We start from the raw sequence: 478,000 nt of genomic DNA, 5'->3' as shown, positions 1-478,000 counted from the left end.
GAATTATTATTGGGAAAAATGCTTTATTGGCCGAGCAGGCGCCTGAAAAGTCTAGAAATTGTATCCAAAAATCTTCAAAAGGCTCAAAATGGGTTTTTAAGTTAATAGGCATTGTTAATCTGCATGAAGCTGTTTTGCTGCATATTCAGTAGGCTTATGCAAAAAGACCATAATTGTTACTACTGAAACAGGGGTGTTTGTACTTCACACTCATTAACAGTGCTTTCCAAAACAAAATGGCAAGACAGATAATCTAGAAAAGAAATTAAACTTGGTTCAAAGACGTGCTTAAATTGTTGTCTGTCACTAGTTTTAGTGAGTTTTGTGCAAACTCTCGCATATTGGAGGAAAAGTCGAAATATGCGATTTTCCGCGTTTCGGCACTGATCTTTAAAACAACATTTCTCTTGAACGAAATGTCGCAGAGACATGAAATTTTCGGTGTTGAGCTACAAATTGTCTCTAATTTAATTAATAAGTGACAAATGTGGATTTTGAAAACTTTTAAATCCTTGTAACGGCTGTCGCTATGAACGCGTTCTTTTTACATTCTTCGCGTAAAATAAGAAATGCGCGTCATGAAATGTGTTCTATTTCAATCATGATGATAAACAAGGATTACGAAAAGTCACCCTGATGAATTATTATTGGGAAAAATGCTTTATTGGCCGAGCAGGCGCCTGAAAAGTCTAGAAATTGTATCCAAAATCTTCAAAAGGCTCAAAAATGGGTTTTAAGTTAATAGGCATTGTTAATCTGCATGAAGCTGTTTTGCTGCATATTCAGTAGGCCTATGCAAAAAGACCATAATTGTTACTACTGAAACAGGGGGGGTGTTTGTACTTCACACTCATTAACAGTGCTTTCCAAAACAAAATGGCAAGACAGATAATCTAGAAAAGAAATTAAACTTGGTTCAAAGACGTGCTTAAATTGTTGTCTGTCACTAGTTTTAGTGAGTTTTGTGCAAACTCTCGCATATTGGAGGAAAAGTCGAAATATGCGATTTTCCGCGTTTCGGCACTGATCTTTAAAACAACATTTCTCTTGAACGAAATGTCGCAGAGACATGACATTTTCGGTGTTGAGCTACAAATTGTCTCTAATTTAATTAATAAGTGACAAATGTGGATTTTGAAAACTTTTAAACCTTATAAGGGGCGCAACACTAAATCACTACGCATTTTATGTAAGAACGAAATTCGGCTGATATAGTCCATAGTGAGTATGAGATTGTAGCGACCATATCTACCGACATGTTCACTTTAAATCACTCAATATCAGCTCATATAAATTCGACAAGTGTCTTCAATGATAACATGCAGAAAAAACCGGACATTTTATCTCAAAAGCAATTCTCTGTGGCGAATGAAGACAACTTCCGATTTTGAAATGTGAGTGGTGAATTTAGTATATTTTAGGCCATATTTTTTGCACCGCGAAATAGCGAAAAAGTCAACGGTCATCGATATATGCCGACAAAAGTTTTGGAATCTACAGAAACAGAGCTTTAATTTGATACCAAATTTATTTTGTCAAGTATTGCAGGGACGCCAGGAATGGCGCTCGAAGTAGGCCAAAATCACACGTTATCCTATGGGACGCTTATTTAGTGTTGCGCCCCTTGTAACGGCCGTCGCTATGAACGCGTTCTTTTTACATTCTTCGCGTAAAATAAGAAATGCGCGTCATGAAATGTGTTCTATTTCAATCATGATGATAAACAAGGATTACGAAAAGTCACCCTGATGAATTATTATTGGGAAAAATGCTTTATTGGCCGAGCAGGCGCCTGAAAAGTCTAGAAATTGTATCCAAAAATCTGCAAAAAGGCTCAAAAATGGGTTTTTAAGTTAATAGGCATTGTTAATCTGCATGAAGCCGTTTTGCTGCATATTCAGTAGGCCTATGCAAAAAGACCATAATTGTTACTACTGAAACAGGGGGTGTTTGTACTTCACACTCATTAACAGTGCTTTCCAAAACAAAATGGCAAGACAGATAATCTAGAAAAGAAATTAAACTTGGTTCAAAGACGTGCTTAAATTGTTGTCTGTCACTAGTTTTAGTGAGTTTTGTGCAAACTCTCGCATATTGGAGGAAAAGTCGAAATATGCGATTTTCCGCGTTTCGGCACTGATCTTTAAAACAACATTTCTCTTGAACGAAATGTCGCAGAGACATGAAATTTTCGGTGTTGAGCTACAAATTGTCTCTAATTTAATTAATAAGTGACAAATGTGGATTTTGAAAACTTTTAAATCCTTGTAACGGTTGTCGCTATGAACGCGTTCTTTTACATTCTTCGCGTAAAATAAGAAATGCGCGTCATGAAATGTGTTCTATTTCAATCATGATGATAAACAAGGATTACGAAAAGTCACACTGATGAATTATTATTGGGAAAAATGCTTTATTGGCCGAGCAGGCGCCTGAAAAGTCTAGAAATTGTATCCAAAATCTTCAAAAAGGCTCAAAATGGGTTTTTAAGTTAATAGGCATTGTTAATCTGCATGAAGCCGTTTTGCTGCATATTCAGTAGGCCTATGCAAAAAGACCATAATTGTTACTACTGAAACAGGGGGGGTGTTTGTACTTCACACTCATTAACAGTGCTTTCCAAAACAAAATGGCAAGACAGATAATCTAGAAAAGAAATTAAACTTGGTTCAAAGACGTGCTTAAATTGTTGTCTGTCACTAGTTTTAGTGAGTTTTGTGCAAACTCTCGCATATTGGAGGAAAAGTCGAAATATGCGATTTTCCGCGTTTCGGCACTGATCTTTAAAACAACATTTCTCTTGAACGAAATGTCGCAGAGACATGAAATTTTCGGTGTTGAGCTACAAATTGTCTCTAATTTAATTAATAAGTGACAAATGTGGATTTTGAAAACTTTTAAATCCTTGTAACGGCCGTCGCTATGAACGCGTTCTTTTTACATTCTTCGCGTAAAATAAGAAATGCGCGTCATGAAATGTGTTCTATTTCAATCATGATGATAAACAAGGATTACGAAAAGTCACCCTGATGAATTATTATTGGGAAAAATGCTTTATTGGCCGAGCAGGCGCCTGAAAAGTCTAGAAATTGTATCCAAAAATCTTCAAAAAGGCTCAAAAATGGGTTTTAAGTTAATAGGCATTGTTAATCTGCATGAAGCCGTTTTGCTGCATATTCAGTAGGCCTATGCAAAAAGACCATAATTGTTACTACTGAAACAGGGGGGTGTTTGTACTTCACACTCATTAACAGTGCTTTCCAAAACAAAATGGCAAGACAGATAATCTAGAAAAGAAATTAAACTTGGTTCAAAGACGTGCTTAAATTGTTGTCTGTCACTAGTTTTAGTGAGTTTTGTGCAAACTCTCGCATATTGGAGGAAAAGTCGAAATATGCGATTTTCCGCGTTTCGGCACTGATCTTTAAAACAACATTTCTCTTGAACGAAATGTCGCAGAGACATGACATTTTCGGTGTTGAGCTACAAATTGTCTCTAATTTAATTAATAAGTGACAAATGTGGATTTTGAAAACTTTTAAATCCTTATAAGGGGCGCAACACTAAATCACTACGCATTTTATGTAAGAACGAAATTCGGCTGATATAGTCCATAGTGAGTATGAGATTGTAGCGACCATATCTACCGACATGTTCACTTTAAATCACTCAATATCAGCTCATATAAATTCGACAAGTGTCTTCAATGATAACATGCAGAAAAAACCGGACATTTTATCTCAAAAGCAATTCTCTGTGGCGAATGAAGACAACTTCCGATTTTGAAATGTGAGTGGTGAATTTAGTATATTTTTAGGCCATATTTTTTGCACCGCGAAATAGCGAAAAAAGTCAACGGTCATCGATATATGCCGACAAAAGTTTTGGAATCTACAGAAACAGAGCTTTAATTTGATACCAAATTTATTTTGTCAAGTATTGCAGGGACGCCAGGAATGGCGCTCGAAGTAGGCCAAAATCACACGTTATCCTATGGGACGCTTATTTAGTGTTGCGCCCCCTTGTAACGGCCGTCGCTATGAACGCGTTCTTTTACATTCTTCGCGTAAAATAAGAAATGCGCGTCATGAAATGTGTTCTATTTCAATCATGATGATAAACAAGGATTACGAAAAGTCACCCTGATGAATTATTATTGGGAAAAATGCTTTATTGGCCGAGCAGGCGCCTGAAAAGTCTAGAAATTGTATCCAAAAATCTTCAAAAAGGCTCAAAAATGGGTTTTTAAGTTAATAGGCATTGTTAATCTGCATGAAGCCGTTTTGCTGCATATTCAGTAGGCCTATGCAAAAAGACCATAATTGTTACTACTGAAACAGGGGGGGTGTTTGTACTTCACACTCATTAACAGTGCTTTCCAAAACAAAATGGCAAGACAGATAATCTAGAAAAGAAATTAAACTTGGTTCAAAGACGTGCTTAAATTGTTGTCTGTCACTAGTTTTAGTGAGTTTTGTGCAAACTCTCTCATATTGTTGGAAAAGTCGAAATATGCGATTTTCCGCGTTTCGGCACTGTTCTTTAAAACAACATTTCTCTTGAACGAAATGTCGCAGAGACATGAAATTTTCGGTGTTGAGCTACAAATTGTCTCTAATTTAATTAATAAGTGACAAATGTGGATTTTGAAAACTTTTAAATCCTTGTAACGGCTGTCGCTATGAACGCGTTCTTTTTACATTCTTCGCGTAAAATAAGAAATGCGCGTCATGAAATGTGTTCTATTTCAATCATGATGATAAACAAGGATTACGAAAAGTCACCCTGATGAATTATTATTGGGAAAAATGCTTTATTGGCCGAGCAGGCGCCTGAAAAGTCTAGAAATTGTATCCAAAATCTTCAAAAAGGCTCAAAATGGGTTTTTAAGTTAATAGGCATTGTTAATCTGCATGAAGCCGTTTTGCTGCATATTCAGTAGGCCTATGCAAAAAGACCATAATTGTTACTACTGAAACAGGGGGGTGTTTGTACTTCACACTCATTAACAGTGCTTTCCAAAACAAAATGGCAAGACAGATAATCTAGAAAAGAAATTAAACTTGGTTCAAAGACGTGCTTAAATTGTTGTCTGTCACTAGTTTTAGTGAGTTTTGTGCAAACTCGCATATTGGAGGAAAAGTCGAAATATGCGATTTTCCGCGTTTCGGCACTGATCTTTAAAACAACATTTCTCTTGAACGAAATGTCGCAGAGACATGAAATTTTCGGTGTTGAGCTACAAATTGTCTCTAATTTAATTAATAAGTGACAAATGTGGATTTTGAAAACTTTTAAATCCTTGTAACGGCCGTCGCTATGAACGCGTTCTTTTTACATTCTTCGCGTAAAATAAGAAATGCGCGTCATGAAATGTGTTCTATTTCAATCATGATGATAAACAAGGATTACGAAAAGTCACCCTGATGAATTATTATTGGGAAAAATGCTTTATTGGCCGAGCAGGCGCCTGAAAAGTCTAGAAATTGTATCCAAAAATCTTCAAAAAGGCTCAAAAATGGGTTTTTAAGTTAATAGGCATTGTTAATCTGCATGAAGCCGTTTTGCTGCATATTCAGTAGGCCTATGCAAAAAGACCATAATTGTTACTACTGAAACAGGGGGGTGTTTGTACTTCACACTCATTAACAGTGCTTTCCAAAACAAAATGGCAAGACAGATAATCTAGAAAAGAAATTAAACTTGGTTCAAAGACGTGCTTAAATTGTTGTCTGTCACTAGTTTTAGTGAGTTTTGTGCAAACTCTCGCATATTGGAGGAAAAGTCGAAATATGCGATTTTCCGCGTTTCGGCACTGATCTTTAAAACAACATTTCTCTTGAACGAAATGTCGCAGAGACATGACATTTTCGGTGTTGAGCTACAAATTGTCTCTAATTTAATTAATAAGTGACAAATGTGGATTTTGAAAACTTTTAAATCCTTATAAGGGGCGCAACACTAAATCACTACGCATTTTATGTAAGAACGAAATTCGGCTGATATAGTCCATAGTGAGTATGAGATTGTAGCGACCATATCTACCGACATGTTCACTTTAAATCACTCAATATCAGCTCATATAAATTCGACAAGTGTCTTCAATGATAACATGCAGAAAAAACCGGACATTTTATCTCAAAAGCAATTCTCTGTGGCGAATGAAGACAACTTCCGATTTTGAAATGTGAGTGGTGAATTTAGTATATTTTTAGGCCATATTTTTTGCACCGCGAAATAGCGAAAAAAGTCAACGGTCATCGATATATGCCGACAAAAGTTTTGGAATCTACAGAAACAGAGCTTTAATTTGATACCAAATTTATTTTGTCAAGTATTGCAGGGACGCCAGGAATGGCGCTCGAAGTAGGCCAAAATCACACGTTATCCTATGGGACGCTTATTTAGTGTTGCGCCCCTTGTAACGGCCGTCGCTATGAACGCGTTCTTTTTACATTCTTCGCGTAAAATAAGAAATGCGCGTCATGCAATGTGTTCTATTTCAATCATGATGATAAACAAGGATTACGAAAAGTCACCCTGATGAATTATTATTGGGAAAAATGCTTTATTGGCCGAGCAGGCGCCTGAAAAGTCTAGAAATTGTATCCAAAAATCTTAAAAAAGGCTCAAAAATGGGTTTTTAAGTTAATAGGCATTGTTAATCTGCATGAAGCCGTTTTGCTGCATATTCAGTAGGCCTATGCAAAAAGACCATAATTGTTACTACTGAAACAGGGGGGTGTTTGTACTTCACACTCATTAACAGTGCTTTCCAAAACAAAATGGCAAGACAGATAATCTAGAAAAGAAATTAAACTTGGTTCAAAGACGTGCTTAAATTGTTGTCTGTCACTAGTTTTAGTGAGTTTTGTGCAAACTCTCGCATATTGGAGGAAAAGTCGAAATATGCGATTTTCCGCGTTTCGGCACTGATCTTTAAAACAACATTTCTCTTGAACGAAATGTCGCAGAGACATGAAATTTTCGGTGTTGAGCTACAAATTGTCTCTAATTTAATTAATAAGTGACAAATGTGGATTTTGAAAACTTTTAAATCCTTGTAACGGCCGTCGCTATGAACGCGTTCTTTTTACATTCTTCGCGTAAAATAAGAAATGCGCGTCATGAAATGTGTTCTATTTCAATCATGATGATAAACAAGGATTACGAAAAGTCACCCTGATGAATTATTATTGGGAAAAATGCTTTATTGGCCGAGCAGGCGCCTGAAAAGTCTAGAAATTGTATCCAAAAATCTTCAAAAAGGCTCACAAATGGGTGTTAAAGTTAATAGGCATTGTTAATCTGCATGAAGCCTTTTTGCTGCATATTCAGTAGGCCTATGCAAAAAGACCATAATTGTTACTACTGAAACAGGGGGGGGGGGGTGTTTGTACTTCACACTCATTAACAGTGCTTTCCAAAACAAAATGGCAAGACAGATAATCTAGAAAAGAAATTAAACTTGGTTCAAAGACGTGCTTAAATTGTTGTCTGTCACTAGTTTTAGTGAGTTTTGTGCAAACTCGCATATTGGAGGAAAAGTCGAAATATGCGATTTTCCGCGTTTCGGCACTGATCTTTAAAACAACATTTCTCTTGAACGAGATGTCGCAGTGACATGCATTTTTCGGTGTTGAGCTACAAATTGTCTCTAATTTAATTAATAAGTGACAAATGTGGATTTTGAAAACTTTTAAATCCTTGTAACGGCCGTCGCTATGAACGCGTTCTTTTACATTCTTCGCGTAAAATAAGAAATGCGCGTCATGAAATGTGTTCTATTTCAATCATGATGATAAACAAGGATTACGAAAAGTCACCCTGATGAATTATTATTGGGAAAAATGCTTTATTGGCCGAGCAGGCGCCTGCAAAGTCTAGAAATTGTATCCAAAAATCTTCAAAAAGGCTCAAAAATGGGTTTTTAAGTTAATAGGCAGTGTTAATCTGCATGAAGCCGTTTTGCTGCATATTCAGTAGGCCTATGCAAAAAGACCATAATTGTTACTACTGAAACAGGGGGGGTGTTTGTACTTCACACTCATTAACAGTGCTTTCCAAAACAAAATGGCAAGACAGATAATCTAAAAAAGAAATTAAACTTGGTTCAAAGACGTGCTTAAATTGTTGTCTGTCACTAGTTTTAGTGAGTTTTGTGCAAACTCGCATATTGGAGGAAAAGTCGAAATATGCGATTTTCCGCGTTTCGGCACTGATCTTTAAAACAACATTTCTCTTGAACGAAATGTCGCAGAGACATGACATTTTCGGTGTTGAGCTACAAATTGTCTCTAATTTAATTAATAAGTGACAAATGTGGATTTTGAAAACTTTTAAATCCTTATAAGGGGCGCAACACTAAATCACTACGCATTTTATGTAAGAACGAAATTCGGCTGATATAGTCCATAGTGAGTATGAGATTGTAGCGACCATATCTACCGACATGTTCACTTTAAATCACTCAATATCAGCTCATATAAATTCGACAAGTGTCTTCAATGATAACATGCAGAAAAAACCGGACATTTTATCTCAAAAGCAATTCTCTGTGGCGAATGAAGACAACTTCCGATTTTGAAATGTGAGTGGTGAATTTAGTATATTTTAGGCCATATTTTTGCACCGCGAAATAGCGAAAAAGTCAACGGTCATCGATATATGCCGACAAAAGTTTTGGAATCTACAGAAACAGAGCTTTAATTTGATACCAAATTTATTTTGTCAAGTATTGCAGGGACGCCAGGAATGGCGCTCGAAGTAGGCCAAAATCACACGTTATCCTATGGGACGCTTATTTAGTGTTGCGCCCCTTGTAACGGCCGTCGCTATGAACGCGTTCTTTTTACATTCTTCGCGTAAAATAAGAAATGCGCGTCATGAAATGTGTTCTATTTCAATCATGATGATAAACAAGGATTACGAAAAGTCACCCTGATGAATTATTATTGGGAAAAATGCTTTATTGGCCGAGCAGGCGCCTGAAAAGTCTAGAAATTGTATCCAAAAATCTTCAAAAAGGCTCAAAAATGGGTTTTTTAAGTTAATAGGCATTGTTAATCTGCATGAAGCCGTTTTGCTGCATATTCAGTAGGCCTATGCAAAAAGACCATAATTGTTACTACTGAAACAGGGGGTGTTTGTACTTCACACTCATTAACAGTGCTTTCCAAAACAAAATGGCAAGACAGATAATCTAGAAAAGAAATTAAACTTGGTTCAAAGACGTGCTTAAATTGTTGTCTGTCACTAGTTTTAGTGAGTTTTGTGCAAACTCTCGCATATTGGAGGAAAAGTCGAAATATGCGATTTTCCGCGTTTCGGCACTGATCTTTAAAACAACATTTCTCTTGAACGAAATGTCGCAGAGACATGAAATTTTCGGTGTTGAGCTACAAATTGTCTCTAATTTAATTAATAAGTGACAAATGTGGATTTTGAAAACTTTTAAATCCTTGTAACGGCCGTCGCTATGAACGCGTTCTTTTTACATTCTTCGCGTAAAATAAGAAATGCGCGTCATGAAATGTGTTCTATTTCAATCATGATGATAAACAAGGATTACGAAAAGTCACCCTGATGAATTATTATTGGGAAAAATGCTTTATTGGCCGAGCAGGCGCCTGAAAAGTCTAGAAATTGTATCCAAAAATCTTCAAAAAGGCTCAAAAATGGGTTTTTAAGTTAATAGGCATTGTTAATCTGCATGAAGCCGTTTTGCTGCATATTCAGTAGGCCTATGCAAAAAGACCATAATTGTTACTACTACTGAACAGGGGGGGGGGTGTTTGTACTTCACACTCATTAACAGTGCTTTCCAAAACAAAATGGCAAGACAGATAATCTAGAAAAGAAATTAAACTTGGTTCAAAGACGTGCTTAAATTGTTGTCTGTCACTAGTTTTAGTGAGTTTTGTGCAAACTCTCGCATATTGGAGGAAAAGTCGAAATATGCGATTTTCCGCGTTTCGGCACTGATCTTTAAAACAACATTTCTCTTGAACGAAATGTCGCAGAGACATGAAATTTTCGGTGTTGAGCTACAAATTGTCTCTAATTTAATTAATAAGTGACAAATGTGGATTTTGAAAACTTTTAAATCCTTGTAACGGCCGTCGCTATGAACGCGTTCTTTTTACATTCTTCGCGTAAAATAAGAAATGCGCGTCATGAAATGTGTTCTATTTCAATCATGATGATAAACAAGGATTACGAAAAGTCACCCTGATGAATTATTATTGGGAAAAATGCTTTATTGGCCGAGCAGGCGCCTGAAAAGTCTAGAAATTGTATCCAAAAATCTTCAAAAAGGCTCAAAAATGGGTTTTAAGTTAATAGGCATTGTTAATCTGCATGAAGCCGTTTTGCTGCATATTCAGTAAAAATAAAAAAAAAGACCATAATTGTTACTACTGAAACAGGGGGGGGTGTTTGTACTTCACACTCATTAACAGTGCTTTCCAAAACAAAATGGCAAGACAGATAATCTAGAAAAGAAATTAAACTTGGTTCAAAGACGTGCTTAAATTGTTGTCTGTCACTAGTTTTAGTGAGTTTTGTGCAAACTCTCGCATATTGGAGGAAAAGTCGAAATATGCGATTTTCCGCGTTTCGGCACTGATCTTTAAAACAACATTTCTCTTGAACGAAATGTCGCAGAGACATGACATTTTCGGTGTTGAGCTACAAATTGTCTCTAATTTAATTAATAAGTGACAAATGTGGATTTTGAAAACTTTTAAATCCTTATAAGGGGGCGCAACACTAAATCACTACGCATTTTATGTAAGAACGAAATTCGGCTGATATAGTCCATAGTGAGTATGAGATTGTAGCGACCATATCTACCGACATGTTCACTTTAAATCACTCAATATCAGCTCATATAAATTCGACAAGTGTCTTCAATGATAACATGCAGAAAAAACCGGACATTTTATCTCAAAAGCAATTCTCTGTGGCGAATGAAGACAACTTCCGATTTTGAAATGTGAGTGGTGAATTTATATATTTTAGGCCATATTTTTGCACCGCGAAATAGCGAAAAAGTCAACGGTCATCGATATATGCCGACAAAAGTTTTGGAATCTACAGAAACAGAGCTTTAATTTGATACCAAATTTATTTTGTCAAGTATTGCAGGGACGCCAGGAATGGCGCTCGAAGTAGGCCAAAATCACACGTTATCCTATGGGACGCTTATTTAGTGTTGCGCCCCTTGTAACGGCCGTCGCTATGAACGCGTTCTTTTTACATTCTTCGCGTAAAATAAGAAATGCGCGTCATGAAATGTGTTCTATTTCAATCATGATGATAAACAAGGATTACGAAAAGTCACCCTGATGAATTATTATTGGGAAAAATGCTTTATTGGCCGAGCAGGCGCCTGAAAAGTCTAGAAATTGTATCCAAAAATCTTCAAAAAGGCTCAAAATGGGTTTTTAAGTTAATAGGCATTGTTAATCTGCATGAAGCCGTTTTGCTGCATATTCAGTAGGCCTATGCAAAAAGACCATAATTGTTACTACTGAAACAGGGGGTGTTTGTACTTCACACTCATTAACAGTGCTTTCCAAAACAAAATGGCAAGACAGATAATCTAGAAAAGAAATTAAACTTGGTTCAAAGACGTGCTTAAATTGTTGTCTGTCACTAGTTTTAGTGAGTTTTGTGCAAACTCTCGCATATTGGAGGAAAAGTCGAAATATGCGATTTTCCGCGTTTCGGCACTGATCTTTAAAACAACATTTCTCTTGAACGAAATGTCGCAGAGACATGAAATTTTCGGTGTTGAGCTACAAATTGTCTCTAATTTAATTAATAAGTGACAAATGTGGATTTTGAAAACTTTTAAATCCTTGTAACGGCTGTCGCTATGAACGCGTTCTTTTTACATTCTTCGCGTAAAATAAGAAATGCGCGTCATGAAATGTGTTCTATTTCAATCATGATGATAAACAAGGATTACGAAAAGTCACCCTGATGAATTATTATTGGGAAAAATGCTTTATTGGCCGAGCAGGCGCCTGAAAAGTCTAGAAATTGTATCCAAAAATCTTCAAAAGGCTCAAAATGGGTTTTTAAGTTAATAGGCATTGTTAATCTGCATGAAGCCGTTTTGCTGCATATTCAGTAGGCCTATGCAAAAAGACCATAATTGTTACTACTGAAACAGGGGGGGGTGTTTGTACTTCACACTCATTAACAGTGCTTTCCAAAACAAAATGGCAAGACAGATAATCTAGAAAAGAAATTAAACTTGGTTCAAAGACGTGCTTAAATTGTTGTCTGTCACTAGTTTTAGTGAGTTTTGTGCAAACTCTCGCATATTGGAGGAAAAGTCGAAATATGCGATTTTCCGCGTTTCGGCACTGATCTTTAAAACAACATTTCTCTTGAACGAAATGTCGCAGAGACATGACATTTTCGGTGTTGAGCTACAAATTGTCTCTAATTTAATTAATAAGTGACAAATGTGGATTTTGAAAACTTTTAAATCCTTATAAGGGGCGCAACACTAAATCACTACGCATTTTATGTAAGAACGAAATTCGGCTGATATAGTCCATAGTGAGTATGAGATTGTAGCGACCATATCTACCGACATGTTCACTTTAAATCACTCAATATCAGCTCATATAAATTCGACAAGTGTCTTCAATGATAACATGCAGAAAAACCGGACATTTTATCTCAAAAGCAATTCTCTGTGGCGAATGAAGACAACTTCCGATTTTGAAATGTGAGTGGTGAATTTAGTATATTTTAGGCCATATTTTTTGCACCGCGAAATAGCGAAAAAAGTCAACGGTCATCGATATATGCCGACAAAAGTTTTGGAATCTACAGAAACAGAGCTTTAATTTGATACCAAATTTATTTTGTCAAGTATTGCAGGGACGCCAGGAATGGCGCTCGAAGTAGGCCAAAATCACACGTTATCCTATGGGACGCTTATTTAGTGTTGCGCCCCCTCGTAACGGCCGTCGCTATGAACGCGTTCTTTTTACATTCTTCGCGTAAAATAAGAAATGCGCGTCATGAAATGTGTTCTATTTCAATCATGATGATAAACAAGGATTACGAAAAGTCACCCTGATGAATTATTATTGGGAAAAATGCTTTATTGGCCGAGCAGGCGCCTGAAAAGTCTAGAAATTGTATCCAAAAATCTTCAAAAAGGCTCAAAATGGGTTTTTAAGTTAATAGGCATTGTTAATCTGCATGAAGCCGTTTTGCTGCATATTCAGTAGGCCTATGCAAAAAAAGACCATAATTGTTACTACTGAAACAGGGGGGTGTTTGTACTTCACACTCATTAACAGTGCTTTCCAAAACAAAATGGCAAGACAGATAATCTAGAAAAGAAATTAAACTTGGTTCAAAGACGTGCTTAAATTGTTGTCTGTCACTAGTTTTAGTGAGTTTTGTGCAAACTCTCGCATATTGGAGGAAAAGTCGAAATATGCGATTTTCCGCGTTTCGGCACTGATCTTTAAAACAACATTTCTCTTGAACGAAATGTCGCAGAGACATGAAATTTTCGGTGTTGAGCTACAAATTGTCTCTAATTTAATTAATAAGTGACAAATGTGGATTTTGAAAACTTTTAAATCCTTGTAACGGCTGTCGCTATGAACGCGTTCTTTTTACATTCTTCGCGTAAAATAAGAAATGCGCGTCATGAAATGTGTTCTATTTCAATCATGATGATAAACAAGGATTACGAAAAGTCACCCTGATGAATTATTATTGGGAAAAATGCTTTATTGGCCGAGCAGGCGCCTGAAAAGTCTAGAAATTGTATCCAAAAATCTTCAAAAGGCTCAAAATGGGTTTTTAAGTTAATAGGCATTGTTAATCTGCATGAAGCCGTTTTGCTGCATATTCAGTAGGCCTATGCAAAAGACCATAATTGTTACTACTGAAACAGGGGGGTGTTTGTACTTCACACTCATTAACAGTGCTTTCCAAAACAAAATGGCAAGACAGATAATCTAGAAAAGAAATTAAACTTGGTTCAAAGACGTGCTTAAATTGTTGTCTGTCACTAGTTTTAGTGAGTTTTGTGCAAACTCGCATATTGGAGGAAAAGTCGAAATATGCGATTTTCCGCGTTTCGGCACTGATCTTTAAAACAACATTTCTCTTGAACGAAATGTCGCAGAGACATGACATTTTCGGTGTTGAGCTACAAATTGTCTCTAATTTAATTAATAAGTGACAAATGTGGATTTTGAAAACTTGTAAATCCTTATAAGGGGCGCAACACTAAATCACTACGCAATTAATGTAAGCACGACATACGGCTAATCTAGTCTATAGTGAGTATGAGATTGTAGCGACCATATCTACCGACATGTTCACTTTAAATCACTCAATATCAGCTCATATAAATTCGACAAGTGTCTTCAATGATAACATGCAGAAAAAACCGGACATTTTATCTCAAAAGCAATTCTCTGTGGCGAATGAAGACAACTTCCGATTTTGAAATGTGAGTGGTGAATTTAGTATATTTTTATGCCATATTTTTTGCACCGCGAAATAGCGAAAAAGTCAACGGTCATCGATATATGCCGACAAAAGTTTTGGAATCTACAGAAACAGAGCTTTAATTTGATACCAAATTTATTTTGTCAAGTATTGCAGGGACGCCAGGAATGGCGCTCGAAGTAGGCCAAAATCACACGTTATCCTATGGGACGCTTATTTAGTGTTGCGCCCCTTGTAACGGCCGTCGCTATGAACGCGTTCTTTTACATTCTTCGCGTAAAATAAGAAATGCGCGTCATGAAATGTGTTCTATTTCAATCATGATGATAAACAAGGATTACGAAAAGTCACCCTGATGAATTATTATTGGGAAAAATGCTTTATTGGCCGAGCAGGCGCCTGAAAAGTCTAGAAATTGTATCCAAAAATCTTCAAAAAAAAAAAAAATGGGTTTTTAAGTTAATAGGCATTGTTAATCTGCATGAAGCCGTTTTGCTGCATATTCAGTAGGCCTATGCAAAAAGACCATAATTGTTACTACTGAAACAGGGGGGTGTTTGTACTTCACACTCATTAACAGTGCTTTCCAAAACAAAATGGCAAGACAGATAATCTAGAAAAGAAATTAAACTTGGTTCAAAGACGTGCTTAAATTGTTGTCTGTCACTAGTTTTAGTGAGTTTTGTGCAAACTCTCGCATATTGGAGGAAAAGTCGAAATATGCGATTTTCCGCGTTTCGGCACTGATCTTTAAAACAACATTTCTCTTGAACGAAATGTCGCAGAGACATGAAATTTTCGGTGTTGAGCTACAAATTGTCTCTAATTTAATTAATAAGTGACAAATGTGGATTTTGAAAACGCTTAAATCCTTGTAACGGCTGTCGCTATGAACGCGTTCTTTTACATTCTTCGCGTAAAATAAGAAATGCGCGTCATGAAATGTGTTCTATTTCAATCATGATGATAAACAAGGATTACGAAAAGTCACCCTGATGAATTATTATTGGGAAAAATGCTTTATTGGCCGAGCAGGCGCCTGAAAAGTCTAGAAATTGTATCCAAAAATCTTCAAAAAGGCTCAAAATGGGTTTTTAAGTTAATAGGCATTGTTAATCTGCATGAAGCCGTTTTGCTGCATATTCAGTAGGCCTATGCAAAAAGACCATAATTGTTACTACTGAAACAGGGGGGGGTGTTTGTACTTCACACTCATTAACAGTGCTTTCCAAAACAAAATGGCAAGACAGATAATCTAGAAAAGAAATTAAACTTGGTTCAAAGACGTGCTTAAATTGTTGTCTGTCACTAGTTTTAGTGAGTTTTGTGCAAACTCGCATATTGGAGGAAAAGTCGAAATATGCGATTTTCCGCGTTTCGGCACTGATCTTTAAAACAACATTTCTCTTGAACGAAATGTCGCAGAGACATGACATTTTCGGTGTTGAGCTACAAATTGTCTCTAATTTAATTAATAAGTGACAAATGTGGATTTTGAAAACTTTTAAATCCTTATAAGGGGGCGCAACACTAAATCACTACGCATTTTATGTAAGAACGAAATTCGGCTAATATAGTCCATAGTGAGTATGAGATTGTAGCGACCATATCTACCGACATGTTCACTTTAAATCACTCAATATCAGCTCATATAAATTCGACAAGTGTCTTCAATGATAACATGCAGAAAAAACCGGACATTTTATCTCAAAAGCAATTCTCTGTGGCGAATGAAGACAACTTCCGATTTTGAAATGTGAGTGGTGAATTTAGTATATTTTAGGCCATATTTTTGCACCGCGAAATAGCGAAAAAGTCAACGGTCATCGATATATGCCGACAAAAGTTTTGGAATCTACAGAAACAGAGCTTTAATTTGATACCAAATTTATTTTGTCAAGTATTGCAGGGACGCCAGGAATGGCGCTCGAAGTAGGCCAAAATCACACGTTATCCTATGGGACGCTTATTTAGTGTTGCGCCCCTTGTAACGGCCGTCGCTATGAACGCGTTCTTTTTACATTCTTCGCGTAAAATAAGAAATGCGCGTCATGAAATGTGTTCTATTTCAATCATGATGATAAACAAGGATTACGAAAAGTCACCCTGATGAATTATTATTGGGAAAAATGCTTTATTGGCCGAGCAGGCGCCTGAAAAGTCTAGAAATTGTATCCAAAAATCTTCAAAAGGCTCAAAATGGGTTTTTAAGTTAATAGGCATTGTTAATCTGCATGAAGCCGTTTTGCTGCATATTCAGTAGGCCTATGCAAAAAAGACCATAATTGTTACTACTGAAACAGGGGGGGGGGGGGTGTTTGTACTTCACACTCATTAACAGTGCTTTCCAAAACAAAATGGCAAGACAGATAATCTAGAAAAGAAATTAAACTTGGTTCAAAGACGTGCTTAAATTGTTGTCTGTCACTAGTTTTAGTGAGTTTTGTGCAAACTCTCGCATATTGGAGGAAAAGTCGAAATATGCGATTTTCCGCGTTTCGGCACTGATCTTTAAAACAACATTTCTCTTGAACGAAATGTCGCAGAGACATGAAATTTTCGGTGTTGAGCTACAAATTGTCTCTAATTTAATTAATAAGTGACAAATGTGGATTTTGAAAACTTTTAAATCCTTGTAACGGCCGTCGCTATGAACGCGTTCTTTTTACATTCTTCGCGTAAAATAAGAAATGCGCGTCATGAAATGTGTTCTATTTCAATCATGATGATAAACAAGGATTACGAAAAGTCACCCTGATGAATTATTATTGGGAAAAATGCTTTATTGGCCGAGCAGGCGCCTGAAAAGTCTAGAAATTGTATCCAAAAATCTTCAAAAGGCTCAAAATGGGTTTTAAGTTAATAGGCATTGTTAATCTGCATGAAGCCGTTTTGCTGCATATTCAGTAGGCCTATGCAAAAGACCATAATTGTTACTACTGAAACAGGGGGGGGTGTTTGTACTTCACACTCATTAACAGTGCTTTCCAAAACAAAATGGCAAGACAGATAATCTAGAAAAGAAATTAAACTTGGTTCAAAGACGTGCTTAAATTGTTGTCTGTCACTAGTTTTAGTGAGTTTTGTGCAAACTCTCGCATATTGGAGGAAAAGTCGAAATATGCGATTTTCCGCGTTTCGGCACTGATCTTTAAAACAACATTTCTCTTGAACGAAATGTCGCAGAGACATGACATTTTCGGTGTTGAGCTACAAATTGTCTCTAATTTAATTAATAAGTGACAAATGTGGATTTTGAAAACTTTTAAATCCTTATAAGGGGCGCAACACTAAATCACTACGCATTTTATGTAAGAACGAAATTCGGCTGATATAGTCCATAGTGAGTATGAGATTGTAGCGACCATATCTACCGACATGTTCACTTTAAATCACTCAATATCAGCTCATATAAATTCGACAAGTGTCTTCAATGATAACATGCAGAAAAACCGGACATTTTATCTCAAAAGCAATTCTCTGTGGCGAATGAAGACAACTACCGATTTTGAAATGTGAGTGGTGAATTTAGTATATTTTTAGGCCATATTTTGTGCACCGCGAAATAGCGAAAAAAGTCAACGGTCATCGATATATGCCGACAAAAGTTTTGGAATCTACAGAAACAGAGCTTTAATTTGATACCAAATTTATTTTGTCAAGTATTGCAGGGACGCCAGGAATGGCGCTCGAAGTAGGCCAAAATCACACGTTATCCTATGGGACGCTTATTTAGTGTTGCGCCCCTTGTAACGGCGTCGCTATGAACGCGTTCTTTTTACATTCTTCGCGTAAAATAAGAAATGCGCGTCATGAAATGTGTTCTATTTCAATCATGATGATAAACAAGGATTACGAAAAGTCACCCTGATGAATTATTATTGGGAAAAATGCTTTATTGGCCGAGCAGGCGCCTGAAAAGTCTAGAAATTGTATCCAAAAATCTTCAAAAAAAAAAAAAATGGGTTTTTAAGTTAATAGGCATTGTTAATCTGCATGAAGCCGTTTTGCTGCATATTCAGTAGGCCTATGCAAAAAGACCATAATTGTTACTACTGAAACAGGGGGGTGTTTGTACTTCACACTCATTAACAGTGCTTTCCAAAACAAAATGGCAAGACAGATAATCTAGAAAAGAAATTAAACTTGGTTCAAAGACGTGCTTAAATTGTTGTCTGTCACTAGTTTTAGTGAGTTTTGTGCAAACTCTCGCATATTGGAGGAAAAGTCGAAATATGCGATTTTCCGCGTTTCGGCACTGATCTTTAAAACAACATTTCTCTTGAACGAAATGTCGCAGAGACATGAAATTTTCGGTGTTGAGCTACAAATTGTCTCTAATTTAATTAATAAGTGACAAATGTGGATTTTGAAAACTTTTAAATCCTTGTAACGGCCGTCGCTATGAACGCGTTCTTTTTACATTCTTCGCGTAAAATAAGAAATGCGCGTCATGAAATGTGTTCTATTTCAATCATGATGATAAACAAGGATTACGAAAAGTCACCCTGATGAATTATTATTGGGAAAAATGCTTTATTGGCCGAGCAGGCGCCTGAAAAGTCTAGAAATTGTATCCAAAAATCTTCAAAAAGGCTCAAAAATGGGTTTTTAAGTTAATAGGCATTGTTAATCTGCATGAAGCCGTTTTGCTGCATATTCAGTAGGCCTATGCAAAAAGACCATAATTGTTACTACTGAAACAGGGGGGTGTTTGTACTTCACACTCATTAACAGTGCTTTCCAAAACAAAATGGCAAGACAGATAATCTAGAAAAGAAATTAAACTTGGTTCAAAGACGTGCTTAAATTGTTGTCTGTCACTAGTTTTAGTGAGTTTTGTGCAAACTCTCGCATATTGGAGGAAAAGTCGAAATATGCGATTTTCCGCGTTTCGGCACTGATCTTTAAAACAACATTTCTCTTGAACGAAATGTCGCAGAGACATGACATTTTCGGTGTTGAGCTACAAATTGTCTCTAATTTAATTAATAAGTGACAAATGTGGATTTTGAAAACTTTTAAATCCTTATAAGGGGGCGCAACACTAAATCACTACGCATTTTATGTAAGAACGAAATTCGGCTAATATAGTCCATAGTGAGTATGAGATTGTAGCGACCATATCTACCGACATGTTCACTTTAAATCACTCAATATCAGCTCATATAAATTCGACAAGTGTCTTCAATGATAAACATGCAGAAAAACCGGACATTTTATCTCAAAAGCAATTCTCTGTGGCGAATGAAGACAACTTCCGATTTTGAAATGTGAGTGGTGAATTTAGTATATTTTTAGGCCATATTTTTTGCTTTGCGAAATAGCGAAAAAAGTCAACGGTCATCGATATATGCCGACAAAAGTTTTGGAATCTACAGAAACAGAGCTTTAATTTGATACCAAATTTATTTTGTCAAGTATTGCAGGGACGCCAGGAATGGCGCTCGAAGTAGGCCAAAATCACACGTTATCCTATGGGACGCTTATTTAGTGTTGCGCCCCTTGTAACGGCCGTCGTCGCTATGAACGCGTTCTTTTTACATTCTTCGCGTAAAATAAGAAATGCGCGTCATGAAATGTGTTCTATTTCAATCATGATGATAAACAAGGATTACGAAAAGTCACCCTGATGAATTATTATTGGGAAAAATGCTTTATTGGCCGAGCAGGCGCCTGAAAAGTCTAGAAATTGTATCCAAAAATCTTAAAAAAGGCTCAAAAATGGGTTTTTAAGTTAATAGGCATTGTTAATCTGCATGAAGCCGTTTTGCTGCATATTCAGTAGGCCTATGCAAAAGACCATAATTGTTACTACTGAAACAGGGGGGTGTTTGTACTTCACACTCATTAACAGTGCTTTCCAAAACAAAATGGCAAGACAGATAATCTAGAAAAGAAATTAAACTTGGTTCAAAGACGTGCTTAAATTGTTGTCTGTCACTAGTTTTAGTGAGTTTTGTGCAAACTCTCGCATATTGGAGGAAAAGTCGAAATATGCGATTTTCCGCGTTTCGGCACTGATCTTTAAAACAACATTTCTCTTGAACGAAATGTCGCAGAGACATGAAATTTTCGGTGTTGAGCTACAAATTGTCTCTAATTTAATTAATAAGTGACAAATGTGGATTTTGAAAACTTTTAAATCCTTGTAACGGCCGTCGCTATGAACGCGTTCTTTTTACATTCTTCGCGTAAAATAAGAAATGCGCGTCATGAAATGTGTTCTATTTCAATCATGATGATAAACAAGGATTACGAAAAGTCACCCTGATGAATTATTATTGGGAAAAATGCTTTATTGGCCGAGCAGGCGCCTGAAAAGTCTAGAAATTGTATCCAAAAATCTTCAAAAGGCTCAAAATGGGTTTTTAAGTTAATAGGCATTGTTAATCTGCATGAAGCCGTTTTGCTGCATATTCAGTAGGCCTATGCAAAAAGACCATAATTGTTACTACTGAAACAGGGGGGTGTTTGTACTTCACACTCATTAACAGTGCTTTCCAAAACAAAATGGCAAGACAGATAATCTAGAAAAGAAATTAAACTTGGTTCAAAGACGTGCTTAAATTGTTGTCTGTCACTAGTTTTAGTGAGTTTTGTGCAAACTCTCGCATATTGGAGGAAAAGTCGAAATATGCGATTTTCCGCGTTTCGGCACTGATCTTTAAAACAACATTTCTCTTGAACGAAATGTCGCAGAGACATGACATTTTCGGTGTTGAGCTACAAATTGTCTCTAATTTAATTAATAAGTGACAAATGTGGATTTTGAAAACTTTTAAATCCTTATAAGGGGCGCAACACTAAATCACTACGCATTTTATGTAAGAACGAAATTCGGCTAATATAGTCCATAGTGAGTATGAGATTGTAGCGACCATATCTACCGACATGTTCACTTTAAATCACTCAATATCAGCTCATATAAATTCGACAAGTGTCTTCAATGATAACATGCAGAAAAACCGGACATTTTATCTCAAAAGCAATTCTCTGTGGCGAATGAAGACAACTTCCGATTTTGAAATGTGAGTGGTGAATTTAGTATATTTTTAGGCCATATTTTTTGCACCGCGAAATAGCGAAAAAAAGTCAACGGTCATCGATATATGCCGACAAAAGTTTTGGAATCTACAGAAACAGAGCTTTAATTTGATACCAAATTTATTTTGTCAAGTATTGCAGGGACGCCAGGAATGGCGCTCGAAGTAGGCCAAAATCACACGTTATCCTATGGGACGCTTATTTAGTGTTGCGCCCCTTGTAACGGCCGTCGCTATGAACGCGTTCTTTTTACATTCTTCGCGTAAAATAAGAAATGCGCGTCATGAAATGTGTTCTATTTCAATCATGATGATAAACAAGGATTACGAAAAGTCACCCTGATGAATTATTATTGGGAAAAATGCTTTATTGGCCGAGCAGGCGCCTGAAAAGTCTAGAAATTGTATCCAAAAATCTTCAAAAAGGCTCAAAAATGGGTTTTTAAGTTAATAGGCATTGTTAATCTGCATGAAGCCGTTTTGCTGCATATTCAGTAGGCCTATGCAAAAAGACCATAATTGTTACTACTGAAACAGGGGGGGTGTTTGTACTTCACACTCATTAACAGTGCTTTCCAAAACAAAATGGCAAGACAGATAATCTAGAAAAGAAATTAAACTTGGTTCAAAGACGTGCTTAAATTGTTGTCTGTCACTAGTTTTAGTGAGTTTTGTGCAAACTCTCGCATATTGGAGGAAAAGTCGAAATATGCGATTTTCCGCGTTTCGGCACTGATCTTTAAAACAACATTTCTCTTGAACGAAATGTCGCAGAGACATGAAATTTTCGGTGTTGAGCTACAAATTGTCTCTAATTTAATTAATAAGTGACAAATGTGGATTTTGAAAACTTTTAAATCCTTGTAACGGCCGTCGCTATGAACGCGTTCTTTTTACATTCTTCGCGTAAAATAAGAAATGCGCGTCATGAAATGTGTTCTATTTCAATCATGATGATAAACAAGGATTACGAAAAGTCACCCTGATGAATTATTATTGGGAAAAATGCTTTATTGGCCGAGCAGGCGCCTGAAAAGTCTAGAAATTGTATCCAAAAATCTTCAAAAAGGCAAAAAAATGGGTTTTTAAGTTAATAGGCATTGTTAATCTGCATGAAGCCGTTTTGCTGCATATTCAGTAGGCCTATGCAAAAAGACCATAATTGTTACTACTGAAACAGGGGGGTGTTTGTACTTCACACTCATTAACAGTGCTTTCCAAAACAAAATGGCAAGACAGATAATCTAGAAAAGAAATTAAACTTGGTTCAAAGACGTGCTTAAATTGTTGTCTGTCACTAGTTTTAGTGAGTTTTGTGCAAACTCGCATATTGGAGGAAAAGTCGAAATATGCGATTTTCCGCGTTTCGGCACTGATCTTTAAAACAACATTTCTCTTGAACGAAATGTCGCAGAGACATGACATTTTCGGTGTTGAGCTACAAATTGTCTCTAATTTAATTAATAAGTGACAAATGTGGATTTTGAAAACTTTTAAATCCTTATAAGGGGCGCAACACTAAATCACTACGCATTTTATGTAAGAACGAAATTCGGCTAATATAGTCCATAGTGAGTATGAGATTGTAGCGACCATATCTACCGACATGTTCACTTTAAATCACTCAATATCAGCTCATATAAATTCGACAAGTGTCTTCAATGATAACATGCAGAAAAAACCGGACATTTTATCTCAAAAGCAATTCTCTGTGGCGAATGAAGACAACTTCCGATTTTGAAATGTGAGTGGTGAATTTAGTATATTTTTAGGCCATATTTTTTGAACAGCGAAATAGCGAAAAAAGTCAACGGTCATCGATATATGCCGACAAAAGTTTTGGAATCTACAGAAACAGAGCTTTAATTTGATACCAAATTTATTTTGTCAAGTATTGCAGGGACGCCAGGAATGGCGCTCGAAGTAGGCCAAAATCACACGTTATCCTATGGGACGCTTATTTAGTGTTGCGCCCCCTTGTAACGGCCGTCGCTATGAACGCGTTCTTTTACATTCTTCGCGTAAAATAAGAAATGCGCGTCATGAAATGTGTTCTATTTCAATCATGATGATAAACAAGGATTACGAAAAGTCACCCTGATGAATTATTATTGGGAAAAATGCTTTATTGGCCGAGCAGGCGCCTGAAAAGTCTAGAAATTGTATCCAAAATCTTCAAAAGGCTCAAAATGGGTTTTTAAGTTAATAGGCATTGTTAATCTGCATGAAGCCGTTTTGCTGCATATTCAGTAGGCCTATGCAAAAAGACCATAATTGTTACTACTGAAACAGGGGGGTGTTTGTACTTCACACTCATTAACAGTGCTTTCCAAAACAAAATGGCAAGACAGATAATCTAGAAAAGAAATTAAACTTGGTTCAAAGACGTGCTTAAATTGTTGTCTGTCACTAGTTTTAGTGAGTTTTGTGCAAACTCTCGCATATTGGAGGAAAAGTCGAAATATGCGATTTTCCGCGTTTCGGCACTGATCTTTAAAACAACATTTCTCTTGAACGAAATGTCGCAGAGACATGAAATTTTCGGTGTTGAGCTACAAATTGTCTCTAATTTAATTAATAAGTGACAAATGTGGATTTTGAAAACTTTTAAATCCTTGTAACGGCCGTCGCTATGAACGCGTTCTTTTTACATTCTTCGCGTAAAATAAGAAATGCGCGTCATGAAATGTGTTCTATTTCAATCATGATGATAAACAAGGATTACGAAAAGTCACCCTGATGAATTATTATTGGGAAAAATGCTTTATTGGCCGAGCAGGCGCCTGAAAAGTCTAGAAATTGTATCCAAAAATCTTCAAAAAGGCTCAAAATGGGTTTTTAAGTTAATAGGCATTGTTAATCTGCATGAAGCCGTTTTGCTGCATATTCAGTAGGCCTATGCAAAACGATCATAATTGTTACTACTGAAACAGGGGGGTGTTTGTACTTCACACTCATTAACAGTGCTTTCCAAAACAAAATGGCAAGACAGATAAACTAGAAAAGAAATTAAACTTGGTTCAAAGACGTGCTTAAATTGTTGTCTGTCACTAGTTTTAGTGAGTTTTGTGCAAACTCGCATATTGGAGGAAAAGTCGAAATATGCGATTTTCCGCGTTTCGGCACTGATCTTTAAAACAACATTTCTCTTGAACGAAATGTCGCAGAGACATGACATTTTCGGTGTTGAGCTACAAATTGTCTCTAATTTAATTAATAAGTGACAAATGTGGATTTTGAAAACTTTTAAATCCTTATAAGGGGCGCAACACTAAATCACTACGCATTTTATGTAAGAACGAAATTCGGCTGATATAGTCCATAGTGAGTATGAGATTGTAGCGACCATATCTACCGACATGTTCACTTTAAATCACTCAATATCAGCTCATATAAATTCGACAAGTGTCTTCAATGATAACATGCAGAAAAAACCGGACATTTTATCTCAAAAGCAATTCTCTGTGGCGAATGAAGACAACTTCCGATTTTGAAATGTGAGTGGTGAATTTAGTATATTTTTAGGCCATATTTTTGCACCGCGAAATAGCGAAAAAAGTCAACGGTCATCGATATATGCCGACAAAAGTTTTGGAATCTACAGAAACAGAGCTTTAATTTGATACCAAATTTATTTTGTCAAGTATTGCAGGGACGCCAGGAATGGCGCTCGAAGTAGGCCAAAATCACACGTTATCCTATGGGACGCTTATTTAGTGTTGCGCCCCTTGTAACGGCCGTCGCTATGAACGCGTTCTTTTTACATTCTTCGCGTAAAATAAGAAATGCGCGTCATGAAATGTGTTCTATTTCAATCATGATGATAAACAAGGATTACGAAAAGTCACCCTGATGAATTATTATTGGGAAAAATGCTTTATTGGCCGAGCAGGCGCCTGAAAAGTCTAGAAATTGTATCCAAAAATCTTCAAAAAGGCTCAAAAATGGGTTTTAAGTTAATAGGCATTGTTAATCTGCATGAAGCCGTTTTGCTGCATATTCAGTAGGCCTATGCAAAAAGACCAGAATTGTTACTACTGAAACAGGGGGGTGTTTGTACTTCACACTCATTAACAGTGCTTTCCAAAACAAAATGGCAAGACAGATAATCTAGAAAAGAAATTAAACTTGGTTCAAAGACGTGCTTAAATTGTTGTCTGTCACTAGTTTTAGTGAGTTTTGTGCAAACTCGCATATTGGAGGAAAAGTCGAAATATGCGATTTTCCGCGTTTCGGCACTGATCTTTAAAACAACATTTCTCTTGAACGAAATGTCGCAGAGACATGAAATTTTCGGTGTTGAGCTACAAATTGTCTCTAATTTAATTAATAAGTGACAAATGTGGATTTTGAAAACTTTTAAATCCTTGTAACGGCCGTCGCTATGAACGCGTTCTTTTTACATTCTTCGCGTAAAATAAGAAATGCGCGTCATGAAATGTGTTCTATTTCAATCATGATGATAAACAAGGATTACGAAAAGTCACCCTGATGAATTATTATTGGGAAAAATGCTTTATTGGCCGAGCAGGCGCCTGAAAAGTCTAGAAATTGTATCCAAAAATCTTCAAAAAGGCTCAAAAATGGGTTTTTAAGTTAATAGGCATTGTTAATCTGCATGAAGCCGTTTTGCTGCATATTCAGTAGGCCTATGCAAAAAAGACCATAATTGTTACTACTGAAACAGGGGGGTGTTTGTACTTCACACTCATTAACAGTGCTTTCCAAAACAAAATGGCAAGACAGATAATCTAGAAAAGAAATTAAACTTGGTTCAAAGACGTGCTTAAATTGTTGTCTGTCACTAGTTTTAGTGAGTTTTGTGCAAACTCTCGCATATTGGAGGAAAAGTCGAAATATGCGATTTTCCGCGTTTCGGCACTGATCTTTAAAACAACATTTCTCTTGAACGAAATGTCGCAGAGACATGACATTTTCGGTGTTGAGCTACAAATTGTCTCTAATTTAATTAATAAAAGTGACAAATGTGGATTTTGAAAACTTTTAAATCCTTATAAGGGGCGCAACACTAAATCACTACGCATTTTATGTAAGAACGAAATTCGGCTGATATAGTCCATAGTGAGTATGAGATTGTAGCGACCATATCTACCGACATGTTCACTTTAAATCACTCAATATCAGCTCATATAAATTCGACAAGTGTCTTCAATGATAACATGCAGAAAAAACCGGACATTTTATCTCAAAAGCAATTCTCTGTGGCGAATGAAGACAACTTCCGATTTTGAAATGTGAGTGGTGAATTTAGTATATTTTTAGGCCATATTTTTTGCACCGCGAAATAGCGAAAAAAGTCAACGGTCATCGATATATGCCGACAAAAGTTTTGGAATCTACAGAAACAGAGCTTTAATTTGATACCAAATTTATTTTGTCAAGTATTGCAGGGACGCCAGGAATGGCGCTCGAAGTAGGCCAAAATCACACGTTATCCTATGGGACGCTTATTTAGTGTTGCGTCTCCTTGTAACGGCCGTCGCTATGAACGCGTTCTTTTTACATTCTTCGCGTAAAATAAGAAATGCGCGTCATGAAATGTGTTCTATTTCAATCATGATGATAAACAAGGATTACGAAAAGTCACCCTGATGAATTATTATTGGGAAAAATGCTTTATTGGCCGAGCAGGCGCCTGAAAAGTCTAGAAATTGTATCCAAAAATCTTCAAAAGGCTCAAAATGGGTTTTTAAGTTAATAGGCATTGTTAATCTGCATGAAGCCGTTTTGCTGCATATTCAGTAGGCCTATGCAAAAAAGACCATAATTGTTACTACTGAAACAGGGGGGTGTTTGTACTTCACACTCATTAACAGTGCTTTCCAAAACAAAATGGCAAGACAGATAATCTAGAAAAGAAATTAAACTTGGTTCAAAGACGTGCTTAAATTGTTGTCTGTCACTAGTTTTAGTGAGTTTTGTGCAAACTCTCGCATATTGGAGGAAAAGTCGAAATATGCGATTTTCCGCGTTTCGGCACTGATCTTTAAAACAACATTTCTCTTGAACGAAATGTCGCAGAGACATGAAATTTTCGGTGTTGAGCTACAAATTGTCTCTAATTTAATTAATAAGTGACAAATGTGGATTTTGACAACTTTTAAATCCTTGTAACGGCCGTCGCTATGAACGCGTTCTTTTACATTCTTCGCGTAAAATAAGAAATGCGCGTCATGAAATGTGTTCTATTTCAATCATGATGATAAACAAGGATTACGAAAAGTCACCCTGATGAATTATTATTGGGAAAAATGCTTTATTGGCCGAGCAGGCGCCTGAAAAGTCTAGAAATTGTATCCAAAAATCTTCAAAAAGGCTCAAAATGGGTTTTAAGTTAATAGGCATTGTTAATCTGCATGAAGCCGTTTTGCTGCATATTCAGTAGGCCTATGCAAAAAGACCATAATTGTTACTACTGAAACAGGGGGGTGTTTGTACTTCACACTCATTAACAGTGCTTTCCAAAACAAAATGGCAAGACAGATAATCTAGAAAAGAAATTAAACTTGGTTCAAAGACGTGCTTAAATTGTTGTCTGTCACTAGTTTTAGTGAGTTTTGTGCAAACTCTCGCATATTGGAGGAAAAGTCGAAATATGCGATTTTCCGCGTTTCGGCACTGATCTTTAAAACAACATTTCTCTTGAACGAAATGTCGCAGAGACATGACATTTTCGGTGTTGAGCTACAAATTGTCTCTAATTTAATTAATAAGTGACAAATGTGGATTTTGAAAACTTTTAAATCCTTATAAGGGGCGCAACACTAAATCACTACGCATTTTATGTAAGAACGAAATTCGGCTAATATAGTCCATAGTGAGTATGAGATTGTAGCGACCATATCTACCGACATGTTCACTTTAAATCACTCAATATCAGCTCATATAAATTCGACAAGTGTCTTCAATGATAACATGCAGAAAAAAAAGGACATTTTATCTCAAAAGCAATTCTCTGTGGAGGATGAAGACAACTTCCGATTTTGAAATGTGAGTGGTGAATTTAGTATATTTTTAGGCCATATTTTTGCACCGCGAAATAGCGAAAAAGTCAACGGTCATCGATATATGCCGACAAAAGTTTTGGAATCTACAGAAACAGAGCTTTAATTTGATACCAAATTTATTTTGTCAAGTATTGCAGGGACGCCAGGAATGGCGCTCGAAGTAGGCCAAAATCACACGTTATCCTATGGGACGCTTATTTAGTGTTGCGCCCCTTGTAACGGCCGTCGCTATGAACGCGTTCTTTTTACATTCTTCGCGTAAAATAAGAAATGCGCGTCATGAAATGTGTTCTATTTCAATCATGATGATAAACAAGGATTACGAAAAGTCACCCTGATGAATTATTATTGGGAAAAATGCTTTATTGGCCGAGCAGGCGCCTGAAAAGTCTAGAAATTGTATCCAAAAATCTTCAAAAAGGCTCAAAATGGGTTTTTAAGTTAATAGGCATTGTTAATCTGCATGAAGCCGTTTTGCTGCATATTCAGTAGGCCTATGCAAAAGACCATAATTGTTACTACTGAAACAGGGGGGGGTGTTTGTACTTCACACTCATTAACAGTGCTTTCCAAAACAAAATGGCAAGACAGATAATCTAGAAAAGAAATTAAACTTGGTTCAAAGACGTGCTTAAATTGTTGTCTGTCACTAGTTTTAGTGAGTTTTGTGCAAACTCTCGCATATTGGAGGAAAAGTCGAAATATGCGATTTTCCGCGTTTCGGCACTGATCTTTAAAACAACATTTCTCTTGAACGAAATGTCGCAGAGACATGAAATTTTCGGTGTTGAGCTACAAATTGTCTCTAATTTAATTAATAAGTGACAAATGTGGATTTTGAAAACTTTTAAATCCTTGTAACGGCCGTCGCTATGAACGCGTTCTTTTTACATTCTTCGCGTAAAATAAGAAATGCGCGTCATGAAATGTGTTCTATTTCAATCATGATGATAAACAAGGATTACGAAAAGTCACCCTGATGAATTATTATTGGGAAAAATGCTTTATTGGCCGAGCAGGCGCCTGAAAAGTCTAGAAATTGTATCCAAAATCTTCAAAAGGCTCAAAAATGGGTTTTAAGTTAATAGGCATTGTTAATCTGCATGAAGCCGTTTTGCTGCATATTCAGTAGGCCTATGCAAAAAGACCATAATTGTTACTACGGAAAGAGGGGGGGGGGTGTTTGTACTTCACACTCATTAACAGTGCTTTCCAAAACAAAATGGCAAGACAGATAATCTAGAAAAGAAATTAAACTTGGTTCAAAGACGTGCTTAAATTGTTGTCTGTCACTAGTTTTAGTGAGTTTTGTGCAAACTCTCGCATATTGGAGGAAAAGTCGAAATATGCGATTTTCCGCGTTTCGGCACTGATCTTTAAAACAACATTTCTCTTGAACGAAATGTCGCAGAGACATGACATTTTCGGTGTTGAGCTACAAATTGTCTCTAATTTAATTAATAAGTGACAAATGTGGATTTTGAAAACTTTTAAATCCTTATAAGGGGCGCAACACTAAATCACTACGCATTTTATGTAAGAACGAAATTCGGCTAATATAGTCCATAGTGAGTATGAGATTGTAGCGACCATATCTACCGACATGTTCACTTTAAATCACTCAATATCAGCTCATATAAATTCGACAAGTGTCTTCAATGATAACATGCAGAAAAAACCGGACATTTTATCTCAAAAGCAATTCTCTGTGGCGAATGAAGACAACTTCCGATTTTGAAATGTGAGTGGTGAATTTAGTATATTTTTAGGCCATATTTTTTGCACCGCGAAATAGCGAAAAAAGTCAACGGTCATCGATATATGCCGACAAAAGTTTTGGAATCTACAGAAACAGAGCTTTAATTTGATACCAAATTTATTTTGTCAAGTATTGCAGGGACGCCAGGAATGGCGCTCGAAGTAGGCCAAAATCACACGTTATCCTATGGGACGCTTATTTAGTGTTGCGCCCCTTGTAACGGCCGTCGCTATGAACGCGTTCTTTTTACATTCTTCGCGTAAAATAAGAAATGCGCGTCATGAAATGTGTTCTATTTCAATCATGATGATAAACAAGGATTACGAAAAGTCACCCTGATGAATTATTATTGGGAAAAATGCTTTATTGGCCGAGCAGGCGCCTGAAAAGTCTAGAAATTGTATCCAAAAATCTTCAAAAAGGCTCAAAATGGGTTTTTAAGTTAATAGGCATTGTTAATCTGCATGAAGCCGTTTTGCTGCATATTCAGTAGGCCTATGCAAAAAGACCATAATTGTTACTACTGAAACAGGGGGGTGTTTGTACTTCACACTCATTAACAGTGCTTTCCAAAACAAAATGGCAAGACAGATAATCTAGAAAAGAAATTAAACTTGGTTCAAAGACGTGCTTAAATTGTTGTCTGTCACTAGTTTTAGTGAGTTTTGTGCAAACTCTCGCATATTGGAGGAAAAGTCGAAATATGCGATTTTCCGCGTTTCGGCACTGATCTTTAAAACAACATTTCTCTTGAACGAAATGTCGCAGAGACATGAAATTTTCGGTGTTGAGCTACAAATTGTCTCTAATTTAATTAATAAGTGACAAATGTGGATTTTGAAAACTTTTAAATCCTTGTAACGGCCGTCGCTATGAACGCGTTCTTTTACATTCTTCGCGTAAAATAAGAAATGCGCGTCATGAAATGTGTTCTATTTCAATCATGATGATAAACAAGGATTACGAAAAGTCACCCTGATGAATTATTATTGGGAAAAATGCTTTATTGGCCGAGCAGGCGCCTGAAAAGTCTAGAAATTGTATCCAAAAATCTTCAAAAGGCTCAAAATGGGTTTTTAAGTTAATAGGCATTGTTAATCTGCATGAAGCCGTTTTGCTGCATATTCAGTAGGCCTATGCAAAAAGACCATAATTGTTACTACTGAAACAGGGGGGTGTTTGTACTTCACACTCATTAACAGCAAGTGCTTTCCAAAACAAAATGGCAAGACAGATAATCTAGAAAAGAAATTAAACTTGGTTCAAAGACGTGCTTAAATTGTTGTCTGTCACTAGTTTTAGTGAGTTTTGTGCAAACTCTCGCATATTGGAGGAAAAGTCGAAATATGCGATTTTCCGCGTTTCGGCACTGATCTTTAAAACAACATTTCTCTTGAACGAAATGTCGCAGAGACATGACATTTTCGGTGTTGAGCTACAAATTGTCTCTAATTTAATTAATAAGTGACAAATGTGGATTTTGAAAACTTTTAAATCCTTATAAGGGGCGCAACACTAAATCACTACGCATTTTATGTAAGAACGAAATTCGGCTAATATAGTCCATAGTGAGTATGAGATTGTAGCGACCATATCTACCGACATGTTCACTTTAAATCACTCAATATCAGCTCATATAAATTCGACAAGTGTCTTCAATGATAACATGCAGAAAAAACCGGACATTTTATCTCAAAAGCAATTCTCTGTGGCGAATGAAGACAACTTCCGATTTTGAAATGTGAGTGGTGAATTTAGTATATTTTTAGGCCATATTTTTTGCACCGCGAAATAGCGAAAAAGTCAACGGTCATCGATATATGCCGACAAAAGTTTTGGAATCTACAGTAACAGAGCTTTAATTTGATACCAAATTTATTTTGTCAAGTATTGCAGGGACGCCAGGAATGGCGCTCGAAGTAGGCCAAAATCACACGTTATCCTATGGGACGCTTATTTAGTGTTGCGCCCCTTGTAACGGCCGTCGCTATGAACGCGTTCTTTTTACATTCTTCGCGTAAAATAAGAAATGCGCGTCATGAAATGTGTTCTATTTCAATCATGATGATAAACAAGGATTACGAAAAGTCACCCTGATGAATTATTATTGGGAAAAATGCTTTATTGGCCGAGCAGGCGCCTGAAAAGTCTAGAAATTGTATCCAAAAATCTTCAAAAAGGCTCAAAATGGGTTTTAAGTTAATAGGCATTGTTAATCTGCATGAAGCCGTTTTGCTGCATATTCAGTAGGCCTATGCAAAAAGACCATAATTGTTACTACTGAAACAGGGGGGTGTTTGTACTTCACACTCATTAACAGTGCTTTCCAAAACAAAATGGCAAGACAGATAATCTAGAAAAGAAATTAAACTTGGTTCAAAGACGTGCTTAAATTGTTGTCTGTCACTAGTTTTAGTGAGTTTTGTGCAAACTCTCGCATATTGGAGGAAAAGTCGAAATATGCGATTTTCCGCGTTTCGGCACTGATCTTTAAAACAACATTTCTCTTGAACGAAATGTCGCAGAGACATGAAATTTTCGGTGTTGAGCTACAAATTGTCTCTAATTTAATTAATAAGTGACAAATGTGGATTTTGAAAACTTTTAAATCCTTGTAACGGCCGTCGCTATGAACGCGTTCTTTTTACATTCTTCGCGTAAAATAAGAAATGCGCGTCATGAAATGTGTTCTATTTCAATCATGATGATAAACAAGGATTACGAAAAGTCACCCTGATGAATTGTTATTGGGAAAAATGCTTTATTGGCCGAGCAGGCGCCTGAAAAGTCTAGAAATTGTATCCAAAAATCTTCAAAAAGGCTCAAAATGGGTTTTTAAGTTAATAGGCATTGTTAATCTGCATGAAGCCGTTTTGCTGCATATTCAGTAGGCCTATGCAAAAAGACCATAATTGTTACTACTGAAACAGGGGGGTGTTTGTACTTCACACTCATTAACAGTGCTTTCCAAAACAAAATGGCAAGACAGATAATCTAGAAAAGAAATTAAACTTGGTTCAAAGACGTGCTTAAATTGTTGTCTGTCACTAGTTTTAGTGAGTTTTGTGCAAACTCTCGCATATTGGAGGAAAAGTCGAAATATGCGATTTTCCGCGTTTCGGCACTGATCTTTAAAACAACATTTCTCTTGAACGAAATGTCGCAGAGACATGACATTTTCGGTGTTGAGCTACAAATTGTCTCTAATTTAATTAATAAGTGACAAATGTGGATTTTGAAAACTTTTAAATCCTTATAAGGGGCGCAACACTAAATCACTACGCATTTTATGTAAGAACGAAATTCGGCTAATATAGTCCATAGTGAGTATGAGATTGTAGCGACCATATCTACCGACATGTTCACTTTAAATCACTCAATATCAGCTCATATAAATTCGACAAGTGTCTTCAATGATAACATGCAGAAAAAACCGGACATTTTATCTCAAAAGCAATTCTCTGTGGCGAATGAAGACAACTTCCGATTTTGAAATGTGAGTGGTGAATTTAGTATATTTTTAGGCCATATTTTTTGCACCGCGAAATAGCGAAAAAAGTCAACGGTCATCGATATATGCCGACAAAAGTTTTGGAATCTACAGAAACAGAGCTTTAATTTGATACCAAATTTATTTTGTCAAGTATTGCAGGGACGCCAGGAATGGCGCTCGAAGTCGGCCAAAATCACACGTTATCCTATGGGACGCTTATTTAGTGTTGCGCCCCATTGTAACGGCCGTCGCTATGAACGCGTTCTTTTACATTCTTCGCGTAAAATAAGAAATGCGCGTCATGAAATGTGTTCTATTTCAATCATGATGATAAACAAGGATTACGAAAAGTCACCCTGATGAATTATTATTGGGAAAAATGCTTTATTGGCCGAGCAGGCGCCTGAAAAGTCTAGAAATTGTATCCAAAAATCTTCAAAAAGGCTCAAAAATGGGTTTTAAGTTAATAGGCATTGTTAATCTGCATGAAGCCGTTTTGCTGCATATTCAGTAGGCCTATGCAAAAAGACCATAATTGTTACTACTGAAACAGGGGGGTGTTTGTACTTCACACTCATTAACAGTGCTTTCCAAAACAAAATGGCAAGACAGATAATCTAGAAAAGAAATTAAACTTGGTTCAAAGACGTGCTTAAATTGTTGTCTGTCACTAGTTTTAGTGAGTTTTGTGCAAACTCTCGCATATTGGAGGAAAAAGTCGAAATATGCGATTTTCCGCGTTTCGGCACTGATCTTTAAAACAACATTTCTCTTGAACGAAATGTCGCAGAGACATGAAATTTTCGGTGTTGAGCTACAAATTGTCTCTAATTTAATTAATAAGTGACAAATGTGGATTTTGAAAACTTTTAAATCCTTGTAACGGCCGTCGCTATGAACGCGTTCTTTTTACATTCTTCGCGTAAAATAAGAAATGCGCGTCATGAAATGTGTTCTATTTCAATCATGATGATAAACAAGGATTACGAAAAGTCACCCTGATGAATTATTATTGGGAAAAATGCTTTATTGGCCGAGCAGGCGCCTGAAAAGTCTAGAAATTGTATCCAAAAATCTTCAAAAAGGCTCAAAAATGGGTTTTTAAGTTAATAGGCATTGTTAATCTGCATGAAGCCGTTTTGCTGCATATTCAGTAGGCCTATGCAAAAAGACCATAATTGTTACTACTGAAACAGGGGGGGGTGTTTGTACTTCACACTCATTAACAGTGCTTTCCAAAACAAAATGGCAAGACAGATAATCTAGAAAAGAAATTAAACTTGGTTCAAAGACGTGCTTAAATTGTTGTCTGTCACTAGTTTTAGTGAGTTTTGTGCAAACTCTCGCATATTGGAGGAAAAGTCGAAATATGCGATTTTCCGCGTTTCGGCACTGATCTTTAAAACAACATTTCTCTTGAACGAAATGTCGCAGAGACATGACATTTTCGGTGTTGAGCTACAAATTGTCTCTAATTTAATTAATAAGTGACAAATGTGGATTTTGAAAATTTTAAATCCTTATAAGGGGCGCAACACTAAATCACTACGCATTTTATGTAAGAACGAAATTCGGCTAATATAGTCCATAGTGAGTATGAGATTGTAGCGACCATATCTACCGACATGTTCACTTTAAATCACTCAATATCAGCTCATATAAATTCGACAAGTGTCTTCAATGATAACATGCAGAAAAAACCGGACATTTTATCTCAAAAGCAATTCTCTGTGGCGAATGAAGACAACTTCCGATTTTGAAATGTGAGTGGTGAATTTAGTATATTTTTAGGCCATATTTTTGCACCGCGAAATAGCGAAAAAGTCAACGGTCATCGATATATGCCGACAAAAGTTTTGGAATCTACAGAAACAGAGCTTTAATTTGATACCAAATTTATTTTGTCAAGTATTGCAGGGACGCCAGGAATGGCGCTCGAAGTAGGCCAAAATCACACGTTATCCTATGGGACGCTTATTTAGTGTTGCGCCCGCTTGTACCGGCCGTCGCTATGAACGCGTTCTTTTTACATTCTTCGCGTAAAATAAGAAATGCGCGTCATGAAATGTGTTCTATTTCAATCATGATGATAAACAAGGATTACGAAAAGTCACCCTGATGAATTATTATTGGGAAAAATGCTTTATTGGCCGAGCAGGCGCCTGAAAAGTCTAGAAATTGTATCCAAAAATCTTCAAAAAGGCTCAAAAATGGGTTTTTAAGTTAATAGGCATTGTTAATCTGCATGAAGCCGTTTTGCTGCATATTCAGTAGGCCTATGCAAAAAGACCATAATTGTTACTACTGAAACAGGGGTGTGTTTGTACTTCACACTCATTAACAGTGCTTTCCAAAACAAAATGGCAAGACAGATAATCTAGAAAAGAAATTAAACTTGGTTCAAAGACGTGCTTAAATTGTTGTCTGTCACTAGTTTTAGTGAGTTTTGTGCAAACTCTCGCATATTGGAGGAAAAGTCGAAATATGCGATTTTCCGCGTTTCGGCACTGATCTTTAAAACAACATTTCTCTTGAACGAAATGTCGCAGAGACATGAAATTTTCGGTGTTGAGCTACAAATTGTCTCTAATTTAATTAATAAGTGACAAATGTGGATTTTGAAAACTTTTAAATCCTTGTAACGGCCGTCGCTATGAACGCGTTCTTTTTACATTCTTCGCGTAAAATAAGAAATGCGCGTCATGAAATGTGTTCTATTTCAATCATGATGATAAACAAGGATTACGAAAAGTCACCCTGATGAATTATTATTGGGAAAAATGCTTTATTGGCCGAGCAGGCGCCTGAAAAGTCTAGAAATTGTATCCAAAAATCTTCAAAAAGGCTCAAAATGGGTTTTTAAGTTAATAGGCATTGTTAATCTGCATGAAGCCGTTTTGCTGCATATTCAGTAGGCCTATGCAAAAAGACCATAATTGTTACTACTGAAACAGGGGGGTGTTTGTACTTCACACTCATTAACAGTGCTTTCCAAAACAAAATGGCAAGACAGATAATCTAGAAAAGAAATTAAACTTGGTTCAAAGACGTGCTTAAATTGTTGTCTGTCACTAGTTTTAGTGAGTTTTGTGCAAACTCTCGCATATTGGAGGAAAAGTCGAAATATGCGATTTTCCGCGTTTCGGCACTGATCTTTAAAACAACATTTCTCTTGAACGAAATGTCGCAGAGACATGACATTTTCGGTGTTGAGCTACAAATTGTCTCTAATTTAATTAATAAGTGACAAATGTGGATTTTGAAAACTTTTAAATCCTTATAAGGGGCGCAACACTAAATCACTACGCATTTTATGTAAGAACGAAATTCGGCTAATATAGTCCATAGTGAGTATGTGATTGTAGCGACCATATCTACCGACATGTTCACTTTAAATCACTCAATATCAGCTCATATAAATTCGACAAGTGTCTTCAATGATAACATGCAGAAAAAACCGGACATTTTATCTCAAAAGCAATTCTCTGTGGCGAATGAAGACAACTTCCGATTTTGAAATGTGAGTGGTGAATTTAGTATATTTTAGGCCATATTTTTGCACCGCGAAATAGCGAAAAAAAGTCAACGGTCATCGATATATGCCGACAAAAGTTTTGGAATCTACAGAAACAGAGCTTTAATTTGATACCAAATTTATTTTGTCAAGTATTGCAGGGACGCCAGGAATGGCGCTCGAAGTAGGCCAAAATCACACGTTATCCTATGGGACGCTTATTTAGTGTTGCGCCCCCTTCACCTGCCAGCACAACCCGATGACCGTGCGTAAGCAGTTGAAGGACTGGTGGATCAAGTCTAATTTACATCCTGCTTTTCATTCAGGTTAAAGGTCACCATACGACCAACATGCTGATGATGCAATCATGTAATTCAAGTAAAATATTAATGCTTCAAATGTTCACATAATTTGTTCACAAATATATATAAATTAAAATTTCTATATATTTTAACAACGATTCATTACCAGTTTAAAAAAAGAATATGTGTCTAACACAAGACATAAACATTACTTAACCAGCTGTAGTCAAGAATAAAAACATGTACTGTCCGTTAATATCACAATAATGTTTTCGGGGATTGCCCATTTTATTTTGTTTTTGGGATGAGGTCATGGTTTATATTGGACAGCAACACGACCAACCAAGCGAAAGGGGCAATGCGTGTGGATCTTGGCGGTCGGGGTGTGTGGGGGTGTGTGGGGGTGGGGGGGCTGATCTAATGCTTTTAGCTGATTTCAGCTATTTTTATCGCCAAAATCGACGCGTTTTCAGTTTTATTTTATAACTCCAGCCCATAGATAGTGTAAAAAATATATAGGCCAATCATAAATGACCCCCTATTTTTGGTACAAAAATTTCATGGCCCCATAGGCGTAGATCCGGGTGGGGGATAAATCCCCAATATTTTGCCAGGGGCCCGCACCATACAATCATCCCCCCAATGTCGGACCCTGTATTGGGTTTCTGAACAAATTAACATCATATTTGGCCATTTTAGGGAACGTTCATAAATACTGGGGGGCAAGGGGGCCTGGAAAATTTTGATTTCGGTATGTCAAAACTTTTGACCCCCCCCCCCCCCTGTCTGTAGGCCTATGTTAAACTGTATTTAGAACCCCCCCCTCTCTTTATGGACTGAAAACTTTTTGACCCCCCCCTTTTTGTATAGGCCTACATCCAAACTTTTTACCCCCCCCCCACACACACATAATGAAGGTATACTTAAAAATACTCTCTGTTTTTGTTTCCACTGTAGTAGGTAGGCCTAATGCTTTCACTAGTGGATTAAACTTATTTACAAATGCAGTTTCAACTTTGTTACAAATTAAAACAAAACAGATCTGTATGTAGGGCCAACAATACACTTATCATTTATCAGTGTCACTCTTACATGCCTTATGTCTATAAGATTGCCCATAAGTTCATGACATCATAGAATATAAATAAATTGCTTTCAAATCAGGTTTCAAAAGTCATATCAAAACGTTAGGGTACCCTAGCGTCATTGATCATTTTCTTATTTCATTCCATTAACAACCGTCCACTGACATCAACAAAATTCAGACATTTTCTCAAAACATTTGTATTACTAACCCCACAACTTCGACCCCGGGGGGGTCACTCCCACTGTGGCCTGTACACCATCCGCGATAATCAACTTTTGAAAAGCACCCTAAACAAGGATTTAACCCTTGGCTAAAACGACACCCTAAACAGGGATTTCATTCCTAACATCAAATTTCATACCCTAAATTTTATTTCCGCGTATTTAGAAATTGCAATTTTGCTACCCTTTTTTCCAATTTTTCATGTTTTTGACACCCTAAACGCGATACGCGCGTATCGTGCCTACCCACGTAAAGCGACCCTTTTTACGCGTTTTCATTATCGCGGATGGTGTACGGGCCACAATGGGAGTGACCCCCCCGGGACTTCGACATTATTAGTCGTATATCATGCTTCTTCATACCAAAACAATCACGAGAATGTCCTGTAATTTAAAATCGCATCGAAAACAATGTAGATGATATTGTTTACTCGCAAATAATTTTTATTCACCATCGCCTATGTATTACAAATGCTCCGATCTGTGCCTGAGATCCGCGTTTTCAGCTTTTCTACTGCTTTTCTATGTATTTTGACCATTTATCTCAAAACGTTACAACGTCGTGGCACCATTTGTATACCTGCTTCCTTTTATCCAATTGAAGCTTGGGATGTTTCCAAGCTTCTCATCTAATAAAGAATCTGATTTGCCAAGTATCTCACTCGCTTATAGCGAAAAAACTATAAAAGGAGTATATGAACTTCTGAAGCAAAACCCCATATCACCTCTGCATGAACCAGGTATATTGGTCTCTCCGCAATCTGTATACAGTGCGTGCAGTGACACGGTTGGTATGCTGAGATTTCACCAAAGGTTAAGGATGGTAATCTGAGAATGCATAGAGCCATACACAGAGATTGGGTTTGACCCTGTGATCCCTATAAGCAGTGTTGGAAAGAAGTAATAAGTCGCAGTGTGCAAAGGGTCTCTCACAGCTAAAACGTTTTGATATGTATTGCACGGATGTATCAGGAGCGTGGCCAGCTTTCTTGGTGGGGGGGAAATAAAATTTCAGGGCACAGACGCGACGAAACACAATTGCAGTTGCTTTACATACATATACCGGTTTTGTTTTTAGAGAGACTGTACAGTCTTCGAGCTTCAAAACAAGGCTTTACTGGATGCGAGTTTAAGTAGTTTATTCCATTTTTGCACCATATTTCAACAGTTTAGCTTCAAAATGGCACAATTTTTCTTGCGATTAGCATGCATTTTTACCATAAACTTATTATGTCGCCAAATGGTTTAGGCTATTTCAAGAAATGTTTTCCAACCCCACCCCATGTCAAAAAGAAATCTACACTATGCAGAGTCAGAAAGTGAAAATCGCCCACTAAGGGGTGGTGCAATAATTATGTGTAGGCCTACCCCAGGGTGGTGAATTCTCAAAATGGTCTGCCAAAAATCGCCCCCCCCCCGCTTTGGCCGTACCATAAAAAATCTTTGTCCCCCCCTTTTGATGTGCCAAAAAACCTTTGCCCCCCTTTTGGTGTGCCAAAAAATCTTTGCCCCATCCCCCCTCTACACATGCAAGATTTTTGGGAACCTGAATTTAAAACTTTAAATTGTCTTTATCATATAATGCGAGCACAGCGAGCAGGACATTTTGCATATTTGAACGTGTTTTTAACGTTTTCCTACACCTTTTAGGGCGTAATATAGAAACGGTGCCCAAAATATCTGTGCCAAAAACCGCTTGCCCTCCCCCCCCCCCCTGCCTTTACCTAGCAAAAATCGCTTCACCCCCCCTTTGACCTGCCAAAAAATGCTTACCCCCCCTCTTTTGGCCTGCCAAAAAATCTTTGTCCCCCTATAATTTACCAGACCCCCGGGGGTACACATAATTATTGCACCACCCCTAAACGGTCTCGGGTCAGGCCGGGGGGTCGGGTAGAAGACCAAACTTTTTAAGTCTCTCACTGTGGTCTCTCACAGCACAGGTCTCTCATAAAAGTTTCTTAAATAGCGCCATCTATTGCTCATGAGACCCATTAAAACTTGGGCAGTAAACTTGCGGAAGTGATATTACTTCCGCATTGAGTCTCGAGACAGTACAGTAAGAAAAGTACAGTGCTATAGTTTTGTCAGTGTGTGCATTTGTTGCTACATCACAGATTGGTGAGTATATTTAATAGTAGGCATATTGCATCTAAAATGTGTTGTTTTTATGTCCAGCCGATGTCATGAGCTGCAGATGAGGTGGCTATAGAGTTTTCCCCTTACAATCGTACTACTGTACTACTCATCATAATAGAGCTTGCTGCATGTGTTCACTGTGTTGTCTAGACTGCGGAACTCAGTCCTCAATGATAGTCAGTCATTTATCTTTTGGTCGTTATATGACTATCATTTGAGGGACTGAGTTGTTATAATATATCTTCCGAGGTGCAATTTCAGACAATAGCTGGGGATTAGTGGGGCAGAGGTTATCTATTGAATCCTTTCATGACCACTGAAGCATAGTCAAGTATGCCAAGGACACTCGGCACAAATTGAAAGACCATCACAAAAGAATGCATGCATGTCAGGTCATCGACACCAATTTGGTGTTTGTTATGACACAAATTTTGTGTCTGTTATGCACCTCGAAATATGTACCTTAAAGTCTGTATCTATGTGTTGTCATAGTTGTGCAGATTGACTGCAGAATAGCTCAGAATATGGGTATCCAGTGACTGGGGTTTTTGTGGTTGTGCATTATCGCGGCAAGTTTAGTTTAGTTAATTTTTATTTAGCTCTGCAATATAATACAAAAATACAGAATAATGATTAAACAAGTAAAAATTTAGCATCAAAATTTAACAAACAAAAATGTGAACAAACCAGCAAATGCCATCCCAGATAAGGAACGGCATACATGTCACAACGCCAAGTTGCTATATCCCATCGAATGCGAGACGTCTCACCCCAAAACACATTCGCCCCAAAAAGGTTCACCCAATACACAATACATACCACGACCAGTTCGCCCCAATTGACTCACTGTGTAACGTTGCGAAGTGTGCATGCGACCAATGCCAATCAATACGATCAATCATAACCGTTCCGTCACGGAGATCATTGTAGCATGATTGTAAGCTCAAATAGAATACGCAATTTCTCGCAGAAACGCGCTTTTTAGTGCTTTTTCGCTAATTTTCAACCACGGAAATCTACTGCTGTGCCGGAAACAGGCCACTTGAACCTCTCCACTTCCGTTACACGCCAATTCAATTACACTACACTCCCGTGCACTTTCGTCCCCATTTTATACCGCGGGTATTGGGGCTGTTGTTGACTGTTTCCTGGTCGATTGCTTGAAGCCCGGCGTGTATATTATAGTATTTAAAGCAAATGGTATGCTGATTGCTGACGGACTGAAGATTGGTACTCGTAACAAAACCATAATGCACGATGATACGCCCGTGTTGCAAAATAAACTTTTGATGTCACACTATATTAGCTTATATTTTCATTAACAATAATTAATTTAATACATGTGTAGGCCTATGTCTGAAATTTAGGCCTTGATTATGTATTTTTATATAATATTAAATCCTCGTGTACTTTATTTTACATAACAATATTATGCTTTCACAAACAAAGGATTTATCTCATTTTACAAATCATGTTAACTTCATATTTTGTATGATATAATAAGTAGTGTTAAACATGTAAATTACTTATCGCCAGTATGGCTATGTAATAATTTACATAATATGGCAAAACAAAACATTATATAAAAAAAATAAAACAAAAAAAAACTCTTGCGAGTTTTGTGTATTTTTATTTTACCGACTCAAACTCAGTTAAAATAAGTTTGTGATGTTCAAAACTTTCAAAACTTGCAGTCCTATAAACATACTAAATAATGAAACTATTAATACTGAAAATATTTGACAAATTTTTCAAAGACAAATGAGCACAACTAGCAAAACAAATGCCAGCAGCAGCTTTGAGATATTTTGTGGGTTCCGTGCTGTGCACTGATTTTTTGCCCCGCGTGTTAGCGGCGGTTGCTGCCACTTGCACGAAAACGCCGGGTGTGATATGTGTTCAATCAACGGTTCCGTGCACCAAGCATAAAAGTACTAGAACACGGCGTACCTTGCTTGACAAGTCCCGGGCCAGCGTCCGCGTGCTTTACACACTGATGTACGATCGATTGCTTGACAAGTCCCCGGATCAAGTAGTCTGCTCTCAATTTGATTAAGACCCGAGAATTACGGGCCGTGTTTTGTGTTTGCGACGAAGGCGTGGGAGGCAGTGCCGCGAAGAAGAAAAATCCAATTATTTTGTTTGCAAAACTGGTTAATCAAAGATATAAATCTAAATTAATAAAATATATCTTTAATTAAAATACTATTATTTTGATTATATAATTTCGTATTTTATATCAGATTCATTTATAAAGGACATACTTCTCTAATATAAATGTATTTTTACAATTTTGATAATTGTGATTGACAGTTATTATGATTCATTTTGTTTTTCTTAATTTTTGCAACTTGCCTGTCAATAGGCGTGTTTCTATTGGGACCATTTACCAGAAAGAGAAAGGGATTAATTCTTCCTGGGCTATCATGATATATAAATCCTCTTGCTCATAGGGATAGGTGTGATATATGTCCCTGTTTTTTACACATTTAGTTTTCTTGTTTGATCTCATTCTGCATAAGACGAACTCAGTTTCATCCCATTCAAACTTGCTCAAACTGTTAATCAATGTAATTTGTCAGTTGAGTATACCCGTAATAATTGTTCATCGAGTGGTTATACTTATTTTATTGAATTCATACTAAAATATGACGACACAGACAACAAAGGTACCATACTGCGCCAATTCACCAATTCAAAGATCTATTTATTTTTGGTAACAAAGGACCACTTCAGTATAGGCCTAACTTCCAAATCTGGGTGTTTGATATACCTAGATTTGGAAGGCGGGTGTGCACATTACTTATTATTTAAATTTGATTATTTAAATTTGATTTAAGGCCCCCTTCGGTTGTTACTGATAATAGTCATTATCAAATATACATTCTAATGTTAACGTTATTATACATTGATGGAAATGCTAGTATTCAACAAAGAATTTATCGGGGATTTTAAAAGCTCTTTAGACTATGCCATAGTCGAATTTTATTAAAAATATGTTATTATTATTCAAGATGAACCCATTTCGTTGAACTCAAAATTATACTGATGTTTATTAAAATTAAAGTATTCAATAGTAAAATGGTCATAAAGAGTTAAAAATATCAGAAGATTAGTGACAATAAAAGTAATTGAATGCAACGCTATCTTGCATAATTATAATGGCTCACTTTAATACTGAACAATTCTGATTTTGGAATCTACCAGTTTATTGATAGCGAACCCCGAAAATCCGACTATGGACTTTGAATTTTAAGCAAAACTTTACCCCGGGACTTTGCTCTCTAAAAACACACTGTCAAGCATACTTGTTTATTAGAGTCACGCGGTAGCCGTGACCAGCAAGTTTTAAAAAAAAAAGACTGATAAAGAAGACTAATAACAGATTCTCCCGCGAGACTATATTTACAGCTAACATTAAAACACTTGACTTCTATTGTTCGATGTTGATTATAAGTAACGCTAAGCTAATGCAGAACACGCTGAACTTCAAAGCTAGTGCCGGTGACTCGAGGTAGATCTGAGACGAATATACCTAAAGGTATTTTAGGTATATTCGTCTCAGGGTAGATATATAGACTATAGTAGACGGTACGCGTGTGAACAGGAAAAATAATGAGTTATATGAAGTTTAAAATGATATCATGCATAAACACGAACAACCTGTATCTTCCAAATATGGGTGTTTGATATAGAGAAGACCTATACTTGCACGCGTCAACAGGGACAATAACGTTTCAAATTATATCGAATCAAAGCCCCTATCAATAAACACGTTACACAAAATTGTTCCATTAATTGGATTTTTTTACCCATGGTAGGTCCAATATCTTAAAAAATAATGAATTTGGCGAGTTCAATGCAGAGAGTTCAATGTAAGCTTGGACATTTTTAAACATTAAATAGGCTATCGCCACTTTTTTTAACATTTTTTAAGTAAAAACAAAATTGAAGAAGAAAAAGTTTGTTCTCAGAGAATAACTAAATTGAGTATCTCTCATCTCGTGTGAAACATTGTATTAGGCCTATATTAAAGCCACGATTTCTCCGTGTTACGGAAAAACGGAAAAATTAACGGAATTCGGGGTTTGCCCACGGAAATTTGAAAATGCCACAAAATAGTAAAAAACTGAGTAAAATGTCTAACTGTTGTGTTGATTTGCAAAATAAAACAAAGAAAGGTGATTATTTGGCAGTAATCAAAACCATTAAACAATCCATTTTAGCATTAATTCTAGGCCTACTACAGTAAAGGGTAATACAAAATACACTTATAAAACATGTTTGTTTTCACTTTTCAGTGCTTTATATTGGAAAATGGAAAATCACGGAAATTGTCCAATTTGTAACACAGAATTTTGTAACACGGAGAAATCGTGGCTTTAGCCTATATTATGTTGTAAAAGAATTCAATGGGAAATAATTTCCATTTCAATTCTAGCGGAAAGAAAACACAAATTGGATTTATGCATAAAAGTAACATTTTCCAATTCCAGCGCCAATTATTTTATTCTGTTCAATACTGTTCATGAAGGTGTGCGTTATGTAACTTAGGGGTGGAGTCCGAGGGTGGAGGGTGTATATTATAAAAATAGTTGTTTTTAAAAGGTTTAGTATGCCTACAACGTCAGAAATCCCATTCTTGCATGAAAAGTATACATACCGGATACATTACCATGCATGAAGATATAATAATGTCTCATACATGCTGCATGCACTGGAAGACACCATTATCATGAGTAGGCCTAATGTTTGAGTATATGGGTGACCGATCATGACGATGTGTGTTATGTGGGGGTGTGTGTGTGTATGGGGGGGGTATAGGCCTACCGGGTGTGGTTGTATAGAGAACAACTAACCAAGCAAAGAAACCAAATTATTTGGGAAAGATTTTCCATTTCAATTATTGGAGAAAGAAAACTCAAATTCAGATTTATGTGCGCAAAAGTAACATTTTCCATTTCCGCGCTCAATGTTTATACTCTGAACGAAGGTGAACTTTATGTGGGGGTGCGTGTGAGCGGGGCGGGGTGTGGAAGGGTGGTATTGTTAAACGTTTAGTATGGCGTCAAAAATCCCACTCCCTACATTAAAAGTATACAGTACCATGCATGATGATATAATAATGTATGTAGGCCTACGTTCAGACGCATGCTGCATGCACTGCAAGACACCATTAAATCTTTTGGCTGCCTGCAGATCTGAACATAATGGGATTTTTCCCACAAAATGGTCTTGGCCCGGGTCTTGGGAGCAAAAAATTTGCCTTTTGCGTGAAAAAAAGAAGGACATGTGGGTAAAGGAGCGCGTTACTAATAATATTTTGGCAAAGGATAACCAAATTAAAATTTGACCGAAATCTTATTAAGGTTAGCCGAGAGTTTTTCATGCGCTTGATTTCAGAGGGCGTAAGTTCATAACAGAAACAGCCATGCAGAAAATGAACAAGCGTGCGGGACGTGAGGCCTACTTACAATAGAATATCGATCCACGGTCAAGACATGAAAAGGCTATGAAACTTGGCTTAGCTCGTGCCCGGAGCTCGGATGCCGGGGGGAGGGTGGCACAAGCCATTTTCGCAATTTTCACAAGGATTTTATAAATTTTAAATTGATTGGGGGCACTTCGTCAAGCTACGCCCTGGAAAATGTGTTGATTTTGAATTTATAGCCTTGATATCTTTGATGAAATCAATGCTGCTATTCCCCTGATTACAATGTAAGGGTAGGCAACAACAACAATATCAAAAAGCAATTATTTGTAAATCGAATTTGGGATGAAAATCAATAAGACAGACTTAGCAGGCCTACAAAGTGAAAAACAATCAATCACGATTCACTGCACTCAGCGAATCAATCAAATAAAACTAAAAAGAAAGGAGCAAGAAAGAATAAAGAAATAGTGAAAAGAGAAAGAAAGAGAGAGAAAGAAAATGAACGAAAAAGAAAGAAAGAAAGAAATGAAAGAAATGAAAAAAAAAGAAATGATAAAAGAAAGGGAGAAAGAAAAGAGGAAAGAAAGGAAGTAAAAATGAGAAAAGAGAAAAAAGAAAAGAAAATTCAGCCACACGGAGACTCGAACCCACAAAAATAGTTCATATTAGATTCCCAGACCAACGCTCTATCCACTCGGCCACAGATCAACTTACACAAATTGACTGTTCTCAAAGCGGATGATATAACTATAATTGGATGCAATTACATATGATTACAATCGCGTCCGCATTATGGCTCTTAGAATAAACACGCATGTCGGCGCTGAAATTTTGAACGAACTGATGGAGGAAAACCTCGTTTTTTGCAAAACTAGCTTCAATTTGGAGTGAAAATCAAATGGAATAGCAATTGGCAGAATGTTGAGAAATAATGTAGGTATTCAGATGTCTAAATTAACGTCTCGTAATCAAGATATCGATAATTTCACAAACCAGCTTTTCTCAAGCAAATTCTCCAAATTTTTCCCCAAAACGGGCTTTTAAAATTTAATCGGTACTGTATTTGGTTCTTCCCCATGGCAACATTATTTCTTTGATCGATTTGTAATACAATACTGAAAAAGAAGAAAACAATCGCTCGGTGTGGATTTATACGGAGCGCACATTTGAAAAAAAAACCTCATGGAGCGTGTTTTTGATCTTGTGAACATGGTGGGTAAAAATGCTTTAAACGAAGGATTTTAAAATTTATTCTAATAATTTGTATATAACACACACAAAAATGTTAAGCTACATCCAATGCACCAACATTTCACTCGCTGCGATATTTGATTACTGAGAAAACTCTGTTTTAGAGAACAACTTTATACGTCTTTTATACGTTTTTTATACGTCTCTTTGTGTAACCTTAATAGACCTACTGGGCTTTAACCAGTTTTGCAAACAAAATCCCAACTTTTTCTTCTTCGCGTGCCTCCCGATATAGGCCTAAAAAACAATTTCAAAAAACGGCCAATAATTCTCGGGGTAGTAAAAACATACTCGATAAAATAGGTAAGTATAAAAAACCCCATATATATGGATGGAAAAGTACATGATCAAAAATAAAATGTTTTCATAACATAAACATAGTCAGCTCAACTGAATCTCGGGGCTGAATCACATGGGTTTCTAAAAAAATTCATAGCATTACACGTTTATAGCACCAGCCAAATTGTTACAAATACTCAACGTTTATTTAAAAACAGCACTGCACAGCTGACTGCATAATGTCTACTGAAAATACAAATTGTATTAGTTATAAACAATGGATTGTAAAACATGACAAATTCATAAAATACATAAATACATTTTAATGGCACAAAATTCATAGAACACCGTCAAATTTGTTTACAAAGATATAGGCCTATAGTAAATAAACAAATTAAACAACACAATGTAAAGTGATTCAATAATTTTATAATAATTAAGATATGATTAATATTATACTAGTACTATTAATAATAATGATAGTTATTTTTATTGTTATCATAAGAAAATAATAATAATACTATAATTTTTACTATAATATTAATTATTATTATATGAATAGGTCGTATTGATTATTCCATAATACATGAATATAAATGCAAACATTGGAAGTTGTATTGATTGACCATATGACCGCATGCACTGCACTCACAGTTTACACAGTGAGTCAATTGGAAGCTTAACTTGTCGTGGTATGTACGTGTATTGGGGCGAACTGGTCGTGGTATGTACGTGTATTGGGGCGAACTGGTAGTGGTATGTACTGGTGTGGGGCGAAACGTCCTGACACCATCCCATCATGGACGTACTAAATAAGTTTATTTAGTACGTCCATGATCCCATACAGTACTACAAATTTTGAATGTTTCAGGACTAAATGTTCTCAAGTTGTAGGAAGTGTCATAGCCTAGGGTGTAGTGGAAACTGTTTTCATTATATTAGTATACCCCGGTATGTTGCAGAATATTAAATTGGCAATCTGTTTGACCTTTGACCTATCCATATATTCATACCTGTGTTTTCATATCACCTTTTGTGGTGAAAAATCAGGCGCGCAGCAAGGAGACAAAAAGTGGGGCGTCCAAAGTTATGAGTTTATATGCAAAGCTGCAAAAAAGTTCAAAATAGTGCAAAAAAGTGGGGCGTCCATGGGCACCCTGTGAAAATGATTATAAATGTGTAATTTGCAATCATTTGTGGAGCTTCGATTTTTTTCGTTTCGACAGCCATAAAGTATGCATTTGAATGCACACTAAACCGTAGCGACACGTACACAGCACTTCTTGGAACTCCCGGTTGGAGTCGTGAGTTGTAATTATTGGAACTGATAAAAGCCTGGCTACATGTGTGTTATGAATGTGAACACATTTTGTTGCAATCTTTTTCACATTATTATTGGGTACCGGTACACTGGACACCCTGTAGTAGTATCAGCCATGGGTGTCGGGTGTAGTGGGTGAATGCGGTGGGGGGGTACCCCAAAGGGCCCTATGAGATGTTGGAATTGATTCTTTTATTTGAATCTCCAGTGGATATTTGGTGCACAGAAACCCTCTAATATTCATTTTGCTTGTGGTTTGCTTGCACAACGCAGAGGTAGGTTGTATCCAGATCTGGGGGGGGTCACAGCACTGTTATACTGGAGTGACCCACAACCACAAGGAGGTGCACACCTGTTGTATGTTTGAGTTCCCGGTTTTGATAATGTTTGCGGCGTATCTCCCCTCAGAAGATGACAAATTTTGTAAAATGAAACCATTTGTAATTGTAAACTTATAGTATTATTGGTTATTATCAGCAATTAACACATCAGTGGGTGGCTGTGGGACTTACTGCCACATGTCGTATGCTTGGGCGATGTGTCTTCTTGGAAAATTAGCAAAATGAAGTTCTAATCTTATGCACCATTTGTAAATACTTTTCTCACCATCCCCCTTCCCATGAAATGTGGGAGTGGGACACTGATTGTAAGCTGGGATTACATAGGGATTGACCGGGTTGGTGGCCGGGAGTGGTGGGTTCAGTGTTTTATATAAATGTGTAATATTCCCGACTTAATAGATACAATGGGGTCAGGCAATGTAATTACTCTGAAAATGACAAGCCCCATCATATGGATCCCCAAATTCCTTGGGATGGTGTGGGGGGGGGAGTACTCGAATTGCATTATCAGTGACATGGTGGTCGGTGCGTGGTTGTGGGACATGCGACACTTCACACATTTATTTTGGGCAAATTTGAGCCACTTTGCCCCAGATGTTCTACCAATCCCCCGGGTTACAGTTTCGGGCACAACCCTGGCAAGGTTCTGGGATAAAGGGTTTAAGTCCTTGGGAAAACCGGTATATGCTTTCAAGTTTAGGTCCTTGAAAATTTATGATGTGTAGAACTAACATACATACACACCCCAAACACACCCCCCATACTCCTACCCACCACACACACCCCTACACACCATTGAGCATTCAGCTCATACAATTATGTTCAGGTATTGCTCCCAATTTAAAAAGGTTGATGCTCTGCAACTCAATGATGTGTAGAACTACCCCCCCCCCCGATACACCCTAATACCCCTACCTACCACACACACCATTACACATTACACACCATTGAGCATTCAGCTCATACAATCATGTTCAGGTATTGCTCCTAATTTAAAAAGGTTGATGCTCTGCAACTCAATTTGCAATTGTATTCATGTAGAACAGTTCAGATCAATTAATTATTTGTCCCCAAGAAAAAGCAATAACTCTTGCTCAGCAATAATTTGCAAATAATGCTGTAATACTGTCAAATGGATCCTTTGTGTATTGAGCAGTAGCCATATTACAGTGATGCAAATTTGATTATAGTGCATCTTTATTCTTATGCTGTATATCTGTTGCTATGGTAATAGGTTGAGATGTTCTCCCTTGCCTGTTATATTTTATGTTGAATCAGGGTTCTCATGTAAGCACTGGGATTTTGTTTCAGTGGCAACTAGATTGATTGATCTACTCCTGAAGACATGCAGTGTTAGTCAAAGATTGCAGTACTTGTAACCTGGACTTGTAAAACATCATTAATTGTTTAGAAATTCTGAACAAGGAACCATGCTGAATGCCAATAAATACTTAATTTGATACAGTGGTTCCGGAACCGGGGGCAATAATCTAAGGTAAAATTCATAATTTTAGGGAAAAAATTTAGGATAAAATTCATAATTTTAAGGTAATATTCATAATTTTTGGTATAATTCAAAATGTAATGCAGAATTCATGTAAAAATGTATGCATTTCAAAAAGACACCCCCTCCAGCACCCACCCCGTGCAGCGTTTCATGTTCCAGAGCAGGACAAAAATGTGGGGCCCCCAATATTAAAAATCTTCCGGAGCCTCTGTGATATATGTGGTAAAAGTATATGAATCGTGAGTCAAGTACCAAATATGGATATTGAGCTTTCTTATTGAAAAGAATTGACAGAAACATTTATTTATGCATCAAAATTGACTTTGTTGCCATTTTGTTAACTTAAAATTATATAGTATTTAGTGATTCTCCTTATTTTTCTTCAAAACGGGCATCAACTTATTCTTACCAGGTACCAGCAATGACCTGTTAACATTCTCTAGGACCATTCTGTCTGTCTGTGACACAATATCTTTGCCATTTTGTCTTTGATTTTGTCTTAGGTTCCCAGAAACTGAGTACGGTACTATTACAAATTGAAAATCAAGGCAAGTTATGCACATGTATGTATTGTGTATTTGAGGTGACAATAATCAGCAGGTAGTCAACCCCTTATACATTACACTAATTGCACCATTTTGCAACATTTTGTCACGTCTGTCCTCCCGGTGCTCCAAATAAGCCAAAATCTATAAAGTCTAGCAGTAAATAACATGCCCGTAACCAGGATTTTTTTCCGCTCGCTACTCTCGCAAATGGGGACTTTTTGGGGATTGGGGTGGCATCTTCCCCAAGCCCCCCTGGTTACGGGCCTGGTAAATAATAAGAAACCTCACAAAATAGGTCATGGTCAGCAGGTCAGTAGAGTTTAGGGAACAAACCAGAAGTTTGATTACGTCATATAAATGAGTCCTTTCGTTAGGGGAGAGGGGTTCAAAAAGTCTGATAATGTTTGTAAAAAAAGTATTGACAATAAGCAAAAAATTAATCCATTTATCTAAAGTTTGGCTAATTTTTTTTTATGGCAAATCACTAAATTTAAAAAGTAAGTGCACCATGTGCAAATTTAATATGAATCATTATGCAATCCTGCCCATCAACTTCCAAATAGATAAATAAGCTGGCATTAATGATGCTGATTTTATCATTCAAATTAAAATGCATTGAACATACAATCAATTGTGATGTGTACAATTATACCATCCATTTATGGCTCTATATAATGAGTTTTACTGTCAAAAGGAATTAAGCAGATTTGTCATATATTCTTATGTTACTTAATGAAATATTGACCTTGCCTTCTAGTTGGTGTATTTTTGCATCAGGAAATATTAATGTACATTGTTTTACAGATAAGAAATACTGCATGTGTATAACATCGGATGATTTAAAATTCCTAATCCCACGCATTGTTGGTTCACGTCATTTGGACAGGTTTTGTTTTTTATTGATAAATACCAAATGGTCATTGCAATTGTGTGTTCATCCCTGCTAGGATGATTTGTTGAAATTTAAACAAAAATGAAGCAAGGAATTGAATTGATTTATAAAGTCTGCACAAAACGTAACTCAGCTGTTATATATACGCCTATAGATTCAGAACTAATAATTGTTTTCACAATATTTCAACATAAAAAGAAGGATGATTTATTTACACGCATTTTGATACCCCATTTGTCCAATTTTGTTCAATATTGTCAATACAGCAGTGTTTTGAAAGAAAAATACCCCAATTTAAAAGTTGCAGTTATTTGTATTGATTCGAAGTAAGAGCGAAGATAATGGCGGGCTTTACGTGTTTACAGTGCTGGCATTATACCATTGATCGCTGTAAACTGCAACTTTTAAATTCGGGTATTTTTCTGTAAAAGCACTACTGTGTTGTTAATATTGAACGACATTTGACGAATGGGGTATCAAAATGCATGTAAGTAAATCAACCTTCTCTCTATGTTAAAATATTGTGAAAACAATTATTTCTGAATCTATAGGCGTATTTATAACAGCTGAGTTACTTTTTGTGCAGACTTTAGATGATTTTACCCTAGATGCAGCAAAAGTATGTCACTGGCAATACTCAATGGGCTTTCTTGAACAGGTACAGTTTGGGGTTTTTCCCTTAATAGGTAAATAACAAATTTACAATGTTGATTCAGATTCTCAATCGTATACGGTATTCAATAAAATATATATTGATTTTTATGGCAGTATTGTTAAGTTTCTGGTTATTTTCTTGCAATTCTGTTGAAATTTGACAGGTGGAAAAAATCTTTTCATTATACATTAGAAAATGTTGAATTCTAAATAATTAATTGGCAATCAATTATTTGCTTCTTTATTAATTGTTTTGTTTTTCATGTTGTCTCAGTTGGGGACTTTGATTGTCTAAATGTTCACTGTAATGAAACATGATTTGATGTAGCAAAATGAGGACTAAATGAAAAGTCAATATTTATCATGATAAAGAACTTTAATAAATATTTGATGTACATGAAAGATTTAAAAATGTGACATATATATATTTTAGCAAAATTCTAGCTGAAAACAGAATTTTTTATGTCATCCAAAATTTAGTACTTAGTCTGTCTTGTTACTCTGGTGGCAGATTGCGATATAAATGCTATAAAATCCACAGATCCTGGGAGAATTCCAGGATCTGGGCGCTACCAAAATTTTATTGACAACTTCCATTGGCTACCGCAAACAATAGATCCTATCCTCATTGGCCCTAGGCTGTAACTAAGCACAGTTAGCCTCACCAGTATTGGACTTAACTATTCCATTTATCGTATAGATTCAATAAACTATTCAAGAAGAAATATATTTGAATGGTAAATCAGCTTGTAACTAAATAATAATTCCATCTTGGGAAATATTATCCTCATTTTACTCATTTTCTTTGTGTTGAGTATCAGAATAACTTGTGATGAAGCTGCATGATAATAAACAATTACATGCTAATTATATACCAAAATATCCCAGTAGGTAACAGATTATCAATTTTGATTATCAATTTTGTAGATGTGATTAGCACTTGTTCAGTGCCTGTATGGGACCATGACAACCCCTCTCTGACATTACAAAAGCGCAAGCGCCTCGTTGGCCGCTTCGTGGCCATGCGCGCTTTGCGCGCACCCCCTCGAGGAACTAGAACTAGTTCTAGATGTGATAAGTTGATTCTACAAAATGGTTCACTTTTTGTGACTGTTTACACAGGTTGCACAGGTTACATCATACCATTAAGTCTGCTTTACCATATAGAACAGGCTTTCTCAACTGGCGGCGCGCGCGCCACTTTTGGCGCTTGGAGTCAGTCGAAGTGGCGCACAGTAATTTTAATAATTTTTTCACATAAATCTTAAACAAAAACACATTGAAAATACCCAATCTGGGCCTTAAAAAACCCTTAAAATCCAGGAGCTCCCGGAACCCCCGATAAAGCACCACTGCACCTTACCCGCTATGCATACGTGCTACCTCGCAAAGTCCTCCCTAATGACATGTTGGCACTTCAAGCTTACTAAAATTTTCCAATTGGCACTTCGAATAAACTAGTTGAGAAGGCCTGATATAGAATGTAAGTACGAAAAGTAAGGTTTGTGTTAGCAAACTCAAATATAGCGCAAATAGCGTGAGCTAACTCAAAAATGGCGCAAATAGTGTGAGCATACACAAAAGAACTACAGCTGTACTTGCATATTTTTAGCTAAAAGTTGTAAAATCTAACAAACAAGCATTTATGCTACTACATGTGTAAATGATAGCAAAAGTAGAGACTTGTACCTTTAATATACACATTGATTAATGTGGAGTAATGAAGCAAAATGAATTGATCTGTGCTAAAATTGATTCTGAGATGCAACCAAAGAAGTAACATTATATTTTGCAATGTATAACATTGCAGGACCCGTAAGCCCAATTTCTAGTTTCTAATGACCAATTTTGTTTGATGAGAACGTAAATCTTTGTTAGATGAATCTGGTAAATCCCTCCTTTTCTTTTCAGGAATGAACACTATTCAACAAACAACCAAACAAATTTGTAAAGCTTAAGGGTGTACTACACCCCTGGCCAATTTTGTGCCTATTTTTGTATTTTTCTCAAAAATTATAGCGCATTGGTAACAACTAAGATATGTATATTATAGTGGCAAAGACTACAACTACTGCACTGAAAATTCAGCAACTCAAGGCAAGTAGTTATTGATTTATTGATCAAATACTGGTTTTCCTCATTTTTGACTGTAACTCCACAACTGTTGTCTGTGCTGAAATAAAATTTCCAGTGCAGTGGTTGTAGTCCTTGCCCCTATATTATGCATATCGTACTTGTCACTAATGCGCTATGATTTTTGAGAAAAATGCAAAAATAGGCACAAAATTGGACAGGGGTGTAGTACCCCCTTAACAACAGCTATATATATATAGATGACTATTTATCCAACAAGTTCTGTGTTCTGTCAACAGCTCAATCCAATTCAATTCATCTTTACTTCACAATATAAAAATACAGTAAGATGAATAAGAAAACCTGAATATATCAAACTACTTTTTGATAAGGTTCTATGGTAGGGTGCATCTCTTGCCCCTCATGTTACACAAATTTCTTGTCCCTAGTCTCAAAATGTTCCATTGGTCAAAATATTACCCCATACCAAATTTAAAATTATTCCGAAGTCGTTTAGGGGGGCCTCCGTGACGTTGAAATTGTTGGTCAATTGCCATACCATATGCATAAGGCAGCTATTTTGTTTTGCATGATTAACATTAGAAATTACTGCTGCCTTATGTATTTTGCCCATGTAGTTAGGACTATTATGATTCAAGATGTTAAAAAAGCTCATGTCCCAAAATTTAACAAAAGGGAGCTATCTACAAGGACCAAGTTTATGTAAACATAAATGGCTGCCCTTTGCTGTCTTTACTGTGTAATTGTGAAATTACTTAAATATTCATAACTTTCCTGTTTCCATGCCAACTTTGAACCGTTATGCTGATAGTTACTACTACAGACTATAGTGATCACACACTTGCATCTAGACCTTGCTGAATTTGATGAGACAACACACACAGGACTGAGGTTCTTCAAATCTTGATTTGGGTATCTCCGACTGGTACTGGCATGATCATTTACCTTATTCAGCTTTATACATTGTCTTTGTTGTTGCCGTTTAAGCTAGTGCTTCTCCTGTGTTGGTACTTAGTCAAATGTCACTGGAGAATGCAACTGCAAAGTGTACCATTTTGTTTGGTTTTACATTGCAACTTTCTTTTATGTAATATGATTTAAGTGGCACTTTTTGAAATTATATGATTCACATACTAACCTTTGTATAGGCCTATGAATATTTCCATGAGGTACATGTAGTTCTTGGATTGGAACCTCAATTCAAGTTCAAGCAGATTTTGGGAACAAAAGTTTTGCCATTCATCTGGCCTAGCATCTACAATGCTCTGGAATCTTAAACTTAACTTCTGAGTTTGCTCACTAATGCAATTCACAACTTCAAGAAAATCATCTCTGCTGAGAGCTGCGGTCTGAAGATTTGAAGGACCTTAGCCTTCCATTCTTTTTTTAAACATATTTAACATGATGCTGTACTGTCTCATCAAATTGAGCAAGGTCTAGAAATTGTACAACTTGCAAGTGTGCGATCACTCTTCTGTAGTAGTATCAGCCTAATAGGTCAAAGTTGGCACGAAAACAGTAAAGATATGTATATCGAAGCAAATTCACAATTACACAGTAAATACAGCAAAGGGCAGCCATTTATGTTTACATAAACTTGACCTCTGTAGATAGCTCCCTTATGTTTTATTTTTTTGAGTTGGACTATTTTAACATCTTGATTCATTAATAGTCCTGACTACATGAACAAAATACATAAGGCAGCAGTAATTTCTAATGTTAACCATGCAAAACAAAATAGCTGCTTTATGCATATGGTATGGCCATTGACCAACAATTTCAACGCCACGGAGGCCCCCTAAACGACTTCGAATAATTTTAAATTTGGTATGGGGTAATATTTTGACCAATGGAACATTTTGAGACTAGGGACAAGAAATTTGGGTAACATGAGGGGCAAGAGATGCACCCTATTCTATGGTCTGTCACCTATTCAATCCAATTTGTTTCAACTTAAACTTCACAATGTAAAGACAGTAAGGCAAGAAAAAAAATTCATCAAAACTACCTTTTGAAAAGCTTCTGTGATGTGTCAACTGTTTCAATTCAATTTATCTATACTTCATAATGTAATTAAGAAAATAGGAGAAGGCAAAAAGAATGAATGCATCTGACTACATTTCCAAGATCTGTCAAATAGTCAATTCAATTTACTTATGTATATTGATATCAAGGCAATATGGTAAGTATTACTGGAAAAAATGAGCACTTAACAGTAACTTTTTTCACTCAAGCTCACTTTATGTTTAAACCACCATCGTCATCATACTAACTCTTTGCATTCTACTTTATTACCCATCACATATTACAGGTAATTCTAGGCTGCAATAACCATCTTGACTGAGGTGCTGTCAATATTATCACCCACCAGTCACAGAGCAGTCTTATCGTGACACGGAGGAGTGGATGTTGTTATCTCTTTGTGGAGTATTGACACAGAGGCACAGTTGAAGTGTGAATAGAGATAGACAGAATACTATATAAGGGAGCAGAGTTGCAGTAGACTTTAAGGGATACTCATATCAAGGAAAAGTTGCATTCCAGGTATGTGCCAACCTGTGTAATATTATCACTTTAACCATGTTAACAGCAATTGTGCATTTTCAGTAGCAGTAATAGTTTACATTTTTAAAATCATGATTTTACAAAAAGGAATTTTTTTCTAAATGTTTGCCCCGTGTAGAGACACACTTAGGTTCTGATGGGACCAGGCTCAAGCAAAATGCTCAAGCCAGGCTAAAAAAATCCTGTATACATAAGCATGCTTATATGAACTTATATTTCAGTTACCTGTTCATACATGCAGGGCTGTATCTTAAGGTGGTACTACACCCTGATAAATTTTGTGAATAATTTTTCATTTTTCTCAAAAAATAACTACACATTGGTAACAAAAATTATGTATATTATAGGGGCAAGGAATCCAATTCACTGAAATTTCAGTGATTCAAGACAAGTGGTTCATTGTATATGTTAAGAAATGAGGTACATTCTAGCGGTACCTCTTTTCTTATCATAAATAAAATACTGCTTGTTTTGAGTCACTGGATTCCTTGACCCTATATACATAACTTTTGTTACCAGTGTGTTATTATTTTTTGAGAAAAATGCAAAAATTGTCACAAATTTATTAAAGGGTGTAGTACCACCTTAACTTTATCTGACATACAAAAACCTAAGCGGACCAGCTACCAAGTTACATGCCACAAGGATACATGTTAACCAGGCACTCAACTTTAGAATTGATCATGTGCCTGTCAATAGGCCCCTTTTTTGAAGTTGAATATACCTGATGACCTTCTTTTTTTAAAAGTCATACCTGATGATCCCTTTTTTTAGGTGCGGCTAGCCTCAATGACCCATTTTTTAGGTGCGGCTACCCAATGACCCTTTTTTTCTAGAAATGTATCATCAATTTGCCACAAAATAATACGGAAACTTAAAATTGCTCCATTTTTTTTCACAAAATTTTCTACCCGATGACCCCTTTTAAAAATTTGTATACCTAATGACCCCCTTTTTTCTTTGTACCCAATGACTCCCCTTTTTTAAAACAACATTTTGTACCGATAGGGCCGATAGGCCCCTACTTTGTGATGCCGGTAGGCACATACCAATCACTTCTAAAGTTGAGTGTCCCCCGGACTAAGACATACAATACCGGTATCATCTGTTACCTCGGCATGATAATAACTTATGAAGTAGAGAGAAAGCTCATGCTCGCAGTCACAACAGTAAAAATGTGAAATTACTGCGCTGAGCACATCAGATTCCACATAAAACAGTGTCTTGGCTATTGAATTTCTACATAGAATATGAAGACTCCATCAAAAATACACATATTTGGTTACAAATAATATTTCAAGTGTTGCTGATAAACCTGTAGTCAGTTTTTATAGCATCTTTACACATCACTCGGATGTACTTGTAGTGTCATGCATGCATAAACAATGTCTGGATGTCATGAAACATAATACAATAATTACCTTATAGTAGATTACTGCTGAATGGCAAATGTAGTATTGGCCAGGAGGACTGGATATCAATATGTGCTGCATGGATTAACAGCAAATGAAGATAGATTAAAACAGTTTTACTTGTCACAGAAATTAGTGAAAAGGCTGAGCAAGAGAGTGCAGGATTGAGAGCTATGCAAGGGAGAGAGAGATACAGACACACAGAGAGTGAAGGAAATAACAAGAGAGATGAAAAATAAGAGGTGGAGAAAGTTGGGGGAGAAAGGGCTATTAAGAGTGAGCAAGAGAGAGAGAAGCATTCAAACAAGGGAGAGGGAGTCATAGAGAGAGAGGGAGGAGAGACTAGGAGTAGGTCTAATCAAACACAGGCTCTTGAGAGAGACAGAGCGCAAAAAAGTGTGAAAGCAAGAGAGTGTGTAGTGAGAGCAAGAGCCTGGAGCGAGAGAGAGAGAGCAAAAGGGAGAAGAAAACAAGTCGATAAGGTGAAAACATGAGAGGTGCAAGAGAGAGAGGTGGTTAGGGAGAGTGAGATGTGACAGTGCACGATAATGATCAAGACAGCTTGAGAAAGAAAATGATACAAATGTTTATGAAGATGAGAGAGAAACAGACCAATATGGTGTCATCAATGACGGCACCAAAATTTGTTTTCCTGGCTGGTGAGGGGGGTGAGGGGTGGAAATGGGGAATAATGGATGTTTGGCAAGCTGAAAGGGGGGAAAGCAATTTTTGGCACACTGAGAGGGGGCAAGTGATTTGGCACACATTCACTGGTTGCCTTTTAAATGAAACGCTCTAAAAACACTTAGGAAAACATTACGGAAACGCTTAAATATGCAAATTCTCCTGACATGTGCAAAGAGGGCATGTTAAATGGGGTAGGGCAAAGATTTTTCGGGAAGCTGAGAGGGGGGGGGGGAAGTGATTTTTGGCAGGCCGAGATGGGGACAAGCAATTTTTGGCATGCAATTTGGAAATTTTACCCCCTAGGGCTCATAATTATTGCACAGCCCCTTAAGCCAAAGGCTCACATAAAGTGAACATATTTGTTGTGAGAATTAGATACTAAGTATTAATTTCATTAATATAACTTCTTATATGTAAAAGGCCATTACTGTTATAGATAGATAGAAATCTTTCTTTATTGAGGGTAAAACAGCTTCAGTGACAAGCACTGCTTTCCAAGCAGGCCCTCATACAAAGTACATTATAATATATACAGACATAATTAAAATTTACACAAGATGTACACATTAAAAAAAAAAAAAAAAAAAAAGTTACTAGAAATACAACAAAAAGTTATGTGATAATAATGAAATTGAATGAAAATTACAATATACTCAAGGATAAACTTTTCAAAGAGGAGCTTGGTAAACTTTTGATTTGAATTGGCCTATTGAAATATTCTCCAACTCTGCTCTAACAACCGGAGATAAATTATTCCATGCATAGGCTGCTCTCACATGAAATGTACGTAGCCCTGAATTTGATTTAAATTTTGGCACAATCAATGTATTTGTACTATGATTTCTAGTTTGGTGGGTATGGATATCATGTACAAAGTTAAATTGAGAAGATAAGTATGATGGACTTAAGTTCCTTAAGCATTTAAAAATGAGCAATAATAATTGATTATGCCATCTATTATCAAGTTTAAGCCACTGAAGTGTTTCCATCAATTCATTTATTGGCGTTCTAATATCTGCAGAAAGTATTGATCTGGCCAAATTATTATGAAGAACCTGTAATTTGTTATGAAATTCAATTGAAAAATTTGACCAAACTGTGCTTCCATAGTCAAGGTGAGGAAGAACAAGGGCATTTGATAACATTACAGTGGTATGGAATGGAAGAAAGTGTTTTACACGCCTTTATAATACCAGTTCTTTTTGAAACATTCTTACACATATAATCAACATGAGCTGACCAGGACAAGTTACAGTCAAATTTTACACCTAGATACTTAAATTCATCAACTCTTTCAATAATGTTACTATTATAGATAAGTTGAATTTCACTGAACCTTTCAAGCTTATGTTTTGTGCCAAATATCATAAATTTAGTTTTGTCAACATTTAAAGGGGCATTTCGTGATCCACAGCCTCATCCCCCACTTTTCTCAAAAAAGTTGAGATTTTTATATCACTGGAAACCTCTGGCTACATAATGTTTATGTACAAAATATTTCTTGCAGATTAATTCGTTTTGCAAAGATATCGTGAAATTTGAATTTCGTTCTGGTGCACCAGAACGAAATTACAACGCATTGTCTATGGAGCAGTGTAATACACATAATCATGCATAACTCGCATAACGCATAAAATCGGAATCAACTGAAATTTTGGGAATAGGCTTTTTTCGTGGATATGTACTGAAAAATGTCATAAAAAGAGGATGCTAGGATCACGAAACACTCCTTTAAAGTGAGTTTGTTAGCTTTGAACCAATCAGCTACTTTACTTAGACATGACTCTAATTGCATTTGAAGATCAGAAACAGTCTTAGCTTTGCACATTAATGATGTGTCATCAGCATACATAACAGTTTTACAATTACAACCAACAACATCAGGCAGGCAATTGACAAAAATTATGAATAATAATGGGCCTAGTATAGAGCCTTGAGGAATTCCTATGTTGACAGATTGAAAATCAGAAAGTGTTGAGTTTACACTAACAGTCTGCGATCTGTTACTCAAATACGATTTCAACCATAAAAGTTCACTGTTCTCTATGCCATACTTCTGAAGTTTGTTAATTTTATTTTATTTATTTTTTTTATTTTATTAACGGCATCTTTATAGAGGGTAGCCCAGATCAGTGAACAAAGCACTGCTTTCCACTGGGGCCCTCTTTACATATTAAAATACACAGAGATACAAAGTTATAAAAAAATATACAAATATTGAAAAATAAAATTTCCTTAATCTTAAATTACCATGAAAAACTGTATAAATTGCACTTTTGTAAATTGCATGCATATCAATAAAATAAAGTCTGCACAAAAAGCAACGCAGCTGCCACAAATACGCCCATAGCTCCAGAACCAAATATTCGCTCCCACAATATCCCAACATAAAAAGGAAGGACGATCCACCCACGCGCACTCCGATGCCCAATCTATCCAACCCGGCTCAACATCAACAACACAGCAGCGCCTCGATAGAAAAATACCCGAACTCAAAAGCTGCAGCTATCCGTATGGAATCTAAGCAAGCGCGACTTAGACAACGGCAGGCCCCACGCACCACAGCACCGGCACAACATCCATTGAACGATGTTAACTGCAACCTTCAAACCCAGGCACCTCTCCCCAAAAGCACTACTACGCTGTCAATACTGAACGACATCCGACAAATGGGGCGCCAAAACGCGCGCAAATAAACCACCCCCCTCTCCACGCCGAAACATTCCGAAAGCAAATACTAGCTCCGAAGCCACCGGCGCATCTATAACAGCCGCGTCACTTCCCGTGCAGACTATACATGTACATTGGAACACAATTTAAAATTAAACGATCATAAAATATAGGTACAACAAAATCTATAAAATTGCATTTATATATAAATAGATTGCAAGAGTACATAAAATTATATTTATTACAAAAACTTAGCACAGCAAAATGTTACTAGTAGAAAATAAACCTTGGTGTGATTCACTCATGAAAGCCATCGGACATCCCACAATTGCACAAAGACACAGGAGGCGCCAAGACATGACCGACTCAAAACGAGAGTGCTACCATTGACTTCCACAGTGAGTCAAACCAAAGCCTATTAAATTAAACAAGAACACTAACCATCAGAATTACCATCAAAATCTTACTTAAAACCAAAATGTGACTTATTAATTACTATTTAAATAAATACAAAGAAACGGAATGTAATTGGCTCCACCAGTAAAGCTAGTACATGTACGCACAGATGAACCCCTACACAAATGCCATGTAAGTAAGGGGCTGTGCAATAATTATGAGCCCTGGGGGAGGGTAAAATTAGGAGGGGCAACAAATTTTTGGTGAGCCAAAAGGGGGGAGGGCAAGCAATTTTTGGCAAGCTGAGAGGGGGGGCAAGCAATTTTGGCACACATTCATGGGGCGCCTTTTTAATAAAACGCTCTAAAAAGGCTTAGGAAAACAGTACGGAATCGCTTAAATATGCAAATTTTCCTGCTCGCTGCGCTCGCAACAGGTATATAGACCATTTAAGGTTTGTAAATTGGGATCCCAAAAATTTGGCATGCGCAGGGGGGGGGGCAAAGAATTTTTGGCGGGCCGAGAGGGGGGGGGGAAGCGTTTTTGGCAGGCCGAGGGGGGGGCAAGCGATTTTGGCGAGCCGTTTGGAAATTTTACCCCGGGGCTCATAATTATTGCACAGCCCCTAAGAAACCCACACTAATCAAGCAAAAATCCCACCCCAGAACCATGCAACACTCACTAAATCATGCAAAAACTTTAAATAAGTAAAAGTAAAGTTCTACACAACTCAGCAAGCACCCCCACAGCTCCGGGGCAACACTCCACTCAATCACCGCGATGCTCCACAACCTATACACCATGATGCAAAAATTCCTCTGTGCGTACATGTAGTACATTAATGGTGAAGTACATGTTGGGCATAAAGCCAAAACATAATAATCAAATAATCCAATGAGAAATCAATAAATCAATACAATAGCAGATCCAGTCCCAGAAAAAAAAAACATTATACAAACCTAAGCTCAATTGAGGATGTGGGCTTTGAGCATTTTTTAAATATGTGAATGTTGGGTGAGTTTTTAACCTGGGCTGGAAGCTGGTTCCACAAATAAGCTCCCGAGTTCTGAAAGGTACGCTTGCCCCAATTGGTTCTACTACGACCAACACGGATGTTGATTGTGTCATGCAATCGTGTTCCATAACCATGGGACTTCATGCGATCATGGATGTTTTGTACCAAGTACTCGGGGGCTAACTTGTTGATACACCTGTACATCAAAATACATTTAAAATAATTTGCACGCTGATCCACCTTCATCCAATTTAGTTCACCATAGATTTCACTAACATGTTTATCCCTAACTTTACATCCCAATGTGAGTCTTGCAGCACGATTTTGAAGCACTTGGATTTTGTTAGTAAGCTTATCAGCAGCACCTACATATATCGGACAGCAGTAGTCAATGTGGGGGAGAATGATTGCATTATACAACATGGTCATTGTTTTCTGATCTATGTAATACCTCAGGCGTCTTAGAATGCCAGTCTTTTGTAGATCTTATTTGCAGTTTTTTAACATGGGTATTCCATTTCAAATGCGAGTCAAACCACATGCCTAAGTATTTGAAAACATGTACGTGTTCTAATTTTACATTGTTAAGTTTGATGTTAAGAACAGAGTTTTTCAACTTAAGCTGTGAGCCAAACAGCATTACCTTTGTTTTTGAGGCATTAACAGTCAATTTATTGACATGCATCCACTCAGCGACCAGTGCAAGTTCCTCATTAAGAACATCTTCAATGTCATCCCTGGAGTTAGAGTTGTACATGATGGCCGTGTCGTCTGCATATAGTACAACCTTGCTTTTGGAAAGAACACCAGGCATGTCATTAATAAATGCAATAAAAAGGAGTGGGCCTAAAATACTGCCCTGAGGCACACCAACTGTCACCTGCATAAGTTCTGAATGGACACCATCAATGCTAGAGCACTGCTGCCTATTACTCAAGTAATTTGAAAACCAGTCCCATTCTTTACCCATAATGCCAAGGTGATTTAGTTTTGACAGAAGCACCTCATAATTGACGGTGTCAAACGCCTTTTTCAGGTCAAGCATGACAGCACCTGTAAACTCACCATTGTCCATGTTATTAAGAAGGTAGTCGGTCACATCTGTGATACATGTAAGGGTTGAATGTTGGGGACGGAAACCCGATTGCATGTTTGAAAGAAGCCCTTTTGAAAGTAAGTGATTATAAACCTGCTTGTGAATAGCCCTCTCAAGAATTTTGGAGACAACCGGCAGCACAGATATTGGTCTATAATTCCCACACTCGGTCTTGAGACCATCTTTAAAAATGGGAGTAAGGGACGCACCATTAGATATTATCGGGGAGGCTAGGGAGTTTTTTGAAAAAAAAAGTTTTGCCTCACTGATGAGTAAAAAAAATTTTGCCTCGCTGATGAGTAAAAAAAAGTTTTCCCCTACCCAGCTCTGTATAAAGGTATACATTAAATTTGAAAAAATACAACCGCGCCAAAGGCTAAAAAAAAAATTGCCTCCAAAGGCAGCGAAAAAAAAAATTTAGCGCCTTCGGTGACAAAAAAAAAATTCTGCCTGACCTAAACTCCCTAGCCCCCGATAATATCTAATGGTGCGTCCCTAACAATGGCTTGTTTCCATTCTGAAGGAATAATACCTGTGGAGATGGTGAGGTTCATTATATGAGTGAGCGGTTTAGCAATATGGGCAGCACCCTCTTTCAACAATCTAGAGCTTAAACCATCAAGCCCAGTGGCTTTGTTAATACAAAGGGCAGATAATTGTTTCTGGACAAACTCTTCCTCAATATCAATAAATTGAAGGGGTTCCCCGCTGTAGGTGGGAAGTTCACATTCTTTACTAACTTCAAACCTTTGGGCCAACTTCTGACCAATTTGGACAAAAAAACCATTAAAGGTGTCAGCAATTTGCTTGGGGTCACATACCCGGTACTTGTTTACCATCAACATTGATTTCACTGATTTTACCATGCACCTTGGATGGTAATAGGGTTTTGATGGTTTTCCATAGTTGTTTGCTGTCATCCTTATTTTCCTTGATGGTCTCTGTATAATATGTTTTTTTAACCTGTTTGATCATATTTGTAGTCTGGTTTCTGATATTACGATACAATTCCCAGTCCTTGGCACTACCAGATTTTTGTGCCTTACCTTTGTAGTAATCCCGGTCTTTACACATTGACAAAATATCTTCATTGAACCATGAAGGCTGGTTCCCCTTCACACACCTCAACTAGGGGTGCATGCTTATCTGAAATCTGTTTAAATTTCTCTTTAAAACAACACCAAGCAATCTCAGGGTTATAAACCTGAAAAACAAAATTCCAATCAGTGTTATTAAGATCATCATGAAACAAACTGTTATCAAACTTACAGTGCGACCTGGTTTTTAAGATCTTAGGTTTCGCTTTTACAGGGCGAGATTTGTATGTCATATACACCAGATTGTGATCACTAAAGCCAACTGGTATATTACCAGATGTATACAGTTTGCTATCATTTGATATTAGAATTAAGTCAATACAAGTGGCACTTTTCTCAGTTATACGAATTTCATGGCTCACTGTATCAAACGCTTTCTTTAAATCAAGAAATATTACACCTGTAGCATATCCATCATCCATATTATTTAGAATGAAATCTTGAACATCAAGTAGTGTGGTGGAAGTGGAATGATTTGCACGAAAACCTGATTGAGCATTAGACAGTAGGCTTGCATTAGTTAAATACATATACAATTGATCATGTACAGCCCTTTCCATAATTTTAGATAGAATTGACAATACTGAAATGGGCCTAAAGTTCCCTACATCTGTTTTATCACCTGACTTAAATATTGGTGTCACCTTGGCTTTTTTCCATTCATCAGGAAAAGTAGATCCACTCAATGACAGGTTGCAGATATGAGCTAGACTATTTGAAATGAAGGGTCCAGCCAATTTCAACAACCTGACATTAAACTGATCCAATCCTGATGATTTGTTATTTTGCATATTACTAATATGATTACAAACACATTCAGGTGTAATTTCATTAAATTTAAACTTATTTACTTTACAATATTGTCCAGAACACACATTATTACATGGACATTTGATATTATCATACTCATTAAATTTTTTGCCAAGTTGATTACCAATAGATGTAAAGTACTCATTGAATTCATTGGCAATCGCTTTATCATTTGATACACATGTGCCCTTATTGGAAATTGAAGTTGGTACACTTGAAGACTTATTTGGTATAATTTTCTTGATTGTTTTCCATAAGTTCTTACTATCATGCATATTATTAATAATAGCATCATTACAATAACTTTTTTTCAGATAAAACCTCATATTGTTGACTTTATTTCTGAGTGACTTTGCCTGTTTCCAATCCTCTTGATTATTTGTTTTATGTGCCTTTGCAAAATAATAATCCCTATCTTTGCACAGTCTTAAAAAGTCTCCATTGATCCACTCTGGCAGATACCCTTTAATTTTTTTCTCTTTAAATGGTGCATGCTTATCACAAGCTTCTGTGAATAAGGTTTCAAATTTGTTTAGAGCATTGTTTACATTGTCAATAGAGCAAATGTTGTCCCAATCAATATTATTGACAGTGTTGATAAATTCCAATTCATTGAAATTCTTAAAGCATCTTGATTTTACAATTCTTGGAGGAAGTTGTCTTCTGTTGTCTTCTTGCCCTTGAAAATGACATGTTACTTCCAGCCATTAGATCGGTTTGTCATATGTGTCTGCAGTACAGTGACCTGGGACAGTGGACCTCTAGTGAGGCTCTAGATACTAATAAACTGAACCTTCTGGAGGTGAGTATGCAATATTTACCTCATACACGGTTTACATTCATAGATTTTGAGCGCATGGAGATGCTGCTGAATAGTTGTTGAACCAGGGTGAAGTTTATTAGATTTACAAGCAGGTGGGTAAATTTAGAGATAATTTGCACGCTCATATAAACATGACAATACAGAAGATAGGAAATCCATTTAAGGTGAACTATGAACAGGTAGATGTATGCCGTGGCTGACACAAGATGATGTTCTTTCAATATTTCATGGAACAGAGTCAGGAACCTGCAGGTGAACAATGCATCAAAGAGGAGGGCATGAAAAGAAACATGTTCATATTGGTTGGGCTTGGCAAATGATTGTGCAATTTACATGTAGAAAATTAATTTGATTTGATTAAAAGGCCAGAATGCTCATGAATCTCTTTGCAAGGGTTGGGCCAAACTCCTCTGTATACTCTGCCCCATAGCAGGTAGGGACATTGTCTAAAGCAAAATATGTCTACAAAATGTCAAAGGAACATTCGTAAAGCGTGTAAAAATAGCATGCTGCTAAAGGGGAAAAAAGACACTCCCAATAAATTAGCCCATTTGGATGAAGATACTGTGTTATGCAAACTAATTTTCTGTAATACAAACCTGTAGGTGGCCTGAAATTTTTTAGAGTCTGGATTTATTTTAACGCATGCCTCAAATCACAATATATTTAATGTCAAATCAGTGTAGAGTAGTTTAGATATGAAAAATTCTGGATTTCTCAAATAAAAAACCAAAAAAAATTGCTCCAAAAATGAAATGCACACAGCCTACAGGATACAAACTGTTGTTGCGTTATATTGCCCTTTTATTTTGCCTTTCATCTGATAGATCATCTCATTAACCAGTGTCAATGCCAGCATTTTGTACTCATTACTTAGCTATTATAATGTGATTATCCCTGGTTCCCTGGATCACTTATTAGATACAAATCTGGCATGATTGATCATAGACTTCACACTTGATTGCTATTGCGATTTATGACATTACCACAACATCTTCTTACCCAGGGTTATCCAGGTTTCTTGTTTTTAATTTATGTACAGCAGGAAGACCCCTATATTTGTATTGCCTTTGTCATCCACTAGACCCCTCATAATTTTCTGGGGGGAGGGGGGGGGAGGGGTGGTCACATATATTCCGAGGTAGATATCATGCTCATGAATGAACTTTTAAAACAGACCCTTAACAAATATTTTTCCAGGGTTTCCATAATACCCTAAACAGATATTTTGGATGCATTAACTACTCCCAAACAGTGGCAAAAGCGGCATTATATTCAAATGTTTTGTGTTCGAGATTGTGTAAAACACAGCCATTTTTCTGATTTTTGATGTATTTAACACCTATAATTACATCATTAAAATGGTGTAATTTTTTATGTTCATGTTCGGTGTTCTGCCAAACATACCCTTTTTTCTGATTTTTTATGTTTTTGGCACTAAGCAATGAATGTCGTGCCTGTACACCACTTGCCCTTTTTGCACATTTTTTTGCACATTTTTTTGCACAAGTATGATATCCACCACTCAAATCTGTATTTATATGCATGATGCAAAAGTGACAATAATTTATCCTGGCATGTGTAAAGAGGAAATGAAGTTGAAAAGATATTATTTTTCTTGTATGTGCTGTGGTTTCATAAATATTTTGAAATTTTATTGGGAATAAAAATCTGTAATCAAATTAGGTACGCATGTGTGCACATAATCATATTCACTTCTCCTTGCCAAAGAAGTAATAAAAAAAAGTGATTTAACGAGTAGTTGGGCTGACAAATACTGCAAATGCTGTTTTTGGCTGATTGAAGCAGAATCAGTTCAGGTCATTTCATGAATTTATTTATAATGTTTAACAAGCACGAATAATGGCAGCCATTTTAGTTAGTGTTTTATACAGCTGATTTTGTGTTGTCAATAATAATTTCAAAATGGTGTTTGGGAAGGGGTTCTTGGATTTTGCTTGAGTTCACATCCTGGTGTTCCTTTGTTTGTGCAAGGAATTTTGTGCTGAAAATGCCCCAAATTGAATCACAAATTATGAAAATGATTCCAGAAAAGATGACAAGAAGAACTATATTAATTTGTTTGAAATAACAAATTTTGCCAGCAAAAAGCTTGACTCCCATTTTTTTACTCAACTCTATAGTTATATTAAATGCTATTGCATCGGGTATTGCATTTTTCACTAGTGCAAGTTTATTTTGCATATTAACAATGAGAAAACTTCCTTCTATTAATATTAAATTTAAGTAAATATTTGGTCAAAAATAAGAAATTCCATTCTATTAGGTTTAAAATCAACCATTATTTGCACTGAGTAGATGTGATTTTACATTAATTTAAAGAATATGAATAGGCCTACATCGTATTGCGACTCAAAATGTTTGTTGAGCAATATTAAATCTTAATATTTCATACATTAATCTACAATATTAGGATGCAAATATACTGGATATTAACTTTATTGCAGATAAAATAAGAATGAATTGGATTGTAGCTAAGTGCACCCCTGCCCAATTTCTTTATTTCTTTAACTTGTTTTGGCTTATTTTCATGTCATGACTATAAGTGCAGGATTGGTTGGCTATTTTACAAATCAAAGAAGGTTCTTTATGACTTGTTAATTTAAGTTTTTTTAAATTAATTTTGTTCATCTTTTGGTATGTTGATGTAACTAGAGCGATAACCACACCATAGCTGAACCATGTGGCTTCGGCAGTATATTGTGGTAGGCCTATAATACCTACAATTGAAGCATTTTGAAAACTTGACCTTTGACCCCTTTATTGCCCCTTAATGACCTTAAATGAATTTTAAAATATTTGCAACATGTTTAGAATGTCATAAGAATCACTGCGTTTAAATTTCAGCTCAATCGGAGCATTTTGAAAAACTTGACCTTTGGCCCCTTTATGACCCCTTAATGACCTTAAATGAATTTTAAAATATTTTAAAATGTTTAGAATGTCATAAGGATCATTTCATTTAAATTTCAGCTCAATTGGAGAATTTTGAAAAACTTGACCTTTGACCTCCTTTATGACCCCTTAATGACCTTACATAAATTTTAAAATGTTTTAAACATGTTTAGAATCTCATAAGGATAATTGCATTTAAATTTAAGCTCAATCGAGCATTTTCGGTTAAAATGACCTTTTTGACCCCTGGATGACCTCTGGCGTTTGGAAATATTTTTATTATATTCTTTACATTTTTCTCTTTCATATGACACCACTTCGTGGCATTTAGAGATATGTCCATTTTAGACCAAATGGTTAGTCAGTAAGCTAGTAAGTAAGCTAGCTAGTAAGTAAGTAAGTAAGCTAGTAAGTAAGTAAGCAAGCTAGTAACATACACTAATATGTAGTAGATAAAGGGTGAGAAACAGACCATTACCATAGATAATCGGTGTCTTGTTGAGGTATGGTGAGCATGTTCGCCGAAGGCAGCTCAAGGGTCGAGACCCGAAGTTTAACTAACATGCTAACCATACCTCAACAAGACACTGATTATCTATGGTGATGGTCTGTTTTGAACCGCTTATCTTACATATCTGAAGTAGCAAAAATAAACGAATTTGTTGTAAAAGTGTATTCATTTTCCAAAAACAAAATGGAAAAAAACGGATGTATTATTCTGTTAAAGTTGTGGGTTTTTCCCAAAATAAAAACACCTCGAGATAGTGTAATATTCTTCCCATGTGTCCTGCGTGAGAGTCTATTTAATGACAAATGCAAGTGATTTAATCAAATCAATACAGAATTGATCTCATCAATTGACAATTGTATTTGAAGTGGTTTGGTAGGTTATTCACTTGCTTTAATCCACTGGAGTTTATTCACCCCGTGACCATTGTTATTCAAATAATTAATGAATAATGCAAATTATATAGAGTTGTCAACGTGGACTACAATCTGTTTCAACACCATGAAATTTATATCTTAGAAAAATGTGAGTATAAGCAGATATTTGAAAGACCTAGTAACGTTGTGTCCAATGGTGCTCCCCATTATGGGTAGGTCACAGTAAGGCCAGGGGGATGACACTCTATTCACGTGGTTTCTTTTCCAACGCTAAAAGATTACGAATTTTGATGGTTTGTAAATGAAAAGTGTACGCACTATCGATTGATTACGTAACCGTTATGAATAATTTATTAGTTTTTCAATGCAATTGCCTCGACCCATTAATACATATTATCTGTATTTATCAAAGTACTTGGAATAGCAATCTGGTGAGTTCACTGAACTACGCCCAAATACTGATGGAGTTTTAATGGCGCTAATCCTCTCCATACACAGATGAACAAATACAATAGGAGAAGGTCAACACATATGACCTCCTATATGACATGTTATATGAGATGTACAACAACCTGAATATCATAAAGATAGCTAAAGATCAGTGTTCGTTTGTGCATATGAACTGCATATTTACAATACTAAATATTACTCGTTATATATTATGTCAAATATTGGTGTTATGACAACACGGTATATACATTGTATATAAAACGACTAATAGATCCTACTATCATGGCGTCAGGTCATTGGTTCATCATATCCCGTATGTTTCTTAAAATTCATTCATATTTGAGACAAATTTCTGTGCCCATTTTATAGGCGTACAGGTGGATCCTGTTTTTTTTGTCATTTTCATTTCTTTTTGATGAAAGAATTAAGGTTTTCCACTGCACGGAGGCCACTATGTGATACTAATTTAATGCCATTTGTAAATGAATGCGGATTCCCGGTTGTTGTTTTTCCACAGTGTGACAACTGTCCACCCATCCAGACAACATCATCACATAATAAAACGTCTGTATTTTTACGATGAGTAAATATTAAACTGAACTTTGCCTTGGAACATTGTGTAAGACGGTGTAAGATTTTGTGGGCGCCCTCAACATTATTATCCTCTTTGTATCCGTAAATGACATGGCATAGACTGTGTGAATTCTATGAAGACTAGGGGCCTACTTATACATGGGGTCATATCCATGGACACAAGTAACGATAATTGACAACACGATCGCGACTGTATTTAGGGAGGCTAACCACTAATAATTAATAATGCGGGTAGGGCCTACTCCTGGGCGACTCGTGTGGGCAAGGGCGCTTAGGACGGTGACCAAATGAGTCTCAAATTTCACCGGGAAGGGCACTCAAGTATGATAATGTAGGCCTATACGCATGTGTGGCCAACTTTTTAACCACCCCCCTAAAGCGAGTTTTACCCTACCAGCAAATTTAGGATCAATAGGCCTAAGCTAACTTAATACACTAAAGGAAGTTTTGGATGAGAAAACGGACATTTTGATGAGAAACGGCCAAAATGGTGAGAATTTAAATTTTCTCATTCTTTTGGATGAGAAACTTCCTGGTGTGTGTGTCAATCATTATTATCTTATTAAAATCCGGGACTTTGGTTGAACTGTGCTAGACTCCAGCACATGATAATGACGCAAAGACAGTTGTGGTAACACCATGGTCGCAGACCTGCAAAAAAGCTCAAAAACAGATAGTAATGAAACCAGTTTTTATTTTCCTTGCTCTAGCGAGTTCACAGAGAAGGTGTTTCTAGTACAATGCAGCGTCGGACTCTAGCTGAGGCGTAGCCTGAGTCCAAACGGACTCCAAGAAGGGCTCTCCATACACAAATGAACAAACACAAAGGAAAGTAGTCTCCTCCGTGACCAGCTTGATTTCGATGGAGCGAAACCAAATTGGCTGCAGAGGAGACGGGTAATTTTGCCATGCAAATGAGGTGAGTGCCCTCTCAAGAATAACTACTCTCTGGTAAGGCTTTGCACCCCCAGCCTCTTGACTTGTAATGAGTACCGCAGGTTAGTTTGCGAAGCTCCCCTGGTCGGGTAGTATCCCGGGGGTTCTTGCCTAGCAACTAATTTGCATGGACCGTTGAGCGTTTTTGGGTCGGGCAAGGATAAAGGCAGATTCCCTTCTAAAAACCAATGGCAAGTTTATATATATGTACTGAGTTTAATACATTCAACAAAATGGTTACTTTTTATTTATGAATATTTACTTCGTTATGCTAATTAAACTTTAATTTGCATAAATCTAACTGAGCACCAGTGGTGTTATATGAATTACTATTATACGGACTGCATGAGCCCTCTATAATTTTCTCTTGCCATGTAACATTTGCATTTAAATCGAGCTGTAAATGCATTTTTTCCAAAATTCTATCTGAGACTAGTAACCAACTCAGATTCTACATGTATGTTGTGATTCTTTCCATAGTGTTTCTAGAATGTCCATGGTATTCCTTTTGTTTAGCTCGTTGCCCGAGACCGTTATCTTGAGCTATTGTGTTGATAACGGTCTCTGGGCCGCGAACTGCCTTCATTACTCTAGGTAATGGTCGAGGCAACGAACCTCAAACAAAAGGAATATAATGGATAATCTGTGAATAAAAAAGGGCTAGACGTATATAGGCTGATACCATTTCATGGTTCAGCAAAAATGGACAATATTTTGTTGATGTATAGTAGAACACATACATGCATATTCAACACTGATGTAGTCAAGTATGTGTTACATAGTCTTATACCTCATTGGACCTGTCAGATTCCAGGGAGGTACAGGTTAAGATGGATCGGTGTGATCTCCAATGGACCAATGGAGCATATCGCACTTGACAGTTTTCGTGGGTGGAGTGCTAATTTGCATATCAGGTGTGAAAACTAACCTGCATGCTGATTAAGATTAAGTAGCTGTTAAAATAAATTATATTTACAGCTATTTATTTTCGGAAAGAATACTGTACAAATTGTAAATAATGGCCATAATGTGCAATCTTTTTAAATTAAATTGGTCATTTTTTTAAAAACCTGATTTTTCGGCATATTTGTAATGTTTGCACATTTCTCAACTTACACCTAAATTGAATCAGCCAAATGTGTTGTGTTTGTAGGACGACAGTGCAATCTTGAATTAATGTCATATATGGCACTAAATCCCCATATAACTCCACATTAAATGGCAAAAATACCCAGTGGGGTTCCTTTCTTTTGGCTTAAATGGATGGGCACCCTTCCTGGCAGTTATTTCCAATATTATTTCATAATTTTTGGTAACGGATATCAAAATAGATTGGACAGGAATCATATATCATGGCTTTCAGGGCTTCGTTCCCTGTGTATTTCTTCAAAAGTAGTCTCTGTCATAAATAGTCATTGTGTACGATTAATATTAAATCTCTTGAATTTTATGTTTTAAATAAGTATCAATGAATTCGACATTTAAAACCTACATATTGAAGCCAATGTTAAGCCAATATTAAGCCAAATCTGAAAGGGTCACTTGGGCCCTTGAATTTGAAATCTATGGGCCCTCGGAATTTTGACAGGCAAGAATTCAAATTGTAAAATTTCAATGTTAAAGTGGTCTACGTTTGTGACACTTTGCAAGATGTACTTCAGGCACACAAATCAAGAACAGACAAATTAAAATTAATTAATTAAAAAATTAAATTCCATCTGTTGATGTTGAAGTGGTCATTGAGATTATCTTGCTGACTTTTACTGACCACATTTAAATGTAGTTTTCCAGTATAGGTAGATGACATTCCTATGTACCTTTCTCAAGAACCAGTGTATCAATTCTAGGCATATTTCTATTAACCCAATCCCAAATTTCTAATTAACTATCACAACATATCTTGAGATAGCATTGAATTAATTAAGTAACAAGTACATATTTGTTCGCAAGGTACTTTTTGGATATAGATTCTAATTATAGCCAGCTCAATACAATTTAAAAATTGTAATTGTTTGCCAAAAATAAAAGAATATTTGATACCGTATGTATATTTAATGCGTTGCTTTATGGCACACACATAGGGTGAAAGAAGTCCAATTCATGTGGGAATTATATGTAGGTTGTCCAACATCCCTTGGCAGTTTCATGTGTGGAATAGTGCTAATTTGCATATCAGGTGTGACAAATTTCATAATTTGCACTCACATATATACAAAAAGTTCAAATCATGTGGGGATTATGCGTAGGATGTTCAGCAAGTCCAGTACAATAACCCTAACACGAACCAATCCAATAAAATCCCACAGGACGAATTGACTGTAAATGCTAGCATCCCACGTGATCTGATTACACAATGATCTGAATAGACATACACATGATAACGTTGGCTAGGCAATATTCACTTGTAGCTTGGTCAGTGGTTCAAAACTGCAGCGGTGACGATAACTTTTCTCTCCATCTTCTTTCTTCCTTCCTTCTTTTCTTCCCTTGGGCAAAAAGCTTTTAAAGGGAGTTAGGGTTTTAAAGCAGTTTGAGACTCTGTTCCATGTGGCACGCTTACCAATATGTGTATATATATGTGTGAAAGGAAAGTGTGAAATGTCGCAACACATAGTGGCATAGAGTGATTTTTCCAAAACTTTCTGTTTCACATAGTGACATAAAGGTTTAGAGCTATATCCTATAACAGTTATACTTTTTCGCCAGCCCATCGGGCTGGTACCTGTTTCTGGGATGGGGTCAGTTTGCTCAAGAGATTAATTTTTATTGGTATTGGAATGACTTTTTGTTAAAACTTTTTGTGGTTGAATTTAAAAAAAAAAAATTTTAATTCGATGTGTAAGGAAAAGTAAGTATGTTTTGCTGTTTCAACGAATGAAAACGAGTGAGTATTACCAAAGTTATGTTTGAATTAATATGACTTTAAAAGTTTTAGGTATAGGCCTAAAATGTAACAATAATAGTTAATATACCGCATCATATGGTCAGCAGAAGAAAAGTATATGTCATTTCAGTGTCTTTGACCCGGGGTTCTTGACCACTGAACAGCGTGATATCATGTTGATAACAGATCTAAGAATCAAAATCTTCATCATATGGACCATATTGATGTCAAAGTAATTATCTATCCTATCCTGTGTCGTTTTATGGATAAAAATGACTCAAAATGCTATTGATGAAATAGTTGCTATCATGAACATCAGTTTTGCCTTTTCAACGGGAAAAATCCGATGCAAAATAAAGTTTTTAGGGCCTAGCTATAATATGGGCATAATTTATGCATGTAGGCCTATAGTATTGAACAATGTACCCCCCGGGATGTACCCATTTGACATGCACTTATAGATAAATAAATTGTCTTACTTTATTAATTTAATAACTTCTATGTTATAAATAAAATGACACATAACATAAGTGAAGCTACTTTCTATCTTTTTTATTTGATTCATAAACTTACAGTCAAAACACACAAGAGTGAAGATTGCAGTGAGTAATCAGTCCTTTATAAATGTTCTTGCCACCATCTATCATATAGTAAACTATACATTGCGAATTAATACCAATATATGGCGAATTTAAGGAGTATTTCGTGATCCTAGCATCCTCTTTTTATGACATTTTTCAGTAGATATCCACAAAAAAAGCTTATTCTAAAACATTTCAGTTGATTCCGATTTTGCCTTTACGAGTTATGCATGGTTATGTGTACACAATGTGTTGCAATTTTGTTCTGGTATACCAGAACGAAATTCAAATTCACGATTACTTTGCTAACTAATTAATCTGCAAGAAATATTTTGTACATAAACATTATGTAGCCAGAGGTTTCCAGTGATATAAAAATCTCAACTTTTTTGAGAAAAGTTAGGGGATGATGCTGTGGATCACGAAATGCCCTTTTAACTAAAACCTGCAGTCAGTGCAGTGTAGTATTTGTGACGTGGTATATCGAAAGCAGACACTTTTGGGCAGGATCGTAAATGGAGAAATAGCCAAAAATCTACCGGGGTGATTTTTTTCACGATTTGGGTTTATGATGTTATTAATGTTTAAAATATTGTCTGATCGATTCAGACCGGAATATAACTGGCATGTTGTATTTTTGAGACATTTTTCAAGGTAATTCCTACTCTCAACATTGTCAATAATATTTTTAAAGGCAGCTTATCTATTATTAATATTAAAGGCCCATTCAGTGATTTGCTCATCCGGACGATCGTAAAAATCATCACAATTTTGGTACCGTACTTTGTTATTACATAGATGTGCTAAGTCTGCGAATGGTTCAGCCAAAAGCCATAGGCCTATTTAAGACAAAATAAGACATTTTACACGAATCTGTATTTTTAGATACTGACAGTATCTAAAATTAGCTACAAGTATTTGAATGGCGGGGCTTGAACTTCGTCAGTACTGCTGTTTTCTTCATTTTTTGCCAAATTTGGCATTTCAAAAATACCAAATGACAATTTGAATGACTTAGGCCTATCCTTCTCTTTTAAGCAATTTATAAACAATTTTAATTTTTTACTCTTGCACTGGGATCACTGAATGGGTCTTTAAGAAATGTGGCGTATCATGTCAAAACAGACATCTTTTGGACAGCTTATAAATTTGGAGGCTTTCACATAAAGAGCTATTTTGCTCCACAACGCGTTTTCCCCAATAAAATCGGACATTCCTAAGTGAAGAAATTGAGTTAAGTAAGTTATGGTATTAAAAATTGGAAATTGAAATATCGTGGGTAAAAAGCTGAAAAGACAAATAAAACCAGAACAGAACAATTTAGAAAACAATAATGAATTAATAATAATGAACAATAATGAATTAAAGAGTTGACAGGAGATTAGGAGTTAATGTTTTCTGCAATTTCAGTGTACATCTTCTCACCGTTGATGGTTTGGTGGACTGTCATGTAACATGGATGTAGTAAGCCGTGATCCTAAAAATGCCTTTCACATTGACCAAAACTAATTACAAGACCTCTTCTACATTGAGGCTGGCTTTCCCTTTTAAAGGGAATTTTTATCAACTTTTAAAGATACAGTTTAATGGAATCGGGCACTGAGAGGTAACAGTGGAGGAGTATCGACTCCGTTATTACTATATATCCTTCAAACATGTTTTTCTCAGAAACATTTGTCCTTCACATACACCACTATGTGTTGCGACTGACGAGCTAGTTAAGTGCAAGGTTGCTAGTTAAGTTTGGTTGCAAGATGATCAAAAAAAAATGTTTTGACTTCACTCCCATATGAAAGTTTATATTTGGAACAACAGTTTTCATCTTTTAGTATGTTCTGTTTGAAAATGGATACTATTTTCAATGTATAATAGAACACATACATAATGCATATTGAACACTTATGTGGTGAAGTATTTATTACATAGTCTTATACCTCATTGGACCTGTCAGATTCCAGGGAGGTACAAGTTAAGATGCATTGGATAGAGTTGGTGTAATCTCCACTGGAGCATATCCCAATTGACAGTTTTCGTGGGTGGAGTGCTAATTTGCATATCAGGTATGAAAACTAACCTGCATGCTGATTAAGATTAAAAGTAGCTGTTAAAATAAATGATATTTGCAGCTTTTTATTTTAAAGAAGAATGACGTACAAAGTCTTTGTGAAAAATGGTCATCTGTATGTTTTTGTTGTTAATGCAGCTTGATTTTGATGCTTTAAATAAGTACTGTAATAAGTATCGAAATTTAGGTATTGAAAACAGTGTTTGAAATAAGTTAAATCTCTAAGAGCCATTCAGTCCTAACCACTGGACCAATACTAGGCATAGTTGTACTTGCCCAATTTCAAAATTGCTGATCAAATATTACAACCCAGAGAAGCTATCTTACCTCCTCCAGAATCCTTTGCAACATGGTTCATCACCGGGACATCACTTCACTTCATCAAATCACACAGAATCCTTTGCAACATGGTTCATCACCAGGACATCACTTCACTTCATCAAATGACACAGAATCCTTTGCAACATGGTTCATCACCGGGACATCACTTCACTTCATCAAATGACACAGAATCCTTTGCAACATGGTTCATCACCGGGACATCACTTCACTTCATCAAATCACACAGAATCCTTTGCAACATGGTTCATCACCGGGACATCACTTCACTTCATCAAATGACACAGAATCCTTTGCAACATGGTTCATCACGGGACATCACTTCACTTCATCAAATGACACAGAATCCTTTGCAACATGGTTCATCACCGGGACATCGCTTTACTTCATCAAATGACACAGAATCCTTTGCAACATGGTTCATCACCGGGACATCACTTCACTTCATCAAATGACACAGAATCCTTTGCAACATGGTTCATCACCGGGACATCACTTCACTTCATCAAATGACACAGAATCCTTTGCAACATGGTTCATCACCGGGACATCACTTCACTTCATCAAATGACACAGAATCCTTTGCAACATGGTTCATCACCGGGACATCACTTCACTTCATCAAATGACACAGAATCCTTTGCAACATGGTTCATCACCGGGACATCACTTCACTTCATCAAATGACACAGAATCCTTTGCAACATGGTTCATCACCGGGACATCAATTCACTTCATCAAATGACACAGAATCCTTTGCAACATGGTTCATCACCGGGACATCACTTCACTTCATCAAATGACACAGAATCCTTTGCAACATGGTTCATCACCGGGACATCACTTCACTTCATCAAATGACACAGAATCAACTTTGCAACATCAATTTCAAATCACAGAATCCTTTGCAACATGGACACGGGACTTCACTTCATCAAATGACACAGAATCCTTTGCAACATGGTTCATCACCGGGACATCACTTCACTTCATCAAATGACACAGAATCCTTTGCAACATGGTTCATCACCGGGACATCACTTCACTTCATCAAATGACACAGAATCCTTTGCAACATGGTTCATCACCGGGACATCACTTCACTTCATCAAATGACACAGAATCCTTTGCAACATGGTTCATCACCGGGACATCACTTCACTTCATCAAATGACACAGAATCCTTTGCAACATGGTTCATCACCGGGACATCAATTCACTTCATCAAATGACACAGAATCCTTTGCAACATGGTTCATCACGGGACATCACTTCACTTCATCAAATGACACAGAATCCTTTGCAACATGGTTCATCACCGGGACATCACTTCACTTCATCAAATGACACAGAATCCTTTGCAACATGGTTCATCACCGGGACATCACTTCACTTCATCAAATGACACTCCCAATGCACAGGTTCCCTTGGTTTCATGTGCTCTGTTGTTTCAGGTATATTTCATTACTATCGACCCATGTTGCACTAGATAGCAAATCAGTACAGAAAATTGAAATGGGAGAAATGCATTGTGGGAAGTGTAAGATATCATGATCTGATTGCAATATATCAAGTATCATTCATTTTCAAGGGATATTTATCATATATACCTGTAGATTCTAACTATGGCCACCTCATGACAATTCAAAAATTGTCATGGTTTTGCTCAAATTCATAAAACAATAATACTAGATATAAATGTATAATGTGTTGGTTTGTGGAGCACATGTAGGGTAAAATGAGTGCCATTCATTTGGGATTATGTGCAGGTTGTTCGACAAGTCCCTTGACAGTTTTCATGCATGGTCAATGATGGTAGTGAGTAGTGCTATAAATTTGTGAAAAATTCATCACTTGCGCTCTATGTTTAGAAAGAGTGCAATTCATGTGGGGATTATGCGTAGGTTGTCCAGTAAATTTCAACAGCTTGAGACATTTAACTTGGCATACATGTGAAAGGTAAGTGTGAAGTGTCAAAGAAATTGTAAGTGCAAGGTTGCAAGATTGTCAAGAAAAGACAGGTCTTTGACTTTACTCCCATGTGTTATCTAATAATCTTTCATTGAAACTGTAGTGAGTTGCAAGGTTGCAAGATTATCAAAAAACAAAGGTCTTTAGACTTCATTTGTGTCTGATATCTGATAAGCTAAGACCATTTGTGGAACTTCCACACTGTAGTGAGTTGCAAGATTGTAAGATTATCAAAACATTAAGAGTGCAATTCATGTTGGGATTATGCATAGAGCTTGAGACTCTTAACTCTGGTCCATAGGGCAGGCAGTAGTCCAGCGTTCGAAATTTTGGTTGTCCGGTTGCCCGGGACAACTAAAAAAGTCGCCGGACAACCAAAAATACTGATTCGGTTGTCCGCCGGACAACCATAAATCTAGCCAAAAGTCACATTTGTAGGCCTACGGACAACTAGAAAGTTAGACGGACAACCAGAAATTGTCATCTGGTTGTCCGTGGGACAACCTTTTATTTTTCCTAAATTCGAACACTGGCAGGCACCCTTGACAAGTGACTGTGTTTGCATACATGTAGAAGGGAAGTGTGAGGTGTCAATGAAACCAGAGTGAGGTGCAAGATTTCAAGAGGTCTGTGACTTTACTCCAACTCCCATAAGCTGAGACCTTTATTATAGAACTTTCAAAGGAAGTTAAACGAAGTGCAAAGTTGCAATATTATTTTTAAAAAAGAAGATATTTTTATTGATTAAAGTTTTAAATAAACACAGTCAGAATTTATATTGTATGATACAAACATGTTGCTACTGCTCTTATCTGGGCATGTGAGGAGGGGTTTTGTATATGGAAAATAAATCAGAAAATCCTCTGATGTTATTTTACTTCTAGTTTTCATTTTCATGTTATGTAATGTATGAACTAAATCTAAGTTAAGCTTAGCTATCTTCAGTAGATAGCATCAGCCTGACTATGGACACAAAATCTGTCTACACTTGAAATGTCTGCAGAAGATTTGTTTTACTTCCGGCTAGACAGGAAATGATGATGTAAAGATTTAGTTATGGATGAAATTTCTTGCAAATGATGCTACACATGTTAGTTTATGAGGTATCATGTATGAGTTAAGATGTTGTAAAAACCAAACATTCCAAAAGTTTTGACTTTTTTGCAGCAATTTTGCATAATTGCCCCCACCCCTCATGCCACCTGATTTTTTTCTGGTGCCACCACTGTACACTAATGTATGATCTAGTTCACAAACTTATTAAATGCACAAAAATTGTGAATATTTGTAAGTATTTGTAAATCAGCATTTCTTATGGCTGTAAACTGCTAATGCAGCTTTAAAAATAATGTTGTCAAACACTTGTTCAGCCTTGTCTGAGATTAATGCCCTGCGGAAAAATATAGCAGACAAATCACACGGGGAAGGAGAATTTAGTGATTGTATCGAGAGTGTTTTTATCTGAGATATCAGTAAAAATGACATTTTGTTGATGGACTGTAAAGTGCTATCGGTGTGTACCCAGAATCTTTTAGTGAATATTGTCCACTTAATGCAGGATGCATATCAAGAAAGCATCACATTTGATACAAGATATCATGATGATGATGCCATTTTAAAGGAGGCATAAGGTTGATATAGATGATCTGCATCATTAGGAGGATGATTAGGAACCTTGATTGCAATAGTAAGCATTGAGCAAGGAACACAAACAGAACAACATTTAGAAAGTTTTGGGACAGAAATCTTCAGATATTATTTTAAAATGCTTAAAATACTGTAGATGATGACAATATTCATGGTGAATTCTACAATTTTCATCAGTTGTGCCTTACCACAGGCTTGAGGTATAAAATTCATCTTGAATAGCAAAGTCTGCTCTTCTAGGAAAATGTAGTCATCTGAGTTGAAACAAAATGAGAAAAGTAAATCGTTGGTTTGTGAAAATAACATGGTTAAAGAAGTAAACTTTATATTTGTTTTCAGTATGTCGAAATGAATAAGAGCATGACGAGGTAGAATTACAAGATTGCTAGCATATTGTGTTATATGATCCTGAGTAAAGGCTGATATTTGTGTGTAAAATGATATTGTAGTGAGTTAGATGGATAGGGTACTGTATAGCCACAGTCCTGTATAAAATATGTAGGGATACTTGTATTAGTGATATGCAACTGATCTTAATGGATGTTGAAACCTACTTTAAAATGTTAATCCTTCAAATATGTTTAATTCTGCTCTCTCCCCTTGAGTAATGTTAATGAGGCCACACAGCACAATCTTTCAATCAACACTGAGATGTGTAACAATATTTTCCCACAGGATTTTAGCTACACTCAAGGAAAAAAATAGTTGGCACACTTTCATATATTTTCAAATGCGCACCGTATCACAACACTCCATCAGAGTTACTCAAGCCATGTATATGAAGCCACCCTCTATTCTATAAATCAATGTTGAGGGATCTCGCAGGTCTACTGCTGCTATGATTTTGCTCCACGTTGTATTGTGGGGAAGCAAATGACATTAACACATTGAAAGTGTGCTAACTTTATTTTCCTTGATTTTGGATAACAGGTAAAGTGTGAGAATTGTAAACCTGCTTATTGCATGCAGTATATATGGAATTGGTTCATGTAATTCAAATTTTATTCAATACTATACTGTGCATAAAAAGTATCCGTACACTCAAACCAAAAACAATATCTCAAAGACACTAAACCTAAATTAGTCAACAGATGGAAAAGTTTGTTCTGCATATTTTGATACCTCATGCAGCACGGTTTGACCTGATTTACCCAACTTAAACCAATTTGAATGAAAACAGAGCATTTCAAAAGTGACAAAAGTTTACATAGACTTTTCTCTCAAACTGACACTAATTATAAGCACAGCGAGTGAGTGTTGATCTTTCAATGAGCCGTTACAGAAGCCAATAGGAATCACAGTGAAGGAGGGAATATCACAAATTTGTCACTTTTGAAATGCTTTCCTTTTCCATTCATATTGGTATAATTTGGGGAATAAAGTTGCATTTTGCCGATTAAGGTATTAAAATATGCAGATTGCAGAATAAAATTTTATTTGGTAATCAGGTTTAGTGTCTATAAGATATTGCTTTTTGCTTTAGCCCTAATGCCCCATGCCTATTTTGGCAAGGGAAAAGGAATGAAGGAAGGAAGAAACAAAGAAGAACAAGAGAAAATGGCCATACTTGCCACTGCGGTCTACCTTGGCCGGCCAAGCTTTCTGTGACCATATAACTGTTTTCGCAATGACTCAATCGCATCATGTGGGATAACCGCGCTTGCAGATGTTTTTTGAATTGAGGTTTTTTGATGTTTGGTTCGGTTAGTGTTTAGTGTCCGTATACTTTTTGTGTGCAGTATATGCTCCTTGGAGCTTCACTTTAGTGCCCAGACAGACCAAGGGCACAGGTGCTGGTTGTCAGAGTGTAATTACTCTAAATTTGGACTAGTTACCAACACTCTATTAGTTTAAACATACTGGATTCAAGCATAAATGGTGCACTGTTGTAAGATTGTCGCACATGCACTATATGTATGATGATGTAACGCACTGGTCTTCCCTGTACTACGCTATCCAACAATGATGATTGCAACACTGTTATTTCAAATTTTACATACTGAAACTGCAATATAGCCAATAGAGGTTATCCACTTTACTCATGTGTGACTTCTAACAAAAGACGCTGATTCCCGTAGTATTCCTCATTCAAACTAATTCAATGCACGACCTCGGCGTTACCTGCATGACTTTGGCGGGCTATTTTGAAACAGTCATGGTTGCACATGCAGGTGCTTCTTTAGAATGTCCTAAACAAGGTATAGCAGTCGTTGATAGGATATGCAGCTTATAGAACATGGATACCCTCTATAAGCATGTAATTGGCAATAACCACTACCTGTGTCTTTAGTCAGATGAATGGAACCAGCTAAATACTACAAACAACCGGCAGTTGACCGCCGATTCCATACAGTTGCTATTGTTCTTAACAATGGTAACCGGACTGAACCGCCTGTTGAGTTTTGATTTTATCCCTAATGCAAAATTTCATGATCTGTTCCATTTTGCAAATCTATACCCCACTTCCATCATTATTTTATGATGCATAGCATACCAAATGTTAAAGTATTGTGACAGACCCTGTAAATGTTTTGGTTTTTAATGGTTTGGAAAACAGTAACAACTAGAGATAATTTGCGCTCACAGAGCGCAGACAATCGCAAGGCATGTAACCCTTTGATGGCCATTTGACCTGACCTTTGACCTTAATGTTTTCCGGGTCACAAGGTTTGTTGTCACCAAAATTAAGCGGTATAAGATTTGACCCCAGATAACCTTTGACGTGACCCCTGCAAAGCCGGTGTTCCAACATATTCCCCCTTGTCATTAACTTTGTTGTCACCGAGTTTGAGCCTCGTACCTTACAGATGTCCAAAAAATGCATTTTTAAAATTTGACCTTTGACCTGACCCCTGCAAAATGTTCCCCTGGTCATGAGATTTGTTGTCACTGAGTTTGAGCCCCATACCCCTTACAGATGTCCAGAAAAGGAAATGATAAGATTTGACCCCAGGTAACCTTTGACCTGATCCCTGCAAAGTGTTCCAAAAAATTCCCCTGGTCATTAAGTTTGTTGTCATAGAGTTTGAGTCCCGTACCCATTACAGATGTACAGAAAATGCATTTCCTAAATTTGACCTCTGCATGACCTTTGACCCGACCCCTGTAAAATGTTCCCCTGGTCATGAGATTTGTTGTCACTGAGTTTGAACCCCCATACCCCTTACAGATGTTGAGATAATGCAATTGTAAGATTTTACCCCCTTAATGACCTTTGACCCCAATTCTTTGTACAACTTTTAGACACTGGCTAAAAGCGATGCAGGTATGCAAGTGCGACATTGTGTTATGTAATTTGTGGAAGAAGTAGCATTTTAGTGAAAATCCCATTTTGGCCATAATGACCTTTGGATGACCTTTGACCCCGAGTTGGTCATGTAACATTTGTGCCCCCACCCAATGGTCCTTGTGACCAAATATGGTCACATTAGCTTAAAGCATATGGCTACGATGGCTCGTTAAAAGTTTGACAGAAGAAAGAAAGAAAGAAAGAAAGAAAGAAGAACTGACCAAAAACAGAACACTCGCAAATTGGAAATTTGCGATTGTAATAACTTTTCAATAATTAAAAAAAGAAAGGCTACATTAAAGACTATGGTGCAAATGTTTTCATAAAATATGCAGAACCTAAAAAAACCAATGTGCAATCAAAGCAAAGAAAAATGTGAAAAGATTGTTTGTAATGCATATTCAAGTATTAAAATGTCATTCATCATCGGTATGTTGAGATGGCACTACGACTTTGCCATGTCATATCACATGAAAATGTAAGGGAATGCAAACCTGTCATGATATCACCAGAAATCCTGCTAAATTATGCAAAATATCCTCTGAATATTTAAAAAGAGAAATATCATATACCTTACTAGTGTATGTCATACACCCACACACTTTGTGATGTTAACTCTGTACCTAGAGTTTAATTTCACAGTGCTTTTAGATTGGTCCCTGTTGTAACTCTCTCTCGCTGGATTTCTCTATACCCAACGGGGATGAGTGTGTGGTGGAATAGACAGAACATCATCAGGCTTGGGATTATCCAGGTAAAAAACTATGTGATCTAGAGATGTTATTGACCCATTTTTCAGGGTTTTTCTATGAATGCTGTATCCATCTTATTCTGTCAATCTGTTTTTTTATATTTTCCACCCAATGGGTTAGTCAAGTCAATATAAAGCTGGCTTTTTTGTATGAAAGGTGATCTTTCTTTCACCTCCCACCATTTCTATTGTTAATGTAGAAGTTTGAGTACACCATTATAATTTCAATTCCTGTAAGTAACCAGCTTGAAAGTGGTGCAGTCTAGTCTATTGTAAGGTAGTTGTGAAAACAACTTGAATGTTGAGAAGAAACTTGGTATGTATACAGTTAACTTGCTAAAGGTATCTAGTAAAATAGCATTGGCTGCTAGGATTGATGATAGACTCTGTTTATAGTAACAGTACTGTTTGGTGTAGATAGCACTCAGAGCTTTTAGAAGTCACTGGTTTTGTGTGAATAACCCAAGATCAGCAAAGTCCCATAAACGAAGTTTTGTTAGGGAGTGGTAAAAGTGCTGATTACATTACTTTTTAAAAACATTATAAATTGACAAGCTTTTTCTCCTTATAAATCTCAAACAAACATTGCATAACCATTGTTAAAATACTTAATGTCAATAAACATATTGGAATAATAAAAATGATATTGTTTTCATCAGTTTATTGCATATGATGAACATTTGAGGGCACTTAAATGTGAAAGCTCAGTTTTATAGTGCCATTCAAAACATTTCCTGGTTTGTCAACAATTACTTGGTCATCACAGAATATCAGTTATCCTCTATTGGATTACCTGTAGTATTCTGTATCAACCAAAACAGATGTTATCTTTAGTAGAAGGCACTGACTGTTATTCACAGCAGCTAGCACAGACTTTGTCATAAACAAGAATAAAGTAGAATCAATGACAGTTACTGATCAACATAGAGACTTCACTCACACATTAATATTTTGATATCCAATCAGGATAAACTTTCTGCAGCTGATATGATACAAAATGATATCATAATATAATGTTGGTCAAACTGTAGAGTAAATTTCATCCAATATTGGGCAAAATATTTTTATTTTCTATGTTTGATTGTGAACCAAGAGGTGGTTGAAATGTCACTTTTACCCAAGTGGACCTCCCTGTCTGTAGTTGATGTACTGCCGTAGATAGCACTAACCGACCTCCCTGTCTGTAGTTGAGGTACTGCCGTGGTTTGCTATCTACAGTAGATAGCACTAACCGACCTTGCTGTCTGTAGTTGATGTACTGTCATGCTTTGCTATCTACAGTAGATAGCACTAACCGACCTTGCTGTCTGCAGCTGATATACTGTCATGCTTTGCCTTTGCTATCTACAGTAGATAGCACTAATGGACTGCCCTGTCTGCAGCTGATGTACTGCCATGGTTTGCTATCTACAGTAGATAGCACTAACCGACCTTGCTATCTGCAGCTGATATACTGTCATGCTTTGCTATCTACAGTAGATAGCACTAATGGACCGCCCTGTCTGTAGTTGATGTACTGCCGTGGTTTGCTATCTACAGTAGATAGCACTAACCAACCTTGCTGTCTGTAGTTGATGTACTGACGTGGTTTGCTATCTACAGTAGATAGCACCAATGGACCTTGCTGTCTGCAGCTGATGTACTGCCATTTGCTATCTACAGTAGATAGCATGGACCTCCCTGTCTGTAGTTGATGTACTGCCGTGGTTTGCTATCTACAGTAGATAGCACTAACCGACCTTGCTGTCTGTAGTTGATGTACTGCCATGGTTTGCTATCTACAGTAGATAGCACTAACCAACCTTGCTGTCTGTAGTATCTACAGTAGATAGCACCAATGGACCTTGCTGTCTGCAGCTGATGTACTGCCATTTGCTATCTACAGTAGATAGCATGGACCTCCCTGTCTGTAGTTGATGTACTGCCGTGGTTTGCTATCTACAGTAGATAGCACTAACCGACTTTGCAGTCTGCAGCTGATATACTGTCATGCTTTGCTATCTACAGTAGATAGCACTAACCGACCTTGCTGTCTGCAGCTGATGTACTGCCATTGTTTGCTATCTACAGTAGATAGCACTAATGGACCTCCATGTCTGTAGCTGATGTACTGCCGTGGTTTGCTAGCTACAGTAGATAGCACTAACTGACCTTCTTGTTTGCAACTAATATACTGTCATGCTTTGCTATCACTAACCAACCTTGCTGTCTGCAGCTGATATTCTGTCATGGTTTGCTATCTACAGTAGATAGCACTAACCGACCTTGCTGTCTGCAGCTGATATACTGCCATGGTTTGCTATCTACAGTAGATAGCACTAACCAACCTTGCTGTTGCAGCTAATATACTGTCATGCTTTGCTATCTACAGTAGATAGCACTAATGGACCATGCTGTCTGCAACTGATATACTGTCATGGTTTGCTATCTACAGTAGATAGCACTAACCGACCTTGCTGTCTGCAACTAATGTACTGCCGTGGTTTGCTATCTAGAGTAGATAGCACTAACCGACCTTGCTGTCTACAGCTGATATTCTATCATGCTTTGCTATCTACAGTAGATAGCACTAATGGACCATGCTGTCTGCAGCTGATATACTGTCATGGTTTGCTATCTACAGTAGATAGTACTAACCGACCTTGCTGTCTGCAACTAATGTACTGCCGTGGTTTGCTATGTAGAGTAGATAGCACTAACCGACCTTGCTGTCTGCAGCTGATATTCTATCATGCTTTGCTATCTACAGTAGATAGCACTAATGGACCATGCTTTCTGCAGCTGATATACTGTCATGGTTTGCTATCTACAGTAGATAGCACTAACCGACCTTGCTGTCTGCAGCTGATGTGCTGCCATGGTTTGCTATCTAAAGTAGATAGCACTAACCGACCTTGCTGTCTGCAGCTGATATACTGTCATGCTTTGCTATCTACAGTAGATAGCACTAACCGACCTTGCTGTCTGCAGCTGATGTGCTGCCGTGGTTTGCTAGCTACAGTAGATAGCACTAACGGACCTTCTTGTTTGCAACTAATATACTGTCATGCTTTGCTATCACTAACCAACCTTGCTGTCTGCAGCTGATGTGCTGCCATGGTTTGCTATCTACAGTAGATAGCACTAACCGACCTTCTTGTTTGCAACTAATCAGTGATCTCAAAACCTCCTTGTTTGCAACTAATCGGTGAACTCAAAACCATGCCATAGCATGGTTTTGAGATCACCTTGGGCCTATAATCTTAACCATGCCCCTCATAGCAGTCAATATTTGTATACTAATGGACCATCCTATCTGCGGCTGATATTCTGTCATGCTTTGCTATCTACAGTAGATAGCACTACCCGACCTTGCTGTCTGCAGCTGATATACTGTCATGCTTTGCTATCTACAGTAGATAGCACTAACTGACCTTCTTGTTTGCAACTAATCGGTGATCTCAAAACCTCCTTGTTTGCAACTGATCGGTGAACACAAAACCATGCCATAGCTATCTGCAGCTGATATTCTGTCATGCTTTGCTATCTACAGTAGATAACACGAACTGACCTTTTGTTATGGTCTTTTTTGAGAAGAATCTTCTCAATGAAGGCAATCTTATCAAAATCTGATGAGTTTCTTGTCATTTTGATGAGAGTATCCGATTCATAAAATAAACATAATTTTTCAGACAAGTAGGAAGAGTGATCCGCTTGGGAATCAAACCCATGACAATAAGTTTACAAGACAGGTGCCTTAACCACTCGCCCATGTAAGCTTCATGATCAAGCTGGCTGAAATTTGAACCCATAAGCTCTCACCTAAATCTTCTCCCCACAAATAGCCTATAATAGCTAGGGTTGTAAATGCGAGAAATAAATTGCCATCCTCCCTGTAGAGGAGCATGGAAAAAAGTGGCATGATTGACGGGAAATTTATAAAATGAACATAATTTTTCACCAAGTTTGCTGATAAGTTTAAGTGGCCGTTTGTGAATTTCAGCCAGCCTAATCATGAAGCTCTCATGGCTGTGTGGTTAAGGCACAAGTCCTGGGTTTGATTCCCAGGTAGGATCACTTTTTGTTTTCTGTGTTATCTGATTCATTTTAATTCAAATATGTGACATGATCAATGAGTTTTACACACATTTCTAAAGAGGACATTTAGAGCTTTCAGAAACTGAAAACCCCATGTTGATACGACTTTTCTTTGTGAAGTTACGTCAATTTATCAATTGCTGAAAACAATATAAAACAAAAGAATTTTAACACTTTCTTTGCCAATATCTCAAAATCAATATTAGCGACATCCGACTCATTTCCCTTGATCGTGTCACATATTTGAATAGATTGCCTTGTCATTTTGAAAAGAGTGTATATAACACTAACTGACCTTGTCTGCAGCTGATATACTGCCAGAGTTTACTATCTACAGTAGATAGCACTAACCGACTTTGCTGTCTGCAGCTGATATACTGCCATGGTTTGCTATCTACAGTAGATAGCACTAACCAACCTTGCTGTCTGCAGCTGATATAGTGTCATGGTTTGCTATCTACAGTAGATAGCACTAACCAACATGCTGTCTGCAGCTGATATACTGCCATTGTTTGCTATCTACAGTAGATAGCACTAACCAACCTTGCTGTCTGCAGCTGATATACTGATGTGCTTTGCTATCTACAGTAGATAACACTAATCGACCTTGTTCTATGCGGCTTATATACTTCAATTGTTTACTATCTACAGTAGATAGTATACAAATATTAACTGTCTATGAGTGTGATGGTCGAAATATAATCACTCGGTGAAAGAAAGTGGTTTCAAATAGAAATAACTCTGTTAAAATACATGTTGGTCGACCCATCACTGAGGATGGAATTAATCGCTTTGGTACATGGATTCAGAAACAAGACTGGCATGAAATCCTTGAATGCGAGGGTTCTCAGAGCAAAGTTGATCAGTTTTATGCCATGCTTGATTCTGCTTCTGAAGAGTGTTTCCCAATTAAAAAGAAAAAGATTCACAATAATGATAAACCATGGATCACGCCATATGTTAAGAAGTTGATAAAGAAACGGCAAATGGCTTTTGAGGTTAACCCTGTTGAGTGGCGTAAATTACGTAACAAGGTTCAAAGAGAGATTACTAAAGCTAAGTTAACTTATCATGCTCAGAGAATTAGATCTCTTCAAAAACCGAGCCCGTAAGTGGCACCAGCAGATAAAAATTGTCACAAATAACAACAAATCTGAGCTCAGAGTGAGTGTCCCAGGAGTAGATGATGATGACTCTACAGGTAAGGCTAACACTATTAACAACATGTTCGCTAGTGTGTCAGCCCACATTGAGCCTCTTGTCCTGGCTAAGCTTCCTGCTTATTTACCTGCAAAAAATCCAGTCCCTCATCTCTACCCATGGGATGTTTACTCTGAACTGAAGAAAGTGAATCCATCTAAAGCTGGTGGCCCGATGGTTTTAAACCTCAATTGGTGCGTGAATTTGCTTATGAACTCAGTATTCCACTTACAGATATTTTAAATTCCTCCTATAAGGAGGGAATTGTGCCCACCCAATGGAAAAAAGCAATAATTGTGCCAGTTCCAAAGACCAGCCCTCCTAATGTTGAAAAACTTAGGCCTGTGTCTCTCACTTCAATTTTCTCCAAAATTGCTGAGGGGTTTATCTGTAAATGGATTTTGGAAGACATTGAGAATTTTATTGACATCAAACAGTTTGGCAATGTTTCTACCAGCCATTATTTAGTTAATCTCATGCATTTTCTCCACCAGGGTGCGGAAAAAAAATCACAACGTTGGCACAGTGGTTCTGACAGATTTCTCAAAAGCGTTCGATCTTATCAATCACACCTTGTTAATTGAGAAAATGATCGAAGTTGGTGTGAGAAGAACCATTGTGCCATGGATTTGTGATTTTTTGCACAACAGGCAGCAGTGTGTGAAATTCAATGATTCTTTATCTGAGTATGTTACGGTCAAAGGGGGTTCCTCAAGGCACAAAACTGGGTCCTATTGGATTCCAAATTGTTATTAATGATGCTGCCACAGATGCCAAATCACAATACTGGAAATACGTTGATGACATGACCTTTGGTGAGAACCGTCATCGTAATGTTAAAGGCTGTCTTCAAGATGATTTGAATGATTTTACTGAGTGGGCCAAAAACAATTGCCTTAAATTAAACCCATCCAAATGCCAGGCTCTACTTGTTAATTTTGGTAGATCAGAGCCACTACACACAGATTTGAGAATTGGTAATGAGCCTCTTCCTTATGTTGACAAAGCGAAAGTGCTCGGTCTCTGGTTACAAAATGACCTAAAATGGGACGCCCAGGTTAATGACATGCTAACCAGAGCCAATAGGCGTCTTTTTATGCTTCGCACTTTAAAAAAATTTGGCTTCTCTCAAGATGAGCTCACCATTGTTCTTAAAAGTTACCTTAGACCAGTTCTCGAATATGCTGCTGTGGTTTGGCACTCAAGTATTACATCAAAACAATCTGCTGATATTGAAAGAATCCAAAACGGGCATGTAGGACAATACTTGGTTGGAACTATACATCTTATGATGATGCAATTACTTCGTGCAATCTTGATTTTTTAACTAACAGAAGAGAATTACTCTGTCATTCATTTGCTGAAGGGCTATCAACCAATGCTCGTACTAGTCATCTCATTCCCCCCACTAGGTTTGAAGCCCATGGTAGAAATCTCCGCAATTCAAGTGCAATATCAAAAATTCCAGTCAGAACATCCAGGTTTGCTAATAGTCCAGTACCATATTTTATTAATTTATTGAATCAGTAGTTATCCTTTTGCACTTGCCATTTTTAGTGATTTTAAACAGTTTTGATGTATTACATGTATGCAGGTGTCATTATTTATATAATTTATATATGATCTCTTTAGTTGTATGTGTGAGTGGGAGCACGAGGGAGTACCAGGTGTTTTTGGAGTTTGTTTGAGTCCAGTGATATGTGTGGTGTGGCTGTGGTGTGAATTAGGGTTGTGGGGGTGTGTGTGTGAGTAGGGGTGTGCAGGTGTGAGTGGCTGTTTTTCTGTGGTGGTTGGGTGTTGTATGTGTTCAGAGATGAAGGGACCATGAGTGCTGGCATGCCACTGTTCGTGCATCTGCATGCGTGCACTCATGCACCCTTCACCTGTGTACCTTTTTTCCACCCACACCGACTCCGGAACCGACTCACACCTGCATGCTGATGTTTTAATATGTAGCAATATCCATTTATATACTGTGCAATATTTTTCATCTCTTATCTTGCATTATTTGAATTTAAATTTGTTGTTTATATATTTTGTATTTGTAATTTTGTAATATTTTGATGTCTTTTAATGATTTTAAAAATTGCTCAATTTGGCCTTAGGGCCACGATGCTTTTTCTAATAAAATGAAATGATTAAAAAAAAAAAAGATGGATTGTTCCATTCCACGTGCCGGAAAGTTAATATTTGTTTTATATCACTCATGCATAAATTCTATTACTAAAATACTATTTAAGGTAGGAAATACATTTTTTCATCAACACCATGTTTTGCCGTGATATACTTCCCATTTTGGGGTCCACCCCATAATTAAATCGGCGAGTCAAGAGTCAGCGTACGGCTTGGCGCAGGCGCAGTACGGCTGAGCACATGAGGGTAAAGTCGCTCACACGGAGAGGGTGATGGTAAAAATGATAAATGGTAATCAACCAATGAACTGTCTAGAATTTATGTATGAGTGATATAACACTAACTGACCTTGCCATATGCAGCTGATATACTGCCTCGTTTTGCTATATACAGTAGATATCACTTAACAACCTTGCTGTCAGCAGCTGATATACAGCTATACTTTCCTTTAATTATACAGTTGATATTCTTGCATGGTTTGCTATCTACAGTAGATAACACTAACTGACCTTGCTGTCTGCAGCTGATATACTGCCATGTTTTGCTATTATACAGTAGATAGCAATTACCACCTTGTTGTCTGTAGCTGATATTATGATTTGCTTCTGTCTACAGTATAGTATTACTTGACATTATTATTTATGTAGATATGGCAGACTTTATAGCACATAGCACAGACTTTGCTATATTTTTTGTAACATTCACATACTGACAGCAATCAATACAGACTTTGCTATCTTTGGTGGACAACAACAGTTTTAGCAAATGTGGTAATACTTTTATGCTTGGCCAGACAATTTTCACGTATATTAGATAGGACTGGCTGACTTGGAAATTTACAAAGGTCTATAAAGAATTTGCTATCTACATAAAATAACATTGACTTTGATAAAAAAAAATAGGTACTAGAAAACATTGAAGTTAGATTAGATATGAGCAGACAACATAAGATAGTGGCTGAGTTACTCTTCTGTGCCATTAGATAGTAGATTTCATGGTTAGTCATTGCAGAAAACCACACTTATTGTTTGGTTACTTATAACCATATTACTCTTCATAGTATTCTTGAAAATGTGTTTTTAACATGAAACATGAATATTTGAACTACAAATTTAGATCTGATGAGTGATAAATTGAAATTTAGGCTCACACTGTTCACTATATGAATTGGTTATAAATCATTCATTACGATAAAATTGACGGCGGTACCCTAGTAAACCCTTTAAGGTGATTTTAGCATGTGTGGTACTGCCATTTGATTAACCAACATCGTCTATATAGTGTTATGGTAGAGCTTAATTTTACATGGATAGTTAATGGAGCATTACATTACCAAGATAAATTCCAGCTGGAACCCAATTGCTTTTTTAGATTACTTATTATTACAGATGCACCTGTAAGACCTGGTCAAATGTTATCATAGCAAAGGTTGTGTTCAAAGGGAAATGTCAGGTGAGATCATCAGATCCAGTGTCAGAAAAGTGCATTTTAATGTGTTAGTAATATGCAATGAAGTACTAAATCACATTGAATTGTTTTTTCACTGTACTATATTGCGCTCTATAAACACGGATTGTGTAACCCTCCATAATGCTGCAAGGTCCCAAGGGCTGCGGGATTGATCTCAACATTTTCAAGGCCTCTTTCAAAATCGACCCAGCAGAGTGGGGGAAAAAGCCTTTTGAAAGAAGCCATTTGCTTGTGAAATGTATTTTACATAAGTTCTAGCAACCTAAATATTCCAGTGCAAATGTTTGCACAATATAATGTATCACATACTCTTTTAAGTTTCTTTTTTCCTTTGAGTTTTGAGTTCGTACAAGGAAGCTGTAGTCTCGAAGAGGTACTTTAATGTAGTGTTGCCAAAGGTTTCCAACAGGCACACTTGGGAGATATATTGACAATTATAGTAAATGACTGTGTTCCTTTTATGACATACATTGCGTATCCACTGTGTTAATGCGACTGATCTGCTGTTGTTGAACTATGCGTGAAACGCATTGTTATAATACAAAGTGGCGCGACAAGAGCATTATGAGCATGCTTAATTTGTAAAAGGAAGTAGACAAACATACAAAGGCAGCCTTAAATATTATTTGCATTCATTGGACAAAAAGAGTTTCACTAGTGTAAAAATGTTCCCTGTCTGATGTTAATAAATGCATAAATATTTTGCTTCAATGAAGTTTTAAGGTGCAAAGATTTCCTGTTTAGAGTCGAGTGAGTGTTAAATTGTGTCAGTGGCAACCTTGCTTGTTTGTATACTGTAAGTGATGGATACCCACAAGAGAGTTTTGCTGTGGTGATGTTTGTCAATGGCTCCCATCCTTGCTAGGTTGAGTTCTCATTGAGTAGCGCCGAGTACTCCACAAGTGTTCAGTTACTTCACACTTAACCTTTTGCTGTCACACATATTTCTCATTATTATTGTTATTTTTTTACATTTATTGGAGATCTAGGATTCTGTTATCATTCATAAGTCAATCAATATTCATGAGTTGTACTTAGCAAAATACACAATGAATAAATAACAAATTAGAAACTACTGCTTTAGGGTTTAAATTGATATTGGTGCATAATTTGATATTTTGTGTTGAATTAGTATTTAGAAGAAAGTATTTTTTATTTCATTTTACCATTGAAGGTATCATTTTTTGAAGACAAATTGGAAATGACAAAAATAAATTGCGTCAAGGTATATTGACACCAACGTCAGCTACTACATTATATTATATTTCTGCCGGATGCTAAGATGCATGTTTTTTGGTGAAAAAAACATTTTGAAGAAATAATATAGCATTGATTTGAAGATAACAAAATTTCCATAAAATTGATATTTTAAAGTAAATGAAATAAAGATTTTGACAGTATTCAAAGAGGGTAGATATCATAGGAATCAAATTTTAGGAATGGTTTTTTACTCATTTAGGACCAATTTTCACTCTTTTGGAATGATTTTCACTCATCTCAGTCCGAGGGTTTCATCAATCTTTTGGTTTGTTTCAGAGTTTCAGAAATAGGTTGAATGCCCCTGATTTGCATCTTGCTAACAGCTTGCAAGTGGCTCTACATTGTTTACATTTTTGCACTAATAAATGGCTACCTTCAAAAAGTATGAAAGTAAAAATGAAATTATTTGAAACTCTTACAGATCCGTATAAGTGCTTTCAGGCACATTGAGGGAATCATACGAGACTTCAACATGAATATTTTACAAGCGAGCTTGTTCACACTTCAGGAGCATCTTTTATGCATAGCTTAGTAGTGCACAGTTCAATTAGTAATAAGACGTTTCATCTCTCACAGGTTTTTGTGTGTCATTCATCAGGCAAAAAGGATGCAATTATTTTCTACCTACTATATCAAGATTTTATTAAAGTAAGTCCTATCAGAAAAGACATGTTCAACAATGCATCATTACCACAGAATAGAGTGCATAAGGTTATTGGAAAGAGGAGGGATGTATAAGAAAGCAGCAAGTCAAAATTTCATTGAGGACCAATTTTTTAGCCCCATATTTGATTGGGACACGTCATGGTTATTAATATTTTCGAAAGGCTCACAAGTGCAACATTTTGGATTCTCACCATGCAAAAATGTTATTTTGATGTATTTTGGGGTCATTGTCCTTATTTTGTTATTAGTGAGTGGATGGACACTGATATACTAGCTACGTATCATATCAAGATGTGGTTCTCTGTATACATGGATATGGAAGACCCTGTGGCATTTACACAATGACATTGACTTTAGCCATATCGGATTACTACTAGCAGAACTATTCTAGCCAATGTCAATTTGCTTGTGCCTAGGTGTGAACGTATCCAATACTTAAAAAATCCATTATTTTCATGGAAGCTCTCTTTCGCGAATACAAATACAAAAAATCTATCTGAAGTAACTGTTAAACAGCCAAAAGGAAGAAAGACACTACTGTCTGACATTTAGACACTTACAATCTTTAATACTTGTAAAAGAGACAAATTTCAGCCATTTTATCAGGCGAAATAAAGTTAGCTGTGAAATGCGTGAACTTAAATTCAATAATAGTTGCAGCTTAGGGGTAGATACAAATATGGGTGAGTGAGTGGGAGCTAGTGGAGAAGTTGAAGTAGGGAAGAGTACTTGTTACACAACACACATTGGATACATTTGTATGACCATGACTTGTTGACCAGTATCCAATTACTAATGGGGGGTGATGAAATATATGCCAGTTTACCTGGCTGGAGGAATGCTGGATTGAGTATCTTTGTGTGGAGTTAGTGCATGAATTATATGTCTTTATAATGGTGGTGGTATTGATTTATTGCGCAAAACTTAATATCTGGTTGCTATTGAATTTTATGTAGTGAAATCAAATTGGTTATGTCCTATATCAGGGGTTAATTGTGATGTCCCATGTCAAGGAGACACTTTTGGGCAGGATCGTAAATGGAGAAATAGCCACAAATCTGCCCGGGTGATTTTTTCACAATTTGGGTTTGTTGCGAATTTGTGATGTTATTAATGTTTAAAATATAGTCTGATAGTTTCAGATCGGAATATAATGGCATCTCGGTATTTTTTTAGACATTTTTCAAGGTAATTCCTACTCTCCACATTGTCAATAATATTTTTAAAGGCCGATATCTCAATTTCCAATTTTATAATACCATAACTGATGAACTTCGCTTAAAGGAAAACGTCCGATTTCATTGGGGAAAACGGCGTTGTGGAGTAAAATGTCTCTATATTTAAAATATGTAATAACCTGCCCAAAAGTGTCTCCTTTTGACATGGGATGTCACAATTGATGCCATAGATAGATAGATTGGCAGATAGATGATTGGATCAGTTGTGGATAGCATCAATATATCTTTCTAGAAGTCAGACAGATCAGCAGTGCAAGTGAGTGGTTTGTAAAGTGTGGTGTCATCAGTATAGAGCACCAAGGCATTGTCATCAGAGAAATTAGAAAGGCTAAGATCATCATCACAGGATGCTACTTTTGTACGCTATTTGAATACTTTCAAGATTTGGAGAGGACACTAAAGCAGCTGCAATCATTTTCATAACATGAAAGAAAAACCAATGTGGGGAAAATTTAATCTGAGCAGACAGCAGAAATGTGTTTTTAGTGAATATTTATTGCAAAGTGATGTTATGTGAGACACCAGAGAGATATTAGATATCTTATCTGTAACATTTTGTTAACATTCATATAATCAAATGCGGCAAAGCAAGGCATAACAATGCCAGAGGCAAAGTAGTTGATTTTCTGTCTGAGTACATGTATGTAGCACTCACTCAAAATACAGCAAGGGTTATTTCTAACAACATATTTCATGTAAATTTCCCCAAGTAGAGCTTGTGAAAAGTTAAACTCAAATATCTTGAGGATGACTTATGGACTAAAGGAAATGGAGCTAGCTCAGTCGTTGTTTTGATGTTTGTTCAAAATTAGCTGGGAGGCTACCTTTCATGCAACAAGGAAGTTCCATTTAATCTAAAGTAGAAAATCATTAGATTGCAATGTATTTTGTATGTGAAAAGATAAGGTGCTCAATGCTGATGGATTCACAAAAATAAAGAAATCATTTTAAAGGAGTCGGGGACTGCAACTTATAATAATAAAATTGTCTGTCTGAAATATATTTATCCCTGCTAAGAATTTTTAACTATTAAAAAAATGTAAAAAAAACAAAATGTGACCCAACATTTGCAAGTTTGCTGGTCCCTGGGAGCAACACAGCCATTTTTTTTGCCCATTCATACTACTCATTAATTTATCAAATAGGGGGTCAAAAGCCGTAGCCAGGGGGACAGGGGTGCGACATCTCCCAAAAAATGCCAATCTGAATAAAAAGGTCCATATTTTTCTCTAATAACATTGAAAATTAGCCCTTCTTTGAAGGATAAATTCACAAATGGTCTACTCTTTTCGGTAAAAACATTAAGATTTGTCTTTTTTAGGTCGATGGCATCGCAAGTTGTGTGTCCATGTGTGTGTCAGTCAGTCAGTCAGGCAGTGTGTCTGTCAATAATTATGAAAGGCATTTTGGTCTCACATGAACAGTTCAAATCCTATTGCAACCAAACTTGAGTCATAACCGCACTATGGAAACCCTCATCTATTGGTGGTGTTCAAGGCCATATACTGAGGTCAAAAGTCATTCAAAATCTGGTCTCACATGAACAGTTTACATCCAGTTGCAACCAAGCTTGGGCCAAAGCTGCATTATGGGAGCTTTCATGTAAGGCGGTGTTCAAGGTCACACACTGAGATCAAAGGTCATCTGAGGTCAACTTATAAATAGGCTGAAACACCAAATCTGTACTGTTACGAGTCGTACCGACTCAAGGCCAAAATCACCTTTTACCCGAACTCACATGAATGAACAACACAAATACACTGTTTGATTAAGCTAACAAACTCTAAGTCTTTAATTGAAAACAAAGTATGCTTGGTACATATAACAACAATATTGCAATACAATAAAATCACACAATTACAGTTTTATTCTATCAGTACTTAACCAGCGGTCTTCTTGTTGGTGATCCTAGAGTTCTTGCAATGTTAATGTTCTGGACGACTGATGTAATATATCCTTATTCACTTGTCCTGCGAAAATCAGCGAAGTCCATTGTACACTTGCGTTTATAAATATCCTTGCGTATGAAATCCTCACACGAAAATGATGCTGCTTGCTCCTATTACTTATCTTCTTGCGCTGCTTTCTCCGCAATATATCTCTTTGCGCTGCTTTCTCCAAAAATGGTGTTTCTTTCACCAATCACTCTTTTTCCAGGGAACAGGTTTCTTTAACACAGCCCCGCTGTTCTTTGACAGATGCGTGGCCTTCACAAACCCAGCAAACTCCAGCAATTCGACAGAAGAACTTTAATCCTTTGATGAGGAAGAGCACATTTGTGTGCTCGCTATCTCCTTTGTTGCTGTATTAAAATAGCTCAATTATTGGCTACATAAACTGGTTAAAATGTACTTCTTTTTTGAAGCACGAAGACCATCACACACATGTGGAGTTTCTCAATCTCCCATGGCATTCTGCCAAGTCCAAACAAAAGCCTCAAGCTTTTATATCAGTACTCATGCAAAAACCCATCATCTATTAATAAACCATTACTTCAATCACATTTTCACAACATTGCTGCAATCTTGGGATTTCCAAAGATTAATTATACACATTCACCTTTCACATTACATCACTTCCTGTGGGGTTTTTCTGATGGTGCAATAATGAACTGGGGATTTCCAAGTTCCAAACATAACTCTGACTTTGTTTACAATAATTTGGGGGGAATTCCAAAATGACTTTCCACACCATTATCTTGCAATTACAAGGGGCTTTCCCATCTCATGAAATACTTTCAGCTTGTAAACAAAGTTAAATAATTAAATTAAATCAAATTACTCAGGGCACATCACAGTACTCACATGCACAGTTCACCCCAGCAGTTCACATCCGATTGCAACAAAACTTGAAAAAAAGCTGCATTATATGAGCTTCCATGGTGGTGTTCAGGGTCATGAGGTCAAAGGCCATTTGAGGTCAACTTGTCAAATTGGCCGAAAATGAAAAAAAGGTTTCACAAAAATGCAAAAATAATGTTCCACATGAATATTTACTATGTGTAGTGTTGACTATCCATATCTTCGAACAACATATCTGGAACCTCTTGTCATTTTTTAATGAAAAATGGCATTCAGGTCCACTTTAGAGCCCACTGCACCATCCCAAAATAAATCCTGGCTAAAGGTCTGAGGGCGTCCCTTTAATTGCTTCTAGTCTTGACCAACATACAAAAGATGTGAGCATTTCAACCAGAATCTGTTTTGTTGAATATGTTAAAGACAGATCTGTTTTGTTTTGAAAACCTTTGTCAGTAATGGATGGCACGAGGATATTGCACGCCTTGAAAGGGTAGCATATTGGACATGTTTTATTCATTTTACTTGCATCAATTTAATGGTTAAAGGTACAAAAATGGTATGGCGCTGTGAAAAAGGGGGTCCTGACGTTCATTTTACCCCTGGGCCCGCGATTGCTCTCGGCGGCACTGTGAATGGTATGGCGCTGGCGAACACAATTTTAAGCCAGACATTGAAAATGTTTGTTTCTTTATCTACAGAATTTGACGCATTTTAATTTCTCATACCAGCGGTCAAACATTCAACTTTCATTTCATCCAAATGAAAATTAAGCAGAATGTTTGATAGGCTAAATTGTTAGTCCTTATGATTGTACTTAGTGAACAATATAGCTAAACAAATTCTCAGGAAGGCAATTCATATAATAATGCATACAATTATTGTAAGCAAGCATTTTTCAATATGGCTTCATTATAATGATAAATTCAATGCAGTGAAGTAATCATGATAACACTTATTGTAAACATATAATTTCTGTGGCAACATTATTTCCTTTAATTTAAGACAGTCACTTTTAGTGTAGGAATAAATATTTGTAAATTTAAAAAAATGGTGGCAAAATGACATCTGGGTGCCGTGGACTCGGTTTTTTGCAACAAAACAACATTTACTTATGGCAATATATAAATATTGTAAATAAAGTGTCTCATGAAATTTACAAAGTTAAAATGCATGAGGCAAAATGCAGTTGTTTTATTATAATTATCATAAAGGATTTGGTGCCTGGGAAATAGTACTGTCCTTGAGCTAGTGCAGAGAGACAACGGAAACCTAAGGAAAAGGAAATAGGAAGTGAGTTGATACTGGATGGTCATGTGGGTTATCAGTCGTGTTATATTTAACCCAAGAGGTGATAAATACTAAAATGCTTCACTATCTTGAGTAATCATCATCCATACATGAATTACCATGATCTTTCACCATAGGCCTTCAATTTACTGGGGATTACTTAAATTGTTAAAGCATGCATCCTATTATATTGACCCTTCCTCAAAACTGTACAAGTTCTGAGAATTTTCAAAGCAAATCCAAAACAGGTGTAAGATCCCAGTCTGTTCATCTTGTTTTATTAACTTTTTTCTATTAATAGTGACATAGCCTACATGTAACAAGTAGTGACTTGCAGGGCAACCTGAAAATCCTAAATACCCTGGACTGATCCAGACCAATAGTGGATTGGATTTTGACATTTTCAAAATGTATGGGTCGTGGGGATCGGGAAATATATCAATGGGTTGGGCCGGGTCGTGGCGAGTTCTCACTAAGTTGAAATGGACTGGGATCAGGATCACCAAAAAATAATCAATTTAATAGTATACTAGTAATATTAAATAATATAAAATTACATACGTTTTCATTCGCATTGTGAGAACTGAGTAAGCATAATACAATTGTCAAATAAATAAACACAACACCCATTACATTATTTTTTTATATAAAGTGCTAGAGTGAACATTAAGCCCATGAGGAGTGACACAGGTCAAGAACTTATATATGCACCTAGGCACTATAAAAGACAACCACATGGGCCAATCAGTGGTTCACACCAGCTTAGGAACAACAAGAGTAAAGGGGTACAGTAAAGCATCGAACACATGAAAAAAGATGCCTATGCACTCTGCTCTTGAAGAAGGATGGTGCGATGTTGTCAGATATGTCCCCAACTACTTCATCTGGTTGGCAATTCCAAACGTGAACTGCAGTGTGAATGAAGGTCCTGCCAGTAGATATGGTTCTAGAAACTGGTACTGTAAGAGCATGGCAAGGCATGGACAAGCTGGAGCCTGTTGCTCTTCTGTCTAGCAGTGCCTTCAGATCTGGAGGACGTAAACTGGTGTGCATTTTGTAGAGGACTGATGCTGCAGCCACATGATGTCTTTATGATGGAGAGATGTGATGCTCAGTAATTTACTTGTTTCCTCTTCGCTCATGCTTATGATTCAAAGGGCCTTCCTCTGGATAGAGTCTAGTAATCCTAGAGTGGTGGTGCTGGCACTCATCCAAGACAGTGAGGCGTATACCATCACACTGCGAACTTGAGCCTTGTAAATGGTTGCTCTGCCTCTGCCATCTTCTCAAACTAATTTTTTATTTGGCCTATAAGAATTGACCAAGCATCAATGGTTGATTGAAAGATGGAACTAATTTGGTTCTATTGCCTTATGTATTTTTTTTTGGGGGGGAGGGGGGTCATTAGCATCATTAAACATTAATTTCTTGCATTTCAACTAGTTCAAGTTGCAATTAGCTGTAAAAAGGATTCAACTCAGCAGCATTGCCTTTCATGTTTTAATGATGTATTTGTGTTTTAAAATGTTTTACTGGTGATGAGGTAACATCAACAAAATCTATATAGAATGATAAATATGTACGAATAATAATGCTTCTGATTAATAAGACCCAGGACAAGACAACATGAACTAAATGTCAATTGACTTATTGTAAATTCAAAGAAAATAAGCACTCATAATATACTCCGTATAATTATGTTCTTCAGCACTCTTGCCTATGCACTAGATGATAATCGGAAGCTAACACTGCTAAAAAACAGTTAGCCAACTGATTGGATGTTTCTGTCATAACAAAATACCTGATGCTACTGACCTGCTTAGAGTTCCTAATTGCGCATCACCTGTTTTCTGGTAATGAATATCCTGATCCTGAGTGGTATAGTGTTAAAGGCAATTTGTGACAGCAGCACCTGAATAACTGTTACAAAGTCATTAAACTCATTTATTATCTTCACTTTCCATTTGTTAATCCACCTGTGTCATAATTTTGTCTATAAAACTACTTCATCTCAAATTTGTACCTTTAAGATATGTCTTTATTCACTGCTACAGTTGTTTCCCTGATAATAAGGGTACATTCTCAGCTTGTCAAAGTGATTCAAACATACACAATCACCTCGTACAAGAAATCATTAATATTGTCTTCAAATGTTCACTAATGCAATAAAAATACCATCTGTTAAATGGGTGGACGAACCTTTATTTTTGCAAATATGACTTCAACAAATTGCAAAAACAAATGTGCGCATTTTGTCACTTTTTCGTTTGCTTTATTGTAGTCAAAATCAATCTACCTTTGCCAAAATAAAATGTTTGATTTTACATGCATGCAGCAACAACAACAACAAAAATACACCAAATACAATATCTGGGTCAGTTGGGGCCATAAATCAGCTTTCCCCCAATCACTTTATAGATATTATGCTAAATACTTCAAGAGTATTTTAATACTCTTGAAATTAAAGTCTAAAATTATAAAGCAGATTGCAGACATTTAAAAAAAAAAAAACTTTCTGAAAGGTATAGCTGCACCTTCAATTTATTTGTTCGTTATTTATTCAGGAAAATTCCATCAATACAAAAGTACTGGTCTCCCTGGAAGCCCTGATAACATTCATATACAAATAACACTATAAGAATATGAATAATTAATATACAAACATAGAAATATAGAACAAGTTCAAATTAACAAATTAATGAGGAAGGCTATAATAAGTTACTTGATGTCTTAAACACAAACAAAATTATAAGGCATTCTTGAACTCAGTCAAGCTTAGTGAATCCAGATTGGCATAGAGATTAAAAGGAAGTCTATTCCATGAAGTGGCAGCGCTATAATGAAATGTTCTCTGCCCAGAAGATAATTTCCACCTTGGAACAACCACGGAACCAAGATGGAAAAAAGAACATCCACAATTATCTCGGAAATCTTCATATGATCATGACGGGTACACCAAGAAAAATCAAAGATATACAAATGACTCGCGAAATGGACACTCAGGTTGGCATAAACGCCATTCGGAACGCAAAGTATACAGTCACGAACAATTTCGGTCTCATGACCACGGTAATCATGATCGCCGGCACAATGAAAGATATGACACATACGAGAGACATGGAAAATACGATGAAAGAAACTCTTCCAGGAAAGCGTGTTTCAATTGTGGATTAACAAATCATACAAGTAGTGAATGTCATTTCAAATATCCAGTTCAATGTAGAACCTGTGGTGAATTAGGACACAAAAGCAGGTGGCATAGAGATCAAAATGATCTTTACCATGTTTACAGTCAAAATTGACCAATTAGCCAAAAGTCACGTGAACAAGTTTGTGAAGGTAACTTGAAAGAAACTGAGTTTTCATGTAAAAATACAGAGAATAGCTTTTGTGATAAGTATGTTAAAGCTACCTTTGGTTTATCAAATCATAGAAACCGTTTTAGTTGTTTAAGTGTTTCAAATACCAGTTTTGCTGATGATGATGACAATAATGTTAATATACTTGATCATAAAATTAAAAGAAATTGTGAAAACAAACAAGTTGATTGTACAAGTAAGAATCCATGTACTATATCAGCCAAAAAAAGGAAAAGTAATGGTCTCGTGTTTGCTCATTTAAATACTCAAGTATGAGATACAAAATGGACGATGTAAAACTTATTGCTGCTGATGAAAATATTGATGTTTTTACAATAAGTGAAACTTGGTTAGATTCAACCGTAAGTGATAATGAAGTGAATATACCTGGTTATCAATTGTATCGAAGAGATAGATCTGCACATATAGATGAACATAATGAAGATGATCATGGTGGTGTAGCTTGTTATGTAAGAGATTCTTTAACAGCAATTCATAGAGAAGATCTTAATGATGATGCAATAGAAGCACTTTGGGTTGAAATTAAGCCCAAGTATAGAAAACCAATTCTTGTGTGTACATTTTACCGCCCACCTAGTTCCTATGTTGAGTATTTTAAAAGGTTTAAAGAAAAGGTACAAAGTATTAATGCTGATGACATTGTTATATTAGGTGATTTTAATCTTGATTGTTTATCTGAAAATACCTACAAAAAAGTTCATGAGTTTTGTACTAATAGCCAACTCTCACAACTTGTCGATGAACCGACCAGAGTTACAGAAACACGCAGTACTTTAATTGATCTAATTTGTGTTTCCAAACCAGAAGAGATTTCAAATTGTGAAGTGGTATATTATTGTGTAAGTGATCACTATTTAGTTAAGATGTGTAAGAAGTATAATAGGGTGAAACTGATGCCAAAAACGGTTACAAGTAGGTGTTATAAGCATTTTAATGAATTTGAATTTACTAATGATTTGTCACGTATTGATTGGAGAAATATAACTACCATTGATGATCCAGATGATGCTTGGAAGCTGTGGAAAAATATGTTTCTTGGTATTTGTGACAAGCACGCATACCTTTTAAGACTAGAAAAGTAAAAGGTTATCTTCCCCCATGGATAACCCCTGAATATAAAAAACTTTCTCATGAACGAGATTATTTAAAGAGAAAGGCTCAGTTATCTAATGATACAAACGACTGGAAACATGCAAAAGAAATCAGAAACAAAGTTAATGAACTGAACCGTAATCTGAAAAAGGAACATTTCCGAAAGGTTATAAATGATAATGCAAATAATACACGCAAACTTTGGAAAACACTGTGTGATCATGGTGGTCTTGGTAAAAAAAGTAAAAGTATTATTGTAAATGATAATGAGAGTGAGAGTATTGATCGTGCAAATCAGATCAATGATCATTTTTGTTCAATTGGACACAAAGTTATCGATGCAAATAATATGAATAGTACCAATCACGACTGTGACTTGATGAGTAACAACCTTGGATCAATTGGTAGTAATGTATTTAGATTCACAGAAATCACAGAAAGTTATGTGCTCAAGGAGTTGAAATCAATTTCCATATGTAAATCAACTGGTATGGATAATATCCCAGCAAATCTTCTCAAAGTTGCTGCTGCATATATTTCTAATTCACTAACGCACATATGTAATGTTTCTCTAAAGAAAGGTAAAGTACCAAACGAGTGGAAGGAGGCTAGAGTTACTCCCATACATAAGGGTGGCGACAAGGATGACTTAAATAACTTCCGGCCAATTTCGGTACTTCCCATCATTTCAAAGATCCTGGAAAGATCATGAACAATTGTACACTTATATACAGGAAAATAATATTCTTTCCAGTAATCAGTCCGGCTTCAGACCAAATCATTCAACACAAAGCACCCTTATTGATGTTACAGATCACATACTGACTGGCATGGAAGAGAGAAAAGCTACTGGAATAGTGTTTCTCGACCTGCGGAAAGCCTTTGATACCGTCAACCACGATCTCTTGTTGAAAAAGCTCTATGGTATTGGCATTCGTGATATGGAGCTTACTTGGTTTACATCCTATTTAAAAAGAGCGTGCACAGGCTACTGCAATTGGAGGAACACTATCTGATCAAAAATGTATTACTATTGGTGTCCCTCAAGGGACAATCTTGGGACCATTGTTATTTTCTATTTTTGTGAACGACTTGTCAAGTAATCTCACATGTAAGACTGTACTCTATGCTGATGATACAGCACTTATGTATTCAAGTAAATGTGCTGATGAAATGTGCACTAAACTAAATGACAATTTAAATAATGTTGAAAAATGGTTAGAAAGAAATAAGCTTTCTCTGAACGTTTCAAAAAACTAAATACATGATATGTGGTACACAAAAGGGCATAGAAAAATGTGAAAATATAAATTTATCTATAAGTGGTAAGGACATTGAACGTGTTGACAATTTTAAGTATCTTGGGACATGGATTGATCCGTTGCTAAAGTGGGATGATCATGTTCACAATACCTGTAAAAAGATCTCTCAGCGTATTGGTCTTGTGAGTAGATTAAGAAAGTCTGTTCCACCCAAAGTTACCAAATTACTTGCCAATACACTCGTAATGCCGTTCTTTGATTATTGCAATCTTGTATGGAATAATTGCTCTAAGGAACTTAGTAACAAATTACAAGTTCTCCAAAATAGACTTGTGAGGTTAGTACCGGGTGTCCCAAAAAAAGGTTACATGTAGATTTTTGAAAACAATCTAAGTTAATGTTAACAAAATATAAATGTCCTTTTCATGATATAATGTATGTCCCTCTACTAGTACCCCTGTGAATGTCAAGTTCACAACATGCGATTTAGCTCGCATTCCACACATTCCTGAGCAAGCTGTTTATCATGTGTACGTGACATAATGCAACACGCGCACACAGTGCATATGGCGGGTCATTTGAGTAGGTCCAGTCATAGCATGACAGGCTTAGTATATTATTTTGTTGAACAGATAATTAAACTTGTTCACTTTTACTTGAGAGTTTGGTCAGAAAATGGACAGTATTCTTACAGTATATATTACACGGCAGCGATTTCAACTAAATAAAACCCAAACAAAGCCTAAATGCAAATTGTTATTAATTTTATTATGTTGATGGCAGGAGATGCAGCGTGCAGAAATGCCTTCACCAAAAAGTGTTCCTCTCTGATGACCATCTTTATTTTTACTAACAAGAGTCAAGAAGCTCTGTAAGATATTTGCAATATTTAATTGTCAATGTGGTTCTTTAGTGCAAAAACCATGAAAAAAAAGAGAGAATTAAAAATAATTAGAAAAAATAGAGCACAAAAATTTGCTTGTGTTTAACTTTCGTTGTGAGATATTTTGATGATTAGACACTCTTGACACCCCTGTCATCTTGCGCTCATAAGTTAAGTTGCTTTAAAGATACGGAGTTGAAACTTAGCAGGCAATTACAGGAAGGATGAATAAATCATACGTGAAAAAATGACAGTGTTTTGTTGTACCATCGCAAAATGCGGTTCATTTTCTACATGTAACCTTTTTATGGGACACCTTGTACTTAACGAAGGCCCAAGGGCACGTGTTTTGGATATGTATGATGTTCTGAAATGGAAAACTTTGAAAAACCGTTCTCATATCAATCTTATTAATCTTGTTCATAAATGCTTGACAGGGAATGCCCCAGATTACCTTCGAACTAAATTTTCCTATGTTAACACCCACCACGCCCACGTAACAAAGTCAAGCTCAGGTCTATGTCTTTACCATAACAAGGTGTCGTCAGAAGCAGGAAAAAGAACTTTTCATTATCGAGGTGTTACAGCGTGGAATGAAATGCCACAACATTTAAGGTTAATAAATTACAACTCAAACTTGTTCAAACGGGCACTTCACAATAATTTCTGAACTTTTAATATTTCGTAAAATGTATATATGAAAAATATAAATAATGCGCCAAAGTTTTACTTTATGACTTCTAAAGATTGATGTATTTTGATGTATGCTTCTATATTTTGAGTGTTATTAATTATTCTACATATATTATGTTTTATGACCCAGTGAATATGTAAATAACTAGCCAATGTCTTTACTATGATTTTAATGGCTTTAGATATTATTTGATGTAGAAGTTGATGTATGTTTGGATGTTTAAGTTATTAATTATTTTATGTATACTAGTATTACATGTATATTTTAAGACACAGAGAAATGTAAATAACTAGCCAAAGATTTTTACTTTATGAATTTAATGACTTTTGATATTTGATGTATTTGATATATGGTTTTATTTGGATGTTTGTATTTTTAATCATTCTAATATGTATAATTCTACCAATTACTATGTACTTTATATTTTATGACATGACACAGGGCCCCTGTAATAGCAGATTTATCTGAAGGGTAACCCTGTATAAATATGGTTTTAATAAATAAATAATATGTTATTGTTATGAGATGTTCTTAGAATGAGTAGAGGAGGTGAAAGTGAATTGAGATGACAAATAACGTGGAGCAACCTTCTTTAGACATTTAAAAACTAAAATAAGTAACTGATTCTCCCACCTACTATCAAGTTCAACCCAGTCCTGGTCTTTCATCATTTTGTCCACTATTGTTATGTCTGCAGAAAGTAAAATAGGTTTGTCACCACTTGGTCCAAACCCATTTGGTCCATTGCCAGTTAGTCCATTGACACTTAGTCCATTGCCACTTGGTCCAATTACCACTTGGTCCAATTGCCTGTTGGTCCAAAACCCACTTAGTCCATTACCATTTAGTCCAATTACCACTTGGTCCAATGGCCACTTGGTCCAAAACCCGCTTAGTCCATTATCACTTGGTCCAATTGCCACTTGGTCCAATTATCACTTGGTCCAAAACCCATTTAGTCCATTACCACTTGGTCCAATTACCACTTGGTCCAATTACCACTTGGTCCAAAACTCATTTAGTCCATTACCACTTGGTCCAAACTCATTTAGTCCATTACCACTTGGTCCAATTACCACTTAGTCCATTACCATTTGGTCCAATTACCTGTTAGTCCAATCATCAGCACTGCGTTAGCGCAGCGGGCTCGAACTCACAACCTATGTATTATGAGTCGGGCGCCTTATCCACTCGGCCACACGTGCTAGTCATTTAATAGTATTTTCACAAAACGTAGTAATCCCAATCGTTAGTCGAGAGGGGTTAGTCTACTGAATATCAATATTTGTTTCTTAAATAGCCTATTATGCACGTACCGGTACTCAGAGTTTTTTATGAACTAGTAAAGATGTTGAAACAACTTCCAGTTGAGATGCTTTCTAGCCTATAAAAGAAACACTTTTAAAAAGAGGTTGATCATATAGGGAGGCTCAATTTTCGGTTGTTTTTGTCATTTCTGCATTTTGTCTTTACCCACGCCACGTAAATTATTGCTTTAACTTGGGTAGGCCCACTCTGCCTACAGAGATTCTAGAGGAAGTAGATAGGCCTATTAAAATACGCATACATCCAATATGTTCCACAGTGGTATGCATGAGGGATACTTTTTTAGGAGCACACCATTTGATTTCCACTGGGGAGGGGCATATGAGTTTTTGGAGAAAAAAAAACCTTTGCACACTAGTGAGACGAAAAAAGAACTGCGCCTCACTGATGAGTAAAACAAATTCTCCCACCCAACTCTGTATAGGCCAAGGTATAAATTAAAATTGAAAACAAAAAATCCGCCACCTGACCCAAACTCACATGCCACCCCCCAGAATCTATGGTGCGCCCCTTATCATGTTTATGCTGAAAACACAATTTATGGTGTCCTTTACTATTATTATGTAACACTATTAAACATGTTTGGACCATTACCTTCAAATCCCACAATGGCCCTACAGAAAAAGGATAAACTTGACCTGTACGACCTTGTGCAATTGTTTCTGGTGCTCAAGAGAACATACCTCTGAGAACATGCATTAGCATCATCACAAGTTTCATTGCTAATATTATACAGTAAAACCTCAATATAACGAAATCTGATACAAGAAAAACCCTGGATATATAGGCCCTTTACAATTAATTCTTAGTTTCCTGTTTCCCGCCCGCATCCAAAGTAGAGAATTGCAAAATCTTTAATTATTTTATTTTTATTTTGTTTTCTCTTTTAAAATAACTTAATGATTTCCATTTGCTACTTTCTGACTCTGATCATATCAACTATAATGATGAATAAACAAAGAACATAACTGTACCATTACTTATGTATAAAATCAAACATAGTTGTAAAATAATTAAATGCATGTTCCTAGTCAAAACGGCTTGATGTAGGTTACGCGACCACTTGTTTTAAAATAAAGAAAATAAAAGATAATTAATAATTAATAATTAAAAGTCACCTCATCCCTTGATTTAAACCATGAGACAAGAAACTAAGAATCAATTGAATACCTGAGTGGAAGAAGGGCCCAACTCCATCAAAGAGAGATATAAAGAAAAAACTTAATATTTGGAAAGGTTTTATAGGCAGAACGTTTTTATCTTCAGGGACCTTTAATACATGAACATACAATAGTACATATATTGAAATTATATATGATGTTTCCATGGCAACGGTACAGGTCTTAATACTGAGCTGGAGTTGGGCCCTTCTTCCACTATTAAAAAAATATACCACAAGTACCAGTTCTGTGTTATAAATAGCTACAGAAATGAGATAAATACCATTAATTGCACAAGTAGAACTCATGTAATAGGTTGGCAAGGAAATTTATTGCAGTGAAAAGCAGATTTCATGGATGAACAAAATTCCTCTTTAACACTATATTTGTGGGAGAAGGGCCCAACTCCATGGAGTTGGGCCTTTCTCCCATGAAAACCATGATTAAGTGTACGTGGAAGACTATTTGGAGAGTGGATTTTGGCTCATCCTTCACACACAAAGAAGATCAGTCTGCTGGCAATAAAATGCAATAAAAACTCATTTTTGTAAAAAATTGGAGTTGGGCCCTTCTTCCACTCAGGTATTCAATTGCGAAGGGCCTAAAGAACTAATTTCTCTGTACCTGACAACTTCGTTATAGCGAGTTTCCACTGTACTATCTGTAGCTCAATATCTTCAAGTGATGACGAGAGGAAAACATTTGGCATCTTCAATTGCCTGATATTTTAGCTTCTTAAAAATAAAAAGTTTTCACAAACTGTACATGTATACAATCTGTAATTTTTCAACGGGCTGTACAATAATTATGAGCCGGGGTAAGATTTCCAAATAGCGTGCCAAAATTGCATTCAGCCCTTCTCGACCTGCCAAAAAAGCATTTTTCATCATCAAACAAGAACAAAAACATGTCGAATTTGGTATCATTCTAAGGCAAATTTTGTAAACAAAACTACTCACCATCCTGCCAAAAAATCTCCCCTCAGCTATTCCAGATATTATCCACACCCCCCCCAAAGATGAAACTGGGATTTTCCTTCTCGGAGCTTCTCGGCCTGCCAAAAAATCTATGCCCCCCACACCCTTTGCACATGGCAGATTTTTGGGAACCCAATGAACTATTCCAGATATTATCCACACACCCCCAAAGATGACACTGGGCCGGATTTCCCATTCCTTGTTCTCGCAATATTAGGGACTGTTCACAAACACTTGTAAGGGGGGCCTGATGCAAACAAAAAGGGGGGCCCCTGAAAAATTTTTGACCCTCCTAAGGGGGGGGGCCTGAAAAAAATTACCACAAATTTTCCTGGAAAAATTAAGTTTATATGCTTTTCCCATAATTTTCACAGCCCACCCCACACCATCCAGATCAGTCTTGGAATTTTGCGAAAAAATATTCCATATTAAATGTCAAGTCTGTATTAGAATATACTGCACAAGCCATGAAAGATATCCAATGAGCCGACTAGGTCGAAATGGACCTCATGATGTCATAAATACATTGACAAGATTTGGGGTTCGGGATCAAATTATTCCACTTGGTAGAAATTGACCTATTAGGCCTGGCAAAGTCGATTTTGAGTTTCCCGTCGCCCGCCCGCACTTCATTTTTGGGCCCGCACTTGAATTCATTATTGCGATTTTGAAAAATAAAAATAAAATCTTATCATTTTTGCAAAAAAACCCGATGAAATGTGTGCATTTTTATTGGAAAAATCAAATTCAAAACATCGACTTCGCTACCGGCAGTAAACTCATTGCGGCCGGTTGATTGGCATCTGATAGTGATAGCCTAGATCCTGTAGGCCCGGTTCATAACGCTTTGTAAATATGTTGGCGTCGCTGTCCTTTGAACTATTTTTTTGGGGCGCAGCGGAATTGTGCAGTACCGCGTGCGCGTACTGCACACTTCGTTACAGTCCAAGATGCGGAACTGACATCCGACCTGCATTCCCGCATGCGGAATGCAGGTCGGGATGTGCAGTACCGCATGCGGGACTGTAACATTTTTGCATTTCTGCTAGGGGATGTGCAATATTTTTGGTGTTTTTTCCGCATGGGGATGTGCAATATTTTGGGTGTATTCCCGCGTGGGGAACTGCAATATTTTTGGTGCATTTCCGTTAGGGGATGTGCAATATTTTTGGTGCATTTCCGTTAGGGGAACTGCAACATTTTTGGTGTTTTTCCGCATGGGGATGTGCAATATTTTTGGTGTATTTCCGCCAGGGGATGTGCAATATTTTTGGTGTTTTTCCGCTGGGGATGTGCAATATTTTTGGTGTATTTCCGCGTGGGGAACTGCAACATTTTTGGTGCATTTCCGCTGGGGGATGTGCAATATTTTGGTGTATTTCGGCGTGGGGAACTGCAATATTTTTGTTGCATTTCCGGCAGGGGATGTGCAATATTTTGGTGTTTTTTCCGCATGGGGATGTGCAATATTTTGGCGTATTTCGCGTGGGGAACTGCAATATTTTGGTGCATTTCCGCTAGGATTTGCAATATTTTTGGTGTTTTTCCGCATGGGGATGTGCAATATTTAAATTATATTAAATTACTATCCTCCGTAAATTGATTGATAATCGATCCACTTGAGAAATTCTCCGTTGGAACTTTAATAGAAAGTGGTCACAATGTCAAGTTGAATATATAATAGTCATCATTAAAGAGGCGTGTGAAATTGATTTTAATAAAATTAATTTTATACAATAACTATTAGCTAGGTTTCTATACTATGCCGACCTTTCGGACACGACTTTCCAAGACTCTCTTTTAAATAAAAAATGCTACATTAATTACATGCGACGATCATTGATTGTCTAAAACTAATTACTAAAAAAGTAAAAACACCTAAGAGCCTGATGTATTTTTCACCACGAATGTAGGCCTACTAAATTTTTGTCATACCTATTTTGTTGCATGTCCATGCGGAACTGCAAAATATTTAGTGCAGTTCGAATGCGGTATTTTCAAGCATGCCAGCGTCGCGGAACTGTCAAATATTTGGTGTAGTTCCGCATGCATTTAATGTGAATGTCCGCGTGCGGTGATGTAATATATTTGGTGCAGGTCCGCATGCGGGATGTACGGTACATGTTTTTTCGCATGTCCGCATGATGAGGGAATGCAAGACGAGATGCACAGTTCGGATCGTAGGCCTACAGTATGTTGTACATGTTTTATTTATTGAAATTTTTAAAGAAGAAAGTCTTGTTCCAAATTTCTGCATATAGTTTCATTGTTGTAATTAAAAATAAAGTCTTCTCCAAAGGTCGGCAGAGTCAGGCCTAAAATATGTACACAATTTTATATTAAAATCATTTTCACACGCCTCTTATGATGATTAGTGACTATTATAAATCTACTTGATATTGTTCTATTATAAGAACCCAGCGGACATTCCTCAGGTGGATCAATCATCAATTCACACTGATCTCAAACGATGCATGCGCATCAATAGCAGCGGCAAGATCAGAAAACAACTTTTAATGTTTATCACAGCATGACCAAGTCAGTATTGGGCACACAGGTATGTCCCGGGGGGTGGGGGCACTTCAATATGAAATGGATATAGGTGTAGGGCTGACACTTTCGCACTAAGGGGCATCCGGTGAGAGCAAAATGTAAAAAATATGGGGTCATTGGGTGAGAGCATGATTTTTTGGCATTCGGTGAGAGCAAAATGTAAAAAATATGGGGTCATTGGGTGAGAACATGACCTTTTTATAAAATGGAATCTTTGGGTGAGAGCCAAAACAGCGCCTTAAAAACCTCGAAAATCGAATTTCTAGTTCTAAATGCCGGGTCTAAATGGCTTCAAATTTCATTGGTTTTTTTTTTCAAAATAAGTAACAAAATCAGTGATAAATGAAAGTTGCTGTTCAAATTGAACTTGTAAGGGTCTTTGGATGACAGATCAAATGGAAAAATAGGGGGTCTTCATATCAAAACGTTTTAGCTGTGATAGACCCTTTACAAACTGCGACTTATTACTTATTTCCAACACTGTTTATAGGGATCACAAGGTCAAACGAGATCTGTGCATATCGTTCTGTGCAGGCTCATGTTACCAGTCTTAACCTTTTGAAACCTCACTATACCAACCGCCTCACTGCACGTATTGTATACAGAGTGCGGAAAGACCAATGGTATCTGGTTCACGCAGAGGTGATTTGGGGCTGTTGCTGCAAAAGTTCAATACTAGTTTTTTAGTTTTTCCGCTGTTTGCGAGTGAGATACTTGACAAATCAGATTCTTTCTTAGATGATTGGCTTGGAAACATCCCAGGCTCCAATTGGATACCAGGAAGCAGGTATACAAATGGTGTCATGACGTTGAAATGCTTTGAGATAAATGGTCAAAATACGTATAAAATCAGTGAAAAAGCTGAAAAACGCGGATCGCAGGCAGAGAATGAAGCAATATTAATGCATAGGTGAAGGCGAATAAAAATTATTTGCGAGTGAACAATATCATCTACATTATTTTCGATACGATCATAAATTGCAGGACATTCTCATGTTTGTTTTGGTGTAAAGAAGCATGATATAGGACTAATAATTTCAAAGTTATGATTTTAGTAATACAAATGTTTTGAGAAAATGTCTGATTTTTGTTGATGTCAATGGATGGTTGTAATGGAATGAAATAAGAAAATGATCAATGGCGCTTAGGGTACCCTAACGTTTTGATATGCGGGTGACAGAGCATGTGTTCGTAAAAAAATATGGGGTCTTTGGGTGACAGCGCTGCTGAAAAGGGGGTCTTAACAGCCCTACATACGCGTCACCTCCAAATTGGGAGTGCCCCACTGCCCCCGGGGAGGTCTGTCTGGTCTACCTGAAGAATTTTTAAGATTAAAAAAAAACCTTTTAATTTTTTTGTGTGTGTGCATAAAATGTATACAATATACGAGCGGTCATATTATTATAATCAAGACAATATGGAGGCACGCGGAATATTTGGTACAATTACGCATTGGTTATATATACTAGTGAAAATTTATTTTCGCATGCCCGCATGCGGAACTACAAAATATTTGGTGCAGTCCGCATGCGGTAACAGCCGCTTTTAATACCTGGTAAATATATACATTTCATCATGCTAAATACAATTATTAGTTGATTATATAATAGTATATACATTTCATCATGCTAAATTAAATTATTATCCTCCGTAAATTGATAATCGATCCACTTGAGAAATTCCCGTTGGAACTTTAATAGAAAGTGGTCACTGGCGTCAAGTTGAATATATAATAGTCATCATTAAAGAGGCGTGTGAAATTGATTTTAATAAAATTAATTTCATACAATAACTATTAGCTAGATTTCTATACTATGCCGACCTTTCGGACAAGACTTTTCAAGACTCTCTTTTAAATACAAATAATGAAACGGAAAGTAAAACGATAGTGGGCCTAGGCCTAATATTGAATTAATATTCATATCTACATGCCAATATGCGGATACATGCGTCTGAAATTCCATGATCTTGATCCTATTTTTATCGATATACATCGATCACTTATCGGATTAAGTATTGGACACAATAGATGAAGTATTTGATTGACAAGGTTGGGCAGCTTCTAACATGAATAAAATGCACACAATGTCAAGTTTATTACAATGGTCACTAAATAGATTCATCACAATAGCCACTTATCATTAAGCGGCGATGCGATAATATTTTTAATATAATAAAATACTATAGACTTTAAAGTTTATAACACTTTCTTTTAATTACAGCAAATGAAGCAAAACTCACAATAGGCTAATAGTCAAAGTAAAAGCGATAGTAATATTAAAGAAATTTATATATGCATGTGATAATATTTTCTCACGCCGCCAGGGCCTACAAATAAAAAACAAAACAAATAAAACCAAAAACAAACAACAACAACTACAACAACAAAAACCTTTTCGCCGCCGCACATGCGGAACTGTAGGGCATACAACTCGTCTTGCATTCCCTCCCCGGATTCTCTCATGAGGACATGCGAAAAAACATGTTCACCCCACATGCAGGGCTGCACGAAATATAATTGGATTTCCGCACGCGGACATTCGAACAAAAACCGTTCATTATCGGAACTACACCAAAATGTTGCAGTACCCCATGCGGAAAGACACCAAAATATTGCAGTTCCCCATGCGGAAAATACACCAAAAATATTGCACATCCCTAACGGAAATGCACCAAAAATATTGCAGTTCCCCATGCGGGAAAAACACCAAAAATATTGCACATACCCTAACGGAAATGCACCAAAAATATTGCACATCCCCTAACGGAAATGCACCAAAAATATTGCAGTTCCCCATGCGGAAAAAATCCAAAAATATTGCACATAGGCCTACCCTAACGGAAATGCACCAAAATATTGCACATCCCCATGCGGATAAACACCAAAAATATTGCACATCCCCTAACGGAAATGCACCAAAATATTGCACATCCCCATGCGGATAAACACCAAAAATATTGCACATCCCCAAAAATATTGCAGTTCCCCATGCGGGACTGCACATCCCGACTCTGCATCACCGCATGCGGTACTGCACATCCCGACCTGCATCACCGCATGCGGGAATGCACGTCGGGATGTGCAGTCCCGCATGCGGAAGTGCGTGACGGAAGGTGCAGTTCCGCATGCGGGACTGTGAGCGGAAGTGTGCAGTACCGCACGCGGTACTGCACAGATAGCAGTCGCTTTCAATACCTGGTCCTTTTCCACGTGCGTATCATATACTGGACTGACAGATTAATGCTGTCATGAAGATCAATGATTCTACAGTGCTGTTCGCGAAATCGCACAATGAATAGTGATGTTTGTGCGAATTTTAAAAAAATATATTGATTCTGTTATTTTTGGATTTCTTTTCATAAATATCAATCATATATTTTAAAATAGTACTTGGTATCGTTTTACATTAATTTGATTGTACAAAAATGGCAAAATTTATATATTTCAACTCTGCTCTATTGTGACACTGTTGCACGAAATATGCGGTCGAACAAAAATATTTTTTTCAAGAATGGCTGCTCGGCTCTGGCGAACCGAACACATCAAATGCCAATTGTTCAATTAAATTAAGTACATTTTCGACCTAATATTCCATCTCCAGTCGCTACGATATATGGTTTCATTTCTGTGTCAGTTTTGGTCCAAAACATGGTCAGAAACAGGTGCAAAAACATGCGCAAACTCGGCCAATTTCTGGCAAATTTTTGTACTTCCGGGGTCCGCGCTAAAACACGTGGTGCCACAATAATACAAAAAAAAATTATCATTTCGATTTTGCCTTTAAAATTGCTTTTACACAACGTAACAATAATATTAATAAAGGAAACGTGGATTATTTATGATGAAATAAAGTTAAAACATTAAAAACTGGATATTTTCAGGTTGTGATAAATAAGTAAATAAACATTAACCTCATGTTGTCAGGCCGCCACGCCCACGCCTGTAATACACAAAACAAAGTGTGATTTCATCAACCGGGTCGCCGGCTGGGACTGGCCGGGATTTCCCCATCAAACCATCGTTACGGAAAGCATACACAAAGTGCAAGATTTCCTGACGTTGTATTTACAAATATTGCAGAATTTACTTCAATTCTTAGCAGGTTGGTCAACATTTTGGGGCTTTTATTATTAAAAAAATATTGATAAGAATTAAGAATGGAAATTTCTAATTTTCATCTTCAACTAATGATTAAATTTCGAAGTTTTGTCTGCGTCCACATACAACAAATGCATGGGATATGGACGCAGATCGATCTGCCTTCATGTTCAATTGGGAGCACAAATTGAGCTCCTCGGTTCTACCAGGAGTGTAATTTTAAGTGCTCAAAGTTGCGCCCCTGAACAATTCCAGGAGAGCAATTAATTGAGCTCCAATGATTTCTTTAAACGAAGGACTGAATTGGTATCAATTTTGACCTTGCAGCCTCTTTGCAAGTTTATATCTTTGGTTAAACATCCTTTGAGTGAGTGAGCGGTAAATAACAACAGCTAACAACATGTTTTACACTCGCATTTTGTCATATAATGAAAGTCACGAAAATAATGAATAATGAATAATGAAAAAGTTACCTCACTTGTTTTCAAAAATTATGTGACGGGAAACTCAAAATCGATTGTTCGGGGCCTTATAAGGAAAACACAGTAGTGGTCAATGATGTGGGGTGTGGGGTCAATTTATTAAACTAGCTGGAAAAGGACCTTATATGATGGGGTCTGGGGTCACCAGGTGTCAATTTATTCAACTAGGTGGAAATGGACCTTACCATGTGAAAAATACATCGACAGACATGGATTTGGGGGGTTCTGGTCAAATTATTCCACTAAGTAGAAATCTTTTGACCCGAAGTCGTTGACCTTCTTGGTGTTTGCCACATCAACAGGTCCATTTCCGCTAAGTTGAATAAATTAACCCCAGATCCCATAATATGGTTCATTTCCACCTAGATGAATAAATTGACCCCATGTGACCCCAGACCCCAATTAAGTCATTGACCATCATTGTGTTTCCACGTCAGTTGACTCCAACTTTTAATAAATTGCAATAATCCACGTCGGCACCAATTACAATACTGCGGGGCCCTGTGCCCCTGCCCATGCCGATATTTAGAAGCCTTTTGTATACTTCATGGCAAGCGTTTTACCCGGCTTGTACAATCGGATAAGTTTGGTGAGAAATGTGCTTCCCATAATGTAGGTCTGACACCCCAAATAATCTGGAGTCACATAAGAAACTGCCAAACAAAAATTTATTTATAATGCATAAGACAGAGTTGGTGTGCCTTTTTATTGTAGGCCTATCATTGACAATTTGTTACAAAAACTTACTGTCCAGGCAGGATTATGCATACAATCATGCATCTTGTGTTTATTTCTCTGTAAGTGAAGTTGTGATACTAATAGTAGATATTAGATGATATTAACAATGAGTATTATATTAAACCTGAATACAGAGGAGATGAAATTTAATATCAAGAATTGTAGACCATTTTTAATATTTTAATAGATCAATCGGAAATTGACAGGGATACTTGGTGGGGGCAGGCGGGGGTGGGCGGGGATAAACCTGGTAACAGTTTTGAGGGGGATCAACCAAGTGTTGGAAGTTTCAAGGGGGGTGTAGGAACTTTCAACCTCCTGAACAGATCGGGTGACAAAAATAATGCATAGAGTCATAAATTTTAGTAATTTTTTTTCTGCTATGCCCCAGGCTGATGGACCCTCGGCCTGCCAAAGTATTATAATTGTCAATTTCCTGTGACGGTAATTAAAATCATGTAAATGCAAAGGGGTGTGAGCCACCTGTCTAAGCACTCACATGTGGCGGTACGAATAAGCACCACACTTTGCCCCCCCCCCTATTTTGACAGATATCTTTTCACTCAAAATAGACTTCCCAATTTAAAAAATAAAAAAGTTGCCATACAAAAACAATTTGTCCTCAAAAACCTTAATTTTTTTATTTGTTTTTCTTTTATTTTGATTTCACTCAGACACCACACCACATCTAGGAACCAAAATGGTATGATTATAAGTTTCTGTACAACAGTGTCCAATTCCCTCACCAAGGTAGTGATAACAGTCCCTTATTGCCATCAATGGAAAGATATTTAAAATTAAAATTATAAAGTTTCATTTTAAAACTTTTATGGGAATGATCTCCTAGGCAAGTCCATGTATCGATACTCTGTCGCAAAACCTGGTATAAAATGTGCATTAAATCTCTGTTTTTCAGTTGAGAACCAAAATGTATACCAACTTGATGTAACGTAATTCTTTTATGTAAGTTACAGCTTTTGATTAAACTGAAAGAAAACATCATACTTTACATGTTTGTGTCTTCATAATATTTGCATGAATCTCATCTTAATGCTACATTACATTGCATTGACTAGTCAAGATATATGCCAGGGGTTGAACAAAAACCAAACCATCATTTTATAGTCACTTATGTTTTAATTTCATTTCAACAAGTGCGGTAAAAAGTGAACATTGAAATATAATGGTCAGTTCCCTTAATAATTAGACTATGCCATAGTCGAATTTTATTAAAAATATGTTATTATTAGTCATGATGAACTCATTTCGTTGAACTCAAAAGTATACTGATGTTTATTAAAATGAAAGTATTCAATAGTAAAATGGTCATAAAGAGTTAAAATATCAGATGATTAGTGACAATAAAGTAATTGAATGCAACACTATCTTGCATAATTATAATGGCTCACCTTAATACTGAACAATTCTGATTTTAGAACCAGATTATTGAAAGCGAACCCGAAAATCTTGGGAAGCTAACAAACAGAGGGAGTGCGGTGACTGAAAAGATCAGATACAGATGTGAAAATCTATCAGTTGCACACAAATCAATATAAATCAGAGTTTTATGCTTAAATTTAATAGTCAGAGTATGCAAAATGGGCAAGTGGACTATGGAGAAGTCTACTTAATAATAGACATCTAAAAAATGTTTTAAAGTTTAGCCTGCAGAAAACAAATGCATCACCTGTTAGCTCCCCAAAAATATACTTGATTGTTGTCATCTGACAACAACAAAACATTACTTTGCAAAAGGTACCAACCCTAAATTTACAATTCTGATTTCTTTCTTTATTCCTCAACCTCGAAATACTAGTGCACATTTATTTGTTACCATTTTGGATCAATTCTGGGTAAGCTTGCAACATAAAGGACCAGCACTTACAAAAAGGGAGAAAAATAAAAAAGTATAATAAGGTTATTGTCACAGAGCAGTGTTAGGGGTTAGAGTTCAAGGTAAGGGCTGGGTTAGGGTTAGGGCAAGAGTTAGGGTAAGGGTTAGAGTTTGGAATTAGTGTTATAGGAGGTAGGGTTAGATTTAGGGGTCAGGGATAATGGTTAGAATTAAGGTCAGTGAATTAAAAGAACTATGTGGGGTTTGGACTAACAGTCAATTGGACCAAGTGTCAATGGACTAACTGGCTATGGACCAAGTGGTAATGGACTAAGTGGCAATTGGACCTAGTGGTAATTGGACCAAGTGGTAATTGCACTAAGTGGTAATTGGACCAAGTGGCAATTGGACCAAGTGGTAATTGCACTAAGTGGTAATTGGACCAAGTGGCAATTGACTAAGTGTCAATGGACTAACTGGCTATGGACCAAGTGGTAATGGACTACATGGTAATTGGACCAAGTGGCAATTGGACCAAGTGGTAATGGACTAAGTGGTAATTGGACTAAGTGGCAATTGGACCAAGTGATAATTGGACCAAGTGGCAATTGGACCAAGTGGTAATGGACAAGCGGGTTTGGACCAATTGGCAATTGGACCAAGTGGTAATTGGACCAAGTGGTAGTGGACTAAGTGGGTTTTGGACCAAGTGGCAATTGTACCAAGTGGTAATTGGACCAAGTGGTAATGGACCAACTGGGTTTTGGACCAACAGGCAATTGGACTAACAGGGAATTGGACCAAGTAGAAATGGACTAAGTACTAATGGACTAACTGGCAATGGACCAAATGGGTTTGGACCAAGTGGCGACATCCCGGTAAAATATGGGCAAGTCTATTCTGTAGCTCATTTTTGTGACAAGCACTAAAATTTGACCAAACAGAGCTGCAGTAGTCAAAGTTAGGAAAGACAAGGTCTTGGACAAGTGCTGATCTAAAAGGAAGATATTTTTTCACTCTACAAATAACACCAATATATTTTGATACATTAGAAGAAAGATAACTAACATGCTATTGCTCATCCCAAGTAAGATGTGGATCAAATGTAACTCCTATACTTATACTTATCAACTCTTTCAATGCTCACACTTTTATAAATGAGGGATATGTTTTTATAATTAATTAAAGCTTGCCTTGTTCCAAACAACATCAACTTATTTTTCTTAATATTTAGAGTTAAATGATTAGACTGAAACCAATCAGCAATTTTCTTTAAATTTGCATTAAGATTATTTTCCAGAACAGTGGGGTCAGATGAGCTTACTTACTCTTACTTACTCCGTCGACTCTTGCTGTCGGGCATCAATGATGGCTCGCCATAACCGCCTGTCCTGCATGCTGGTCTCAATTTCTGCCACTGTGTATCCTGTGTCTTGTTGAAGCAGGTCCACAAAGGTCTTCTTGGGGCGTCCTTTGGTTCGCTTTTCCTTGGGTAGGCTTCCATGTTACCAGATCAGATGTAATCCTCCCTTTGGCTCTCTTACAGTGTCCCGCAAACCGTAGCCGTCTTGTGCTGATTTTTGAGGTCACAGGTGGAATGTCCCCATACAGTTCCTTATTGGTCATATGCATTTTCCAGCTCACATTTAGTGCTGATCTTAACATTCTTGTATAGCAGCCATCCATTGCTTTGCCAATTTTCTTGGTAATGGTCCAGGTTTCACAACCATACAGCAGGACGCTTTCTACAGTAGCTTGGAATAGGTGTGTTTTGAGGTGTCTAGGTAGAGATGATTTCCAAATATTATTGAGCTTGTTACAAGCTTTCCATGCCATTGCCTTTCTTACTCTGATGTCTTGCTCAGTACTCCTGACCCACGACCCCAAGTACTTGAAGTCTTTTACTTCTTCCAGGAAGCTGCCATCCTCGGTTTGGATTTCAACATCTGTTGAATGGTTGTACACCATGAATTGTGTTTTCTTCGCATTCATGTGTAATCCCACACTAAGTGCAGCGTTTTCTACATTTTTGAGCAGTTCCTGTGCTTGGTTGGCAGTATCAGATAGTAGCGCAATGTCGTCTGCGAAGTCAAGATCAGTTATGTCAGTGGACCAACTCGTCGGCTTTTTCTAGGTTTTATAGTGAAGCCTAATCTCTCCTCCCTGCCGTCTATTGCAGATCTGAGGCAATAGTCTAGGACGATGATGAACAGATATGGTGCCAGCGTATCACCTTGTAACACACCTGCTAAAATTTCAAATTCATCTGTGTCACCATCTGGGGTCGTCACTTTAGCCTCTGTACCCTGGTAGGTGTCTTCAATTGCATTCACAATGATATCTGGGATGCCATAAGCTTTCAAGATCTTGATCATTTTCCCTCTGTGGGCCTGTATCGAAAGCTTTTTGAAATCAATAAATGTTACCACTGCAGAGAGGTTCTTTTCTTCAATGCCCTCAATAATCCTTCTCAAGGCAAGAATCTGCTCAGTGGTCGATCTCTTTTCTCTAAAGCCACACTGATTCTGTCTGAGCTTATCATCAAGGTGTGGTCTGATCCTGTTCAAGAGCATCCTGTTGAATGTTTTAGCAACTATTGAGCTTAGGCTTACTAGATGAGCTTACTAAAAGAGTAGTATCATCTGCATACATTACACACTACTTACGGCCTCTGGTTATGAATTCACAAATATTATAAATAATAAGGGTCCCAATATTGAGCCCTGTGGAACACCAATATCAATATTTTTAAAATTTGATAGAGAAGAATTTATATTTACAGCTTCAGATCTACCATTAAGATATGATCGAAACCAGATAAGAGCTTTACCTTTGATTCCATATGAACTAAGTTTTTGAATAAGAAGGTCATGGTTAACAGTATCAAAGGCCTTCTTTAAATCTAAAAAGATTGAACCTGTAACTTTGCCATTATTCATGTTAATTATATATGATCTGTCACATCTGATAGAGTTGTATTAGTACTATGATTACGACTAAAGCCTGATTGACATGGATTTAAAATATTGTTATTCAATGATTATGGTTAGAGTAATATCTGACAACAAAAAGCTCACATTAATTTTGTATAAACATATCTTTTTTGCTGATCTTCCATTTTATTGTCATCTCTCAAGAAATGTGATATGAAGGAATCAAAATGAGTGTTGAACTTCCATGGCCAAACATATTCAATTTGCAGTTTTCTACATTGTAAATCATGATAAAATCATGCTTTGTAAATGCCACATCCAAAGTGAATAATTTATTTCTGAGAGGTGAACATAATATAGAATTGCTCTAACAATATATCACAAGCTTTCATTTGTTTCTGAGAGAGGAATTGTATAGTTCATTGCTTTAACAATAGATTACAAGGGATATTTTATGTTTGTTTTGACGGTATCTTATAAATGCAATTTGTCAAGACATTCATTTCCCTTGATTGCATCACAAAATGTGATGTAATAAATTGACAATGAAATTCACCCATTAATAATGCTTCTGCTTGCCTGCCAGCCTGCCTGCTGGCCTGTCTGCCCTCAAGGGTATCTTAAAAGGCAGGATTAGTAGCAATTGTCTTTTGCATACTCAAGCAGTATTTATTCATAAAATATATAAGAGTATGAATCCATATCCATACTATTCTTCGACTCCGGTAGTTGTCTAAATGTCAAGGATTTACACTGTGTTATTTGATATTTTTGGAGATTTGTAGTGAATTTTGATGTTTATATTTTGGTTTTGGTTACAAAACATTTGACAACAACTCCTTAATGCATAGGCCTATGTTGCATCATGATCAAATGCATTAAAACTTGATTTTTATGCTGGTCCACCTTAATTTGAGTAAACAAATATGATATGAAATAGTCTAATCAGTCCAGAACAACACCAAATATGGACAATAAGACCTTTGACCTTTGCTGTACAGCACCATGTATTGATCTAATGAGAAACAGTGAACATCAAGAGATCACATTTCTATCAGAATTGCAATGAACAATATAATTTGGATCCACATAAATGACCAGAGTTGGTTTTTCATTTGGATTTGGATAATTCTTTAGAATTTTGACTGTGTCCATTTGAAATTAAACCAACCAGAATGTTAGCTCACACAGTAAAGGATAGGGCTCATGTACTGGATAATTGTGGAGGCAATGAGATTAACCCAGTGTAGCCATTGAGGGCATTATAATGCAATACTCATGTTCCAATTCCACATTTGACTCTCTCTTTCTGACTAATAATGTACAGGCTATCAGTACTTGTACATTCTGGGATGTAGCCTACATTATGCAAATACACACAAGGAGGTTTTGCTTCCAGTTATGTTCAGTTTCATTTATATCTTTGTAATGGAAAGTTGCCTTGAGTGTCAGTGTATAATTGTGCCAAATGTTGTTGATATGTAAAAAAAGAGAAGTAATCATGATGTATTTGGAACAGAGAGTCAATATACTTTTGCCAAAAGGTTCCATACAGTTGTAATAGAAAGAATCAATCTAAAACAATGATAAAAAACATGATAAAAATGGGTTTAGGTGCATATTTTGATCAGAACTTTACACCATGTTTGTCATTGATTGGTCTCAATCTATAAAATATCAAGAACAAATATAAGCAAAATGCCTGCATAAAGCCCAATGGATACTCTGCTGTAATATGCTGCCATTCTTTTGTCTATAAAGTTTGTTTGGCTTATATAAGGTGAAAAATAAGATTCATAACATTTTGTATTGTATTGATATAGAATGGCGTGCATGCAGTTAGGCACAGTGCTTACACTAGTTGGGCATTGCGCACGCTTATGTGAATTTACGCGAGCGTGAGTTGGGACTTTATTGATGCGCGCAGTAACAAAAATTGAATAATTTTTACCCAATATAAGCCAAACAAACTTTAGCAGCATGAATTCACATAAATTCAATGTTATATCACAATTGCGAGGTAGGGATTGCTGTTGTTAACTTGAATTTCATATAAAACCTTTTCTGAACACCTAAGCATGCAGTGCTGCAATATATTGTGGCAGGATTTGTGGATAAATCTCCTTCTCAAATTCAATACTAGACTAATACTAGTACTCAGCAATGACCAGAAAGTCATCATGTGGTGAGATTTTCTGTTTGCAGAGGTTGTAAATTTCTGGCTAAAATTTCATCTCTGCTACAATTTGGAGTATACATCCGGCAATAGTCTTACACGCTGTCTGAAATTAATGAGCCCTACAAGATATATCTTACATCACTGCAAATCACAAGTTTAATTTATTCTTGACTTGAGTTCTGAAAACAATTGGGTGAAAGATTAACACAATTCATCATTGGGCAGAAAATTCCTAAATGTACATTTTCACTGTTACCATTTGGTAATAGTTACCAAAGGCAAATCATCCAATATTATGATATTATTATTTTGCAGGGGATACAAAAACTACCTGACTGTTCAAAGATGTAGTTCTTTTATTAAAGGAAGGTTATTTATTTCAAACTCTAATGGTGACCCGCAAGTCAAATTGCTAGAATTGTACATTAAACACACCTAAACAGACACAATGCAATTTGCAGGCAGCAGCTAAATCAGCGCCAATATTGCAACATTGAAACAAACAACTATACAAACATCCAATCCAACCCAACCACATCCCCCAGTAGGCAATGAGGATAAAGTGCCTTGCCCAAGGACACAACACGTTGGCACGAGGGGGGCTCGAACTCACAACCTATGCATTATGAGTCGGGCGCCTTATCCACTTTATTAATTAAGTATGCTTGATGTCCCCTGTAAATGAAAATAGCTTCAAATTTGACATTTTGTACTGTTCCCTGCTTTGCAAAATGGGTACCAGTGACAAATGTGTATAGGGGGGTTTTCTTTCTGCCCAGTGACAACATCTACCTTTGTTATGATTGCAGGTTAATAGTAAATTAACACATCGTAGAAGAGCAGGTCTTACATTGTGGACTATGGCAGTATCCCCTTTGCATCTTCATTGGCATCTCTTTAAACGCTTTCAAATACCTGTGTCAGTTTTGAGGAAACTTGAAAAAAACTTTTAAGGGTTAGTTGTCATCAATTATTTAAAGAACAACAGTATAAAACCTTCTCAGTTAGGAACAATGAAGTTGAAAGCTTTGTATTTTCCCCAAGAGGATGCTGTTATGTTTGTTTTTGTGTGTAGAGCATCCATGTTCTATCTGCTCCAGGATACCAATGAAGATGGTACAAATTGTGTCATCAGGATGAATCTACCAGCAAGTAATTCTATGGCTTTATCTGGGTTTGTTCTTGGTTTATTCTGTGAGTGGGTTGCACTACTATGAACTACCTGCCTTAGGATACCATGAAGGATAGGATATAAATGCGCAAGTGAGGTAATTCCTCAACCTACTTCGGATGTTGCATAATAGAAACCTGGATATGGTGTATCGCTGAGTAAAAAGTAACCATTCATTATTGTGCGGTACTACCTTGCTCCATTACTGATTCCGGTAGTCATGCTAGTGTTTGGTTTGTCTATCTGAAACTGTTACCCACCTCTCTGCTGATGCACAGTATAATTTAGTGATTTTCAGAAAAACTACAACTTGTATTACAAATTATCATAATTATATTCAAATATGTGTGATAATCATTCAAATGAGTACAAACACCTTAGTCATGTTAGTATTGATTCAGTAGTTCTTGACGCAGACCTTTGATTTACTTAAGAGAACGCCAATATTGGTTGCATAAAGAATGTAGCTGCATACAATGAAGTAGTGCTAGAAGAGGAAGGTTAGTGGTTAAACATTAATGTTCAATGTTGTCAATCCCAATCATTCATCTTGATATTTACTTGGGTGTAAGCAAGAGTGAAAATTAAAAATTCTGAGAACTCAATTGAGATATGCATTGAAAAACCTGCAAAGACATTGAATTTGTTAAAATATTCAAATATACAGGTATCATAAACAACAAGCGTTTTCGACTAAAACCAATTTCGTATCAGGACATGGGTCAGTTGTCCAGGAGTGGGGGATGGGTAAAGATAAAACATTTCCCAGGTGTACATTAGTTTGGCCCGAATAGTTCATTGGTGCCATATATATCAGGCAATTTGGATTAAGCTTTGTATCCAAGATTAATTAAGGACTACAATTACATCTCTCAAAGTCAAAGCAAATCACCCAGGATTTGAAATATGGTGTTTTAAAAATAATTATAAGTTGACAAGAATTAATAAAAACAAAATAACCAAGTCAATAAGTCATTCATTAACTTTGATTGTCTTCATTTATGAAGTATCGCTGTAATAAGGGTAATACAAGTCAAGTCAATATTATCAATTGGAAGATGAAATTAAATACCAACCTGTTGGATAATATCCGATATCCAGATTGGTACTTGAGGCCTATTCAATATAATAGTGTCAATATCTATGCTTCTTTTTATAGCATCTTGTATGGCAAGTAGGTAAAGAGCAGATGACTATTGCATCCAGAGGACATGCTTCAATGTAGTCATCTCTGGCTAATTGTGACCGTACATTTACCGAATGAGCCGTAAATGTCCTCAATTGTATTCTGAGTTACAGTGTAAAATGGGCATGAAGGTCGTATTCATAGGTACCTCAATTTGGTGCTACGTGTACCTCATTTAATGAGATACGTAGTACGTAAATTGAAATACCTATGAATATGACCTTCATGCCCATTTTACACTGTAACTCAGAATACAATTGAGGACATTTATACTGCTCATTCAGGTCTGTAATCGGTCACAATTAGCAATTGGTGTGGGAGTCCTATGTTGGGTAGTTAAATGTTTCAGGGTCTGGCCCATTAAATTAATATCAGTCAAGTTTGACTAGCCAAAATAGGATGTATTTGACAAGCCAAATGTGAATCAGCCATTTAACCATTTTTTCCCTTTTTGCTTATTTCTTCTACAGGATTTTAAGGATTTTGAATTGGAATTGTGATCAGCAGAATTCACACTCAATAAGCAACCACAAAAGCATAAAGTAAGTACTTGATAAAATGTAATAATTCAACAGATGCTGAAGTCCTATGATCTGCTCCCGGGATTTGCTCTTCCCCATCTGACACATTAGATTGGTAGAGCATCAGTCCAGTGATCCAAAGGTCCCAGATTCTGTATATTCTGTGATTTATTTCCATTGGCTGTCATTATTCATCTGGAGACATGTTAAAAACCATTTTCTTAAAAGTATTCTTGTGTGACTACCAGATAAATTTACTTTATGGAATACGCATCAGACAATAAAAAATTTAATCACCGAAGGGATCTCCAGGTGAACTGTAACATGGTACAATTTTAGAATGCAGGAGGAAATCCAAGTATTAAGCAAAGTAAAACAAATTTATTTGACTAATAATATTACTCTTTTATAATGCAAAAAAGAGGATTGTATTTCACTGACATGCAGATCTTGATATTTTCCACTAGATGAACAAAATGCAGAGGAAAGTTTCTCTAATTGTATCAGTTTGTTATCAGTTTTGACTACAATGAACTAAATTTTCCTTAATTAAATTCCACACATGCAACTTGTTGGTGACATTTAAGTACAAATGTCTTTTATGTGAGGACAAAGGTTCTTAATTAATGCAACATACACAGTCTTTCAAGGGGTAACAAAGTGAATAACATTGATTACATTTCACACATACAGACTTTTGACATTTAAGCAAAAGTTGTTTTTAAGTAAGTTGACAAGGATGAAAGATTGTAATTAATGCAACTTGCAGACAGTTCTTGAATAAAACATTAATTATGATAGGGAGTTAATTCATATGACAATAACCAGGCTGATAACAATTCAAAAGATGAATTGCAGTACTGATAACATTACTTTAGAGAGATCTTCAAAGGGAGAAGAGGAACATTTTACATAGATTGATTAATTACAAAGTATGAAAAGCGGTATCTGAATGCCAATCACCTGAGAGCAGGGCATGGATTTGAGAAGCAAATATTTTGAATTTCTGTGTGTTAAAGCTCAAGGCATTATTATCCCCCTGGCTTTAGCCATGAGGGGGATATTGCGATAATGTATTCCTTCTGTTTGTGTAAGTATGTATGTGTATGTTCCATTTTGGTTAGGTTTTGCCTTCCACCTATTTTCTCGGAGACTAGGGGGCACATGTTCCTCAAACTTGGTGGGTGGGTGCATCTTGACCCAAGACAGAACTGGTTTGTATTAGTTAGTGGGACAAGGTCATTGAGGTCATCCAGGGGTCTTCTGAGGGCAAATTGGTAAAAACTGTCGTATGGACATGAAACTTGGTGGGTACAGTCTACATTTAGAGCCAAATTTTTGGAAGGTCATTTTGGGGGTCACCAGGGGTCATCTGAGGTACAAGATCAGGGGGATCGTGTGGTTCGAGAACCACCTATATTTTAAGAAAGTGGATTTATCCATGATAAAATAAGAGATTAATTCTTTCCAGAAATGCTATAGGGTCAGTCCATGTCGAAACAGATTGAGTGTACACCCACCCTCTTGGATTTTGCTCTCCTTTGGCTCAGGGTACCTTTCATGGATCCCTAGGTGAGGTCACAAGAAAAAATTCAAATTCCATTTCGTTTTGAATGGCGGGCAATCAAAGTTTGGCGACCTCGACCACAATTGTGAATTTAAGGGGTCCAAATGACAAAGTGCTCCCTTTGAGGGGCACTCTCTTTCTAATAGAATCAGTTGTGATCCTCTTTTTGAATGTGGTCACTCACTGGCTGTGTCTGAAATACCTAATGCCAAAAAAGATAGATTTCGGAATTTCGTTGGGATTTCAGAGGGGGTCAAAATCAGCACTTCGTACTGTTCAATCAAATTATCTTGATTTTGGAGGTCCCATGATAATGTCATAGTGCACTTATAGGTCCTAATTATGTTCAGAATGGATTAACCATAAGCCAATGTCTATGAGCAATTAAAAAAAAAGAGAAATTTCTAGACCCCTACAGAATTTTAGGCCACCCCTAAAGTGGTTCAGCCACAAATGGCACTTAAAGTCGGCAAATTTTGACCCCTAATAACTTTAGGTGTACACCAGATATGAATTTCTAGTCTTTTGCATCTGAAAGAATGTAGTTTAATGTTACTAGGAACATAAGATTTGTTTTGTATTTTTTGTGTTTTAGTATTAAGTTGGCGCTTTCAAAAATAGTCATTTTTGCCTAACATACCATGCATACAGGATACGGTACAAAATGCCAATTTTAGTATGATGTTTTTTATATTTTTGATCACTTTATAGCCATTTGTATTATTTATCCTGATATTTCAAGTTGCTCTTGAGTCAAGTAATAAGAAAAAACTACTTTCTAATCCTCTGTATGGATTTTTAAGGGGGTTAAAAATGCACTTCCTGGCAACGATGCACATGCAAAGTACAGGTTATGGGGGTCAAATTTTCAGAATGCTCCCAATTATGTCAAGTAATATATCAAATTACTCGTATGGTCATGTGGATTCCAAAAATGTATAGTTTGTTATGTGCCAGACCTTTCAGGAGGCGCTAAAAAAAAAAAAATGTTCATAGGTCAATGACCTTTTTGAAATATCAAAACACAAAAAATACAAAACAAATCTTATGTTCCTAGTAACATTAGACTACATTCTTTCAGATGCAAAAGACTAGAAATTCATATCTGGTGTACACCTAAAGTTATTAGGTGTCAAAATTTGCCGATTTTAAGCGCCATCTGTGGCTGAACCACTTTAGGGGGGCCTAAAATTCTGTAGGGGGTCTAGAAATTTCTCTTTTTTTGAATTGCTCATAGACATTGGCACATGGTTAATCCATTCTGAACATAATTAGGACCTATAAGTGCAATGTGGCATTATCATGGGTCCTTCAAAATCAAAGATAATTTGATTGAACAGTATGAAGTGCTGATTTTGACCCCCTCTGAAAACCAAACGAAATGTCGAAATCTATCTTTTTTGGCATTAGGCATTTCAGACACAGCCAGTGAGTGACCACATCCAAAAAGAGGGTCACAACTGATTTAATTAAGAAGAAAATGCCTCTCAAAGAGAGCGCTTTGTCATTTGGACACCTTAAATTCCCAATTTTGGTCAAGGTCGCCAAACTTAGATGGCCCGCCATTCGGAAACGAAATTGAATATGAATTTTTTTCTTGTGACCTCACCTAGGGGTCCATGAAAGGTACCCCTGAGCCAAAGGAGAGCATAATCCAAGAGGGTGGGTGTACACTCAGTCTGTTTTGATATGGACTGACCCTATATGCATAGAGACAAATTAGCCATCAAATTATTCAAACAGTTGAATTTCTGCACTTGTCTGCTGCAAAAGGAAGAAAAGTGAACCTGATAAAATAGGAGCTGGTCCATACAGAAAATACATGTGTATAGGTTGATTGGGGCCTATGTCTCACTGTACTTCACTACTTAAGAGTGCCTTCGGTCCTTGGAATTATATGGCAACAAATTGTCAACTATATTTTGAGACCTTCGTGTAGACCACCACAACTGGCTACCACAGTTACCAACAATGTTTGTGCTTTTGCTCAGTTTGGACCAGTTTGTCATATATGATTGTTGTGTTCTGTATGAATAGAACAGCTGGGCCCACAGTGAGCTGGGCCAGAGGTATGGATGGTGGTAGCATCAACCAAGAAATGGATGTAGGTTATAAGCTAGAAACCTTTATTTGAGAACATTGCATCATGTAAAGATGTAGAGGTTGAAGAGGGCAGGTGAGCTGGTATGAAACGTAGGAGACTTTGAGCTCAAATCTGGGATTTGATCTCTTGATAGAAAAATGCCACTCATTGAAATCAGAATTAGCAATTCAAATACCTTGAAACTAAGGCCTTGCTACAAGTTTCCTTCAACCATTTTTGAATAAAATGGTTTTTTTTTATGTTTTATCCCCTTTATCTTTATAGAGACAATCTGGAAGAAAAATTTAGGGTTTTTAGGTAACATTTAATAGTCTGTATGCCAATCAAAGTTTTGTTCTTACGAAGAGAGAATACATAGCATGATCTTGGAAATATGTCAGTGGCAAAGAAATTGTTCTTTTGTAGATAATGCAATACTACATTGAGAGCTGTGATCAAAATATAGTATTATCAGATGAGGACTTGATCGGATTCTACATTACATCAAATTTGTGAGTAGCAGCCAGGTTGAAAAAAAAGGATAATCCATAATTACATAAACTAAACCCCTTCTAGATCAAATTTCATTCAGGCCTTTTAGTCCTTTGAAAAAATCTGGTTGGAGGAAAAAAACTTAGCCAGAAAAATAACTTTGCTTGGTCATAATCCTCATAATATGTCAAATTGTTCTGCTTATGGAACTTAAATGTCTTTTATCAAATTATGTGTAATACAAGCATGCAATGTCTGGCACGTACCTGGTTGATAACTCCATACTTACATAACATATCCAAGGGATTTTGATTACATTTAAGCTGAGCGCAAATCGTGATGGGCAGATTTTTATTTAATATTCCCAGCACAGACACATTAGCCATTTTCAATTCCTGAAGGACATTTTAATACATAGCAACATTCAATATGTAGAGCTATGAATGATGGTACATTTTGGGTCATGGCAATTTCCTGAAGCCAATGTTTGTTGAGAAAGGATAAGGCAAGTATATTGACAATGTGCTGTAGAATTGACAGCGCAGGATGCTGTAATTTCTGTCTCTATCTGACTCTGTGACTTAACAATGACCTGTCAAATCTACTCAGGAGCACATGTCTTAATAGACTCTCAATGGATAAGAAGCTTAGGGAAATTTCAAATATCTTGAGGAGTTGCCTCAGAATTTGCATTTATGAGATTCTCACTGAAAATGTAGGACAGTATAAAATCCATGGGAACAGAGCACCTGTTTATGTTTTCTTTTCATCATTTTGCCTCCACTGAAAGTCAATCACTCCATACTCCAATCTTGACTATACTTTCATTTATTCTGACAATACACATCTAAGGAGCATTCTTTAATCCACATCTTTATCTCTATGACTTGTCCCATGTGTGCTGGGGTCTTACACTGCATAGGAATAATTAGCATGCATGCATTAACCATCCCAAATCTCTTGAAATTCTCTCATTTGCACAAGCATGATAGAGAGTGAGGATTTTCATCTTGATGATGTGCCTGTGCATGCAAGTGATTAATGCATAAAAACCATAAGGTAAACTATAGAAAAGTCATATAAAACCAACTGCTGATATGATAAACTTCAGTATGTTGGCATTTTCTGTTAAAAGACCAATGTTTCTTTCGTGGGTTTTACTTATTAAACGAGCAAAGTATGATCATTTCACTGTATAATTATTACATAATTACTTAGGATTGGGATGTTGAAATTAGTCCCAAGTAAAAAAATATATGTAGCTCAATTTCCATAATACATGCACTTGATGTCTGACTTTCATAGCCAACATGTTCCAAATAAATCTGTTTGTTTTTCAAATAAAAATTGTCTATTATGATTAAGCTTAGACAGATCTGGTGGAGAAAATTAAAGAAGGTTTGGTGATAAATACCTAGCAGCCTACCATAGGGAACTAGACAAAGTCAGGTAGCTCGTTAGCCCATTTATGTCATGACCAATTGACACATTGATTGATGAAATTATATTGGATATCACTCATTTTTGTGATAGATGAAACACAGTTTGGATTCAAAACTTCCCTTGCATGAGCTACTTCATTATTATGGAATCATTTTTGGCCCCCACACATATGTGGGGATAATGTAATCATCCAAATGGTTTCTTTCTTTCTTTCTTTCTTTCATTCATTCATTCATTCATTCATTCATTCATTCATTCTTTCTTTCTTTCTTTCTTTCTTTCTTTCTTTCTTTCTTTCTTTCTTTCTTTCTTTCTTTCTTTCTTTCTTTCTTTCTTTCTTTCTTTCTTTCTTTCTTTCTTTCTTTCTTTCTTTCTTTCTTTCTTTCTTTCCTTCCTTCCTTCCTTCCTTCCTTCCTTCCTTCCTTCCTTCCTTCCTTCTTTCTTTGCATATTTTGTCTACATTTTCATTAATCTACTCTGCAGCTTAAACATAATAATCGATCAACTTCAAACTTGGTATTGTGATAGTATATGGTGGCTTGATGTGCATTACAAGTACAAAATGAATTGATAAATCAATTTTAAATACTATATATGCAAAGGTTAATGCTTTATACCAGCAATATTTTCTCGATATCAACTACATTTCAAACCTGTGCTGAAGCTTGCATCCATCACTATCAACATTTTATTTTATGTCCACTTGTTGAAGATAAAATTATATGTAACACTTAAAAAGATATTCATTAAAGGAGATGTACAGAAAACTCCATGAACTGGCAGACTGAGTTTGTTGAAGCAGTAATAAATTCCATTACACTTAGTTATAAATCACAGTGCCACTGCCTTCACAGCAAATTGATATTCTGACATGTTATATCCAATTGCTGTGGCAAAAAGGATTGAGCCAGTATGCTGATAGCTTCTATCAAGCAGTATCAAGACACTTTATTGAACATATGTGGTGTGATCAAGCAAAATCAGTCTGAAGTCGGACATATTCAATTTTCAGTTTCTTATAGGATTGTAAACTGCATTTGCAAAGCTACATTTTGCAGAAACCCAATTGAATTTAGACAACCAGTTCAAGAGATATGAGCAGTTAAAGAGTTTCCAAAACAGTAGGAAACAAAAGGAAATTGTTCCTTTGTTTGGCCATATCAAAATCAATATTTCCAAATTCCAACTGATTTTGCTTGATCACATCACATATAAATAAGCTATCAGATGACACTATATGTAACTTACAAAAAAGTAATCTGAATTAATTAATTGGCTACTATCTCACTAGCTAGAGGGCTAGACAGTACTTTGAATGGGTGAAAAATGAATTATGATAGGAGTAAATCCATATGAGCGTTACTGATAATAAATTACTATAGGCACTGCTTACATCATTTTGTAATGCAGAGGCAGGATTTAGAGAGATCTTATAACGGAGAACAGGATCATTTTACATATTGATTAATTGCATAATAAAGTGGTATTTGAATGCCAACCACCTGAACAGGACCTGTATCTGAGCTTTACTCTTTTTGTTCCATTCCCCATATTAAGAGACTCCCCATATTAAGAAACTTTACTAAATTAGTAGAGAAGATGTGTTTTTTATTCATTGTATTTTAATGAATTTATATGATGTATTTTATGAATGTAGATCTATACATGATCCAGAATTGATCCAGAAATACTATATGCATATTATAAAGGCAAAATTGCCATCATACAAACAGTTGAATATCTGTACTTGTCTGCTGTAAAAGGAAGAAGAAAATTGAGTAGCCTGAAATCAGATCCGTTGTAGAGCTTGTTATCTTCTGGTTTCCTAGATGCAGAGCTATTGTCTTACAGCAAACATTAAGAGAGAAGGAAGTACTCATTCATTCACTCTATTTGACCACCTGTTAGCTTCAATTTCATGAATCTGTAAAGGATGTATATGGGATGGTAATTGCTTGGGGTTAGCCATTAATTGTAAAGTGTATTTTGAGAACTTCATGTAGACCACCACAACTGGTTACCACTGTCACATTACTAACAATGTGCATGACAATACCTTATTTGTTCATGTACCTTTTGCTAAGTTTGAACCAGAGGTATGGATGGTGATGGTGCGGGTGATGGTGGTTGTTGTGGTGGTGGTGGTAGTGATGGTTTTGGTATTGGTGGTGGTGATGGTGCAGGTGATGGGGGTGGTGGCAGCATGGACTGGACTAAGATATGGATGTAGCTGTAAACTAGAAATCTTTATTAGCGAACATTACTTGGGTTTAAAAAAAAGATAATCCACAATTAGATAATCCCAGATCAAATTTCATTCAGGCCTTTCAATGTTTTAAGAAAGTCTGGTTAGAAAAAAAACTTACGATAAAAATTCTACTTGATCAACATCCTCATCATATGCCAGATTGTGATGGTTATGAAATTTAAATGTCTTTTATCAAATTTTGTGTAATACAAGCATGCAATGTCTGGCACGTACCTGGTTCAAAGCTGCATACTTATTATAAATATCCAAGGGATTTTGATTACATTTATGCTGAGGGCAATTCGTGATGGGCAGATTTTTATTTAATATTCCCAGCACAGACACATTAGCCATTTTCAATTCCTGAAGGACATTTTAATACATATCAACATTCAATATGTAGAGCTATGAATGATGGTACATTTTGGGTCATGGCAATTTCCTGAAGCCAATGTTTGTTGAGAAAGGATAAGGCAAGTATATTGACAATGTGGTGTAGAATTGACAGCGCTGGATGCTGTAATTTCTGTCTCTATCTGACTCTGTGACTTAACAATGACCTGTCGAATCTACTCAGGAGCACATGCCTTAATAGACTCTCAATGGATAAGAAGCTTACGGGAAATTTCAAATATCTTGAGGAGTTTGGATTTATGAGATTCTCACTGAAAATGTAGGACAGTGTAAAATCCATGGGAACAGTGCACCTGTTTATGTTTTCTTTTCATCATTTTGCCTGCACCGAAAGTCAATCACTCCATACTCCAATCTTGACTATACTTTCATTTATTCTGACAATGCACCAGTAAGGAGCATTCTTTAATCCACATCTTTATCTCTATGACTTGTCCCATGTGTGCTGGGGTCTTACACTGCATAGGAATAATTAGCATGCATGCATTATCCATCTCAAATCTCTTGAAATTTCGTCATTTGCACAAGCATGATAGAAAGTGAGGATTTTCATCTTGATGATGTGCTTGTGCATGCAAATGATTAATGCATAGAAATCATAGGATAAACTATAGAAAAGTCATAGATATGTTGTTTGCTTTGTCATTAAACTCAAGATTTTATTCTTGCACTTATCAATGTTGCCTGTATGTTGATGCCAGAAATTGATAGGTATGCGAAGATGATGTTCACACAGTCACATTTATGATATTTGTTGATGTGCTGGTTTACAAATAAAACAAGACACAAAGAGAGATTCCTCTCAGCATCACATTCACATAGCTTTTCAAATTCCAATTTTACTGCACTTTTTTCTTGAATGTAGGTTTTTGAACACATAGAGCTTTGAGTTTTTGGGAAAAGTCATTTTATAAGTTGGTGTGTTTTTCTTTTCCATGAATAACAAATTAAACTTATGTCTGATTAAGGTGCAGTTTTACCAAATTAAAAATTGTTGGAAGTAAAAATGGAATTTGATCCCATCTACATTTGAAACATATCTGAAATATTTGCAACTAAGAAATTGTTAAGCTATTTGAATTCACACCAAAGCAAATCAAGCTAAAGTTGTATTTATTTCATTGGATTTACAAAATACAAAATACAAAAATCATAATTTTGATTTAACTTTTGATCCAAACAATTTTTAGATGGTACTCCCATCTTTCATCAACAAATGAGTGACTGTATCAGGTCGTGATCTTTTTGACCTTTGACCTGATAACAGACGCATAGACTCCTGAAAGTTTGAACCGGTCCCTGTCATTGTTGAGAGATGATTGGTTGGTTTTGGTGTGAAGTGCTTCTTTGACACCACGTTGGAAGCATCTGCTGTATGTCCCTGTCGAGTATGTGAACTTTGTCTAAGTCAATGAAGTGTCCAGGAGATTCAATGTGAATGTGGTTTGAGACCTCTGATTCTGATTCTGTACTACTATGCCTCCATAAAACCGCGTTATCAAAGAGCGTTCAGTTTCACCAATATAAGCTTCTTTGCGCTGTCCGGTTACAATTTTGCCCTGGCACGGGATGTTCAAACTTTCAGGAGTCTACGAGGCTTTTATCAGGTCAAAGGTCAAAAAGATCACAACCTGATACAGTCACTCACTCGCTGATGAAAGATGGAGTACCATCTGAAAATTCTGAGGTAGGAATTAATTCCTTGTGTTTGGATCAGAAGTTATATCAAAATCACGATTTATACCAACACAGATGAACTTTCATGAACGTTTATAAAAATCATAGTTTTACCTTTACAGAACAATATTTCTTGTGAATGTGACTGTGTTGATGTCTATAATACCATCCATAAATGTCATTATTCTAGATTGAAAGTTCAAAATGTAAAAATATAAAATTACTCTGTAAATTGTACTTTATATTTATACTTGCCATTGAAGTTATGATCCTCCTGATTTGACAAAAAGCTGTCTATTTTCTTGCTTGTGAAAGGAAAAACATTGGTAGCAGAGATGATAAAGTATCTTCATAGTTTTATAGTTTCCAAATTGATCATGCTTTGAAACAGGGGAGATGTCTTATTGAATTTGTCATACACTGTTTTCAATTGGGAAATTAAAATTGGATAAAACTCACATGCTATTCAAAATATAACAAGATGATGGGACTAAATATACATTATATTCAATGATATTATCTTTTTTTTTATCATAAAAGCATAATGGTCAAATGGTTATTTCTTTTTACCAAGAGTATGAATGATATTAAGTGGTTTTTGTTAGTTAGAAGTATCATCAGGTATATGTACTTTGTGCTCGCAGAATAGAGATGTCAGGTGAATAGAGATTTATCTTCCAAATACACCATTATATGCTTTCAAAGTTCAATGCATTTTATAGAGTCACTAGAAGTCAAAATTTGAAGCAAAGAATAAATACAAGTACATTTGCAAGCCTAAAAAACACACATTTATACAGGGTGTCCCAAATGTTCCTTTAGCATTTTAAAATGCTACACCTCTTGAACAATATGAATGGATTTCTGCAAGAGGAAACTTTGCCTTTGAGATTACAATCTGATCATCTGGACCTATCAGCGGACATATCACATCCTATCCTGGATGTATCATCAGACTGCCTGAAATTCTGGTGGCAAAATTTGAAAAGCTCATGGGACTAAATATACATAAAATTCAATGATATTAACTTTTTTATCATAAAAGCATAATGGTCAAATGAGTATGAATGATTAGAACTATCATCAGGTCTATGTACTTTGTGCTCGCAGAATAGAGGTGTTAGGTGAATAGAGATATCTCTTCCAAATACACCATTATATGCTTTCAAAGGTTCAGTCCATTTTATAGAGTCACTAGAACTCAAAATTTGAAGCAAAGAATAAATACAAGTACATTTGCAAGCCTAAAAAACACACATTTATACAGGGTGTCCCAAATGTTCCTATACCATTTTAAAATACTACACCTCTTGAACAATATGAATGGATTTCTGCAAGAGGAAACTTTGCCTTTGAGATTACAATCTGATCATCTGGACCTATCAGCGGACATATCACATCCTATCCTGGATGTATCATCAGACTGCCTGAAATTCTGGTGGCAAAATTTGAAAAGCTCAGAAAGCTCAGCTTAACAGTTGAGTGATTTGGAAATGGTGTTAAACCTTCCAAAGAAAATAAAAAGTATAACAAGCTTGGTATCAGAATAATTTTATTAGTTTGCTCTTTTCAAGTATGTATTTGAATTTTCCTTCAAAATGGGAAAGATATTTTTGAGACATCCTATATAATAGCCAAGCTGCAAAGTGATTCATGTTAACAGAAACTCTATTTTTGTCTCCATAACGAACTGTGGTATTTTGGACCATTCAGTCATTCACCTGTACAGGTGTGTGAATTTGTTGTTTTGTCATCTTCTGTAGGTAGATGATGTGAAATGCAAGTTTACTGCAGTCAGTGGTGAAGTTATGGGAAAGAGATTTTTGAGACATCCTGTATAATAGCAAAGCTGCAAAGTGATTCATGTTAACAGAAACTCTATTTTTGTCTCCGTAATCGAACTGTGGTATTTTGGACCATTCAGTCATTCACCTGTACAGGTGTGCGAATTGGTTGTATTGTTATCTTCTGTAGATAGATGATGTGAAATGCAAGTTTACTGCAGTCAGTGGTGAAGTTATGACATTAATCTGTTCAATTTAGGATAATGTGTATGAAGATCTGAATCAAATGTTTCATTTTCATCAGTGGATAGTAAATGTGTGAAATGCAAGTTGATTAAGGGCTGGGGTATGAACGTTTGGACAGTATTTATTTTGGGACATTAGAGCACATCAGACATATCGAATTGCATTCTGAATACGAAGAATGTCATTCTGATATCAAATAGTTTTGATTTTTGAAATTCGCAATTTAATACACATTTTATGGCAAATCATTAAAAATTGATATTTTTGATATTTAACAGTACTTTATAAATCTGATGATTTATACTTAAAGTGTATGTAGGTGAAATGAAAAGCCGACGATCAATTGAAAATTTTGACCTTTCGTATTGAAGATATGGATTTTTTTTTCCCAAAACACCAAAAAATTAGGTCTTTTGGGAAAAAATCCATATCTTCAATATGAAAGGTCAAAATTTTCAATTGACCGTCGGCTTTTTTCTCCCTGCTACATACACTTTAAGAATATATCATTAGATTTATATAATTTACTTCGAGGACTGTTATATATCAAAAATTTGAAAAATATCAAATTTTTATAATTTGTCATAAATTTGTATTATATTGTGATTTTTAAAAAATGAACATTATTTGATATCAGAAAGACATACTTCAGTATTCAGAATGCAATTCGATAGGTCCGAGGTGCTCTCATGTCCCACAAAAAATACTGTCGAAACATAATAAACGCTCATTTTAGATCCCTTAAGATGAGTGCTGATGTTTATAAATATCTGAATGAAAATATTTGCTATCTTCAGTAGATAGTAGTAGAGCTGATAAATATAAAAGGCAATATTATAAAACCAACTACTGATACTTCAATATGTTGTGAAATAGAATGAAAGACCAATGTTTCTCAAACTTATTAAAACAGCAAGTAAGATAACAACTGTTATTTATAACATAATTACTTAATAGATCCTAATGATAAAGCTGATAAATACAGTGAGATGGATTAGGACATTGAAATTAGCCCCAATAAACACTGTAAAACCTTGTCTACAAGCATATAAAGTGCTTTTGATGAAACCTAAATTAATCCAGGTGCCATGAACATGTATTACTTGTTGAGAGATAAATTAGACAACATATGATGATAGGCCCACATCAAATGTATGAGCCCCGAAGTGCACATTATACACAATCAATGTACTCTGCATACTTTTCTAACTGCTTTTCTGATTGGCTGCTTTGATATAGGTGTGTATGAAACATGACAACAAAATTATAACATTTTGGGAGTTTGAGGAAATAAATAATTGATACAAACATAATACAAACAAGTACTTTTGTAAGACTAATCTATTGTATTGGCATATTTACAGTTGTTTTGTATTAATTTAGCTTTCATCAAAAACACTCTATATGCTTGTAGACAAGGTTTTACAGTGTAACTCTATTGCCAAAATAGCCTGACATGCACCTGCAGTCTGATTTTTATAGCCAACATGATCCAAATAAATCGGTTTGTTTTTTTATAAAAAAAACCTGTCTATTATGATTACTCTTAGACAGATCAGATGATAAAAAATTAAAAAGGTTATGTCTTTACTACCTTGTGCACCACTAGAGTGAACCATATGAAGTCAGCTAGCATGTTAGCCTATATACGTCAGGCCCAATTGACACATTGACACTCATTTTGTGATAGCTTGGATTTATAATTTACCTCGCATGAGTTGCATCATATTTATCAGTGTAAAGCAGATTTTTACCCATATATTATCTCATTCACTTGTAGTTTGTCAATGAAATGCAAAACTGTATTGACATATTATTACAACTAATTTCATGTCTTTCATATAAGTACAAAATGAATTACCAGCAATATTTCCATGTTAACCAAATTTCAAACCTGTGCTGAAGCTTGCATCCATCACTATCAACATTTTATTTTATGGGTACTATTTGAAGACAACAATTTGAAACACTTGAGTAGATATTCATTAAAGAAGATATACAGTAAACTACATAAACTGGCAGACTGAGTCAAAGCAGTAATACTTAATTCCTTTATGCTAGTTTTAGTTCATGGTGCCTTCATGGCAAATTGATATTCTGACACATTATTATTGAGCCAGCATGCTGGTAGCTTCTATCAAACAGTATGAAAACATTTACACTGTAATTGATAAATAAGCTATCAGAGGATATTATATGTAAGTGACAAAAAAGTAATCAGAATTAATTGGCTACTATATGGCTAGCTAGGATGTTACAGACCTGACACGTCTTATTTTGTGTGACATCTTTCTTACTTCCGATGTACATAATTATTTCATTGAGGTCTTTAATAATGTAGAAAAGGCTATAAAATTGTCATAAGCATTATCACAGCATGTGCAACTGCCATATCACTGAGTTTGGGTGTGAGGGTTACCCAATAACAATATCTCTTTCCAAAACAGGGTGTTTTTGAAGATGTCAGGATTATCCCCCATTCTGATATCAGATCAGGCAAGCTAGAGTGGTTTTTATGCCTCCACTGGAGGTATTGTGTATCTTGGTTGTCAGTCCCTCCATCCATCCATCCGTCTGTCTTTCAAAGGTTGCGAGGGCAATTTCTAGGAACTTCACAGACCTTTAATACTGTATTGACATCTCTAGCCATAAAAAATAGGGCAGAGGGGTGGCAATGTGCCCCGGGCGCTACCCTGGGGGGGGCACCATATTGATCATTCAGCATCGATTCTGCGCCCCTCCAAGCAATCAAGCAATGAAAGTCAAAATTTTCGCGCGCATTTCAGCACAGTAAGGTTTCTTTCACTTTACCTTGTTATTTCAGCTCAAAATGAACAGAAATCCTTTTTGAGTATAGAATAACAAATTAAAAATTGAAAGGAAATTGTACATTATGGCTTTAAAATGTATCAATTGAGTTGTTGTTTTGACATCTTTGGTTTTTTTGAAAATAAGTATTGAGAGAATAAAAAAGGAGGGATCCTACAAGGTTGAATTTGAAAATGTCTTCTTAAACTGAAAAGTAACAAATGGCTCCCAGATAGGGTGTTAAACAGATATTGGTGATACCAACTTCTCAACCCATCCCTTCCCTACTCATCACTGACATTTAAACACATAGCAGCTATCAAACATATGTTACATAGCACAGCAGCCTTAAGCTGCAAGTCTAAAGGCTCTAAATGCCATTGATTCTTACATTATCATCTTTCATATTCTATTTCCTGTGCATTGTGTAGTGATTGCAATTTCAACTTGGTCATTTTGTATTTGGCCCTAAGCATGATTGCATTCATTGTTGTATCTGCTAGGCAATTTCATTAAGTTTGCTGATTGTTTGTTATATATGTAAGATATGTTGACAATTTTATAGAAATCAGTTATTGGGAAACACAACAGAAGCATGCAGTCAATTAGATATATTGACAAAAGTGAACAAATTGCTTCATACAGAGATATAAATAGAGGTAGACAGTATAGTTGTAAGCATTGTTAATGATCTGAAAATGTTTGCTTGTAAAAAATCAAATTTATAACAGATATGAATAGATGTAGTTTCTTCTTGTAGACATTACGGATATCAATATTAACCTGCGTTTGTTTGTGTGTTTCCTTGAAAGTCTATTGCCAATTCAATCCAAGTTAAATTGAATACCTGAGTGGAAGAAGGGCCCAACTCTTAATTTTTTACAAAAATGAGTTAGACCCAGCATTTTATTGCCAGCAGACTGTTCTTCCTTGTGTGTGAAAGATAAGCCAAAATCCAATCTCTAAATAGTCTTCCACGTACACTTAATCATGGTTTTCATGGAAGAAAGGCCCAACTCCATGGAGTTGGGCTCTTCTTCCCCAAATATTAGCCTAAAAAGGAATTTTGTTCATCCATGAAATCTGCTTTTCACTACAATAAACTTTCTTGCTAACATATTACATGCTTCTACTTGTGCAATTAATGGATAATTTAATTTCTCTAGCTATTTATAATTCATCTGCTTACGAAACTGGCACTTGCAGTATATTAGTGGAAGGGCCCAACTCCAGCTTGTTTTAAGACCTATGCCGTTGCCATGGAAATATATATAATTTCGAATGTATGTAATGCTGCATGTACATACATGTATGAAAGGTGCCCTGAAGATGAAAACATGTCTATAAAACTTTTCCAAATATTAAGTTTTTTCTTAATATCTCAAAAACAGTTTTGATGGATTAAGGAAAATTTTCATTTAAACAAAACCAAATAATTTGATGGAGTTGGGCCCTTCTTCCACTCAGGTATTCAATTGCTTCAGCAGTTTGGGAATTACAAGCAAAAACATGTATCACATTGGCCCATAGAACAGTGTAGGTACAGGTGGTATAGCAGATGTCAACTCGGTCATCCTACCTTTAAAATTCAACATCCAATGCTGAATGTATCTGCCCCGCAACCCTGATGTTAGCATACACTTTTCCTCTTATTATAGGCAGACATTGGCATATAAAGCCAGACTATATACCTGAGGAAAATGCCATCTGATGATGAAATATTCATAAAAGTCTTCAAAAAGTGACTTGGTAGGACATAAATGATGAATAACATTCACTGCACAGTATAGACGAATCCAACGCGCCAAGTGATGGTCAGAATTTAGATGGCCATGACTGGGTCCCCGGCGCACTAAACTGGTGTTGTGACTGCCCAATTGGGTGAATTAAAGGTGCTTAAAAACCAATGTTATGTTGTATTGTGTTGTAAACTTTCATCATTCTATTGTCTATGTGTAACACGGGTGGTGAAATGCAGTTTAAAATCCCCGCCAAGGACGCATCATTTCATATTTTAGGTGGGATATAACTGACGGGAACCCAGCTATGGCTGCCACTGAGGTGTAGGAATGTGTGAAATTGGATTCGTCTATATGGCTATCTATTGTTCACTTCTACATTGAATGAACATGGTCAGTACACCGGGATAGAATATAGATACAAATATAGTGTGTCCCCAAAATGTCTTGACCACCACACAGTTAAATTTGAGCAAAATTGATGTAGATGATATCATTCACAGCTGAATATGACATGGTCATGTTAATTCATTTTGTTATGCCAATGACTTCACTTTGGGAGTTGGGTAGTCAAAATGTTGCTCTTCTCATAATAAGATTTTAACCTAATCATAATTGATGAGACAATAACTCCTATGGACCCATCTTAAGTTAGCATCATCATCCTTGTTGAAGCTATGATGTTACATGTAAGTCACATTATTACATGATCATTCATGTGTGCTTACGTTTAATATCCTAATCTGTTAACATTAGACAAAAATTGCATGCAGTGAATGTTAAGATATGTTGTTAATAATTGTGTGGGTTGAGAGCATTAGAAGAAAAAAGTTTGTATGCAACACACATTGGTAGACTTAGACCATTGGCGTGAATATTCATTCTTATATGTAATTGAGTTGAGACAAATTGCTATGATGTGTGGCGGCAAATCATAAAAGGGTTTTGACCAGTTTATAGGGATAAGGTATGTAATAGAATTCTGTTCCCTTTATACTGATATATACTAATAATAATGCTGGTCATAGCTGGTGGATTGGAAAAGAGACTGTATTTGGACTAAAAAGATATAGGAGATACAAAAAGTGGATACAGATGTATTTCGTAAAAGGAGTCTAGATGTCAGTATACTGTTGTAGACTGTTAGTGTGAATATTGTGATTGCAATGATCAGTCCTTTGTATTCTAATGAACCAGTGACTCTGAAAAGAGCTGTTCTCACATTATTCTTAACTTGAACTAGATGATTAGAGAAATTCGGTAAATATGAAGTCTTTTATCTGGAATTGATTTTATAGGCATGACTCCCTATACTTGCTGTATATGTATCTTAATAAACTGGGCTCAAAAAGAAAGTTATAATTTTTCACAAGGTCATATCTTAAAATTCTGTCCATAAAAATGAACCAAAATTCCACACAGGATTATTTCAATACTCTACTCTAAACACATGTCAGTAACCAAGCAGTTGTTCAACTGACACAACAGCACTTACACTGAACAGCTTCCTGGACCACATTCACAGACGAATGATTGGCACCCAGCAAAAGAAATCTGTGAGAATGCGTACAAGATCCTTACACAGGTGATTATTTCCAAAGAGTAAGTGGAATACAGTGGAACAGGGCTGCTTCTGCTTTTCACACACTTTCTTCAAAACACAGGTCTGTTCCACTTACTCACAGATTTCTTGTGTTGGATGCCAATTATTGGGCTGTGAATGTGGTCCAGGAAGCTCTTCCATGTCAGTGCATTTTGAAGACTATTGAAGTAATCCTGTGTGCAATTTGGTTAATTTTTATGGACAGGATTTTAAGATATGATCTTGTGAAAAGTTAAAGGTTTCTTTTTGAGCCCAGTTTAGTATCATGAATTTGGAACAAGAATAAAGCTATCAGTGAGTGCACTAGTGGGCAGCAAGGTACCGAGCACTAAAACCTTAATGCTAATAGCCAACCAGGTTGCAGTCTGCACAGGTGTCTCATGCTTGCAGTGAATTGCAGGAGCAATATTTGTTATTTCATGGACCACTTATATTATGAGAAAATTATAAGCTAAATTATTTGTTTGTTGCTAATGTTGATTTATAAACAACACTAAAATGACAATATCTCTTGAACCATAAGTCCACTTGAAATGCTGTTTCAGCGAAATAAAGCTCTAAATAATGTATAAATGTATAAGGACTTTCCAAACTGAATTTTGACTCTGCTTGACAAATGACATTTTGCTTGATGTGTGTTATTTTTTTTACCAGCATGTAATAGCATAATGTTTGCCATCTGCCTTTAATGTTGGGTTGTCAAAGTTGTAGGGATTGATACTAGTTTGGGAGTACATTAAGAAACAATTGAATGGGCCTGACAGAAAGAATGACATTTTTTTTTGCACTCGCTTCTTAATTTCCACAGATCATCAAATGGATATACATGTATGTTTATCTTGTTTATCAACACTAATGGATATTGCTGTTCCATAAAAAGTGTTTAAAACCTGAAACTTGTGTACAGTGTTGAGTACAAAAACAAAAATTGTTGTGTGTGCTATGTTGTGACAACAACAGCTATTGTTTGTGGAATATTGCACTTCACTTTAACGCTACCATATGCTCATGTGATGTCTAAGGAATGTGGGTCGAAGTGGAGGAGTCAATGCGAGATTCAATGCGAGACAATATCCTGAAAATTGCACAAAGTAAAAAGCTGTCTTTAAGTTTTGGTTTGGGGATTGAAAGGCAAACTTTGGGTTCCAGATTACAGGTAACTTCCCAACCAAAATAATTATGTTTATTCAGTCTGGCATTACAACACTTACTTTTAAAGTTGGTTTCACCTTACTGCCAGAAAATTGTATGACATCAATGCTGTGATATGTATAACATGTCTTTCTATCCAAGTAAACTGTACAACATATCACTTATTGACTAGTAGGTAACAGACTGATTTGTAGTAGCACTTGAACACTTGTACTTGAGCATTACACATTTAAAAGAGTTTATTTTGCACATTATATTATGCATGCATCAATGAAGTCCCAACTTCACATACAAATTCAACAAAGACATGCCTCGGTCACAAAACCCTTGAAACACTAGGCAACTGCCTGTACATTATTCTTTAATTATTCTATGATGGTTATAAGAATATAAGATCAAGTAATTCTTACCATGTCCTACGTGCAACTCACAATATCACCCAGTTGCACAAAATGAGACTCCCAGCACAAGTTGCAATATTATGAGTTACGCGTATGATGACGGTGGCTATTTTCGATTTATATGCATAAGGTATAACATAATATAATTATTTTCATAAACATTTCCATAAACATTTCAAATGGCGGCATCTTGAACATGCAGGGAAGGGAAATCCCCAGATGATTGTAGGGAGTGTTGTGCATGCCTTTAACAATAAATGCTTAAGGTTACACAATAATATATATATCAAGTCAATGATGACATTAATGATCTTTTTTCAAGGTCACAAAGCATGATGGGAATGTTCCATTAAACTCACATCTTCATCCTATCACAGACTATTCTTGATGTAACATGATACCTTACTATTCAAGTTAGCAACACATCCATCCCATCCATTAATTACTAACTTAGACAGTAAGTGATAGTATCATAGAGAACTTTGTGGTTTACCTTCCTGGATAGAAATCTATTTAGTATTCCATTCATGTAATAAAAAGCACTTGCCTGTAGTGTATTTACACTAACACCAACACTGCTTTCTGTTCTGCCACATAAAATGTCATATCTGCTTGTCAATTCCAAGCAGATACTGTATTTAGCCTTTGAAGAATCCACCTGTCTCGCAAGTAATGTGGCTGTATCTGTATTGTTATATACTCACAGATAGTGTTTTTTACTATAGGGAGCTGCTTGACAGTTGACATTTTCAGAGAAACAGCTTGAAAAGAGGAAGAAACTAAATATAATAATCAATCCCCATACATTGCCATGCTAGATGGATACATTAATGTATTCACAGAACTTAGGCCGTCAAAGGTGTTGGTGAATTTGGGTCAGGGAGTTGTCACATCAGCACTGTATTGGCTTCCAATTGAATACATGAATGGAAGAAGGGCCCAACTCCAATTTATTACAACAATGAGTTAGACCCAGCATTTTATTGCCAGCAGACTGATCTTCCTTGTGTGTGAAAGATGAGCCAAAATCCACTCTCTAAATAGTCTTTCACGTACACTTAATCATGGTTTTCATGGAAGAAAGGCCCAACTCCATGGAGTTGGGCTCTTCTTCTACAAATATAGGGTTAAAGAGGAATTTTGTTCATCCATGAAATCTGCTTTTCACTACAAAAAATTTTCTTGCTAACATATTACATGAGTTCTACTTGTGCAATTAATGGTGATTACGTAATTTCTGTAGCTATTTATAACACAGAACTGGCACTTGCAGTATATAAGTGGAAGAAGGGCCCAACTCCAACTCGTATTAAGACCTGTACCGCTGCCATGGAAACATCAAATATAATTTCGAATGTATGTACTATTGTATGTTCATGTATTAAAGGTCCCCTGAAGATGAAAACGTTCTGTCTATAAAACTTTTCCAAATATTAAGTTTTTTCTTAATATCTCAAAAACAGTTTTGATGGAGTTGGGCCCTTCTTCCACTCAGGTATTCAATTGTCACTGCTGATATATATATATGTCACTGCTTTTTAGCACCATTGGCATCATATTTTCTATATATGCTATCAGGGCCGTAGCAAGCGGGGCGGCCGGGGATGCCATGGCCGCCCCACTTTTTGAGAAATTTGTTATGTTTTTTTTTATTTCTTTATTTTAATTTGGGCATATATTTGTATTTTGGCCGCGCCACATTTGTGACGGCCGCCCCACATTTTTCAACCTTGCTACGGCCCTGTATGCTATATAATTTATTTGACAAATAGTAAAACTGTGCAAGATTTTATGCATTCAGAGCATTCTACTTTCAACTGATATCATGAATAGGCAAGCTGTAAAAAACCTTTTTAAAGTGGAATAATCGAATAAATAATGGAGGTAAAAAATACTGGTAAAAGAGCACCAACTGCAGAAGAAAAGTCCTATATAGGCTATGCAAATTTGATGTTTTAGACATTTCCGGCATTGAGATTGTTTGCAGAGGATGTTTTACCAGTAGGTTATTTTTACATTTAGGTCACACATCTTAGGCAAATCAGTACTCAAAGTCAATACTATTTGCCATTTGTTTTACAGTAACCTTCATCCAAAGTAAGTTGTTTTATCAAAAACATGTGATCTTGTTTATATCAGATTTAGGTTCAAGGGATCAATGCAACATAGACAATTTTGTCCATTTGAGGCATACTCTGGCAAAATCAGACAGAATTGATAGCCTACATGTTACTTGTTATGGAGGTTCTCCGCAATTAACCATCACTGCTAGGATCAGTTCCCCAAGTGTTTATATCAGTAACCAAGACAAGCAGTTAGTTCCTTTTCCAGGGTAATATAGCTCAATTAATTAACAAGAACAAACGTACTACGCTGCAGTTTAAACCTGCATCACCAAACATGAATGCAATAGAGTCTAATGTCTTACCAATTACTAAGACAACTGTGTGATTGTTTCATTGGGAAGCAGGCAAAGTAACTTGCAATATATTGGTGTTTAGTAGACTTTTAGTTCATCTGATTTGCTGAAATTTACTGCACATTTGTCTGGAAACAACCTATGTGTAATATCTTGTCTACTCAGATAATCCTACTGAGCTGGTGTTGTTGCTAAAAATGGGAAACTAGCCATAAGGTTGTCAAATATGAATCAAGATGTGCCTGGTGCAGTATTGGTGTTGATTACATAAAATGGGCCAGGAGCATTTGGATTTGTTGTTATCTGTGTTGTTGCATCGATATATGGATTGCTTCATTCAAACAGGATCTTCTTTATCCATTCCTGAGCCTACAAGCAAAACGCCGGGGCAAAACGTATCAAAACATGTTGATTATTGTAAGGAACTCAAAGACATGTTTTAGATTGTGTGTTTTGGGTGAATTGATATATTTGACATATAATAGTAGCTTGATGAAAGGTGTGATGGAACTTTTTGTCATCACCGATTTTTGTACACATACTATTCATATTTCCCCCATTCTTCATGCTCTATATTTTGATATAGCTGTAACAGCAACTGTGATTTTAGATTGAGAGTTACAACACACTCTTGTATAGTACCCAGTGATATTTTGTGCATGAATTTAGGGGAATTATTTCTATTGAATGTGTAATTTGTAACAGGAAGTATTTTGATGCGGTAGTATTATATTCGTCAAGTTTTAATCATTTAGAGACAAATGCAGCTTGTTTCATCTAAAGCTTTATCTAAATATAGCAGAATTTGAAACAGCAGCCTCAACATTTCATCATAAAAGTTCCAACTTATATTGTCCATTTTCATATTCTCTCTAAGTGTTAATCCCATGCATCAAACCAAAAAGAATGAAAAGTGTATACTCCAATGCAAAGTTGTACTCTAGCAGCACTCCAGCCTAGCACTCCAGATTCAAGGAGTAAGAATGAAAGATGGACCAAATGCCTGAATGTTCAACCAACAGAATATGTGCATATTGTTTAAAGTGAAATATGTTGTTTTTCCAACAAAGTAACAAAGAGTGGCTCTTAAAGAATTTCCATTTATGTATGAATAAGAATTTATCAGAATACTTGTAAAATTATTGATCTAAAGTTATGTGAGATCTTGTTTGACTATGGAATCTATAATTAAATCAACTCAACTATTAAGTGCCGTGAATGTTGGAGGAAATGTGTAATAAAATGCCTTTAATGTGATTTGTTAGGAGCGGAATAAGTATTTGATATCAAAATTTAAGCAGTAACATTAGTATAGTCTAGAGATGAAAAAAAGTCCTTGAAGCTTGATTATTTATGATATGATTACATTTGCTGTTCAAACCAAAATTCAATTAAGTAATATAGTCAGCAGCTAGAGGTTTCTAGAGGAATGTGACATTTTCTTCACAATTCAAGTTCTATGATGCTATACTATGAGACAGATTTAAAGATAACAAACTCGCAAATCTTGAAACATTTCGGTTAATTTGTATTAAATTTTAGCAAATGATTTTGGTAACCATGGGATCCCGGGCATGGGATTCACATAATTTCTTGCAGTAATGCAGTCATTGTATTTGCAATGTTTAACAATATAATTATTAGCAAGTAAATCTTCATTTCCGTTTGGCATATCCTCGTAATAAATTAACTACCACAGCAGATTTGTAAGAACAGCGTTTTCAAAATTGAATATGATAAGGCATTCAATTCATGTTGTCTAATTGCATCAGTTATGTATCTTCTTTCATACAAATTCTTTGGTGGTATTCATCTGCTTAAACTTTGTGAATGTACTAGGTTCGTGTCAGATGTGACCAAACAGCTTTACGTTTTCGTGGTGAACCCAGGGGGTACTCATGGGGATGTGCTGTAAACATGGGTATCATTTGTGGGTCTCTGGTAAAACAATGGTCCTCCTTTTGCTAACCCTTAGTTTAAAAAAATTTCAGGGTGAAAATAACCAAATATGACATTTTGTAAAATCTGGACCTCATGTATAAAAATGGGTCAAGTTTTCTTGTAAAGTTGGTATAAATATGGGCACTTTCAATTCTCAAAGTTACATCCCATACCCAACCCAAACTTGAGTACCCCTTGTGGGGAGCTGGTAGGATTTGTTTTATGGGCTGCTAGCCATCTAAGCTGGAAGAAAATGATCCTTTGTCAGTATTTGTTTGTGTGGAGAAGGTGTGAACGTATGGTGTATTATGTAGGAGTGTGTGTTAAAAATATGTGCAATGCATGTTCACAACATGGCACTATGCTGTGATGCATTCTTTTAAAACAGCATCATGCGATGAAATTGAAATAGACCAGGTGATTATATCGCATCACAAGGAAAGTGCTGCTGTAGGCCCTACAGCATGATAGTTATGTCTTTAGTGAAGCAGAGACTCTTTCGTGCCTAGGAGCTCCTGTGAAATGTGAGTAATCACGCGACCTTGATTTTCAAGGAGACAACCAGAAGCGTGCAGCAATACAATATTGCAACCAAGTTGTACAACATGATTCGCTATCAGAAATTCATCATGTTATAAGATTTTTCATCACATATGTTGCAAAAATCTGCCAAATTTCATTCTGAATCACGTACAATGTGGAATATAACTTGAGCAAAACTCTTAAATGATATAGCCACTTCTATATACATAGTAGAAGCGTACTAATTAGTTAATATTTCAAAGCATGGCTCGCATTTTCTGTAGTCTGAAATCAATCTTGGAAATTAATATAATAGTGACTCATGGCTTGAAATTTGTTTGAATTTGCAAAATCGAAGAACTGCAAATTTGTTTGATGGACTTTTTTCTCCTGTTGTAATTCTTTCTGACAATTAAATCAAAATGAGCTGATTCTGTAGGGCTATGTGGCCCCGGGGGGGTCACTCGTATACCAAATTGGTACGCATGCTCGTCCCCAAAAACGTCGAAAAAGGGTTGATTTTTGGCCTTGTGGCAAGGCCGACGCTTTTAGAAAAAAGGGTGCTTTTCAGGTAAAGTTTCGCCATTTAGGGTGTCTTTTTTCAATTTCAATAGATTTGTTTTAGAGTTTACGCCATTTAGGGGTCCATTTTAGTTTCTTACGCCGAATTACGCCATATTTTAGGGGTAAGATTTTCAGAGCCTTACGCCAATAAGGGGTGAAATTTCTCTACACTCATTACGCCCATTTAGGGTCCATTTTTGAGGTGCTGGGACGAGCATGCATACCACTTTGGTAAGCGAGTGACCCCCCCGGGTATGTGGCATATCCAGCATGTCCAAGTAGATGCATGTTGTCTTTCTCCTGTTAGCCTTGAACAGATAGAACCAAGATAATGTGCCCACAATCATATTCATTTGCACCCTGTTGATAGATGTAAGCATGATTTGGCTCAGTGTATTGAATATTGGTATATGCCTTAGAACTTGACACATTTATACCATGGTTGGTTGTTCCTGTCAGATATGCATGTTAAATATGTGTGTGTTTTGTGACACATCATGATCCACACTTTGACGTCACATCTTTTTTTCTCCTTTATTCTGTGATACATCTCATGTGATGCAACATGAAAATTGTCATATCCCTTTGTCATGATCTATTTGGTTACCAGAAGGAGAGTAGGAGAAAGGGAGTGAGGGAGGAAAGAATGGTCTGAAGTGAAGGAGTGAGGGACGGGAGAAAGGAGGATGGAAGGAAAGAAAGAAAAAAGGAAGAGAAAGCAAGAAAGCCCATCTAGGCATTCTGGTAGTCACACATTTCCCATTATGAATTTAGCAAAACTAAAATGCTAACATTGTCATGAAGCTTGAGCAATTTGCAGTTGCCTACAAATAAACTATATATGTACATGAAGGGGCAAAGGGTTAATATCTCAACCATCTGTGCAGAGGGAAGCTGCTAGACATGCACTGTACCAATCAATACCTTAACCCCTTTTCTCCTGCAAGAAGACATACTGGATATAATCTAATGAGTACATTAATGTCGTCTGAGGGGTTATGCAATTGATAATACCAGATGAAGTAGATTGGCAAGTTGAGCCACATCTGTTCATGGGTGAGACTGTAACCAGGTAACTCCTACTTCCATGTGATGAGTAATGCATGAATGCATGAATGCATTAATATTGGAGAGTATGTTGCTAAATCAAGTTGATAGATAAGTTACACCTGATATTTATAGATCTATGGGCCATGCTGGATATCTTGAGATACATTAATCCTTTTTATTTAGTAAGAGGTAATGAATTAATGAATGTAGCGCTGCCTAAGATTTTGTCTTGATCTTAGTAAGCAGGTACCAGAAGTACATCAAGGTGTTAAGGAGTTTTGAGATGAGAAATGCACATCTTTAGGGCTATAGTGGGATGGTGGGTGGAAGATGACATTAGTGTAGTAGACCGAGGAAAAATGATATGCCCATTGGGTTAGAAACAAACTATTTATGCACTACCATGCACACCCACACATTTTTGATAACACATTAGTGCATAAGTTTTCATAAATGAAAAAAAAAGACACATTGTTTCTCAAATTTCTATAATAATATAATGTAGAATAGATCATAATGTTCTGTGTGCTGGCCATAGGCTTCATCATAAATAGTCCCAGTTTTGAGATATTTTCTCAAAATATCAAGAGCTATCTCAAGAACCACTGAACCAATACTATGCTTGTTTGTACTCATTTAATGCATTTGTTCATGCTGATTCCAAATATGGTCACAGACCAATACACTGTATTTTGAGAGTGACCCCTACATCTTTGTACAAATATTCCAAAATGCAACCTCATATTATTAGGGAAAATGAATGAAGCAGCCACATGCTTGTTTATTGTTTTGGTGAACAGATTTACTTTTAGAATGAAGCATATTGATGATAATCATGCAGATCATTCAGGATACACTTGTTCTGAAGTAGTTTAAATAGATTGGGTCATGCCCTGTGATTGGTCAGTATTTTCTTTAGTTGAAGCTGTGTTCTGTACTTAATCACAATGTAATGCAATTTTTTTTCACTTCCAGTCTACTTTTAAAAAAACCTGCCACAGGATGTTTGTGTAGGGGTCTTTTTATCTTTTCAGTTTCCGTAAGTCTTTTGTTCAGATACGAAAACGCAAGGGATTCAGTAAGTTACTGTAATCTGACTTCATTGTTAACTCTCAAGTACAATCAGCTTATTTCAATAGAGGTGATTGCTTATGTCAATAAAACCGGAAGAGAAAAGATTATGTTAACACCAGTGTTTTTAATGGCCTAGCGCCCGCTCGTCTTTAACATTGGTAAATTGATCTACATTAATTTGACAAAATGCATGCCAATCCGAATGACAAAGTCCTCTTTTTTCTGTAAAAACGTTGCAAATGAAATAAGCCCTAAAATCACAAAAGGTCCGCTTATGAGCCTGTCGAACCCCAAAGCACTTGTGCATGGCCACAGTGTCGCCCTTCCATCAATGTCTATCTCCCTATTTTGTTCCTCCTGCCCCCCCCATGATCAGTCTACCCACTCCCTCCCCAGTCCCTACTCTCGAAGTTCTTCTCTTTCTAGTCTTTCAGTCTCTCCCTCTCCTCTCTTTCTTCCTCACCCTCCCACTCTCACTTGTATTTCCCTCCCTCCCTCCCCCTCCCCCCCTTCCCAAACTTATCACCATGATCCCTGCCTTCAAATAAGCTCTGCAAAAATATAAACATTTAAAATAAACCCGAGCCTTGCATATAGACCCAACCAATTATCAGATTAGCTTGCTATTGGTACCAATGAATAGAATACATTATCTTTGCTCCAATGCAATTCTATTGTATTGCATTTCAATATAAAACATGATTACCAAATCACCACTTGTATGCCTCATTGGGAGATATTTGACTATTTTAGACGCTCGTTTCATCGCCAATATGAAAGACTTTTGCTTATAACTTGGCAATATGGTTAGTATATATTTCAATGCAAGACCATTTTTACGAGGCACTTACGTCTAGGCGTAAGTGCATATACACCAAACACAAGTCAATTGAAGCCGTATAATTTCCCGCGCATTTAGCCCCGTACAATTTAGACTCGTCTTTTGTCTAGATTAGCACCCAACCGCACATCTCAAGGTTTTATGTAAAAAATCAATATAACTTACAAAACGAAAACTGAAATTCACGAGCTTCAAATTTTCAGTAACTAACAAAAGGCTAGAATAAAAGATTGGTCACACCTGGGAGACTACCACTTCAGAATAACAATGACTTACAAAAACGGATACGGTTACGGAAACAGAAACTGAAAAGATAAAACGACGGTAAGTGTTGGTAAATATATCATAAATTTACAAGGTGTTTATTGATTTGATGTAATGGACCATTCAAGATAGACAAAGTGATAAAATAACATGTTGTAAAATAGGAAATTTGTTTTCATCTCTGCAATTTCCTCTTCCTGATCTGACAAAATGTATATAAACTAAAGTATGTTATGTACAATATTGTGGTAGAATTGGTATTTTAAAATGTAATCCTCTTGATTCCCATACCCAAAAAGCCTTTTTAAAGGCTTTAGTGGATGTGTTCTGTGGATATCTTTGTTTTTGTTCTTTTAAATAAAGATTGAACAATAAAGTTTATTGGCCAATGCACATTAAACAGATTTACCCCCTGCGAAATAGCCTAGCCCAATTGTGTTTGGGTTTCTATGCTTTGGTGTAGCATTTTTAAAGTCCAATCAGCATCAAGGCCTATTGTCTGAAGCAGCCAATAGGATTTGTCGATGGCCCAGCCTTTGTAGGCCTAATTTCCAGGAAATAAGCACACACCATTCTGTCACGGAAGGAGTAAGACCCAGCTTAAGGGGCTCTTGGGGGCGCAGTCACAAAATAGCGCACACGAAGCGTTTGCGGGGGAAATTGGAGTACTTATTCAAGGGCATTATGCAGGAAAACCAGATGGCTTGACTGGGGCGGAAAATCGGCCAGGGCCAGGAATTTCATCCAAAATGGGTGGATATTATGTACTTGCCCCTATAGGTTTTGGCATTTAAATGGTTTCAAAATAATAATCAGCATTTCATAAAATGATGAATGCAATAAACTTGCACTTTGTATATAGGAAGGGCTCAGGAAATTCCCGGGAGGGCCCCGTACCTTATGGGGAGTAATATAGGGAAGGGTTTGTGAATTTCCCGGGAGTGGCCCCATAACTTACGGGTAAATAAAAATTGATGTAAACTTCTCTGAGTTGGATTACAAAATTGTATATGCATTCGGGAGGGCCCCGTAACTTACCGGGCCCCCAAATAGGGGTTACAAATAAAAAGGAGTTTACTCCGACAGATGATTTGCAAATTTCAAGTAGCATACTGTGCATTATGGGGGTAAAAAGAAATGAGTTAAGTCTACAAGGTTGTCATATGAAATGTTTTCTTGTCAAATTCTCAGTAGAACTGACATGAAAAGTAACTTCTGGTTCTGAGTAAGTGTGATAACTGCAGAATAGTGACATCAACCCCGTCCCTTATCACTGACATTTTAACACATAGCAGCTATCAAACATATGTTACATAGCATAGCAGCCTGAAGTCCCAAGTCCAACGGCTCTAAATACCATTGATTCTTACATCATCATCTTTCATATTCTGTTTCCTGTGCATTGTGTAGTGATTGCAATTTCAACTTGGTCATTTTGTATTCGGCCCTAAGCATGATTGCATTCATTGTTGTATCTGCTAGGATATTTCATTAATTTGGTGATTGTTTGTTATACATTTATTAAAGTTGTGTTGACAATTTTATAGAAATATTGGGAAGCCAAATTGAAGCATGGTGATTTTTACGTTCAATTAGATATATTGACAAAAGTGAACAAATTGCTTCAGATATAAATTGTAAAATTTGTAAGCATTGTTAAACATCTGGGAATGTTTGTTGGTATAAAATAAAATTTGTCACAAGTAAATTTGATTGTGCACACAGATTTGAATAGATTTGTGTTTGCTTTTGTGTGTAGACATTATGAATATCAATAACCTGCGATTGTTTGTGTGTTTCTAACCTCCATGAATGACTATCACCGAATCAATCTGATTCTTTATGTAACAATCATGAAAATGTAGCCCCACGTTGGGCGCCAATTTATGTAATTGGTACTAAGTATCATTAGCCCTGTTTATTTCATGTTTCCCCTAAGTAACGGTGCTGTACCGGTTACATAAATTGGCGCCCAACGTGGGGCTAAATTTTCCCTGATTGTTACATAATAGTTCTAAGTTAAATTACTTCAGCAGTTTGGGAATTACAAGCAAAAACATGTATCACAGTGGCCCATAGAACAGTAACGGTGGTATACCACCATGAGGGATGAACGGGTCATCCTAACTTTAAAATTCAATGTCCAATGCTGAATTCCTATGTATGTGCCATGCAATCCTGATGTAAGCATACACCTTTCCTCACATTAAGTTATATGCTGACATCGGAGTATCAAGCCAGACTACCTGCCAGAGGGGAAAAAAGCCACATGATGATGAAAAATTAATTTAAAAAGATCTTCAAAAATCTTGACAGGGCATTAATGATGAATAACATTCACTGCACATTACATTGTTGTCTATTGTTCACTTACACACCTGCACTGATTGAACATGGTCTGTACATAGGGGATAGAAATAGAAGTATAGTATGTTCCCAAAATATAGCAATGTCTTGGGCACCACACAGTCAAACTTCAAGATGAAGATGTCATCATTTACAGATGAAGATGACATCCATATTTGATATTTATTATGCTAATGACTTCACTTTGAGACTTTGGTTGTCAAAATGTTGCTTTTCTTATAATAATATTGTAATGTAATCCTAAATGATGAGAAAATAACCCCTGTGAACCCATATTAAGTCAGCTTCCCCATTCTTGTTGAAGCTATGATGTAAGTCACATCATTACAAGTGCAGTCATGTGTGCTTACGTCTGATCTTTAATATCCTTAGTTTGTTAGACAAAAACAAAAATAATATTGAGTGAATGTAAATGTATGTTGTTATTAACTCTGTGGGCTGAGTGTTTTAATAAAAGAGTTAGTATGCAACACACATCGGGAGACTTAGACCATTGGCATGAATGTTTGCAGAGTTTGTATATTGGTGTGGACAGTAATTGTGTTGAGACAAAATACTGTGTGAGCACAGATATTGGAACACAGTGTTCCAATATCTGTGGTGTGAGGTATGTGAAAGAAAGTTGTGCCCTGTATACTGATGATATAACTGGTGCTGGTTGAATTGATACTGCATCAAAATGATCAGAGTCAGTTGTAGACTACCCTATAAGAGGTGGCTCTTAAAAGAGCTGTTGATGAACTAACACTAACATGTTTACTGGTGTTATGATGGTTATCATTGACTTGTGAGTGAGTGCACTAGTGAGCAAGTAACCTGGTACTAAGAATAAATTCTTATAGCCAATCAGGTTTTATGCAGGTTGCACATCACAGGTATTTCATGCTTGTAGTGACTTGCAGGGGTCATATTTGTTATATCATTGACCACTAATATTATTAAGAAAACAATAGTTGTATATATGTAATGTAATTAAGAGTTCAAGCTAAATTAATTGTTTGTTGCTAATGATGGTTTTGATAAATAGCCAATAATAGTATTCAACTTCCTTTATAAGCAACACTATGATGACCATATCTCTTGAACCATAACTCAAATTGAGATGGCGTTTTCAGTGAAATGAACCTTTAAAAGGGCACATATAATTATAAAGTGATCTTCAAATTTGAAAATGACACTTTGCTTGATGCGCATTGCTTTTTACTCACATGTAAAAAAAGCGCAATGATTTATAGTGTGCTACGCAAAGGCACAATGCCTAGATGTTGATCCACAAGCCTCGGCACACTTTACAGGTTGTTGCTGACCACTACGGCCCCACAGATTGTTTACAACCTGCCTTTAATGTTGGGCTGTCAGAGTTACAGGGATTGATACTTGTTTGGGAGTACATTAAGAAACAATTGAATGGGCCTGACAGAAAGAAAAACAAATCTTTCCTGCACTTGCTTCTTAATTTCCACAGATTCATTATCAAATGGATATATGTTTATCTTCTTTATCAACTCTAATGGATATTGCTGTTTGAAACCTGAAACCTGTGTTAAGTACAAAAACAACAGTTGTTGTGTGTGATATATTGTCACAACAACAGCTATTGTGTGTGGAATATTGCACTTCACTTTAAAAGGAATGTAGAATGTAGATGTGTAAGGAATGTGGGTAATAGGAGAGGAGTCAATGTGAGATTCAGATGACAAATATCCTGAAATTTGTACAAAGTGAAAATCTGTCTTTGTTTGGGGATTGAAAGGCAAACTTTGGGTTTACACATTACAGGTGTCTTCCCACAAAATAGTTTCAAAACACTTATAAAAGTTGGTTTTACCTTACTACCAGAAAGTCATATGACATCAATGCTGTGATATGTATAACATGTCTTTCTATCCAAGTAAACTTTACAACATATCACTTAATTGACTAGTAGGTAACAGACTGATTTGTAGTAGCACTTGAACACTTGTACTTGAGCATTACACATTTAAAAGTGTAACATACAAATTCAACAAAGACATGGTCATGAAGCCCTTGAAACACTGCAGCTGCCTGTACATGAGTATTTATTATTTTAAGATGGTTATGAGAATACAAGATCAAGTAGTTCTTAACATGTTCTATGTGCAACTCACAATATCACCCAGTTGCTCAAAATCAGACTCCCAGCACAAATTGCAGTATAGTTGCGCATAGGATGATGGTGGCCATCTTCGATATATACGGGTAAGAGAAAACATAATTAATTCATGACATAGAAAAAGCCACATGATGATGAAAAATTAATTTTAAAAGATCTTCAAAAATCTTGACAGGGCATTAATGATGAATATCATTCACTGCATATTACATGGTTATCTATTGTTCACTTACACACCTGCACTGATTGAACATGGTCTGTACATAGGGGATAGAAATAGAAGTATAGTATGTCCCCAAAATATAGCAATGTCTTGGCTACCACACAGTCAAACTTCAAGCAAAAGCTCCCTGTACATGAGTATTTATTATTTTAAGATGGTTATGAGAATACAAGATCAAGTAGTTCTTAACATGTTCTATGTGCAACTCACAATATCACCCAGTTGCTCAAAATCAGACTCCCAGCACAAATTGCAGTATAGGTGCGCATAGGACGATGGTGGCCATCTTCGATATATACGGGTAAGAGAAAACATAATTAATTCATGACATGATAACATTCTCATGTCATGGCGGTATCTTGAACATGCAGGGAAGGGAAATCCCCATATGTGGGCTGTGTGTAGTGTTGATGCATACCGTTAACACTAAATGCTTAATGTTACACAGAAATAAATATCAAGTCAATGATGACATTAATGATCTTTTTTCAAGGTCACAATGCATGATGGGAATGTTCCATTAAACTCTGACATCTTCATCCTATCACAGACTATTCTTGATGTAACATGATACCTTACCATTCAAGTTAGCAACACATCCATCCATTAATTACTAACTTAGACATTAAGTGATAGTATCATAGAGAACTTTGTGGTTTACCTTCCTGGATAGAAATCTATTTAGTATTCCATTAATGTAATAAAAAGCACTTGCCTGTGGTGTATTTACACTAACACCAACACTTCTTTCTGCTCTGCCACATAAAATGTCATATCTGCTTTGTCAATTCCAAGCAGATACTGCATTATGGCCTTTCAAGAATCCACCTGTCTCGCAAGTAATGTGGCTGTATCTGTTTTCTTATATATTCACAGATAGTGTGTTTTTACTATAGGGAGCTGCTTGACAGTTAACATTTTTAGAGAAACACCTTGAAAGTAGGAAGAAACCAAATATAATAATCAATCCCCATACATTGCCATGCTAGATGGATACATTAATGTACCCACAGAACTTAGGCCTTCAAAGGTGCTGTTAGTGAATATGGGTCAGGGAGTTGTCACATCAGCACTGTATGCTCAATGCTGATATATATGTCACTCTTTTTTGGAATCTATTGACATCATGCTTGTGTATGTGATCGGATATCACATTTTCCATGTGCTATATAATATGACAAGTAGTAAAACTGCACAAGATTTTAAGCATTCAGAGCATTCTTATTTCAATTGATGTATATCATGAATATATTACAGGAAAGCTGTGAAAAACCTTGTTAAAGTGAATTTATATGGAATAATCAGAATAATTAATTTGAGTAAAAATATTGCAGAGTTGGCTATATAGTATTTAGTAGGGGATTGGTAAAAGAGCACCCACTGTTAGAAGAAATGTTGGAGTCCTATATAAGCTATGTAAATTTGAAGTTTTAGAAATTTCCGGCATTGAGAGTATGTTTGCAGAGGATGTTTTAACAGTAGGTTATTTTTATATTTAGGTCACACATCTTAGCCAAAGCAGTACTCAAAGTAAATACTATTTGCCATTTATTTAATAAAATCTTTCTCCCCAATTTAGTTGTTTTAGCAAATCTTGTTGGTAAACGATTTGGTGTTAAGGGATCAATGTAATATGGAACAGTTTGGCCATTTGTGACATACTCTGACAGAATCAAACAAAATTTATATTCTACATTTTACTGGTTGAAGAGGTTCTAACTGATATAAACTATTTTTAAAGTTTTTTAGGGTAGCCAGCTGCACAGGGGTTGGAACCTGCATTGCCAGCCACCAATGTCTAGGAATCTATAATAAATGCCTTACCAATGAGCTAAGACAACTGATTGTTTACTTTGAAAGCAGGCAAAAGCTAAGTAACCTGTAACATGTCGGTGTTTAGTTCATCTGATTTGTTGAAATTTACCACATATTTGCCTGAAAACAACATGTCTTGTGTTATATCTCGTCTACACAGATACTCCTGTTGTGCTTGAGAAGGTGCTAAAATGGGAAACTATCTGTAATGTCGTCAAATATGAATCAAGATGTGCCTGGAACAGTATTGGTGTTGATTACATAAACTGGGCCAGGAGCATTTGGATTTGTTGTTATCTGTGTGGTTGCATCGATATATGGATTGCTTCATTCAGACAGGATTTTCTTTATCCATTCCTGAACCTACAAGCAAAATGTATCAAAACATGTTGATTATTGTAACAAACTCAAAGAGATGTTTTGGATTGTGTGTTTTGTGTGAATTGATATGATTGATGAACGGTGTCGTGGAACTTTTTGACAGCGCATATTTTTGTACACCTACTTTTCATATTCTCTCAATTTCTGCTCGATTAAATATTAATTGTCTGTGTCAAACTGAAAAGTATGAACAAAAAAATTCCAGCAGCACTCCAGATCCCCGTCCAGATCAGAGGATAAGAATGATGGATAGAACGCCTGGATGTTCAACTAACAGAATATGTGCATATTGTTTAAAGTGAAACTATGTTGTTTTTCCAACAAAGTAACAAAGAGTGGCTCTTCAGGAAGTTCTAGGCCGATAATTTCATTTATAAAATGTTTGAATAAGAATTTATCAGAATTACACTCTTAAAATTATATAGGTGATATAATGTTATGTGAGATCTTGTGTATCTGTAGAATCTATAATTAAATCAACTATGCCAATAAGTGTAGTGGATGTTTGAACAAATTTGTAAGGAAATGCCATTAATATGATTTGTTAGGAGCGGAATAAGTATTTGATATCAAAATTTAAGCAGTAACATTAGCATAGGAGATGAAATATTAGATTGGAGGAAAGTCCTTGAAGCATGATTATTTATGATATGATTACACTTGCTGTTGAAACCAAAATTCAATTTAGTAATTAACTAATATAGTCAGCAGCAAGAGGTTTCTAAGGGAACACAACAAATTCTTCACAATTCAAGTTCTATGATGCTACACAGCATGCTACACTATGAGACAGATTTGAACATAAACAAACTCACAAATCTTGAAACATTTTGGTTAATTTGCATTAAATTTCAGGAAATGATTTTTATAACCATGGGATTCACATTAATTTCTTGCAGCAATGCAGTCAGTGAATTTGCAATGTTTAACAATATAATAATTGTTAACAATATTAGTTTATAATTTTTTTCCGTTTGGTAACATTTGAAACAGACTTGTCAATAGTGTTTTCATAATTGAATATAGTATGCATCCATGTTGCATGATCAGATGTGCATATCTCCTTTCACACACATTCTTTGGTGGTATGCATCTACTTAAATATTTAGGAAGGTTTGTCTCAGATATGACCAAACACTTTTACGTTATTAAGATAAGTGCTGAACCCAGGTGGGTACTCAGTACAATAGGGACATGCTGTAAATGAGTCTCATTTTTGAGTCTCTGGATTTTTCAGGAAAAAATTACCCAAAATTGACATTGTGTAAAAATTTTCAAATATTCAAAAAACACAAAATGGGTCAAATTATTTTGAAATTGATCAAATTCTCAGAGGTACGTCCCTACCCAAACCAAACTTGAGTACCCCCTCTGTGGTGCTGATAGAATTTGTTTTGTGGGCTGCCACCTTAGCTGGAAGGACCAGTTTAATGTCAGTATTTGTTTGTATGGACAGGGGTTCAAAACTGCACCCAAGAAAAAAGTTTTCTCTTCTTCTTTCTCTCTTCCTTCTTTCTTTCCTTCCCTTCCCCCCTCACAAAAAACAATAGGGGCATTAGGATTAATAACACCTTAATTTTCCTCCTATATGTGTATATTAATCCTAACTGAACCAAACATCCCATGTGATGCGATTGCATCATCATACAAACTGTCATATGGTAACGTAAAACTTGGCCGGCCAAGCTACACCCCCGTGGCAAGGTAGGCCTGTGCACGGGTGTGGCACCTGAGGGGTCAGGGATTCAAAACCACACCCTTCTCTTCTTCTTCTTTCTTCCTTCCTTCCTTCCTTCTTTCCTTCCCCTCACCAAAAAGCAACTGGGGCATTAGGGTTTATAATCACTCATGGCCCACATATACTTTGCAAATAATTGCAAAACCAAAGAACTGTAAAATTCTAGTCTATGATTATTTGATGCACTTTTTTCTCCTGCTGTAATTCTTTCTGACACTGAAACAAAATCCAAATGATTTGATTGTGTAGGGGTATGTGGCATATCCAAATAGATGTGTGGTGGCTTTTGAGACAAACCTTCTCCCCTTAGCCTTGAACAAATAGCACGAAGATGGTGTAATGTGCCCGCATGCATATTCATTTGCATGCTATTGATAGCTGTAAGGCTCAGTGGAATATGCCATATAACATTTATACCATGGTTGGTTATTCCTGTCAGATGTTCCAACTTTGAAATTATATCGCTTTTTAAAATCATAAAGTCACAAATATTTCTCTTTTATTCTGACGTCTCTCATGGTGTCACATGGAAATTATCACATCCCTTTGGATGAAAGGGAATGAAGAAGGGAATAAAAGGTCTGAATGGAAGTAGGGCGGGATGGGAGAAGAGAGCAGGGAAGGAAAGAAAGAAGGAAGGAAGTGAGGAGAAAGAAAGAAAAAAACCATCTAGGCATGTGTGTAGCCATACATTTCCCATTATGAAGTATATAAAAAATTTAGCAAAACTTAAATGCTAAAATTTTCTTGAAGCTCAAGCAATTTGCAGTTGCCTACAAATATTCTATTATACTTACATGAAGGGGCAAATGGTTAATGTCTCAACCATCTGTGCTGAGGGAAGCTGCTAGACATGCACTGTACCAATCAATACCTTAACCCCTTTTCTCCTGCAAGAAGACATACTGGATATAATCTAATGAGTGCATTAATGTCGTCTGAGGGGTTATGCAATTGATAATACCAGATGAAGTAGATTGGCAAGTTGAGCCACATCTATTCATGGGTGAGACTGTAACAAGGTAACCCCTACTTCCATGTGATGAGTTAAGGAATGCATTAATATTGGAGAGTATGTTGCTAAATCAAGTTGATGGGCAAGTTACACCTGATATTTATAGATCTATGGGCCATGCTGGATATCTTGAGATACATTAATCCTTTTTATTTAGTAAGAGGTAATGAATTAATGAATGTAGCGCTGCCTAAGATTTTGTCTTGATCTTATTAAGCAGGTACCAGAAGTACATCAAGGTGTTAGGAGTTTTGAGATGAGAAATGCACATCTTTAGGGCTATAGTGGGATGGTGGGTGGAAGATGACATTAGTGTAGTAGACCGAGGAAAAATGATATGCCCATTGGGTTAGAAACAAACTATTTGCGTACCACGTACACCCACACATTTTTGATAACACATTAGTGCATAAGTTTTCATAAATGAAAAAAAAGACACATTGTTTCTCAAATTTCTATAATAATATAATGTAGAATAGATCATAATGTTCTGTGTGCTGGCCATAGGCTTCATCATAAATAGTCCCAGTTTTGAGATATTTTCTCAAAATATCAAGAGCTATCTCAAGAACCACTGAACCAATACTAGGCTTGTTTGTACTCATTTAATGCATTTGTTCATGCTGATTCCAAATATGGTCACAGACCAATACACTGTATTTTGAGAGTGACCCCTACATCTTTGTACAAATATTCCAAAATGCAACCTCATATTATTAGGGAAAATGAATGAAGCAGCCACATGCTTTTTTATTGTTTTGGTGAACAGATTTACTTTTAGAATGAAGCATATTGATGATAATCATGCAGATCATTCAGGATACACTTGTGCTGAAGTAGTTAAAATAGATTGGGTCATGCCCTGTGATTGGTCAGTATTTTCTTTAGTTGAAGCTATGTTCTGTACTTAATCACAATGTAATGCATTTTTTTTTCACTTCCGGTCTACTTTAAAAAAAACCTGCCACAGGATGTTTGTGTAAGTGTTGGTAAATATATCATAAATTTACAACGTATTTATTGATTTGATGTAATGGACCATTCAAGATAGACAAAGTGATAAAAATAACATGTTGTAAAATAGGAAATTTGTTTTCATCTCTGCAGTTTCCTCTTCCTGATCTGACAAAATGTATATAAACTAAAGTATGTTATGTACAATATTGTGGTAGAATTGGTATTTTAAAATGTAATACTCTTGATTCCCATACCCAAACAGCCTTTGGCATTAGTGGATGTGTTCTGTGGATATCTTTGTTTTTGTTCTTTTAAATAACGATTGAACAAAAAGAAATGAGGTAAGTCTACAAGGTTGTCATTTGAAATGTTTTCTTGTCAAATTCTCAGTAGAACTGACATGACAAGTAACTTATGGCTCCTGAGTAAGTGTGATAACTGCAGAATAGTGACATCAACCCCATCCCTTTCCTACTCATCACTGACATTTAAACACATAGCAGCTATCAAACTTATGTTACATAGCATAGCAGCGTGAAGTCCCAAGTCCAACGGCTCTAAATACCATTGATTCTTACATCATCATCTTTCATATTCTGTTTCCTGTGCATTGTGTAGTGATTGCAATTTTAACTTGGTCATTTTGTATTTGGCCCTAAAGCATGAATGCATTCATTGTTGTATATGCTAGGATATTTCATTAATTTGGTGATTGTTTGTTATACATGTATTAAAGTTGTGTTGACAATATTATAGAAATCAGAATTGGGAAGCCAAATTGAAGCATGGTGATTTTTACATTCAATTAGATATATTGACAAAAGTGAACAAATTGCTTTAGATATAAATAGTAAATTTTAAAATTGGTAAGCATTGTTAAAGATCTGGGAATGTTTGTTGGTATAAAATAAAATTTGTGCACACAGATTTGATTAGATTTTTGTTTGCTTTTGTGTGTAGACATTATGAATATCAATAACCTGCGTCTGTTTGTGTGTTTCTAACCTCCATGAATGACTATCACCAAATCAATCTGATTCTTTATGTAACAATCATGAAAATGGAGCCCCACGTTGGGCCCCAATTTATGTAACTGGTACTAAGTATCATTAACCCTGTTTATTTCATGTTTCCCCTTAGTAACAGCGTTGTACCGGTTACATAAATTGGCGCCCAACGTGGGGCTAAATTTTTCCTGATTGTTACATAATTGTTCCAAGTTAAATTGCTTCAGCAGTTTGGGAATTACAAGCCAAAACATGTATCACAGTGGCCCATAGAACAGTACCGGTGGTATACCACCATGAGGGATGAACGGGTCATCCTAACTTTAAAATTCAATGTCCAATGCTGAATTCCTATGTATGTGCCATGCAATCCTGATGTAAGGATACAGCTTTCCTCACATTAAGTTATATGCTGACATCGGAGTATCAAGCCAGACTACCTGCCAGAGGGGAAAAAAGCCACATGATGATGAAAAATTAATTTAAAAAGATCTTCAAAAATCTTGACAGGGCATTAATGATGAATATCATTCACTGCACATTACATGGTTATCTATTGTTCACTTACACACCTGCACTGATTGAACATGGTCTGTACATAGGGGATAGAAATAGAAGTATAGTATGTTCCCAAAATATAGCAATGTCTTGGCTACCACACAGTCAAACTTCAAGATGAAGATGTCATCATTTTACAGATGAAGATGACACCCATATTTGATATTTATTATGCTAATGACTTCACTTTGAGACTTCGGTTGTCAAAATGTTGCTTTTCTTATAATAATATTGTAATGTAATCCTAAATGATAAGAAAATAACCCCTGTGAACCCATATTAAGTCAGCTTCCCCATTCTTGTTGAAGCTATGATGTAAGTCACATCATTACAAGTGCAGTCATGTGTGCTTTTGTCTAATCTTTAATATCCTTAGTTTGTTAACAGACAAAAACAAAAATAATATTGAGTGAATGTCAAGGTATGTTGTTATTAACTCTGTGGGCTGAGTGTTTTAATAAAAAAAGTTAGTATGCAGCACACATCGGGAGGCTTAGACCATTGACGTGAATGTTTGCAGAGTTTTTATATTGGTGTGGACAGTAATTGTGTTGAGACAAAGACTGTGAGCACAGATATTGGAACACAGTGTTCCAATATCTGTGGTGTAAGGTATGTGAAAGAAAGTTGTGCCCTGTATACTGATGTATATAACTGGTGCAGTTTGAATTGATACTGCATCAAAAGGATCAGAGTCAGTTGTAGACTACCCTATAAGAGGTGGCTCTTAAAAGAGCTGTTGATGAACTAACACTAACATGTTTACTGGTGTTATTGACATGTGATACGAGTGAGTGCACTAGTGAGCAAGTAACCTGGCACTAAGAATAAATGCTTATAGCCAATCAGGTTTTATGCAGGTTGCACATCACAAGTATTTCATGCATGTAGTGTCTTGCAGGGGCCATATTTGTTATTTCATTGACCACTAATAAGAAAACAATAGTTGTGCATATGTAATGTGATTAAGAGTTCATTGTTTGTTGCTAATGATGGTTTTGATCAATAGCCAATAAAAGTATTAAACTTCCTTTATAAGCAACACTATGATGACCATATCTCTTGAACCATTACTCCTATTGAGATGGCGTTTTCAGTGAAATGAACCTTTAAAATGGCACATATAATTATAAAGTGATCTTCAAAACTGAAAATGACACTTTGCTTGATGCGCATTGCTTTTTACTCGAATGTAAAAAAAGCGCAATGATTTATAGTGTGCTACGCAAAGGCACAATGCCTAGATGTTGATCTACAAGCCTCGGCACACTTTACAGGTTGTTGCTGACCACTACGGCCCCACATGTTGTTTACAACCTACCTTTAATGTTGGGCTGTCAGAGTTGCAGGGATTGATACTTGTTTGGGATTGCATTAAGAAACAATTGAATGGGCCTGACAGAAAGAAAAACAAATCTTTCCTGCACTTGCTTCTTAATTTCCACAGATTCATTATCAAATGGATATATGTTTATCTTCTTTATCAACTCTAATGGATATTGCTGTTTGAAACCTGAAACCTGTGTTAAGTACAAAAACAACAGTTGTTTTATGTGATATATTGTCACAACAACAGCTATTGTGTGTGGAATATTGCACTTCACTTTAAAAGGAATGTAGATGTGTAAGGAATGTGGGTAATAGGGGAGGAGTCAATGTGAGATGACAAATATCCGGAAATGTGTACAAAGTGAAAATCTGTCTTTGTTTGGGGATTGAAAGGCAAACTTTGGGTTTACACATTACAGGTGTCCTCCCTCAAAATAGTTTCAAAACACTTATAAAAGTTGGTTTTACCTTACTACCAGAAAGTCATATGACATCAGTGCTGTGATATGTATAACATGTCTTTCTATCCAAGTAAACTTTACAACATATCACTTAATTGACTAGTAGGTAACAGACTGATTTGTAGTAGCACTTGAACACTTGTACTTGAGCATTACACATTTAAAAGAGTTTATTTTGCACATTATATTATGCAAGCATCAATGAAGTCCCAACTTCACATAAAAATTCAACAAAGACGTGGTCATGAAGCCCTTGAAACACTGCAGCTGCCTGTACATGGATATTTATTATTTTATGATGGTTATTCAAAATCAGACTCCCAGCACAAATTGCAGTATTATGAGTTGCGCATAGGATGATGGTGGCCATCTTCGATATATACGGGTAAGAGAAAACATAATTAATTCATGACATAAATATTTCAAATGATAACATTCTCATGTCATGGCGGTATCTTGAACATGCAGGGAAGGGAAATCCCCATATGTGGGCTGTATGTAGTGTTGATGCATGCCGTTAACACTAAATGCTTAAGGTTACACAAAAATAAATATCAAGTCTATAATGACATTAATGATCTTTTTTCAAGGTCACAAAGCATGATGGGAATGTTCCATTAAACTCTGACATCTTCATCCTATCACAGACTACTCTTGATGTAACATGATACCTTACCATTCAAGTTAGCAACACATCCATCCATTAATTACTAACTTAGACATTAAGTGATAGTATCATAGAGAACTTTGTGGTTTACCTTCCTGGATAGAAATCTATTTAGTATTCCATTAATGTAATAAAAAGCACTTGCCTGTGGTGTATTTACACTAACACCAACACTGCTTTCTGCTCTGCCACATAAAATGTCATATCTGCTTTGTCAATTCCAAGCAGATACTGCATTATGGCCTTTTAAGAATCCACCTGTCTCGCAAGTAATGTGGCTGTATCTGTATTGTTATATATTCACAGATAGTGTGTTTTTACTATTATAGTAGGGAGCTGCTTGACAGTTAACATTTTTAGAGAAACGCCTTGAAAGTAGGAAGAAACCAAATATAATAATCAATCCCCATACATTGCCATGCTAGATGGATACATTAATGTACCCACAGAACTTAGGCCTTCAAAGGTGCTGTTAGTGAATGTGGGTCAGGGAGTTGTCACATCAGCACTGTATGCTCTTTCAGTTGTCAATGCTGATATATATGTCACTTTTTTTAGGAATGTGAAAGGTGTTTTACTATTGACATCATGCTTGTGTGTGTGATCTGATATCACATTTTCCATGTGCTATATAATATGACAAATAGTATTCTTATTTCAACTGATGGATATCATGAATATATTACAGGAAAGCTGTGAAAAACCTTTTTAAAGTGAATTTATATGGAATAATCAGAATAATTAATTTTAAGTAAAAATATTGCAGAGTTGGCTATATAGTACTTAGTAGGGGATTGGTAAAAGAGCACCCACTGTTAGAAGAAATGTTTGAGTCCTATATAGGCTATGTAAATTTGAAGTTTTAGAAATTTCCGGCATTGAGAGTATGTTTGCAGAGGATGTTTTAACAGTAGGTTATTTTTATATTTAGGTCACACATCTTAGCCAAAGCAGTACTCAAAGTAAATACTATTTGCCATTTATTTAACAAAATCTTTCTCCCCAATTTAATTGTTTTAGCAAATCTTGTTGGTAAACGATTTGGTGTTAAGGGATCAATGTAATATGGAACATTTTGGCCATTTGTGACATACTCTGACAAAATCAAACAGAATTTATATTCTACATGTTACTGGTTGGAGAGGTTCTAACTGTTTTTTAAGGTAGCCAAGTGCATCGGGGTTGGAACTTGAATTGCAGACACCAATGTCTAGGAATCTATAAATGCTTTACCAATGAGCTTAGACAACTGATTGTTTCCTTTGAAAGCAGGCAAAAGCTAAGTAACCTGTAACATGTCGGTGTTTAGTTCATCTGATTTGCTGAAATTTACCACATATTTGTCTGGAAACAACATGTCTTGTGTTATATCTTGTCTACACAGATAATCCTGTTGTGCTTGAGAAGTTGCTAAAATGGGAAACTATCTGTAATGTTGTCAAATATGAATCAAGATGTGCCTGGTGCAGTATTGGTGTTGATTACATAAAATGGGCCAGGAGCATTTGGATTTGTTGTTATCTGTGTTGTTGCATCGATATATGGATTGCTTCATTCAGACAGGATTTTCTTTATCCATTCCTGAACCTACAAGCAAAATTTATCAAAACATGTTGATTATTGTAACAAACTCAAAGAGATGTTTCAGAATGTGTGTTTTGTGTGAATTGATATGATTGATGAAAGGTGTTATGGAACTTTTTGACAGCGCATATTTTTGTACACCTACTTTTCATATTCTCTCAATTTCTACTCAATTAAATATTAATTGTATGTGTCAAACTGAAAAGTATGAACAAAAAAATTCCAGCAGCACTCCAGATCAGGGGATAAGAATGATGGATAGAACGCCTGGATGTTCAACTAACAGAATATGTGCATATTGTTTAAAGTGACATATGTTGTTTTTCCAACAAAGTAACAAAGAGTGGCTCTTCAGGAAGTTCTAGGCCGATAATTTCATTTATAAAATGTTTGAATAAGAATATATCAGAATTACACTCTTAAAATTAAATAGGTGATATAATGTTATGTGAGATCTTGTGTATCTATAGAATTTATAATTAAATCAACTATGCCAATAAGTGTAGTGGATGTTTGAACAAATTTGTAATGAAATGCCATTAATATGATTTGTTAGGAGCGGAATAAGTATTTGATATCAAAATTTAAGCAGTAACATTAGCATAGGAGATGAAATATTAGATTGGAGGAAAGTCCTTGAAGCATGATTATTTATGATATGATTACACTTGCTGTTGAAACCAAAATTCAATTTAGTAATTAACTAATATAGTCAGCAGCAAGAGGTTTCTACAGGAACACGACAAATTCTTCACAATTAAAGTTCTATGATGCTACACAGCATGCTACACTCTGAGACAGATTTGAACATAAACAAACTCACAAATCTTGAAACATTTTGGTTAATTTGCATTAAATTTCAGGAAATGGTTTTTATAACCATGGGATTCACATTAATTTCTTGCAGCAATGCAGTCAGTGAATTTGCAATGTTTAACAATATAATAATTGTTAACAATATTAGTTATATAAATTTTTTCCATTTGGTAACATTTGAAACAGGCTTGTCAGAATAGTGTTTTCATAATTGAAAATGGGTCAAATTATTTTTGAAATTAATCAAATTTTCAGAGGTACGTCCCTACCCAAACCAAACTTGAGTACCCCCTCTGTGGTACTGATAGAATTTGTTTTGTGGGCTGCCACCTGAGTTAATGTCAGTATTTTGTTTGTATGGACAGGGGTTCAAAACTGCACCCAAGAAAAAAAGTTTTCTCTTCTTTCTCTCTTCCTTCTTTCTTTCCTTCCCCCCTCACAAAAAACAACTGGGGCATTAGGATTAATAACACCTTAATTTTCCTCCTATATGTGTATATTAATCCTAACTGAACCAAACATCCCATGTGATGCGATTGCATCATCATACAAACTGTCATATGGTAACATAAAACTTGGCCGGCCAAGCTACACCCCAGTGGCAAGGTAGGCCTGTGCACGGGTGTGGCACCGGAGGGGTCAGGGATTCAAAACTGCACCCTCTTCTTCTTCTTTCTTTCTTTCTTTCTTTCTTTCTTTCTTTCTTTCTTTCTTTCTTTCTTTCTTTCTTTCTTTCTTTCTTTCTTTCTTTCTTTCTTTCTTTCTTTCTTTCTTTCTTTCTTTCTTTCTTCCTTCCTTCTTTCCTCCCCCGCACCAAAAAGCAACTGGGGCAGTAGGGTTTATAACCACTCATGGCCCACATATAATTTGCAAATAATTGATTATTTGTTGCACTTTTTTCTCCTGCTGTAATTCTTCTGAAACTGAAACAAAATCCAAATGATTTGATTGTGTAGGGGTATATGGCATATCCAAATAGATGTGCGGTGGCTTTTGAGACAAACTTTCTCCCCTTAGCCTTGAACAAATAGCACGAAGATGGTGTAATGTGCCCACATGCATATACATTTGCATGCTATTGATAGCTGTTAGGCTCAGTGGAATATGTCATATAACATTTATACCATGGTTGGTTATTCCTGTCAGATGTTCAAACTTTGAAATTATATCGCTTTTTAAAATCATAAAGTCACAAATATTTCTCTTTTATTCTGTGACGTCTCTCATGGTGTCACATGGAAATTATTGCATCCCTTTGGATGAAAGGGAATGAAGAAGGGAATAAAGGTCTGTATGGAAGTAGGGCGGGATGGGAGAAGAGAGCAGGGAAGGAAAGAAAGAAGGAAGGGAGGGAGGAGAAAGAAAGAAAAAACCCATCTAGGCATGTGTGTAGCCATACATTTCCCATTATGAAGTATATAATTTAGCTAAACTTAAAATGCTAAAATTTTCATGAAGCTCAAGCAATTTGCTGTTGCCTACAAATATGCTATTATACTTACACGAAGGGGCGAAGGGTTAATATCTCAACCATCTGTATAGGCTGTGCTTAGGGAAGCTGCTAGACATGCACTGTACCAATCAATACCTTAACCCCTTTTCTCCTGCAAGAAGACATACTGGATATAATCTAATGAGTACATTAATGTCGTCTGAGGGGTTATACAATTGATAAATACCAGATGAAGTAGATTGGCAAGTTGAGCCACATCTATTCATGGGTGAGACTGTAACCAGGTAACCCCTTCTTCCATGTGAAAGGAATGCATTAATATTGGAGAGTATGTTGCTAAATCAAGTTGATGGGTAAGTTACACCTGATATTTATAGATCTATGGGCCATGCTGGATATCTTGAGATACATTAATCCTTTTTATTTAGTAAGAGGTAATGAATTAATGAATGTAGCGCTGCCTAAGATTTTGTCTTGATCTCAGTAAGCAGGTACCAGAAGTACATCAAGGTGTTAGGAGTTTTGAGATGAGAAATGCGCATCTTTAGGGCTATAGTGGGAGGGTGGGTGGAAGATGACATTAGTGTAGTAGACTGAGGAAAAATGATATGCCCATTGGGTGAGAAACAAACTATTTGTGTACTACTTACACCCACACATATTTTGGTAACACATTAGCCCAAGTTTTTCACAAATGAAAATGAAAAAGAAAATTAAATTGTTTCATTGTTTCAGTATTTTCTGTCCCTAATGTGGAATGGATCTTAATTAACACTTCATACATTTGCTACTGTTTATGTTTTGTTTAATGTTATGATGTGTGTCTTTTACATTGTTAGAGAGGAAGGCAATTTGAAAGCATCATTTGGAGGAGGAATCTCTGTCTGATATTTGATACATTAGGAAGGAAATTGCATTTTTTACTGCATTCAAATTCCAGTAACACAAGGTAGTAAAATGATGGATTTGTCACATATCCGTAGGCTCCAATTACGTAGACAAGGCAACAGCAGAATGCTATATGACAACATATCACATTAGGGATAACAGGGATGTATGCGCATTATTGGATAAAATAGCTTACAACAAATAAAAAGTATGCACTTTTTAAAAATTACCCACAAAATAATTAATTTGATAAAATACTATAAGTTCGGTTACAGGAACATTTCACACCCCTTTGGTAAAAGATTAGGTATGATTTTCATTTTCAGCACAGGAAAACAATCGCAATGTATGCTTTGTCCCAGACTGGGTTGGTGGTTGTCAGTTATGGCATGGGCAGCTTGGGATCGACCATCGGCCACTTGTACATTTCCTTTTGTTTTTAACTTCAGGTTTGTCTATTAAGTATAGTATACCCATAAACCTTGTACTTGCATTCTGTAATTTCTTGGTCGTCCGAAGGAAAAGAACTTATGACATCACAAATCATGTGTCCATCAGTAAGAGTGTGTGTGTCTGTCAACATTATGTAAGGCTTTTGGTTAACAGTTCAAATCCTATTACAACCATATTATTTTTTAAGAATTTTGCTCCCTATACTTTGTACAGAGTTAAAGAGTCCAATATAATCAACACTTGGACTCAACACTTGGACTGTATTCATTGATATGTTTCCCAATTGGGTGCAATATTCAATATCAGATTCAATATTGCCATAGACTAACTCAATCACTCGTCTACACTGTGTATGCTATGAGTTTTAAAATGCCTTGTCCAATATTTTGAAACTCGTGGTGTTCAAGGTAATTTACAGAGGTCACAGGTCATTTCAGGTCAACTTGTAAAATAGCATTATGTAAGACTTTTGGTTAAAGTTTGGTTTCATGAACAACCATTATTATGTTCTCAGAATCTTCCATACTATACTTTGTACAGTGAAAGAATCCAATGTAATCAAAAGTGTGACTCAACACTTTGACTGTTGGATAGGCTCACTTTTTTACCTCCCAACATTTTGACCAGAAATCACACTTTTGACCCAAAATCACAGTTTTGACCTAAAAATCATGTTACCTACATATATAGTACATAATACATACATAAAGTAACAAATGGTTAATATCTCAACCATCTGTGCAGGCTGTGCTGAGGGAAGCTGCTAGACATGCACTATACCAATCAATACCTTAACCCCTTTTCTCCTGTAAGAAGACATACTGGATATAATCTAATGAGTACATTAATGTCGTCTGAGGGGTTATGCAATTGATAATACCAGATGAAGTAGATTGGCAAGTTGAGCCACATCTATTCATGGGTGAGACTATAACCAGGTAACCCCTACTTCCATGTGATGAGTTAAGGAATGCATGAATGCATCAAGATAATTTTGTTGGTCCTTAGCAGATATGTAGAACTTCATTGTTTATTTACCTATCCTTAACAACTCAATTTCACCTCAAAATGCCAGTGGCAAATTTCTTGCACTGACCCATGGATATAGGGGCCTATATTTGACATTCACAACAAGAAATACTTGTCTTTGGGATTGAGAATATAGGGCACTTAAGTAATTGCCTTCTGGAATCGTATGTATAATACAACTATTTTGGGATTTGGTAACAAGTCTTGTATGTATATTAGCCTAAAGAGTAATTAGCCCAGTTCTCAATATAGCTTAAAGTATAAGACCAAATCTTTTCATATCAGATGAATTTGATTACACTTAAAAAAATACATGAAGAAGTTTAAAACTAAGAAATGTAACCAAACATGGATGGAATTACTTTTGGGACAGCCTGGTAACATGTTCAATATACTTTTTTAGAGTTTATTATATACACTTTTATTAGTACTTTTAGCATTATAAATTTGTTGACTAAGTGTGGATTCTTTGGACTCATTTTGGGAACGACAGAGATCAATACCTAGATGCTTAGGGTTTTTCTTGTTGTTTTGTTTTTTGTTCAGGAAAGTGTTAATCTGTTTTTGTTTTTGTATTGTAACTTTTTCCTGACATATGCATGCACACATTGGCCAAAGGGTTCTTACATGTTGCTGTAAAAATTGCATCTTGCGCAGATGTGAGGGAATAGTGTTGTCTTGATCCTAGCACCAAGTTGCACTCCCTATGTCCGTGTCTGAATCGTAAAAATGTGAATAAAACATGGCTGTTTGTCATGTTTCCAAACCCCACATATTTTATTCATTGATGATTGTTTAGCTTTGTCATAAAAAATTATAGCCAACGGTTTTTAATGAAAAGTGACATAAATGACCCAGATTTTATTCCCAAGTAGTGTACATAGCAGTGTTTGGACTTAAGCTTCTGATGATGAGGTTGATATGTTTAAATAATGAAACAATAAAAGTAGGTTGAGAAAACAATTCATTTAATTTGAAATCACTTATCAGATTGTATATAATAAGTATTATGTTCAAGCAATGGTAAAATGAATTTCATATGTGTCCAAAAAAGAAATTTTCAGTGTCTTTTTTCTTCATTTTTGCAGCAGTATATTTCAGGAACTAAACATTCAAATCTGATCCAGTTTAAGGATAGTGTATTTAAACAGGGAGCAGGTAGTTACATAAAAAAAAAACATTCTTCAAGTAACTTTAAGTTAAAGTAAAATTTAAGTATTTTGTCATCAAACATTAGTTTCTCCTAGGACCTAGGAACTCAACAATGACTCTACAATAGGAGAGGGTTACAACACGCACTACCTCCATCCCCGTTCTACGCCAATCTGACACAATGCCAATTTCTACCAACTTTTACATCTTGCAGGAAATGCCATTTCATAAGGCTTACATCTTGACAATGCTTTTTGTGGTGTGGAATGTAAATCCTCAATAAAAGTGTGCAATTTGTACTAATATTGCAGCCCCGATTGTAGCACATTTATCAAATATTAAATGGGTTTCATCAGTTCTTCTTTGATTCTGTTGCATTTACAGGTATACCCACATTCGTAAATTTTCACAAACATTTCCATTGAAAAAGCGTAAATGTTGCAGATGTGAAGTTTAATTAGACCAAATGTTAGCATTGACATGAGCCCATCTGACAGGTGAGGCTGGTGAGATAGATAAATGTAGCACATACTGTCAGTACTGTTAATCACACAGATCTTACTGTTAATTTGGTTGCAATTGAATGTGACATGTGGTGTGGCTTTGCTGCAGTAACTGTGTCTGCCATGTCACTGCTCTCACACAAGTGTACTAAGTACTTTGCTTTTTAGAGGTAAATGAAACATTGGGAAATTAGATAACAGTTTATTTTCTCTCTTTGCATTATGATTCATTGTTGCATTTATTGCCAATTAATGTCCAAATCATGATGATTTAAACTTTCTGTAAACAGCTATTGCATTATTTTAGTAAATACAATAAATAGATCATTATAATTTGTTGCATTTATATAAATGTTTTTGTTTAATATACCTGTACGTGCAGCAAATTTATTCCTCCTACACTGCAAAAACTCCGGTGTTGAATATGCAACACCGAGCTGGTGTTGAAGCTTCTGGTGTTAATTTACGGTGTTAGATTGTTAGATTAACACCAATATGGTGTCAATACAAAATCTTAAATGTGCACTGCATGGACTTTTTTGTAGATCTAAGTGATCTATTATTTGGGTGGAAACCAACAGAAGCAACAGAAACAATTCATGTTCATTGATTAAGATGTTAACAATGATTAAAGATGATAATTTCAACACCTGTACCAGTGTCACTTCTACACCAAAGAGTGTGGACCTCTCAGAACACCGCCGCAGTGTTAAATATGTTCCATCAACACCCAGTGCTGTTAAATTTACATCACATTGGTGTTGAATATAGAAAATTTAGGCAAAAGGATCAAATCAACACCCAGTGGTGTTGAATATGAAATTAACACCGGAAAAAGGATCAAATTAACCCCGAAATTAACACCAGGATACAGTGTCAAAATAACACTTCGTAGTGTCAAAATAACACCTAGCAGTGTTTCATTTAACACCGAAAAGTGTGGACCTCTCAGAACACAACACCGGTGTTGAAATCAACACCCTCGGTGTTACTTTTAACACCGGCGTTTTTGCAGTGTACCATTGAGTTGTTTGATAATGGTGTTTTGTTGTTGTGAATAATTGATCTATAATAAAGCATATATAGAATATAGAGAAGCCACCTGTGATCATATTAAATTGTGGTTCCATCCTGAGATGTGATCATACACAAAATATTGCAACATTAACAGTGCACAGGAAATTGATGTCTAGTCCAACAGCAATATTTCCATAAAACAATCAAGAAATTCTATTAAATTTACATAAAAAATTATTATTGTATCTCAAAACTTATTTGTTGTGTCATGGTGTTACAGTAATGTGAACATTCTAGGAGAGCAACATCAAGATATATAACTTGATACATGGCATGCAAATTTACGTGCTAATAGGAAAAGAGCTTCAATTGTGTTAAAGCTAATAGGAAAAGAGCTATTCTAGTTTCTTCACAAGATCTATATATAGTCTCATCATTATTGAGGTAGAGGACTTTTTTTTGAGAAAAGTAGATACGGCAGCTATTTGATTATTCTACTACATGTTCAAAATATATACTGTAAAAAATTCAGCAAAATAGCAAAGGTCATTTGAAAGAAATTGGACTTTATTTTAGTAAAAAAGTACATTATAGTACCCTCAATGGGCACACTCTCACCAGTTATAGAAAAAGAACCTTGTTTCGTTTTTGCCCAAATTTTGCATAATTATGATGTAGAGTCAATCTCGGGAATGTAATGCAAATAATGTTTGCTGTTCTTCTATATTCATTTATAGAATGTTTGGCCAAGGTGCGTGGCATGCAACTCGGTCTTTTAGTGACATGCAACAGCTATGATTATTGAAACCGGGTATTGAAATCAGTCCCTGCCTGATTTCTCTGACTAGGAAAAACAATAAGATTGACTATTACGATTGTTACGACTGAACCTTGGAAGTCCATGATGTCGGGACTTGCATACTCTCTGTACAAAATCATGCTGAAATTTCTTGAAGGAAGACAGAAGAAAAGACAGAAGAAAGACAGAAGAAAAGACAGAAGAAAAGGGGTACTTCAGATCATTAAAATGTACTTCACATCTGTGGCAAGATTGAACACTATGTATCGTGACCAATTCAAATCTTATTCTTTACATATTGTGTATCCTTTTTTCTAATAAACAAAACCAACATTAATATAGATTGCACCAGATTTCAATTTAATTGTGTGAAATCTTGAATGAATTTTTTCATAGTTGAGCCATTGATATTAAATGAATGTTATTGAAGTAAACCAGTTGAAATGGGACCATTATAGCTCATGAGTATTTAAGTAGGGCATTATGTTCAGCATTCCAGGCATGATTTTGATTTCCCTGCAAAGTGCAGTCATTTCCTCCTAGTTTATTGAGACATGAATTGGTTGACTCTTTTGCATTTCTGTCTGAATGAAATAAGAGCTTTGATAATGTTTTGAAGTGACTTCAAATGTTTTAAATTTGGTTTTTCATACTCTAGCGACCAATAAATCCAGTTCTTATAAACAGTGTTGTGTTCATGTTAAATGTAGGTAGCAGGTCAAATTTTGAATGGATATTTGAAATTTTAATTTCCTTATGAGAGGTACGTGACATTAATGAGAATTACCCATCAATTTGTTTATATTAGCATATGATTAGAAGTGTTTTGACTAAATATGGAATTTTGACTTTTAATAATATGCCGTATTCCTGCCTCAAGTAAAGCATTCATAATATCTGAATACTCTGGACTACTTGACAAAATTCACATACCTGCACTTTTCACATAAAACAACATTTTACAAACACATTCTAACACATTGAGGAACAATGTAAAAAATAGCTCCTGCATTTGCACACACAAAAAAATACCCATTTTGGTGGCAATATGACTGATCTGTTAAAATATAGAGTGTAATGTAATGCTTGTATTTCAAGTGCAAGCAAAACAGTATACAATTAAATTGCAATATATGCAAGCTTTGGGAAATGTTTCAAAAAGATTGAAAAATAGTATTTGACAAAGATGTTTATGGATTTGAGGAAAGATGAATAAGTAAAGTCATTGATGTTGGCATGTGCAGTGCTCTTCAAAAAGCTAAAATACAAGCAGAAATCAAAGTAGTTCTGTATAATTGTAGAAGTGTATCATACTAGATCTATAAATAATAAAATGGAACAAGATATTTTTATTTTTTATACTTCATGATACTTTCAGGCATGATTCAATTTCATTGATATATACTGTGACATCTATCAAATGATAATATTATTGATATCATTCATTTCTGAAATAGATAAAGGCCAATTCAATCTTCTTGTACATCTCCTCCATTAAACATATTTTTCTCAGACGGTCTGTAATCTTCCAAGTCCAAATCACCTGTCGCTGTTGCAATTCTAAATTGCCCATAGATGGGACAGCAGCTGACGGGCATGAACACGTCCACAGGTAACAAATAACACCCTTTAAGATTGATTGCTGTTTACCAGCTCACCCAGTATACCGATGACATCCGCTTGATATCCCCTCAAAGAGTGTTAGACACAGGACTTGTGTAAGAGGTTGGTAACTTGGTAGCAACGGATTACAAGCAGGCATTACGGAGTAAGAATCAATTGGAGGGAGGATTTATTAACACTTTGGTCATACAAATTTGTGTTGTATTGGCAACTTTATACCTCACTTTGTGAAATTTGAGGGGAGTATATTTTTACCCTGAGGGTATATGTTGCCAAAATGAAATAAATATGAAAAGGTATATTCACTCTCTTATTGAATACTCACACTAATATATCTACAATATCAAAAAAGTTTTGAAGTTGCAAAAAAAAGAAAAAAGAGAGAAATGTATGCCCTAGATACATACTCAACACTAATAAAAAGTTGGTCGTGCCTTTCAAAGGGAAGTCAATGATATAAAAAGCTTATTATTCAGTAATATAGTTATTCTAACTGTTGTTGGTGTCTCAGATGGGTGCCAAATGGATATAGATACACAAAGCGTATAGACAGACAAATAGAGAGAGAGAGAGAGAGAGTGGGAAGAGATGAAAGAGAGAGATGAGAAAACAGAGAGATAGATGAGAGATTGAGACTACAAGAGGCAAGGATGTGTATTAATGACCTATCAAAAGCCACATGTAAAGCAGCTGCCCTTTCAAAATCTTGACAAGGTATTAAATCAATGATCTCAACAATTGTTGATTTTACGTGCAAAGTATTAGAGAAAAAATAAAGAATGAGAAAGTATGAGAAAGCAAGCATTAGCAAGCAGACTCATTCACTTGTAGTATACTTCAATACCCAAGGGTGTGTATAAATGTCCTATCAAGAGGATCCTCTTCAAAGGCAGCTGGCTTTTCAAAAACATCTTAACAGGGGACAACATTGTTTATTCTATGTACTTTTTTTACCTTCTGAAAATGTGCAGGGCAGTGTTTGATTGCAACGATTTGTTTTAAATAGGTAGTCGGGGATGTGTTTGCGCACATGCAGTGAGTTGTATGTTGATATGTGTGGGAGGGGGATGGGTGTATGTTTGTGGGGGTGCGCCTGAAAATGTTCACTTCCAGGGACAGTTGTGTGATTTTCATTACACAACCGGGGACATCTGTTAACCGGGGATGGCCCCGGTTGGATAGACTTTAATTTTAAATTTTAAATGCAATAAATAAGCGGGGACATATACACAGGTAGGGTCATGTCCCTGAATGGTAAGTTATTCCATCAAAAAATGTTTTTGGAATCGACCATTTTGTCCCCAGTTTGTCGATTGAAAACACACAATGTGTGTGAGTGTCCCCGCTTGACACACGAGTGTCCCCGCTTGACACACAATTCGGGAGGGGTGGGTGGGGGTGTGTATGTGGGGAGAGAGCTTTCAATGATCTTCAGTAGATGGCACTTGTTATTACCGTCAGCAAATACCATCTCACTTAAAGCAATATTGCAATATTTTAAATCACAGGCTTTACAATTACAGTATGTTTACAGCATTGTCTGCTGTGGATAGTATAGATCTGCTATGATCTCTATAGATAGAGCATCCATCACCTCTTCTACAAATAGTACTTGCTGTCTTTAGTAGACAATAATCATTGTTTTGATAATAACAATGATAATGATGATGATGATGATAATAATAATGTGGATGAATATGCACCAGTTTGCTATCAGTATCATGAAGAAGCATTTGTTACCTTTGCACCCTATTCTGAACCATTGACACGAGATTGTGTCAGTCGGCTCAAAAGAGAATCTAATGACCTAGACCTAGATAAACAGACATAAAAGGCTGCAATTTCCTTCAATATTCATTCATGTGTTTATTTGTTTTAAATGATCTTCCCGTAGAAACTCAACAATGGTCCCACAATAGGAGAGGGTTACGGCACCCACTACCTCATCCCCGGTGACAAGCTGACACACAAGGCCAATTTCTACAAACTTTTACATCTTTCAGGAAATGCCATTTCATAAGACTTGCATCTTGACAATCCTTTTTGTTGTGTGGAATGTAAATCCTCAATAAAATTGCAGTACATTTATCAAATTTTAAATGGGTTTCATCAGTTCTTCTCTGTTGCATTTACATTAGTAAATTTTCACAAACATTTCCATTGAAAAAGCGTTAATGTTGCAGATGTGAAGTTTAATTACACCAAATGTTAGCATTGACATGAGCCCATCTGACAGGTGAGGCTGGTGAGATAGATAAATGTAGCACATACTGTCAGTGCTGTTAATCACACAGATCTTACTGTTAATTTGGTTGCAATTGAATGCGACATGTGGTGTGGCTTTGCTGCAGTAACTGTGTCTGCCATGTCACTGCTCTCACACAAGTGTACTAAGTACTTTGCTTTTTAGAGGTAAATGAAACATTGGGAAATTAGATAAGTTTATTTTCTCTCTTTGCATTATGATTCATTGTTGCATAATTGCCAATTGATGTCCAAATCATGATGATTAAACTGTCTGTAAACAGCTATTGCATTATTTTAGTAAATACAATAAATAGATAATTATAACTTTTTTGCATTTATATAAATGTTTTTGTTTAATATACCTGTACATGCAGCAAATTTATTCCTCCTACCATTGAGTTGTCTGATGGTGTTTTGTTGTTGTAAATAATTGACCTAAAAATCATATATAGAAAGCCACCTGCGATCATATTAAATTGTGTTTCCATCCTGAGATGTGATCATACACAAAATATTGCAACATTAACAGTGCACAGGAAATTGATGTCTAGTCCAACAGCAATATTTCCATAAAACAATCAAGAAATGCCATTGAATTTACATATTAGTGTATCTCAAAACTTATTTGTTGTGTCATGGTGTTACAGTAATGTGAACATTCTAGGGTTGCAACATCAAGATATATAACTCGATACATGGCATGCAAATTTACGTGCTAATAGGAAAAGAGCTTCAATTGTGTTAAAGCTAATAGGAAAAGAGCTATTCTAGTTTCTTCACAAGATCTATATATAGTCTCATCATTATTGAGGTACAGGACTTTTTTTGAGAAAAGTAGATACGGCAGCTATTTGATTATTCTACTACATGTTCAAAATATATACAGCTCAACTTACCGTACTTTGCCTAACCAGACAGTCCATGCCAAAATTGTTACTACACCTTTACATTTCATCGAATCTCTTTTTGATGTCTGTCATTTTGAACATCATACTTGAAAGATGTATGCTATGTAGAAACTTTATTTTGCAATTTCATAATTTGCATATTATTAGCATATTTGCAAGAAAAAACATGAAAATCAATAAATACCTATATTTTTCACAATTTCAATATTTTATTAGAAATTAAGCATGTAGGCCGTTTGTTATGACTTGATGAATGACACTGTTAGACAGATTTTGATATTTTTGCTTATTTTTCCTTTTTTGCCCCAAAATATGTAAAAATCACAATTTTTTGGATGACCTATATTTTCTTTGAATATTTATCAAATTTCTTAATTTAGGTATAATACAGTGCAGAAAAAGATGTCAAATAAATCTGTTAAAACAGATTTCCAATAAATTGTTCCATTTTCCATTTTGGGTTAAATACTCAATTTTCATGCGCGGGATATTTGAAACATAAAATGAAAACATGTCCATTGCACTTTTTCCTCGAGATGTACTATAATATCAAGGTTACGGATATTATAATCCCTTCTTATCTTCACTGATCCATCAGATACCTATTGTTATGAATGATCAATGAAAAGGTTCAGAACTGGGCTACTAATGGTCTTGTCAAGTATCTATAGTTATTTTCATGACTGTGTCAACTCAAAAATCATGCAAGGTCGAATGTAGGAAAAGTATGATCAGTTGAGCTGTACTGTAAAAATTTATTGTATAACCAGTTTTCTTATAAACAAAACCAATATTAATATAGATTGCACCAGATTTCAATTTAATGGTGTGAAATCTTGAATGAATATTTTCATCGTTGAGCCAATGCTGTTAAATTAATGTTATTGAAGTAAACCAGTTGAAATGGGACCATTATAGCTCATGAGTATTTAAGTAGGGCATTATGTTCAGCATTCCAGGCATGATTTTGATTTCCCTGCAAAGTGCAGTCATTTCCTCCTAGTTTATTGAGACATGAATTGGTTGACTCTTTTGCATTTCTGTCTGAATGAAATAAGAGCTTTGATAATGTTTTGAAGTGACTTCAAATGTTTTAAATTTGGTTTTTCATACTCTAGCGACCAATAAATTGCATTTCTAAAGTTTCAATCCAGTTCTTCTAAACAGTGTTGTGTTCATGTTAAATGTAGGTAGCAGGTCAAATTTTGAATGGATATTTGAAATTTCAATTTCCTTATGAGAGGTACGTGACATTAATGAGAATTACCCATCAATTTGTTTATATTGGCATATAATTAGAAGTGTGTTGACTAAATATGAAATTGTGACTTAAATAATATGCCATATTCCTGCCTCAAGTAAAGCATTCGTAATATCTGAATACTCTGGACTACTTGACAAAATTCACATACTGCACTTTTCACACAAAACAACATTTTACAAACACATTCTAACACATTGGGGAATACTGTAAAAAATAGCTCCTGCATTTGCATAAAAAAAACCATTTTGGTGGCAATACAACTGATCTGTTAAAATATATAGTGTAATGCAACATTTGTATTTCAAGTGCAACTAAAACAGTATAAAATAAAATTACAATATTTGTAAGCTTTGGGAATTTTTGAGAAGATTGAAAAATAGCTTTTGACAAAGATGTTTATGGATTTGAAGAAAGATGAATAAGTAAAGTCATTGATGTTGGCATGTGCGCTGCTCTACAAAAAGCTAAAATATAAGCAGATATCAAAGTAGTTCTGTATAATTGTAGAAGTGTATCATATTAGATCTATAAATAATAAAATGGAAAAAGATATTTTTATTTTTTATACTTCATGATACTTTCAGGCATGATACAATTTCATTGATATAGGCTACACTGTGGCATCTATCAAATGATAATATTATTGATATCATTCATTTCTGAAATAGATAAAGCCCAATTCAATCTTGTACATTTCCTCCATTAAACGTATTTTTCTCAGACGGTCTGTAATCTTCCAAGTCCAAATCACCTGTCGCTGTTGCAATTCTAAATTGCCCATAGATCGGACAGCAGCTGACGGGCATGAACACGTCCACAGGTAACAAATAACATCCTTTAAGATTGATTGCTGTTTACCAGCTCAACCAGTATACCGATGTCATCTGCTTGATATCCCCTCAAAGAGTGTTAGACACAGGACTTGTGTAAGAGGTTGGTAACTTGGTAGCAATGGATTACAACCAGGCATTACGGAGTAAGAATCAATTAGAGGGAGGATCTCCTTACACTTTGGTCATACAAGTTTGTGTTGTATTGGCAACTTTATACCTCACTTTTTGAAATTTGAGGGGAGTATATTTTTACCCTGAGGGTATATGTTGCCAAAATGAAATAAATATGAAAAGGTATATTCACTCTCTTATTGAATACTCACACTAATATATCTACAATATCAAAAAAGTTTTGAAGTTGCAAAAAAAAAAAAAAAAAGAGAAATGTATGCCCTAGATACATACTCAACACTAATAAAAAGTTGGTCGTGCCTTTCAAAGGGAAGTCAATGATATAAAAAGCTTATTATTCAGTAATATAGTTATTCTAACTGTTGTTGGTGTCTCAGATGGGTGCCAAATGGATATAGATACACAAACGTATAGACAGACAAATAGAGAGAGGAAGAGAGAGAGAGAGAGTGGGAAGAGATGAAAGAGAGAGATGAGAAAACAGAGAGATAGATCAGAGATTGAGACTACAAGAGGCAAGGATGTGTATTAATGACCTATCAAAAGCCACATGTAAAGCAGCTGCCCTTTCAAAATCTTGACAAGGTATTAAATCAATGATCTCAACAATTGTTGATTTTACGTGCAAAGTATTAGAGAAAAAATAAAGAATGAGAAAGTATGAGAAAGCAAGCATTAGCAAGCAGACTCATTCACTTGTAGTATACTTCAATACCCAAGGGTGTGTATAAATGTCCTATCAAGAGGATCCTCTTCAAAGGCAGCTGGCTTTTCAAAAACATCTTAACAGGGGACAACATTGTTTATTCTATGTACTTTTTTACCTTCTGAAAATGTGCAGGGCAGTGTTTGATTGCAACGATTTGTTTTAAATAGGTAGTCGGGGATGTGTTTGCGCACATGCAGTGAGTTGTATGTTGATATGTGTGGGAGGGGGATGGGTGTATGTTTGTGGGGGTGCGCCTGAAAATGTTCACTTCCAGGGACAGTTGTGTGATTTTCATTACACAACCGGGGACATCTGTTAACCGGGGATGGCCCCGGTTGGATAGACTTTAATTTTAAATTTTAAATGCAATAAATAAGCGGGGACATATACACAGGTAGGGTCATGTCCCTGAATGGTAAGTTATTCCATCAAAAAATGTTTTTGGAATCGACCATTTTGTCCCCAGTTTGTCGATTGAAAACACACAATGTGTGTGAGTGTCCCCGCTTGACACACGAGTGTCCCCGCTTGACACACAATTCGGGAGGGGTGGGTGGGGGTGTGTATGTGGGGAGAGAGCTTTCAATGATCTTCAGTAGATGGCACTTGTTATTACCGTCAGCAAATACCATCTCACTTAATCTCTTTTTCAACAACTCTTCCTATACCTTTGTACAGGAGCCAACCGTTGTTAATCCGTGATGAACCCACACTTTTACTGTAAGCGTATCTGCGAACGCAGCGAGACTACGCGTTACGCGAGAGCGCGTAAAATTCGTCATGCCTGGAACCTTTGTGCGTATGCATGCTTAAAGTTGAATTCAGTATTTTTCAGGTAGCGGCTAAACATTGCCGTTTTATTCTGTAGTTTTATTACTGATATCAACATAGAAATCATCGAAGTTTTTGTAAGGCTGAGTGGCAATGATTAACTGACATTCCTCGTGAAATAAATGTGAATTATACGATCTTTAGCTTCTTTTCGTTGTTGAAAGGGATTCAATCATGTTTCACCATTGTTCAGCACCGTTTAACAAATCGGAATCGACGCGTCTGCATGGATTACTTCGCTCGGGCAGCTAAAGCTGCCCGAGCGAAGTAAACCACTCAGACGCGCCGGACGCCATCGTTGTTAATCGGTGATGAACAACAGTGAAACATGATTGAATCCCTAAATAGATGGCAAATGCTATCTGCTGTAGAAAACAATCTCTATCTTCTGTGGAAAATATTTTGCTTTGCTCTCTAGCCAAACTTTATCCTTCATGTTTTTTTGTAGATTATTGTTGCAACCCATGGTAGATATCACTCTCTATAACAGAATATCTTCCATGGATATCAATTGTTATCTACCACAGACATCAATTCCTACTGGTTATTTTCTGTTGTAAACACTCTGTGACTTGTTAATAGCATTTCCCATCCTTGGTATATGCCACTGTAGACAGCATTTACTCTCACCCGTAGATAGTCATCTTTGTTATCTTCTATAGATGGCATTTGCTATCTTCTGTAGACATCATTTGATGTCTATTGTAGATAACATTTGGTATCCACAGTAGACATCATTTGCTATCTTCTGTAGATAGCATTTGCTATCTTCTGTAGACAGCATTTGCTATCTTCAGTAGACATCATTTGCTATCTTCTGTATATAGCATTTGCTATCTTCAGTAGACATCATTTGTTATCTTCTGTAGATAGCATTTGCTATCTTCAGTAGACATCATTTGCTATCTTCTGTAGATAGCATTTGCTATCTTCAGTAGACAGCATTTGCTATCTTCAGTAGACAGCAGTTGCTATCTTCTGTAGACAGAAGTTACTATCAATTAGTGGGTTTGGTCCATGAGTAAGCCATATACTTGTATTACAGTATATACAGTCTACATGTTTTCTGTTGACAAGGGACAGTCTTCAGTGAACGGCTCTTTTCAGAGCCACCAAATCTTTCAATTTAGCAGGTAAGCGAGGTCTGCTTGTTTTCTGTTGACAAGGGGCAGTCTTCAGTGAACGGCTCTTTTCAGAGAGCCGTTCACCTTTAAAATTAGCAGATAGGCAAGGTCTGCTTGTTTTTCTGTAGACAAGTGGCAGTCTCCAGTAAATTGCTCTTTTCAGAGCCACCAAAACCTTTAAAATTAGCAGATATGCAAGATCTGCTTGTTCCCTGTTGACAAGGGGCAGCCTTCAGTGAACGGCTCTTTTCAGAGCCATCAGTAGGCAAGGGGCGGCCTATGTGTCCCATTCTTAGGGACTTTGTCCTGAAGAAGTCAGAGCTACTCCTGACGAAAGGTTCACAGTTCTAAACTTGTCAGACAGCGATTCCGCTAAAAACCTATTAATTGTTATGAATTTCTGTCGTAAAAGCCTATCCCACAATCAGAATTTACTATCTTCAGTAGACAGCATTTGCTATCTTCAGTAGACTGCATTTGCTATCTGCAGTAGACAGCGTTTGCTTTTTAGTAGTTTCAGTAGACAGTATTTGCTATCTTCTGTAGATAGCATTTGCAATCTTCAGTAGAAAGCATTTGCTGTGTTCTGCAGATATGCATTTGCTATCTTCAGTAGACAGCATTTGCTATCTTCAGTAGACAGCATTTGCTATCTTCAGTAGACAGCATTTGCTATCTTCAGTAGACAGCATTTGCTATCGTTAGATAATCTTTAGATTATATAGACAGCATTTGCCATCTTCTGTAAACAGCATTCGCTATCTTTAGATAGCATTTGCTATCTTCTGTAGACAGCATTTGCTGTGTTCTGTAGATATGCATTTTGTTATCTTCAGTAGACAGCATGTGCTATTTTCTGTAGACAGCATTTGTTATCTTTAGTTGACATGATTTATTTGCTAACTGCTTTAGATAGTAATTGGCTATGTTCTGTAGAACGCATTTGTTATCTGCTGGAGGCAAAATTTTTTATCTTCAGTAGACAGCATTTGATACATCCTGTTGACATGATTTGCTATCTTCAGTAGACAGCATTTGATACATCCTGTTGACATGATTTGCTATCTTCTGTAGACAACATTTGATACATCCTGATGACATCATTTGCTATCTTCTGTAGACAGCATTTGATATATTCTGTTGACATCATTTGTTATCTTCAGTAGACAGCATTTGATACATCCTGTTGACATGATTTGCTATCTTCAGTAGACAGCATTTGCTATCTTCAGTAGACAACATTTGCTATCTTCAGTAGACAGCATTTGCTATCTTCAGTAGACAGCATTTGTTATCTTCTGTAGACAGCATTTGATACGTTCTATAGACAGCATTGGCTGTAGACAGAATTTATTAATTTCTATAGATAGCATTTTACTATCTTCTGTAGAGAGCATTTGCTTTTTCCTGTAGACAGCATTTGTATATCACTTAATATCTTTTTAAGACACCGCCTATGTACGTGTTGAATACAATCTTATGTACATTGTATTCAACTTGCTATCTTTAGAAGACAGCACATGTTGTCTATAGATAAAGCTGTCATTCACATTATTGTATTAAATCATCAATAAATTGCACTTGAAATCTTTTGAATACATTGTGTGCTGAAAGCAATATTGCAATATTTTAAATCACAGGCTTTACAATTACAGTATGTTTACAGCATTGTCTGCTGTGGATAGTATAGATCTGCTATGATCTCTATAGATAGAGCATCCATCACCTCTCCTACAAATAGTACTTGCTGTCTTTAGTAGACAATAATCATTGTTTTGATAATAACAATGATAATGATGATGATGATGATGATAATAATAATGTGGATGAATATGCACCAGTTTGCTATCAGTATCATGAAGAAGCATTTGTTACCTTTGCACCCTCCTTCCTAGTTGAGTAATTTTGATTAATAATATTCACAATTTACTTAATTCTAGTTTAGCATGACAGCATACTCTTGCCTTGTACAAATTTATTAAAGGAAGGCTGGCTGGCTGCACGGCATGAAACATTTGGATGGTAATGAGCATACTCATAATAATATATTTTGAATTCGATATAATAATCCCAATTTCCATAATATTGCACTGCGTAGAATGGTACTGTTTATCCACCATGCATGTGATTCACTCACTTATTATGCTTGGCTACTGGGAATTATATTTTAATGCAATATTGAGCAGCTTAAATATCCAGTATTGGTTAACCTTGAGGATGCTCACAATTAAATGTCATTTACTTACTATATATCACAAAGACTTATTAAACATTGAAGTAAGCTACACAGAAGAGCGGATCAACTTTTAATGTGCATCATGTGGTACTCAGTGGCATAGCCATATACTCTCTAAATGTAAAAGTGAAAAACCACTCTAAAAGAGTGAAATCTCACTCCAAAAAAGAGCCGCCAGGGAGACCCATCTTTTAGAGTGAAGTTCACTCTTAAAAAAGAGTGAAAAAATTCACTCCGGAAAAGAGTGAATCAGAAAAGAGCATTTATTTATTTATCTATTCATTTAGGCCTATTTTATATACAAGAATATCATAGCAGTTCATAACAGCTACTATGTGCTTCAAATTGTTGTAAGGCTAGGCCCCAGGCTAGGGTAGGGCCCGATCTAGGAATTTTGAACTGGTCTAAAGCTTAAGCACATGCACAATGTGTCGAATTCAGTGTGGGATGAATGATGAAAAACTATGAATTTAGTGAAGCTAATAGTCAAACTGTTCAATGGTGAGTACACTTAGGTGTAGAACATAACACGTGGCATTTATACAGAAGCGTGAAGCGGCGTAACCTACATATGCGTAGGCCTACATGTATACCGGCAACTGGGCCGGTAACAAGACATGACTTAAGCTTACTGCCGCCGTTGTCTCCAGACCAATTGTATACTTGCTACGAGTTATGACCTACACATAAATGTAATCACTATTGAGTATGCTGTCTATTTCTTCTTCAAATCCGCTTTCTCTTCGCCATTCATTCACACACTGTTCGCCATTTTGTTACACAAGTTCAATTAATATCGGCCGATTTTCGGCGGTTCTGATTGGCTGACAGTTCACTCCAAGAAAGAGTGAGATTTTGAGCCACTCTGTGAGCGAGTGAGGCTCACTCGAAATCACGAGTGAAATGTGTGTGCTGTTTTCACTCTTTTAGAGCTAAAACCCACTCTATTAGAGCTAACTAAATTCACTCTGAAATTCAGAATGGGTTTTCACTCTTTTACATTTAGAGAGTACTACCACCAACTGTTCTTGTGCAAAGCTTGTTACATCAGTGGTCTCCCACCCCTCCAACCACTCAGTGCCATACTGTCAAAAATTGACTTGAATCAGATATAAAGTGTGAGCAGGTGAAAGGGAAGAACATATTGCAGATTTTGGCCAATTATTTGATGTGTAGTATGGATTTTCCCTTGGAATGTTGGTAGACACGGCCCAGGGGATACGGACGACTTGTGATGTACAGTTGTACACCCCCACTGGCTTCTCCACTGACGGTACTCTGCAGCTTGCATTAAGTCTAAACGGACATACTGTGATATTGCACTCTGTGGTAAATGCATAAAAACAAGTTTCTTCCAGCCACTTTAGTATGCCATGTAAGGAAACACTGCATACATTCATCATGACATGCATTTACGTACTTTTCAAATATAGCAAACCTGTTAATGTAATTGCGTCAAATGTGTCCCTGTATAAACTCCTGAAGCGTCATTATACAAGTCCACATTAATCTGTACTGAACCACAGCGAATGCGATTTATGATCCATGTAAATTGAATCTTTAACTGTAAGCTGTCCTTAATCCAGAGATTTACAATAGGTTAGGGTCCTCAGCATGGCTTGCAATTCTGATGAAGTTGGTCATCATGTTAGGGGAATCAAATAGTATAGATCTGTTCAGAGCATGTGGTGTGGTCTTATGGGAATGGCTTGAAAAGGATGACACTCTGGTCAAAAGTTGTATTATCTGTCTGTCTGGACAATATATTTCTTATTTCTATTACAAATTGTTCTTATATCTGAAGAAGTAACAACAACAATATGTTACCATGTTTTCAATAAACTGATGCAGTGATACTTTAAAACCCCGGTTTAAAACACCAAGTTGATTGCTCTCTGAAAGAATATTATTGACAATAGAAGTACCTATTCATACTAGATTTCAAAATAATCATAGATACAGCGTAATATTAGATGACAATTGCCTGTACATTGGAGGAAGGTTACCATTATTGATTTACAAGTAATATCTAGATTTCATTTGTCAGGCACTAGACTAGTGATTAGGAGTGGGCTGTGACCTGGATCTGTTTGGCTTGTTGGTGCATCCCACATACTTGTCTGTGACATTACATTTCTGACAGGAAATTCTTACTTATGTTCTGAGTAAAATGAAGAAATGTCATCTAGTGAGATGACTTTTGTGGTGACAGAGTGCACCTGGCTTCCTCTAGACAATAGCGTAAATACTCCCACAAATGATGACAATGCTATAAAGAGTCAGTTTGAAGACTAGTCCATCATGGTCAAGAACTTTTAATAAATGATGACAATGCTATAAGAGTCAGTTTGAAGACTAGTCCATCATGGTCAAGAACTTTTAATAAGCTTTTATATATTTGTAAATACTATTAAAATGTGACATAAGTAGAAAGCGAAGTTGCAATTTTAAACTTTTATCTACAATCTTTATTGTTTAAAAACATTGAGGAACCTAAGGATTTAATAACTCAAAAACAACTGACATTGTCCTCATGTTTGTTTGAACAAGTCACATAATGCTGTCTCTTTATGCATAGTTAAAAATGCTCCCTTATCAAAAAGGTACTTGCAACCATCGGACAAAATTCTGAAACCTCATCCTGGTTATCTCATTATAGATCGGAACCGTTTAACTTGATGCAAGTGATAGATTACTATGGTCTCAATTATTCAAATAACAAAAGCTGAATAAACTGCAAATGGTTCAAACAAATTTCCTGATTAAACATAAAATCAATGCAGTGACACTAGCCTTTCAACAAGGCTTTGGCTACCTGGGCCAGCACCGTAGTGAGAGCGCCATCTATCATATTCTGCTTCCTGCGGCGCTCGCTGTCGCGCCTTCGGCGCTCGCCCCCCCCCCCCTAGGATCGCGAGGTCTTTGACAAAGACTACAGTGACACAGAATTTGTTTGAATAATGAGATTGCAAATTGACTGTATATAATCTATTTGAATCACTCTATTAATCAGGCAGCTTAGTCAATTAAAAATAGTCAACAAACAAAATCACATGTGACAAAATTTTACAGATGTTCAAGGTAAAGGTTGAGAAGAACATGTGACAGCTAACTATTCACCCGCTGCCATCCCATCAATTAACAGTCTGATCATTAGTGACGAAAATAAACAAATTGTTTGACAACATGCAGGTGATTGCAAAATACCAAAAAATGACAGTTACAAAAACTATACTGGTATTAATAACATTTTAATTACAAGGCTGCTTAAATTGATTACAGGTACTAGTATTTAGAATTCCACTTGACTAGCAGCAGGACCAGACAATTCTTGGCAGAATGTTGAAACAGTTTTCACATAGTCTTTACATTAAACTTTATGTAGGGCAGTTTCCAATATGCTGGTACATGCCAAATTGCATACCTTTAACTTGCACCATTCAGGAAATCAACATGGTGCAGAGAAGATGTATCATTTGTAATAGTAAAATGTTGCTGTCTGTATTCTCTTGACATTTTCCAAGTGAATAAAGTAAATGCTATTAAAAGTTCATGAAGGATCACACCTTTTCTTTGCTTTGTAATCAATTTCAGGCTGGGCATACAGACCTGTACATGCTTTGACTAAAATATTGCAAATATGTCACTTGTGATCTGGTAAATGGCAGCTAGACCAATTATATCTCGATTCCGCCTCTGAGAAGACAAGTTTTAATTATCCGTAGTTGTTGCAGTGATTATTTTTCTCACTTGATTTTTTCCTGTGATTGCAGTAATTGAATTTCATGTCACAAGCTATTTGGTTGAGTCTTTTGGATTTATTTATTAGCAATTTGCTTATCATGGGGCATGGTGATTGACTGAACAGTTAAATATGTATTCAAGGACAGGAAGATGTGTAATGGAGCAAGTTGCAGTCAACATTTTCTGCATCTTATTTCAAGTTTATTCATAAAAGCTGATAGCACTTTGTTAAAAGGTAGCATACACGTTTCCAGTGAGTAGTACCCAGGGCTGTTTAGCAAGATGCATTATTAAAGAAAAATAGCTTGAGCTTTTTTGAAAACTCCATACCAACTCAAAAAGAGTGAAGTCACATAGTGTCATCAAAATATAAAAACAAGTTATATTTGTTCAATTGGAAATTAAGTTGTAATTTGATGGGTTTTATTCCTTACAGAATTGCCAACTTACCGCAAAATATTTATAGAGTTATTAAATATATGGTGACGTTGGTTATGAAGGAATATAAGTAAAATATTAATGTAATGAAAAATTATTGATAGTGGTGGTTGTAGGGGACAGGTACAGACAGGTAGGAAAATAAACCTGGTATGCTTTGCCTCAGCACAGACAATCTGAATGCTGAAGTATTGCACTACCTCAATTTTTGCATATGATGTTGTGTTAATTTGCACTACTCCCAAATCCAGAATATGATGTACTCTCTTTTGCAAACATTATTGGTGTGTTGTATTGCCTCACACCCTGCTAGAAAGCATTTAGGCTGTCTTTTTAATTTAATATGCAATGTAATTATGCAGGGACACTTGAGAGACGATGTGATCATAGCTAGTAAAGCATAAGAATAATTTCACCAGCAACCAATATAAATGCTGTCAGTTCCATGTGGCACCGATGAACACGTTTTTGTTCAGAAAGAGTGAGTGAACCAGTTCAATCCGCCCCCACTGGTTCTATTTCACTCTCTCAATTTTGTTGTATTGGCCCAATACAAAAGTGTGTTCAAGCTTCCTGTTACTTTTGACATCCCATTTAAGAAAAAGGTAAAAATATTTTACACACATTTTCCTGCACACTCGATCTGTAGACTGTTTCATACAAAAAGTTTAATGACAATCATTGAGTTTATTGTAAACAGTTTGATATTGTGTGATGACCGTGATCTAATAAAAAGAGTCAAAATCATTACTCAGTGGTTGCACCATGGGAGGGGGAAATGTCCCCCAGTCAGAACTATTTCCCCCAGTTTCCCCCCTCTAAAACCCAATGAAAATGTGCTCTTTTATGATTTGTTTATTTTTCCCCTGAAATTCACTTTGTCACAGAAGAAGCAGAAGAGAATGCCAAAAGACAAATGCAGAAAGACAAGCGCAATTGCGCATCATACACCCATATTGGCGGAGAAAATGTATGTTATGTTTTGCTTCTTCTAGTTTTAGAGCAAGAACAGAACAAATGGCAAAAAGGTCATGTTTACCTATATAGATTGTTACCTCACGTGCGATCAACACCGGCATCTACCTTGACTGCTCTGGACGTGTTAAGGATTTACCTCTAACTTTTTTCATAGGTAAATCAGTCGGGTTAAGGTTGGGATAAGCTGCCCCGACTACTGTCCCGATGGACACAAACCCAACCCGACTGGGTACTTTACTCGAGGTACACTCTTAGAAAAAAAGGTTCCATTTAGAACCATAAAAGGTGCTAAAGCTTGTCCCGTGGGGAGCACCATGTAAGGTTCTACTTAAGAACCCTTTTGTGGAGGTTCTATAAAGAACCATGAAACAGGGTTCTATCTAGAACCCATTCAGGTTCTATTAAGCACCTTAATGGTTATTTCAAGAACCATTAATGGTTCTTGCAGTTTGTCCCACCCTACAGGTTCTTGATGGAACCTTTTTTAATGGGTTCTAGAAAGAACCTTCTTTATTTATTTATTTATTTATTTATTTCTTATTAAGGGCAACAAAGAACCACTAACCGCGAAATATGTATACATCCAAGAAGCTTAAACGATAAATTAGCCCCCGATAAAGGCATGGCTTGAAGAATGGGGGAAATTATGGGGTAAAAGTTTAAAAAGCAGAATATATATTCTATGGTGTCAACATGTGAACTTGCTAGATGACCGCTTTACTGCACACTTCATATCGTTACGCAGCAGGAATAATTAATTGAAATTCTCACCAGTGTATCATTGAAATAGGTATATGAAATAAATTAAGGAAAAGAAAATAACTAGTAAGCTCACTTTTTATAGACAGTATTGTTCAAAAGGATTAAGTACAAAAACATTTAATTTAAAACTCATTTATCATGTGTAGGTATATTATTGCAACATAGGTGTGTGTTGACAGTCTGGAACCCGTTGTCCTTAAAATTATGGTTCTTGGAAGAACCCTATAGCCATATAGAACCCACATTTTGCTATTTAGAACCCTTTTCAAGAACATAAAGAACCTTAAAAGGTTCTTTGGAGATGTGATGTTCCAACAAGAACCATTTGTCATTTCAAGAACCCCCTCTGGAACCTTTTTTTTCTAAGAGTGTATATACCCCTTTACTCATTAAATACTCCATTCTGAACACGGCTTAACGGGCCTTAATTGGAAAATAGTGTAAATGAAAAGACAAGGCTTATTATGTAAGACAGCATCAAACTCTATCCCAGTCTTCTGAATGATATAATTAGCTTATGTATTCTTATGAATAATTGTAATTTTGAGACGCGATATGATTGAATCTGTCTGGTCATTGACTTTGACATGATATTGAACACATTTGTAATAACACACCAGATGTCAGCAGATACTGAGCAGATGTAAGCAAAAGCTGCTACTTACTATGAGTAGAATTTACTGGTGCATAGAATGTCAAAGCATTTCATTGTACAATACCGTAAAAACTCGATAGTTAGCATAAGTGCTTACTATCGAGCGCTTTTGACAGTGGCGGCGCTACGGGGGAGGGAGGCATTTCCCCACAAATATTTTTCTTGGCCCCCCACTTTTGAGGCAAAACCCCCAAATCATGTAAATTTCCACTTTTTGCAGCAATTTTGCATAAAATTTGCCAATTTTGCCCCCCCTGAAATTCACTTTGCCCCCTGGAAAAAAAAAAATTCCTGGCTCTTGAAAACATGAAATTATACCAAAGTCCTGCGCTTTACCAACTGAGCTGATGGAGTTGAGACACACATTTGCAGGTTTACTTGTTTGTATATAACTATGTGTATCAATGATTTGCTCAAAACCCTTTACACTTTTGTGGATAGGACTCTTCATGTTTGCATGTTTTAAAAGCGCTCGATAAGTAAGCACATAAGCATCCAGTTTTGCAGTATACAACTTAAAATATGTAGATGAATTGTTATTTGCATTTGATTGATATGGGTCTGACAATACAGATATTTACAAATCTTTTTAGAGCATCATGGCCGTAAAACTCAATCATTAAAACGCTATCCATCAATGTGAAATATATATTAGACATGTTTCGAACAGGTGACTGAATTGGCATTCTGAAATACCTGCAGCCGAGGATCTAACATTTTTATGGCTTCATCCACAATTGTTACTACCAGTGGTTTATTGTATGACCGACTTTGATCATGGGACATAGCCTACATGTTCCCACAAATTAGTATAACTTAACTTATATTACTGACTTGCCTCGCATACTACTGTTGAGTCACATTTATGAGTAGAATGTAAGAACAATGATGAAATAAGGAAAGTTTTGTAAGGGCTCCGTAACTCAAAATGTTAAGTTCCGCACTCACACAGCCCATTGTAGTACTTGGATTGTGAAAAACTTAATGCAAGAAAGCTTACTAAACTGGCCTCAAAAAGAAACTTATGATTTTCACAAGGTCATATCTTAAATTCCTGTCCATAAAAATGAACAAGTAGAGTATTGAAGTAATCCTGTGTGTAATTTTTGTTCATTTTTATGGACAGGATTTTAAGATATGACCTTGTGCATAATTATAAGTTTCTTTTTGAGGCCAGTTTATATATAATTTAATTCCAATCTCTATTGTGGATTTGGAGTTGCTTGATCCTTTTGTGGGAAATAAAAGTTTTGTTATTTTATAATGAGGTAAATTATTTAAGACTTGAGCCCATGCAGTCACTCGGTGCCTGGGTATATTTCAAGATCACTTACCAAATCGGGATCAGGCTTCTTTCAGGTGAGCTTGCAATTCATTGTATAATATGTATATGGATATACACGACTCATGTTACATTTTAATAGTGCTTAGGATTTCTACACATGCAGTATTTCCTCTCTGTATCAATTTGATGAGGGAAATAAAGACAAAATTGTAGTTATACAACAAAAATGCTTGACCTGAGAAGTGAATTCTATTAATAATTTATCTTTGGTTTAATTGCTTTATAAAGAGTTTCTTTCCCTTTCTGATATCTAATGCACTTACTGTATGAGCTCATTTGTATTAAAGGTGCATATTTTAGGATTAAATCTATGCACTAAGAGAAAGAAAAATAATACGGAAAGTGCAGTGAGTATAATTTCTGGATGTACAACAACAAAATAAAATCTGATATTTAATGCAGTGAGATTAATTGTAATTGAAGTGATGAATAAGCCTAATATCTAAATTCTCTAGGCAGATTTTTTGATAAAGTGTTTCCTTTTTGAGAACAATTATTTAAAAAAAAAAAAAAAAATAGGGAGATCTAGAAACACATAACTTAAAATAGAAACACTTCATTAAAAAGCTGACGACAGAAGTTTCTAAATTTAATAACCCCTTGTTTGTTAAAATTGCTTCTGTCTGTTAGCGCCAAAAATAATTATGAATTTGGGTCATTCAGTGTTTCTAGATCAAATCAAGAAAAATTGAGCGAGTACTAACTTTACCTTCAACCATCCTCTTTATGACTGCCCAGTATATAAATATATATATAAAATCACCAATATTATTTAGTAACATTTTTGTAATAAAAAAGTACTTTAAAGGGAATATAAAGGAGAAAAGAAATCATATTTAGACAAAGTATCCAGCTTCAAACATACTGTACAAAGTCAATCGGGCTTCTTAAAGATAAAAAAATACAGTAAGTCACAAATGCTTGTTTGGCAAAAATTGGAAATTAGCAGGCAAGTTTTTCTCACCCATCTACACATCCTGTATCATTTTAAACCAAATCTTTATGACACTAGTCGATGTTTCCCCCGCATGTTTCTACCTTAAGGGTGATTTGATAAATTGATTAACTTATCACAATTTATCTATTTAAATGTCCCGTACCATCAGTATATGATATCTTAGTGATTTTTGACAATTCTTTCCTGATTCTTGAAAATCATATTTTTTAGATATGCATTTATTATGGGTTGGTAATAAAAGTGTTACAGCAATGATTTTATTTTTGCAAATTTCAATCTTACATAGGCCTAATTCTTATTTTTAGTGAATGTCCAACTCTTTTCACGTTTCAATTTGGTCAAATTGATTGAAGTTAAGGAAAACTATGATATTGTATTGTTCAGAGAAATATTGCTTTCATATCCCACTATCAACACAAACATTGGGCTGTGCTTAAAGTGCTGACAACAATATGGTTTAAGTAAAGCATGTCTTTAGAAGGCATTAGGAGAGTAATTTGAACACTATTGAGCCTAACAGGAAAGCACTATTATTAAAGACTTCCACTTTGAAGTGAAGCATCCTAAAATAAAGTGCCATTCATTCAAACTATTTTTGTTTCTTTTCAGGTTATTTGCTTAATTTTAGTCTGAGCTGATGCCATCACAGAAAGACTTATTGCAGATTGTTAGTGACTTTGGTAAGTACAGTTCTTTGTTTCTTTTTGAATTCTGTATATTTTTATAAACTTTACATTGTATTGTATAGAAAAGAATGCAGTACAAGAAATGAACGTAAGTACAGATAGAATGTACTTTTGTATACGATTGGAAAGTGTGAAATAAATTCTGCAGTAAACCTTATGGCATATAATTGTCTTATACATAGCAAATTAAATGAAATTTGTGACTACAGTTTGATCAACATCGTGGATTAATATCAATATATTTTATTTGGAAAATTGTCTTGTGACATCTCGTCAGAAGTATAACATATTATTAATTGAAGTCCTATACTTTGTCTACTTTCTTAAATACATAAAATATAGACCAGACAGATCAACTAAATCACTCATAATGTGGGTCTACTTTTCGGCGTAGTGGTGAAAGCCTAATAATCCCCACCGATTACGAGCTGATTAAAGTATACATGAATGTCATAGTATGGCCACATGAATGACCAACTATTTCACAAGATGTAATCAAGATTTTAAGTTACTTGAGGATAGTGTTCACCTAGGTGTCATTAATACAAATGCAAATAAAATCATACAATATCATAAGAACATACAAAATAAACAAACTTGATTAAACCCCAGGATTAAACAAACAATGTTTTACTCACCGTATGTTTTTTTTGTTGAGAAAGTGGGATGTTTTTTCAGTATAAGCTTCCTTATGGGAATATTCCCTGAATTTTTATTTCTTTTTGTGCATTTTTTGTTGAAAAATCACCCTAATTCTAGAAAAGGACACTTTACAGCCCTGTTACAAATTTCCAATATTTTTGCCCTTTTCATGGTATTACACTGTTATTTGACTGACTCTGAATTGAACAATTGAAATTTACATCCTGCCCACTGAAGGTCATTCCTAGCTCAGGCTTATATGAAAGGAAAAAAATATGATTGAGCTTTCGCATTACTGATTTACTTCTGCTTGGTTTGTAAATGTAATGTCCTTCAGGTTTATCTGTGTGCAATTTTTACTTTGAAATTACCGCTAAGGTATGTGATGTGTTACTATAAGGTCTCATCTAATTTGCCGCTAATGTATGTGATGTGTTACTATAAGGTTTCATCTAATTTGCCGCTAATGTATGTGATGTGTTACTATAAGGTCTCATCTAATTTGCCGCTAAGGTATGTGATGTGTTACTATAAGGTCTCATCTAATTTGCCGCTAAGGTATGTGATGTGTTACTATAAGGTTTCATCTAATTTGCCGCTAAGGTATGTGACGTGTTACTATAAGGTCTCATCTAATTTGCCGCTAAGGTATGTGATGTGTTACTATAAGGTCTCATCTAATTTGCCGCTAATGTATGTGATGTGTTACTATAAGGTTTCATCTAATTTGACGCTAAGGTATGTAATGTGTTACTATAAGGTCTCATCTAATTTGCCGCTAAGGTATGTGATGTGTTACTATAAGGTCTCATCTAATTTGCCGCTAAGGTATGTGATGTGTTACTATAAGGTCTCATCTAATTTGCCGCTAATGTATGTGATGTGTTACTATAAGGTCTCATCTAATTTGCCGCTAAGGTATGTGATGTGTTACTATAAGGTTTCATCTAATTTGCCGCTAAGGTATGTGATGTGTTACTATAAGGTCTCATCTAATTTGCCGCTAAGGTATGTGATGTGTTACTATAAGGTTTCATCTAATTTGCCGCTAAGGTATGTGATGTGTTACTATAAGGTTTCATCTAATTTGCCGCTAAGGTATGTGATGTGTTACTGTAAGGTCTCATCTAATTTGCCGCTAAGGTATGTGATGTGTTACTATAAGGTTTCATCTAATTTGCCGCTAAGGTATGTGATGTGTTACTATAAGGTCTCATCTAATTTGCCGCTAAGGTATGTGATGTGTTACTATAAGGTCTCATCTAATTTGCCGCTAAGGTATGTGATGTGTTACTATAAGGTCTCATCTAATTTGCCGCTAAGATATGTAATGTGTTACTATAAGGTTTCATCTAATTTGCCGCTAAGGTATGTGATGTGTTACTATAAGGTTTCATCTAATTTGCCGCTAAGGTATGTGATGTGTTACTATAAGGTCTCATCTAATTTGCCGCTAAGGTATGTGATGTATTACTATAAGGTCTCATCTAGTTTGCCGCTAAGGTATATGACAGTTGACTCTGAGGCTCACTCATTATCCGGCATCACCTTCACACAATCTGCTTCTACTGGGGCCGGGCTGTAACTGTGTATTCCTTGCAATGAACCAAATTATCTCAAATTCATCAGCAACCGTTTGCTCAGTAGAAACACACTAAATGTGTCTGTCCTTCATTTATTGATCAACATCCGTTTGTCATCTCAAAATCAAATAGCCCAAGAGTTGGCCCAACATGAAAGTTACTGATCTCTGGACATTGACTAAATCAAACCGTGATATTACCCGGTAATTTGCATTGCGTACAATTTATACAAATCACTATACAGTATCAGTCCCAAGTAAATTAGTTCTAGCTTGTGCATGCATTGGAAAAAGTCTTTTTCAAGACTTGTTTGTTTATATAGTTGGAAAAGATGAAAATTAAAATAATCTGGCCTTGCTGCATGCTGCACTTCAATTGCCATATCTTAAGCGAACTGTAATGCGAGAATTTAAAAAAATGTACGGGATTGTAAAAAATAGCAAAAAGGACCTTTGTGGACCTTTACAATTTCAATGGAAGTTTATTTCATCAGTTACAAAAGGCACCTTTAAATCTGATAAACTACGTATCACTAATTACTTACTTTCTGCACTTTTTTAGAGTACTAAGAAGGTATACTGAATACAGATGAAAGTTAATCACTTGTTTTTAGTTACTCAAATTTCTTGATGGTCATGTATCACGGGTCAGTTGGAACTGGCAAGCGTAGGTGTTAAGGACCTGTTTGATTAGAGTCATATTTCGGGTGCTTTGTATTATTAATAGCCATACTCTTGTAGAAACAAGACTTCTTGTAGAAACAAGACTTTATGAATTTTGTAGTTCAATCTCTGGAGAAATTAGAATTGTAAAAGGATATGACTATTTTGACAACTCTAGATGCTCTTCATCAGCAATGACAGAAAGAAATAGACTGACAGAACAAAATCTGTGTGTGATGTTTTGTCATAATCAGTATGTTCCATAGAACACGATTTTTGGAATCAAAGCGTACCATGCTTGCCATGCGAAGGCGTGTAACAAGTTCTGTGGAAACATAGTGGGTGATGCTGTTGCCGTACGATTCTCCATTAATCTGTTGTATGATCCATGTTCTTATACTTTGATCAGCTTGTAATCGGCAGGCCTTATAAGTTATAACATCACGGATTAATATCAAAATATTTTATTTTGAGAATTGTCTTGTGACGTCTCACCAGAAGCATCACAAATTAATTATTCAAATCATATACTTTGTCTACTTTCTTTAACACACAAAATATAGACCAGGCAGGTCCACTAGTAGTAGCACTCTTAATGTGGGTCTACTTTTCAAAATATAGGTGGATTATTTTGGATCAAAGCGTACAACGTACACAGTGGAAACAAGCCATGCAATATCTTAGCATGACCTCAATTTGTTTACCTGAGCACAAATGCTTTGCACATCACAAGAAGTGCTTTCTGGACTTCTGGGTCTTCAGTAAAAAGCTGCATGTGGATTGAAGAAAGCACATAATATTTGCTCTCAATGGAAATGTGACAGAAAACAGGTTTTGGCATTTCCGTACCAAAAAAATAGTGGATAAAAAATGTGTGCATTGGCTTTTCTGTGGAAACATGCTGATTGTCTTATTTTTTGTGTCATCATCAAATACTCTTCTGAGATTAATCTTTTAGATTTATGTTATTAGGGAAAGGTGGGAAGGAAAGGAGCAACCAACAAATCAGACCTACCTATCAATACAAGATGGAAAGGGGATATTATAACGATTTCCTCAAAAAATAAAATATTTGTTTTCATAAATCAGGGAAGTAATTTAATCATGTTTACAAGTGAAAATCAATATGACAGTACATGAAGTATTGCTTGCTTTAAAACAATCCAAACAATAAAAAATACACATCAAAATACAAAAAATAAACTTGGGCTGATTTATCTATTTTAGTATCCAAAATGGATTCCCAAAAGCGAATTAAATCAATGGGAGTAGGTCTCCAATAGTCGGATGACTTTGCTTTTTATAATATTGAGATATGTGAATAAATTTGAATTGATTTATGTTTGCTTCAAACCTGATAATTTTCAAAGGTGTTCAGCAATCATCGAATGGCAGTGAATGCTGAGCAGACACATAGAGCATAGAGCTTTTTGAAAAGAAGTTACAAATTTACACTAATAGCCTTGGAGTAATAATACACAAGGATCAATTCATTTGATTTAATTAAATTGTAAATATTGACTTTGACATTTAAATATGTCCTTGCACCTTTGTGACTAAAAATGTCATCAATTGCATGCTCGTCAATTCTATCCATATTTAGCAGAATTAGTTTGTCTAAAATGACATCATCATAATCATATTGGGCCAAGATCTGACATCTGATGTCATAAGGTTGTTTGGACCAAGGTATGACGTCATTAGGCTGTCATTGACATAAAGATTACAAGAATTGATAACGGATATCACATACCTGAATGGTTTTATTGATGAATACAATGCCATGGTGTAGCCACAATTGATTTGGAAGAGCTACAAATGAGGATGCACACCCGAGAATACCTGAAATAAAAACACCCACCGTTTCCCTTTCCCTAAGGTCCTTTGTTTTTTGTTTGTTTGTTTGTTTGTTTATTTATTTATTTATTTATTTATTTATTTATTTATTTATTTATTTATTTATTTATTTATTTATTTATTTATTTATTTATTTATTTATTTATTTATTTGCCTTTTCATTGTCTTGGTGACAAAGCACTGCTATTCTAAAAATAACAAATGACTGTTATTCCCATTTTAATCATTTCTTATTTATTTCATTTCTTATTTATTTTATTTATTTATTTATTTATTTGTTATTTTAATCGTTTCAATCAAACTTAATAATTATTTCAGTTTTTATTTAATTATAAACTCCATATACAATTAAATAAGAACTGTATTACTTTACTTTAAATAGCAGTATCTCTTGAAATGATAAGTGCATTAAAATGACCAATACAGTGACCAGGATGTCCTGACCAGGATATCCCCACCAGTCCATAGGCATGACTGGCCTGTAATATTATATACCCTAGAAAATGATTACCTCAGACTTATCTTTTCTCATGGTAATTATTGCTGTCATGAGTCAATGCCCATGGAAAACTTATTGACTAAAACTTGTCAGCCTGCAACAATTGGGCTCCTTGACTTGTAGATGACCCAGTGCTCTTGCACTAAACACAAACTTTTGGGTGTATTATCCCCCATTGTGTTCACACAAACTACGTCACAGGTGGAGTTTGTTATTGAAACTGGCAACACCTTGTGATTGTAAATAGTACTTGATACTCTATGGTGTGGTGCACTGTACACATGCACACATGCATGATATACCTGTGTATACATATGATTCAATGCAGCGGCGTGCCTCACAGCAGGTAAACGTTTCTTTTGGACTTGTCATCATCCAATTTCGTGTGTAACTGCATGTATTGTATACCAACAACTTTGAATGATCGTAAGTTTATTTACGGACACGAGTGATCTAAATTTAACTGAAATACAGCTGTTATTGTGGTGGGTGTGCGTTAACTTAAATGAAACTAATCCATCATCTACGTAATACTCGATAGGTGTGTGTATATGCATACTGTTATTACTGTGATAAAGTTTCGAACGAGTGAGTCAGTCAAGTCACTGTATGTGTATCATACAGCAAGGCCAACTTTGAAAAACGTGTTGCATATTACTGCTTAGAAAAAAGACAAACAAGCATTTATCACTACAGTATATATCTCCATAAAACCTGCTATATGATATATTTGATGACAATTGCTTAACATTAATGGATGATAAGCAGATATTGGTGACGTATATTTACTTGTATGAGGTTCTAAAGCACTAAGGATTATTCTGTTTGATTGTTAACATTGGAATAAAACTGCATTTTTCATCATATCAGAGCGGTAAGTACCATTAACGGCATATAGACCTACATGTAGTATTGTAATTAATTTACATACTTTTACTTAGTAGCTTTATTGTAATTCTGTTAGATTACTAAACTTCCAAAGCAGTCGAGTTACAAGTAAAATTAATAGTATGGGTAAGGTGTTTAGACTCCTGTATGGGGTTGGACTCTGGTACATATATTATTACTCTGTGCTGATGCGAATTCTACGCCCCATACCAAACAGATTTGATCTTGATTGCAATGGTAGGGCTTGAAAAAATGTAAATTTCCTGGGAGGGAGGTTCATGCAGTCAACCACAAATTTCCTGTGATTCTTTGGCAAGTGATTGTACAAATCCCTCAACTTTTGTGATTATAATAATATGCATCATGATCAGGCCATGCCACAGGCTGCAATATTTAGCAAATGGGATTGCGCTATAAAATGTATGTATTGTAAAAACTCCGACAAATATATAAATGCATTACTTGCAACACAAATTTGCAGTTTTTGACATTTGGGAAAATATGAATTTTGTTTTTGTTTTCTTGTTTTTTGGTGTGACTGAAAATTTCCCACCAGCTTGTCAAATTTCCTGTGAAGGAGCTTCCCAATTTCCTTTTCCCCCATTGTGGCAATGGTTATTGTTAGATGTAGGTAAAAGGTTAAATTGAATTTTAAAAAAAAGAAAGAAGAATGTACGGTATCTCAAATACACTATCGCCAGTTGCTGATTTCACACTTAACATAATTTATAAAAATAATAAAACAACACAAAATTTCAGAATTCAATCTAAGAATTTCTGTCTAACATTGTTCGGCTTTTGACTAACACACGCGTCGCGTCACGTCACGTCACGTCACGTCACGTCACGTCACGTCGCGTCACGTCACGTCACGTTGATATCTTCATGAGCGAACGAACTTGCACCCGCTGGGCCTGTTGAAATCAAAACAAATCTTTGCCGGGGGGTCCACTCTTGCAGTAGATGGCAACAACGTGACCAAGTAAAACAAACACAGCTGTATGGAATTTTCCATTGAAAACTCTGAGGTCGTATTCTTGAAGACGGGTCAACCTTAGGCCTGGGAGGCTCTTTGGCCATGTCAAGTGGGGTGGGCTGGGTCATGTTATTGCGCAGTTGTGTTGTTCATTTTTTCGTGGCGCCTGCGGGTTTTTCTGCGGGCCGGGTGTGTCCTGGGACGGTGTTAGCCCCTTTGCGAGAATACGGCCCGGGTATTTTCCACAGTTTAAAAATAGCCACGCGTATCCCATGCATTCATATCGGGTCTTTTCAATGGAAGTTCCTAGTGCATGTTCATGGTATGTGCTAAGCGAAACATTGATTGGGGTGCAAACAAGGGTCATGTTGAGTTCTGGCTTGTTTTGGGTGATGGATCGGGTTGTCAAAAAGGCAGTAAATACAGGTGGTTGTCAAGCATTCTCAATTGGCAAAAGAAATACAAACTAAGTGGCGAAGGGAAAAAAGTTTCCGGGAAAGTTTTTATCAAATAAAAATAAAATAGGAAAATAGGAGTTGAAAACAGAGAATTGAGGGACCCAACGGTACCCAGTTAGTTGGGCGGGTGTTATGTGGCCCACCTCGGGTGCATTCACCCAATGCCCCCAGCTTGATAGAGGTCAAGGTCAAATTGGATCTCAACCGTATGACTTGTTTGTAACTTTTAAGAAGATATCAACGTGACGTGACGTGACGCGACGTGACGTGACGTGACGTGACGCGACGCGTGTGTTAGTCAAAAGCCCATTGTTCTGTTAAATATTGAGGTTACTTATTACATGTAGAGTCTGCATACAGGGGTGGATCTTAGTCCCTGGCCCTCTAAAAAAGAAAAAAAAGGGGGAAAGTGGAGTAGCTGATCTGAGAGGACGCTAGGGGTTTTTCACAACCATGAAAAAGTATGGCCCGCCAAATTGAGTGAAGCAAGCTGAATTATTTGTCAGCGGCTTCCTTTCAAAAATCCTTTAGGGCAAGAAATCAGCAAATGACCTTGCTTGATACTATCTACTTGAAAGTGTAACTTGCAGTCACTCAATACATTTTATTGCTCCTATCTCCTTCAAGTGATTTCCCTAAACCACCTTATTTATTCTATATTAGCTTTCTGTTTTCAGCACAATTCTATTGCCTAGGGTTTTGTATTGACTGCATTATTCTAGATATATTCCTTTTCTTGAAATTTGCATGGTATTGTTTAAAGCAAACATCTGCATTATGAATAATTAAGTCACAAGTCTTAATTTGATATTATCTGAAGATTGTAATTAGTGGAAGCATAGTTCGATAAATTAGAAAAACAATGTTGTATTTTTATTATATTAATCTACATGTATTGAATAGGAAAAGTTGTTACTGGCATATATTTGTGGATACAATAATATATTTACATCAGGGAACAGGGAAGTACATTGTAGTGCTCAAACCAAATGTGTTGCCGATTTGAATCAGTCAGGAAGTGACAAGACAGGGAAGGTGTGTTCAGCTGGCACTTTGCTTGAAATATCTGCTATATATTTCCATTGACCCCCCTCACCAATTTTCAAAGTTCTTTTTCAGTTCTTGCCATGAATGTTAATTATATCATTTCTCTCAACAAATTGATGCCGAATGAATTAATAGCCTGCTGTTGTTCCAAAAAGTCCATTTGCATAAAATAAAAGATTGCTCATCATATCACTATAAACATTGGAAACAGCTAAATTATGAAAAAATAAAATTCATATAACTGATTATAATTAGTGGGTAGATTTTGATTGTCCTCGGGTTGTCTGATGAAGCTTGTTTAATTTTGGTTGAAGGCTGAAGGCCGTACCAAAATTGACAAATTTTTGTCGGCCATCAAAATGGTGGGGCGGCCAAATTTAAATATGTGTCAAAATTGGAATAAAGCTATAAAGAAAAACATAAAATATTTCTCAAAAAGTGCTCCCCGGCCACCCACTTACTACTGCCATGGTTAAAAGGGCAAATGCTTGGTAATAGATGTGCGATTTATGTCAGATCATCAAGTGCCAGCAGAAGAGAAGGGCATAGGTTATAGACCTTCACCGGCCCTCTCAGGGATGCAGCGATATGAATGCAGCATCATTCCTAGTTCAGTTGGCACGTTGCCTCAGATGCTCATACCTCCCTCAAGGTATGACATCACACAAATGCCGCATGTCCTTCTCAATTCAACCATTGCATATTAATTGCCAATTATAAGTCTGAGAGAGATGCACAAGCTGATCAGATCAGATGGGATTTGTAACCTCTTTTTAGCTTCTTGACGTGACAGACTTAGTGGTATTATTCTTGTGCACAAATTGAGTTTATATGGCTATATTTCTTTACCTTTTTTCTCAAATTCAGTGAGTAGATTTTGTTTCTGTTATATACATATTGCAGCATTTAGGGCTACACTCCAACCAGATTTGTTGACATTTTGATACAATGTACAATACAACAATACAACAATAAGTTAAGAGTTTTTATAACTATTAAATACATCATATGTAATGTGATCAAGCAAAATCAGTCTGAAGGCATTCAAATTACAGTTTCTCATAGGATTGTACAGCATTTGCACAACTACATTTTGCAGAAAACTCCATTGAATTCGGATAACCAGTTGAAAAGATATGAGCAGTTAAAGAGTTCTGAAAACGATAGGAAACAATGTGCTATGTGCATCTAGGGAATCCTGCCATTTATTCAAACAATATCTATTTCAAAATTATACAGTAATAATTTGAAAAAAATTACCGTAAAACCTTCAAAAAGTAGGTTCTGAGCTTTTTGATGCATTATATAATGATTTGATGCATTAAGGTAATACACAATTTTAAAGTGTTGCGATTTGGTAGTTCACAACATCTTGCGAATGGTAGTGAGTTTCGGCAAAAATTGCATTTCCCATTTCCTTGCGAGCATGTAGAAGAATTCAAATATCACAGAAATGCTTTTATAGGTCCTGTGGTTCTTGAGTTATGTTGTAAAGAGGGCTAAAACAACAACACTTTTGTAAAATGTACATAACTCATTAACAACAATAAATTAAGCAAGTTTTCAAAGTATATGATTTGTGGAATGAACTTTTGCAAAACATCAAAGTGTTATTTTTCACTAATATATTGATTTAGACAATAAAAAATCGATTTTTTGGCTGCTTCGACCAACAATACCCTGTCTACCCTTAAGTGCACAGAGTTGGAAACCATGGGAGAATTGCACCCCTACTAGAATTAAAAGATATATACAGAAAACTAGTTTTTCCATCAATTTCCATTCCTTGGTTGAAATTGAACTTATCTCGGACAAAATAACTTGATCAAGAATTAGAGCATGTAGGCTATGATTGATCAGCTTGCTGCCATTCATGTTGGAACCATTACATAGGTTCATTAGTATGCACGTCACACTGCTTTTCTTCTATTAAAATGGATCACTGTAGGCAAATTTATGCAAAAAATGACTGTCTCTTTCTTGTCTCCACACACCCATGCTCTCGCTTTCTGTCTCTAACTTGCTCACTTCATTTTGAGCAGAAACGTCCAAATACGTGCATGTAAAAAAACAGTAATAATAGAAAATGTATTTCTTGGATTTCTTTTGCGTAGGATAGGACTAGTACTAGTCTGCATTTTGCATTAGAATACAAGGATTTTCACATTCAACTGTTCCTAGACTTTACTTTATTCGATCAATACTACATTAACAGGTTGGTAAAGAATTTTCAAGCTCAAATTTCTTGGCAAAATTTACCCATCATTGGTAATTGCGTTACGTTGGATTTCATGTTGCACCATGACACGCGCTGACATCTCGGGATACAATAGACAGCATTAATTGTGCATTACAATGAATTTCATGTACCCCCAGAAGAAGTCAGATATTGAGTTAAGGTTGTTTAATTTCCACCTAGGTCTGGCAGATGAAACTTAAACATTCCATTGAGCTAAAAGTATGTCCTGCTGCAAAAATCTATACTGCTGCAATGAGCTATCTTGCCATTGATTTCATGAATTGACTTGTAACATGTAAGCATCAAATATGGTGGATTATATCTTTTATTCCTTGCATTCAGGAAAAATATGAATGCTCAGTAGTGCTAAGATGTATGTCCATTAGCTGCCATATAAATGATGATTGGAGTGAGATAGCTTAGAGCCACAAAAATGTATGTCCATGACTCACTGTATTTGTGCAGAGTTCAGCAGCACAAAGAAGTAACTCAAAATAACTCAAATTAAACTTGTATCTGTGCCCAGCTCTGTAAATGAATGCACAGCATGGCAGTTAATGGACATCCATCTTTGTACCACCAGCCAAGCCCTGGGATATTTAGATGAAATTATTCATATAACAGCTTAAAGGCATATTGTTGTGCTATTAAGAATTTTTTTAAGAAACATGTTCAGAGCACTTCATTTCCAGTATTGTAAATCATGTACAGATGACTTATCATATTATCATATGCTCATTTCCTTCTTTCTTCGCAAAGTATGGGCACTGAAATTACCTATAAATAGCCAAGCTTTTTATTAAACCGTTCTATTATTATGATATGGCAGATGAAAGTACCCTCTAAGAGAAGTGATAAGGAGATACAACCTTTTACTTTGGACTGGCGGTCATACATACACCAGCCGGTGAGGAGGGTGATGTAGTTATTATATGAATTAACAAATGCTAGTAGATCAAATTAGATGAGCTGTGAAGATTTCTGTGAGGGAATTGATTCAGTTCAACATCCGGCGTGCATGGCAAGCTTTCTTCTTCTATCTTACAGAATTTTAATATTCTGAAAGCATTGAATTGGAATTTGACAAAAGTTAAGGAAAGAAAAGAATGCATCAAATCAATATTCAATCTTGTGTAAATATTTTATCATGTTAGCTTTGTTATAAAAATTAAGGAACCATCTTGTAAATGTTTCAACATGTTATCTTGAAGTCAGGTGTAGGCTCATCAATGCAGGTGTTTATTACCGATTGAGAATCTTTATAGATGTTGCTTGATGGCTTGTATACTCCTTGTAATAGAACCAAACCATTTGCCTCCTTATATTTCCATTTATGAACTTTTATCAGCAAAATGCAAGAATTGCAGGAAAATGCAAAATTTATACGGGGTTCTGTTCTTTAATGATTTAAAGCTATATTGCTTTTAAATTTGTTTGTTAGAATATCTACAATAGTAAAGCCATTGATATTCCATACATGTGCATATTATTCACATTTCATATGCCCAAAGTGTAACACTTGAATACTGTGTAAGATTTCACACTTATACAGGAGATCATCACAATATGATGATGAAGGCAGCTTGCTCACTTCATAATAGCTAATATAATCATTAATAATTCAATATTAACAGATACCTAATAATAAATGGTTGCTATGTTGCCATGGGAATTTAACAAAAGTGATGGTATTCATAATCTGAAAATAACCCTAGTGTGAGTCTCATACCAAAACCTCGGGATAATTCAAAGAGCTCTGTCTCATGATGCACCTTATTATAATTATGCTTTACTGCAAATGATAGCAAAGGCGAATCTAGACTCATGCCCTATACCACCCTGGATAATGGCACCATCATATATGGGGGCTATTCTGGTCCTTGCTGTACGTGCCAGCATACAGAAACAAACAAATAAACAAACAAACGATTCTGCATCAAATCATGATTAATGTCTGTGTTACCAATGAAATAAGTGTGTTGCACCATGAAGTGTTTTCTGGAAGACCTTTGAACTCGCATTGTACTTTCATTTGACAAGTACAGTTTATTTCCCCAATAGTATGTGTAGTTATTGTCTTTGGACCAGTTTTGTGTGTAGTCCAATGGGCACGGGTCTATTTTATTCCAATGTTTGAATCATTCATGTAGTTGTGGGAGCTAATAAATGTCTCTCCTTAAACCGAGGACTTGTGATGATTTAATGACATGCTCATAAAGTATCGTCTTCTTCATTTGTCAATTATAGAAAACATGTTTAGACAGCTTTCATCATTTGTGGTTATTTCTGAATAATCTTACATTATTTTATCAATCAATATTGTCAAAATGCAATATTTGTGTCCTTTTTCTGCCCTTTTCTGTCTTGAGAAGTAGTATGTAAAGAAGAAGAAAATTAGTCTCCCATAGTCGATTACAATTTTATTATGATTGAGTTTTTCAGTCATGATTTGATGTGAATTCATGTGAATGGAATATATAAGAAATCTTGTTTTGTTTCCTGTTGGCGAATGCAGAGAGAGCTGCATTGTAGCTCACTTGTGTTTCTACTGAACAAATGGTCCCGGGGGGTTCACTCCCATTGTGGCCTGTACACCATCCGCGATAATGAAAACGCGTAAAAAGGGTAGTTTTTCGTGGGTAAGCACGATACGCGCGTAACACGTTTAGGGTGTCAAAAACATGAAATATTGGGAAAAAGGGTAGCAAAATTGCAATATTGCTAATACGCGGAAATGAAATTTAGGGTATGAAATGTGATGCAAGGAATAAAATCCCTGTTTAGGGTATTGTTTTAGCCAAGGGTTAAATCCTTGTTTAGGGTGCTTTTCAAAAGTTGATTATCGCGGATGGTGTACAGGCCACAATGGGAGTGACCCCGGCAAATGGTTGATGGTGAAATTTGGCAAAATAATGCAAATGTAGTGACATGTTGATGCCTCTAATGCATGAATGAGATCCACAGGGGGAGTGCATTAAAGCATGTTTCGCATATAATAATTTGTGCAATTTTCAGGCAAAAAGTGATACACATTTATTAACCTACATTGTATTTCATACACAAGAAAAAATCGAGTGATTTTTACTACAACAAAATTGTCACTTAAATGTTGGAAAATACAAGCAAATATAACTGCATCAGTTCGGAATAAAAACAAAACATATCCAAAAGCACTGCATAGTATGTGGAGTGCGGGCCCGTGCATTATACACATGGATACACACCTTGCATTTTTTAAACATTTGCTATAAATTGGTTTTCACTATCTACATGTAAGAGTGTATAATGTGAACAAGGAAGCATCATGCAATAAGGTATTAGTAGTGGACTATATATCAAACTAACATGAAACTTAACAGCAATGTCACATTCATCTTGTCATGAATAATAGTAAATTAACACAAAAGACACAATAAAAACTGTTTTGTACACCTTGGTTAGGGAATTTCAAGTTGACACACAGTGAATGTGCTGAAGGTTTATAGCCCTAGAATCAAATGTTACATGGAAAGTGAATCTCATGTGCGATCTTGATCTCACAGACCTACTTTTGAGCATCTTGTTTTTGTAGTATCCATCCATAGCTCTTTTTAAAGGGGCAGACTTTTCTAACAACTTAAAACAGTCTAGTTCAATGTTCTAACTTGTGCTTGTCACAGAAGAAAGGCAGATGAGGCTCAAATTAATGCAGTGTCGTCTTGGAAGCTGACATAACAAACAATGTTTGTATTGAGAAAAAATAGAATAGAATGTGCACTTGTCAGGTTAATTTTCCATGAAAATTCATGTATGTTGGTTGTCTATATTATATGACAAAACAAGTCATTTGGAGCCTCTGTATTCACTTTTGGTGTTGCTCAAATATGGTTTGGGTTAACTAAACTATTATGTAGGTTAAGATATAATTACAGAATAGGATTAGGGTTAAGATTGGAGTCATGGAGTGGCATCTTATAACATGACAAATTAGCATCAACTGGTGAGATCAAAGAGAAGTAAATTAATACTACACTCACAAAAGCTTGCATTTGGCTAGAGTTTAGTATATTATGTTACACTTATGCAACACTCATCATTTAAAGTCATCACACACTTGCGCATACAGTCACATTTGAAGTACTTCCCATGCATTACCTGCAAGCTGTAATGGAAACAGTTCTTCAAGGAGGCTTGATTTTGTAAGTTATGATATTTCTGGATAAATATAAGAATTCTTCTCTTGGGAAGACCAGGGACATATATGCAAGTCAAATTCAAGGCGAGTAAATGATTGTCAGTTTGATCCATACTATTTGCTTAAGATAAGAGAGATAATGTGCCTTACGGGATTCTATGAATTAGTATCTTCATTTCAACCCGGGATTTCAACCATGAAAAAAACATGATACAAGAGCTGATGGAGTGATGCTGAAAACAATTATAGGAAATTATTTGAAAATAAACCAAACTGAGTCTTTGTAAGTTGTGTACTACCAGGTTCCTATCGCGGCTGCCTGCACAGGCACACTCGCCAAGCAGCACTAGGAGTGTACCAGTGCAGTACCACTCTGGGTAGGTCCAGTACAGTAGCATAATGGTACTGAGTGTAGTTGTCAGGTACCTCAGCGATGGCGTACTTGTGCAGACAGCCGCAAATAGGAATCTTATAGTGTACTTGGCACTGTTTCCAGAAATGGAGGATGTGTGTTAAATTAATGTAAATGTTAACACATTTGAATCTTGAGTGAACTGATTTCTGAGAAGTGTTTTTGACGAAGGGGCACATACATATGCAAGTTAGCATTAGAACATGTGAAAACCCACAGAGAGATTCACATTTCAAATAATTGCTGCCTAGAGACCACTGTTTTTGCATGGGATATAATTGCATGGAACAAGCAATAAGTAGTGGAAGTGCAATATATGGAATAGAGATAATGCTACACATCTGTGTCAATTTCCCATCATCATGCCTTACTTTACTTACCTATTTCTATTTAATACGATCTTTGTTTTCTGTATTTGGTGTGTAAATGTGAACAGCTGGCATTAGAGGAATCAACTTGAAATGGTAATTGATAATGTACTTGGGATGTACACATGTTGCTTCATATCACAAAAGGTTTATTCACTGTAACTGATGCGGTCTGTTGATTAGTATTTCTTTTCCGTAAAATGCTTTTACTGTCAAATATGGCCCCTTTAATTTTTTTAAGAAAATTGGAATTTACTACCAGCACCAATGCGTGTTACTCCTTCTGTCGTGCTATATATGGCATGGTCCTTTGATGTGTGTGTATAATCGTCCCTCACGCCATGTACGTACATTTAGCGCGTAATGAGTCCCCTGCATTTTGTCGGAAACTGTTCGCCAAATAGCGGCGAAAAGGCGGATAACGGTCAGTTTCCATTGCACGTTATTTACCTGTAAACACTCGATGAACAGCGTCAATTGACACACCTTTAAAGTTTGCCGGCGAAAGGTCGTGCACTGGGGTCAATCCCCGGGTCAATCGCAAAGCATTGTGGATTTTAATATATTGTAGTATTTTCTTAATTGTTTGGCTAAAAATGAGGTAGCAAACATGAGAAAAGAAGACTGAAGAATAATGTTTTTTTATTAGCGTTTTCATTCGTTCTCGTACATCAAAGTTCGCCATTGGGAAATCCCCCTCAGTGATATCGACGTGAGTACTCAGTATTGTTGCGCACAAAAAAAAATAGGTCTTAGAATTCAATCTTTCACAGTTTAATTTCAGTTAATTCTTTTTAGCGAATAGTAATTTAATATCAACAACATAATATTAAATTCATTAAATCTTTCTAATTTTCTGAAGCACACACCGCCGCGTATCCGAGTTGATTTCTTTTTTTTTCTCGCATGCACAGCTGGATTCATCCGCTGATGTTGTTGTTGTTGTTTTATTTCATGGCTTTTACTAGGGTCATAAATCATAACTCATGTTAAATATTTAGCATATATATAATGCAGGGATAATGCATTATGAATATTTCTTCCATTTACTTTATTTATAGCAAGTGAGTCAAATATTTGTATGTGATTAGGTCTAAGAATTTTTGCGAACGGAATGGTATAAGGTCAATTTCGCGACTCAACTTCCGTTTTCTTCCCTGTATGCGCATTCAATCGGAACGGGTGAGTTTCTATTAGCGTTTATCGGTAAGCGCCCCGCTTATTTTCCTTCCTCAAGAAGGAAAACGTTATCGTAAAAACTCACCCCTGTTTACCGGTAAATAGCGGGGAAGGTCAGTTTCTATTGAGCAGAAATAATCCCTTTACCGTCTTTTTACCGGTAAACAGTCCCAATAGAAACACGCCTTTTGTTATGAACATCGCAAAATCTTGGATTTTGAGAAAACTACAGCACCTAAAGTCTTGATTTTTGCATGGTGTCTTAGTTTACTAAAGTACATTATAATCGTGTAAAAAGCAGAATTAAAAAAAAATTGAGGACGTCCTCCTCAGCAAAAGTTACAATATGGCTTTAAGTATTTGTCAGAGCTTAAGGGATGGGTTTATATGTGTGTAAATGGAGGAGAAATGGGAGGATTTTGGCATGTTTGCTGTGATTGTTTGCCTAGCAATATTGATCACAAGTACACAATTGATGGTGCATATCAAGGACCAAACTCTATAGTTTTATATTTGAGCACGATCACTTCTGTAAGGTCATGGGAAATTATGTAAATCGGCTTTTATATTTGATGTTGCATATCGACTCCCGCACTTTTTTTTTGTACCCAGTATTTCACAAAGTCCCTGTACTCTGATGACCCTATGACTTTTTGCTGGTATGTTGAGCACTTTAAACAATTAATTATAGTACTTACCTCCTACTTTAGGAACATGCGTATGCCTCAATGTATGTCGACCATGTCAACAACCCAGTGTAGTTTTACATGGTTGGAAAAGTCTATTTCCTTTCGCTATTTTGCCAATCATAATTCATAAATTGTCTAACTTTTGTGACAAAAAAGAGTTTTGCAACTATTCCGCCAGCAAGGAAACACATATTTATGTGTATCCAGTGCGTACTTTACGCTTTTTTAGATCAGTTTATTGTCAAGTTGTGCCTCTATACGCCATATTTACGGAATTGATGATACGAGCTGATATGGAATTTTGAACCCAAATTTCTTGAAATATACATTACCTTTTTAACTTCTCGCCACTTAAATTGGATTCATAAGAAGGTCAAATACAAGCCTTCCATTATGGCTGGTATCATCATCTCGATTGGTGTCTTGTGTTAGTATTATTCCATATTTTGCTGGTAGAAGTTCAATGAAACCCTCCATAATTCACGACTACTGTCACTTGTGTTATAAACTCGATGTGTTTACTACATTGTCGCTCGGGTCCGCGACTAATCGCAGGGACCGGTCTATCATTAGCTATTCTATACACTTTTCAATAGCCTTATTGTGATGTGTTGGAGTTTTAAAAGCCGAGCCATGAACAAAATATAATGCGAGCACCCGGGGGCATCAACTTTAGAGGTGACGGTATGTGCCTGTCAATATATGCCCCTCTTTGAAGCCGACTATACCCGATGACCAGGCACCTTCAGTTTTCAAAATATTATACCCAATGACCCCTTTTTCATTTTGATTGTACATAATGACCCTTTTTTTTTATAAAAAAAACCCCAACGTTTTGTACTGATATCGCGACGCTTGTAGGCACATATACCCATCAATTCTAAAGTTGAGTGCCCCGGGCGATGCATACTGCGGGCCAATGAACAATGAGATAGTGGCTTTTCTGATATTGCTTTGAGGAACTGTTGAAGTATAAATCAGCCAACGAGTAGGTGTGTCCAAATTGCACATCTTGAATTGAGACCAAGACATGCTGTTATTTCAATTGTTATACCGTTCCGGTTGGTTTATTGCCTACCATTTCCTATACGAGATGGAGTTCTAAGGTGACAGAGGGACAGGTCTGCAATTCGATTCCACAACCATTCATACCTTTCATCTGTTTTATTGTATTATCGTGCTAATTGTTCCGTGGTACCTTACGGGTACCTGAATTTTATTTGAATGAAGATGACTCTGTCATGCTCGACGTCATATTGCATAATTTCTATACAGTATATGCAATAAACCAACCAGAACAGTATAACAATTGAAATAATAGGCAGTTCTAAGATAGGTTAAGAAGAATATAACGTCACAATTCTGTATTATTATTCAAGGTTGTAACGTGTGTCTATGCTGTCATGTAGGCCTACCTGGCAACAGACACGCCCGGTACAAACAGATGAAATTTGTAGAAAAGCGTGATTATGACAAAAACATTAAAAATGATACTTTGAGGTATTGTTTTTTTAATTTTTGTATGGCAGATCATACATACACATGTGCTGAGGTCAAAAAGGTAAACATTTTGTTTTTGACCCCTGACTCACCTGTCATTCCAAACAACCCCTTAAAGCACCTTCTAACTGGACTCATCCAAATGTTGAGAACATGATCAATGATCAAAGCAAACAGATATAGTAAGGGTAGATGATGAGTACTGCTGCAAATTATTATGATTGCCTGGATGCTTTCCCCAGTCATTGGCCCTTTGCTTGTAATATCCTTTAGGCCAAAAAAAAAAAAAAAAAAAAAAGTGTTTGTTTGCCCAGACATGGGGTAGAAAGGAGTGGGTCGGTAGGTCGATTTCTTTTTTTTTTTTTTTTTTTTTTTTTTTAGATGTGTACATGTGTTGCAGCAAGTGGTGTAAGAGAAAATATATGACATTCAGCCTTACATTTTGTACTTGTGTCAAACTTTAATTAAATACGCGTTCATTAACCTATTTGAATAGTATTTCCTACACAAGAAGAAAAAAACATGTGATTTTTTGATGTTTTTATAACAAAACTATCACTAAAAATGTTGGAAATAGAACCCAATATAAATGCATCAACCCGCCCAAAAAGCATGCGAAAAAAAAATGAAAGCACTGCGCGTAGTACGCGGATTGCACATTATATACAATCAATGTACTCTGCATACTTTTCTAACCGTATTTCTGAATGGCTGCTTTGATCTATGAATGTATTTCAACCTTACCATATAGGCCTAAAGTTTAACCTCTTTGGTAACAAAATCGGGCTGGAGTACAAAATCCCAGACTATCATACCTGTACATGATGTGCTTGGTTCTCTATATTGATGCTGATTGATGGCAAAATATTGTTGGCATGGTGTCATTTGGCATTTTTATGGGGAAAAAACATCATTTTCTTTATTTTTATATCATTTAAAAAAAAATTTTAAAAAAGTGTATGATGTTTTTTGAATTTTTGGGTCGGTCGTGTCTGGGCAAACAAACACTTTTTTTTTTTTTTTTTGGCCTTATTGACTATTTATTTAGAAATAGTTGCACTGTAGGGTATTCCAGCATCATCATGCCCACACACGCATGCCACCACAATCAGACAAGCAAGCGGTAAAGCTGTCTTTACAAATCATTACCGCTAATAATCGGTGGGCATGTCACCCTGTGAAGCAAATCATGTCATCTTTTTGAATTCATATTTCCGCTCTATCAGCAATGTTATTGGAGCGTTAATATCTACAACATTTTGTCAGTGTCTATGCAAACACCTTTGCTGTTAGCCCGGGAGGGACAGGGTAGGGAAAAAGGAAGTTCTTGGTTAGGTCTGTTAGCATTGACTGTCTTCAGGGATAATAGTGATGATTAATCTTCATATGTCTCCCTCATACCAGCAAATTGAACCTGGGTTATGTATACAGGCACTTGTCATGATGATTTGATTGTTGGGAAGATAAATATGATGTTATACTCCTTAACAACCAGTTGTCTGGACTGATACTTGGTTATTAAATGTTTGCTGGCTTTCTATTGCTTCTGGGTTACATTGTACTTGAGACATGGGTCTGAGTCAAGTCATATGAACCTGACTATTGATTTACTTGTACGAGAGTGCCTCCTTAAATGAAACTAATATAGAGGTCTTAACATTTGAGAAACAATGGAGTATAGATCCAAATGCTTTGCACAGAGACGTATTGACTTAAATGCCTATCTCAGGAGAGATTGCTGAAAACATTCTACTCGTCATGTATAGAGCTTCATTTTTGACTTGCAGAAGATCTAGGATCAAGCAATAATGTACAATCTTTTTAAATGATTTTTTTCCAAACCGGCGATTTTTTGGCATATTTGTAATGTTTACACTTGTCCCAACTTAACCTTCATTGGAATCAGTCAAATTTGTTGTGTTTGTACATTTAGACAACAGCAATATTGAATTAATATCTTAATTAAGACATTAAATCACCATATAGCTCGACAGTTAAGATACCAAGATAGTGGTTTTTTAAAATTATTTTAAAATTTTAATTTATTTCAGCTTAAAATGACCATAAAATAGTTTTTGGCAAAGATTACATTTAATACAATTTGCTCAAAATTGTATATTCTGTTATTGATGTATATCGCGGGTTGAGAGCTGGAAAGCCTTTACTCACAAAGGAGTTTTTTGGGAGTTCAGGCTTTCTGGTTCTCAACCCTTGATATATCTGAATAAATTTCAAATATGTACTCGGCAAGAAAATTAACTTTGCCCTGAATGAATGCATGTGTTCCAGCCACTAACAATCAAACAGAACAGATTACTTTTTTATTTCTTATCTATTGTGCTTTCAAAAAGTTTTCTTTGACATGTTCAGAAAAGAATTCCAGTTGAGTAACCTTTTATGGACTGCAAGGGTTTGTGACATCAAAAAGTGTAAAGAAATAAATAGGGTCCACAACTTCCCCCTCTAAATACTTTTTAAAATCGAATAATATCTGATCAAATGCAAACCTGTAAAAAAGGCATGTGTAGCCTTAATTGTTCTACAGATATGGACCAAATTATAGTGTCATTGCATTCAGTCACAATGGTTCATTATGTAAAAAAGAGACTGTTTTTGTTAAAAGTTGCATCTAGGTCCATAGAGTCAACTCTCAAACAATACAGTAGGCCAGGTCTATTTATATATGTGATTGTTAAAGAAAACCTGACTCCTATGGACTCAGGTGCAACTTTTAAAAGGCCTCTTTTCTTACACAATAAACCACTGTGACTGAACGCAATGATGTGTGACAATATAAATTGGTCCACATGTGTAAAAAAAATAGGGCTATACATACCTTTTTACATTTTTACACTTATTATTTAATAAGTATTAGGGGGAACTCATAAGTTGTGGACCCTATATTTCTAGTATCTTGTGTGTGACAATGGCCTTGATATTACAGCTTCTGTTAGTGTGGAAATGAATGGCTAATTTGTGTAATGAATTTCAATTACTATTTAAAATGAATTGCTTGTGACCTCCCCCCTTGGAACTGTTTCCATACTAATTAAATACTTCCCTTTAGGTCTCAATTAATTAGCCTACTGACCATATTAACAATAGTGAGGCATCTATTAATGACGTTCAATACATTGGCAAGTGATTGGACATTGTTTGGACACTTTTATGTGTGACATCTATTCCTGATAGACTTCAGCCAAGTTCAGGAACTAATGGTCACTTATAAATGTTTAGAGGGGCTCTAACTTTCAAAAGTTGAATTATTATGAGTTCATGATTTAAACATGTTATTCTGTATACAAATGTGCCCTGTGGTGTACAATATAATCATTCCCTGCTGATCCTCTCAGTAAGTCTATCAATAACGGTGTATGTTTCTAAATTGATATTTGTTAGTTCAGTTTAGTTTTATTTCTCATTACAGTGTACATATCAGAAAATATTCAATAGCATTATTAAACAAATATAACAGGTGTTTGTCCCAATTAATGTATCTTGAATAAGAATCTGTTATGCAAAATTGCAAATGTACCAAATATTTGTATCACTTTTCACAATTCAAATATTAAATTAATTTCAATAATGAGAAGTAGTGACTTGTCTATAGATTCACTTTGTCAAATTCCGAAATTTTGAAATGGAAATTAAAAAGTAAAGGATTTGGAAAAAATGGTTGCATTTCCTAATAACATGTCAACACATTACAAAGGATACAACATATGTTCAGGTGGTCCGATAAAATTTCAATTGAAGATACCATATGCTCTTAAACACACACAACATATTGCTTTATGAAAACCTATCAAAATAGCTCAACATGCTATAATTAATTTTAATCTTAACATTATTTTTATGCCTGCACCACGAAGCATACTGATAGAGTATGATGGCTTCTGCTGCTGTATATAGTTTTGTGTTATATGTTATCTGCACATTAATGAGCTTATTGCATATTTTGCTTGAAATTCCATTAATCCACTCTTAATAATAGCACCTAAACATAACAGCTGGTAAACTTCAAACTTGGTACATGTAGGATGATATAGTATGATGTCCTCTACTACTGTATAGTTTCTTGTCATTATCTGCATATTAATGAGCTTATTGCATATTTTGCCTGAAATTCCATTAATACACTCTAGCACCAAAACAGTTGGTAAACTTCAAACTTGGTAGGTTGATATAGTGTGATACAGTTATCATTTATATTAGTACTATTTCCTTATTAACTCATCAAAACCAATAAAGGTTATTTCTTGATTTCTTTATATTTACATTAAGCCTTGTTGTGGGGGTCATCTTAATTATGCAGTGCATATAATTCTTGTAATCGTACTGTGAGTGCGAGCACCAATAGTACAAATATCATTAGTTTGATATTGAGATATGATTATTTGATATATTGCACGTCCTAATTGGATTGAAAATATGTGCATGTAACCTTATGTGTCAGATGAAATATCAATATTATGTTCAGACACAGATTATAAAAGGAACTCTGTGGTTCAGATCTCCTTACATGTACTACCAGTAATTTTACAAAACGGCACCATTTATGATGTATGAATTTGATTGCAATTCATTTTGGAAACTAATGAAAATTAAATCTACATAAATAATAAAATGTTATTTTCTCCTAAAAATGGAGTGATTGCAACAATTTTACGCTGTGACTTTAACCCTAACGCTCCTGAATGTTACAAAATACTACTTGATATATGCGCTGTTCGTGCATGCATCCCACGTGGTGTGTTTCGCTGGCCAGCGAAGCCCAAGACCCGTGGCAAAGTGTCGCCGACCAAGTGCTTGGCATGCGAGGGGTCTCGGTTCAATCCCACCCAGAGCAAACAACTTCTTTCCTTCTTTTCTCTCTTTATTCTTTCCTTCTTTTCCCTTCCCGTCGCAAAAAGCCCTTAGGCGGTTAGGGTTAATCTCCAAGACCTAAATTAAATGTACATTTTTTTAATAATTGTTTGTATTTTCACATTGATGATTCCTAATAAATGCAAAACAAACACACCTGGGAAACAAACAAAATGCTGTTACCTTTGATCACTGTAATAGCAACACTGCAAACTGCATGTCTTCCTTGAATGTTGAAAAATTTCAATATGAACTTTTAAATCTAGTTGTACAGTTGTAGCTTTCACAAAAGTTTGAATTGGCAAGAATCAACCATTCACGGTTGTCAATTCTCATAAAATAGAAAAAAGAATAAATTTTGACTCTGCATACGTGTTAATAAAGTGTTGATTCTCTTGGTTGAGGTTGCTGGTGACAATCAAATCAGATTCTCACAGAATAAATTGAACTGTCCGAGGCCGGGTTTGTGCCGCATATAATATTTGACAGACATGTGTGATGCAGTAAACCATAAGACTTTGGACTTGTGTAATGTGTCTCTGCTGTGTATACAATTTGGTAAAATCAACAATATTTTCATATAGTTAATCACATGTTTAAAGTACATTAAAGTAACTTTTGCTCATTGGTCTTCTGTGTTTTCAGATAATTTTATTATAGGTATTTTACTCAATGGTGGCAAGGACAAAGCCATTAGTGTTATTATTTGTGGGTATTGTACTCAAATAATATTATTCATTCAAAGGTTGATTTTAACATGTTCCTTTTCAGGGGTGGGAAACCAAACAACAAAAGGAGTCAAACAAAACAAACAAAACAATAGACAATTGTGACTATGTCATCAAGGACTGTCTAACTTTCCATATTTTAAATATCAGGAAGACCAGCAAATCACACCATGTTGACTATATCTGATTAACCTTTCTGTTTCTGTGATCTATATTCAAGTAGCATTTTCACTCAATCAGACCAGGATCTATGGTCAGTCTTTATGTTCTTTTATTAGTTGTATTATGTATGACCTTACTAGAATAATGTTATATGCTATAAGGTTATCTCTTCACAAAGTTTAACTTATATATTAAAATTAAAAAAAAATAAAATTCTTGATCATGTTACTTTATAGTTATTTTTTTATAGTATACTTTACAGTTACAGCTTGCATCTTCTCAAATTTAATCCAACTTCACTGGTAATACACAAGAAAGGCATAAAATGTTTAAGATAAAAGAAATTTGTGAAAATTAAGAGGGTGTGAAAAGACAAATCAACCATGCAGAAAACTTACATACCACCAGGAAGACATGTGTAGCCTTTTCACTTCCTGGTTCAGTAGGTAGGGTTGAACAGTATCAGTTAATTCATTTTATGGGAAGTCAATATAATGAATACTTGGATGGCATATGAACACGCAGAAATGTATTAATTTATACAATTGAGCTTTATTAAGTGCATGATATTCTTCTGATACTGGGTGCAGTTGAGGCAGTGACGTGTGTTTTTATGGCATTTTATGGTTTGACAAGTCATTGATCTACCTGTGTAACCAGGATTTGTTTTTGGTGTGGTGTAGCTGAGTTCTGCTTCCTTGTGTTGTTGCTGTACTGATATCATTGCAGAGGACAGTTTTAAACTTTAATTTCTAACATTTCCATCCATATAATCAGGCTTAGATTACTCAGTACCGGTGGATTTATACATGTTTTGCAACTTTTATAAAATAGTGAGTATTTGATAACTTTTCACATCGTTTTCATCATTGTATATGTTGATAAGCTTTCTATGACATGTTTCACATCCTATCCATTTGTACAGCAATGTTAAAGAGAGCTATAGGTAACATTGTCTGTGATTGCACTGCTTGAAGTTTTAATCATGTTAACTTCATTATTTGTTGGTTCTCTCCTGGTTCTCAAAATCGATAACTAGGATCCTCTGAGCCAGTTTACATCAACAGTAGTGGTACTACAGGAGGATTTGCCCTTCCCTCATATTTCTCTTTCCCCCCAGACAAAAAAGTTTTTTTTAAGGCAAAAAAAACCCAAATTACAAAAATGCCCACTTTTTTGCGATAATTTTGTACAAAATTAATTCTGTTCAATTTAGAAAATGACCTTCCCCTTTATTTATTGGTGAATAGCGGGGAGAGATTACCTGTGAAATTGTCCTTTCCTTTTTGAGGAAGGAAAAAGCGGCGACATTTACTGGCAAACGGCAATAGAAACTCACTTCGTTCTGACAGAATGCACATAGGCCTACTAAGTACTATACTAGAAATTTGAATTGAATGAACACATCTTTCAACAGCGTATATCGCATATTTCAAACTACAACGCAAATGCACGACTATGGATACAATAAGTAAAATACTAATCAGTCACTAGTGAGTTGGCCCGGACAGTTGGCATGGTTTTGATTCACTTCCTCATTTATACGCCTGCACAGTCACACAGGCTGTAGTAGATCGCACAGTGTACACGATAAATCGTCATGCTATGTCAGGCTGTGTTTTCAAAACAAAATTGTCATTTTATTTGGTTACTTTCAACTGAATTTTGATGGAGTATGTGTAAAAAGAGATCAAAGAGATGACCAAGTGATTATTTCAGGAAGTCAATTTCTACCATTGTCCAGTGTAACTGAAAACACCTAGGCGTGTGCAATAATTCAAGCAACCTGTTGCCCAACAAGATAAATAATCATAAACATATTATTGTTAACAAGATGAATTAATTGCTGAATACCATCTAAACTCAACCCAGAAAGTATCAAAACGATTATAGATGGTCAGATATATATCGGGAACTGAAATATATAGTAAAAACTTGTTTAATGTATATAAAGCGCAGCTTTCTCCTGCGCATTTTGATACCTCTTTTGTTGCTCTACGATATCATTTATAATAATAGTAATAATAATAATAATAATAGCGACAAGGCACATATCCACTCAATTGGTCGAGTTATGGGCACTTGAGTGGCTTGAAGTCGGATTTTGAAAGTTGCACTTAGCTCCTATTCAAGCCAAATGCGTTCGTAGTGTACATACACACATACACACAAGGACAGTGATGGTGGGCACACCAAGTATTGAGATGTCAGCAGAAAGAGTTCATGAGATAAGTCAGAGATAAGTAAAGGGTAGCAAGTATTGAAGTTGGAAGTCGAAGGAGTAAAATAAAGTAAAGTTCATGGTTAAATAAACAGAGCACGTCGGTGTCCTTTGTCTTGATTTTGTGTGTGGGGGTGGGGGTGTGTGTACACGACGAATGCATTTGGCTTGAATAGGAGCTAAGTGCAACTTTCAAAATCCGACTTGAAGCCACTCAAGTGCCCTTAACCCGACCAAATGATATCGTAGAGCAACAAAAGAGGTATCAAAATACATTAAATAAGTTTTTGCTATATATTTCAGTTCCCGATATATATGAACATCTATAATCGTTTCGATACTTTCTGGGTTGAGTTTATTTATGTACCAGTAGTTCAGTCAGTCAGAATGATAACAGTAAAAGAAATCAAAAGAATGGTAACAATTTTGGCTTGCAGTCCTCCATGTAAAGTAAACGGATCTACAATTTACAGTACTTAAGGCAGCATAACATGTACTGTTCCTATATGTCTTGTCATAGAAAAGTTGTAACGCCAGTTGATTCATAGTTGTGTGCCCTTAAGGTGCACTGAGCCTGGATGGGCTCTCTCTCTCTCTGTCTCTGCACTCGTGAAAGCTACATGTGCCTGGTTGTGATTATCACATTAGATTAATCCCTAATCCTTTTATTGGCGTGGTGGCAGCGGTGGGATTCGAAACCAGTCATCTCTGAAGTCTCTCAGCTGACCTTCCTGACGAAATTGGTGGTCATCTTGAACCCTAAATGTGTGATCTTTCACAAGACTGTGAGCGACCAGTAAGCTTAAAACAGTAAGCTTAAGCCTGCAAGGCTGCATATTAGCTTTTATTCTGGTTCACATACACGAGTGTAAAAACAATCAGCAATGGCCACAACACATCGATGCGCCAAGCAATGGCCTCTAACAAAGAAACGAAACAATAAACTCATTTGAAAGCTGGAAACATAACCTCCAGTATACACTGTCATTAGACCCAAGCTTTTCTCCCTACTTGGTTGAAGGAGCGGTATGGGGCAAAAAGTCAAAAACTTCCCTCTTCGAGGTCTCACTAACGACGGTGAGGACATACAGGAAGCCCAAAGGAAAACAGCAGTCCAGAAAAATGCTGCATTGGAGCTTATGCTTGGACAAATAGCCAACTATTGTCCAATTATCTCACGAAATACTATACTCAAAAACTGCACCAGCCTGAAAACGATATGGCAAGCCATCCGTCTCCATTTTGGCTTCCAAACAACAGGTGGCCACTTCCTAGAGTTCAACAATATTACCCTTAGCCCTGATGAACGGCCAGAGGACTTGTACCAGCGTCTAGTAGCATTCACCGAAGACAACCTCATGCGTGAAGGAGGCGGCATCAGTCACCATGACCAAGTCATCGATGAAGATGAGGAGATTACGCCTACACTCGAAAACTTTGTAGTGTTAACGTGGTTGCGTCTTATAAACCCTGATCTGCCCCGATTAGTAAAGCAGCTGCACGGTACAGAGCTAAGATCCGCACCTTGGCTTCTATCAAAGCCGAAATTTCTCAAGCTCTGGATTCGCTCCTGGATGAGCTGAGCTCAAACGATGCTGCTCGCAGCATGCGCACTAGTAGTCAGCGTAGACCAATGCCTAAATTGAAAGCTAAGAAATCATTTGGTAAATCCTGCCCTCTGTGTGAGCAAGCTGGTCGGCATGACCATGCGCATTTCTTAAGCGAGTGCTCGTACCTCCCTGAAAAGGACAGAAAATACCTGGCCCGCGCTCGTCAGCTTAACATCATTGATGATTGTGACAGCGATTCAGATTTAGCATGCGCCTTTGTTGACCAATCTGACCTTAGTGCGCAGCCCAATGTTCAGACAGCGCTGCGAATTCATGTTGATCAGTCTCCTTATGTAGATGCATTCCACAAGCACCATGCGGTCCGCATCACCATTGACAGTGGATCCACTGGTAATCTCATTCGCGCAAACACTGTCCAACGATTAGGATGCCCCATTCATCAGAGTTCGCAGTCTGCCCGTCAAGCTGATGGGTCATCCCCTCTTAAGGTAGTTGGGGAAACAACCCTCACCTTTACTCGTGACAGACACTCCTTTGTCTTTAAAGGTCTAGTTGTTAGAGACCTTGACGAAGAAATCCTTGCAGGTATTCCCTTCATGAAATGCAATGATGTATAATTAAGCCCTGCTAAGAACCAAATCATCTTGACAGATGGTACAATTATCACTTATGGCGCCAACAAGAGCCCCAAATCCCAGCACACTGTTCGTCGTGCCCATATACTTCGTGGACCTTCTCAAAACACTACCATATGGCCAGGCTCATACGTTGAGGTAAATCTCCCTGCAGACATCGTTGAATCAGATGCTACTTTTGCCATTGAGCCCGTGTTGATACCCCGCTTTCGGTAGGTTCCTACCGCCCAAACAAGCCTGGCCCAAGCCTGATGTAATCACAAGTATTGCAGGCAGGGTTCGCATTCCCAACAATACTGGTGTGCCACTTGTCATCAGAAAGCATGAACATCTTGGCCAGATACACACTGTTTTTTCACCATCACTAACTTCTAAGCCATCACACACTGCTGCAGCAGCATCAGTCAGTGTCCCAAAGCCCAGTTCACCGGTTAACTACTCAGCTGCTGTTGCCCTTGACCCAGATGGTATACTTGGCACTTGTGAGCAATCCAACTTCCGCAGTCTTCTCGATGAGTACGATGAGGTTTTTGACCCTAGTTTCCCAGGTTACAATGGTGCTGTCGGCCCTTTCAAATCTGTGGTTAATATGGGACCGGTCCAACCCCCCAACGCAAAGGTCGTCTCCCATTGTATGCACAGGATAAACTCCAAGAGTTGCAATCAAAGTTTGATCAGCTTGAAAAAGCAGGCGTCTTTGCTAGACCTGAAGATGTCGGTGTGTGTGTCGAATACCTTAACCCGTCCTTTCTTGTCAAGAAGCCTAATGGAGGCTTTCGTCTGGTTACTGCATTTGCTGATGTCGGTAGATATAGCAAGCCACAACCCTCTCTAATGCCCAATGTGGACTCAACATTGCGTTCAATTGCCAAATGGAAGTATTTGATTGCCACTGACTTGACTAGTGCTTTCTACCAAATCCCTTTATCCCATGAGTCCATGAAATACTGTGGTGTCGCAACTCCCTTTCGTGGGGTGCGCGTGTATACACGGTGTGCCATGGGTATGCCAGGTTCTGAAACAGCCCTTGAGGAACTGATGTGTCGTGTCCTTGGTGACCTCTTAGAGAAAGGTGTCGTAGCAAAACTCGCTGATGACTTGTACTGTGGTGGTAATACTGTGGATGAACTTGTTGAGAATTGGCGTCAAGTTTTGCAAGCTTTGTCTAAGTCTGGAGTTACGTCTTTCTGCTTCCAAAACAGTCATTTGCCCCCAAAAGACAGTAATTCTGGGTTGGATTTGGTCAAATGGAACCCTTTGTGCTAGCCCCCATAGCATCGCCACACTTTCCAGCTGCTCGCCTCCAAGCAAAGTTGGTGGCATGCGGTCCTTCATCGGTGCATACAAGGTTCTGGCCCGTGTCATTCAGAATTGTGCCAGTCTGGTAGCCCCATTAGATGATGCTATTGCAGGGCACCAATCAACTGAAGAGCTTACATGGTCTGATAGTCTGCATACTGCTTTTCACAAGGCTCAAGCAGCACTGTCTTCCGCTAGGGCAGTCACACTTCCCCATCCCAATGATCAGCTTTGGATCATTACTGATGGATCCGTGAAGGAACATAGCATTGGGTCGACATTGTATATTTCCCGCAATGACAAACTCTTCCTCGCCGGGTTCTTCAGTGCTAAATTGCGTGATCGACAGCCAACATGGTTACCCTGCGAAATTGAGGCGCTGTCTATTTCTGCCTCCACCAAGCACTTCAGTCCCTATGTTATTCAGTCCAAACACAAGACATGTATCCTCACTGACAGCAAACCTTGTGTTCAGGCATATGAAAAGCTCTGCCGGGTGAGTTTTCAGCCAGTCCTCGCGTGTCCACATTCCTCTCCACTGTCAGTCGTTTCCAAGCATCTGTTCGTCATCTTGCAGGATCAGCTAACACCCCTCAGACTTTGCTAGTCGTAATGCCCCTGACTGCACTGAGCCCACTTGTCAAATATGCTCCTTTATCAAACGTGAAGAGGAAGCAACTGTCCTTCGTGTTTCCGCACATGACATTCTGTCCGGGAAAGCTAAGCTCCCCTTTGCCAGCAAAGCAGCCTGGCATGCTATTCAGCAGGAATGCCCAGATCTGCGACGAACACATGCTCATCTAGTTCAGGGCACTCGCCCTTCAAAGAAAGCTACTTCTGTCAAAGATGTGAAGCGCTATTTGCAGGTTGCATCTATCGCTAGAGATGGCCTACTTGTTGTTCGTCGTGATCAACTATTGTCCCCAACTCGCGATTGTATTGTTGTTCCCAGACAGGTCTTAAATGGTCTTCTCACTGCCCTGCACATCCAACTTGACCATCCCTCCAAACATCAGCTCAGTTTGGTGACCCAGCGTTACTTTTATGCTCTTGATATGGACAAGGCTATTGATCAAGTGACATCAACTTGTCACCAGTGTGCTTCTCTGTCCAATGCCCCTAAGACATTGATCGAGCAGTCCTCAAGTGACCCTCCCGATGCAGTTGGCATTTCTTTTGCAGCTGATATCCTGAAGCGTAGCCGCCAGCTAGTCCTTGTGCTGCGCGAAACCTCAACGTCCTACACAGCTTCTTGCATTGTCGAGAATGAACAACATGGCACGTTGCGTGATGCCCTGATTCAATTGTGCATTGAACTTCTTCCACTTGATGGCCCCCCTGCAGTCATTCGTACTGACCCAGCACCAGGGTTTGTTCGACTCGCCAATGACAAACTTCTCACACGTTACCATCTATCGGTTGAGATCGGTCGTATTAAAAATAATAACAAGAATCCTGTTGCTGAGAAAGCCATTCGTGAGCTTGAAGATGAGTTGCTCAGACAAGATTCTACAGGTGGTCCGGCTACATCATTATCACTTGCCATTGCTACTGCAGCCCTTAATACTCGCATCAGATCCCGAGGTCTTTCAGCCCGTGAGATGTGGTTTCAGCGAGACCAGTTTACCAATGAGCAGGTTCCTTTCACTGATTGTCAAATGATTCAGGCCCAGCATGCCTTGCGAAAAGCCAACCACCCACACAGTGCTCATTCAAAGGCCCCATTAGCCTCTGCCTCCCCAGCAGCAGCGTTGGAGGTTGGTGATCTTGTCTACCTCTACTCAGATCGCAAGAAATCTCATGCTAGAGATCGCTACTTAGTCACTACTATCGAAGGCCCATGGTGCAACATCCCAAATTTGTGGGTTCTCAGCTTCGAATACTTCTTATCGTATCAAGAAATCTGAGTGCTTTAAGGTCCAGTATTATCCTGACCTGGATTCTCGTCCCTTTCCCAAGTCGTCTCCACCCACCGAGGATTCCGAGTTTGTTGAAGTGGTCCCTGAATGTACTCCTCCAGAGCCTCCTTTCATACCTGGCGAGTTGTCCACACCTGCTTCTTGTGACCCCCTGCCCAGGAATGCTAATCACTCGCACCCCAGTTCTGAGTCAGATCCTCGCGATCCCTTGCGCGATAGCGGTCATAGCTCCAGCAATACCTCCGGTTTGGTTGCACAGTCTAATCCATGTACCGGTAACAGCAGTGAGGTTAGTGAAAGTATCCCCAAGCTAGTATGGTTGGCCCTGAGATCATGCCACCATTGCTCACACAAAGGCGTTCAGCGCCCTCACAAACTTCCTGAGCACCTGAAAGACTATGTGTTAAACTAAATGGACAGGTCACTGTGTACTATGACATTAATCCATCATCGGTGTCCTCCTATATGGTCACTTCATTGAACTTTGAACTGATTTACGTATGTCATTTGGAATTCTAAAGAAAACTCTGGAACTGAGCGTTTACTTCTTTGAACTTTGAACCATTTTACATTCATGTTGAATGTCAGTTTGTCATTGCAGACAAAAAGACTCTTGAACTGTTGATGTTATTGACTGTTGGCACATTGCCTATTTTGAGTGTTCTAACCAGCAGTGTCTTCATTCACATAAGCTGTTAGATTGGTTTCTGCAAGTCAGTTGTTAGTAGTAGTTGTTTAGTAGTGTTATCCTCACTTCCTTGTGAGGAAAGTGATCTTTTTTTTCTTAAAAACAAAACAAAAAGAGAGAAAGAGGTAGTTACGCCAGTTGATTCATAGTTGTGTGCCCTTAAGGTGCACTGAGCCTGGATGGGCTCTCTCTCTCTCTGTCTCTGCACTCGTGAAAGCTACATGTGCCTGGTTGTGATTATCACATTAGATTAATCCCTAATCCTTTTATTGGCGTAAGGGCATTGGTTTTGGTATTATACTGTCAAGCTTCCTTTCAGTATTACTCATATTTGTACTGTTTTCTGTTGTACAATTGTAATTGAGAGAACTGAACATTAAGTGTTTACTTAGTGATTAGTTTCAGTAACTTTTAACCCTAACCCAACCAGAGCTCACTATTTAAAGCTCATTATTAAAACCCCTGCTCGAGTGTGTGCATTCCACATAATGCAATGACGCAATCAGCCTAGGTCTTTTGGGCAAAAAATACATATCTTTAATACGAAAGTCAAAATTTTCAAATGATTGTCGGCTTTTCCTCACAGCTACATGCACTTTAAGTAAATATCACTAGATTGATAAAGTTTACTTCGAGGACTGTTAAAATATCAAAAATATCCATTTTTAATTATTTGTCTAATGTGCTCTCAGGCCCCACAGGCCCCCGCAAAGTGCGATTGACTATGACCATGCATTGACCAATGAAATGCATTGTTTTGTTGATTTTGTTGCTGCTTTTGAAAATGATTGGTCACACGTTCGTAGCTTGTTGGCATTGCTAAGCAAAAACCCAAATTCGACAGGACAGAAATATGTGCGCCCAAATTTATATCTTTACATAGTCAATGCATTAAGGAGTTGCCAGTATATTATTTATTTTTTGTAAGTATATTGTGTGCATTTGCCATATTTAGGTGATCTTGTTTTCTGATGATTTCTCTTTTTCAGAATACATATTGTAATTAAAAATATAAACTGGTCCTTCTTTGGCATACATACTCTATACCCTGTAACTGTCAATGGCAAAAATGTGTCCACAAAAATGGAGCTTACAATCTCTTAGTGTCTTGCTATGCACATACACAAGAATGAAAACAAAATAAAAGTTATGTTTAATTATAAATAAATGGAATTGCAAGTTTATGTGAATAGATGTAGATGATGATGAGTTGTACATGCAGCAATACACATACCAGTATTTCTACCAAGAGGTGTGTAGTCACTTTATGTACTATTTTATTATCTAGTTATCAAATTTTAACAGTCTAAAAATAAATACTCTACCAGCTGATTTCATTCTACCTGAATGCGTTGATTTAAGTATACTGTCCACATAAATATCAAAGAAAGCTGCCAAATACTGCTACTATCAATTTATACAAATATAATACAAATAATTGACTGATACTACAGTAGCTTTAATGTTTTAACATTAAAGCTACTGTAGTATCAGTCAACTGTATCTGTTCATTGCTATCAACTTTGTCTGGAGTTCACTCACTTCCTGGTTGGCAACAATTGAACTTATTATGCAAGCAATGATATGCATTTTACATGTGGTCTGTCCCTATGAATCAAACAGGATCAGTCAATTGGCAACATACATAGCAGAATTTTATTCTTGAATGTTGAGTACATGATTTTGACATGTAACCAAAAAATATAGGTAAAATTATTAAGGTTATATTAAAAAAAATCTGTATTATATCGCGAATTAAAAAAAAAAAAATCAAAATTATTTAATATCAGAAGGATATATTCAGAATGCAATTCAATGTGTCTGATGTGTTCTCAGGTCCCCTGCCCCCCCCCCAAATACTGTGCAAATGTTGCTATCCGATTCCTTAATTTTGCATAAATCAGGGGTTATGCGTAAACAAGAATATGCAATGCATGATGGACAAGTGGACAATCAAGAAGTTTACAGCGAATGTGATCCCTATTTTCCACTTATCTTGTATTTCATGTATAATCATGAAAACCTGTTCAAACTTCTAAGTAAACCTCTACATGAAAAAAATAAAGTAGATCACTGAGAAAGCTGCATACAATATTGAAATGTCATTTGGTGTTTATTTACCTTGTGAGATAAATGCATACAGGAGTGGACAGTGTGTTTTCAGGGAATACAGTAGGGAAATACCCTTTCCTCCAATCTAGTGTCAATTTATCTTTAAGTGAGCCATCTCAATCTATAGGATAACCAAATAAAGTAACCAATTTTTATATTATTTTCAACAATCTTTCCATTTTCCACAAGGCAAAAAAAACGGTTTGTCTCAAAGCTTGCACACGTAAAATCGTACGATTTGAAAAAAAAATCGGCAAAAATAAGACTTTTTTTCTCAAAATATCATAAAAATACCAGGTCGGCAATTAAAAAAAAAAAAATCACATTTCGCATTTGTTTTCAAACCACTCGTGAGCTTTGAGACAAACCTTTTTTTTTACGTAACATAAATAGAAATAATGATAATAATAAAAATAACAGCAACAAAATTAAAGGAAAGCACTCCGTGTTTGGACTTACAAGTCTGTTTTTCTTTCCTGAATTACCATTTATTGGCTTGTATTATATTGTTTGCATTTTGGTAATTCAAATAAATATAAATATTATTATGAATATTGATATTAAAATAACACCTGTTGAAGGACTTGAGCCCACATCGTGCCTGGAGCTTCCATATAATATTTTACCACTGCACCTGTACTGAATCTCATGATATGTGTGAAATTGAAATGCTATAGCCAATGACTTGTGCACATTAAATATTATCCTTTATTGTATCATGATAATATACACATACTTGGAAGCAGATGTTTCAAAATGCTTCACAACATTAACTAGCCGATTGTTTTATTTTAATGAATGACAGTATTTATATAGACAATTGGCCCATGCCATGTGGCATAGAGCATTAATCAGTGATAATTGCATTGATTTAAGTATCTTATTATTACTGCTGCGATGTAGGAGGAAAATAGAATTAATGGATGGATGTTTTCATAGAGAGACTCGCTTAAACCTAATGAAAATAGGGATAAACTTGTGTTACTGAGAAACTAATTGCTTTCTAGGAATCACAGAATGTGCTAATATTGATCAAATTAGTTGCTTAGGAATGCTGTAACTGGTATTTGGTTTTGGGATATTTGTCTAAAAGCTACAAGTTACATGTGTGATGTGCCATTCAATATATTCAAATTTTAACCAAATTTGACCAAAATTCACCAATACATACACAAAAATTACTCAAAATTGCAGGTCATTATCGGTTGTTCTTTAGATGTTTTTTACATTGACAATTTTTTAAGAATTCCCCAAAACAGGCATTTTGTTGTTGCATATTTTGCATAAAAGGAACAAAGAATAACTGAAAAGTTGTGATTTTCAAAAAAGTAAATAAGTCACTGAAAAGTTGTGATTTTAGAATGTCAACTGTCAAAGCATGAATGCTGTCAATTATTTGGTTCTCACCCAGACTGTGATGAGAGATGCTGACTATTTAGGCAATAGAAACAAATAAGTTTGATCTTTTGATAGACCATCGATGCTTGGTCAATCCTTATTATTTATGAAATCAATTAATTGACTATTGTTAATTGTGATATAAACATATGTATCTTTGCATGTATTTATATTTAAGAAATAAAGGGTGCAGCATTATCCTTTACACCCAAATAATGTGTCCGAGGCAGTAAAAACGTAAATAATGGGTGAGGCGCAGCCGAACCCATTATTTAAACGCTTTTACTGCCGAGGACACATTATTTGCGCGTAAAGGATAATGCTGCACCCTTTATTTCTATTCTATTACCAGAAAATAGTGCAATTTAAAGAGAAAATGTCATTTTTGGCACAAATATTTTAAGTTGTTTACTTCAAGGTGGAGCGCATACAGCAGAAGTGACAGCGCGTGATCGCGGAAATATTGCACGCGTAACAAGCGTAATGCTGTGCGTAGAATGTGTTACTGGCGCTGGACCCATTATTGCAGAATAATGGGCTCTCACGTGACGCGTTTCAACAAATCACAGTGCGCGATTTTGAAAAATGGGTCGTGGAGGTAATAGAATGACCAATATAAATTTAGCATTCATTCTGATTAATTAGTTTGCCAGTTCATTAATGATAAGTATTGAAGCAGCGTCGCCGGTTGATCCAAAGATCAAACAAAATTGTTTCTTGTACCTTAGAGATCTGAAACCAGGATCTTAAAGTTGCTATATCAGTTGTACCTTGGAACTTTTTGCATGTTGTTAAAAGTTGTGATATGTCATCTTTTATCCATCAATTACACATGGATTTTGAACCTTATTTTTAAAATATTGCATTGCCTGTTTTTTTATGCACATCAAATTTGCCTTCCACTTAAAGTTATCATGAGAAAAAATAGTTTCAGCAAAGGATTGATTCTTCTTTCCTATGTAGATTGATTGTAGTTAAAATCAGATGAACTGTACAGAGATGTACATGCAATTAGGCCTAAGTAAGATCTGTATTAATTACCCTTTTAGACCGACCCTAAAATCTGAAAAAGTAGGGTCGCATTTATTTGTATTGTTTTTTAAATTTTCATGTAGACCTATTTGGTATCAAATTTGCAAAATGTTCTGCCTGTTTGTAATTTTACTGCACAACTCTGATATATTAAAAAAACAATAAAATCATTGTTTACCATATTATTTTGTGGTGAACTTGCATTTTTTAACATTGTATGTGGCAAATTTTTTTTTTTAAATACTGACTGACCGACCCTGACTTTTGGAGCTTTAAAGGGCAATACAAACTTCTTTTTTAGCCCTTAAGCAACAAGTCTGAATTTGATCTATTTAGAGTATGTATATCAAAGTATGATCAAGATGAGCTGCCGCTAGTATACCTTATGGAATACAAGTTGGCAGAAATCTTATACTTGGAGTGCTATTACTCATTGTTATTAAAATATTCTGTGTATATACCTATGAGTTGACCCATTTTGGATAGTCACTGTATTAATTCAAATTTTCCTATTCGCTGCTTCATTACACTGGTGAATTGTCATTTCTGTAGTAGTTACACAGACAGATGCCTCATTTCAGGTTTGTATTGTATAAATATATGCACAACTGAGAGTCATCCAGGGTTCTATACCCTCAATTAAGTTTGTATAAGCAACTTGCTTGCACGTACCTGGCTCATCAATATGCTGGATTTCTAACAAATTGTGTTCTTTTTCTTATCATTTCTTCAACAGACTAGCTGATACAAGAGAGTGAATAATCAATCCACCGACCATTGAAGGAGCAACAACTAATCAGAAGCTGGACGGATAACAGGTGTTTCACCATGGTGTTCTTACGAGTGCGGGTCCTTCAAGTGGACTTGGAAGATATCGAACCAGCTGCAAGTGAGAAGTCAGAACCATATTGTGCTGTGAATGTGTTAGAGACTGTACAATTACCAAGTAAGTAAAGCACTGATTTTGGATAACTTGTTAAGCAGTTATTAAGCTGTTTAGCAGTTATTAAAAGTTGACATGAATTTCATTACCAAATCTGATGAATTAGTTCCGTGATGCTGCAAGAAAATATCACTTTAGTCCATATACCTTCCTTGAGGCAGTAATTTAGACATTGTTTTTTATTTCATCAAAATATAAGAGATTCCTTCAACAATGAGTAATTTTTGAGAAAATTGCCAAACCTGATTTTAGTTAACTGACTCAAGGAAGGCATACAGACTATACACAGTTCATTCCTGAGTTGCGGCAAAAAGTAATCATCGATATATTGGCAACGTACCACAATTGCGGCGTAGTATGAACGGACCTTTAGTATCTCACTTCAAAACATGCACAGTGACATTGTGTGAAACATAGTTTCATGATTCAAATTTGGATATCCCAAGTCATGGGGAATGCTTGCTTACTTGAAAAGTGAGTTGTGTCCTTAAGCTACAATTGCTTTCTACATCTTTCTGTCCTTCATTGCTGTCCTAAGGTCTGCAGATTCTAGGCCAGATTTTTCTTGAGAACATCAACATATCAGGGCAGGTCTCCCATGTTTCTTGTTTGGTTTGGAGTAGTTTGGATACTAGTTCTTTACTTGTTGAACACTGGTAATGCAAAAAAGTGTTAATAGTAAAGTATACAGCTAGCTGAAGCTGTAGACATAACAGTCAATAACTATAGATGTAAACTTGCTCTTTTCCATTTGTTTGGAAGGAGAGCGCTTTAATGCATGGCCAATATATCAAACCTGTGATTGCACCTCTAATGTAAACACCATTATAGTCAATGGAAATGACAGTGGCTTTGTACCACATCTATTCCTTGTTCAGGATACCCTGTTTAACAGGAGTTAACAACAGAATACTACAGATGCAGATGTTTCAAAAGATACAGGCAGCAGGTAGAATTCTAGAAATAAAATGAAACAGAAAAAGATTATGAGAATTTATCATATCGTCCCAAGAGACATCGAGAGCCAAGCCAGGTAGTTGCCGTGTTATTTTGTAATTGTACTCTCGTGATCCTTATATTTTACCGGCAGTCATGTTTGACAAGAACTAATTGCCTTTGCTGCACTGTGAGGAATAGTTTGAACCATTATGGGCTGTTGGACGATACTCTATACAAGTGATTGCGAATGTTGGGATGCAACCAAGTAGAAAAAGGCATTTATCACTAAAATGATTTAGAGATATTGCCCAAAGAAATGTTCAATTCCTTTTGTTTTTTTATATTGTGCATCCTATATCTCAGGAGCCATCATTTCTGGTGTGTTGTGGATTATTAAATGAGCAAGAACATTGCTTGACAAATGTCTCATTTGCCTCATTGCATTAAATGTGCTGTCAGGTTTAGTTGAAGATAATAACTGGGTAAAGGCTAGAAGAATATCAACACTCCCATTTGTAGATGCTGTAGATGGTGCATTTAGTTTAATGTCAGGAAGTAGCTCCACATTGGGTTACATTCTTAAAACTGCTCTTTTTGGGGGGAGGGGGGCTAGAGCTAATACCCCTGATCCCCCACCAGGGTGCTTCCCCCATAACCCTTATAATCATCATTACACATTCTCATGCTTGTATAATTAATTTCTTCCATGACAAAATGGTCTTGATTTATTTGAAAAATGCTTGTTTTTCACATTCTGCTAAGATGCTTAAGGGGGTACTACACCCCTCGATAAATTTGTGTCTATTTTTTGCATTTTTTCTCAAAAACTAATAACACACTGGTAACAAAAGTTATGTGTATTATAGGGGCAAGGAATCCAATTACTACACTGGAATTTCAGTGACTCAAGACAAGCGGTTCGTTATTTATGATAAGAAATAAGGTACCGCTAGGATGTACCTCATTTCCTATCATATATGCTGAACCGCTTGTCTTGAGTTACTGAAATTTCAGTGCAGTAATTGGATCCCTTGCCCCAATAATATACATAACTTTTGTTACCAGTGTGTTATCATTTTTTGAGAAAAATGCAAAAATAGTCACAAATTTACCACAGGGGTGTAGTACCCCCTTAAAGAATCCAGCATTTCTTGTTTTTCTTGCAAATATTATTCATAATTTTGATTGCATTTCAATTATTCACAGTGTGATTTTGAACAAATACATAATTGAACTGATATTGTTTTGAATATTTAGGAGGTTTCAAGTTTGGATGAATTTCAATCATGAATTTATTAAAATACATCTAAAGTGTCTGTTTCATTGCTGATTTTAGTCGGCACTTATGCAACAAAGTGCTTATTGGTAGACATGGCTGGAAGGCATAAACAGACACATATAACACCAGTCAGTCTCTAAGCAGGTAAACACGCACATTTAGAAGTCAGACTTTTGATGCTCCGGTGCATCTTTCCATTTCATTTCTACCCTTTAGGGCTTTCTGATAGATCCAGATGCATTTTGATATTTACGTTTCAAACCCATCATCAGATATTACATATTCACTCTTGAAGACTCAGTGGAAATGGGATTTTAAACAAGTGAAAAATAGAAATAAAGTGTAAATAATAGCACTCTCTCTAATCCCTCTTGTATATTTTGCGTCAATTTTAATATTTGAATTTGCATAGATTTCATTATTATGCACATCAAATTTTCACTATATTGATGGTAAGTCATGATAAAAACACCTTTATAAGTCGTTTGTGTCACATTCTTTCTGTGAATGTGAAAAACTGTGCAGTTAATTAGTGAACAATTTACACCACTACATGTAGAGCTGTTTTCATTTGAACTTTTAAAGGAAAATTTGGGAAGAAACAACACAGCTAACTAATATATAAACAATAACAGTAAATATGCACTTTATTATTGCTGTATTTCTGTAATATTTCAAATGTTGAAAATTCTTTCCATCAACACCATCCCATCCCTTGCCAATCTCAATGACAGGTAATGAGCAGGATTGGAGGAATGGGGGCTAGCTCATTTACAATACCCTATTGAAAGTGTCCCAACACTTCTCTCTGGCTGGCATAGTAGGATTGTGAGAGCATCAGATGCTATATTCTTGAAGTAACCCTCATGTCTGATCTGCACTGCATCGTTTTAGGGAGCACCTTCACACAGCACCTAATTCTTGCTGAAATTTACCACAAAATGGGTAAATACCGGGGGTAAATATGTACATGTAGAATGAATGGAAAAAGAAAGAAAGAATGATCAAATTAATTTGAAAATAAAAAAGAATTAATAGATTCAATGTCCGTTTGCTATCATACATGTAACCTACCAAAACATTCAGATTGTTCGTTGGTTTTGAGTTGCTTAACAGTGTGTTTTATTTGAAGTGGTTACCAATTGTAATTATTGACCTTTTCTCTTCTCTGCGTCAATTTATTTTTCAAATTAATCAAATTTTATATGGAAAAGAATTGTTAAGATTGAGTAAATGGTTTGCAATTATGGATATAAACTACATTATAGGAGAATGGTGAAATTTACAATTTTCACCCAGTTTAGATGTTCACACTTGTTCAATACCTTTAAAAAGTAGGGGGAAAATTGTTTAGATTTATTGAAGTTTGCCAGATTTTCCACATTGGTGGTATATGGGCAAGTGGATGTAATAGTTGTAATTCAATTTCTTCTTTGGCACATATTGGTAATTAGGTATTTGAGCTATAATCCATATACTTCCATAAAAAAAATGGAAGGTACGTTTTAAATATATAATACAGTTGAGCAAAATTTACTTTCTCCATAATAACATTGTTCTAATTGAATTTAAAATCTGAAAGGCCTCACTTAACTCCTAAAACAATTAGGGATGTCAATTAATGACTGAAGCTATATAAAGAGTGTCCGTAAAAATATCTATATGTGAATGAAGAATGAAATATTTCCAGAAATTGAACATTTCACAAAAATATGAAAAAAGTGATTGCTGCATGGCGGTCAAATCACAACTACTGAACCTTAAAAATAACACTAGTAATATAGGCTATAGATAAAGGAAGTAACCAACTGGTTCAATTTAAAGGTCATCTCTGAGTTTTAAACATTTATAACTGTTTAAAAAAAGTTTTTATAATTTAGGGGGTCTTTTTTTCATTATACTGTATCTGTTGAAGTTGGAATATATTTGATTGAACCAGGTGAAGAATGACTTTCTGTAGAATTATGATGCAATTATGATGTTGACAAACCTGTCAAATTGTCAGTTGAATTACAGATGACAAAACACTGCTAGAAAGCAGGTGGATGGTATGGCTGGCAATATATCAGGTCAATCATCTGCCAGGCCACTTGTGACTAGAAAAATTATTTAAATTGTGTGCATTTATCTACATATGCTTTAAATTTGCCATTACATGTTAACACCTGATTATCATCATTATCAATATTATTGTTGTTTCTGTTTGATGTGTACAGCTCAATTTGATAGAGAAATTTTGCTTAAAAAACAAACATTTCATTGGAATAAAACTAAACATAAATGGTAATTGCTATCACTCTTTAGAAATATGACAAAAAGAGCATGTTTGTAATTGTATCAAGAACACATTGAATGCTTATGTGCTTCATAAAAATTGGTGGTCTAACATACTTGTGAAGGTTTTCATCGGTGAAAGTAAAATATTATGCTTGAAGGTTTAAAGCACCTGCCATAACAATAGGTTATTTATCCTGCTTGTGGATTAACAAAGAAAGAGCAATGCAAATGATGCAAAATGATTGCTATAGGATTGGCATTCTGTATATCCACCTGTGTCAAATCAAAACTTGTTATCTATCGGTATTTATTGTAACATGTGTCAGCAATGAGACTTCAAACTGCTGTAATAATAATAGCTTTGTCATGTCCAATCATGTAGAGCGTGTGTGTTCATACATGTTTAAATAGAAGACAAGAAAGCAAGGAAGGCCATTAAAAAATCATACGCTATCAGGGCATTCAGAATGAAGTAATTGAATTATTTGTGACCAGTTCTGATGAGAAATAGTAATCATAGCTATAGGGTTCTGTTCACCTGCATGGGGCATCACATGCCAAAAGGGTGTATCTTACTGTCAATGTTGTGGTCAAATTCAGCTTTTTGCAGATTCTTAGCAGACAAATAGAGAATGTACAGAACCCTTTACCTAGGTTTTGATATATTTGTGTAACATTAGCATTGGTTAAATGATGCAAGCATGCATCTAATATCTGCAAATAATAAATTTAGAAAAAAAAAAGTGAAAGTCAATGTGCTTGATGTATCCTTTCACCTATGATACCTCAATCTGTTGAAAATTATCTGCAGTGACATCTTTCGAGAATATCATGATGAAACAATACACCTCACACAGGAATTACGTGTAGATACTCGTATGTGGCTATCTGTGTCAGTCAGTGATTGATGATATATGCAATGATTTAAAGAGATTGATATCACACCGGTTGGTAGAAGATATTATGTAGTCAACAACACTCAGATAATCTCGGATCCATTACAGAAAAAACTTTATCGGAAGTGTATAGTATCTAGTATGTTGACAAATTAAGGATTCACTACTTCTACAGCAAATAAATATATAGGCTACTCACTTTGCCATCAGCATAGCATAGCAAGGACACAGCTTGCACAAAGGTTGCTTAAAACATTTAAATGTTGGGTTACATAATGGTTATAAAATGTTTTCAGAACATTTTTAAAGTTTGAGAAAAATTACAATAACACTTTGTCAACATTAATAATAAAAACATTTTTAAGACCAAATTTTAAAACATTTTAATCTTTTAATAACCTGATATTTACTGATTAAAACATTTGATAAATTTGTAAAATATATCAAAACTTTGCTGAGTTATCAATATCTAGAGGAAGTACAAAATATATAAAGTATGGCAGTCAGTTAATCTATTCTGATGGAAATGATTTCCTTGAAATTCTGATTAAACACACACGTTTTGTTGACCAGTTTTAATTTTCTTTCAAGTATGCTTATATTATTTGATTTATTTGAATAGCATTGAAAGTTATCAGGAAGTCAAATTTTCAAATCGTGCTTTTATATGAATCAAGGACAAAGTTGTCTATATGTTAGTTTTGCTAGAAGATGAACAAATGGGAATTATACAGCATTGTTCTGAATTGTTAACCTCAAGTGCATATAGAATTTTTTCACAGAATGAATTAAGAATTGAGACGTGACATATCATGGGGCATTGAACCTTTCAATTCTTTGCACGCAAGTGGGATTTTATGTGACCCATCACATGCAAGTGAGGGATCTCCCAGAATAGATCAAATGTACATATATCACCCAATCTGATCCACTCAGACCAATGTCGGACATTTTGAAAAATGAGTTACTACCATTACTAACTTGCTCAGTACATACAATTACTGATGTTAAATCCCCAGGTCGCTTGAATGCTTAGTGGCAAAGTTATGAACCTTTTTTATATGTCCATTTTCTTAAGTTTTTCTATTGTTTTTCTCCTCACTTTTTGCCTATATCTCAGTTTCATTATTGCTGACTTTAACCTGATTGGAGCAGATCTGGTCACATAATATTTTCTTGTTTCAGGCAACATCAGGAGGGGTTGTAGAGAGTTGAATAACACATCAGACAGCAATTTATCAGATTTGCTTTCATCTTCATCTGTCTTTCTACATGCGTAGGTGTCAGTTGTCTGATAAAAGTAGCTCTCAGGTATAATACATATATATACATCATACAGCTATTTGCAAAAATCAAATTTGTTACTCAAGAAATTATCAAAAATCAAATTTGAGTCCTGTAAGTCTTGTGGCTCTTGAATGACAGTCCAAATAGCTATATATAAAAGAAGGTTTTCTTCCTGGTCCTGGATTTTGAGCTGACATTGCAACATTTGAGTATTGATCAATGGTTTTTCAAGCCCTCAATGTTTCACCCTGACAAGTGCATCTATGAGCACATATAAATATACAAAACAGAAAGAAAAACAATGATGGAACCATATTGACCACTGAAGTTTTAATTATGAACGCATCTGTGTTAGCACTTGAAATTTCAATAATCCCTACAATCAAATGCTGGATCTCAATCCAGAACTAATGAACCAAAAGCTACTTGTGAAACTTGTTGAAAATGAATATGGATTGGATATTACTGCTAAGAATCTTCATAAAATTCAACACACCTGATTCAGAATAAGAAAATGACAAATCACTTTGAGCAACCACCTGGTGCCTGAAACTCTATCTGGGCTAAATATAATAAGATAGAGAGGGTAAAATGATGGAATAATTGAAATTGTGGATGATGTTTGTAAGCGGAGGAGATGGATATAATGAGACTAGAGCTGAATGCAGGTCATCAATTGAATCAAATCAAAAACTACTGGATGGATTTATGGGATGATCATTTTCATATTTATTTGACTTCAACTGATTCCAGTTTCATAACTCTTGAGCTTAGTCAACTGAAGCTTTATTCACAATTGTAATTCATGAAATTACAATTTCATGTGCAAATAGGGAATTTTATCTGTACAATTTATTGGCGTCTAAGCTATTGACCGTATGATTATGTGGCATGAACCATGGAGTTCAATTTGATTATATTCGATGAATGTTGATTTAATAATAACTGAATTATCTAGTCAGAAAGAGTAGAAGCAACCAAAAGGAGCAATACATGCTGTTAAATACAGCACCGGTACTTGGGTGTAAAGCACTGTTTCCAACTTGCTAAAAACAGAAGCAGTTTTGTAAAAGCCATGCCCTGCAGTGTTGTGAAAACTACTCTCAAATGTTGCACCAAAAATGTGTGATTTCAAACAGCCAGTATAAGGATTCTACAGCAATATGTAAAGTTTATGGATTCAGGCTAGCCAAACTAGGACATCGGCAGATATTTTTGATAACTGGGACAAGCTTTTGATGTGTGCTATATTGCTTTGGAAAAGATGCCATTAAAACACTCTTACAGTTGAATTGATTGTGTAGAATCAATCTTCATATGCTGTTTTGCAGACTCTATAAAACAAAAATCAAAGAATTCAGGTCCTCAAGAAACTCAAGACCTCTTTTTTTTTATATAAAACTTTAATGGATAGAATTTTGCACATATAGGAAGGAAATCAAAATGTGAGATTGGCTTTGTAACAAAGTAAGGATCAAAGAGTACCGACTCAAAATTGTATGTGTGGAATGCCATGGTAAATCGTACTGTGTGTAATGCCATGGTAAATCGTACTGTGTGTAATGCCATGGTAAATCCTACTGTGTGGAATGCCATGGTAAATCCTACTGTGTGTAATGCCATGGTAAATCCTACTGTGTGGAATGCCATGGTAAATCCTACTGTGTGGAATGCCATGGTAAATCGTACTGTGTGTAATGCCATGGTAAATCCTACTGTGTGGAATGCCATGGTAAATCCTACTGTGTGTAATGGCATGGTAAATCGTACTGTGTGTAATGCCATGGTAAATCTTACTGTGTGTAATGCTATGGTAAATCCTACTGTGTGTAATGCTATGGTAAATCGTACTGTGTGTAATGCTATGGTAAATCCTACTGTGTGTAATGCTATGGTAAATCCTACTGTGTGTAATGCCATTGTAAATCGTACTGTGTGTAATGCTATGGTAAATCCTACTGTGTGTAATGCTATGGTAAATCCTACTGGGTGTAATGCCATGGTAAATCCTACTGTGTGTAAAGCTATGGTAAATCCTACTGTGTGTAATACTATGGTAAATCCTACTGTGTGTAATGCCATGGTAAATCCTACTGTGTGTAATGCCATGGTAAATCCTACTGTGTGTAATGCCATGGTAAATCCTACTGTGTAATGCCATGGTAAATCCTACTGTGTGTAATGCCATGGTAAATCCTACTGTGTGTAATGCCATGGTAAATCCTACTGTGTGTAATGCCATGGTAAATCGTACTGTGTGTAATGCCATGGTAAATCCTACTGTGTGTAATGCTATGGTAAATCCTACTGTGTGTAATGCCATGGTAAATCCTACTGTGTGTAATGCTATGGTAAATCCACCATATTAGTTTGTCGCTCAGGTATGCAGTTGAAGGGTAAATAATGTACCTCTAAATTAGGAAAATGGAACGATATTTAGCGTTATTTAAGCTTGCACGTTACATAGGTTTTTGCACACAGTGCTTAGTGAGTGTTTTTGGGACCACTCATTCCACATAGACAAGTTTGCAGGGCGCATAATGAAATAATCCGAGGTATACTTTGTAACCTGTATGAAACTCGGGGAGTTGATCCTGGTTGCAACTTTTTAGGTCATTTGTGGTATGTTTAGGGTGTGTGCTCTTGAAGCTGCAAGGTCCCTGTGTTGTTGTTAAATGGTTATGGAATGATGTGGGGCCGTAGTGGTCAGTGGCAACCTGTAAAGTGTGCTGAGGTTTGTGGCTCACTGTCTAGGCATTGTGCCTGTGTGTAACACACTATAAATCACTGCGCTTTGGAAAAAAATTTTACTCTCCATGAGTGACACACAAATTTGGCGGTACTCTCATTGGCACGGATAGCCTTCATACACTTATCCATGCATGTCTATCTGCAAATCTAGGCTATGAATACAATACAAATTGTCAGCCAAGTTTACATACTTTTGTCAGGACAGTGTCATTACATTCAGTGTTGATAATGTAAACAAAATATAGCAGACAGGTGCAAAGAGTGACCTATAAAGGCATCCTCAGATGAATTGGTGGAGGAGGGAGAACCTTAGCTGCATGCGTGGGATTATTGAGTGTGGCTGTATATTGACAATATAGTAATGGTTAAAATGTAGGGCCTACTTGCTTGAAATTGATGCGACCAAATTTCTACTTAATAACAGCTAAATAGATCTGTCTCAATGAAAGAAGTATAACAGGCAATGAATATTATATACATTATTTGTCTGAAATAGGTTGCTTTACAGAATGTTGCAATATGAGAAAAAACATGTGTGACTTCATCCCATTGTAACCCAATTCAGATAAACCTTTTCCCCCCTAGTTGTTTTATCCAGGAAAATGTGTCTCAGAGATTTACTGTAGATGTCGTTCAAATACCTTCCTTTTCTATGTTATATTATACTCTATAATTAGTTGTATTGATTTCGTTAGAATTGGGATTGAACTCCATAAGACATTTTTCATCCTACCATAATTACCACCTTAGTTTCAAGAGACCATAAAACTAGGTCACCAGGTTAGTAAGTATTTCAGAAATTGTTATCCCTACCTTTTTCACTCTTGCATGTGTGCTTTAAGTACTGTGAAAGAGACTGGGCTTGTGATGCATCGGCCAATGAGTATTTATTTAATTCCTGATTTGATAGCCAATCAGGAGCTTGGAACCTGATTTGATCAGCCAATCAGGAACAATTTTCAATATTATAGCATACTTGCAGTATAACATCCACAAAATAAAATGAGGAAATTGTTATTATTAGTTTAACTGTATACAGATGCTGTCTCATGACAATATTCTCACTTTAGGACTATAAACTGTGAGCTCATGAGGTGACAGTTAGGCCTATTGCTATGACTGCAGTTTTGCCAAAAAGAGGACCGTTTAAAAATAATTTTGTGAAAAAAATAGATTTTTCTTGCACTAAAATTGCAATGGGGTGTTTTAAATGCATCTCTAATAATATGGGTGTCTGACATTTTTCAGAGTGAAAAGATAGTGTCTACTTTAACAAGCACTAGTTGTTGTTGTTTACACTATGTTATCCCAAATTCAAAGGAGCCAATGCTTCCAATAATATTATTAAGTATTTACATAATGGACTGTCAAAGCAGACACTTGACTTGTTTTTAATAACCCATTACCATTATTTTATTTCTGCAGGCTTGCTTCTATGAATTTTTCATAGGGTGGCTAAGAAAGAGAATCATATAATATACAGGAGAAGGTGCTAATAGTTGGAAGTGTGAAATACCTGCTTGAAGTGAAAAGGTCCAAATTGAAAACCTTTTACGTTATTTATGTTTCATGACCACATTTGACATTTTAATAAGATAAATTTGAATAAGCAAAATCATGCATAGTTTTGGATCAGGGATTTTTTAAATAGAATTTAGAATGTATATATTCTGGAATTTGATAAAAGAGTTTAATTGTAATGCTACAGTCATAAGAGGGTGAGGTGGTCTAGCGGTTCAGGCATTGCGCTGCTGGCCGGAGATAATGATCTGCAAGAATATGAGCCTTGGGCTTGACTTAGGCGAGAATTCCCTTTCTCCCAAAATGTTCCTATAAGTTTGGAAATCCTGCAATCATGTTTAGTTATTTTGCAGAATATAATAATTGTAGAATTTCTTCTCTCCCCTATACACTGCTTAACGTGTGCAGATATAGGTAGTGTGTGTGCAACGTTTTGTGGTTCGGAAGTGTCAGAAAAGAAAAGAAGGACCATCCCCAGTTCTAATATCTGCAATCAATCCTAGGTTCCAAAATCATGCATAGGTAAACTGTGCACGTAAATCTTGTGTGATAATACTCATAAATTGAGGTACAGCATGTATGAAGAAGAAGAAGTATGCATGAGATAAAAGTGAAAATTATGGCAACAGCAACTCAGCAGCAAGTGACCTGAATTGAAGAGAAAATACAGGTCATACACATGGCATGGGTTTGTTCTGACAGTGTTCAACCACGTAAAGTAATTCCCTTTTATTGCAATTATTATGGATGATGTATTTTGTGGTATTTGTTCATATACCTGTGCAATAGCTTTTTGCCACATGCAGTAATGTATATATACAAAGTCATATTTAGAATTACCTGTTGATTATTAGAACATAAATATAATCTGTCCACCAATCTGTCCTGCCATTTGTCCTGCCATTTCAATCATGTTAGGTCTAAGGCTGTGCTAACACTTTTCTTTGATGACTTTGACCACAATTTTTTATTTTTTTAAATATCTTAAAAATTCAAGAATCTAAGCTAATTGAACAGACAGTAGTTGAGGTGTTACCCACTGCTCTCCTTGAACCAAAAAAAACTGGCTTAAGTAGGATTTGAAAAATGGCCACATGCAATAAATGGCCAGTGAGACTGAAAGGCTGTAATTTCCTGATATACCTCAAAAGACACTGATTTATTCATGTATTTTGGCCTATTTTATGAGGGTTCAGCCTCAGGAATTATCTGGATCTGCTAGTAGATCCACCATTCTCATTATCTCTTTTGTGTGTACATTGAACACTCTGTGATGGTTGGTTATATATATATTTACATTGGTTAGTGCACTAGTATGATATCCCATTCAACTTACAAGACTTGTATTTCATTTGAGTCAATATTGTGATTGTCAAGGTAACATTTGATCTAGTCATGCACAAGGAATCAAGGGAAATCAAGGCTTTGAACTGGCTTTATTTATGGATTATTCGTCTTTACTTTGTATTGCAAAGTGTATACTATTACTCAGGGAAAAGATCAAACAGTGGTGGATCACTAAGCTATTGAAGCTGTAGACAATCGCAACATAATAAGAAACAGCTTTAAAGGAGCACCACTCAGAGTCTGATTTCTCAAAGCTTGGCTAGTGATCAGGCTTCCTAGGCCAGCAGGTTAGCCCTACCAATAAGGATCCATTTTATTGATTTAACTTTCTAGGTGATGCATAATGTGAAATTGTAAGGACTGGTATATAGGGCTAATCACTAATTGGACTTAAGCCTGATGGTTTAGAAAGCCTGGCCAATAAGACATGCTTTGAGAAACTGTCCCTTAGAGTCTTATGTCTACAGTTTCTTGCATCATCATCAACAAGTTAATGCACCACCTCCTCCTCCATCTGAAGGGGTGTCATCCGGGTTGTATGGTATTGTGTGGGGCTGTTAGATAGGGTTAATGTTTTGAAACAAATTTCTTTTCCAAAATGTTACTTGAAATATGAAGAAACTCCATCCATTATTAGCATGGCTTCTTGACATTGTATTGAAATTACAGAACTGTAATCAACTTATCAGTGTTAGTAGTGGTGTTAAATTTACAGAAACAACTGATGTCAGATGATTATTAGAGTCGTGATGGTGACGATGATGGCAGTGATGAGGGATTTAATTTAGTATGAAATTCTCACCCCCTCCCGCACTCCACCAGTCAATGTTGTTTTGATACTGAGACAGGAACGGACAATTGGTCTAGTATTGGCTCCAACATTGCTTTGGGGGGTTGCAAGCAATATGAAACATTAATGTTTGCCTCTCATGTTACTTGCAATGTTTAAACAAAGAGCATGTTTCTATGGTATCAGTCACAGCAGAGAAGATGTAACCTGTTTACTTCTCATGTATATGTTTTTGCTTAACACGTGTGCTATGACCCAAAAAATACATCATCTCCAAATACACAGTTCAGTGACCTCGAGGCCTCCATTCAACAAGAAAGTTAACCTGTTGTTATAGAAGATCATGCATTTATACCAAATACACTCAGAGGTTAATTTATGAGTGCACAAACATTATAGGGTCAACAAACTGTGTCTTTATAATCCGAACAACATGTGACATATTTTTTTTAAGGCCAAATCGACTTTTACAATGTTTATTGAAGAGATAACATATGCATAATCTCAGTTTGCAAGTAGATAAGAGGTCAAATTTTTCCATGTTAAAAATAGAATTACATGCTAGGCATGTTTGTTCCTCTTTTTCGTTTGTGTATTAATCATCATCATCATCATCATCATCATCATCATCGTCATCATTATCATCTTTGATTTGATTTGATTTGTTCATCATCATCATTATCATCATCATCATCATCATCATCATCGTCATCGTCGTCGTCGTCGTCGTGGTCGTCATCATCATCATATCATCATTACCGGACTACTAGCCACAAACCCATACCAAGGAAAATAAAATATCAATTTTGCTGCAAGCCCTCAGAGAAAAGTAATATACAAATGTTTAAAATCATGTTTTATTACAAGGTATCTAATAGTAATAGGAATTTGCACACAACCATGACAACTGCTAAATGAAGAAAATATAGACTATAAAAAAGTCTAAAATGAAAATAAATGTTGTTCAATGTAAGAGTCACAACATCTAAGAGCATATGCATTGTCAATGCAATCCTCTGGACACCATACATTAGAACAGTATTCAATCAATGTAAGAGCCACAGCATCTAAGAGCATATGCATTGTCAATGCAATCCTCTGGACACCATATGTTAGAACAGTATTAAATCAATGTAAGAGCCACAACATCTAAGAGCATATGTATTGTCAACGCAATCATCTGGACACTATACATTAGAACAGTATTAAATCAATGTAAGAGTCACAACATCTAAGAGCATATGCATTGTCAATGCAATCCTCTGGACACCATATGTTAGAACAGTATTCAATCAATGTAAGAGTCACAACATCTAAGAGCATATGTATTGTCAACGCAATCCTCTGGACACTATACATTAGAACAGTATTAAATCAATGTAAGAGTCACAACATCTAAGAGCATATGCATTGTCAATGCAATCCTCTGGACACCATACATTAGAACAGTATTCAATCAATGTAAGAGTCACAACATCTAAGAGCATATGCATTGTCAATGCAATCCTCTGGACACTATACATTAGAACAGTATTAAATCAATGTGCAATCCTCTGGACACCATATGTTAGAACAGTATTCAATCAATGTAAGAGTCACAACATCTAAGAGCATATGTATTGTCAACACAATCCTCTGGACACTATACATTAGAACAGTATTCAATCAATGTAAGAGTCACAACATCTAAGAGCATATGCATTGTCAATGCAATCCTCTGGACACCATACATTAGAACAATATTAAATCAATGTAAGAGTCACAACATCTAAGAGCATATGTATTGTCAATACAATCCTCTGGACACCATACAATAGAACAGTATTCAATCAATGTAAGAGTCCCAACATCTAAGAGCATATGCGCTGTCAATGCAATCCTCTGGACACCATACATTAGAACAGTATTCAATCAATGTAAGAGCCACAACATCTAAGAGCATATGCATTGTCAATGCAATCCTCTGGACACCATACATTAGAACAGTATTCAATCAATGTAAGAGCCACAACATCTAAGAGCATATGCATTGTCAATGCAATCCTCTGGACACCATACATTAGAACAGTATTAAATCAATGTAAGAGGCACAACATCTATGTATTGTCAATGCAATCCTCTGGACACCATACATTAGAACAATATTCAATCAATGTAAGAGGCACAACATCTAAGAGCATATGTATTGTCAATGCAATCGTCTGGACACCATACATTAGAACAATATTCAATCAATGTAAGAGCCACAACATCTAAGAGCATATGCATTGTCAATGCAATCCTCTGGACACCATACATTAGAACAGTATTCAATCAATGTAAGAGTCACAACATCTAAGAGCATATGTATTGTCAATGCAATCCTCTGGACACCATACATTAGAACAGTATTCAATCAATGTAAGAGTCACAACATCTAGGAGCATATACATTGTCAATGCAATCCTCTGGACACTATACATTAGAAGAGTATTAAATCAATGTAAGAGTCACAACATCTAAGAGCATATGCATTGTCAATGCAATCCTCTGGACACCATACATTAGAACAGTATTCAATCAATGTAAGAGCCCCAACATCTAAGAGCATTATGCATTGTCAATGCAATCCGCTGGACACCATACATTAGAACAATATTCAATCAATGTAAGAGTCACAACATCTAGGAGCATATACATTGTTAGTACAATCCTCTGGACACCATACATTAGAACAGTATTCAATCAATGTAAGAGTCACAACATCTAGGAGCATATACATTGTTAGTGCAATTCTCTAGACACCATACAGTATAACATTATCCAATGTAAGAGCCATCATACATTCTCTTTGGCCTTTTCCAAGCAATTCCTGGAGGTAATATATATACAAGATTTTAAACTTCTGCACACTATATCAAAATATACTGCAAGCACCATAGGATCCTGCTCAAGTCAATATCCCATAGCATATTCCCTTCAAAACTGTTATCTGTTCTCAATTAGACTTGGTAACTAATGAAGTCTTGGCCCCACAAGAAAAGGGCACATGGGGGTTTAGTTACCCAATTTCATGCTTGTATGCTCACATACTGTTCCCTGTTGTATGGTTCCCTGTTTTACATTGAATCTTGTAAGGTTATCAATATCTAATTTGGCACAGGACAACCAGTGATCCAGTTTCATAAGTTATAGTCTCAGTCGAATAACTTCTTTAGTGAGCATCCTTATGTTTTAGGCAGTTAGTATTCTTTGATTAGCATGTGTACTGTAGCTGTTGCAGTATTCCTCATTTGAAGTCATTATAGATGCCTTACAACACAGTGAAATATAGGCTACTGCTGCTCCTATATAGTTATACTTTTTGAAATGGATAGAAAGCCAATAGCTCTATAGTAATGTAATGTGTGCCATCAGGTGCACAGGTGCTATTGGCTTCTATGTAACTTTGTATACTGTATAATGTTCACCAGAGATGCACTTAAAGGATCTAATGATTTTGGTGTGTGCAAAATGGTGGTGCAGCACTGCCAATTTGAATATCATGAAATGGCAATCGCTTGGTTGGAGAGGAGTATTGATTAAGCAATCTCTCGAGATATCCGTAGGGTCCGTCATGGTTCATGCTCCGAAAACATGGAATGGGGAATTAAGTTACAATTGACCATTTAGAGGTAACTCAGACAAGTAGATAGGACTTGAGGAAAGCATATAAGGTCAATAATGTGCCCCAATTTTGAGATTCTAACATCTTTTAAGGATATATTTTTTATCTTGGTATTGTTGAAACTCCATGGAAATAAAAAACTGACTAAATAACATAAAAAGCACTCACTTTACAGTCAGTGCAAATTTTACTCATCAATGTGTAATGTAATTTTGTTTTCTGTATAGAATTACAATGTGATCTAAAGAGGAGAATGTGCATCCCTTTTGCTTGCTAAATTGGGAGACTTGTTTTTGAAAGTAGATCGCTCTATTAAAGATTGAACTGTTACATGGGTCTTTCTTGAGCAGTCATGAAAGCCCATGTGAGTTACAAGTTGTTACATGCATGAAAGCACTTTCACAAAATTCATATTAATGGTAAACCAAAATGAGGATACCCTAGCCTCAAATGATGTTTGTTCCATTTTACACACAGATTTCTTGGAATTTCTTTATTTGATTTGACTAAAAGGGACTTTTTTCTTATAATTTGAAGTCAATACTTCCTATGTACAAGATTTAATGCTATATCAATTCCCTTGGCAGGTGGAGGTACTCAGCTTGTACAGAGAAGGAAGACAGTATTCCCAGATTGGAACAAATGCTTTGATTCACATCTCTACGATGGCCGTGTCATCCAAGTCATCATCAAAAACAAACCAAACAAGTATCTGTGTGAATGTAGTATGAAAGTACATGACTTAGCTAAAATGTGTGGCACAAATGGCGACATCAAAAGTACATGGGTAAGTATGCATGAAACATGAAGGTTTGTGAGTTAGCGAAGTTCTTTTCATTTAGTTAACCTTTCTTTGGCAGACGGGTAGTTTGCATGAAGGTTGTAAGTACCTTTGTGTTTCTTTTTCACATTATGACTTTTTTAGGTAGTTGGTAGCCAAGACTGAGGTAGGATAGAGGTTCTAAATGTAATATAGCAAAAATATTTCAATTTAATTCAGTATCAAAGTTACGTAATGTTACTATGTTAACGGGATCACGCGCTAGAGTAATGAACCACGATCGAAATGATCACCACATAAAGTATATGGCACTCAAGGCATACCAAAGTAGGGTGATCCGGTAACCAAGAGAATTACGTAACCACTTCGATGCTGAATAAACTTACTATTGTCAGTTGTCTTCACTATTAGGTAGGTGCCAAATGTGCAACATGAAGAGTATCTTATCCCTTATAAATCATTCCTAGAAACAAGATACTGGAGTGAAATGCTATTGTGAAATTACACTCGCCAAAACACACTCCGCCTACGAGTTCTCACAATGCCCAAAAGCACTCAGCAAAATCTAATTTCTGTGGAAATCTTGGGTTTATTTATGATGCTCATTACCACACTGTAATCTTAGATATCAAATCTAAGAGATTGAATCGGCTGCCTCCAGGCTGCGCATCTGTAGATTGCTATATTTCCGGTGCACACAAGAAAAAGAACTGTTTATTGTGGACATATCTTAACTTGGATACTCATGCTTTGAGCTTTTTTTTTTGTAGCATGATAATTGAAAATATTCTGTTTTCTATTTTTTCTGATCCAAGGAATTAGGTAGAGGGTACAACAAGAAATTGCATTATTGTTAAATTGAATATTAAATTGCAATATTGAAGAACAATACTTGTTGATTCCTTTTAGATGGGAATCTTTGAGATACATTATGTTCTACAAAGAACAAAAAAAGGGACTACTTCGGGATTCTTCAATTTTTAAGAACCAGTTTTCTTTGAAGTGAGGGTTTCACATACAGGACAGCAAGAACACTTTTTGCTAAGTAACGTATGATTATGAAGTGAATGACCTGTAGTGATCATTCAGTTTCAGGTATAAAAATAATAAATGTTGTTATTGCACCTTAAATGATGTTCAGAGGTATTGATTGGGTGAGTTAAATTCCAAGCTCCAGGGATGATTTTCAATATATTAGAAATTATTTGAAATTAATGTTTGTACAGTGTTGAATTATCATAGAGCCTATACTAAAATTATGAATGGTCAACAGTATACATGTATACCTTGCATTTAGTATAATTAAAAATCATAAGCATGGTGTGAATTTCCCCTGATCTTTCATAACGCTCAGTGGGATTAATAATGAAATATCATGAAATGTAATTAATTAAAAAGCTAAATATTACAAATGGTGGACTTAGTGCAAGAACATCATATCTGCATTTGTTGCCATTTTGCAGTAGATGCATTCTTGTATTTACTTACTTATTGTTTATAAATATGATTATTTAGATAAAATTAACTAATTGCTTAAATTAAGACTTGTAAAATAGCTTAAAATGTGTGCATTTTATGGCATTACTTATACATGTATTTAGTTTTCTAGGGTACCTTTCTTATTAAGACTATGTTCAGCTACAGAAGAAATGTGACTTTTGATATGTGAAACATCAATTTATTATAAGAGAGTATAATTTTTATCATTTATCATCTAAAATTGGCAAGTATGTGGTCTAGTTTGTAATCAGTAGCTCTGTAATTCAATATGTACACAATGCCAATATTTAACCTTTTCTAACATCTATTTGGCATTATTTGTTCTTGATGCAGCTGGATTTAAAACCAAGTGGTCGACTTCAAGTGCAACTCAAATGCTTCTCAGAAGAAATAGGTGAGTATTTATCATGTTAGCAGCTCTCAAGCTGTCATATGATGACACACACAGTGTGTGCATCTAGGCTCTAACCTCAAAGTTCAATACACTCTTTTTGCCGACTTATTTGTGGAAATTAGTTTAAATTTATAATACTATATCCAGGATTAGAATCTTAATTTAGTTTAAATTTATATCTTAACTGATTTAGCAAACTATTGGTATGTTTCTACTAAGCACCCTGTATTACCACAGCGTTGTTCCCAAGTATTTAAAGCTTTACCTGGAGCAGGGTGAGAGCAGGCGGTACATAGGGCCTATTTTGAGCTACCCCAATACTTGATGACTGCCCCAATATTTCTTGACCTTACAGCCCTGAAAGAGCCAGCAAGGTACAGCTGCAACAAATCAAGCCTGTTAAATGTATGCCCTGTGTGCTAATTGTTCCTTAAAACCAATTCCCCAGTAAACCAGTATTTTCCACTTGTGTGCAAAAGATGTATCTTGCTTCTTGCATACACAGGAAGTACAGGAAACACATTTTGTGTAATGTACTACTGTGATCTTTAACCTACCATGGACCTTCCAGTAATCTGGTACTGAAAACCAGTTCAAAATGTATGACTGTTGATGATGATGTTACAATGCATCAACTGGTATTTTGAACCTGATGCTCTTCTACTTGGTCTGATATGGTGATACCTACCCAGCGTTGTTACCTTGTATCACCTTGCCTCATTCTACCAACTTAGTGCCCAGTAGAAACATACTAATTGAAAGTGTTTAAATGTTGACCTTCAATGGTTCAACCCCCTTTTAATCACCTTTCAGTGATTAATTTTGAATTAAGAGCCAAAGTGCTTTGCTTTGCTATTTGGCAAAAGCTTATACAAAGTTTAGTGCTGCTTTTATTAAGCAATTTATAAATGTGCTACAGGACAAGCATTTCACAATCAAATCCAATTTGTTTATAATTGCTGTACACCCAGTTGCAACAACTGTAAAATCCCCTACATCTAAAGAACTTCAAATGAGCAAGGTAGCTTTATATAATTTGATCAAATTAAAAGAACCATATTACAATGAGTAAGTGATTTCCTTTCCACAATGCTGAGTTGCAATCATATTGCTGCAAGATATTTCACTGTCTCCATCAAAGGTCAATAACCACAGGCGTAAGCATGTACGTTCTCGCTCAGCGATGCATGTATTTCATCAGCGTCTCTTCACAATTTCAAGTTGTTGTCAAATATTTTGCCAATTTCTATGGCATAGTAGTATATTTATATTGCATCATTTTTCATCTGTAAGAAATTCTGGAAATGCACGCAGTTTGTGACTTTTGTATTTGAGTGTATGTACAAAAGGGTTTGCCAGACCTTTCTTTCTGCAGTTGCAGTGTAAGACAGGAAGTAATATTTCATCTTTATGGATTTTGCTTTTATTCCTATTTCCAGAAAATTCAGAAATAAGTTTTCTATAAAACAAATAACAGTGGTGCACATTTCTGGAAAAACACTCAATTATAATTATATGAAGTAGCCTAAATTGGATAGTATTTAAAAATGGCAGGAATTGTCAACACCTTCAGAGAAGTAGTATTTTTCAATGGATACAATTTTATGAGATGCAAGAAAACAAAATTTTTATATGGGACACTTAGCTCCTCAATTTTCTGGACTTGGGATTGTAAGCATTATTTGGAAACAAATTTGATGGATTTACATTTTCTTGTAACAATTACATCAATATCACATGAACTTGCAAAATTATATTTTTGTAGAAATAGAGGGGATGACTTGTACTCTTAAGATAATATCATATATGACCCATTATACCAAAACATGGCAGTTGCCACAACCCTTAATTTAAAGATAATGATGAACAAATGAAGAAAACGATAAGGCATTGGTACTTTGTCATATAAAATAACTATTTTACATCCAACATCACTGGGTGAGGAGTCACTTTAAATCATAAAAGCAGCTTTATTATATATTTAACTTGGTTTCAAAATCTGAAAGTTCATTTTTCTAGACATCTGCCATGTATTGATGTGATGGGTGAAATGGATATTTTAATATTTTATTATTAAGTTGTGAATAATTTTGTTTTTTTAAGAAATACTTTTCTACTTTAAAAGGTAATGGTTAACAACATTCTGATACCATTATAATCATTTGACCCAGTTTTGATTTCTCATGTTTACCATTCAATTTTATGTTTTATTTTATTTTATTTCTTTTTCCAGGGAGCTCTAACCAAGCTGGTAAAGATATACATCCTTTTTATTCATTTAACAATAACACACTAATACGCCATGTCACAAATGTGAAAACAACTTTATTGAAAATTAAATATATTGAAAAATGGAAGTGGATGTTTTACAATGTGATGGAGAGAAATTGATGGTATACCATACTGCATTTCATTTATCATGTACAACAAACATCCACTACCATGACTACAAGTACAAAATGTTTAATTTTCAATATTCATGGAATATGATAAAAAAATTCTCAACAACTTTTGGATTTGAAACGTAGTGTTGTGAATAATTCTACTGAAAATTTCACATTGCTGTTGTAACTAAAACAGGCAGTGAAATTATCAAGTTCTTGCGTATGTGGCATTGCATTAAAAGATGCAATATACAGAAACATGAGAAGTACAAAACTCAGTCCATTTCATAATAAGACTTTTTCTTACATAAGTCTTATGTTTGGAAGTTTACGATAGTAAGCAGTTTGTATAAATAGACAAGAACCATTCTATATATCATATGCGTAGTATAATAAACTCCTGAATGTATCACTTCAAAACACAATTTTGTAATCATAGCAACTTAGGCATAGATTAATAACACACAGATTGGAATATTCCATGCCTCTGCTATCTAAGCGTGCTTGAATTCAGCTGATGCAGGTACAGCGTTCAGACCTGGCGACATCGCTCATCTCACGCGCAAAGTTTCTAAGTATGAACTTAGGTTTCTTTGATCTAAGGTCAGTGCACTTTTCAGTCCAAAACAAACAGTCTGAAATTAAAAAATTTAAAATATACTTTAAAAAACATTTCTGCGTCAACCCTGTGGAGCAATGCACTAAGATTGGTTCATTTTCGAGTAGTAATTAAATACCCAATCTTCACATCTACTCCACATTCAGGTATACAATGCACTATAATTATTTGTACCAAGTGAGACAGCGCCCTGGGCAAAAATTAATAATGATTACACTTAGGCATGCACCGTCTTGCTGAAACAATGCCTCTATTCCTCATTGTGAATAAAAAATCATGCACCAATCCATTAAAGCATGCTAAATTCTTGAACCTTTGAAACAGATGTGCCAATGTTGCATATTTTGTGCGCATTATTTAATACTACACATGCAAATAATATTTGTACTTATACACCATTTTGCCATTACCTCAGTTTTATGCCAAAATTATCTGCCTTATCCTATTTTAAACAATCTATAAAAAAAATGCTTGCTCCATTTTTAATATGCAGAAAATAATTGCTTTTCATTCAGCCAATTGCATAGACATTACTTACCCCAAAAAATTATCTTGAAAAATAATTCTGTTGTTCATGTTTTCAAGGCATTATATAAACTCCATAATTTACTGGTTCACTAGAATCTCCTTTGTAGGTACATATAATTAGGTTATTGCTATACCCTGAATTAGTATCATGAATTTGTCTTTACTCAGTGAAAGTAGAGCATTGTATTCTGTTCTCATTTCCACCTTTGTCATCACAAACTTTAATTAAAAAAAGCTTTCCGAGAATGCTTTGAATCAATAGTTTCTACATTACTCTGTCAGCTCAATAGATACAGAGTAAAGTCATGGATTTTGTAGAAATAGGAAGAAATGTGTTCCATGTGTATTGATGATGCTTGGTTTACCCAAATAACGAGAGACGAGATGTTTGAATCAGACTGTTTGTAAGGTGAGGAGGAACTCATTCTGGATGGTGTAGTTATCTAGATTTTGTGTGTATCCATAGGTAAGCTTACAGGTTGTTTGCCACATATGGATACATTATACACAAAGCTGAGATGACAGGTGTATTGACTGAATACACTCTGTTGCAGTCTACCATCTATAGCACTGATGTGAAATAATCTAGACCAGGAAAGGCTATTACTTGTCATCACTGTCCTGCTTTCTTCAAAAACATCCATTCACCATCAGTATCAGAGCATCATCAATTTGCTTAAAGCCCATCTGGGATCATTAGCCACTTCCAATTGCATTGCACATTCTTGTGTGAGCAATGAAGCTAACCCAGCCACATGCATGTCTGCCGAAATAAAGCAGTATATTATGTCAGTGTGGTTAAAGAGGCAGAACAAGTCCATATAGGTTCAAATGGACAGATTTTGCTTTCCTAATTAAAACCAATATGCGCTGTCATAATTCACAGAGCAACATTTATTGAGTAATCATTTGACTGTTAAAATAAGCCCAGACACATCTTGATTAATGAAACTTACACAAAAATCACAGCAGCTGAAGGAAGTATCCCATCATGCATTGCAGTGTATCTACTTGCTCCATAGTAAATGTATATAAAATATATGGAAGAGCCACGTAGATATCGAGAACTATATGGATAGTTTATACTACTTTAGGGGTTATACTTTTTCAAACAAAAGTCATAAGCACCCCTGAAGTAATTGAAAGTTGCAGTGAGGGATTTTGTGTATATTTTCTATGGCACATTCAGACCTATTTTGTGGCACCGCAAAGCATAACTGGACACTCCTTCAGCTGCTGTGCCCAAGAATAGTGAAATGATACTCAGTTCATAAATGGCTGCCTTGTGAATAAATCATGCCTATTACTGCTATGACAACCAGAGATTTTGTTTTGAAGTGTACATGATGCCCCAAATAATTTCTTATACTCTAACATTAGCAGCATTTATTTTGTCTACACAAACAAATTTAGCTCACGCTATTGTAACCATCTAATTAGCTCATCTATATAGGGATCTTTTCTCTGCTAACATAATTCCTTTCATCAAATCTTTTCATGTATAATGTAGATATTGACTAATAAATGAATGAGTATCGGGTAATATAATCACTGCTTTGACAGGTTGTAAGAGAACCATGTAGGGTTTTGTTTTGATTGATTGACAACATTCACTAAGGTGTCTAGGGATTTGTTTAGTTAATGACAAAATGTTAGTGAGATATAATGCCATTTTAGGGATGTTACCACAGAGGAAATAACATTCCTGTCATTAAGAGACTTCCGAGACTAAGCTTACTACAGTCATTCAACTTTCTTTCCCCAATACGAGCTATATCCATACTCATGTTAAATTCATGTTTCTTTTTCTAAGTGCTTCATTTACTAGATGTTAAATTTTACCTTTAAACCATGCAGAAGTGCTTTCAACATTAATGATTGTTGTGATTACTTGATTATTATGGCCATTACTTGATAGATCAGTCACAATTCTTAACATAAGTGATCTGTCTTGATAATGACAAACAAACAACTTGTCAGTATCAGTGCCATCTCAATAGTCTCAGGTTTACCTGCACAGTTGATACTCCTGAGACAAAATGAATGGTGAAGTTGTGAGTTATTATTATTACCCTGAATACAACATTTTGAAATAAATTCAGATTACTTGACATTTATACATTGCATACATGGTATTTTAAGCCGGCTTCACAATTTTTGTGTATTTGCTGATGTATAATGTAATGGATGTCCAGATTGACTCAAGTCTTGAATTATCAGCATCTTATATGGCTGATTGAGCAAAGATGAGACTAGGGGTGGATTTCACAAAGAGTTAGGATGCATTGCAAGACTTACACCATGGTGAATCTTACATCTCATTTGGCTGATTGAGCAAAGATGAGACTAGGGGTGGATTTCACAAAGAGTTAGGATGCATTGCAAGTCTTAAACCATGGTGAATCTTACATCTTATTTGGCTGATTGAGCAAAGATGAGACTAGGGGTGGATTTCACAAAGAGTTAGGATGCATTGCAAGACTTACACCATGATGAATCTTACATCTCATTTGGCTGATTGAGCAAAGATGAGACTAAGGGTGGGTTTCACAAAGAGTTAGGATGCATTGCAAGACTTACACCATGGTGAATCTTACATCTCATTTGGCTGATTGAGCAAAGATGAGACTAGGGGTGGATTTCACAAAGAGTTAGGATGCATTGCAAGTCTTAAACCATGGTGAATCTTACATCTTATTTGGCTGATTGAGCAAAGATGAGACTAGGGGTGGATTTCACAAAGAGTTAGGATGCATTGCAAGACTTACACCATGGTGAATCTTACATCTCATTTGGCTGATTGAGCAAAGATGAGACTAAGGGTGGATTTCACAAAGAGTTAGGATGCATTGCAAGACTTACACCATGGTGAATCTTACATCTCATTTGGCTGATTGAGCAAAGATGAGACTAGGGGTGGATTTCACAAAGAGTTAGGATGCATTGCAAGACTTACACCATGGTGAATCTTACATCTCATTTGACTGATTGAGCAAAGATGAGACTAAGGGTGGATTTCACAAAGAGTTAGGATGCATTGCAAGACTTACACCATGGTGAATCTTACATCTCATTTGGCTGATTGAGCAAAGATGAGACTAGGGGTGGATTTCACAAAGAGTTAGGATGCATTGCAAGACTTACACCATGGTGAATCTTACATCTCATTTGGCTGATTGAGCAAAGATGAGACTAAGGGTGGATTTCACAAAGAGTTAGGATGCATTGCAAGACTTACACCATGGTGAATCTCACATCTCATTTGGCTGATTGAGCAAAGATGAGACTAGGGGTGGATTTCACAAAGAGTTAGGATGCATTGCAAGACTTACACCATGGTGAATCTTACATCTCATTTGGCTGATTGAGCAAAGATGAGACTAGGGGTGGATTTCACAAAGAGCTAGGATGCATTGCAAGACTTAACCATGAGTTTTACATTTATATGCTAGAGTTACGATGGGTTTGAACTTGAATAGATGCAAGGACTTATGATGCATTGTATCTCAACTCCTACTCATCAGACTCACAGCGAAGTTTTTATTGAAATCTCTACATCAAAAGACTGCTTTAAGAACTAATTTAAAACACAGAACACTCAAGGAGTGGCACCATGATGAATCTTACATCTCATTTGGCTGATTGAGCAAAGATGAGACTAAGGGTGGGTTTCACAAAGAGTTAGGATGCATTGCAAGACTTACACCATGGTGAATCTTACATCTCATTTGGCTGATTGAGCAAAGATGAGACTAGGGGTGGATTTCACAAAGAGTTAGGATGCATTGCAAGTCTTAAACCATGGTGAATCTTACATCTTATTTGGCTGATTGAGCAAAGATGAGACTAGGGGTGGATTTCACAAAGAGTTAGGATGCATTGCAAGACTTACACCATGGTGAATCTTACATCTCATTTGGCTGATTGAGCAAAGATGAGACTAAGGGTGGATTTCACAAAGAGTTAGGATGCATTGCAAGACTTACACCATGGTGAATCTTACATCTCATTTGGCTGATTGAGCAAAGATGAGACTAGGGGTGGATTTCACAAAGAGTTAGGATGCATTGCAAGACTTACACCATGGTGAATCTTACATCTCATTTGACTGATTGAGCAAAGATGAGACTAAGGGTGGATTTCACAAAGAGTTAGGATGCATTGCAAGACTTACACCATGGTGAATCTTACATCTCATTTGGCTGATTGAGCAAAGATGAGACTAGGGGTGGATTTCACAAAGAGTTAGGATGCATTGCAAGACTTACACCATGGTGAATCTTACATCTCATTTGGCTGATTGAGCAAAGATGAGACTAAGGGTGGATTTCACAAAGAGTTAGGATGCATTGCAAGACTTACACCATGGTGAATCTCACATCTCATTTGGCTGATTGAGCAAAGATGAGACTAGGGGTGGATTTCACAAAGAGTTAGGATGCATTGCAAGACTTACACCATGGTGAATCTTACATCTCATTTGGCTGATTGAGCAAAGATGAGACTAGGGGTGGATTTCACAAAGAGCTAGGATGCATTGCAAGACTTAACCATGAGTTTTACATTTATATGCTAGAGTTACGATGGGTTTGAACTTGAATAGATGCAAGGACTTATGATGCATTGTATCTCAACTCCTACTCATCAGACTCGCAGCGCAGTTTTTATTGAAATCTCTACATCAAAAGACTGCTTTAAGAACTAATTTAAAACACAGAACACTCAAGGAGTGGAACGGTTTACCTGAATTACCTCAACATTGAGGATCAAAAGCAATTTAAAACATAAGTTACAAACTACCAATATTTCATCTGGTCACCTTGGTGTTGAGCTGTATCAAGAAGACCTCATCGTGAAATTTACCCCTGGTCTAATTTACATGCTTTATCATTTCTGGCATTAGCAAGTACATCAGTTTTGTGCTGGCAATTTAACACACAAAATGGTTTATAACTGATATAAGGCATCATTTCTATAGTTGAAGTCAAAAAGTATTCACCAGGTGATGCCTGATTTGCAATAGTTTAAATAGAATGCTTGAAGTCTAGCATTTTATTGACAATCCTTGCTTTCACCAGTTTATACGTTTTTATTTGCTAACCGAATACTTTTTGAAGTAAAAAATGGCATTCAGCATTAAACACTTGGTAACAATAATTATGGAGTATACACTATACACTGGTTCTGTGAATACAAAAACTATCATATATATATTATTCATATTTGTTTCATTAAACGCCCATTCCCCTATAAACGCACACTTAGCAACTGCACTACACGTGGGATCCTCCATCATTATGTGCAGGGATCCATCTACACATGATCCTCCATCATGTGTAGGATCACTACACTTGTATCAAACACCGAATCATATATTGTCCATAAAATCCATATTTTGGGCCTTTTAGGTATGCAATAATGTAAATTATATAAAAAATAAGCACCCATCCAAAGTGATTTTTGTTATAAGCACCATGTGAAGTTAATTAACTAATATGGTAGCTGGAAATAGTAATAACTGACAAGAAATACTTAAATTTACTCATTTGGCTGTACAGGTTGACTAAATAAAACTTACTAACTTTTCACTCTACAGCAAATTTTCATTCCAGAATTAATTACAGAATTAATTGCTTTTTGTTATTTTCATGTTTTTGCGTACTCTTAGTTCCTCGCAAGATTTTGCGCCTTATAAGAACCATTTATTATTATTATAATATTGTTCAGAATTAAGTCGTGATTTTGTTTTTATGTGGTTACTTACCGTTGTATTCACAGGGAAATCCCCTTTTATATCCATTTTGAAAAATGTGCTTTTGTCTTATCCTTCCTCAGTTTAGGGTTCATTATTCAGTACTTATATGTTATGTTGACAAAACATTCATTACAGCTTACTTGTCCGAGGTTGGGTAATTGAAGTATTAACACTAAATTTCCTTTGGTAAGGCCAAAAAAAGGTTTGTCTCAAAGCTCGCGCGCGCATTTGTAAATTCGTGAGATTTGGAAAAAAAGCAATTTTTTAAAAATGGTTTTTCCGGAAAAATTCGGCAAAAATCAGATTTCGCATTTATTGTTTTCAAATCACTCGTGAGCTTTGAGACAAACCATTATTTTTTTGGGCCTAATATTGGAAATCAAGTCATTTGATGTTTCTGCATTGATATTGTTGTTGCAATAGCAACCTGCTGATTCAGCTGAGTATGAATTGATCACTTCAGAATGACATCCAGAGGTATGATATCCAGATGTATGTGTACCCATGATGAGTACACACAAACAAGGATATTGCACCAAGAATGATCAACAACTAATACAGTACTTGCCTGAAGGCGACAGCGGGTTGTTATTGCAACATTGGTATAAAAACAATCAACAATATTTTGCATTACTAGATTTAAATTTACCAATTTCCTCAATGTAAGATAATCCTCATAATTCACTATTGTGCCTCAACTCCGGACATGCATTGAAATCATGAATGTATTTATTTATATCATGTAGTATTACCTCTTCATCTGTTCCATGCTTTACTATTCATAATTCACATCAGTGCCTTATTTATTTAGTCTTTTCAAAGTACATTCATTATATTGCAATGTTACCCTAGTAATAGAAACAGCAACAGATTCAACCCTAAATCATGGTAAAATGAAGACAAATAAGTATGCAAGCTGTATCAAAATGATTGCTACACATCAAAGTGTAACATAAGATCCATATTATGTAGGTTAATGTTTAAGAGGTTAGAAAACTATGTATTTGGGTCATTTCGGTACTGCAGAAAGTACGTGATGGTTAACAATAATTTTGATACATACAGCCTGTAAATGTAGATGATACATTAAACATCGTATGTCATTTCAAATGATACCAGATATGATGTTGTTGATAGCACTCTCATCAGCAATTAAGTACATTGCTATGTTCTAACATGTTGTAGACTTTGTGATGTCATGCAATTCCTTGAGTATTTTGTTAAGACACATATCTGAACATGCTAGTCACCATTGACAATACATTACAAATCTAACCAATGAGCTGAATTGTTATTGTTGATTTAAAAAGATAAATCCGCTATTGGTCAAAATAAATTCCCTTGATAGTAGCGACCAGAGGATAAATTGAGTGCAAGTGACACATAACCCAGGTGTATTATGGGTAACTCGCATCTTGCTACTTTGCCTATCCTCATTGATGCATCAAGAGGATAGCAACTCCAGTAACGTATTTGCCATCTCCATTTGGTAATGACATTTAATCTGATCTACTGAAGAACCTACAATCAAATGATATCAAGTCTGATCTAGACAGTATTCATGTCATAGCAGTGCAGCGTTCACTGTACATATTCAATACATGTCATAGCAGTGCACAGTTCACTGTACGCAAGTTTGACCTAGTTTATTTTGAAGTTTGCAATTAAGTCAAGTTTGCATGTGATTGACAAAGTGGTTCTTGAACTTCATGGTGTGTACCCTGGGAGAGGAGAGCATAATGATATTTTACTGTGACATTGTTCTTCTTTCACCTTGCTTGCCCTGGGAATTATTCAAATCAGAAAGATGCACAGGTAATAAAATTTCAAAGATATGAAAATGGATGATTTTGTCTCCTAGCAACCCAACCAACCAATATGGCTACCATGAGTCTGCATCCATCGAGTACTCCCTCTGGCTTACCTGGTCAATCCCATGTTAAAATGTAATTAGGTCGGTCTCTTTAAATCTGGGTTATGTGCAACAATAGGAAATGTGTGTGTTATTGCATGTTGGTTGCTAAGCAGTGCATGATGTAGTATACTACGATGAATAATCTTCCTTACTCTATGCATCTTCTGTTCTCACTGCATCATTTATGTCATTTTCAAGTTTTATATTACAACCAAATTATCAGATTGGGTTACTGTACCTGTTGTATGTGGGGCAAAATGGAGAGGTTACAAAGCTAGCAAATGAGATTCAATCTGGAATATAAAAAAATCAACATTTGTGACTAATTATTAGAGCATGCTATAATCCTATAATATGATAATTTGCTTTGCATGTGTAAACCAAATCTTATGCTTCATAATGATACATAAAGACTTTTCAAGGCTTTAAAATCTGGTGTTAAATTTGATACATGTAAACACCTGTGGGAAAAGAGATACAGGAGATCAGTATTCATCAGGCTTTATCAACATCCTGAGTGGTTTGTTAACATGCAATATCAAGTAATGTATACGTTAGTACAGGTTCATCTGCATCTAGTCAGTTATGATGGTTTCTTGAGAGGTTTTGCTCTTCGAGGATAGTGAGAAATTTATTTTAAGCATCTGAAAAATCATACATTTTTGTTTGAACACTATCAACACATACCTTTTTGTAAAAACAATGTTGGCTGAAGTGTGAGGCAACGTCACTTGTTGCTAAGAGATTTGATATACACTGCTCAAAAGAATTAAAGATCAGCTAGTTTATTAGCATTTTCCAAAAACAGCAGTAACACAGTAAATAATGTAAGTGTAACTTCATTAAATAATGGTTAGGCAACATAACACTTGCACTACTGAGTACTGAAATCCCATGACACTGAAAACACTTTGGTCAGCACCATGAGGGCAAAAGATATAATGAACATCAGCATTGCCAGTTTTTTATCCTTTAAATATTTTGAGTATAGATTATAGTAAGGTGAAAGTCTCTGTTATTATGCCTTTGAATATATCAGATTTGTGGAATTTTAGGGTACACCTTTCAAAGATGAGTGACTATAAGTACCCTTTATGCAAGTTGTGAACTTTTGTAATATATGCACCTTGCATACGAGAGGAAAATGAGGATAGATTGGAATTTCCATTCTGAAGAAAAGGTACTGTCAAAAAGAGCCTTTTATTAGTTACATACTAACGCTCATCAAAATGTAGCATGGGACAATTCTTCAAACTGCTGGTAAAGAAGATAAAATTAAAGATGTGAATGTTATTTATATTACCTGTAAAAAACTTGTGCAACATTGTCCACATTTTGATAATTACAAATGTTATAAGATGTGCCATGAGTATAATCTTGAATTCCAAGTCTGAAAGTGTAGCATCAAAGACTCACCGATGATATATGTTTGATTTAAACTGATCACCAAAAATGGCACAAGAAACCAGCACATTATTCAATTTTATGATGTATTGATGGCTCCACTATGACTGGTTCAAATAGTTGAAATTCATATTATTTAAATATCTTTACTGTAATATAAATGAACAAAGTGTACTTACGTTAAAATGAGATTTTAAAAACACTGGTACTTTGAAATTGTTTAATTGAATAATATTTTGGTTGTGCATTTTAGTGTGGGCACATTCTGGGAATGATGTTTTACCAGATTTGATTAGTAGACTTGAAGGTATTATGTATTACCTATGAGATGGTTACATATGATTAAAAATTATCTAAGGCTAAACAACTGTTTCCTGTAGCCTTCATATATTTTGTTTTTAGAGCAATTTTACCACATTTTGTTTCTTTATTTGAGAAATTCTGAAAAAATATATTTTCAAACAAAAAATGAATGACAACGTTTTTCAAAAAGAAATGTTCTCATACATGTTGTTTTAAAGCAATAATGGAATCAATAATTCCTCTGAAAATCAATTTCTGATTATCCTCAAGTTAAACTTACAGTTTTCATATCTACCTACTCTGTACTGATTTGACGTCAAATATTCATTTGAGGCATATGTTACCATAAATCCTGACTCTAAAAATAAATTTTAAGAAATTCAAATAAAAAATGCATTGCACATTTTGGTTTTCAGGCAACCTGCTGAAAACAAACATGTGGGTTTTTAGCCTAATGGAGACGAATACAAAGACTCCAGAATTACCCCTTTAGCAAAAAAAATATTTGCATAATTGCATGTCTAAGATTTTTGTTATGCAGAATGAAATTTAATATTTCATTCAATATCACTTAATTATAATTGATAATATAAGCGGATGAGAGACAAGATTATTTCAATCCACCTTTGAAGTCATTCAATTTTTATGATTTTAATGATGCTTGCCTGTGCAAAGCTGATCAAGAGTTATTACACAAGCTTATGTTCTGGTTCTTGGTAATAGTTTGAAGATTGCTTCTATAAGGTTGCCAATGTGGGTGGGTTACCATTTTGTTTTTGATTTCCTGAGACATGCTGAGATATCTAGTGTGCATCAATGCCTCTGTGCTGATTTTCTTGTTGGCTGTAAAGCTTAGAGTGTGTGTGTAGAAATGAAGAGGTCCTGGTTGCAAACCCATGGATGCTTAATTCATAAGCCAACTTGAGAGATAGAACCCTTGTAACCTTTTGTTATCAATATTCAGCGATCGAATTCGATGGTATCGCATCGCAAAATGCGATGCAATTTCCATCAACTGCTATGCACTTTTCCAAAATGCATAGCTACGTCGTAAAAGTGCTATACTGCTATGCAAACATGTGTTTTGCATAGCACAAACTGCGATGCAAAAAAATGGACTGAATTCGAACCCTGTCAATATTAATTAATGAATCTTGTTTAATCATATAAAATGTTTTGCCAAATCCTTTTTCCAAGTAAAGCTTACTACTAACTAGGTAGCACATGCTTGATGTTGCACGTGTATGCAAGGACTACGTGTATGATTAAAAAGGATATGGCAAAACATTTGAGTATTGATGTATTTATTCTGTTGTTTCACAATTTAAGTTTGTTTCCATCTACATGTAAACTGACAGATTGGTTTGTTTGTCTTAATATGTCTTTACACCATTTGATACTGTTACCATCTATTGAAGTTACATGCAGGGATGTCAGTGGCGTGTCCAGTGGGGGCTTTGGGTGCTGAAGCCCCCACACTTTGTTGAAAATCATGTAAAATCAGCCATTAAGCCCCCCGCATAATTCTGAAAGCCCCTCTGAGCCCCCCGCAGGAAAAGATCCTGGACATGCGGGTGGTATGATGAGATGTAAATATGTGTCAGATTTGCCATTTCAATGAACTCAAGTTGAAACAACCTGTGACACCTTACAATTGGTTAATGTGTACCACTTGTAGACACCATGTTGATGCTTGCATTCAATCAATAGTTTCTTCCTGTGGCAGCATTGACACTCGACTTGATATTCACTTGAAATGATGTTTCTATGAAGAGGGTCTCCTTACCTGCAGAGAGAGCACTTCCTCCTGTCATATGATTTTTCTATAGCTATATGATGCTGCTGGCCATATGTATTGATATGTGACTGTAAACCTTGCAAGGTTTGATGACATCAAGTGGCTTGCTTGCAACTATTAAAAATCAATGGTCAGCATTCAAGGACTGTGTTCATACGTTTGAAATCGGATAGGTTTTGTGTAAATTCAATAATCAAGCCTAGACTGATGAGTTTACTTGAGGTTATGTTGCTTCAGTCCGCTTTCAATTTCAGTCACAATGGACAGAGATGATGGTTGATCAGTTGAAATCGTCATCATAACCTCATGAGCCTTTTACGCATACCAACATGGGTGCTATGATGACTATGTAAAAACATTGATATGCTGTATATTGAATGAGATGCTGAAACCTTGACTTGATTGAGTAGTTAGACAATTGCGTTTATATGCATCGTAACAAATGCAAAAGAAATTTGATGGCTGTACTTTATAATGATTTTATTTGATATTGATCGCAAAAAGGGTATAGGACGTGTTGCCTTTCTGATGTGTGATATGATGTGTGTTATAATATGCCTGCTTTGGTTTCAAGGAATATCCTAGTTGGAACACTTATAATCATTATCAATCTTGTAAGGGCTGTGCCCATGTAGTACTGTTATGTAGTGAAAAGTCTTTTAACAGGATAGACATGGCCATTATGGTTTATCTTAGTGTAAGCTGATTAAGGTGCTGTACTTGCCTAGAAGCTATCAAGTGCTGATCTGTCTGCCATTAATAATAATAATAATAATTCAAGGAAATCCCGCCTATTTTTCAGGCGCACCACTGCAACGGCAGTGTATTTCGACAATTCACGCGTCACTGCAACGGCAGTGTAATTTTCAATTTCGATTTTTACATGTATAATCTATATCACCATTTCACAAACACAACTAATCTATTACTATCACTGTACAGACAACTACTACTGCCCTGGAACCTAGGGGAAGGGGGTACAGATACCAGAACCGGGGTGATCCCTACTCTTTCCGAATAGCTCTGACACTTTTTACGTGCACAGGGATGATCGAGAGCCCTCCTGTACACGGGACCAACGGCTTTACGTGACTTCCGAACCACGGATTTGAAGCACATACACTACCTATATCTGCACGTGATAAGCAGTGTATGGGGGCGAGAAGAAATTCTTCAATTAAATTCTGAGATTAAATTTCTGAACTGAATTGAAGGATTCCTGACCATATAGGAACTTTTTGGGAGGGAAGAGAATTTTCACCTAAGGCAAGCCCAAGGCTCGAACCCATTAGTATGTAGTGTGCGGCATTATCAGTCGGCTCTGTTACATGTATATAGCTACCTATACTGAAATCAATTATGTATTAGCAGCTACTCAACTCTTTTCATTGATTTGTCATGCAGCCAAGGATTTACTTGAGCTCTCTTGTATCCATTTAAAAGTTCAGTATCTGTCTGAGCCACTTACAAGTATCTAGTATGCTCGTACCGCACGATTCACTACAAAGGCAACATGGTTAGGGAAAACATAGACATGCTTCATGCAACTCATGCTGTCAATGAGCCATTAAGATGTCAGCACATGTGTGCGCAAGAGTCGTAGAGAACCTTTCTTTACAAGCAACAACAAATCTCCTGCAATTTGACATAAAATGCATCACATCCTCCGTAGAGCTTTAGTTACGCATGTTACGGGATGTTTGGACAAGAATATCTCAAGGATACATGGTTACTGTTTGTGAGAGAAATTGCGAGCATACATCACTGACAGACGAGTGAAAAAAGTAGCTTATAAATAACATAAAAGTACAGATGATGTTACATACTTGAGTGTAATAGGAGTAGACATTGCAAACAATAGCTACCATAGAATGTGACATTTGTGAAAATTTCAACATCCAGTTGAAAGATGTTATTCAAGTGTATGACTATACTCCTAGAATTTGTAGTGTGTATTACAACACTGATATTTTCTATAGATATGATTCATAATGCTCTCGCTGTGTAGCTCAGTTCTGCAAGAGTTCAGAACTTTATTGAAGAGTGAAGATGGTAAGGTGACCGTAAGTCAATGTCCTTTGAAAAAGGTTAGGTCTTCAAGAATCACTCTTTCATGAAAATAGATGTCAATTTCCGCCATAAATTTGTACCTTGTCCTCATCAAATTCATATGATTCATAGCTTCTGGTAACCAGTCAGCAGTGGCAGGTGTGTACAGTGTAGTTACCAAGTGCGTATTGGTAAATAAGTAAAGCTACACCATCAAGAAATTGTCTCACTGTAAATGGAAGTGTTTGCTAATATACCGTAGAATTCCGTCTAGAAGCATATATGCCTCTAAACGAGGGTTTTTTTTAACGAAAGATATGAAAGGCCAATACCCTTCTCAAAAACATTGCAATAGATTGGTCTTACAAATATACATGTTTGTATAGCCGCCTTTATCAGTAATATAGTTGTTCAAACTCCAAATAACTTTTTTGTTGAGAGTGTCTGCCTCTTGTCTCTTGTGTCAAAAAAACCTCGTTTAGAGGCATATATATGCTTGTAGACCGAATTTTACGGTATCTGATCTTATCAGGAGCTTTTTGACTACATTTGTAAAATGGCCTAAAGTGATTTGAAAGTTTAACAAGAGACAAGGTTTCATTTCGACATGCCTTTTGAAAAAAAGCTTGCAAGTTTTCATCAGATGTTTAGTTTAGTTTATTCTTTCTTTATTAAGGGCAACAACTTCAGTGACCAGCACTGCTTTCCAAGCAGGCCCTCAGTCAATACAAAACATAATATAATATAAAGTATAATAGTATACAAAAGTGATACAATATAAGATATACAAAAAAAAATGCAATCACAATTAGGAATTCATAGACTATATACATTTTAACATGAAATGAGAACATTTGTTTTGAATTGTCTCAAAGACATATTTTCCATATCAGTTCGAATCATTGGTGATAAACTGTTCCAAATATGAGCAGCTCTGACGTGAAATGTACGTAATCCAGAATTAGTGTTGTATTTTGGAACAATCAGTGTTGTATTTTGGAACAATTCTTCATCAGGACCAAAAGTCTCTCTACTTAGCTGAATTTGTAACCCATAAATAATGATAATAATAAAGCTGGATATGAAGGATGGATCCTATTAACATAGGCTTTAATCTGGAAAAATACATCTTATCTAACCCTAACACTGAACCCTGCTTTTTGATATCGGAAGTTATTAAAAGAAGATATGAAAAAGGAGAGAAGATGAACAAAGAAGTCACTTGCCACCCCCAGGATTCAAACCTTTAACCCCCGCATGCCAACCACACAATCACGGACTGGTAGCTACACAGGTTATCGCTGCCCGGGCAGCAATTCCATGAGCATATAACACTTAGGGTGATGCTTCATCACAGACCCTGGGATTCACACAGCATTTTTCATTGTGGTATTTTGTGGGTTTTTTGGGTGTTATGGTTAAGAAATAAAAATCCCTGTATAATTAAGACTGTACCTATTATACAGGTGCATGTACTTCAAGATTGACTTAACCAAATGTGATTTCTATATATTGTAGTTTTATATCAACTCTGCATGTATCTCCTTTTTCATTCACAGTTTATTTTGTGTATTTGTTTTAGCATGTACATTTTATGAGAAACGAGTAAAAGAAGCAAAAGCCAAGGAAGTAGCCCGTGCTAAAGTGAATAGTGCCGACAAAGCCAATGGGGGCAAGGCAAATATGGAGAAAGTCAATGGTGTCAACAAGAAAGCGAGCAAGTGATTTTTCAACATGGCATGCTTGCATTGAATGAAGCACTAGAAACTTGCATCCTGGGTTTGTGCATGTCTAATTATTTGACAGAGAATATGAGTAAAGAATAGAGCATTATTATTTACAGTTTGCAGGTGACAATTAAATTTTGATAAAGAGGATTATAGAACATACTGGAACATATATTTAAGTTTCATCCAAACATTTTTGATAGTTAGCATCAGCATATGCCTAAAGAAATTCCACTACCCATCCAGGATTTGAACCCTAAACCTTTGTTTGACTAGGTCAACACTCCACCACTTGAGCTAATGAGTTAGTTAGGAAGTGCTGCTGATATTTTGGCAAGAATAAGAAGTAATAGTTCAAACCACGGGTTAAGGATTTACACACTGTTAATATGGTCAGTTAATATCCTGCTATCTGTCATGCATGTTGTGACTAGCAATCTAGGATGTATTACCAGATAGTTTTATCTATTTTACCCCTTTAAACTAGATGACATCTCAATTTCACGACATAATCAGCATCAGTAACTTGAGAGGATTTACTCGGCATCCTTGATTTCATCATTGACTGTACAGTTAACATCTAGCTAATGTGCAGCAACTCAATGTGAAAAAGTAGATTGATGAGACTGTTTTCCTAACATGGTCAATATTTGGCAATCTGGTATTATACTACATGTGATTTCTTACTATGATAAAAGTGAAGTCATGGGTGGTATAATACAAGAGTACCCAATATTTATTGCTTGTGTGAACTCTGCAGATGTGATTTCTGTTAGGTTTGACTTATTGACTGACATGGTAAATAAATTGGTCTTTTTGCTACCAATTTCAAATTGTCTGCATATTCCAACTTTTGAAGAAAAAAAATCACATTCCCAAGTCATTGAGCAGGGTTATTGCCCTTCGGTTGTATTAGAAACATAGGTTGTTTTTCTGCCTATTTGGTTTATTTTGTCTGTTCAGATGCACAGTGATTATCTGTTCATGTGCACAGTGATTTTCATCACTTGTTCCAGTGAACTGTTGATTCTTGTCGTCCCTGTTGTTCTGTAGGTTTTACACTTCTGTGGGCTTTGGAACTTGTAATGTTTGGCTATTGGACTATATATAATTGTACCTACATTTGTTATTTCTTGTCCCCCTTCATTCTGTCTGTGTTTACCTATTTCCCACATCATGTTAGTATTCTTTGCTCCTTCTTTGCAGTTGTTCACATATTCAAGGTGGACGTCCTCTTGTGTTATCCTCCCCAAGTCACGGTTATTGTCCTTTTTAGCCAGTTGCAGTTTGAGATATTTCAGTATGTTTGAGGTATCGCAGTTTTTGATTTAGAAGAATATAAATAGATTAACAGGTTACATTTTCTAGCAATTGAAGCAGTGCAAATCAGTGTAAAGGATTTGAATTACATTTTGCTGAACTTTATCTTATATATCACAAGGGAAAAAAGTATCAGAGATAGGAGAAAGAAAGGACAAGGGAATTGAAATGTAAAACAAGTCAATCCAAATCTAATCACACTGTGTCGCTGCAAATTACAAATTTCATAAAAAATGGGAAAAAAAGGAAATTTTGTTGTTTTGTTTCAGACCTTTTTACTCTTGTGAGTTAGTGTGAATTTTAAAGAACTTCCAATTTATTACTTATGCAATTATATGAATGAAAGTGGAAATTAGGGAAATTCAGAAGAAACAAACATGTTTGAAATCAGTGAAGCACTAGCAATTAAGTGCATGAAAATAGACAAGTTGTGCTATAGTGTTGGTCTCCCTAGGGAAGGTCACAGAATTAGAAAATGAATGAACGTAAGATAGATAGCATGCCGACTGCTTTGATGGAATTGTGTGCAATTGATAGATGACGCCTCCACTTGATTACTTGCATTCATTTGTATGCTTTTTTGCATCTATATAAGCTGCATGTAGCATAAATTTGCCAGTACACTGGCTTGACATGTGGAAACTAGTAACAAAAATTACAGGTTGTATCCTTTTGAAAAAAAAAATAGTTGACAATAAGAAATTTTTTTATATTTTAGAAACCTTTTTAGTTTCCAGCATATACATGTATGAGCCTGTTAAATGGGCAAATATAAACTGAATATGAATATTGATATTACTCGACAAACTTCTAATTTAGATTAATCACATCCTGTATAATAGATATATTGAGTTGGTAAATCTTTATGTTGCCAATTATCTTGCTGACAAAGCAAAAAAATGATAACCCAAAACATCTGGTTATTATTGAAGTAACAATAGATCCGGGCAATATATCTTTTCATGATGATAATGCAAAAATATATGTATGGTTGTAATAATAATAATTAAAACTTAATAGAGCCTTACATCACAAAAATGACCTCAAGGTGCTTTACAGAATAATAACAAATACAATGGAAAGCGTTGTGAAGGATGTGGTCATGAAGATGTAAGGATATGGTTGGTCATGGGGGTAAATGGGGAAAATGGTAATGGTAATGGTGATACTGCAGGTATCTGTTAATATGCACTTTGTACAGATAAATATTGGCATAGTCACGGTTGATAGGATCACATGTAGGTTACAGTATCATCTTGGAGAAGATTGGGTCATGTTGATATGCGGTAGCCATGGTTATGGTGTTTTAAGATGGTTTTACTGCCTAAACTATGGAAAGAAGGAAGTCGTAATGGTGGCAGCAGTTGTCAGGTGCATTTCAGTTAATCATTTTAGTGTGTGCCTCTTATCGGTGTGGGCTGGGTTCAATTCCAGTCATTTTAGTGTGTGGTGAAGATAATTTGCCTCTCATCAGTGTGGGCTGGGTTCAATTCCAGTCATTTTAGTGTGTGGGGAAGATAATTTGCCTCCCACCAGTGTGTGCTGGGTTCAATTCCAAATCATCATGGCTGTCAATTGCTACCTTATTTGCATTCTGAGTATTCACCCCCATTATTCCAAAGAAATTAGGAGTTGCTTGAGTTAATCAGGAGTGGGATGTTAGTGACTTAGGATTTACATCACTCATTCATTCATTCACTCATTCATTCATTCACATTTATTAGGCAAAAATTGACACAAAATTACTCACTCACATGACATTACTGAAAGATAGATATATAGTTAGATGGTATTAGTGTCGGCCTGTGCACTTATTGATATCTGGTTTATAAGCAGTTAGCTATCTAGATTGATTTGGAAGCAATATGACTACAGGTGAGATGCAACAGATAGGTTGGTTGCTACATGTATTATATAAATCTCAATATCATTTTATTTACAATGATGAGGTGATGGTGACAGGTGATGAATGATGCAGGGGTAGTGATGGATATTGATGGTATCATCAAAATGATCTTTTTATCATTTATTTTTAGAACAAAACATGTGAGGTTACATCTGATAACATTGATACTGCAGCTGTGAGCTTATTTGATTAGAGAACCTGTACAATTTGTGTGAAGATGACAAGTGTTAAATATGACTGATGTCATGCAATCGGATATGGAAATGCCTATGTCATGCAAATTTGAAATTTGAAAGCTTTGTTTTCACACAAAAAAAACCCAGCTGTTTTGAAGGAGTGCATTATGTTACTGGATTTATGAGAGTTAAATACATTTTTACAAATACCCTACAATATTGAAATTGAACTTATTACAGTAACTATTGTTTGGTTTGTTTCCTTTATTAAAAATTAGTATGAATTAGGCCCTATTTTTTTGTTTTTAGGTTAAAATAGTATTAGATAGAGTTTCAGATTAGGGCTGGTACCTTGTGTAAGACTGAACCGGGATTTCTTAATGTTAAGGGATCTTATAGCAATATTTTTCAGGTTAGCCCCTGTAGAAAAGTAAACATGATCTACACCAACTAAAAGTTTGTAAACAAATAACATATGACATGTTCTAACCAATGTATTTCTCACACATAGGCTATTTGCTGTAGGTAATGTTTTATGAGACCCCTTAAGACCAAGCTTTTCCTACAAATTAGGTGTAATACAAATCAAATCACTGTTATACTAACCTTAAATTGATTGAAGAATGCTAGCATATGACATAACACTACCAGCATGTTATTGCATGGCATAACAAGTGCATTTGTCACCATTGGGTAAGATAATCTCTATCTGTATCCTATATAATCACATAAGGCAATAGTGAAAGGTCCCCAATGTATAGCATGGCTCCTACTTTAAGTTAATTGCCTCCAGTTAAATAACTGCGCTAAGAAATCTCACACTCATTCTCTTGATGGAATTATATAAGAGAAGGGGGGAATGAAGATGGCTAAAAGTGTATGCATGTGGTGAATAATTAATATGCCAACTTGTAAGGAACGCTCTGCTGGGAGAATTATATATTGTCCTGTCTTTTCGATGTGCAAACTCCATTAAGTAATCCAATTAAAATAGGAAATTTCGACTGTATCTAGCCATTTATACAATGCCTGATGAGGATGACAAATGCCCTATACTTGTTTATTTTTGAATAATGGATCCTGTTTGTCATTGTGCCTTTCCCATTTTATACCTAAATGTTGGGGACAGGAACACTTGCATGAATGAATGATTGATTGAATGAATGATTGATCAATTGACTGACTGATTGATTGAGAAGGAAGCACATTTGAATGATAGTGAGGTTGAGAAGGAAGCACATGTACAATTAAATCATACAAATCATTTTCTCCTGAGAGAAATAAGTTAACAATAGCTTTGATGTTTCTTGGGATCAGAATGTCTTTTTGCTTGGTTTTGCTATATATTTGACTGGTATCCCTGTGCAATGACCTTTTACCGTATTGGTTTGACTAATTTGATCAGAAATTAGTCAAAACCAATATATTTGATACATATTAATTATTATTGTGTAACTTCAGACCAATTTGATCAGATGTTATACTATAATATTAGGACTTTCAATGCATCATGTAAGTGCCTAAACTAAACCTTGTGTCACTTTTATTTTGGTATTGATGTCACTGCCTGTTATGTAGCCTTGAAACCTGTGCACCGTTCTTGGAATCCTAGCATAATAAGCTCTCTTGTAACAGCAGCACAATCAGAACACTCTCTCATACAGAGGCACATTTTAATGTCACTACCAAACTTGAAGCAACACATGGGGTAGTATCCTCACGGGTGTCCTCCATAGGTTTGTTAATGGAAATTAATGATCCTGTTTCATTTTTCTAATGTGGTGGAAGGTGTCTTTGTTTAACTCTACAATATATATTGTACCATATTACAGGTTACTTTCATTGCCCTCTTTTCAATAATATCTTTCCATATGCGTTTGTTTTTATTATTTGGTACCTCTAAACAGACATGGTACAATCAAGTATGAGAGAACAGTCACCAGAGGATGATGATGCAGACAAGATCCTGACACGTCGTCGTGGCGCAATCAAGAAGGCTAAGATCCATGAACACAGAGGTCACAGATTCCAAGCTCACTACTTCCGACATCCAACATTCTGCTCCTTTTGCTCAGAGTTTTGTTGGTAAGTATAGGTGAGGGCTGGATAATGTTACAATAGCCAAATGCCATGAAAACAAACTGTGGTGTTTGGAAGCAATACTCATATTAGGGTAAGTAAGAACTGTGCACAGTGCATTAGGGTTGCACATTGCACTGTGAATCAACTTTTTAGCAAGCACTGTGCATGGAAAAAACAAAAGAAACAAACTTTACCTTGGGTGTATAATGATGTCAGCCAGATAACAATGGTCTATTCATTTTCCACTTTCATGACACAATATGAAACAATGTAGCTTGACAAAGTCTCATTTAAAGGTTACACTCTAAGAAATAAAGGTTTGAGTTAGAACCTTTTTGTCCTATGGAACTTTCACTCAAAATGGTTGATAAAAGACTCCAATTTGATTCTTTAAACAATGTTTCTAATTTTACAAACCATTTTAGGTTCTTTAAAAGAATCCTCTTAGAGCATTACAGTATAACTCTGTCAAATCTGAAAATGGTTATTCAAATAACCATGAAGGTAAAACTGGTTCTAGGTTGAACTTCTTTTTCTAAGAGTGATAAGAGAAATGAAGTTAATGTGAGGAATTGTAGGGCAATACCTAATTGAACTAAGCCCCAGTTTAGCTCAAGTGAGAAGTTAGCTCGGGACTCTTTGTGAATACCAGCCAATGTTATCTTATAAACCCACGGTAATATACTCAACACCTACAATCACTGAATAAATATGTCTCAACACTTGCACTTAATTCACATGTTCTTCTTACAACACTTCATGTTCCTCTGCCAGACTGCCACATATCCCCTTCCCTTTCCACGCCAGTCAATGCTGGGAGAACATATGGTATATGGTGATGAGAATCATGTTGTGCATTCCAACATTGGATAGGGTTAATAGGGGAGCCATTTCCAAGTAGGCATTTAAGTTAGAACAATTTTTATGAGATTGTAGTGTTGTTGAACCCAATTACATCTTCATTTCTAAAATCTGAATTAATGTTGCAATAGTACATCACATTTTTATCCCAATTATTTCTGTAATCTACCACACTTTCACAGTACTGTAAATGATATTTTAAAACTTGACCTGTGGGAGCATGAGAATGTTACACATTTGATACCTCTACTGTCATAGCAATATAGTGCCAAAGGGGCTCTTAAGTGTCCTAAAGGGCCAAACCTCACCTTGACTCCTCAAAAAGGTTCTGGATTATTTCAGAACCATTTGGAGAACCATTAAAGGTTCTTAATGCTTTTGAAGAATTGCAAATCTTTCCTTACACTATCCTAGTCTCCTGATCCTATTATGGTTCATTTTAAAATCTATGGAGGGTTCTCCTGAGAAGACAAATAAAGAACCATTTTAGCACCTTTTTGCTTACATGTAACTCTTGACAAGAGCCCTTGCAGTTACCAAAAAAGTTACTAAGAACATCCAGGCAAATCAGCGCTATAGCCTCAGTGAACAGGAAACATGTAGTAGTAACTCCAGTAAACTATAAAGTCTCAGTTATCTAGAAACCTCACTCACCTTGATGCACCAACTCTTCAGACTTGTGTCAGAATAGCATTTGGACTCAGCTTTACTTTTATATTGGGTGGAAAATATAGGTCGGCTTTGGAACAAAGCTACTTTTTGCTCAGATTGTAGCAAAGGTGTGTACAAAACAGCTTGCATTTTGTTTGATGTACCATCTCTTGTGAAATAATGGAAACTTCTTTCATATAAACAAACATTTCTTTACAATATTACCAGTACATGATCAATTAGGCTGCCAGCCTTTTCTGTTTTGGATACATTTAGATAACAGAAATATATACGGAAACTAGTAAATTTTAATTCAAAAGCAAGATCTGGTAGCTCCATTACTCTCCCCATTAAAGAGACTACATCCACTAGCATTACAAATGCTCTATACCATAGCTTCTTGTGAAAATGTTCATATTACGACTGAGTGCAATAAATCAGTGTTCACGTTAATAGGTTCCTGCCTCCGATAGGTACCGTTTTCTACACTAGTATTGTTATAAAAGTCTTCTGTTTTTCAATCAATAATTTGATACCGAGTGTAGATACATGAGGATATTGAGGTTAATCACAAGATACTCTTTGAAGAATCCTATATAGATAAATTTTGGCTGTCAGTGCATTTCAACCAAGAAGGTTTTTATGTTTATTATTTCCATTATTGGCAAAACCACATTCAGCCTTATTACTTAACGCCTATTTGCAGAGATGGAAAATTGCTGCCTGATTTGGTGAATGACACAGTTTCCGTGTAACTTGATATGTAATTTTTCAGGGAGATGTGGAACATGATTACATGTCTTTAATGTTGCTATAGAAATTATGAAATAAAGAGTTATTAAAGTAGTATCGTAATATGATACTTTAATTTTTATATCAAAATCCATCATCATGGGCATGATCGTCTCATCCTGAAGAGTCCACCATTTTCTATTGTACTGTTAATTAAAATGTGTGATAACCAGTCCCAACTTTTAGCATATATAGTCATTTGTGTAAGGCTGGGTGGGGTGGTAGCATGGCAACTAACTGATTTATAGTAGAAATCTTACTAAATTACCCAATTGGCCACCAAATTGCAGATTTTAACTTTTTCAGAGATGGTTGGATCTGTGCAAATCACATTGGGCCAAGTTTACAAAGAGTGAACCTCAACCTGGTAGAATTATTTCAAAGAAATTATAAGACTGCAAAATTGTGTTCCAATGTATGAGTATGCTGGTGTAAGCAAGAAATTGGGAATATATCAGTAGAGCATTTTTGCAGTAAAAAATAACCTGTTACTGCATAAGTAAACATTAATCTTTTCATCATTAGGTAATGCACTAATGATGAAAAGATTAATGTTTACTCATTAGAAACACTTGCTATTACTGTGCCTCGGCTAGTGGATGTTTTATAGCAGCATAACTAAGTAACTAGCAAGATGCAAGAGTTGGTATGCAACGGATATTGTAGGTAAAAATCATAGCTGTATTATCATGTGTTGCATGTAACCGGTAACACTATGTGTCATCACCAATATGATTCTTACCATCATGCTGCATCATTCAGTGAGAATGTAGGCAAAGTGTAAAACAGGGAGGAAGATGAACTTAAATGCACTGATTTTGCAAAAAAAAAATTTCAAAAAGTAGCCCTTTAACCATCGTTTTTTAAATTTTACCATTTCAAAATTAGACAACATCCTGAACACATGTGCAAATTCAAACATTCTGTCAGGAATTTAATGAAAAGGTTTCTGACATTTTCGTATTTTTATCATAGAACCCTGTAGTAAAATGTTTGAAAGCCACCCATATTTTTATTGATTTTGCTTTAAATTGGATTCCATAATCAGCATATGCGAAAATGCCGTAGCAAAATACAGGAAATTCTATGAGAGAATTGTATCACGCTGCATTCCACCTTAAATGTGAAAGCTCTTGATGTAAATGACAAGCGGTACTAGATAAACCATATTGAAATATTGAATACTAGCGGGATACCCGCGCTTCGCGCGGGTCCCCGCTAGATGAGTAAATGGGAGCGATCACTAAAACAGGAGGAATTACTGAAAAGGTAGAATCATTGAAAGGTAAATTTTATTTTTCTAAACCTGACCCTTCTTGCATTTCCATTTTCTTTTCAGTTTCTTCTGCACGGACCTAGTTTGTTTCCATTAAAACAAAATGCTATTTAGCTTGTCATTTTCCGTTTCCATGTTATTTATCTATCTAGGCCTAACCCCATTTCCTTTATTTTCTAAATCTATCCTTTCTTATACGTTTCCTTTATAGCTTCATTTTTATTAGCTGCTTAGCTTGTGATTTCCGCTTCCTTCAGTTGTTATTTATTTTTCTTATTTTTCCTGATTAGTTTCTAATTTTAACTTCTTTTTTCCCCTTAATTTTCCTGATTAGTTTCTTTCTTTCCTCTTTAGTTTGCTCCCGCTTCATTTAGTTACTGTAACCATAACCCGTATAATAGGCCTACCATTGCACCTTTTTGTCTTCTTCTTTTTTCTTTTTTTAATAATTCATTTAGCTCCTTTCTTTCTCTTCAGTTTCTTTTGCATATGTCTATTTTGTTCCCATGTTGCTTAGCTTGTGATTTCCGCTTCCACGTTATTCATTTATTGAGCCCTGCTCCCATGCATTATTTTATAAATCTACCATTTCTTACATTTCTCCTTTTAGTTTTGGCTTTTTCTACATTTTATTGCCATTTTTCATATTCCTGCTTAGCTTGTGATTTCCTGTTTTTTTATTTATTTATTTTTTTATTCTTTCATTTTTAGCTTCCTTCCTTCCTCTCGTATCCTCACGATTTTTTATTATCTTGGCGGGTAATCTCTTAACCGAATCCAGTACCATGCATATAATCCACAACCCATCCATAGGCCTACCTTTTCAGTTTTGTCTTCCTTTCTTTTCTTTTCTATTTCTCTGGCACGGAAAGTTGGTCTGTGCATATGCACCCGGCGTAGGCCTACGTGCGCGCCACATTGCTCAGTACGGCCATAGACATACCGTTTGTCTGGGAGTACGGCGACGTATTAACGCCGCGCACTAACGCCAACGCGCTGCTGCTAGTTAGTTCGCGGCGCTACCACTGAGTTTTGACAACAAAAATCCCGGAAAACCCCGGTTTTAACCATATTTTCACTGATTTTGAGGCCAATTCTTGGTCTTGACCGCTTTTCAACCATATAAAGTGCAATGCGTTCCTCGTGATATTCCTCAATCTCCGTATGAATTTGGCTGTAAAACTAAACGACGATTCATAGGCCTAGAATAAATAATAAAATTCACGCGACGTAGCCTTAATCTCTTGGCTGCCAACTTCGTGCAGTGGCGGAAAATCGGGTGCGTAGTTTCAGAGGGGCTTAAAAGCTCGAGATCATTCTTAAAGCACGCGATGTTGTGCATCTAGATAGCCTGAATGGCCACCTCGCAGTTGGCAGAAAACAGTGCAATGTTGCTCTGCGATGGTTTTTAATGGAAATATTATTACGCGGTTCACACTGTCCTTATTACCCACAATGCCACTGCATGCGATTTTGCATAGCAACACGACAGTTTTTTATGTTATTCGCTTAGTTACCATCAAATTTTGCAAAAACGAATGTCCGATGGAAAAATGGCAATATGTATCCGATCATTATACCACTAAATCAAAGCCGAAAGTCTAGGCAATTCGGAGAACACTCGCGCACAAGATGGGCAACCTTCCTTTTATTTATATAGATGAGAATAGAGATGAGGAAAGAGCTGTTATATAGCGAGAAAAATGAGGTCTTCTTGACACCAGTAAGTACTTCAGGCTAGCCAACTTTGAGATATAACAGACTTGTTAAAATTCACACACTTCAGTTGCTTTAAGTAAGATAGTTGTTAATAAAAGTTTCAAACTGGTGGGTGTTAGAATACCATCCTAGGTGAGAAAAGTCAGATTTAGAGAAAGCAGCAGACAACAGTAATTAATTTCAGTAGCAGTTACATATACTGTGATTTGTGGAAAGTGTCACAATTAGTCTAGAATAACAAATGTGTTTTCCTAATAGACTATGCCAGGCAGGCAACAGGTTTGGAGTGGGCATATGTCTAGACTTGTAATTACATGATAAAGTGTGTTGAACAGAAAATCAATAGTAATTAAATTAATTAGACTGCAACAGGTATATGTATTGCAGTTCCAAGGGACCTCTGTAGCATTGCATTTGGTTTACCTACTTGGCAACCTACAGTTCCTAGTATTCATGTCCTTAAGAGTTGGTGTATTCAAAGTAACAAATTACAAAAATTATAAGAACAATATGTTCTGCATAGAATTTGAAAATCTTAGTACAAACAACATTTATTTCTTTTTCTTCCTTGAAAATATAATAAAGTCATAAATAATACATAGAAATGTTGGTATGAATAGTGATAGCAGTTTAATAAAATATCATCACCAAAGATGTTAACCTGGAGGTGTGAATCATTATGTCAAATATATTATTGCACAATGATCCTTATTATTACAGTTGTCACAGGATCACTGTCACGATGCTGTCTAATGAGTGAATGTACAGAGAGAATTAGGGGTTCATTCATAGGATTGAGGGCATGATCGCTGTTTATGCCCGAGGCGTGAGCCGAGGGCATAAACAGCTTATCATGCTCCTCAATCCTATGAATGAACCCCTGCTCATACATACCCAACATTCTTAGCAATTCAATATAGATGAAAATAATAAGGGTTTACAAGTTTAAATAACATTTCCATACCGTTTTCCTTCATAAATTGGAAGAAAATGAGTAGGCCTACTTGCAGGAGCAGCTCGGCTCATGAGGTCAACGGCCGGGAGTCAACGCGTGATACGCGTCATCTTGTGCGCGCCGCGTGCGATGGGCGCGGTGACATGCGCGGGCACGCAACACAAGCAAATCGTGGATCGTGTTAATTGGGTTCCAACGCTGCGTGACGCAGCTTGTTTATGCCCTGCGTACTGGTCATAAACGGTATTTATGACCAGCAAAAAAGAGCGCAAATCCAATCAGAAACGTCGTAATATCGTGAGTATGTATGAATGATGGATTTCTACATGACTTTTCATATTGAATTCTACTGAAACAAGTCCATATCTTTTGAAATGTGTATCTTTATACAGAAAATGTATTCAGATGCACCTTCGATAAATGCATTAATATGTAAAATTGTTTCTTAGTAAATTTATGCCTCTGGGGCTTTAAAAGTCAATAAAATATAAAGCACCTTGTAAATCCAAACACATGAACATATTCAATAGTCTTTTTGATGTTATTCTAGCACATTATTTTTAATGTAAATAAAATGGTTTATCTCAAATGCATCACCCTTGATATTATATAGAAGAGTTTATAATGAGTGATAAAGAGACTTGATATTCAATAAAGCATTACTAGTCCTTAACACACAAAATATGCGTGGGTTTTCATGGAGTAGTTGAAAGCCGGTAAAGCCTGTATGGATCACATATTTGTAATTATAAAATGATGGTGGATTTCCAATTTGAATTTTCACACATACACAGAAGTGGTTTTATATAGCAGTTGGAATATGTGAGTAGCATTGTGTGTGTTTGCTCTCTCTCCCAGCCAGGTTTAAAGACATAGTGTTCATTCCTATACCAGTATATCGTCTATGAACAATTTTGTGTAAATATCTGCACAGTTCTTAATTAAATTTCAAACGGAAAAGAAACTTAAAACTCCGCATTTTATTTTGAAATAAACCACACAGATTTTGATAGTATATACATTTTTTCCTTTTTCAAAGTGCAAAGTAAAATCGAATGTTTCTCATCTGTAAGTACATCAGTGATATGAATCCATAGTAAATCACCAATCAATGTTTATGCACATTTGATTTTGAAACAATATACCAAATAGTAAAAATTAATGGGGCATCAAAAACAGAAAGAGGCATGGATGGGAAACATAATTAATTTGGCTCTATCTTACTGCTAACTGGTGCAGTTCTATTGTTTAAACATTTTGTTAGAGAGGTTTTTTGTCTCAATCTATTGATTTTTTCCTTCCTGATTTGCCAAATGATGCGATTTTCTCAAAGTGATTTTTATGCTATTGATCCATCTTGTCTTAGAGCAGGAAATTTGACTAGATGTTGACATTTTATTTTACTAAAACATTTTAGATGCACCTTTCCTTGTCATATATGAAGATGAGACTTGTGGTTTGATGAAATTATCTGTTGCTTGCTGTAAGACAGGTGAATCAAAGCACTAACAATCATCATGTCATGTCAAAGTAATACTTTAGTAGATTCAAGAGGAAATTTCACTCATGAGTAGTGAGTACTCATAAAAAATGAATAGAAAACACATACAGATTACCGTTAAACAGCAGTACATAACATGTCTCAATTAGATCTGACTCAGAACAGCACCCTATTGTAGAGCTGTGAAGTCTGATTGCCTGTGGAACAAAGGAGGAGAGATATTGGGTAGTCATGGCAAGGGCTAAGCACATAATGGCCAGACCTGGGAATCGGCTGGCAGGAGAAATGATCATGGAATGGATGACCACAATCATCCATCACACTTGTCGGTAATTAATACAAATTAATATCAAAGATTTTTTTGGAATAGATTCATCAGGATTGTATAACTTGTATGAAGATCATGTTTGATCTACTGTTAAGAACTGTGTACCCAAGAAATGAGAAATGTCACGTGAAAACAAAAGGATCATCGCATTACTAAAGAAGTCGCCTGACCTGGGTGACAAAACTGTCTAACGATGAGTGGAAATTGGATTTGTCTACATAAATTGTTACTTTCATGACTTTGATATTTAGTTGTGGGAAAAAGATTACTTGAAATTATTTGGCAGAATTATTTCCCACCAAAAATGTCCACCAAAAAGATTACATTCCTTAAATGGCCAAACATTACTTTGACAAAGGCAACTTTCATTGGACAAAACTGTCATAAATTAAGCAGGTCAAGTTTGTCTTTAGTTCTTGACAATTATATTTAATAAGGTCTTAGTAATATTTCTTTAAGAAAGAAAGAACAGTTTACCAACCCAAAGTGTTACAATTAAACAAGACAACAAATGAACACAAATCCAGACCGGCACACTGCCCAACTTGAAAAAAAAAAGCAAGAGAATGTGCTGGCATGGGATTTGTCATTATTAGTCTAAGTGTATACTTGTGCTAGTTCCTCAAAACATTTGGCAATGATCATATCTGAGGCTTGTAATGAATGCACACCATGTTTCACAAATGCACACATGTCTCTAGTTATCACTTATTTTACTGTTTCAAAACAGACTTTCATTATTTCATTTTAATTTGTAAGATTTGAAACAGACTGCAATACAGCTTCAAGTAGTATGAATGGAAGGTCTTAATGAAAAGCTATATCCACATTTGATGTGATAGCATTACAACCCATCCCTAGATAATTGAGATATCATTTGTGCGCTCACGAGTCAGTTAATGAAAATCGTAATGTGTGTCACACTTAATTGAACTCATTATAGCCTGGATGCTAACAGTATTGTTCAAATCAGTTAAATTCCGGAAAGATAACTTGCAGTTATTTTAGACTTCATCAAGTCTTCTCAATAGATTGTTTAAGTTTGCAATACCATGGAGTAGATCTACATAGAGCATTACCTGTCTTTAATAGGGAACAAACCTTAATTTTGATGACGTCTTGTAAATGACAGTCCGTTCATTCAGGGGTCTGATTATGTTCGTTAATACCTAGTTAAAATATCAGTTAAAGTTGATCTTTCAGGTTGGAATTTTCAACATTTCAAACTTGTGTTACAGGGAGGGAGAGAGAGAGTTAGCCTCAGAACAAAAACACTATCATTCATAGGACATCATTAAACTTTTGGGTTGTACCCTTAGGTAGGCAGGAGTGAATTTTTGAAGAATGTATGAATATCAAGTTGCATCCTCTACTCTTAGATTAATAGAATGATTAAATATCAAATTGCTATGTAACTAAACCTATAATTATTGAAACCAATACTGCAGAAGCTAATTTTTTAATAACTGTAATTTGTAATTCAATATGCTTTTCTTCCGAAAGTAGTTATAAATAGAGGCATATTCACTCCACGATTGCACAAGTGTGGGGACCCATCTGTTAATAAGTATCGGTGAAGCAAATCGGGCAAAATGTACTCAACATTGATATTTGTATATCATGTCTTGTTGTATTAAGGGAACTGGAATGAGCGTTTTGAGCGTTTCGACAGTACTTTTTGTGGGACATGAGAGCACATCAGACCTATCGAATTGCATTCTGAATACGAAGAATGTCTTTCTGATATCAAATAATTTTCATTTTATGAAATTCACGATATAATACAAATTTTATGACAAATTATTAAAATTTGATATTTTTCACATTTTGGAGATATAAGTCTTCGAAGTAAATTTTATAAATATAATGATATAGTCTTAAAGTGTATGTAGCTGGGAGGAAAAGCCGACGATCAATTGAAAATTTTGACCTTTGATATTGAAGATATGGATTTTTTTCCCAAAAGACCTAATTTTTTTGGTGTTTTGGGAAAAAAATCCATACCTTCAATACTGTAAAAGGTCAAAATTTTCAATTGATCGTCGGGCTTTTCATCCCACCTACATACACTTTAGGTAGAAATCATCAGATTTATAAAGTTTACTTGGGGAGTACTGTTAAATATCAAAAATATCAATTTTTAATGATTTTAATGATTGCGATATCAAAATTATTTGATATCAGAAGGCCATTCTTCGTATTCAGAATGCAATTCGATATGTCTGATGTGCTCTAATGTCCCACAATAAATACTGTCCAAACGTTCATACCCCTTCCCTTAACCCTAACCCGCCTGAATACTACAAAATACTACTTGATATATGCGCTGTTCGTGCATGCATCCCACGTGGTGTGATGACTTAATCGCCCTAAGTGATATATAGGCACGGTTGCGCTGGCCAGCGAAGCCCAAGACCCGTGGCAAAGTGTCACCGACCGAGTGCTTGGCATGCGAGGGGTCTGGGGTTCGAATCTCACCCAGAGCAAACAACTTCTTTCCTTCTTTTCTCTCTTTATTCTTTCCTTCTTTCCCTTCCCGTCGCCAAAAAGCCCTTAGGGGGTTAGGGTTAGGTTACTACTATCAAAACTCAGTATAGGCTTCCTTAACCCTAACCCGCCTGAATACTACAAAATACTACTTGATATATGCGCTGTTCGTGCATGCATCCCACGTGGTGTGATGACGCAATCGCCCTAAGTGATATATAGGCACGGTTTCGCTGGCCAGCGAAGCCCAAGACCCGTGGCAAAGTGTCGCTGACCCCGTTCCTGGCATGCCAGGGGTCTGGGGTTCGAATCCCACCCAGAGCAAACAACTTCTTTCCTTCTTTTCTCTCTTTATTCTTTCCTTCTTTCCCTTCCCGTCACCAAAAAGCCCTTAGGGGGTTAGGGTTAGGGCAAAATCACTCTTACTCATTTAGGATTCAACCTGAGGTGCATCATATGTGTATAGGTATCAAATTGACCAAGAAACATTTTTATATGAAAATTGGAAATTGTTTTGCATAGTTTATCGATTATTTTTATATATTTGATATTCACATACACACTTAAAACTACGGGGTCAAAAAATGACCCAAACGGGGTCATTTTTGACCCCAGCATAGTTATCAACTAAACACCATACCACTAACGGGGTCATTTTGACCCCATTGGTCGGGTCATTGCAATGACTACGTATTTGGGTCAAATAGTAACCCCATTGGGGTCAAAATATTACCACATTTCGGGGTCAAATGAAATGACCCCTTCAAAAGGGTTGCCTTATTGGGTTACTTAATGACCTCATCTCGGGGTCAAATGAAATGACCCATTTGAAAGGGTTGTTTTATAGGGTTACTCAATAACCACATTTAGGGGTTGTTTGGATTTTTTTAGTAGGCCTATGGTCATGCTGGTCCCACCAGGACATAAGTGTGTTTCTGCACAGAGAAAGCATTACATAAACAGCAACTGCAAAATGCATCTGTGTATCACACTCACACACAGTCAGTCATCGCCTATGACAGTTCACGTATTATAAGCTTACATGATATAAGCTTATAACAACTGCAGCCAAGACACCAGCCACGATACATGAAATTGGAATGAATCTGCGTGCATAGACAAGGGTCTATGCATCCTTGCAGTTTCACTTTTCAACTAACTTTTCATATTCCATCATGCAGACAAGCACACACGACAATCCGCTGAGCTGCACAATCAGAACAAATATGGCGCTGATGTGACCACGTGAGCCGATGCACACCGTGTGCAAATAGTTCAAATGCAAGTCATTATAAAGTTGACAAATTGGGTAACTTCGGTCAAAAATTAGTTTTATTTATTAATCAACAAACATTAATTGCAGCTCATGTTTAAACTCATTTATGAATTGAGATTTTCAAAGCGGAAGATTGAAACTGATATCAATGCGCCGACGGTATCGGCAAAATGACCACTAAGTTTTTGACCACGTTCGTCGTGGCTAAAATGACCTCGTGAATGTGGTCAAATTAAAACAGTACAACCCCCTTGAAGGGTCAAAACAACCCCAAACGTGGTCAATTCAAAATGACCACGGAAAATATAACCCCGTAGTTTTTAGTGTGTAGCAATTTAATATTCAATGTTCAGCATCAAAATGTTGCATTATCCTAGTACATTAACACATGGCATTTACAATATTGCCCAGTTGGTCCAGCCAGACTCAATCAAAACAAAAAAGGCCAAAACTTCCACAGGCTATTTTTACATGGAATTGTTTTTTGTGGAAAACATGCATAGATAGCAAGTTGATATTTTGTTGCTCTCCTGGTACCAATGTGACATTTATATTATCTGAGAAGATGAAATTATCAATGAATATGTGACACCTGCTTTAGTAGCATAAAGTGGGGTATCCAATGTATTTTCTATGTATCTGCCATTTCAAGCAAAAACTTCTTGAAGATAGGAAAAAAGAAGCACTTGTCAATGGTAGAAGACACATGGATGTCCTCTATCATGTCTATATAGTACCCACTTTTGACACACTGTACAAAGATGTTTTGTGATATATTGCTTGATTCTCAACTTGATATCAGATAATATAACCAGTCAAATATCAATAACCAGTAGTGACCAGTCTGGAGCTGATCTGTAAGCTTCACTCTGACTTGCTCAATCCTTATGCTACACACTCACACTGCGTACTCGCTATCGAGGATGGAGGAAACTGGGCCAGTTCTAATTAGATAATTGTAACAAGCTAACCAAATGGATTGAATTTGGTTAGCCCACCTTTTAGATAACTACTCTGAAATCAAAGTAACATCAACAAAATTGTACAATTATTTTAACAGAGAGGGAAATCTGACAGCTGAAATGGGCAGTATAGGTATAGTCAATTATACATCATGCTTTAAAGTTAATTCTTATAAATTCAATTTAGTCATAAAGAATTCAATGAAAAGTATTTTAAATTTTAAAATTGTAGCTCTTAAATCATTTACCCATATAAAACACTTAATTCCACTTGTTAGCTCTCGTCCTCACATTTCATCTTATATACAACTGAATATTTCTATTACCCACTCAAACAAAAAGTGTTAAGAAGTGATTCATGACATTTATGATTGTGTATATTTGTATGTCATGGCAGAAATAGAATATTGAATGTAGTAAAATGTCAGCAATGATCAATACAATTATATTCTGTTGCCTCAATACACTGTTTGGTTTGCAGATGATATCACATCCAATGTTCAGACTTGATGATACATTCACTAGGTTTAGGAAACAAACGTTTTGCTCGAATTTACAAAGACAGCATAAAACAAACTGATGTTATAAATCATTATGGAACAAAGTGTTTTGTGTGAGAATTACATGGAAAATATAAAGATAATTCAAAAATCTATTTCATGTAAAAGCATAATAAGGATACAATATGTGTGAGTTGCCACAGACTAGTTGCTAAAGGCATACACTTTTTTTAACTTATAAAGGGGAAGGCCCTTGGCATCTTTGATGTTACTGATCAAACACTTTTGTTGAGATCAAACACCTTCAATGTGCAGAAATTGAGCATCGGAGTATGCTTGCACTCTACTTTAAATCCTTAGTAGATTGATTTTGCATTTCTATTTGCATGGCCTCTTTTAGCACAAGTATCATGTGTATGCTTGGTTCCAAAATGTCAAAATCGCAGCAGGTGGCAATGATAGTATGGTCTGGTTAGACCATCCCTGGTTAGACAAATGACTTGTACACATTGATCCAAAGTTGTAAGCTATTATATTTTGCTGTTACATACTCATTGATGTCAGCACTAGTTGGGTACGAAATTATGAATGTATGCTACCTTTTCATCATTATCATCTTTGACTTATAAAAGAAGCAACAAAATTTCAATATTTGGATCAATTAGATTTCACAAAATTATGACCAACTATGAAATAAGTTCATGAATAAACATCAATCAGAAGCAATTGAGGAAAATTAGAGTCTTGAGATATTCAAATTCATGGGTTGAATTGTTCCTGAAAAATCCTTTTATACTGTAGTATTAGATATTCATGTTTGAATGTTGAAGAGATGCATGACTTTGATAGAATTCATGCTCATATATTTGCTGGAAGGAGGTGTTGCGGTCATGAATAACCTCTCTCATATTTAACCTAATTTGCGCTCCTGCATAACTAACAACTTTTCCTGAACTTTATTTGTTGAATCCCCACATGTCAACATAAGGGCGCTTTCAATATAAAAATTGGTAGCTATTAAATAACAATCATATTGAATGACCCAATCGAAAGTTTCATCCCCACTTAATCCCATAAAAATTGAGATTTTTTTCACCTGATAACTCCAGTAAGCACTTATTTGCCTCATTTCTCCAGTAAAACTTTAGGCACGAGATGTAGATCGTATAAACAAAAAAGTGATAGCCTCCCTCATCCCCCATAGTGGCATACCACCCAAACTGTTCTATATGGACCATTGTGATATGCAACTTCATTGCTAATATACCAATTCCTGGAGCGATTTAACTTGAACCCTGGAATCTGATTATTTTTGTGAAAGGCTTCCAATTGTTAGGTAGAAAGCACCATGTAAAAAAATCACCACTTTTCCTCTCTTCACGTGGGTGTCGACTGCAGACGACAAGTTTCAAAAATATTTTAAAAAGTCGAAAATTCCAGAAATGTGAATTTTCATGACCCTATTTGGAATCGGCATGAAAAATTCATTAAAATGGGTACAAACAAGCCTAGTATTGGTTCAGTGGTTCTTGAGATAGCTTTGATATTTTGAGAAAATATATCAAAACTTGGGACTTCTTATGTTGAAACCTATGGCTAGCATGCAGAGCATTAAGTAGCAGGAAAACCATGTAGTTTTCAGTTTCAGTTGTTGAGATGTATGCTTTACTGTTCTTTTTTATTCTTAGCCTGAATTATGAAATCATTTTCATGGAAAATTTGCAGTTTTCATCTATAACTTATTAATATAAATAATAAATGTCCTCATAAAGTGAATGATGTCAGAGCTTGGGGGCTAATTATGTTGAATATGGTATCTTTTTGTGGAAAATAGAGTAAAGAAGTGTATAATTTGCTCATGAATCGTTTATGTCTTCATCATAATATGAGGTTGTGAGGGTGGCTTCTTTGTGGGATATAGAGTAAAGAAGTGTATGATTTGCTCATGAATCGTTTATGTCTTCATCATAATATGAGGTTGTGAGGGTGGCTTCTTTTGTGGCATATAGAGTAAAGAAGTATGTAATTTGCCCATGAATCTTTTATGTCTTCATCATAATGTGACAGGATTGAACTCTCTTAAATTGTCCAAATTGAATATTCACTGCAGTAAGGAAAACAAATCGTTTTTGACTGAATATTCATTTGAATGATTTGTATTTTAAGTATTTTTAATCAATCAACAGGAGTGATTTGTATTTTAAGTATTTTTAATCAATCAACAGGAGTGATTCTCAATGTTTTATTGATTGAAATTAGGGAAACATTTTTCCAATTGATTCCAAGTTGAAAGGATTAATTCAATTGTTTTTCAATCTTTTGCCAATGCAGTTAGGGACAAATCGTTTTCAACAGGAAAAAAGATTAAATATTCACTTTGAAAAAAGGTTTAAAAGGTTTAAGAACCAGTACAAATTCATTACTGTGTAATCCAAGTAAATGTAATTACTTGATAATTTACATGAACCCAATGATTGATATATAACAAAGACCTTCATATAGTGTGTTTCTATTGGGACCATTATCCGGATAAAACCCGGCTAAGAGATTAATTGTACCCAATAGAAACTGACCTTCTCCGCTATTCTCCGGATAATAGCGGGGAGAGTTTTCCGGGGAAATTATCCTACTTTTGGTAGGATAATGGCGGAGAAATTATCCGGGTAATGCCAATAGAAACTGACATCGTTCCGACAGAGTGCGCATACAGGGGAGAAAGCGGAAATTGACACGGTTAGGTGATTTGTTTATCATTTTATCAGCTATGTTTTGAAGTAGGCCTACAGAGTACAATTTTCACTCGAAAGAAAATAGGCATAAGATTATTTAATAAATCAGAAATAATGGCTGAAAATCATACTTTCGCGTGGACAACTGAAGGAATAACAGGGATTGCAGAGTGGTTTTGATTGCGGGGGGGGGGGGTGGGGGGGTGGTGGTATACACCGTATTTTGTACATTGTAGTCACGCCCCGACCTGAGCATGAAAATTAAATATATTATATTATATAAGTTAAACTTTTCGATCGTAATAGGTCCCGCTAAGGTCAACCCAGACTTTTTGCAATGACACGAAATATGACCTTTCACCGGCAAATGTGATGATCGGGCCACGGCGGCTGGTATTTTCCGGATAACATCCCCCAGTAGAAATTGACCGTTAGCTGTCATTCTCCGCTATTATCCGGTGAACAATTTCACTGGAAAAATTCCGGATGCTTAATAGAAACACGCTAAAAGGTGATGCAGTAAGCAATTATACGACATGATATCTTCAGCATAGCCAATGTGAAATGATCTATAGTCACAAACAAGCACATTATTTAAGAGATGTTGTGATTGGCCAGCAGCAATAGTTTACTCCTTCAATGTTTGATTATTCCAAAATAAATATTGAAAATCGTGATTATAAAATCAGTGTTTTAGATTAAATGGAGAGAAGAAAATGAACTTTTTGTAAGTCTGGTTTGAAAATGACATCAAATTATGATTGAGGTTATCGACTTCATCATTTATTCACTGGGTGCAAACGAACATTATACCATTTTGTTTGAGACCTCTGAATATCCCTTGAGGTTGTACCCAGCAGATAGTAATCAGTTCTAAAGGCAGAAAGTGTAGATTTTCTCAATTCCAATTTCCTGGTGTTACTTTCTTCATTTCATTTCATAATATACAGTTTATTAACCTCAAGAAGATTTTATACTAAACTAATTTGACACTTAGATGAGTTGTTCCCATGCATCAAAGTGATCTATATTGAGGTTCCTCTTCATAGCTCAATATAGGAACATGTTAATTTATTATATGTGTAGCACTGTTACCTTTTTAAAGAAATCTGGTAGCTTTATGAATAGGTCTCATTTAATTGTATGTGTATTATCCATTCAGTATTGTGTTGAAAATGTTACATCAGAAAATACTTAAGCGCAGTGATTTCAAAAATGTGCATAATTTTCAACTAAATTCATCTTTTTCGTATATTTTTCAGGGGTGTGACCAATAAACAAGGCTATGTGTGTGTTGAATGTCAGTTGACAGTACACAAAAGATGTTATGACCGGATCCTCACCAAGTGTCCTGGAGCACAGGCAGGAGACACACTCCAAACAAAGGTAATGTGGATAAGGAAATGATGAAAGTAGGCCCGCATCAATGTGTCACTTCCATGGTGTGCATTCAGTCATTAAATTATGTTGTTTTACATTGGGGAGCAAAACTGCACCCCATTTTGAAAGCTGTTGTGTGGTTACATTTTATGCAGAGCAAATTTATTAAATTATAGTTTTAATAAGTGCAGTTGAAGTGTTGTCAAACACGTAAGTTGGTGAAATGTGGTATCGCAATTTTATTTATTTATTTAAATAATTTATTACACTTTATATATATTTTGCACCACACTTTGAAAAGTTGTATCACAACAGGCAAATTTTGGTGTGCAATATGACTTATATCAAATGCTGTGTGCATTATATCTGAAGTAACTTTTATTGCATTACTACAATGCGTGGTGTAGGGGAAAGAGCAAGAATCACCCAGCGCATCTATGTAGATCTATGTAGTTGTCAGATATTACATTTACACACATATATATAAAGCTTTCTATAATTCTAATCTCTATTTTTCCCCAATGTGTTACAGATCATGAAAGAACGTTTCAACATAGATCTACCACATCGTTTTAAGGTGTACAATTATAAAAGTCCAACATTTTGTGACCACTGTGGTAGTATGCTTTATGGCTTGTTGAGGCAGGGTCTCAAATGTGAAGGTCAGTCTAGGAAATATTGGTTTTGTCATGGTTAAATGTTTTATGAAATACTTGCAATTAAGTAGATTTCTTTAAGATTGATCAGAATATTGTGAAACAATTTGTATGCATTTAAATATTAGTATTGGTTAAGAATTGATTTGAGAAAAGAACTGAACAAAGACTTCTGAGAACTTAAAGACGATCATAACAGAATGAATATGAGCTAAGTAAACCAACTTGATGTTTTGAGCAAGTAAGAAAGATAAAAACTAAAGTAGCATGTAAACCATAGAAGAGTGCAAAACTACCAAAAAAAAGTACAAATCACAAAGAAACAAATAGAGAAAATGAACCATAATGTAGTAAATATACTACGCTTCCTCCAGGACATACAAGAAAATATTACAGCAGAAATTGAAGCTAGATAGCAACAAGCAAAATAAGTCGAGAGCCAAAGTAACTTCAGCTCTGCAGAATACTTGATTTATTCCTCTGTCCTTAATCCCCCCATCAAGTTGGTACACCTTTCACCATTCTTATTTGTATATATTATATCCTCTTGTGTCATCTTTTAATCCTTGGTGTGATTTGTACTTCTCATCCGTTGGATATACCATTCACTTTTAAAGAAAGATCACAATATTTTTATTTTGGTTTCTCTCAGAATGCAATACAAATATCCATCACAAATGTAAGAAGAATGTACCCAATTTATGTGGCGTCAACCAGAAACTTCTATCAGAAGCCATGAATCAAGTAGATGTAAGTAACACCATCTCTTTGCCGGATCATTCCACCATCGACTCATTGTGGACATAGCAGAAAGAATTGTTTTGCTATATCAATGTCTGAAACTTAAGCTGAAATCTTCCAGTCCTAACAGCAAGGCATTGTAACAATGAGCACATTGTCTCTGCTGTTGTACAGTTTTTACCACCTAACATGCCTAAGCCTTGGTTATCGTTAACTAAAGACTTCATCAAGGATTAATACAAAGTTCTTAAAAACTTACAAATTTCAATCATTCATACTAAATCACTAACAAGTAATCACTAAGAGGAGTTCTTGTTAATAATTGTCCAGAAGTCTTCATTATGTGTTCACTGATGATAATTTTATTGTCATATTATTTATTGATTACAGCAAGAAAAGAAAACCAAATCAGCTATGGGTCAACATGCACACTCACCTGCCATGCCACAAGATGAAGAAGAAGAGTAAGTATATGAACTTTAACCCTGTGACCTGATGTGACCTACAACATGTGACTGATCTTTGATATTTTTTAGATCTTCGTGCGTGTGATATCTTTATCAGTCATACTTGAACAGGCATGAGAATTTTCAGGCTTAACCCTGAATGCAGGCTTTTTTGGTCCAAATTTCCACATTTTCTTTTAATTTCAGCCCATTTTTAGCCTTTTTAGCCTAATTTCACATGCTTTTTCAGGCTTTTACAAACTTTTCAGGATTTTTCATGGATGGTCATTCTCATGCCTACTTGAAATTAACTGTTAGGGTGACAATAATCGCTGCAAACTGTTAATCTCTGATTGGAATTAACCTTTTCAGAAATCTTCACAAATTAGTCCTGAATAATGTGCAGTAAACAAAAACACTACTGGCAATAGCATGTTCGATAAGCATTTGGTGTGGTGTACATTTATTGTAACATTTGGTCTAAGACTGGCAAAACCCAAATGAATGTATATCAATCATGTACTGTATTGTTGATGCATCATATTGAATGTGGTGTTCACTTTAGATCAAATACTTGTTCAAATCACCAGAAATGGATTGGTTGAATATGTGTTGTTGATGGTCATGCATAATCATTTTTTGTAAAAGTCCTCCTGAAAAGGTGTATTGAAAATTGCTACTCAAAAACAAAGCATGAAAACATACATTCTGTCAAGTCATATTTGCCACAAGACAACAAAAATATAATTGATTTTGTCCACACCAGACCAACAATAATCTTGACAATCTGGAAAAAAAGTTTTCTGTACAAAAACAAATACAACCAACATTTTGGAAATCCCAGTATTTTCCTTTTATTATTTTGACATCCTGAATTATAAGAATCAAATGTTTTAAATAGTTTCATTACATGTTTTAACTGTTTTAAAACATGAATGATGTGATATAGTAGATAATGGAAAATCCATTTGATATTTTAATGTAAAACTATCAAGAACCATTTACAACTCAAAACACAATACAGAGGCAAGTCCACTGTTTTAGCATTGTATATAGTAATTGTGTTACTGTGATACTCATGATTTGTCAACTCTTTTTCATTCAACTAATGGACGGAGAACACCGTAAGCTTTTACTCATTAGTTAATTATATTGTTTCCAGTGTTGTGACTTTCTTGTGAGCATAGTTTATTGTCTTGTAACGAAAGAACAAAATGCCTTCTTTTGACTGTTACACTTGTTTGAGTAATTGGATGTGTCGTTGTTTTTAGTCTCTTAAATCAAGAATTGTTTTGTTACAGAAAGCAAGATTTGCTACAAAAATGCATGAGCAACGTATTTGTCAAAATTACTTTGTTCACATGTTCACAGTGGCCCCCACCTCAAAAAAGAATCATGCTACAATTGTACCTTAGTAGTTATATATTGAATTTAAACTGTCCTAAAATAATTGCACCACCAGTCAGTGAGTTCTGAGATAAAACTTAAGTTTATTGAGCTACACTAACAACAATTTCTAGAACGTGCCTCATCTCAAAGAGTAATGCCATGTTGAATTTTGCAGTGGCAGTTTCAAATCACACACGCTAACCTAATCCCACAGGTGTATATTCAACCATAAAAGGGTGATTTGTCTGTATGCGCACTGAGGGCACTCTCAACAGCTCTTAACTTGACACAGGACACAACTATAGAGTTTGATATCCTGATAAACCCAGGTGGTGTATGACGTGCAGTCCCTAAATTCAGTAAATTTTCATCGTCAACCGTGTAATTGAATGGGATTATTTTGAAATTTTAAAACGCTTGAAATATCACAAACAAATAGGCCTATGTTGATAAATAATATAAATGCAAGCTAAAACCATTGGGGTTCGATAATGAACCCCACAAAACTAACCGAGTATATGGAAAATGCCACACGGCCGGGCGATTTCACGAGTTGCCGGCTCGATCATGTCATCCGCCGCCTGGATAAACCTAACAAAAGGCAACTATAAAATCACAACAGAATGTGTTCCATTGACATGAGGGCAACCCTTGCTTCTTGTATTGCTCCCACCCTTAACTTAAACACAGATTTATGCTTGCTACAATCTTAAAGCTGCAATTTCCTTAGTTTAATTTCACCATTTTTTATCAATTGTTTTCTTTTTCAGAAAACCATTTTATTTCTCAAAAAAATGTTTCAAAGCATTTTCCCTTAGTGAAAGTAGTTCAGAAGCATCCACCTGTGTGAAATATTGATGCATGTGAGAGATGTCAGCAGATGTTAACACTGACATTAAGTCATCTAGTGAATTATCAAATAAGTGGATTTCATATGTGGTTAAAACATTATTAAATACAGGCATGTTAGTTAAATTGCCAACATTTGTAGCTTTAACATCAGTATTGATTTGTTACCAAATGTAAAATTCCATATTTTATATTATTTAACACCTGATGGATTTATTAGATTACCAGAACATTTAAACCTTTAAAATCACATCATTTCAATCAGTTATATGATTGCATTCTTTTTGATAAAATGGTAACAATTGTGCCCAATGGCACTGCATCCCGGGCACTGCATATTCACTTAAAGATACATCCCTACATTTGCATTCATACTGTAAACATAATGAATGCAAAATGTATTCTTTATTGCTGCCTATTTACTTCCGTCTGTTTGGTCAATTTATGAATATATGTGACGTGTCATGTCAAAAGCAGACACTTTTGGGCAGGATCGTAAATGGAGAAATAGCCAAAAATCTGCCCGGGTGATTTTTTCACAATTTGGGTTTGTTGCAAATGTGTGATGTTATTAATGTTAAAAATATTGTCTGATAGTTTCAGACCGGAATATAACTGGCATCTTGTATTTTTTGAGACATTTTTCAAGGTAATTCCTACTCTCAACATTGTCAATAATATTTTTAAAGGCCAATATCTCAATTTCCAATTTTATATTACCATAACTTATGAACTCATTATCTTCGCTTAGGAATGTCCAATTTCATTGGGGAAAATGGCTTTATGGAGCAAAATATATCTTCCGTATTTAAGTCAAATAGTCGCCCCCCCTCAAATAAACGCCCCCACCACTTTTTTTTTTTTTTTTTTTTCAAAAATGCCGATATTTCCATTCTATCTTGTGTAGTAAGCTTACCAAGTTGCTCACAAGGTCGGTAATAGCAGCAATAAATGGCGAAAATCTGCATCAGAAACCCGAAGTGAACCAAAAGTCAGTGTCAAAAGTTCATAGTTCGTCATTTTAGTGTGACTTTTAAGCTTACCTAATGGTTTTAACGGGAATTGGCGTGCTAAAAATGACCTCTAATAAACGCCCCCTTGGGAAAATGTAACGCCCCCGGGGGCGTTTATTTGATGAAATACGGTATATTTAAGATATGTAAAAACCTCAAAATTGATAACCTGCCCAAAAGTGTCTGATTTTGACATGACACGTCACATATTTCTGCATAATGTCATTATGTGCATCTGTTGTATCACTATTTCTGATATGTTAAATGATTATTATTACAAGTCATTGTACTCTGTTATTGATATCAATAAATATTATTGCACTTTCCTACAGCTTGATTATACCAGTGGTAAAGTAAAATCTCTATTTTGATGTGGCTATGCACATAGCATTTTAGATCTATTTGCAAAATCTATTCAGCCTCATGTCCACAAACCTAATGTGTGGTGCTCTGAATCCCCTGGTACGAGATCTCAGTGATAGACTTTATCAAGTATCTCATTAGACTTGTACATGTCAAACTGTTGTCTAAAGTTGCTCTGTCGACTTTATTAGGATTCCATCCAAAAGGCAAATCTACTAATAATGAAACCTTGATATACCGTAAACGTTCGTTCGCCTAATGGTGCAGATGGGTACCTTTGACTTGGGGTAAATTCATGTACAAAAAGAGAGCACCATCCTCTGAAAATCCCAACAAGAATTAAGGGTATGTGTCCTTATTTGCTGGTGGGATTTTTACAAGAGGGCACTTTTAGATTATGCTTAAAATTCCAGTTATGTCAAGGTAGCCCATTGCGCCATTAGGCGAATCTTTATGGTATGTCCAGCTTGGCAGGCTTGTTATTGAAACTCCACATGGATTATCATTGTGACACCATTCTACCTATTCCAGTGCAATTTCAGTTGTAGTGAACCTAATACAATGTGTTTACTTTATTTTGATATACAGAGCTATATATGAATCACTATGGGAGACTGTCAAACCCACCACCCAGGATAAAGATCAACCAATACCTCAACCCACAGTAAAGACATACAAGATTGCAGACTTTCAGCTTCTCAAAGTTTTGGGCAAAGGAAGTTTTGGCAAGGTAATGTGTGGATGTGATTGAGTTGCACTTATACAAGAATGAAAAATGCAAAGATGTTACTTCCAGTTTCAGCCTTTGTATTTGAATTAAGCCCGGAATGTGTCAAATGAACTATTTTGATGTTATATGATTCAATTTTAATCCATATGTAGAAAACCAATTCAATAACCACAACATTAGTTAAACCATGGCAGTATGAGTGCACTGGTACTTTTGTAGTTTAGCTAGGGCTGCTATCCTCAAATTCCCTGGTACCTCTGCTATCAGATCTTTGTACTCTTTGATCTTTTTACTTGAGTTGTGGTCCTTAGACAACATTGAGGAGGTTACTAAAATGGGTTAAGTCTACAAAGCACCGTCTTCATTATTGGTTACCGGTATAGTGATAACTGTATGACACCAGATAAAGTTTTGTGAATTTAAGAAGAAAGACAAATGGAAACACATTAGTAGACTAAAAGTTTTATTTGTGATAAAAACAAAATACTTTCCATTCTATCAAATAAGCAAATTGCACACCTTCTTAAAATACAAGTTATACAATCTAAGTGGAAAATAATGGCTTATTCAGAAAGACTGCTATTAGATCACAAACTGAGAGCAGCTCTGTAGAAATATATGGAAAGATTGTATTTTTTCTAGTTGCCAAATGCAATTTTCCTGTTCTAACTTGTTTTGACATCTTAGTTTTGTTTTTGATAGATTTTGCTTCATAGGTCAACGCTAACTCTGCATAAACAATTTGAGATGCAGACGGACAAAGTTTGGTCAAATGCGGTTAAAGACTACACCCGATTATACCTTAGGCCATAAAGATTCAGAGCTTTATCCTTTGTGTTGAATCAAATCCAACATTCTTATTGATCCATATCTGTACTCCCATGTTATTCTTTACAGGTCATGTTAGCACAACTGAAGAATACAGATAAATACTACGCAATCAAAGCACTCAAGAAGGATGTGGTACTGGAAGATGATGATGTGGAATGTACCATGGTAGAGAGGAGGGTTCTTGGTCTAGCTTGGCAACATCCATTCCTTACACATCTATTCTGTACATTCCAGAGCAAGGTAAACAATCTTAGTTTAAACTTTGTTAAGTATGTTACAGGCAAAACCCATTTAGTTTATATGTGTAAATTAAGTCTCAACTTGCAGTTGCATAAATTCACAAAAGTAGACACTACTCCCGATTTCAGAAAAATACAGGAGTAGTCACTCATTCAAAGCTAATTTAGCAAGTGAGCTGTGCCTAACTGTGTATGCAATTTCTATATCAATCCATGATGGTAGCCTGGACCATTTAGAGCTGAACAAAGTTTATGTAAGGTTAGTAAGTGCAATAATTTAGGTTTGATGAAACCTATGTTATGTGACACAAATACGACACAACATTAAAGTTTAATGACACAACATTAAAGTTTAATTTTTGTTAACATTTCAATGAAATAACAATGCGTATCTTTGACACTTAACACTTGATGAAGGACTAACTATAACACTGATAAATGAGCCCGCAAATACAGGACAATAAAAATGAGAGCTATTCTATAAACTCAGTCATATTGTTTTCCTAACTACAGTCTGATGGGGTGAATCAAACTAAGACAAGTGTAGAATACATAAACCAATAGCAATATCATTATTTGGCTTATTACTATTTCATTCATGTTAGACATTCACTTTGTCTCATAGTGACTGATTCTTAATTGATGTTTGTATTCATAGGAGCACCTGTTTTTTGTGATGGAGTATTTGAATGGTGGTGATCTTATGTTTCACATTCAGTCCTCACTTAGATTTGATGTCCCAAGAGCAAGGTATGTAGTGATAACAAAAATATGGAAAGGAAACATTTATCACTAAGTGTATTGTTAAAATCAATCGCTTTTGCAGAAACCATGTTGCACGCATGCTCTGTGTTTACTTCCGGTTTCAAAGTATCAAGCCGATCGATGTTGCTTTTGTCAAGTAATTTTGGATGGTACATGAATTACACTGACCAATCAGGGCATACCAACAGTTTAATTAATTTGCTAATTAATTTACTTTTCTTGATCAACTTTTGGAAATAAATTGATTCAAAACAATAACTCTCAACATTAAAGGGGCATTTCGTGATCCACAGCCTCATCCCCCACTTTTCCCAAAAAAGTTGAGATTTTTACACCACTGGATACCTCTGGCTACATAATGTTTATGTACCAAATATTTCTTGCAGATTAATTCGTTTAGCAAAAATATCACCAAATTTGAATTTCGTTCTGGTGCACCAGAACGAAATTACAACACATTGTCTATGGAGCAGTGTAATACACATAATCATGCATAACTCGCAAACGCAAAAATCGGAATCAACTGAAATTTTGGAAATAAGCTTTTTTCGTGGATATCTACTGAAAAATCTCAAAAAAAGAGGATGCCAGGATCACGAAATCCTCCTTTAATGGATGTCCTAGAAATGTATAATATGAAGAGATACATTGCAAAAGACAATAAATCCATTTGAGAAAGACCAAATTGTGTTTAATAGATGTGGCATTTATCGCATTTTGCAAAAACGAAATAACTTATGCACCTGCTTGCTGTTGGATATATTGCCAGTTGGTGATTTTTTTTTACGTAATCGTGCCATCTCTCAACATTCGTTCTGCAGTGTTATCTCAATTTTCATATATTTGGCACTTATCACGTTTTGCGATGAAACTCGTATATTGTATATTTTGATTATCGTCTGCAATTTCCATCATATTGTAAATTTGTTATTTTTTACTCAAAATATGAAATAATATTATCATATTTGTTCCATTAACCGATCAGGGTGCTTAACCAAGTCATTTTGGGTGGGTGCTTATTTTTTACATTGTTTACATAATTGCATACATTAAAAAATGGGCCAAAATATTCATCCATCATCATCATTTTTTTTTCCAGATGTGCTTGGGCAATTAATAATATCAGTTTGCTTGATGTTAAGTCACTGGGTGGGTGCTTAATTATAGGGGCTTGGGCAGTGAATGGAACGAATACTGTAGTATTAATTGTCAGGAAAGTTTTCTGTCCAATTTAAGCTAGAATAACAAGGTAAAATGACAGAAATCCCACTAGCCATTTTGACAGCTTAACATGGATTTCTACGGAGGAATTAATGTGAATCATGCTATTATTTCATAATTGCACTGTTGACCTGACAAGCACAACAAATTACAAATATGCCAAAAACTCAGGTTCTAAATGTATATCCATCAGTACGGATCAAAGCCATATCAACTTATATTTAAAACAATTTTTTCAGGTACTATGCAGCTGAGATTATCTGTGGCCTACAGTTTTTACATCGACGTGGTATCATCTACCGTGATTTAAAACTGGACAATGTTCTACTTGATCATGAAGGTCATATTAAGATTGCTGACTTTGGCATGTGTAAGCAAGATATATTTGGAGACAACAGAGCAACTACATTCTGTGGAACCCCTGATTATATTGCCCCTGAGGTATGTCTCTAAACATTAATTTTATGTAGTTCAGAACGCTATTCATGCAGAGCAATGGCTTTTGGGCTTATTAATTGGATGGTTGGGCAAATGTCATCGGCTCGCTTTGTGCGGTGATCAATCATTTGTCACAAGTAATACAGCTTACATATTCTATTAGGTGAATGCAAGAGATATGACCATCCCAAACATCATTTCAAACTGCAATTGAATACCTGAGTGGAAGAAGGGCCCAACTCCGTCAAAACTGTTTTTGAGATATTAAGAAAAACTTAATATTTGGAAAAGTTTTACAGATAGAATGTTTTTATCTTCAGGGGACCTGAACATACATTTGAAGTCATATTTGATGTTTCCATGGCAACGGCACAGGTCTTTTAAGACCTGTACCGTTGCCATGGAAACATCAAATCTTTCTTCCATGAAAACCATGATTCAGTGTGCGTATGTGGAAGACTATTTAGAGAGTGGATTTTGGCTCATCTTTTACACACAAGGAAGAACAATCTGCTGGCAATAAAATGCTGGGTCCAACTCATTTTTGTAAAAAATTGGAGTTGGGCCCTTCTTCCACTTAGGTATTCAATTATGATGAAGACTCCAGAAAATTTGAAGAAAAAAACACCTTTTCACTCATTTTGTTTTGGTCATGCATGTGGAGAGCTCGAGAGTTCACCCCTCGAGAACTAATCCTTGTTTGTATTAATAAAATATTGCCAGAAAACCATAGTGAGGTAAGGCTGTCTGGTTCTCAGCATTTTGCTTGTTTTTTACCATTACCTTTTAAAACATCTACAAGTTGTAACATGACAATGTCTATTTTTTGATAGATTCTTCAAGGTCAGAAGTATGCAGCTTCAGTAGATTGGTGGTCATTTGGTGTTTTATTGTATGAGATGTTGATAGGTCAATCACCATTCCATGGAGATGATGAAGATGCTCTCTTTGATTCTATTCTACACGACACACCACACTACCCACGCTGGCTATCAAAGGATGCCCTATCATGCCTAAGCAAAGTAAGATTGTCTCCTTGTATCAAGCTGAGGCTTTTATCATGTTTATAATGCAAAATTGGTTTCACCAACCTATGGCAGTTTTTCAATATAATGTTATTAAATACAGAGATGGAGGATGGAGATTGATGGCTTTGATTTATAGGTTAAGAACTGTGTATTAGTTGTTGAGAGAGAAAAATTGGACAAAATAATGCTTGCCTGCTGAGATGTTGATATGTCTGAGCCCCAAAGGCAGCAAGTGCATTAGACACATCAATATCTCACCCCAAGTGCATAATTTTTGAGCAACAAGTAATACCCAGTTTTTAACCTAAAACCTAAATCCTGTGATGTTTGCTGTTTTTTATAAAAAAATATTTACTGAAAATGTTGGAAAATACATATAGAAGCATCCATATCACATGTACAGGGTGTATCAAAATGATTGGTACCGGGCTATGTGACATTTTCAAAAATGTATCAAAAATATAAAATTGCTAATTAATATAGTTTTTTTACAATAAATAGAAAGGATCATATGTTAACTTATCGATCTAATAATATGAAGATGATAGGTTGATGCATCTGGGAGCTATTGTCATTTACACGAAGATCGACGTAATCATGGTTTTACTTACACAACACAAACTGAATAGGTTCACTGCTTGAACAATTTATTGCATTCATGCTCTTCAATATCTTAGTCTACATAACATAAATTGCTTTACACATGCTTTTAGAAAGACAGTTCCTGAAGTCCCTGCCTTACGACTCTGGCATTGTGAGGTGAATCTCTACCTTGAATGAACTTAACACCTGGGATGGATCCATTCTGTAACTGCCCATATCAAATTTTGAAACATTGCAAATTATAGCAAGTTTGCATGGGATACTCCTTGCTCTTGGAAACTGTCTTCTACTCTGCACTCCTACATAGCTTCGTGTCAACCAGTGATTCTTTACTATGAAAGCATGCTGAAGTGTGGAATACTGTGGAGCCATTCCAATAACTTTTACCAGGTCTAACCTAACCTACACTGTCTACAGTCTATAGCCATTCTGCCACACCATCTACTTAGTAACCTCAATACTACAATTTAAATTACCGCCCTGGAAGCCGTTGATACACAAACTTCTTTTACCCCACCTAAATTATTCAAGTCAATAATATTACTCTCAACCAATGATTAGAACATTTATATAATATTATGAATGAAGAAATAGGTAAAGGAAAAAGCATTTCCATGATTTTCAACATATCATTCACACAAGGTATCTGTAGCAAAATAGAGCTTTGAAAATGGTGCGCTACTGATCCAGCGCTATGCGATGAAAAGTGTAAAACACCTACTTTCCTTTAGAATCACGTAACTTCTGACAAGAATGTGCTATCTTTATGATCTAAAATTCTTAGAGAAGATAAAACTATTATAATTACAAATATTTAAACAATTAACCCCAAACTGGTACACAAAATAGTAAAATAATTCGGCAAAAAATGACAAGTCGTCGGTACCAATCATTTTGATACACCCTGTATGCCTTCAAAAGACATGTGCCTAGTATGTGGAGTGCAATTACAGTGTTAATACACTCCACATATTTTTCTAACATCTTTTCTGATTGACTACATGCTTTCAAGATTTCATCTTTGTAATTTTAATTGCTGATTTATTTGATTGAACACAATCACATCCCATTGATTTTATCTGCCAGTGATGTGTGGACCATTCAATATTGGTGAACCGAGTGGTGATTTTCAGGTTTCTTAACTCATACTCATTAACAAAGTGTTTTATATTTAACAGTAACACTAATTCACACTATTTATAGTTGGGATCAATTTGTTAAAAAGTTTCAACTTTTTTGGTTATGATCAGGCAAATTATTCTCCAATTGTAACATATGGACCAAGGGGATAAGAATTTTCAAATTTATGGGAATGAATGATATTTTCAATCCCAGGGATCCTGATGATAAGTGGAAACTATTTGTTTTATGTTACTGTGCATGTTAATAAAGTTCCAAATTACATACACATAAATGAACAAAGTACACACCAGTCAAGCATATTAATGCAAAGTGCAACTATGACAAACTGCATGTACATCATTTTATCAATCCACAATGTTATGAGTCGAGCCTACACAAGTAAATTTTGTCAATAATTTGTTCGATTGAAAGGTGATATTGTCATGACAATGTTTCCATTGCTATATTTGCAGCTGTTGGATCGCACCCCTGCAACACGATTGGGTGTAAAGGATGAAGTCAAGCAACATCCATTCTTCAAACCCATCAATTTTGATGCCTTGGAAAAGAAAGAGATCCCTGTGCCTTTCAAGCCCAAGATTGTGAGTATTTCTTATATTTATACTTATGTGATATAAATTTATAACCTAGCAGGTTTTCAGCAAATACCGCAAAACCCCCCGTCTACAAGCATATATAGTGTTTTTTATAAAAGCTTAATTAATTCGAAGCAAGCGTTAATATACCAATACAATAGATCTGTCTTAAAATAATACTTGTTTGTATATGCTTGGATCCGTAATTTATTTGCTCAAACTCCATAATGGCGACTGGATTAATGTAGCTTTCATCAGAAGCACACTATATGCTTGTAGACGGGGTTTTACGGTAGATTATAATATGACTAGCAGTTCCAATTTTGTTGTGTTTTCTGCATGGAAATGGAAAAAAAAATCCAAATTGATTTGGCTTGACTAACGACTAATTATGCGTGATGACATTCTGAATCCGTCATTTATGATCAGATCCATGACTTATGAAGTAAACTTGGATCAATTGACAAAAATCAATCAGCACATTCAGCCCATCAGAGTAATTGATGAAATGTGCTTAATTTTTGTATTAAGCACATTTATTAGATTAAGCTGTATCTACAAGCACCTGTTCAAAAAAGTGTCACATGCTTGTGGACCATTCTGACATTTCCACCAATTAAGTCACCACATACTGATTATTCACAGATAAATATTAACTGTTCCTTTTGTATTATATTTGCTATTGTAGAGGGTGATGTTAACTTTTTTGTAGTGCTAAGCTGTTTTTGTATGGTTGCTGCATGTGCTCCACAAATCCCAAAAGGCACTTTGCAGGTTATAAAGGGACAGTTTCTAGTCATCTGATAATCAGCTGTATGCACAAATCTTGACATGATCTGTTTCACCAAATTTGTCAGTTTATAAAAGTTGATGAATGTTCCAGTACTTGTATATACAGCTTACTTACTGTAATAAATACAAGTGCATCTGAAGCCTCAATTCATACTCTGTAGCATAGTTTTAATAATCTAGTAGATGCTTAAAGCTCTTTGTCATGCTAAAATTATTCAAAATATAAAAATAACTTGAAAATAATTAAATATTACTCCTCAATCTTGACAATTATATTTTTATTGTTGTATACCTATTCTGTGCTGATGAATTCCTATTGCCTCCCCCTTAAAGCTGACCTAAAAAGTTAGTATTTCCTTAAGTTAGTATATGGCAAGGTGAACAAATTGTAATGTTGATATTTATATTTACCTTCCTTCACAGAAATCTGCCTCCGATGCCAGCAACTTTGATCCTGAATTCACCATGGAGAAGGTTGCCTTGACACCAACAGACAAACGAGTATTAGAGTCTATCAACCAACACCAATTCCGAGGCTTCTCATTTACAAATCCAATGATGAAAACACTCTAAGGCAACAGAGGGCTGAGACTTATCATGTTTTTAAGCACAAACAATTCTTGTTAAATGGACATTATGGGATGTATATTTGTCTGCAAAAACTTTGAAAGTGTGTGATAACCTCATAGCTAGGGTACATCTTGCACCTGGGGGATAGCATGTTTTCTGTTTAGTTGAGTGGTGGAATGGAGAGAACTCAAGTGGTCCTATAGTGTCAGATGCAGCAGTGCCCAAGTAACATCTCTGTGACTAATACACACCAGAATGTCCATTAACATTGTTAATAATAAACAGCACTGTTTTATGATGTATGAAGAAATGTGAGTGTATAATATAACTTGTAATTTACCAGAATACATATTGTGTAACCTTTATCAAAAGGACACTATGTTGTATGAATATCAGTTCATCTATTTGATAAAATGTGCTGAATACTCAGAATTCATACATCAGGAGTATAATATACAGTTCAAATCTTATGCCAAGAATTCTGACAGTTGCTTGGTTGCAATCCAATCCATTGTATTTCTCTCAGGTTGGTTTACTATGAAGTCAATGCCAGATTTTGGACAAATGGGCTACGGTTGCCTGCTACACCCATGATTTGGTAGCCCAATTAGGTGCAGGGTTGCCTGCTACACCCACAATTTGGTAGCCCAATTAGGTGCAGGGTTGCCTGCCACACTCACGATTTAGTAGCCCAATTAGGTGCAGGCTTGCCTGCTACACCCATGATTTGGTAGCCCAATTAGGATTGGGCTTGCCTGCTACACCTGCAATTTGGTAGCCCAATTAGGTGTAGGGTTGCCTGCCACACCTGTGATTTGGAAGCCCGATTGGGTGCAGGGTTGCCTGCCACACCCACGATTTGGTAGCCTAATTAGGTGCAGGGTTGCCTGCCACAACTGCAATATGGTTGCTAATTAGGAAACATTGTACTATCGTCCAGGTATTGCATTTTTGGGCTACTTTTGAGGAGTCTGAAAACATAATTTTTACTCTCTAGAATTGATTTCTGACAAATTTTCCGACTTATTTTGGGTGGATTTGTGTGACATTTCAAGTGACACTGCGAAATGGGCTGAAAATGTGTGGGCAGCAACTTTGAGATGATCTTACATTGAATTAATTAAAGCCCTGGATTCAGATTTCTCTGCAGTTTAGTGTTTTTTTACCCCAGTTTTGGGGTGTCTAAAGTGACTTACGAAGTGTGTAGATAGACCTGCAAGTATTGCAAACCAAAACAGGCATAAATCTTTTCATGGATTGTGTAACTCCATGCATACTCAGCATTCCTCATGAAATCGGATCCAACAATTTCAAAATTCTAATTATCCAGTCCTTACTTCTCATGTGAAATACATTATTTTTGTGCTTTATGTAAACAATAATTTCTTGTGTTAATATTTACTTGTGTCTATGGATTATGTATATTATTTTTTAGATAGGTAAAATCTTTTTTTAAGAAAAGAAATCCCAACATTTTATGTGTAATGTTTTGTCTAGCAAATGTCTTTTGCTTGTGCACAATGCACAAAACATTTTGGATGGGTGTGATCATTTTTTTTTATAAATACAACTATAACTATCATATAAAAATATTACTAACATGAAAATAAGTATTTTGGTGATTTGAATATTTCTATACAAAGCTATTTTGTCTGCTTATGTCTACCATTAGCCTCTAAAAATGTCAGAAAATGAAATATTTTTTGTGGAAGGATAATGAAACTCATTACAGGTATTACCTTTTCAATGTATATACATTTTTATTTTATATACTTTTTGTTCAACTCTAACATGCTCCTAAAAACAATGTTAGGTATAACTGACAGTTTATAATCCAAGATAGAATTAAAAAGACTAGTTTGCATTTGATGTCTGTGTCAATCAAACTCCATACCACGATCTTTGATTGGTTAGTGGTGTGTAAAAGGAAGGTTGGTGCCTTCATCGGGAAAAAAGGAATCCCAGAAGAGAGCAAAACCTTATGGTACTTTTACAAGGCAAAAAACAACTTTCCTAGGCATTGTTGATGTGGTCCCATCAGGAAGGAAAGTTTCCTATTATTAGGACCTAACTTTTGAGATGGTTGAAGTGAAAAAATAACCACAGGACACGCTGTTATAGTGTTGCATTCAGAAAGTAATTACCACAACACGGTAGTAAACAAACCGTGCCGGAGTTTGATTGACAGATGATGTCAGATGCAAACTAGTCTTTAATTCTGTCTTTGATTATAGCCAATTCATTCAAAAAGTGGTCTTATCACAACGTCTGTTGCATTGGAGCCAAATTTTGTGCAGTACTTTAAGGTGTGGGTTCTTACATAGTTACAAGAAATCTTCTAAATATATACGCAAGTGGATGCAAGCAACTTAAGGTAGCATCATACAAAACAGTCACAATGAGCATAGGTTTTTTAGAGGTATTTTGCGCAAAGCAAGATTGCCAATAGCACTATGGCAACACAGACAGATTTGTTTTATCTCGGGATGGACCGTCAGTGTTGCATCGATTCTTGTTATTAATGAACTATCAACTAATTATCAAAATAAATTGTAGAATGATATTGGTTATTTGGTTCCATCGTCCAATGTCTGGTTCCATTGTCTAAATATGAGAACCTTTATAATGCTCATCCTTGGGTGACACATCATTTGAGTCCTTGCCAAAAATACTAAGGTGCACTATTTGTTCCTCGTAAGTGACAATCTAATTGGGCAGATTTTGTATAGTTAGCCATCTTAGAGCAGGACTTGAATCTCAATCTAAGAGCTGCTCCACTGAGAAGACAAAATAATATGATGATCTTTCATGCCATTTCATTCAGATATATTAAGAGAGCAGCTCAAACACCATATTTTGTGTGATGGGTGCAAAAGCTATTGTAAATATATAGGCCTAATGGTCAAGCCAGAAAAAGTCAATGTTTTAGTATACAAACAGCTGGAGATAAATACCTCTTTTAGCCTGTGGGTAATGTATGAGAGAAATTCAGCTGCAATTTGCCCTTATAATTCCATAATTGTTGGCAAGTACTCTAGGGTAGTAAATACATACTGCAAGTTTGATTCAGGTTTGACCAAAATGTTAATAGAAACTGTTTTATAGTACCAGAGATTTGTCTATTTGATTGTTCTATATCTGTTATAAAAACTGTACAAAACTGTATATTAATTGTTATATCATCTTGTATGTGAAGCATTGCGTCAGTCAGTATTTTGTGTATGTGACATGATCAAGGGGAATGAGTCACATGTCGGCAATTTTCAATTAGAAATTTTTTACCACATGTTCTGGAAGTTTACGAATGCTACATTTTGATGCAAACCCCATCAAAATCGGTCATCTGGTTACCGAGTTATGAGCAATTTATCAATGGCTGAAATGAAAACAATATAAAGAATTTGAACACTGTTTTTGCCTATTTATAAAAAACAATATTAGCAACATTTGACTTATTCCCCTTGATCATGTCACATATCGTCACAGTATAGCCAACACAAATTTGCCCCACCACATTTTATTGTACTATAACATAACAACTGTACAGTTTTGACAACTTCATGTACTGCTTGCCTTTTCATATTTTAGGGCTTATGCCATTTGTAATTGTACATACATTTCAAAGTGTGTATTAGTGACCCCAGGAGGGTGAGAGTCCATAGGGAAAGGTCACAAACAATGGGTTAGTTGGGATACACTTGACAACTGTTGCTAACTTCCATTGCTAACTTCCACTGCATAGTCTGTGGTCATCTTTCATTAATATTTTGATATTATTTATAGGTTTACTATAGACTACGTACTAGTTTATTAGTAATTGAGAATAGAATTGAGAATAGGTTTCATGTTTACAAATGAAATGTTTTAGCTAAGTATTACAACGTGTGGATACTATAGACCCTATCGAATAAACTCTATCACAACGGTATAACATTGAAATGGCAGACATGTTGGTTCTAAGTTCTAAGGGAAAGGTCTCTAGTTCGATTCCACAACCATTCATACCTTTCACCTGCTGTATTGTATTATCATGCCAATTGTCCTGTGATGTAGCATTGAATAGGGTCTATTATTTGCTAGTGACTCAACCTTTCAGCATTGTTCTATGAACTCTCACCCTCCTGCAATATGGTGCATTGTCTGAAATTGGCAGACATAAGCTTGAATTGTTACGTAATTCCACCCACCCATCCCTTAATCCAACGGCAGTTGTTAGTTACGACAAGACATCAAATACCCAGACAGGTGGCAAGTTGGCAACATATTTTACATAGTACTTAACCTGGAATGTGTATACATGCTACTTGGACAAAGCACAATCTTTTCAATTTAATTAAGGGCAAGCTAAATATTCCCCTTTTCTATTAGGGGATTATGATTGGATTTTAACAATTTGAGCTTGATGTCATGAAAGAAGTTACATGTAGCAATTAACAACTACATCATTTTGATTTGAGGAGTTATGTTATTGATATATAGTTAAGAATGATAATAAGATAATGTGGTCAACTTGGCTCAAAGCAGCAAGAATTAAAACTAAATACTAGTTAAAACTTAATTTGTTACTGTTGCCAAGGTTATGAACCATGATTTAATATCAATATTTGTAACCAGCTTTGGCTACAAATTACTTGATTTAAAATTACCTTCAAATTTTTTTTCAGATTATTTCACTAAATTAAGAGGAATTTAAAGAAATAACAATCTACCTGCCTGCATCTGTTAATCTGTACATACAGTGCATTAAATGTGTGTGTCCTTTCATACTGATTTGAATGGTCATATTTTATAATCTAATTTGAAAGGAAGTTACTATGGTTACCCAGCGATAAAAATATTACTAGATTGATAAGACCAGATTCATTAGACTAACCTTGCTAACAAATTATTAAATTTAAAGGGGACAGATTTACCAAATTGAGCTTAACTGAAGACTTGCAACTGCTTAAAATGTAAATTTAAATAGCTTGTGGAATAGCAAGTACTTGTCTTTCATAATTTATTGTGTAATTACTAATTTCTTATTTCATGAACAAGATGCAGAGAAATCTTGTTCATGATATTACCAGGTTCACATTTGTATAATTTTCTAGTTGGGTTACTTTCTGTGTATGTTTATTAGTGTGGGTTTCTGGGGGCACATATTGGCTTGTTTGCAACCGTGTGTGTGTGTGTCCTGGCACCTGAAGTCACTAATATTAGCCACTTGGCTTTCTAGTTCCAACTGCTCCATATCTATAAGTTGCCTCAAACTTGCCAATGAAATTTGCCAGTGGAAAATTATACAGTAGGCAACTAAGTGACAATGTGTTCAAGGCTTCACACGCAATGTAGTCTTCTGTGTTCAATCTCAATTGTTAAGCATGGGAAGAGTATATTTTTGTATTAATAATGCGACCGACAACCACTGGAGCATAACTGTTGTATCCAGTATACTGCACGGTTGAATGGGGATGTGAGGCATTACTTAATTAACAATATGTATGGCATATGCTTTATGTGTTAATTATTTGACACTTCCGCACCATCATTTTCACTTGTATCTACAATGTAAACATTTTGCATCTTGTTCATGTGCAAGTCTTGAATGTTGTATATATATCCTGAAATTTGATTCATGTCCATGCTTCCAATTCAAACCGATTACTGTAAAATCAATGTTTTCATGAGTAATATTTCACATAATTTGTTTTCCGTTCAGCTGTTTCCATTTTATTGGAACAGGACTATTTTCTTTTTAAGGTAACATCATGTAGGCATATCAAAATTCACACCAATTTGATTTGATAACTGAAAGAAAGAAGACACAAAATCAGTGAAATAAGATTACTTTTTGATACAGTTTATCAACCACAAGATTCCAATACTTCAACCTTCTTAGTAATTTTAATAATTACATGCGTGACATGGCATATGATTGAAACATTTGTTTCAGCAAATTTCAGTGGGACTTTGTCCAGGTTTTAGGCAATCAGTTTTATGAACATAATTAATGCAAAACTAGTGCATATACGTTAAATGTTAACCATAATGGAGCAACTTGATCTGATGTGGGACTTGATGAAACCCAGGATGAAACCTAAAAATATCTACTAAAATGGATTTCAAAAACATCATATTGCATCATATGTTATTTTGTACAATAAATGCTCCCAATTGGAAGATGCCCGCTTCCTTCATTGTGAAATATGTAATAATGTATTAATAAATAGCAGAATATGAGAAGAGGAAACAAGAATATAATATATATTATAAGGAACAGACTTATTTGTGCCTGTTTTCAAACAAATATATCTATATATAATGTATTGCAACTACTAGTAAATCAAAATAGAGAAAACAGTAACAAATGACTATTTTTATTGGAAGTAATTTTAGTACTTTTGCAAGTGGAGTTGCATTTTGTAAAGTATTTCTTTGTGAACTGTTGTTGAACGATAAGTGGGGCAATTAACCCACAGTGTGAGAGTATTGTGTTATATGTGCATCAGTCGTGGACAGTTTGGAATGGTATTTGATTACCATATCATTAGGTGAAGTATTAACTCTTTTGGTACTGACAAAACTTATTTTTGCTATTTTATGGTCCCCATGATCTAATGCTGTGCATGGCATGGGTTTTGAGAAACATCTATAGTATGCTAATAAACTCCAGAACATTACTTAATCGGAATTGAAATATTGCAAACTGTTTCACGCTGTTTTGAAATGCCTAGATTTTCAATGTATACGCCTTGTGAACAAAAGTGTATTTTCTTATGGACAATAGTAGTGGCTTTTAGCCAGCCTGGCAATATAGCATTAAATGATACAGAAAATGTTTTGCTACGATTATTATAGGGTAGATTTTTTTGTTTTTAAAATTTGCATTTTGAACTATTTGAAGGTTATATTGATGAATAATGAATAATAAAATTAAATGTGTATAATATGGGAACTACGTTTTTTTTCTTGTTTGAATTTCTTGTTGCATGATCTGACCTCTTTTTAGAGTTTCTGTTTTATAAATAAGAAAAAAAGAAATTTTGGCCTGGTTTACTGGAGGGGTATGCAAACTGGCACTACATGCCTGTTATATTAATTTTTCAAAGTAAAATGTTAATACCTATTAAGCATCCAAATGTCCAGGGAAATTAATGAGGTGTCACTGGAGCTGGACTTCACAAAAAGTAACACAGTTATTAATCATATTCACAATAATTTAACATAGAAAGAAGGGTGGTTTATATATGATACCATATCATTTTGATACCTCATTCATCCAATGTTGTTCAAAAAACATAGCAGTATTTTTAAAGAAAAAAATAGAATTCAACAGTTGTAGTTATTTGTATTAATTTGAATTCATCGCAAAGAAATGTTGGGTTTTCTTGCGTAATATGCCATTGATCGCTGTAAATGTTTGGATATTTTTCTTTGAAAACATTACTGTGTTGCTAATATTGAACGACATTGGACAAATGGGGTATCAAAATGTGTGTAAATAAACCATCCTTCTCTCTGTGTTAAATTATTGTGAATATGGTTAATAGTTTTAAAGCTATAGATGAGTTGACTTCTGACGTCAATGCCTGGCAGTATGCGCACGCATCATCACAATTTCAATTGTTTTTGCCTGGCAGTATGCACGCGCATCATATTTTGTTCAGGGCTGTTTTTAAAACTCCCGCCATATCATAATAAGGTTATTGAACAGTGTTGTGGTTGCATGGGGTTCACACAACGAACTTTCTCCCTAAACTGCTCTTAGCCAATTGTCCGGTAAAAATATCAGTGTTGGTAATAAGAATTGAATTAAAATGCTGTGAATTGGAATTGAATTCAAATGCTGTGAATTGGAATTGAATTCAAATGCTGTGAATTGGAATTGAAATTGGTTAGCAGTTAATTTCAATGTATTCAATTGGAATTGAATCAAAATGATTTAAAGTAGAGAAGAATTTAATTGAAATTGCATCAAAATAATTTTATATAAGAAAGTGAATCTGATTTGAATTGAAATTCATTTTCTGAATCAAAATAACACTAGTGAGAACTCAATACCAGTGGTTGAAATCTCTAAGATGTAATTAATGAAGACCTACAATGCATTATGGAGGCCGAATTGCTTTGATCAAAGCATGAAAATTAATGAACAAAGACGAATTATATTTGTGCAAGTACTGTCCATGCAGCAGGTGAGACGATTTCAATGCGCTCTTGGACGAAATCAAATGAACATTGTATGAATCTTTTTGATCAAAATATGAATTTATTTGACCAAAGAAAAAATTTAAGTTTACAAATAGACACTGCCAAATTTTAAGGACGAATTCAAACTTAACGGGATATTAAATATAACGAAAAATGAGTTAAATTAACTGAGAAAACCTATATTTTTTCTTTTTTGGTCTGTGGGCAGATTCAATGGTCGATCCAAAGATCGAACACATTTGTTTCTGGTGCCTTAATATGAATATGCTAATGCATCCATTTAAGAATTGGCCCCATAAGACATTCAGGCATAGTGTAGGACTTTGATTGCTGATTTAGATAGTTTTGGATTATTTCTTGGTTATATATGCAGTAAGCCTTTTTGAAGTATGGCAGGCACAAAAGGAGAGGGTGTACTTTGGTTTGGGTAATCTTTTGTATGCTTCTCAGCTGACAAAAGATTACTCACTTCAAAGTACACCCTCTCCTTTTGTGCCCCTCATATTTCAAAAAAGGCTTATTGAGTGAATAGCTGTCCTTTGAGACTAAGCTACAAGTTGCTTTATTTATTTATTCATTATTTATTCAGGAAATTCAATCAATACAAATGTACTGGTCTTCCTGAAAGACCTGATCTAAATTGGGCTCAAAAGAAATTTTTCACAAGGTCATATTATAAAATCCATAAAAATGAACCAAAATTGCACACAGGATTACTTCAATACTCTACTCTAATAAACACTGGTCAGTAACCAAACAGTTGTCCAACTGACACAACAGCAAAATGCACTGACATGAAACAGCTTTCTGGACCACATTCACAGCCCAATAATTGGCACCCAACACAAGACATCTTGTGAGTAAGTGGAATATTGTGGAATAAGACCTCTTTCTTGAAGAAAGTGTGTGAAAAGCAAAAGCAGCCCTGATCCTATTCCACTTACTCTGGAAATAATCACCTGTGTAATGATTTTGTACGCATTCTCCCAGATTTCTTTTGCTGGGTGCCAATTATTCGCCTGTGAATTTGATCCAGGAAGCTGTTCCGTGTCAGTGCATTTTGCTGTTGTGTCAGTTGGACAACTGCTTGGTTACTGATGTGTGTTTAGAGGAATAGAGTATTGAAGTAATCCTTTGTGTAATTTTGGTTCATTTTAAGATATGACCTTGTGAAAGTTTCTTTTTGAGCCCAGTTTATACATGTGATAATATGAAAACAGAATGCAATGTTTAGGTCAAATAATTATACAAAAACTTAGACCAATTGCATTTTTAAATTCACCCAAGCTCATAGATTTAGAATTGATACTAAGGTTGGAAGGAAGTTTGTTTCCGTACAACTGACAATCTTCTACAAAGGAAAGTTTTCTTTTCACAAGAAGTTTTCCATATTGGAACAACCAAACTGTTTTAAGATTGACCCCTAGTGCATTTAGAATGGGTAAAATGAGTGAAAATAAAATTTGAAGAAAGATCCTCAAGTTGGGGATGGAATATGGAACATGTATTCCATATTGGGGCTGTACATCAAATTTAAATCTAACCAGATTTGGAACTCACTAATTAGTGATCTAGCACTACTGTAGAAAATGAGAATATACAATTATAATATACCATTCATACACACATCAATGAGCGTGTTTATAGTGGGAGCAGATGCGGTACATTGCGGTACAATTTCTACCCGGTTAGAGATTATCCGGATACTTGCCCACTATAAACACTAGCAGTATATGTATGTACGGTACATCGATATCCTTCTAAACCGAAGGATATTGTGGTGAGATATTCCCACTATAAACACACCAGTATAAATTGTGTGCGGTATTACCGGAAGTGGGAGCTTCTTCATGATGCGTAGGATGCGCGCAGGACATTCGGAACAATTCTCACCCCCAAGAGTTATCAAAACAGAAGCTACATGTTCACCGCCATGATCATATTGTTGAATGGGCTCTTTATAGCTCGCGCCACAATATTTACACATTCCCCTTGTGACCTCGGGGTCATTGCAAATGTATGATAATGTTAGTTGGTATATAATTTGTGCGGTAACTGTGTCTCACTATAAACAGCAAGGGTATCGGTACATATACAAGGATTATCGTATACGGTATACTCAAAATGCGGTATATTCACTATAAACACGCTCAATGAGAGCAGGCAAAAACAGATAAATTTGTGTTGAATTTATTTTATTGAAGCTGCATTTTTATGATAAACTACATGACATTTTGGTAAGAAGAATATTTGTGAACTTTATTTAAAATTATGTGCAGATAACAGTTACTGGGTCAGCAACTCAGCAAGTTGACCATGTTTGAATATTTTGTCTATCAAAGGTAGAGTCTGAAGTTTACAGATTTAGTGTTACCTTCATTTACACAAAAGTGGTCTTTTTTTAACACTGCTTCAGAAATACCATATTCAACCCAATTAGCATCCACCACTAATATTAGCTAGCGATAGAATTTTTAAAGTGGTAACTGCCTCTTTTACATTGCACCTGTACTCTAATTGCACACAATTCTGTCAAATGTCAAATGAATCATCTAAAACATGATACCTTGTGTATTTTATGCTCATTTGTGTAAATCCCAAGTTTGACTTCCATCTATCATTTTATTAAGCACCCCCTAAAGGTAACTGATTTAATCACCCGGGCAACTAATTGGGTTGAATATGGTACATTTGAAGAAATACACATTAACATTTTTAAAAACATGCAAACAGTTCCTCATCAGAGATGCAGAAATTCAGCAAAATAAAGACATCTTTTTAAAATTCTGTACCCACTGAATAAATATGGTACAGTTACAGCTATTTGACTGGTGAATCCAAACATGAGAAGTTCCTACTATTAACTTAATGAATTTATAATATGGGCATACCACCACAACAAGGTGTTTAAGGCACAATAAAAATACAATTTCTGAAACAAAATTACAAATATATATGTCCATATTCAACGATGAACCAATAAATAAAAACCAATACTGAAAACTTATAAATATGTCTATAGCAAGAGTTCAAACACAAAGTCATTTTTGTTGTATATAGGAACATCAGGTGTGTTTTTAACTTTTAAAATGTTGACAGTTTTGGAGAATTTGATACACTCAGATAGTGAATTCCTTTGGATCATCACTCATTGTGACCAAACAAATGTACCTCCAAGCATTTTGGGGCGTAAGTCAAAAATAGAACAAAGATTGCCATTTGGTTTTGTTTGTTTATTAAAATAAAATTTATGTTTTTGATCAGCTGCAACAAATCTTGACGCATCAATCATCAAGCACAACTTGATTGGTTTATTACTTAAATGCCTGATAGTAGTCTTAAATTTAATCCTTTATTTACGATCATACAATCTCTCTCCCTCTCTCTCTCTTTCTCTTTCTCTCGCTGTCTACAACGTCTCAAGATATGGATACTTGGGTTGTCCATTTTGTTACAGAATTTTGGTGGATGCAGCAACCGTGTGGATTTTAAATTTGTTTCTGAGTGTGAGGAACTTTTTCAGCACTAGTGTGATCTCATTCTTTATTTGTGGATTTGAATAATAGCCTGCCAGGTAAACATCAATCTCCATCAACTTCACCAAAATTGTCACCTCTTGCAAAAAAGCTTCGTAATGGAGAAAACAAGGCGAGCGCACAAACAAACACAAAGATCAAGATGGCGACGCTCCTGGGCATCGCAAAATTAGTCATGTAAACTTGATGATAATGATTCTGTTTCGGATGACATGGAAGTGTCACAGCTTTTACAAAGTCCTAAATGGTTCTGTGACTTTTAATCTAGATTAGATAGATGATTAACAGCTATTACACAACCCCTGAATGAAAGATTCAGAAGCTTGGAACTTGAAGTCAACAAATGAAAGAGGATATTGATGACTTGAAAAAGGTAAACAATTAGACACCTCTATTCCAAGATTGACGACCTCGAAAATCGATCAAGACATAATAACTTGGTGTTTTTTAGGGTTGTTGAACCTGAGAGAGATAGGAGAGAGAACTGCTTCGATACTGTGACAGATTTGCTTAAGAATTTTGTGCAAATTTGACTTTGACTGGTTGCAAGTATTGAACGTTGCCATTGAAACTACAAGAAACCCTTATGCTGATCCAAGTAAGCCGAGGATGATTCATATGGCGTTTGCTTCACACCAGACTAGGGAGAAGGTAAGCAAAGCCTGCATCACCAAATTCAAGGTGGATAAGTACAAGGATAGAAAGATTTTTGTGAGTGAAGACTTCTGAAAAAGAATCCAAGATCTTAGGAAGAGTAAGCTGTCTCTCCTTAAGAATTTGCAACGGGAAGGGAAGCGTCCATTCTTTGTCTATCCAGCGGTACTCAAGTATGTGCAGGATGGTAGGGTTGTCACCGTTGAAGGATAAACTGTGTGCGGTACAATAACTTTGCAGACCTATTGGATGTACCGTTCATGCACCTGTAGAGTGTTTCAGCTCGTAACTTATTTGTTGACATCTGCTTAGTTCAAGTGTTGTTTAGAACTTTACTCATCATTTTAAGAACTTTTGCTGTCTTTCGCAGAGTCAAGTGTGAATCCTGGTCCACCAAAAAACTTTATCCATTAGAAAATGGATGTTTGAAATGTTTTGTCCATTATACTGGCTGATGTTGCAAATAAAATGAATGGAGAAGTGCAACAGATGTAAAAACAATTCCAAAACATTATTAAAGGCATCTCCTATAAAGTGTAATTTTTTTACACAATTTTAGTACAGCAAAGAGAGCCTACATGGACAAAGAAAGTGACCAGCATTATAGAATTACGACAGCCCATTTGTCCAGATATTTTCGAAAAGATCAGCAATATTGGTAAAAGTAGAAACAATGTATACAGATGTGACTGCAGCTTGAAATGGATTGCTAGGCCAAGATTGGCATTATCGTATTTTCAATATACACGGTGACTTTGCTTGCGTCAAAGAAGGAACAATTAAGTATAGACTTAGTGAAAGAGAGCCCCTGGTAGAGTAGACTGCTACAGAGACCACGGTGGCTTCATGTTGGTGTTCAACGCCAACTAGTAAAAAGTAAAGATTTTGGTGAACTCATGACATTATCAGAAGTCTTGACCACCACATCAGTAAACACAAAGTTGACAGCCCAAGTGCTCTCAGTGAAGAAACTTAAGCCCAAGAAGTTCCAAAAAGATGGCAACAAATTTTCCGAAGTAGAAAAACAGTATGACCGGCTTGTTCTCCTCAGGTAAAAACATAACATTCAAACTACCAGCCAATTGTAATCATAACTTTTATGTCAGTCAGCAGGCTTGCCCTCAAAACACTACTTATCAACCATACTTGCGAGGTTTATTGCAACAGGACACCTCTACTATGCTTGTCCATATCAAATATCACCAACATTGTAACATTACTTACTCACAGTTACAAGCACTATAAGTTTCACACACTACCTAATCATCTCTGTATCAATCTTTCAGAGAACTCACCGAAGGTGACCTCTTCTATCTCCTCACCGAAACACCCATGGACACAAGACAACTCTTCAAAATCCAGAACTATACTTGGATTGGAGCAACCGTTGGATTATTGGAGGCAAGACCATGCTGAACCATGTTCCCATCATAAAGCTCGACCAACCACTTCTGCCCATAAAACCTACAGTTATCAACCACATCACATGACCATTTGTCGCAGAGTACTCGGATAAACTCATTCCAAGAGCTTTTTACATCAACCAAGCCACACTCACTGTCACCAAAGCTAATGTTATCAACGGTTGCGGAGCAGACTTTTGTGACAGCCATTACATCCAAAGAGGCTAATATAAGCAACACTCCATTCACCTCTGCATCCTTTTCAAGACTCTTTTCCTCTCAGAACATGCAATGAAGGTAAGTGACAGTCTATGTAATTTGTTCTCAACCACATAATATCAAACCACCCACCTCTACATCCAAACTAAATTGTACGGAGTGACAGAAAACAGAGCCATTAACAATCATCATGACTATTTACTTGACTTCATCATGTCATATCTTCTCAGTGCATCAACTGATGTATTCCTTTAGCAATGTCTAATACCTCATCTAGAAAACATCATTTGTCCTGATCAATGTTACTACCTTCATTTCAGACAACAAGCGCCCAAATTCCGATGCTAGAGTTCAGAAATCATGTCCGTGAGGTACTGCGTTATTACGCTGACCGTGGTGTCACCTGGCAAATCTCAGGATGGTACAAGCCTGGCCTTCGTGCCAATGATGAACAAGTGCGCGAACCAAAATTCCATGTCACCTGCGTAACACCAGAGAGGGTCTTGGAAAACGCACCCCTATTCAATGTTGTTGTACCAGATGTTGAACGACAAGACTTGCTCCCATAATCGCTTCACTGGTAAAGAGATATGCGAATGAGGGAACAACCACTGTGAGGGGAGTGTACCTATAAGGGTATTCCAATTCTTTCAATACTGCCACGACATTTCCCCCTACACTCCTCTCGAGAGGTTGTTCCCTTGCTCCCGTACTCGCTTCACTTGTGAATGATGACATATGTGAATGAGGGAATCGCCACTGCGAGGGGAGTGTACTTCCTCCTGGACCATACATGTACTCCTCCACGAATGCTTCACGTTTGGACCCTCATTGATAAAAAAAAATTATCTTAAACATTGTATATACTTCGGAGGTCAACAGATATTTCCTAAATGTAAACTATTAACGTTACTCTTATGTCAGGCCACTCAACACACGGTCCATGGTGTCATTGTCTTTTATTGGTCACTGGCACGGGCTGGGAGGGATATCTTATCCACATTCTTACCATCCTGCATACCCTTCAACCACTTCCCCTCAAGAACACCATGTAAACATAAATTTAAAAATCACTTTTATTTATTTGTTTTCATTTTAGTATGGTAGGCGTATGGAGTGATTCGTGCGCTAAAATCACCCTAAACCCAGCGATGTTCTTCAACTTTGTTTAATTTTGAATATTTTAAAGTGTTTTTAAAGCAACCAGGAATAATTTGATAGACAAGAGAGATCTCCTGCCAAGTCTTCACCTGCACACAAGAAGGCGAAGTCTGATCAACAACATGGCGACCAATCCAACATGGCGGCCCCCATGGATACTTATGATACAAGAAGATTGTTGGAGATTCCGTTGGGACCACCTCAGTGGTTTATTGATTTTGACACTCGCCTTGATGAACGCTTGAAGCGTTTTGAACCCCTCTTGATTATGGTAAATGAACATGAGCCAGTATGAAATCAATGCTGTGAAGGATAATGTTGATAAGTTGGAGAAAGAAAATGAAGTGCTAAAAGAGAAGCTGGATGAACTTGAAAACCTATCCCGACGGAATAACCTCGTTTTGTATGGGGTTCCAGAAGTAAGTTAATGTGAAAACTGTAATGACACTGTCAAAGAGCTATTTGAATTTGCTGGAATTAACCAGCAGGTGGTGAATCAAGAAGTTGCTAGGTGTCATCGTACACCAACAAGAATGTTGTTTCCTATTGGTTGAGACCGGTTGGGTTACCAGTTTGCAAAGGAGGGATGGAAAAGGGTGGGGTGAAGGGTGCCACAGCTGAGCCAATGACCGTTTTCGCATCGGCCTGCGTGGACGTGTTTCAGCTGCTTTATTATGTCGATACCGGTCCAACAAGAGGTGATAGTTGGAGCTGGAGAGGAAGGAATTGCTGTTCCTGTTCTTCAACACCAACAAGTTCAGCAGCAGCCTGCAGGCGAGCCTGGTCTGAAACTGACGAACATATCAGCAATAATTAAGGACACTGTTGGTAGCTTTAAAGAATATATAGACGAGGCGCTCGTGTCTACTAAAAAACAAGTGCTGGAAAATACCAAAACTGAGATAAAGTACAAAGGAAACAAGATACCATTCGAGTTCAATGTGGGAGTCAAGGATCTTATAGACAAAGCTATCGCCAAAAATAAAAAAGGAGTTTCCGCAGTGGCCGAGCTGGAGGCGGCAGTGACAGAAATAAATTCCAGAAACAAACATATCAAATTTGCAGACAAAAGTGACTTTGGATGGAAAGTCATCGACGAGTATAAGGCTGAAAAACTTGCAGATGACAGTGACGACGAGAAAAAGATTCGGGCCGCCATCAAGAGGGCTGGGGCGAGGCAGCAACAGGCGAAATCAGCTAAACAGAAAAAAGGGAGGTTCTAGCCATACAATGCGTACAGACAGGAAAGACGACCTAACGAGACTCACCCAAATCCAGACTCTGTTTCGGGTGGTTAAGGGCGTAGCAATTTTCGCCGCTATAATCAGTGGGGTAGATACCAAGCTACAGGCGCTGGTAACAACAAACATTTCTGAAAAAACAATATGGCAAACCTGTACTTTATGTACATTTGTGTTCAATCTGTACCACAACCAAGAACAGACTATCCACACATTGTTAACATAGATGTTAGCAATTCTGTCTTATTTGACAGTGCTGGTAAGAGGATGATAAAATTTGATCTAAATGATGATGAGACACATACTATTCTGACATCAGATTTTAAATAGACATGACATGACAATGGATAAGTTTGATATTCCTTGGGGGCGCTCTTCTGGTTTGCCATGTGAACATCGCATTTGCCGTGCTCTTCAAAAACACCAAGTTCTCAGCATTGCAAGCAAAGTGATCGTCTCATTTGAGTTTTTGTGGTCAAGATTAATATCTCAGGATCATTTTGAAAGAATCTGGTCAGAAAATGAAATCCAAAAATCAGCATTCTACTTCTTCTAAGTCGTCGAGTTCGCCAGTTGCAAAGAAGCCTAAAAACAGAGAGGATGATGGGAAGGTAAACAATATGGTAGCGCCCATGAGTCGTGATTCGCATGATCGTGGGGCAGCAGCCTCAAGCAAACGGTCATTGGATCTCGGCTCAGAAGCCTCAGACTCACAAGAAAAACCTCCGAACTGGTTCTCTTCTTTTGAGATACGTCCGGAACAACAGTTTGACAAGATTTTCAGAAGTTTGACTGATCTAACAACCAAGGTGTCAGAACATGAGGAAAAGCTTACTGCGTGTCCAATGCAAGTGACGGATCTGGAAAAAAAGTAAAAGCTTTGGAAGATGAAAGAGCTTCGTTCATCGCATTTTAAAGTCTTTCACAAAGCTATTGCTTTCAATGATTTTTTGTTCAAAATTAAAAGGAGGGATTCGCCGGAATGTACCTTTTGCAATAAGATGTCGGAAACAATAACCCATGTTTTTTGTGATTGTGAGATCATCAAACCCCTTTGGGATGATATGGTTAAAACTATTAGAAATAAAGATGATATTGATTTTGATATCTCAACATTTGATAAAAATTTTGGGGTGCCCAATGACATGTTTTTGACATACTTGTTCTTGAGTGTGAAATATTATATTTATGTGTGTAAATTTCAAAACAAACTTCCCACCAGTATTGGTCTTAAGGGATCTAAAATGAGCGTTTATTATGCGTTTCGACAGTATTTTTTGTGGGACATGAGAGCACCTCGGACCTATCGAATTGCATTCTGAATACGAAGCATGTCTTTCTGATATCAAATAATTTTCATTTTTTGAAAATCACAATAGAATACAAATTTTATGACAAATTATAAAAATTTGATATTTTTCAAATTTTGATATATAACAGTCCTCGAAGTAAATTATATAAATCTAATGATATATTCTTAAAGTGTACGTAGCAGGGAGGAAAAGCCGACGGTCAATTGAAAATTTTGACCTTTCATATTGAAGATATGGATTTTTTTCCCAAAAGACCTAATTTTTTTTTGGTGTTTTGGGAAAAAAATCCATATCTTCAATACTGAAAAGGTCAAAATTTTCAATTGATCGTCGGCTTTTCATCCCACCTACATACACTTTAAGTATAAATCATCAGATTTATAAAGTTTACTTTAAAAGTACTGTTAAATATCAAAAATATCAATTTTAATGATTTGCCATAAAATGTGTATTAAATTGCGAATTTCAAAAATCAAAATTATTTGATATCAGAATGACATTCTTCGTATTCAGAATGCAATTGATATGTCTGATGTGCTCTGATGTCCCAAAATAAATACTGTCCAAACGCTCATACCCCAGCCCTTAAGGCTTTTATTAAAATAAATAGAGAAACAGAGTATTTCATTGCTAAGAAGAAAAACAAACTCTCTTGCCACTTTCGTAAATGGAGATTTGACATCTAATTTTCTGTTTTATCTTGTCTTGTGTATCTGTATAATCCACCAAAAAAACGTTGACAACGTAAAGAAAGCAGCAAGTTTAAAAAGCCCCCACCTCGGCTCACTTTTTGAAACTTGGTCCCATTTGTAAAAGATACTGATTTAATCTTTGTCATAATTATCAACTTAAAACATTTCCAGAAGTGTTATGTATCTTTAATGTGCCGATGCGATATTAGTTGTTAGCATTCTGGAACGATCAGAAAGGTTATTATGTTGTTCTTGGCCAATATCCTTATATGTTTTGTTTTATGATAATTATTAAGTTCATGACCAATGATTGAATTAAGCGAATAACAAGTAGGCATGTTAATGACAATGATACTAGTGTTGAAACGTAAAAAACACCGATTTGCTGTTGATATTAAAAATGGGACCAAGTTTCAAAAAGTGAGCCGAGGTGGGGCTTTTTAAACTTGCTGCTTTCTTTACGTTGTCAACGTTTTTTTGGTGGATTTTCTTTCTTTTTATGAATGTAGCCAAGCGGCTCTAAGCTTGGAAAGTCATCGGGCTACGAAGTACTCCATAAAACGAATAAAACGAAAAATAGATGTTTGAAATTATGTTATCCTTGATTTATGACAGTACATAATTTGATAAAACTTTATCAGCCGCTTATTTTTAAACTTGCTGGTCACAGCTACCGTGACTGTAATGTTAATAGGGATACATATACATTTTAATATACTTTAATTATTCAAGGCAACTAAGAAAATGTAAATATGGACAACACATACCCAATGTTGACGATGCCAGCGAGACACAGACAGTGCACAGAGTCCGATTTACTTCAAATTGAAACTATGTAGCAAGGCTTATACTACGGAAGCGTCTAAGTGCCACGACTTAGCAAGATAATTATGTTTTAATGATTGTGGTTTTTGTAGCCCGCGGGCAATCTAGTTGGATATCCAAATTTCGCGGTTGATAGTTCTTTTTAGCCCTGCGGGCAATCTAGTTGGATTTCCTATTAAGCGGCGGTTGTTGGCGGTTTTTCGCGGTTTGTAGTTTTAATCTCCCTCATTCTTCATGCCCTACCCTCTATCGGGGGTTAATTTATAGTTTAAGCTCGTTGGATAACTATACTTTTCGGTGTGTGGTTCTTTGTAGCCCTAAGGGGCAATCTAGTTGGATATCCAAATTTCGCGGGTTGATAGTTCTTTGTAGCCCTTTGGGCAATCTAGTTAGATTTACCTATTAAGTGGCGGTTGTTGGCGGTCTTTCGCGGTTTGTAGTTTTAATTTCCTCATTCTTCATGCCCTACCCTCTATCGGGGTTAATTTATAGTTTAAGCTCGTTGGATAACTATACTTTTCGGTGTGTGGTTCTTTGTAGCCCATGGGCAATCTAGTTGATATCCAAATTTCGCGGTTGATAGTTCTTTGTAGCCCTCACTCTTGGGCAATCTAGTTGGATTTACCTATTAAGCTGGCGGTTGTTGGCGGTCTTTTCGCGGTTTGTAGTTTTAATTTCTCTCATTCTTCATGCCCTACCTCAATCGGGGTTGATTTATAGTTTAAACTTGTTGGATAACTATACTTGCGGTGCGTGGTTTTGAAGCCCTGCGGGCCAATCTAGCTGGATGTCTCTATTGAGTTGCGGTTGTTGGTTGTCTTTCACAGTTTGTGGTTTTAATTTGTTGGATATCCAAATTTCACAGGTTGTGGTTCTGTGTAGCCCTGTGGGCCAATCTAGTTGGATATCCCTAGTGAGCGGCGGTTTTTTGGCGTTCTTTCGCGGTTTGTGGTTTTAATTTCTCTACTTGTTCAGGCCCTGGCCTCTATCGGTGGCTAAATTGTCTTTTAAACTGGTTGGGTATCTACTTTGACATCCCTATTGAGCGGCGGTTGTTGGCGGTCTTTCGCGATTTGTGATTTTTAATTTCCCTCATTCTTCAAGCCCTGTAGTCTCTAGGGGGGGGGGATAATTTATAGCTTAAGCTTGTTGGATAACCACACTTCTTTGTAGCCTCGCGGGGCAATTTAGGTGGATATCCAAAATTCGCTGTTTGTGGTTCTTTGTAACCATGTGGGGCAATCTAGTTTGACATCCCTATTGAGCGGCGGTTGTTGGTGATCTTTAGCGGTTTGTGGTTTTAATTTCCCTCATTCTTCAAGCCCTGCTCTCTATCGGGGTTTCCGTGCGTATGTGGTCATGGTGGTGGGGACAGTTCCTCCTTGCAATAGGCATTTGGGTATTTTTGCCGCTTTGCTAATTTGTCTTTACGTATGACTTTAATGGCCTTACATATTTGGTTGTCTCTTTTTGGATACGTTTTTGTCCCTGTTGGCCTTCCATACTAGTGGAACAATACTTTTTCACACATATATACGCTGGCGAAGTTACGTAATAATCGGATTAGCTACCATAGCAATAGGTGAAAACAATTTTTGAATATACCGCGCTGCACTGATACTTTCACGCGGTACCTCTGCATTGAACCATATCATTCTGATCACTTGCACCTGTAAGATTAGTATCATTGAAAAGACCAGTATTGTGTTAAATCTATAACTGCAGACATACACAGGTGATTAGTTCAACCTGCTTGTAGTGCAGCGCGATATGTTCAAAATTGTTTTCACCTATTGCTATGGTAGTTAATCCGATTTATTACGTAACTTCGCCAGCGTATAGACAAATCCAAATACACGCATTCCTACACCTGACTAGCAGCCTTTATATTGGGTCCCCGTCGGCTACAATGCATCCAAAATGTGAAATGATTCGGAAATATCATGATCGTCAGGCATGGTGAAAGCATCTGCATGGTGAAAGTAGGCCCTAGGCCTAAATGTGAATAAAAAATCAAACACGTTTGTTTGATGAAAAAAATATAATATCACAATAGCAATGGATGTTCGAAATGGTGTTATTCTTGATTTATGACAATAAATTGGTTAATAAAACATTAAAAAAAAGGTGATGGGACGTTTCTAACTTGAGCAAAACTTCTTAAGTGGATTAGAAGTCCATGTTCTTAACCACTTCGCCACGTGGACGTCCCGATATTACGACGTTTGAAAGTGGAGTATTTATTAATATGAATGTATGCTGTGGTCCGGAAAGAATAAAAGAATTGTGAAAAACTTGATTTTTTTGGCGAATGGGATCCAGAATTTGTATGTAGGGTATCCAGGAAAATGCTAGGGTATATTTTGAAAGTGAATCTCAAAAAGTAGTGCGACAGTGACAGCCATGTATGGCTGTAGCAGTGACGAAAGATTCTGGATATCAGTATGATTAGCTATGATTTGCCACTAATTTTGGCTATGAAATACCGCGTGAAATAAACAAGAATGTTTGTTTATTATGAAATAATCGGATTGACTGTAAGATTGGTGTAACTTTTTGAATTAATGAGTTATTAAAATATTACACTTTGGACAGTAAATAAGATTTAGCATGGTTTTAGATATATTTTGTACCCAGCTAAAAATATCATAGAACAATAGCGCTTTTGTTTCGTGTAAATATAGTCTTCATGTGCATCTGCTTATTCTTTTTTATCAGTCGTTTTTTTTAAAACTTGCTGGTCATGCTACCGCATGACTCTAATTTTTTTTTTGGACTGATTTGGTAATTTTATCATGTATCTTAGAATGTTTGGGTAGTGTGACTGCATAACTTTGTATTTCTATTTTTTGCTGCCTTTTTGTGATTTGTTGCTGATTTTCTTAATTTGTTAATTTGTTTGCTGAAATGAATAAAAATGATAAACATTGAAAAAAACACGTTTGATATTCCTTCTGTTATAAGTGCCTCAAAGAGTAAATTGAAACAAATACTTCTTACAGCAAGAAAATGTGTTCGAACAGGGGGTATGTAAGCTCTACTCCCTCTCTAACCGCTGTATACACGCCACAGCGCAGTGGGAGTAGCGGAAAATGTCATAGGCACCACATAATATGTCAATCATCAGCATAATGAATATTCAGCAATTTAAAAGCTTGACGAGCAAGAAACTTTCTCCATCATGGCTGCCGCAAAGGGAAAACGCGTGCAGCTGCATACCTTCCTAAAATGGCGTCTTTTGGACGTTTATGGTTACGAAACAGAAGAAGAAAAAGGCATTACATTGGTGAACAAAATCTGGTGTAAAAGTTGTGCCCGAAACATACAGAATATATTGAAAGATAATAGGATCAGAGGGAAGGCCAGAAGAGACACGGAAGCTTTTGCAACAGGTTCAAACTTCGTGTCGTCCCACACTGCGACTCGGCACTTGGGGTCTAAGGTAAGATCATTTTAATTTGAGCTATTAATTTAATATCAATAATATTTTGAACTGTACGAAAGATCGGCATATATGTGATTTTAATTGAACATTTGCGCTTGAGTCCCACTCCCGAGTCATGAAAATTGATGGGTACCGTACTACCAATCAGTTTGATACACCCTGATGGCGATCTACCTTCATTTATAATTGGGAGCTCAAATTGAACTCCTCAGTTCTACCAGGGGTGTAATTTTAAGTGCTCAAAGTTGAGCTCCTGAACAATTCCAGGAGAGCAATTAATTGAGCTCCACTGATTTCTTTAAACGAAGGACTGATCCGACTTTTAAAAAGCAAACCTCTGACTCTGTGTAAATCCCAATTTGGAAGTGTTCCGAAAGGTTCAATACTGTCATATCAAGCCAAGAAATGTGACGCCGCTGATAATGGTTCAATAATTAACATTCCAGGATCGCCCAAACCACCACCATTTTCTTTGCCGGATCTGACAACCACTTATCATGGTCCTCTGCATGATCGAGACCAGTCGGTGTTGGATGGACTTCAAGTAACAAGTACGCAGAGTATAGAGTATGAGGAACTGACGCGGAAACAAAGCGAATGTCCTGAATGGCACAAACTTAAAACAAACCGGATAACAGCTTCGAACTTTAAGCGTGTCACAGGACGAAGGGACAACCATGAAAAGCTTTCGATCGGCAATGGCGATTCTGTGTGATGAGAGAATTCCATGGTATTAAGGCGGCCGAGATCAGACTGACAATATTTCATTCTCTCATGTAAAAGAGCACTGGATGGTGACAATTCAGTGACAATCTGAGTGGATCTGGTAGCAGTGCAGCATATAATTGCAAAGTTGTTGTATAGTCCCTCCCTGGTAATCTTTACAAGAGAAAGCCCACGGTGAGCACGCCCTCTATGCTATACATGTATAAGCCCTATACTATATTTGCTCCCATTCTATATGCCCATGCTATTTAGATGAGGATACATGCTGTATACAAAAAGAGTCAATGCTTGAGAACAGATATTATGATGCTAAGTACTGCATAAGATGCTGTATTAATATGACAGTCCATACTATGTCTAGTGTTATATAGATTTAGATATGTCATATTGAATCCATGTAATATATAGATCCAGATTTAAGTATCTGTGCTATTATACTCATGCTACAGGAGAATGTAGGAAGAAAGTGGACTTGGCTGCAGGCATTACAAAGACAGCAGCCAGAAGGGCTGTTATTACACAAGTTGACAATGTTATAATCCAAAGCCCAAGATTGGCTGACATTTTGTGAAAATCACTTCAATGCTGAAATGCAGACAAGTTCCGAAATCCATGGTTGCAAACTTTTTGAAGTTAAGAGAGAGCAAGACAAATCCACCAGATGCAACTACAATACTTTAGTGGGACCTCGCAAGCTACATAATGTAAAGTCATGTAATAGTAATGGTCAGGAATGTGTTTGATGACGTCCGTTTGCCACCTGTTACTGTGCGCCGTCTCAACTTGAACTTGCAGAGAAAAAGACAACAGTACTTGAACTTGAAGAAAAGAGAAAACGACAATTTGAACTTGAAGAAGAGAGCCTGCATGTATTATGATGACATGCAAGCATTTACCATTACCTAATATTTGGTAGCTGCAACTGCAAATCACACCCATCCTGGGTTCACATCCTATTGTGATAATTGATATCAAGTCTAATACTATATAATTTACTTGAAAAGAGCGATCTCACACATTTTCAATTTCAACCTCCTTTTCCTTACATCTGACAAATCTGACTTATACCATGGATGACCAACTGAGATTTCCCAGAAAACGATCACACTCACTCACTCAGTGTGCTCCGATGAAGAGGCGGACGAACATAGGAACATGTTTGACGACGTCGGTTTGCCACCTGTTACTGTGTGCCGTCTCAACTTCAACTTGGAGAGAAAACGACAACTTGAACTTGAACTAGGAGAGAAAAAAGACAACTTGAACTTGAAGAAGAGAGAAAACAACAACTTGAACTTAAAGAGGGAAAACAGCCACTTGGAATACTGGTAGCTTGAATTAAAAAATTGTGTGATACATAGGGAAAGTAAATTATTATAGTTGCATTTCGATATCACTGCTGTGTAGCCAAATTGAGAGATAGTATGCCTCTTATGGGAGCATGATATGGTGTTTAGCCGTGGCTGCTTAAATTTTGTGTTTTTACACTTGAGCTGTTGGGCAGATGGGGCAGTGGTGATAGGGCTCCCACACAGGAATCACATGTTCGAATCCTGCTGCAGCACATTTTTTCCTATTCGTGCAGAGTCATATTATTTGGGTTAATTTTCTTCTCTCCGCTCAGGAAAGGCCAGAGGGAAATTTTTTTTTCTATAGTTTATATTTCAAGGGTTTTAAGATTGCAATTCATATACTGCTTGTGCAGCAAACCAAGGTGGTATTTTTTTTTTTTTTAATTCTGTTTGACCAAATGATGTACATGTTCAATTTTGCTAATGGCTAGCATGTCTCAGTTCATTTGTAGATGCTAGGATGCCGAAAGCAAGACGTGTCGTGGTCGAGGTTGTGGAGCTGTCGGTGGGCCAGTGCCACAAGGAAGAAGTTTGGGTCAACAATGGAGACAGATGGCAGAGCCGCAGATTGAGGAACCAGTCCAACTTCTGCGGCAAGGGACTGAAGAAGCTCAGCACCAGTCTCTTCTAATTGCCAGTCCTCAAAGACGAGTTTCCGAGAGTACAGGTGTACCCCAAGCTCAAAATCCAGGGCCTTCCTGTGGTCTAGGGCAATGTCGCCCAAACAGGAGTGACGGGATGTTAAACTCCACAAATGATGAGTTCAATAGTACGCCTCATTTTGCATTCGTTAATAATGAAGAGGAAAACATGAGAAGGGGAGAGCTAGAAACAGGTGCATCTGGGAGTTATAGCAAATTTGGGGCCCCTGGGGAAATTTGTGTCATTAATCACCAAACAAGAAATCTGAAAAGGTGAGTACGTAGAACTGGAGTCTTTGGTTGAAATTAAGGAACAAAATATCAAAGAGGAATCGTCATTGTCCTTTGTCCTAGTAGGAGGGCAAATTTGTTTGAAACCTTCTCCACTTCGGGCAAAGAAAATTGTAGATATTCAGCAGTGGACCAGTGAATTTTTTATTTACATGTCTATAATTACAATAATTGTTTACGTTCCCACAATGTACCTATAAATACACATGAAATTGATGCCTTAGATGCAAACAGTGTAAATGATACTATTAATGACACATGTAATGAAGATATTATGGATGATAATGTAAATATTGTAAATAAGGATTTTTCAGATAGTACTTCTGTTATTGAAAATAGTGCTGAAAATAGCAATGACAGTTATACTGATTATGTTTTAAATGATATTAGTGAAGCTTGTATGGGCATTGAAAGCAGCAATAGTTTGAATATATCAAGTGACAATTCAAACCAAATCAGTAAAGACAACAATAGTAATGATATTAATCACTTGAATAATTTTAATCCCTACAAAGTTCTTAATACACATGAAAAAATATTGTTTTAGCAAACCTAAACATTTGCAGTCTTACTGGTAATATTGATGAGCTAAAGCATATACTTAATGATAATCCCATTGATGTAATGGGACTTGGTGAAACTTTCTTAAATGAACATATATCAGATAACATTATAGATATTGATAATTATTTTTTGTATAGACATGATAGAGTACTAAATGGAAATTATGTTAATAATAGGCGTGGTGGTGTAGCTTTTTATGTAAACAAAAACTGTATTCACAAAGTAAGAGATGATTTAGTTTCAAATCAACTTGAACTGCTTACTATTGAACTAATGCCTCTTAAAAGGAAGCCCATTACAGTCGGCAAACGACATCGCCACGAACAGACGTGCTCTTCACTCGCTCCCGTCACAGTGAAAAATTGACATCGAATTTCTTCAACGTTTATCCGAATTTCAGTGTGATATTTCCAAGTTTACTATTGAGCTAACTACCTAGAAGTTTCTTGGGATATCAGTTGTGCTCTAGTCTGCCTACAACCTCCATTATTCGAAACACACAACGTGTTTATTGAGACTTGAATTGAGCTGTCATACCTACGAATTCTGCTCCAGTTGCAATCGATAATTGTATTGTTTGTTCCACCTGCCTACACGACAACCCCGCGAAAGTTGCCATCTTTGACTAGTTGGATTGGATGTTGAAGGGTCCCATCGCTGTCTGAGTTCTATGTATTCCATCTCCAAGCTGCTGACACGCAAGTTAAATTATTTAGAAGCTCATATCCAACTATTTTTTCTGCTCATATTCGACATTTCCTGCTAAATGCTCACTTACCTAGCTCATACTTTACATTTCCTGCTAAACATGCTAAATGCTCATTTATCTAGCTCGTGCTTATATTATCATTCCAGTGGCTTGTAATTCAGACCTTTAGCCCATTCCATTCTGGCTATATGCGAGTTCTATGGACTCATACGCTTTCTGTATTATGTACTGAGTTATCAAGCGGAAAAAGTAATATTAATAACACATACCATACTCCTGTGCTCTTTTTCTCTGACTCAGTCTGTGTTCAAAATAGCAACAATAACAACCACAAATAGATATTTATCTTTATTTCTTGAAATCCTTGCCTGGGGCAGTTATGAACTCATTCATTTGATTCTCTTGCATAACAAAAGGGATAGAAAATTTATCCCCCACTGATCAATGCTTGGCACCTCATGCTGGGCTGGAAAACACTAAACACTATACATGGCAACAAATGCATATATTCTAATGATTGTTCGTGGTTCTGAATTGAATTGAATTGAAGTTGCCTTTTTATCGTTTTTATCGCTTTTACCTTTTAATCTTGTACATTATACATACGTAGCTATTTGCTAACTCTTAACAGTCCTTGGTTTCTCTGCACTTTTTAATCGCATGAATGAACCTTCCATCATTGATGCATACATGTGATTTAAATTCATGAATCTACAGTTCAGAAAGCAAGCTCATTCATGAACGTACTTCCTGCTAGTGTGTATATTACATGGTACAGTAAAGAATATTATTCCACATGAATAGTACGGCTCAGCAATCAACCTCATGAGCCGACTTTCTTTGATGTGTGTGTTTATACATGTATGACTATGACACAGCAAATTATAAGTTTTACATAAAAGTATGCTTCAGCAAACAATCGTGTGAACCAACTCGCATTTGTGCGTATGTGTTACTAAGTACAGAAATTAACGATTGTTGAATGACTTACGTTACAGCATCAAATTTATGATTTTTATTTGGCATGAATATTTTACCAGTCTTGTATAGCCACTAATATATTTCTGTGGTATCATTGGTGCACATGACTTACATCTATGGTACAGTGCATTAAACAGTTATGTAAAACTGACTTTCAATGGTGTATATGTTTTATGTGTAGGGTACAGCAAATAATATAACTTTGTAATAGTTGGTAGTTGCTATTATATACTACCAGGGCAGTGCAGGTAAGATTCTCTACTGGTCTTCTTGTGTAGAACTGTATGGTCACTCTGAGATTGACATCATGGACCGTGTTTCTAGTTTACGTAATGAAACTAACTGCCTAGCCACACGTCGGAGTAAGAGAAGTCTAAAGGTAAATATCAAAGATGATTATGATTACCAATCCGATTATCGGATCCAACGCTCCTACAAGCTTAACAGTGGTAAGGCACTGAAAAAAAAAGATTGATGCTTGCAACAGGTCCTGCATTGAAATTGAAATTAAGAAAAAAGGTCAAGTTAGATTAAAATTCAGCACTGCCAGTTATGAAGTTTTTCGCTATGAGATCAAGAAGCTCCTTTTTGGTGATGACAATGATCTGATGAATGATCTTGCTGCGGAATATACTCCCATCACTGATAAAGGTGGTACTGTAAACGTAGAAACCTGTCTTAAGGTATACAACAGATTGAAGAATGGTAACACTGGTAGTAGACTCAAATATACTGTTAATTTGTATAACACTTCCTCCTCCGTTTTGGTTAACGGCCCACATGCAATGGACATCTTCTTCGACACACACCTGCCATTTCTCGAACAACAACTCAAACAAAGAAATGACATTGATGATGGTAATCAAAAGTATCATACTGCACTTCTCGAGCTTCAGAAGAAACATGCGTGAATATATCCAATTATGGTGATGACAACATACAACATGTGCATCAAGTCAAAACAGCAATCCAAGATGGGCAAAATCATGAGAATAAAGCCTTAGTTTCCTGCAATAATCAACCGAAGCCCTCTGAAGATTCGTATGAGAGATCCAGTCAAGCAGGGTTTCTACGGAAACAGAACAAACTCGCTTTAGCTGACTCCAGTGTTGAACAAGAACTTGTCCTTCAAACTACGAATGACCCTTATAATTCAACTGAACTTAACCCGTCTGATATCCATCAAGGTAAAGCCGTTCAACTTCCTGATGGCGAGACACCGGTTTCAACAACAATGGTACAGCAACACAACAAGTGCAAACCAAGCCCACAATATGGCAGTCACCAACAGCCTACCATCTCCAATGGCCGTAGTATCTTTGATAGAAGTAACAGTGAAGTCACTTGTGTAAAGGGGCACTGCTATAGTGAGGAAAAGATTCTGCACACTAGAAACAACAACAACCATTATGCTGTTATATACAACCAGACTGAATATTTACCTGACTGCGAGACACCAGGTTTAACAAAGCTGCAGCAACACATCAAGAGTAATCCAAAGCCACAACATGGCAGTGGTCAACAACCTGAGTCTACCATCTTTAAGGGTGACTATACCTATAGTGAAGTTCCAGTGAGTATAAATACTAGCGAAGCTGTTAGTGTCATGTCCAACCCTGAGAAGAAGACGCTCCACCTTGAATACTTAACTGATTGTGAGACCCCAGGTTTGACAGAGTCTGAGCAACACATCAAGAGTAAACCAAGGCCACAATGTGGCAGTGATCAACAGCATGAGTCTATTATACCTAATGGTGTCGGTGTCTATAGTAAAGGTACCAGTGAAGTTGTCAGTGTCATGTCCAACTATGAGAAGACGCTCCACCCTGAATACTTACCTGTTCGTGAGACACCACGTTGGACAGAGACTGAGCAACACATCAAGAGTAAACAACATGGCAGTGATCAACAGCCTGAGTCTACCACATCTAATGATGTCGAGGTTTATAGTAAAAGTACTAGTGAAGATGTTAGGATTATGGGACCTAGCCATAGGGAGAAGACGCTCCACTCTGTAAACAACCACCAATTTAATGTGATGCACAATGTGTATGATAATACTGAATGTGATCAGGCTGAATACTTACCCGATTGTGAGACGTCAGAAACAACTGAGACAGAGCAACACATTAAGAGTAAACCAATGCCACATTATGGCAGTGATCAGCAGCCTGAGACTACCATCTCTAATGGTGCCGGTGCCTGTGGGAACAGTACCAGTAAGACTGATTGTGTTATGCAACCCAACCATGGTGAAAAAAAAATACTTCACCCTGTAAACAGCAACAACCATTCTGCTGTGTTGCACAGTGTGTATGACAATGCTGACTGTGCATCTACATTTAATCGGGCTGAATATGTACCTGGTTGTGAGACACCAGGATCACCGAAGTCACACCAGCAAATCAAGAGTAAACCAAGACCACAACACTACAGTGATCAACAACCAGAATCTACCGACTCTATTGACGCTAGTGTATATGGTAAAAGTACCAGTGAAGCTGTTCGTACTAAGCAGCCCAGCTATAACAAAAAGATTCGCATCCTGTAAACAACAACCAATTTGATGTGATGCACAACGTATATGTCAATACTGACTGTACTTCTTCATCCTGTCAATCTGATTGTTCACTAGGTTGTGAGACGCCAGGTTTGACAAAGACACGTCAACTCATCAAGAATAAACTAAGGCCTCAATATGACGGTGATCGACGGTCCAAGTTTACCACCACTGATGATAATGGCACCTGTGAAGCTATTCATATCATGGTGCCCAACCTTGGCGAGAGAAGGGCGCTCCATACTGCAAGCAACAACAACCAATATGCTCTGATACACAATGATGAGAATGCCAGTACTGACCTTATGTTCACAGCTAATATGGATGAATCTTCAATCAGTGAATCCAGCACTAATTTAAGCTGCAAGAGTTGCAACATGAGCTGTAATGACATGTCAATACAATGTTCCTCGTGTTATGAACATTTTCACCCTACTTGTGAAATGCTCACACCACACCAAGCCACAGTTCACCAGCTTGATCCTGAAAATCCATTCTACTGTTCCTCGTGTTCTTACTTACTTAATGCATGCAACAATTACATCACTCCTCCCGATAATGGATTGCTCCTCCTAAGTGAAATTGCTTCAGATTTTTCTAACCACTCTGATAATGCAGATCTTGATAGCCAATCAGCAAGTCAGGATTTACCCAGCAGCAGCTGTGCACAGAGCAGAAGTTATGACATCATGAAGGAGCAATCTGCTGCAACAAAGAAGAGAGCCAAACAACATCTGGCTACTAAAAGGGCTACATGTAGTACCAAACAAAAGAGCAAAGTGAATGGGAACAATGAGAAGCATGATGGAGATTTCACCGAAGCAAACAACTTTAATTTCAGCGAGCATGATGACAGGAGTAAGACTCTTAAACAGCAGGAGAGAAAACTTGGTCAAAGAGAAAAAGATCTGAATAAAAGGAAAGGGAGATCGATGATAAAATCAAGCAAATGGCCCATGTACAATCATATTCTCTCCAACTGGAGGAACGACATTAAGGAGCTTGAGAGAAATGAAAAGATCATGAAAATGAAATCCCTTGTTGATAGGCCTACTCAAAATTCCCAACCTGCCAGGGAGACCTACAATAATAATAATCAGGATATGGCAACTCTAATGCAACGTATTAGTAACGTTGAAATGGATGTCATCAGACAGAGGCTGGAAAAATTGGAGAAATGTAGCTACCTTAATACTAATAGCCTTGCTTCGGGATATGCAAATCAAGACAGAATAGCCAATCATGATTTGGAATTGTATAAAACCCATGATCATGCCAACATTATCAAGAGGAAACACACAAATTGTGATCCTGATGACCCATATCTCGCTGAAAGATGTAATAATATCAGTAATTCTTACCATAGTCAATCACATTACGCCATGCAGCAGAGTATTCAGAGAGCTCAGAGTCATGCTAATCATTACAGTGGTGAAACTGCTTACAATGTCTCTCCTGATGAGGACAGACGTCATCTTACTGGGCCCTGCGGCACTTACCAGCTTGAAGGTACATGTAGTACTGCCACTCCTAGTAATCGTGTAAGAACTCATACCAATTATAGCGTTCCTTATGGCTATAATGTTGAGAGAAGCCAATACAATCTAGTTGATTCGACAGGTCAGCGAAGATGTGAATTAAGCAGAAATAAATATCAGGCTAGAGCACACTCTATTAATCAAAGAACTCATACAGATAGTGATAATGGCCAGGGTATGTTTGAGTACACCGCTGGCATTAGGAAGAAGCAAGATGATGATGGTATTGGATCTTATCAACAATCATGGAAAAGAAATCAGCAAAGAAAGGAAGTGAGGTCTAAAAACCCCCCTATTGTGATTGACTACCAACATGGTGCTGTTGATAGTGACTACATCATTCGGCATCTTATCCCCGATATCGTGTCTGATGTGAAGAAATATCCTGCCGTACTGATGAAAGATGCAAATCTTAGGTGCAGCTCTAGTTCCACTACATACAGCAGCGGGGTTGATGATCACCACTATAAAAGAAAGAATAGAAGGAGGACTCAGAATAAACGGACATCAGAATAAACGAAAATCAATGTGATTTTACCAGAGACGGCGCGACACCATCTCCACAGAGATATAGAGATGACAGAAATGCTAAAAACAGAAATTACCCTGATAAACGCTATGGGCCTTTCAGACCAGGTATGCGCTTTGCAGACTACAACAGCCTTTTAACTGCTAGTACAACTGTATCGGTGATGGCAAGTGATGACAACACACATGTACACGACATAAAACCACTCAACGTGCACCTGACACAGTGTGACCAGGCTGAATCCAATCCTGACCAAGCCAAGCATGAAGTCAATAAACATAGTGCCAGCAAATCTACACCCAAGCATTTTTTAGAGAGGGGCCATCACACACACATACGGAAATAACAAAAAGCCCGGTTAGCGGCTGCACAGATTCTGCAGTCACGCAACAGCAGAGGCTGTCTCTCACAACTTTCAACATCAAAAACATCAAGAACAATCAAATTGCCCTGACCAAACTGCTTAATGATGCTGACATCATTGGTCTTCAGGAACATTGGCTTTACAATTTTGAGCAGAGTGATATGCTTCGTCTGAACCCTAGCTTCAATGCCCACATTAAATAGGTTGATGATGACAACCCAATTTCTCCATTTCAGCGACCAAGGGGTTTCTCTGGTGTGGCAATCATGTGGAAGAAAACCTTGAATCACTGCATCAGGAAGCTACCTGACGGAGGACTCCGGATCATCTGCATTGAAGTTAAAACGTCACGACGGATTATTATGTATCATTAACTGTTATCTACCATGCAGAGGCAGTGGCATTGAAGCTGATTATGTTGAAGCCCTAGATGAGGTCTCTGAGATTATTCAGAAGTACGGCATGACCCACCGTCTAGTCATTATGGGTGATCTAAATGCCTCCCTCAATCGTGAGTCTCCAACATCCCGTGACAATCACCTTATCAACTTCTGTAGTGAACATGAAATCAACACAGATATCAAGAGTGATCCAACCTTCTATCATGTAAATGGAGTTGACTGCAGTCAAATTGACTACATCCTGTTGAGAGATTGTGACCAAAGGCTTATTACTTCATATGATGTGATCTCCTATGGTGATTTGGCTAGTAATACTTCTGACCATGTTCCAGTGGTAGCCTCATTGAAACTGAACAATAACCACAAGTCAACAAGTCGCAATCTGATGGCCACCTGTCCTGCTAAAGTGAAGTGGGAGAAAGTCAACAAAGATGATTACAGAAACGCAGTTTATGATATCATCAAACCAACCTGTGACATAACCTCTGAGGAAGTCCTACATTCTAGCATTCAAGAGCTTATTCATTCCCTGAAGAAAGCCTCTGAACCCTATTCCAAAGGAAGTCGGAAGGGAAAGGCATCTAAAGATGGGCTTAAAACTTGGACTCCTGAAATTAGCAAAGCCGTTGCTGAATGCAAAAAGTCACACTGGGAGTGGAAACAAGCTGGCTCCTCATGTGACCCACATGACATATCATCAATTAAGCGCAAGTCTGCAAAAGCCAATCTTCGTTCAACTATAAGATCCCACACCAGGAACCAACGGGTTGAGCAGTATAATAAAATTGCGGCTGCCAAATCTGATGACTCAAAATTATTCTTCAAGCTTATCAACCAACAGCGTGGAAAGTCTCAAGAAGTTACTGAAGAACTACTTGTTGAAGATAAGATGCTTAGCTCTCCTCAGCAGATCTCTGAAGCTTTCAGAGAACACTTCCAAAACTTAGCCAATCCTACTTACAGTCCTGGTTATCTACAAAGCTATAAGAACGATGCAATGTTTTACAGAGTGCTGATTGATGACATCTGCTCAGCTGATGAGGACAACATTGAGTGTATCACGTATAAAGAGATGTATGACATCATCAATTCACTCTCCAGTGGAAAGGCTGCTGATACCCATGAGTTGACAGCAGAACATCTAAAGCATGGAGGCCCAGTGGTTGCTGAATATCTTGCTAACATTGTAAACTACATCTTCAAGACGGGTTGCATACCTGACCTCGTCAAGGCTGGGATCCTGACTCCAGTTCTGAAGATAGGGAAGGACCCAACAAATACCTCCAACTATCGAGGAATCACAGTTACCTCTATCATCATGAAAGTGATCGAGAAAGCATGGCTGCTTCGAGTTGCTCCTACCCTGAAGAAACAGCAAAACCCTATGCAGCGTGGATTCACCCAGTCTTCCTCATCTATTAATGCTGCACTGCTTGTATCAGAAGCCCTGAATGAAGCACATGATAATAAGACTCCAGTTCATGTTACTCTTCTGGATGCATCAAAAGCCTTTGATGTGGTGGACCATGACATACTCCTCAATGAGCTCTATCATGTTGGTGTGAAAGGGAAGTTATGGTTAACCTTTCAATCCATGTACCACAATACAACATCATCTGTGAAATGGAAAGGCACCCTCTCTTCAGATTTTTCAGTGAAACAAGGTGTGAGACAGGGAGGTGTTACTTCCGCACCAGGATATAAGATCTATACCAACAATCTTCTCGACCAGCTCCAGTCGCAAATGATTGGATGTGCCATTGGTACTACACAGATTCCAGCACCCACATGCGCTGATGATATAGCAATTATTACTAATGACCCACTTGAAGGCCAAATACTTCTTAATCAAGTACATCAATACAGCAGCTCGCATCGGTACTCCATCAACCCTTCTAAAGTGCTACTACGGTCAAGTACCAAGCTAAGGATAACTTCAGCTATAATAGCAACGGAGAGTCCATTCCAACAGTACAAAATGCTACACATCTTGGTGTTGAAAGAACTAGTACCAACAAGCCAAGCATTGATGGCATGAAGAAGATGGGAAGGAGAGTATCCTATGCTATGATGGGAGCAGGTCTTCATGGAAAAGATGGAATGTCACCTGGTATTGCTCACCATCTCATTACAATTTTTGTGCTACCAAGGATGCTATATGGAGCTGAAGTTCTTAACTTTACGGCAACAAATATAGCCGAGCTTGAGCGATTTTACCGTAAATTACTGCGGCAAATCCAGTTCCTTCCAAACAAGCCACCCCCAGCAAATACTGCCATCTATGCTCTGATTGGGGCAAAGCCTCTCGAAGCTCATATGGATACTGCAAGACTCACTCTCCTTGGCAATATTGCAAGACAGCCAAGCAGCATCGAACACCAAATTGCTCAAAGGCAGTTTGCTGTTAAGAACAACCACAGCAAAAGCTGGTTTATCAATGTGAAAGAGCTCCTGATAAAGTATGGCCTGCCATCTCCATATGAACTACTCATGAGCCCACCCACCAAAGCTGCCTGGAAGAGACTAACAACATCAGCTGTTAACACCTACTGGCAGACAAATTGGCACGATGATTATTGTGAGAAAACCAGCTTAAAGCATCTCAACATCAAAGCATGTAAGATCGAACTCCACATCATATCTGGAGTACATTGCCGCCTGATTGTCGAGAAGTGGAGAAAGCTGCAATTAAGGCAAGACTGATCACTGGCACGTATATTCTGCAATATAATCACGCCAAGTACAACCAGCATGATAATGACCCTACGTGCATCCTCTGTAAGACAGCAACTGAAGACATCACACACTTTCTGGTGAAGTGCCCTGCTCTTGCAGTCCAACGCAATTACCATCGTGCTTCACTTGAAAGGGCCCTCTTTCAGTATTGTGATAAAACAGAGGTTGCAAAAGTCCATGCAGATGACGAACTGCTGGTGCAGTTCATTATGGACTGTTCTCATGAGAAAATTCAGAAGATTCTTGCTCTTCCAACAAGGTGGGAATACATCTTTGAACCTATCACACGACAATGGTGCTACAGTCTGCATGTAAAGAGATGCAATCTCCTCAAACAGATGACAACGACTTAATGATTTTAAGTCCAGAGTCCTTTTTATGGACTCCTTATTCAACGTGTGACTTTTTACAATTAAAGCCTATGGGACTCAAAGCCAGCTCGATTTTGACATGCCAATTATGTCATGCCTATTTTATCAACCAGCTTATGACTTTACTTCCAAATTTTGTCCTGAGTCTATGGAACTCTTTCCAAATTGTGTCCTGAGTCTATGGAACTGTTTTGCCAATCTGTGTCTTCTATTGCCAATGGGACTCTTCGCTAGCCTGATTTTGACTCGCCAATCATGTCTCGCCAACTTGACTCGCCAATTATGACTCTCCAATTATGACTCTCCAATTATGACTCGCCAATTTTGTCTTCACAACTATGTCATTTCAAACTTGCCTGTGCTGCCCATATGGACGCATACTATTACTATTGTTTTTAAAATTGTTTATTTAGTTTGCTGTACAATATATGCACCTTAATATGCATCATCCATGATACTGTGTAGATCTGTGCTTTTGAATATAATCTGCATCTCTTAACTCCTATTACATGAACTCACACATGGCATGGTTAAACCTTTTGCATGATTACATTACATTATATACATGTATTGCATATGCTCTCACTAACAAAGCTGTTTTACATGGGCTATGTAACACATCTGTCATCGATGCTATGTATTATGCCTCGATGAACTCTCTGCATGTACATTTTTTTTTACTTTGCACGAACTTACACTTTGTAGTAGAGCTAGATTAGAGTAGACCCTATGAGCATTTAGTTTTTGTTGTGGATTTTGATGTGTTTTTAATGAGCTTACTTCGCCATTTGTATTGGACTCGTCATTATACAGACCTCGATGGACTAAAGATTTTAAGGAAAGAAAAAAATATCGCTTCGCTCAACGGACCCTTCAACACAGCTGTGGCAGCGAACTTGAAGGGGTGCGCCTGAATATAATAGGCGGGATATCCTTGATGATTCTGATGATTCTGATTCTGATATAGTTATATTATGGTATAGAGTGCCTGGGTCAGCTATTGATCTATTCAATCATCTTAATCATCTTCTTCAAGTAGTTGAGTCCAGGGTTGCCAAACCCGCGATTTGGGCGCCCAATTGGGCGATTTTCAACTTCTGTCCCGCGACAAAGAAAGTGCTCCCGCGATTTCGCGACATTTGGGCTACTTTGAAAATCTCACCCATGAAATGTATTAAATGTTGGGCGATTTGTGACCCAGCCGACTTCAAAACTAATTTTTTTGATCATGATTGCCAATTCTTTCAATGGTCATTCAACAAAAGCACCAAACAAGTAATTCAATAAGCAACTAGTTACAAAACATTCTGTGGTCAGTGTGCTTCCCATAACAATGGCACGCACAGGGAGGGGGCTGGTTAATCGCATCACATGTTGTTGCTAAAGACCACTTGAGCTGGAGGATTATCCTTAGAATATTCCCATCTAAAGCTATCTAAATACTCACAAGTGGTTTAAGGCGACTTAAGTTGCTTCTTAGTGGCAGCGGGTGCCAAGTTTGAAGTTTCTACTTCAACATAAGGTTTTTTTCCCGTTGGCGGTTTTTTTGAAATAAAATGTGTAAACACCTAGTACCGATATCGCACATTTTCTTTTGAAACGGCATGATGATCAAAAGTACCAGCCGTTTTGAATTTGATTAAAAATAGTACATGCACACGTTGTTATCACTCATGGAAATTTTTGTAGGCCTACCCCCCCCCTATATTGCAATGAATGGCATGTCTATTAATAAATGTGTTCGTTTTCCTGGTATTTTTTTAAAATAATTTTTGTTCGTTTGTTTATAATTTGTTTCAGCATTTCCCAAAATTAAAAAAGATAGTGCAGAACCCGTCAAAAGTCAACATTTTATTTTCCTTGCAGTTTATTTTTTTTTTCTTAAATTTTTGAAAATGTTTGTTAATTTTTATTATTTCAATTTGCAGTTTAAACATTTTTTTTTTTTTCTTCAATTTTATTTTTTTTGACTTTAATTTATTTTTATAATTATTTCCACAAAAATTCACAAATAAATTTTCCTTACAGTAGGCCTCACGCCTATAACAAAAAAAAATCAGTTTTTGTTAGTTTTTATAATTTATTTCAGCATTAAAAAAAAAATAGAAAGAAAGGGGTGTAGAACCCCCCCCCCCCCAGCCGTCTTTTAATTGTTCTTTTTTTAAAAACTTTTTTCATTTTTTGTTAGTTTTTTATAATTTATTTCAGCTTTTCCCAAAACTTCCAAAATAAAGGGGGGTGTAGAACCCCCTCAAATCGACTTTAAATTTATCTTCAGCTTTTTTTTTTTTTATTTATTATTTTTTTTCAATTTTTTCAGTTTTGTTGTTTTTTAGAATTTATTTCAACATTTTCCAAAATTTAAAAATAAAAGCGGGGTGTAGAACCCCCTAAATCGACTTTAAAATTTTGGGCGATTTTTTGGCTATTTGGGCGACATTTCACGGCTAATACCCGCGACTTGGGCTGAAAAGTTTTGGCAACCCTGGTTGAGTCAGAAGGTAAAGATTATATACTTATGGGTGATCTTAATTGTGATCTATTAACAAGCACTCCGCATTGTTATACAAATAGACTCAAAGAAATTTGTAGTAATATGAACCTTGTACAGCTAATTAAGGAACCAACCAGGATAACCAAGAATAGTGAAACACTCATTGATGTTATATATTGTACAAATCCTTCTAAGATATGTGATTCTGGAGTAATTCATGTTGGTTTAAGTGACCATTCAATATCATATGCAATATGGGGTAAAAAACACAGGATATGTAATGAACCAACAAATGAAAATAATGATGATAAAATGCATGCAGATAATCATAACTTCAGAACATCTCGTTCTTACAAGAAATTCAATGAAACTGACTTCTTAAATGATTTGTGTCAAACAAACTGGGATAGTGTATTTAATACTGGTAATGTTAACACTTCAGCTGAACTATTTGAAAAATTATTTCTTGAAGTAATTGACAGGCATGCACCTTTTAAAAAGCATAAAACTCGTAAAAAGTGTGCTCCATGGATCACCTATGATGTGCTAAATATGATGCTTAAATGTGACAAACTTAAACAAATTGCTATTAAATCAAGTAATGATAACAAATGCTGGGAAAATTTCCGTAAAATTAGAAACGATACTAACAAACTTATAAAAGATAAAAAGAAAGAGTTTCTTAAACAAGGTTTTGATGCTCACAAGAATAATATAAAAAAAAGCTGGGAACATCTACGGCATATTGTTCCATCTAAAGGTAAAAATACAAAAATCTCTGTTATTAACTCTGAAAATGGCCTGGCACTAACTGAACCTAAGGATAAAGCAAATGAATTGAACAATTTTTTTTGCCAATATAGGCCCTAAACTTGCAAGTAAGATTGCTAAAAATAACTTTTGTAATTATGAAGTCAATGAAAAGCAGCAAACTGATCAGTCACATTTTGAATTTGTAAATGTATCAAATGACTATGTATTCAATCAACTCAATAAGTTAGCAAATGATAAAGCTACTGGTTTAGATAACATTCCATCTCGACTACTGAAACTAGCATCACCAGTAATCACACCAATTGTAACTTATTTAATAAATAATTCTTTTGCATCATGTACTTTTCCTACATGCTGGAAACGTGCAAAGGTGATTCCTGTATTTAAAGCTGGTGATCCCAATGATCCTAGCAATTATAGACCTATCTCAATTCTAGTTGTTATCTCTAAAATTATTGAAAGGGCCGTGTTTGATCAACTGTACAAGTACTTAAATGTAAATTGTTTAATTAATATAAACCAATCTGGTTTCCGGCCATCTCACTCCACTTCTTCTTCTCTTATAAACATCACGGAGGACTGGTATAATGAAATTGATAAAGGTAATTTAATTGGATTATGTCTGCTGGATCTGAAGAAAGCATTTGACACCGTAGACCATAATATCTTCTTGAGTAAGCTTAAAATGTATAAAGTAGGTGAATATTGTATTAAGTGGTTTACTAGTTATCTTTCTGGTCGCACCCAATGTACATCTGTAAATGGGACTCTCTCAGACTTTAAAGAAACTGATTGTGGAATGCCCCAGGGCTCAATTGATGGACCACTCGCTTTTCTCATTTATATAAATGATTTACCAAATTATGTTTCTCATTGTAAAGTTAATATGTATGCAGATGATACTGTGTTGTACTATGCCTCTAACTCGTCAAAAGATATCACGGAATGTATTAATAATGATTTAAAAATGATAAATAATTGGTTACAAAGTAATAAACTTAGTCTGAATACTGATAAAACTGAATTTATGCTAATAGGATCTAGACAAAGACTCAATACAATTAAGAACAGTGTTAATGAATTATCTATCAACATAAATGGTGTAACTATAAAGAAAGTTAATAAATGTAAACATCTGGGTGTAATTATTGATGACACATTAACTTGGAATGAGCAAATCAATAATGTACATAAAAAAAGTCTAAAAGGTATGTTCATGCTCAAACAATGCAGGGTAAATAGTCTCCCTAAGGATATTTTATGTACTGTGTATAATGCTATTGTTCTGCCGCACTTAGATTATTGTAATGTTGTATGGGGAAATTGTGGTGTTACTGTTTCAAAGAAACTTCAAGTTATTCAAAACAGGGCTGCAAGAACTATCTGTGGTGCACAATGGGACACACCTAGCATAGATGTCCGTGCTGAACTTAATTGGAAACCATTAATTGACAGACAAAACTCAAATTGTTTAATTTTAACCTACAAAATCTTAAATCATCTTGCACCTCCTTATTTGAGTCATATTTTCAGTCACGTAAACAATACCTATAATTTTCGTCAAAGCCAAAGCAATGTGACTATTCCCCTGCCAAGAACAGAGTACAAAAAGCGCAGTCTGTCATATAGAGGTGCTGTAAGCTGGAATGAACTAGAAAATAATATCCAAAACTCTCCAACATTGTTTACTTTCAAAAATAATCTTAAAAAATCATAAAGCCATGCCTGTAAGCATGGTATGTATGTAACCATAAGTATCATTTTGACTTGACAATTAATACTTTTGAGTTTGTAATATGTTTAAGTCTAGATAATAAGCTTTTGTAATTATTTGTTATTTTGTAAATGTATGTTTGTTTATGCACGGCCCCAAGGAAGAACAACTTTTGTTGAATTGGGCTTTCCGTGTTGAAATAAAGTCTAATATATATATATTTCTGGAGCGTCACCCATTTAGGGTGACAGAGTTAATTAAGTATGCAGATTTGATTAGAAAATTTGCGTCTAGGTTTGGGGGTCAAGGCTGGTGGGACTATGACAAAGAGTTTCGGTTAAGTCAAGCGCTGGATTCAACACGGTCATGGGCAACTTATGGTGCTGATTTGTTTTTAGAAAAAATGGCGATGACTGTTTACAGCCATCAAGGTTCCTTTCATGGGCAATTCTCGGATCAGGCATCATTCGGTTAGTCCTCAATGACCAGGCGCTCTTTTTATTGTTTCGACTTCAACAAGGGTAAATGTATCTGTAAGCCCTGTAGATTTGCCCATCGATGCTCATACTGCACCAAGCCAGGTCACGGGAGCTATCAGTGTATGCTCAAGTCTGGGAGTCAAGACAGTTAGCGCAAAAAGAAACGATCTTGTTCAGAGCAATCTTTTCGTGCATGTATTGTGGGTTTTTGAGAATTGGCGTCAAAATCCAACGCCAATATACAACCTTCAGTATTGAGGCGCTCGGATGTCTTAATTCAAAGCCTTGGGGCGACAGTCATCTCATTTAGTTTCAGAGTGTCTAAAAATATTCAGTTTGGCGAATCACAGTTAGTGGTTGTTAGGGCAATGTTATTAAGAATTTGTGTGTAGTGTTTGGAAGTACTAAAAAGATCAGTTGAATTTTGCCACTTTCAAGATCAGCATCTGTTTCAGTCTCATTCACTTCAAATTGGTGCAGCAACAACTGCTTGGCAAATGGGCATATCGGACCTACCGATTCAGGCAATGGGAAGTGGTCAGGAGCATTTAAAAATACTAGTTTACCTATTCTTATAGGCTAATCCTGATGAAATAGAAGGGCTTTGTTTCTTGGTGCTTATAGGGACAAGTCACACAAACAACGTAAACTAAATGTAAACAAATATACATATTGGCCATTAAAGGCACCAGTAAAAACATGGAATTACAAATCAAGTTAAAATACATAGCTTAATTAATATCAATAACAGTAAATAACATGTTAATGATAAATGGTAAGAAAATAATTTTAGTAATACGTATGTTATATTACATGATGGAAGCCCAAAGGGGGGATCTGCATGCGCTTCTAGTATCTGCAGAAGACGTCCCTGACTTGCTCGTCTTTCACCTTGGGTGAGAGGCTTACATTAGGGTGCATCAAGCGCCCCTCATGTCAACCATATTTTTTGCTCCTAGTGTCAAACTGCCATTTAACTAGAAAATCATCCCCTCCCAATTTAAATTAAATCAGAGGTTGACTCCTATGATTACATGTTTAACATTAAGACAGTGGTGATGATACTAGAATGTAATTCCTTTTTTCCCATCTGCTTTGCTTTCACAGAATCTTCAAATGGAAAGACCCAAAAGAACTAGCCGGGTTAATTACAGAGACCTACTGCAAGGACCCAAAAGAACTAGCCGGGTTAATTACAGAGACCTACTGCAAGGACCCAAAAGAACTAGCGGGTTAATTACAGAGACCTACTAACCGGGTTAATTACAGAGACCTACTGCAAGGACCCAAAGAGTAAACAAAATCTGCAAATTGGTCAACTTCAAAACTCTATCCCTTGGAAGTAATCGATGTTAAAAATGATGAACATGAAAATTCTTTGGTAAATGTACATTGGATTGGATGGGCAACCAAGTATGATGAATGGCAAAATGCTGAAGAAATTGTAGACATTCCTTCTGTTTAGATTGAGGCCACTCCAGAAGCAAAGGACCTGTTTTGTGCCCAACTTGCTGTCACACTGAAAGAAACTCTTCATTCTCAACGCAAGGTTAACTCTCTGGCAGAATTCGAATCCCTGTGGTCATGGACATATTCACATTCTTTGCCCAGAAGGTATTGCTCACCCCATCAGGAAAACTCACTTCACTTTGGACACTTTCGCTCAGTGGAAAGAACTACTAGGGAACAACTGTTCTTCCGTATTGTAAATGCACATGGTGATCATTTTGCCTAAATCGTACATGAGACAGTAGAATTTTGGCTGCTAGAGCGTGCACAGTTGATAGTTTATAACCAAGTGGGAAAAGCGTCATTGATCCACCGAGGATTTGTGTTCGTTTTGAAGTTTGTAAAGGACAAAGGGAACAAATTTGAATTTAAAGAGATCATGGACAGTTTAAGTTAAATAGTTTGGAAAGTGACAATTTCAAATTTGACTTGCAGGTTTTTCTCCGGGTGCTCCGGTTTTCCTCCTGCATCTAAAATCGGACCTCTTCCTATATCCCTGTCCCGTAATATCCGGATGGCTTCAGTTATTAACCGAATTCATAACCGTCATTTTTAACTCATCACTCAACCAAATCTCAAGATTTTATTCTCTGAAATTTGTTGAAATAAACAATTTTTATCAAAACTTATATTTCGCCCTTCAAAAAGTCGAACAGGCTAAAACGGACTTACTTACGGACAACAAATGCGCACATGCGGAAGTCATTGTACCGCGTATGGATATCAATAACCTCCGTGCCGGTACACCGCGGTGTGCGTAAATCATCTAACGACCAATTTGATTGGGTCGCACATATGGCGTGATACGCGGAGATTATGAATCGACTTCGATGTATGCAAATTTTACCCTTCAATTACTGAAGATCTACTGTCCAATGCCTTAGAATTTGCATCCGCGTATGATCATATCACAGATGATGAAACGCAGGTTATATTCCAGACCAAGAAATCGTTACTGTACAAAAACCAAACCCCATGGTTCAAGAAGAGTAACTCAAAGTTTGATGTCACCATGGGCAGATTTGATGGTGCTGAAACTTGTGAGCTCGTTGGTTTGTATTTGCTGTCACAATTGCAACATATCGACATCAATGTCGGATTGTATCGCGATGATGGCCTCGCCATTTGCAAGAAAACACCACGGCAAGTAGAAAACATCAAAAAAGAGATCTGCAAAGTATTCTCCAAAAACAACCTCAATATAACAATTGAAGCCAACAAGAAGACGGTTGATTACTTATATTACTCTTGACTTGCATGATGGATCATATAGACCCTATATGAAGACCAAATATAACCCTCTTTATGTACATAGAGACAGCAACCACCCACCATGGATAATAAAGAATATTCCGGACAGTATAAACAAACGCTCACTAAAATTTCTGCAAATGAACAGGCCTTCAAGTCTGCCATTCTGTCATATCAAACAGCTTTGCAGAATAGCGGATATAGTGAGACACTCACATTCAATGATCACCGGAAACCAAATAAAGACAACAATAAACAACAACGCTCAAGAAATACAACTTGGTTCAACCCGCCATATAGCGAAAGCGTATCAACAAACCTTGGAAGAAAATTCTTCAACTTGCTGGACAGATGTTTTCCCCCTGGCCATAAATTGCAAAAACTCTTAAACAGGAATACTGTCAAACTTAGGTTGCATGACCAATGTAAAACAAATTATAACTTCACACAACAGATCAATTTTGCGCAAAACAGAACTCAAGGATCCAGATGAACTGTAAAGTGAAACTTGACTTGGCAACTGTTTAGCTACCAGTATAGTTTACTAAACGACTGTAACTCGCCTTGACAATTCCCATAAGGAAACATAACATAACTCATTCAAAACACGTTTTAATAGTCACAGGAGTGACTTCAATAATAGCGCCAATAGGCATTCAACAACATTGAGTGAGTACATTTGGAAATTACAGGATAAGAAAATACCTTATTCAACTGAATGGAAATTAATTAGTCGGGCTAAGGCCTATTCAACTACCAACAAACTATGCAGACTTTGTCTAGAGGAAAAATACTTCATCACATTTAAGCCTCATCTCTCCTCACTGAACAAAAGGAATGAACTAATAAACACTTGTAGACACAGGAAGAAGCATCTCTTGATCAACTTCAACTGAGCAATATGTCAAGTATTGACTGCCATCATGAACTTGAATTGCTTATATAATGTTATGTAACCATTTTTGACTGTAAATTTATGCCAATTAAACTGTCTAAATATCTAGCACTAGCTCCACGCGCTTCACGCTCGGTCACACGCTTCGTGCTCCCGGTTACCGCCAGTTCGTGGCGTGAGCGCTCCGCACTAGAAATTGGGGCATCATAATCAGTTTCTAGTGAATAGCATATTATTCTGATGAGTGTAGGTCGGCTTCGGCTGGCCTGCATGAAACAATATTGTAAATAATGCTTTAAGGCAAAAAGCAGTATCGACGCCCTTGTACCAGAGGACCACGCTGTTGTGACAAGATCATGCTCTGAGTCTGAAGTTCTAAAGATATGTGTTCAGTTTAAACGCAGTCAAAAAGTCAGTTTGTACAAACTGCACAGTGTCAATGCAAAAAGTAAAACACTTTTTTAATACTCAGTTGTCAACCCAGAAAGTTGACAAATGAGAGCATCAGTCTAGGCACATATGCTTCTGTGAATTGAATATAATAAAATAAATAAATAAAATTTCGGAATTTATATACTGGTTCAAGGTTTCTTTAACAGTTCCTATAGAAACAAACAAACATGGCGCATGCACATGGTTTCCGTGTATTTTGGTATATTTTACTTATATCCTTCATTCAGCCTGCTGCACAACTTGCTCAACCTGAAAATGAATGGCCACATTAAGAAATTTTAAGTGTAAATAATTTGCTCATGTACAAGTTGGCATTTGGAGGTCGCTACCAGAAAAATACTTTTACTGACAAAGGACTTAGGAACATTTTAGATCAAATATTTTCGAAACACCATATGACCTCCAACAAGGTTAATTTACCCCCTGTGCTAAAAACTCTCAGTGGTCGCCTCAGATGGTTGCACAAGACTGCAAAGGATCGTGGGCTAAAACTCAATTGTTAAAACTATGGCAGGCTTCGACCTATGTGATCAGGCTTCCTCACATGATGGGCAGTCCCACAAAAAAACTACAACAAACAGAGAATAAACTTGCACAAGTTCAACAACAACTTGATGCACAAAAGGTTGAAAATAGTGAATTAGCAAGGGTGAATGAGAGAATGAAACATTGGAAAAAGTGGGGGAAGGGTGGAAGGGGTCGCTCAAAAGGCAAAAAGAATGTGAGCAAGTTGCAAAAAAATAGGCGTAAGAAAAAAAAAGCAGAAAATGTTATAGAAACCTTGAGTTTATTGCTAGGTGACAGTGTAAAGGCGATCACGGTGACAATTGAAGATGAAGATGGTAAGCAAATAGAAGTGACAGTTGAGGGAGATGGATTAAAAAAGGGTATGTTTGTACACAAGAGGATATTGATGAAATGGTATTCATAATGGATTCACAAAATATAGCAGTAAGGGGGTACCACGAAATTGCTGCACGCCACTCTTGCCTTCCACAATCTTACAAAGTAAACGACCGGAGAAAAGAACTGAATGAGACATGCAATGTCAAAGAAACAACTGGTAGGCACAATGGTATGTGGCAGTCTCTTGAAGAGTCCTTAACAAGGACTTTATCACACCCAAACGACAGAATCTGATTAAAGATGGGATAGTTCATATAAAGTTCAGTGGTGATGGTACCAGAGTGGGAGCAAGAAAGATTTTTGTTAACATTACATACACCATCATAGGGGAAGATACATGCATGTCACATAAAGGGAACTATCTATTGGGAATTATCAAATGTCTGGAAGAGGGAAATGTTTTGAAAGAAAATTTAAAAGAACTCTTTGAAGAATTTATCAATCTGGACTCTGTAATGATCATGGTGTAAATGTCAAGGTGTTAAAGTTCTTGGGGTGGGGGGAGATTTGAAATTTTTAAACCAAATTATGGGAATAGATGGGTTTGGGAGCAACTACTGTTGTCTTTGGTGTACCTGCCATAAAAATGAACGTCATGACATGACCAAAGAATGGTCTATGTCTGATCAATCAAAAGGGGCAAGAACCGTCATGCAAATTGAAAAATGTTCCAAAGAGAAAAAAAACATCTCCAACAAGATTCAATTGCTATTCACCATGACTCTTTAGATCTATTCCCATTACCAATGTCATTCCCGATACATTACACATGTTTATGCGAATCGGTGATCAACTTATTGGTCAACTAATTTCCTACCTCCAGACTCAAGACAATATCACTCGGCTTACTGGCAAACAAACATCACTAGAATAGTTCTCAAATATAATGAAATTCCAGGAGTTTATCCACAGTATCGGAAAATCTGATTGGTACTTTGGTGTTAAAGATGGTAAATTGAATTATAGAGCATTCACTGGTCCTGAGCATCATAGAATTCAGGCACATATAGATCTAGCTAGTTTAATACCCAACCATAAGAAATTGCTGGACATTATTGCTCTATGGAAAAAGTTTGTGTGGATTGCTAGTAGGTGGGGGTTGAAATTGTCTGAGATTACTGAATTTCAACATGAAGTAAAACAGTGGGTGACTGACTATGCAAAGGTATATCAAATGAAGGATGTAACCCCTTACATGCATGCTTTAGCATTCCACTTGCCAGAAGCTGCACCTTCTCAGGTGCATACAACCAGCCCACAGAAGAGGATGCCAGAGGGCAAGATGAAAGGGCAAAACTTGTAGATCTTGAAGAAAAAAAAGAGTACGAATCTATGAATTGCTTCCGTGGATATAGGGAGAACTACATTGGGGAAATTCTGCAACGTGTTCAAAGTGAACAAAATATATAACAATGATTATGTGGACATGTCAGTGATGCTCAAGAAAAACAACCAGAATAATACAGTGTGTCCGAAGTGCAGTTTTGTAGGCTCAGCAACTGACAACATAATGTCCAGATTGTAAGCATGACTTGACCCACCATATCCAGGATTTGACCCCTATCACATAACCCTATCAAACCATGCACCTCAACCACCGAGTCCCTTGGTTGGGGAGCCATATATGGCTAGCCCCAATCGAGAAGAAATGGTTAGGGAGGTCCTTCATCGCGTACAGGAACACACACTCTCTGGAGAAGACAGGAATGGATTGTCATTTGGAGTGATGCAATACCGTATCTAATATCGGCTGAACTGCAAGATGACCTTCATATACATGTTGCATATGTCAAGAAACAGTTTCAAAGGGAGAGATGGAAGAACACAGCCAGAATCACAGAGATGGAGCGACAACATACAAGAAATGTTTTGGAAATGTTTTATGGAGACCAGGCCCTGACACATATAACTCAAATCACAAATGAACACTTAAGATATTAAATTAAATTATGTCATAATTTGTAAAGAAAACAGGAAACGTAGGCGTATTGGGTTCCATATGTGTTGTTGGTGCCAATTTCTGGTTGTGCACCCCTAATTCAGGCTCATTTGCATATTTGATAGATTGATACCAAGATCGATTCATTGGTTACTCGGAAATTTGAGCAAGCTGTATTTACCTGGATCTCTTACTAAGTTTTAACTTACAAATATTGGTTTTACACTGAATCCTGAGACTTTGTGTTGCTGTTTCTACATTAAATGAAAGATGAAAGATACATTGCATCGTCCAGTTGAGTAATTTGGCAGTGTAAGAAGGAGTTAAAACGAGAGGTGAATTTTAATTTACCGGTAATTCATAGGCTTGCCTGGTAGAGAAATAATACTTCAAAATGGCTCTACATTCAAGTTAAAACTTACGAAGAAAATGAGAAATTCACAATGAAGGATCTTGCCAAAGTGGGCTGGTTACCTATAATGAACTAAGGACATCTTCTAGATACTAAATATCATCTTATTTGCGTCGAAATAAGGCGCTTTGGTCCTCAAATACCCCGATAAAGTGGATAAGCCTATAATTGCTTTGATGGAAAAAGTTTTTCATGAACTACAGTCTCACGTGTACATGGGTCACGCTCGATTTTTCTGTAAATATAGAGGACGCTATAACGATTCTATGATAGGAGTAGATGGCCTACAGCAGATGAATAAGACCTGGGAATAAGACTATTTCAAGTGAATTCTGCTGCTATAAAATACATGAATAAAACCAAGGAAAAATGGCTAAAGCATATCCAACTTATCCAAGTGACAGCGACAGTCCATTAAGCTCAAATGAAAGGGTAGAAAGGTGGCGTAGTAGTATGACCTACGGCCGTGACGACTCGAAACCTACTAGTCCTACTCTGAGACCAAGAGACTTCATTGCAAGAGACTCAGATGGTGCCTCACAATGTTCAGCATCAAAGTCAATAGTCATTTGGCAGTGTGAGAAGGAGTTAAAACGAGAGGTGAATTTTAGTTAACCGGTAATTACAAACATTTGTAGGCTTGCTTGGTAGAGAAATAATGCTTCAAAATGTGTAATTTTTAACCATTTGAACATTTCTAAAGTGGTCCCTTACAGCTTGGGGTCAAAGGTCAAAATAAGTTTTGCGACGTTCTGACATGTATAGCCTTGTCGATTGCCATTGTAGCTTCTGAATTATGCACCGTGTACTGACAGAAGTCATAACTCGCTGTGATATTTGAACGCAACAGGAATTTTTTTCCCATCGGTAAATCTTTAGAATATGAGGGTAGGTCAGTATGTATTAAAGAGTTGACTTGTGACGTCATATGTGGATTGTTTTTATGGCATTTCTCAATGATTACATAAACACTGCACCTTTGTCTTTCAAACAACACATGTATGTAAAAATTATATCACACACTTGATTAAAATCAATGGTCTAGAGTCACCTGCTGAAATTGAGTCATTTTTGTTAAGGGAAATAAGAGGTTGAAATGAGGTATTGTTGTATTTTGTATATTTTCTCCGGAATTAAAAGTATGAAAAATGCTGCCTCTTGTAACAGTAATAGAACACAAACTACCAGTTCATTAACCCATATTTGTTGGGCTGTAAAGGTTTTAGTATATTTAAAATACGATGTATGATATACATGTACGACGATGGTGGGAGAAGGGGATTCAGTGATGTACAAGACAATTAAAGATACTTATGATGGCATGACTGTTGTGAAAGGAGAATGTATAAGTCATATGCAAGCTGGAAAAAGCAAGTTGGAAAAAACTTGTGTGATTCGACAAAGAAGCATACCAAAAATTGTAGCCCCTTGTCCAAAGGCAAGGGTCTTGGTGGTAAGGGAAGGCTGACACAAGAAGTGATTGACAGCATGCAAACCTATTATGGTCGCGTAGTAACTGTCAAGAAAGACATACTGAATGATGAAAAAGTCAAACATAATGCAATCAGGTATCTAGACCATCTATATAGTATCACTGCGCGTCATCATCGCCAAACCTCAGAATCAGTATTGCCCCCTAGTTGAGCTATCTTGGTGTGGATGGCAAAGAGATATGGCAAAACAAACTAATGATGTTTTGCCACATGGTGTAGTAAAGTGCATTTCACCTGTATTTTAGTAACCCTAATAATGGAGTCCACTACATTGTTATCAACCGGCCTCGATACTATTCAACACTAATAAATTTACCTTTCATGTTTATATATAAATTTTAAAATAATGCTTTTACTCTGTATATTGACATGTCATTTGACCTTCAGGTTACAATATGTTGATTTAAATACATATACTTACACTATTACACTTATGTCTATAAAGATTTCTTTCTACTTCTTAACCAAGACCCCTTATTGATGCAATAGGTCAGTATTTTTTTAAATAAAAATAGTGTACAAATGTTGCATCAGAAAAAAATCAAACCACCAGAAACTGCTGACATGTGTACATAACACATTTGCGATTTTCATTTGTGGATGCAATTTTAGTTGACTTATGCATTAGTATCAGGGGAGTGGTGAAATGCGCAATTTCTTTTCTTAAAAATTTGCCAAAAATGTAACTTTTATTAACCTCTACATTATTTATGATCACCTGAGACAAACCTGTTTTTGTGTGCTTTACTTGCATACATAATTATGCAAATCTTTAAAACAATTTTGAACAATTTTGAATGCAATTTGTAATATTTCTATGACAAAACTTTATATAGAATTCATAATTCAAACAAACATTGTGCATTATATCCTTTGTCTTAAAGGGATTGATTGTTGTAATTCAATTTCAATTGTAAGTTTTAACAAAACTTCTGATATGTAACAAATTCAAATTCTACTTTTTTCAGTTTAATTAAGTTATTTATAAATAATTCAAAATTTAATTTTACAATTTCAATACCATACTTTTCAATCCAAGATTTATCAGTGTATGCCACTTGCTAAAATACATATACAGTTAGACTATACATGTATAGACTGTGTCTAGGTTGCAAATTTAACCTAAATAGCATGGCACCGGTCATTATCAAGAAATATATGACTGCTGTTATCAAGTTTTGTGGTTTCTTGCAATGCAATCCACTACTATGTAGACAGCACCACTTGAGCCAGACCAACATCATGGCACTACAGGTGCACGCCCGCAACTCATGTGCCGGGTTGTCCCATAATGTAATGATGAGGGGCTAAAGACTAAGCAGAAACACAATGATCACCTGAGACATGTGCTTTACTTGCATAGATATTATGCAAATCTTCAAAACAATTTTGAACAACTTTGAATGTAATTTGTAATATTTCTAAGACAAAACTTTGTATAGAGTTCATAATTCAAACAATCAAAAATTCAACCTAAATAGCATGGCACCGGTCATTATCAAGAAATATATGACTGCTGTAATGAAGTTTTGTGGTTTCTTGCAATGCAATCCACTACTATGTAGACAGCACCACTTGAGCCAGACCAACATCATGGCACTACAGGTGCACGCCCGCAACTCATGTGCCGGGTTGTCCCATAATGTAATGATGAGGGGGCTAAAGACTAAGCAGAAACACAATGATCACCTGAGACATGTGCTTTACTTGCATAGATATTGTGCAAATCTTCAAAACAATTTTGAACAACTTTGAATGTAATTTGTAATATTTCTAAGACAAAACTTTGTATAGAGTTCATAATTCAAACAATCAAACATTCAACCTAAATAGCATGGCACCGGTCATTATCAAGAAATATATGACTGCTGTAATGAAGTTTTGTGGTTTCTTGCAATGCAATCCACTACTATGTAGACAGCACCACTTGAGCCAGACCAACATCATGGCACTACAGGTGCACGCCCGCAACTCATGTGCGGGTTGTCCCATAATGTAATGATGAGGGGGCTAAAGACTAAGCAGAAACACAATGATCACCTGAGACATGTGCTTTACTTGCATAGATATTGTGCAAATCTTCAAAACAATTTTGAACAACTTTGAATGTAATTTGTAATATTTCTAAGACAAAACTTTGTATAGAGTTCATAATTCAAACAATCAAAAATTCAACCTAAATAGCATGGCACCGGTCATTATCAAGAAATATATGACTGCTGTAATGAAGTTTTGTGGTTTCTTGCAATGCAATCCACTACTATGTAGACAGCACCACTTGAGCCAGACCAACATCATGGCACTACAGGTGCACGCCCGCAACTCATGTGCCGGGTTGTCCCATAATGTAATGATGAGGGGGCTAAAGACTAAGCAGAAACACAATGATCACCTGAGACATGTGCTTTACTTGCATAGATATTGTGCAAATCTTCAAAACAATTTTGAACAACTTTGAATGTAATTTGTAATATTTCTAAGACAAAACTTTGTATAGAGTTCATAATTCAAACAATCAAAAATTCAACCTAAATAGCATGGCACCGGTCATTATCAAGAAATATATGACTGCTGTAATGAAGTTTTGTGGTTTCTTGCAATGCAATCCACTGCTATGTAGACAGCACCACTTGACCAGACCAATATCATGGCACTACAGGTGCACACCCACAACTTGCATGTTGGGTTGTCCCACGATGTGATAATGAGGGGGCTTACAACCAAGCAGAAACACAAAGGTAAATTTGTCTATTCACATTTAGGACATGGAAGACTATTCCATGATAAATGTGAATCAAGGGAAATATTACTAAACTTACGAAGAGCTTGTCTTGTTCTAGCATCTTTAGCCTGGAACATGTAAAATTGTTAGCCTGGAACCAATCAGCAATATCTAATTCAGGTTAGTATTATTGTGATTTTCATTTGTGGAGGAAATTTTAGTTGACTTATGCATTAACAAGGAACTAGTATCAGGGGAGTAGTGAAATGCACAATTTCTTTTATATGGCATTTTTTTCGTACAACCTTAACAAAACTTGAAAGAAGTTTGCCAAAAATGCAACTTTTAACCTCTACATTATGTATGATCACCTGAGACAAACCTGTTTTTGTGTGCATAGATATTATGCAAATCTTCAAAACAATTATGAACAACGTTGAATGCAATTTGTAATATTTCTAGGACAAAACTTTGTATCAAATTCATAATTCCTCCATTGTGCATCATATCCTTTGTCTTAAAGGGAATGATTGTTGTAATTTGATTTTGATCATTAATTTGTCATGTAGAAATTCATTTTCAATTGTAAGTGTTAACAAAACTTCTGATATATGTAACACAGTTCAATCTCTACTACTTTTTTTTCAGTTTAATTAAGTTATTTATAAATAATGCAAAATGATTCTAATTACAAATTGTTTATAATTTTACAATTTCAATACCATACTTTTCATCAGTTTTAATCAGTCGGTTTAATCGGTGTATTCCACTTGCCAAAAACATATACAGTTAGACTATACTTGTATAGACTGTGTCACTATCAAGAAATGACTGCTGTAATGAAGTTTTGTGGTTTCTTGCAATGCAATCCACTGCTATGTAGACAGCACCACTTGACCCAGACCAACATCATGGCACTACAGGTGCACACCCGCAACTTGCATGTTGAGTTGTCCCACGATGTGATAATGAGGGGGCTTACAACCAAGCAGAAACACAAAGGTAAATTTGCCTATTCACATTTAGGACATGGAAGACTATTCCATGATAGATGTGAATCAAGGGAAATATTATTAAACTTATGAAGAGCTTGTCTTGTTCTAGCATTTTTAGCCTGGAACAGCCTAAAAATTATGGATGTCCCACCTTGCTACTATCACACTAGCATTCAATATTTCTTTACTACTAGAAAACTTGTGATTTCAGAACATGAAACAATTTTTATGAAATCAATAGAAAGGATAATGTGTTTCATATTGGAAGAGAGCCAGCTCTCTGGCTACCAAGGCTCAATTATATTATATCAATTATAGATAAGCATCTTATATTGCCACTGCAATACAAGTGCTATATATGTAGCAGGTGGCATAACTTTGAATTGATGCATTTGCCCCACTATTTACCTGATGATTTTTTCAGCATTTATACATGTAGCTTTGTGCATATTTCCGTATTTCACTCACAGCGAGTTCGTCTTACTTCTGTGTATAGCCTCGTTTTTGATTTGTCTGAAATACCATCTCGCCGATAAAAAATGACTTTTTGACAGCTTGAATGAGGGCCAGGAAGAACGGGTTGTCCCATGGCTAGATGACATGTTCACATCAAAACGAAACAGTATTGATACTTGGGCACTTAGAAGAGGTCGAAAGCGGAGGATAGTGAACAGGATGAAAGACATTGAATTAAGAAGAGAGATGTCAAGGCAAGCTGCCAACAAAAGAGACAAAAGAAATCTCAGAAGGAAAGGAAGGACAATGAAAAGAGGATGAAAGACGTTGATGACGTTAGCAAATTTAAAGACAGTGTTCCCAGACTTATAAGAAGACATGTATCCAGCTTTTGCAAAAGCAATACAGGTACAAAAATGTTCAGATGAAGCAGGCAAACACCGGGGCAAAATACCGGCAAGTATTACCCTATAGACCACTTGGCATGTGACGTCATTGCCCGGCAGTATGCGCGCGAATTATGGAAATTTCAATTGTTCTTTGCCCTGCAGTGTGCATACGCATCGTAGTTTGCTAAGGGCACGTGCATTTTAAATCGCCCGCCACATTTCATATAGTACACGAAAGCCAGTGAACAGTGTAGCGGCCTTTTCAAGCATATCGATAGACGAGTCCCTCGCCTTTGTTGATAAACAGTGATGTCAAGTGGTCTATACCGAAGGCCGGTACCGGTACAATACCAACTTCGTAGGAGATTCTATCATTAACAACATTAATAAACATGGTTTGGAGAATACCAAGGCGAATTGCTTACGGGGAGCTAGAGTTGCAGATATCAATGAAAAACTAGAGAACATTAACATCACTCAGTACGATTGTATCATTTTATATGCAGGTACATATTATTGCACCACAAAGCAAAACTTATGGAAAGGGGGTAATGGACTTAAAGAACATGCTCCCAGACTTCGGGTAAAAGCGCTTAACACGAAGGTGGTCCTCTCCACCGTTTACCCATGCTCTGACAATACCAGACACGACAAATGAGTGAGCATACTTAATGAAGATATATGGAATATAACAGATCAAGAAAATTGTACTATCACAGAAAACAATCACTCACACTCCGATTTGGATTATTCCCTTCATGATCAACAAGGACTTCATCTTTCTAAGTCAGGAATAAATCGTCTCCTTATGAAACATAATAAACAAGGCACACAAAATAATCATGTCACAAAAACCAGCGGAATCTAATGATCATGCACCAGAAACAAGAAGACAACGACCACGAACTACTCCACAGCGTCAAGTAACACTGCAAACTACGCCAGACTGCAGACTACTTTCTGAGGAATTGCGTATTGAGGATCGAGAAGATGATCCATGTGTCGGGAAATTCCCTTTGGTGATCTTGCATTAAATAGCAATGGTGAACAACTTCTTTATTTTTGTAATGACTCAAATCTAGAAATTCTAAACTGCTCAAAGAAATGTCATGGTAAAATAACTTGGTTTAGAGGTAATCTTCAGAGTATTATTGATTATATGCTATATTCTGACAACTTCAAGGAAAGAGTTTGTAAAATGATTGTTGATGAAGACCATAATTATAGTTTAGGGAGTGATCACAATGTTCTTTTGTTGACATTGAATATTAAAAAGGGTAATAATAAAAGGTGTAACAATTAGGTTCGGTTTAATTGCATCTAGTATCGGAGTCCGCTGAAGGCATTAGCTGGACTAGATATAATCCATATCACCCCCAAACCTCACCCAATAACTAACATGATGCTCAACAAGCTACAGTTGTTTACATCATGCACCTCTGTTATTATCGTCACTATATTAACAGCATGGAGATTCTCTACCATTCATTGTAACAACAGTGAATTAAACTCAATGCCGTATACCTTCATGTTCACCACAGGCTAGGCCAATATTTCAGCTCTTCATTATACTAATAGTGTAACAAAATTTGGGCCGAGTAATTAAGACAAATTAAAAATTTGTGTCCAACATGACAAGGAATCTCCATGGAGCTGAATTGTAAAAATTGGAGGATCTAAAAGTGGTGTATTTACCAGTAAAATATGCTCCTCATGATCGTGACTCATCTGATTGGTGAACCCCTAATGCATGTGCATGCAGGTGTGTACATGAGAAACTGTCTTCGGCATTGTTCGGCAGTGCGTATTTCGTCGCCGATTAATCTTCGGCACTCTTCGTGATTGTTTGATGGGACTGTTGTCCTCATATTTCATATCCTCACGGATCTTCTGAACTCTTGTGATGCCTGATTGGAGTGTTCCTGGTTCCCCATTTCTCCATTTGCTTCCGTTGTGTTATTTTTTTATTCATATCCAGAGGGACTTAAAAATCCCGGCCCACGCCTCCTCATTTTTCGGAACCCCTATTCTTTTACAAATTGGTGTCAGGAGTGGGATCATTTGGCATTTTTTTTAGATTACAAAGATGAATAGCTACCGAGATACAAGCTCTGATGAGGAGGGGGTTCCCCAGGACCGTCACTCAGTTCCCATGCCTACAACCGATGAGGTACTGCAGCTTAGGCAACAGCTACGACAAGAGGCAGAGTCTCGTTTGGAAGCTGAAATGAGAATCATCGATTTAGAGCATGAAATGGGATTAGACGGCAGCAAATCCAAGGCGGGCAATAAAGATGTGGTACCTGAGAAGTATGATGGCCAGGGAAGTATTAAGGCCTGTTCCAGACTTAATGGCTGGAACTGCAGAATGGCACGGGAGTGGTTGGCTGCCCGTCTAATGGGGTCAGCGACCCGTATCCTGGATGATGACTATCCAACATATGCAGACCAGAAAGAGGCTTTACTCAACGCTTATGGGCCATCAGAAGGCCCAGACAATTATGCACTTGAATTTAGGAGCCGGAAGCAAAAACCGGGGGAAACCCTGAAGGAGTTAGGGCAAGCCATCCGGGACTTGGTGAGTTTGGCATACCCTGAGTTGCCTCCGGAAGCCACGGATCGTTTAGCCCGGGAGCAGTTTAAGGAGGCAGTGGACGATGGAGAATTGCGCCAAGCGTTGTTTAGAGCTAAGCCAGATACCTTGGAAGAAGCTGTTCAGGCAGCGCTGGAAGGCGAAATGTTCGCCAAAAGTGAGAAGTAAAGAGCAAGGGCCAGCCGAGGATCTGTAAAGGAAATCCAGCTATTGGAGGCAAAGGTAGAGAAGTTTTCTTTCGTGTATCCAGAGTATCCAGAGTCAAGACAAGCGTAGATGGATCTTATCCAATGATTTTGCAATGATAATGAGGACTCATGTCACACGTGTGCGGGTTTAGCTGCAATGCCGTCAGGACTTACTCATGCATAGTCATACAAGCGTAGCTCACTGGTGCTGGTGTCTTCATTATTTTCGGACGTAATGAGGACTCACATGTGTGGACGCTATGAACAGGACTCACTCATGCATAGCCATATCACAATATATGCCGGCTGGTTCATTCATGATGGTGACCCTTGACCTTGAACAGGCCTCATACCTTTTGAGCACCCATTGGTGAGAATGGGAACTAATAAATGACTCACCCAGCACATACTGCACCCATTGGTGAGAATGGGAATAAAAATATGACTCATCCTGCAAGCCTGGCTAAATATAAATACTGGTTTGTTTACATTGTACCACTCACCCTGTTTACCACTTTATTTACATCATAACAGTGTGTTACTTGCAGACACAACATGATTCTTTTCGTGTGTGTTCATACAAATGTGGTGAAATCGGTACATCAAAATGACATTGTGTTTTTAGTGTCAGCTTGATCCTTAGTTTATTTAGTAGCGTAAGTGATTTCGTTCATATATTGTTGCTTCCGTTGTGTTATTTTTTTATTCATATCCAGAGGGACTTAAAAATCCCGGCCCACGCCTCCTCATTTTTCGGAACCCCTATTCTTTTACAAAATGGTGTCAGAAGTGGGATTCTTGTTGTGCTCGCCTTATTCTTTTACAATAGCAATACTTCAGTAGACAAATAGAATATTAAGTAAATCACACTGCTTAGTTTACAAATTTTATTTGTCTGGAGACATTCACCCAAACCCTGGACCTATGTCAAGTTACGTAAACTCTGATGGCTTTTTCATCTGATACTTCATGGGAGGAAAGGCAAGAAAGACAAGCTAGTCAACGAATTCTTGATGGCCACATCTTCAGCTTACAAAGCTAACTGAAGAACAACAAAGTAACTATGAGTTGGAGGTTCAAAGCTTCAATACTGATAACAGACTTCTTGACTATGATGACACCATCAGTGTTGAGGTGTGGTACAAAATGGCCTTCAATAAATACCCAACCTTAGGAAAGGTAGTAAAGGCAAGGCTCTCAATATTCCATGGCCTATCTGTTGAGAGTAGCTTTAGTATTATGGGCGACACACTGGACCCACAGTCAAGCCGAATGAAGATGTCAACTCTGTCATCACTGCAAACTTTAAAGTATACATGATGGCTAGACACCAGGATGCTGTTGAAGCTGTCAAAGAGCCCAATCATTTCATAACATTCAACATGGACCGTGCTGCTTGAGTATAGAAAACTGATTGTGCAGCTAAAGTACCAAGGAAAAAGGTAGCATCCAAGGCGCAGTACAAAAGAACAGCTACTCAAGACAAAGCGTCTCCAAATCAGTTCGCATCAAAATGGAGGAAGCTGGCAAGACAGAAAGCTCTGGAAGTACTTGTTGCAAAGAAAAAGAAGAACGCTCTTGCATCAAAGAAGCAGCGATAGAAAGTTTAAATATTTTTGGAGTGCTGGTAAGTGTAGTGGCATTTAAGCAGTGCAATGTCAATAAATTGTTAAAAATACATTTTTGCAAGCTCATTCTACCCTCTGAAAAGGGCATTCCTAGGGCTAAGAAAATGGGCATGTAAGTATACTAAAAATATACACTGCTGATAAAGATGTTTACATTTACAGTTGCTATTTTTTCTGTTGTGTCATAATACTGTCATTTTACCCTGCGGGTCTTAAAAGTGCTAAAACCCAGGAGCTTCCGGGTGCGCTTCCCCCTGGACCCCCGCTGGGCAGCTGCCCTTGAACCCCGCCAGGCGCAATAAGGCGGCTCCTGCACCCCCAGCCACGAGGGCGAGAGCTCTGCTTGCTGCGCTCACTACACTTTGCATTGGTCAGTTTACAATGTTCAGTTTTTTTCATGTAAAGTCATTCTCATGCCTGAAATGAATGCCCACAGTGTAAAAAACAAGCTATTGTATTTACAGACGTATATACCTGTGATTTCCAAATAGTTGGTATAGCTTAAACCTGGTTAGATTCAAACATACCCAGCTCAATTGTATTTCACACCTGACGGACCAACTTATGCCTTATGCCCTTTTGTCATACGGCAGCAGTATATACATAAAACTTTGCAATGCACATTCCAGATCCAATGTGATAAATATTATTCAATTTTGGCATTCTGAAAAAAAAATGCTGGAGGTACTTACTGTTTAGGTCCTCATGTCTGACAATTCAATATGGAAAAAGTCTCATATTCTTATACCTTATTTTATGGGGTTATATGAAGCCTTTTTTCTGAATTCTGCAGTCTGTGATGTAAATGTAAACAGACTAACCACAAACAGTCAAATTCTGAGCATCACCCAATAATAAGGGTCGATTGTTCCATGAAGTGCGAAAGATGAAACTGCTATGCACATACCGTGTATGCGTATAGGCAAACAATGCTGGCGTGATTGTTAGACACGCACAATTGGCCCTCATGAATATGCAAAGAATTCACAGTATACAAAGCATGGACACTTTAACTGTTAATGAATAGTCTCTAGTAGTCTGGGATATATATAATCTAAATTAACAAGGTCATAAGATTTATACCCAGTATCAAATAATACAGGAATTATTTGCACCTTATGGTATGCATGTTTGGAATTTTGCTTGACTAAACTGCTTTCACATCTTCATCTATGTGATTATTGGATTCACAAAATTGATAAATCAGCAACTTGATCTCAAGCTGAAACTCATTTGTACTAAGTATATCCACCTCATACCTTGGTTTCATAATAACGCAATCTGGTTTGTCAAACATGGGTGTAAAATAAGTTACACTTAAAGCCATATTATAACATTTGCTGAGGAGGATTTCCTCGATATTTTTCAAAATTCTGTTTTTCTTTATTAAACCAACATACCCTGCAAAAATCAAGACCCTAGGTGCTATAGTTTAGTCAAAATCTGAGATTTTGAATAAAATGCAGGAACCATTGTTTTATTACTACGATGGAAATATTAGTTGAACGCATACGCAGTGTTCATAACAATACGTACATGGCGTGTGGGACGATGATCGAGTGATACGTATTGGCGACATCTGTGCTGGTAGTAAATTCCAATTTCTTTGCTTTGCCTTAGTTGTTCGGCTCAAAATTAAAAAGGGGATATGAAAATGTTATAATATGGCTTTAATCTATTCCAATTTCTGCAAAATAGAATGCATGTGTGTGATTATCTACAATTTTCCTCACACAGAAGCAATTTCTGTTTCACCTTGAAGTTCTGTCACACTGCCAATACTCATAAACATAATTGCTTCACATGAGCAACTTACTATCCTGGCAATACTCCCCAAGTTGCAATCGGCTCTGCACCTTAGCAGCAAGCTTGGTGTATTCATGTAGCACCAAACTCTGGTTTCCATTCTCCCGATTGATATTTCTTCCAGTTGAGTGTGTATAACGATGGCCCTGGTTTGACAATGACGCCACTACCTAAACATTCGTCACCAAGGTAGAATACTGCATACTGTGAACGACATAAATTTAATGATTTGATTTGATTTATTAATAATCCAGGCAAGCAAACATACAAAAACAGAAAAAAAATCCCACAGGATAAATTTAAAAAAAATGCTACAGGATAAGTATCAAAACTATTATATATTATTTAAAGGAATTAGAGGGAAATAGCAAGTAATAACTGATATGATCAAGTATTATAATATCTCTATGACATCTCTTGTACCTTCAACCAGCCAACTATCATTGTGTGTTCACATAACTTCCACACAATGTTTTGTGTGCAGGATGACACGTGTGATCACAAACACTGACCGACACTGACCGACCTAAAGAATTCTTAACTTCAATACATTAAATATTAACTTTTTAACATTTCAAGTAAAACATTGTCTAGTTGAAGTTTATAGTTCTTTAAATTTAATTATGAGTTCTGTTTAAGCAAATTAAATGACAATGAATAAATTTTCCATTATAGCCAATGAACTAAAAAAATACACTGTACTGTAATACATTGATCTTACAGGAAACGAGTCAAGCATGACTCCAAGGAAAAAGATGTGTACCTACCTGACCAGGAGTAATCGCCCGTAAAGGTCTTGATAGGGATACAATCACAGAACCCATACCACTTAATGTCAGGGTACAGTCCACTGTGCAACAAATCACACAAACAATTTCAATATTATGTCCTTGATGAAGCCATTATTTTACAATTTAGCCAGCTTGGTGCAAATACAAATGTCATACTGTAAACATCCCAATTTCCCCATATATTCTTAATGGTATATTTGTTTAGTGCTGAAACAATTCACTTGTTATGTTTGCTTATTTCAGCTACATAGGCCTACACACTTGATAAACATATTGACACATTTCTTATTTCATACATGCTTGGAGAAGCCCTGAGAACACACACATTTTAAGCATACAATTTGTCATTTTAATAGCATTCCATAAGTTACATTCTCACATTTACTCCAGTGTCTTGCTAAAAGCCTTGATACTCAACAGAAATGCATCTGCATAAACTTACCCAAAGGGTCTGAATGCTGGAAACGGAAGCCACAATCCATCATTTGGTCTTGCAGTAGCTTACGGGGTGGTTGATGAATCCAATGTACTGGTCCAGTAACAAGAGACTCACAGTATAATGCAGGGTGTTTACTATTAGGGGCCTAGAAACAATGCAAATATCACATAGACATTACCATACATTATTCAAAGAGTAAAGGCACATATACCTTGGGTAACTTATTGCACATGTTATAATGATACATTGTGTGCTGTGTGTATGTATCTAATCCGCTGCACAAAGCACATAGAATATTGAAACAAATACTCAAATAGTAAGAGGATAACATAATCACAATGTATGAGTTTATATGATGCCACTCATTAATATGATATCAAATTATGGTCAGATGAAGAAGAATGGGTACTGAAAGGAAACTTTTTCTGCAAAAGTGTTATGTCAAGCAAGCCTTGGGTCTAATTTTGCTGAACATGTATCCTTAACCATCTTTACCATTCCAGGACTAAAACAATTTGACACATGTGCATATCTTTCCTGTTTCACACCATCTTAAACATGTCCTGCTTTACAAATTCTGTATTTTTTTAGTGCAGTGTAATACAAGACACATTCTGTCAGTGTATTTGGATTCACTTCAAGCTCCATAGTGATGTAGTTGCCTATTTTGCTTGTTGCAGTATTGGAAAAATGAAATTAAGTTAAGATATTTACAACAAAGACATCATTGGTGTTCGGATTCTTATCTACAACAAACCATGCCTGTGTCAAGCCACCCATCTTGGCTCTCTGTCCAATGGTATACAAGAAATGACCTGCAATACAAATAAACATACATGTTTATTTTGCTATGTATCAATAATACAAATGATCAAAATACATGTGCCCCTGGAAACAAATTGAACACAAAGTGTGGTTTGGTGACTGGGCAAGAAGTACACACTTAACATTTTGGAGTCAATAATACTGATTTGCCCGAAATATATGTAGTCTGTTTTTTCTGAATGTTAAACTTGTTGAGGACAACATATATGGTGTGATCAAGCAAAATCAGTCACAAGTAGGAAATATTGATTTTCAGATATAGCCAAACAAAGGAAATAATTTCTTTTGCTGCCTATTGTTTTGGAAACACTGCAACTGCTCATATCTTTGGAACTAAGTGTTCAATTTCAATGGGGTTTTCTGTAAAATGTAGCTTTACAAATGATTGATGCAATCATGTAGAAAACTGAAAATTAAATGTGCCTGACTTAATTTTGCTTGATCACATGGTTCACACCACATTTATTCATAAATTGACTTTATAAACAAAAGTTGATATTTCCGTGGGGAAGATGAAAAATATCATTTATGACATTCCTATGTTTGTTTGCTGCCCAGGTTCTTCTTGTTGGGTGTAACATACTTGGGAAAATATTTGGTCACAAATAAATGTTTCATGTGTTTACTATTTCAATTCAGGCAAAGGTTGGAATACTCAAAACTACAAAATGAAAACAAATCTCTCTCACAGAGCACTTACCTTCATGTTGTCCTATAGTTTTGTTGTCTTCAATAGATACAAACTGTCCTGGCTGGGGTTCAACATACTGAAACAAAATATGTTTTAGTCTTGAATGTCTACGTACTCTTCCAACAGCATATATAAGCAATATAAAAGTCAAGGTTCCTTTTCACATTTGCCCACATGGCCCAGATTGCACCGGTTGTTGTGGTTTTGCCTTCTTTGCATCCAGCATAAATTTACATCAAGACAACCAAGCAAGTTAAGTCCATGTAACAACTTGTGCACTGAGTGACTTTGTGGCATCCAAAATTTAGGCATATTTCTCAATTCAAACATAGGATAAAATTGAGTAGTTCTTACCTCTTTGATGAATTTGTTGAAATTTCTTTCACCAATAAAACAAATTCCCATGCTCTGAAATCAATATATGACAGTCAACATTAAAAAGGAATAATAATAATAATGACATAAAATGACCATGCAATTAAGTTATAATACAGGTTGTTAGTGCAGAAAGGGTATGCATTCACCGCTATATGGCCATAAGGCCTATAAATAAGAAAAATCCTCAAAACAGTACCTGCTAGATTAAGTTATAATACAGTTATGCCAACCAAAACATTGCCAGCATGGGTGTCTCTGCTCATCTTCTCAAAATGTTGTGTTCCATTATCTTTAGAAATTTCCTCTTTTCCTCGTCACATTTGTTTCATGCTTGATCATTTGCTGCCTTTGGATTGGTAATGAAACTTAATCTCTCTAATCCCTACTGCATGTACGACTGAATTTTGATCCAACTTTCTATGCTTAAATATTTAATTTGAGGCATAGAAAAGAAATAAAACACAATTCACCTCTTTTCTCTTGACTATTCGCTGAAGTCCAGCTTGTTCAGCAATCTTCTTGACAACATCCTTAGTGAGCTCCCCCAGGGGGAATGTAGTCTTGTGCAATGCTTCTTGGGTGATTTGAGACAAGAAGAATGTCTGATCTTTCCAAGTGTCTATAGCTTTCAGAAGTTTTATACCTGTACAAATGCCATCAAAGAAAAGTAACTGATTAACTAGTTGCCACTAAACTTTGCTTTATATTGTCTGTTATAAAGACTCACTAGCAGGGTGTAGGCAGCATGCAAAAATTACATTATTTTGACCCATGATCAGGGAGAATTATTGTGGAAAACAGGTTCTTTTCCCCTTTTCTTTTCCTTTGCCATCCCGATTTTCCCTTTCAGTTTTTATCTGCCCCAACTACCCCCTCCCCATGGCTATGTTACTGCTCATTACCATTACTACCATAACCACACAAGCTCATCTTTGGTTGTAAATCAGAACCTTATTTGTTAAGATAGCCTATACAAGTGTAAGTCCAGTAGAAATTTGGTTTACTTGAAATCACACAAATATGTTCAATTACGTTGAAAGTTTCAGCTAAGGTGACAAAAAACTGTTTTACAGCCCCGGCCGACCCAGATTTTATTTTTTAAATTTTGCTCAAATCATGTTAAATCAGTTGTGTTTTTTGGCCAAAATTAATTGATTTTGATTGACTTTTTTTTTAAATTTAGAACATTTTCAAAATATGGTTGCAAAAAAATAATCAAATTTTTACCAGATTTTCAAAGTTTGGGTGATATTTGCGGGTCATTTTAGCCTCCAGAAAAAAATCCTGACCAACCAACCCTATACTTGTAAAGTCTGTTGGCCCGTAAAACGGTTTGGGTTTTTTTGAGGAAGATGGTAACCAAGTGTCCAGATTGGTCAGGTTACCACACCTCTTGGGTTGTTGACGTGTTTTGATATGACCAAAATAATGATAAGGGCATCCTCCCATTTTACTCAACAAACCAACATACCTTTTGCTTGTGGATGGTCTTTCCAATTCTCGAAATTCAGAATATCAGGCTCTGTTCTTGCATAGTGTCCTGTACCCAAAGCATCAGCTCCTAAATCCTCTATGGCATACTGTATGAACTTATCAAACTTGATATGTTTATTGCATAGTATGTCTGGGTTGGGAGTCATTCCACTCTGGTATTGCCTCAAGAAATCACTGTGAACAGCAAATAAAACATCACTGAATGAGTGCAGAACAACTAGGTCTCTCTCCACACATTTCAATGTCTACAATGTCTACCCATTGCCTTTATATTGACATAGTGATCGTGATATTGTACAATCCAATCCCATTATAATGCACATAAATCTACATTTCGGAAACACCCTTCATCTCAAATCATAGCGAGCGTGTAGAAGAATTAAAATATCACAGATATACTTTTATAGGTGCTGGGGTTCTTGAGTTACGTTGTAAAGAGGGCTGAAACAACAACACTTTTGTAAAAGCGTACATAACTCATTAACAACAATAAATTAAGCAAGTTTGCAAAGTATACGATTTGTAGAATGAACTTTTGCAAAAGCGTCAAGGTGTTAATTTTCAATAATATATTGATCTAGATAATGAAACTCTTTTTTCAGGTTGCTTCGACCAACAATACCTCGTCTACCCTTAAGTGACAATTCAAATGGACTTAAAATGATGGAATACCACTTATGCTCTTGAGAAATGATGTCATTTTTGACCTTGAGAAAATATGAAATGAATAAATGAAATTTAGTTTGTTTGCCTATGATATATGTATTTGACCTAATTAACACCATCACCCAATAAGTGCACATGCACTTGTGTTACTTACAGCTGTCTAGCCCCCTTTTTTGTGCACTTTCAGCATGTAGTAATTGGTACAAAATTGTTTACTATCACAGAAAACCCCATCTTTAATAACACTGAGTTTCAATGGCTGTGACATTTGTTTTCATTTCTTTATGCTATTACTGTGATTTATAACATTGTTTTACATGGAAAATGTCCATTTTGACTTCCAAGACATAGAACATAATAAGCACCCTCTTGAAATAACTTTAAGAACTTGGGTGCACTAATAATGTTGATGGATTACGACACTCTAGTTTACAAACACACAATGAAGGAAAATTATTTTGTTCGCCAATAGTTCATTATATTTATAAGCCAAACAAACTTCCAAGGTTTAATTCAAATTACAAGCACAGCTCCAAATGTATTGTACCTGAACACATTGTTCCAATATTCCTTGACAAAGTTGACCTCACGGAATGGTATGTTAAGTTTCTGACATACAAACTGAGCATCCTCACAGTCTCTGTCAGCTGCACATTCACCAGTCTCATCCAGAACATCCCAGTTACGCATGAACAGACCTGTTACATTATAGCCTACAACAAAACAGAAAAGAGTAAGTTCTTTAATAGCTTGTTATGGTGACAGGTAAAAAAGTGGTCACATTGATTCTAGTGAAAACCAAATAGTACACAAATTAAAATCTATTTTTTATGGAAATGTTACAATATTGTTTTATATTAAGGGCTTGAATAACAATGTTTTCACATATTTTTTTGTGGGACCTGAGAGCACATCAGACATATTGAATTGCATTTTGAATATGAGGAATTACATGTCCTTCTGATATCAAATAGATTTTTTTAAATTTGCGATATAACACGCATTTTATGGCAAATGATTAAAAATTGATACTTTTGATATTTAACAGTCCCGTAGAATGGGGTGAATAGGGACACAGGGTGATAATGAATAGGGACAAAAGTGAGAAAAGTTTTAAAATCTCATTTTTCACATAAATTTGGTTAACCCTATTTTTTTGTATTTCCTCAGATTGAAATAATCAAACAGTGTTTAGAAAATGGTTCACAGGGTGTCCAAAATAAAATTATCTAAAAAATGAGGTGGTCAAAACTTTCCTGCTTCCACAGCCACTATTTTAGAAAATGAGCTGGAAATTCACCAGGACCTAGCCTGTTAGGTCCTACAACTTTCTCTAAAAGATTATTTATTAATTCTGACAGGAATTTTTATAACAATTTTTAAATATTTTTCAGGTAAAAGTCACCTAATACGGGGTGAATAGGGGCACCCTTGCCACAACCACCCTTACCCCACCACACCCTACCCTACCACCCTACCCTGCTCCACCCTTACCCCACTACCCTCATGAACCTACCCCACCACCTTAACCCTACCACCAGCACCCTTAAATCACTATATCACACCCTGACCCCTCTAGCCTCATTAAACCTACCATCCCCACCGCCCTACCCCACTACCACACCACCCTACCCAGGTTACCACCCTCATCCACCCCTAATACTATCATGCCACTGCCAGAACTCATTACCCCACACCCTACCCCAGCACTCCACCATCCTACCCCACCCATCTACCCCACCACCCTATCCCCTACCCTACCACCCCTATCCACTGCTCCACCACCATCACCCTATCCACTACCTCTACCACCATGATACCTTTTCTTATACCCCACCACCCTGATCCCACTATCCCAACACCCTACCCTACCCACCTACTTCCCTACCACCCAGAACCCTACCCCACCACATCCTACCCCACCTCTTCTTCTACTGACGAGCCTGATCAACGTTGTCAAGAAATCAGATTTTAATCAGTTATGATGGTATGAATTACCCTGACATGTTTCTATTGTTTTTTAAAACTCACGTGGTGTCCCTTTTCCCTCCATGTGGTGGTAAATATGCAAGTACACTCCTTCAAAGTTGTACTTTCCTTATCAAAACCAGTGCTGTCCCTATTGACCCCGGAGTCAGGGGTCAATAGGGACACCAAAATTTTATTAAAAAAATATATACCCCCCACATATATTCAATTTTTTATAATGGTGGATTAAAGGCATCATGGGTGGACATAATATGCCCTCAAAAATTTGGCTCATGGGGCTGCAGGAAAAAAACTACAATCTAGAGAGTGCCAAAACTGTCCCTATTCACCCCATTCTACGGTACCCTGTTTTAGTGTTTTCCATGGGTGACTGTAGGAACCCATGGATTCGATCCATGTACATCTCTGAATACACCAATTTTCACCATGTCCACGTGCAGATATTTCAGAGTGATTTTCACTATTTTGCAGCTGCATGTAGCGTGACCGCTCAACCGAGCGTGGTGCATAATTTATTCCAATAGAACTCAATGTGGCACACGATCGAGGCTCAAGATGACCTTGATGACAACGGTGAAATTTTTTTTTCACTGGTCAAAATTTAGATATTGAAGCAACACTTGTAAGGCTAAGGTTAACTTTTTAAAACTTCCGTGGTCCGAGCTGTGCGCCAAGCGTCTACGGGCGTACACACAGAAAAAATAAGCAATCATGCTGATTGGCTGATCAACGCACTTGACAACAACTGAACAAGTCGGTTGACCCATTGGTTGTCTGTTCGGCGCGTAGTAGACGACCTTGTCACTTTTACGCGATCGCAATTCACCAGCGCGTACCCCGACCACGGTCTATAGAAATAAGTCTGACCCACTTTTAAACGGGATGATCTCGTGTCTGTTGTTCTATCTCATTCTTACCGTATACATTCGGTGCAGAATTCGGAAGCTATACACTCGTGCACTACGTGCAACTTTAAGCTTACCTTTCTTCCTCATAAGTAGAGCTGCAACAGAACTGTCAACTCCCCCAGACATAGCGCAAACTACATGCTTCACTTTCGACATCATTTGCGGTTTTTCCAACCTGCATAATTATTAGTTTAATAACTTTTCAGGGTTATTTGTTGACTTTTTTTAAACCATGTTTACATTACACGAGATGTAGGGTTAAGGTTGCCATATTGCCAACCAAACTTTCCTTATCCCTGTTGCCAACACATAAACATGCGGGGTGCGGCCGCGCCGGCCGGTCAAATCATTGGAAAAGTCGCCCAATGTGTCGCCTACCCTGGGGTGGGGGAGGGGGCACTCGACTTTGAAAGTGACGGGGATGTGCGGACAGCAGTGTAGGGGTTTAATATGGTGTCGGAGAGCCTAGACACCCAAAAAATGTGGGATCAGTGACAGAAGGATCCCCCAAAAGGGTGTCATTCACTGAGACTGGTGGAAATCCTTACCAAAAAAGCGGGTCATTCAGTGAGACTGGGAAAATTTTTGGGCAAAAATAAATATGTTGATAGGCCTACAAGATTGTCAAAAACAAAACGGGTTCATTCATATTTAGTGAGAGACTCATCAGAAATTTTCCCAATTAGGTTTTTTAGGGGTAGGGTAGACTGGGGTAAAATGGGACGCGGGGTGAAATGGGACACTTTTCGGAAATACTTTTATAGGCCTACCTTAATATAGTCACATTTTGCCCATTCTTGCAACAAAAGAACTTTGATATAAATATGTCTATTTATATTTCCAACCAATTTAAAGTAGACCTACCATTCTTCTTTAGGAACTTCTGAGGGCCGTAAGCCTTAAACATCAAAATAAATATTCCAATTTATGTAAGCAGAGGTCACGACTTGAGGCTAAATATCTCATGGCCATGATTAGGCCTAGTGTTTCTCAGATTTAAAAAAAACCTTCTAAAGTACCTTTTTCAATTAAATAAGACAAAAATAATTGTTACTTTCTTTTTCGAAAATTATATAAAGAAAAGTTTAAATGTACCAAATTGATATTTTTGGGAACCCACTATCCGTGGCGGCACTACGGGGGCACTGAGGATATCCCCCCCTGAATATTTTTCCCCCAGTTCTCCTCCCACAATAATGGTTCGTTGGGTTCGTATGGGACCTTGAGGGGGCGCAGCACTAATTCAGCGTCCCATAGGATAACGTGTGAATTCGGCCTACTTCAAGCGCCATTTCTGGCGTCCCTGCAATACTTGGCAAAATAAATTTGGTATCAAATTAAAGCTCTGTTTCTCTAGATTCCAAAACTGTTGTCGGCATATATCGATGACCATTGACTTTTTTCGCTATTTTGCGTCCTCCTCAGCAAATGTTATAATATGGCTTTAAATAAGACAAAAATAATTGTTACTTTCTTTTTTGAAAATTATAAGAAAAGTTTAAATGTACCAAATTGATATTTTGGGGAACCCACTATCCGTGGCGGCACTACGGGGGCACTGAGGACATTCCCCCCTGAATATTTCCCCCCAGTTCTCCTCCCCCAATAATGGTTCGTATGGGACCTTGAAGGGACCGTTCACAACCGGGTTCTTAAACACTTTTTGTGAGTCAATTGAAATAATTGTTTTGGTTTATTAAAGCTAACAATTTATGGTTTCTTTACATACATGTACCAAAATACATTTGATCAACTTTTCAGAAATAAGAGAAAAAGAGGGCGCAACGAGGGTTCTGTTTTTATTGTGATACCCTGTATTTGACACCATCCTGTGGGTCACACCATTGCTCCACCGTAAAACCCTTTATCTACCATACCACCGTACCCTTGACCAACCATAGGCTTTGGCCACCACATGCCAACGTCTAAATTGACCCACACTATGACACCCCTAATCAACCATGACACCCTTGACCAACCAAGACACTCTTGACCCACTACGAGAACCACTTACTCTCAATGACACCTCTTGACCAACCATGACACCCCTTCACCTCCTGAGCCCCTTATCTTGGCACTTACTTGAGAACCAAGGATCCAAAATAAAAATGACAGACATTTGAGACACGGCCCTTTATAAAGGAATTTGATCAATAAGTGATATTTTCAAATTAACGTATAAGCATGAGTGACGTATATTTATTGCTTAAGCCTTCTAAATAAAAGAGTGAACTTCCACTCTTTCAAGGAGTTGAATGAAGGGCAATCCGTTTTTGAGTGGAAAACACTCTAAAATGAAAACACCTTTCGTCACTAGGTCAACAGGTAACGCAATTCAATGTTATAGCAAGGCGAATGTGGAAAATCTGTTGAAAACTACCTAGCACATGTAGGTTTTAAAAGTCAAAACCTCAAGTGTTCCTAACAATATGTTTCAAATTTTATGTCATTAAATGAAAAAGCACACTTATATTGTCCATATACTAGGGTCACTAGAATAAGCAATGGTCAATTCTCTTTAAATTGCAAATCTTGTGCAAATAGTTACTTTTTTCGCCTGTTGTGTCATACGGTTATAAATTCAATGAACTATGACTTTGCTGGAGAGCGCTTACAAATTGATATGAAAAAGGGTTGTCCTCCATTTCACTCTCTCACTCTTTTTCCACTCTTTCCACTCGGTTTACATTTAGAGAGTGTTTATTCGCATGGTATAGTTCACTGTTATTTACAAGCACATTATAATATAAAAAAACTGCACGATTGCTTGCTTACTTGCTTAAGATGAGTGGTGTCCTCGAACTACAACAGCACGCCAAACCCTTCTGTCCTGCATGGCCGTTCCCAAATCCATAACATCCAGTCCAGTGTCCTGTTTCAATACATCCACGTATGTTAGAGGGGTCTACCAGGTTTTCTGCTTCCATGTTTTGGTGTCCAATGGATCAGCTTAGCTACAGGTTCATTTTTGCTTCTGTACGCGTGCCCAGCGAAACGTGTCCTTCTCTCTCTGATCTTCTGTGAAAGTTTCGGTAGGTCACCATACAGTTCTTTGTTCGTGATGTGCTGCTTCCAATTGATGTTGTATACTGTTCTAAGCATTCTTGTGTAGCAACCATCAAGTTCTTTACATAGTCTGGGAGACATAGTCCATGCTTCACATCCATAGGTTAGGACGGATTCGACGGTAGCAGCAAACATACGGATCTTGAATTTCTTTGGGAGAGTTGACCTCCAGATTTTGTTCAGGCTGTTACATGCTCTCCATGCAGCTGCTTTGCGTGTTTTTACATCTTTTTCCGTGCTAGCCATCCATGCACCCAGATACTTGAAGTCGCTCACCTCTTCTAGGTTGGTGCCATTGTTTGTCTGGATAGATATCTGTTGATTGTGGTTGAAAGACATTAACTTAGTTTTTGAAGCGTTCATTTTGAGGCCTACTTTTCCAACCGATGATTCAACCCTTTGCAGTAGCTCTTGTGCTTGGTGGATTTCCTCAGACAACAGGGCTATGTCGTCTGCAAAGTCTAAATCTGTTAGCACTTCAGGTCCGATCCGTCTGCTTCTTCTCTTCTCCAGCCGGAATCCAAGCTGCTCTTCTTTGCCTTCAACTGCCCCTCTCAATGCATAGTCCAATACAACCACAAAGAGGTATGGGGCGAGGGTGTCTCCTTGCAGTACACCAGCAAGTATATCAAACGGTTCCGTTTCTCCATCTGGTGAAACTACTTTTGCCTTGGTGTTTTCATACATTCTTGCTATGCCTTCCACAAGTTGATAAGGGATTCCATAGGCCTTGAGAATTTGCAGCATCTTTCCTCTATGAATGGTATCAAAGGCTTTCCTGAAGTCTATGAAGGTTATTATTGCAGGCAGGTTTTTAGCCTTCACTCCTTCTATGATCCTCCTTAGGGCCAGTATGTGGCTTACTGTTGTTCGGCCAACCCTGAAGCCATTCTAGTTGATCCTAAGAACTTTGTCTACTTCAGGTCTGATCCTGTTGAGTATCATTTTGTTGAATATCTTGGCAACAACTGAGCTTAAGCTAATCCCTCGATAGTTCCCTGCTTGACTAAGATCTCTTGACTTAGGAATTGGTACTATGTTGAGAATAGACCACTGGTCAGGCTTGCTTCCTTTAATCAGTGCATTGTTGCAAAACTCCAGAACTATGCCATCCAGATCACATCTTTTCAGTACCTCTGGTGGTATACCATCCTCTCCACAACTCTTCCCTTCTACCAGTGCAGTCTTTGCCTTTGCATATTCCTCCTGACTAAATGGTGCCACATTGATGTTGTTGTGGCGATATATTATTTTATAGCCCGTGCCTTCTATTTTAATTTATTTATTTATTCAAAACTATGGTGTCATTCACCTCGAGTGAGATCACTCTCTCGTATCATTTCGATTAGACTATCGTTAAACGTCACAATGGTCTTTTTTTTTTTTTTTTTTGTGGACGACGCAAACTGAGAATGAATTGTAGTCTGTGGCATTCACTCAGATGGTTAACATCTCTCCATAAACTCTCCGTGTGCGTCAAGATTTGAACACAACTTCTTAGTTTAGAGCGAGTACAATTCTCGCTAATTATTACTGGATAATGGAGTTTGTTCTACTCCTAGTTCTCTTGTTAGTTTTAATATAAAGTTTCATACCGAATGAAGAAGATGTAGTAAGTAATAAATATAACTTAATCAAAAGTCTTCATGTTTGTGTGTTAAGACTCGTGCTTGGCTGATTCTAAAAGCCTAAATAAGTCCCTGGTTGAACCTCTGGTTCTATGAAGAACTTTATTTTAGCGCCCCTACTCAGGCCTATGATGAAGAGACGATGAACCGAATACCAATCTGAGGGACTAGTCGAGACGAGTGAACCAAGACGCATCTACCAAGCCGTGTGATTATTCCTGGTACCTACCTCGCCGGTTAAAATATTTAGCGAGTCCTATTCCCAAAGTTCTTTATTAGGAATGGTGGAGAAAGCCAAGGCGTTTTGATATTTTTATATCGATGTTATTTTAAAGATCACACTTACAAGAGACAATTTTTACCCAATATATTAATACATCTTGTTCATCGACGGCCGAAGACGTCAGCGGAGTTTCTGAGTGATGCTACGGGCTACCCTTACCATTTTTTGTTTCAAATTTTATTTTGGTAAGTTAAAATGATGGTGGTAAGTTTTATTTTGGTGGCATCAACATATATTGTGTGTAAATCTATAGTCTAGGCACGTAGTAGGTAGGCCTATTTCATTTCAAAATTTCGCGAGTTGAGTAATTTTGCGCTAGAAATGGGCGTTGGCTGCCAATCGATACCAGCTGTGTATGTGACGGGTTTGCATTTATGTGTAATCAATGGAGTGTACAATTGTATTCATTGAATTGAAGCTTGCTTTCTTGGGTCAGTCCTTATAAGCTTGGCTTTGTATTGTGTCTGATTGTTCATTCAGCCGTCATAAACTGTGGCGTGGCATGTATTTAAAATTCGCGCACAGTATACTCATTCAATTGAATTGGCTTTCTTTGTCAGTCAACCGGGTTCATTGATGGTCATCATGTTTGTAGTTTACTATGATTGCTAATATGAATTATTTGGTCAGTGAATTAATGGCATGTAAATAGATAGTGGAAACTTGTATATAGGTTATTTGCAAAACTTTGTTGATGTAAAGTAATAAGTTGACTTTGAAAATATTCTAAATAATTTTGCTTTATTAAAGCGAGTCAATTTATCAACTTATTTTGATGACAAATATTGTAATGGATTTAATTTTTGTAAACATCCATGGCTTCTGGTGATGATGGAATTTAATTACAAGAAAAGTTGAATGATAGCTCTGAAGAAATTTCTAATACATCTGATAGTAGTTCTGATGATGAAATATTAGATTTTGATTTAAACATGGCTACTAAATACGACATGTACGATTTAAAAATCAAATATTCAGGAGATCCTGAAGATGATTTAGATTCTTTCATTACCAAATTTTCAAATTATGCTGCACTTCGAGATTATACTGCGCCAAAAGCAGCATTGGCTCTGACAATTAAAATTGAGGGCAATGCTAGCGTCTTTCTTAAGTCAATACCCGAAAGCGACAAGGATACGGTTGATAAGATTAAGGCTCTTCTTAAGGAGAATTTTGAGGGTGATTCGTGGCGTTGGGGAATTGAATCAAAATTGCTGTCGCGTAAACAACTCACCAATGAAACTTTGGACGTATACGCGTCAGATATTATGCGCTGGTGCAGACAAGTTGGTAAAACAGATTCCGAGCAAATGTCAATTTTGTCAGAGGTCTATTGCCTTCTTTGCGTGGATTTGTGTTTTCCAAAGAACCTAAGACATTCCGTAATGCCTTAGACGCGGCACGATTAGGTATCGCAGTGCAGCAAACCGCTGAAAGTGACACATCTAGTACTAAAACTGTAGAAAACTCTAGTAATTCAGTGGATAAAGTGAATGTAACATTGGATTCTGTAGCAAACATGGTTTCTAATATAAGTACTAGACTGGGGAAGTTAGAAAGTGACAAAGATAGTAAAAAGGTTTCCTTTGCAAACTCATATCAAGATCATGTGCCCATCATCAATAGGTCTACCAAACGAAACATAACATGTTATAGATGTGGACTAGGGTGATTCACAAAAAATGAAATTGGTATTTTTCAACGGGACACCCCCTCATTTTGTTCATTTTGATAATAAAATCATACCTGCAAAATATGAAAAAAATTCAAAAAAGTTTAGGGGGTGCTACCGGTCAATGAACTTTTGTACACAAAGTAAATGGGATTTATGAACCATTTTCTTTACAACACAAAAAAGCCATGTTAATTTTCCTGATTGTGCCAAAAACATTTGATCATAGTGTGAGTAATGTCCTTAAAATAAATGCTAAAGAAAATTGTAAAATGTTAACTCGCTTTCCAGAAAATTGCATTTTTGTGAAAACTGTTACATTTGGGGCAAGGCAGTTGCTGGAACAGCCAAAATATTATGAACTGGCCACTATCCAATGTTGTGACCCCAATTTATATACATTTCTTTTCAACCATGGTGAATCTAATCCTTCCTGTGGTCATTCAATTCAAACAATACAAATCTTCATCAGGTATGGCCATAATGACCACCCCTGATACAGATGTATGGATTTTGATAGTTACTATTACATAAGATTTCAAAAGCTGGTATCACCATTGGGGTAAACTAATATGTGAAGAATTTTAATCTTTTTTTTTATCAACAGTTCAGTTCAATAAGGTATAAATTTGGGGTGCCTGGTGGGATTCCAGGGGATATCCCAGGGTATTCTTTTCTTGAGCTACACTCCCTCTGTCACTTTTGAAACATTTTTTATTATTACAGTCAACTATGAACTTCAATTTGGTAAAAACCCATGTTTTCACAAAGTTAGGTATATCATTGAACATTTACTTCAGTTTTGCAAGCCTGGTAGACTTTTTAGGCCCTGAAATAAGCGTTTGAAATTTTTGACAAAAAATCCCATTGACTTTGTGTACAAAAGTTCATTGACCGGTAGCACCCCCTAAACTTTTTTGAATTTTTTTTCATATTTTGCAGGTATAATTTTATTACCAAAATGAACAAAATGAGGGGGTGTCCCGTTGAAAAATACTAATTTCATTTTTTGTGAATCACCCTAATGTGGACGTATAGGCCATGGAGCTCCATGGGTGGAGAAAATGTTATGCAAAACAGGGAATTGACGGTAAACCTTTAAACTAATGTACCCATCTGCGAGGGATCGTAAGAGAAACAAGCATGTTCAAAAACATGCAGGTGGGAGTGAGTATAGTCGTAAGAATGAACATGTATTTGCCAATTGTGACAAAAAGGAGGACATAGCCCTTTACCACCTTATGGACAGAGTGATATGAACAATTCCGATTTATTTGTTGAAATTAATTTGTCTGATTCAAATACCATTTCGGCTTCCATAAATTGTAATCCTGTTGAATGTTTGGTTGACACAGGTGCTTCAATTAATTTAATAAACCATGATTGGTTGTATTCAAACCTGCATTCTGTTCATCATATGATACAAAAACCTCGTATTAAATCTGCTCGAGTAGCAAATGGTAGTGATTTAGAGGTAACAGGATTTATTGTTTTGGTCATATCTGTCAATGGTGTACTTTTTCCGGTGCCTTTGAATATTGCACGCAATCTTAGTTCTTGCATCATTTTAGGCAAGAAGTTTTTGAAGAAACATTGTGCCATTATTGATTGTGGTGATAGTAAGTTGAAGCTCAAAAAGCGTATTCAGATTAGAGTGCTAGAGAAACAAGAAATTCCTCCTCACACTCAGTCTGTAGTTTGTGCAAAGATAAACAATAGGCTACCAGTACAAACCATTGGTCTCTGTCAAGGTGGTAGGCGTGTTACTGCCCTGGGAATTTTAGTTGCCAATACGGTGTCAAGTGTAATTGATCAATGTGCTCATTTAGTTGTAATGAATACAACTGATGAACCAATCATTTTGTATCCTAGGACTAAATTAGGCACTTTTACACTGATTGAATCTGAGAAAATAGTTCCATTTCCTAACTTGAAGGAAGAATTTGTCAATGAAATTCACTCATCGCCAATTGATAGTAAGGATGAGGATCCTAGACTTCAAGAAGTACTTTCTAAAGTATCTGTAAACACTGATCATTTGTCATCTTCAGAAATGTCAGAAATTACTAATTTGTTCAACGAATACATTGATATATTTAAAGTGGAAGGAGGTCCGCATGGAGATTATTCTGGTGTAAAACATGAAATAAAAACAAATGGACATCCACCAATTAGACCTCGACCATATAGATATACTCCACATATTCAAGCGGAAATCAAGAAACAAGTCAATGAAATGTTAGATCAAGGAATTATTAAAGAGTCAACTAGTCCATGGTGTTTTCCTGTATGTATGGTACCCAAGGCTGGTTCTCCAGGTTCTTATAGATTTGCGATAAATTTCAAGAAATTGAATGATATTTGTCCACGTGACAATTTTCCTTTGCCAAACATTAACGACGCACTAGATAGCTTAGGCGCTGCCAAACCCAAATACTTCTCAACTTTAGACCTTGCTTCAGGTTATTGGCAAATAGGCTTAGAAGAGAGTTCAAAACCTCTCACCGCTTTTGTGACACAAGATGGTCTATTTGAATTGCAAAGAATGCCATTTGGCCTTCATAATGCTCCTGCGACATTTCAACGCGCTATGCAAGAAGTTTTGAGAGGTCTTAACTGGCAGTTTGTTCTATGTTATCTGGATGACGTCATCATTTTCAGTAATTCATTTTCTGAGCATTTATGTCATCTAAAACAAGTGTTTGACCGTTTTCGTCAAGCTGGTCTAAAACTACAGCCAAAGAAATGTTCATTTGGTCAGAAAGAAGTGAAATACTTAGGTCATATAGTGAGTGAAAATGGTGTTGCGACAGATCCTGACAAAGTCAAAATTGTAAAGGAGGATCCCCCACCTACCAAGGTCTCTGAGGTCAGGTCATTTTTGGGTTTTGTAGGGTACTACAGAAAATACATCAAAGATTTTTGTAAGATTGCAGAACCTCTCACCAATTTAACGAGAAAAGAAGTGCACTTCGTTTGGGATGAGAAGTGCAAAACTGCTTTTGAAACACTCAAACAAAAGTTGCAAGAACCACCAATTTTGGCCTATCCTAGATTTGATGGCTCGGAATTCATTTTACAAACCGATGCCAGTGGCGTAGGCTTAGGATTCATTTTGGCTCAGAATCAAGATGGAAAAGAAAGAGTCATATCTTATGGTGGTAGAGCTTTGCACAAAGGTGAGAAGAATTACACGACCACAGAATTAGAGGCCTTGGCAGTTGTTGAAGGAGTCAAAAAATATGCCCCATATCTACAACATGGTGTAAAATTTACAGTAGTCACAGATCATTGTGCACTGAAATGGCTTTTCAGCAAGAAACAAACAATTGGTCATTTAGCTAGGTGGGCAATTACACTTCAAGCATATACATTTGATGTAGTACATGTCAGGGGACGCAATAATGGTAACGCTGATGCACTTAGTAGGTTAAACTATGACTATCTAAACACTTGTGTCGATTGTAACCATTGTAAGTCTGATTCAAGTGAAGAATTAAACAATGTATGGATAGGTTCAGACTTAGACAAGATTTCGGAGGACGTCTTGTCTGAGCTGCCTGATGACAATGTAGATAGTGAAGTTAGAAGTGACACAAAACCTGAAGTGAATGTTGTCAAAAATATACGTTATCAATATGGTAATACTCCAGCAAAGAGGCACATGCCAGAAAGGAATACTTATCAGTTGTATGTTCCAATCACTTTTGTTGATACAGTTCTGAACAACTGCCATGATCACGTGTTAGCTGCACATTTTGGATTTCAAAGAACTTACAGCAAAATTCGTCAGCGGTACTTCTGGAAAGGGATGTATCGTGATGTAGATAACTGGGTTAGATCTTGCATATCCTGTTCTCAACGCAAAACGCATAGGCACAAAGTTATCGCCCCAATGCAAATCATGAAAGTACCAGGTGCTTTCCAAAGCGTTAGTGTTGATATTTTAGGACCGTTACCAATTACAACCTCTGGCAACCGTTATGTTCTTTGCTTTACGGATCACTGCACCAGGTGGCCCATTTTGGTACCTTTGAAAGTAACAAATGCTTCAACAATAGCAAGAGCATTTTTCGATAATGTCATATGTGTCCACGGTTGTCCAGAAACGTTATTAAGCGATAGAGGAACACATTTTCTAAGCAAGATCGTTTTGGAAGTGTGTCGAATCATGCGAACACAGAAATTGAATACCTCAAGTTATCACCCACAATGCAACGCGATACAAGAGCGGTACAATGCTGTAATTTTAGACACCATTTCACACTATGTAAATGAATTCCATACTGATTGGGATCAATATATCACAGCCATACAGTTTGCGTACCGTACAACTCCTGCTGAAAACTCCGTTGGATTCAGTCCGTTCTTTCTTTTGTATGGTAGAGAAGCGAGACTTCCTTTAGATGTAACGCTCACGTCAGACTGCAATTATGCAGAACAGAATCTCAGAGAGCACATTCATCATCTAATCTCTCAATTAGAAATTGCGAGGAAGATCTCACAACGTCACGCAGAGCAAAATCAAAACAGGATGAAAGAACGTTTCGATGAGAGTGCAACGGAAGTTCCTTATCAAGTTGGAGACTCAGTATGGGTATATATTCCTGCATTGCAGCAAGGACTTTCACGCAAACTTCAGAAATTCTGGTCGGGTCCATACCTGCTTGTTGAACAAACAGGTCCAGTCAATTTCCGTGTACGTAATCTAGAAAACAACAAATTGATTACTACACCAATCCACGTCAATCGTATGAAATTTGCATATGATAGGTATGTCCGACCAAACAATGATACTGAACCAACAGATTTAGAACAAAGAGATCCAATTCCAGGACTTGTTCCGGACGATTGTCCTGAGGACTCTTTTCTTCCTCTTTTTTGGCCACACAAGAATCTGAGAAAACAAAGGTTCCAATCATTCCAGGTCTGCCACCAGTTCAGGATAAAACTCCTGAATATGTGATTGAGCATATTATCAGAGGACGCTATAGAAATGGGCGTCTTGAATATCTCATAAAGTGGCGGGATTTTCCAAAATCAAGAAACACTTGGGAACCAGAGACAAATTTGAACGCAGCTGCTCTTGAGTCTCTGAAGACCAACCCTGTCAAAATTACTGGTAAACTGTAAAGGCCAGACTATGGAATCAGTATCATTGTTAGATCAGTTGTAAGCAACTAGATCAAAAGGCTGTATAAAAATAAAAATGATGTCTTGATAAATGTGAAATGAGGCATAATAATTATTATGTGATTTGTAATTATCAAACAAAATACTTCTAAAAGATTTTTGTGCATTTACAAATTTATGAATGACTAATATAAAAGTCAAAGGACGTCAAAATGAAAACAAATATATTTGGCATTTGATAAATGTAGAAAGTTATATGTTGAATTGATTTTGAATTATTGTAATTTGAAAGTTTGTCACAATTGTACTATTTGTAATTGTGTGGAATTGGATTATCACAAAATAATGTATTTTGAATTATAATGACAATGAACCCAAAGGTATATTTGGTTGACGCGTATGTTGTGGATTTGTACATTATTGGAACAAATTGTTTATAGGTAATTAAGTAATGAAACATTTAAGAAATTAAGAAATGTAGAATTGTAATGTTGATGCCACCATCATTTTATTTTGATTCAATTAAAGTAAGGTATATTATTGTATTTCGCGATATGTACTTGTGCGTGTTACAATGTATTGTGATATTGAAGGAAATCAGTCAGAGAAAATCCTCAAAAGAAACATTCCCATCTCGATGTAATCATTTTGGAACCCCGGAGAAGAGTTTTGCCTAAGTACGTGAAAGGGTATGTAAGGGAATGTTTGTGTAATGTAAATACAATGTAGTCATTGACTTTTTTCCGTGAAACCGAAATTACCTGAAAATTAGACATGTAAATTTTCGGGTCAATTCGGTATCAGGAGTTCCACAGATGCAGATACGACAAGGCATTGAAGAATTACATTTCGTAACAAGGAAACAATTTAAGCGAATAAGAACTTACAATTATGATGAAGAACGATTTTCTACGCTAATTTGATGATCTTCGATAACTATTATTATGTTGAACATTTAAACATTGTATTTCATACAGCAAAACTAAGCTGTACGCTGCTTTTTATAAAGAACTTTATATTATCTTCGCATATTGAAATCATTACACAACGAGGATACACTGACGAGGATAAGAGGATTTATATCGCATGGATATACCTTCATAAAATTTTGTTTAATAATCAATAAATTATAAAAATGTCCTGAATTGTTATCAGGGACAGTCAATGATTGTATAAACATAAATGAAATTTGCAATTCAATTATGAACTGGAAAGTAGAACAAATTTGGTGTTCAATAAATTTACTTTTGTCAGGTGCCAAAACTTTTAGGGAGGGCGTATGTTGTGGCGATATATTATTTTATAGCCCGTGCCTTCTATTTTAATTTATTTATTTATTCAAAACTATGGTGTCATTCACCTCGAGTGAGATCACTCTCTCGTATCATTTCGATTAGACTATCGTTAAACGTCACAATGGTCTTTTTGTAAAGAGAGGTTTTGTGGACGACGCAAACTGAGAATGAATTGTAGTCTGTGGCATTCACTCAGATGGTTAACATCTCTCCATAAACTCTCCGTGTGCGTCAAGATTTGAACACAACTTCTTAGTTTAGAGCGAGTACAATTCTCGCTAATTATTACTGGATAATGGAGTTTGTTCTACTCCTAGTTCTCTTGTTAGTTTTAATATAAAGTTTCATACCGAATGAAGAAGATGTAGTAAGTAATAAATATAACTTAATCAAAAGTCTTCATGTTTGTGTGTTAAGACTCGTGCTTGGCTGATTCTAAAAGCCTAAATAAGTCCCTGGTTGAACCTCTGGTTCTATGAAGAACTTTATTTTAGCGCCCCTACTCAGGCCTATGATGAAGAGACGATGAACCGAATACCAATCTGAGGGACTAGTCGAGACGAGTGAACCAAGACGCATCTACCAAGCCGTGTGATTATTCCCTGGTACCTACCTCGCCGGTTAAAATATTTAGCGAGTCCTATTCCCAAAGTTCTTTATTAGAATGTTTAGATCCTTGGCCACCGGTACAATATCCTCATCTTCTCCATCTATTTCTGGAGGGCTACCTAGGAGATCTTTGAAGTGGGTGAACCAGTTGTTAATCCTTTCATTCTGTGTGTCTCCCTTCAGCTGACCTTTCACTGATGCTTTCCTTCCAGTTATTTCATTAATTAGCTTCCAGCTTTGTCCATGCTTGCAGTTGTCATGCGCTTCCTCAACCGCTCTTAGCCTTTTACTTAGATCTTCTTCCGTAGCAGTATTATATGCTTCCTCTAAGTTCGCCTTGGCTTCCTTATATCTGTGTCTGTTTCTCTCAGTCGCATCCAACTGGTACGCATCATACGCACGATTACTCAATCCAATCTTGCATTTTCTGAATGAATTGAATTGTTTAATATTATAGGTGAAAGGATTTTCATCGTTGACAAAACAAAATGCGGAGACAGCGATAACTACTAAAGAAAGCCGGTTCAATCCATATTTGATTTGGTGCATTTTATCATGCAGAGGATTCAATAACCGAAGCAAGAATTGCTTCTTCTGACCTGTCCAAGGTCATTTCTCGAAGTACAATATCATATGCAGGCGGTGGTGTCGTATCCAAGTCCTGATCTGAAGTGTCTTGAACTGGCGATCTTAAAAACAGAGAGTCGTAGGACGGCGGGAGATCGGCTGGGTTTTGAGAGAGTTTGCGTAAAGCTCGAAGTTTTAGATGCTTCAAAACACAAGTGAATATACAGCAGCACAACAACAACACAATGACGAAAATGAGTAACACGTATACAGGCCACAACAAATGTGCCATTTTCAGCATTGGCTACATTATTAGCTTATATTCTGATCCATTGAAGAAACACACAAAACCAGGATCATCAGATAATACTCAGTCTATCTTACTGACTTTGGCTAGTACAGTCCAACTGAAAATAATAGGGGTTCGAGTGCAAGATCTATTGTCAGTCATTATCTGCAAAACTCCCATACTACATGTTGTCGCTGGAAGCTGGTCGATAATGGCTATTTTGAAAGTTTTGAGGAATGCAAAGCCGTTAAAAAATTTATAGCGGTAGTCCAGAAGTAGAGTCCCACAGTTATGGTGATTGTCAGAAGTCAGATCTCTCCAATTATAGCCTCATAAGTTGATTTCCACAGTGAATAATCAGGTTCTTTTTATCTGTGATGACTGTTGACATTGTTGAAATAATTGCACTGTCTCTCTATTTTCGCGTAAACTAAACTTCATTCATTCCTACAATCATACAGAATTCCAGAATCTACTATTTTTCTGCATTGCACAAATAGAATAAGCACGGTAAAATATAGTTAAAGGGTTCCATTATTTTCCATAATGTAGTACGTACAAATTAAAGGTTTATGATCTAGTTCACTGCATCCCAAATGACCCTTCGAAAAAGGATTTTTATTGAAAATAAAAAATACCATGAATTGTGTTTTTATAGCCATTGAACCCAAACCAAACAGATGAGAATGAAATAAACAGGTCCAATAAAAGTTCACTGAGTGAAGAAAAGGTTTCTGTTATGAATTTATACATACATAATTATACATACATATATACATACATACATACAAATTCAAAGTATAGACCTCTGGCAAGGCAACCGTTACTTAAAGTTTCACGGAATACCCTCACTTACGATCACTGGGTAAACCGATCATCAGACGGATCATCAGATCGGTTTACCCAATGATCGTAAGTGAGGGTATTCCGTGAAACTTTAAGTAACGGTTGCCTTGCCAGAGGTCTATACTTGAATTTGTTTCTATAGCTCACCTGTAATGGGTTTGAGCACTCTAAATTCCAAAGTTAGTCACTTGTAAAGTATACTTGTTACATACATACATACATACATACATATTTTATTTATTTCCATCAAAATACATTCAAGCAAATTTAATAAAACAGAATTTAAAACAGATGGCGGAGATGTAACAAAAGGCAAAAGCCTGAATTAAACTTTACACCACCTAAATAAATAAATAATGTCGATATTTATATAGCGCTTTATGCCGTAAACAGCCTCAAAGCGCTTTACATTTATTCCGCCGTCATTGGAATAGGTCCACGTTTGCAGCCTACAAGTGGCGCAGGGTCCATCAGTACAACGACTGTGACTACCCCTAACAGCTTCCCATTGCACCCAGGTGGGGTGAGGCATGCGAGACAAAGCGCCTTGCCCAAGGGCGCAACACGATGGTAGGACGGGGAATCGAACCCACGCACGTCGAGCAAGCTCTCAGATTATGAGTCCAAGGCCGTAACCACTGAGCCACCTAAGTAACCAAGGATTGGTTATTGTTCCATCTCCTTGCCGATATAATTTGCACTGGCCAAATTTGGTGAACCTGTGTACAATTTAATGGACTAGTTTAGATATATTAATGGAAGTTTGGCAGGCAAACTAGTATTTGTATATAATATGAAGGTTTTCGTACCAGTTGAACCAGGCCCTAAGGGGAGTCGATTATCATGATTATGGCAAACACATATCGAGGCACCCGCGTTTAAACGCAAAAGCAGCAGATAGTGAATCACCAAAGAAGTCTGGGAAATTCCCGCACCTCCATTATGAAACACCATGCCACTAGGTAAAATATAGTGCAGCCCAGCAAACACATGTTTTTATAAAACATCTTAATATCGGGTTATATAAAGGGCATAAACACATAAATAAATATTTTATTTTTAAAAACGTGAAAACTGTTCACAAAATATTTTGCAAAATGTTTGCCCAACATATTTTACAATATTAAATGAGTGAATGTTCTTAGTCATCCAGTAGTTTCAAACAGAGTTGTGGAATTATATCTAATACTGGAACTTACTTTTTGCAACTATTGCTACGTTGCATCTAGAAACACCATACTTCATCAGGCAAAGTGACCAGCCCAGCGGATCAGTTGCCTGACGAAGTCTGGTGGTTCCAGACGCAACGTAGCAATAGTTGCAAAAAGTACATTCCAGTATTAGATTTTTAAATTCCAAAACTCTAGTTTACAATATTTTCTAAAAATGTTTTCATGACCATTATATAACCCGACATTTCAACGTAATGAAAAATTTTGAATAAACGTTTTAAAAGAACATTTTTGTGTTTGCTGGGAGACTATTTTACAATCTCACAGTGAACATAACTTTCCCTAGATATATCTATGAATGTTTTCTTATCAGATTTTGAATCCATGAAACAAATTTGGGTACTTTTGTGTAATAGCCGTATTTCCCTTCTCTAGCACAACCTTCTCCCCAACTGACTAAGCCAACTAAATTCCAACGTCCGCGATCTAAAACGGCAAACGGACCACCACTGTCGCCTTCACATGCATCGCCTTCAACCTTTGGATTTCCCGCGCAAAACATGAACTTGGAAAACAAATACTTTGTAGCACTTGCACATGTCTTTCTTCCACGTATTGGCAGGGACACTTCCTTCATATAGCGAGCATAGTGACCACCTTCTGCAACTCTACCCCATCCTACAACTAGACCTTTGACTCCTGGCCGCGTCAATTCACGTCCATAAGTAGCATTTGCAAGGCATATAGGACGTATGTAATCTGTAAACTCCTCGACTGGTCGTGAGAGTTTTACTAAAGCAATGTCTCGGTCAAAATTGTCAAAGTCAAATTTGTGATGTAGTTTAATTTTTGAAACACCAATAAGCTCTTCGCTATTTTCATGGGTCATTGTATCATAGTCTCCAAGGCGAATAAGCAGATCATCTTCTATACGATCACCAGTGGGAATATCTAATTCTCGTATGCAATGTCCAGCAGTTACAATCCACTGCCGGTTTATCAGATTTCCACCGCAAAAGTTTGATCTTTTGGACCGACTCCAAAGCCTGGCCATCCATGGCGCCCCACCTGGGACCGACGTACTACCATTCACGATGCGACTTTCTTGGCGAACTTCGTGGTCTAGAGCACGAAGTGCAACAGCTTCTGGCTCGGTGATGGTACCACAAACTGTTGGGATACAATGAGAAAATATTGATGAAACTCAAATATGCACTTAATTTTTGTTACAAACTTCTTAATTAAAGCCATATTGTAACATTTGCTGAGGAGGACGCCCTCAATATTTTTAAAATTCTGTTTTTACACGATTGTAATGTATATACTTTATTAAACTAACATACCCTGAAAAATTCAAGACTTTGGGTACTGTAGTTTTGTCAAAATCAGAGATTTTTAATAAAAACGCAGGAACCGTCGTTTAATTATTACGATGGAAATATTAGTCGAACGTGTACGGGATGTTTATAACACAGTACGTACATGGCGTGCGGGACGGTCATAATACACATCAAAGGATCGTACCGTAGCACGACCGACAGAGTGTCACGCATTGGCGTCATCTGTTCTGGTAGTAAGTTCCAATTTTCTTTGCTTTACCTCAGTTGTTCGGCTCAAAATTATAAGGGGATATACTAGTATCTGACAGTAAAATCTAACATTTTATGGAAAAGAAATACTAATCTATTATTTTATTTAAATATGTTACAATATGTCTTTAATGGTCACGATCAGAGAGTAAAGTTACTTCCTATGATACATCTTCAGTATATACCTTATTTGTAGTCTCTTTGTAGTCTCTTGAACTATGTGCCCAATAATTTTTATTTACTTATTTATTTATTTATTAAGGTATAAAACAATCCAGAAAGCAGGTCACAGACCTGATACGCCTGGGTAACAAATAAAAATATGCATAAAAACAACAGACAAAGCAACAACAAAATGCATACAATAGCATAACATTCAAAGGCAAAAAAGAAATCACAGATTATTAAGACGCTGAACCACTTGAGGAATGGTAGATTGCATGTACCTGGTTCGCTTACAGCGAGGAGGATCAATCTGCTGGGCATACCTAAGATTCCTACCGTGCCGATCACCGTTGGATTTAGGCAGCATTTGAGAATGTTTAGCAGACGCTTGCAAACCTTAGCCAAATCGCACCAACAGCTGATCTCTCCTCTCACATAAGGAAACCAAACCTAGTTAATAAATACACTAGATAAATAAATTCATGGGATATAAAAAATGATAGTAAAAGAAAGCAATGTCCACCACCAAATGCAGATTGCATTTTAGATCCTAAACATTTTAGATCTTAAATATTTTCCGCTACTTGATGTACTTGCTGTATGTACTACCTTCTTTCAACTCACGACGAAACGTTGTTTTTCACCAAGATGCATTTTGGATTGAACGCCAACGGCTCACTTCAAATTCTAAATTCAATTTCAAGCACTCACTGTCTTCTGTGTTCTCCGATGGCTCCACAAACAGATCAGCAGAAGCCTCAGCTATCCTGATGAGATCAAACGACAAGACGACACAGGTGTAATGCCCACTGTCAGTATCAATCGCTTTCCTGATAAATATATTGTCTGTCATGGGTACCTTGTGAAGAATCTCGGTATACGTAATTTTAGCGCCATCCTTTTCCCATTCTATTATATGGGTAGGATCTTCAGTGGCACATTGAAACACATGGTCGTCACCAGCATCAATGGTAGCGTCTTCAGGGGTTACTTGAAAGATGGTATCAGGCTGAAAAGCTGAGGGTGTCAAGAAAAGTTAGTTTATCACTTCAGGTAATCTTTTCCTTTCTCCTCCTTTTCACGAGTCCTCACCATTATCATTGTCATAATTATCATCATTATCAAATTATTGTATTCGTTATCATCATTATCATCATATTATCCTCATTACAATGATCACTTTACAACTAATACCTTTATACCATAATACCGTAAAGATTTGCCTATAATGGCGCTATGCGCACTTGACATAAGTGGAATGTTAGGCACAACCTAAAGTGCCCTCTCGTACAATCCCCACCAGCAAATAAAGACACGGAACATTAATTCTTGTTGGGATTTCAGAGGAGGGAGCTCTCTATTTGCACGCGAAATTTACCCCAATGCCAAAGAAACCCAAGTGCCTCCATTACTACTCTTCATGCATGCTCACTATGCAATTCAATGATAACAATTAAATAACATATTCATACCGATGTATGCGTCAGTTTTAATAACATGCAGCGTCTCAATAGATCTTGCTTGACATGTGTACTTTCCAGCATGATGTTCTTCAATGTCTGGTATAAAAAGCTGACCACCTGCCATAATGAAAACACCTTCAACAGCATCTATAAAGTATGTCAAAATACATTGAAAATATATCAGTCTTGTTAATTTCGACAATCAAATGAAAAACAGGATCTGAGATAATGTGGACAAAAGAGGATATTCATTAAATTCAATCAAGATCATTTGATATGCACCCCCTCCCCATAGACTACCAATGGACTAGCAGTTTATGCAGGTTACGTAGTAGAGGGCCCATGTAGTTCGCACCTTCGGACAATCATTTCGACCTCACTCCCCTCGATTCGCCGAGTAAAGGATGCATTGTTAAGTATGATTCTTTGAAGTTGTTCGAACTAAGATGAAGGGAAATTCTTACTATTAATCACCTGGATGTGATGAGGTGGATCTATTTAATGTATGTCAGAATCTTGGTATATTTTGTTTACATACCTGATGGCAATTTTAGATCATCTTTGTACCATGTGATTTCGGCAAATGTTTCATTAGCAACACATCTTTGTATGACTTCGGTTTCGCCAATTTGGAGCGTAACGTTTTGTGGTTTAATTTTAAATCCAATGCCACTTTGAGGTGGAGTTGCCGTAATCACCAGTATGTCCGATTCCTCCGAGTATTCAATATCCTTTGTCTGCTCTTCACCTGAAAAATTGAAACTTTGTATTTTACTATCTGACTTAGCTGAAAATTTGATTTAATCTGTAACAAAAACAAATTCGCAAATTATATCATTGGGTTTTTAATTGAGGTATTTCAAGGCATCCCTTGATATACTTGATCTTGGTATACTTTTATCTGCTCATCATGAACCTAGTTCATCTTCTGGCAGTCGTCGTTTTAATTCTTATTTTGTCTTGTTTTCTACTTGTTCTACAACGTCTAGGCCTATACTTGTTTTTACATTCAAGAGGCTGTCCAGACCACTCTCCATTGGTGCTGCAGGTGATAGTTTCCTGACCATTGCCGGTCATAGAATATCCCGATATACAACCAAATACGCAGTAAGTATTGACAGCAAAGGGAGCAATGCAGTTCAGTTTCTCCACTTTTGCAGTATTGATGTCTGGTTCTTGACACAGTATTTCTGAGAATAAAGAATATTTTATACAAATCGATGAAATAGTTTGTCTAGGTCAATAGTTGAATAAACTATGTGTATTCTCATCATTGTGATAGAACATTTTGAAGACGTGCTTGCTTTACATTTATAACATTAATGAAATATAGACACTACAACTAATGAGAATGAATTGATTTTTGCATTGAATGTATTACTACAAGTGAAAAGATAAGCCTGTACCTTGACAGAAAGCTTGCTGTTCCTGACGCCACGTTCCAGTAGATAAACAAAGAACATCAGGATACATAGGTTGAAAGCCATCGTCACATTGGTAGAAGCAGCGGGAACCAGGAGTCAGTAAACAACCTTCACTGACAGATCCATTTGGTAATTCGTCAGGACACAAGATATCATCAGAATCTGAAATTATGGATTTTTATTTTTTACTTAGCGTCAGTTTCATTCCAGTAAATGGCGCACATCATTGGCAAAAGAAGACGAAGAAACAAATGGATTTATAGGACAACAAAATATAGAAAAGATGAACAACGTCAACATATAGGATTATAATGATATTATGCAAGGGGTCACAGTAAATAATACCGAGACGAATATATTATAGGATGATATCAATATCATCGTAACTCAGACAAAGGAGTCGAATGAAAGAAAAGGAACCACATATACACGACCAGATGCAATGCCAAGAAAAAAATACGACACCACTTTATGCTCGACCCTGGGGCTCGACCACAAAAATTAGCGAACATACTTATTGTACAATAAAATAATTGATTTTAGACAAGTGTTGTTTTCCCATGTCTCCCACCAGTCATTATTAGTGAAGCTGGTTTTCTAATTGCGATTTGCCAAGATGGTCTCAGAATGCAAACTTTGTCTTTGGAAACCAACGCTTCAAACAAAGTATCGATTCGTCAGGTTTGGTGCCTCATTACTTTACCTGTGCCTTACACAAAGTTTTTAGTTTCACTCCACTGTAAGGTGACCATAAAATAGGTTGCCATATAGCCAGATGCGTTACACGTCCTAAGTGGGTCAATGGTGTGTTCGAGTTGTGCCTGGGTGGTGCGGAAATTTGCTTGAGGCATTTGGTTGTTAGGTATTGACAGTCTCGCTATATTAAACAGGGTATGCTATAAACCTTGTAGGACTAAATGACTTAACCATCGATTTGGCTTTAAAGTGCGGACTTCTGATTCCTTACGACCTAGCATTTACGCGCGATTCTGACGGTACTTGCAACAGATATTTATCGAATAGTATTTCTAATTTGACGGTGAGTGATATTTTCAGCCAGGTTACGACCCACATTTGTTATATAGTCCTACTACTTGTGCTATCTTCCCGGGTTATCTCACCTTCCATACACGTCGTCAAGTCATCTTGCAATTGCATACCATCTTCACAGGCGCAGGTTCGACTAAATCCTATCGGTAAACATAATCCGCTGCATCCACCATTATTCACAATGCATATATTGTTACCTGTTAAGGCAAAATTTGTTTTTAGCAACACATTATTAATGATTCTATTACCCCCACGACCCATTATTCAAAATCGCGCACTGTGATTTGTTGAAACGCGTCACGTGACAGACCATTAATTAGCGATAAAGTGTCAAGGGCAACGAACTTTATGTTCTTATATCATCACAGCGCACAGCAAAGCGCACAGCACACCTGCTTATGTAGGGGAGAATGGAATGCCAGGGGTGTGTTATTGTATGTGCATAGGCCTACCTGCTTATAGGGGAGAATGGAATGTTAGGTTGTGTTATTGGAATGTGCATACGCTTTGGCTACGTGTATAGCGCTACGCCTTGAGGTAAACAACTTGAAATATTTGGGCAAAAATGTGATATTTTCTCTTTAAATCGCACTATTTTGTGGTAATAGAATAGAAATAAAGGGTGCAGCATTATCCTTTACACGAAAATAATGTGTCCTCTGCAGTAAAATCGTTTAAATAATGGGTTCGGCTGCGCCTCACCCATTATTTACGTTTTTACTGCCTCGGACACATTATTTTCGTGTAAAGGATCATGCATTACCCTTTATTTCTTAATTATTGAGCACATTGCATGCAACTTTACACCATACGGTATTGTCCAATGATCCCATACAACAAAGGTACCGTATTTTAAGATGATGAAAAAGTCAAGAGTCAAACCTCACGAAAGCTTGACAAACTTTTCAATCCGACGGCGCGCTTTGGTTGTCGGGGATTTTATACCTATCGTATTATATATTTAGCTTACCAATAACTTCAGCTGATTTGCAGAAGCTGATCAAATAATTTGGCCTTGCAAGCACGCTAGGTTCAACGTCAAACACTTGTATATCACTTTCTTCATCAGGATATTTGTCTTCAGTTTCAATCCACGATAGTCCTCCGCTTGTCCAATCAGACCAATACAGTCTATTGTCGTAAATTACTATTCCAAAAGGATGACTGTTTTCACCAAGACTCAGTAAGGTTCGTCGAGTAAGACCTAGAAAATCCGAAACCTCAATGCTATGAAATTGTGCGTCTGTCCAATAAAGTTTGTTTGCTGAAATGGGAAGAAGAAACTTTCAGTGATAATCAAAAAAGTTATATTCTGGGCGCTTACTCTAAATATGTGCTTTGTTTTCGCATGATAAAATTCTTTTTCACCCCCTCGGGTACGATACTGACTTTCTGAATGTTAAAGCTTTCTGAAGCAAGCGATGATATCTGTTGTTTTCATTATTATTACCTATCTTATCTGCGGTAAGCGCGTATGGCCATCCAACGGATTCATTTGCAAGAAGCCTTCTCCCTGTCCCATCCATAAAAGATCTTTCAATTGATGCCGAGTTGCTCCAAGAATTCCAGAACATATACCTAACATATTAAAAGAAAGAAATGAATACGTTATTGGTATCAGATAGTTTCGACGTCTTAGCATTATCTCTAGACAAAATTGAAAGTATCCCGCACAGGAATCGAACCCAGGTCCCCCAGTAAGTTGCAATCATTCTGCTATAAAAGCGTTACACAAACTAAAATTCGATATGTAAGTGATCTAAATCTTTCGTCGTTGTTAATTCCTATTGCAAATAGCAATTGTAATGTCCGCTTCTAATGCCAAAATTACTACCAAATGTACAGTAATGATAAAACAATTTTACTAAAGAATGATAGAATTGAATATACCTCACCACAACTCAATGTCTACTTTTCTTACTTACCCCGCCCCACGTCCAGGACACAGAACAATGTCACGTGGGTATTGTACATTATCAACTAATGTTTTTCTTCGAGTTCCATCCAGACGAGATACCATTATACTATGTTGAGCGATATCTGTCCAAAACATTAATCTGGCAGACGGTTCCACGGCTAAGCTGTGTGGTTCTGTTAAGAAGAATGATAAAAACAATGGATACAATCAATGAGAACGTCTGAAGTCTATTATCTTCTTCAGCTATCGTGTCACCTCATTTATGTTCCTAATTTTCCTAAAACTCTAGTGTAAGCTTGTAAATAAAAATAAAATGAAAATGTCACATACTGTAAATGGTCGGGTCTCCTTCACCCCCTATTATTACTTCCTTCAGTTCACCGTTCAGCTTAGCCCTGACAATGGCATTTTCTTGAGTGTCACTCCAGTAGACCGTTGCTTCGACAGGATCGTATCCAATCCCTAGCGGTGCCACGGGTGAATCATCTAATGGCAATGCTGATAATTTGGGTGGCTGTTTGCTCATATCAAGCTGGTAGAGTCCATGAAGGTAAGTATCGGTCAGCATAATGAAGTTGTCAGTTACGGGTTCTGAGACACGAAAGCAAATATGAAAATAAGTGTTAATAGACTATTAATTACTGCATGGTTAAGAGTAATATGCCTTTTCTTTCTTGGCTCAAGCATGTCAAAAAGATCAGTATTATTTCTACTAATTTATAATAGCTACTAAGATTATCATCAATTTATGTTTACACTAAACTGGCTCAAAAAGAAACTTATAATTTTTCACAAGGTCATATCTTAAATTCCTGTCCATACAAATGAACAAAAATTACACACAGTATTACTTCAATACTCTACTCTAAACACTGTTCAGTAACTAAACAGTTGTTCAACTGATACAACAGCAAAATGCACTGACATGGAACAGCTTCCTGGACCACTTTCACAACCCAATAATTGGCACCCAACACAAGAAATCTTTGAGTAAATGGAATAGTATGGAACAAGATCTGTTTCTTGAAGAAAGTATGTGAAAAGCAGAAGCAGCCCCGTTCCACACTATTCCGCTTACTCTTTGGAAATAATCACCTGTGTAAGGATCTTAAACACATTCTCACAGATTTCTTTTGCTGGGTTCCAAGTTTTCGCCTCTGAATGTGGTCCCGGAAGCTGTAACGTGTCAGTGCATTTTACTGTTGTGTCAGTTGAACAACTGCTTGGTTACTGATATGTGTTTAGAGTAGAGTATTGAAGTAATACTGTGTGTAATTTTTGTTCATTTTTATGGACAGGATTTTAAGATATGACCTTGTGAAAATTATAAGTTTCTTTTTGAGGCCAGTTTAGATTACTGAAAAGAAACATTTAGGTATTCGCTTGAAGAATATTGCAATAAACCGACTCACCTGAAATGCAGGTGGTTCCATCTTTGTGCAGGTGATAGCCGGTACTACAGGAACAAATGTAACTTCCAAGAGGGCCAGATGGGAGGCATAATTGGGAACAGCCGCCATTGGTTACACCACATGGACCTGAAAATCAAATAAGTAACATTACAGAACTTCCGAGGTCACCGTGAGGAACAAGAGCAACAATTTTATCTTGGCATATTATTAACTTTAACAATAATAATAATAATAATAATAATAATAATAATAATAATAATAATAAATCCTACCATTTCCTCCACGTTGACGATACTTTGAAAATGACGCAATTCCATACACTCTTTCTTCATTCGACATTACATGGCTCCGAAAGTTACTCATGTCCTTAGTTTCTTTATTCAATACATGAACGCCATTAGATTCATCCCATTCAGTCCAAAGAACATAATCCTGCGAAAAGAAGTAGATTGAAAAGTTTTTTCAGTTTATATAGTAAAGCGAAATCGTTTTAAATGAAACGCATTTTTTTTTCGAATTGTGACAAAAATCAAGCAACTCAAAGTTCAATCTTATTAATTGAACTCACCCGAAATATTGCCAAGTCAAAGAATTGCTTCCCGCGTCTTAATGTAAAGATTTCTCTGTTTTCGCCATTGTAGTCAACCACTTGAATCGCACCGTATCCTGTATCAGCAAAGTAAAACCTTTATTCGGGAAATAAAAATAGTAATACGTTCTTATTTACTTTGAAATTTTTGTATTCTGTTCTGTTCTTTCTTTTTTAATCTGTTAATTGCTCACGTTTTCCCCCTGGTCCTTTTTCTTTAATCTAAATATTTATCGTTTTGTCTAATATCACCTCCCTGCGTATACGTCACCTTTTCTTAGCATAATCAATCGCAAGTCCACTGGGATACAAAACCCTGTTGTAAACAATCGTCATTTCACCAGTACCGTCTAAGTTTGCTCTGCTCACTCCAGCAGGAGGACCGAACTGTGTCCAGAAGAGAATTCTAATGAAAGGAAATGGTAGATAACATCATTATATTATATTTAAAACACGATTTCAATACGATATGAAAAAGAGGTGTTAAGAGCGTATATTTTGTACCTTTCATGTGGATCCACAGCAATACTTCTTGGTTTTAACACACCCTCTTCTATAAGCACCTTAAAGTGTCTGCCATCGTATCTGGATACCGCGATGTGTCCTTTCACATTATCCGTCCAATAGATATTCTGAGCTAACCAATCCACTGCTAACCCTTCTACGCTACCTCTGGCTCCAATCGACTCTACAACAGACGCATTATTCTGTAACTGCACTCGATTAATGGATTTCGTTTGGATATCGCTGAAAAACAGCAGTCTTTCGTTTTCATCAACAGTGATGGCAGCAGTAAATTTCTGATCATAGAGTAAACAGTCATCCGTGTAAGAATGAAGTGATGACATGTCAGGAAATGTACCTGGATACCAGCATATTTTGGTCTTGAAGGCGACTATGACGATTGGTGGTGCTATAATGTTTTCTAATGCAAAATTCAACAAAATATCTCTTAATGTGAGAAATCATTTCAATGTAGTAACATTAAAAGGACGTGTTATATTTTGTGTATTTCATATCAAATGAACCACTACAGACAAATATCTTGTTGCATAACCACTGATATGGTAAATCACATTCGCTTGCTCATTCACACACACAATTCAAGTTGACAACAAATTGATACTAGTGTACAAAGGATGACAAAGAGGCCAAAAACAGACCTAAGATAATACGAATAACCTTGAACGTCAATGAAAAACACGATCAAGACGCAATCATAGGCGTTCACGGTCAGAAGCTAACAAATGAATACACTCAAGACGATTGGCTGTTAGCGTTAGCGTTTGTGATTTTTGGCCCTGTCATTCCCATTCTTGGACGTCCATCGCTGATTCGCTACATCGTGAAAAATTCCCTGGTTCGCCTTAACACTGAAGTCTGTCATCATATCATTGTCATTTGTCTTGTCTTGTCTTGTCTTGTCTTGTCTTGGTACTGTCCAGTCTAACACCCACTGTAAGGCGAGTCAACCGGACAGGATATTTTTAGCTCATATCAAGAGTACTTGTCGTACCATTAGCGTGATTAGTGTCTCCCTCTGTCTATCTAGTATAACCAGTTATGTGGTGTTAATGTTAGTCGTTACTCACCTTTGATACACGATATTCCATCATCATGTAAGTTGTACCCGTCTCTGCAAATGCACTTGAAATGATTGTACCCGTCACTTACACAAATATGTTCACACTGGTTGGACAGACAAGGATCTAGAAAATGACCAAATAGTTATAGAACAATGTATTGCTAGAATGCAGAACTAATCATCTCTGATTGCAATGTTATAAAATTAAAAGAAATGTAATCTCTGTGAAAGATTAAAACTTTTACAAAGATGAACTACGAAATACGAAACACTTTGCGTAAACTACATACACTTCAAAGAAGTATTGCAACGTTGCTGAAAAAATAAAGGAATTCCGCACTATGTAATTTGAACATTGATCCAATATACTGTCGATTTCACATGACGTAATGGATGGACATATTCTTTGTGTGAAATAAGTGAGATTAGGTTAATTAATAGGATAGAAGGTATCATTTGTGGTGACATCATATGCGCCTGGTGCTTACAATGGCAGAAAGACAGGAATCCGCTTGAATGCAGAGACAATTTACAATGAAACTCTATTGTACACAAAATGTCCAAGTGGCTTTTTAATAGAATGGTCGCCAATTGGTTTAATCGGCTTCTGCAATGTATCAGAAAAATGGTCACGGAAGACGATTGCAACGGAAATGGTGATTGAACGAAAATAACAGTCAAAGATGGCTGATGTCTTGCAAAGGTTGGGGATTCGGGAATTTTAATTGCAATAATAAGGTCATGTGATCACTCCATAAAAGACAAAATGGTATTTAAACACGTAATAAACACACAAGACAATGGTGCGATTCAAGGTCAACCGGTACCTTATGGCTAAAAGGACCCCAGACCTTGAAGGACATTTGTCTCCTAAGGTTGATTTCCACCCGACACATCCATGAATCATTCTATAACCAGCATTCTTCTGATAACTGCAGAAGTAATAAACTATTTAGAGGCCATTATAAAGACATCGGGACATTTTGTCGGCTAAAGCTTCTTCGTCGCTGCATTCAAACGGATTTCCGTCTTTTAGCCATTGTAATCACTAGAACACGCGCATGATGTCACCACAAATGATACCTTCCACCCCATTTATTAACCTAATCGTACTTATTTCGGCAAAGAATATTTCCATCCAGTACGTCAGGTAAAATTGACATTATATGGGATCAATGTTCAACTTACAGTTTGCGGAATTCTTCGTTTTTTAGCAATGTTGCAATACTTTTGTGTAACATCACAATTAACTGGGCAAGGCATTCACATTTACCTGGGCAAGGCTTTAAATTCTTTGTGTGTATATAATAATATAATACTGTCAAAATCTATTTTATTTTGTTTATTGTTACCTGTCACTGTTAGCAATTGAATTATTATTTACAAATACTTACTTTGTGTTTGAGTTGGTGAGGTTTGAGGAGCGAAGATAGTAATGCCATAGGGTTGCGCACGAAGGTCAAGCTTAAAAAGTTGTTGCTTTTCGTCCTTGAGAAAGCAACGTAAAGCATCTGTCCAGTCAGTGATGTAAATGTAATTCTATTATAAATAATTTTATAAACATTTTATTATTGTGTACGCTCGTATAATGAAGATACGTTTAAAGACCCATTCAATGATCCCAGCGAAAAATTTGTTTATAAATTGCTTAAAAGTTTATTTATTTATTTATTTATTTATTTATTATTAAAAGTGAAGGATAAGTCATTCAAATTGTCATTTGGTATTTTTGAAATGAAAAATTGTGGCAAAAAAGAATGAAAACAGCAGTATTAACGAAGTTGAAGCCCCATTCGAATACATGTAGCTAATTTAGATCTGTCAGTATCTAAATGACAGATTCATGTAAATTTCTTATTTTTGTCTTTTAAGAATATTTAAATACACGGCTTTCGGCTGAAAGCTAGCAGACTATGTTTACATATTTATGACAATGACAAAGGTACCAAAATCTGAATTTTGATGATTTTTACGATCGTCCGGATGAGCAAATCACTGAATGGGCCTTTAAGATATTAAATAAGTAACTCATATTCGAATGTAATCAACTCGAGTATATGTCATGTCCAGCCCACTGTAAAACCCACTGTTTTCTAATAATTTATTGGAAAATTGTTTCCGATTGTTGATTACGGTCACTTAACCTTGACGGGCCGATTGTATGAAACTTCTTCGTCAGATTGACAATTACTGTACAACTTTGTGCTCTCTGATATCTTTGTAATCAAATTCAGTCTAGGATTTAGTTTTTACGTCACAATGAAAATATTAATTTATGCCCTGTAACTTGCCTGGAATATGGCAACATCGTGAAATATTCCTTGGTTAGTTGGGACGCTGAAATCTGTGATTCTATCATTGCCATTTAGATCACATGACTCAAGAGTACTTGTCGTACCACCAGTGTCTGTCCAGTACAACCTGTTTGCAAGCACAAAGTGTTTTAGTAATGGTGATTAACACCTGCAGTTATATCATATCTGAGCTCGCATGAATTACCAGCGACAAAGTAATGAAACAAGCATCAACAAATCGAAAAAGAAATGTTTAGTTGCGTTTCTGACATACGACTTCAACCTACGTTTTTGACGTTGGAGGCAACAGACCTCTTTAGGACATCAAACTGCAGCTTCGCGATCTCGTAAATCTGGGAGTTAAGTCTGTACAGACGACAGCAATCAACACATGACAATACGAATTACGAATGTGTTGCAACACATTCATAGGTTTGACGGGTAAAAAAGCATACCTTTCAGTTATGTAATCAATAGCTATACCATGTGGAGATCTGACATTGGCTGTTGCTACTAGTTGCCGGTTTTCGCCTGCGAGATCGCTACGTTCAATCTTTGGGCGAGTGCCGCGATTTGTCCAATAAAGGAAGCTGGAATAATTCAAAAGATAGAAATTAGTTTTTATTACCATATTACATTCGGTGTAGTGACTATAAGTACAAATTTCATAGAAAACAAATAGCAACAAGAATTAGCTACAACTCAGATCATCATTGGTTGAAACTGAAAGTTAAGTGGTTTTGGGGGCTTGGATATATTGGCTCTTTACTACTTATCGGTTAGTAAGCCCATTTGCGCCATTTTAGCAATCAATCAATACGGGAGACAAGTCGGAACAATATACTCAGGGAAGAAAGTCCCGTTTAGATGCAGGTAGAATCTGAATACCCGGAGAAAATACGCTTGAGCGAGTATGCACACGCTCTTATAGAAAAAAAAGGTGCTACAAGAGTTCTTCGGCTGTCCTCCAGGGGGCACCTTTAAGGTTATTGAACATACACTAAGCCAAAAATGAAATATATAATCCTGTCCATCAAAATGAATCAAAATTACACACAAGATCACTTCCATACTCTACTCTAAAGACATGTCAGTAACCAAGCAGTTGTCCAACTGACAAAACAGCAAAATGCACTGACATGGAACATCTTCCTGGACCACATTCACATTCCAATAAATGTCACTCAGCACAAGAAATCTGTGAGAATGTGAGAATGATAATTCCCAAAGAGTAAGTCGAATAGTGTGGAAAACAAGACCCGTTTCTTAAAGAAAGTGCGTGAAAAGCAGAAAGAAGCACCGTTTTTTAGTAAATATTATCACATTCAACATTCACATCATCACTTCAACGATTCTCACAGATTTCTTGTACTGGGTGCCAATTATTGGGCTGTGAATGTGGTCCAGGAAGCTGTTCCATATCAGTGCATTTTGTTGATGTGTCAGTTGGACATGAGAGTAGATTATTGAGGCAATCCTATGTGTAATTTTGGTTAATTTTGATGAACAAGATTTTAAGATATGACCTTGTAAAAAAGTTTCCTTTTTGGCTTAGTGCCTTGGAGAACTCTTTTTCCTGAGGGTGCTCCCTGGGGAACAAAAAGGTTTCATTGTTGTTGGAGATGTTTACTTACTCTCTTTCCGGATAAACTGCGATGCCTCCTGGAATTTCCAAGGCAGTGTCGATCAAAACCTTCGAATTGCCATTTCTATCTAAAATCATTATCCAGTTGTAATTGTTATCACTCCAATACACATTGCCAGTCATCCAATCAATTGCCACTCCACCAATATTGTAAGAAGTGCCTCTAAATATAGGCGTAGCTTGTGGTTGACTCACATTACCTCTCCAAAGAAGTTTCAAATTCTCATCACTCCAAATGATGATGTTTCGGTTATAATCAGCAGCAATTTCTGTCCATTTACCTGTAGGTTGTTGGAACAGTAAATTGCTTGGGACTGATCCGGAGTGAATATAAGTTTGAGGATCTGCTGGTATGGATCGAATGGTAACTTGACCATCAGAACGTCTACGTTCCGATAATATCAAGATCTGATCTTCTTGGGCACTGGTGGCTGTTAAAGTAAGCAATCTGGGGATCGAAATCAAATCAAATATTAAAACACCCGCTGACAGTACATTTGAAAAGGCCAAAGCTATATCTGAATAATGAAATCCAGGAATGAAGCCCGGTTGATTCTTTTGTTTTGATGCATCATTTCCACCGCTCTCAATTAAATTGGACGAACGTAAAATGGATATTATGTCAAGACATATCAAGGCAGTAACAGCTGTTATCATCAGAGTAAAGCTGGCGGGTTGGCGCCAAGATAGCTGCTAACCTCCTTTTTGAAACTTGCCCATTTCACAATTGCTGGAATGCGAGGCAGCCGGGAGTGCATTTCATGTAAACATTTGTTACTATTCTCTGTATCATCATTTCCTTTAGACATTTTAAAAAATCACTGGAAAATAGATAAAATTATTGTACATGTCTCAGTGCCTTAAGGGGTCAGTCACCCACCTTTAATCAGTATTTTTGTGGGGCCTAACAGCACATCAGACATATCGAATTGCATTCTGAATACGAAGAATGTCCATCTGATTTTGATTTGAATTTTTTGAAGAAAAAAAAGGTAAATGATTAAGAATGGATATTTCTGATATTTAACAGTCCTCGAAGTAAAATTTATAAATCTAATGATATGTAGCTGAGAGGAAAAACCGACGATCATTTAAGATATTGACTTTTCGTATAAAAGATGTACATTTTTTTCAAAAAAGACCTAAAAAATTAGGTCTTTTGGGGAAATAAATGTGCATCTTCAATACGAAAGGTCAAATTTTCGTCGGCTTTTCCTTCCAGGTACATACGCTTTAATAACATTTGATTTATAAAGTTTAATTCGAGGACTGTTAATTATGAAAAATAAGAATTTTTTTAAATAATTTGCCATAAAATGTGTATTATACCGCAAATTTCAAAAAGTCAAAATTATTTGATATCATTAGGACATTCCTCGTATTCAGATTGCAATTAGATATGTCTGATGTGCTCTCATGTCCCATAAAATAGTATGCAAACGTTGCTATCCGAAGTTAAAGATTTAGCAATTACCTTTTGATGATTGATCACAACATACAAAATATAGTTATAATAAATTATTCAATATTCAATTTATGAACTGTAATTATTAACCATGAGACGAACCCTACCTCGGGCCCTACCCCTAGGATAGTGTCACTACTTCCCAGTGAACCATACATAAGGAAGCTAACATAGACTATTTATTTATTATGATTGGAGTGAACCTACCCATGACATGATGACACTACATCCCCATAAACTTACCACTGACAGATAATTGAAGGGAATTTAAAAAAAATCGGGAATCCCCCATAAATCATAAATTGTTGATCAATCAGAGAACCTTCAACCGATTTTTTGAGAAATATCGACAAAATGAGATGAAAACACTAAAGCTTATAATACCACGGTCCCATAGTTTGTCTTGATATGAAAACGCTCTATATTTATAGCTTATTCATTGTTAATTGCCGCATTTGTAAGCATTCTAAAAGTGCTAACAAATTAAAAAATGACATGGCAAATAATGTAATTTGGGATCGACGGATGAATGTCCCTTTAACTATTTATTCTGACCTGAGTAACACCTTATTCCCATGGCGTTACAATTTATACAGAGCATACAGAGTAGGATAAATAATACAATATAATAATAAACTCCTCTTCACTGCAAAAACAGTATCCCAACAGTCTCTAGAGATTGAATATTTTTGTCCTCGATTTGTAAGCACGTTTAAAACTTACACATAAATTTCTTTCTGGGGGGATGAGGTTTGAAAAAAAAAAGTATAGTGAATCAAGCACCTTTTAGCGACAAAATAAGGTAATGGTACAAATGCGCGCGAGCGCGCAAATTTTTTTTGCCCTATTGAAGGGAAATTGATGAAATATGGTACAAAAGTGGAATAAATTGTGGAACGAAGCGCAGAAAACATTTCCACTTTTGGGGCTAAAATGGTCAAATATGAGGTTAATTTAGTCAGAAACCCACATACAGGCGCGGGCGTCAACATTGGGGGGCGGGAGTGATTGTATCCCCCCCACCCATTCCCCCGGGATCTACGCCAATGAAATTAGCGGAAAATGCACCAGCCTGGCTTTCGGATTTGCCTCATCACAAATTGCGAATCAAAAGTCGATTTTGACTAACCTCTGCACTCATGTTTGTGAGTCGCTTCATATCTCATTAAGTTTAACAAAATAAAATAATGAGTCAATTCTGACTATTATAATCCCTTAAGATTTGTTATCGTGTTTGTACGTGAACGTATTAATTTAAATATAAGGTTAGCAACTATTTTATACTGTTGCGGATTTGGTAATTCACTGCATCTTGTGAATGGTAGTGAGCTTTGGCAACAATTGCATTGATCATTTCATTACGAGTGTGTAGAAGAATTCAAATATCACTGATACACTTTTGTATGTCCTGTGGTTCTTGAGTTATGTTGTAAAGAGGGCTGAAACAACAACACTTTTGTAAACGTACATAACTCATTCACAACAATTAATCAAGGACGTTTTCAAAGTATATGATTTGAAGAATGAACATTAGCAAAAACATTAAATCATGTATTAATTTAGATGATGAAAATCGGTTTTTTTGTGTTGCTTGGACCAACAATAGGGGCTACCTAGTCTACCCTTAAGAGCGCCTAACCTATTATTCGTGGAAAAATAACACAATTTTTTGAACTCGGTTGATTCAGCAGAAACGTATATCCGGGATTGGGTTTTCACGTAAACCACAGTTGGCTTAATAATTATATTAGTCATTGATGTAAAACGTGCAGAAACTACGTAACATTGGAGAAATCGATTGAGGGATGAGAATCTTTGGTAGGCCTGCTCTGAATTCAATAATAATATTATGGTTTTACAAGATTTTGGTTGTTTTTTGAAGCAATTATCCCTTTTAGAAATGTTTTTGTGTTTGCTGGGTCTTCTCTCAACCAAAGAGACTTACTTTTAATATTTCGTAAACACATCTCCATAAATCTCGAGATGAGGGAAAGGCCCAATTCTTAAAGACCTAATTCTTAAAGAAATAATTATGTTATCAGAACATGGATAGCAATAGCCTGTTACCTTGTGACATTATTCGAACTGAGTAACGGTTTGAATCAGACTGAATTATATGTTGATAAATGATAATCAAATACTAATTAAATTGCGATGCAGCTTAATTGATCAAATCCTGTAAATGCAGGACACAAAAATTGCACAGAAATTAAATAGCACTACTTACAGAAATGAAATCGTCACTGTAGATGTAGGCTTCATTGTGTTTCGGATTGGTCACTGATCACGATGATATCCAAATTTTACATCCACGGATTCTGACTTTATTTACTATGATTACATGAAGTTGACAAACCAGGAAACTACACCGGAAATAGTTGTATCTTTGCACTATTAAACCCATTGCACTTTCACGTCACAGATCTTCTTGACATGCGTACTTAACCCATTTGGCTCTTGCTACACGTAAGGCGGGTCGGAGCATAACAGCGGTGTCTGCACTCAAATATTGAGATAAATAAAAATTCCCTCTAAAAGGGAAAGCCAGCCTCAATGTAGAAGAGGTCTTGTACAAGAGACTTGTATGGGTTTTAGATGGGTGTCATTTCCGCCTTATGTGCATGATATTTCTTCGTAGGGGAAAATGCCCAAAATGTTCTTTTTGATATATTATTGGCCTTAACTCCCTAAGAACCGCAAAACGTAGAAATATAGATGCGATTATTGGCTTCCTTGACTAATATTTTTGTTTTTAGCCAAATGGCTCCTGCCACCAATCTGAGGAAGTCCCACGGATGTGGTTACGAAATATTAAAAGTAAGTCACTTTTGTTGAGAGAAGACCCAGCCAACACAAAAACATTTTTTAAACGTTATAAACATGTTATATGTTGGGTTTTGGTTTAGGTAAAAACATTTTAATAACATTAAATGTCGGGTTGTATAAAAGCCATGAAAACGTTTTTTAAAACGTTGTTGTAGTGTGTTTTCACTATAACAATATTTTTTAAATGTTTTCAAAATGTTATTTTAAAATATTTTTGCAAACATTTTTTGCCAGATATTTTGTCGACACTTAAATAACATTTTAGTAGAATATTTGCAGCAGGTATGCCCTTTATACCCTTTATAATTATAACCTGACATTTAAAAAAATTTGACCTAGCGGTGGTAATATGTCAGATTGAGGCAAATAAAGCTGACACACAACAGGAATGGTATGGCTTCTATAAAGGACATCAAGGCTCAATAAGGGGTGTCATTGGTCATTTCCGCCCATGTGCATGTTTTTTCTCGGGAGGGAGAATCACCCAAAACATTCATTTTAATTGACCGTAACCTATGGAAAAATAAATGCAATTATTGTTAAATATGTTCATCCTTGATTATTTTGATAACCCAAACTTACGCACCCATGAGCCTGAAGTATTCAGATTTGTTTTTACTGATTTAATAAGAGGAATATTATACTGCATGGTTTAGAAAATGCAGTTTATTTCGCCGTCTAGAAGATTATCTATTCACTGAAACCACTACTGTAAAGTACAAGTAAAATTATAACGGTATTTCGCAAACTCTCCACTAACATGACTAACAAACGAGACCTGAAGTGTAATGAAAGCAACAATAACAACGTGATCCGAAGTGTTCTAAATTTATTTGAAAGCAACACCATGTACAAAAGAATGTATCATGAAGTATCTTAAGATGTCACCAAACTCATAATCTTCGGAGTTATGCTCCTTTGCGACTAAGCGCATTTAGTGATTTATTAGTACATGGTTGATACATTAACTTTTACTTGTAAAACTTGCCGTCTTCACGACAAAGATTTTATACTAAAAGTCAAGCGTAATTAATGACCAGCGTTGATAATCCTGTCCGAATCTTTTTCCTTGCAGATTAGATTCAGTCTACATAATGGACTACGTTGAGGGATAGTAGACTACAAGTGTATATGGTTCGACGTTTTAACAGTTGTGACAAAAGCAGCGTGAACTCTAGATGGCTGGAGTATGTTCTCCTCTTGGATTTGGCTGGTCCATTTCAAATGAGACAAACCAGAAAGTTGGCTCCCACAGTAAAGGATAGGACGCATGAATTGGATACATGTACATACCTTGGTTGACCTTGTGGATTTGCTGGTTCAGCCAGACTGACCACCTGGAATAACTAATGCGATTAACCCAGTGCGGTCATTGTCATGCACGGGAGGGTATTGTTTTGAAATCCTCATGTTCATTTCGTGGACTGCATTAGAGCGGAGGAAGGAAAACACGGCGTTTGTCGCAACTGAGAAGCTCGATAAAACGCACGCAAAAAATTCGGACTGTATAGCCTGTCTCAAAAAAAATTTTGCAAGTGAAAAGCGCCTTCTTTGGCAATTAGACAATACCGTTGTGACATGATACTTGCATGAACGGCAAGGGCGTAGTCTTAGCTCTCAAATACCGTTTGTTCTATTCAATTTGCTTATTTTAATCTCGAGATATGTTTAGTTAACAACGGAAGGGTAAAATCACATTTGTGCCACAGGGCTGTACATGTAAATCAATGATAGAATCAAGTTTATCAAGAGTTCCTTTGTGAAATCAAAAGAATGCATCAATTACACAACAATACAAAATTGTTTTTACTGTTTTTACTGTTTTATCATGATACAGGTATAATGATTCTCTTTTCCCAGATTAAAAGAAAAATAAATACCGTAAGACCTCGTCTACAAGCATATATAGTGTTTTTGATAAAAGCCAAGTTAATATGAAACAATGGTAAATATGCCAATACAAAAGATTGGTCTTACAATAATACTTTGTTCGTATATGCTTGGATCTGTCATTTATTTGCTCAAACTCCATAATGGCACCTGGATTAATTTATCTTTCATCAGAAGCACTCTATATTAGACGAGGTTTTACGGTATTTCACATTCTGCTGTAGAATTAAATACTTGTGCATGTCAATGATTTTATCATGGTAAATACTGTTCTCTTTGTCACTCAAGACATGTTAAAAAGACAAACAAATATTGCACACTTATAGGTTAATGAACGCGTATTGCTTGTTGAGAGAGAAATTAGACAAAATAATGCACGCGCGCTGAATTGTTGATGCGTCTAATGCACGAGCCCCAAAGGGGGAGTGCATTAGACGCATCAACATCAGATATCATTGACTTACATGTGCAGCCCTCTTCCATAGTAAAAGTGGCACAATTGTGATTTTACCCTTTCGTTGTTAACTAAACATATCTCGAGATTAAAACAAGCAAATTGAACAGAACAAACGGTATTTGATAGCTAAGACTACGTCCTTGACGTTGATGTAAGCATCATGTCACAACGGTATTGTCTATTTGCCAAAGAGGGCGCTTTTTACTTGCACAATTTTTTTTGAGACCGGCTGTATACTGGCTTTAAATCCTACACTACGTTGCTTTTTTAATTGTCTTAGGTTTGTTAAGATAATCGCACTCGCCGTGGAGTTATTGCATTTAGGTCGAGACTCGAGAGCCCGGGCCGTACAAGTTTGATTATCCATCATACGCTTCAAGTGCATCAGTTATAATAAAACAATATTCTAATTCATTGCTGCATGCATTAGTTATTTTAGTTTAAACATTTAGGAGGAAATTTCTTAAATAAATTAAAACGCTGGTCACTGACCTGGTTTGAATCAAAGTGCATGTGCATGTGGCAAAGCCGCTACATTTTTCAGCTAAATCATCGTATATTGGAGTTAACTTCTTATAAATGTATCAATGGTACAAATACATACCTGGTGACAGAACTGGACACTCAGATAGGCTATTGAACAGTGAAGCGTGCATGTGCTGTTCTCTATCTAAAGCATATATTATCGACAGACCAGTTGCTAACAAGGAGGGAGGAGGACGCGAAACGAAATTTTTTTTTTTATTCGGCCTTAGGGTTAGGATTTAAGGTTAAGGTTTAGGGTTAGGGTCGGCGTATTGCCAGCATCATTATGGTTGCAGAAAATAAATACGCGTCAGGGTCGCTTAATTTCTTTCTGCAACCATAATGGGCCGCAATACACCACCTTTAGGGTTAGATTTAGGGTAAGATTTAGCGTTAGGGTTTATGGTTAGCGTTAGGGGTTAGAGTTTAGTGTTAGGGTTAGGATTATGGCTCGGGTTAGGGTTAGCGTATTGCGGCCCATTATGGTTGCATAATAAATACGCGTTCGGACCGGGGTGCACTCAAATAGTAAAGTGACATCCGCGGATGCAACTCTCATTATGGGAATCTTTCTTTTGAGAGCAAATGCTAAAATATTGGTGGTCTTTCGAGGGCAAATGCTAAGATGTTGGGACCTTTCGAAAGAACGAAAGAAGACTCTTAGGCGACGAAAAAACTGTTCTACGGGCGGACGGACCTTTTGGTTGGGCGGTGAGGTTTTTTCCTTTTCTTTTTTTCTGCTGCCTAAAATTACCCCAAAATATCACAATTTTTTTTACAAACATATTTTCAAAACAATTTCAACCAAAATCAATAAATTTTGGCCCCAAACGGCTGATTTAGCCAAATTAAAAATTATGGGTCGGTCGGGCTCGCAGAACAATATTTTTTTTGGTCGCCTAATTTCGAGGGCGGATTCTAAAATTTGGGTCTTTTGGAAGTAAATGTTGCAACTGTAGGAATTTTTCTCTTAGGAACAAAAATGGCTTAGGTGAATATGGGTTCTTGGGGAAATGGTTCTTGGGGTGAAATATATAGGGTGTTTGGGGGAAACAAAAAACAAGGGGTCTTAGGGAGTGCACATAATGCACATCTTAATATTGAGTGCCTTCCCCTTAAACAGGGCCCAACGATTTGCGCGGTAAAATGGCAAATTGTTCGGGGGAAAAGCTAATTTCTCGTCGATTTGCGCTGAGTTTGATGAACAGTGCTTGCTTAATTGTGTAATGTTTACGTCAGCTTGTCATATCGTTTTCCGCGACCAAATAGTAGAAAAACCCTACATTTTGCTGAAATTTGGCATGAAACTTCTGGATTACGCGGAAAGAGTCATTTGCGCGGACCAATGATCTTATTGCGAGGGGCGTTACGGTATTTCTCGCCGTAAAAATGGTTAGTCCTGCTAATCCAGATGTTTATGTTTGGCAAACCTGACTTTTATGCACTGACAAAACTTTCATTAATGATATTAATTTCTACAGTTTTTTTATATTTGTATAAATATTTTGTATAAATAATTATAAAATTTTACTTGTTATTATAAATTGCATAAATTACAATTATGTCAATAAATATTAAAACTATTTCAGTGTAGTTCCACTTTCACTGGCAAATATGCGATCGATGATTCGGCTGTTGAAGAAAGAAAGTAAAACCATGAAAGTAATTAATAGCTATTAACTGAAAAATTATCACATTATTGGTTTATAATTTTCCGTTGATGATTCCAACAACCATGACAACTTAAGGGTGCATGATGTATTGTTGGTCGAAGCAATCAAACAATCGATTTTATTATCTAAATCAATGTATTATTGAAAAATAACACTTTGATGTTTTGAAAAGTTCATTCTACAGATCATAGACTTTGAAAACTTGCTTGATTTATTGTTGTTAATGAGTTATGTAGGTTTTACAACATCATTCAAGAACCAAAGACCTGTATCTGTGATATTTGAAATGAGAATTATTGAGACTACCATTCAAATAGTCTGATCCGATTTCAATTGGATTCTGAATGCAAGATAAGAAACTGAATGTACCTGTCAATCTGCACCGCATTCATTTTCAGTTGCCGCAGGAAGTTCTTGGTCATTCTCAAGTTTGCTGTCTGACTCTGCTTCCTTCTTGGGGTTTCAAGGTTGCAGATACAAAGAAATAGCGAAATAAATGGAAAAGAAACAAAAGATATTGAATTCATACAGGTGCTTATGAGTGTATAATTATATCACTAACAAAATAAAATGCATCAAATATATAACCTGATCTAAATGTAACAGTAAAACACAGTGTGATTATGTTCTTAAGTGTACAAGAACCATAACTATAGAGCAGTAAATCAAACCATTAGGCTAACCATTAATGGGCGAATTGCGCTAGACCCCGAAAGAGGTCCTTTGTAAATCACAATTCGGGATCGATCTTTGTATGAAATTTGAACATTGTGTTCTTAGATAAGGGTATACAGCCTTAGGTCTATATCCCTTACAAAACCGACTTGGCATTAAAATAATACCAATTAATTTGAAAAAAAAATCTGTATGCTAATGTCTCTAAATCTGTACAAGAAATGCGAATTGTACTGTCAGGTAGGTGAAAGCAATTTATCAAACCTGGGTGGCTTCATCTTCAGTACTGTTATTTCCAGGACTGGAACTCGTATTCAGAGCGTCTTCTGGATCGCTTCCAAGCTGATCTTCCTTCCCACCACTCGTTTTGACGGAAGAATCTGTTTCTTTCATGTCTTTACTTGTATTTCCTTCTGAAGAGTTTTGGGGAGTTTCATCTACCCCTTGTGCTTCATCTCCTTTCGAATCTTCTGTTACAATAGTGACATTGTCAGCCTTAGGTTGCTCGGTTTCATCGGTGGCCGGCACATCCTTAAAGGTATAAAGTGCATATCGACTCTAATCTAAAACAATACTATTGAAATACTACTACTATTATGAAATAGAAATTTAGACCGCTAGCATGGCAACATATTGGCGCTATATTATAGCTCGTGCCACTACGCCAGTAGAGGGTGACCGTATTTGCCGGAACGGGTTAGGGCTTTCGGCCGGCAAATACGGTCATCGTCACTCTCACGTACATTAATCCCAGAATGTGAGGAGGGAGGGGACGCGAAACGAATTAATTTTTTATTCGGCCTTAGGGTTAGGATTGGGGTTAAGCATATTGCCGGCATCATTATGGTTGCAGAAAATAAATACGCGTCCGGGTCGCTTAATTTCTTTCTGCAACCACATTAGGCCACAATACATTACATTTAGGGTTAGATTTAGGGTTAGGGTTATAGTTAGGGTTTTCCCTTAGATAAGGGTATTTCGTTCGAAAAACATAAAAACAAATTTGTCAAAGACAACCCGTTTTCAAATAAATCAGCCTTATATCCCTAAAAAAGGCGTCTTGAAAATACCAATTAAGTTGAAAAAACTTCTGTATGCTCATGTCTCTGAATTTGTACAAGAAATGCGTATTGTACTGTCAGGTAGGTGAAAGCAATTTATCAAACCTGGGTGGCTTCGTCTTCAGTACTGTTATTTCCAGGACTGGAACTCGTATTCAGAGCGTCTTCTGGATCGCCTCCAAGCTGATCTTCCTTCCCACCATCCGTTTTGACGGAAGAATCTGCTTCTTTCATGTCTTTACTTGTATTTCCTTCTGGAGAGTTTTGGGGAGTTTTATCTACCCCTTGTGCCTCATCTTCTTTCGAATCTTCTGTTACAATAGTGACATTATCAGCCTTAGGTTGCTTCTCAGTTTCATCGGTGGCCGGCGCATCCTTAAAGGTATAAAGTGCACATCGATTCTAATCTACAACAATACTATTGAAATACTACTACTATATGAAATAGAAATTTAGATCGCTAGCATGCAACATATTGGCGCTATAATACCGCTAATACGTACATTAATTTTGAGACAGGCGTGATGATTTGAGTCTTACCTTAGTAAATGTGACACTCGTCGGACCATTCTCTTCATGTATGCTTATCATCACCTGATTTAACGGCAGATCTGAAGAAAGTAATATATTTGCATGCAACTGATGATTCTAAATTTTGACAAACTGTTTTTAAGGCTGTTACATATCACTGTAACCATTTTAAAGTTGATTTTTCTGCCACTATTGAAAGCCTCAATGAATGTTTATACAAGTAACCTCCCTTTTGACTTGAACAACCAACGTCCAAACATTTGGATGTTGAGTTGGTATTGGAAATGCATACATGAATAGAGCCACTAAGAGTCATATCAATATTTTTTTTCAAAAGACATTTTCCATTATTTTTGGGCACTTCCTTGTTTTTAGCACCTTCACAATAAATCATACTGCAGGAACAGTAGTTTAATGTTGTTGGCATTGTCACCGTATTGTCACAAATCATTGGTCAACAGTGTTCTATGAAAAAAATTATAAATTCGTTTTTAAAAATCATTCAGTGTTTACATAATTGCAAAAGCCAAACATGTTAGCTTGCAAAACACCAGAGCTCATTTTTGACATGTTTGATAAAACATGATATGTATGTATAAAAGGAAAGTTTCTGAGAATTTCAAAAATGTCATTGCCAATTTGGTTGGTTTTACGGTTCTTGATTTCTACACGAAAATTTTAAAATTGGTCCCGCAACCATGTTTACATTCTAGATCATACTCTTTATCAAATGAACTCCAGTTTTTTGAAAACGGCTAAAAAGATGTAGCATTTGTATGTGCAAGCACTGAGTGACTGTTTCACATTACTTTTAGCATACAATGTTTGTCCCGCTCGCTTTTTGTGATACCCCTGTACATCATAATTATAAGTAATATAATATTCTCATCTTGTGACAGACCTTTATCATCAATCGCGTCATCTTCCTTCACTGGTGTGCTATCAACTGAGTTTGTGACAGGTGGACGAAAGCTTCCGGACTTGCTTCTGCACAATAAAAAAAATATGTTGTACAAGTCTAGCAATATTCTGAGTATTATATTATATGTACCACTCAAATAATTTCGTCCTCTTTGCGGAAGACTTCTTCACATTTATACTCTAATTAAGCAGTGAGAATTCTGCATCACACTAGAGTTCTAGCGAGCAAGTTCCCTTCCTTTGAAAGAGCTGCCTTTCAGTGGCGTAGCTGGGGGTAAACCCCAAATAAATTAACACTCTACTACTATTATATGCTTACGTCAGACAATCTAATTGTTTAATTTGTATGATTGTTACTTCTTACTTCTTTTTGCGGTAGACGAGGATCACTATAATTGCTGCAACAACTAGAACGATGATGACAACTATAACGATGATGACAACATTACTGCCACCGCTCCCTTGATCTTGTTTGTCCTTTATCGGCTTCGTTGGTTCCGGTTCTGTAGGCTTAGCTTAATACATTTGGATTAAAAAAAAGATGAACGTCGAGGAATTGCATGCTATACGAGTATAATAGATTCATACAACATAATACTGATGATACAAGAGAAAACAAAAACGTATGAAACCCATTTACTAATATTGTACAAAAGAATGTCTAACGAGCCAAGTCACATTGGGTTCCATATTGGACAATATAGAGATCTGCGCGTGATGTACTTTCAAGCAATCGTGACGATTTGCTTATTTTTTTTATTTGTTCGTTCAACAGAACTTGATATCAATATCCACCAAATACACACTAATTTGATCTATGAAAAGTTATGTCTATACGGATTGATCGTAAGATTCTTCTGAACAGACTGTGATCGATTCCTTTGGAGTAAATTGACTACCACCACACAGTGCTCCATAGCATTAATAATATACATTTCGTTTGAGTATATTTTGGTGAAAGTTATCAACCATGTCTGAATCAATGCGGTGGATAGAAACCACATTATTACAACGCAGGTTCAACCAGCCTTACGAAGTTGTAAATAACTAGCATAATTATTTATTTGGGATTTTGACATACCAGCGCTAAGTTATAGGAAAATCGGCTCACGTGTATACTACATGAAATTCCTTCTCTAAAAAGAGCGTGAACCAAAATGCAACATTAGCCTATTTATATAAAATTGCTAAGAGTTTACTAAAGTGATCAGGCTAAAATATTAGTCTGTAGACTTTTCTCTTTCACATGCAAGATAAATTTGTACCTATAAATAAGTGATCCAATGAAGTATTCATATTTACACTTTATTTATGCTTTTTTCGGTAAATTTATTATAATGTCCGGAAACAAAAGTAAAAAAAAAAAAAAAGACCGACCCATCCACCGACCGACCGACCGACTTTACCCCAGAAAGGTAGAAGATCACAACCAAATAACCTTTTATCTTGACTTAAAGATGGCGAAGAAATGTCACATAATAATGGAAGGGCAATTATAATAAAACCTTTAATGAAGTAAAACCGTACACGTAAAACATCAACTAAACAAATACAACAAATTGAAGACTGCCAAAATCATATGGAGTAAATAATGTTATGGATTATGGAAATATGAAACAAGCTACCTGTAACAGATTTAGCAGATGGTAATGCGGTTGTAGATGCCTCAGTTGATGGTTGATCACTTACGACTACATGATAATGATGATAGAGATCACAAATGATAATGAAAGAGGAGAAATCAAAATGGATATGCATGAAACAAAATGGGTTATGAGTATTATGTATTATAAGCTTTGGGATCATGTAAATGGTATTATTTCCTATAACACGATTTCAAATTGTGTGTAGCATTATTCCATATCGTACTTTGATCTACCTCCTATGTCACGGATAGTGATGGAATGAATACTGTTATGGAATTATGGAGAGAGAAAACAAACTACCTTTAGCAGATGGTTTAGTGTTTCCAGATATCTCTTTCATGTCAGTTGATGTTTGATCACTTACGTCTACATGATAATGATGATGGAATTCAGAAATGATAATGAAAGAGTAGATATCAAAATGAATGAAACGGAAAAACAAATTATTATGAGCATTATGTATAGGCCGATAATATTAGGCTTAGATGATCATGCACGGTGTTTCATTTTGTAAAGACAACAAACATAAAAATACAAGTATTGAAGACTTAAGTTGATACAATCCTGGAACGGAGCATTAAGCCTACCACTATGATGACTATGATGTCTCAAAACGATTGTTTCCCATCTACATCAAATCCCTTTTACAAAAAAGAGTGTGAACCAAAATACAAAAGTGATCAGGCTAAACAATTAAGTTCTTCTTTCACATGCAAGATAATTTTTTACCTATGAATAAAGTGATTCAATGAAGTATTCATATTTACACTTTATTTATGCTTCTTTCGATAAATTTATAATGTCCGGTAACAAAGGTAAAAAACGACCGACCCATCCACCGACCGACCGACCGACTTTTATCTGGACCTACAGATGGCAATGGAAATGTCACATAATAATGAAAGGGCAATTAAAATAAAACCTTTAATGAAGTAAAATTGCCCTACATCTACTAAACAAGTACAATAAATGGAAGACTGTCAAAATCATATGGAGTAAATAATGTTATGGATTATGGAAATATCAAACAAGCTACCTGTAACAGATTTAGCAGATGGTAATGCGGTTGCAGGTGCCTCAGTTGATGGTTGATCACTTACGACTACATGATAATGATGATAGAGATCACAAATGATAATGAAAGAGGGGAAATCAAAATGGATATGCATGAAACAAAATGGGTTATGAGTATTATGTATTAGGGGAACAGCCCGTATTTAACATAAAACTTTTAAAACCGGGAAAACAACTTCTTGACATTATAAGCTTTGGGATCATGTAAATGGTATTATTTCTCATCACACAATTTTCAAATAACATTATTCCATATCATACTTCTATTTGATCTACCTCCCATGTCACGGATAGTGATGGAATTAATACTATTATAAAATTATGGCGAGAAAAAAACAAGCTACCTTTAGCAGATGGTTTAGTGTTTCCAGTTGTCTTTGTCATGTCGGTTGATGTTTGATCACTTACGACTACATGATAATGATGATGGGAATCAGAAATGATAATGAAAGAGTAGATATCAAAATGAATGAATGTAACGGAAAAACAAATTATTATGAGCATTATGTATATGCTGAAATATTAGGCGTAGATGATCATACACGATGTTACATATGTAATATAAAGACAACAAACATGAAAATACAACAATTGAAGATTCAAGTCCATACAATCCCGGAACGGAGCATTAAGACTACCACTATGATGTCTCAAAACGATTATTTCAGATCCCTCTATGTCCTTGTGACATTTTCCTTATTTCATATTAGAGTTGTACTTGGCCTCTGTCCATAACTTGCACTACATGAGATTCAACTTTGTAGACTTAAGATTTGTAAGTTGGAAATTAATTTCATTGCTACACATTTTTACAAAATTATACTGCAAAGCGTTTAGAATTGCGTGTAACATTATTTCTTGTCAAACATTTATGATCCAGCCACATATTTCACGGGAATGGAACGAATACTATGATGGAAATCGGAAAAGATAGTGAAAGAGTAGATATCAAAATGCATAATTATGAATGAAACGAAATAGGTTATGAGTATTATACACACGCATATATATTACTATTAGGCTTAGAGATCATGCAAAGTGCTACATTTGTAAAGACAACACACATAAAAAAATACCGAATTGAATATTTAAAAGCCTGGAACCGAGCATCAATGAAATCAAATGGCTAGCATAATTTCGTATCAAACTTCTATGATCTATCTCCTATGTCACGGATATGGAATGCAGTGAATACTATTATGGAATTATGGAGAGAAAAAAAAACAAGCTACCTTTAGCAGATGGTGATATGGTTCCAATGGTCTCTGTCATGTCAGTTGATGTTTGATTACTTACGTCTACATGATAATGATGATGATGGAGATCAGAAGTAATAATGAAAGGGGAGAAATCAAAATGGATATGAATGACACGAAATGGGTCACCAGTATATGTAATATACGGTATTGAACTTAAATTTCATGCAAGATGTTACATTTGTGAAGATCATCAATTGCAAATTTTTATCTACAAAAAACCACATAAATTGAAGATTTAAAATCAATACAAACTGGAAAGGAGCATGAATGAACTCAAATTACTGACTACCACTATAGGGTGCCTCAAAGTGATAATTTCCTATCCCTCTATGTACTTGTGACAGTTGTCTTATTTCATTTCAGAGTTCTACTTGGCATTTTTCCGTAACTTGCACTACAATATTTTAACTTTGTAGACTTCAGATTTGTAAGCTGGAAATGAATTTCAATGCTACACATTTTTACAAAATTATACCACAAAGCGTTATTGTGTGCAATATTATATATTATACCATGTCAAACGTCTATGATCATGATCAAGCCCCCTATTTCATGTATATCACGGGTAGTAATGGAACTATCTAGTGAAATTATGAAATTATCTAGAAAATACCCTTAGCAGAAGGTTAAGGGAAGTGGAATGAGCGTGGGACATAAGAGCACATCAGACCTATCGAATTGCATTCTGAATACGAAGAATGTCTTTCTGATATCAAATAATTTTCATTTTATGAAATTCACGATATAATACAAATTTTATGACAAATGATTAAAATTTGATATTTTTCACATTTTGGAGATACATGTATAACAGTCCTCGAAGTAAATTTTATAAATTTAATGATACAGTCTTAAAGTGTATGTAGCTGGGAGGAAAAGCCGACGATCAATTGAAACTTTTGACCTTTCATATTGAAGATATGGATTTTTTCCCCAAAAAGACCTAATTTTTTTTGGTGTTTTGGGAAAAATCCATATCTTCAATACGAAATGTCAAAATTTTCAATTGATCGTCGGCTTTTCATCCCACCTACATACACTTTAGGTAGAAATCATCAGATTTATAAAGTTTACTTGAGTACTGTTAAATATCAAAAATATCAATTTTAATGATTTGCCATAAAATGTGTATTACATTGCGAATTTCAAAAATCAAAATTATTTGATATCAGAAGGCCATTCTTCGTATTCAGAATGCAATTCGATATGTCTGATGTGCTCTAATGTCCCACAATAAATACTGTCCAAACGTTTATACCCCTTCCCTTAAGTGGTCCCAGTTAATGATTGATTACTTGAGACTACATGATAGTGATAATGGAAATCGGAATTGATAATGAAAAAGTATCATTATCAAAATTATTATTTCCCATCACACAATTTTCAAATTGTATGTAACATTATTCCATATCAAACTTCTATGATCTACCCTCTATGACACGAATAGTGATGGAATGAATACTATTATGGAATTATGGAGAGAGAAAAACAAGCTACCTTTAGCAGATGGTGATGTGGTTCCAATGGTCTCTGTCATGTCAGTTGATGTTTGATTACTTACGTCTACATGAAAATGATGATGATGATGGAGATCAGAAATAATAATGAAAGAGGAGAAATCAAAATGGATATGAATGACACGAAATAGGTCACCAGTATATGTAATAATTATATTGAACTTAAGGATCATGCAAGATGTTACATTTGTTAAGATCATCGACTATACATTTTTAACTACAAACAAAACACATAAATTGAAGATTTGAAATCAATACAAACTGGAAGGATGTATGAATGAAATCAAATTATTGACTATCACTAGCATGACTATAGGGTGTCTAAAAGTGATAATTTCCCATCCCTCTATGTCCTTGTGACACTTTTCTTATTTCATTTCAGAGTTGTACTTGGCATCGTTCCGTAACTTGCACTACAAGATTTTAACTTTGTAGACTTCAGATTTGTAAGCTGGAAATGAATTTCAATGCTACACATTAATAATTCATGAATTTAAAACTCCAAAGCGTTATTGTGTGTAACATTATTCCATGTCAATGTCTATGATCTAGCCCCCTACTATGTCACTGGTAGTAATGGAACGAATACTATTGTGAAATTATTGAGAAAACAAACTATACCATTAGTAGATGCTGAAGTGGTTCCAGTTATGTCAGTTGATGATTGATTACTTGAAACTACATGATGATGGAAATCGGAAATAATAATATAAAAGTAGATATCAAAATGCATATGAATGAAACGAAATAGGTTATGAGTATTATGCACACGCATAATTATTAGGCTTAGAGATCATGCATTCTGTAAATGCTTGTAAAACTACATGATTATGGGTACCCCTAGAATGATTTCGATAAAAATGTCAGATGGTTATACATCAAAAGAAATCAGAGATAATTATTATTTTAGATGACAAAAACTTGCAAAGGGTAACTGAAACCAAATTTTTAGGTGTAATTATCAACGAAAATCTGACATGGAAAAACCATATCAACGGAATCTCAAACAAGTTCACGGAATATTGGCATGGTAAACAAGCTAAAAATGTTTATACCTGGGCGTGTTTTGCACACGATTTATTGTAAGCTTGTTTTGTCGTATATTATTATTATGGTACACATTTGTATTTTTTTAATATTTTTATTATGGACATAAAGATTCATTCAGATTCAGATTACTGAGTGATGATGGAAATCGGAAATAATAATGAAAGAGTAGATATCAAAATTATCATTTCTCATCAAACAATTTTCCGATTGTGTGTAACATTTTTCTATTGATCTTCCTCCTATGTCACGGATAGTGATGGAATGAATACTATAATGGAATTATGGAGAAAGAAAAAAACAAGCTACCTTTAGCAGATGGTGATGTGGTTCCAATTGTCTCTGTCATGTCAGTTGATGTTTGATTACTTACGTCTACATGATAATGATGATGATGAAGATCAGAAATAATAATGAAAGGGGAGAAATCAAAATGGATATGAATAACACGAAATGAACCCCGAAATGAACGAGTTTTAAGTATAATGTATAGGGATCGTGCAAAATGCTATGAATATGATTGACTAAACAAGTTTTAAATGCAACAATTAAAATAAAACAATTTAAGATGTCCTTGTGACTTTTTCTTATTTCATGTTAGAGTTTTACTTGGCCTCTTTCTGTAACTTGCACTACATGAGATTCAACTTTGGTTTAAAGTTCTTCAATGCTACAAATGTACTACACATTTTTATAAAATAATAAAATTAATTATTCTTCAAATTCTTTAAAATTGTGTGTAACATTACACTGGGATTGTGTGTAATATTTCACTGGAATTGTGTGTAACATTACACTGGCATATTTGTGTGTAGCATTGTCCGCCAACGCGTAATTCGCTGTCGTAGTGCACGTTATAATATGACCGTTGCTAGGTCAACTGGATCACGCTTTCTTTGTTACGAACCACTGATCGAAATGATCACAACACAAATCCTATGGCATATCAAAATTCGGAACAGGTGTATGAGTTCAGGCTTGGATCAGTAACCAATGGTTACTAACGTGCACTACGACAGCGAATAGGGCACGTTGGCGCAGCGGTACGGGCTCTGCCTTGTAATCGGTGGATTGCGAGTTCGAGCCCCGGCGGTGCCATCGTGTTGTGCTCTTGGGCAAGGCGCTTTACCTTACTTGCCGGTCTCTACCCAGGGGTGAATTGGGGAGCTGTTATGAATATTGTCCATTGAGCGCCGCCCAAATGTATGAGCATGCCTTGGGCATTGTATGGCAGCCGACATATTCTAACGACAGCGGAATAAATGTAAAGCGCTTTGGTAGTACACATGTGAAAGGCGCTGTATAAATACCAACATTTATTTAACATTAGGCTGGAATTGTGTGTAACATTACACTGGCATTGTGTGTAACATTAGGCTGGAATTGTGTGAAACATTACACTTGATTAAATTGTGTGTAATTATTACATGTACAATTGAATTGTGTGTTATAATTATTACACTGAAAAGTGTGAAGTATTACACTGGAACGGAGCATTAATGTAATCGAAATACTGACTACCACTATAATAGGATGTCATATTTGAGAACTATCACGTAACCTTTGAGACTGGCAGACGTAGACTCCGTCACTTCGTTCCTTATCATCCTCATAAATAAATGCTCATATTGCTCATAATACCAGTCTTCTAACTTGCTCGACAAGGAGGACTTGAGGTCTTTACCACCTGATCTTTTTTAAAAGTTGGGTTGTGTGCAGGTCGGGATTTGTGTTTATTTGTAGTTCTTTTTTAATTGTAACACTTTGAGTTGGTAACCTGTATGCTCGCATTTAATATTTAATGTCTCATATTGACTGATGTTCTGCCAGGACACAGCAGGTAGGCCGCCCTCTCTAATTATAATTATCAATTATAATCAGTTTCCTCTTGTAACGAGCAATATTATAGTGTTTGATCTAGTGAGCATGGTGCGTAAAAAGGGTGCAAACAAAGGATTTTCAAAAATAATGCGAAGCTATATCCAACAGCAAGTTCTCTCACTGGGATATTTAACTGCTGAGAGAGATTGGTTTTAGAAAACAACTTTATACTTCTTTATATGTTTTTATACGTTTCTCTTGTAGTATCCTTAATCATACGGACACACTTGCAATGTAGCAATGTACTATTAGTATTGTGGAAAGCATAGTTCTTGTAGTAGCGCAAAGTCCACTGAACCTTCGCAAATTGCGTATATAACGTGGACATTGACAAACCTGAATTGTTGGCATTTCTTTTGACTCTTGCACCAACCTGCACTTTCTTATCTTCTATAATCCCACAGACGAATGGCAGAGAGAAAAGAGTAAAAATGAAACTGAATCGTAAACTTGATCACTATAAATGAAACAAGAACTATGGCATGAGTTTGCAACTCACTTTGGAACGTTGCGTTCAACCTATCGGACTTCATCGGGCATACGATTGATGAAGGTGTGATGCCAAATGAGTTTCAAATTTTAGTTCTATTGTTAAAATAATGTTTTGAACTACTGGATAAATAATCTACACCAAGATATAGAGGCAAGTATTATAAATGTCGTATTACTAATTTATGAAATCAGAAGCAGTCACATGCAACGCCACACAATAACGAGGAAGTTTTTCTCTGTGCACAGTGAAAGTGGATTCGATTAATTTTAGGCTTTGCAGGAACCAAAAACTGAATGCTCCGATTTTTAACGAAACTGGGGTCCATTTCACTAAACTTTACAAAGCTTCGAAGTCTCGAAATCGTTCGTAACTTACGAGTCGAGTTTAGCTTCAAAATAGCAAAACTTACGAGTCGAGTTTAGCTTCAAAATAGCCAAATTTGTCGCGTGCTTCGCGCGCATTTGTACAATGAACTTATTCGGTCGCCAAAAGATGCTGCATTGACTATACTTTAAGATTTTTTCCAACTCCACCCCCCCCCCATGTCAAAAAGAAATCTACACCACTGAGTCATACAGTTGCGGAGAGGGCAGCTAATCAGAATAGAGTGAGTTATAAAGTTACGGAGAGAGCAGTTAATCCAAGTATAGTAGGCCCTCGAGTTGTGGAGAGAGCAGCTAATCAGAGTATAGTGAGTCATAGAGTTGTAGAGAGAGCAGCTAGTTATAGTATACCGAATACAGAAGTTGCGGAGGAAGTACCTTATCAGAATCAGAGTATTGTGAGTCATAGAGTTGCGGGAGCAGCTAATCAGAATATAGGGAGTCATAGAGCTGCGGAGAGAGCAACTTATCAGAGTATAGTGAGTCATTGCGGAGAGGGCAGCTAATCAAAGTATAGTGAGTCATAAAGTTGCGTAGGGAGCAGCTAATCACAGTATAATAATGAGTCACAGATTTGCCGAGGGAGTTATAAAGCTACGGAGAGAGCAGCTAATAGTGAGTCCTAGACTTGTGGAGAGAGCAGCTAATCAGAGTATAGTGAATCATTGAGTTGCGGAGCGGAGGGAGCACCTAATCAGAGTATTGTGAGTCATAGAGTTGTGGGAGCAGCTAATCAGAATATAGTGAGTTCTAAAGTCACGGAAAGAGCAGCTAATCACAGAATAATAGTGAGTCAGATTTGCCGAGGGAGGTACTAATCATAGTGTAGTGAGTCATAGAGCTGTGGAGGGAGCAACTCATCAGAGTATGTTGAGTCATAGAGTTGAGGAAGGAGCACCTAATCAGAGTATAGTGAGTCAAAAAGTTGCGGAGGGAAGTAGCAACAATAACAGAGTAGTAAATAGAGTGAGAGAGAAACCTATTATCGTTCAGGGCGCGGTGTAAACGCCATGCCTTATAGGAAAGTGATTTCTGGTGTGGAGTAATAATATTGCAGCTGATTAAGATTTGCAGTAGAACAATAAGAAATGACACTGGACGTCTTCACTGGACGACGAGAGATTGGTCTGACTAGGGATGGATCAGATGTGCTGTCCGACAACAAATTTAATGTAGGACGTGCAAACAGATGTCTACCAGAACTGATGGACCGGGTCCGAAGGCATTAAAATTATTTAGAGTAGTATTTAGTTAGTCGTATTACCATAATTTCCCATCAGCTATTATGGTTAGATGTGTGCCGGGGACGGCCCAAGCTGGAGAGGGGACATTGTGATGGGAATGGAATTACATCAGATCACCAACATTAACTATTGTTTTGTAGAGATTAGGTGTTATTCGGTCTTGAAGTGACTGCTCACTGGGCATTGCTGGGCACCTCAGTAGATTCTTATTCTATATACATCACACATCAACATAAAAGCAAAAAATGATAGTCATACTTAATTTTACACTCACAATGAAGCTAGAATGTGTCTACCCGACTAAATGGAAATTATTATGAAACGAAATGAATGAGTGTTATGGAACAGAGTAGGAGATGGTAGGATCCACAACGACATTGATCGTATATCGCAGTGAAATCTATAGCTTTAATCACGATTTGGCACATTGCCGCAATCAGTTCCACTTACCTGGTGATGTCAATGCAGACTTTGTCGTGCCTTCAGAAGAACTCGGCTCCGTTGGCACCATTGTTGTCATGCCTGACACACATACACACATGCAAAGAAACAAAAGCATAAACAATATAACACTGACTAGAACCTGTTTATGCCCATGATTAGAGCTTGTCTCAACCTGTTGCACAGTAGAGCTAGAAAAAAGATGTTTGATCATTTCAAAACGTCGGTTTTTTATTTTGTTTACTACCTTTTGAGTTATGCCCCCATTGAACCTTTTACTTTTAGCTCAATGATTGCTATTAACATAAGTTGTCATAATCATAGTTATAAGGCCGGCTTACTTCAATGTAAGATGACAGTGACACTTAATGCTCCATGACAAAGAAACATCGACTTACATTTACATAGATATTCATAATCCTGTTGAAACTATTTGTCATATTGCCAATATAAAAATAGTTGTATTGGCCTATCTCTGATTTTGTGGAAATATCACATGGGTGCAATAGTTTGCCCCAACCCCAGCTCTACCCAATAGCGACATGTCGGACTCAGAGTCGGACTAAACGGGCATGATCGGTGGACCTCGCCATGTGCGATACTTACCCAAAGTATTCAAAAATACATTAGTGAAGATATAGCCATACATATTATTTGCGAAACACTGCAATATTCTGGAATCGTTTATGAAGGCATTGCTGACATCAACGATATTCCCTTCAACGCGAACTCTTGGTGTAATCTCTGAAATGTTATGTGACATAATAATGTTATTACGAATCTCACGATTACCTATTTAATATTCTGACAAAACAAGCACGCGCGTGTCAACGATGTACGAGCACATTAAGTTAGAGGCCACTTCTGATGAACGCTCGATAAGTGAATGTTGAACTGCTCTTTTGAATATGTTTCTGTATGCTTGATGTAGAATAGATAGATAAATTTAGTTTGGCCTAATAAACAAAGAGCTATTTAAAAAGTCTCTCTAACAAGTAGACTATGGTTCATCATATCGCTACGTGGTACACTTTATCAAAAGCTACAGTCTCAAACATATCAAAGATGGGGAGAGTGTTATAGTTTCTATGGTTCTGTTCACATTACATACCTCCATTCTGCGGTATTTCTTTGCCATCTAAGAGCCATCGTGTATCTGCAGGAGGATCCCCACCAGCAGTGCAATGAATTTCTTTCGAACCTCCAGGTGGAATGTGGATGACGGCATCTAGGTCCAGGTAAGGTGCGGCTACCAAAACATAAAAATCGGCGATAAGAACTTGTCTTGCCCTATGAACATATTTCCACACAACATTTTTGATTACAATCCGTTACTAGTGGCTCACATATTGATATCTGAGATTACTAATTCGCTCTAAACTGAATCTACTTAACAATCAAACAACATCTTCAGATGACATATTAGAGATGTTAATAAAGATCAGGTAGACAATCTCACCAACCATCTCGATCAAAGCTACCCCACGGGAAGCATAAATTTCACGTACGAGAAAGAGTAAGAAGGCACTATCCCATTTTGGACACTTTAATTGAACGGAAAGCAGATGGCTCAGTGAAGTTGTTAGTTTACAGGAAGGTCGCCCACACTGACCAGTACCTTAACTTTAAATCACATCACCTATTCAACCATAAACTGGGTGTTGTCCGCACTCTTCAGGATAGAATGAATAGCATTGTTACGGAAGAGGAGGATAAGAAGCAGGAAGAATTAAGCAAGCGTTCGTGGGCGCTGTGGCTACCCTGGTTGGACTTTCAAACAAGTTAAAGACTAAATGGTGCAAAAACAGTGCAAGCCAGAAACAATAAAGATAGTAAAAATGGAAGGGGTTTGTTGTGCGGATCCCACGTACATAAAAGGACTCGCAGAGAAAGCCAACAGAATCTTCCGAAAACACGGAATAGCGACAGCCATGAAACTGAATAACACCACAGTCTGTAAATTACGGACATGCGGTCCAACAAATTCGTATCAACAACTGGGACAATGCTAAATCCATCAAAGAATCCATTTGGCTCAGGAGAATCAATAGAGACGAGGGGACCCACTTCCTTAGTCATGTGTATGATCATTTCCTGGCTGATGAAACACCCTCTACAGTCGGGATACGTCCAACCGGAAGTAAGGATATATAACCATCATTCTGATGATGCCTACCGACAATGATAGGCGAAACCGTCAATAGCGAGTTAAAGTTAAATAAATCTTTTATAATAAAACATCTTCAGTGATCTGAGAGACTTGTGTGAAAACTTGTAACATCACTGTGTTGGAACATCAAATCACTTACATTTCACCGTCACATTTGTAATGTGCGAGACTTCGCCTTGATTGATTGTGCATTTATATATGCCATCATCACTGAAGTCAAGATCATCAAATACCAAAGCAATTCCACCATACTCAAAACGTGCCTGGCTACTGATGGATTTGCCGTCTTCTCGTGTCCAAGTCACATTGGGTGTTGGTCTGTCAAAAGGAAATTGGTGCATTTCATGTCAGCAATATCACAGATACTCAACATAATATCTCACCATGTTTACTAATCAATCAAGATGGAAGCTACGGCATGCGCACATATTTAACGAAACTATTAAAAAATGAATCTTCATTCTATAACTGCAATATGTGTTCAACACGTTCAATTGTTAGGAGTGGCCTTTCTTTTCTTTTCTCCAAATACCGGCCAGCATGCTTATGCGTTTAAGCTTGGCTTTAGCATTTTGCTTGAGTCAGGTCCAATCAGGTGTGGGTCAATCTGGTATGACTGGTTAAACAAACAAACAAAGACTGAAGATTTCATGATCTAGGCAGAACTTTTTGAAAGTCACTCGTATAACGTGATACCACGTTTACACAATTTTTTATTATCCGCCGCTTCTGAACTCAAATTTTGATCATACCTCCCTGTCGCCATGCATTCTAATCGTAGAGGTTCTCCGCGCAGACCTATCACATGTTCAGGAGGATAAATTAGAAGACTTGGTCCGTGGTCATCAGACGGGTTCGATGCTGCAAAAGACAAAATATCGAACTGTTGTACACTTGGTATTGGTTTCTGAAATTGTGTAAGTACAACATAATGTTATGGACCTCACACAACCAGCCAGAGCAGGACCGGGCGCGGAAGTTTGATCTGGTTCGACATATTAATCCAATTCGGCCATCGGGCCGATTCCAAAAATGGTCATCGAAGGGGCAATTTCTTTGAAATGGGTTGCAGGATTTATCAGCTGATACTTTGAAAGTCCTGGAGCATAATTACACAGGAGGCAAACTCGTTATTATGGTCACTGTTTTCTGCTAGGCAGAAGATGGCCTGCAATGGTATATATTCCGTATTCGAGAGAAAGACAATCCCTGGTCTGAAAACAAATCTAATCACCGAAATAATACTTGGTTACCAAAATAGCCCAAAAGGCATGTGTTTCAGCATGTTCTGAGAGAACGCACTGCAGGGTTTATTGTTATATTGTGTCCAATTTGAGCGCTGACATGTTGGAAAATGTTGCCAATCAATATTCATGAGAGTGTACACTGTACAACGTCCAGTTATCTAAATTGGGTGAGTTGCGTTTGGCAGGTGTGAAATCTGACTGGGTGTTTTAATTACGTAACGAATAAAGGTTTTGGCATCATTGAATGGCTGCCTAGTGTTGTTTTACGCTTAGTTTCTATAATAATAATTATTATTTTCTTTATTCTTTCTTTTCCTTTCTCTGCACTTATTCTTTCTTATGCCTACACTTTAGGGGACTGTCACTCCCTAGCTCTCCTTCTCCCTCCCCTTCTTCCCCTCTTCCTTTCTTTTTTTCTTTTTGTCTTCCAACCCTCCACTTCAATCTCGATTACCCATCCGCTTCTCCTCTTTTCACCCCCTTGACCCCTCCTTCACTCTCTCACTTGATCCTGGCTTTTAAAATGGATATACCATGATAACAACATAATGCGAAGAAGTTACACAGATAGACCAATATACCTGGCAGTCATGGCACGTTGTTACAAGTAATCGATCAGCAACTCTATTGAATCTATTTAAATGAGGCGCCTAAAATTTTGTGTGTTGGCGAAGACTCGGTCACACCCGTGTTTTGTATGAGAACAAAAGATACCTCGCACTCAAGTGTGCCCTTTCATATGACATTCTTTTGATCACTTATTGAGAGAAGCCTGCCTGGTAAGCGTTAATATGCTGTCAGGTTAGTTATTGAGTTAATGGCGGAACCCTTTTGTCCTGAGCAAAAAGTACCTCTCGATGAATAGCTTGTCGGTAAATCAAATCGGCACAAAGGAACAATGCGTTACGTAATCTATTGCGCATCCACGAATATGATAGCTCCATATGGTCTGAAGGATGTGAGAAGCTGTGAGAGAAATTGTTTCAGACAATGAATGGGACAGGTCAATCTCTTGCATTTGAGTATGTCTATAATACACTTACATTGAATATCCAGGTAGATGGAATTTGAAAATTTGATATTTATGCCACTATTTCTTGCGTTGCATCTGTACTCTCCACTATCTTCAGGTAACACATTGGCAAAGATGAGATTGCCTGACGTGCTGTCCATATTCACGCGTTCACTCAAGCGTACAGGTGTCGGTTTATTGTTTCCACTCCCAACAACTACTGTCCAGTATATTTCTGGTGACGGACTGCCTTTAGGAGGATTGCAAACCAGGTTTTCCGCTGTACCTTCCTGTAGATCACGCTCAATGATCTCCCTTGGATCAAAAGGCTCTAGCTCTGGATGAAAGAAAATGAACAGAAAAAATGCCTCAAAATGATGGGGCATTGACTTGGGGCATGGGGTAAATAGTTGGATTTCAAGTTCGCAGCAAGTTTCAAAAAAGGGAATGGACCCCTGACTGTCACATGTGTCTAACGATTAGTCTCCTCCACTATCTATACTTTGACTACTGTAGCTTCCTGACAATTACCGAATGTAATAAATAACTTTAAAATGATTCGGCGTGAACGAGACAAACTTGGCTGCAAATTCAAAATGCATAATATCTTTGTACAGTTACTACAGAAACATGTATGAGCTTATTTAATAATTTTACATACATGACATATATTTCTTTAAAAGTCTGCTTTAATTTTGTTTGATAACATTAAAAGCCACAAAGTTGTCCATAAGTATCTATACTTTTCAAGTCTAGTTGTCCATTATAAAATCTATAAAGGAAGGCCTGATAAAAAGAGCAGATTATTTTGTCTGTAAAAAGCTTTCAAACTTTTTTGCTACATAATTACACTACATTTAGTAGCCTTAAGAATTCAAATATATCAGAATTAATAGGTAAGACCTACGTGGTACGATAACTCGAAACTCTTGTATCGCTGTTCCACATTTATTGGTTGCCAGGCATTGGTACCATCCCTCCACGTTGTTGGTCTCATTAATAGTCAAATTTCTGCTCCTAAAGGCCAGTTCTTGGTACGATTCCAACGATTTTGTACGCATCTGCCAAGAATAGCTAAAAGCATACATGAATAAGATATGTGAATAAATAAATAAAAATATTAAAAAAACATTACAGTGAAACCATCGCTAGATACAGTGCTCAACTATAAAATTAGACCCTCTCTCGGGTCCGTGGATAACGACTGGTAATGTGGACTTCTAGAAGCTGGTACTTTGAGAGCATGTGATGGGCAAGCTGAAGCGGGTAGCTCTTCTGACTACAAATGGCTTTGGTAGCAGTGCCTTCAGATCTGGTGATCTGATTTTGTAGCGGACTGTTGCTGCAGCAACTTTATGTCTTTGAAGGAGAGATGTGATGTTCAGCTCTGTAATCGCTTCCTCTTCGCTTATACGTATGATTCGAAGGGGATTCCTCTGGATAGAGTCTAATAATCCTAGAGTGGTGGCGCTGGCACTCATTCAAGACAGTGAGGCGTATTCCATCACACTGCGAACTTGGGCCTTGTAAACGGTTGCTCTGCCTCTCACATCAAGGTTGTTTGCAACTCTCCTCAGAGCGCCCAGCTTCTGACCTGCTCTGGATGAGACGTTGGAGATGTGCTTTTCAGCTTGCTGTCAACTGTGACTCCCAGGATCTCCAGCCCCTCCTCATCAGCCAGTTTGGTGGTACCAAACAGAATATCTAGCTTGATTGGATTCCTCTTTCTTGATATTGTCATTTCCTTACATTTTGATGGCTCGAAGGTCACCTTCCATCTGTCTGCCCAGATCCTCATTCTCTCCAGGTCTCTGTTTAGACTAACAGTAACTGCTTCAGGGTTGTTTATAGATGTGATCTCGCAGAACAAGGTGGAATCATCTGCGTAGAGGTATAGCTGGTTTTCACACTCATCACCCAGGTTATCAATGAAGACAGAAAAAGTGGGCCCAATATTGACCACTGGGGAACTGATGCATTGATGGATGAAGTACTTGATGACTCGACTGGCCAGATAGGACAACTTTGATGGAACGATCTGTCAGGTAGCTCCTAATCCAGGTGAGCAGCTTGCCGGATACTCCTTTTGCCATCATTCAAAGGCCATTATGCCAGACCTTGTCAAATGCTCCTTTGATGTCCAGGGCAATCAGGCGCACTTCGTTGCCTCTGTCCAGTGAGTTACCACCCTTGAGTCAGAATGGCGAAATCCAAACTGTCGATCAGAAAGCAGTTGGTTTCCAAGGAGGTACTTCTGAAGTTGGTTCTGTACAACAGTCTCCATGCTGATGTCTTGCTGATGATGCAGAGCAGAGAGATGGGCCGGCATATAGATGGATTAGACTTCGAATCTCTCTTGTGAATAGGGATGACAGATGCAGTCTTCCATTGGCTTGGGAAATCTCCCTTGGAGAAGCAAAGCTCAAACAGCAGTCTGAGTGTCTTGCAAGTTCTGCGCTGCATTTCTTCACGACTCTTGCAGGGATTTCGTCAGGACCAGTAGCTTTAGCTGGTTGCAGATTCCTGAGAAGCTTCCTGACATGTTTGACCTTGAAGACTATCTTTTCCATTGCAGCACGTTGCTGAATGCTGAATTTCAGGAGCAGAATCTTCTGCCCTGGCAAGTTGACATTTAGCGGCAAAGGTTTGGCAGAATTTTTCAGCTTTGTCTTTTGCTGTAGTGTAGACATGACGACCATCCTTAAGCACTTGTATATCAACTCTGTTGGGCTTTATACCAGCTAGGATGTTAACAGTATTCCACCATTTCTTGCTGCTGAGGTTGCCATCTGTGAGTTCTTTCCTCAACTTGCTGTTATAGCTCTTTCCGGCTACCTTCTCTGCACGATTATACTCTTTTCTAGCTTTCGTATTAAACTTATCCTTGTATTCTTTGGTGTTCTTTTTCATCTTCATGAATAATCGGCACTTCTTGGTTGCTGCTCGTTTGCAGTGGTCATCAAACCATACCTTGTCTCCAGTCTTCTTGATAACGAGCTTTGCTGGTATGAAGATCTCCATAGCATCACTGATGATAGTGGTGATGTTGCTGCAGGCTTCTTCTGGGTCATCAGATTGGAGCCCAAGAGACCAGTCTGCACTGATGCAAGAAAACCTCTCATTCCCCAGTAGTCAGCCTTGTTATACTGCCACACTTCATGACTTTGCGCTGGTAGGATTTATCTCTGTACAGCGGCACGTTCAGTTTAATGATGAACTGAACACCAGAACGAAATTACAACACGATGTCTATGGAGCAGTGTAATACACCTAATCATGCCTAACTCGTAAACACAAAATCGTAATCAATTGAAATTTTGAGAATAAGATTTTTTCGTGGATATCTACTGAAAAATATCATCTAGGGGATGATAGGATCACGAAATACTCCTTTAAGGCGTCGGTCACCTACCTTTGCATTAGTATTTATTGTGGGACCCGAGAGCACATCAGACACACCAATTTTGCATTTTATGAGGAATGTCTTTCTGATATCAAACTTAGCCACATCTTGGAACAAAGAGATATGGTTTGGTCTATTTTATATTAAAATGATGATAATTACAGCTAATTACACGGTACCTTGGCTTTGGGTCCCCGTCTGCAGCACACTCTAAGGTGTAGACGCCTCCTTCAAACTTGACTTCAGATTGCAGATCTTCTGTTATTGTTGGAGGGGAAATACCTGTTAAATTGAATAAGATCATTCGTTGAAAATGTTTTTGTAACGGCCCACTTAATTTTTTGACCTATACACGATATAAATTTTTTTTATCAAAGTGAAAAATGAAATCTTTGCAGAATAATATTTTACCAGGCGAAAATTCTGTTAACAAGTATGATATAACTCTGTATTAATTATGCTTTACGTTGCATCTTTGTGTCGGTTGTGTGCGGTGTGACTTCAGAAAATCACAAAACTTCACAAATTGTTTTATCAATTGAATTCCGGTCTTTTTCTAAAGATAGGTTAAAGATCTGGCAATCACATATAGATAACACAAAATTGGTCAGAGCTGCCAACTTGTATGGCTGTATTTTACTTATTTTACAGAAGAATATCGCAAAAATAATATACTGGTTGACGAATAAAAATGGTAAAAAAATAGGCCTAATGTCAATACTTGTGTACAATTTAAATCAATAGTGCGACAATACTAATTTTGTTTGTAAATACTAATTTCAAGGGATCGAATAGCAACATTTGCACAGTATTTTTGTGGGACATGAGTGCACATCAGACATATCAAATTGCATTCTGAATACGAGGAATTTCCTCCTGATATTAAGTAATTTTGATTTTTTTTAAATTGGCGACATAAAACACATTTTATGGCAAATTATTAAGTTGATGTCCTCGAAGTGAAATTTATAAATCTACTGATCCTATACTTAAAGTGTATGCAGCTGTTAGAAAAAGCCGAAAATTTTGAAATTTCGTATTAAATATACCCATTTTATTCCCAAAAGACCTATATTTTCATAACAACAAGTTGCAATAGACCGAGAAACAAACTGTAATGAGCTGTGACATCATCACCCAATTTACATCTCGCCGTGATTTAATAGTGTATTTACTATGCAAATAACCACTTTCCTTGCTCCACAGTGTATCGGGAACTAACCCTTTGTTATGCTAAATAGCCTTCCCAATTTTTCGTGTTGAAGGCCACTTTCCTTGCTCCACAGTGTATCGGGAACTAACCTTTTGTTATGCTAAATAGCCATCCCAATTTTTCGTGTTGAAGGCCATACTCTCCATACCTTAGTAAACATCAAAAGAGAAGCTACATGTAGCTGTTTTCCTGTCACAAAATGACACTGAATTTCTGTGTATAATATTTGTGTAATGATTTGCCAAATATGGGCATTATAGTGGTATATTTATGAATATTGCATGGTACATAAAGGTAAAATAGCCGGATGGTGACCAAATTTAGCTCGAATATACCTTATGGTCGATACTATCGAGTGAGTTTGATATTTTTACGAATGAACTGTAGTATGGATGTTAGCACGCCGCCATCCATAGCCTGATTCACTTAGAAACAGTAAAATGCTTGGTTGAAATTACATCGGTACCTGAGTCGGTTTTTTTTAACGGTTTTAAATTTTTTGGCAAATTGCATGAAATATGAAGCTAACATTACATATTCAATCAATATTAATTGTGATATTTTAGCCCAAATATATTTGTTTAGCAAGATATGGGTTTCGAAAGGAGTGGATACGTGCAGTTGGCCTACAGGCTGAGTCAAAAAGAAGTAAACTCATGTTTGAGGGGCTGTAACTCAAGATATGCAAGGAATCTGCTAAAAATGAAAATACCACTGGAAAGAGCAAATTCTACACGTCTAAATAAAAAGGAATTGTTGCAATTGCAGACAGCAAACTCGAGTTATACTCATTTGATTACAACCACCCATTTTTGTAGCTGCACACGGTTTCACTTCCCAAGTAGGGGCATACCTCTTATATTGATTGGTAAGGCGCGATATTCAAATGCAAATAAAGTTCTGTGGCAGGTGTGGTTTCGATCAATAATTCCTACATGTTACAGGGCTCTTTTTAATATGAATTTTACCTCATTGCACTACATTATAATAACACGGGCCAAATGACAACATGGCACCACAATTTACCGCACGGGAGCGCACGTTTCTGTCGACGAAGTAAGAGTCCCACTGAAGTTCAGCGTCTTTTTCGTCTCCAATTTCCTACAGCTAACCGGGTTTCATGTAAGGTAGCAGTATATAAAAATGTGAACAAGCTCAATGTGCATGGGACACTAAAGAACAGACAGCCGGAAGCTTCAGGTAGACCACGAACTGCTAGATCACAAGTGACCATTGCTAGAGTTAGACATGCGTTACAGCAAGACCAAAGATCAGCTCAATCATTTACCCAACATTCCCCAATCAAGCTTCTGCTGGATCGTTCGTAAAGACTCGAATTGGTATCCCTACAAACTATAGTACCGTAATGGACTTTGTTGAATATTAATTAAAAGCAAAAGTTGTCTTTTCAACAATAAATCCTGTTAGCACTTTGCTGATTCGTCGAGATTGAAATGGATGAAAATCAATCAACCGTGTGCAGCTACAAAAATGGGTGGTTGTATTCAAATGAGTATAACTTTAGTTTGCTGTGAGCAATTTCAACAATTCTTTTTTTTATTCAGACGTATAGAATTTGCTCTTTCCAGTGGTATTTTTATTTTTAGCAGATTCTTTGCAGATCTCGAGTTGCAGCTCCTCAAACATGAGTTTACTTCTTTTTGACTCAGCCTGTATACCCTTGAGTGTGTGATTATTGCGTATAGTCAATTCACCACACACGGGTGTATGGGAATGTCTTCGTCCAACTTTTTCTAATGTTAGGTCGTTTTGGGTAAAAATTGTATTGTCTTTAACGAAAAGTCAAAATTTTCAAATGATCGTCAGCTTTTCCTCCCAGCTACATACACTTTTAGGAATTATCATTAGATTTATAAATTTTACTTCGAGGACTGTTAAATATCCAAAATTCGATTTTTAATCATTTGCCATTTAATTATATCGCGAATTTCACAATCTAAATTATTTGATATTAGAAGGACATTCTTCGTATTCAGAATGCAATTCGATAGCCACACAAAAATACAGTGCAAAGCTGGGTGATAGACCCCTTTAAGTCGAGAGAATACTGAAAAGTATTTTAGGAGACAAGGCAAGAGGCTTACGTATCATACACTGGAAAATGGAAACATTTATACAAACTAGCGCAGGAGATCAAATTATATTAATGATGCTTAATCGTTATTGGGAAAGAAGAATTACGCATTGCACACTAGCACATTTAAACATGAATTTACAAATGGAAACATAACATGCATAGGCAGATATACCAGAGTAAAAACTCCGGACATACCTGCCTGTGCGGGGACTCGAACCCCAGACCTGTTGTTTATCGGGCGAGCGCTCTAACCACTGAGCTACACAGACTGTGGCAAAAATAGGTCTATCAATGATATATTTTAATGAAAAGTATAAAATGTCTTTGCTTTACATTCTTGGGACTCCGCAAATGACCAGTGCTGAATTACCAACAAAACACACAATAGTGCCTCTCCTGCGCACCTGAGAACAAAATATAATGTAGATCAAATGTTAGTTCTACTTATTATAATAAACTTTCGTAACATTCATTCTATTCGGGGCCTGATTCTATTGACCCGGTGCAGTCAATTTTGACCGATGTTTCCACAAACACCGTGAACACCGACACACCGCCAAACCGCCACACCACCACATCACCACCACCACTACACCACCCACACTACTACTACAACGACGACCATTATGTTGAAAAAAATCGGAGCAATTTTCCAAATTTGACTCATTTGAAGGTCAAAACGTGACCTTTAGTCTTTTTTGCTTATAACTCGAAAACGGTTCACACAGATATTTCAAACTATACTTTTCCGGAATCCTTATGACCTGAGGAAGGTCATGTTGGTGTAGTCTTTATTACAATCTGAGCACGTTTAAAATTTAACCCCGTGTAACTAACTGTGGACACCTCATTTCATTGGTCCGACGGCCTATTCTAAAATCAATCATTGTGAACCCAAGAATATAATATGCCTTATGATTTTGTCAATCGTTTCAATTCAGTCTAGCCCCTAATTCTTTTTACCCTGTCACTCTATATATTTTGCTCAAAGTCTCATTTAGGCTCGCACCCGATTGCATCAAGAATTTTGAACAGTAGATCGCTCACTGAGAATATAAAGTGAACATTCTCCATTAATTACAAAACTTTTTACTGTTCAGATCTTCTATCCTGAAGCTACTTCCGTCGATTGAATCATATTTTAAAGAGAATTGATGAGTACATTTAACGAAATTTCCATATAATCAAAATCAAAATCGCCTATTTCAAACAATGATAATAATAATGTAGTAGCCTACCTTAAATTCATCTTGTGAAATGGGATGCACAGTGCAAATAGGCCAATGTAGCTTACTCCAAACCAGGAATCCAACCAAATGGACGGGATGTTACGTTAGTAACGTATTGATTGCAGATAAGATTGACCACAAAATGTGAACTGTGAAGAGTCGAGGCTTCGAGGAAGTAACTTCAAGAATTATGATGAAATGATGAAAACTTGAACAAAATGTTTTCAGATTTCAACCACTTTATTTTCACTCTTGATTCCCACGCCCAATTAGTATACAATTCTGTTAGTTTTGACTTTCCCTATCAGTTTTAAAAGCTCAGCTCAGCCATTTTCCTGTTAACTTATTAAATCAAGAAGTTATGTCAATAGTATCACCCTTTATCATGTATACAGAGTGCCCTTCATCAGAAGCAAAAATCACAAAAGCCGGATGCCATTGCCAGTTTCATTTCTAAGCTAATTGTTGGTTTGGGCACATATCGAGGTTCTATTGTGTGTGTGCCATTTAAAGCCTGCCATATACTGGATTTTGTTGGCAATGAATACAGCTCGTTGTTAACTTGTTCCGAGTTTCGTTTCAAAACATTAACACTATAATTACGTATAAGTTAAAACTGATACTATATAGTAAACCAACACTAGTTTACTGGTCTTATATGTTAAAGTTACCCATTTTCATCAATATTGAAGCACTTGAAACAAGAAATGTCTTTACAAAAGACAACGCAACGGACGAAGATCATATTTCATAAAAGTTATTAAGCTCCGATAATTTTGCCTGAAATGATGATTAGTTTTAGTGGAATAACTAATGTGCGAAATACAGGTATTTTTTGGTAAATACCACCAATGTCACACTGGGAGATACTCACGAATTTTCATACTGAAGCTGCCGAATGTTCTTAAAAAATCACTCAAAAGCGTAATTAAAATTGTGATCACATCTACCAAGTTTCATGACAATCCGACAATTAATACTCAAATGACCTCGGGTGGCCTTAAACACATGCATGTGGTGCTCAATGATGATCACATTAGGTTTCATAGCAATCCATAAATAGGCCTACATACACTGTAAATCCAAGTGTTTAGGGTTTCTATGACAGTTTTAAACACTGCAAGGTGTTTAATTTTTCATTTATACAGAAAAGGTATAGGACACCTAAACACCTAAATACCAAAGTAATTTAAGTAAACACAAAGTAAACACATAAACACAAAGAGTAAACACATGAGAGTATTTAGATTCTAAACATTCGACATGTTTACTTTCAAAATTGTTTAGAAAGTAGGCCTAAACACACCAAATGTTTACAAAGTAAACACATGTGCATTTACTTTCCGAACAATATGAAAGGTGTCCTATACCTTTACTGTGTAAATGAAAAATTAAACACCTTGCAGTGTTTAAAAAGTGTTACAGAAACCCTAAACACTTGGATTTACAGTGTAGGCCACGGATGACCATAACCTGACATTTTCGCGCCTACATCCACCATGTTTCATGACAATTCAACGAACTACCAATAATGAGAACATGTACCCTCAAACAATAAACGAACAATAAACGAACATTAACTCCTATTGGCTCTAACTCCCTGTCAACTCTCTAATTCATTACTCCAAACTTCTCTGTCTTTTTTGCCTTTTCTTAATGTTAAGAAGTAGGCCTACACACACTGCAGTTGAATGGCTAGAAGTGAAAAGAAAATGGCTCCTGCCATCCCACTCGCCTTAAAAGCATGACAATTTACACTCTTAGAAAAAAAAGGTTCCATTTAGATTGAGCTTTATATGAATGTGTATTAACAAGATACAGTGTAGTTTTATAATGTTTTTATGTTCCCCATGGCCCCTATGTCATGTGCTTTGTACTGTAAACATGTATATTGGGCTATCCTGGTAAAATATGACTTTATAAATAAATTACTCAATTCAATCTTCACTCTTTTCAAATTATATTTTTCTGAATATTAGGCCTATCTACTCCTCAGTGCGAAGTTAGGGACGCACCATTAGATACCAAGGGGGGGGGGCTGGGTAGTTTTTGAAGAAAAAAAATTTTGTCGCGCCATCTGAGCAAAAAAAAAACAAATTTGCTCCACCTCAGACTAAAAAAAACATCTGCTCCACCGCGGACCAGAAAAAAAAAGATTTGATGTAAAGGGTGAAAAAAAATTTGTCACAGTTACTGAAGAAAAATTAACCTCATATAGCTTATATATTGCAAAATTTTTCGCGCTTCGCGCGAATTTGCTCCTTATTTCATCAACATTATTTATTTTAGCTTCGAACTGGTATGTATTTTGTGTGCATTTCTTTGTGAAAAGTTATTATGTGAGCCGGGTCTGTGAGTGAAAACACTTGATTACTTCACAGATTTTCACCAAATTCCCCAATATTTGCTAGGGAGTAATCCATACAATCATCCCCAATGTTGACGCCTGTGTGGGTTTCTGACGAAATTAACCTAAAAAAAAACCCAAATTTTTCGCGCTTCGCGCGCATTTATTCTGCATTAATGTACCGTATTTCCCCAGTTTAGCTTCAATACTATACCGTATGGCAAAATTGTTCGTGCCAAAAAACGTTCATTATACTTCAAGAAAATTTTTACACATAAAAATAATGATGTTTTTTGTGGCACTCGAAATTTAGGTGCTACAAAACGTAGAAATGATTAAAAATATGGACAAAATTTTACAACTCGACAAACAAATTGTTGAAAATTATAGGACTTTACGATTGCAAAAAAAAAAAATTTGTCTCTCCGAGGTGTTGACAAAAAAAATTTGCTAAAACCAGATCCTCAACCACAAATTTGCTCCCCCCCCCCGCAAAAAAAAAAAAAAATTGTTACGACCCCAACTACCAAGCCCCCCCCCCCCCTTGATATCTAATGGTGCGTCCCTTATGGACATGACATCTTCTGCCTTCTCCACTCTGGATTGTGTGTTGTTGAATGTCATAATATTGACATATGATCGAATAAAAAATAATCATGATCAAATAAAAAGGATCATAACTTTTATTTAGTTGTGCATGTATTTTATTTTATAGTAATTAATTAATCAAATAATTAGGCCTACCTCAGACCTATGATGCGCGTATTGGGGGCGCCAGCCCCGCGCCCCAAAACCGCGGGGTGGGGAAAATGAAGGGGCGGCAGAAGAAGATGGGGCGGCCAAAACAGTTCTGGATCTGCATCTGGATACGGTCGAGTCGGCAGCTTCAACTAGCAAAAGTCGTACTATCGCCAGGGCTTGAAATAAGGATTTCAGATCCAGGAGCAATTTTGGGTTTTTGTGTAAATATTGCCCCTGGGTCTATACAAATACACACAGCATCTTGCCTTTTAGCAGGGGTAAATTTGCCCCTTGCTCTTTGCCCCTTGCTCCTGCTTTATTTCAAGCCCTGACTATCGCCAACTTTGTTATTAAAGAAAAAAGGGCGAAAATTTCTTTTATAGCCCTTTATCCTTTTTTTCCTCCTCACTTTTTCAAACCTGTGTGGCCCTATCTGGGCACCTGATCTCACAAAATTAGAATAGCGCCCCTATCGGTTGTTTGGTGCCAGTCTATGCCAGGTTCCAAGAAAATGTCGGGTGCAATAAAAAAAGTAAGAAAATTTGATCTCTCAACATTAACAGTAAAGTTTTGAATAGATTAGATTCACAATAAAAGAAGCTACTTTACATCATCAAAAAAGCGGGAAAGAGCAGATCAAAATATTGGCGGCGACTGCACAATTTCATATAATTTTGTCATGATCAGTCACTGTAATGCTGTCGAATTCTGCTACTTACTTACTTTGCTGGTTTCATCCTGAAAAGGCTGAATCTCAGACAGGGTCTAATTCTGCATAAAACCGGGCAACGTTATTTCTATAGATCTGCTGCGCATTCAAATTGCATTGTATTGCATCGTAATTTCATTTGTGTCTATGCTAATTATGTTTACACAACATGAACTCACATGTTTCAAGCAAATTCGCCGATAATAGGTGATCAAAAGCGATCGGAATGTTACAAAAGTACAGATCGCATTCAGCTTACTTCATATGAGATGATCTTTGGAAAAATACGGCATAATTTGTCTGGGTGTTTGCGGAATGCCATGCAGTAAAATATTAATTCGTTGCGGCAATTCATGATTGACAACTAACAATCAGCGTGTCCTTCAGATCCTCCACTGTCAATTTCTTATCCACTCACTAATCCTCACAAAAGCTTTGTGTTGATTACGTAATGTGGAGGCAAATTGCAATAAGTACAATGAAATAATGAGTAGGGCGGGCTCCGAGGCGGGTTTCTTCTTCATCTTACGTAACAGTATTGTTCTCAAAAAACCCGGAAGCTTGTCGTTTGGAGCTCTAGCTGAAATACAGCAAGATAATGTAAGATAGAAATGTAAACCTGTATTTTAGCTAGAGTATCTCGAGCTAGTATTCCTGTAGATGTAGATGTAGATGTTCATGTTGTGTAAACATAATTAGCATAGACACAAATTAGAATTAGACCCTGTCTGAGGAATACTGGAACAGAACCCTCCAATAGGGTTGTATGGTCCATGGTGCAAAGAAAAGGGCGACATCGCCGGTGATCACATCGTAATGAATCGTGCAGACAATATAATACAGTGGTGTGCGGGATAAAAAACCAGAACAGCAGAAAAATTAGAAGATCACGATGGGCTGCTGCTGTTGACTGCAGCTTCCAATTTGTGTCCTAATGTCTGGATCTCGTGGTCTGCCGACTTCCACCTGGCCATCACTGATTAAGTTCCAAAGGTTAGATTGAAAAGCAGTGTGTGTTGCGTTCTGAACCAGTGAGCTGGGAAGAAGGTTCCAACATCTGATAGTTCTTGGAAAATATGATGAGCGATACTGTTCAGTGGTGCTTTGGATGTTGATATATGACTGGTCATGTTGTCCACGAAGTAGTCTGGAAGGTCTATGGTAAAGCCAAGAATTTTCTGCTTTACAAATGCTAAATTCCGCTTTTCTCCGCTTTGTAATTTTAGCACATTTCTGACATAATAAAATTTCACAAGAATCCAGCGAGTAGCAGCGCAATGCACGCGATTCTGAGTCATGTTGAAACACGCATACAAAAGGCCGGAAAACCCCAAGAGCTATTTTAGTCGGGCGCGCAAAGGATTATGGGATACTCGAGCTGTGAAAATTGTATTTTTTCTATGTCATTTTTGCTTATTTTTTTCTCAGAAATGCATTTTCCGCTTTACCTCCGAATTCCGTGATTTTCGCGGAATTTCCGCAACGCGGAGAATTCTTGGCTTTAGTCTATGGATGTAGTCTGGAATGTTGACAGCTGACATGTTGTTCTGTGTCTTATGGAACATTGTTAGTCTCGCAACGCATCTTCTTTGGTGAAGTGTGGGCCACTGCAATGCCTCTCTCATAGATGTTACACTAGCTGTTCTTAAGTAGTTTCCAGATACGAAGCGGACTGCTTTTCTTTGAATCCTTTCTACTTGGTCAATGTGACTTTGTTGGTACGGGTCCCATACAGTCTGGGCATACTCTAAAGTTGGCCGCACAAGACCAATGTAGGCACTCTCCTTGACCTTCTGGGAGCAGGTATAGAGATTCCTTCTGGCCATGTTCAAGGTCTTATTGGCTTTGGCAGTGACTTTCTTGATGTGAGGTCCCCAGTCAAGATCTTTGGTAAGTTCAACTCCCAAGATATGTTTGCTGGTCAACATGCATAAGAGTTTCTCCACTCATGGTGTAATTGGTGGTGATTGGCTTTTTCTTCTGGGTGACACTCAGAACTGAACATTTCTTGGCATTGAATAACATTTGCCAAGAATGTGACCATTGAACTACTTTATCAAGATCGAGTTGGAGAGAGTCAGCATCTTCTTTGGTCTTTACTTCTTTAAACAGCAAACAAGTCGTCAGCGAATAGTTTTATTCTTGAGGTCAGCCCATCTCCAATGTCGTTGATATAGAGGAGAAACATTAACGGGCCTAATACCGTGCCCTGCGGGACCCCGGATGCAACATGAACTTCATTGGAGGATTCCCCATCTACTACAACGGTCTGAGTGCGGGATGTTATCCAACTTCTGATCCAGTTTAGTGTGGAACCCGATATGCCATAAAAATTCAAGCTTGTGGAGGAGGCGCTGGTGTGGCACGGTGCCAAATGCCTTTGAAAAATCAAGCACCAGGCAGTCAAGTTGTTGTTTGCTGTCGAGGCCTCTACTCAGCTCTTCAACGATGTTAATCAGTTGAGTTTCACAACTGTGACCTTTCCTAAATCCATGTTGGAAACTGGCAAGAATATTGAGGGAGTCTGCATGTGTCATGATGTTTGAGAAGATAATGTGCTCAAGAAGCTTACATGTTATACTTGTCAATGATACCGGTCTGTAGTTTGCGGGGTCAGATCGTTTCCCTTTTTTGAAAATAGCACTAACGTTGGCCTTGGTCCAATCCATGGGAACAATGCCACTATCAAGAGACTGCTGGAAAAGTCTTGTTAGTACTGGAGCTATGATGGAGGAATGCTCCTTCAGGAGCCTTGTAGGCAAGAGGTCAGGACCTGACGCTTTACGTGGGTTTAGAGAGTCCAACAACTTTGCAACTCCAGATACTTCAATGACAATTCTACCCATTTTTGGATAGGGACTAGGTCCTTTATCTGGGATGGAGCTGGTATCTTCCTTAGTGAAGACTTTCTGGTATTGTTTGGATAGTGTTTCAGCCTTTGTAGCACCAGTTGTTGCTAACGAACTAGCTTAATCCAGCAATGGCGAAACACCAACTTTATCTTTCCGCTGGCTCTTGATAAAGCTCCAGAATTTCTTCATGCAGCCATCCTGAGTGTCATCAAATAACCCAGCGATGTAGTTGTCATGAGCAATCTTGATTTCTTCCTTAATTGTTTTATGAATGTTTCTGTAGATATCCCAGTGGTGAGAACTGCCAGTTTTCATAGCTTTATCATAAACCTTTCTTCTGTGTTTCATCAATCTCTGGATCTTACTGGTAATCCATGGGAGACCTGGTTTCTCCTTGAGCTCTTTCTGTGGGACATTTTCCTTCAGAGTCTGAAAGATTGCATCCTTAAAGTTTGCCCAGTTCTCTTCAACACCTAGGTTTTGGTCTTGCTCCCTGACAAATTTCTGAGAAAATTGGTCTAGATCTTCATGAATTTTCTCATTGTTAGCTTTTCTGTAGATGTAAACCTTCCTTCTTTTTCTCTTGCATAACTCAGGTTTAATATCACAGTCAGCTTGCACAGCAACATGTTTGCACAGGCCAGGTGTGTGGGTAATGTTGGAAATACTCTCTGGGACAGTAGTGAAGAGCAGATCCAGGATGTTATCTCCATGGGTGGGAAAATCAACCAACTGATGAAGACTGTTGTTGTAATAAATTTCCATCATTTTTTCGTTGACTTGTTTCCCATATCTGGGGCTGGGACCAATAGATTCTGATGTCCAGTCTATCGATGGCAGATTAAAATCCCCGCCCAGGATTAAGATGGGGAGTTTTGATCCGGATGAAGTCAAGTTTTCCAAGTCAGCAGCTAAGGCTTCAAGAGGCTTAGGGTTATTGTCTGTAGGTCTGTACATACAGCCAACATATACAGTTGGGCTATTAACTGCTTGTAACTTTGCCATGATAAATTCACAATTTTTCCCATAGTCAGACAATTCAGTGAGAATGAGATCATTGGCATTCCTATCCCGTCTCCAGACAAGATAGTTATCTGGAAAGATTGTATCCGGATATTCAGGTGAAAGCCATGATTCAGTGCCAAGGAGAATATCAGGCTGCTCATTATGTAATAAGAGTTCAAGTTCTTTTTGTTTGCCTTTTCCTTTCAACCCCTGACAGTTAGCGGTCATTATTTTCAGCTTTCTGTGTTTTTTAGTTCTTGTTTTATTTCTATTGTTGCTAGGGAGCTTAGAAGCGCCAGCAGTACCTGTACCAGTAGATGATTTATCTGGTAGAGTGGGTGTGCTTTCATCTTCTGCAACTTGATCTTCTAGTGAACTAAATGAATTTGACAAATCAACAACTGAGTCCTGAAAGAAGCTATCAGAGAAGTTTGGAGTACTGCATCTAAAACATATCCAGCTGAAAGACTTATTATGCAAAGTTTTGTACTCTTTGTTGGTAATACCAATGCAATTTGCGTGTAACCAAATACCACATTCGTCACAGTCAATTGCTTTGTCCGAGTCTAGGACTGGAATGTCACAAACACCACATGGGTAGATCACATCAGCTGACATACTTGAGTCATTATCACTACTGGGGCCTGGATTGATTTGAATGTCACCTGACAAAAGGATGATCAGAATTGTCATTGACTTGGTCGGTTCAACCGACCTTTCAAGGTTGAGTAAGTTAAATTTCTTCATTGAAATTAAGCTTTCATTAGCTAGCACTACAGGACTCTGAATAACATTGGTAGTACATGTACAAGAGTTTGTTGGAAGGTTCTCATAGTACACACTAAGGTTATCTGCATACATGAAGGATGGAGGCAGGGTTTTGCATCTATAAACTATCACTACAAGCATTATTAGCAGATGAAGCATGCGTCTAAACATAAGAGTACTATTCATACTACAAGATGTTAGTTCAAGCTTGGAAGCATAATGGTCTCTTCTTCTACGGGTAGCGTGATTGAATTTGCTACATGCACTTCCAGGTTGCGATAGACGCACACTCGCCGCCATATTGGAAAAAGCTCACCGTGTCACAAAGGTTGGCATCAAGAATTCAGCTGGAAATCAAGCAGGTCAGCACTTCAAAGAGTAGCCAAAATTTGCACCAATGTATCCAAATCAAGTCTCTATCAAAAAGTCGGGAAAAACTTCCTCAAATAATACAAAAAGAGAGCAAAAACGATGCAACGATGTGATTTGATATGATCACCGGCAGGTGACCCTTGACCCAACAATTACTCACGTGTTTTCAAGCAAATTCGCCGATAATAGGTGATCAAAAGCGATCGGAATGTTACAAAAGTACAGATCGCATTCAGGTTACTTCATATGAGATGATCTTTGGAAAAATACGGCATAATTTGTCTTGGTGTTTGCGGAATGCCATGCAGTAAAATATTAATACGCTATGGCAATTCATGATTGACAACTAACAATCGGCGTGTCCTTCGTATCATCCACTGTCAATTTCTTATCCACTCACTAATCCTCACAAAAGCTTTGTGTTGATTACGTAATGTGTGGAGGCAAATTGCAATAAGTACAATGAAATAATGAGTAGGGCGGGCTCCGAGGCGGGTTTCTTCTTCATCTTACGTAACAGTATTGTTCTCCAAAAAACCCGAAGCTTGTCATCTGGCGCCTAGCTGAAATACAGCAAGATAATGTAACAGAGATTTTGGGGATTAAAAAAAAAAAATCCGGATTTTCAAAAAAAAAAAAAAAATTTTTTATTTTTTAAAATTTTTTTTGCGCTTTTGGAGTGGCCCTATTGTCTTATCTTTCTGCTTCACATATATCAACATCAGCCATATTGTCCATGTAATTAAGCCAAAAAACTTTTATTTTTAAGAGTGTCTCTTGTACATAAAAGTATAGGAAACTGAAAACTTTAAAGCATGTTTTCTGGAAGAAGGAAGCACTTTTTATTAAAAGTGTAGAACAAGCCAGGAGAGCTTCGCTCGCTGCGCTCGCTACGCTTCGCAAGTTCAGGATTTTTTTGGGTCAGCCTGTGACATCTCTGATGTAAGATAGTAAATGTAAACCTGTATTTTAGCTAGACTATCTCGAGCTACTGAATCTTCCTCTTGGGAGCTTTGCTAGTACAAGGAACTTATAGTTAGGCCAAAAAAAAAAATTTGTTGTGTTGCCCTCCGCGGCCGGGTCAAAATTTTTTTTTAATACGGTAATTTTTTTTAACAAATGGTTTTTTTTATATCATACATGTACCCCAAGCCTATTCCCGGATCCCTGATGTTCACTAAAAAGATTGTGCCCCAAGCCAGCACTTTAATTGGATCCATAGTAGGACTTACTCATTGAATCCCAACAACATGGATGATAGGCCCTTCACAATTGATTTTGAGTTTCCTATTTCCCGAACGCATCAAAAATTGAGAATTGCAAAATATTTAATTATTTGATTTTTATCTGTCATTTTCTCTGTTAAATGACATTTTTGTTACATTAATTTGCTACTTTCTTACTTTGATCATGAATCCTGAACAAACAAATAACACATATTATTATCAATGTATAAAATCAACCATAATTGCAATATGATCTGCAGTGCCAAAATGTACCATGCAGGATGTTGATATTGGGCTGTGACCACTTGTTTCAAAATGAAGAAAATAATAAGTAATAAATAACTAATTATTAAGTTACCTCATGCCTTTTTTAAAATCTTTAAATAGTAAACTAAGAATTAATTGTGAAGGGTCTTAATATTAATATTTACTTCAATAAAATATTCAAAATTGGGTAGAAAATACAGCCAATATTATGCATATGCCTCTCTTCACTCATGTTACTGTGAAATAGTAGGTATCAAATGGTTGAGTTGGTAAAAAAAAAAAAAAAAAAAAAAATCCGCCAGCTGTACTACCAGATTTTAGGCTTGGGAGGGCAACACAACAATTTTTTTTTTTGGCCTTATACGATGTCGTCATTCACAAACTGATACTATCTGTCCATCGTATAAGACGGCAGCGTGTTGAAGGAATATTACAGAGTCAATAATAGGCTCCATCATTTTTTTATTCGGGAATTCGGATCCCTCGCAGTCTCCCAAAACATGCCAAAACATCTTGTCATTAAAAGCGTTGCACGTATACTTAATTAAGACTGTCCTTTTTCACATAATGCAGACAAAGTAGGGCCAACTTGCCTAGAAATGGTCAAATTTTGGCAAGAAATATTTCTGTGTAATCCTATGTAAGTCCTACATAATATCGGCGATCATGTTTTTTTTCTTCTGAAGTTTGGCTGGTACCCACCAGCGTCATGCACGTGACGTGACACAGCTAAAATTGGGGATCATTAAAATGTCAACAAATTTCAAAACACAGAAATCAGTAAACTTAATGGCGAGCGGTCCGAATTTTGAGCCATACAACTACAAGTTTACATGGTGAACTAGAGCTTTGCTAGAGGCTGTAGGAGGTCGCTAGGAGTGGTTGTTTTCTAATTCTGGTCTTTTATGTAGTCTAAGTAGCTGTCTCTGAAGGTTTTGTGGGTAGGGATGTCAATGATGTCTTAGGTAGGTCATTCCATAGTCTGAAGTCGTGGTCCTTGGAAAAAATAGTTCTGCATGTCTGTAGACGTTCGCCTTTTGTATCTCTTTCCTTGTTGAATAAATTAACGACCGGTGAAGATAGGACTTCTGGGCTTTACTCATGTTTGGCTGAGTAACGGTACATGAACACAGCCCTTTGTGCCCATGTAAATTAGTCATTGTGTAAAGCTCTGTTTTAGTGTTTATACTCAGTCATGTACTCATCATCAGACTGAATCATTGTCGTTTACAACTGCACAAAGTATGTATGTAATTTTAGTGAACGTTGACAGACAGAGGGTGTTTAAATAGGCATACATGTCGCTTTTGAAAAACAGCAAATCATGCGTATGCTCAGTCATACAAATATGACGGCGATTTAGTACACTGATCAGTGTTGGAGGACTCGGGACTCGGACTCGGACTCGAGTCCGGACTCGATTTTCAAGGACTCGGACTTGGACTCGGAAGCTAAGGACTCGGACTCGGACTCGGACCCCAAGGACTCGGGGACTCGGCTTCGAGTCCTCCTCGAGTCCGCAAAATAGGGTCTTTTTAGGTCTTTTGTTTTTGTTCTTCTTATGCTTGATCAATGATCACATCACATGATTTATTTAAGTAATTTTGCATGCACATAAATTCAGTTTGTGAATAAAAGTACAACCAAAAAGCAAAATTGCTTTCAGTTATCTTTAATTATCATATTCGTTTGTTTTGACATGACTGCTTTATTAGACGCAAGTCTAGAATGTACATGAATAATAATAATACTATGGGGCACTCAAGTTAAATTTTGGAGTGTGCGGCGCCAAACTTTGGGAACTATAAGAACTGATTTGGGGGCAAAATAGGGGCCTGATGAACTGAAATTTCAAATTTTTTGTGGAGGTCTGTGAACTAAAATTGGGGCAAAAATTATAGGCTTTGGAGCTAACAAATTCAAAATATTTCCATATTTGAGCTAGAGAGCTATAATTTTCCGAGTGTTGGGCTCAACGAACTGGAGCAATGATGCAAATGTGACCGCCGCACATATGCCCGTACCACCTTTACATGTGAGTGACCCCCACCCTCGGAATAATACTGAATAGGCCTACAGCCAGATCCAACACCTCTTCGTTTGGCACCTGGGGTTTGGTAGTGACGTTTGATTTTGATTGTAATATTGCATCTTTTGCCTCCCTAAAACACACGCCTAATAGGCCTAAGTTACTGTGAGTCTGTGATTATACTCTGTTTCCAAGGTATGCTACCTAAGGAGCTGAGCAAAAATTATGAGCATTGGGTAAAATTGGGGGTAAAAGTTTTTTGACCGATCGAAAGGGAGGGTGGAAGCAATTTTTGGCAAGCCGAGAGGGGGGAACAAGCAATTTTTGGCACATATGGGGCACCTTTTAAATAAAACTCTCTAAAAAGGCTTAGAAAACGGCACGGAAACGCTTTATACATAATGCAGATTTCCCTGCTCGCTGTACTCGCAACATAATTAGGCCTATATCTAAACCATTTAAAGTTTGTAAATTGCAATCCCAAAAAATGGCATATGCAAAGGGGGTGCAAAGATTTTTGGCAGGCCGGGAGAGGGGGCAAGCGATTTTTGGCAGGCCGAGAAGGGATAAGCACGTTTTGCAATTTCACCCCTCCCCGGGCTCCGCATAATTATTGCACAGCCCCAAAACAATACTAGGCATGCTAGGTGGGACTAGCAAATTATGCATTACAAGAAAATAATATAGAACTACAATTTTGGCCTATAATAGGCCTACGTTGGTGAAAACCCCGGGGCTTGAATTTGATACATTAAGGTTAAAATCATTAGGTACGGTAAACTTAAAATTCACGCTAAAATGACGAACTATGAACTAGAAACCCTGACTTCTGCTTCACTTCCGGGTTTCCAATCGAGATTTTCGCCAAAAAGTGACGCTATTATCGACCATGTGAGCAACTTGGTATTAAGCTTACTACACAAGATAGCATGGAAATATCGGCATTTTTTAAACATCTTGGTTGAAAAAAGTGGTGGGGGGCGTTTATTTGAGGGGGGCTACTATTTGACGAAATACGGTATTCTTGTATGGTGTTTATTAATAATATTTATTGGAAGGTAAATAATTTAGTATGCTTGCTGTCTTGAACTTGGTTATCTCCATATTTATATTATGTCTTAATTGCTATGAAAGTGCTATGAAATCTGTCATTATTTATCTCTTTATAAAATATAAAATATAAATTATGTAATAATGAATATAAAATTGTTGAATGGTTATAAATTAGGGGTTCATTCATATATTTTCATGACTAAACGGTTGTTTATCCCCGAGTGGCCGCTTGCCCCGTTCATATGTACCAGAACATTTTGTGATCCTTATTTTATCAAAATAATAACAAAAATTATGAGTATCATAATTTTCCTTGCATTTTTCTTACCCGGCGATCTTACATCCGGGATAAACGCTGTTTATGCCCGGCTCTCGACCAATTATGCGCGCTGTTATATAGCGTGTATGTATGAATAGCTTATTAAATGGTCCTCATGATCGTGAGGGCAATGCAGAGTCTAATCATTGCTTTGTTGTTGTGTTTTCCTGATGTATCGAGACAACTAGTCAGCTAGTCAGCTGAACGATTTTTCCATTTGCTGGCTACACACTAAGACATTGACCGACCACCAATACATCATCAAACCAAAGTTAGACATAAACTATATGACAGGTAAATGCAGGACAAGGCTACTTTTAGGAATAGTCTGTTCTGCGGATTAGTTGCTTTTTTGCTGAATTATACACTCTGAGCATGTTATCAATACGTTTAAACAAAACAATAATGTTTTTATGTACCGTACCGGTATTCTTAGTTGAAAACAAGCATAATTATTTGCATTCTTTTCATGTTTTTTTTTTCAGACTACGGGCCTTGTAGGTTTGGCAGTTGAAGCAAACCCTCATGAGGTAAGGAAACGTTACTATAAATAAACATGAACACTTTTGAAAATGGATTTTTTGGGGCATTCATCAATCTAGATCTTTAGGGATTATTCAAGTTTGAAGGATTAAATTATGTCCTTTTGAGTTCTCAGCTATTCTATAAATATCAAGGCCTAGAAAAAAACATTAATTTTGTATTTTCCTGGAGAAAACTTGTATGTATTATGTAAAGCAAATATGTGACACGATCAAGGGAAATGAGTCGGATGTCGCTAATATTGATTTTGAGATATTGGCAAAGAAAGTGTTAAAATTCTTTTGTTTTATATTGTTTTCAGTGATTGACAAATTGGCATAACTTCAGAAAGAAAAGTCGTACTAACATGGGGTTTTCAGTTTCTGAAAGCTCTAAATGTCCTCTTTCGAAACATGTGGTCATGTTTTTTATACTGGGACCCTAAAAAAGGTGGTGCTGTCACATTTTGCTAAATCATTTTGTCTTCTTATTCCTATATTTTTGCTCAAATTCATCATGAACAAATGGTTTTGGTCTTATTTTGAAGATAAATTATTAATCTAATGAATTAATAACAAATACAATTAAATAAATGTATTAATTAATTACTACAGCTTAATTAAGTTAATTAGTCAGGGGTGGTGCCGGAAGTGGAGGAGCCGGAAGCGGAGGAGCTCTGTGTAAATCCAATGGGAAGTTGGTGTTCATTAATAAAATTCATGCACTTTGGTGCCTAGTAGAAGTAAAAATGTAGTTGCATAGTTTTATCTTATTTTTTAACTTTCTAACTATAATTGCTTAATAGTTAATCTTAATAAACTTTATTAATTAAGGATTTAATGAGCTTTTAATGAATGCAGTGGAATATGTGTGTCATTCAGCAAGCAGCAATATAGGTTTTCATAAATAGATGGACTTTTAAATTGTTTTATTTTTGAAATATCTATAAAATATATCTTCTCAAAGGAGATTATTACAGTCAAAGGATTTAATCTGATGACATATTGATCTCTGGTTATTGTTAAATAGTTTGTTGATATATGCTTTAGAATTGTGTATGTATATGACTATGTACCATTGTTACAAATTACTTTATATATTGATTTTTGGAACACCCTTTATGGAATTAAATATTTAAATGTGATATTATAGCGATTCTTTAAACTATTTTGAATATATTTTCCAAATTCAAAGTGCATTTGATTATAAATGCTACAATTAATGGCACTTTTGCATTAAATTAAGCAATTTAAATACAACTTTTTTAACAAATATGGTGCAAACTATATATTTAATGAAAGGGCTAATTGCGTACATTCCAAATATCAAGTTAATTTTCCAATTTAATATACTATGTAGAAATAGTAGTGGTAAAGAAATGTAATTTTTTTGGTACTTTTCATTGGAATCACCCTGTATATTTTTGGCATACCCTGTATATCCATTCAAACTTTACAGATTTGCAATCCTGACAATATATGCTTTCTAAAAATGTATACCTTTACATAGTTTAGGTGATAACTTTTTGAAATATAATCAGAAATACAAAAAAGGAGTTGATTTTTGACAAATTGAAGGATGTGACACAATTGGGTCCCACCTCAAAAAACATGACCATGTGTAAAACTCATTTTCGACCAGGGCCCACATGTGACTCATTCCCCTTGATCATGTCACATATGGTATGTGCTTTTAAAAGAAGCATTGCTTTTACAATATTGGACCATTCAGTCCTGCAGAACTAGTTTCTATAATTTGCCATGTGTGGTTTTGGATACAGGGCTCAATACACCTACAGGTAAATTAGGTAATTCTTGGCCAAACTCGAACACTCGGAACACACTGGATACACGATAAACACACACACATATAGCGCAATAGTCATACAGAAGAAAATATGCACACACCTTACATTGCGTTCGAGCTTGGCCAAGAATAACTTAATTTACCTGTAGGGCTAAGATCAAATAACATTCATGACATATATTTGTGACTTGCAAAAAGTACACAGGAGGGCTTCTTTGCGTAGAATCAAAATAGCCTTCATAATCAACATAGTATTTTGAGTCATGTTAGGAATTTCTGTCACCTGTCAACTTTGTCCAGAGTTGAGAGTCAAGCACTGCTCCTGTGAATCATTCATGGTAGCTTTGAAGTAACATTTTTTGTTTCGGTTTTCATATCATTTTTCAGAAATTAAGGGTTCTATATGAAAAGATTTCAGCAGCATTGCAACTTATTCCGAAGGATGCAGCATATAGACAGTATACAGAGCAGATAGTAATAGAAAGGATGGATCTAGTGAGCAAGGTAATAGTCACCATTTACTAAATTAAGATAGGAATGAAATGTCAATGCATTAGGAGCAATTCATTGGATATTACAAATATTTGAAATTTGGGTCAGTAATCATTTGTACAGGACAATTTTCCCCCAATTTCTTAAAACCTGGGTCGGTCGCATCTGCTAATAGCCTCAAAACAAGGTTCTATTGTGATTTATGCAAAATTGCAGTGCAGTTCAAAGGGGAAATGAAATGCAAAAATGGTAATATTAGAGACAAAATTTGCACCTCACTTTGAAAGTTTCATTATAGCCATTAGATGTTAAGATTTTGATTTGCTCTAAGATGTGGCTAAATGGAAGGTATGAATAGATGTGTGTGCTTCAAAAGTACAAAATGCTACAGGAATTATAATACAGTGGTGAAGCTGCTGGAGGGAAAGGGCGGTGGTCCCTCTGTTGAAATTGGGCAGTTTGGGCCCCTACCTCATGCTTAATTATACAGTAAATTGTTTTATAAACACAGCTGGATTTTTTTCTTGCAGGAAAGCAACATTGATAAATTGGAGGAGAAAATGAATGCTGGACAAATTGAAGAAGTAATTGCACAGGTAAATATGCTGGTTACAGCATCTATAGCCTGTCTCAAAAAAAATTGTGCAAGTGAAAAGCGCCCTCTTTGGCAATTAGAAAATACCCTTATGACATGATGCTTACATCAACGTCAAGGGCACAGTCTTAGCTCTCAAATACCATTTGTTCTGTTCATTTTGCTCTTTTTAATCTCGAGATATGTGTAGTTAACAACGAAAGGGTAAAATCACAATTGTGCCACTTTTACTAGGGAATAGGGCTGTACATGTAAATCAATGATAGTTGATGTTGATGCGTCTAATGCACTCCCCCTCCGGGGATCGTGCATTAGACGCATCAACACCAGCGTGCGTGCATTATTTTGTCTAATTTCATTAATTTGTCAAATTTCATGAACTTGTCAAAGTTCATTAACCTATAAGTGTGCAATTATTGTTTGTCTTTTAACATGTCTTGAATGACAAAGAGAACAGTATTTACCATGGTAAAATCATTGACATGCACATGTATTTAATTTTACAGCAGAATGTGAAGTATTTATTTATCGTTTAATTTGTCGTAAGTGGACAAAGAGAATCATTATACCTTTATCATGATAAAACATTAAGAACAATTTTGTATTGTTGTGTAATTGATGCATTCTTTTGATTTTACTAAGGAACTCTTGATAAACTTGATGTTATCATTGATTTACATGTACAGCCCTCTTCCCTAGTAAAAGTGGCACAATTGTGATTTTACCCTTCGTAGTTATGTAAGCATATCTCGAGATTAAAACAAGCAAATTGAACAGACTAAACGGCATTTGAGAGCTAAGACTATGCCCTTGACGGTGATGTAAGCATTATGTCACAACGGTATTTTCTAATTGCCACAGAGGGCGCTTTTCACTTGCACAATTTTTTTTGAGACAGGCTGTATGTAGATCACCAATGTTTCTTAAGTATTGGGGTATAGGATATTTATTTTTAGGACAATGTCTTGTTAGTGAATTATTGCATGCCATTCCCCTATGTTTGAGGCACATATTTTGCAACTTTTATGAAAAACAATCCTAAAACTGAATGAATAGTTAATACTGAGGTCAACGCTGATGAAACATGAGACCTTGTGCTTTAAATTATAAAATGTTCTTTGAATTGTAATATTTCCGCTTGAAACAAAAGCTAAGATGCTAATAATGATCACTTGCAACAAAGAATATATTTGCTATAATTTGGTTCACCTCAAGTTTGGTAGTGATGTCAATGCTTCTTCGCGGTTGCGCTGCAAGCATGCCAACAAAACGCCCATGTACGTGTGCGTGTACACTTAGGGCGTTTAACTTCACACGCGCGATTTGATACTGCTGCACGGGAAATATGCAAATACGTCACTACCAAACTTGAGATGAACCAAATTATATCATGGGGTGCTGCAGATGATCTTATGTGACATGATCTGATCCACTCACACCAAAGTATGAAATTGTAGAAATGAGTTATTTATTACCATAATATTCAGTACATACACGCTTCCTGATTGAAATGCCCAAGTCATTTCTTATGTTGTTGTATCTTTGTTGCTCATTTTTGCTCTTCATTATTGCTGACTTTGTTCAGATTGTCTATGTCAAACAACTTGGGGTATGAGAGAAGAACAGTTGTGTGGTATACACCTGTACCAAATTGACTGGGATTAAAATAGGATCTCATCACAAAACATGTAGAATTCTTCTGTAGTTAAATCTGAATTATGAGGCAGCTGCTTTCAAAAGGAAGAAGTTGCATAGGGTATCTCTATTGCAATGAATGCAACCAGATGTAAAGCAAATACAGAATATGTAAGATGACTGCTTTTGGTAGGATTTCTGTAACATGGCAATGAAACTTTACCAAAATTGCTTCCCGTTAGAAATAGATCAGATTGTATAATATAAAGTTTATGTGTAACAGGTATTATTGTTATTAGACGTTATGGCATTATATGATATATTTACACTAGTTTTCTTCTCTGTTTGCTTGCAGGCCAAGGATGAACTATCACTAGCTCGTAAAATGGTAGAATGGAAACCATGGGAACCATTAAAGGATGAAGCTCCACCAGGCCAATGGAAATGGCCATGATGGAATCATATCAGCATGTGTGTGCTGTGGACACTAGTTCTTAAATATTGTCACATAGTTTTATGGACCACCCGCTCTCCTTACGACAGAAGAATGGCGCATCCTGAACATTGGATTATTTAGTGCTATCTGCATCCTTGAGGCAGTGACATCAAGGCTCTATGAATTTGAATAGAGATAACATGTACTGTAAAAGTAGAAATTTTCGCGAGGTTTTTATTTTCGCGAAGACATAAAATCGCGAAAATAAAAACTCGCGAAAATAAACTTTTGCATTAGGTTTCTATTGTATCAATATCAAAATCGCGAAATTTAATTCTCGTGCAATTGACAAAATCGCGAAAATATTTTTTCGCGAAAATATTGACTTTTACAGTATAAGATTAATGAATTCATGTCACTGCCATGAGGATGAGAGAAATCATAACGTAATATGAAATGAAAAGTTGCACGAATGAACTATCCAAGTATCCATTAGAACACAACCATTTTACTATGGTAACATTTACTATAGTATTTGACCTAATAAGATTGTTTGAATTATAGTGTGTCTGAAGTCATATCTTCTCATCATGATTGGTAACAACTAATACCGTAAACGTTCGCCTAATGGTGCGCATGGGTGGGTCCTTTGCCTTAAGGTAAATTTCATGTACAAATAGAGAGCTTCCTCCTCTGAAAATTCCAACAAGAATTAAAGGTACGTGCCCTTATTTGCTGGTGGGATTTTTATGGGAGGGCACTTTTAGTTTGTGTCTAAAATTCCATTTATGTCAAGGGAGCCCATAGCGCCATTAGGCGAACATTTATGGTATTCATTCCATTTAAATCCAGAAGATTTACTACAAAGTTTTGTAGTTAATGTTCAGGGTCAGTTGTAGTGAATATTAATGATGTTGGTCATGTTTGATAGAGTGACATGACATAGGCAACAGTTAGTTGCATGGTATTATAAATGTGTGAATGAATAAATGATGATGTAAAAGTATAACTGATTATGTATGATTTAGCTCTGTGGGTTTATTTGTACTGGCTCCTTATTTGTAATTCTTTGGGTGGGGTGGACATGTGGGTCTTAAAGACTAGCTAAAACTACAGATTAATAGGATTTTATATATTTGGTTGATTGATTGATTGATTGATTGATTCTTTGATTTGGTCAGACAAGTATCTCCATTTGGCAAATTACACCAACTTTCTTTATTATTATGTTTTGATGAATCCAAGTGTGTGAAAATATTGGATCCAACACATAATAATAATAAAATTGGATGCTTTATGTCGAATATTTATTGAGTCTCGCTGTGAGTTTAAAATATTGGGACTCGACTATGTCTCGTATAATATTTTAAAACTCATAGCTCGATCAATAAATATGGGCTTAATCGATTCAATTTTATATCACAATTCTGATGCATTTCTCTGGATGAATCATCTTCAAAAAAACTTAACACTGATAACAATCAGTGTTAATAGTATTAATACTAACTAGTTTTGTTATTTTCCTTTATAAGAAAACACATAACAATTGAGCTAAAAAATATCAGAATGTGTTTGTTTTCCACAGATGCTCCAAAAACCAAAAAAGATCCCAGATGAAGTTAAAGGCTCTATCAGTGATCTCAGCGAAAGCATAAAAAAAACCCAAAAAATGGCAAAGATAGCTTAAAAGTGAAGGATAAGTCAATCATTCTTTTTTTATATGAAAAATATAGCAAAATGAAAGAAAATGGCATTGTTGATAATTAGGAATCTCCATTCAATTGCATGTAGCCACAAGTTTATGTACGGACATCCAAAGCCACATACTGTATGTTACTGTGCGTTGCTGTGCGCCAGTTTTGGTGACAAATTTTCTAGCAATGGGCAATCAGACTGAGTAGATGGTATGTGACTAAGAAGTAAGTAAAGGTCCGTTCATACTACCACCGCATTTGTGTTGCTTTGCGATGCCGATATATCGATTACTTTTTCTGCAACTCAGCGCAACTTGTCACATTTTGACTTTATTGCGATATCGCAATGCAGTCCGATGCAGTG

At 36.4% G+C, this 478,000-nt stretch overlaps 7 protein-coding genes and 1 pseudogene across 19 annotated transcripts; 5 read left to right on the top strand and 3 right to left on the bottom strand.

The window, feature by feature from the left end:
• Window positions 1-40,963: 40,963 nt before the first annotated feature.
• LOC140149264 (protein kinase C delta type-like) lies at window positions 40,964-326,260 on the top strand. Of its 8 annotated transcripts, XM_072171511.1 has the most exons (20): window positions 40,964-41,070; window positions 57,721-57,953; window positions 131,840-131,911; window positions 205,965-206,035; window positions 244,582-244,791; window positions 262,109-262,308; window positions 264,136-264,196; window positions 266,430-266,447; window positions 287,988-288,165; window positions 305,462-305,585; window positions 306,112-306,241; window positions 306,888-306,985; window positions 307,367-307,440; window positions 311,625-311,766; window positions 312,664-312,837; window positions 313,495-313,586; window positions 315,062-315,263; window positions 316,094-316,282; window positions 318,487-318,615; window positions 319,825-326,260. In XM_072171511.1, exons 5-20 carry the CDS (start codon window positions 244,674-244,676, stop codon window positions 319,972-319,974), a joined length of 2,079 nt encoding a protein of 692 aa, XP_072027612.1. In that variant the 5' UTR covers window positions 40,964-41,070; window positions 57,721-57,953; window positions 131,840-131,911; window positions 205,965-206,035; window positions 244,582-244,673; the 3' UTR covers window positions 319,975-326,260. The 8 variants fall into 8 exon arrangements, with proteins under 8 accessions (XP_072027612.1, XP_072027619.1, XP_072027613.1 ...); XM_072171518.1 differs by lacking the exon at window positions 266,430-266,447; XM_072171512.1 differs by lacking the exons at window positions 40,964-41,070; window positions 57,721-57,953; window positions 131,840-131,911; window positions 205,965-206,035 and adding an exon at window positions 211,557-211,710.
• Window positions 326,261-333,250: 6,990 nt separating this feature from the next.
• LOC140147546 (uncharacterized) lies at window positions 333,251-334,052 on the top strand (annotated as a pseudogene).
• A 32,387-nt stretch (window positions 334,053-366,439) lies between these two features.
• LOC140147544 (uncharacterized) lies at window positions 366,440-367,125 on the top strand. Its single transcript, XM_072169325.1, is given in 2 exon segments — window positions 366,440-366,880; window positions 366,883-367,125. Coding segments are annotated over 2 exon segments (684 nt in total).
• Window positions 367,126-367,359: 234 nt separating this feature from the next.
• LOC140147543 (uncharacterized) lies at window positions 367,360-368,194 on the top strand. Its single transcript, XM_072169324.1, is given in 3 exon segments — window positions 367,360-367,565; window positions 367,567-367,764; window positions 367,804-368,194. Coding segments are annotated over 3 exon segments (735 nt in total). The 5' UTR covers window positions 367,360-367,419.
• Window positions 368,195-380,644: 12,450 nt separating this feature from the next.
• Window positions 380,645-389,917, bottom strand: LOC140149261 (mitochondrial tRNA-specific 2-thiouridylase 1-like). Its single transcript, XM_072171509.1, has 10 exons — window positions 389,768-389,917; window positions 387,344-387,509; window positions 386,108-386,304; window positions 385,107-385,279; window positions 384,613-384,666; window positions 384,268-384,334; window positions 383,457-383,557; window positions 382,746-382,887; window positions 382,280-382,362; window positions 380,645-381,716 (listed from the first exon to the last, which is right to left on the bottom strand). Exons 1-10 carry the CDS (start codon window positions 389,850-389,852, stop codon window positions 381,585-381,587), a joined length of 1,200 nt encoding a protein of 399 aa, XP_072027610.1. The 5' UTR covers window positions 389,853-389,917; the 3' UTR covers window positions 380,645-381,584.
• A 15,518-nt stretch (window positions 389,918-405,435) lies between these two features.
• On the bottom strand, window positions 405,436-425,215 carry LOC140147542 (low-density lipoprotein receptor-related protein 2-like). Its single transcript, XM_072169323.1, has 22 exons — window positions 425,080-425,215; window positions 421,377-421,835; window positions 420,198-420,332; window positions 419,740-419,869; window positions 418,843-418,987; window positions 417,456-417,572; window positions 416,368-416,788; window positions 416,135-416,269; window positions 415,843-415,960; window positions 415,547-415,706; window positions 415,275-415,400; window positions 414,193-414,453; window positions 413,870-414,035; window positions 413,395-413,522; window positions 412,915-413,208; window positions 412,016-412,141; window positions 410,877-411,056; window positions 410,478-410,660; window positions 410,009-410,218; window positions 409,480-409,617; window positions 408,719-409,024; window positions 405,436-407,423 (listed from the first exon to the last, which is right to left on the bottom strand). Exons 1-22 carry the CDS (start codon window positions 425,112-425,114, stop codon window positions 406,606-406,608), a joined length of 4,791 nt encoding a protein of 1,596 aa, XP_072025424.1. The 5' UTR covers window positions 425,115-425,215; the 3' UTR covers window positions 405,436-406,605.
• Window positions 425,216-426,490: 1,275 nt separating this feature from the next.
• LOC140149259 (neuronal cell adhesion molecule-like) lies at window positions 426,491-457,121 on the bottom strand. 6 transcript variants are annotated; one of them, XM_072171503.1, is made up of 23 exons: window positions 456,778-457,121; window positions 455,873-455,943; window positions 452,408-452,510; window positions 449,733-449,899; window positions 448,857-449,162; window positions 447,319-447,427; window positions 446,706-446,884; window positions 445,508-445,645; window positions 445,003-445,140; window positions 444,406-444,477; window positions 440,264-440,329; window positions 437,364-437,429; window positions 436,476-436,541; window positions 436,094-436,159; window positions 435,358-435,423; window positions 435,037-435,102; window positions 433,776-433,926; window positions 433,392-433,477; window positions 432,500-432,570; window positions 432,065-432,334; window positions 431,163-431,429; window positions 430,593-430,676; window positions 426,491-430,182 (listed from the first exon to the last, which is right to left on the bottom strand). In XM_072171503.1, exons 1-22 carry the CDS (start codon window positions 456,786-456,788, stop codon window positions 430,596-430,598), a joined length of 2,616 nt encoding a protein of 871 aa, XP_072027604.1. In that variant the 5' UTR covers window positions 456,789-457,121; the 3' UTR covers window positions 426,491-430,182; window positions 430,593-430,595. The 6 variants fall into 6 exon arrangements, with proteins under 6 accessions (XP_072027604.1, XP_072027605.1, XP_072027606.1 ...); XM_072171504.1 differs by lacking the exons at window positions 435,037-435,102; window positions 435,358-435,423; XM_072171505.1 differs by lacking the exons at window positions 435,037-435,102; window positions 435,358-435,423; window positions 436,094-436,159; window positions 436,476-436,541 and having other exon boundaries at window positions 456,778-457,120.
• A 3,191-nt stretch (window positions 457,122-460,312) lies between these two features.
• Window positions 460,313-476,944, top strand: LOC140149262 (NADH dehydrogenase [ubiquinone] 1 alpha subcomplex subunit 5-like). Its single transcript, XM_072171510.1, has 5 exons — window positions 460,313-460,388; window positions 470,942-470,986; window positions 473,172-473,288; window positions 473,807-473,872; window positions 475,862-476,944. The coding sequence occupies exons 1-5, from the start codon at window positions 460,350-460,352 to the stop codon at window positions 475,958-475,960; spliced, it is 366 nt and encodes a 121-aa protein (XP_072027611.1). The 5' UTR covers window positions 460,313-460,349; the 3' UTR covers window positions 475,961-476,944.
• Window positions 476,945-478,000: the final 1,056 nt, after the last annotated feature.

The sequence above is a fragment of the Amphiura filiformis genome, chromosome 3 (genome assembly GCF_039555335.1).
Source record: "Amphiura filiformis chromosome 3, Afil_fr2py, whole genome shotgun sequence".
NCBI classification, from domain to species: Eukaryota; Metazoa; Echinodermata; class Ophiuroidea; order Amphilepidida; family Amphiuridae; genus Amphiura; species Amphiura filiformis.
The sequence above is the reverse complement of the archived record's forward strand: the minus strand, read 5'-3'. Positions and strand labels throughout refer to the sequence as shown.

Coding starts and splice junctions, on each gene's coding strand:
- LOC140149264 (XM_072171511.1), top strand. CDS start 244,674: ATGGTGTTCTTACGAGTGCGGGTCCTTCAAGTGGACTTGGAAGATATC. Junction 244,792..262,108: donor AGAGACTGTACAATTACCAA/GTAAGTAAAGCA, acceptor TTCCCTTGGCAG/GTGGAGGTACTCAGCTTGTA. Junction 262,309..264,135: donor GCGACATCAAAAGTACATGG/GTAAGTATGCAT, acceptor TTCTTGATGCAG/CTGGATTTAAAACCAAGTGG.
- LOC140149261 (XM_072171509.1), bottom strand. CDS start 389,852: ATGATGTCGAAAGTGAAGCATGTAGTTTGCGCTATGTCTGGGGGAGTT. Junction 384,335..384,612: donor TCAACAAATTCATCAAAGAG/GTAAGAACTACT, acceptor ATTTTGTTTCAG/TATGTTGAACCCCAGCCAGG. Junction 383,558..384,267: donor AACTATAGGACAACATGAAG/GTAAGTGCTCTG, acceptor TTTGTATTGCAG/GTCATTTCTTGTATACCATT.
- LOC140147542 (XM_072169323.1), bottom strand. CDS start 425,114: ATGAAGCCTACATCTACAGTGACGATTTCATTTCT. Junction 419,870..420,197: donor ATTGATTACATAACTGAAAG/GTATGCTTTTTT, acceptor GCTTGCAAACAG/GTTGTACTGGACAGACACTG. Junction 410,219..410,477: donor GTCTGGACAGCCTCTTGAAT/GTAAAAACAAGT, acceptor TCAATTTTTCAG/GTGAAGAGCAGACAAAGGAT.
- LOC140149259 (XM_072171503.1), bottom strand. Junction 445,141..445,507: donor AGAAATACCGCAGAATGGAG/GTATGTAATGTG, acceptor ATAACATTTCAG/AGATTACACCAAGAGTTCGC. Junction 435,103..435,357: donor CACTAAACCATCTGCTAAAG/GTAGTTTGTTTT, acceptor ATTATCATGTAG/TCGTAAGTGATCAACCATCA.
- LOC140149262 (XM_072171510.1), top strand. CDS start 460,350: ATGCCAGGTTCCAAGAAAATGTCGGGTGCAATAAAAAAA. Junction 460,389..470,941: donor TGTCGGGTGCAATAAAAAAA/GTAAGAAAATTT, acceptor TTTTTTTTTCAG/ACTACGGGCCTTGTAGGTTT. Junction 473,873..475,861: donor TTGAAGAAGTAATTGCACAG/GTAAATATGCTG, acceptor GTTTGCTTGCAG/GCCAAGGATGAACTATCACT.